The sequence below is a fragment of the Sturnus vulgaris genome, chromosome 3, assembly GCF_052056855.1.
Source record: "Sturnus vulgaris isolate bStuVul1 chromosome 3, bStuVul1.hap1, whole genome shotgun sequence".
In the NCBI taxonomy this organism is placed as follows: Eukaryota; Metazoa; Chordata; class Aves; order Passeriformes; family Sturnidae; genus Sturnus; species Sturnus vulgaris.
This window is the reverse complement of record NC_142245.1, coordinates 25,269,147-25,845,862: the sequence shown is the minus strand read 5'-3', so window position 1 is coordinate 25,845,862 and position 576,716 is coordinate 25,269,147. Positions and strand designations below refer to the sequence as shown.

General features: G+C 37.9%; 4 protein-coding genes, 1 long non-coding RNA gene and 1 other non-coding gene across 18 annotated transcripts in view; 3 read left to right on the top strand and 3 right to left on the bottom strand.

The window, feature by feature from the left end:
- The window catches only part of LOC148224235 (uncharacterized), a 244,344-nt gene extending 73,071 nt beyond the window's left edge, over nucleotides 1–171,273 (bottom strand). The window contains exons 1-2 of one of the 2 annotated variants that reach the window (XR_015802207.1): nucleotides 171,103–171,239; nucleotides 117,432–117,503 (exon numbers count right to left, since the gene is read on the bottom strand). This is a non-coding gene — a long non-coding RNA (uncharacterized LOC148224235). Of the gene's footprint in view, nucleotides 1–116,559; nucleotides 117,504–171,102 lie in introns of those variants that run through there. The other variant, XR_015802206.1, reaches the window with a different exon arrangement.
- Nucleotides 171,274–258,201: 86,928 nt separating this feature from the next.
- TRNAI-UAU (transfer RNA isoleucine (anticodon UAU)) lies at nucleotides 258,202–258,295 on the bottom strand. Its single transcript has 2 exons — nucleotides 258,258–258,295; nucleotides 258,202–258,237 (listed from the first exon to the last, which is right to left on the bottom strand). It is a non-coding gene; the product is annotated as a tRNA-Ile (tRNA).
- Nucleotides 258,296–262,558: 4,263 nt separating this feature from the next.
- On the top strand, nucleotides 262,559–296,061 carry HAAO (3-hydroxyanthranilate 3,4-dioxygenase). Its single transcript, XM_014883178.2, has 10 exons — nucleotides 262,559–262,823; nucleotides 266,732–266,810; nucleotides 275,316–275,399; nucleotides 277,008–277,114; nucleotides 279,931–280,020; nucleotides 280,721–280,764; nucleotides 291,731–291,876; nucleotides 292,971–293,039; nucleotides 294,176–294,258; nucleotides 294,884–296,061. Exons 1-10 carry the CDS (start codon nucleotides 262,744–262,746, stop codon nucleotides 294,960–294,962), a joined length of 861 nt encoding a protein of 286 aa, XP_014738664.2. The 5' UTR covers nucleotides 262,559–262,743; the 3' UTR covers nucleotides 294,963–296,061.
- MTA3 (metastasis associated 1 family member 3) lies at nucleotides 264,507–507,319 on the bottom strand. 11 transcript variants are annotated; one of them, XR_015802205.1, is made up of 21 exons: nucleotides 488,885–488,907; nucleotides 486,184–486,251; nucleotides 484,297–484,390; nucleotides 465,540–465,666; nucleotides 452,844–452,907; nucleotides 451,689–451,806; nucleotides 435,889–435,991; nucleotides 427,060–427,159; nucleotides 422,041–422,229; nucleotides 416,779–416,853; nucleotides 411,957–412,015; nucleotides 409,376–409,500; nucleotides 408,405–408,556; nucleotides 407,412–407,634; nucleotides 399,298–399,384; nucleotides 394,275–394,421; nucleotides 383,023–383,054; nucleotides 375,773–375,927; nucleotides 371,200–371,227; nucleotides 359,816–359,889; nucleotides 354,572–358,866 (listed from the first exon to the last, which is right to left on the bottom strand). XR_015802205.1 is itself a non-coding variant. In XM_088161225.1 (20 exons), exons 3-20 carry the CDS (start codon nucleotides 484,316–484,318, stop codon nucleotides 266,626–266,628), a joined length of 1,833 nt encoding a protein of 610 aa, XP_088017351.1. In that variant the 5' UTR covers nucleotides 484,319–484,390; nucleotides 486,184–486,251; nucleotides 488,885–488,907; the 3' UTR covers nucleotides 264,507–266,625. The 11 variants fall into 11 exon arrangements, 7 of the variants coding, with proteins under 7 accessions (XP_088017351.1, XP_088017353.1, XP_088017352.1 ...); XR_015802204.1 differs by lacking the exons at nucleotides 359,816–359,889; nucleotides 371,200–371,227 and having other exon boundaries at nucleotides 354,572–356,394; nucleotides 356,477–356,553; nucleotides 357,013–358,866; nucleotides 488,885–488,906; XM_088161225.1 differs by lacking the exons at nucleotides 354,572–358,866; nucleotides 359,816–359,889 and adding an exon at nucleotides 264,507–266,652.
- Nucleotides 507,320–508,144: 825 nt separating this feature from the next.
- On the top strand, nucleotides 508,145–523,016 carry KCNG3 (potassium voltage-gated channel modifier subfamily G member 3). Of its 2 annotated transcripts, none has more exons than XM_014883182.2 (2): nucleotides 508,145–508,781; nucleotides 517,337–523,016. In XM_014883182.2, exons 1-2 carry the CDS (start codon nucleotides 508,171–508,173, stop codon nucleotides 517,980–517,982), a joined length of 1,257 nt encoding a protein of 418 aa, XP_014738668.2. In that variant the 5' UTR covers nucleotides 508,145–508,170; the 3' UTR covers nucleotides 517,983–523,016. The 2 variants fall into 2 exon arrangements, with proteins under 2 accessions (XP_014738668.2, XP_014738667.2); XM_014883181.2 differs by having other exon boundaries at nucleotides 508,146–508,814.
- Nucleotides 523,017–537,124: 14,108 nt separating this feature from the next.
- On the top strand, nucleotides 537,125–545,955 carry COX7A2L (cytochrome c oxidase subunit 7A2 like). The gene is made up of 3 exons (XM_014883179.2): nucleotides 537,125–537,484; nucleotides 544,599–544,730; nucleotides 545,614–545,955. Exons 1-3 carry the CDS (start codon nucleotides 537,413–537,415, stop codon nucleotides 545,755–545,757), a joined length of 348 nt encoding a protein of 115 aa, XP_014738665.1. The 5' UTR covers nucleotides 537,125–537,412; the 3' UTR covers nucleotides 545,758–545,955.
- Nucleotides 545,956–576,716: the final 30,761 nt, after the last annotated feature.

Genomic DNA, 576,716 nt, shown 5'->3' with positions numbered 1-576,716 from the left:
AGAAGCAATCTGCCTCTAAATCATCATATAGACATCATCAAATGTTTTGTCTAGCTAGAAAACAAGGCTAGTCAGCTGGAATCTGACACTTAGGAGGAGGGGATTATACGGATAATATCTCAAATGAGAATGGGGAATGCAATAGTCATGTTTTCATGCATTTCCAATTTTGTGCCAAGTACTTTGTGTTCCAGCATTAGACACATCTGTCAGTGAGAAGCTTGCTTCTCCCTTTTTGCAGAATAGTAGTCTCTCCTTTCTGCTTTATCCAGAAAAGTATAAAAGTGTGGCAGCATGCCCTAGATGGAGTTTATAGTATTCATTGAGAGATCATTTTTCTACTTCCAGGAGCAGGAAAGCACAGAGTGGGTAGCATCAGAGTATTGGATGTCATGGCTTAGGTCCAGCCTGCAGTTTCTCTATAAAAGGAGAAGCTGGTGGTTCAGCAAATATTATTTGCAGCCCCCAAGTCTATGATGTGGAGACTCACACTGTCTCTGCCTCGTGTATGTACTAGAGGACTATCTGCTCTTGTCCTCCTTTTTCCTCTGTCCCAGGGGAAGCTCAACTCTCAGCCACCCCTAAGGATAGCAGAGTTGCCCCACTTGCAGAAAATAACCCTGAGCTGCTATAGCAGCAATACAGCAAGTCATGAAAGAACTTGCAGGAGAAGGGAAGTTTAAACCAAAGCTGGTTTCAGATACACTCATACTCCCACCCCCACCCATGAATGCCAAGGATTGCTGCACCTGAGTGGTCTGCCCAGCATACATGCATCCATCCAGCTGCTCATATCCTGGTCTCCTGTCCTGACTTCTCTGCAGTGACACACAGAGGACCTGTCAGCTGTCAACTGCTCCTCACGTCTCCTCTCCTTCCTCAGCTGGCAGCCTGGTGCTGGTTTTAGACGTGCCTCTTTGCACGCTTCAGGGGATGACAGTGATTAATGTCTCCATCCCCTTCCCCCTCTGTGAGTCATCAGGATTTACTCACTCTACTTTGTCTCCCACTTCGGGTGACTTGAAAAGCTACACACATGTGTGAGAGGATTGCGATGACCTGCTAATCCAGTTGTCACTTTTGCCACCCTTCCCCAGCTGTCTACTCAGTCTGGTATCTCTACAACCAGACTTACCCATTTACTCTCCTAAGATGTCCATTTTAACATTTCTAGTACAATCTCCCCGTTTTCCACCAGCTTTGGTGGGTCATTTCTAATAGTATATGAAAATTTTTCTGTTGCAGTCCCTGTGCAACCAAATTTATTCGTTCAGTCGGATCCAGCCTTTTTGCTTCTGTAGAAGGGATGGCAACAGAGCCCTACCTTGTAGTGTGGAAAATGAAGTGCACTTGCAATGGATACAGCCCCAGTAAATTCTATCAGCTGGTGATGCTGAACATGTGGAAAATTAAGAGTAAATTTAATTCACCAGGGTAGAACAACACTCCATAGCCAGAACAAGGAAATACATCAGAGGTATATTTCAGAGATCAGAGGTAATGAGTATGGGAAGGAAAATAACAAGAACAGTACAGAGCAGGGGTTCTTTCTATGTCAGATTAGCCCCTAACAAAGATGAAAGAAAGAAGTAAAGTGATACCAGGTGAAGAACAAAGTGTGGGTGAAGGGAAGTTCCTTTCAAGCAGGGATATCACATTGGAGGGAAGATGAATTTCTCACTAAGGAAAGTGCAAGTTTAAAATAGAAAAAGATTAGGAAACAACGTTTGTGGCAAACAGAATTACAAACGACTGCATATCTTGCATATGACATTATCTCACACAACTGTTCTTCATCAGAATACCACAATAACACGGACAAAACCACCAGTTCAGTGTTCAGCCCAATGGTGTTTCCAGAACAAGGACTGCTGGAGGCGTGCATGTAGGCACTCACTATTCCACCTATAGTAACAAACCTCTTATTTACATCCTTGTCTGCCAGTAAATACCACAGGACTCTGTGTGGGACCTAAGTGCACACCTCAAATTTACAACAAGTGCTTCTTCGAACAGCTGTGGCCTTCAGCACAAGTCAAAGTCCTCTGCTGTAATGTATAGAGCAATGTCTAGGCTTTGTCTGGGTCTAAGGGCTGCTGTAAGATGTACAGAGACAGAATGCTTAGAGTGGGTCTAGTGTGATTGGTGAGGAAAGGTAAAAAGGAGGAAAAAAGGAAAAAGGGGAAAGACTGAAAAAAGGAAAAGTGAAGCATGTCAAGAAAATATGAATGCAGAAGAAAGGTAAGGGACAGAGAATATAGAGAGCATATAAGCAATTCTGTCTCTTAACCCTCTGTTATTAACTCTGTATCCCACACCTATTACTGTATCTCTCAAGTGTCTTCCTTGGTTTCCCCCTTATTGCTCTCCCCACTCCCCAGCCACCACTTGAGGCAAATAATGCCTTTCTGTTCCCCTCACTTAGTTTTAGTTGATTTCAGGTTTTCCCAGCCTCTTTAGCTCTTGAACCCATCCAACAAAAATAGAGGCATATTTACCCAGGGTAATATAGACATTTCAGTACTAAATGCTTAATTTCAGGGTTCATTGTTGCTACCCACCAAACCTTATGCATTTCATGCCCTAATAACTGAACCATGAAAATTACAGCTAATTTTGAAGCACTGCTGGGGATGGATGGGAAAGAGGAGGAAAAGAACCCTGGAATTACAAAATTACTAGCACAGTCTGGTTAGAAAACTTATGATTTTCCACATCTTGCTTTGAAGAAAGAAGACATGTGAATGCAACGACTTTTCTTCTTTAGGTGTCTACTCAGGATTGCTAAGTTTGTTCAACTTGCTGCTTCTTTTCTTTGAATCCCTTTCTTTACCAGTTTGCCTAACTGCTGTTTCTGGGAACGATAGGCAGGCTGAGCAACACAGACAAACATCTCTGTTGCATCTAAAGAGGGAAACCAATCTGTTTTCTGCAAATTTTCAGCCATTTTTTTCCAGTCTAGGGCATGAATCCAAAAGATAGCATTCTGACCCTAGTCTGACTCCATCCCCATGTGCACCAAAGACACTTAGCGCCTTTGGTAAGGCAGTTAGGCAAATCGAATTTTAAAAAAATTATCTAGATGGAAGGAAAAAGAGGCTGTCCATTTTGTATGTATGGAAGTGAGGATAAAACACACACACACACACACACACAAAAATGGCATTAAATACGCAAATTGCTTGTCACTTGAATTCTTTAACTGTGCCGGGTTTTTCTGAAAAGTATTCAGCTCTTCCAAGAAGTGAAGTTTTTTACCTTGAAATCCTAGACCACATCCTACTTATATCCATTTCCCAGCATTTCCATTTCAAGGCATAATAATAAGATAATATATTCCTAGAACAATGAGAAATGATCTCACAGTATAAGATGCTGTGCCACAACTTCTCTTTAGCTCAAGAATGTTTAGCAAGCCCTGCAAATTAGGTTTTGTTGTACCAGGAATGCTTCAATCGTCTTTTATTTGCTGTGAATAAAATTGCTGTCACCCTCTAAAAGAATAAATAATCTGATTGCTTGAGGAAAAACAACCTAGGAGTTAAGTTATAGCTCTTCTGATTTAGAAGCTTCAGTTCGTATATTGGAGCAGCACCCACAGTCTCTGACTCTGTTGAGCAAATGAGGTAGGGCCAGATAATCTCAGGCTGGTCCAAAGACCAATGAAATAAAAGGAAAGTCTCCTTTCTCTTTCTATTAGCCTCGAATCCAGCCCTTAGGCTTTGAGTCCAACCCAAGTCCAAGCCCAGTTTATGCTCTCTGCTCTAACCACAGTGTTTCAGCTCCAGGTACAGTAAATCTGAGGCAATGAAGACAACGTTGAGCTATTCCCCCATGCAAACATTGCAAAATAGTGCTTGTGCCCAGCTTCTGGCTGGCCTTGGTCCCCCCACTGAATTTCAGCTCTATATGTACATGAGGATCAAAAGCCAAACTTAATACTCAATAAAGAAATATATTTCTTATTTTCTCAAGCATCTGAATCTCTTAAGATTTTTGAACCGAATTGAAATGTGAATAAGTAAGGTCAGTGAAATGATGGAAATATCACTTAAGTAAGTTTTTGGTAGAGAATCTTGGAACTGGGTGTAAAGGAAAATATGATTTTGTATCTCAAAAAAGCAAACAACAAATGCAAACAAAAAACCCAACCAAAGAAAGGAAAAATTAAGTTCAAAATGGATTGTGCTTTATTTCTTGGTTTGCCAGTGGAAAAACAAACAAAAAACAGCTCATCCATTCAAATGCACGTTATGTACTCATTCTGAGTAGTGTGTGCATGCCAAGAACATTTTCTACTATACAATTCTCTTACTATGTATAACTGTATATTTCACTTTGCCTAGAAATAACCTCACAGCATCACACAGTAGAAAAACAATGGCCAAGAAAATTTACTACCCACAAATCAACATTGCTGCATGGGTTTGCAAGCCAGCATTTCAGATGATTGGGAAATCCAAGTCTATTTTTAATGTCATACTTGTCCCCCAACCATTGCTTCATCAGCATGATAAACATTATAATTTGTGGCTCAAAAAAAAAAACCAAAAACCCCTAAAAAGCCAAAACAACCTACCTGGGAAAAACCATGTTTATATAACTCTATTAGCACCCAGAGCAGAACATGTGTATCAATAAATTCAAACAAAGCAGTAATAAATAAACAAATGGGTTGCCTTCAGTGTTCTCACTTATGCTATGCCGTGATGTTATCTTCTGGTATTTAGTGCAACTACGGGACACAGGAATCAAAGCCCTTCAGTTAATTTGTAAACTCCCACTCATTGCTGCAAGCAATTTTCTTGTCTGCCCAATGTATTTATTTTTTTCAATAACAAAACACATTCTGCGAGTTGTTGAGGAGGCAATCTGTACTGCATCTCACTACGAGTGTGTGCAGTGTTTACCCCAGGCTTTCCTGGGCAAGAAAAACAGGCAATACTGAGTGAGAAACCTGAAACTCTGTGTTGATCCCAGGTTATATGCTTCATCAGCTTAAACAGCCACCAAAAATAAACCTGGTACAAGAAGGAGCCAGAGTGAGGAAACAGAACTGGTGAACGGATGGAGCACGTAATAGAAATGGCTGCACAGAGACACTGAGTGTTGCCAGGGTGATGAAATCACAGCAAATAAGCACAGATTCTGAAGCATTTACCTGCTTGCTGTCACCACCATCAGCCTGTTCTCAACTATAATCTGGTTTTGTACAATATTTTGGCTTTTCACATGGACGTTGGCATCTATGAGACTTAATTTCTTATTGGATCAAGTTTATGCTGACCATGAGCTTCTTTTATTTATTTTCCTAATTTAGCTTCCTAGTAGAGAAGAATTTGGCACTAGTAAGCTTTGATATTTTCTTACTTTGAACAGTAAAACAACCTCTACAGAACCCTCTCCACCAGAGTTCAACAAGGCCACCAACCCTGCACCTCTGCCACTTCATGTCTTCTATTTACTGAACAGAGAAGAGTGAACTAAATGAATATTCCTCCTCCTTACTTCAACTCTCCGAGAAGAAACTGTATCATCCTAAAATCACAAGGAGCATTTCTTCAAAGTCTGACTAGATATTTTTTAAGCTAAAAAAATTTATGAACCGGTGCTACTCCTAATACAACATAATAATACATGTTTGTCACTTGCACTAAAGTATACTCAGAGATAAAACCTCTGGATAGGGAAACATCTTTCTTCACCTGTCTGATACACTCCTGTAAATGTCTTCCTAAAAGCAGTGGAAAACACTCTAGTGCCATTATTCCTCATTCCCATACTAGGGTGTTAAAAATATGAATAAGAAAAGGAACACAGGAAGTCACAGACAACCAACAAAGCTCATCAAATGTCCATTGGACAATAAAGAAAATTACTTTCTAATCTCTCTCACCCTCTTCTTCACCCAGACTCTGGTATATCCAGTTCTTGTGCCTAAACAAGGCTGACTGCTCTGCAGTTTTGATTTTCCTTTGGGAAACCTGGAAACCCACTGCTCACCTAGTGTGCAGCATATCTGAACCAGTACCACACCTCCCCTTGGGTAGGGAAAACCATGCCAAGGCAACTGCTCGCTGTCACCACTTCTTACCAGAGATGAACATCTGTGCAGCTCTGGGGCTGCCTGATCCTGCCTTTTTATTTTTGTGTGGAAGCCACTTCCTAAGAAAAAAAAAATGCAAGGTGATAATTAAAATGCAGAGTCCCTGCATAGTCAGCATTTTGAGTAGAGCCTAAATACTTCTGTAAGAATATTCCCTTTTTTAGTTCAACCTTTACAATTGTTATAAGTTTTTATCACCTTCCTCTTAACAGATCTCTCCTTTTTTCTTTGCCTTATTTTCTCCTTGCTCCCTTGACAGCAGGCCATGACAATGGTCAAGAATGAAGAAAGAAACACTGTATTTTAACACAGAGCAAGAAACATTGGTGGTATGAGGAAAACAGCACTTCCCATAGAGGTGGTCTGTTTTTTGCCCATCTTCTCACTAAAAGAATCTTTTTCCTTGCTCTCTTTTGCTCCCATTCATGACTGGCCAATATTGTTTTAAAAATTGAAGAAACAGTGCTGGTGTCTTCACAGAAGGTCAGTGGCATTTACAAATGTATCTCATTTTTACTCAGCTTCTGATGAGAAAACCCAGTTATTTCTGAAAGCTGCTAGCAGGAAACTTTTCCTAAAAAGACCTAATGTTCTTCTATGTCAAATTTAAATTCTTCACTAAGTACAAAACCACATCTAAAATACTTCATTTCTTTTAAATAGAAGGTGAAACTGAGCTGCACTAAGTTATTTTTTGACATTGAGAAGTAAGAATAATATAAAAAAAAAGATCTGACCACGAATTTATAGCACTTTTCTCCCTGTACATATGTGACTCATAAAGAGCTGGAGTTGCCAAGTCAAACACTCACAAAGTCAGAAATGACAATATACCTGACCTTTCTTTGGTCTCCCTGTGAATATATAATACAACGATTACACAGTCAGGTTTAGGGCTTTAATTTTTTTTTAAGTGGGTCTTTGTCTCATTTTGTGAATTGAAATGAAAAGTGCTTACAAAAATACAGTGCTCAGTTGGCTGTTTTGACTTATTTTCAACGTGTAATCACAGCCCTTATGTGCTTCATTTTATTCAAAAGCTATTCTCAGGACAGCTCTTTTAATTTGCTCAAAATTTTTCGTGTCATATTTAATACAGTTGTATCTTAGTGTTTCGTATGTATTAATTATCTCCAAAATATAGTTTCCATTTTGAAGCAGAAATAATGGTAACAATTTTATTTTTTTAGTTGTGACTCCTGGGAATGAAATTTTCACAGTACTATCCTGCCCACAGTACAGGTCCTACTGCCTTCTCCTGCACTCTAAACACCAGAAATAAGCAACAAAACATTCTCAGGACTGGTTTTAGTGCCCTGCTTGGGGTCATCTCACAGGAATTCTGGAAGAGATGGACAGAGACCATAATTTTGTTTTTTTTCCAGCAGTCCTCTGCCTCACTTAATGCATATGATGACATAGATGTTGAATCCACATCCAAAGGCACTAGGCCTGCCTAAATTCACAGTCTGGTGCATCTGAAGAGTGCTAACAAGTGCAAGGGACTAGTGACTTAAAAAACCAAACTACATGATCAAAATGCAAATGTGTGACCTGAACTGAAAGTGTGCATGCAGTCTCAAGCTTCACTTTCATAATTACTTTCCTCAAAAATCTTAATGTTCTTTTAATGTGGAATTTCACATGTAGTGCATATGGATAATATGTTTAGTGGGAAGTCTTGCTGAATCTTGCAGCCTGGCTAGTGCACTTTTTCAACCAAGCATGAGAACCTCAAAACTGGAGCAAAATGTAATACATAATAAAAGTGAGAGGAGTAAAATTATATCCACCAAGCATCAAATTAATCTCTATAAGGCCATGATAAGTCACAGTACTAATTTCAACGTTTTCTATTTCCCCAATTCAATTGCTAAAAGTATTCTGTGTTAGGATATAAAATTGTACATTATTTTTATTAACTAGCTATTATTTCAAACCTTCTCTATTAATACAAGATAAAGCTTATAATATAATATTTAACACAGTGTGAAATGTAGTTTTACTCCAGAAATGCACCATCTAAATGAACACTGAATTTGTACACTCCTTTCAGCTTAAAGAGTTCTAAGTACTACACAAATACAAATATGCTTGACCTTCTTGTGAGGTACCATGGTACTTATTTTAAAATGGAGAAGGGTAGAGTCTACAGAGGCACCATTTTAGTGATATAAACCTGACTATCTTTTACTCCAAATACAGTAAAGAAATCGAAAAAAATTTCTTCCTGTGATGAAAAGAAAGGTGCCAAGTGGTTTAAATTTGCAGATAGGGTTCAAAGAACTTTTCCCAATGTCTGTAATATTTAGGCAGCACTCAATCCCTTGGAAAAGTACAAGAATATTTCTATATTGGTGAGAATAAATATCTCTCAGAACTCCTTCATAGGGAACCTACAACATGGTGTTCCTGGAGGCTACACATAGCTGCAGACTGCTCCCACAGAAGGGATCCTCACATAATATTTGTTCCCCCACTGAAAACATAAGCACAGTTGCTGGAAGTTTCTTACTACACTCAATAATGTGAGTGAATTCATACCAAAGTCACAGATCCCAAATCTTCTGTATGCCTTAATGTGTGAGCCTAGATCCATACTGAGTGTTAAAATTTCTCCTCTCTTTGTAATTGGTTTAGCAATTCCTTCCCTCTTACTGCAAATACCCTTGCAATTCAGTTGGCTTTAATTTTGAAGGGCAGAACTTGAATCTGTGTCTTTGAGAGTCTCTGAAAAAGTCTGCTACCTCTGCATATGTGAAATTTCTTAGGAGGATATGTCAGCTAGTTTTCTTTTACTGACAGTAAAAATTAGTAATATGCAAATAGTATTCTTCACTCCCAGGACTACAAGAAAAGTCTAGTTTTCCCAGTGAAATGAAAAAAAGAAATCAAAGGACCATAGATTTGAGCAAGAATAGCTTAAGATGCATTTATTTAGCCTGGCCAAATGGAAATAGCATGTCCAAACCTGACAAATTCTCTTCCAGCTGCAGCAATAGGGTTTAGGCTGCTGCTCCTACAGTTGTCATTGCTGGCACACATGAAACACGGTACTGAGCCACTTGTTGCAGTAGTCCAGAACTTTTGTAAACACACTCTGGAAAATACCCCAAGCATTTTTCAAGCAAGAGGAAAAAGGGTGGATATCTAGTCCTTACATCATAATCCCCAAGTAGAGTTATAAAAGAGTTAACAGAAGGAGCTGAAATTGATTTCCTTTCTATGGCTTGACTAGGCCATGCCTTGGCCATGTGACATTATAAAAAGTCTTTTTGTATCTGAAACCCCAAAGCATTAGGAGCACGTTTTCTGCTATTCTGAAATATAAGACTCTCTGTCGAAGTTGCAATATTGCAGCTGTCAAACCACTGGGCTCTTTATTCACCAGGGTACAGAGCTGACTGTCAAAGATTAAACAGAATCTGTTTTAATATCCATAAGAAGCTGTAAGCAACTAGGAAAAGATGACAAGCTAGTTTGTTAGGGAGCATGCTGAGTGTTGCACCAAACTCCAGCTACAAAAATACTGCCCAGTCCAAAGGAAGTTGCAGGCACAATGGGACTGACTAGGTAGGTTAGATATTACCCCACCAGATTCCCAGATCCTTATTCATTTTTAGAACCAGACTGGGACCAAATGTTCTTAAGCTCTTGGAATTTCTGAAGAAGTGTTTTTTCAATTCCACTGTCCAGCTAGGATGGGAAACAGAAGTGCTGAAAGCTACAGGAAAAATTATATTCCAGCCCAGTTTTACAGTCTCAGAAAATCTGGACAGCTTTTATAAACTTTGAATCAGTGACTGCAGCTCTTTCTGAACCAAACCTCTGAACTTTTGAAGTTTGGCCAGAGTTCAGACAATTTGTTGACCTTGTCTGTGAGACAATTCAAAAGAGGAATGTACATGCGTGCACAGCTATGATCTGACACAACGTAAACACACAGAGACCGCTCCCTCCTCACCTGGAGGAGATAGTGATAATGTCATTGTGGTCATTTCCTATTCCTCAGGGAACAGCCAGCACCACATCACATTTGAGCTCAGCAGTTATGGTCACATATATCCTCCTTCCCTGTCATTCTCTGCCAAATGGGAGTGAGCACAATCCACCGTACGGGGCCTTTGAGTCACAGCCCTGCGATATCTACTGAAATAGAAAAGGTTGGTGAAGGCTTTCCTGCCAGTCTGCTTGCATCAACAGGTCCTCCAAGCCTGGAACAGTTCGTCCTGGACACCCTTTGTCCTGTCCCTCCAAACACAGGGACAAGAACACTTGAGTTAGGCCAGGCTCAGGGCTGTCCTGCCAGTGAAGCGTGACCAACAACACACCACAGTCGGATCACCACCACATGATCCCTGACTTCAGGCTTGAGAAACACACTGTGACTTTGAGAACTGAAACAAACAAGCAGCCTGAAACTAAGAATCAAACTTGTACCAAATATTTGCACATGGATGTTTATAAAATGCTCTACCAAGAGCTTGATTTTTTTTTTTTTTATTTACACATGAACAGATTGATGAAACAGAAATAGTAAAAATAGAGAACTTGAGTAGAAATAATTATTTTCCAAAGTGATCAAAATGGGTAAAAGTCAGAGCTTATCTTTTTTTATTCTATTAAACCATGAAGAAATATCTTGAATAACACTCAAATTGTTGTTCACTTATATTTCTACAATATTCCATTATTTTAATAAAGAGGTCATTGTGCACAGAGTGTAATTACTAGCTCAGGAGAAAATTAGCTATGTTGACTTAATTGATGCTATTTACTTTTGCAGCCCATTGGCAGCCAGCCATTTTCTGTGAATACCAGTCCTCCAATTAATCATGATTTTCCTTCAGCTTGCCAGAATTTTCTCCAATGACAGCTGCTATCTGGGAACAGCTATCATGCATATAAGCAAAAGAGCAACCTTTAAATTTAAGAATTGATTGTTTTATCACTCAAAGCAAAGTCCTGAATCATGGTCTTCTAAAACTTCTTTTACTCTCATTGAGTTGATAAGATTTTAGCGAAAGTCAGCGATACATCATACAAGAACTATTAAATAAAACCTCCAACCCTTGATAATGGCTCGGGTAATATCTATTAAAAAATGACATGCATTTCTAATTTATCTATTTTACAATTGTTCAGCAATGTCCTGGGAAAAGATCAGCAGATCAAGGTGTAGGAGGTGATTGAGAAAAAGTGTAAGAAAAGTGCTGCTTTTCTAAATCCACGAATTTCTGAGGCCCATGCTTGTTTCTCTCAGACACTCCTGCAGGAATGAATGCTGCTATAGTTTTCTACAGGAAATCCTCAAACCCTCTCATTCTGATGGCATGTTATAATGATCCAAGAAGGCGGTTTTTGCAGAACAGAAAACCAGGAAAAAGTACATAGCATTTTGCCTTTGAAGAAATCAGCTGGATGTGGGCTGTCTTTTGACTCACCTTCAGCTTTCTATGTCTGATTTCTGTTCTTGCCAGCCTGGCTGAAATCATATTTCAGTATTGTTGTTGTTATTTCACTGTTTAATGGCTAGCAGATGCGAACTGGTTCATCCCACTTCCTGTTGCTGCATATACAAAAGTAAATGTCTCTCTTTAGCCCACATACACAGAGCTGGAAGCACCACCTTCTGGAGAGCTGGTAAGGTGGAGAAAATGGGTTTACTAATAAATAAACATGCATACATTTCCATGTATATACATGCAAACATATACGTATTTGTTTATTCATGAAGAAATGTAAGGTGAGCGATGAATTGATCTCCCAAAGAAATTAAAGAGTAAAAATGTATTTTGCAAATGCATGTACTGATTCAGAAGCATTACTTAAGAGACCATATGTGTCCTGATCCTATTGGGAATTATCCAACTCAGAGTTTGGGCCTGATGAAATGAGGGTGGAATAAAGATGAAGCCAAGACATTCTCTTTCCATTAGCTGGAAAAACTGACTAAGAGAGGAAAAAAAGACCATGCAAACTGCATAACCTCTGTTAAATTTGCTGCACAGAAACATGTTGTGTGTCAGGCCACAGGAAAATTACTTACTATAACACAGTTAGATCTAGAATTCTCTCTGCAAAAGATGCCCAGTCTAGTCCACTGGATTTTGCTAACCCTTGGTGCTTTAGACACGCTCAATTCAATTAGCACTGGAAAGGAACTTGAAACTGCTCAAACTGAAAAAACAGCCCATTATGAATGAACACATCTGTGGCTCTCCACTAGCTTGTATATTCTTCTCAAACTTTTCTGCTAGAAGTACACACATTTCTGCGTTGGCTACATGTTACCATATATGCATACTTCTCTGTAAATACATACATATGCTCAGATCTATTATAATTGGAAAAAGTTCATGATCTGTTTGAAGGTACACACAAGCTGTTTAACGCTGCCTCTATTCTAATACACCAGTAAAACCAAAGGAGAGAAAAACTATTAAAAAAAATCTGTTTTCTGAATATAACCAAACTGTTCCTTAGAGTGCTTACATCACCTCTGTGCTGGAAAGCCAGCTGAGATGGAAAGTATGATAAAATCTGTGCTGTGCACACTATTCCCCTGTGTAGTCTGAACTCTGAATTAAGCCTTATGATGAAAATAGTGAAATACTGAGGTACAGTTTATAAGGTACCAAGTGTGGGTGCAAAAAGAGGCACCTCTCTTTGCACCTCTCTGTTATTAAACACCATTAGCCTTTTTTAAAAGAGATTTCCAAAGTCACTGAACTTTTTCTACTTACCTGCAAGTGTTCACATTAATCATGGACCTTTTCCTGCGTTTGCTAAATTATAGTTTTTATTGTTTCTTCCTAGGTAATGCAAACTTACTGAGCATCTTTGGCAAGGATGTGTCCCAACAAAACTGCTATGGGTTATCCTGTTTCCCTCTCATCAGGAGAAGGGTTGGCTCCAGAGAAAATGAATGATTTTCTGATTAAATGAAGTTACCTTGGAAATGATCATTTGTGGAACCTACTATGTTTCATTTAAAGCTGATGAGGTGTTTGCCAAATCCAGCATATGGTCTTGGGGTCCGGAATGGAAGAAATCATGGAAGATATAAAGAGGAAGTGATTAGGGATAGAGAAGGAAAAACCAGAAGGATACCTCTTGTCTCTCATGAGATCTCATGACATCTGATCCAGGACCACACCTGACTCTGCTGTTTCGACAGGAAGGCTGTTATTCATCCTGCTAGTCCTAACATCCAGGCCAGCCTTTGGGATCCCTGGCTCTCAAGGCAGAGCTTCAGAGACCTCTGCAAGTGATCTTGAAGCCTGGGAGCCTGAGCTTCAACAAAATCTCATCTGTACTCGTCGCTACTACATCTGAGTGCCTGGAAAGCTGAACTGGAGGAGAGTCAAGTCTCCAGGCAGTCAAATGTAATGATGGCATAAAAATATGGACAGACTGAAATATAGAGGAACTCATCTGGTACTCTGAGAAGCAGTACAATACATCTGTCTTAAAAATGTTAAAATTCATTCTTGCAAAAGCTCGTTAAAGCTAAAAATGCCATAGATCTTGCCCTGCTCCAGGTACTCTACAATACATTCTGTTGTTATGTATCCTGTTACAAAGCCAGCATAAAATGCATTTATGGATGTGGTGAGACTTTTCTGGTCTTGCCAAGACATTTATAATACCAAAACACTAACTCAGAGAAATTAAAACATTTCAGCTTAGAGAAAACAAGTGTGTTATGCAAGCCCCATAAAAGGAAGGTAGAAAGCAAAGGACATTTACTTTCTATTTTCCTATTACTATCACATTAAGGTAGCTGATCTGCAGGTACTCTTAGTGTCCACCCAAACGATTTCCATGATCAAGATCTGTTAGTGGATAATTTAGTTATGGATTGATTCAGATGTGATCCTTCTCTCAAAACCTAAGCAGCATTTTTATATATTCTTTGTGGCACTCTCCAAATAGGCTCCCATCAGCCTATAAGCCACATTTTTCTCTGCAGTAATGCATGTTTCAATGCCACTGATATATATATATACCAATTGTAAACATTTTAAACTAGCTGCATCGATTACATTGCAAAAGGCTATTTCAGCACCATTATCATGTCTTCTTCCATGACCTTGAGGCAGACAGGAATTTAGAGATTTGCCAGATGTTTGGTATCTCAGCTGGAGATGCAGGGAGTTCTCCTCTCTGCTAAGGAGTGAAATAAAGAACAGTGGAATTTCAAGCATTTGGCAGTGTGTTTTTTTCTGTATGACACAACACTAATTGAGATAAACAGATGCACTCCAGTTACATCTCTTGACAGGTTAACTTTCAAAGACTAGTGAGAGGATATTCCATTCAGCAAAACTTTCCAAGCTGATGCTTACCTCTCAGCATATGTTTTATTTGCATTCATTTCAGTGAGACTAAAGAAAAGGCTTTGCTAGTTGAGGGTTGACACAGAGAAATGGCTAAGCATCTTTCTGAGACAGAATCAAAACTGAAATATGCAAATAACAATAAAAAAATACCATGTAATATGTAACACATTCCTATTTAACTCACCACTTTTTTAGACATACAGAAATATTGTCCAAATACTCATGCAGCAGGCTGGCTGCCTACTCTAACACAGGTCAAAATGTTCTGTTTAAAAAAACACAAAGTTTTTGGATACCCTGCAAGTTTCCAAGTCTTAGGTTACTGTGGAGGAGGTACAACGCATGGGAATTTTTGGTTATATTTTCTTTTAATGAGTCCTGTAAGCAATTGTTTCACAATACAGTCTGAAAGGCTAAACAATTAAATTACTACAGATGTGTCAAATGATGCAGGAAAACCATGAGACACTTCCAAATGAGTAGGCGGAGGGTGTGAGGAGACCATATCCTGTAATATATGAATCTCAGATTCTTTGGCATGCAGCTCATTTTTATGGAAATGTCCTGGTAAGCCTGGAACAATCTAATGGTTTTCAAAGCATTTAAAACCAACAACATAAAAGTCCTTTTGAGAGCAATTTTTTTATGCTGGGGTATTTTTGAACTGGCTTAGGAACAGCATAATAAAGAATATGAAAGAGGTAAAAGGACCAAATTATAATTGCATTTTCAAGCTGTAGGTGAGAACTAATTTCATAAACATAATAGAGTTCATTAGGGCGAAAGGCATAGAGGAAACAGTGCTGGTTGCTTTCATCTGTTTCTGCTGACTCTCAACTTGGATCTCAGCCATGGACGCAGCTTGCAGTAATAAAGGGTAGCTTTAAGTTATGCCATCTTCAAATGGGCCTCTGTGGAGGCTTGTCCTGCAACTCACTGCACAGGAGCCAAATTTTTCACTGTTTTTGAGTCTCCTAGTGAGTGAAGACCACTTCCAGCTCATTTCCCTCCCATCTATATCTGAAAGAAAGCAGGTCTTGTAGTTGTGATTGTGTGGCCCAGTAAAAATCCTAATTTGTCACCCTTGATTATCAGTGGTGGGAGAAGAAAAAGCAAAACTGTCTCAGTAGTGAAAATCAGACAGGAGGCTCCTTTGCACAGTGAGGCCCCACATGAGACTGTGTCAGCAGTACCTGACAGCTGAGCCAAACTCTGGTGGTGTGACAATGACTCCATGTGGGAGCAGAGGAGGGAAATGGGTGGGCAGGCAGGGAGATGACAAAACTCCCTGCAGGAAACATCAGATTTGAAATCATGGAGCCTTTTGAGGGACATGTCTCTCTGTCAGATGCCATTCTTTTCATTCTTTTACCTTGTGCATAGAAAGATAAATCAAGGCTACAGAAATCCCAAACATTGCCTCCTCTTCTCTACAGCTATAATGATTTTTCACAAAATAAATAATTTAGTAGCCTTGGTTAAAAAAGAAACAAAAAAACAATCAAACCTAAAAAACTAATCCCCACCAAGCCCAATCACCAGAAACAGACTAAGGTTAGTTTGAAATTAGTTCTTTTGTGCTATTGAAGGTCTATGGAAAACTGTCAGGAAAAATCAGACATATGAAAAGCTGATCTTAGGCGAGTGTTTCCCAGCAGCCTGGAGTCCGAAGGTCCCTGGATCTATAAGGCTGCAGATTGTTACAACATTCCACTGTGAAGGGAGAAGTTATGTGCTTGAGCTTCTGAGCTTTTCTGCTTTAGGACTGGTCCTTAAAAGAGGATGAATGTCTTACCAGAGATACTCGGAGACTGCTAGTGCCTGCCTCCACTTCTTCAAATATTTTCTTTTCAATACATCCCTTTCCTCACAGTTTTCAAGAATGAAATTAGATATCCTAAACATTAGATATGGTAAAAGTCTCTGTTATTCTAAAAGCTTTGATACAAAACTCTCTAACAAAATAGGAATATATATATAAACAGAAGAAAGTCAAGTGTCATATAGCAAATTTGTATTAGTTTAAAGGTCTGTAAAAAACCAGTCTGTTTAGAAAAATGTTCTATAAAATTATGTTGTACACAATTGTCAGCAGAAACAAATTACTATAGTATCTTGTGATTTACATAATAGGAAAAAGTCTTCAGGTCATGGAGGAAAACCCATTTATTTAGCCTTGTAGATTTTCAAAGTTATGCCACTATCCATTGAGATCAAGTAGTAAGAGGAATTTCTTACACTCTTTCTTTGGGCTCATAAAGTAGTGTCTGGAAAACTTATGTTATCCAGCTGAATTAAAATGAAGGAGTCCCTTCCCTGTCCAGCAGCAATACCCTACTGGAAAAATTGAAGCTGATAAAAAAGTTGCAGAAAGTTCTGTAATAATATCACGGAAAGAGTCATTGTCCTCACCAAGTACAGTGAAAGATCCCATAGAAAATGCAGGCTAAAGTACAGCACTACAACAGTTAGAAGAACTACACAGCCAATATCAAGAACAGCCTAGTTACCCCATGATCATTTTATAAATATTTCAAACACATCCAGTAGAAATCAAATTGTTCAAATTTTTCCCCACCATTTTCAAGACATAGACAGCAGCTACTAAAGAGGAGTTTCCCAGTAGAATGACCCATTACACAGTCCATTTTCTGACTTACAAGCTTGTGATGTAAATGAGACATAAACCCTGACTTCAGCTTTTGTTCCACCTTTTGGGAACTGGGCTTTATCTGGGTTTATTTTCCAGTTCACAGAAATTAATGCAGTAGACAGTCCTCAAAAAGAAATTAGGTTTTAAGTGTTTTATAATGCAATTGGAAAGATGGTACTTGCTCTCAGTATATAATTTTTCATATTATAAAATATTAAACTAACTCTAGAATTTTTTTTCTTATTATCAACCTATCTCTGGTGGAGCATAATAAATTAGTTCAGGGTATTTTTCTTTTATTCCTTTCTGATTTGCTCAGCCACAAATGTAACCAAGGACATTATTATATAAACAGATAGGTTTGTATTATACAAAATATCAAACATAAATCCTAGCAGAATCACCTTTAGGCTTGTGATATTTTAAACAGAAATTCTTTTTCATTATTGAAAACCACTGAATTTATATGTTTGCTACATTGCCATCTTAAACACAGACATGCTCTTTTTATCTAGCCTCACTCAAGTCAATGGAAATGTTTTCAGCTGTGAAGAACTGGGAAAAGCTTGAGACGAGTAAAATCTGTAACAGAATGGTTTCCAGGTACAACCCTCTGCTATAAGTTGCATTCAGATGACATTTCCTTGGCTTCCTGGGTCACCCAACAATCTACATAAAACAACTTACACTGTTAAAGTTGTAACACGTTTCATTCAAAAGAACCCAAAATCACTTCACAGATTTAGAGCTAGTCTTGAACTAATTTATACATATGATCACCCCATTGACTACTCCTGTCCTTATAGGACTAAAATGAAAAATATATAAACTTTGTACGTTACTGACTCAGCAGAAGTCTTTTCTGAAATAAATTAGAGGATGCAGAAACTCTGTTAGAGCAGCACTGCATCTAACAATATGTATTATATAGTCAATATTTCTATAGAATATCTCTGATTTCTTACACATTCCGCATTGAAAGTAGACCCAGAGAAAGAAAAAAAAAAGTTCCTCAAGATGATCAACCAGGCCAGTAACTTGCTCAATCCAATGGGAAAAGCAAAGACGAAGTTGAAAACCAGGATTTCACTTTTGGCTGAGCCTGATCCAGCCTGCGTGGGGAGAATGCTCTCCCTACAGGGGAGGGCTCTGTGCTGCACAGAGTGGCATAAGGTGCTTTCAACTCTACAGGTCAATTCAATGCAAAGATTTTGTGTGGATTTATTCCCTCTGAGTTAAAGCAAAGGCACCCTAACACCTAGGTTTATACTAGCAGTGGCTGCTGCCTATCAGTTCTGCAAGTGATAAGGCCAATTCTCAGTCTCTTCCCTTCTGTCCAATCCCTATGGGGCTGCTCCCTCCTGTGCTGCTGCCCCAGCTAATTCCTACTGCTCACCTGAGATACCAGCTCAAAACGGGCTTTGCCAGCTTTTGGCTTTACTCTTTAGTGAACCCCTTAAACCACTATCAACTGGGTGCCATATGGCTGAAATAAAACCTAAGCACCAACTAAATAATAGTTACACCCAGAAAAGAGATGCTGCAAACATTCCATCCCTCAGAAAGCAAATTTTTATGACTTTTGCCTACACTGAGTTATCAAAACTTACATTTTATAATGAAAAATTGGGAGGAAAATACTGAGTAAGAACAAATATAGTGCTTTCTCCATGAGAAGCAAACCCTACAATCTCATGTATGAAAGTGAGTGATGCTCCTTGTGTTCAGTGAATCTACACATGCAGTTTCTCTGTTGGTTCAGAAAACAACTGGCTCTAAGGTGAATTAAACAGAAATTACCACATTGAGGCAGGCCATAAAACAGTGAACATTTTAATGAGAGACTTGGAAAGTAGGGTCAAACATACTTTTAAAAAATTTATCATAAAATTTCCATAGTTTTTGAATTTGCCATAAAAGTTCTCATTTCCAGAGAAATGCAGAGACTTTCTGGAGAGCAGAGCCATTATCCGGTCAAGTCATTAATAAAGAAAAACTAAACTTCCTTTTAAAAATTTAACATTTTATCGGAACATAAAACTGACAAAGGACAGTCCTTTTTGTTTTCGGAAAATGTATCGAAATAAAAATTGCAATCTGTTTCCTTGTGAGTTTACCACACTTGGATTCAGTTAATACTGCAGATGTAGGATAGAAAATGTTTTTGAAAGCATAGCACAGACCTCATAGGATAGACATTTTGAGTTGTAGGAAAAATGCCTAGACTTTACATTGGAAAACTAAATTCATTATATGTCCATGTCTTTGCCAGATTTGCTCAGTCTTACAAGTCAGGGACAACAGTCTTATAAAACCAACTTCTGTGTTGTATAGTATATAAAAATACACAAATATACAACTAAATACATGTTTGTTAATTGCCTCTCTCACTGCACATTATCAATCAGCCAGCTTGACTTCAGTACAAATTATTGAATCTTTTTCCTTCTTAATCACATAAAAATGTGTTGTCCTGGCTATGCTATACAAATATTTTAAGTATTTGACCAGATGCTGAAGACCAGCCATTTTTATGAAAGAGATAAAGAATTTTTAGTAACAAAACAGGCAGAATTGGAATCTTTGGGAAGTCACTGTATCCATATTATAATTCATATACAGGAGAAAGGTTGTATGCCCAGATCCTTAATGTATTTAACAAATTAGCAGACATTTGAGAAGAAAATAACTCCCTTTCTTAGGGGAGTTGTTTTACTCAATATTTTATATTGGGTTATTCTTTATCATTAATTAAAGACCTACTGATTTATTGCATTCAGTCTGATCAAGTTCTATGTTTCAGGAAAGGATTGCTCACTTATCTTTTGAAGTTTGATGCCTGCATATTTAACCCTGTTGCCAATAAAGCAGGATCTCATTGTAAATTTTTACCCCCTATGCCAGGAATCCAGTAATGTATAGAAGTGAAAAACTATCAGGAATACCTATTAACTGAGATTCACAAAATCTAATTATTCATATTTTGATAATATTCATTAAAATTTGCACCAAAGTCATATACATGTTCCCTCTTATCCCCCAAATAAAGGTTTTACAAAGTCCCTGATTTTCTAGGGTATATAGCTAAATATTCTGTCCTGAAAAGAGGGGCAAATAAGTACAAAAGCTCATGTCTTGATAAATAATGCCAGTTTAAGAAAATTCATAAATACTGAAAACAGTAAAAATTTAGGTTTTGCCTTCCTTATTATTTTTGATGATGAAATTAGAAAATTTCATGTGAAGAGTGGAAACTGAAATCAATACATAAGTTTGGAAAAAAGAACCCCACTAAAACCCAGCACCATGTTTTAAAGTGTGCTTCCAAACAACTGGACCCTTGTCTGCTTTAAATCCATGTACCTGGTACACATTTGGGCTCAATTAGGGCTACAAAACTTAACCTTCCAGTATAGCTGTTTTCAAGAGAAAATGCTACATAAGCAAACTCCAGCTAAATTTTCTGAAATTTGGAGTTATTTTTGTCTCTTTATCCTTTTTCTGTACTTCTGCAGCCAGAAACATCAAAATATTTGGGCTAGTCCTGTGGTAGTTCATCAGGCACAAGTCTTGTTGACTTGGGCTTTTGCTGGAATAAGGAACTGAGGGCCATTCCCATGCTACAATGTGTGGTGTTTTCTCAAGGGTACTGAATACAGCTGTTAAAAGTTTTACTTTCCACAAACATGAAAATGTTTCCCATAGCTAAAAAATACTGTTTTCTAATATGCTACTAATTGTTTATTTAGATTACTTCTGAATGAAATGATGAAGACCAACTTAGTACTGAAGAAGATACAAAGCAATTCAAGGCAACAGAGAAAAGATTATTGGCATAACACTGCCTGAGGAAGAAGTCTGAGGCTGAACAGAGTTTATTTTAGAACAAAAACCCAGAAATTAGATCCTCCAGAGATCAGAAGTGGCATTCAGAGTCTTCCACATGAAGGTCACCAGTTCAGACCCAGTGTAGGTCACTTACCAAGTGGTCATTACCAACTCATGGTTGGTCAATGAGCTGGTGATCTCATGGACAGGAATCCACACCACTAAAACCTCTGCCACAATTGGCACCTTTACTGAATATTTCACTGAAGAAACTAAGGATGAGTGCAGAGACAGAAGAATATTTTCACCATAAGAGGTGACGCCTCAAAAAACAGGTCCGTAGAATTTATGGTAAGTTTGTCTAAGCTGAAAGTTACTGTTCACATTCATAACCAATAATCAAGACAGAAAACATCTGTGTCAGATTCCTTCTGACCTGTGTTAGTGTTGTGATGCCCAAATAAATTCCCAAATAAATTCTAGATAAACAAGTTATTTCTGTCTCTTTCATCAGGGTAGTGATTTCTGTATTGCTTCAAGAGAAGACCACGTAATTATGCCCATATGGAACTCATTTCTTCCCCTCTCTAAACGATAATTTTAGATGTTGATTTCATTGCTAGGAAGAATATTCCGTTTGCAACTAGATGCAGAAAGATTTTCTAATAGTACTTGACTTTTTTGGATTTTCATATACAATAGGATGTTCCAATCTCCCAGAACCTTTCAGAATGTGTGCAAAGTAAGTGAAACAAAAATATCAGGACATCACATTGTTATGATTATGAGGCCAATAAATACACTGCAGAATCCACTCCTCCTCCACAGCTCTCTATTTTAGAGCACCAGCTTAGTTTGGTATTTTACCATAAAGTTCTGAAGATACAGACAAGAAAATTGAATTTCCTAACTGACTCTTCAGACTCTGAAAAGCTAGCAATGAGTAGGATGCATAGCTCTGGTTATCTCATATACACTGCAGGTCCCATTACTGTATAGGTGAAGGAATAAAGCATTTCCCTCAGATTTTACAGAAAAAAAAAATCTTACAGAAGCTGTAGCCTCAGTATTTGGTCACACAGTCAGGGCTCTAGCTATAAAACATTATGTGGTCATCTCCTACCAGCTTCAATTTTGGCCCTCGGTTTTGACACTGAAGAAAATGGTGATCACTATCAAATCTCATGCTGTTAAAGGTTTTGTAGAGCTTTTTGTATCACTCCTGAGGCTGGAGTAGCCCTAGGCTTCTCCATCACTCTTCCTATGGAAGCTGCTCCATACCTCTGGTCATCCGGCACCTCTTCTCTGTGCCTTCTCAAGTTCTAACATAATCATTTCTCAGAGGAATATAGGGAGACTACAACTGCACACATCATTCAGGTTGTGAATGAACTGTGAATAGTGCTCTTTCCATTTTTTTTTTCCCAGCCTTAAAGAAACATTTTCTTTGCTTGGAAAACTCCACTGAGCATTGAGCTGATGTTCTAGTGTCTATCACAGCATCAAGATCTTTTCCTGAGCAGTTGAATTGAGTTCAGAATCTACTTTTTTATCTCTTAGAAGATGAGTTTTATTGTAGACCATGCTCCTTCACTGGAACCAGTCAGACAAGAAGTAACAGCTTTAGTCCAGTTTGAACACGTGAAGAAATGGAATCTAAAACTGCAGTTTAGAACTGGATTGCTAACGAAATAAAACCATCAGCAAGAAAACTGTTAAGATAAACTTTTTAGACTGACTGGGATTCTTGATTTGACTGTCAGTAATGATTCTGGAGCAATAAGAACTCTGAACTTGGCCACAGAGAAGACATCATAAGTGCTGCACTGGGATTTTAACGTCTGTGGAAAAAATAATACCAGAGTTGTACATCCAAGAACATTTTCAGTTATGCATTACCATTTGTCTATTTGTCTGTTTGTCTGTTTGTCTATTTGCATGACAGAAAATAGGAAATAAGGAGTTCTCATTATCTTAGATAGTTGACAATAATAAGGATATTACTGCACTTCACGGTGCTGTACAAATAGTCACTGGTAATGAGAAGTAACAAGGCTGAAAGATGAGGCACTTGTCTGAAGTTCCCAAGAAATTCAGTCAGAGTCTGGGATTTAGAAAAACCACATTTTGGTGAAGAAAGCTTTCCCAGCAGCTGGGGCTTTTGGCACATTAGTTGCAAATCTTAAAGATCAATTGAGATTTTATTGAAACTTGAAATAGTATATATGTCTTTAAAGAGTTGGCAATTTTGGCTATTATGACATTTCTATGAAATTCTACTTGAGTGGAAAGACAGTCTTCTTGTTTCTAAGGCCCTTGATTGGCTTTTGGAAAAAAAAAAAGTTGACACTCAAGCCCATTTGGTGTGATCTAGGGCCAGTAATTCAAATTCATACTCCTCAGTTTTCTGTGTGATTTAGAAGCAGTAAAAAGAAAGACCCTTGTTCACATGTGGGTTTTTCTCACAATATATGACTGATTGCATCAGAGCTATTCTAGCAAAACCCTTCTTGTAGAGCTTCCATTTCATAATTATGTTCTTAGTTGTCATCTTTTCAGCTCATTTTCTCTTTCTACTAATTTCTACATTGCCAAGTACATAGCTTTGTGTTCTGTGCTCAAGTACCATATGTGGCTAGTTTTAAGTGTTTTCTTCCTGTAATGTCGAAATGACTACAAAAACTGCTTTTTCCTTTCTTCTCTCTGCCATCAGTAGACTGCCGTGGATGCCTCCTCAAAGCCAAAATGGATGCCAGATTGAGACTCGGGGCTAATCCACAAAATAAACAAAATAAAGCTGCTTATAGACATTCATATGAAGTGAGCCATTCATAAATGATGAAAATCTCTTTCAGTGTTTAAGGCATCTATTATTTTTCACATGTATTTGAACAGAAGAAGCAGGTCATGTCCAAGAGTGGGTCTAAGCCACATGGCAGAGTGTAAAGGCACTTTCACAATGGGGCTTTCCAATGTTATCTCCTCTCTACACTGGCACTGACTATTGAAGCAAGATTCTTCCTTGGCTCTATCTTGATACATAGCAGCTATTTTCATATAAATATACACAACACGTTGTTAAAAACTATAAAATCAAGTAAGATATTTGAAAGCCCCTTCTAGAAGGCCCTCGGTAAAACAGGAAACTTTAATTAATGGATTTTACAACGTGTCATGCACTCAACTTCTCTTTTCAAGGGAAAGAAAACCTGCACATTTCCCAGCTCTACTATGGGCTCACATCACCAGAAGTACCACAGTTCATGTCTTGTCCTAAAAGATTTCCTGAGAGTCTGGGTATAGATGAATTCTTTGCTTACACACAAGTCTCACTTCTTCTCTCTCCTTTCCTGTCATTTGCCAGGCATTCAGCAGAGAACACATTTATACCTTTTCTAATGGAACTCTCTGGGACTGAAGGATGGTACAGGCTGCAAACCTGTCACACTGCCCTCCCTGCTGTGGAGCTCTGTAAAGGATCCAAGCAAGAAAAAGCCAGAGTAAACAAAAAAAACAAAAATATTTTCTTTCTAATGTCTCACAAAGCAGTGGGCTTAACAAAACTTCAGATGGCACTTACTCCAGAATTCTTTTTGAGAGCCCTTAATTTTTTCTCAGGACAAATAATTACTTTCTGAGCCTGGCCAGGCTAATCCTGATTTGCAGGAGAGACACAACCAATGCATCTTGAATGATTACTAACAATTCCTTTCTTCCTAATCTGAAGAGTTCATCTCTAGGCTGAGGCAGGGCTCTCTACCAACATGACACAGGCTAAGGACCAACTTGCAGCTTCCTGTTCACGCTGGCTCACCGGCTTGTTTACTCAATATTTTCACGTATCAGTTACTTAAAGAAATGAAACGTGCTCCAGTGTTCTTTTCTAGGAAAGCATTCTGAAACCAGGACACATTCCTAGATGCCTCCAAGTCTGGGTATCAAATGCTAGTAAAGGCATGCAAAACTGACACTGAGTGAAGACATTACAGATGATAAGGATCCTAAAAAAATTCAGTTTACTGGGCAGGCAGGCAGGACCTAAATGTCCCCAGTATATAGCAAATGGCAAGTTATTATTTCTCTAATACAAAATCTGGCATGAAGTACAGTCAGCTCACATGACTGTTGCTATTTATTAATAAAATCCAGATGTGTTCCTCTGGATCTGAGTTTTGCACAAAACCGGATTGTGTTGGAAATAGGTCATCTCCATCAGACCTTCCATAGTGCTACGACTTCTTTTTGTTTGGGATACATATTTCTTAAGGCTTCAAAAATATTTCTGACTTTAGCAAAAACAGCATACTAAATAGTCACATTTATTTATGTGAATATTTTGTGTATGTTTGTATCACATTGGCAAGCAATCATTTGTCATCAGTCTTTGGCTCGCACAAACCAACAGCCCTGAATGGTGTGGAGACTTTTTGGAAGTTTCTTACTTTCTTCAGGCTGTTATCATTACAGAATCTTGATCTGAGATATTTTGAGTCTCCAAGGGTCTGTTAGGTAAGACTCAGTTGGGCGTCAGCAGTGTGAGCTGTCTCCCATCATTGTTTTTGGCAGGGCCACCTAATCACAGGACTGAGCTTCCCCATTGTAAATCCTTTGTCTGTGAGATAGCCATCAGATGTTTTCACAGCTCCTACACTTGCCATAAGCAGTAGATGAACACTTTGACACAGTCAGGAAGATGCACTGAAGCTAGACAGAGTTGTGACATTCTCTAATGCTCTATTGATGTTTTTGTTCAGACATACACTGAAAAGATGCTCCATCCTGTTCAGGAATGGATAAGAAATATTTAACAAGCTTCTGATGACCATCAATATTTGCAAAACACATCCATGCAGCTCCATGCAATATAATTTACAAATCACTCCCCAGAACACCATAGACCATCCAGCTTCACCTCTGAAATTCGTATTCCCCAGCTGGTTTTTGTAGTGACTCACTCAAAAAGGGTTAGAATTACAGCTCATCATGGATAAAGGGAGGCTTGGGCAAATCCCAATGGCTGGTTCTCTCCCTCTCAGAATAATTAGGACTCAGGCCAGTCCTTCCCAAGCACACCAGCTGTGCACTTCTTAGCCACTGCTAAGCAGACAGATGCATAATCTGGAACTGCTAGTTGCTGTCAGTCAGCTGGCTGTGATTACATCAGGCACAGGATAATCTCCAGGACATTTTATGAGGCAAGGGGCTCCCAAGAGAACTTCTGGACTGTGCCACATGCGAATAAGTCAAGCAGAGAGAAGCCAAAATAACATAAAAAAGAACAAGTTCAGTTTTCCTCTAAATAGCAAGCCATTGAAGCATGCATAACAAAGCTTATTAAAACCTCTGCATCTGAGCTCTTGTACAGAGCTCCCTAGCAGAAAACAATGTCCCTGAACTTACTCAAGGGGTTCCTCTTCCTGCAGCCTGGAACACTGCAAGTCACTGCTTGTGGAAACCAGTGTCACTGCAGTGACCATCCTCCTTGGCTGAGGTTCATCCCCTTATCTACTTAGTCCACACCTGAAGCTGATCCAGGCTCTCCAGGGTTATGCCAGACAATTCGTGTTGCTGTATCTGCAAAGATGCATCTCACAAAGGACACCTTGGAAAGACTGCCCAAGTGAAAGGGCTCACAGCACGAGCAGAGGGGGAGTAGCTGCAGCCACAGGTGTTAACACGGGCCCTGCTCTCTGTGCAGAAACACACACTGCCTACAGACTGTGCCTTCCCTGGGGATGCCTCACCTGGACAGAGCTGTAAGGCAAGAGCCAAGAAAATAAACACATAAAGAAACAGATCAGCTTCTCTCTAGGAAATACAGTCAAGTGAATCAAGATGACATTTCTGTTTTGGATCTTGTCATCATCCTGTCAGGATTACAGTGGACAAACTTCTCAAAACCTTTCATTAACCATTATGTATCTAATGATGGTGATTTACAAACTGTCCAGCACCCCCAAGTCTTGTCAAATGCAAGCATATTTTCTAAAGAACTCAGCATACACTTTAAAAAATCTTTGTATTTTGGGGTTTTCCTTTGATATCTCAGCCCAAAGGAAGTGGCTGTGTGTGGAGTTCTAAGCACTGCTGGTTCTACAACATCTTTTATATTCCCAAGATGAAGATCTCTATATTTCAGAAATGACAGAACGTACTAAATATCAGCAAAATAAATTACTCCTTTCAAATCACTGTGAGAGTTAACAGGCAGAATTTAAAATTCAGTACATATGCATAACCCCTCATAGCTAAAATAATCTGTCAAAATGTCATTTATAAGGCAGTTAATCTTCCAGGGTATATTAAGTTTAAGACATATTTAATAGTAATTTTTTAGACAGGCTGAACAGTTCCGTTTGCATGCCTTTTTAAAAACTCTTCATCAGTAAACAGTATCTCTTAGAAAAAAAAATCTCTGTAGAGAGAAATACTTCTTTCACTAAAAAAAATCCTTCATCAGAAAAAAAAATCATGAGGTGATAGAACTACAAACAGGCCATAGACATTGGCTTTTTTTTCCCTTTTCTCCCCCAGCTGGAAATAGTGACTTCCTGGATTCATAATATGTAGTGGACCTGCATACATATCCACATATCATTTCAAACTGAAACACTGGAGACAACTACAGTTGGGAACTTAAATAAGCACAGCAGTGGCTATGGTGATTCAGTTTCCTTTTCATTAGAGCAGGTTGGAAAAATTGTTACTAAATAGTGTTTCACTGGAATTCAATGATTTGGCCAGTTAAGAACTTTTCACAGACATAGTTTAATTTCAAAGACAATGTGAGAGACCCTAAGCAGTCTCCAGAATAAGCCTCACTGCCAAGCAGGTATTAAAACTTGGCTTCTTTCTGGCTACCTTGTCCAGGTTGCCAACAGCCCATTTAGCAAGCTTCTGGGAACCTGGACTTGTAGGGCCTGGAGGTCCCCAGCTGTCCTTCCCCAAACCAGGGCAAGAAATCAAGAAAAAAATTCTGAGAAAAACAATTGCTACTTATGTCTCTGAGTGATTCCAATATTAAGCAACACAATTAAAATATTAAAATTCCACTTGGTAGGAACTACAAATGGGTACTATCATCATTAATAAATATATACCAGAAAATATGTAAAAAATTTATGCCTTCAGCAGAGACTACTTTTTGTTGATGTATTTTTGCATCATTCATTTGTAAAGTGTGATAATAGGATTCCAATTCCTTTGTCAAAATACAAAATGAAATCAGTAATACTACACCCCAAGGTGAAGGGAAATCATTGCCCTACCATCCTTCATGGACATTAAAGACAAAACCAAAGTCCTGTTAATTATCATTAATACTTATGCAGCACCCACAGGTCCAAACTGACATGATAATCTCATTCTATTATGCCTCATAATTTTCTATTCCACAGAGCACTAAATTGGCTTAGATGCAGCCAAAGAATGGAAAGAGAAACAGAACTACAGGCTGAGATCATAGAAACACTGGAGTGAATTTTTGCCCAGTTTTCAGTTTGAATTTATGAATATGAAAAAAAAATTACTGACTGCAGAAGTTCCTCTTTTGTTTGTAACTTTTTTAGAACACTCCAGACACAGGATTTTTTCCTGTATTTCTATTTGCACTGAGCTCTTGCATTTTTTAAATTTTGAAAAGTTAAGGGATAGCAAAGAATTTGCACCTGTGCAAATAATCTGAGTTAGTTCTTTAAAATCCTGTTTGCCATTTGGCACTGATGAAAAATTACAAAGAAGAAAATAGAAAAATCATCAACAAATCATGACCTTTAAGATTTTTGGTTTTGAGAATGATAAATACATTTTTCACACAGATTTAGCATTTTGTGCTCTCTATCTTCCATGCCTGTAAAATGGTGTATTACCAACTTGTTAGCATAGTCCTTCTTACAAAAGTTAAAGATGTAAAGAAAATCGAGCTGCTGCCATCATCTTTAAAGTGCTGCCCATCAAGCACATCTGGTGGAACAGGGCCTTAGTCCTTGTACTCTGCCTATTTACCCTTTTCATCTTTTTTTTTTTTTTCCCTCACACTGAAACTGCCCCCACTGAGAATAAAAATAGTTCCCAGCCAGAAAAATGGAGCTGGTGTTGAAAGTTTACCTTCACTTTCAGTTCCAGTTATTCAACAGCAATGAATTTCATTGCAACCGAGTTTTTTTGATTTTTATTTTTTATTTTTTTAACAAGCAGAACAATTTCAATGCTTACAGAAGGCAACAGTAGCAGTGTTGGAAGTTGCTCAGAAATTGGAGACACTGGGAAAGCTTTGAAAATAAATCCTTCAAAGTACACAGGTCCTACCCCATCAGTGACAGCTCCAGTCAGCTGAGTTGGAGCACAACATTTGGGCTACACCCAGCCTACACCTCTTCCACCCTGGGCAGCCTTCTCCAGTGCTTGCCAGCAGTAATGCAGCATTGGATGCTGACTGGTCTCATTTCACACCTCAAACAATGCTTCAGCCGTGATCCTGGAAGGGCATTTAGCCATAGTGGCTCTGGATTCACTCTAGATCCTAAATAGGCATTATAGATCTCTCTGGGTAATGTTGCTCAAAATGGTTTACACAGCAGATTTCATGGTAATGTGACATGAGTTAATCCATCAGAAACATCACCTGTGTTTCCCTGGTAGAGTCCCCCTGGAAGTATCTCAGTGCAAATGCTGGACATTTCATGCTGCCTGTGTCCTATCACATCCTACAAATCCCGTGTGACTTCACCTGTACTACAGTGAGAAACCTTGATTTCCAAAAGCAACATTTCAGGAACTGCCAAATGCTCATGCTGTCATAGTTAAGCTTTATCGCCAGAATTGCTTGTGTGTAAATATGTCAGTATCTTCTATTTATAACTCATAACTAATAATAATGGATGTGGATTCAAGAACTACAGGTTTAGTCACATGCCTGTCTCAGATACCCTGCCATAAAGTTTCATTCTTTCTGTATGTTCTAAGAAATATTTTTCCCTTGTCACAGAATCTGACAAGTAAAAAGGCTATACATTACATTCTTAACAGAAATAAATTAATTAGACAAGATAGAATTTTGAACCAAAGATAATTTTTTTTCTTCAATGCGCCTGTGTTTTTCAATGTGAAATTTTTTATCCTCTCTTGCAAGTTAGCATAATAATTAGAAAATTTCAGTTCCCAGGAAGGAATACCCTTCAGTCAACTCTCCTCTAATTCCAGTATTCTTAATTTCTATGTTTGGGAGGAAGAAATTTGCTAAAACTGCTGGTTTTGCTCATCTGAATCATCATCCACATATACAGGCTACATTCTTGCCTCTATCTCAAATGGATGTAGGTCTTTCTGATGAAATAAAGGCAGACCTTTCTTTACTTCACATTTATATTCTTTCACAACAAATAAAGGGAATTATGTAAAAAGCATTCCTCCTTCAATGTATCAGGGTGAATCCAAAATAATAAGAAATGCTGTTTTTATGACAACATGGAATTGTGCTTTGGGGTGTGGAAAGGAAGCCTAGCTATTCAAAAGCAACACACTCGTGCTACAGGCAACAACATCGTATATTTCCTTTCCCCCCATTTCAGTACCATATGCAAAACAAATGAGATTTTGGGGCAAACATGCAGAACTGGAGGCAGTCCTGGTGCTCTGAGGATGTGCAAAGGACCTCCCTGAAATGATCCACTACAAAGCTGTCATGTACACAGAGTTATAAACATTGCAAGCCTGGCAGATTTTCCTTTACAGAGACAAAGAAGAACAGTATGGGAGAAAGAAGCATGGTTTGTAGGTGGGGAATTTTATACAGTTAAATCAACAACTCTTGGTGTAAAGATTCACTTACATTTAATGGGCCTGGTTTTGCCACCAGCATTTCCATATGTCTTTATAATGCACATAAATGGCCCAAGTAAGTCCATTGCAATTACTCAAGTGCATATTGTTGACCAAACTCGACTCTGGTAATTATTAGAGGTAATAATGGCAATTTATAGTTTGAATTTCAATTCTATTTAGTGGCCAAGATACAATATTTCAGCGTGATAGGATTGTTCTGCATCACTCTGTTTCTTTTCCATTTCTAAACTTTCCCAAGTTTGGTTGTCTTAATTCTGCCCTAAGCTTTCACTTTCTACTGCAGAAAAAAATGCTCCTGTAATTGTGCTGCTTTTAAGGGTTTTTTTGGGTGGGGTTTTTGTCATTATTGATGGGTTGGTTGGAGTTTTTTTGTAGAGGAGGAAGGCATACACAAACCAAAGTGTTGCATGTCTTATAATAATATATTTAAGAATGAGGGTCATGCTGACATTAATCATGTATTCATCAGAACTGGCAGAGAAAATGATTAAATTATCATTAGCTCTTCAGATCCCTGCCTTTTCTTTCCATCACTGCAGTTCTTAGACACACTCTTATGAGGGACCAGACAACTACTTAAATTTTCTCTCTATGCACACAAAAGGGGGAATCATATTTGTAGTAAAAGCGACCAATTTTATATCTATTTCTTTCTGTACCTGCTTGTACCAGATTTTTAATCTGATCAGTTGCATTTTAACCTGAACATACGCTGTATTTAAGTTCCCAACTTCTTTTCCTGCATTCAGGGTTTAATTGAGAAACAATTGCATGAAGAAAGCTTCTATCAAGCTTCAGAGCTGATTAATGTAGATTTGTTTTTTTCATTTTGATTAAAGTAATTCAAGTATCTAGGATTGGCTCTTCCTTTTTTTATTGAAGGAAATCACAAAACAGAATGGTGCCCTTGCTCTTTGATGTCCTTTCCTGGAAAAAAAAAAAATGTACTTGAAATTCCTATTGTTGCCTGGTATAATTTTCAAGTGAGCACCAATATTTTTTCTCAAATAATGTGTTTGAAGCATTCCCTGGGATTTTGGATTGCCACAGACACTGAAAAAAGCTGTAGGAAGGCAGATTCACATGGATGCCATGCTCTTTGTAATGCCTGGGCTACCTGGTGTAGCTTCTTGCCCAGAATTATTCTTTTGGGGAAACTGGGGTTAAAATTATATTTTGCTCATTCCAAAACAATATGGAAGGAACATAACAGCAGATTCAAAAGCAGATACTGAAAATTCACACCTACAAAAGTGGTGAGTCAGAATTTCATTTGGACATGAGAGAAGGCAACAGAGAAAATTTAGGTGACTGTGGGACTTATCCTAACAACTTTGAATTCCATACATTCCCTCTCTGTGCGGGATGCATTGGGGTTAACACATCTTAAGCCATATTTTGTGCTCTCCTTGATTTCTTTGTTGTTTATTCTGACTAGTTTAAAGCTGTTTCATTTTTGGAGAAAGCATACAGAGTTATTCTTGTCCTCCCTCCTCTCTGTGCATATGCCATCCATTCCAGTAGAGACAGAATAAAGAATCAAGTTATAGTTTGACATTCTGTAGATACAAGTTTAGTGATTTTTGTCAGAGTTCAGCAAGTAACTGGTCATTGAAACTCCTCACTCCACACAATATAATGTCCTGAGTGATTAGACTACATAGGATCATTAATTCCATTAATGAACTATGGTCCTTTCAGGATGATTTTCTGCTTTAGAAGCAGAAGTAATTCTGGGTACTGTATGCAACAATTCAGAGAAAAAATTAAAAGATTTAAGTATAACAGAATCAGAAAGAAACTAAATTATGAGGGAGAATTTAGAAAAAAAAGCTATTTCTCAATGTCTGACTCCCTCCTGATATTTTTTTTTAAACAGAGTTGTTTCCTTAACCTCTGACATTGTGGTTACTTCTGTGGGCTATTTCATCAGAAATCAGTTGAAATAAAAGATGAATCCCTGTCCTGACAAATTCCCAAGAATGTGTCTATCAGATATTATTCAGACCAGTGGCAACAAAAAATGTAAACTATAAAGTATTCCTGATGTTTCCCTTTTACAGAAAGCTCTGGGAAACAAAACAGCTGGTGTGATCTAGGCTGACTACAAATAAAACTCACATGCATTCTTAGGAATATGCACAATTAAAACGAAGCTACAAAGAAAATGGAGACTGGACTTGAACAAAGAAACCAACTACTTATCTAGATAGGTGAAATTCAGAAAAACACAAATGTTACATAAGAGATTACTTTCAATGTTCAAATGTGAAGGTGCTTAAAGCTCTTTTTATGCCACAGTTTATGCTGCAAAAGGTATATAAATCACCTCAAAACTTCTGGAAACTGTAGTTTCTGAACACACTTTATTAACTGAAACAGCATTATGCAAGCAACATGAGCAAGCCTTTTTCATTCCTTTTGAAAGCTGAACAGAAGAAAGTGCACATATTTGTATGGGAAAGGCTGCTGATGGGAAAAATCTCCTATCCAGCTTGCTGTTCCTCTGTCTTTGGAACAGACAAGTTGACACCTCAGTGTAAAAAGCCACAACATTTTAATTCTGATTTAGCACTATCTCTGCCAGAATCTCTTTATTTAGGAATGACCAGCTTTTTCTACTTTTGAAGATAATGTTTCATATCTAGATAGACAAGTGTTACCCTACAGTGACTGAAACACCTTTGATTCTTCTGTGGGGCGAAGAAATAAAGTTTGAATTGCAGGTGGTACTGAACATCCCAGGAGCTACACAGGCTTGCATGAAACTGCTGGTAACTGTGTGAATTATAGCCAAGCACATGGATATCCAATAGCAACAGCTCAGTTTGGTGTTCTTTAAGTTCCTATATTTTGAAATTTTTGACTCTAATAAAAAGGAGACAGAGGAACCTATTTTACTAACTATATAACACTTTTATCTTTTTTGTATGTTTTCCCAATATTGGCCAGCTCTCCTGGCCTAGTTCACAGCAAAGCCATTGAAAAAGCTGTCTTTTTGTTTTTCACAGAAAGGATAACGTGGAATATAGATCAAAATGTGGAATGTATGTCAAAATGGGAGTATGCACTACAACAGACATGAAAAAGGGAAGAGCAGAAACAATTTGTTAGATTAGCAATTTTTCTACTGTTAGACTTAATTTGAAGTTCACTTACAAGTGAACTCAATTTCAGTCCAAGTTCAGATTTAAAATGAAACTATTGGATTTAGTGCCACAAGAAGAAAGGAAGTGGCTTTAAAATCTTGCAAAGGAATTAATACTATGCATATTTCATTGCATAAGAGTACATGGTTTATCTCTCCTATGTGATTATTAGGGCTGGACTTGGCATAAAATATATTCCCTGCACAACTTCAAAACAGGCTTGTTTAAGTGCTGGAGTGTTTTTCAGCCAAGTGCAGGAACCTAATTGCAGACACATCACTCTATAAGAAGTTGTTCTCATGATATCTCTTTGCAGGCAAAAGGAAATGAGCACTGGAAAACTCATAAGAACGTCTGCTCATGTAACATTTCCAGCCTGACTTCCAGACCAAAGAGGTTTGGACAAGTTTAGGTTCAAGAGACTAATTTCTGGATGCTTCTCTGAACTGAACAGTCTAAATTTTTTGAGGTTCAGCGTTGGTTGCTATCCATGTGAAGAGCTATTGGCACTTCCATACATATAATCAACAAAAGCCTTTCATCCAAAATGCTTCCAGCTTGTTCTGTTGTGTTTCCAGTATATGCTCATAAACTTGCAGTGTTGAAATAAGCTGTCTTCTAGCCCCCCCAGAAAAAATGGCATAGCTGTTTCTACCCTGGGCTCTTCTATGAATTTCTTCAATTTATGCAGAATGAAAGTATCTTTTGAGGATGCAAAGTTTTGGGGTTTTTTTATGGGATCCCAGAAAATACCTAACTAAAGCACTAAATCTTTTAACAGATGTTGTTTTCCTGCACTGGATGAGAATATAATACCACCTCTAGAACACAGCCTGAAAAGGCCTAAGAAAGCAACAATTGCATTAAATGATGTTTTCGTTACTTACCTGATGTCTAAGTTTTTGATCACATGAAAGCCTCATGCAGCTTTATACATCAGTTTCAAATGTGAAACTTCGAAACCTTCATCTCATCATTTTAGAAATCAGCTATGATTTTACTGTTCACCATTTAAAAATATTCTCCATAAGCTATTTCATTATGGTCTTCACTAATTCCTCTTTCAAAATTCCTCCTCTGAGATAGATCAGTCCAAAGATTTGTATTACATCCTATTGGACTTTCTCTAGTTCTCCCAGATGCTCTGGTAAGACTATCACCAAATGCAACTAAATTAATCTTAGAAAGGATCATCATAACCCAGAGAACACAGCCAGGGCTCTTCAAAGACAGAATTTACTGCTTGATCCATGATAGACAGCAAAAATTCATTGGTGTTCATAAGGTGTTCATGATAACCAATATTTTGGTTCTTGGTATTTTTTTTTTTTATTCTTATTTTTTTCTGACTATATAATTTGATTTAAAAATACACAAGTCCCTGGAACCCCAACAGTTCCTGGCAGTTTACCTGGCTGAACCTCATGTTACAGTATATCTGTCAGGCTAGTTTGTTTCTTTTTCTTTCGGTCCAGGTTGTCCAAATTTCCCATTTTGGTTTTCTTCCTCATCCTTTTCTCTGCCCTATTTCCTCCTCTTAGCTGCCACTTCACACTGTGGAAACTCACAGTACTGTGACTAACTGAGGAGAGAACAAGTCATTAATTAGTCACTAGCAAGACAGGCATCTTTGCAGCCCCACAGTGACTTAAAATATTTGACTGGTTTCTGGCCAAAGGTCAAGCTCCTAGAGATCATTGGGTACATAGATATAAAAAAGCTCTAATTAAAATTTTTGGCTCCTAACTGTCCACCTGCCTAGACTCTGGTTACACAGCATTCTAATGAGCCATCAGCAAAGGGAGCCAAGCAGCTGCTCATGAAGATGTTGCTTTCTCTGCTTCTTTTTGCTGTTCCAAGACGTAAACACAGTATTATGAATTTTCTTTTTTAATCTTTGTGACCCAAGACATAAATTGCAGTGCATTATTCCTGCTTTTACTTAGAGAAAACCAGATTTTGTCACTACAAATTTTCAAAACTCTTCAACCGAAAATTCCTCATTGGATATCACTCCAGACAAGCATGAAAACAAGGCTAATAAAGCAAAACGCAGTTCCTTGCTCAATGAACTGTTCACAAACAGGCTCACATGTCTCTGACTAGCTCGTGGCACTGGGCACACTGACACACACCACATGCTAGAGCTATCAGCTAAAGTCCATGTGAGGCAGGAGGTTCGGGGCTGTTGACTCTCCAGCGTCCTTCCAGTGAGAGCACAGCTTTCAGCAGCTTCATTGGACGTGAAGTTGGTGTGTTCTTTCCAAGGAAAGCTGTCTGCAGGCAGGCCCTGCTCAGTGCAGTAAACTCAATGTTGGTAGCAGAACTAAGCTTCCACCACCTCCACCCCAGCTAACCCAAAGCTTGAAATTGTGTTGTTTGGTGATGAATGCACAGGCAAACGGGAAGTAAAGGTGGGGAGGAATCCACAGCCTGGGTGATCAGATTCCCTGTTCAAGGACTCAGCATTCTTCTCCTTGACCAGTGCCTCACAGTCAGAGCTGGTTCTTAGCTGGAGGGAAAATACCAGTTGTGTCAACTGACAATTTCTGTGGCAGCAGCAAGTACAAGAGGTCATTGAAAACTGAAAGCGAACACTTTTGTAGGTTATTATTAGTGGCTGAGAGATGGAAATGTGATTCTCTGACAAATAGCAATTTTCTGACTTGGACTCTCTTTCAGAAAGCTATTCCTGAGGACTGCCATCATGCCACTCTTCATGAGAGCAAAGATGAAAGCTATAAGGGGATTTCTCAGGGTTCATAGATTTTCAACACTTGAAAAGAACCAAATCAGCTCCTGCAGTATTTTCTCTGAAATGCAGAGGCACAGGCTGCCCAGCCCCACTTCCCTAGCAGGAAACAGACTCTCTTTTTCAGCTTAAGTACTCCCACTTCTGTTCACTGATTGATTTTGTATTGCTTGACTTGACAAGAACAGGTTGGACAAATCTGAATTATCTGTATGTTGCTGACTGGATCAGCTGCAGCTCCTTTAGTATGCTTGTCATTTAATCTTATAAATTACATTAATGAGGGCTGTAAATCTTAGGTCTGTGAGGACATAGCTGTATGGTGTAAAATGATTCAAAACTTTAAAAAAGCAAAGATGACCCTAGAACACAGGCTGTTCTTTAGATGAAATATATCCTGTCTTGGAATTTGTCCTGGATTTCTGCTGTTTAGGTTTCTAAACATAAGTTACCTTCTTTAAAAAAAAAAAAAGCTTGCTTAAAAGGCAGAAGGATAGAAGAAAAACTATTTCACATGGGTCTACACATTTTTACATGGGTAGAAATATGTGATAAAATGTTTTGCAAACATGTCTTAAGAGTAGTCTAAAACTTTGTTCTGGTATATTTATCCATAGATTTAATGCATGAAAATAATGCTAACTACTAAGCAAAAAACCAAAGCAAACAAACCAAATCCCCCCCAAAACAACAACCAAGCATATATATATATATCTCATATATATATATATATATATATATATATACACACTGTTTATGCTCTGTTAATTTCTAAATAAAATCAATAGGAAAATGAAAGAAATAGGGACTGTCCAGAAATCAGTGAATAGAACCACTAAGTTATTAGCAGAAAGAACCATGCTTAAAATGCAAGTCCTCTGACATTCAATACAGCAAGAAACACAAGAGGTATTGAAGTGCCAGTTTTTTCAGAGGTATAGAAGGGTTGTTTAAAAGTGATATAATGCTTACACCTTTTTACAAGTTCTCTTTAAAAAGCATTTAGAATTCTATTAAATATATTAAATGAACAGTCGGAGTCATATACTCAGAAGTGTAGGTCCCAGTTCCTATTAAGGAGCCTAGCATAAAAAAACCAAAATCAATACGATCTCAGATGGCAGAAATTTTGAAGACATGTGTCAATGACTTAGTTTAGATAAGACAAGAACACTATATATATATTATTCCCACAAATTAATATGCATATTTTTATTATAACAGATCTATGATCCAACAAAAATATTTTAAGAAAGATAAACAGCTAAAAGAAATTTTTTACTTGTCTGAAGTAAATATAAATAAGTAAAAGTAATAAGCTTTTTTTTTGGAGAATCATACTAAAACATGACTCATAGGAAATGCATATTAATTTCTAACAATATTAGAATTCTCTCTCTTCCTCATATTTCTGACATTACCTGAAATAAACATATAAAATTTCCATTTTCATGATCTTGCTTTTTGATACAGCTTGCCCACAAGGACTAGAGTCTATAACTAATGCACATGCACTCACAGTTTGACAGGGCCACAAGCATTTCACAAAGTCCAAGATCCTTTTGAATGCACATGATTTATTCATAACCTGAATCATCATTCAGGTCATTTATTGCCCAAGTGTAACTTGTTAGACTCAAATACAGTTTTTCCTTTCTTAGCTATGATGCATCTGATATGCAGGTTCTAATATATCAGATGTCTTCTCACACTCCAGTATTTTTTTTTATGAACACCCCCTAAGAAACATCAATGGCTACAAAAAATTCTTCAACTTTCTGCACCTCTGTGCAACGCTAATAACCAGACACTTTCCACAAGCTCTGCAAAGGTCTTGTTACCACTCTTCATTGTCTGGACCAGGCTCACTCCATTAATCACATGGACCTCTACTGAGGAGTGCTGATGGCCAGGGAATAATGGATGTGCCAGTACTTCTCTAGGGTCCAGCAATTAGTAAGTTCCCAAGTAAATTCCTGCCTAGTCTGAGAATTACTCATTTCCTAAGCACCTTCCAACTCCCTTAGAAAAAGGAGTCTGAAAATGTTTTTTGTCATAACATTTCCATGCAGAAGAATTATTCTCAAAATGCTTCTACTTGAAACTATAGTATAGCTTTTACTGTATTTGGTTTTCAGAATGTCCTCTGTGAAAACTAGCAGGAGGAGGATGACTGACCAGATCACTTTGTATTAGGATATCTCTTTCTCCCAAGAATATTGCATATTAACCCAATTATATATTTTCTGTTTGATATTCCAGTATCCCCAGCATTTTAAGTTTTCATAATTTCCTTGAAGCAATTCAGTTTTATCTTGTTCCTCCATTACCTCATACAGATGTTTCCGGGTTCAGCACTCTGATGACCCCAGCGAGCTGGAGCTATCTCCTGCATCCCCAGAACGTGCACTTCTGTGTGCTTTACATTTAAACACATCATTTGCATCTCACCAACTGTTAGCCAGTTGGTGACTGTGTGCAGTTCAGATAACTGGATGCACAGGTTCAGGGCACAATGTCACAGAAGGAATTGACACAAACAGGTCCAATACTTTCTACCTATCAGCCCATGCTGACCTTAACATTGCATATCTTGCCATCAGTGGAAGGCACTCAGAATATTACAGCTAGCACCATCTCTTGGGATCTACAAAATGCAGTTTCTAGCTCTAATAACACATTTTTTACTGAAAGAATGAAGTTCCACTCAATCTCCATCCTGTATGTTTTCTTACAAGGTCTATACAGACAAATAGCTAAAGCCAGTTGGATCCTTCCCTGAACCAATCTAGCTTCATAACCCTGCTGAAAACTATTCAATAAAGACAAAGAAGGGTGGAAAGAGTGACAGTAAGACAAGAAAGAGAAAAGTCTCGCTCATTTCAATGTCAAGAAACTGATGGATTTTTCAGCTGCTCACAGCACTGTAATCTCAGATATGTTTCAGAAACATCTATGCCTTGTAAAAATTAGTAGCTATAAAGGATGGCATCAAAATGTGCTCAGCAGATGCTGCCACAAGTCTTGCTGACACATTTAAGTGCTTATTCCAAATGGGATACACTGGCTCTGCAATTACCCTTCACAAGTTCTTTGTCTTTTAAGTATTAGTCTTCCATCTCCTTTGTAATCTGATTTAGTGACTTCCTAGAAATTTCTTTCTCCAAAGCTGTAACAGTTTGTTTTTCCTCAATAACACACAACAGGCGTGTTCATCAGGAACGTTTTGTGGCCTCTTCAGTGACACTGGAGCTTGGGTATTTCAGCTTCATGCAACATTCTGGCAACATCCAGAATTGAAAAAGCAATGGGAATTTAGTCAGCTCTCTGAAGGGTGTGTTACAAATTACGGCCCAAGATTACACTAAATTGCCATTTAAAGGAATATCACTGAATTTAAAGGAATGAAAAATGCTCTCTGTCCCATTCCTGCACTGCTTCTCACAAACAGATCTTTACCACAGATGAAAAGGTATGTTTAAACCCTGTCATGTACCTTCGAAATGTTGTAAGCTACAGAAAAAAATAAATCACCAGAGCCATGTTCATACAAGCAATAATATCAAAGCATGACTAAAATTGTAGAAGTGATATTTATGAGGAAATTGTAGCACAGAAAAAGCAGTGATGCTAGGTTGCACTAACAGCATATTTGCCTTAGTTTTTTACCACTATCAGATATTATCCTGGCTCATTTATGCAGGATTTCTCTCTTTTTGGGGTTATCTGGCTTTTTTTTTTTTTTTTTTTGGTTTGTCTGGGTTTTTTTAAATTATTATTATTATTACTATTTTTATTCCTTAACAAATACTTATAAAATAGTTGGATGAAATACGCTTCTAGCCATGAGGGCAAGTAAACTAATTTCCTGGAATTACAGTAAAACCACTTATCTCATCTACCACCTATCATTATCAATTACTGTGTTACAAATCCTGGAACAAACAAAAGGCCAGGAATGTGGAAAACCAGGTTATAAGGCTCTTCAGACATTTTGTTGTGGCCTTTTCATTAAGTCCAAGCATAATTACAGGTATTAGGAACAAAGACAGCAACAGTATATCTGATCAATGAAATTACATAATGAAATGGTCCCTTGTAATTTGTGAGGACACCATCCAAGAAGCAGAAATTAAAATATGTTAGAGCAAAGTGGCTACCTTGGGTGGCTGGCTGGGACACAGATCATCATTTCTGCCATAAAATCAGGTTGAATTTATCACCTACAGAGTATAGAAAAGATCTATCCTTGGCTGGATGCTATGGCAAAATTAATTTTTGCTGTAATTATAAATCCTCAAAGTTTAATCTTATAGCCATCCAACCTGGAAAGAATCCTGACTTTGTCACTGTGATCATCTACCAGAAAGGTCAACAATTTTACTTTAATGACACACAGCTAAAGGAGCCAAACTCACATTTTTTGTTCACTTCTGCAAAGTAAAATCTGACTAAGATCAATAGCAATAACGACTGAATGAGGAGTCATTTAAAATTTTAGTATTGGCCCAACACCAAGAATTTTAACACTAGGCTAGTTTAATCTCTGATGTAATTCCACCTATCTCAGTTGACAATTCGTCCTGTCTCAAATTGTACCATTAATTTTAAAAGCATTTAAGCAGTTCTACTTTTGAAAAATGTACAGAAATCACCTAAGAAATTAATTCTGAAAGCTAGGTTTTTATGAGCTTAATGAACAAATGTTGCAAATAAACATCCATGTCTTTATACCAATACAGAGCTTCATGAGAAAAATCAGAAAGTTATATTAGATCCAAGGGAAAATATGCCTGATAAAACCTACACTGAGATTTATGTGTTTCCAGAGAACACACTGAAAAAAACCCAGAGAGATCTTTGCTTATTTTGACTTCTTGCCTGGTCTGAGGGTTTGTTATACATCTAAAAGTTGAACTGAAATATTAGAAACCTCAGTGAACTTAAACTGTTTTCAGCAAGGCAGGATTTGGGGCTTAGACTCATTAAGGAATGTCAATCTGAAGCTACAGTCAATCTTAAGGAAATTGTTTGTCTGCTTTGAGGTTTAACTGGCCTTCCATAAAAGAAGAACCCTAGATATACAAATTCACAAAAAAATAAAGAAAAAGTATATAACTGAGATTATTTAAAAGATCAAAACACACATTCTCCCCACTGTTTAAAATAAATAAATTTACAGGGAAAAAAAAAAAGACAAAAAGTGTTGGTGATGGGCTCTGTATTACACATGCTTTTTAAAATCTCTTCATTATATATCCAATACACATCTAGGGTTGTTTTGCCAAGTCATGAAGCTTGGCAAAATACCTTAGGGGAGCAGTTCAGGTCCACAGGCATGCAAAAAAAATTTCATTGACCCCAACCAACTTCTTTTCTTGTTGTTTGTTATGATTTCGACTGAATGTGGCTTTTCTTTCCAGAGCAATCTTTTCCATTTTGTTCTGTTTTAGTTTGCTATTTCATTGATGAGGAATGCATCAAGGGACAAATGAATTAATTCCATATGCGTACCTGTGAGTACTTCAGTGTGTTCAAGAAAACAAAGCTTCCATAACCACTGTCCTGACTGACAAAGGCACTTTTTTTCCACAGTTGTACACCTAAAAGTGCACTGTAAATGCTCTCTTTCGTAATTCCTGAAGGTCCTGTGCAGGACACTGGAATTCCCATCTGTACAATGCACGCTTTCATCTGTGTGATCACCTACACGTGTCTAGTACGTTTCTGAAGGTCTGTTTTAAAGCTATGGCCGTGGGACACCATGTGACCACTGAATCATTTTCTTCCAGCTGAGGGTACATTTTATCTTGCCAAATATTTTCATAGTTTGTGCAATCAGTTCCTGAAGTCTGATTCAGCTGCTCATGATGTGGTTGTCTGCTTGTCTGAGTGCAGGGGAAGGTTTAGGATTTCATATTCCTCTCCACACTCTGACTTTTAATCCTCTAAAATGTTTCCTGAGTGTTGAACATATGCTTGTTTGATTATTCCTGGCAAATGGTGTTTAGGAACAGTTTGTTGATTAATTCTAAGCCATGCTGTGATGGTCTTCACAGAACACCTTAATAATTTTAAGTAAGCCATGAGGAAAATGGCTTTTTCTTCATTCCAATATACATTCTGCAGCAGCATTTTTCATTTTAATGAAAATAATATTTTCATGGTGTATTAAGAGAGATTTTCGGGGTATGTAATATTCTTATCTACAGCAAATTTAGTAGGATTTATTGCATACCTCCATTTAATGAGGTCAAATACACACAGCAAAGTCTGTTAACCAAATAAAATAAGTGAGGCAGTCAGACTTCAAGTAACGAAATCAGTGGAACCAAAAATCTAGTAGCAAGCTTTAGTTATTTCTAGAAGTATTCTGTTTGGGTGCTTTTTACAGTCAGTTCAATGCACATACAATATGTTTAATCTACCAAAGCATTGATAACCAGAAAATTATGTCAATAGTGAGCAATGTCAGCCAAATATTGCCCTCACTCACCCTCTGCTTTTCATACCAGCAGGTCAGAGTGCTACCTACCACTCGGACAGTCAAGTGATCACACTACAGTGAGACAAACTGGTAAACATCAGAAGGTACAGGCACATTAAGAACCATTTCAGAGCCACAGGCTTTGGTTTTCACCTTATTTTAATTTCTTTTTCCTTGAAGAGGTTAGTCTTACATGTGGGTTACTGAAAACTGTCTAATGTAATGTCTGATGTAAACTCTAGTATTATCAATACCACACCTAAGCCTAGGCATACACAAGGCTTTCCTAAAATTGTAAACTCTTAAAAATCTTCTAGGCATTAGAAACACAGAAAGTCTAACAAATGAACAGGCCCTTTTCCCAATTTCATTTAAATGCTGGGATTTTCTGTGTTGCATTCAATCTAGTTTTAAACTCCCTCAAGCAACACGGCTTCCTCTGCTTCCTGCAGGAGACAATTCCACACTCTAACAGATCCTTCTTTAAGAGACAAATGTTTCCTCTGATATTTGGCATAATTTTTCCTTTTTTAATTTAATCCCATTAATGTAAATTATATTCCCTTTCCTTTAATTGGTATCATTGTTTTTTCAAAGGAAACATAACAAAAGTTTTAATGAAAAGGAAGACTGCCTTATGTAAACAGTAAAAATTCATGTTTGAAAGAAAATTCACCTTACTTCTATGAAGCAAGGGATTAATATGATGAAAAGCAATACAGGACTGTAGCTCATGATGTGGTATGGTCAAAAAAAACTTCAGCAATAAAGTTGCAAGACCTTCACTAATTCCACTACCTATTATTCAGGTAGGCTATAAATCTGGCAAACTTTTTCCACTGGTGAACCTTGCTCATTAATCAAGTTTAATTAGCAATTTATGTAAGGGCTCAACTCCAAGGTCTTTGAAGTCAGTGGGATTCTTTCCATTAGTTTCATAGGGATCTGCATGATGCCTGTATTATACACAAAAACAACACTGCATTTGACATTATGCTAACAGCATGAAAGTAAATTATGTGTGAATATTAAGAAATAAGGTTTTTTAAAAATACATTTTACATATTTTACTTCTGTGAATGTTTCTGGTGAAATCACCTGCATCCTGTATTTTTAGAGAAAGATTTTCAAACCTCTCAACTTTCACTTTAAAATTATTTAAACTGTTGCAGCATGCCGAGTGAAGTATCAATTTCTTTGACAAAGAATTCATTTTCCATATGCTTTCAGCAACAAAGAGCTTTAACCTGTTTACAATAGTTATAAAAGCAGTAACATGAGTACCTCTCCTCAATGTTACTGGACCAATTTAAGATAAAGTTTCACAGTGCATGTATTATCTATCACTTTCTTTCTTCTCCCTTTCTGACCAGTTATCTGGTCAGTTGAATTGCACGGAACAAATTTTCCTATGGGAATAGAGAGGAAAGCGCTAATGGCAGCTGCATTCTACCCCTCCTGCATAAAGTTCCAAGGCATTTAACCATTCAGAGGGGTTAAAGGCATTCTAACAAGAGCTCTTGACCAACCCTGCCCTTTGCCTCTCACAGAGAGCCAGACTCGGTATCCTGAATGGTGGTCAGCCTCCACCCAAGCAAAACAGGCTGATGTACTGGAGAGGAGATAACATCTGCCAGCTTTGCTCAGGGAGGTATGCTAAACCTTCTGAGACACGCATAAACACATATCCACCCATATCTAATATGTGGTCTTCATCTCTCTGCCTCTCCTAGGAACTGTCTCTCCCCTTACCTACATGGAGGCTGAACTTTCATGTTCGTGCTAAGCCATTGCTGGCCCACTTAAAGTAAACGAAGCAGAGATAATGTTGCTTTTCTTTCCAGCCAGAAATGCTGGTTTTCTGCTTAAATGCATACCTTTGATTGTGGCTCACTGGCAAAACTTGCCTCAGGTAAAAGAAACAAAATTATGCAATTTTAGCCAAAATAATTTTGCCCTTAAAGAGAGAGGGAAACATATCTAATCCATTTTCCCAAGGAGAGTCCACTTGTGAAATTATAATTATTTTTTTGGTCTAAGCTCATTTCTATTAAAGAAAAAGATATTTAGACTAGGGCTTACATGAAGCTAGCAGACAGCAAGCTAATGGAGCCCTGTGGCCTGTATGGGCTCCAAACTGAGCCAACAGGTCAAATGTTCTTGGAATAAAGCATATCACATTCACAAATTACATACACAGATGTATATACGTAGAAAGATACAGATCCTAATACGACTTGAAATACAAACAGTGTGTATTGTATCCACATTTCCATATTCCAAGGTGAAAGAGGGCAGTGCTGCCTCCTTATCACTCTGTTGATCTTAGAAGTCCATTTTGCAGACTTGAAAGGAGTGAAGCTGAAAGGCTTGGAGCATGTCATATTTAATGGGACTGACTGAACTAAGTGCTGTGAAAGTACACTGTCACAGGCTAATAAAACTGCATACCTAGCAAGGCTATGCTCACAACAAAAATGTTCTCTTCACATATTGCAGTTATGGTACTGGGTCAAAGAGGTGCAGTTCAACCCACAGTAGTGGCACAGTAGTGTTAATAGATAATTAACACAGCAATAATTATTAAGAAATAATTATTAAATAGTTAATAATAGTTAATTAACACAGTAGTGTTAACAGATAAAGTTCAAGACGTTGTATTTCTCACAGTTGAGGGGTCCATGATGTTTTCCTGTCAATGCAGATGAGGTGTTTTCTCCTCATGCCATTACTCAGCATGCAGAACATCATAACCTCACCCAACAAACAGCTGGGAAGCAACCCCTCGCCTAAAGCTTCTACAAAATTACCTGCATAATATGGAACAGACTAACAAAACTTTCCCTTATTTTCCCCAGTCATGCTATTTTTCATCTCTTCAGTACTTGGGGAAGTTCTGATACAGTTTTTTATGGCTTGAAACTTCCTCCACTGGGCAGCAATTACTACCAGTGGTTAGGAAATCTGACTTTCTACTGCTGAGGAAAAAACAGTTAATTTTTGTTTCTCATCTGACTTGAGCATGGAGTTCATTGCATCTCAAAAACAGAGGAGTCACTAGAAAAGATCTGTGCTGTTCTCTTTGCACTCAACTGTGTTTGCCAGAGCAAAAGGCTCAGATGGAGCAGAGATTTCCCTCTACTGGAGGAACATTTTTCCTGGCATTTGTGGTGATGCCGGTGCTGAGAGAAGAAATAGGCACTGGGTTGTGGTTGGTTTAAGAATGTGCTGATCCAGCACAGGTGAGAAACCATTCACTAAAATCTGCCTCCTGTCTTCTGCTCTTGGAGACTTCTGCTTCCAGTCATCAGTGAAGCTTTACCTCTTCCATTTAAAATTGAAGCCCAACCCAAAAGCTGGATACTACTTTCACTCCACATTGCCAGGGGTTCCCAGTTGAAAGTGTTCCAAAGCTCCAAAACTGGGATGTTTCTGTGCAGCATTTTTATAAGCCTCTTAAGTTCCTGCAAGGACTATAACAACCTCATTTAAGCCGCAGGGTATCTTCATTGACATCAGCAAGTTTGGCTCAATATCCTCCAATAGATGGGCAATTTGTTTTCATAATAAACAATACCACAAATCACAAGAAAAGTATCATAGCTGCCAAAATGTCTTTAGCCCTTGTAAGAAAAAAACCAAAGTCTGCTACAATCAAAGGATTTTGTTTTCATTTTGGTGAAGTGAAATACAACATTCTCTCATAGGGTTTCTGTCTCTGATTCTATCAAACTCTCTTCTGGCATAAGGGACAGTAGAGACTGTCCTGCAATGTGAGACTGCAGAAAGCCACCTTGGAACAGGAAAAAAGAAAATTATAAGAAAGATTTCAAGCAAAACTGAATGTGAAAACTATGAGAAAAACTTAATTCCCTTTATGGAGGATTGACATCAGTAAAATTACTTGTTTGCAGTCCCTTTCTCTGAGTTACTATTAGTATTTTAACTTCTTACCCTCTGTGGAGGAAGGAAAAACGTTTCTTTTTCTGAAAAAGTATTAAATATAGAACAAATTTATGATGAATACAGCAGGCAAACTAAATAATGAATAGAAAACATGCTTGTTTAAATGAAAGTATGAGTACAACTTAGGTGGTGAAGCTCATGTACCGTGAAAACACCTCAGAGAGATGTTATTTAATGGTGAGCTATTTCTTCACTCTACATTCAAAGTAAATAGCACCCATAAACAGTTGCCATTCACCAAACATAGGAGGACTGGATTTGGATGCATTTCCATGTACATTTCCTCAGTCTCTGATGTGCCCTCTTCTTAAGCAAGTAAAAGGCAACAGAGTACACACTGTCTTGAGAAGCACAATTTGCTTTTCAAAAACATCCCTGAATGCTAGCAGTGCCAAGCTCCCAGTACATCTCCTTAGTTAGGTTTTGTGACAGACTTAGCAGAATCATTCATTTTCACTTTCTTCCTGAAAAATAATAAATAGCATAGCATGCACATGCATTTTAACTGCCAAGGATATATTATTTTACTTGTACATTTTATTTCTTTAGGCTTGGTTTGTTCTGAGACTCATAAAAAATCCTCAAGGATAATCAAGATAAAAATGTCACTGAGACCATTCCCTTCTGAAATAAACAGCATTTTTAGCCTATGTATATCATAACATTTTAAGTATGTTTTAAATAATGCAGAAAACACAAATGAGTGTTTTGTTTGAACCAAAGTTCAGGAATCAGTTCGAGAGTTTGGAGTATAGAAGAAAGGTCTGATAGTTTCTTGTTCAAGTACAGCTTCTCTCTCCTCTTCTAATACTGCTCTTTCCTGGCTCTTAACAACCGACAGGTTGTTATTATTATTATTTTATTATTATGGTGCAGGATGTCCTGTGGTTTCAGAGGAATTTGGGAAGGACATAATCCAAAGTGTCTGTGATGCTCAGGACAATTTTCTTTGAACTGAGACTGGGCTGTCACTGTAGGCAGTTAATATGTTTCAGAAATCATTTTTTCCCGTAACATTTACTCATGGTTTGGTTTTTTTGTTTGTTTGGGGTTTTTTTGTTTCACTCATTAGAGAGGAGACATGAAGCTGAAAAGAAGAAAATTAATTCTGAAAACATATTTTCATTTATTTCTGTCCTAAAAATCACATCCCTGGCACTCAAGATGAAACAATAATGTGAAATCTTTACATGTATTTAAAGAGAACTGGTTATGTTCTGACTTCACACTTGACTAGAATTTAAGCCACTGCATTAGTGAGGTTGCAGAAGCAGGTTGGTCCTTTTGGAATGGAGTGCAAAAGCAGCAAATGCCTGTCCAAGGGAAAAATGGGAGAGTTGTTATTTGAAAACTGTGAAAGTTCATGCGCATATCAGAGGAAATTAAATGACATTTGTTTGCCGTCCCACAAATTACTTGAGTGTCATAAGAAGGTATTCAAGAAAGATTTAAACTAGAAAACTTTGATCACTGTAGATCATTCAGAGACGTACAAAGATGCATTTTCTCTTTTTTGTTTTCCCTGATGCCCCACTGACATAGTTCTGCCCTTTATGATTCAAAGTCAGCTGCCCGAAACTTGTCTAGGTCGGACTGCACTTGTCTTTGTGTAAACTATGATATGTCATAAGACCCAAAATCACTGCAGGCTTTTGGTTTACTTTCAGAAATGAAGAACCTTGCTTGAAACTTAAAACTGCCTGGTAAATTCCAGATGTCACCACAAACTAGAATCAATGAATCCAATAATTCATTTATTATATATAAAAAGAAAGTATCTTTTTAAGAAAAGCAGATGTGCAAAGAAAGTGAGAACTGCACATCACAGACTGCAAAGCAGTACTATTTATAGCCTGCTTTGAGATCAAGAATATTAATTAAGAATGATAAGAAGCCAGTACTTTAATTTGAGCAAAATGTTCAACAGAGGAAGCAGGATAGACATAAGAGGATTCCTTTTGAGCTATTACCTGTTTGAATTGATTATTAAGAGTCTGGAGGGATGGTATCACTGCAAGTATGTTTTCAATCACTAAACTCTCCCTGACCTTAATGGTGGCAACATGAGGCTCCAAGAGAAAATACCTGTAAGACTTGACCATGATTCACACTGAGGCAAGACCTTTCCAGTGTTTTTATGAAGATATGAAGAAATACATGAAATAGTTGTCTCTCTTTGCCTGTCAGTACCCTATAAATGAAACTGGCCACTAAATACCATGATTTATAGTGCATTACCCTAAAATGTAGTGGGTTACTTTGAATAATTGGTAGATGCAGTCACTCTTTTCACTTTCCAAGCTGTTTGATATTATCGTTCATTTTTCTACTGAAGAACATCAGCTGAATTTTAAAACCAGAGTGGGGTGAAGTGAGGTTAAAGCTGCCCACTGGTTGTTCTTTCCATGTTCTTCCTTTCAATAAAACAATAGCAGAGCTTTACACAATGGAATGCCTCTGGAAAAAGCAAGTGAGAAAAGCCTGGCTGGAGCTTACAGAACCACAGGGGGAATATAGTTAATTACATGATAGAGACATTTATGTTTTATGTTTGACGTCATTCAGTAAAATAAACACTTCAGGAAGTTACCATTCCGAGTTTCAGTTTTTCTGAAAAGTGAAAATTCTGTAGGTAATGGGTCTGAAAAAGAGACCATATTTACTGATTCTTTAATGTACTCTAGCACCAAATGAAATGAAATGCAAATTTGATCAGGAGAACAACTAACAAGTCTTTGCACATAAAACTTTGCACATAACTTTTCTACATAAGACTAAATGGTAATATGGAAGCTGGGGAATATTCAGGAAAAGGAAGATTTAGTTTAGAGGGAAAAAACCCAGACTTCCTTGTTAAAACCTCTGCGGTAATAACTGCATTGATTACAAAAACAGATTGTGTTTCATGGATCACATACTTTAATATCTAGACACACTTAAAAGATATGTCTGGAACCTTATTGCTGTTGTATGTAACAACAACCAACTTGCACATGGACAGAGCAACATGCACTGGAAAATGTGTGATACTTGATCAAGACGTGCTTTTGAACATTATTTTGTGGTTTTATTTTCTATGGCTAAAGGTCTTTGTCACCTTTCTTTCCTTTTGCTTCCCCCATAGATACTAATAACTCAAATATGGATGCTCCAAAGGAGAGAAACGTTAGATATATATATATATATATATATATATATATATATATATATATATATACATATATGTGTACACATATGCACATAGTTAGGAACTCAAAAGAGCCTGGCTATACACATCCAAAAGTGAATTTAGCTAGTTGACCCAAGTAATGAGTTTGTTCCAGATATCATACAATTTTCATTAGTTTCTATGCAACAAGTTCCGTTGTGTAGAGCTTTAATTAAAATATTTTGAAAATGTTAATCACAATATTTCCAAAGACAATGTCATCAACATGCCAGTTTATTGATAATTTGATAAGGAAAATCACCCTGAGAACAGCAAACATTTCAACTTCTCCAGACTCCTACTTCCCTAGGTGCTGATACTACATACATGGGCTCTTTGCCATAAACATATTAGCAAATACTCTCTATCTTACTTAAATTCCATCATAATGCTAAATATTTTCTCACTATGAACACTTGACATAATAATAAATTGCTGCAATTCTCTCTTTTTTAAGTGAATGACAGAACATGTAAATTAAGTGGTTCTACAAAACTATTTCACAACTACTTGTAACGTCTAGTTTGTTAGTTTCAAAAGCAAGAACTGGACATAATATTCTCATCCAAGGACTGTTGATTTCACCACAGAAAACAAAGGTAAGATTTTTTTTGGTGTAGAACAGAGTTTATAGTACTGAAGCATTTTTACTGGAAAAAAAACACTAACCATGATTTTAAGAGCTTGGTAATCTAAACTTAGCTTTTAATGCATCTGCTCTCAAAGCAGTAATTTACTGCAAAACAATCTAATGAGAAGGCATATACTTATATAATTTTACATCTATGTAAGAATCAGATTTCTCATCCTTTATAAATTTCAGGATTACAAATATTTTTGTACTCTGCAACAGAAACAGAAATTCGCTATGATTCTCTTGAATTTAAACTGGGAAAAGTTCCTTATGCTCGTGCAAACCTTTTTGGGTTGGTGACACATAAGCATAATCAGTTCCTAAGTAAAAATATTTCTGCAAAACATTTGTCTTTCAACAAAACGACATTTTTTATGAACTTGAATTAACATATGGTTCCATGCTAGGTTTTTTCTGTTAATTTTTATCTTTTATGACTTTGACTAAATGAATTTAATACATGAGGTGGCTTTCTTCACATATTTTATGATATTTATTGCATACCATTTAACCAACTTTTAAGTAGACTAGCATGGCCATGACAAAAGAAATTAATATTTTAAAATGAGAAATTTTAGGATCAGAGAGGTAATAATTTGTTTCATAGACAACTCTAAACTTCTGCTTCAAACAGAAGGAGAGTGTTTATTGATTTCCAGCCTTTTGAACCTGAGAGATTTTATGAGTTCACTGTATAATTCTAATGAGAGCTGTCTTAAAGCTGGGTATTTAAGTTAAACACCTAAAAGTAAGCACCCCAATAGAGCAGCTTTGCAGGCTGGAATACTAATCCACCTCCTGCTACCTGTGCTCTTCTGGCAGAGCTAAGAAAGTTCAAACTGCTGGCTGTGTGCAAGAGACACATTTCAAGACTTCTATTGGCTTCCAGTCTAGAATCAAGGTGCATTAAGAAGTTATTCAGAACTGACTTCATCCTGACAAGACTGCATCAAAACGAAAATGCAAAGCAAATTGAGGGCTGGGAGAAGAAGCTGAGTTTTTGTACAATCCATGTCCATGTTTGATTGATCTGTGGCTACACTCATCTCACAACCATCATATTAGAAAGTATATTTTCTAAAATATTCCTTTAAATCAAAGGAACATACTTAATATGCCCCTATTATAAATACTATAAAATGAGATACCAGTAAGAACTCTGCTTTACAAATCAGATTATGTGCTTTTGGTTCCCCTGAGCAATAGAAATAATCACAACGATGATGGACCCACAAGTAAAGGCTGTTCCGTGCCAAGAATTTTAATTGACAATGTCAAGAAAGCAAGAGACAGCTGTGTAAGCTAAAAAAAAAAGGAGAGATAGTTTTAATGGAAAAATACCATGGAGTCATTCAGCAATTGCAGCATTATTTTGTAGGTTGACACACCAGTCAGTAATGGGATTTGAGCAGGTGAGGCAGAGCTCACAGTTGTTTGGGAGTTTCTATAGTTTATTTTCAGTTAAGCATGCAACCATTCAAATATGTGTTGCTGAAAGAAGTTAAATGATCAAGAGCTGTTTGGAGCACTGTTCCCCTTTTATGAATTGGGCACTGAGACATAACCTTGAAAATGCCATTGCCCACCTCACTTGCAGGCAGATACGTCTGGAAGTCTTAGACCTGCTGACAGAAGACAGGGAAATCTACCCTCCAGGAAGAATTTGTTCCATGACCCAGCTAGATAACTCACAAAGGACCCAAATGTCCAGACACCTCCTTCAGCAAGACAGGCAAAATGTGCAATTAGGTCCCTGGAAAACAACTTCAATTCTAAACTGAATCACAATAAAACCACTAAGTTGAAGCTGCCAGTCAAAGATGCTCTTTCATGTAGTAATAACTGGGCTGCCTCCAGCAAGGCACTGGTTCTCTATCTGTCACTGCTTTTAAGGTATCATTCTGTGAGGACAGCACAGGACATTACACCCCTGGGCTTTGCTTTAAACACTGGTCACAAGCACACAGAAGAAACCAATGAACTTTAGAGCAAGTTTCTGGCAACTCAGTAAAACACCACAACACTGAAATGCTTTTGTCTTTAAAATAAAGCAATCCACAGAGCTTTGTTCTCTGCCATATGTTTTCATTCACATCTTCTGAAACCAGTAGGTTCTCCTTACTGTGGAGGGGAACAATTTCCCCAATGGACAAATTGCACTTGGACACCTCCTAATACCACACACAGCCATGCTGCTCTGAGAACAGCAGGTTCAGTTCAGCTGTTAGAAAGAAAGGCCTGAGAAAGGATGATCAGAAGTAGATGGGAGACTTCTCCCACATGCATGAAAATGCTGTCCATCCTCTCATGAATTTTTTCTCCTGAGCAATTAGGAAACACACCATTGCAGGAGATAATTGACAATTAATGGATACTTGCCCTATATGTAACCTAATTGCTGATCTGCAAGTAAAATCCGCTTTCCTGAAGCAAGAGACACTTGACTTAATGTCTCTGGGGAACTGAGTAATTGCTAAGTTTGTTCTGGCCTGCTACATGTTGTCTTCAGTGAGCAGCACTATTTCTGATACAAGCCATTAACTTGTCCCTCTGTACACAGATTTCACTGGTATAGAAGCAGAATACCCTTGAGGAACTTGTCCATCCTGTGGTAGAAAGCAGGCATTAATTTCAACATATTTCATTGTAATTCTTCATCTATCCATACATCTCAGTTTGCTTGAGAGTGGTTATCAGCTGCCTGCTTCCTCTCTCTCCCTTTTCTAAGCATGGCATGATGAAATTTAAGAAGACTTAGCATCATCTGAATTCATTTTTCAATCCTTGACATCTGTTTATGACTATTGCTAGAGTCGAAAAATGGCAATTCTCTTAAATTTCAAAGACAGTATCTGCTGCATCCAAATATCTGACTAAAGACCACTGTTTTATACCAAGGACAGCACATGTGGACTCGTTCATGCAGATCTGATTTAAAGCAGAGTAACACTAACACTACCAAAACATAGCATCTGAATGCCCTCTGTGTTGCCAGTTTTAAAGCTTGGTGTTATGGCCTCATTGTGCAATTTAGCAGCCTAGAAATCATCTCCCAATCAGGGAAGCAAAGCTTCTTTCTCAAAGCCAAATACAAACAGCAAAACAGAGACACAAGAACATTTTGGGTATTTTTTGGTCCTCCTCTACCCTTATGCTGGATATCTTGGTAATGGCATTTATGTTTTAGCTCCTATATTTACTGAACTGAAACACAGGAATCTTAAAGCAAAAAATTATTTTTTTAATGGTGGCTACAGGCATAGCTTTTGCATATGCAAGTTACTGGTGCCCCTGCCAAGCAGCATGTTTTTCTCTTTCTGGTTTAGCTTTGTTTATCATGTGTGGGTGTGCAGAACACTGTAGCAGCAACTATATCTCTTTTCCTATATGTAAAGGAAATTCAAAATCTGAGCTTATAAATTTTTCTGCAACTCCAAAAAATTCCTGGGCACAACTACTGGGGAAATTGCCAATAAGTGTTTAAGGCAAACAGCATTCAAATTTATAAATGTATCCTCAGTGTTCCTTGGCCCTTTGTTTAAGTCAGAATGTTTTTAGAGATGCTTTTAGATATGCTGCACTACTACATTAGTTTAATGACTTAAGAAAAAGAAGAAAAATATAAAAAATAATCAGAAACTTACTACAGATTGAAATATGATTTTTTATAGACTTTAAAAGATGATTCATTAATTTACTATCAGAGGTGTTACCACACAAAACAGCATCTGGGTATCAAAACCTCAATGATGGGCATAAAGAGTCTATATAAGTGCTGTCTTCAATCAAGAAGCAACAGCTATTCATAAATCTGGTTTTGATTTGAAAGTAATTTTGAATCTCTACAACTTATTTCATATATAAATACTTAAATTTGATCCTTCTCCTATGTGGCTTCTTGTAAAGAAAACAGTATTTGGAAAAATTATGGAATACAGCCCATTTTCCAGCCAGTGGAAGATCATTGTACTTCAGCACGCTACACTGGGCTTCAGTCAGAATCACTTTAAAAGCACAAAACAATTTCTATTTTCACTAAGCAGACATTCCACAGGCAATATTATCACAGTGTAAGGATCTCATGTGTTTGTATCTTCAATGTCCATTTACTCTGCATTTAACTCTATCTCATCTCTTTTGTCCAAGTTTACAGCAAAATAATTTGACCGTGGCCCTGGATAACTGCAACTAAACCAAGCCAATGGAGCCACAACAATTGATGGAAAGACCTCCTCCAGGTGTTTAAGCACTAAATTTTTCACTAAAGTCATACTAAATTGCACACTTTTAGCTTTTTTGATTTCAGAAATAAAGCCATGCTTCGAGCCTTAAAAATGCCATAGTTCAGCCCCTTCCAGTGTGGCAGTGTCTTTATTGTAGGATATTGTCCAGAACCCTATTTCTGCCTTCCCCATAGTGATTTTTGCTTTTGCAATTTTATGAATTTTCACAAGCAGCCCAAAACTGTGGTAGCCTCTTCATATCTATACTATTTGACAAATTCATGTCTGTCTGGTGTACACTGACACAACCTGATGTCTCTTAGTATTTTTCTGTAGAGAACAAAATGCTTCAGGATAGTTTCTCAGGTTTGTTTACTCATTTTATAAAAGAATAAGCAAATTATTTCCAATCTTTCCTTTTTATCATGACATCTTTTCTTTTTCATTGTCTAGACTGAGCTTTAGATTTGTAGGACTTTTGGGGCTGTTTATTTGCTGAGTAGCTCAGTCCTATTTCCAAATAAGTAACAAAGATAACAAGTTTAACAAGTCCTAGCACTTGCACTTCCTACTTTCACTTCCCATTCTCTGAACCTTTTTAACACAGTTTCAATTCTCATTGTTACCATTTAGTCTTTTACCTAGTCTTCATCCTGCCTATATTTTTATCTGAATAAAGTGGAATTAACTTTTTGCATACACTGTCATAAAGTAGTTTCCAATGAAGTATCAGAGCTGTGTATTTCCAGCACATTGCTCTCAGTTATTATGTAAAAAAGCATTGTTTTCCAACTTCTCTCCATCCCTGGCACTCCCCCAGAAAAGTCTGTGCTCCAGTGATTTAGCTCAATGCAAGGAAGCACAAGCAGTAATGGTGGAAAAACTGAGCAATGGCTGTGGTAAGGAGAGGATGAGACCATCCCTTTCAGCAGGAGCAGGGATCAAAGGGATCATGCAGCTGGTAGGGGTACAGTTCCTATTGAAACACATTTGAAAAACCAAAACCAAAAGATTGTTTTCTCTTTTCCTTGTTTTGACATTGCATAAAAAGCTTTTTAGTGACTTAGCATGGTGAAAAAGTCCCATGAGTATAGTAGCACTGGACCAGGCTGATGGCCCTTTTACAGCACCATGTCTACTTGGCATTGATATAAAACCAAGTCTAAACTTGGAGCCTTACTTAAAAAAGAAAAAAAGGGTCATAAAAAATGGTTTCTTACATGTCTCCATTCAAACTGACTAAAGATAAGATTAACCCTTTGACCAAGCTGCTCTCCCACTCCTGCATAAACCTTCTCCCCAATATTTATGATGACATAAATACCTTAGTGTCAACTTTATGAAAAACATCTCTGGTTTTGATTAATATTAGTTTCCCTGTAGCTTCTTCTAAGGAGTAAAAATTGTGAATTAAAGCCCTACAAAAAGCCAGAATTCATGGATCATGTTCTCCACAGACAAAGCATGTGAGAGTTCATATGCCAGAGAAATTTTTACATTTTCAAATGTAATTGGAATTGAGCAAAGCAAAGCGTTATATTTGCAGCCATGTGTCTCCAAGGCCTTCATAAAGTTAAGCCCTTTGAGAAAGTGTAAAGTATTTATAGAAACAAGAGATCCAGCCTGTGCTTGGTCTAGTTTGTATTTGTCAGTCTATCACACTGCAGATTATTACACGCTGCTATTGATTATCTCACGTAGATCACAACATTGGCTGAGAGAAATTCCCCTCTCTAAGAAATTTGATGAAAGTAGGAAACAAAAGAGGTATTTTGAGTGAAAGCAGATGTCTGAAATTTCTTAGCAAGGTTGGTTCTTGGTTCATCTGCTCAGTTAAAAGGTTAAGAAATAGCAAGGGGGCCTGAAAAATGTAGGAATTAATTTTAGATGGATTGTCATTATTTCTTTGACTTCTCTGGAGCAGCTTTCAGACCTCTGAGTTTCATTCTCACTTAATTCCTCTCTTGGACCAATACATCACATTCTTTGCTATTAATAACAACATTATTCTTACTATGTTCAAGGCAACTTAAACAGTGTTACAGAATTAATTTTTTCAATATCCTTTTCAAGCTCAGTTTTAAAAAAGAGTAGTCATCTTTCCTTGTAAAAATCTCTACTAAACCAAACAGAGAATAGATCTCTTTTGCAGCGAGGTTTCTTATAGCAAGTGTGGGAGCACACACACCAAATCAGTTTTTCACAGAAGATTATTTCTTGAAACAATTTTCTGCATGATGAACAGCATCTTCTCTCCTTTTGTACTTTTGCGACCTTCTTATACTTAAATCATCAATGTACTTGTGGGGCTGAACTGGGAAAAATGAAATATTTCTGATATTTCTACATTATAAATGTTTCTACATTAATTTTATGTTTCTTAGCTCTTACATCTTAGTTCAGAATAAAGTTAGCATCAAATTATATCTTCCCACGGAGAAGTCTTTTGGTTTGTTTGACAAATTCTTCTGAAAATAAGTAATATCATCATCAAAACAAACAAATAGAAGTTGCAAAATCCTAATAACATGTGTGAAAATGGCAGTTCCCCCCCTGTTTCCTGTTTAACTTAAACAGGGTAAATTTCACTAGCACAATCAAAGGCGCAGTGTCCATCTCCACACCACAGAGGATACATAGCTACTCAAATAACAAATGAAGAAAATAAACTGTCAAAACCACCTACTCTCCACCAACCTTCCTGGACATGAATGAACCTTGTTTTTGTAGAAATTTCTAAAAAACCAAACACAATAATGAATCTAATCTGATGAAGGAACAATCAATGGAAAAATTAATCTGAAATTGCTGAGATGATCTGACAGGGAATGAGTGAGAGTGCAAAGGGCAGAAACATGAGGCAGTGCTCACATCCCTCTCATGCCTGCTCCCTCTTGCTGTTTCCCAGCAGCCTGGGGAGGTCAGTGCCTTCCCACTGTCCTGCTGGGCCAAAGTCACCGTCTGCTTTGCAGGGAAGAGGGAAGAGGACATCCAGCCTGGCTTTGCTGCCTGACAGAACTCATCCAAGCATCTGTCTCAGGAAGTCACAGGAGTGACATAAAGCAAGAAGCGCTCCAAACTTATTTTTCAGAGAAATCAAAGAACATTTTCGTAACAGAAGTCTAGAGAGTATATTTTGGAGTTGGAGAATATTTGGAATACATTTGCAAGTTTAAAGTGACTTGACACTGGAAACAGTGAAATAATATTTTTTGCTTTCCCGATTCTTCCATTGCTTACAGAAACCAGCCGTTAGACAATCTTTGTAAATAAACAAGGTTGCATTAAAGAAACTAAGCTTTATTACAAATTTTTCCTTCTTTCAGGGAAAACAACAGGACCTTCTGGAAACACTCTCTGGGCAAAACTGGAAAACAGTGAAGTTTTTATATTAAAACGCCTTTAGTTAATAAAACCCAAAGCCAAAACAATGGAAAAATGGAACTAACTGCAATATTTTAGCCTGTGCTGATTGAAATGCCAAAAATAAGTCTCTGGAAAGTACTTATCGGGGGGGGGGGGGGGGCGGAAGTGTATTTTAAATACACTGTTATGTTAAATAAAGAGTTAAGGTGAGGTATACAGCCCTTACTATTATGTAAAGAATAAATACCAGACAACTACCAGAAAAGATAATATAAAAAGATAATATAAGATGCTGCTGAACCTGGGCCCAGCTTGTGATGTTCTAATTACAGTAATTATTCTGTCTTTTTACTCACAGGTTGTGCAAAATGTTTCTAAAGCATTCATCAGAAGAGGAGCAGACGCTGTCCCTGTGCCTGCTATGCAGAGATCCACTCTACAGTTTCTGCTGAGATCACTCATACATTTTGCACTTTTCCAATGAATAATTATGTGAAATAACACACAAACTATGTACTGTGAGTGCCTCATAGCCAAGAACCCAAGCAATTCTCCTTCCCTAATCATACCATTGTCCTAAATACCCTTATTTAATTCGATAGTGACAACATGCAGACTCTTGGGGTGTGTGGGGGGCCCTGTCACTTGACCCTTTTCATCCTGAAACATCTCCAGCCATCATTATAACCCCGTTTCCACTGCACAGGCCCAATGTATCTTCAAACATCGGCATAAATAAAAAACCACTCCCCACATTTTGGAACTAATTTAGACATTACTGCACAATATACATTTTAGTTTTTACTAAGAGCTCACCACATAAATATAGTTATAATGTTCCAGTCGTGACTGGAACTTACCACAAAAAATTTGATAGTTATATTTACATTTTCCATAGCCCAAAATGGTTTAAGTGTAGAAGTATATTATATTGATTATGTATCCATTGCTGGGTATTAGTTTTGTTTAAATCCCTTAAACTATGAATATTTATCTAAACTGGATGTGTGTTTTTCATTTTGTATCTTCAATATCGTCTCATATTGCAGTTAAAATAGCCACTCCAGCTTATTTGACAATTATAATTAATCTTTATATACAATTTTGCCCATTAGTTAACAAAATACTGCAGAGCTCTCTCTGAAAGGCCACCCATTCATGATTTATTCTTCTTATCTTCATTTATTTTGCTAGAAAACATCAGCTGGGTGAAATTAAAGGAGGAAGACAGTTTTAATTAATGTTTTCTTCAGAAAAGAGTTCCTAAAGTTGCTGAAGTGATCTGTTTTGACAGTTTCAAAATAAAATAATCCCTTTTGCATGTTTGAAATGATTTTTTAATTTGAAATTTAAGACTCGAAAAATATTGTGTCCAATGAAAATGAAATGTTTGAAAGGTAAAACATGCTTTCAGCAAAACGTTTTAGTGGCTTACTGAAATTGCACACTCTTGTGCTGATTTGAAACCTAATACAGATTTAAAAACTACTTTAATGCTTACATATATACATATATATAAAGACTTATCTCTCAGTATACATATAGAAAGATAAGAACACACATGTAAATGCAAGCTAAGATGGAGAAATAAATATAAAAAGATAAATGAGCACACATTTATGCCCACCAGAGTCATCTTTGAAATCTAGTGGGCTGCTTAAGACTAAGACTGGCCATCAAACAGAATCTTAAAAATTTACATGCTTCCTGCACTCAGGTGCAACAACAATAAACTTCCAAATCAGATGGGTACTACCTTAAAAAAAATAAATCAATAAATGCCTTTCTTTGAAGGATAAGAGGAAATAAAGGGAATTCAAAGTTCTATAAGGAATTGAAAGTGGACTCCCAGTATCCATCTCTGAGTTGATATTAAAATCTCATTACATGCTTGGGCGTCTGAAAGGGGTTTGGCTATAAACACACTTTTAGAGCAGCGGCCGAAAACTTCAAGGACTGCTGCTGGTACAATAAGTAGCTGATAGATCCTTTAAGGAGAAGATCTGAAGTGCTGGTAAGTTAGTTGATAAAGACCCTAAAGTCTTTAGGGGAAAGCAGAAAAAGGTGCTGAACAGAAGATTTAGGGCTTTCTGCCAAACATCTTCCAAAACTTGAAAAACATCTTACTTTCTAAACGTAATTAAAATTTTTAAAAACGGTGTTTTACTACTGACTTTTCTCAGCTCTCCTTAAATGTGTAACTGATAGTATTATTCTCACTGTACAGCTTAGCAGTAGGCTTATATTAGCCCAGCTTAAATATTTCACACAGCTGGAAGTTGTCAGCACGAGGAAAAGGAACAAGGGAGCTGCAAACAGTCTCCTGCAAGTACATGCCTGTTGGCACCCTTTCAGGTTTATTTGTTTTTAAGGTTGTGCTAAGGATGTTAGGCTTTGATTCCATCATTTGTCCCGGTTTTTTTCCCATTTACTGACAGTGGATGATTCAGATTTCAAACATACTGCCTTCAAAAGAAATAAAAACTACATTTATCTCTGTCTTAAAATTGGTATGCAATGAAACCCTCCACATACATATCTCCCCCAGCGCCTGACACAAGCTTTTTAAAACAGTGAAAATTGAATAGATCTTGATCTTACAGACTGGTTGGGGGTAGGAGGGGTAGGGAGAAGCAGAAAATAATTGCTAGAAAAAAATTTCCTGAAAATCATCTCTCGCAATTTTCATTTCCCTGTTCTAACTTACAGATGTGACTGGACTAGATCACCAAGATACTTCACCACTATCCAAAAACTTTGAGAAAGTTTAGATTCAAATGTTAACATCAAATTTAAAATTTGAAATGAGTATATGATAGTTCTTATTCAAACATAGTCCCAAAACTGAAACGTATAAACATAAAATCTAAAGAAAATTAAAATTCTAATTCTAAACAGCTCTGCAATACAAAAGTCTGCAAGTAAAAAAAAATTGGGAAAATTCTTCCACAGGCAAGAAGCCTGCAGTATTTTGTAGCAATCTACCTAGTGAGAGTTTTGCAAATTATCATGGATTGAGGGATTCATGTTTGTGCAATTTGCATTTGGTCACATGCAACAACAAAGCACTCATAGACTTTATTCTCCTACAGACAGAGGTCCCTTCCTACTATTTGGGTGCAAAATCTGAACATTCATGTAAATGACACATAGTCAAAAACGGGTCTGCAGGAAGTTCTGACATTTGACTTTCAACGGCTCATTGGAAACTATGCTCTTCCCTCAGATCCAAAGTTTGTAAAGAGCTTTCCTTACTCCACAGTAAAGAGCTACTCCACAGTTAGAAGAAGAAAAGTTTTTCTCATGTCTGACTAAGAAATGAACAAACAACAAAGTCTGAAATATTCAGGCTTTAATCTCAACTAATTGAGAAGTGTTCATTCACCAATGCTGTTTTAATGAAGTGCTCTATTCCTCATCTCTTATCAGCTTCTGCACTGAGAGAACAGCGCCCATTTCACCAACAGCTGCGAGCAGTTCCAGGTCTGTGGCCCTGTGAGACACCAGAAGGATGTGTCCCACACAAGAAGTATCCCAAGACATTCAGTGTCACTGACTTTAGAGAAAAATCAAATAAAAATCCAAGAAGCACTCCCTGACCACCATGCCTGGCTAGGAATTAATCAAATCCAAGTATTTAATATATAGTTATTAAGGTTTAATGAATAAACATGCAGGTTTAATGGCACTGGAAATTTTCTAACTTAGTCCAATTTGCTAGCTTTTATTTTAATGCTCTTTTCTCCTAGTAGAACAGTTAAAAGTTTGGGTTTCTAACCTAAAAAACTCTGAGAAAGTAAAAATAGCATTTTATAGCATGTTATTGAAACAGTTTTATGCCAAGCATATAATAGTACTTATGTCAGTGTGTGATATGGAGGCAGAAGACAACACTGTCCTGTTTCTTACACCACTAGAGAATTAGGTGTAGAAAGTTCATCTGATAGCAATCTACACTCTATTTATGCTTTGTCCCATCATCCCTCTAATACCTGTCTTTTTCCTCCCTTCTCTGCCTATCAGGCAACTGTGAAATAGATGCCTGTGTCATAATCATTTATTCCATCCTTGTTCAAATACTGACTTTCCCCCCCCACTATTTCCCTGAAAATGTCGAAATATGGAACTGTTCTATGGTTCTTTCACTGAATGAAAAGTAACAACATTCTCGATTAGCTACAGCAACTAATATTTAGATCAGGAAGAAAGATTCCTGCCTAAAATTTATATGCAAACCTGCACAGGCCAGAACAGGATGTTTTAGGACATGGTTTTGTTTGTTCTTCATTTTAATAGTAAGCCGCAATGTACTCATTAAAAATTGGCAAGAACACATACAGATAAATTAAAAAAGAAAAAAAGTTTTGGCTTAAATGAGATTTGTATAGTAGCCAAAAAAAAAAAAAAAAAAAAAAAAAGAAAAGAAAAGAAAATATGAAGAGGAAGGCTTAGGCCTATTTTACATCGCAAAGACAAGAAAACTGTGTAGAAACCGGGGGTAGGAAGCCACAACATTACAAGAAGAGAAGAAAGTTAAATTTTAGAATAGAAAAAGCAAAAAAGATTGCAGTCAGAAAGCATAATTATGCCTTTTGTAGTAGGAAAAATATATACATTGTCAAAATTGTACATGGCTGCACATGACTGCAACTCCATTGATTTAATTTTTCTTCATTAAGCTGCAGAGTTGAAGCTTCATTTCACCATACTCAGGGGTGTATATCTGTTGGACAACATCTTATTTTTCAAAATTGTGGGCATAGAACTAAAAATATAGCTGAGACTGAAAAGGAGGGAAGCTCTGCCCACGTTTGCATGGAAGTTGCTGTAGCAATCCTGCTCTAAGCATACAAGAGGCATCCAAAGGTTGTAGGAAAGACTTTTCCTGCCTCTGATGTGTTGGGAAAAATGGAAAAGCTTTTGGAATCAGTTCATTCTTCCTATCCATGAGTCCCAAAAGTTTGTCTTTTTATCCCCTGATGTTAGGCTAATGTGCTTAGAAGTATAACTGCTTTCCTCTTGTGCAACAGCAAAATAAAATATGCGGTGTCTACCCACAAACCCCAACTTTCAATTTTTTCCCATTTTCCTGTGTACCGAACGTTCTTGAGAACACTTCAAATAATACTATGAACTTATTTCACCTTCATAGAGGTATTTTACCTTTCAACTCCTTCTCTGAATGTGCCCAGGACCTTGTTTAATTAATTTCACCAAAGGCTCTATGATTCATAGAAGTAAAATTGTTTTCATGCTAATGTTTCCTTGTTCACTGTTGCTCTCTTCCGGCTTCCTTTATGTCTGACCCCAGACAGTCTCATTTGGCAATCCCAAATCAGAATAGATTTGTTTTTCTAAAGCCATGGGCAGAGCTAATGGCACTCAGATTCCCATGAAGTGGGTGTTACAGAAATTGAATAAATAGCACCTGATTTCCACTGACCAAAGACAGGATCACTAAGGTGAAAAGGAAAAAAAAACTCCACAAGCCTCTAAAAACAAAGCTCTTTAGATACCTTTAGAACAGTGGGAACTAGACAAGAATGTGATAATATATCTCACAACAGGGGGAAACTGAGCTGCAAATCCAGTCAGGAAAGTATACTCAACTTTGAACTTTGCTTTCAAAGGTGAGAGCTCTCATGCAGTGAGTTCATGTGAATGGGTGTGAATTCATGGGAAATAGCTTCTGAAGTGGTAGCCAGATTAAATTTAAAATCACTCTGCCAGTGTCTGAGGTGTAAATGCTGATCTAAAAAAATGGAAGTGTTTGGATGGAGCAGTCTTCTTATCTATCCTAAGATCGTTGCTTTCTCTCTGTGGTATGTGAAATTCTGTAAAACCTCTCATGCCAAGCAATAGTTATGAAAACACTAATAAAAGTCAAATTAGAAGAGATCTTATGTATTTTCAGATTAATTTTCTTGCATGGTTATATGAGAATGTTTTACCTTTCTAAGAACTCCCGATGGCTTAAACTTTTCAGTTCCTCAGTATTTTTCAGCTAATTTCTGAGTCAGCTCAAGTTTGGTTTAGAGAAGACAGCATTGCATTATTAAGGAGAAAAATTAGTCTGTAGACTGAGTATCAAGAAAATAAAGAATCCATCAAAAAACCCAGTAACTACTCACATATAGATCTCATCCACAAAAAAATTGCAAAAACATTAATGCATCTCAAATTGAAAATTAAACCCCAGATATCTTCATACTTGCTAACATTTTGCTTCCTCTGTTTATCTGAAATAGTACAAGTGTCTCCAGTGTCTATTAGCCACATTCATCAAACACAAGTTTCTAGAACATTGACTTAGATGAGAAGCCCAGATGTTCAAACTGAAATCCAAAATACTTCTTAGCAGTATTTCCATACTCCAGAAGGTGTTTAAACTTACTGCTCTCCTCCTGATTTGACCTGAAAGTTTCCTAGGTGTTTGCTTCATACATGCTTAGAATTGCCTCAGTCTAAACAGCTCAAAGCCGATTTCTCACATCCCTCCCAAGATAGGATCTAGAAATTTGGCAAAGGAATGTTTAGGTCCCCTAAGGCATCCCAAACATTAATCATTATGGAATAATACCCAGGGCACACTGACAAGATGAGGTTCCTTAGAAAATGCAGACTTGCTCACTGTGTTTTAAAAGGCTGGGTGGGAATCTGCACCTTTCACACAGCAGCTTAAGGCTGGCAGGACTCGGCAGGTGAGGGTGCTGGATTCAACAGGTTCCTAAGCACACAGACATTCAGAAGTCTCGTTTCCCAGGAGAGCACCCTAACCACCAGCCTTTGCTCCTGAACAGCTCATGCCAAGCCGTTCTAGAGGAAGGAATCCACCACCAAATGGGTCAGACAGGGCAAGCAAGGGGCAGCACTGTCCCGTGTTCCACCTTCCTGGTTCATGTGGGAGTCATGGAATTTATCCATTTGCATCAAAGAGACAGAATTTAACCTCCAAGGAGACACCTACTAAGCAATTCAAGACCCTTCCTTCTCCTCCAGTTCTCAGAAGGAAGAAGAAGGAGGGCTCTTTCCTCTGGCAGAAAGAAAACCTCTGCTGAGGCCCAACACCGCTGTTCTGCAAACTGCACTGCATTCAGATACTTAAGCCAGTTTTAAAGTTACCTCAGGAGCTTCAAGGAGTTATTTACAGCCATATCAACTCCTAAAGTGACATATTTACCACGATAAAAGTTTGCCTGAAGTAGACTCACTGTACCAAGGAGTCTGAACTCTGTATGGGTGTGGCTTTCCAGTTATGCTATTGCTCCAAGACCTTTATTGCTATTTGTTGGTTGGTTTCATTGTTTTCTGGATTGGAGGCTTATTGGGGAATGTTTTGCTAGCATTACTCTGCTCCCTAATTAGCCACCACCTTGTTTGGTTTCAGCTTTGAAGCCCTGCCCTACATGAGGAACATCAGTGAATAAATAAGAATTCACTGTTTTTTATATTATTCACTATTTATTTCCACTCTAGAGACCAGGAAGCATACAAGTCTGAGGCATCAAGGTCATATATTAAGCCCAAACTTCCAGTTTTGTCACTGCTAAAAATCAGAGAATACCCTGGATAAGGGTTTGATTAGAGTTAAAACCTCACCAGCAATTCCATGACCCAAATTCATGATTAAGTGCATGGTGAGGCCTATTTAGGAGGCAGTGAATCCACAAAGATGCCACCATGCACAGAGCATGATGGCAGTAGAGCTGTATGGAAATTATTAAAGGCACAAACAGTAACCTGCATCTTACTGTTGATGTGCAAAATGAAAAATGTGATTGTCTTTCACTCTTCAAGCAGATATTTCAGATTCACTAACTTGAAAACGAGAAAAAAAAAAACCCATCTCAGTTTTGGGCTTACAAAATAAGTATGGCATAGCAGAAACCTGTAAGACACAGCAGGCATGGAACATTATAAAAGTCATTTTGGCAAGCTGCAAATAAAAATATATTTTAAAAATACACCTCTGGCTTATCTAGCTATACACACTAATGAGATATGAGGAAAGAGAAGTTTTCCTAACCCAGCATGAGCCCTCAGGTAAATTAAAATTATGTCAGCACTAATTCTTCCCTTAGGACTGCATTTGCAAATGTTAAATATAAATTAAATATATTACATTTGTACTTAAAACTTTATTATATGTTTCATTTTCAATTCAAAGTAAGCATTTTTAATGAACTTACAGGGAAAAAAAAGTAAAAGCAAACAAAACCCACCCCAACATCAAACAGGAGAATATTTTCATTAGGATATATATGAAATGACCAGTGCAGCTTCATAATATGGTGTTTTATTTAACTGTGTGTATTTGTTACAGCAAAACAAAGTGATTTCTGGATGTAGATTAACTCCTTTGGTCACCAGGAAAGACAACTGAAGTACTTAAGAAAGTAATTTTTAGAACAATACATGCAATTTCCTGTATTTCCTTCCAGGAAAAATATATGTAATAGAAATTACTGGAATTAAATCTGTAATCAGTGTGATGGGTTCAGGTCAAAAGACTTGAAAACTTTTTGTTTTAGATGCACAAATCTTTTCTCTCTGATGCTTACTCTCAGTGTGGGTTTTACCTGACAAAATAAATGTTCCTCTAGCCACCACATTTCACAAAATTCAGTGTAATAGACTGCAGCTGCATTCTGTAAAGTTCACCTCTGAAACCTTAGCATTTCTCCTCTCAAGTTAACAAGTGATAGGACCAGAGGACATGGTCTCAAGTTGCATCAGGGCAGTTTTAGGTTAGATATTAGAAAAAATTTCTTCCCCAAAAGGGTTGTCAAGCCCTGGGACATGCTGCCCAGGGAAGAGGTGGGGTCCCCATTCCTGGAGCAATTTAAAAGACATGGAGATGTGGCACTTAGGGACATGGTTTAGCAGTGGTGTTGGCAGTGCTGGGTTACCGGTTGGACTTGCTGATCTTAGAAGTCTTTTCCAACAAAAATGATGCTGTTCTCAGCACTGAACAAACTGCCAGCAGCCCCAGAATCTCCCAAGCTGTGCTCTTACACTTGTGAGCTCAGTGCACTCAAAGGCAGAACTTGCCCAGCTATATCATGCAGAACAAGAAAGTCTGATGGAACTTTTTTTTTTAAATAGTGAGCCTGTCACCATTCTGAGGGACAGCAGACCTGCCTCACCTGTTTGTCTGTCCAATGTAACAGGATGCTCTGCCACAGGAGCCTGACCCCAGCCAAAATGAAGAGGGTTATTTACAGTCTCAGCACACTTTTGGCAGGGCAAGGCAGCTCTCTAGGAGGTCTTGGCTTTTTTTGCTCAGGTGGGGAATGCTCCAGGAGAGCACGGTGAGGAGCCCAGGAGACTTCCCTGCTCATACTTGATGCAAAAACTTTTGTAAAGTTGAGAGGCCAGGAAGCAAGGCTGCTCTGCATGGCTCTTCTTCTAAGACTGGGGTATGGGGGAGAGATTTCAGATTTTTGAAGTATTTCTAGCTCAGGAGGTCAAACCTTGCTTTCTATAAAAAAATTGCCTCTGGATAAGTTTTGCTCTAACAAAAATTAATTCCAGAGTCAGACAGGCTTCTAATGTCTTTTAGATCATCTAAAAGGAGATGTAGTTTTGCAGGAGAGTAGTTTTGCATAAAATTCAAATCATTTTCCAATCCATAAAGAGATTTGGAAACTGGTGGAGATCTTTAACATTTGAAAATAATCCATGATTTCATAAATCCAGTTTCAGAGCTGATTGTTCAGAATAACTTCAGTATAACTACAATGAGGCAAGAAAATCTCATAAATCAACAGTTAATGCAGCCAAATTCTTCATTTCATCTTCCAATTTCAATTTCTAATTATTCAGGTTTCTGACGGGTTATTATAATACAGAACCATACACACACACACACATATATATATATATTAAAATATGCTATCAAAGATGGTCTATCCCTGAAAATGAAATGACTCCATAAGTATCTGAAGTCCTACTCTAGTAATTTAATAAAATCTCTTGGGAAAATATCAAAATAAGATCTGACTTCTCCCTTTATTATTTATCTCCTGCCCACATGACCTTGTCCTCTCTGAGTTACACTCAAACCAGACAATGAAGAATCAGGGAAGTATAAAGTGATGGAATATAAGCATCTAGATAAGGTCATATCAGACAACCAATAACAAATCAAAATAAAATTAGGATTTCTTTTTTTTTTTTTTTTGAAGTGCCATTAGTAAAAGCAGTATAGAATAGAAGAATATCTTGAAAAACATGTACTGAATTAAAGATCTGGAATGAATCATTAGGATTTCAATTTTCATCTAAAGTGCCAGGTTCTTTGCAATGAGTTGGACAACAGGGAATTATTAAATGCAGGCTCATTTATAGTGAGTGTCTCATCTTGATTCTCAAATCTTGATCCCTAAAGCAATAAAACTGGAGAGTAAAGAAAGAAAACCCTAAACACATAAACTAAAAAAAAATATTTGCTAGAGTTTCTTTCTCCTCTTTTCTCCAAGATTAAAATAGTCCCTCTGGGCCTCTTGCATCTGAGCAGACAAAACCTTTGGCAATGCACTTACATGTAACTGCAACACAGTCGTGTTCCTAAACCTTCAACAACTTACAAAGAGTTCAAGGTAACTTAAAAAGTTCATGTGGAACTTCATGGGCATCAGTTTCTGCCCATTGCTTCATGTCCTGTTGCTCAGCACCACTGAGCAGAGCCTGGTCCATCCTCTGACACCTCCCTTCAGACACTGACTGACAGTGATGAGGTCCCATCTCAATCTTCTCTTCCTGAGGCTGAACAGCTCCAGCTCCCTCAGCCTTTAGAGCTCCTTTCCAGCAGCTGAGCCTCCAGCCTGTGCTCATCCATGGATTTATTCTTCCCCAGGTGCAGGACCCTGCACTTCCTTTTGCTGAATTTCAGAGAGTTCCTCTTGCCCATCTCTCTAGCCTGTCCTTCTGAAGGGCTGCACAGCCCTCTGTGGTATCATCCACTCCTCCCAGCCTTGTGCTGTCAGTGAACTTGCTGAGGAAGCACCTGCCCCTTCATCCAAGCCATTGATGAAGTCAAACAATACTGGGCCCAATATTGACCCTTGGGACACCACTAGTGACAGAGCAATGTGACCCTGTGACACTGCTTATGACCCTCTGGGATTTTCCACCCAGCCAGTTCTCAACCCACCTCACTCATTTAACCCACTCTTCCTGAATTTACCTACAAGGATGCTGTGAGAGAATGTCAAAAGCCTTGCTGAAGCAGCGGTAGACAATATCCATTGCTCTCATCTCATCCATCCAACCTGCTCTATTTGCCCTAGCCTTGAGAAGAGGGGTTAGAGGTTAGGCATCTCCAGAGGTGATTTCCAGCCTCAGGTACACACTGTGATTGTGTTGAAAAACATCAGCAACACTAGAGATCTGAAACAAGATACATAATTTAACTTTTGCACAAACACCACCATAGCCCGTGCTGCGGAATACATTGCAAAGCTGGAAATGCTTGGGATGAACAAAGAATAAAATTAATCTCATCTAGACTTTCTCTTTGCAAATTACTGTGGAATGTACTATGCTCCCATCCAGATACATAGCTGCTCTGTGAAGAGAGCTAGGTTTAGCATTCATTTCTTGAAACTATCACTATTTCAACACTGCTGCTGTGCTCTCAACTAATGAGCCACACAGCGAGTCAACAGACTGTTTACTTTTGCATTAATATTTAACTTCTATGAATTAATTGGAAGATTTTTTGATAAATTTTTGGAGTGGCTCATATGTACACAAGCTACAGCCAGCTGCCAGTGTAACTGAGTTAAATGATTGCCCTTAGCAACTTCTGAGCAAACACAGCACAGTCTTCCTCAGTTCAGTCTGATTAATAAGCAAAGACCTGGTTTCTTTTCCTTAAGACCATGAAAGCATAATATGAAGCACTACATTTTCCTCTTCCAACCTGAAAGGTTTTTTCTTTTCATATCCCAGCATCCTTAGTTCAAGTTCAGTAAATTTTCATGTGTTACTGCTTTTCTCTTTATCTATTCCTCTTACAGTCTGAGCCAAGATTTACTCTCAAGTAGATTGCCCCCATTTATTAAAGAGAAGCAAACAGGAAGGACTAGATGTACAAAGGGGGCTCTGTAGATGTTTTCAGTAGAGGCTTATTTCATCGTTGTCCAGAACACTTCTATTGGCAACCAAAATAACAAAATATGTCAGCCCTCAAACCCTATTGACGGCATATCACTGGGGTCTGAGATCCAACTCTGTTCCCCTGTATTTGCATTGAAACCAAGGCACACAGCCTGTGTGCACACAGCAGGAAAGATTAACAGCATTAAGCTATCCAACATTCTGTGAGAAAATGTAGAATTCATTTCTGTATCATGGGTTCCACTGATGTACCTGAAAGCTGTGTCTGCAGCTGCCCTACAGCATCTAGGGCTTCTCTCGGGATACAGAGACAGGAAAAAACTGAAGCATAGGCTCCCCTGCCTTCTGTGCATGAAACAGGGAGATCTTCAACACTGCTTCAACTCAGTTCCAGGAAAGGCTACAGAGGGCAAATCCAAAGCATTTCATGTTTGATACTGAATATGTGAACATTCAGTCCTTTGGAGTGGTGAAGATAACATAGTTATTTTAGACCTGTCACTGTCTAAACCTGTTTCACTGCAGCCTCCTGATTTCACTTCCAGAGGAAGAACTGAGCAAGCAAAGTTGCAATTAATTGTAATTAAGATGTAATTTCTTTGAACTAATACAATTGTGAGTATTTCATCATTCATGTCGAAGCAAATGCACATACCATATAAAAGGTGGAAGAAAACAATACGCAGAGAGAAATTATCAAATAGTCTTAAAAATCTTTATCCACCTTATGGAATATTCTTACTTTTGACTAATATTTGACAATGCTAGAAAACTGAACCAATAATTCAAAAAAAGGAGTTAAGGAGTGAATGATGGGCATAAGGGTTAAGTTGCTTTGAGAAATGGTATCACCACTAATAATTTTAACAAAAAGTTTTGTTTATCACTGCCTTCTCCTCCTTTGTACAAATGTGAATTAATTTTGTTTGCGTTTGAGAGCTGTTGGTTCCATGGCAATACCTATACTAATCATCATGATACATATTGTATATGAAAAAAAATGCTCCAAACCTGAAATCTAATTAGGTATTTTTTCATGTCATTACCAAGACAAGGAAAATACCTTCTTGAATGAGTGCTGAACTAACAGGATAAAGCTGTCTTAAGAAAGTAAACTTACTATGAGTTTAAAGAATGCATTCTTTTTAAAAAAAAATCCTACATAAATACATCTCAAGAGTTTTTAGAGGGACATGGCATAAAAGCATGGTAAGACTTCAGCTGTCAGTCCAAAGGAAATCAATAAAAATGATAAATTATTATTATCACAAAAAGCACCCCATTTTGAAGACAAAATAGAGAGAAAATACAAAATAAATTTATTGGGAATTGTAAAATTCAATTATTTTACCACAGACACCTTCCCTTCAGCTCAGCGGTTCTAGGACAAACCCACTTTAATCCCCTTGTGATGCACATAGCTGAACTACTTTTTTCTTAGTCAAATACTTTTTTTCTCTTAAAAGACAGAGTATATTCGTTATTTGAGAAAAAGTAGAAGAAACAAACTTAAATCCCATAATTCTGAGAAAATGTGCCATTATGACTGATACTGCAAAATGCTACCTTGATACCATAAAGTACCAGTGGCAAAATCCTTCCCCGAATATTCAGAACTGCAATGCAACACAGGGTCTTGTGGTAAGGGCAAAACAATTTTTCTTAACTTTCATTATGAGCCTTAGCAACTTTACCACTGTGCATGGAATCTGTAGGATTGCAGGTGTTTCTCCAAGTGGAAAATAGAAATAGGATGTACCTGATCAGTACCACATCAGAGACATTAAATTTTTTGTAGTCAATAAGAGAATGGGTGCTGATGTTTTTCTGTCTCTGGGGAGAAGAGACTGAAAAGAAATCATGCTCTGTCGTACCCTTCTCGATGTTTTACATTTCTTTAGTGCCCCATTACAAAAAGTAATGTTGCATGAACAAAGGCAGCCCTGGCAAATGAGCAGGAGCTGTCCCTTGCACGGCTGTCACTGAACCATAGCAACGAGCAGTTTAATCTTTGATGGAAAACAGTTGTTCAGCCCTTTCTGCTACACTGACCCACAGGATAGCATTACTTGGAAGAATTCATTCCTGTTTGTTTGTACCACTCTAACTGGATAACACTGGAAATTCACTGCAAACTCAGAGTTGATGTGACCATGACATTCTGGAATGCCAAGAATGGGGAGGTTGTATGTTCGAAAAAAACAACACGCCCCCAAAAACAAACAAGCAAGCAAACAAAAATTAATGGTTCAATATTCAAAGTCTACAAACATACAGGATGTACTTCCATTACTTTTAGGACACTTTCCCTTGCAACAGACAAAAAATATCTCTGTTTAAAAGTATTCTTTTTGGAAATTCACATTTTCTGACTCTGCTACTAACTCCACCTCCATGCAATGGCTCCTGCCTTGACGTCCTTAATGGTCCATATCTTTCTCCAGTAGTATCAACTTCCTTATGGGCATGTTTATGTTTCCCTTTCATACCCTGCCTGATTTATGCTCTTGATCTCTTCTCTGTGGTGACCAGTGACAAGACTTGAGGGACTGGCCTGAAGTTTAGGGAAGTTAGGAAGTTTTAGGGTGAATATCAGGAAAAGGTTCTTCACCCAGAGGGTGGTTGGGCACCAGAACAGGCTCCCCACAGAAGTGGTCACAGCACCAAGTCTGGCAGAGTTCAAGATGCATTTGGACAATGCTCTCAGCACAGGGTGTGACTCTTGGGGTGTCCTGTGCAGGGCCAGGAGTTCAACTGGATGATCCTTGTAGTGTCACTTCCAACACAACTCATGCTGTGATTCAGCTTCAGCTCCTATTCTTTGAATACTGTCCCTTATTTAACTCAAATTGTGAGAAAACCATCACTGAACTTCGAATGTGAAAACATGTTTGGATTTCCTTCTAACCCTAAATATGAAATAAATTTATGTCTTTTATTTCCTGTAGAAAATATATTCAAGTATATGATTCAAACATTGCAAAAAAATATCCATCAGTAAGACACCAGCAATCAAACAAGTAAAACATAGTCTTAATAAAATCCCCTTCTGTTCTTTGTATGTTTCTTCTTTTTCATTTCAGTTCTGTCATATCCCAGTTCCTAAGCTATCAGCTATATTCAGCTGCAGAGTATATGATAGATTTGTTTGCAAACAGGAGCTGGTTAACATTTCCAGAATCTACATATTTTAGACATTATAAATTCTGTTTGCCTGTTTCTTTTCAGAAAACTACAAAGACATGGCAAACAGCCACACCATGAGTAAAGCTGCATACTGTTAACTGGATCAAAGCAGTGCATTACAAAAAGGTTTGCAAAAAATACACACTCTTGTTTGTACACCTATGTAAATCATTTTCTAGTGGTTTAAATATCAATGGTCACCTCAGCAAACATTTAGAGGTAACTTAATTTTTCATAGATGTACACATACTTCCAGTTAAATTGCTTCTTGATATAGAAGAACAAAAGATCATCATCACATACCCACAGTCATGTTTCATCATCTAATTCCTTACTAGCAATATATTTTGCTGTGGAAACTAATCTTACTAGGGCTCTGAAAAGTATATGTGCTCTAATGTATGTTTTATTACCTTTTTCAATTTTTTAAAATTGCTAATACTGTTACCTTAGTTATTTCTTTTTCACCATATTAAATACAATTTGCATGCTAGGACAACAATAAATAAATTTGTGGAAGTAGGCATATAGACAATGTACAGGAAGATTTAGAGACCATTAATATGTTGCTATTCTCCTAATATAAGTGTAACAAACCAGACCTGGACTTTATCCTCTTATATTCCATCAGTTAATTTATGTAGGTTCTTCTAGTCCACTCCTGGAGATTCTCTCCCTTAACCAGAGCACTAAAAATTCTCTTGTGTGTACTGCAAGTTAAATGCCCATACAGCGCTTTTTCTGATCATCCTGCTTGCACCACAAACATCTGGACCCTCAAACCCTCTCCCCACCAGAAGCCAGCCTTTGCTGACAGCCATTCTTCAGCTTTGGTCTCGAAGATGTGAAACCCATTCTGAACACAGACAAAGAGAGACCCAGTTTAGTTTGTTTCCAAAACTTCTAGAAACTCTAGGACAAGGAGCCCAGCCTGTTCAGGTATATATCTTCCCAAGGATTCAACCATCTCTGAAGAGTGAGAAATCCAACACATTCCCCACCATGTAGTTGGAGAGCCAGGTACACTCAGGTTCACACCTCTGTTAGCTTTCCAGCCAAACCACAGAGAAAGAAGTGCAAGAGCAACAGCTTGCTTTGAATCATACCCTGACTGGTTTTATGGATAAAATACATAAACATAAGACAATATTATTATATCAATAAACAATAACACTCTATGCCTTAAAAAGATGGATATTGTTGTATAAATACACTAATATATCAACACTAAATGTTACTTTGTCCATGGAGACAAAGGGATCCAAATTGCACAGAGCCAATCTAACAAATTCCATTGTATTTTTTATTTGAGTATGTGTTCTCAAGGACACACTCTTTCCCTAATACACACAGTTCCACTGCAGTGATACAGCTACAGCATTCTCTGCCTTTCATGGGACTTAAGAGGCAAAGGGTGGAAAATCAGATTTAGGTCTAAGAGAGACAAGGAAGGTTCTATCCCTGCTCCTGTGATGCTGCTGTGCTTACCTAGCTGGGGCAGAGAATTTGCCCATCTATGTTTAGTTTACACGGGACATGAGCCGTCGCTTTTAGTGAGCAAGGCCCCATTTGTTAAAATAATGTTTCCAGTTGGTTAGGGAACATTCTGCACACATTATGTGTACTCTGGAAAGAAAACCAAATATAATGATGAGTATTGAAAATAGTAAACAAACTTCCTGAAGGGAGGCTTTTGGTTTAAATGGATGAAAACAAGTTTATTATTATTATTTTTAAAATGTATTGCAAATATTGTAAAAAATATAAAAGCAAAAGGTAACATAGCACATAGATTGCCCATCTAAAACATTTGCTGGTGGTTATGGAATCATAATCCTTACATGTTTTTGAGGTGTAGAGGAGAGTTTAGCAAATATGAGGTACATTTTTTGTCTGTTAATGCGTTGTTAGGACATATTTTTTTCTCTCCTTGCTAACCATGAGGCTGAGACAAATACTACAAATTAATCTGCAGGAAGAAGATGAAAAGCAGCAAATTTAGTCTGTTCTTGGTGCTGTTGTTAATGTCTATACACTTAGATCTAGCAAGAAAGCCATTTGGCCAACACTTCAGATAAATGGAAACAAAGCAGTGTTTTTTCTTGGATGTGTTAACTTTCATGTGTTACAGAGCCCAGCCTAAGCAGCAGGCCTCTGCAGGGCTTGTCCTATGAAGCACAACACGTGGCTAACCCTGCCATGTCCACTCTGAATTGTCTGTGACCAGCTGGCAGCACAGGCTGAGCAGGCACAGACTGCTTCCACTCATTTTAGAGCAACAGGGATTCATGCTCCAGAGTGAGCTGAAAAGAAGAAAAGCCAGCAGTGGGCTTGGAGATGAGTAAAAAAACAACCAAAAATGATGTGATGGTGAGAAAACTGGTACTGGTAATTTAGCAAGTCATTTTCTTCTACTATGAGGGAACATTTTAGCATCAAGTAATTCTACTCATGGGCAGTTATGAATTTTCTTTCAAGAAGACCATGTTACTACCAAAGCCTTGAGTAACTGACAGCTTTTGGGACTGCTGTTCTATTTTCCTATTTACATTTCTATCTCCTTTTTACATTTCCTATTTACATTTATTTTGTAATTTCGATTAGATTTTTTTTAACTTGTACATAGTATTGCAGATATTATTGCTGTCCTCTCCTGTGAGCTGGCATGAGCCACATCAGAAGCAGTCTCATGTGCATGGCATATGAAATCATTGCTATTGGGACAACTTGGATTACCAAGCCCAATAGGGCCAAAGAAAAGACTTATTTCCGAGGTCTCTGGATCTGTGCCAGAGCCTGCAAGGTTAACTGCCAATGTAAAGAGAGATGTAAAGTATATGGTATCTTTTGGAATGGAAGATATTTCATAAATTCACATTACTGTAAAGTATTAATTTTCCTACTTTGGTGACATCACCACACATACAAGGTTTCTTAAGTAGCCCAGCTCCTCCTGTGTGCTTCAGGAGTGTTTGAAATGCCCACACCACTCAAGGAATATTGAAGAAGTGAACAGGATTCTTCCTCCAAAGTTTTTGTAAATAGATGACCTGCCTAGCTGATGGAAGAATGTCATATGAGCAACTGCAGCCACTCATGCCTGAAAAAACTCATGTATGAGTTATGGAAAATACATTCTTTTCTTCTTTAGGGCATGGAGTATTTGGACCAACACTAAAAAAATCCTCAGATAGGAAAACTCTGCCTTAGCATTACCCTGTATATCAACTCAGAACAGGTCTGAAACGACAGCCAGAGAGCAATATAATTCATTCAGTTGAAGTCAATACCCTTGATCCATCACATTTGGGATCAAGGCCAGCACAGAAGACAGGACATAATTTAGAGAGATTGATGGAAGATCTACTTTCAGTGAGCAGATATCCATTCTCATCCTCCTGATCATTTGGCATAATCCGACATCATCTGTCCCAGGGTATGGCACAGATCCAAACTCAATGTGCTGAAATGATTTAAATCATTCCCTCCAAACAACAGTAACAGGAAACCACATCCATCCCCATACTCTTCATTTATACTGTCAAACAGACCTGTTCTCCAGACATTTTCAACATTGATGTGAAGTAAGAAAACACAGATGTGATGTGACAGGAGCATGAAGATGGCACCTACCTCTGCTTGTGTGCATCAAACCACACCTTTGGCAGTGATCAGTGTCAGAGTACAGTGTGGACTGCTGCAAAGTGTCTTTTGTTACCAAACACTTGTAGAGCCACACCTATTTTTTATATATTCATCGTCTTCACATGGGAGAACACCCTTGTAAGTGCTTCTTAGTTACATGAAGTATGGGTACCTCCTGTCTCCACCTTAACAAGGCATAACAAGGCATAAAGTGTCTCTCACTACAGCAGTTCATCAATGTAGATTCCAACAAATCCATCACAACTTCCCCACACTCTGCACTGGAAATCCTCCTTGAAATCAAATGAAGGTCATTACTCACAAAACACTGGGTCATGTGTGACAAAGATATTATGAGAGACCACCTACAGAAAGGGGAACTGATGCTTATGGCATATATTAATGAATTTTCTATCACAGCATTTCTAAAGCAAAGGTACAGCTTGTTTGTGCTGAAAATAAAGTTTTTTGGAGGCCAGTCCCAACCAGAAGAATGAGTTCCATCAGGAGCTGTGACTCATCGCAAGCATTTCCACCTCTCTCTCCAAATGTCTAACATCTTCCTTCTACTGGCCTTCTCAAACTTACAGCTTATCCATTTTTAAAACAGATTTATTGCTTAAAAAAAAAATTCTACCAAAACCAAACTGCTCTGTCCCGTCAATTTTCAGCTTAGAGACAACATGAGAGAAGGGCCAAAATACATGTCATAGACACAACATTTAACACTTGTCCAGAAAGCAGTGAAAATTATATGGAAATGAAAGCAACATGAAAATATTTTGCAAAGGAAATATGGTAAGATCTTCCTTCTTTTGTAACATAGGTAAAGCAATTTAATTGCATAAATTTATGCTTACCTTCTCAGTGACAGGCATTGCTGTACCTTTCTTATCTTCATCTTACTGATATATATTTTACTCACTACCTAAGGGATAATTCTGAATGACAGCAATTATTTAAAGAATATTACACTCACTTTGTGGCTAAAGTTTATTTTTATTTATTTATTGAAACTGAGCCGTGGCTTTTGCATCTGCCTTATAACTTTCCAAAACATGTTTTTCACAGAAATAAAATCATTATTTTGTGCCTTCAAATTGATTTTATATTTCAACAAGTCCATTTATTTATTTTTGAATATTTCAACACGATGATCATAAATTAGAAAACTATTTTCCTCTAAGAAAATGTCCATCCCCATAAATACTAGCTAGAAATTAACACCAAATGTCTCTTTTTTTTTTTTGTCATAACAGCCCAGTGGAATTTTCTGATATATTTTTATTTTATAAACGCAAATAACCAAAAATATACTTATAAAAAATGAAACACACAATGGCACATTATGCCATAGAATGGCCAATTAGACTGTCAGGGATGCTTTTTGAAAGGATCATTTTTATACCCTAACTTTTCATCGTATGTTAAGTGCACAAATGGATTACTAAAACCTATAAAAACAAAAGACTGGGAATAATACTGGAGAGAAAATAATTTGTCTTCGTGCAATATTGTTAAATTTATAAAAATACGTCCTCTCAGGACCCTTTTTTCTGCATGTCCAAGAAGAAGGAAGTGACAGATAGGGTCTTGTAGAAGAGATGCCAGCACTGTAATGGATAGCTAGACCTTGACATCTGAATTCTATACTGTCTTATGGTTTCAACTTCTTTCTAGTTTATTATATATTTATATACATAAATATATATTTTGAGGAAGAAAATATACAAGGCAGAAAAGTGGTGGCAAGCAGAAGTATGTCTGTCAATGTTGAATGAAGGGGGGCTCCATTAGCATCCAGGGGACATGTAATCTTTGTGCTGTTCTTTAGTGTGCTCTGCTGGAAGAGGATGAGAATGACTGAGTACCTCCATTCAGAGTCAGAGATCACACTACTTGCACTTATCTCTAGTGTTTCTGGTCTGAGAAATATAAGAATGGAGTCTCATGTTTTTTCTGTAATTCAACAGCATGTCAGAATTTTCAAACATAGAACAATCCTTCTGAAATCAGAGAGATTGATAAGAGATATAACCTTCAAAATATCAATATATCATTTTGCTGAACTATGTTTTCTGACTACTCTTGTCATGGTCAGTCTGCTCTGAGCTAGCAGTAAAACAGGAAAACACACATAGGCAGCATTATGAAATGGATCACAGCAGAACACCACTATGAACAAATCAAAAGCCAGGCAAAGAAAACAAAGTGCCTTTATAGGATATCTCTTTATCTTTGAGAAGGTAAATAAAATTGTTCACCCATACATAACAGCCAAAAAAAGAGCAGCTAACAGGGTAAAACTGTAGGAGTAAATTCTTAAGCATACACATCCAAGCAGAGAATTTTATCATAAATGCTTACATGCTCCAGGAGCTGATCAAAGATTTACTGTCAGCTGTCTACTCTGACTTGATATCTTATGAAAACTGCTCTATATTTAAGTAGAGTAAACTCCTTTATATTGACAAGCATTCTGTGAACTTCAGCCTAGGCTAGACTGGATCTTTTAAAAGCCTTTGTGCTTTCTGATTTAGTTGCAAGTGTAATCCTCCACTAGTAATGAATGATAGTGTCTCCACTAAGAAAAGTGGGCCATAAAAATGCCCTGGCTGCTCATGTTGACATCTCAGAGGGGTTTCAAGGTTGACCTTTAACTACATAAAATTTAAATGCTGCTAAAGAGAAAGGAATAAAAACCAGCTAAAAATATCTAAACTCTTGCAAGCTGATTTCTCTAAAGGTGAACAAGGTGAATAAAGCATTTTATAAGAAGCTAACATCCACCTCCAATATCAGGAAGACACGTAAGCAGCTATCCTAATGTTAATTCATCTACCAACATTTCCAAGGAGAGTAAAAAAAACCTCGATAAACCAATTCCCAAATCTTCCACTGCCTCAAATGCACATTAGAAAATGCTTCAACGGTATAATATTAACCAAGCTGCTTTCCAGAGGGTTTAAATATGCCTTAGGACTATCTGCAGCCACAGAATATCTGAGTAAACTGAGCAGTCTAAAAAGGTTCAGCTTCCATTTACTGTCTGTAAAATGTCCTTCATGAATGCAGATGAGCACTTGCATATTTACACAAAGTACAAAAGCAACACAGCAATTCTAATCCGCTTCTCAGACTTGAGGTTACATCTTCTACAGGCGGTTTTCTTTTTGAATGTAAAAACTAGAAATCACTCCTGATGCAGGAGTAGTTTGTTACCTCAAGCTCACAGAATTTTTCAAAGTCAGTTGTGGCCAAAAATACCTCACAATGCTGATGCTGTCAAAATGAAATTATGGGTTGTATGGACAAAAGGATTGCAACAGGCACTTAATTCCCAGTGATGACTGAGACTCGGTTTTATACTGTGCAGGCAAAGCAAGTGGGAACAATCAACCTGCTCTGTGGGTGTCTCAAGTACTGAGCCTGGCTACATAAGACTGGATCTGTTGCTTACCAACCATAGATGGGGAAAGAATGGGCAAGGTTTTGGCCTGTTATTCATACAAAATGAAAACAAATTAACCTGAAACTAGTTGAATTTGTGAAGATGAAAATTTCAGGAGAAATATGAAAAGATAGAGAGGTTCAAGAGGTTTCTATGCCACTGGACTTCTGCAGCTCTTTCATATACTCTGATCCTTGCATGATGCTCTGCTCTTTGCCTTTTCCATCATACTAAACTGGGCACATGGATCTACTTCTGTAAAGCATGATGTAAGCAGCTTTATTCCTGAGAATCTTCTTATTAACAGCAATGGGATTATTTATGTGACTATTTTCTAGCACACATCAGCAATTTTATAGTCTCTTAGAACAATTAATGAATTTTCTGCCAAAGTGTTTGTTATAATTTACTCATCAGCAAGAGAGTCTAAGTTCCATTTTAAACTCACTTCCAGATTAAAAAAAAAAGCTGAAAACAGCCACATTTCTCTCTACATAGTGCAATCAGGTTTCTATTACCTTATAAGATGGTTCACATTAAAATGAATGGGTCATGTTCTAAGAGATTACAGGATAATTTTCTAAATTGGATTACAATGAAGAGACTTAACATTCTTGAACAGTTTTACAAAATATAAAGGGGTCATTGTAAGAGCCTATGGGTAAACTATATGTTCACACAGAATTTCCCTGACCACCCAGAGAAACACCTTGAACAAACTGTTAATAAGTAACTTAAGAAATTTGACCTTTTTTTAATGAGTGTTAACACTAAAATCATAAAATAAAAAATTTCATATTTTTCTAATACTGAAGTAATTATCACAATAGCACAACTTAATAGCCAAATCTGCTGACCTAGACAGCATATTTTTATCGCAGTAATTTAGTCAATCTGGTCAGTATTTACCCAGTACTTATCTGGAAGCTTTGGTCCATATTTGTGATATGAATTGACTCATTCCCATGGAGGAGATCCCCTGGCACCACAGCTCACGAAAAATGCTATTGCCAAGAATTTATTCGAGTACGCAAACATGGAGTGCCAAACTGATTAACTTGACTCCAGCTCTGTGAAGATGTCACTTGTATGGGCTCTACAGAAATACAGCTGTGTGCTCAAGTGGCTAAAAACATGCATTGTAGGAATATGTGACAGCCTTCTCAAGAGTCTCAACCACTTAAATATTTCTTATAAAAGTTTTCCTAATGAATTAGAGGAGGTGCCCCATTGTGCTAACATTGAAACCTTCATACTCCTCTGCTAAGGCCAAAGTATCTAAAGAAAAGGTATTTGTCTCTTGACAATGTTGCAAGCAGTTCTGAAGTGTTCTGAAAGCTGGTTTTGAATACTAGCTATTAACTTTCATTAGTAAGCAACAGCTAATGGCAACTAAGCCTTAACATTATCTTTGTTTAGTCTTTCATGCACAAATATTTACTTGCTAAATGCTTTCATAGGTCTTTTGTTTTGCTGACTATATATTAGACCGTTAGGATAAAAGATATTAGCATTTTAATCACAGTAATTTAAAAAAGCCTGTATCACTTACTTATCTCTTTCTATGGTGTGAGGGTCAGCAAATAAAGTGTTACAATAGGTGGACTTTGACCTTAGAATTCTGAAGTTCTTGAATTTTTCCTGGTTTGATACCAAATAAAATTAAGTGAAAATTTATTATATAGTTCCAGATTTGTAAGGAATTTACTGTATGAAGCAAAAGATATATGTGCCCAAGTCTTTCATCCTTTGGAAGCACATGCACAAGTTACATGAAGCTCAGTAGGTGATAATGTTACACAGTTCAGTTGCCACTACAGAACTTAAGCCCCGTGTACCAATACAGGCTCTGCTCAATCCTTTGCTGCACTATACAAATGGCCTTATTCAAACTTTTATTTCTGCAGGAGTTAAAAAGGGCAAAAGTTAGGGGAGTTTAGTTTGGGTGAAGGAATCAAATTAATAGCACATGTCAATTCTCAGAATTTTACAAACCAATCAGTCTGTAAAAAATAATTTGAATAAATTTAAAGATGCTTTTGAGGGATAGTGTGGACTACTTGTATTTACATCAAGTGCTAGCCTCTGAGAGTCCAGAGAATTTTTTCAGCAAGAGTAGGTACAGCTAAAGGCATTTGAATCTAAGAAATGTTATACAGCATTTGAAAGAAATAATCCATTCAAGAATTCAGTTCTATTGTAACTTCTCTTGTTGCCTTCTGTTTTATTTCTCTGTCTTTAATACAATTACAATGCAGACATGTTTTGGAGACTTCATTTACTCATAGTTTTAAGCTGTGCTTTAGAAAGTAAATTTATCATATTCTGGGGATGTATATAATATATCAAGGCTAAACTTTGTATTATGATAAGAGTCAGTATTTTGTGGATTGTTCTTGAGGAAAGGGTTATCCAGGCAACATAACTGCCCTTAGCAGAAGACTCTCTTAAAGCCTATCCTGTTATGTCTTAAACACTCTGAGACAACCTTTAGTGATTCTTAATGTTAGACATGAGAAATTGTATTTACTTTCAGAAGTTTGAGTAAGAAATTATTACCAAAGTTCACCCCTTTGCACAAAACCTTACTGTTACCAGCTGTAGTCTCAGAGCATCCCTGCAGCTCAGTGGGTAACTGGAGTCACCTCATACTGGCTGCTGGATGCATAGACATGCTGGAATAGGAAACAGACTTATACATCTCAGACTCTTTATTGCTATTTGTTGCCAGATCATTTATTAGTATCAGAACTAATTTCTATCTCAGCAGAATTTAGATTAATATAAATAATTTTTCCTGTAAGTAACAATGAGTGAAGAGGTTGAACAGCCAAATGAAATGGCATCAAGATCATATATCTAATCAATAAACTTTTATAAGCTCTCATTAGAGCTCAAAGAAAAATAGCAGCAGCATAAAGAATGGAGATAAATTAGCCAGTTCTGCTTGGCTGAAAGAAAGGAAAAGAACAAAGTGCCAATGGAAAGAATTTCCTTCAGGGAATTAATCTTGCACATTTCAGTTATTTGAAAATTAGTAGACAAAACCATTTTAATTACATATCATTTGCTGCTTATTGTTATTAAACTGTTACTACTGTTTACCAAGAGAGGTTATTTATACTGCTTTTTGACTATCAGCAGCTTTTCAGCAAATGGTGTGAGAACAAAAGACTGCAAAGAGTGAAACCAGCTTTGTGTGAAGGGCTGTCAAACCACATGGAGAATACACTGGGGAAAACAAAAAGAAAAAATCCCTTTGTAACTTCTTTTAGTTGCAGTATTTTTATGTACTGTTGCAACTTCTTTGAAATATGAAATGAGAGGGAAGCGTGGTCTTTCAGCTATGGAGTTCACTTTCAAATTTTCTGTATTCAGCCCTTGCCTGTGACAGGAGCCATCAAGCCTCTTGGCGTGGTCTGAACCCACCATGTGTGTTATATCACTGTGGTCCCCCTCTCAGCTCTGTTTGGGTAAGCCCTATAATATACCCGTTTGCCCAGCTGTATTTTTTCTAATCTCACAAAATCCCACTTGGCAAACATCAGTGACAGAGAAAATGTAAACCTGTGGCAATCAGGGAAGACTTTAGTTACTGGTTAACCTTCAACCCTGTATATACAAACACAGCTTGATCTCCGATCATTGTTGAGAACTGGAAGTTTCATGGCATTATTTAACCAACTCTGTTTGCTTTAAAGGATTCCTTCATTCCCTCCTCCCTCCCTCCAGCAGCTGCACTCTGCTGAAAGCCTTCCCCATTGCAGCCTGCATAACCTTTCACCTTCCTTAAAATGCGACCTGGACGGATCCAGCCGGATGCCATCCGGGTCACAGCACATTGCAGGACATGGTTTTGTCTCTACCACAGCAGTTATTTGCCCTGCACTGCACTACTTAAGTGTTTCTGACCACAACCCAGCCTGCAAACTTGTTATCATTTAAACTCAGCTCAACAGTTTAATCTTGGCAAGGGACCAATCCAGAAAATAACCCCAGAGCAAGTCTATCTTTTCTCCCACACTTGAACAAACTTAGTCAACTGCCAGAAAAATGTTGCAATGAGCTGTGGTTTTTTACACTTGAAATATTAACTAGTGCCTAAGAGCAGATATTGGCCAGGGACACCACAAAAACCCCTGGTTCTAAAAGCTTTTCCCATTTATATTCATTTCCTGTATTAATTCCTCCCTATACAGTGAAAAAACCAGATGTCTTCTCCTCTTCCACAGCAATTAAAGCTGCAGCTATTACCAAAAGTTACTCAATGGCTGTTTCAGGTGGCTTGATCTGTGAGGTGATACCTGATTACACAACCATTGATTTGATTCACTGATCTTAAGGGTCTTTTCCAAGAAAAGACCTTTAAGATCAGTGAAATTTCCAACTTAAATGATTCTATATGACTATATTTTTAAAAAATATTTAAGGCCAACATCTTCACAGAGCCATAGAACATTCTGAGTCAGAAAGGACATACAAGGATCAGCAAGTCCAGCACTCAGATCTGCACAGGACACCCCAAGAGTCACACCCTGTGCTGAGAGCACTGTCAAACACTTCTGGAACTCTGGCTGGCTTGGTGCTGTGACTACTTCCCTAGGGAGCCTGTTCCAATGCCCAAACATCCTCTGGGTGAAGAACCTTTTTCTAACATCCCTGACACAACTTCAGGTCATTCACTTGGGTCTTGTCACTGGTCACTGTTTTTTTGGCCCTTCTCTAGACCTGTCCACCCTGTCCACAACATTTTTGTACAGTAAGGACTAAAAAAGAAGAGTTTTGGTTCCAGGTGTGGCCTGATAAGTGCTGATAGAGTGGAATAATTCCCTTATCTGCTGCTGATTCAACCCAGCATCCTCCAGGCTTTCTCTGCTGTAGCAGCACAATGTTCACTTTTATTTTGCCATTCTATTTCAGAGATTTCCATTTCACAATAATATTATCCTCCATCATGCTTTGCCATGCTCCTTTTGAATCACAAGCATAGGGTTTCAGATTAACAGCTATGTGTTTTGTATAACAGAACAGTTCCATTTGGATGGTGGTTGGCAATATCTTAAAAACACTCTTTTCTAGAAATTATTTGTTGTATTTCTGACTACAAGGATCTTTTGTGTAGTCAAAGCATCTTTTCCACCTAACTTCTTATTTTCACAAACACTCAAAACAACCATTTACTCAAAACATCCAAATGCACCATATGGCTACTTGAACTTGAGTCCTGATTTAGTTTTGACTTGAAGCACACAATAAAGAGGAGTCTCTTAAACTAAACTCAAAAAATCCCTCCTCCCACCCCTGTTGGAGAAGCTAACATTTATAGATACACATTTTTGCTTGCTAGATTTTTGTAGAATCCTAGCTATGCAATTATTGTGCATCTCACTATTAATTGTTACATCATAAATTAAATTATAAACATTGGCGTCATGCTCTTTGAGAATCAGAGTGTATAACATCTATTTAAAAGAACTTACAGGCATTGGTAAGCTTGAATACCTTTTTCTAAACCTTACCTGTCATATTGATGATTTCTACTGAAATTGTTTTAAAGAAATGCCCTTCAAAGCTGCATTTAACATATTTTTCTAATGATGTAAAATGTTATCCATTTGAAAATGTTTTTACAAGTGGCAGTATTCTATCTACTTTGTAACTATTCGAATATTATTACCATTTGTTATTAATCATTCTTAACACTGATTTTCTAATTTCTCCCTCTCCAGTCTCTAAAAATTTGAACTGTATCCTGGGAACTATAAAAGTCAGCAACTGGCCAAAGTAAAACCCTATTTTCTGACATATTCCAAATTCGATTTTAATCCAAATCCTGCATGTGATCAAGTTCATTTTAGCCAATTTATTATTAAAAAATAATAAACCCATGTACAGTGCAGATTTGCAATTGTTAAAACACCAGGTAAAATCTTTATGATCTTCTAATCCAAGAAAACCACTTTTAATTTTTTTTGGCAAATTTTGCCTGATAATGAGCACAGGACCTAACCCATCAATTTGTCATCTTGTTTTAGTGATACTCTCATTTTGTCTTTTCCAATAAAGTCTGGGTTATTGCACTGAATTAGTAAAATGCAGGGTTTTTTCTTTCAGATTCAGCTTTCTAGTGTGACTCATTTGCAGATGTTTGGAGCAACAAACCAGGTAGTATCTGATTTTCCCTGCACAAAAATTAAATAGCAGACTTTTGAATCCCCATCTAGAAAGTGTGAGAACCCACTTGTAATGCAAAGCTCCTGGGTAAACAGGCAAACTCGTCTCCACCACAAAATCCTTTGGGCAAAAAAGATTAATTAGAGATGGGGAAAGAGGGAGTGAACTGAGAGAATCTTAAAACATTTAAGACTCTTCTTTTGCTCTTACATTACTCAGCAACAACTGAATTTTATCTGCATACTTAGATTTTAACAGTATCTGACTAAAATGCCAAGCTGTTACATATCAAAATTCAGCAGGGCCTGACCTATCCTGTCATTTCTGCTTATTCTCCAGTAAATGAAGGGAAGCTTCATAAAGAGTTTCTGTCAATGGGGATCTCTTAACAAAGTTGCAGGCCCCCCAAAGGTTCACAAAAAGTTAACCACAGAAAGCTCTTCCTTCTCCAGGCTTTCCACCACAGACCTTATTTAGTAAAGCAATGCAAAAAAAAAAAAAAGAAAAAAAAAGAAATCTGTCTTTATAGGTATATAAAATTTTACAGTTATTACTATCCAGTGTATATTCATACAGTAAAAGCAGGGCTAGGAAGAATTCTGAGCTTCACACATTTAGGGCTATTTTGATTCAATAGAGCTCATCTTCAGGGTTTTTTTTTTTGTGCAATGGAATATTTTTACTTTTCTAAAATACATGAGTGACCTTCCAAATTAAAGCATTTCTGCTCAGCTACAAAACTGATTTTTTTTTTTTTTTTAAACTTGGAAAAGTCCACGGAACAAGAGGCTAATGCAAGAATATTTAGTAACTCTAGAAAATAACAACTTCCTATGTATTTTCCAAAGGCTTTGAACCACTAATACAAGCCTTGTGTCCCCTGCAATGGGCTGGAAATAAATGCTATCCAGAGCCGTGGGTTCATTTTCGGTGGAAGACGTAAGAAGAGAGCAATCAGATTCTAAGTTTGCAAAGCTCTGCTGGCACGCAGGGCACGTTATGGGGATATTTGAGTGACTGCCTGGCCTGCCATCACAGCAGTGGGGGAAAGGAAAAATGGGTTTTATGCTGCCCTAAGAGTCTGGGAAATCACATTAGAAAAGTCTGTCTGAGACCAGCCTGCAATGTTTGCATCTGTAAACACAAAGTATGCACAGGGATGACAGGAACCTCTTGATATTAAAAAGAGGTTCCCAGGATTCTTTTATGTTCTAGTGGGGAGTTTTTGATTGTCTCACTGAAAGTCCTGAAACGGTTTCCAATACTAAATAATTTTCGGATACAGTTAACCTTTTTTTTTTAACTATTATTTTTGCTACTGCTTGGATTTATTTTATTTATTCATTTTTTATTATTATAGAAATTAGATAATTTCATAGGGAGAAATTTCATTGTCTGGAATGTTTCATTTTCAGGAAGGCTGACACCTTAATTTAATTCCAGCAACACACCTGGTCTTATTACACAGAAGAGAGAGATACTTTAATTTACTTAATATAGATCACAAAATCAGCATAATAAAGTATATTAATACCATTGGAAATGAATAAGCATAAGTAGTGTATAGAAACATTATTTTCTATTAAATCATTAATTGAAGACAACTTATTAATCTTGAACATGAACAATAAAATAGGTGTTCTAGTCAAAATGTAAACAATAAGTGAATCAAAATATAGCAAGAGATATTTACCATTTTTTTCCCAAATAGTTTGATCCTCACACCACAGAAAATAAGGAATACAGAAGTAGCATTGAAAAATATATTTCTAGTTTAGCCTTTGCCTTTCTTTACTATGCATAATTTTGCTTATTGTTCCCTAAATAGGAAAAAACAGTCTACCAAATCAACAGTGTTCATCAAATAGTAACTGTGATTTAATCCTGCCAAATAATGAAATTATCTCCCAAAATCTACCAATTTAAAACATAAGCCAGAAAGATGTAGCTCCTTGATATAAAGCATCTACCACAAAGAGACGACAACTGAAGGAAGCAGTATTACAGCTCTGTGAAGATCCAAATCTCGTTACATTACAACACCAAAACCTACTGGTATTTTTCTAAAATATATGTTATAAAATTTTGTAGACTACTTACCCTAAATCAATAATTGAAAACTTGAAATCAAATAGAAAACTAGTGCTCTGTTATTGCTATTAATTTGTGATTTTTTTTCCATGTAATTCAAGTTTTTTTGTTGTTTTTTTTTTTTAACTTAAATGCCATTGGGAGACAATACGGGAATTTCACAAGGGCCACACCTTCCTGGAGAAAAGAGTAACAACGTCTTTCGAGGTCTTGAAAAGCAACAAAACTAAAGGAAATCACCTTTCCTTCACCTCCATTTTGGGAATGGGGGTGGGCTTTTGTTTGGGATTCTTTTAGAAAAATAATTTTTAATTCAGTTTCAGGATTTTGGGAGATTAATCCATTCACTGATTCCTTGGGATTGCCAGTATCAATGACTACAATTAGGAATAATTACCTCTATTTCTCTATACCATCTACAGTGTCTATAGAAACCACCACTGGTTTCTTTGTAAAATAAGTCTGTCATATGCAACATCCAGCTCACCATTAATAAGTTTTTCTTCAAGATTCCTCCACACTTTCAGCTCTTTTATTCGTACTACAGATTTAACTTGATTTCATTTAAATTTCATCTTAATTGAAACTTTCCTATTCTGTAATTCCAGTTTCAGCATGGCCTTTCAGCTATTTATAGAGCCTTTGGACCACAGGCATTGCCATTATTTTTCCTCACATGCCAGGCTGATCTTGAAGTTGTCAAGACACCCTATTTCACAGCACCCAAAGGAGACCTATTCTGTTATAGCACCCATGTGTAAGTACCTGTAATTAGAATCAAAAGTAGATGTTTCCATACAGTGAAACAATGGCAATACACAGACATACATATTAAGAATGCCATAGAATTATTTCACATATGGTAACAACTAATTTTTATTATGGCCTTGGCTCTTTTGCCATATTTTTAAAATATCCAATGAGCTTAGTGTATTTTTTATGCTAATAATCAAAGAATTTTTATTTAAAGCTAACATTTTTCCTGTTTATTATGCTTAGAGGTCAAAAAGTATCAGTGGTTGGCTTGGAGTGAATATTTTAATCCTCTTCTGCCTCTTTAAGGGAAAACAATTTTTATGAGAAAGTTTAGGGGAAATTTTCTCTTCTGCAAAATAAGCAGAATCAGCATATTTTTTTAATATCTAGTATAGTAAACCCCCCAAGAAAGGGTTTTTCTGGAATGCCTGGACAGACCTCCCATCACAGAACTCTTGGAATTTGCAGCACTATACAACTCCTAACACAAGGCTTCTTGTGGAAAATTGGAGTCTCCAGTTTCTACCTACCACAAAAATAGATTGTGTTTGGCTCTGTGCATACGACCTTAACATTCTGGTTCTGGTCAGTGCTGCTTTGGTAGCTGTGATGGAGTAACATAGGACAATGGCTGAAATTGTTCTGGCAGATGAGCAAAATGTGGAGCAAGTGACAGGTAAGTGTCATCACATCACAGTCCCCACCGTGGGCCCCCAGTGCAGGACAGATGATGATAAATGGGAATAATCTCAGTGGAGACCACTACCATAGAGGGAGATGCAGCATTGGCCCTCTGAGGAGAGGCTGAAAGCATTGAACCTGGAGGTGTTGTTATAAAGTGACATAAACTATGTATTTGAGTGGATTTACTGAGGTCTTACCAGCTCCAGGAGTTTTCTACTTTTAAGTAATATGCAGCCCAGTAAACAGTACAATATACAAAGAGTACATTTCAGACTGAAATAATAGAAGGAGCAGGACAGAATCAACAGCACATTTTATCCTCATCTAGGAATTCATCACTATTTGGAAAACCAACTTGAGGGAAATGAGCAGCTCCAGCTTTAGACCTGACTGAACTTGATATAAATCTGATAATCTCAATGCACATGGAACAAGCCATTATTTAAGATATAAGCAGTGCAAAGTACTTTGAGACTTTAATTAACTCTAATCCACTGTTGTCTGTACAGTTTTCTAAGCTCAGAATCTGAAATACTATGTTGATCAGATAAAATCATGCATTTTCTATTTGGTTAGAAATCCTTCTGAGGGGTGAGGGATATTCTAATTATCTTCATCAGAAAAAGTGTGTTTTTTGAGGATACAGTGCCACCATACTGTACTATCAGCTCTACTGTTGCTAGAAAATTAGATGTTTGAAAAGTTTCAATTGATTCAATGAGTTGAATCTTCAGCAAAATGTCCTCATGTCATGTCCGAATATTTTCTTAATTGGAAAGCAACAAAGCAAAACAAAGAACCCAGCCTCTTCCCCTCCATCTGTCCTTATAGGGCCCATCTTCTCAATCTGACAGAAATATCACTGAAAAATCAGTGGGCCAGAGGCTGTTCAGATTCCTCATGAAATCCTCCACCAGCTGTACTGCTCTACAGCAGTGAAAAGTTTGCCACATAGACTCCGGGTTATTTTTAAGATCTCTTAGTTAGAAGAGATCAAGCTTAATTATAGTTAGAACAGTCAGCATTTCAAATAGTATTGACTCAACTGCGGGCTCATGCCAGACAAGCCACTTAAAATTTATGCTGCAGGTATATCACCTGTAAAATTAGCCTAAGAAGTACATATATACAGCCTGTAAAGCACTGTCTAAATTTTTTAGCACTTATATATTGCTACTTTCCTTTCTAATACCAGCATTATTTTACCATAGCTACATGCAAATAAAGAATAGATCCTGCATATCTTGATAATACACCCAGAGTACCTGGGATATGTATTCTTCTTATAACCAAAACCAACAAACATTTGGGCAAGTACCTATTAAATAGGACTGGAATAAGGGAAAACCAACAACTATCTAGGAAGATTTGTAACATTTCCTTAAAATAAAAAATATTATGTGCTCATCAATTTATATAACATTTTGGCAACTTTGGGGTGGTTATAAAGAACTGTTCTTTAGCAGACTGGCAACTCTGCTAACCATCAAAAAGTACTGAAGGAAAAAGTATTACCATTTAATGCTGCTTAGTCTGCTCAGATCAGCGACTGTGTGGGTGGTTCTTGGAATATGCATCTGCAAAAATATGTTTTGGATCAGTGGAGCTATAAGGAGATCAATCATATCCTCTTGTGGGTTTTCCACTTTTAATATTCATTCTTGTTCCTTAAAGTTCAGAAGTGCAGTACCTAAGAGATTGATGAAATAAATTTACTTGGTTAAGGTTATTCCTGTCATATACCTGCAAAGATGCTGCTGCAAAGTGAGGGGCAGATTCCAATGTCCTCATCGACAGTGAATGGGATATAGTATCTGTAGCAGTCAATATACTTCTTTTGGACTGTGGGAGTTCTGGGGATTAAAAGAAAAATGGTATTTTGGCTTCAGAATATGTCTAAGCTGCAAAATCCTAATGTGGAACCAGACTCTGCAGCCCACCATATATTATAAAATGCCAGGCTTCTTGATCATATAGTTCTGGTTTAGCTGAAAAATAGCTCAAAACGCTAACCTGAGACCATGAGAAAGCTTTTGCTATGGATTAAAATTTGTTTCGAAGTGTTGCTTCTGGCTTGAGCCTAACTGTGGTTCTCTAATATTTAGTTCATAAGTTAAACACCTAAACAAAACTGGCCCATAAGCTAGAAAACTAATGTGCATATTAAATACAGAAGTTTCAAAATATTCATAGTAGCCATGTAAGACCTGGAGCATTAACAGTTTTATATTAAACGGTTAATTTTCAAATGAGGCACGGGGGATCAGATGCCTCCCATTCCCCATCCTCCACCCCCTCCCCCACAAAAGAAAATTAACATTGTTTGGCCTCTATAATTTTCTATATGTTTCCTCCATCACTTCTTGTTCCTTTCTGCTCCCCTGTCATGATATTGCACTAAATTGCAAATACAGACTCCATGGATGCCTCTCCCTTTGTCTTCTTAATTATTGTTATTATCGCCTTACTGAAGACAATCTTGATTCTGACAGGTTGATAAGCAAAGCTGGCAAGACCTAAATAAAGCTATTATGTGCAAGAGGAAAGTTTTCTTCCTGTTTCTTGATGAAAAGCAGAAGGAAACATCACAAAAAGAGGAGCTATTAATGTAATTGGCTTAAAGGAGTTCCAGTCCAGTCCCTGCTCATGCTGAAACACACTCAGCGTCCAGTTAGTTTTACATTTTCACATACCGCTACTTTCTTTTTGCATTTTGGTTGAAAACACTGCATGAAAAGCATTGCTTGTGTGAAATTAGAAGGGGTCCTGCTCTCCAGTTTGGAAAAAAACCACTTGTGTACAGGGTCAGATCAGCTCTCACAGCTGGTCTGTCTTTTAAAGCTTATATTTACAGAGCAAAATTAGTAAAAACCTTGCTTAGGGCATTCACCTTTGCTTGCTAGAGGGAAGCATGTCAAGAACTGCATCATAGCAAGATGTCCAATATACTTTTGATAAGAATCTCTGCAACAGATAAAATATAATTTTGCCTTTGAGATGCCCTTTGTAAACGTATCCAGAGGAGTACGAACACTACACAGTGGGAGATTTGAAATTAAACTATTTCTGTCTAAATATTCCAGAAATTAGTAAAAGCCATATGTGGAAGTGTAAAATAAAATGTGAGAAGATTTGAAGTCTAAATCCCAACTCTTTACTCATCTGAGGAAATGCAGACTCACATCTTAATTCTGTAGTTCAAGATCTATGTACAAGAGAAATACTCAAAATATGCAAAAAACCTTAAGCTGTGAACTAGGAACTGTTTACAGGTCTGTCATTTACTTCTACCTTTGCAATTAAATAAATAAATTAGTGAACCATAAAATTACCCTCAGTTTCCACAATGCCGGAATTTCATGAGTTTTTATCCTCTACATTTTGTAAAACCTAATGGGTAACTGACAATGGGATAGAGAGGGGAGGAACTGTACAGGATTATAATATGCCATTCAAAAATCAGTATTAGAAAATCTTACACAAGGAAAGGACTTGGAGCTTCGTGCAGGAAGCACAGAATCAAATTCTCTATTATGCTGAGATGAAACATGATCTTACAAAAGCAACATCAGCCGGAAGTCATTCTTATTTCTATGTTATTTCACCACCAAATATGCAATTTCTTTTACCACTTAATCACAGTAATTTTAGAGTGCCAAAACTGTACAGTTTTATGCCACCTTGCAACCAGTTTAAGCTCTCTAGGATCAAAACTTTCTAATACCTTCACAGGCATTTGTATAAGCTTGTGAATCATGAATAAACTAACAGATTTATCCACGTGCCATGGCAAGTCCATTAAGTATCGTGTACAGCTTGTTTTTCTTAGAAATGCAAATCTTGCAAATGCTAGTCTTTGCTTTGGAAAAAGCATTTCAAATAGTTCTCTGAAATACTCAAATCCTGTTCTGCCTTGTCTAAGTTAAGCACAGGGTAGCAGTGAGTACCACAGCCTTTATACACCAATTTCATTCAAATGTTATAGTGTAAAAATCATGGAGAAGTGTGTCCAGGGCTACAGAATGAATGAACCCGGCCAGAGGCAAGGCAGGGCTTGGAATGAGTATAATTAAAGGGCAAATGTCTAACAGCCATAGGCATGTTAATTAATTAAAAAATGTCAATTTGAGACTGAGCACCCAAGCCATCGCAGCCCACTCCTACCATACACCTCTAAACTCTCAGGAGGTGAGGAACAGAGAGGGCATTTTTGATTATGAGCAGTTCTCTAGTAATGTTAATGGAACTTGATTTTAACCTAATTTCTTTAAAACTGTAAACATCAACATCTTGTAGCAGTTTCCTTGCTACATGCAGCTAATACCTACAAAATTGTTGCCACAGTCACCAGGTGTAGTGACACAAACCTTTTTTTAATGATCTGCTTTTATTATGTGTCTGTTCATAGCAGTTTGAGCAGAATCACACTCTTCAGGGATTTCCCCACTGCGGTATCCTGTTTACACAATGTACTTTTAATCATTTAAGAAGTACACTGCACACATCATTCTTTACCATGAGATTTATAGTTTATAAACAACTTTAAACTGCATTTGCCCTTGACAAGGTCAAGAAGGGCACACAAACCATCAGCCACACCTTCAACTATAAAGTAGCTCAGATCTGTCATCTGTGTCAACCAATAAATAATAAAGATTGATGAAAGTAGCTCTTAAACTACTTTCGAAAAGCATTCTATTTTCAGAATCACTAATGGCTGGCCATTAAGAAAGAAAACAAATGGGGTTTTTTTTCTTTTTCGTTAGAGTTGTGTATTCAGCTGAAATTTAGACTGCTTAATACTTTTTTCAAAGAAGTCTACTGGCACAATGGAATCAACGATGCCAGGAGTAGAGTTATTACATGAAACTAGCTGAACACCACACTGAAGAGTAGTTAAAGGAAATAGGATCATTAATTTGTGTTTTTAGAATATTTGTGGCTTTCTATTTGCCCCTTATCCTCATGTGCATGTCAGGAAACAGCCATCTCAGTATGAAACTCTTCCCTCTCTCTCCTTCAATTAAAATTAAAACTTCACTGTGGGTTGGAAAACACACAGAAATCAGTAGTAGTTAACTAGTAAAGCATGTTCTCAATTCCCAGGCCTAGATAAGACGTGGAGAAGGCTTGGGATAGAAAGTTTGCATTATTGCCAGACTGCTCTATATAAACTATTTAAACCTCAGAGAGAAGATTTATCCTTCAATGCTCCAGGCATGCTCTTGCCCATGAATTCAGATGGTAAAATTACCACAAACTTCAGTTGTGCACCTTGAACATGGTCGTTCAAGGGCTGCAATGAATCAACATACCATTAAGCCACACATATTTCCTGCAAATCACTGTGTGAAAAAATTATGGGTACAGGTTGGTTTTATATGTAAAGTTCAGTAGTAAACAAGTGAATTCAGGCTGGAATTCGACTTCATATGCAGCAACTTAGTTAATAAATATGCCCAGTCAAGTTAGGATAAAACATTGTAATATCTGCTATACAACAGGTAATATGAAATGGGTCATTTTCACTAAGAGCAAAATCTATGCCTTTGTGACTTGTATTACAGTGAAACTGAGCAGCTAGGGAAGAAGAAAAAGGAGTGAAAAATCCTGATTGCCCCGTTGAGTCCTGGACCAGAATATAAATTATAGTCATGAAGTACACAGTCTGGTTAGCAGATTGGAGAAACATAGGGGCCAGGATATGTTTAATATGAAAGGATCCTGCAGATGATGATGCTGAATTCTATCAAATCTCAATATGATATGTACATATGTAAAATTGTGAGAAGCTTACAATTTGAACAAAACTCAGTGGTTTTCTCACAGAATGACAAAAGACATTAATGACCACCACATTCTGACTTTCCCATGCCTGCAAAAGCTCGAAGTTACTAAAACTTTTCAATACATTATCTACATATCTTTACACCTAGGTAAACTAGCCCCTCCTGGTACCTTCTTAGCAATGAGTGAACCATTTTTGCTGAGCATTTTCCAAAACAAGCCTGAAATTACAACATTTTGGCAATATTATAAGCTTGTGAAGATAGACTATAATAAATATTAGGCAACTTTAATATATTTATTTCTACATGTGCTATCTGTACATCAAGTTAACTTAGACACTCTAAAGAGAATTTGAAGAAGGTGTAATGCAATGAGATTCTTTTAATTGCTCAGAGGAAGATCTGTTTATGGAACAGAATACATCAATCACCATATTTTGTTATGGCTTTCTGTGCACATTAACAAATTCCAGATCTCTATCAGATCTAGACGAGGTTCAGAGCCAGGATCTGGAACAGGTCTGGGGAGTTCTGTGAGCAGTTCTTCCCTGCTTTGTCTTAGATGAAAATCTGGTAAAGCAGTCCAACCCAGAGGATCTACATTCATTAGTGTCAAACAAAGAGTGCAATTGAAACTGCTTTCACCACAGTTGCAACACTGTAGCATCTCATCTGTTACTTATCAGGAAAGAGTGTTATTGTATTGCATATATTTTATTGCCATATTATTTCTAGGAGAGTAGATGGGCAGCTTTCTGTAAAAAAGACATTTTACCTTTCATTTCTATAATCATCATTAGTATTATAATCCATGTAAGACCCACATAACTCATTAAAATTAATTTTAATAGATCGCCTTATGTACGGTTATCAGTCTATGAACTGCAGCACACACACACCACTGACACATGAAGGGAAATAGCCTAAATTTTAATTTCAGGAGTCCTCTGCAGCACCAGGTGGATGTAACATCAGATTGTAATTCTAGCTAGTGGCATTCAGCTATATTTTCTAGCAATCTTGACGCCCATTTGTCACTTGACTCTTCTACAAGTTTATATATATAGGGAGAGAGAGAGAGAACATCTATGTGCTTACATACATTCACCCCTGTGCAAAAATAATCATGACTTAATATTAGCATGATTCATATCGGTCCTTGAAATGTCACAAGCAAGGTTGCAGGTATATTTCCAGCTCTGTTATCTTCTATCAAGCAGATTCAATGACAATAAATCCTTCACGAGAAAAGCAGTGAGCTAAAAAAAATCCTCCTGTGAGCCAGCAGCTGAACTGCAGTGGGTCAGCTAGCACAAGAATACTCTACGAAATCCAGCAAACAACAGCAACAAATAAATTCACTGGCATTTTTGAATAGCTTATAGTAATATGGTTCATTATTCCTATAAAAGACATACAAGCCCAGTTAGGAAATGAGACACATCATATATGTCATTTGAATAATTAACCCACAAGCAATTGTGTCAAAATTACACTAAAGTTTGGTAAATTCAACACACTGTGAACACACTTCAATGATCCATCACTTGAAACATTAAGAAAATTTCAGTCAGGAAGAAAATTTCAGTGATTTCAAGGAATTCATACCTGAGTTCAAGTATTCTGCTATGGATCAGAAAGTATTTTTTATTATTGCTAATAAGTTTCCTGCAAAGGTTTTTTGAAAGAGAAGTCTTTATTCACTCCTATAGACACATATGTTTTGTTTGAATATTCAGCCTAAAAGCCTAAAATTAAGATGGCACTTAACTACACCAGATGATGGAAAGCATTCATTCCTGACTGCAGGACCTAGGGCATAAGAGGGAGGAATTGTGAGAGGAAAATATCAAGAGGTATTATGTGTATGTATTACATAGGCCCAACAAAGAACTTATCTGTTCAAGAAAAGAAGTTTCCTCTGACTGTGACAGAGTTAATTCCCCAAGGACAAACTGGAGAATCATTACAGGTTTACAGGAGTAACTCCTAGCCCAGTAATAAAGAACTGAACAAAGACCTCCCAAGTAAGCAGTTGGGTGGGACACAAACAGAAGCATGATTAACAAAATCTTCCAAAAGCAACAAATCATTTTCATAGTGGCTAACAAGTAAATTTACTTTGTGGAACACAAAATGATTTGTTGCTTTTGGAAGATTTTGTTAATCATGCTTCTGTTGTGTTCCACAAAGTAAATTTACTTGTTAGCCACTATGAAAAGCTTGAGCTGTGCTACCCATGTCGAAGTTGCTACAGCTTTTTACCCCTCACTTTTCTCTTGCCTCAACCTGTGCAGGTTTCCTGCAGACATCTCACCACACTGACTGTGCTTCCTCTCATGCCAGAAACAAACACAGATGAAATTAATTTGGACCTAGGGATATCTCCCAGTTAACGATTAGTTTTGAGACTGATCAATTCAGTTTTCAATGAAAGCTCTTACAAATATAGATACCAAAGAGAGTTGTGGCAGTATTACAAGTGTAGAGATTACCAGAACAGAGAAATGAAAGCAATTATCATGTTAAATATTTTCAAGCTGTTCTTCTAGTAAATTTGATACTTGACACTGGTAAACTACTGAACTTATCTAAAAGGCTGTAATTATACTTTTTTGTTTGTTTAGTAGTTTTTTTTAATATGCAATGGTATGGAGTGTGAACAAGCCAGCCTTTGCAAATGCATTTCATTTTCACATGAAAAAAACAGGCCTCTTTTTGATGACAAGAACATTCCTTTCCCCCACCCACCAGTTTGATTTATTACTCCTACTTAAATGTCAGCATTCAGTTGTTTCACCTGGCTTCTTTTTTTAGCTATGTAGCAAACTGAAATCAGTCCCTTGTCAAATTGCACAGCTTGGTACAGCTGGGCCAGAATTTTACTACAGGTGGGAAGTTATTTATATGATTACTGACGTTTTAACCATCTAAACAGACTGTTGTTTTCCAAGACAGCAATGAAATTATCTGTATGAAGGGAAAATAAAGCATAAAACTTTTTTACACAAGCAAAAAAAAAAAAAATTAATATTCTGTCCATGACTGTGTCTCTGTTCTTTGGAGAAATGAGGCTACAAGCACCACATTTGGCATTCCCAAGGGGCAACACTCAAAGCAATTGAAAACTTACTGCCTTGAGAATCCAAATGACTGCACACTTATGATGTGATTTAATGTGGATGATTTCCCACCAGAGAAAACATGGAAAGCTATTTCATGACAACATAGAAAGGAGTGTATTCATTATACACACCTCAGATCAGATCTGGAAACGTTCTCATGAATTTGTACTAGATAAAGAACACTTTCCCTCTCTCCCTTTATCAATTTATATAGATATGAATAAAATTTGAAATAGCAGGTTTTTAAAAGTGGTCTGACAGAAACTCAATAAGGCTTCTCCATTTGTTCTCCTGTGAAGCCCCATAGTGACAGGGATAGTGCGTGCTGGGCCAACCATGCACAAACACAACTTCCTCTCCCTCAAACATCCTTCTTCCACCACCTCTGCACCAATCTGCCCTCAGAGGCAAAGATGTCACCTTGTCAGGTCTGTGTCTGAGTAAACACCATCAGCATCATCCACAGAAGTTGGGTCCAAACAGCTTTGAACTGCAGTTCACCAAAAGCAGGCTTTACCCTGCAGCCATAGTGGCCCAGCTATGCCATCGCACACTCCGTGCTAATGTCAACTCACTTTTGAAGAGAGAGAAAAGGAATATCTGGCTTCTCTCCCAGCTTTCAAATCCCAAAAATGAGTGGATGGCCACATAGAAAGAAAACAAACAAAAATCATACCTGAAAAAATAAGAAATTTGCTTCAGTAAAATTAACAATTTTATATAAAAGTATATATTTTATAAAATCTGAAAATTGACAAAAATTTTTACTTGAGACAAGAGATTATGATTTTAAAACTTTTTTTCACAGAATTGGCAAGGCTGGAAGGGACCACAGCAGGTTATCTGGTCCAGCCTCCCTGCTCAAGCAGGGTCATCCCTGAGCACAGGGCACAGGATTGTGTCCAGATGGCTCTTGAATGTCTCCAGTGAAGGAGACCACAACCCTTCTGGACATCATGCTCCATTGTTTGGTTACTGCACAGTAAAGAAGCTCTTCCTCATGTTCAGGTGGAACTTCCTGAGCATCAGTTTGTGCCCATGGCCTCATGTCCCATTTCCTGGCACCACCGAGCAGAGCCTGGCTCCATCCCCTGACACCTCCCCTCGGTCACTGACGGACTTTGGGGAGGTTCCCTCTTGGTCACGTCTCCTTGAGCCTCAACAGCCCCAGCTCCCTCAGCCTTCCCTCCTAAGAGAGATGCTCCAGTCCCTTCATCATCTCTGTTTCTCTCTGCTGGACCTGCTCCAGGAGCTCCATGTCTCTTTTACTGAGGATCCCAGAACTGAACACAGGACTGCAAGTGAGGCCTCACCAGGGCTGAGCAGAGGGGCAGAATCACCTCCTCAGTCTTTCATGCATGTTTGTCCCCTGTTCACAAACCATAACTGACCATTCAAAAGTAAATTGCTTGACTCAACACTGGTTTTCAGTAACTGTTAATAAAGCCCTCTGCAGCCCTTCCTCATGATCAATAAGTAGAAACTTCTAAATTTCAAAAAAGATAATAGCATTTTATAAGCTTCTGGCACAGCTGAACTAGGAAGTGTTAGAAATTCCTTTACTTAATAGGAGTTGTGCTTTCAATTAAAAACAAATTGCATTCAGGCCAGTAATCACACTTAAAAATGTTAGATATTCATTTATGCATTAGCAAAAAAAATTATTTTTAAATGACTAAAATAACCTTCATTTCCAAAGAGAGCTGCACCATTTGCTCAGTTACTAGATCTGTGACAAATGAACTGTCACTGAAATGTGTAATATATGATCTGCCTCACTGAGCATTTCCCTTTCGTTTGAGAGGGTGCCTAAATAAATGTATTCTACTAAGTGCAGGGCCTGCACAGTGTCAAAGTCATGGCTGCAGTGGGCTCCTGCTGGAGACACTCCAAACCCATGGCTCCTCTTCCTCCATCAGTGTTCAGAGTACTTGCTATATTAATCATGAAAACCTTTCATGAACTGGAACTACCCAAGCACTCCATACAAAAGTGCTGTGGGATCGTCATAGCTGAAGGAGGAAACTCCCCAGTTCCAACAACAGGCTAGACACCATTAGAATTGCTCCCAAAGTGGTCACCTTTGGTGGTAAATCTTAAATACTATCCCATGAGCAACATTTTGCCATCCCATTAACACAACTGTTCCAATTTGAGCAAGTGCAGGAAACAGAGAACAAATACGAGAAAAATCACTCAATAGCTAGTATGCCACTGCATTCAGCTTTTCAAGTAAATCACTGTGGACCAGCAGCTAATGCTGAAGCTCAGCTGTTCTGTAGCTTGAGACACCAATCATCTGCAAAAGGGACAGCCACAGGAAACACAGAGATCGACTTTTCATTCACAGCCCCATAGAACAGCAGAAGAGAATGGTGGCTGACAAATGATTGCTTTCCCATGGAGCAGCTAGGAGAAGAGGGCTTCTCCTTTGTGCATTGCTCAGCTGAGCAGACTTCAATGAGGCTTCAAAGAGCTTCAGGTAATACAACATCAGAACTGAACCAGAACTCAGATCTTCTGGTTACACCTAGTCAAAACATAGCATTCAGTCAGAGCAACTAATAACGCTAAGGGCTAAATTCAAGCAGGTACTAAGAGCCCATAAACTAATGAATACACATGCCAGTCTGTATTTATGTTAGCAAATTTGCATGTGCAAATGGACAGCACTGTGCATTTACCAATTATGTCCACACGTGACTCTCTTTGGCTCCTTTTGAAAAGATACCTATATTTCTCATGATAAATCCTGGCCAAAGGCCTAGGTCAGTTCAAACTGCCTTAGCCAGAAGCTGTGAACATAAAATACTTTCCAGGTGGTACTCAGTTCCTTGCAGAACCAAGCCCCAAAACAGGGAGTTCTTGTTGGAGTCTCTACAGTGAAGCTACTGATGGTTATGATGATCAAGTAAGCAGTGCAGCCCAGTCCAAAGGCTTGTTCACAAGCTTAAAGGAAAAGCACAGTAACTGCAAACTTTCACAGAATAACAACTTATTTAGCTTTCAGTAAATGAAGTGTTCTATCTAATAGATTTTTTTCCTCCTCTGATGGGTAAATGGTTCCCCTATTACTAATGTGTGAAATGATCTACAGTATTAGTGTTTGCATAATGCAGTTACAAGCACAGACCTTGGAAAAATGACGGCTTTTGGCAAAATGTACTGGAGAAAAAAAATTTCCAGATAAAGATTTGACTTAAGGCATCACTGTTCAATAAGGAGTGGTTTGGGCAAGACCTTATTTCCACTTTTGCAAAAAAACAGTCAACGACTAGTAAATGAGTTGGAAATTATTACTATAATTACCATGTCTTCAAAGCAGCCGTTGGAAATTGTGCATGCAGTAACAAACTAATGAAGTTCCAGTTGCACAAAAACAAAAGGTCACAACGACATGAGAGAAGCCACGGTAGAGCTGTTTTAAGAACCTTTTCCATATTGAAGGCAGACTCTAAAGAAGACAGTGACAACGCCATCCTGCCCTGCATAGTTTCATTGTCTTGACAGTGAGTCTCACGGTAATGAATGCCTGGTGCTGTCAGCACACATGAGGCATTTGGAAGTCCTTGCAGAAAAAAAGAGAAAACAGGAGGCATGAGGAGGGGGCATTTTAGGATGAATCCGGAAAAGTGCAACTAAAGTATATTGGTGACATGAGGAGAGATTTGTTTGGCCAAATCTTGTTTATTGTGTAATCACTCGTCAGCATGCACTGAGCAGTTCAGCATCCATCTTTCTCAAATGATACGTGGTCAGTGCTACACTTTAGCTGCTCTTTCAAAAGTAAGGTATTCCTGTGTGTCTCTCAAGAGCACTTCGTCAAATTGTTCCCAACTTCCAAACTCTCTTGCTTTGCAGAATAAGGGAAAAACATCTTTATATAGATTCTCCCTGTTTTCTTTTTTTGTGAAAATCTGCATCAAATCAATAATAAAACTTTAGAGTGCATTCTTTTAAAATAAACAGCTAAAAAAAAAATAATGGTTGGAAAAACAGCACAAGCATATTGTGTACAGGCTTTACACAAGCACCCACGCACATATTTCTGCCATGACACCCACTTTTCCACATCATTCCTAATTTGCAATGTTCTTGTTGCTGTGCCTGATCCAAATCCCCCTGCAATGAACATACGTTTTTCAGCTGGTTTCAGATTGCCTGGGATTCAGTTGAGGCATTTGGGCTATAAAGAGCATATCAGGAATGCTGGCTCAGAAGAGGGAGAAGGATGTGAGTGGTACTTTCACAATGCTGATAAACAGCCAAGAGTACAAATGATAGATAAAATTTCAAGTTGTAATTATGAGAAAGCAGGAACGGTTTTTCTGACTGCTCTATGACAAAATTATAGCCAGCCCAAGTTCGCCCTTAAAGCCTTCTGGGATATACTTGTTTTGTTTACTTCTGGTTTTGTTTTTTGTTTGTTTTGTTTGTTTTAAAATCATCCCAAAATCTATTCTATCATTCCTGACTGGTTATTGCTCAGGCTGTGGGATGTATACCATTGAGCAACACTGAAATTCTTAAATGAAGCTTCCTGGGTAATAAGTAGTAACTTACTCAGAAGGTTCATTCAATGGGTGCTACTCACTGACCTCTGTTCTTTCTCCCTTAGAGTGAATATCTAATTAATATCCTTTCTTAAATCACCATCATTAGCAGTTAATGACAATGGGCTAACAGAATTTATCACTCTCCCCATCTTCTGCTTTGAGTATGGAAAAACAAACAAAAAATTACATCCCCTCCAGCTTTTTCAACAAATACCGAGGATAAAAGGGAAGTCTGTATATGATGCTTTTATTTTACATCTTAATCTCTAATATTTGTTGCAGTGAAAAAACAACAGGTGTAATTTTGCATCTTTCTCTTACACCTTTAGTTATTTGTCCCTGTGATCTGAGTATATTCATGGAATAGTCCATGAAAGTGATCCATTTGCATGAGGCTCAAATGATAGAGCACGTACAGCCAGCTCCCCTGTAACAGATAGCATGCCATTTGTTAACTGCATTTCAAGTCTGCAGTGGTGCAGACTGTAATCTTCTTTAAAATATCTTGGGAGGTGCTTTTACAGGCTTGGGGAGATAAGGGAAAAATATTTCTTCCTTTGGAAGTAACACTGCATGTATCTTTCTTTTATGGCAGGGCATGGGGCAAGACAAGATATATAGAAAGCAGTGGATGTTTACAAAATTAACATCACCTCTTAAATCTTTGTGATGTCTGGAGCTGTGAAAACTTCCTAGTTTTCTAAAAAGCATTTCATATTCAAAATATGAATACGAAAAGCTTCTCTGACAAAAAAAAAAAAAAATCAGACTTCTATATGCAAAATTATACTATCTCGGTAATTCCAGAATTATTCATTTGCAAATAAGAATGTGAAAATAGAAAAGTGAAAAGTGATCAGGACTCAAGTAGCAAACTTTCATTAAATTTTGTAAATAGAACATCAGGAACTCTTTCTGACATCTCACTCCCTCTCTCCAAAACCAAACAAAACCAAAAGAAAAGTCCTAGAACATCCTTTCTAAGTTATTTAGTAATTTCACCGTGTATTTCATTTTAGGAAAAGACTTAGAGAATATAATTTAATTATTTAGTAAACTCTAGAAAGTAATCAGGAGGAAAAACTCACAGGACTGTCTCAAAAACTAGTGGCTGTTTATTTAGGACAAGCAGCTCTCACGGCAGAGTAACAGAATGATCACACTGAATGTTTTTCAAGAAGGCGTCTTCTCCCCACAATGAGAATCCAAAGACACCCAGGAAGGCAAATCTCTTAGAAATATCCAACAATACCTAACATATTCCTTTCCCCGCTTGCTATTTTATAAAGCAAAGTGGACTAGGTCATGACATGATCCCTGATCCCTCCTATTCCCAGCAGACTCTACAAGTAATAGTCAAATGGAGATAGCTTGAGTCTTCCTGTCCCAGTCTGCTGCCATGCAGCACAAGATCCCCGGCCCTGAAAAGCTTCAGTGGGAGAATGAGTCTGTCCCTCCCCCCTCCTCCTCCCCCCATTTCCTCATCTTGACTGCTAAGCGTCCTTCAGACTCACAAAAGAAAAGAGTTTAATGACTGCAATATTGCTGTTATAAAAGCAGTTCAAGCATGCTTCACTTTCACACAGCTTCATTGAAAGATGCTGTATTTTACAGGTATATTTTATATAACTTTGTTCATAAAATGTCAGAGTTGAAAGTTGTCTGAAGACCACACTATGAGTTTTAACTCTGTTTTTCTCATCTTGGCTCGGTTGAGAAGCATTCACACATCTCTAACTCCATTAACTGCATGGCTGCTAAAAAAGGAGAGGATTTTGGTTCATGTTAGAACATATGCCCTTTCAGTTTTCCTTTACTCCATCAGAAAAGTTGAACGCTGCCAGCACCTTACAGCTCTATTGGGCAATATTGTAATTTGGACTGTTATCTTTCACTGAGAAAATATTCCACATTTTATGACACTGTCCATTAAAAGCCCTCTAGAACACTACTATGCTATTTAAGAGACATGAACCATTTTGATGAGTAACAGTTACTGCTGTTGAGTAACATTAAAATTTATCTAGCATTCAAAGAAAAAAAATTTCAGGGCTGATAGTTTTACCTCAATAGGATATCCATCTTAAAGAATTCCTTATGGGCACAAGTTATGAGTATGGATGCCAATGCTGGCTCTCAGATTACCCTATTTTTAACAGGAAATTTAAGGAAATCATTAACAAGTGATGATGTTATAACAGATGATCGCCTTGGTTGAGAATGCCAGAGATTTTACAGCCTGTTTAAAATCTAGGTGGGAAATGTGTCAAAATTATTTTGCTCAATCTAATCACTAGATAAGCTGCAGAGAGCTGACTTCCTATGTCTTGTATCTAGTAGTACAGAATACATGGGAGAGGAATAGGAGTAGGATTCCTCATCTCCTGTAGCCTGCAGGCTACAGTTGTGGCTGCAGTGGTTCTCTATTGTTCCACACCGTAGGAAAGCTTTCACTTCCTCTTTCCAGCTTCAGCAAACAAGTCATGCTTCTGTACATAACATATTTTAACTGACACCACTGAATCAAATCTTCAGGTACATTAAAACGAGATTTGCAGTTTTTCAACTGAGCGTTGATCAATGAATATCTTCTGAATACAACTTTCTGGTAAAACATGAACAAAACCAAACCAAAATACTAGGAAACCCTGCAAGACATTCTTATCTAAAAGTCCAATTCTACATAAGCATAATTTTCTTTTAATGTAGCTGAGCAAATAAATAAATAAATAAATAAAAGGAAAGCAAGCTGGTATGAAATGGGGAAAAATATGCATCTACTGTTTTAGCATACTTTATTTATAAAGTGTTTATAGCTCAGGTCAGCTCAGAGGTGCACATAGAGATCAGTGTGAAACATGCAGAGGAATCTATTTTTAAAGCTGTTGGGGAACACAGAAATACCTTGCATGTCTCCATCTGGAATTGTTTTTAGAAATGCCATCTAGAGGGGCAACGCAGAAACCTGCTGTCAAAGAATAAACAGCATCTTTATGTAAGGCAATTAATTCTTCAAATGCAGTTCAATCTGTGAATGGCTGGTAAACAAATGGGGTGACTGCCAGTATAAATATTTATTTGGGAACAGAGGCAGATTCAAAACAAGCAAAAGTTTGTCCCAAGCAATTGATGCACGCATGCTGCAGAGAAGCAGCATGAATGGCTCTAAGCGAATTCTCCTTGGAGTTCTACATGTGAATTCCAAATATACAGAAACATTTTAAAGACTTTAGTGTTATTAACAGTTCAGCGAATAGATCATCATGACTTCTTTTAATTCCTCCAGTGACAGTTGGTATAAGTTGTTATTAAAGCAAATAAAGTCCAGAAACCCATTTGATCTTCATTACTTATACTAGAAGACCCACTAAGTGAGGCTAGTACTGCATAGACAGAATGTAGATGTTAGTTACCAACTAGCAGCTACAGACATGTCACATTTTACAAATCTTCTTAAAAAGTTTTTTTTTCTAAAGGGGGAAGATCTAACAAAATAATTAATTTTTCTTTGTTTATGGGGCAACTTTAGAATGAGTTAAAGTTTTATTAGAAAAATATTGCCATCATTTTGAAATTGTAAATCCAAGACGGAGAGCATAAGAGTGGTTCTTACTCTGTTTATTCAATCACAATTAAATGGCTTTGATTACAGGTAATAAATTCAGTTATGGGATATAACATATAAAAAATGGGTCAAATCTAGCCTTCTGAAAGGAAATAAGCTGGACTATGAATGGGGATTGATTTTTATTTTTTTTCCCCCATATGGCCTGTTCTGGACCTACTGACAAGCAAAATAAGATGCACTCTGAATATGGAATAGCAGGGAGCTCTCACCCGGAGTGTTACTGAAACTACCTTTCCCCATTAGAAATCATATGGTTTCAAGGCTGAAATGTTCAACTGGCCCATATTCAGTACCTGTGGCCACAGCACACTGACTGACAGCAGTGATATCCATTGATACTCACATTTGGTAAGAAGTTATGCCAAGACACAAAGGCATCTTATTAAAGATCTTGATACTGGGAGGTGCTGACTCTACTGATTGAGCAGAACATGCTGTGCTGTTACAGCTGAGGTCAGAACCCATCGTTTTTTTCCCCAGACTCTGAAACAACTACTGAATCTTTTGAACACATAAAACTTGCTGAGAAACAAGTCTGCTCCACAAAATCTGAATGCAGTATCAGAATAAATTAGTATTAGACAGACAAAGCTAGCTACTTCAAAATACAAAGATGAATATGGAGGACATAACATTCAAACACTTCTGTCTCTGGCTATGTGACATATTTTGTCAATCTCTTCACAATATTTTATTTCTCATGCAAATGAGATCCAGCTATTATCTGGAATTTACCTACTTCTCACAGTGTTTGTCTCACTTGGAATCTTTCTGTCTCAGCATACTTGAAAGAGAAGATAATTATCACAGAAAATAACAAAACTTAATGACCTTTCAAAAGGAATAGGATTTTTGAAGCAGGTTTTACTATGATGAGAGACTCTGTAGTAAGAGCCACGTCATTCTGACATGTCTGGTGCTATCTACTATGCCTGATAATTCAGTTATTGGTTGCTGACACAATACACAACCTTGGCTTTTCTACTGTAGGATTCTGAATTCTCAAAAACAGCCCCAATAGAGAACCATGTATCTAAATGCCTGACATTCACAGATATCAGGTTCAATCCTTCAATCCCAGTAGGTTGATTTTCTATGAGAGTCAAAACCAAAGAGAGTTGGTTTCTTTTCTTATTGTTTAAATACCTGACATTTTACAACATCCTGGGCCTAGGAAATTAATGCCTAAGTAGCAAAAATTTGCAATTCTTTATAGCAAAAATCTCATATAGTTATTTGCAGCTTTCCAAAACAGAGATAAAAAAGAAAAAAGACAACAGAAACTTTTCCAGGACCAGGAGATATTCTGCTGTGGACTGAATCTGGGTGTTGGTTGTCACTGAACCTGACCTTCAAACATATGTGCAGCACATATCTGCACCTTGACTTGTTTCAGCCTGTTCCATTCCATGCAGATTCTCCCAAGTGACTGATAGGAGAAAGCAATAGGTGTCCTTGGTAAGTATTAGTGGTTAAGCATCTAAAGGAAAACTCTAAAAGAGTTAAGTCTCTTTAGCTGACAGACTCTCTGAACTGACAAGGTATTTCCATTCAATAAAACTGCTGTGATTTTTTTAATAGGTGTGAGATGCAACTGTAAACAATTTCAAAAGGAATAAGTACTTTCGGACCTCAGAAGTTGTGAGCCACTGTGGTAGATATTTTTAAATATAAATTAAATATAAGTTCATGAAATTACTTGTTATGAACAACAAAGGATTGATATGTATTTTTGATAGAAAAATCTATACTGTCATCTCTAAAAAGAACAAAAAATACTGAGAGAGGAATATTAACAATAAAGAAGTCCTCCTTACAGAGTTACTTCAAAACATTTGATGAGGGTTAACAAGAAACAACCTCCCAAACTTATCAGGAAAACTCTATTGTAAGATTTTCCTTCAAGCAAATACTGTTCAAAAGCAAGAGTTTAATGACATTAAGTTAACGAATTTTAATAACAAAAAAATGTTTTTAAAGTCAGAGTTTTAAAACAATAGGTAAAATATCAAATTTTACAATAGATGTACTAAAGCGACCAAAGATTTGTTCTTATGACACACGTTTTTTCTTTCAAAGTAAAGTATATTTGGTTTTTTTATTCTATCTGCTGTCCAGAAAGACACATCCCTCTAACTTTTAAGAAGTATTTTTGGAAAATGGGAAAACACTGTCAATTATGGAACAGCCTATCCTGTATAGGAATACAGTAAATATTGTTCATGTGTTCCCTGCCTTTATCAGCTTTAGATCTCTATGAGCAACAGGTAGGGAGAAGGAAGGTAATACTGAAAAGAATTGTGAGGGTTAATTTACATAGTGAAGCATGCATTGTCTTGATTTCTGGCTTGTATTTAAACTCTATTATTATTTTGTTCTAAAGCACTCATTCAGTGAAATTAGGCATGTAACACTGGGATAGATTTCTTTATCTAGTCCTAGTGTATCTAGGTTTTGTTATAGTGCATAAGGATAAGGATGTCTCCTAGCTCTAGGCTATGTTAATGTAATTCTGTTAAATTATTATACAGAAAGTCTAATAGAGGAAGTTTTAGAAAAAACACAAATGTTAAATCCTGACCAAGGATCTGAAGAGGGATGGAAAAGGGAAGTTTTGGAGCTTTCCTCTAGCACAGCACAAAAATACATTATTCAAACCTTTCCCCCCTAGTATTTTAATAAAATACTTCTGCAATGTTCCAGGGAAAATATTTGCTCTGAGAGGTTCACTATTTCACCTGCACCTAAAAACAACAACAAAAAAAAATCTGCGACATCAATGACTTTGTTTCTATTATACTGATATATCCAAAACCCACCCCATGCCTAACACAGCTCCTTCTGAGGTACCTGAAGGCTGTGTTGCTGTCTTTAAAGAGGAAACCAGAATCTCCACATCATGTAGAGCACATGCCACTACAAAGAGGTTGCTATTTATTGTTGTCTCCAAGAATAGCCACATAAATTTCGCTAGTGTTAAATGACAACAGTGCTACCACTCGGCTGTATTGCCTGGCAAGCTACAAATCTGACGTTTTTCAGTCCTTTTAATGACTGGCCTCTTAAATAATGAGGAGTAATAGTTTGATGACAGCCATAGTGCAAGTTCAAACAGTGAATAGAAACTTCCATGACCCACAAGAGAGGAAGGATCAGACTCACACCTGGTCTCAATATGTTCAAGTAGTAGAGATTTGCACTCACTCACACCGGGTCTAGAGGCTAAATTTGCAAATCCCTCCCCAATGGAAGAAAACTGTGTTTCTTATCTGCCTCTCATAGTATATTCTGCCTTTAACACTTGTCCCTAAAATGCAAAGAGACATTAAAGCAACATGGCTACTCTTTATTCTATTCTTCACAGTTCTAAAACAGAAGTTGTACTTCTCCCTGAAAGCATGGCAATAAAACTGAAATTGAAATAAAGGCGTAAACGGGTCTTCCTTGTATTTTATAAATTAATATGCCAAGAACAAATAGAACAGAAAGAACCATAACTAAGACAACCAAAACTTTCCAAGTGTTGTTAAATATATTTGGAGAAAGACAGATTTCTAGGAGAAATTCTGCCCTTCATTCCACAGCAATAACAGAAAAATGATCTCTCTATATTTCTTCTTTATACTTTCACTAGCCACTTGTCGATTTTCTAAAAAGGTATTTGTCTAACAGTATCGTTGGTACTTAGTCCAATAAGAGAGTCATATTCACTCCTTGAATGCTGCCCTTTTCTGTCCCCAGAATCCTTAAGACATTTTTTTGTTTTAAGCTGGATTTTCTTTTCCACAAAATATGTGTATACACTGACATAGCCCAATGACTATATGTTCAATAAGTAAATGTGGTTACACAATGGTCTGAGCCGAGTGACAGGGTCAGAATTCAGATCCAGAGTTTTGGATACACCCATAGGGTAACTCACAACCACCCTTCCACCTCACATGCATTCCCATGGAGCTCAAGAACAGGAGGAAAACGGTTCTAAAGTCATAATGTTACAGAAACAATTACAAAAAACCCCATAAACTCTTCCTGTACACGCTCCATGTAGAACAGGTAACATGACATGAAGAAATAACTTAGGGTTTAACTGTTTATCCAAACTTCATAGTGAGCAGGAAGTTTTCTAACAGTTCATTATCATTATGTATATATAGTGTAATAACTTTTTCTTTGAAATAGTCATCCTATAAAGGAGTAATTTACTACTATCATCTTGAGAGAACAGCATTTAGGTAAATCCCTTCTTGATAGGTTCACCAGTCAGCACATTTTTCTGAAACATTCAGAGTGTTTGACTTGCTGTAATCTAACTTAGGTGACTAAAACAAAATTTTGTGCCAGTTTCAAGAAACTTCTTAAGTGTTTCTACAGAATGCTCTTAGAGAAAGAGTGTCATTTTTATATGACAGAAAAATCTCACCAAAAAGGGAAATTATGCTTGGTTTGCTTTCTTTTTTTTTTTTTTTTAATTTGAGATATGGTAGTTTTCTGTGGTTATAAGAGCTCAAAGTGAAAACTCAATGCAAAACTCCCTTGAATTACATTTTTATGCTTCACAGTCCTTTGTTTAGAGAAGCAAAAGTAAACTGGCTCAGTAACTCAGCAAGCTGGTGCATGCAATTTATAATAGTTTTTCCTGGGCCTTAAATCAGGAGCAAATAGCATAGGATTTAATAAAAACCAGGAAGTAAAACTTCTAGCTATGGACTCATGAGCTACTTATTTATAACTTACTATCCAAGGAAAACAATAAATGCTACTGTACACTGATTTCAGAAATATTTGTATTTTTTCAAGAAAACACAAAATTGTAACTTTTTAATTAAGAAAGAACTATGTCACTGTATATTGGCTTTTATTGCAGTAAATAAGAAAGGTATATAATGCCTTATTTGATTGTATATCATGCCCTGCAGAAGCCATAAATACACTCCTTTTGTCTGGAAAGGGCAGTGTCTTGAACTATGAATGAAAATAAACAATTTCATGAGAACTTAACTGCAATTAAAGAATGAGGGGAAAATCAGTACTAGAGAGGAAATTAAAATGTATTTTAACTCAAGCAAAAGCTCAAGAGAGAGTATTCAATAAAATGACATGGTAGCATAACCCAGAAATATTGATAAACTCATAGCAAAAACAAGCCACACACTGTGACTATCCAGAAGAAGCTCAGTCTGCACAAAAGCTGAGCAGATTCTTTCCATTTAGTAAAAATCAAAAGGAATATAACTGAATTTCAATAACTGTTTTCAACGTGCTTCTAGAAAGGAGTTTCATTCCTAAGAGTATCAATTAAGAAAATTAATGAGAACAAGTGACAGACTCCCCAAAGAAACCATCCCTAAATCAGCTTCACCTTCACACCTGACAATCCTGAGAAAGTAGAGTGAGGAGTTCTCTGAATAATTTGTATATACTTTTAGATATTTTGGGATGTTTCCAACAGGCAATCTCCACAAATTTTGTAAAAACTGAAATTCTAATTTATTCCAAGGCAACAAGTATGTCACTCACCCAGGAAGATCAGATTCCTGAAGGTATGGACAAATTAAAAACTAAATGTAATTAATGGCACTTGCATCACATCTTTATCAGATTTCGGTAAATAAGCCTTTTACTTTTTTGAGGAAGATTAATGTGAGCTAAAGGCTGAAGGAAGTATCTCTTACAGTTATAGTTATCATGCCTAATTTTACCACTGCCTGTCTTCTGATGAGGCCAACATCAAGTGAACAGTAAAACAGTGAAAGTGAACATTAAGTGAACTAAAACAGTTGAATCTTTCTCCCTCGTTTCTCCAGCAGATTGGGTGTTCAGTATTTTTTTAAACACTAAGTTAACAGAAAACAGTAGCATGTTCTGGCTAGAGATTCTCAATCTCATTGACCTCAGTGAGATCAGGATTTCCCCCCTCATATTCCATTTAAAAGAACAATACAGCCTCGAACCAGACCACCCTCAGTGTTTCCACTGTTTCTGACCCATTGATCTTTTTCTCCCTCAATCACAACTAGCAATACTTCATTGTATACATTATCCAAATGAGGGAAGAGGTGAGACACACCTGGACAGACACTTCCACAAGAGACAAAGAAAAAGTCATTTCCTGAGGAAATCTCATCTTTATTTTACTTTCATCTGTGCTCCCTAACAAACACTGCAAGAGCACAGTGGAATAAAAATCAGAATAACAAACAAAAGCTCCACAGTGTCATCTATTCCTCATATGACTGCAGATGTTAACTACTTCACATGGCTGGATACCACTACACTACCATGTGAACAGTATATGTTTACTTGTTTTCTGAATTCCTGGCTTCAGCTTTGGCATTTACTCTTTTGATTTCTATATTACCCTGTCTATTCTGCAATACCCAGCAAAATTACCCTCCACCTCATATGTATGTTTGTTTTCTGGTGTTGTTGTTCCATATTGTCTGAAATCATGAATCAACAGATCCTGCCTGACAAACTTGTTAAGACAATTGCTACTTTGCAGAGTGACTTGAAGGCAAATATCCCTATTGTCCCTAATTTACTGTCAAACCAGGAGGAAAAAAAGCCCAACTCTATTCAAAAGGCAATGATTTTTATCATCCTAAACAATACTCTTCTTCCATATATGAAAGCACTGTAACTTATAATGTCTCTGCATTCAAAATATCAATTTGACATGGCAAATAGCAAGATTTTCCCAATTAAGAGTAAAAATAATTACTTGATTCATTCTTTCATCTGGAGGTGATATAAACATTGTTATCTTGGTTGGTTGTTTAGTGCCTTGGAAAGTTGTTCTTATTCTCACTTCAAATGAAAAATTAATTTCTGAGAGTTCTGCCTAGACATTATAGGGAGCAAAATGTCTTGATCAAGACTGCTTAAATCTGTTTCCTAAAAAACCCCATTCAAAAGTTTCCTCCCAAATTTACCCTAAACTAAGACAGTATAGTACAGATTAATTCAACATTACAAACAGCTTAGTATTAGGTTTCAGGATAGAAAATTCAATTCCCTTTGAGAGGATGCACCCTTTATGCTCTAGATGCAATCTTTCTACTCTACCTTCAGCTTTCTCTCCCAGTCCTAAGCAACAGTAGTAATTACAATAATTCCATTTTCCTAGAAGCTGGACAATTTGCTTAAGGCAACAATATTTTATCTTGGCCAAGTTTTCTCAAGATTAAGAGCAAGATCTTTAATTGCAACAAAAATAAAATGGACCTCAAAGAAGAAGAAAATATATATATCAGTTTCATGTGATGGAGCTCCTCTGAGCTGTCTCTGTAGCATAGAATTAGGTACCAAAGCTGTAAAAAGAAACATAAAAGGCAGAAACATTCATCAATGTTCCTAATGCCAGTTTATGCAGCTGTTTATTTAGTTCCTATGAATTCTGTTAATCTTCATTTTCCCCACATGTTCTCCAGGAAGTTTAGGAATGCATTTTCCCTACAAGCTGGCAAGACAAAGTTTACCATGCAGAGCACAGCCCCACAACAACTACCTCACTAACATCTGGGAACTCTGGAAGAAAGCTCAGCTTCCAAAAGTGTTTGTACAGAGGAGAGATTTCCAAATAAAAAGGGCCTATAAAAAAGACAGATTTACAACTCCCAGTTTGGAAGAGCATTGGATAGTCTCATGTGTTTCAATGCCAGCACAGTTCATTCAGGTCAGGACTTGCTGCAATGTAGAGCCCTATGAGCAGAAATATGCTAAATTTCCACGTGAGAACCACTCAGAGGTGTTAATTTCATTCTTGTCCCTCTTTACCCTGCATTTACAACTGTGAACCTTCTTGTTGAGTATTCCATACAAACAAGAACAAATGTACAAGTGAGAAAGGATATTTTTCCTTTCAGAGAAATCAGGGCCGATCTCAACCAAAAAGATTCTGTGAAAATCTGAAGGCCCCATAACAGCGGTCACAGCAAGCCGTGTTCTTACTGTGACTTAGAGTATTTGGCCTCAGGAGTCAGGACAATCTGACTCCAAAATGTCCTGTCTGGAGCTAGCTTATGTGGAACTTAAACATTTTGAATCCTTTCATAATAAACAGTACATGGGACTAATAGTTACTGTTTTCCTGAGGAGCTTTCAGCCACTTTTACACAAATATTAGTACCTGGTTTTTTGAGGAGGTTTAAAATGCAACCCACAACCCACTGAAAGGCTTACAGGAAATATATTTCTCTTAATGGCACTGTCACTGCCATAGGAACACACTGCATCTGTCATTGCAAACCCCTGACAACAGATTTAACCTCCTACACAAACACACATTGCAACTGCTCCTTTGCCACACAACACGTAACTATCCAGCTAGCAAGAGAAAAACATTTTGTCTTTTAATTGTTTTCTGTACAAACTGTTTAATTAAGAGTTTTGTTTTGTAATTTGGTAATGAAAACAAACAAACTATTTGTAATCCAAAAAAACACCCCAAACACATTAAATTCAAAGCAGGAATTAAGGAAATAGTGGGGGGGAAGAAATGAGAAGGTGGAGTTTTAAAGTTTTTCATTCATGGCATTTTTCAGTCATAAGGTCTGTTCAGCTTGTTCTGGAAAGAATATAAGATACATTCACAATCTTTTTTTTTTTTTTTTTGGAAGGTGCAGCACAAATTTCTAAAGCCATAAAATCTCCCAGTACACTTTGAATTTTCCTTCTCACTATAGTCAGTACCAACAGTCAGAGTTGGATCCAATGATCTCCAAAGGCCTGCACTGCAGCATGGATTCACCTTAGGGATGCAGCCCTGGTAAGCAGCTCCAGCCACAACTTCCAACACAGGCACTCAGCCCTGCTGCAGGGAAGGTTGCCCCTTTGAAAACCACTTTATTCTTGCCCCCACAATGAAATATCCCAGTAAACAGCCTATTTAACTATTTCCAGACTGATATGCCTGCTCAATATTTTATAACTTTGGCAATTTCACTGTGAAAGCAGAGATTGGATTTCGTTAGCATCACCAATTGCCAAAGCAGCACATTAACACCCTTCTCGGGAGTAAAGAGTATAAAATGGAGACATTCACTTTGCAGTAAGAAGAGAACAAACCAAATTGAACTGAAATGTGTTCATTTTAAAAATCACCAGTGTGCAGTGAACAGTTTTATTGGTATGAAACTGGAACAACACTTCCAAAGCTGAATAAGCGCCGAGCACATTTACACGTGTGAAATGTAACCATATGTGACTTCAAACAAACTGCTGGTTATGAGAAAACTTCATACCTCATTGTTTAGAAAATATGATTTAAGTTTTCTTCCCATTGTTGTCACTGAAGAGTGAGAAGAGGTAAGAGTGTTTTACAAAAGGCAACTTTTAGGTCTCATTCTACCTGACTAGTAAGAATATCATGAAAATTGGAAAACAACTTGCTTATCTGGCTTTACTGTTCATGATGTGATTCTCTGTATAACATTTTTTGCAATCATGGCTTAATATCTGAAAACAAATTAGGTATTATATTTGTATCAGGCCTAACATCGATAAAAGTGGAAGGGATTGGAATTCTATCATATGTCCATTCTCTTTTTACTCGGATCTCTTTCTCCCTAACAACTTGCTTACACCTCACTTGCTAAGTAGAAAATAATGAAAAAACAGAGTGCACTGCCTTCTAGAGAATAATAATACATCAAACTGTACCTTTTGTCTCCAACGGTCTCACTGGTGTCAGCATTGATCTCACAGAAGCAGGGAACAGGCTGAGCAAAACACCTAATAAAAATTTAAAAAGAATAATTTAAAAATTAGGTTTCTTGCAATAAACTTAAGACCTAGAGTGACAAAATATGAACTGAAATTTCCCTTCACTTTTATGGAACTATATCTGAAATAAATGGCAAAATGGAGAGCTATCCGTGTTTCATGTCACTACTGCACGGAGTAGAAACAATCACCTTGGTTCCACAAGGACAAACCATTACATTATTGAAAAAGCACGAGAGATAAGTGTGACAAAAAGCTGGTTTTTATAAAGTTTCTTTGAAGATTAATAATGAAGTGCACAGAGGGAAGGCTATTTATAAAAATAGCTTGACTTTACAAATCTCATTAATAAAAACCAAATATGAGAATCAAATATGTCAGAGTGGTGAGAAATTCCATTTTGTCTAGTAGTTATTTCCAATACTGATTTTTCATCAAAAAACATAAAAACTACAAACTGAAAATCAATACAACAGACACATGGGAAAGAAGTAGGGTGGAATTAGGGTCTGCTGTTGAAATCCTAAGCTCATTCTCCATCCAGATGTGTAGCATTTTCAACACTGAAGGAGAACCTTCCTCATATTGTAATATATGAAAGTGCAGGACTGTTACTGAAGAAATCCTATAATTTTGTGAGGGCTGTGGGACCAAGCTATGTAAATAGAACTCTAAATCAAAAGAAATTTTAAAAAATTAAAAATAAGTCAGAAAGAGCCTGGTGTATTGAAGTGAATGACAGAAATAGTATAGGATTTTGACAAAAAAAAAATAGTGTTTTAAAATGCCACTACACTATTATGATGTGTCAGAAGCCTGTATTCCTCACCCTCACTCTAAATTCTCACTGGCCTTCTTTGGGATACCTGAAGATTAAACTAGACCTTAACAATTCCTACCATGTTATTTGGCTTGATACAGGAAATGGTGGTGGAATACTGATTTATACACTGATTTGCTCAAAACAACATTCCCAAAGAAATGAATACATAAATAAAGGGTGAAGGTACTGCCACAGACACACAAACAAACAACCTAGAGGACACATAGAAGAAATGTTTTTCAGTTGTTCCTGTATCAGTGCAATATGTCTCCTTTTTAAACAAAAAGTAGAGACTCATAAAAATTAGAAAATTTGTTGTGAGATTCCAATTTGACACTGAAAATCTGGAAATTTCAGTGATGAAAACACGATACTGAAGCCTACTTACAAGCTACCAAAATTAACCTACAACAAGAGTATATTATTTAATTGCCAAAGCCAAAGAACAGGATGATTCTGCCTAATGTTCTTAGTGAGACAGACACCTTACAGCAAAGGGCAAGCTAGGTGGTTCAATACAGGGGTAACTGCTGAAAAACCAGCACTGTGCTTGTGCACATCAAGGAAACACAGTGGTACTTTCAGTCTTTAAACGCCCAGGTTCCTAGTTTTAATCATCAACACTTCCACAGTGAACAGAGCTGCAGGCACGGAGGTGCTTGCTGAAGGCAGTGGGAGGGGCGGGCAATGGTCTCCTGGATTATTATAACCCTCTGACAGCTATTGTTCCAGCTTCCAGAAACTGCAGGCTATTTATGATTAGATGCTGATAAACGAAATGTAGATGCCTAAAATAATGACTTTAACCCACAATCACTTGCAGTAAAAGAGGAAGTGTGTTAATGACCTTGGAATAATGAAGTTGTTACCACAAAAATACTTACTAATAGGACTACAAATCTAATAGTCTTCACTCTATTCACAAGGGAGCTTTATTTTACCAGAGACCAAACTAGAGCTTGGCTTAGGATTTTATTATTGTGGAAAGCGATTCAGTAAGCACACAGGGTCGGGAGCTAGAGTTTCACACCACATCCACAATAAACTGTAGCACAAAACACATCATCTGGCTCTAACTGAGATCTTGAAATTAGTTTAATCAATAAGCAGCGTGACTTACTGCTGCAGTGTGAGCTTTTCTGTGTGACTAAACAGTGAATTAAATAATGGTTTGCTTCTGAAAAGACATCACCTATGGTCACCCATAAAAATATTGCTGCCTTTGAGCTACACAGGTCCATGCTGAGAAAAAGAAGACATAGCTAATAATGAAAATATTAATTTCTCATATTTTTAAGGATTTCTTCAGTTTGTATGCAGTATGACAGAATGGGTTTTCAATGATATGAAAGAGGGTAATGTGGTGGCAGGACAATGGTAGGGCAGGACAGTAATGGCTCAAACATTTCAGTTCCTTGTTCTTAGAAAATAAGGAACCACAATATCTGTGTCAGTCAGCAAACTGATGAAAGGCTTCAGAGGAACAAGAAAAACAACAGAAAGTTTGTAAAACTATCACTTATTGTTTTCTCAAGTGAATAATATAGGAGTATACGAAAAATATAGATCACTTAAACTATCTTTACTTTTTACATCAGATTGAATTACCACAGTGTAAATTCCTAATGCTAAATTTTGTTATGAATCTAAACTTTCTTTTGCAGATCAGCATCCACATTAACCATACAATCTTAAAAATCAAATTGAATGGCTAAGCTGATTGTTATTAACCAAGCTTTCATTTGTTGATCTACACTGTTGCTGACTAGCTGAGGCTCCAATTTAGCAGCAACAGATCCCTTTGTCTGTGGTGATGGATCAAAGGTCAGACTAACTCCAACCATGTGGAGCCTAATGATAGCTAAGGGAGACCTATGATGAATATAAAAATAGAACTAAAGATAAAGGCTTTAATCACAAGTGACAAATGACATTTTTGATGTGTCAAGTTCAATATTAATTATTTTCAGCTGCTCTGCTTTTTCTTTTGTCTTAAGGAAACTACAACAGCAATCTGCTGACATGCCTGGAAAAGTTCAGGTGCAAAATGACCTCAGTTCAGTTTGCAGATTTACAGGAAACCATTCACTATCCTTGGAGCACTTAAGTACTATGGCCTGTGGAAATAATGTAGCTTGTTAAAAAATATAAGTCAGGAGATTATAGTGCTCTTTTCCCAATTTTAGAATCAGCTAAATCTTCTTTATTGTGGACATAAAACAAACATAAATGTGGAGAGTGCTCTCCCAGCAGAGAATCAACAATTGTCTGGAGAAACAGAATCTGTAATTAAATAACTTTTCAATAAGTTAAAACATCACAGGAGCAGTAACTTCTACTTTTCCAAAGATGGTGTCCCTTCAATAACACCCTGAGCCATCCATTCCCATATGAAAAAGATATGTATGTTTTATGCCATTTCTGTCACTTTAGAAATCCACTGCTCACGCTGAGGTTTTATAAAATATCTATTATTCACGGCAGAAAGCTAATTAGGCTGTAAAAATGAACATGTCTATAAATCCTTCAATAAGTAGGAGGAAAAATTAATTACTGTAGTGGTTTAAAAGACAACTGAGGAGTGCAACTTGACAGATCCTAAGCTAGAAGTTTTTCTTCCTTGGCCTTTAATTCTGAAGAGTAAACAACATTATGGTCATTTAATAGAAATAATTAAATTTAATCTGCTGACCACATCCGATAAACTAATAGGAAAATCAATTAGGGAAGAACACTGTGGCATTGAAATATTAAGTTATGGGAAGAATCAGTAAAAGATTTCCCTAATTGAACACAAACCAGCTCAAAAGATATGGTGATGATCACAGGTGAACTCTGAAAATACTGATATATATCTGCCTTTGATTACTCACATATGATCTCTTAAATTATCTGAGATCATTGCTTATCCTGATTGCTAGAAACAAGAGTAGTATGAAACAGAAGTGAATGCTCATGCCAAAAAAAAAGTTAAAAAAAAAAACCCTTGGAAATAAATCAAAAGAAGAATAAAAAGTTCTTAAAGGTGAGGGAAAAAAAAAATCAAACCTAAATTTAAGCACAATTAGTTGACTTGAGTTTTGTGACAGAGATCTACCAGCAAAAGCAGATGGTAGAACCATGAAAGCCATTGCACTGTGGAAGAGGCCAAACCAGAATCATTCTGTTGATACATGGTCAAAATGAGACAAATGGAAGGCCCCAATGGGACAGCCTGAAATGCATCTATTTATTTTCTTCTGTAAAAAGGTATTATTTCTGGAGATAAGGAAGCATTTCATAAAGCAGAAGAAAGAAGCCCAGTTGACCCAGTCCATCTATGTCACTGGGGAAAATTATTGCAATCCTTCATCTCGACCAATAGCTTCCAGCACTGGGATGCAGATGTTATCAATGAATGAAAGGATGGAAACAGAGACCCACATGAACATCTTTGAGCCATTAAGCAGAAGGACTGTGTTTAAGCTCAAACTCTGCTTTCTGGCTAAGAGCTAAACACCATCACTGCAGTGGCTAATGAAGTGGCAGACAGGGAAAAGAAGGATTTCTGGCATGCCAAGCCAGATGAAAGCAGCTGCACCACAGGATCAGAGGCAGCTGAAATCCAGTCTATCTGCTATTCAGCAAGGCCTGACAATCCCAGACTGCAAGCTGTCCTTGTGAGAAACTAAGGGTCTCCAGTAAAGCTGCACCAAAGGTCCATAAATAAAAGTTATGTGCACTTTACTGTCCTCATGTCTTTTGCTACTGGGCATTTTGGGTTTGGTTTTTTTTTTTTTTTGGGGGGGGGGGGAATCCATTTAATGAAAGAGCTTATAAATTGAGAAAATTAGATCAATAAATACTAGTTATTGTAGTGATATTTGTCAAATCTAACGTTTGGAGCTTCAGCTCACTATTTACTACTTTAAATTGAAGTCCAGTACTTCTCATAGTCAATCAAGTTCTGTCTAAATGGGTCACACAGAAGTAAGAGAGATACTCCAGCTGATGAAAAGACAATCATAACAATATTCTTTGGCTTACTACACTGATTGATTCCACTACTGACCTGAGAAAAACCTACATGTATCCACAACATGACAGGGCATAAATTTTTTCTTTATCTGTCTTTGAAAGCAATCAAAGTAAATGATCTCAGTGGTGCCTGACCAACATTCACGGAGGGAGTGCTTGGAGTTATGAACTGGCTCTAAATGACTCATCACGCTTTACTGCATTAATGTATGCATGTTTTCAGGGACTGACCTTTGGACTGACCTGTCAGAGGTACAGCAAAGCCATCATCCGCTGACAGCCCTTTACTGAGGGAGAAAAATTGTTGTAATAGCACAGAGGAATTTACTAATCTGACATCTAGTTTAGCAGATTAATCACGGATTTTCTTTGATCATGCCTTGCAACAATGTGCAGCAAGCCAAACCAATCAACAATCATTAATTAAAAGAACAATGAAGAGCAGAGGCTATTTAGTTATGAATGGCACACACTGACTGAATATTATGAGTTCCCAGATGAAAGCAGCATTTCCTAAATGACATAGATCAGTATTAGATAAGCTTCAATATAGCTGTGAGATGTAAGAGGGAACCCTGAAAGAATGTTATCACAGTGTAAAGAAAAAAGCAAAATGAAACTAGAAAGCTGCTTTTGAGACTTGCATGAACCAGAGCCCTGCTCTGGGATTCCTGCAATCATTATAAACATCAGTGCAGTGGGCACTCATGCATTGCCTGGAAACACTAAGGTTTGAAAATTCTGGTCTCATAAAACAGATAAATATAGAACAGTGTGATTCTTAATCTGTCTCAGCCTTCCTTCATCAGGGGTTTATCTTGAATGTGTACATCCTGATATTTAGCTGGTGTAACTGCCTTTTTTCTTGAAGTCAGGAGATTTAATATTTCTTTGCACAACTAGAATTCTGATCTTGGATGTTCTGGCACTGAATTTTTGATTTCTTTTATTACATAACGCAGAAAGTTAAGACCTTTGTTGAAAACTTGTTACTCTTACAACAGACTCAAAGTACTGCCTGGCTCTACCTCTGTGATTGTAAACCAGGCCTATGTTCCTACCTGTATGACACCATAAAGAATGACTAAGCTTTAATTATTCTGGGAAATGAAGTGAATAAAAAACAAAAGTGAAATGCTAAGGGCACTTTGTTTTAATAGAAAAAGTATAAGGAAGTTACAGGCGTGTACCAGCTTAAAACTTTATTACCTAAATAATTACATAATTATACAGTGGGAAAATTGTTTGATGCAAAAAAATACTCTTTAATGTTTGCACAGTTTCTTTTTCTGTTCTAATGTTGAATGGCATATTTATGGCCAAGCTTCAGCAGATCTTGTAGAAGTTCAAAGTACCTCTTATTAACAGTAATCAAGGTTTTCCTTAAAAGCTCCTTGTCGACAAAGAGAGCAGATGTGACTGGTGAATCCCTCCCCAGTTTTCAGGGCAATGAAGCAGCCTGGTAGGTGGGGGGCATTCTGGCACTGTCAAAATTGCAAGCCAAAACACAAAAGCAGTAAGGAGGCTAACAAAGAAGAAATTTCTAATGGTCCACAGCTCTCTAGACAGCAGAGAAAGGGCTGATAGAGCCAGTAATCAAACAAAAAAACACATTTCAAAAACATGGCTATTTAAAAACCTTTCTAAAATCACACAGCAGATAGTTCACCAATAATAATTTTCAAATAAGGTTTGATATTTTACAGATAGGTGTGCCGGAGCTTAAATAGAAGGTCTTGGCTCCTTGTGTCAGATAATATGTAAGCTTTGTTTCACCGGTTTTAGGAAAAGATCCAAGCAGATAATCCATACCTATCCCTCAAAAATCTAAGACTGTTTGTCTAATTTTGTTGTCATTTCTACAGCTATTCCATGAAATGAGTAAAATGTAGGCATTAGCCTACATTTGTCCATGGTTCTTTCACCCAAGTATAGCTTCCAAGTATCAAGAAATGAAAATAGATTTTTCTTTCAGTGGACTATAACTTGTCATTTTTGCTTTTTAATTCTTTAACTTGAAAAGTGAGTGCACATTTTTTGCCTACAGATACTTTCACATGAGGCTTAGCCAGAGTGATCTTTGTTCTCAATACTAAAAAAAAAAGAAAGAAAAAAAAAGAAAAATCTCTGTATTCACAAAAAAAATAGTTTTTTTTCCTTCCATTGTACTTAAGGAAAAAGTCAGTAATGTGAGTTACAAGTTAAAAATAATCTCTAACCATAATCAGAGCAATTATATTGCATCTATATTATAAAACCCTCTCTTCATGTGGGACACCAACTCCGATTTCCTAACGTAGGTATCTAACTTTGGATCCTGCACCTAAGCATCAGTAAAAAAATAAAAGATAAAAGATCTGCTCAAAGACACATAATGAGAGCTAGATCAGCTAAGGCACACTTGTCTCTGGAGCTGTTAATATACAAAGTAGCAGCATATCCAGGCATCCTTAACTCTTCCTCCTCCTTCTTCTTCTTCTTCCAATCCCTAAATACCTACTTGGCAAATTTCCAACATGTCCAACTGAAAATAGTTTGAAACCAGATGAAAGCGAAAATGCATGTCCTGACCTTCAGAGCAGTATACCAAAATCTGATGTCTTGAACACTCTTTACCTAATTCTTTCAAGGTAAAAAGAATGTGTCTGTTCCTGGAGAGTGATTTCCTAGGAAATGTTTATTTTCATGCAAGAATCAAGCAGTTAAAAAAAGCAGTATAAAAGCCTTCAGACTGAAGTATTTTTGACTGGACCTCAAAACCAGAATCATTGTCATCCACATAGGTATTTAAGAACGCTGGAAAGAAGGTCAGAACATCCTTGACAGTGCTCTGTTCTTTCACTAGCAAGACACCAAGCCTCAGCTGTTTGGTTTCTTGCTGGCTCGGAGCTGCTGTGATAAATGCCCTGGCTTGGCCTCTTGGCTCCTCCTGCTTCACTGGACTGGGGCTGGTGCAGTCCGTGTGTTGAAACAGTGGACAGTAACTTCATCTGTTACAATACAGCTCCAGGATCTTTTTTTTTTTTTTTTTTTGAGAGTCTAGGATTGGGGTTTTTAGCTACTCTCAGTTTCATATTTTCTGGTTTTTTTCATACCAACTATCTGCCTGGAAACCAGAATGGATGCAGCATGGGGGAAAACCCAGAAACCGGATTCTACCCAAAAACCAGATTGCTAAGTTACTTAGCAATTTCTTCCACCACTGTTTGAAGCATATCATATCATATTAGATATGTAATTTCTCATAATGTACCCAGAAAAATCTTATCAGTTCTCTGAGGAGAAGTAAGGGAATTTATTAAGATGAGCTGGAATGAGAGTAATTTTAGAGTAAGGCAGCAAATAGATTTAGAACCCAAAAGCATATAAGAAGCTAATATATCTTAATGCAACAAAGATTTTCATCAGTCTTAGCTGGAGAAGCCTAAATTGCACATAGCAATGATGCATTATCCTAAATTATGGTTTTTAGAACTTCTCTATGACACCATGTGAATATAAAGACCACTGCAATAAAAGACAAAATACATTCTTGTATTTCTCTACACATGAGAGCAGCTCTAGTCTTTTACTAAAATAAGTCAAAATGAAGGTTGTTCAATAGAAAAGATTTTTAGTTGGATATTTGAGACCTTCAGAAACTTTTTAATCAATTATGCAGAATATCAGCATCAAGATAATGCAAATCCTACAAACAGATATTTTGAAGAGGAAGAACAACATAAAGCACTCGTGCTCTCTCTTTGACCCAAAGGATATTAGAAAAAGCTGCAGATTTTTATGTTTAGGGGAATGAAAGCTTTTTCTTGCTCTCTGAGGAAGAATAAGAGTTTCACATTTAGGGAGGCAGGAAAGGAAAAAAAACTCTTAAAACACAGCATTACAAATACAGGGAAAGAGGTATTTAACACGGTGCCTCTAGCACCTAGGTTCTGAGCTTGACAAATGAAGGCATCTTTCCAGTCTTATGTCCCTAGCTGATACAGAATGTTCATTTGGAAAAATAAAATCGCTGTTGCAGAAACACGTGAGCCTATGAAGTTGTTAAGGGACCTGTAGAAGCTTGGTTCCAGTATTAGAATTACATAATACAGAGCTGACTTTGAAAATATTTATCACATGATTGTGAAATCCATCACATGGATCTTACCTCTGCATTCAATTACATACTGTATGAGCCTGCAAAAGCTTGTATAAAACTCAGTTTCTGTTATTATCCAGCAAAACGATATTTTAATTTCCAAATAAATTAAAAGGACAAAAAGCAAAAAGCTGGCTTTGTGTTCACAGCTAATGTTACAGAAGCCCTTTACATCATATATGCACACTTAATGTGAAATGAAAAAACATGAATCTCATGGCAATTTATAATCCGACTGCTGTACTTAAAAAACTAATTGCTTCTTCCCAGAAGCTTGGCCTGGGCAATAGCATTGGGCAGGAAAAGCCTTTTTTGGTACTGTTGGGCATGGACCCCTACAAAGTTTACATGGAAACCCTACAGTATAGTATATTCAGGTACCATGGGCCTCTAAGTTAAGAAAAAACAAAACAAAACACAAAACTGTCTATTTAATCTGTAAACCACCTAGCTATGAAATCAAAATGAAATCATTCCATTGTGTGAGAAACTGTCCCGGTGAAAGAGACTGTAAAATGGATAGCAATCCGAGGTGCAATTTTCCATTGCATATGTTTTTCAAAGATAAACATCTGATCAGAACAGTTTGCTGCTAGTAAGTGAAAATAAGAACCAGAACTAATAGAGTAAGTGCCAGCAGCTTCCAGATCATTAACTATTGTTTATTTCTCCTCATGTTCAGACATCAGACTGTAGTGATGGAAGATACAGTCGTTAATTTGGGAGTTATTTCAAGATGCTCCCATAAACACTGAATCAGGATACTGGCAAGCTGCCTGTGAAAACTTGCTGCCAAGAACTTTTTTTTTCTTCTTTTGAGTAGTAATTTTTATTGCTGCCATTATTTTCTGCCTTCTAGTTGCTGCAATAGACCAACTATGGGTAGATCATCAGAGTTTATACAAGAACTGACTTTTTATACTTTATTCTGCAGTTACAGATGGTTTATGTCTTTGTTATAAAAAATCCTTTAAAAAAGTTGCATTATAAAGAATCAATTATTCTGTTTCTGACCTTTCTCATGGCCGCCAAAAAGGAAAACTTTGGTTTTTCCTTACTGAGTCGCCTATTAAAGTGACAGGTGACCTGTCTGAAATAATCAATCTGCAAGATTTCCCAGAATGTCTGTCCTACCTCCCAATCCCATGTTTATAGATCCATCCTAATTTAAAAAATAATTTAAAAAAAACCCCTGAAATCTGATCATTTTTCTGACAATGTTTGAAAATAGGAAAGCAGTGAAAATGCAATGATATAATGAGAAATTCCTGTAAACAACATATTAAGCATGAACTAAAAATACAATTGTAAAGGATATATTTGATATATATATAGGAGCTCCATATTCTTACATATAATTTAATTCTCCTGGAAAAGCCCAGAGCCAATGACCCAGAACTGTCACTGTTCAGGACTAAAATATTTCATACCTCCTGAGAGTCTGAATGCTTGCCAGAACTTTTAGTTTTTATGATTATAATATAATAGTTAGCTGGTGCATGAAAGCATCAGAAAACCAAGGATTTATTCTCTTACTACAATAACATGGATACCACATCTTGTGCATCATCAAGCTATTACTAATTGATGCACATGGTGACAGGCTAGAGCAAATCCTAATAACAGCTGGTAGACTCTCCTGAAAAACCAAAAAAATGGTACAGATTATTTGAGGTTTACAAGTTTACACAATAATTTTATGGCACCATTGATTATTTCAAGTACTGTGCATCACTGTCAAAGGGAACATCTGATATGAGAACTTTTTGTCTAACCAGAAGAGGAATAATTAACATAAATCCAGAATTCTATTGTTGAGTTAAAGAATCTTATAGTTTATGCCACACAGTCTTGAGGAAGTCAAAATAATGGCTTTAAATGTCAAACAATTATTTCTTTTTGCTGACTTAGAAATAATTAAGAAGAACAATCCTCCGGTGTTGTTTTGGCCTGGACATAACACAATAAAATGTGGAACAGTAATACAAGACAGAATAAGTAAATTCCTTTATAACATTGAGATTACTTTTAGATTTCCTTCATAAAACCCTAGTTATGTCTTCACAGTCTATTTCTGGATCAATAAACAAAGAAGAAACCAAGTTTCTGATCAGATAACTGTTTTTATTGAAAAAGTATGAATTAGGAGAGAGAAACCTTTAAATACTTTAAAATGCCCTAGGTTAGGAATGTCCAGCCCTATTAATCCTACATGCCACATCCTAAACCCCACGAGCTTTACATAACACGTACTTCATACCACACAGAACTCAGTGGACAGGGAGCTCAAGGAGCTGCTCCTGCGCCAGAAACAACAACGCTTCCATGGCAATTCCTCCATTTCACTGCAGGGTGGGAATGAGCTGAAGTACAAGCAGGCTCAAGGGTCCCTTGGATCTACCACCCTGAACAGGTCAGGATGAGCACTTCCTCAGGCAGTAGCTCAGCCCACAGGGTAAGCTGGCTGAGAGTGAGCTTCATCTCAAGAGCTGCTCTCAAGGTCACCCTATTTTCCCTCCTACTCTTCCTTTTCAAGGGAACTTGCTTTCAGGAACACAAAAGACTTTGAAGAATGATCTTGAAGCTGTGGTCAAACTAATTAAAGGCTATTTAACTGTGAATAAGGATAATACAGTTTGACCACATTAATGGCACCTATTCCTCTTGTTCTCCCATAATTTCCCCTGTCATTAGTCCTAAAATGTGTTCTTTGTGTGAGCTACAAACCAGAATTTGCAGCCCTAACTGATGCTACATTCACAGAGCATGCAAGGCAACCACATGTATCAGTCTCCAGTCCAGACCCAGACTGGGACAGGACGGCCTGAAGGATGCAGAGAATATGCAGGCCACGAGGAGACCTGCAGAATGGCTGCACAATCAACAGAAATGCACTGAGAACCCCAAGACAGCAAGAACAAACTCTACCTGCCCACGTGTGAGGAGAAAAGGTATTGCAGTAAAAACTAAGCTAGAAGATCCTGAGAGGATATTGCTGTTTCCAAGCACTGATCTCTGAAAGATTTAAGAATCTTGCTATGGATCCAGAGGCATTACTTTAATACGTGCCCAGAACTTTTGTCTGAGCCTTCATTGGTAATGCAAGTAGGGAGGGAAGGTGTTGTGGGTATCACAATACAGACCTCAAAGTGCTGTATGAAATTATCTGCTGGAACTGAGGTAGCTTAACCATGGCAGGCTAACAGACTACAGAAATTTAGACAAAACTTTGCTTGAAAATCTTTCCTGACTAATTTACTTACTACCACACTTCCAGTTTTCTAAGCTGTTAGTCAAGATTATAGGAGTGTGAAAACAAAGAATCTTAATAAAACGTCCAGAAATTCAGTGAAGTTCTTATTTTATCAGTACTTACTAGAGGGAAGTCACTGTTATGATAGGTGAAGCCAATGCTAATGTTAAATCTGAAGTACAGAAATTAATAAAATCCAAATTTATCTCATCTTCTGTTTTTTTCCAAAGAACCTCCTGCAAGAGCTCTCCAGCAGACAGTGTGTAAGACATGCATAGCAACAGAAATACAACAATCAACACACTGGCCCAGCAGAGCTATCTGATCATGTCTGGAAATGACCACTTTTAGCTGGCAGGAAGACCTTTAAACACAATGCAAAATGATTGTTATTACAAAGGAATTAGCTGTACCAGCAGTGGGTCAGAAGCAACTCTTAGCACCTCAGCTTCCTTATGTAACTTTGCTTTCTGAAGTGTATTATCTTATTCCTTTCCATAGTCTTCTATCATAGAACATACAAACAGATTACACTTCCCAAGGACTTCAAGCCTGCAGCTGTATTATTCATGGAGACTTTCTGAAGCATGCAAACAACGAGCAGAGACATTCTTTCAGTCGTCATTCTGAGATCCACAGCACAAAGTTTCCCAAACCAGATTCTAGTATTAACTACTGGCCTCAGAGGAATGCACTGAAAATTATTTGCCACAAATATTTATCTTTATAGAGCATCCTAATTGGTACCAATCTAAATGTTTGCTGCAGGAGTATTACAAGTAAAGGACAAGCCAACCACAGAATTTGCCAATATTGTTTAAAAATAAAGCATCTTTGAACAGACGGAATTTACAAGAAAACACAAATTAAGCAAGATAAAGTTCAAATATAAAGTCATAAATGTTTCCCAAGCATTCAGAATTCCAGTACTTTTTGTAGAAAAATATTTTGAAGTTGCTAGGATTTAGTTTCACTTTTGAAGATATTTTAGTTTTGTTTTTCATTTGAATTAAATGTCTAAAATGAAGTTGAAATCTCAAAGGATATTTTGCATTTCCATCAAGTTAAGCATTTCATGGACACTGTAATCCACAGCAAATGTCAGTGTTAATTTTGATGGGAAAAAATTATTCTGGGAAGAGAAATTGCTCAGGATTTGAAAGAAAGATACAAGGAAAAAATTTTTTTGGCTTTTGGTTGTTAATGAATTGCAAAAATATGACCAAATACACAGGACTAACTTATGATAATTTAATTGTTTTCTATATTAGTAAGCCTTAATCAATGTTTAATTAAGAAAAGTTTAATTTTTTTATAATTTACATACACATAGATCTTAACTGTATATATAAATGCACACCTATATACACACAAACATATTTTATGCATCCTGATACAATTGAATTTGAGTATTGTTTGAATATGATGCAAACACAAATACAGATACTTCAGGATATTATAATATGGCTTCCATTCTATTGCAAGCATGGCCTTTTTTTCTATTTTTTCTTTATTTGGTTGGGGTTTTCTTCTCCTCTTAATTTTTCCTCTACCATTCTGGGATTTTCTTTTCTACACAGCAACAACTTTGAATGTGAATATTCTTTGTATTTCCACAATCAAATCAGACTTGAATGCTTAAAAATTTTCTTCAAGCTTTCTGATTACAGACATTTTTAATGAAGGATTTTTTTGGTCTTTCTACTTTGCTTCCTATTTAGGAATTAGAATTCCTTCTGAATTTAAGCCCTTCACAAATCACCATTATCCTAGTATGCAACTAAATCCATGCTGCATCATCTGATTTCAGTACCTGAAATCACTGGATAAACATTTTCTTCCCCTTCTGTTGCAGTGCAAGTCAGAAAACAGAAAAAGCAATTTCCTTCTAACATAAACAATACAAATATGCAATCCATCTTTTTTAATGTCCGTTTTCTTGGTTTTTTGTTTTTTTGGCTAGGACTGAGTCCAGACTAATTTTCTCCATTCAAGGTGAAATTTAGAAGCCAAGAAATAATCTGTTCCATTGAAAACTGTCCTTGAACTTTTTGTAATTGAACTTCAGTACTAAAATAGGAAAAAAAATCCAAAAGGAAGAAAGGACATTTTTTAAAGTAGTCTGAACATAAAAACAACTCCCTCTACACATTGCATTAATTGTCCACTTTTCAGAAGAAAAATATAAGCTATACAGAGAGATGGAATATCTAAAGAGTTCCAAAAAACTTATCTGGAGCACTTCCACTACAATAATCAGAAGAAAAAATTACTCAACTAAATATATTTTATAAGAAAGCTAATGACAAATACAGCAGAAATAAATGAGGTGCCAGCACTGCCTAACCAGAAACATACTGCACAGTACCCTCATAGGGTTTTAACATATTTATTAGAGGAAAACTTTTAGGTTAACCTAAAAATCCTCAGAGGCAGCATTATCCCCTAAAGGCTTCATGTTATTCTTTTCTCTTTATAGTTTTTCATCAGGCTGTAAGAGCTCCCAAAGCACTGACTCCCTAAAGAAAATTAGCATAGAAAAATAAGAAACTAGGTAGTAATGGAATCCAAGTTACCAATGCAATGATCAAATTAAAGAAAAAGAGAAGCATTTGGAGGAGTCATTCAACTCCATCAATGGCATTCACTGCTGAATTTCAGTATATTTATCTGTAGTGCCTGCCTTTGGTGGCATTGCTCTTCAACACCATATACATAGCACTATGTTGATTTTTGGGTTTCACATAGGGGTATTTTCTGTTAGAGTATGAACTTGAGTTTCCAGATTGTTTTCAGAAAATCTTTAGTGGATGCAGAGAGAATTCAACAGGCTCTTCCCACTGGGTTTGGTTTAAGCTTAATATGATGGAAGAGAATCTTTCTCCAAAAAGACTTTTATAATTGTCATTTGACACATTACTGGCAACACTAAAGATATTTACTTCCCTTTGGTAAGACAATTGTTTCGAGCATTATTAGTGCAAAAGAAGTGTGGCAAACAAAAGAGACTCCCAGAAGAAGAGATACTTAGAATTTTAATTTCATATCTATTAATAAACTATAATATTATTTTCCTCATTCAAGGGAAACACAGACCTATAGTAACACAAATAAGTTCTATGGCCTCATCAGGAATGCTAACTTACTGGGAGCTAACTGAAAGCTCCCTGAATTCTGCATTCCAGCCCTTGGAAAAAGTCACAGAAAAAGCTAACAACACTTAAGTGCATCAAGAGAAGAGCTGCTCCTTTCCTATTTTGACCCTGCGAATGGATAGAATGGCTATAAATTTCCAGATATGTGCTCTATTTTGATGTAAAAAAAAAATCAATTACTATGTGGTTATATTTCCGTATTTATTTATATAAATGTAAAAATAAAAATCAATATTCATTGATTTATGGAAGTCTGCTCTTAAAGAAATGTTGAACAGATTCAGTAAAATGGGTGAAGTAATCCTAAATTACCAATGTAAAAATCTGTTGTTATACTTCTAAAACTTCAGCATTTTTAACCCACCTTATGGGAAAAAACCAAAAACCAAAATGTTTCATAACAAAGAGTTTTAGAGTATAAGAAAGCCCACAGAAAAGATCAAGGAGTTTCTAGACGAGCTAAGATATGAAACAATTCACTTCCATTTTATTTGGAGTGTAAGGAAAAAATTGTTTGCAGACTTCCGCTGTTAAACTGTGATACAAAGTATGAAATCTTGTGCTGCCAGGACTTTTGAGCATCAACTTCAAAAGTCAAATTGAGTATTTGTCAAGTTGGTTTCAGAGGCCCCAAAGAAAACAAAAAAAAATCCCACAACACAATTTCTGTAGCTGCATTCCTCAAAGCAGGAATAACACAAGCAGTCAAGTGCAGTGTCTAAGAGCCAATCACTCCCGGTTTATGTGGGTACAGCAACACCCATACACCAAAACATGACTGGTTTTACTAATTTTTTCTTAAAGTTTTATATATTAAACACTTTCAGATTTCATGAAAACCATTTCTGTGGCACTGCCAGACATTAGGAAAATCTTCTTCCCTTCATATTAAGCCACCATAAGAGCCAACAATTCAGTCTTCACATGAAATGGAATCAGATACACTATTTGTGTCCTCCTTGTGGCATATCACAGTAGCTTAAGTGTATTAAATTCTGACTGTTCTTATACATGGGCAGGAAAAAGGCAATTTTGACCAACATCACTGAAATATAGACCATTCCAAAAACAGGAACAGTGACACACAGCATGAGCTGTTACATAACTTTACCAGTAATCTTTACTCCTTTCTAGAACAAAGGAAGTTTTCCCCATGAAACCATAACTACTACTATCTCAGTTTGAGATAAAAGAACCACAACAACTTTCCCAGCCAACACAGGCAGGAATGAAACTGGGCAGCTCTAGACCTCAAAACTGAGATCTCAAGATGTCAAAAAATATTTTATCTGTGGACTATACCAAGCCAAGATTTCTTCCCAGGGGAGAGGAACTCCAATATACATACCTAACCATGGTACTACAATACATTTTTTTGGAATTATCCAGAAAAAAAAAAAAGGCAATTCTATCAGGGTTAGATATAGTCAAGGTGTTAACACTGGAGAGGGTAACTGCATGCCAACAGCAGCATTCTGCCCCAAAATGGGCTTAGGGGCAAACAGAGCTGACTTGGCACCACTTGAGAAATAAGTTAGCTCTCTTTAGAAGGAAAGATTTATAAATATCAAAAAACCATGGTCACTAGAGCTGAACAAAAATCTCTACTGTTACCTGAAGCATGGTCAAGACCACTGCGGAAAACAAAAAGTTCTTACCAAGATTGTAACATCAACTTGCCAAAATACTTCCTCTGTCACCCTGGTTGTTCATGTTTGTTTATACTATGATTTGGCAAAGCTGGTCTAGTCATAGAAGTACTTTTCTCCATAGTGGGTAGCTCACTAACAACTTCATAGTTATGGCAGCAGCTTAGGTGAGCTCTTGGCTCCTGTCTGAGTAATGGTAGAGTTTTCCTCTCCCTGGTGTTTTGAATCTGGCATATCATTAGAAAACAACACAAATTTCCTTCACACACTTATGTTTTGTAATACTTTGCCATAAAACTTTTCCTGTCTCAACACCACTTAATCTGGATGTTCAGTTCTATGTTTATCTGAAAATATAAAATATTCCTGTTTAACTCTTTTGAAAAAATATTTTCCTACAACATCTCTACATTCTATTGCTTCTTTAAAAATTGTGGAGCAAAATCTTATTTTCACAGATCTATTTTCTCTGATAGCGTTCTCTACCTTTGCCTTCGTTTATCAAGGTGATCACTTATGCTTCTCACTTTCCAAGTCACATATCTTGGCCATATATCTTTGTTTGATTTTTTTTTTTTCCCAGGAAGTTTGGCGAGACATACACAAGGATTTTCGAGCAAGTTTTTGTCCTCTGCAAAACCTTCTGAGTGGAAAGGATGATTAACTATTGTCTCATACAGATATTTTATTGTCTTTGTTTCCAAAAAGTTGCTGTTTCCTTAAAAATTAATAAGAACTATTCTCTGGAATACTTTTTAAAAGACAGATTGGAACTCCCAAACCTGTTCTTGACATTTTGAAATATGGTTTTAGTTTAGATCTTGCCTAAGTCCTTAATTTGATTCTTTAAACCCTAATTGGGCAACATTTTCCTCAATCATCTAAACAAGAATGCAGCATGTTTATTATATGATTAAGAATGTTTCCATCACTCCTCCCTAAAGACTGTAATTAACTAATGCGAGTATGATTTCATCATGTTGTCATCTCTATGACACCTGGATAATGCAAAGAGACTCCAGCACCAAAATCTTAGCTCTAGTCTGAGGCCAAACCATGGCCACCCCATGCACACACCATCAGGCCTCGGGTGAAAAGGATTTTTGGGAAATTGCAATACCCTTGTCTCCATTCAGACCTGTCCCATCAATTCAAGAGAGCCTCCCCACTGGTCCAGATATCAGGATAATTTCTGAACCCCAGTACCAATCTTGAGTTGTCTCACAAGGAAGGAGCTGAACTGATTGCAAGGGTTGGTAACAAAGAGGGCAGGGAGCCAGGAAATCAAAACACCTACACTCTTCCACACAATTTGATGAAATAAAATAATTTGGAGCTGGCATGGAAAAAGTATGTGCTAAGACTGCTAGTTCCTCTTCTGTTGCCTTGGGCAGTCAAGAGAAGACAGTGAAATTAATTAGTTAAAGCTCAGCTAACTGTTTGAGGACCACAAACAAATATCATCTTAGGGCTATGCTTAAGCCTGGTCCCTAATAGTGACTATGAGATACTCTAAAAGCAGGAGAGCTTTGCTCTAGAGGGTTGGAAGCTATAAAATATGAAGTAGTTAATTTTGAACATGATAATATTTTAGGATTCAATGGAGATGATATTTCTTGTAGCAATTGCTTTTTACCGTGCTTACTTCTGCAGGAGAACATATAGTCTATAAACTGTAAAAGGAATTTTGAAAAATCATCTTGCTTTTTACTGTGAGAATTCCACTAAAAGTGTGCATGCAACTTTTAGAAAAATATGTTGATAATGAACTGGCTCCCAAAGACTTACTATCTTGTTTCTCTTAGCTGGAGAGTCAGAACCTTAATTCTTCAGAAGCAGTTTGTAGGAGGGTATAGTGGATTACTATAATAAGAGACAGGACCACTTATAATTAAAACTCTATTGTCCAGGGAGGAAAAAAAATACAATTGTGCCTTGTCACAGATTTCAAATAAACACATTTTTGAAATGGTCCCAGGTTTTCTGTTTGGGATGTTTTATCTCTTCCTGAGTGTTCAAGACTACTGATGTATTTTACATTGTTTATACTAGGCTAAAAAACAGAGCTAGTTTAGTTTGCATACTTCAAAGTCATTTTTAAAATTTACTCACACTGACTTTGGCAGACAAAAAGGAGGACTAGAGTAAATAGCACATACACACACACACTCATCCTCCCTCTACTTACTACCCACCACAAAAAAAAATAATATTCCACTTGCTTTCTCCCCTTTCTTACATTTCCAATAATCTGGGCTTGTATCTGCCATTGGAGAAACACAACTGAGACCTGTAGAGCACATACTTAAATTTAACACATTCCCATAGCAGTAATGAACAAAGCAGTCCTTCCCTTCAGGAAAATCCTGGACTTGCACTCCCCAGGTCCCTGAGCAGTATAGAATTTAGAAGAAAAACAGGAAACACATGTGGAAACCAGATAGAACTGACTAAACCTAGCTATTAAGGTAGCCCAGCCAGTAGCTTTTAAATAAATAATCACATCTATCTATGTTATGCCTGACTAAGCCTTCCCTCCCCCACCAGCTATCCATACTGAAACATTTAGGCTAGGTGAATTTATGAGCTTAAATATGCAGAGGAAAGAAAGAGCAGCTAGTGAAGTATTTACATACATCTTATATTGAGAGTTTCTATTTTTTTCCATACATTCATGAAAAAAAGAATCCATATAACCTGCACAAGTTAAAAAAAATCTACACTTTTGATTGGTAAGAGCATGTACACGTAAGCAGTTAGTGTCCATATCTGCTTCATTAAGTATATACAAATATACATAAAAATTTATATAATCTCAGATACATATGTTTCTGCTCAGAAATCAGAGTAACAGGTCAACATTTTTTTCAGTGATGGAAAAAATTAGTCATAGTCATAACGATTAGAGCTGTGGGGTTTTTTTCCCCCCAGTCTTCCTTACTCTACCATGAGCTCTGATTTTTGAAAAACTCAAAAATAATCTGCATAATTTTTGGCTTCTCTACCTCAAAGAACATTTTACAAATGAAGATGGGACATTATTATTGTCCTGCAATCCAATGGTATAGATACTAGATGTAATGTGATGTTGCAAATAAAAGATTTTGTAAATATAAAAACTCTCAGCATGGAAGATATAAGTGATGATAACACAAATCAGACTGTGCACGTGAGCTGAGCTCATTTTCACAGAAATATTGCTTTCCCATGTGTGCTTAATGAAACAGCAGGAAAAACATTTAGGCTTTCTAATAGTGCCATCTATGAAGCACAGTGGGACTCTCAGCAAAAAGGCTGCCAAGACCTTTATTATACAGTGACCTTGCAACTCTCTGCCTGTGACAAGCAACCTGCAGCACCCTGAGGTTCATATCCAGTCTTTTGGGAAAAATCAAATTCACTTCTCTGGATGCTTGGAAAACTTGACTCCTCTCAGGAAGGATGAGTTCAAGAAATAGTTCTAAACTAACAAAATTTTAATTAAAATAAAAAAGCAAGAAACCCTTGTTTTCTCAAAATACAAACATAATAATTCGAGTAATTGTCCTTGTAGCATGATTTCTATGGAAGCTGGAGCCCCCCTGCAGTTACTTCTCAATGACTGGGTTTGGAAGCTCCCCTGGGTATTAAATTGGGGACCTTGACTCAATTTATGGTACTTTGCTATCTGCTAGCCAATTTTCCCATTACTTACTCTATAGCAATTTCAATTTTTCTGCTGAATATGATGACAAAAGGTCATATTTTCTAAATATATTCTCATCTCTCATATTGCAGCATTTCTCCATCCAAAAGCTTCAAGACAGGGTAGTAGAAAACGTCAGTAGCCCAGTCAAGGCTTACTTAGAATTAAAGTCTTAGAAATATATTTGTCCCAGAATTTGCCATAATACAAAAACTTCACTGGAAGCAGGAGATGTCTGGCACTGCTTCATCACAGTGAGGATGAGCTGTGGTTAACAATAAGCACAAAAGGCCCTATGAAGGAGAGAAATGAAGACTGGATTTTGGCAAGAACTGGCCAAAGTTTAAGTTACTTTCTGCCCAAACATAGGGGTTTGGAGTGAAGGAAGGGTTAAACAATTAATTTGATATGTTCTTGTAACAAGTAAAGACATTGGTGATACTGAATATAGAGACATCAGCTAAATCTGTGGTGAAAGTTGCTTTAACCATGAATAAAAGAATCAAGAAAAGAGCTATGTAGAAATATATAACCATAATCAAAACAGTCTCACTGGCTACTTGATGTAGTCAAGTAGTGGCAGAACAGCAGATACTTCAAGTATCTTGAGTAAAGTTATATTACAGGGCAGGTTTGCTGGGCCTGACTCTGCCTGTATTCATCCTCTGGTAAAAATGCCTAAATCTCATTCATCCCATTCATCCCATATAACAACCACATTTCCTGTGTCAAGTTGGACTGTGAAAGCATATGTGAATTACTTTTGCCTAGGGAACCTTAAGTTCTGCTTTCATCACATGGGGAGACAGACACCACCACCATGAATCTAAACTAATTGTTTGGCTCATTGTTCTGTTTAGGTGTTTTATTTACTTCTCCTTTCATGCCAGGGAAAAAAATGCAAGAAGTGCTATGGGGAGGAAGGATAGACATGGGCAAGAATTTTCTTCAAAGATAGTACTTCACCCAATAAAAAAAAAAGAAAATCTTGTAAACTCAAGTCTCATAAATTTGAGCCCCTTGGGCTCTCTGTGCACTATGACCATGAGATACATGAGCCTTGCTCTTTAATTTTACAACTTAAAAAAAAGGTCAAATAAAAACAAACAGAAAAAGTGTAGTTTGTTGTTCTGGCTCATTGCCTTAGTGGTTTGGTTGCTAAGAACAATGAAATGCTAAAAGGCCATTTATACCACAGAAATCCTTAGCACTGGCTCTGCTTTTATCTTGGTCACTGAAACAGAATGTTTAATCTACTTGCTAGGAGTAACCTCTTCACACAGATTTTTTGAGATTCACCATAGTGACCCACTTATTTTTGGCATTATATATACAGCCTTATTCTCCCCACATATGGAGCAGCTGAAACAGGCACCTTTCCATTTAAAGAGGCTTGGTTAAAAGAAATTATGAAAATGAGGGGGGGGGAAAAAGGAAAGAAGGAAAATAAGAAACATTGTGGCATTGTGAGCTTTGACTTAATGTGAACTTTCCTATATTCCAGTCATGAGATTTAACCAAGAACAGCCTTGGGGATATTATGATGGGAAAAGCAAAGTGTGGTGATTGCATTGGGAATATATTAGCTGGAACGCTGTCTCAGCAGCTGGCGAGCAGCCTTTTGAAAACAGTGTTATTCCAAGAACTATATAAATAAACAGAGGCCTTGGGAATTTTTATCCGTCCAAAAAAATCTCTTTGCCAAGCCAACCATTACCCAAACTTTCTCTATATGTGTGCCTCACATGGAGGGTACTTTATACAGAGTAAGAGATGACTAATTATGCCTGCCAAATGCTTTAAGTTTGGGCTGGGCAAGGGCTAATTTGTAAAGGGGGTGAAGAAGAAAAGGGTGTGGGCAAAATGGCTTTTCCAGAGATCTAACCAGATGCAAATATGCAGCTAATTATTGGTGGACTTTCTCTTTGTTACTACTGCTGATCATCAAGAAATATATTTTCCTTCATGTTCACAGGGCCTCAGGAGATAGTTCTTGCAAGTGAGTAATTCTCACATAGCAATGCCCAGATGATAATGCATTACACTGCAGCTCTACCTTACAGCTCAGAGAAGTCTCCAGAACCAAAGTTTTTTCACCAAAGGCTGGGTCAGATTAACGGCCTCAATTGACTGGATTTAGAAGGACACCAAAGACTCTCTAAGGCAGCTGCTTTGTCACACTCTAAATGATGAAAACCTGCTTACTTCTGTCTGAGGGCTCCTCGGTGCAGACTTACCTAGCCCTCTCAGGTCCACCCAAACAGAAAATTGAAAAGCATTTTGCTGTACTAATTGCTATTCCTAATAAGATCTAAAATAATAATCAGCATCAATATGGAGTTCTCTTTTCCTGGTACAAGTTGCACAATCACCAGAAAAAGACACAAGTAGGCCAAAAGCACAGCTCTCCGGATGGCTGTAGCATTGCTTCGCAAATATCTAATCCTTCTTATTCTTATGGCCCAAAAGAGAAATATTAACTGTGGAGTAATAATAGGCAAGAGAAGTTAGGAACAAAAAATAAAACCACAGTGACAAAAATGCAAGCAAAGCGTTTCAAGAGTATTTAATTTGATAATAAATATTATCTTTTATTTTTTTTTTAATAGTTCTTGTTTTAAGTCCAGACTTCTTGTCCTGCTCCAAACTTTTTTTATTGGTAGCTGAACTTTTTAGCAATGATGTAAGTCTTCTAGGGCTAACATTTATCAGGTTTACTGTTGACATTATTTAACCATAGAGAACAATGTAGAATGCTCGTGATAATCGTATATTCCTGTGAAACATATATTAACACCACTTACAGCTATTGACACAAATAGACAAATAATCAGCACATTCTTTTAACCAAATCCTCCCTTAGTCAATGCCATCATGATGTAATTTATAAGATGTTGGAGTCAACAGGCCTTTCTATTTCAGGGTTTCTAGGTACTTTCCGAAGATTAATTAATTTTTATAAAGCCCATGGGAAATTTACTCCTGCTGTACAGATGTGGAAACAGACATGGAGCAGTTAAGTGATTCGCCCAAACTCACATAGGAAATATGAGTCAGTTTGAAAGAAAGAACTTGTGTCTCCTCCTTCTTTCTTCACTTTAGTTAATTGTCAAGTAATAGTGATGAAAGTTATACAAGAACAGGGAAGCAAGAATGGAAAATAAGAAAAAAATATCCCACAAAATATATTTTAATAAAACAATGGAAAAATGTAATCTGACCAATGCAACAATTTTTTGGTAAATCATAGAGATTTATGGAAGTTCAGTGGATAAAAAGACCTCCAAGGGTTTATGCATATGGAAATAATAATAAAAGTGCATCACACAAAGCAATTCAACATTCAAAATATTTCTCATACCCAAAGAACGTAGTTTGTAAATCTTCATAGAATCAATCACAAAACTCAGGTGTAATTTAATTATGTGCAGACCAGGCACAAGCAGATGAATATTTATCTGTTTCAAAACATTTCACGCTTTTATTACAATTATATTGGTTGGACTAGAAAATTGCAATTCATAAGTCTAGGATCTCCAGGGGCTTGAGAAAAATGGATTGTTTAGGCTTGTGCAGGTGCTGTGATTCAGCACAGTAACACACAGGCTGCTCAAAGGCTCTACACCAAAGAATCCGTGGCTTGGCTCCCAGTGACTCAAGCCAGATTCAAGAAACTATAAAAATGAATAGAGCAGTAAATCTCCACCCATTTAAAAAAAATATTTACCATCAGTTTCTCTTGTGATGAAACAATTTGGTATCCAAAAATGATACTGACACCTTCAGGTTTATGTGAACAGGTTAAAGTTCCATAGCCCATGGTTATATAAGAAATTAGGGCAGAAAGTGAAGGGGGCAAACAAAGTACCCACAGCCAACAGGACTTGACCAACACAAAGAGGAATCATCTGGCAGTGTGAATGAAAGCAGTGGAAAAGCGAAAAGAAATTATTTTTTCCAATTCAGAATTCTGATATGGCTTTCATTATTTATTTTTTGATTCATTAATTTCAAACACAAAGGTTTTCACAAGGACATAGTTCTCTGAAGTCAGCACTACCATATTCTGGAGTTCACTTAAGGTACACAAGCTAAGAGTTGAAAGAGAAATTATTATAGGGCTTTCTAAATCTACTTAAACAACATCAAAATCCCCAGAATTCAAAAATTCACTCTGGTATTGTAATTTCCTTTCTTAAGCATTCCAAGACCTGTAAGTATACACTATTTAAATGACGTGGCTGAAATGATGGATGATGGTCCAAGTCCCCTGCCAGCAGTCTTGGAGCATCAGCAGGTATTTCCATAAATACTACAGTCCAACAGAATATCAGCTAACTTTTTTATTTTTTTTTCCTTCTTTCAAAAACATTTTGATAGCTGATATGATGTACCCTATTAATCTACATGAAGATTGCTTTTCCTTGTGTTGTGGTTTAGGAATGATACTCCTAATTTAGTGCTGTCACTGAGACTCTCCAAACCATGTGTCACACGCACACTGCCTCACTTTCCCACTCCCATCCCCCATGGTGACCACTGGAGCAGAGATTTGGAGGCACAAAAGGCAAAGATCATGGGTTGAGATAAGAAGAATTTACGGGAAGCAGCAGTGAGATAAGAAAATTAACAGGAACAATATTCATAACACCTGTGTATAAGACAGAAGTGAGTAACTCATACGCAAAATGCTCAGAGCCAGCATTCCCTGGCTGCTCCCTCTGCCACCTTACTCAGCTGAAAGGAACTCCTTTTCCCAAGAAGAGACTCCCTTCCCCTTGTGCCTGGCAAAGACCTGAGGCCATACAGAATAACCTCCATGCCCTATCCATGCCCTGTACTGCTTTTGATAAAATTAACCCTGTCCTGGCTGCAGCCAGGGCACCTTGCCACAGGAGAAGACCACCTCCCTACATTGCTCACATGTTCTTCTGGGTTCCTCAGCGGTCCCTGAAGACAGCACAGATCCTTCCATGAAGAAGGGGAGCAGCATCAGGAAAGCAGAAGACAACCGTGTCCCCTCTCTACAGTATCAAATTTAACTTCATCAAGGACAACACACAAAGAATACATTTTATGGAAACTTATCACTACACAATTTTCCCTAAAGAAATGGAACAGAGAAAGACAGCAATGTCACTGTTAACATATTACTAAAGGCCTTTCGATCTTTTCTTGTAGCAACAGCTCAAGATCAGCTGTGTAGCAAAATTTCTATGAAGAAATTAAAACAACAGATAAACAGTCTTGTTGTTATGGACATAGAATTAAATCACTGACAGGCAGACCAAGGCCACTCTTAAAATAGCACACAAAATCAGCAAAAGCAATAGCCTTCAAAAATGCTTACAAGTCTTCCTCAAATGTTCTTTTATCTACAATCAAAGACTCACAAATTTTACTCCCCTGCCATGTTTGTCTGCCTTTTGGCAGGTAACTCCTCATGATAAAGCCGTGCATCTGCCAGATTCATTGGCTGACACCAACAGGTCTGAATGACACTGAGCAGAACACAAGCAGAAATGTCAACACAGTGGGAAAGGTGGATTTCAGGAAGGCAATCAAACTACAGAACACATTTTAGGTTTTGGTTTCCTGAATGACCATTAAAAGTCTAATGGCCAGCTTGACTATTACATTCCTTATACTTTATAGTGAATGTTGTCTACTGACTCTTTCAACAACACACAAGCCCAACACCCAGAGCATTGTTCATTGTGCACATTGTCACACTGGCACTCTTAAGAATGCTAAGGAGCATTAAGAAATTCTGTGTGGTGTTTTCATATATGCTATTCACAATGTATATATTTTTTTTAAGGTTTGGTGGTTCAAACTCATATCAACACATCTTTGTAAGATTATCATGAATGGTGTCAGAATGATCTGGCCATCATAATAGGAAAATTTCAAAACAAGCAGGTAATAGGTGAGGATTTTAATCTCATTGTAAAGCAGTATGACATGATCATTCACGAATGCTAATGAACATAAACCAGGATCATAGCTGTACAAAATACATATAATCTACTTGCAACAAACTTCATTGCAAAACTTCTTTCTCAAGGCCTCCACTATTGCATGCAGAAAGCTTAATCACTATATGCATTATCTCCAATTACCACATCCATGTGGAAATCTACCTTCAAAATGCTTTTGGTATCAAACAAGATGTCATTAAATAGAGTTCAATGAATGAAAAAATGTCATTTAGATAGTAACTTGAAATACTACCTCTCTTACTTTCTCTCCAGAGCAGAAACACCACATGAGGTAGTGACTGTTCTGCTCTCACAAGCCACAAATATTCAGTGTATGGCAAACCCAGACATTTTGTCAGGAATTCAAACACTAACAGAAATTAGAGGGTGGAGCTTCAAATAAGAGGGAGGTGGTGAAAACTGTGGCCTGGCCCAGCAGAAAACTTAGAAAGTTCAACAAGAGGTGAAGAATTCTGCTCCCAAGGCAGAAGCACCGGCCGAACTGGCACCTGCTGAAAAGAAGCTTGGCACTTCCAGCAGATGCCAACTACAAACGAGGCAACAGTGCACTTCCATGACAATGAGGGAAACTGCACAGCTGAGGGAAACAGCTGGGCTACAGCAGGAGGAACACAGGAAGCAGGGTAAGGGAAGACACTTTCTGCTTCTGTGCAGCACTGGTGAGGCTGCAGCTGGAGAACTTCACCCATCCTGAACCTCTACTCCAGGAATAGGAGGGTTTTGGAGAGGTTACAGACTTGTAACATGGCCTAGGGACTGCAGCATGTGGCCTTCAAGTGTAAAGTCCAAAGCTAACTAAAGCCATGACTGGTGTGATGTTCATGCTTGGAGAAGAAAGTTGGACTGGATGATCTTGAAAGGTCTCAGTCCACCAACACTGCCATGATTATGCCAATTGATTTATCTCTCAATATGTGAGTAGTTGCAGGATAGTTATAGTCAAGCCAAGAACAGCAGCAACAAAGCCAAGCACACTATACTACTGAATACTAGGCATTTTGGGAAAACTGAAATATAGTTCTGCAAAGCAAATCAACCAGTAACAGCAGGGAATTATCATTTGAGATGTGTATGCTTGAGAAAAACTCAGTGCTACAAAGCATGTGGGTGTCTATAAAGCCCAGCATGATCAATAATGAACAAAAAGCCAAGGAACACATCATCTGTTAAGACACCATCCATTATGAATCACTGAGTAATTAAAAAAAAACCTCCAACAAAATGTGAAGTAGCTGCACACACACTAATAGGGTGTGTGAGAACACACTGTAGGGCACACACTAGAATATTTTAATCAGAGACTTAAAGCTAACAGGAAATTGAGTATGAATAGAAGATTGGTTTTCTGGATTTTTGATACTGTATCACTCGTGTAAGACAATGAACTTACAAATGGTTCCAAAAGTATCTAAAATTCATGAAGTTAATTTAACTCTTCTAATTTTTAATGTGCACTTGCATGGATATAGAACATATTCATAATAATGGGGGACAGAAACTCTGCTTCCTAAGACAATTTTGGGAAAAAACTCTTAACCTTTCTTTCATTTGCTATTCTTCAACATGTTCTCGCAGAAGCATCCATGAAAGAGCTTTTAATTTTTCATGAGAAGAGTGCTTACAGAAAAAACATTCAACTGATGACACTGGTTAAGGAGCACAGAGAACTGAAAAAAAATCCAGGAATACAACTCTATTCTTCAAGAGGTATTAAATTCTTCAGAATTTTGTATCTGCAAATAAAGGCTAAATATATCCATCCATCCATATCGTATATCTTGACTTGTCAACAAGATTAGAGAAAAGTACACTGAAAACATTTATGGAATATTTTTCCCCAATGTCTTGTACAATTTCCTCAAAGCATAAAAAATTCAGATATATTTACATACATCCATATAATTAATTTTGCAGCAGTTGGAATAAGCACACAAAAATTAGAAGGATTTAAAGTTTTCAATTTTCCTCCTTTTCAGATTTGATCAGAACAGAAGAAAAATTCTTTATAAACTTGTAGCTCTTGGAAGTGCAACAAAGAAAACCAAATTAAGGAACTTTGTGGTTTGTTATTCGGAAGATAGATGGAAAAGGATGAGAAATTCCTTTTCCACTCACACATACTTAAGATATCTAAGAGAAAGTGTAAATCAATATTATAATAAAATAGCAAGATCACTTGTAAAATAATTATGCAGCTGCCAAATCTTTTTTCTATCCAGTCTTACATGAGAGTATAAATTTTGCTTTTACATTAACCAAATTTTAAAAATTTAATTAGCAAGGAGGATAATATGAACAAAAAAGATTTAACTATCAGGTTTTTTCTCACAGGAGAAACAATTTTCTTTTTTTCTTTGTCTGTATTTCAAGACATTCTATTTTTAAAGTAAAACTTCCCGACTTTATTAGAAGATGTAATTTCAGAATATACCTAGAATTACATTGCTATTTATGAACTCCAGGAGAAGTCTAGTATATCAATACAATACCACTTTAATCAACATAGTCATCATGTATTTGGAACTTACTTTACTTACTGTCTTACTGTTGAAGAAAATTCATTTAGTCCAATTTAATTCTAAGATAAATTCTGTGCAACATAGGATGATAATGCTGCAATCCTATAGCATTCTGATAGTGCTAAGGCATTGCTTTATTCTGCAAGTTATCTGCCATAAAGCTTGAGTAAATCAAAATTGGCAGGAAAAACCCCTCCTTTTTATTAATTTATTTTTTTCCTTATTTTTAATAATCTTCAACAGAGGTAAGGTATTAGAAGAAACATTAAAAAGATTTCAAAGAAATAGGAAGAATCTAGGAAACAAATCCACTCCCTAGTCTAGTGTATTGTTTCAGGTAGAACACGTGAACAACACTTGATTGGCCTCTGAAGTAATGGCAGTTTTGACTTTGAATTTTTTTTAATTTATCAGGCCTAACTGGTCAAAATCAGTGACTGTTGACTTCATTCATACATAGCAGGGTGACAAAACAGAGATATATTTTAACCATAGACAAATTCAGATGTAAATTGCGATGGTGGAAGGATAGTCTGTCATTATGACCAGGAATGTTCTGGCCAAAAGAGCTATGATCTGGTTTGTCACATTCACAAAAGAAGCTCTTTGGGAACAAAGTACTACAAGAATTTCATAATCACAGAACACAAATTCTTGACTTGCCTGCAGCACCAGCACCTCCACATTTACTGGAAGCAAAGGCAAACCTAAGATATCAAACCACTAAGTTTCAAAAACATGGTGCTTCATGCAAAACACAAACAAAACAACCAATATTAACAACAACAACAAAAAACAACAACCACAAAAAAAAAATCAACCCCTTTTGTCTACCTCAGCTCAGGACTGAGCAGAACTAAGCTCCTTTTCCAACCACAAACTCTGTAATCATTTGACCAGCTGCACTGTTCTGACAGAAAGAACACATGGAATAAGGACTAGCATTTATTGATGTGAAATGATCATAAAAATCTGTTAATACATCTTGATGGTTATTATATCCCCTACAGTTAATTTGTCCCAAATTTATAACAGTTTGAAAGTTCTTTTTACTAGCTTCTCTCACATGAAGCTGTTCCAGAAGCCATCAAGGGCTAACAGTGCAAGCAAGGTTGTAGAATAGAAACCTATCAAAAATCTGAAGTAATGTTGTCAAGCAGAAGAAATCAAATACAGAAAATGTAATGGAAACCCAGGAGCGATTATTTATAAATTGCCATTTCATGTCAAGAGTTGCTGCCTGCTGCCATCAGCATCCCTCTGGCAGCCAGGCCGTGGGCTGGCATGGGGCAGGGATGCAGTCCAGCTGCCAGACCCTGCAGCTGCAGGGGGGCTGGAGTGGCCAAAGGAGAAGGGATCGCTGCCTCAAGGCTCAGGGAGAGCAGGTGGGAGCGTGGAGTAGGGCAGGTGACTGAGCCAGGCAGTGCTCAGTGTCCATGGGCACAAGGGCTGTGCCACATGGGTGCCAGGCACGTTCCAGTCATGTGCTGCTCGTATGCCAACCAGATCTTCTTCCTCATATATAAATTTTTGAAATAGGTCTTTTTTATATTTCCTAAGGCAGTGTATTTATAAAAGATCTTAACCATCTATCTAAAAACATTTATAAATGCTCTAAGGAAATCTAAAGACAGGTTGAGCTGCATTTTCAGAGGACATGGGGAGACATGATCACAGAGAAGTCCATGGTAATATTTCAAATTTAAGAGACTGGAAAAGTTCATCAATAATAGTAACAACTTGAGTTGATGCACCAAACAAAAAAAAAAAAAAAAAAAAAAAAAAAAAAAAAAAAAAAAAAGGGAGGGGGGAAGAAAGGGGTAGAACATTTAGTGCATGTTGTAAGTTATACACGAAAAATTTCACAAAGCTGCAAAAAACAGAATGACCAAAAAAAAAAAAAAAAAAAAAATCACCACCACTCAGGTTTACCCAGCAACAAAACCAAGTTTACAAAAGCATTGAAAGAGAGTGTTAAATCGTGGCTCTGCTATAGCATCTTTTAAAAGGTGGGACTTTCTGCAGAGACACAATTCCCTACAGACATGCAACATAAGGGGAGAAAATCCATGCTGGCCTGGAGTGTTTGCTCTGTGCAGGCAAGACACAGCCAATGCTGAGGCTCTGCCCTTGCCTAGCAGGGCACACACAACTCCAACTCTGCCTCAGTGTGCAGAAAAGCAAACAGGAGCACTTGCCCAAAGCCTATACTACCAACAAGTAAGTGCCACCTACCATTATGAGAAGCTAGGACAAAAGTAATGTTGGCTGGTTTTAGAAAAGAAACAGCTGGTACATCTATACACTCAGCACAGTAAAATGGCCTGTGTCATATAATCTGAAGAAATTACATCTGAATCTAGTTTTACTGCCTTTTTTTCAATGAAATATTTGCATATTTGAGCCCATTCCCACAGTTCTTGAAGATAAACAGCTCCTGACATCATTGTGGAGTTCTATTTTCAGAAAACTCTATTTATTTCTAAGTGGTTTAATGTGCATCTGTTTACACAAATATTTAGATATGTGAAAGCACATCCTGCTCAAGCTGCTCTGATAAACAAAAGTCAGCTGTTATTCCTTCTCCACTCCTGACTCTGCTTGGAGCCATGCCTATTCCCTAGCTCTGGTTTATAATGCAGCCATTGTGCTTAGAACGAGGAGTTTATAAACACATGCTTGAAAAATGTACTCTGGCTTTCCAGCAATATATTTCAATGGCTCTTTTATCATTAAGTTGTTCTACAGTTGGTGTGTCTCAGTGCACTAAAAGTTTACATTTCTCCACAAGGCCTCACATGAGATATTGTATTGACAGCATTAGCAAAGCTGGGAGGTGACAGGAAGAGTGAGCATTAGTGATGAAGAACACATTTTTATCATTTAGTGTCTAAGGGCTCTCTCTATAAACTACTTACACTAATAATAGAAACAGAGTTTATGGAATATGGGATGAAATACTTAAATCTACTAGTGGCTCATCTGTTTGACCTACAAACCTGTTATTCCTGCTTGACACACAAGAAAACTTAGTACAGGAAGCTGAGGAACAGAGGAAGGGTGAATGTTCCTGCAATTTGAAGACCAGAGTAGGAGTCAGAAGATCTGAACTAAGCTTCCACAGTTGCCACACAGGTCTTATGTGAGTCTGGAAAAGTCTTAGATCCTGGGCCAGTAACATACTTAGCACATCCCACTGACTTCAGTCTCTGGCAAGACCTGAATCATATGTGACATTCTAAATCTACTGAAATTTTCCCTGTTACTCTAGGCACTGAATGAAGCTTTCCTTTACCTCAGAAAAGACAATAGAGGTGTTCTCACTTTTAAATAAATGTTCTCACCATCTGCAAGCATATGTGTATTTTTATAAAGAATTAAGCTTTGTTTACCATGCAGAATTATATTGGACACTTTCTTCATTGTAAATCAGTACCTGTCAAAAAAAATTTATCAATTCTATACAAATTTGCTGAAGTTATTGCTGCACCCATATGTAACTTTTTTTGTCAAACATATTCTAGCTACATTTTTGTGTATGTCAAACTTCTGGAAGTGAACTGTTTAGAACATTCTGCAGTCCAAGATGTTAATTATAGATCATAAGATTCTAGAAAAGATTTATCATATTCTAATTAATTTAAAATGAAGACCACCATTAAACTTTTGCATTAGGAAACAAAGACACCTGAAAAATGAGGATAGACTATAAATACTGTTCATGCTTTTGAAGAAGGAATCCCAAATTCCACAGGGAAAGTGAAATGGGTATGTATATCTAGCTCAATCTTTTCCAAAATTCTAATTTTTAGATGACACTCATTTACTACCAATAAAAATTGTCAAAACCAGTAATCAATGACCAAGGCAAGTTCTCAGTCAGCAATGGATGAGTCACATTACCTTTAGATTTAGTCTCCCGATTGTCCCTGCTTAGTGACTATTGATTTGGAGCATGAGAACTGGATCTCTTTCAGCTGAAGTTAAACTGAATACACAGGTGCCAGCCACAGGTGCAGCCTGTGGAACCACGTGAGAGCTAAGCTGAAGTCAATCATCTCAACATGCTCACACTGTGTCCTCTGTTTTGCTCTGTAGTTCAATCTCTACTAGTCCTCAATATTTCTCAATGAAGACAAAGTCTCAATGAGATTTTGAGGCTTTGCTCCAAAGAAAATGAATACAGAGCTCAGTTTATGACCTGGTTATTTCTCCTTCTGATTGGAACAGTTACATTTACAATTAAATCAGAACAATTACTGTGGAGAGAGGAAACATTGTCCAGCTCTTCCTTTACCTTTTCAACAAACTGTTTTTTTCAATTCCCAATCCTTCAAAACTTTTACTTTCACACTCCCAAAGAAACATCACTAACAATACATCCAGGCTAATAATATTTTTTTAAGGTAGAAGACAAGGCAGATGTCTTTCTTTTTTTGAAAGAAGTTTGAGTTTACGTAACAATGCTTTTTATATGTTCACAGTAAATCCAAAAAGCTGGGTAACAGATATGAGTTATGCAAATGACTGTTCAGCTTTCATTTTTTCAATCAAGTATGACAATTTGGCATAAATGCATTAGATTAGAGGACCTTAAACCACACTGCAGATACTCAACTTCATCCATTTAAAAATTTGTGTTCTTTCTATAAAATAAACAAAAAAGCAAACCCAAAGCCAAAACCCAACAAACAAAAAATCACACACAAACCAAAACCCAGCAATCAGTATCTTCCTGCTGCTTAAAAAGTAATATCAAAAGCAACCAAAATATGCATATGGAAGCTTTTAAGCATAAATTTAACAATGAAAGCTAAATCATGGTTCCATCTAGTTTCTGACACTCCAGCAGAACATGGAGGCAGCTGCTAGATCTACAATATTATCTCCCTCTAAGAAGCATCTTTGAGTAGCATAAAGTCATCAAAATACTTGCCTCCCGGTTTCTTTATACAGGTCATGCTGCTGAGGAAAAAGAAGATGCATGATAAGGAGGCTTTTATTTTTCTTCCTCCAACACTTGCTAAGGACAAGGAAGAATCCACTAAATGTCCTACGTTGAGCAGCATCAAAATATTTCAGGATGAAGCCCTATTTTGTTACAGGAAAGGTCAAAATAAAAGGAAGATAGATTAAAAAGATAATCATGCAAGAAGTTTCTGCATACAGTCTTGAAAATTACACCACTGTTGTCATTCAAAAATGTCTGACTTTAAGCACATATTACTTTGTACCATCTTCCAGATGTGCTGAAGCCACAATGTGCTGGGTATCCCCAAAAGGGTGTGGTACCAAGCACCAATATCAGCAGGTATCAGCAACAAGTCATCATAAAGACTCATGTTTGAAAGGCCAGAAAGGAGGAAAACCAACAAGCTGGAAATAATACACAGAACTGCAACTGCTTCATCTCTCTTTACTCTTCATCTCTAGATCATTACAGAGAAAAAGAAGAAAAAGGAAAGCCATCATGTAGGACAAGAACGTACAATATGAGAACTAGCCAAAAATGGGAAATTTCAGTTACTGTGTTGAGGCCTGGGTCAATTTCACCACTTCTTCAAAAAACAAGTAATTTTAAATCAAACTCAGCATTTCTAAACCAAAGTATTTACAGTCATCCTGATATCAGAAAGTTTGTTATTTGGTAACTACAACAAATGCAGTATTATTTTTAAGTGACTATTTTATTTCAAAACATTTATATACATGCATGTTTACAATTTGCATTTTTAATAGAAAATATTTAAGGCAGTTGATAATATTTGCCGATCTGAAACTGTCCATCCCCCTGCGTTCCCTCAGTTTTCAGAATCAACATCAAGAGAGATGTGCATCTTATAAAAGACAGAAATCTCAATCAGCACTTGAAGGGACCACTGAGAATCTTCCAATGAATTCCAGATGTTTGGGCACTGATGCACAAATGCTTGCACCATGGAAAAAATCTTTCCAGGTGCTTGCAGTTTCCTACATTGTTGCACAACAGGGATGATAAAGCTATTTCCATGAAGGAAGGCCATCCTTAATCAAAGGCATGCACGTGACAGGATCACCAGACTAACCAGCACCATGGCAGAAACAAAGAACCATCCCAGTTCTACTGTCTTGGGGTGACTCCTAAACCAGCACATATTCCAACACTGCTTCATGGTCGGTCACGGCGTGCTGGACAAGAGCCTTGCTGGCCCACATGCACTGAAGGTCACACACAGCCCAGGCAGCACAGCCTGTACCTACAGATGAGGAGCCTGGAACAAGCCAGCCTATCCAAAGGCAGCCTAGGCCAAGGTGCTCATCAACAAGAGCTTTAATTTCTAGCTCAGAGGCAATATTAACTAAGGAGGCAAATGTTACTTTGATATATAATGTATTCCACACTTCTGATTTGGTAACCTGAACCATGACTTATACCATATTTACGACCTAAATGACAGCCTCTGGAACCTCCCCGAGCTGACAGATCCAAATTTAAAGGATATTTAAATGTTTATATAAATAACAAGAAATTCCACGTTAGTCAGTGCCAGAGTTTGAATCAGCATTTCCAATATTTTGACTTATTTTGCCAGTTTCCAAATACCATCTCCAAAATACAATGAACACTACTTATGGTGCTCAGTTCCTTCAGGTTAAAGCCAGAAATTATGAATATATTATTAGTTAATATTCTGAAAATTATTTTGTTTTGTCCAAAATATTGAAATGTGTGAACACTTGAAAAGTGAATAAGATTATGGTTAAGTATAGGACTTTTTCTAAAAATATATGCAAGAAGCACAAAAGAAAAAAAAAAACAACACAGAGAGATTTTATGTAACTACTAAGGAAATGTTTTGGATTTAATGGATATATTCTTTTTGGCTTAAAAAACAGATTTAAAATTATGGGTCAGAAGCACATGCACCTAGTAAAAATAAAGCCCAGGAAAAGACTTGAAATTCTGATATCTGTAATGATCTCTTATGTAAAATGGAAGTATTTACAGCTGCCTGAAATGTTTCAGTTGCCTTTTTTTTTTTTTTTTTTTTTTGGTTTGTGCCTTCCAAGTGTGCAGAAGCAGGGTTTTGCATTTATATTACAAAGGGCCAAATACAGCAACAACCAACCAAACTTAAGACTTTTGAAGCTGCATATAGGAAAAACTACATAAAATAATTTAAATAACATTCCATTCAGCCTAGGCCAATAACTGATCATTCTATGCTTCAAAGGACATTCAGTATTTATAAAGCTTGACTGTAGCTAAATCTCTGCAAAAATATGTTGAATTCCAAACCTGAGTTCCTCAGCACCAGCACATACCACTGTTCACTAGGTTTTAAGTAGGTACTTGACCAAGAATCACCTTGCCTTCTTTCAAATGGCATTTCTGTTTAGACTCACTAACAGGATTTAAGCTTTTGGGGTTTTTAGTTATCTTGCAAATGCCATCTCCAAAAATCAGATTTTGGTTGTGGTTTTGTTTATTTTTCCTTTGGTTTTGTTTTTTTTTTTTAATTTGAGCACTATGCACGTATTTGATAAGAGAAGAAAACACAGCACACAAAGGTGAAACCACAAAACGAAACTGATTTGATTCTGGTTCAAAGAACACTGGAAGGTAGCTATGGACAGTTCTCAGGGCAAACAGGAACATCAATGGAATGGAACTGTGTCAAGAGGATGTGGTTGTTTCTATTGTAATTAAATAAATCTGAAATGCTTCAAAGGCATTTAGTAATCCACTTCATGATTATCTCCTAAAGAAATGATCTCACATAAATTGCAAGTCATTTGCATTCTCTGAACAACTATTTTAATTACATGAGCTACAAAGTACAGTAAGGGTAATTTAGAATGAAAGTATTCTTGAATAATACATCATTCAAGCATGCTTAACTCAAAATAAGAAAGTATGAAGAGAAAACATCACAGATCTGAGGCATAATTTGTTTTGCCTTCCTTACTCTGTATGTTTATTAGCTGACTCACAACAAATCAGTATAGTTTAATGGCACTTTTATTTTAGTACTGTTTGAATCTGTTTGATTCCTGCTTAAACACAATAAGCAACAGATCTCCCTATTTTCAAAAAGGCAACAGTATCAAATTTCTATATTGATCAGTATAGACCTAAAATGACAGTAGCATTCTTCATAATTTAAAGAGCTATTAAACTCATAATCACATGATGATACATATTTCTAAAGATATTCAATAGAAGTCATTACCTAAATCACTTTGGTTCCTTTAAAATAATTTTTAAAAGGTAGATAATTTTTTGTTGTATTGTGCTTTTATGCATGGGAGAGTTTGAGCAATATTTGTGACAAAATTATCAACATCTAGAAATAAGAGCAAGATCACTAATTCAACACCTGAATTATTCCACTCATTAAAGTCCAGAAAATTCAGCCAACATCTAAAATGTCTCCTGTAGCACCAACCAGTTTCAGTTCAAACACATTACTTCTCCATCCATGGCCAAGAAATTTCATCTATATAAATATATAAGTTTTCAGAAGGCAATCAGTAATTTCAAGTTCATTCATTTTTATTTGCCTTGTCTGAGGCACCTCAGGAAAAAAACCTCAATTATTACAAGGTGCTGAGCATCTATACAGTAAAATTGAATCCCTGAGTAGTACTGGGAATTGGAAACTTCTAATATTTTAAGTTATATTTTTTTTCAACTGTGGTAATTTTTTCTCACTAAACATATATATCATCATTTCAGAGACAAGAAAAATTTCAGAAAACGTTCCTCAGTGTTCTTTGAATGTAGCTATCCATTTTTACTCTAGCTGCAGTTCCACAAGATGTCTTTTTTATGCTTTTTCAGATAATTTTTCAACCATGATCACTTTCTTGTTCTGGTTTACTGTGGAACAACATAATCAAATGCTTGTTTAATAATGAATAAATCAGACTTGAAAATCAAAATTAACGTGGCAGTTCCTCCAAGACTCTCCATCCAAATATGATGTTTCTATCATCTCGTAACTCTTTTCAGAGTACCAGAACCAGAGTTCTTTTTCATCTGGATCTTTTCAGAGGTCTCTCTTAAATAAGATCCTCTGGGAATGTTTGGAGCTGTGGCTGTAATGTTAATATATGCTGAATCTGAAACAGGGTTGATCAATCTAATAAAGTTCTGTGAGAAACATGCCTACTTGTTTTAATTATCCATGTTCTCATTCTCCAAATACATTAAAGCAACTACTCAGTATTTCCCCACTCATTTTCCCCCATTGTATCAGCAATCCCCATACTGTGGGATAAAACCTCATGTTATAAACCATAATTTGACGGAGTTCTAAAGCATCTTGCCTTGTTTGGTATTGCATATTTGATATAATATTACTTATACTGAGTGAATAGAGCATACAAGGATATGAATCAGCCATATATTGGAGATGGGTTGATCCAGTATCCCCAAAGAACTGATCCAAACCGAACAGCAAGTCCCTGATTTACTGGAAGTGTTCAAGAACATTCCAGACTTCTCATTGATACAATACAGTATCAATCAATTCAAACTGCCAAGGTAATATTTTCAAAAGAAAGGAGCACCAAAACCTAAGGAAAGAATAAATTTTCTTTGCAAGTACCGACCATAGAAGAAAATAAAATGAGTCTGCCTCCTGAAGTAATCACAAAAATTAATGAATTTTCAACAAATAAGATGTGTATTACTTAGTAGTTTTGGGTATTTATTGATTTTCTTTTTCTTTCTCATTGTGCATACAAATAGGTAAATCACAGACTGTGATTTCTACTCTGACCAACTATTCCTTTTATTTTTTTCTGGGGAAAATAAGTGCAGGAAACACTTGTTTTATTCAAGAGATTTTTTTTCAAACTGAAAAAATCTTCAATCTATTAATTAAGATCAGCAACTCTGTTGTAACTGGGAGACCTTTTATATCAAATAAACTGAAAATTAGATAGATTTATTTCTCATGAAGTTATGGTCACTTTTTCAGCACAAATTTGCACTAGTAAAAATAGCATTTGCTAGTTGTTCCCTTTTAAATACAAGGCAAGTTGAATTCCAATGAAAAATCCACAGTGAACTTTAATTAAACTATCATTTGTCTCATTAATTATAATTTGTGACAACTGCTACAAATGATAGCTATTAAAAGATATAGGAAGGAAGAAGCAAATTATTCTAAAGGATGCATTTCATAATGCATGCTGGGCAAACTTTCTGACAATCTTGCATGAAAACATTTCTCTCACTTTTTTTTTGTTGTTGTTCCACTATTGCATCACTTTCATTATTAATTCCTTTCCCCCTTAATCTTTCTGTAACCATTTGACCCTTTGCTTGGCATTTCAGTTAGATAGTCTCATCTATTCAAGGGTGATTTCTTTTTTTCACGTGTACTGTGATACATTCAGATCACAGATTTCAGTGTGTATGAGTGTCCTGGATGGCATCCTTGATGTGAATTTATTGGCTGTTTTTGTTACTCATCCACACTGGGGTTGTCCTCCCTCATACATGCCATTCTCCCCCTGTTTATCCTGGGGAGATTCCCGAGGCAGATGAGATAGGTAGGGCTCCCTCCTCCCCCAGTATATCATACTGCAGATTGCAACACACCACTAACCTCCACTGCCAGAATTTCTCACAGGAGAGACAGGGCCAAATCCTTCTGCTCCCATCAAGTACCACTGAGCTGAATTACAGCACACACAAAAAGACCAGCAACTTATGATAGAGTTCTTGTTGTGATATGTATATGGAGTCTGATTTTGTTCTCACCATTCAAGAATACAGAGAAAGCTTGTGTGATGAAAATAGGATTAGCTGCATTATCGTATTTCATTGTGAAAGCAAAATTTGGCATGTTTGGAAGAAAAAAAAGCTGACGCATTATAGCAATATCAGCTCACAGTACACAGGCCAAGGCTATCTCTAAATTTTCCATCACAAACCTCATCTCACCTCTAATTTCAAGTCAGAGAAAACTTTCCAAGCACGATTAGAACTGAACTCCTGAGCCCAACAACATAATTTACATGGAAGTGGTTTTAAGAAAATTAATTAGGAAGAAACAAGAAGTTAACAAACTAATCAGCCTGGAATTTATGAAAGTTACTGCCTCTTTTTAAGGAGAGATAAAAAAAAAAGAAAAAAACCTCCACAATTTAGGTTAACCAATAGGTAATATGTTTCATTAGAAAGACTTTAAAGATATATTTAGTTGAAACTACATATATGCATCCAAGGCATCCTACTATTTAACAAGCTATCTTACTATTCATATCCATGTTAACTCCACAGCCTGATACACTGCAGTGATGAAATATAGGTACACTACCACATATGTTTGTTGTTTAATCATGTTTAGAGACTATTTACAGATTTGAGGCCTTTTGGTATTACCACATAACAGATATGAGGTACTGGAAATTATTTTAAAAGTAGCATTCTGCAAATATTCCAATGTATTACACCCATGCATATTGCCTAGTCTTTAGCAGCAATGCTGAACATTAGTGTATCAGTTAAATTACAGTAAAATTTGGGAAAAGAAAATATTGAAAAACACAGAGTAGGAGATTGAGGCTATGCTTTTGAAATTAATTGAGAGTTTATCTTGGAGAGCCAATATTAGCACCTTCCCTGTCCCTAAATGTGTAACTGCACTGTGGCAGAGCCTAAAAAGACCAGCCATTGACAAAGATCTCAGCTTGCCAGGTGCATTACTAATAAAAGACAAAAAGCCTGCCCATTCTGCTATGTAACAATTGTTAATATAAGCTGACATTACAGTGCTACACTTTAAAGATATGTTTGCTGATCTAAAACTATGCCTATTTTCATACATATTTAAAATCAGACTTGTCATACCTTTTATCTTAACTATCAATTCAAATACTCTGCAAAGCCTTTTTCATGGATTTCAAGTCTCTCAGCTTCAGCAAAATCTACTTAATCTTAACTAGATTGCCTCTTTTTTTGCCCTGCAAGAGTGCAAGTCTGTTTTACTTACTGCTGATGAATGACCAAGTTGAGAAAACTGCTAAAGAGGAAAAAATAAGGAAATTAGGACTACTGATGCTAGGGAAAATAATATTTTAACAATTTCATCATGCTTTTAATATATTTTTTAAAATGCTGTCAACCTAAAATCACTACCTTATTCCTCTTTTTTTGCAATATATGCTTAACATATGGAAGCATTTTCTGATAAAACTTCATGGAAAAGCTCATCATCTCATTTGCCTGCCCACTTATGCAAAAGTTGACAATTCAGTTATGGGGAAAGTTTTGTGAGATCTGGAAAAGAGAAAGAAATGCTGTTTTTCTCCTACAAAAATTAAATCTAACCTTACCCCCCCCCCAAAAAAAAAAATAAACTATTACTTCAACAAGTTGGGTTTTTTTCTCATAGATAAAGTTTAAGTTATGCATAGCTTTCTTTAAAATATGTATTGATATTTTTAAGTTGTGATACCAGCAAATTGTGATGAGTTTGGCTAGGATAATACATAACTAATGCTGGATGGAGGAGTGCTTGGATGGGAAGGATGATTCTACTAATGAGGAACATCTGAGAAGCACATAATGCAAATAGGATGTTGTGTATTTTCCATAGTTCTGATTACACACAAAAAATAATTTAGTCATTCCTAAAAATATTAAGTCTTTACATAAAAGTACATGAAATGTACTGGGTTTTTTTCCCCCTAGGCAGAACAAATACTTTCCTGCTATTCATTAAACCTTGTTCCCCCACTGTTTGCATGAAACAGCCTCTGACTATCATACACAGAATGACTGCATAAATGTAAAGAAAAGGTATCAAAACAAAGGGTATAAGCAAGTGGCATATAAATGATAAAATATGGAATATTAAAATTACACTTTCAAAGGAATGCTTTCAAAGGAATGCACAAGAAATTCAGCATACTATCTAAATATCAATAAGTAGCTGATAAGCCATTAAAAACATAATTGCTTCATTAATTCTAACTGAAGTTACCCAATTACACTTTTTGCTACCCTCATGTCCTAAAAATTTTAAACTTCCAGTGCAAAATATAGTTTTTTTCTTTCCTTTTTAAAATACAGCTCTAGTTCAATCTAACCTAGGGTATTATAAATATGTGAACTTGGCAGTAGGTTGACTTTTTTGGACAAGTTAAATTATCCCCTACTGCAGCATAATTAAACTATGTCATTCAATAAAAATAAACGGAGCAGGAACTCAACCCAGTAAATGTAATTTGCCCATTCTCGTGTCACCAACACGTCTCAGTCTTAACATAAACATATTTTTAGTTATGACTTCTTTAAAGGAGATCAAACTTGAGTTTTTTAAAAGTGCCAGGCAGTTTCATGTTAGGCTACAATTCAAGGGTTGATTTAGGCTCCTTTTGACCTTTGCAGATTATTTACCTATATTGTGCAGTAATTTAACTCCCTCATTAGCCCTTGAGACCCTCTTCACACTGCATGCAACACCAGTCCCCTCTAAGTTACTTTCTACTGCAAGCATAAAGAAGACAATCTGGACCTTGGTAACACATTTCACTCAAGATTCCTCATTTCTGGGACTTGGTAAGACTATGCCATGTTTCAGCTCTGTGCCTGGGGCAGTCTTTCAAAAGTTTTCATGTAGTTTTGTCCTTCATACACCTCATGAGTCGCTCTTGGCACAACAGAACCAAAATTTCTTCAAGATGAAAGCTGTGCTTTCTATTGCAGGCAATTAGAACAAAAAAAAAAAAAAAATTACTGGAGCATCTTTGGGAAATTCCTTGATGGAAATACAGGCTGAAAAACAAGGCAGTGAAACTGCAGCCAGTGTTATGGGAGAGAACAGCCTTAGCAGTGGCTGTCACTTTCTGCTCTGTCACATGTACCAGGGGACAGCTGCTTTAGCTCTACATCAACTCAGTTTCAAAATGCTACAAACACGTAGGAACATACAGAGACATGGAGAGCATTTCTTCAATGAGTGGAGATGGCTTATTTTAAATGTGATTGCTGTAGTGTTACACATACTAAATGATGAAAAAAATAATTTCCCATTAGCTTTGTATGTTTCCCATGCACTTTTTATTTTATTTAATTACCAAAGTGCATACAAATTTACATGAAGCTTCTACAACTCTTTGGTGAAGTCTTAATTCCGAGACACTTTCAGGACTTGGCCTTTCTGAACAGAGAGGTTATTTTGAATAATAAATGTAATTTCCACTTGACTGTAATGCTTTTTGCACTAATAGTGCTTGTTTTTGGAGGCCAAATCGAGCCCCAGTTGGGAGCACTAACAAAACTACCAAGTGTTTCAACAGATTTTGTACCAGACTGCAAATTCAAATGACAATTTATTTTCCAGCTGAATATACTTCAAAATAAATTGAAGTATTCCCTGCTATTCAGAGATTTAACTAAGTTTGCAGATTCACAGGTTTTATTATTCTGAGAATTTAGATTTGTCTTCTGAAATCTTTGGCAGATGGTTTCGTACATCTTCAGGTTAGTCAATGCTCGTTTAAGGCCCCTCCAGTCACAGTTGTCTCCTGTGTATTTTCCTGATATTTTCCTGATAAAGAAGAGCAGAGCTTCAACTAACAAATAATTAGCTAAAAAAACCAAAACAAAACAAAACAAAAGAAAAAACCAAAAGCAAACAAAAAGAAAACGCTTGAAACTCCTAGAATCAAGATGGTAAAATACCTAGAAGCAACAAGGAAAATGATAGAGAAAGGAATAAATACCTTAACAACAAAAGTGTTAAATCTCAGGAGCTGTCCTGATAGGCTTTTTCCTTTGGCTCTCCCAGTGTCTGTGCTAACAGGCCAGGCAGAGCCAGGGCACGTCCACTGGCCCAAAGGCCACACACACACTGTAAAACCTTTTAGACCCCAAAGGAGGATTGCAGAAGTGGAGCTACCTTGCCCAAGCAGGACTCAGCCCTTGCCCAGGCCTGGCAAATGTTGCCAACTCCCTGGGTTACCAACAGGTAGGTTACACAGGTGGTTGGCATAACTAAGCATAACCAGAAAAGCAGGAATTGCCAAGCAGAGAGACGTGAATGCTTCTCTTTGTGAGCATGGCACCAAGACAGCTCACGACACAGAGCAATATACAGAATTAAAGAAGTGGATAGCTCAGCCATGAATACTAATAAACCACAGCCTATCACTGTCATAGAAACTGGACAGATGACACTGAAAAACAATAATGCCTTTTGATTTTGAAAACAAGCCATTTGAATGTCTGGAAGAACCACAGCTCTGACTGTACAATATTAAGGGAAGTGCTGCACTGACCAGAGTGCAAAAGTTGAGATAGTTTTGTTGATTTAAAGACAGAATGCCAAAAGAACACATAATATACTGTTGTATCTCTGGCTTAAACTTGAACTCAGCATAAATTATTTCAGGAATGTTTTGCATAGTCTCTTTTTATATCTCCAGTGCAAAATCTATTTTGATTGCATGGCCCTGGAATAAGTCTGTTATTTTTCACATTTTATCATTTTTGGAACCAGTATACTACAACACAGTTTTCTTATCGTTCAACTCATGCCCCCCTGCCCCTTAAGCCAAAAATAAAATACACTGCACCACTTGTAAAAGCAGAGAAACAGACTAGAGTGGAAATCTCCATTCACTGAGGGAAGGTTTTGCATCTCCAAAGGAAAACAAAATAGAAGTTTAGACTGTGGTTAAGTTACCACGTATATACTACAGTATTCCAGAGCTCAGCCTCCTTTATTGCAGCAAATGCTCAAAAGGTAAAGCTGAGAATTTTTGTAAAAGACCACACATTTACCAAATCTACACAGATTTACACAGCTGACATAGTACAGCAAGAACTTGAGATGATATTTACATACAACCCAATTCCAGTTCGCTCATATAACAAAAAAATACAAAAATAATTTTCACACATACAAAAGACAGAAAAGCATATTTAATGTAGTAGTTTGAATGTTTTATAGGTGAATAACAGGAACAAGTCAAGTAAAAAAAAAGCTCAAACTCGGTGGCAGGGAGGAATATCCATTTAATATGCCTTTTTGCTTCTTCGTGGTTTTGTTCTGTTCATAGAAACAGCCCCTAAAGCCCTTCAAACACAGGTTTTTTACTGCATGCTATTAAGTAGTCAAAGATAATAAAGGAAAGATAATAAAGGGAATGTTTTTTATTACCTTCTCCATTTCTAAGGCAAGAGACCAGCAAATGCAATGTTCTGACAAGAAGGACTAAAGATATTTGAATTTCTAAACACTTTGATAACAGCCCAGCTTTAGAACAAGGTTAAGATGAGAGGAAAATAAGTGGACACGAGGAAAGCAATGAAAGGTATCATTGGTAGAGTTCCTTGATATTTCAAGTTTTCTTCCAAGGTTCCCATCCCAAAGACTAGCAAAATACACTGCTGATGTAAAATTAGGAGACAATGAGAGCATACAAGGGGTAGAGGCTACAGAGAAACAACAGGAATAAACAGATTCATCCCAGGTCAATTGCTACTCTGTGAGTAGCCATCGTGCTCTGTTTTTGGAGAGACATGCAATGCTAGTGAACTTCTGCCAACAAGGAGTCCCACAGTCAGCAGTGACAAGGAAATGAAGAAATGATATTATTTATTCCATGTGCTCCCAGAGCACAAAGCACTCTGTCCATGCAGCTCAGCCCAGTACGGTACTTGGACTGTATACCAGTAAGGAACAGCTTGTAAATTCAACCTTGAACGCTGCTCTTCTCCACATCTGCTTTTCCTTATCTCTGTGTTGATATATTTCTGTCTTGTTTACTCTCACCCTAAACTCATATATTTTCTTTAAGGGGAAGACCCTAAACAGCACATCATTCTTCCAACATGTAAGCAGCAAGTCACCTCGTCTGCAATGCAATTAATTAAAAACTTTTAAAAGACATAAAAACCCCCCAAAAACCAGCATCCCTAGCCATATTTATCTGTAGCTTTGCTGATCAAACATCAACATGCATAAACAACATAAGGATCAGCTAAAGAAAATCAGATTTCTTACAGAACTTGGTACATCTTCCCAAAATGTTTAACTATATCAAAATTAGTTTTAATTCTCTGTTTGAAAGTCAAATTAGTTAAGAAAAATAGCTCAACATAGAGTAGCTCTTTCTAGTTTGTAGAATCAAGTCATCTTCATACCATGCCCTAATTTGCAGTCAGTTTGTAAAACAGGATTATTTAGTAAAATTTAAAGAATTCTTTCTTGCCCTTCCTAGTGTATAATGTCATTGCAAAAGCTTAAGGAGATTCAGGTTTTTTCAGTGCTTTAAATTCCCATAGACTGCAATATAGATTACCTTTGATGAAACAAGGTTCAACTTTGGAACAGTCATTTCACATCTGAGTCATTCCTGACACCATTCCCTCTGAGGGACTACTAAAGTGAGTACAGATTAGAAAATCAGACCAATTATTAATCTAATCTCTGGGAATACTCTTCATCATGCAATTCAATCACGAGACATGACTTAAGACTTTGGAGCAATATATACACCAGTCATGGCAATTTTGGGAAAGGCAGCAGGAAGATGTTTGACCTTGCTTATCTTTGGAATGGGTATGTGACATTTTAGCCAATAGACAAGCAGCAGCTGAAAGAGGATAGTCTCAGGCAGGCAAACATGTCTTATTCCATCATAAGATTTTCCATTTTTTAAGTAACTATATCTTTGTCTTGTTTTAGTAATTCAGCTCATATTTGCGAAAGTTTGCATTTTCTAGATCTCAGCCCATCCATTCTCTATCCTTGATGATTTAGGATTAATAATAAAAAAAAGATTACAACAAAGATTATTTCATTGGCCACTGGCACCATTGTCCATCATTGATACACCAATTGCTCCTCCTGAACAAAGTCCCTAACCTGGCAAATTTAAAGTGACTTAAAATCATCAGAGAAAAAAATCATATAATTGTTCACACCCAAGGAGGAGATTTGAGGTTTTGGACAGACTAAACACTATGGAAAATAGTAGATTCTCTTGGTTACTATGCAATGCAAAAATTTCCTAAACATCAGCCACACAGCAATTTTTATAACAGGGAGCAGTGTGTTTATTTAGCTAATGGAAAGAGAACATTGTTCAAAACTTCCTCCTAACCTTCACTGCATATGTACATACTAGTTAAGAGAATTTTCTTCCCCTGTCTTTTAAAATCTCTGTTGATGATGGATGAGCTACTATAGAATACCCTGAACCTGATACCTTTTTCCAGACAAGGCAGATAGAAGTTAAATACAGGGTATGAGTGAATAAAGCTGGATTCACACAAGAATAATAAAGTAAGCACTTAAAACTTGGGCTTTGCCTTAGGGCTTTTATCATCTTGTAGCAACTGGTTCAAATTTGCAGACTATTTTGGAAGCCATATTATTATTCATGAACCTTTTCTGTACTTCATGATAGCTACAGCTCTCCTCTACTTCAGGCTTTTTCCCTGTGTACGCACAATACCCATATCATTTGGAAATACATGATTCCTTAAGCATGACAATAAATGTCACTTATCAAACATTGTGAATGTCTTCCTGAAGTCTGATCTCTCTTCACCACAACTACATCCAACATGGTGCAGGAATTTTCAGAAAACAACCGTCTTCAGAATAACCGATTGTTGATTTTAGTTGTGCATGTGGAATGCCATTCTTGAGGCACCATTAATACACACAGGAACAAAAACTCTGTTGTAGATGCTACACCTGAGTTAGTAGAGACAATACCTCTGAATGCTTATATGATAGAAGCATGTATGTAATTTATATCTTATACCCACACATGTAAATACATATGGGTGTAATACTGGCAGGCTGAGAGACCTGGGGTCACTCAGCTTGGAGAAGAGAAGGCTCCAGTATTGAAAACAAGCTTACAAAAAGAAAAGAGAGTGACATTTTTACATAGGCAGATAGTGATAGCACAAAGGAGGATGGGTTTAAATTAAAAAATAAATTTAGATTAGATGTTAGAAAGGAATTATTTACTCAGAGTGTGGTGAGGCACTGGACCAGGTTGCCCACAGAAGCTGTGGATGCCCCATCCCTGGCAGTCTTTAATTTCAGGCTAGGTGGGGCTTTCAGTAATGTGCTCTAGTGGAAGATGTCTCTGCCTGTGGCAGGGGTGGTTGGAACCAGATAATCTTTAAGGTCCCTTCCAAATCATTCTATGATTCTATAATGATGATTTCCTTCCTTCACAGCTCATTAAAACAACCAGCACCCAAAATTATGCCTCCTAGCTCAGGTGTGTCAAATTAGACCTTTAAAAGGTTTAGTATTACAATCTTAAGAAGAACTAAACAGTGAGAATATGAGAGCAGCAAATTCTCTTTTTTTCAGCTGTCACCAACAGATATGAGAAGTTTAAGGAGTTCTTTACAGTGGTGGGGAAGGGCTCAAAAAACTCCACCTAAGATAGTTCCTTGGCAGACAACATTATTTATGGGACTATTACTTCAAGTGCTTAAAATTTACAGTAAAGGCATAGTCAAAATCAGGGTGTGTCAGCTTTTAATTTCCAGTTAACACAAAGAAAAGCAAAACACGTTAAGGTATAATAGTGTAAGGAAAAAGAGGGTGCCGTGTGTCATCTGCTTAATGTCTGAAATAATTTTTTAATTCTTTTGTAATAATAAAAAAAAAATAAAACCAAAAAACTTGCTGTTGACTTACCCCATCAAAATAGAGCTTAATTGCTACACTGTTACTGTTAATCGGTATGCAGTTCAAATGGAGCCAGAACACACAAAAGCATCTCCCTCTCTATGAAACCACATATTTCATAAGACCAATTATTAGAAATAGTAGCAAAGAAAGTCTAATATTTTGACAAACCCATAGTGAAAAAGATGGTTGACCTGGAATTATACCATATTACAAGAAAGTATTGTAAAACACAGTTTATAGTATTTTTGACTTTAGGATTTTCAAATAGTCTGCTCTTGACTATAGACCACTGAAATAGCTGAATATTCAGGACGAGACATCCTCACCTGAGTGCAGAGCCACATGGAAAAATTAAAGCAAGGGGAAAGCTCTTGTTCCTTCCTTTCCCCTGCAGGCTCTACCCCTCCCACATCAAGCACCAAGTCAGCTCTGAACAGAAACATCTGCTGGTCCTGCTGCCAAGAGCAGAGCCCACCCATTTCACATCCAGCCCATCCCTGCTCTGCAGCCTCTGCAGGGGGACTTGTCCAGCTCTGACCCTCAGCTTCAAAGCCTGCTCTTACCCTGTGGGGCATCCCTGAAAGGCAAGAATGTTCTCTAAATATTTTAAGATGACTAACAGATATTTTTCTTTTTGCTTTCAGTCAGAAAAAAAAATAAGGTGGACTTTTTACCTTTTCTAGCCACAGTTTGTGAAAAATGTTTAAAATCAAATCTATTCTATTTTCTTGTTTGTTTGTTTGTTTTTGCAAAGATAAGCACGTGGTACCCTGGAGCTCTTCTGTGAAATTAAAAAATGCCAAACACCAAACAGAAGAATGTATGTATTTGTCTTATATAAGGAGAACTGATAGGGTTCTTTACAAGACAGCCCTTTGACAGGATTCTTGAAGTGCCAGTTCTTCTTATTACTTTCAAAAGAAAACAAAAAGCTTAAATAAACCAATGAATAAGACTTATTCCCTCTTAGTACACAAGTCTGCATAATATTTATACACTTGGTTGCTCATTTACCTGATGAAAAAAAAAATTAAAGACATAAAGAAAGGCAAGTAAAAATAACCCCAGAGTATTCAAGGTTTTTTGTAAGGACTACACCCTTGCTGACATTTAAGGAATTTCTGATGATACAGAGTTTTCTGATGTGAAAGCAGTTTCTGACTAGGGCTTTTCATCAAACCACTGTGGGCTGCAGTTACCACAAAATTGTTTCCTACTCATTGCGTTTTATTCCATGGTGATTGGCGTGATTGCCAGACAAAGCATTTACATGTGTTAAGTGTACACAGAATAAAATCTCACAGTGAGAACCCATTACTTCAGTTCTCTAGGACTTCACAGGGATATAGAATATACAAACACACAAGTACAAACTGCAAAATATGTAGCTTGAATTTCTCATCACGGCATATTAAAGGATGATTATCTGTACAGTTCCTGCTCAAAGTAATTACATGAGCTTGAGCTCTGGAAAGAAGCACCACAACATTTGTCATCTTAAGCTTTCTATTACACGCCATGAAAGCAAGTCATCTTCTACCCTTAAAAATCTTTCCTCACCCTTGCATGTGACCAAGCCAATACATTTTTAAGAAGTGGTAGCAGCAAAGATAGAGAAAATAAATATATCAGGTATTTTAAAATAAAACTTCATGACAAATTTGGGTTGAAAAATGGCTGCAAAGCCTGGAAACAATTTGATACTGTGATATATGAAAATTCCTGTTCCTCAATACCCCGTGCTGGTCTCCAGGAGGCTTGGGTGGGCAGACTGCTAATTGAAAGCAGTACAACTCTGCCTGTGAGGAATCAAACAGAAGAAGCTGTTTGCCTCTCTGACTTTTATGTGAGCAAAACCTAATCCAGACACGATTGTTCTGAGGGTCTAAACATTCACTACACAGCACCATGTGGAGTGCCAAAATCCTGAAAGTTGACCCTGATTCATATGAGGTCAGAGCTCAAGAACTAGACTGAAATTTTAAGCAAGACAGGCATTTTTTTGTCTTTTGTGTATGAGAATTACTATGTCAAGGCAGAATAAGCTTCTGCATATGTAGAATATGTCCAAAAATAGGTAAGTCTAGCTTTATAAACAAAGAAAGGAAATTAGGTTGTTTTTCAGTACCTGCAATACTTATTAATGAGCATGTATTAATATGCAATTATTCCCTTGGGAAACACGAGTAATTTATGTTACATAATTGGAGTCAGTTATTTATGATGTACTTGCAGATCCTGCCAAGCACAGATTATCAACAAGGGAGCTCTACCCTTGCCTTCAGTTGTAGTGTGACACATTAAAACATGCAGAAAGCAGAAGGCCATAGCTACGCTGCACATCACTTAATTCCTGCCTTTAAGGTAGAGTATGGTAATTAAGTGCTAATGCTTACTGGAATTTCCAGTGGAAATTCAGGCAGTCACTCCTTGGCAGAGCCACAGACATTTTTTGGCCCTGCACTTCCGTAAGAGTTTAGTACAAACTAAAAGGAATACATGTGATATGAATGGATATTCCTCCTGATGTGATATGAATGGATACCACTCCTGGTCATATATTTATTTTAATGCTCCTGTGTCAACATCAGAGATGAAAAGTTTTTTATCTTATAGCAAATACTCTAATTACACAGCACGTCTGGCTTGTCATGTTCAGGCTGCAATTGAACAGTCCCAGAATGTGCAGGAAACTCAGTTCTGCAGTTGCATTCCAGTCCAATAGGAGAACAGAGAAAGCTTGTGAAGACGCACAATCCTGTGTTGATAATCAGATTTTCAAAATCACTAAGTGTTATGCTTCAGTGGCTCTGACTGAATCAGTAATTAAGCAACTTTTGAAAAACAACTTCCCTTAGATTTGAGCACATGATATGCAGTAAACAAACTGCAAACTCCCCAAGTCTGCCATTCATACCTGGTTTTACTCATTTTATTTTTGCAATAGCAACTGCTCCAGCTTGAACAGCATTTGCACTGACTTGAATTTCCAATCTCACTCTTGCAAATTGTATCAAGAGATCGAGGTTACTCATCTACAAAATCCATTTTTAAGTGGTAGTACTGGACCTAATAATAACAAGCTCATTCCCTCATCTACACTCTCTGTCCTTGTTTCTGGGCAGGTCCCAGCAGAGATAGAATGGCAATAAATAAATTTTATAAAAAAAATCCTTGGTCAGACTGCTGTACTTGTATTCATTTTCCTTCTGTCATAACCTTGTCTTGGTAGCAGGGAATTTGCTTCCTAGTATGTAGGAACATGCAAAATTTCTGCATAGCTTTTTACTGCAGTTGAGTGAAGGAAGAATGGCTTGCTAATGCATGTTACAGTGCATATGTTTTTTTCATTTTCTTTTCAGGACTTTTGTTTCACCTATTTTTTGTGTATGTGTGTACATTTCGCCCTTCAGCATTTGCTGACAAAATACATGCAAGCAGAGAAGCATAATAATTCCAACTGTAATGATTAAAAACACATGCAATTTTTCATTTTTTTGTCTCAGATGTTGAAACTGAAAAAAATTTCCAGTTTTCTTTCCCTGAGGTGTAATGAAAAGCTAACTCTCCAAATGAAGCAAAAATTTCTTATTGAAAAAAAACCCAAACTTGACCAAAACAATGCTTTTCTATTAAAAAAAAAAAAAAAAAAAAAAGGTTTCTTGTGAAAACTTTCAATATGTCTCAATGTTTCTTGGATGCTAAGTATAGAAAGGATGCTGTGGCATTTTACAAGAAAATGAATAAGAGACTTGTTATCAAAACCTCAACATTTTTAATCCAAATGTTTTTAATTCAGGCATAACAAGCAAGAAGAGAGAGAAATGGGAAAGAAAACAAGCAAGCTTGAAATTAGTAATAGCAAATGGATCTTCTGGAAAACAAGTTGAAAATAATTGAAATTAGATAGAATAATTAGTTTGGTGAAAACATAAACCAGGGATATGTATGAATAAGCTAAAGACTTGTTTCCACATGAATATTAGTACATTCATGAAAATAGGAACATCAGAACAGGAACTATATTAAAGAGTGGTAACACTTTGGGGATATTTCATTCAGACTAATGCGTTTTATTCTGCTTTAGATATTTAAAGACTTCAAAATGCTAGAGAGTCTACAGAATATAACATCAAAAAATCAGAGACTGTCCCACCAAATATGTAACTGGACATTTTCTATGAAAACAGCTTTAGAGGATGGGTCCACCCAAAGATATTACAGAAGCACAGTATCAGGAGTAAATAAGAATCCTCTGAAGAAATCCATGTCTTCTCAGTTATTACACAAGCAGATGAACAATTGTTGCAATTTATTTTTATTTTTTAATCACCACCTTGGTTTCTACTTACGTTGCAAAATAAATGGCTTACTGGATCTCTCTCAGTGCCAATATAACTTTTTTAGGTCAGTCTGTATGTTGGATTTAGCTTTCCCCACATCCTGACCAGGGCAAACTAGAGCCATACAGTCAATTTTGTCTAAAAGACAGGGAACTAGTGACAAGACATTAAAGCTGTTCCTAGAAAAGGAGAACGTATAGTTTGTGTCACTCATTAAGCTATTGTCATGCTGCTCTTGCACACAGAAAGCAGAATATCCTCTGTTAAAACAAGATATGAAAACAGGATAGAATAAAATTCTCATATATAATTATGGCTCTATCCAGTACAACATAGGAAACTCACCGTACTGGTTTAGATTTGGCTTTCCAAATGTCCTTGGCTGCTTAGTAGTCTTTCCAGAGCCAAACCAGGGCATTCTTGGCTTCAGTTAAATTTGTGTTAGCCCAGCACACCCCAGTCTTCAGTTCCCTCGACACTGAGTTGTCTTTGTAAACCGAGGAAAACAGGATATCTGCAAATAAGAAAAAAAAACACAACATCTTATTGTGAGATTGAAGTCCATGTGTCATTTCTCTATGGACATAATCCAGTATATTTACCTATTTTCCAAATTTAAGCAATACAAAGCAAGTAAGTCTCTCAGTCAGAAGAAGAGGTTACTGGCTACATATGAAAATTTATTTTAATTTTCATCAGCTTGGCTTACAGGGAATGCATTTGGAACGATTTTGAAATGTTTTCAGGAGGTAAGCATCTTAAACCACTTTGTAATCAAACATATTCATTGTAGTCCTACAATATGCATGATAACACTAAGGGAATTTTCTGCAGCTATTACTGTGAAATCATTGTATCCCTCTAATGACAATTATATATAAATAATGCAAATCTTTTATACAGATTTCCCAGAAGCAAATGCTGTCATGCTTCCCCATCCCCAACAAAAAATGGATCTGTTATAATATGAACACAGAAAGTAGAATTATTAATTCTGGATAATAAGAATGTCTTGAAGTTGAGAGCTTTTCCTGTCTTACACAGTCATCATTTTACCGGATGAACTGCTCTCTGGAGTTGCCTATCCTGTAAACCAATTCAAGAGAGAGCCCAGCCAACTTGAACCAGTCCCATTAACTTTCTAGAAAGTTAAATGAAGTTCATCAATCCTTTGCAAAGTCCCATTCATTCCAAAACAGTGCATTACCAGAACGGCAAAGAACTGCAGAACCAGAAAAATGCTGCTTAGCTCTCCACCATCTCCATTACAGGGCACCTGCATATTATTTGTTAAGTATGAGAGGGAGACCATGACCCTCTGGGAACTGAATCCTGACAATATGGAGCATCTATTGTCTTAAACGGAGCAAGGAGAGAAGAACGTAAGTTGATCTTGCAGCACTGAAACTTTAGAAGGTCTATTAGGAATACTTATCATATTTAAAGTCAAACTACTAAGTTGCATCCAGTCCCCCTTGTTTGGAAGTGCTAACTTAAATATCCAACAGCTTCAATGGAAACACAATTCCACCTCAGCACACCAACATCTGGCACAAAGTTAGTCTGCAAAGTCAGCTCATACCGATTTCAGAGAACACAGATCTTTTCCAAATTTGGGATTAAATACTCAATGCTACTGCATAAAGGAAAGTTTGTAGAATCAATGGCAACAACATAAAGGATTGAAAAAGCATCAGACAGTTACATCCTGTTCCATATACAAACTATACTTGAATAAATTCCTCACTGTTAACTTTTCCAACACTTAAGTTTTCTTTGAAGATGAGACAAATGGCACAATTTTAAGATGAGTACAGCCCAAGATACACTTTTTAGCTTTTCTATCCGGTTAAACTGAATACAAGCCAACTCTGCAGTCACAGATCATTCTGTTGCTTTGAGAGTCTCTATACCACTTTCCCTATTTATAGAGTAGTAATAGAAGGAAAACACCTCTATGATCACCTTACATTATTCATATGAAGAATTATTAGGCTTGTCATCCCCAGTGTAGTGCAAAGGCAGGATGAATAATGAGCAATTAAAGTTAATTTTAGAGGGGATGAAAAAACCCCTCATGCATAAAAATCTGCTTAGCTACAGACAAAACCTTTTCATGCTGTCCCAAGTGTTGTCTATATCTAGATATGTAATACATAACTTTCTCATTTCCCTTTGTATTAAGAAGTGTTTAGTGATAGAAGGCCTTATGATATATTTCAAGTTTATTTGCAGACTCTAAAATCTTGTAATCAATTAAAAAAAAAAAATCACACTGAGAAATATTTGATTGTTTTTTTCCTCCCAGTCTATTGAATTTTTCTTATGTATTAAATGTGTCCAAAATAGATCTTCAGAAGAGATTGCATAAATATTAACGTAGGTTCCTAAGTCTAGCTTCATGCATGCATGCATCTTAGGAGAAATAGTCATGCATGAACTATTTATGAGTTAGGGAAAAAGAAGCAGAAGACTTAATCTGAGGCAGAGATTACTTCAGAATTTGCCCTTTGGTCAGACAAAGGGCACCTCACAAAAAGTTTTCAGTCATAGGATAGTGTTAAATATTACTGGGTTTCATTTAAACTTAAGTTCAGTAGTCCAAGCTATTGAAATGATTTTTAAAAATCATATCCTAATAAGAAAAATTCAGCTTAGATATCTTACTTGCTATTGCATTATGGCAATACATGAATGACGGTATTTTGCAATTACACCAGAAAAATATTTCCTTGGATTGTTCCTTTCCAGAGCAGGTCTCATGGAGCTAACAAAAGTCCAGAGGAGGGCTACCTGCACAACCAACTACTTGGAACAACTTACATACAAGAATTGTTTACATAGACTTGTGCTCTCTTTTCCAGCCTGAGAAAATGTTTATGAAGTTGTACAACATCACCAGCCCATTCAGTGTTAACAGAGAATGATCAGTGATTATGCTTCCCATTACAAGAGCAACTGAAGAGCAACCAAAAATAGCAGTGGCCAAGCTAAAGCTTTCCAGGATGTCAGAACAGTCTGTTTACTACAGAGCATCTTAGACATAAGAGGATAAGCCAATTATATGGTGACAGCTCTGACCCTGCAATTCAAACAAAAGTTGGTTTTACATACAGAATTAGTGTGACTTCCCAAAATGTTAAAAGAACATTTTTAGCCACACAAATGGTTTAGTTCCATTAATCAAATCTACCAGATTCAAGAAAGTTTTCATTTGTAATCTAAGCGCTCAAAGACACAAAAATACTCTGTTTACTACAGAGCATCTTAGACACAGGGGGATAAACCAATTATGTTATGATGGATCTGACCCTGCAGTTCAAATAAGGGTCAGACAGTGGTGTTTAACCTGTATTTATGGGATTTAGCCCCAGCATTCAACCTTTGTTTAGGTAGCCATCAAGCATACATAGATGCAATTCTATCAAGAGTGATGTGTTTTAGAATCCATCTCATTGAATCAATTGTAGAATTTTTTTCTCCATGGAAATCCAGTTAGAAAAAAAACCCACATAAAATGTGTCTGCAAGATTCTTCTCAGGTTCCAAGATGTGAACCTCACTGTCAGCTTGTCTACTTTTATGTCACTGCTGCATTACAGGAACTGGTGAAGATTGAAGTTTCTGGAGGAAAGTGCCAGGGTAGTCCTTGTGATTCTGCAGATTTCGAAAAAGAGAGCCTTTAAAGCTGACAACCTTTAGTTCATAATAGCCAAGATTCTTAGGGCAAAAATTCAGATAAAAATGAAAATCAAAGTTTCCTTGTTGGAATATCAATGAATTGGTCTAAATACTGATTATGAGATATTTGCATTGTGCTAGGCCAACTTTTTGCTGTTGTGTTGGATATCGCTTGGATGGAGCAAGAGGGTACTTCTATCTAAGAAGCTTTCTGTGTAAAGAAATTAAAGATGTCAGCCATAAATAAAGATGGTACAGAGGTGATTCATTATTATGTAGATAGCAGAGTCAGAATCAAGGTAATCTATTTCCATAAAATCATATGAATATAGTATTACTTGAACCTCAAAATAAAAGTCACTCTTTTGGTACCAAACAATATGTTTATATAATATATTGCTATGCATATTGAGTCATGGTGAAAATGACCAATTTTTTTAAACCACTCCCCACTAATTCCATCAAATACAATCATGCCAGATCCAAACCCACAAAGTGTGGGACAAGAAAGCTCTTTGCTTTTTCCTTTATCATCTAAAAGGTTCTTTCATGCCTCCTTTCTCATGCCACAGGGTGCTGCCTTCCAGCCTACAAAGGCACAAAATATACTACAGGAACTATAAATCTCTCCCTCATATATGTAGAAAACAAAGTTCCTATATTACTTGTTCCAATCAACTCTCTGCTTTTCATTAAGCACAGCATGTGATTTAAAAATACATTTGGGATACAAGTCTGAGAACTTTCCAACACCAGCTCCCAGGTTGCTGAAGAGTAAGCCAGCATTCAAGCGGGGAGATTTCCAAGAGCTACTTAACATAAAACAATTAAATTGGTTCAATCATTTGAGTTCAAGCTCAATTAAATTGTTAAACTCCAGATTCAGAATGCATATGCAGCACTGGATTTTAAAACCAGTATAGGATATTTGAATAAAGTAATTCCTAATCTCTTTGCTTCCCAATGACCACAGATACTTTTACACTAAAACCTAGTTCTTTAGAAACAGTTTACTCCTCTATTTCTCTACTGCATGTCAAAATATTTCTAGTTCATCACTGATTTTTGCACTACAGCAGCACCCAAGAACCTTGTCACCAAACAGGGCAATTTTGAGCAATACTTGCTAGGACAGTTCATGTTCCCAAGATGTCATATGCAGAGAAAACAAATCTCCTAACATAGCATCTGCTAGAAAAGAGATACATGGTTTTCATTTAAGCAGTTTGGATTTTAAAAATCCTTTAGAATTACTTGTTTGCAAATAGTGTTGGCTGATGAATGACATCTGTACAATGGATAAATGCTAATATGACATTATTTCACATGTTTGACAAGCTGTTAGACAGTAATGGCAAAAATGGGATATTATTTATTTTGAGAATTGGATGAAGAACAGTTCTTTTAAGTTGTCTTTAAAGCTTTTGCAGCTTGAGCTACATTTGCATTCACAATTAGGGCAGGGGGGTTGGATGGAAGAAGAAATCTTCCAAATATTTTTGGCAAAACAGCTTGGTCAAAGTACCTTTTTTGCAAAAAAAAAAAAAAAAAAAAAAAAAAAGTAGAAAAAAATCAGGTTTTTGCTTTATATAGAATATATCAACTGCAACATATTTTAATCACAAATCTGTGATTCAAAAATATTTTCTTTCCTTTCTTCAAAGACTTTGAAGCATTTAATTTCTCCTGACACATTTCCATGCTTGCCAACCAATTAATTACTCTGTTTTGTATTTAAGACTCTAAACAACAAATTAAATAGCTTGGACCTAATTAATACAGAATTTAGGTAGCATGCAGATGTTTACAACAGTATCTTCTAGGCTGTGCCCTCTCTGAATTACAGCTCTTACACCTTAAAGCCCTCTTTTGTCTGCTGCAGAATATTTCCAGTATAGCTCCCATCTTTCAGAAAACTAGCTGAAGTCTAGCAGCATATGCTTGGGTCAATTTTTTTTAATTCCTACCTATAAATATTAGTTAAATTAATTCAAAGTTTTATATTTGCAGGAATACAAAGCATTAAATTGATTCTTAAATCCTGCTGCTACATGGTTCCCATGTGCCGCATGATTTTGATTAAGGTGTCTGGGTTTTAAGAAAAGGATCCCTGAGCAGAAAATAACCAAAAAATTCATGGTTAGCTAAATCCTTTCAATTTAGTTGAATACAGTAAAAATAATTGAGCATATCAACTGTCAGCAAAATATTAGAGGCTCCCAGCAGATACATTTTGAACATTCTGTAAAACCCCAGAATGGTTTTAAAACACTGTAGTCTTTATTAGCAGACACTGTACTCCAGTTCATGAATGCAAAAAAAGACAAATAATAGAAAGGTGAGAGGTAAGTTTTGCTACCACATGATCTTTTTCAGATTGTGAAAATAAGGGATAGGCAAGGGGTTATAATAAAACTAACCACACGCCCTTAAATTGTGCACACTGATGAAGATTTGTAGCTGATGCCACACACAGTTACAGTTCTGAAGTCTGAAATTTCTTTATTTCAAATACAATTTTTTTCTCCTGTTTTTTTTTGTTGTTTACATTCTAAAATTGACAGAGCTTCCAAACCACAGCTTATTCAATAACTTACAGAAATCATTTTTCTTTATGAAAATGGGCAAAAAAAATTTATTCTTTAGAATCAGATTCAGAGACTTTAACCTATTGTGTACAGGTATACCCACATCAACATACAAGAGGTATTTTCCATTAAATTATTCAAATTGAATGCCTTCCAGATAAAAGCATTTTTAATGACCTTCTAACTACTCTAAAAAAAAACCCAAAAAAAATCTATGGCTGCAGATGGTACATATGCTGCCTTCCACTAAACGTTGAAGTCTCTTATTACAATTGGACAAGGAAACTGCAAGTTTTCTTTTAACATAAATTCCTTCCCTTGGCAGTTTTTTTCTGTCTCTGTGTTCATGTTATTTTAAAACACTTTCATTTGATCATTCAATATTTTCCACCACTGACTAGGTGATAAATAGGCTTGCCACCTGGCTCAGCTTCCCATCCCCTCTCCCAGTTTGAATATTTCTTTAGACACGAAAGCCAAAGGAAATGGAAAAACTGCCAGAGGTATTTTTTAATGCTTTCAACAAACACAAATAAAAAAGAGATTCTGTATGGACATGAAAGTCAAGACCCTCTCTGGGTCCATCTGTCGCCTCCTCCCTTGCAAAAAGTAATTCCTACATTTAAGCCAAAATTAATCTCAGCAGAATTTTAAGGAAAAATATTGATTCAGTCTCAAACCTTTCAGTTGCTTCTTCAAGAATCTATTTCTATCTCACTGAATCCTTTTCACATATTTTAGTGCTTTCTCAGCTTCCTGTATACAGCCTTTCCTTTCCCACTTTTCTATTTCACTTTTTTCTTTTAATATCCCTGCTGAAATAACAAATCTCCTCTGCTCTTCCTACCTTTCAGGATGGGGCAGTGCCTGTCTCCTGGAGCTCCATCTCTGCTTCATGTCATCCCCTCTCCCCTTAACTTCCAACTCTGCTTTTGCATTTTCTGTCTATGTCATTCTACCATATTCAAGACAACCCAACAATAATTGATCCCCATTGATAACACCTTTTTCCAATATCATCTTCCTCTTTGGCACCTAGAATAATTGATCACTAGTCCTAGGACACACCCTAGGGTGGGTACCACCCATCACCCAATAATCCACAAATGTACTACCAATCATGAAAGAATCCATGTGCAATGATGGTCTCCACCATCTGCTCAAGATTGACAGAATTCTCATAGCTCTTTAGAGAACAGTCTGCATTTCCTGAGGATGCTTCTCCAGTGTAACTACAGCATCTTCCACATTCCTGAGCCAGGAGTCACAGTTGCTATTAGCTGCTATTCAGTTCCAAGTAGGACCTCCAGGAATAAATCTCCTCAAAAAAATACAAGTGAAAACCTTGGAGTCCACCCTGATAAACCTGTGCAAAGCAAATGTGCAGTGGGATTGGGTAGCCTTTCACAAAGCCTTTGCACTGTTACACCACAGCAAACCCAAAGAAAAGTTTTATTAAATTAACTAGAACAAATCCAGATGTAAAGGAAAATTTTCCATGGAATGTAGTTGGAAATGGACAACTTTTAAATTGAATTTTCTGTCAAAACTTCATACATTATCTGCTTTCTCATACCATATCCACCTCTAAAAAGAAATACAAAAAATAAACCAACATTATTAATTCAGGGAGAAAAGCAATACGAATCCCAACTCCAACTTCTAGATCTTGAAGCCTTCATTGAAGTTGTTGACTGGTCATATCAGACCATCATCTTCCTCAAAGGAGATTAATTACTGTGATCAGTTCTGCAGAAAGGATGACTGTGTTTCATTTCAAGACATATAGCAGCTAATGATCATGCCCACATATAAAAGGATAAGGATACGAAATATCCATATTACAGTGCTTAACAGTCATATTGCTAAAAGTTATAATCAAAATTCACATTTTCAGAGGAGAGTGGGCAAGCACAAAACTTGGATTTTGGATAACTTCTGGTTTATTTTCCCCACCATAACCACTGGAACATTTCTATGTTCGAAAAAGACTTTCTAGTTTGCTTAGAAAAACTGGTCTCCACCTTCAGCTCCATTTTAACAGGTTTTCCATTATATCACACATGCAGCTGGGCAGTGAGAAGGAGTATATCTTGTCCTGAGAACACTGAAACAATTATACTCCACTCATACCAAACTGTTTCAGAACCTCCTGCAAACCTGCAAAAGCTGCAGGGAAAGGTATGGGAAAGAGGATCTAGTTAAGGTGCCTCTCAGATTTTCTCAGATGTCTGGCTGCTTATTCCAGGTCTCTAAGAGTGGAATAGTTGGCATGAACTAAAAGAAAGTTTCATTTGCTCCAAGTAAGAGCTGCTGAGAGCTCAATCTTGACAAAGATTGCCTGTAGCTTGGCCCAAACAGATATTCAAGATATCCATGAGCCACCATTTTCCCTTCACTGCCTTGTTCACTGCTCCACAACTGTGTTACATCTGCATCACAGAATCATTTATGTTGGAAAAGCTCTCCAAGACCATGGAGTCCAACTGTTACCCAGCACTGCCAAGTCCACCACTAAACCACATCCCTAAGCACCACATCTACACAGCTCTTAAATACCTCCAGGGATGGTGACTCAACCTCTTCCCTGAGCGACCTGTTCCAGCCAGTGCAGGTCTGCCCTCACTTCTGAAGACAGTGTAAACTCAAACTTTAGCTGTATAATGTTTTTCACAGGGGGAGGTTAACACAGTTTACTTGCTGCACAGTCTCCAACACAATAAAATCTCTCCCTTCTACGATAGAGATAGATAGTATGCTACAATCCATTCTGGTTTTCTAAGGAAACTCCTTCTCTTCAAAGTAACCAGTCCTGAGTTAAAGGTATAACTTGAATAAAATTTAGAAGAAAAAAAACCAAAATCATGTTTTGCTAAGATTGTTTTCTTCCTAGTTAATTCTGTTTTTCAAAAGTGGTAGGAGTGTGAAATTTGGCATAGTCAATAAGCTAGGGTGGCACAAAGTTGAATTGTAACCATTCTCCACATTCATGAAGTAGAAGTAATGTTATGGCAACTTTTGGGAGTTATTTGGATCTTGCACTTATCTTTTATAACAGTTGTTCTACTAAATAAGACATGTTCTGCAAGTTAGTTACTTCACTCATGTGCTGATTAAATCATAACATCAGATGTTCCCACAGACCTGGGTGGCAAACATTGATCAACACCAAGGTGGTAAGCATACATTATCCAGGTGTAACTGTCTGTGAGGATTTGGTAGCAAATAGGCTGTGTCTGCAGAAAAGCTTCCTGAAAATTCAATTCCATCTCACATTTAATTCTTGCATCTATCTCTTGCGTCACCAGTACTAGACAATACATGGAAACACTGAACCCATTTTACAGAGATAACTTGGAGAGCTATTGAAGCCAGAGAACGAAAGGACATAAACTTCAGAAAGTCAGTGCTCAAACCAGCAATGTTGTGAAAAATTTCCCATTCCAGTGCCTGGCACATCCTGCATTTCAGGTTTCTCTTGCCTGTTAACAGGAGACCTGTCTCCTGCTTTCCTGCCAAGACTTTATAACTGGCCTCAAAAGTAGTAGCCACAGCTTCACTGCCCAGTGGCAGTGGTGTCTTACTAGAGCACTGAGTTATCTTTCAGTCTTCTTTAGCATTATTCACCTCTGGGCTGTCTCTCCACCATCATTTCTTGGACATTTGTCTTTGTTGGTTAGTCTTTGCTAAGTATTTACAAAAAGATCAGCAATTCAAATCACACTGAAGAGACACCTTGCTATCAGAGATATGCTGCCACCTAAGCATGTTTCCTCCAAACCTACAAGCTATTCAGACCAGATATTTTGGCTAAAAAGATCCATAACCCCAACTACATTTGGTGCAGTTTCCTCTCTAGGGCATCTCTGTTTACGTCGTGGTCTAGAAAATGAGGCCTCCAAGGTTTAGACATAAATCACAATGTGCAATTCCCAAAGTGGTGAAAGAACAAACATAAACACTATCACTAAAACACAATTACTGCCAAAGCTGAATTTTGTTCTTTCATTCTTCATCTAGTTTCCTAGTTTTGAATACAGTGCAAACCTTTAATGAGCTAAGCATTTGTATATATGCTTATATTCAAAATTAAAAATATAAAGAGTTAAACATTTATAAAATACGAGTCACAAAGATAAGACACAGGGAGAAGGAAAAAGGGGGAATAAAACTGAATAGCCTCAAGGTAATTTCTAATCTAAAGCCATAAAAATTCTTTGTAGTTTTTTAATTCCACTGCTTAGGAAAGATCTGCAGTCTGTTTTCAGTAAAAGATATATGGCACTTAATAATATATCAGACAGCAATTAAGTCAACAAATGTGCCTACAGCGTTTTGCGTTAGAGACGTGTTCTGAGAACTGCAATATGCCAGATGAACACGGAGCTACAAACCAGTCTCACCTCACATGCTTGAAATGTTCACACAGCATAAACAACGGGTTTAGTACAGGGAATTTTAAAGCCTAAACAAAAGCCTTATGAGCACATTAGATTGGGTCACATACCAAATAAACTGCACACCTAAACAGCAGCGAGATGAGGACAAATATCCTCTTTAGCCACTATGGCGTACAAGAAATGTTATCCCCTAAATTAAGAGGGGAAGAATTTTGGTTTTGTGCAGAAATTACCGCACTTAAGTTTTAAGCCAGTACTCAGGTTTCAAGAAGGACAGAAAGAAAGGAGAGAACTCCTGCCATTCCTGCCATTAGAAACAAGAGACATGTGTTTGTCTCTTTTGGCAGTCATTGACACAGCAGCTATTTACCAAGAGAGAACAAACATACCACCTAGGCAGAAAAATGTTTGTTTACACTGCACAACAAATGTGGAGAGTTTAATTTCTCCATTTTTACAGGAAATGGCTTTGCAAACATAGCTTTAATACCAGTTTGAGAAACTAGGTCAAACATGCAGGATGTCCAGCATCATGATGAAAATTAACTAGCACTTGTATATAGATCTAGTATGCAAATGGACATAGACTGGTTGTTTCCCAGAGAATCAAGAGATGATTGTACTGAAAAAAAAGTCTTTCAAGAGGACAAATATAAGACAAACGTGGAGAAAATTCAGAAGCAGAATTTGTCAGAAAAAAATTTCCAAAGTGAATTTTGTAGATGAAGAAAGGCAATATTGAACAGTACAAGAGCTAGAACTTACAATCAAAACCTTAAGAAAAATGTCACTTTTTTACATTTATTTCACAGTCTAATTTTACAAAGCAGTTCCTAAAGTAGCACACTGAAAGCATTTAGTTTATAACCAAACATATTATTATTATTACACTCAAAGCATGTTAAAATCACTGAAAGAAACTCAACTCCTCTGAATAACACTTATTGTTAAAACCACGTGTAGCTGTTTCTGATACATTGCTGCAGCACCTCCCTTCATTTCAGTTCTATTAAAGTAATCCCAGTAAGAGAAAGCCTACACACTTCAATTTAAAGAAGGGTTTGAGGTGATTTGGGAATTTCCTCATGTTCCTGCACAGTACTTAAAACAAAAATCTCCATATGTTTCAATTTCAATGTCTTTAGCACTCACACAAGTATGTGCAAACAGTAGGGGGAAAGACGGGAAATTATTTCTATGACAAAACCCCAAACATTCTCTAAAGTAAAGATTACTAAAAGAAAAATATTTCAGGAGACTACATTGACAGTCTCATGCAAAGTGATTATTTATGTGCAAGCCTGTGTGCTTCACAAATCGGTATATGACAGCAATGATTCTGATTTACAGAACAGTTCTCTGGCAGCATACATGGCACAGATTGATGGGCAGTATCTGGCAAGAACACCCAGCAACTGTATGTAGAGCTTTAGCACACAGTCACAACAGGCGAATTCCCAGGGTGCCACACGTGGGTTTTTAAAATATCCAAATGACTGTACGATATCAAGCACTTCCACACCAAGAAATAAAAAGCTTCCTTAAAATTCCACTTAGTGAGCCTTTTAATAAACAGTAAAAATGCATACAAAGTAAATTCAACTGTTCTACCCTATGCTTCAGAGAGGCAGGGTAAAAAACTAATCCGATTTGTATATCATGCATTAAGGATGCAGTGGGGGAAAAACACCACAAAAAATTATTACAGGCACAAATATCACCCATTTAGGCTACATAAGTAACATGCTTTATATAAAACAAATCACATGGATGTCATATCTTAGGCTTATCTTGATATTAATTTCGTTTAGTAGAAGGAAGCCTGAACCACTGAAAATATTAACCATAGGTCAAAAATTATTAGAGAACTCTGATTACATGAGTCTAGAGAATTAATGCTGCCAAAAAAGAGGCAGCTTTTACAAATTAAGATTCTCTCACATGTTTGGGTAGCCCAGTAAAGGCAAACAGGGAGCCAAGGCTACACATACATAACTGCATCTGCTTAGGACTACTGCTCAAACACCATCCCTCCAGGCATTTAAATGCCCTACTAGCTGCTGTTCAACATAATCCTGCCACAGACTTCAGTGGATTTGGCCAGAAATACTGAGTCAATACTCAGTGCAGTATTTTCATGCACTGAGAAAATTTCTCTGAGTCTTATTCCTTTGACTTGCTCTGGACATCTGTGTCAGCTCTTTCAAGGAATGGCCAGAGGCAGACCACCTATACTGAGAATGGCCACACCAAGACATCAAGAGTCATGTGGCATAAGCATGGACATCCCCACTTGGGTGGCTTAGGTTCCAAAAATTTGTGAGACTAAAAACTAAGCTTCAAAACTCTAGCTAATTTACTAATTTTTGCTTCCAATAAAGGAAAAAACAATTAAAATTTCTGCTTCCTTAGAGGTTGTTGGATCCTCAGTCAGAGGGCAATCCTGAAGAGCTGGGATGGTGGAAGCCCATACCAAGTAGAATAAAACTTTCTGGGCCTGTCTTACAAAAGGAGCACAAGCATTTCCCATTCAGCTTGCTGGCTCCTTGCCTCTCTCCACCTGTGGGCAAAATTGGTGCCTAATGAGAGTGGAGTATTCACAGCCTCCAGTAGCCAGCAACAGTTTTCCCCTGAGGCCCAGAGAAGCTTTCTTAAGGGTGGGTCACCATATCCTGACATCACTCTTTTCAGTGAGCTGGGTTTGAGAGCATCAAAAGCTTCCATCAATTTCTGTTTACTTTTTCCAGTAGAAGAAATGCAGCAACAGAAACTCTCTGATTTTTCAAGTTACCCATTACAAATATAGAAGTAGCTTTCCTTCTCTTCTCCTGAAGTTCTTACATGTGAGTCTGGCAGCGCACAGCATATTTGATGTTTTTCTAGTCACTAATACAATAAGATATCCATTTTAGTCAGATGTCATGTCATAACAGATTCTGATATCTCTAGATATCATCACTGACATAAATAAAATTTGATGGCAAAAGGCATTACCTCTGGTTTCACCATAACTTGTATTATTAAAACATTTCTCAAAAGTTAGGTTTTTTTGAGTAACTTGATAGTTAATTCTGTAGACTAGTTAATGATGCACAGACCGTGTGAAAAATCTGTGATCCCAGAATTAAATGGACAATGCAGAAATAAACAATACCTCCTTAATAACTGAGACTTTGGATTTCTCCAGAGTTCTGCCCACATCCTTAAGAGTAATTAAGACCAAAAAAAAAATGTCTTTGGACAGGTGAACAACAAGTACTGCTGGCACAGAAGCTGGACAGTATAACAACTTCTTTCCACAATTCTGCACAAACAGAGGAATTCTCACGCAGCTCTAAACCACATACACCTTGGGAACTAGAGCTACACTTCTACTGCAACTCACTGATGTGGTATTTATTCTAAGCACTACAACCCAGCAAAATTACATTCTAGGAACATTTCAGGAAATCCCTATTCCAGTCTACAAAAATCTCATCTCAGAATATAAAAAGTACTGATACTCCATAATGATCTGCTTAGAAGTTTTATTAAAGTTTTTCTGCATTTTACTCAATGGCTGCACTATTTTTTTACACTTTCTCAGTGCATCAACAGAGGAAATATGTTCCTAAAAAATGAAGGTCAAAACAATAATTAGGTATGGATCCAGAAAACCAGTAGGAGTCTTGCTCAAGCTGGAAGCCAGATGGGATGAAATCTTCATTCTCATTGTTTTAACTTGTATTGGGAACAGTTATGGAAGCCTCTCTGAAGGAAACCTCTGCATTGGGACAAATTTCATTTTTCCCTTTTTCATCTTATGAAAAGTGCCTGCACATTACCTCAAAAGACATGGAGAAAAATATTCTCCCATGACTCCCAACACTAGGAATTCCCACACTTGAACGGGACCATCTGGATATCCTGTACATGATGCACTCCAAAATTTTTGCAGGCAGAAGCAAGAAGAGCAAGTGATGGTGGTTGAGGAAATCAGTGGCAGCAGCCATTTTCAGGGGCATTTCCTGCACAGTGTCTGTGTTTTCAAGTTACTATTTTTTTATAACAGCTACCATATATAAGAGACATAGTATTACCATTGCTTATTTAGAGAGGCTTGGAAATTCCCTCAGTACCCAAGAAGTTTTAAAAAATGAAGTTTATATCCACTTCTTATTCAAGGTCACACAAATAACTCTGTAGTGATTACTTTGCCTCTGGTCCTCTCTCTTTTTGCATAGTCACTCATCCTATTCAAGTAGCTACTGCCAAAAGAGTACATCTAGTACTGAATGAACAACTACCAGTGTTGAAGTGCAGGACTAAGAAGAACTCTTTTATTTAAGCAGAATAGTAATCCATCCCTGCCAACTTGTTTAGTCTTAATCCTTTCTAAGTTTCAGTCTATCCTTGCAGCTCATGTTTTCTGAAGTGTTTTACTGAAGTTCTTCTCTGGACTCTTGTCAGTTGGCCTATATCTCTGAAAGTACAATTTTCAGAGGGGATTTCAGTCACCACCAGAAGAGGAGGGCTAATCAATTTCTCATCTCACTTTTTTGTGTCTTTATCATGTTTTACCATCTAGCATAAGTCCCAGATCTTTTTTTGCAATACTGTTGTTTCACAGCACTGAATCTCCTATTTCTTATTTTGTACTCCATTTTAAGGAGAAAACTTTGTGTCTGTATTTCAGCTCTATCTTCTGATTTCAGACCACTGCTGATTTGTCTAGACCATTCTCATTTCCTCTTCCCAAGAACTGAAATGCCTTTGAAACAAACTTATCAAGTCTGATAGTTCCTACTTTTTTCTAGCAGCCTAAATCATTGAAACCAGCAGACAGCTCAGACTGGAGCTGGGTATGACCTCAGCTAACATCCTCTCTTGTGATGATAGCTTAATCACAAAAAAAAGCTATCTTTTTTCCAACCAGAGTGCACCACCATCCATATTTACTTAATTTGGTTAGGAAAACACTGCCTTTTAGGAGATTATTTAAAGCCTTGGCAAATTCACAATGGCTTTACTTTGTGCATTAGACATACATGCTATTCTGGGAAAAAAAAAACAACAACAAAAAACCAAACCAAAACAAAAAAACCCCACAACAACAACAAACCCCAAACAAACAAAACAAACAAACAAATAAAACCAGAAAAATCCCACAGATTTGTAAAAAAAAAAAATTAAAAAAATACATATTTTAAATATTATTGTTCTCCAAATGCAAACAATTTGTTCCCGCAAGCATTTCTAAATCCCAATTGTATTGATCTGCCCCACCTTCTTCTTTCTCTCCCCACATTTAAGCTGCTACTGCTGCTTCTTTGAAGAAAAAAAAAATTGCCTTTTGTCTTCATCCAGTTCTTTGGCCTCTCCATGCTCCTCACATCTGCAGTAACATCCACCACCACTCAGATTCCTTCACACACTGAGCACTTAGCTACTAGCAAGCAGCTCTTTCTTCCAGCCTAATGAAATGAAGTGATAGTAGCCAAGTCTTATCTCTCATTTTTTGTTAAAGCCATAACGAAAATAAAAATCCACTGCACTGGCAGTATTCTGTCCATATGTTTGTCTTTCTTTGCTGACCTCAAGAAAAGTTTTGAGCTGTGAAGCCTACTGTGATTTTTTAAAACATTTTTTTACACCACAAATTTTAACTACTGTAGTCACATGCCAATCTTGTCCATTTTTTGAATAACTGCTATTGGAATGCCCCTATTCAAAATATATTTTCACATAATCAGTTTCAAACTTTGCTTTTGTCTTCTGCATTGGTTGGTGCAATAAAACATATATTCAAACAGTTCTACCAGACTTCCAGTACAGAATATAGTCAGATTATCAGCCTATTCTTGTTTTCCTGCTACCACATATTACTTAAGTGGAAAATATTCACCTTCTTGCTTCTGTGAATGGAACAAACCACTAACCTAATTTCTGAAGTACAATCTGTGCATTTGCACAAGGACTAGCTTCAATTACTAGATGCAATTACCATCTAGCTATTTGTAAAGCACATCCTTTTATCTCATCAGCTCAAGTGGAGCAATGTTTACAGCCTTCCCAAAGTTTACATGTCAGTGCAAGTGCTACTCTACCTCACTTCAGAACAGACTTTGAAAACAAGAAAATAAGCACCATAAAGGAGAACATTTTGGGGGAAAAAAATCTGAGAATTCTCTAAAAAGCATTTTTTCATAGATGATTAAGAACTGCTTTAATGTATTTGTAATATTTGTCCACTTCTCTTAAACCCATTTACATATTAGTTGTCACAGGATGTCTAAAGCTTAAGTTTTCAGTACTTTACACAACTCTGAATAAATAAAAATATTTGTTAGCTTAAAAACCTTCTGGTCATGAAGACAGAGAAAAGGGCAAAGCTGTTTGCATTTTTGGACATATAAAAGCTTTCTACATCAAGATAAAAAAATATTTTTCTGTACTGTACTCTGGCTTCAGGCAAACCATCAAGCCTTCAAGGCAATCACTTCTTTAATCTTCTCCTTTGACAAAAATATGAATCTATGTATACCCTCATTTTTAAGCCCCATCTTAATCTCTGACTACAGTGTAAATATAAATGTGAATACATATAAGAACTTTTTAAAAGTTTTCTCATGGAAGGGACAACCACAGACAGGCCTGTGAGTCTCACATTAAGCAAAGAGCTAATATTTCAGCACATATTGGCATTAGAGCATATAGAGAGAAGTTACGAAGCATGGCCTTCATTCCTTCATTAGTGTCTGCTAATTCTCTCTATTCAGAGCAAAGTTGCATAGTTTCTATGAAGAGAACACTTGTTTTGAAAGGGAAGCTGACTGCAAGGGTTATCACATAGTTGATAAAATGAAGAAGTGAATAAATTTGTACTGTCAACTTATATTTTAAAAAGACATTTAAAGAGATCTTATACAATGTCTTTTGAAGAAATTAGAAAAGTGTAAAAGTAGAACAGTGACTAAAGGAAAGAAACAGCCCAGAAGAGTCAGAGGAGTCTGTTGGAAGGACTGTGCTGTTTAACCTACTCTTCAGAGAACTAGAGAAGAGAGTAACCAATGAGGCGAACAAATTTGCTGAGGAAACAAAGGTATTTAAATAGGTAAGGGGGAATGGTAAAGTGAGTAACTACAAAAAAGCTTCAAGGTTTCTGGACAATAAAAAGGCATCAGAAATATAAATAAAAGGGTTTTGCATGGAATAAAGCAATTCATAGATTCATTCACCAGACAGACTCCAGAACTCCAGAGTTATAGGAGCTATTTGGACATTAGCATTCTCTCAATACTTACAGCAACAATCAAAACAGAGAATGAAATATTTTACAGAAACAGAGACTCACAGAATAGATAATTTTGGAGGAAACCTGTGGAAATCATCCAGTTCAACCCTCCTGCTCAGGCAGGGTCACCTAGAGCAAGTCACACAGGAACACAGCTGGGTTGGGAATGTCTCCAGAAAGGAGACTGCATGACCTCCCTGAGCAGCTTGTTTCAATCTTTTGTCACCTTGATAAAAAAAGTTCTTCCTTATGCTGGGCTTGAATTTCTTGTGTTTTAGGAAATTTAGAACATTTGAGGAAGGACCAAAGGAGGAAGGAGGGAAAAAAAATTTAAAATCTCATTTTCATGTTAGGACTTAAATCTACAGTTTGCCCACCATTGGCATGATGAGCAGCTCCAGCCAATTCTCAAAATGTACGACAACTGGAAAAAGTTCAGAGAAGAGCAACAAGATTGAAACCAGCTCCACAGAGAAGCAAACAAGTAGTAGCTAACTAGTAGAAGTAAACAGATGTAGCTAGCACGTGTTCCAGGATACAGAAGCTGTAGCTAACAGGGAGATGCAATAGAGGGCCATAAAATCATAAGTGTTATGAGAAGGATTAAATAAAAAAGTATTGAGAGTTTACTTTTGTCCTGGTACATGAACTGGGGTGTGTCAAATGAAGCCAAACAGGTATCAGGAAAAACACAAGTGGCAACAGGTGACAGACGTCAAGAATTCCTTACCAAAGGCTACTGTGTGCACAGTTTACACAGGTTAAAGGACAGGCTGCACAGATTCATGAGAGAGATGACTACGGATTTACTAAAAAATAAAAGAGATCAGGTTTAGGTAAAAAACAATTCAAAATGAAGTGAAAATAGTTGAAGGCTGAAAGACTACTTTACAAAGAAATATTATACATTTGCCTTGTCCTTACTTCCCAGGGAATCCATTCCTAGCCACTGTAGTTTACAAGGAACTGGGGACAGGTGGCTCTCTGGTTTGAACCATTATGTTTTGAGATAGAAGAAAAAAGTTTAGAATTATTTGTGCTAAGACTGAACCATATCATCGTTTCACATACCATGTCCTGACAAATACTGAGCAGAGGCACCAAAGAAGGATTATTAGTTCATAATTTTTGGCAAGTTATTTTGGCAGATGAATAGACAAGACATTATTTCTATTAATTCACCACACATGGTCACCTTGGTACAGGTAATACAAGAAACATGAAAGGGACCTCAAAAGTAGGCAGGCATTTTTGCCCTCTCCAGACAATATAGTCCATTTCCATAACTAATCTCCCTTGTTTATAGTATTTTAAGCTTAGGATTGGAGGGAGAACAGTGGAAAGGAAAAGGAAAATTCATGAACATAAGTCAAGGAAAAGTTCATTTGATATGATGTGCGACTCTATGTCACCATTCATAACGAGATTATATACTGTAGAGATTTTTTCAAAGGCACTGGTCCATTTTTTCATCTTTTTTCCTGTAAAGTAGGCGTGGTTATTCCATGTTTTGTCCATCGTTCAGGGGATCTGTTCAGCTGTTTGGATCCATAAAACAAGGTATATGGCTCAGTCTCCATATGCTAGAGACATACTGAGTTTCCAATAATAAGGATGTTGGAGTAACTTTCTGATGCCAACCCTGTTCTTACCCTTCTCAGAACAGCAAAGCTGTACTTCTGCTGCTTCATTTCTTAGAGAAAAAAAAAAAAGGACAGATCTGTGCAGGTATACCTTTTCAAAACAAAAGCCACTTCCTTATTTTCAGAGCACACTTAAACACTATCTGGATATAAAGCTAATACCTGATGCAAGGGGGAAAAAAAACAAACAACCAGAACAAAAAAAAACAAACAAACAAAAAAACCCAACCAACAAAGAAACACACACCCAAAAATAATTTAAAAAAAACAAAACAAAATCCGAAATCACAATGAACCATTCAAAAACTTTACTGAAACACTTATTCCATCAGACAGCCCTGCAGAAAAAGCATTCCAGAAACCACATCCTCAACACTACAGCCTAACTCTAATCACTGCCTGTTTAGAAAGAATCAGCTCACGTGCAAAGAAAAGAATTTAAGTAAACATGGCCCCTGTACTACATGTTTCTCCAGTTGGAGCATGGAAACAGCATTTCTCTCTACTTCATACTTGAAACACACATCTGGTTATGAGCTAGGTTATATGCTTTTTCCTTTCAGACTCTAGGCTTTCCCTTGTATCTGCTCTAGGCAATTTTAAATTTGTAATAAGCTGCCAAGAGCTGCACAGTACAAAAATCTGTAAAATCCTTGAAAGGCCTCACTGAGGAACTGTACATGAAGGTAGAGCAGGCAGGAAAATTATCTGATCAGTTTAAACCTCAGACAGCAGGTACAGCTCATTCACAAGGCACAGCAGAGAGCAGCAATGAAGGACCAGAACAGATGTTTACACTTGAAACAGAACCAAGAGGAAATGATCAAACTCATTTAGATTCTGCATTCCTGCAGCAAATTCAGAACTGTTTCTGCATGCACATTCCCAGATTTTGCACTCCTAATCCACATGCAAATCTCTATTTAGGGATTTGTGGCACTGAATTTTGGAAGATAACATTCCAGGCAGAAATGTGAAGTAGGATTTTGGCCTACATAGGGATGCAGAGCAGGTAAGAGGTCATTGAAATGCCCACGAGCCAACCATGCTTTGATGATATTTTTCTGCACTGCATAAATCCAGTCCAAGGGAAGAACATTTCTATATCAGGAAAGTCCTGGTAACATAAAATGTAAATGTAAAAAAGTACAGAAAGGTGGAGATTCCCTCTCTTGAGAGTCCCAAAGCCTCATATTTCAAAGGTCTATATAATAAGATAAGGGCATCTCCATACTCTTAGCAAAATGCTCTGGGACACTGCTAAATTGTAGATGGCAAAATCTGATTTTTCAGGGTTTAGATCATTTGCAGACTAAAGCAGACCTTACAGCTGCTAAACTTTCTTTGGTCCTTGTGGTTGTAATAGATTTAGTTGTTATTCCATTAGATTGAGTATTTTCTGAATACTACAAATATATCACAGAACCTGTATCTACCAATAGACCAACAGCTTACTATTCCTGAAAAAGCTTTCCAGTAGGAAAAAAAAAAACAACAAAGAATCCTTTAAAAAGAAAATCTGAAAATCTGCTCTTGAGTTGACATTTATTAGGACAAGTTTCAACTAGGAGGAGAATTTAAAAGCTGAGTTATAAAATACACAATGGGTGGAGCAGGTTACAATAGAGGTGTTGGCACAAAACTATCCAAGGAATTATGAGCACAATGATAAAATAATAGGATCTCTTGAATGGGAAGCCACAACCTCTGAATTTGAAAGCCTTAGGTTTACTTTCATGTGAAGACTTGTTGATAGCACTGTTAAATGAAAACATCAGAGCACTTTCCATATTTCATAATGTGCTGCAATCTTGAATACAAACACAGAGACAAAAAGCCAGCATTAAACACACAAACTTCAGAGAGTAATGGCTTAAAAAGGTGGCAGATGAGGCAATCCTATTCCTGCACAAATGATGACATGCTCAGAGGCTGTACTAGAATGACATAAAAAATACCGGTTTGTTTTCATCCATGCTGCAATGCTCGAATTAATGTGCTTTTGTTAATTGCTTATAAGAGCAATTTCATTTTGATGAAAGTAAAGGTCCGTCTTGAGACTAACTGTGCTGCAAGAAGGTGTTACAAAAAATTGAGAAGGATATAAATATAATTGCTGGGAAGTACACAGATATTTATAATATGGTTCCATGGTCTAGTTCCCTAAACATACTCTGACTTTTGAAAACTTAATTCTGTTGTCTTTGGGAGTTTAAAGAGGAAAGAAAGGAGGGTTGGCTATCGGGTTTGTTTTTTCTGATTCACTTGGAAGATTTTGAGATTTGTAGCTTTAACCTATTATTTTGATAGGCTAGAAAAAACACTACTGTATGATGAAATAAGTGAGAAGTTTCAGAAAATTTTAAAATATGCCATCGTTTATTTTTTTAAATGTGATTTATATAAAATGCAAGAAAGCCGGACCTCTAAAAGCAAATGCTGATATAACTCTAAGTTTCATAGTTGTTTCACAGCCCTTTTTAACATTACAGCTTCTTCAGTACCACATTTAAGAGTATTCTGTTGCAGCTTTTTTGTCTGTAAAACATATGTTGCTCAGTATAAAGTTTTACAATGCTCACTAAGGGAGGAACAGCTCCTCCAAAGCCGTAAGAAACACAACATAAACCTGATACAATTTAAACTGCTTATACTCCCTCCCTGGTACAGCTTTCAATCTTCAAGAAACAAAAGCTAACGTAGTTTTCAGAGTTTCTTGCTCAATGACAGTGGGAACAGTAACTGGAGTCCAAAGTGCACTGCTGGGATGACCGTGGTGATGTTCATGATAGCGTTGCACCCTGGAGCTCCTGAGTTTCTTCAATGAAGCCAACTAAACCAAGATGGGATTTAACAGTAATCCTGCTTTCAGAGGGGCCTGGAAAGGTTTTCCAGTTCATCTCATTCTATTTCTAATTAGGTCCTGCAAAGCTCTGCATAGGAATTCAGATAGTTCCAATATTTTCTGGTGACAAGATAATGTGGGGCAACCATAGGAGAGGGCAAAGTGATAACAGAATACACACATGAAGATGGCAGAACTGATTGGGGGTTGGAACTGAATGATCTTTAAGGACCCTTTTGACCCGAATCATTCCATGATTCTGTGACTGCAGATAGCTTAAAAAACAAACAAAAACAAACAAAAAAACAAACAAAACCAACCAAACAAACAAAAAAAACCCCCAAAACCCAACCCCCCCAAAAAGCAAACAAAAACCCCAAAACGAAAAAACAAACAACAACAACAAAGAGAAAACAAAAACCACCAAATATGTTAACAATGCATGCTTTAAAAAATTCTAAAAGTCATTTACATTTCAGCGGTGAGAGCACTTATTTCAGATTTTCTTCTTCTAAGCCAAACTCAATCATCTGTATGAGATGCATCTGCATCAAAAAAATGCTTCTAGAAGAAGGTAAAAATGGATTAATACAAGAAAAAAGAAAATACAATCTAGTCAAATTGTATGCAGATGCAAGCTGCTAGAGAACACTACTACAACCCAGAGTGAACTCCCTGATCTGTTACTAAACTAGTGTAAAAACCAGATGGCACATTGTTACTGTTGTGAGCACACAGAGTACTCATGAAGAAATAGGAAAACATTGTTTGAAATGTCAAGTTACACGGAATTATAGAATCATTTAAGTTTAAAAAGATCTTTAAGATCACCAAGCCAAATCATAAACTCCACACTGGCAAGTCTGCCTCTAGACTGTGTCCCTAAGTCCCACATCTACAAGTATTAAATCATTCCAGGGATGATGATTCCACACTTCCCTGGTCTGCCTGTTGCAATCCTTAATGTTATAAAACGATAGAAGCTTAAAAATCTTGTTTCAAGATTCAGAAAATGAAGAAAATGTAGATTTTTGAGGAAAGGGCCTCAGACAGGAGAATGGTTCAACAAACAAGCAATTTCTTGTGTCAATCTTTGTTTACATACTGTTACTATATGCAACTGGCACTACTCTACACATCTGATTTTCTTTATCAGACTGCATGTACACCCAGGATATTGATTTTACAAGAAGCAGCTCCTAAGTTTTTCCAAGTTCTCTTTTCTCTTCTCCTCTTTTCCTTCCCCCTCTCATTTTCCAAATGACACAGAAAATGTCCATCAGAAGATGGAAAGCATGCCCTAAAGTTTTGACAGAATTATAAAGCACTAGAAAGAATGCTTATGGTAGCAGAGCATTTTAATCCATCACTAGCCTCCCCACCCCCATATTTAAATATTTATCTTTTAAATGTTTAACACACTTTTCCAGTAAAAACTGGTATCAATCAGTCCCACTTTTCTCATGGTTTTCCCTATTTATTGTCTTAATTTACATCTGGAAGTTCTTGAATATCAGAGGATGCTGTAAAAATGCTTCCACCATCAAGTCAGCATTCCCTTTATAGAGGAACAACCCGACGTCTGAACTCTGGTCAGCCAACAGAAACAGAGAGGAGATCACTCCATCCACAGCAACAGAGTTTAAGTCATTTGGAAGACTGTGAAAATAGGAAATTCTGTAATTTATCTACTTATGAAAATAACCCTGTGATTTTAGATGTGTAGAGAAACTGGAGCATTCTTCTTCATAGTTTACTGGTAAGAGGACTGTTTAAAACTTCATCTGTGTTGGCTTTTATGCTTGTGTAACAACTATTATAAACAAGAGGTCTTAGTTTTGCTTTTAAGTCAGAGCAAAAGACTGGGGTGTACCAAACCATCCCATCCATTCAAATTCCTTCTGGGGACCACAGAAAACTATTTAAAACCAGAAAAAAACAGAGATATCTTTTTTTTGTGTGTTCAATTTCTTGTTTTTCAGCAAACTGCTACAAGCCCTAAAATTTTGTGTAAAAATGCATATGGAAAAGTTTCCTCATCTTGATTATGACTAGGCAAGGTGAAAACATGAATTCTAGCAAAGATAGGAGGATGACTCAAGCATTGCTCAGCAAATATTCATGTATTACTATACAAATTCTTATGGGTTTTTTTTGTTTCTGTGTTAGCTGTGTTGATGCAGGCATTGTACACAGATACCTGCAGCAGCAGACCCAGAACTTACTTTGCTTAGGTAATAATTTCCAACAGTAGAACACGGGATTTGCATTATCAAGGTTCTGCCTATTGCTGAAAGGAATTACCTAAGTCCCCATATTCCTTTTGCTTCAGACACCTAGGATCAACTGAAGGCCCTGAATATTAACAGAGCTCATCTCTGTCTTCTACTCAGACATCTTCTGAGAGATCTCATATTCCAGACATTACCAAAAATTGGCTACTGGTAATCTCCTAATTTTCTCAGGTTGTACCTCTTAGGAGCCATATTTTACCATAATCCCACCACATTCAGTACAGCTGACTAGTGCCAGATTGTGTCAGGCAGAGAGAGACAGCTCCCTGAAAATGGTGTAGCATCAAGTGGGACAAAGGAACAGTACCAAATACATGCCAGTATGTTTAAGTTTATATCAGAGGTGTTTTCTGCATGGATCAGTTAGTATCAGCTTGGATCCACTTGAACCAGCATGAGTGGTTCACACCAGAAAATGATGGGTTTTAGACCATTTCTCTCTTAGCTATCAGGCCGGACAAAGAAACATAAATAAACTCCAATTGTGAAGAGTTATCAGTGTTTGCAGTGTAACAAAAGAAAACAATCACCTTAGTACAGATGCACTGTCAAAAGCTGTAGGCTTTTTACTCTCTCACGTTCATGCTAGGGCTCTGGTTTTTTACACACAAAAATCTAAGACATTATGAGAACCTCTCCCTAGATGTGTATGTGAATCTACTCGGAATAATTGTAAACCAAACAAATACATTCACAGAATGTAATAAGTTACTTATTTTATAAAACTCAGTTTTGGAAAGAAACAGGTCTTAAATGCAATCAACAGTTGAGATTTTAATAATAAATGTGGATGGAGAGTATGACAATTTTCTATACTATCTTTTTTTGCTTTTTCCCCCCTCTCTCCTTTCCTTGTTTAAAAAGCTGTCAATTTAGTGAGCCAAAATGAAGTAAATGGTAGCAGACATGGAAATCAGAGCTGTAATGGCATGCTCAGCAGAGGCTTGATTGCTGGCAAACAAAGATCTGTCCACTCAACATCTGGCTCATTTTGATCCTTCAAGTTTAGCTGCCAAATGACTATGTCATTTGGACTCAGGAGATGAAGGCATGAGGGAGACCTGATATCATCATCCCAAATAGTCTGGGTCTTGCTCTGTGCTTAAAGCAGGCTTTTAAGATCAGCAAGAGTGAAGGAAGCTGTGCTGCTCCAAGGAAAATCTGACTTCATAAAAAGTTCCACAAGCCAAAATCTGGAACTATTAGAGATATACTGGGGTGAGGGGGTAGAAGAAAACATGTATGTGTGCCACACTCACAAGCTTGTTATAAATTTCTATAACTGTGCATATCAACAGTGCTGACCACTTCTAGCCCTGCACTTTCATGGTTGCAACTTCCAGCTATAAGTCTGTAACAATAAATCTGTTTATTTAGAGAGTCATTTTGAAGTCCGTTTGGTTTAGTCTTCTCAAAAATTTTAGGTTTAGAAAATGTTCTTCATCCTGTTGTATTTTCAGTAATTACTAACTTAAGCAAGATGGCTGAAAAATTCCATATCAGTTACTGAATGTACATATAAATATGATTTGAAGAATGTCAGGGAGTAGACTTAGACTGACTTTTAATGTAAGGAGGGTCCAGCTTTATATGCTTTGCAGTACACGGGGAAAATAGTGAAAGACATTCCAAAAAAAGGCAGGAGACTGTGAGGATACTGGTGGAAGGATCCCCAGCAAAGCTAAAGAATTTTGTAAAGCCAGTTGCACTCATGGAGATGTAAACCCAAGCACACATTATGACTCTATAAATATCCATAATAGAACAAATACAACTTTCTCCAAATGGCCCATTTACCGGGTCCTAGGCACAAGGGGGAATTTGACCACGAGGGAATTATAGCAAAAGAGAAACTTCAACAACAAATCCCTGGATTTTGGAGGAGGAAAACTTAAGTAGCACACATGCACCAACTCTATTGCTCCATTAGGAAAACATCACAGAGAACATTTGCTGTACCAGACATCAAACTCTAGTGACCAGAAAAAAAAGCAGATTGCTTTTGATCAGCTTAGGAAGACTCTTCAGCAGCTTCAAACTGTGACAAAAATTGAAGGAGCTCCCAGTCTGCTGTGGCAACACACTGGTGCCCCAGTGCCTCCACAGAGAGCCTGCAAGCACCCATGAAGATTTCAGTGTCCCTCACTGTTGGTCTCCTGTAGAGACAGGAACAGAGGCACTGGGGACACCTGCATGCTCCAGGCTGCAAGAGTAGCTGTGGAGCTGCAGGGTGGGAACCCCACTCCTGGCCACAGCTCCCTCGTCCTGCCTTGTAAAGTGCAGATGGATCAGTACTTGAGTCCTCCATTGGAAGGGCGGGAATGAAACCACTCTGCTTCCTATCCCTTTGCAAATCCATGCTTCCCATTAGGTTTTCTGAATTACCCATAACTTCAGCCATATGCTTGCTGGACAACTCAATTCAAAGGAATTTGACATTTTTCTAATATGGTCATCAGGTAGTAAAAACCACATTTGTAAAAGCAGTTTGTGGTCAGTCGATTTTACAGATGCAAAAATCTATTAAAAATGCTCTGAGTAGAAGATATAACTTATATTGACAACTTCAGACCTCAGTATAATTAATTCTTATTTAAATTTCTTATTGAGCCATGAGTCATTTAGATAAGCCAATTTCAAAGTTAGATATTCATACAAAAAAAACTCCAAAACAAAAGCAACCAAACCAAAAAGCAGTAAGTGTGGAGATAAGGATGTTACTCAAGAACTACTGAATTAGACCTTATTTTAAAGTTCTAGACTTAGCTACACTTAGTTGTTATTTCTCCCTCTGAAAGTGTTCTAGAAAATTTGGCAGCAACAGAAACCCTTATTTCCTCAATAAACAACTTAGTTCCAATAGCTATAAAAAGAGGCTATTTCATATTTTAATTGTTTACAGAACTTATAGACAAGAAAAAACATGGTCTCTCCACTGTCCAATGACACAAAAATTGTAACAACAAACAAGTGACCGAGTCTTGCAAAAGATAAATGACCAGGTAATTTGATGGAAACTTTAACCTCTTATTTGCAGGACATAAATTTGAGGAAGGCATTTGTTTATGTGAAAAAATAAAAAGACCTACTTCAATCTGAATAATTTTAAATTAGTATCTTGAGATCCATTGCCTTATGGTAGTGAAATTAAAGTCTTGGGTAATTATTCAAATTATCGTTTACTAGTAAGTTTACTCTCAAGCTGTCCTAACTTGCTTCTCCTATACAACTTTAAATTAATCTCTGAGGAAGACAACTGACTATACCAAATGAGGCAACATAGAAGATAAATGTTAAGACTGGTAGCTGAAAGTGTCTGAAGCATCATTCTTTCCTCTATTTTATCCTAGTCGAGCACGACCCAGCCAACCAACAACACAGTCAGCGCTCTCTCCCAATGTGAGTTCCAGCTCCTGCACCCTTGACTTGAAACAACTCACTCTGCATAAAAATTTCATTTCAAAAAGACATTTTCATAGGATTTTTTTCACTGATGAAAAAATATCCTTTCATCTGAATGAGTGCTTTGTTTTGTTTTCTTCAATTTCAGCTTTTAATACCAAACTGTTAAACTGAAACCAGAGCCTTGATATGATTTTTTTTTCAGTTACTACTTACTCATTGTAGTGATGAATTTATTTCTTACTTTAATGTTGGCACAGAGAACGAAACCTTGGGTTTCAAATCTTTGTCTCCAAATTACACATGTTTTATTATTATTTTTTAAACAATTTCCTATCATCTGTATTATTGGGCAGTGGGGGGTATGTTATGGTTGTATCACCATGCCTTGACTTTTCACCTGAAACACACAGACTCATTTATATATCAGCTTGTGTTTCATCCTAAACGCAAATATATAGAAGTGCCTGGTTTCAGTGAAACATTGGAGTCCAGTTTTGGTCCCACTAAAGATAAAATATAGCATTTAAAATAAAAGCCTTGATTTTTCCCCAGTATAGGCTGGAAAAGTATTGAGCAAAAGTATCATGCCCAAATACCCAAGCTGGCACACTCATATTTAAGTCTCAAGGATACCTGTGCACGCTGCATATATTCTTAAGATGAATTCCTGGGATATCTTAAGTCAACAAAATCTCCACCTTCAACTTCATATGGGTGAACTATCATAATTTATGTTTCTGAAGCTTTCAAAATTAGCTTCTCAGCTTTGCTACTTGAAGAGTGGAGTTTAGGTGCCCAAATGAGAATGTAAACAATTTGGCCCCAAGATTACTTATATTTCCTACTCGTTGGTAACTGTTAGAAATACTCTCCAGATAATAACATCAGTGTTAAACAAAGAATAATTCAAATACATTCCGATTAAAATATTTTCATCCCTACTTTTCCAACTCTAAGAAGTAATACAAAAGTGAATTTGGCATTTTACATATAAAATTAATAAAAATATACAGAAGTACTTTTTTCATGAGGAAAGGAGGGTGAAGGTGCTACAGGAAAGGAGGAGAATTGAAGAAGCAGGAAGGAAAAAAATCCAAAATCTAGAATTTAAGATCAAAGAAGTAAGCGACAGCACCAAAAGCTGAAAACTGGTTTCAAATCAAATTTCAGAGTGTTATTTACATGCTGCCCAAAATTGCATTTGGCACACGTATTCTAATACTTGGGCATTTTTAAACGTTTTCATTTAAACTTCATAAATGAGCTGCTTTTTCCTTGGTAATAAAAATGTATTTTTTCAAGCTAAGTCACTTGGCAAAGCACTTGAACCAATGCCAGAATACCTGAATTGTTGGTGTTTTTAACCTTACTTAAGTCATTCCATTTTCTCCTCATTCAGAAAATTCTAGATTTTGAATTAGTGAAAATTAAGTTAATCACTGCATTATCAAGACATTAGCTATATCTGAGTCAAATCTCAGTCCTTGGAAGAACATGGGATAAATAAAGAACTTGTATGTTTAAATAAGGACTGGGAGCAGAAAGCACACTTCTTACCAGCACACATTTTCAGTTAAGAGCTACTTCTAGAGCCAACTTTTAGAAGGCCAAAATGGTAACTTTTCTGTCATGGCTACATATAGGAGGAATTCAGCCCTCTTTTGAATATAACTGTTTATTTTAAGCTAGACAAAAGAGAAACAAAGTGTAACATGAGTTTGATTTCCCACACCAGGCACAGTTCTTCATTTGTAAGAAGTATCTCCTCCAGATGAGACAATTTCAAGATTAGCAGAATGATTTATTGACAGCTTATGGAGCAACTCAGCACTCCCTATTCGACCTTCTGCCTTGTTAATGGATTCAGAGACCTCAGCCTCAGCTCTGGCCCAGGTCACAAAACATGTTATGATCACTAAAGTACTGTTAAAAACCCCTCCAGACTTGGTACCTCCAAACCAGACTCCCTTAGGTCAGAACTGAAGTTGAATGCAATCATGAAATACAAAGGCAGAACTTTGAAAGCCAGTATGGATGGCTGTGGGCTTGGCACAGTCCCTGTGGAATCTATTTGAGGCCAACAGCACAGAAACAGTTTTAAAGAACTACAAAATTTTAAAATAATTATGTTTAAAAAAACCCCAAACAAACAAACACAAACCACTCACTTCCTTTGCTCAATCTCTTTATCAATCTAGAACGCAAACTACATCAACATCTAACCCAAGACATGGCCAACAGATCCTTATCCACAGTCCTTGGCTTGGAACTGAACCTTTTCTAGAGAAGTTCATGAGCATGCCACTCACATTTCCAGTGGTAATTCTTTATGAAACAGTAAAAATGGCCCCTGTTCCCTTGACAATAATTAATTGTTTTGAGGAAGGGGGAGAAAACCAAGAACATTTTCATTCTGTGCACTGTGTCCAAGCATCTTAAATACCGATAGTATATCAAGCTGCCCTTCAAAAACAGAAAGATTTAGCTGAATTCATTACTGAAAGGTACTCCTATAGTATGGAGGACTTACACATATTGTTGGGTTTTTTCCTAGGTTGAAATAAGGCAAATTGAACAATCAAAATCTGAGTATGCTATACCTGGTCTTAAGCCTGCAGCCATATTCCATCTTCTTTTGGATCAAAGTAGATGCCAAAAACTTGAAAACTGTCACCACAACAGATTAGCCTAGTAGTCGTGAAGGTAGGAGAAATAATATCAGAAATGAGAGAAAACATACCTCCTCTTGAACCCAATAACAATATGTATCACAGCCTATCCACAATTCCTGTTATGTTCTGCAGTGAGGTCATCCTTCTCCAAGTTCTTGATCTGAAATATGGCATCCCATCTTTTATTTTTTACCCACTCCTTCCCTTTTTCTCAGTACAGCAATACATAAAATACAGGTAAAGGGGCTTAGCTGGAAGACTGGGTTTGAGGGACACAAACTGCTGTCTTAGCTTTACTTGTTTGTTACTTAATCACAGATAGATTCCTGCCTTTGACCAAAGTTTTTCACCTGTAAAGCATGGGGTTTGATACATGGCTTTAGAAATAAAATTAAACTTCATCTTGTAGAAATTGTCAGGACAGGATCTGCACAGGGTGATGCATGAAACTTGATGTGAGGGTTTATCACAATAGGCACAGAATTACATAAGAAGGTTCACCCATGCAAGATGTACTCAACTGCCATCAACTGTTTTTTGCAACAAACATGATCATGTTGATTTTCTACACAAGTTTAAATCATCAACAACACAAAAATGAAGACAATATTCATTTAGCTATGACAAAGCAGATCACAAACATCTGAACCATTCCCAGCATGGCTTATAGCTTGTTTGCTTGTTTTCTTTTCTTCTGCTAATGAGCACATGAGATACCTCATTTAACATCTTCCTAAGAGATAAAATTATTCTCCTACCACCCATGACTTTCCTAAGGGGTACTCAGAGAAGGCTCAAATAGTAAACAGTAAACTATGGCAAAATAAATTACCATTTGAGGCTACCTTTATATTAGTCCCAGTACAACCATTTACCACTTGATTTTCAGCTCAATAAACTGCCTCTAGGCATTTTCTTGCATAGAAAATCATGCTTCCTTTAACACTGTAGTTTCTGTCCCTTCAGAAAATTTTTTCTGATTTTTTTTTCCTTCATTGCTTATCTTTAGTAGCTGCCAGTGTCAGTTTTGCAATACAGTGGTCCCTCCCTGTTCAGTTTGTCTTACACAATGAGTTGCTTCATTTATATGATTCTGATTTTGAGCTCAGAAGCACGTTCATGTTTTACTTGGTTCCTAAAACCCCACAAAGGCACTTCAGGGGTACATTTCAAAATAAAGAGAGAAAATCCTTTTTTAAGATGGATGCTCACAGCTCAAACTCAATATGACCCAGAAAAAAACCCAGATATCTCAATATTAGCACACAGTAGGAAGCTTGTAGAATATGTGCTTATAGTTCTGTAAGGTGAAGGGAAGTATCACTCTCCATACTGGTAGAAAAATATTGAAGATTAAAGCAAGATTTAAATCCAGCAGCAGTAATGAAGACACCTCTGTCTCTGGGGAAGTTGCTTGCTCTGCCTTCCTTGCCTTCTCCTGCAAAGCTGTGAGGCCCCACTACAAGATAGCTAAAGACACTGATCTATCTGAAAACAGTAAAAAATAAGCAAGTCTTTTTACAGACAAATCTGTTTTCTGATATTCCTTCACTGCATTACCACAATATTGTACCAGCATTGCTGTGGAGAAAGAAGTCAGCTGGGAATTTATATGTAAGTATTAATTTTCTGGTTAGCAATGATATTACAGCTTTCATAAATGAAAGAACACTTTAACATGTTTGACACATTTCTACTCAGAGCATTATTTACTATTGGTGCTCATTCTTAAATTCATGTTCGAGAATGCCTTAAGTTTATTTGTGCTCTCTTTTACTTCACAACTCATCTGCCTAATTGCTACTTAACTGCAACATTTGTGAACAAAAACAAACAAACAAAAAAAGAATAATTAATTGAAATTCATCAGGGAATTAAATCACTTCTTTTCCTAGGACAGGCCACACTATTAGTCATTCTTTTCCACTGAAAACAGTCATGTCTTCTGTGCTGTCTCTTACTACATCAGCCATAAGGGCTTTGGACACGTGTTTGATGAGATCAGCTTTGGGACTTTCATTAAATTCAAAAGAGAAATGGAACTTGACAAGTATCTTGACCAACAAGCTACAGAGTTTTTCCAAAGCCTAGGATGACCTCCTGGTGAAGTATTTCTTCCTTGGCTAGGAAGGCAGTTTTCACTTAGCCAGCAGCAAGCTGAGAACAAACATCAGGGAATACGTCCGATAGCGCTTTGAAAAGAAAAGCTGTTTGAATGTTTGATTTTGAGCAGAAATCAAGAAAAGAGCAGAGTTTTAGATCTTTAGTTATCACGGGGCTTTGTTTTCATTTCTAAGTGAACAATTGTTTGGTTGATCTGCTACTCTAATGCATACATTTTATCAGAATTTGAATATTTTCTGTTCTAAAGAATCTTCATAGAGAACTGACATGATAAACAAAGAAGAAATGTAGATACACAATGACTGAGGAAAGAACTGACCTGACACTGAACTGAGTGGCTTAAGATTTATTACTTTCCCAGAAGCTGAGATTGAAAACAAGTAAAAATTATCATATGCAATTACTGATTTATTTTATTTAAATACACAAGAGAGTGTTTGTTCTGTATTCAGTAGAGCCACTCACTACAGTAAGGCAGAGCTAAAAATTAGTGGAGGGGCAGTTCCAGCCAGTAATTAGAAAGAGGTCAATTTTATGCCCCCCATGAAACCATCTGCAATTCTCCGTTCATGCTTGCTACAGTACTCTATTTATTACTAAAGAAAAATGTAAGCTGCAACTGATATTTTTGCAGAGAAGTGTCGTTTCTTCCTTTGTATTTATCTGAAAATGGCTAAGGGCCTCCAGACATTTGTCTCACAATTGTGAGTCATCTACCTATATATATACACAAACACACACACATCTATATAAGGCCTGTAGGGTATTCAGAAGCAACAATAACTAACTGCATTGTACTTGGAATGAGTGTCTGCTTCATAAGGCAGTGGGAAGACAGACAGAGATCCTTTTGAATAAATAATAAAGCTAGTCCTGGCTCTGGCCAGGATGGGGTTAATTTTGCAGTAGTCAGGAGGGGGCATGGCTAGGACCTGGGAGTTAATCTATCCCAGCTCAGAGCATTTCCCAGGGGTGGGGGAAACAGTCCCTTCTGGATTGGGTAGAATGACAGAAGGAGCAGTCAGGTGTGGTCAGCAGTGAGAACTTGTGTGCCAATTGTTTCTTGTACCCTCTGTCATCCCTGTTGTTGCTGTTACTATTCTTTTCTTCCCTCATTGCTGTTTCTAGCAAATTGTTCTTATTTCAACCCATGATCTTTAGCTTTTGTGCCTCCAATTCTCCTCCATCTCATTGCAGGGAGAAGGAGAGGGGGAAATGAGAGAGTTGCACATAGTATGGAGAGACTCAGTGGGAGCACTAAACTGGCCAATACCATTCCTAAACTATGACGGACAAAAATAAAAAAAACAAACCCAAAACACACGCAAAAGTATTTTTACAAAAAAACTTTTTTTCTGTTGCTTTGAGTATGACTTTTGAAGCATAAATGCCATCAACTGTATATAATTTGCTCCTCCATTATTTGTTTGAGGTAATTGACTGAGTTGGCACAATGTTTTTTTTTTAACTGTTGGATATGGGCTTGAAATTCCTGTGAAGTGACATTTATTCATAGGTAAAGGTTTTCAATATATAGGTCCTGATAACATGACTCTGCACATCTTCTCGGAAGAAAAAAACCCATATTTCACATGACATAAATTGATAATTTGTACTATTTATTGATTTAGGTTTCAACTTCAAAGAATTTGCTTTACTTAACTAAACTATTCCCTCATCAGCCAAACACTTCTTGAAGGTTGCTAGACCACTGTGCTCTGTTCCCACTGCATGGCCCTATTTTCTTAAGTTTCTGCAAATGGGGGAAGAGAGGAGAGATGGGATTTTTTATTACTTATATTAAGTGGGACAAAAAAACTGCTGCTGATTTAGGCTTCACAATTATCTGAAGAGTTCCCATAAGCACCTGACCAGTAGAAAAGACTGAAGTTTACCTTTCTAGAGACATAGTAGCTAAAAGAAGATTTTGGTGTGAATAGTTTCAAGAAGTGGAATTTTTTTAACCAAGTCCACACAATTTTTTTGCCTTATTTTCCTTAATAGTAGAACATTTTCTGAATCAGGCATATTAAACTGACAAAAGGTCAAGGTAACGTACAGCACAAAAAAACCTTCTACTATATCTAGTTTTCTTTAGAGATTCTCTTTATACTTGTCTTCCAGGGATTTGTTTTTAAACACAACCTTCATTTTCTATTATCAAACAATCCCACAGCCAGCTTTGTTAGATTGAGATCTGTCTTGCACCCACTGATCTACTATCCAGCTAGCCCCTAGGCTAATGAAATCAGTTCTTCTCATTGATATGATTTTAACACACAGACAGACTTAAGCAATTGTCACAGCATGTTGGTAAACAGCTCCTTAAACCCAGACTACCAGCACCACAAGAGTGCTTCCTTGCCACAAGTTGCACGAAAGAACAGGAAAGTCACGGTGGACAGCAGGGATTCTAGGAAAAGGTATTCCCATAAAAGACATCCCAGCAACACCATGTTCACATGAACTCAGTGCAGTAATAAGCAGAGAGACTAATGCTTATTGATGTCAAAATTTAGTGAGATTAGACATTATGTTTCTTCCCATAACTAACAAAAAAGGCAATGCAGATTATTTGCATGCTTCAGTCCAGTCAGACTAAACCTATACTGCTGGGTAGTTGGCTATTACTCAGACCTAAGGAATATAGACAGTACAACCAGGATACAGAATTTCCATAAAAAAAAGAAAAAGAAAAAAAAGTTGGGATGTATTTGCTCATGCTTTCCATTCATTGCATTTCAAACTTCTTTTTCACATATATTCTGAATCACATAGTCTGAAGTTTAGCACAGCACTATTGCTGCTATCTTTCTATACCATCACCCGCCTTGGTTTCAGGATGACTCTTCACATTTACCCTAGACACTGAGACAAACAAGTTTTGTGCAGAATAACAGCCCCAAGACAAGGGGTAGGAGCAGCTTAGGTCACGTGTGACTTCCAATTGGCCACCTTTGCAATGCAGTTTGAAGGACCAACTTCAAAAGGATGTTGCCTTTGAACAGATCTAGCTGTAGGCACTTCAAGATTAATAGACTGGTTTAATTACCCTCTCCTTAGCAACTGTGGTGTTTTTTCAACAAAGTCAACCCTTATAATGTGCACTCCCAGGCTCGGCAGGCTGTCTCACTCCAACGCCAGGTGATCGTGGCAGTCGTACAAGTTGCAGCTTGGTGGGAGCTTCCCTTTCCAACAGGGCTCTGTTTTGGTTTTTGACACTGGCAGGATCTCATGTGAGGCATGATCACAGCTTGCACACTAACCAAACTGCCTGGGATCACGGCACAAGTGTTAACTTGCAAATGCTATGGGCATGATAAAGGGGAAGAAAGGTTTGCTTGGTTCTCTTCTCTAATAAGTACAAAAAGTACACAGTGAAGCACGCTTTTTCAATGAGAAACATCAGTGGGGCTTGAAATGAAGCACTTTAATGCGTTGTTTATTTTATTTCTTCCTCTTCTGTGTTTGCACTTTGGATAGCCAAATGCAGTTTCCTTGACCAGTTTGCCTTTACTAGGATAATCTCCTCAGCAGTCATCCTAGTCATATGCTCCCTTAGAAAAGGTTGATTCCTTCCATTCCAGTATTAAAACCCCACAATTAGTAGTCACAGAAAAGTAAGAAGAAATGTTGTTTAAGCAGAGAAAAGGAGGAACAGAAGCATAAGGTAAACTACTCTGCTTAACCACCAGAAGGGGTTTTGGTTTCTTATGAGCAAGAACACACGTCCTCTGCTTCCACTTTTGTGGCTCCACACTTCAAAATGTGAAAGCTGACCCATTCCCAACAGCCCATTAATTAGCACTGTTCAAGGAATCCCACTCCAGCAGCACTCAGAAAGAGAGGCTCCTGGAGGTCTGTTATCCGACATCCTCAGCTCCCAAAATGTTTGAACTGGCATCAGAGCCAACACAGGAAGATCCAGCCTTGCTGGTTCATTGCTTTTGCTTTCTTTTTAACCCAAACAAAGTTTTATGGCACAGACACAGAAATAACTGAACTGAGAGTGGCAGGGGCTGAAGCAAATCATCTGGAGGAGAACAGACTGAAGACAGAAGTATCTGTGCTGTCAGGGATTAGGCTCACAGGTACTGAGCATATTCTGTAAATCACACCCTTTCAAGAAAAGAAAGCACACTGCCTCTCAGATGAAGCAATTGCAAAAATATGTAAAAACGAACACACTACTTCTCTAGTACGCTATTTATATTATCAGCTAAGCCAACAACCTGGGAAGGACATGCATACACTAAAAAAGTCAAAGGAAAAGGTTTTTAATTTGAATTGCATTCATCATGCTGATTATTTAAATATGCATCTGCAGGCAGCACAGAAATCTGAGAATGCAGAAGACACTTGGCCATATCTTATTGTCATTTGCACCTGAACTCTCAATTGCATACTTAGGACACTTTTTCCTCCATAACTATAACACAAACTTTCAGTTCTTTTCCTTAAGGAAGAAAGAATTAACACAACGGCAGACACACCATGCAGCAAAACACCTAATCATCTTACAAGTGAAAAACACTAAGCTGGCTCCTAGAATAGCTACCTGTAGTTAGGGGAGGGAATACAATAAATAATCAAAAAGTCTGTTTGTGCTTCCAATTTTCTGGACAGATCTAATCAGGATTAGATAAATTCACTTTTAAGAAGTCCTACAGTAGAATTAGCAGTATCTTTAATATATTAACAGCTAGCTAGCACATCCTGGGCAACCATTAAAGCAGGAAATTCTTCTCTAAATGTAGTATAAACACTATTCTTGTTCTCCACATGGGGTTTTCTATGGTAGGGAAAATAAGTAAGCAGAGTCTTGTGACACTATAAATACTTCTGGAAATGAATGAAGAACTGGATTTACTAGCACTAAAATAGACATAGAGGCCTTTTGGTTAACTACACTCAGAAAATATTTACTGTTACTGCACCTGGCACTGACTAGTCAAAAAAAAAAAAAAAAAAAAAGCAATTTGCAAAGAGGAGATTTTATAGGGAAGCACCAGAATCTCATTACAATAAACTACAAAGCACTGTATTTGGTAACAGCTTTTTAAATACATAGTTCTAGTCCTTTAGATTACCAGAGGCAATGTGAAGGCTTCTTGAACGATGTCAGACAGGGCTGGCAAGATGAATAGAGGCTTTAATTTAATTAGCGTACCAGCACCTGACCAAACAAAGGTGTGTCCAGGCTGAATCAACTTAAAATACTGAACCAGATGTTTTTCCTATTTTAAAATGTGTAAAGCTGGTATTTAAATATATCAAACCACCAAATTAAAAGGTCTGTGAATTCAACCTGAAAGATTTCTATTAAATCTTCAAAGAGAATTTAAGGTTAGGCTTTTTCTCATTCTGCTCATATAGAGCCATCATTGAGAAGATTTAGGGGTGATATTTTAGTTTTGGTTTTGTTTTTTTTTAAATTCCAAAACTTAATGGCATTCAAGAAAAGAACATGAAATGGTTCTTTTCATGGTATCAGCACTGTTGCAATTAAAAATTCATTAGCTAACTCTGCACTACCAGGAACAGAGTCTAACCACGGGAAGGAAAAACTTCTCAATGTGTTAACACAAAACTACAACTTGATTCTGCATTGGTCCTTGAAGAATGGGAAGAAGATTGAAACCAGTGAAGGTGGATACAATAAAATGGGTCAAGAATTGCTGTGTAAGAATAAAGCAAAGGATGGGCAGTATGGAACATTCTTTTTACAGGTGAACTTGATGACCTTAAAGGCTCTTTTCCAATTTAAATGGTTCTCTATTTTTACAAGAAACATTGTACCCATCTGTATAGAGGGAAGAAAGGAGGACCCTGGGAACCACCAACATGTCACGTGCCTGGAAAGGTCATGGAACAGATCCTCCTAGCAGCTATGCCAAGGCACATGGAGATCAGGGAGGTGATTTGGGACAGCCAGAATGGCTTCATCGAAGCAAGTCCTGCCTGACCAACCCAGTGGCCTTTGATGATGCAGCAGTTGTAAAATAGATGGAGAAGAGGAGGGCTAGAGATGTCATATCTGGACTTCTGCAAAGCCTCTGACACAGTCCCTCATATTATCCTTTTCTCTAAATTGGAGACATGGTGCTCCTTAGGAATTCATATGGGCACCAGTGTTATTTAATGTCTTCATTAAAAACAGAGATGCAGGGATTGAGTGCACCCTCAGCAAATTCATTGATGCCACCAAGCCAAATGGTTGACACACCTGACGACAGGATGACATCCAGAGGGACCTGCACAAGCTTGAGAAGTGGGTTCATGAGAATCTCATGCAGTTTAACAAGACCAAGTACAAGGTGCTGCACCTGGGACAACTTCTGTATCAACACAGGCTGGGGGATGAACAGATTGAGAGCAGCCCTGGGGAGAAGGACTTGGGGGTGCTGGTGGAGGAGAGGCTGGACAAGACCCAGCCATGGGCACTCCCAGCCCAGAGAGCCAAACCTGTCCTGGGCTGCATCCAAAGCAGCGTGGGCAGCAGGGGAGGGAGGGGATTCTGCCCCTCTGCTCTGCTGAGACCCCACCTGCAACCCTGCATCCAGCTCTGGGGGCCCAGCACAGGAGAGACATGGACCTGTTGGAGAGAGTCCAGAGGGGGCCACCAAGTGGGCTACAGGAATGGAACCTCCTGTGAAAAATTGCTGAGAGAACTGGGATTGCTCAGACTGGAAAAGAAAAGGCTTCAGGGTGACTTAATTGTGGCCTTCCAGCACCTGAAGGGAGCCTGCAAGAACGATGGAGAGGGACACAAGAGCATGTACTGACAGGACAAGGGAGAAAAGCTTTGATCTGAAAGAGCAGATTTAGATTAGATATTAGGAAGAAATTCTTTGCTGTGAGTGTGATGAGGCAATGGCAAAGGCTGCCCAGAGAAGCTGGAAGTGTTCAAGGTAGAATTGGAGGGAGCTCTGAGCAACTTGGTCTAGTGGAGGGTGCCCCTGCCCATGGCAGGGGGTTTTGAGATCGATGATCTTTAAGGTTCTTTGCAACCCAATCCACTCTATGATTCCTGCACTCCAAGAGTTGAAGACACACAAGGTGTTTGTGAATAAAGTCTTTTACAAAAACACAAGTGTTTGAGTTTAATTGCTGCAAACAATTTGGATTAAAAAGATATAATCTGTATACCTTAATATTCAATTAATCTGAAAAAAGAACACCCATTATAAAAATCATAAAGAAAAAAAGCCACTCAAGAAGAGAGCCCTAGAAAGACCTATATTTGCCATAACATAATAAAGTGATGCTAAAGTTATTTCTAGAGTCTCATTTTTGTCAAGTGATGTTGGAACTTAAATATAAGGGAAATTAAAATTAAAAAGAATGATGAGAGAAAGATGTGTCTTCTTACAGCAGGATTAAAGGCATTTAAAAAACCCCTTATATTGTCTTCACTTGCTCTATATTATTTAAATGTATTTTACTCCTTGTTCATTTTTCTAGAAGTAATCACCAGAACAGTATTGAATAGATCAGAGGCAAGATCAGAATGGACATTCACATATACTCTTTAGTGACAGTAACTCTTTACTTGATGAGCTTTTTAAAATGAAAGCTGCAGACAAATAAAAAAACCTTCCCAATATTGTATAAAATGCACAGCAATTTCTACTACATGGTAGAAAGGTGCATTTTAAAATATGTCCCTTTTGCCTCTAGCAAAAAAGTATTTTAGGGGAAAAAAATATAAAAAGAAATAAATCCTAATTTTTCTGCCTTATCCCAACGAAACAAAAAAACCCCACTGGCTCCACTCTCTCTCCACAAAAAAAGAACCCCAGAAACAATCCCCCCACCCAAAAAGACACCAAAAAACCCCACACCCCAAACACCACATACCTTCACTTTTGAAGGAAAAACAAATCTAACCAGCAAATTAGAGTCTAAAAAAATTTTAAAGCACCTTTAATGACACCAAATCAGATTTTGGGCACTTTCCTTATAGTAGCAACAGGATGACTTTTGGAATTATTGGAAATATATGTTGATTCCTAAAGTAAGTATCCATTGGAATTCTGCACCAAAATAAATCAGAACAAACTCAAGCTTAATTTAAGAAAACATCTCACAATATGGGAGAGAAGGAAGCTGTCTGTCTTCCATTTCAATACCATTGTCTGTCTTATACTTTCTGGCTTTCTTTTTTTTTGATGTAATCATTTACTGAAAGGCAAAGTTGTTGCAAAAAACTACCAATAAACTTCTGCATTCTTTTAAAACAGGTGCACATGAAATTGTGATTTAACAAAATATTAGGTCATAAATCTCCTCTTAACCAAATAAAATCTATGGCACCTATTTAGTCTAATTTATTCTTCCACTTAAATGGGTGTTGGAAGAAAAACAGGTTCATCTTTTTATGTTATTATTATGTTGACCTGAAAGTTGGAAGCCAATTGTGCAGTGTTGCAGTAATTACTTAGGATTAACAGAGGCTTCAATCTACCTGAGATACATTATGAAATACTTGAATTGGCTTTAAAAATCAGAAATTGTATTGGCCTTACGACAGGCTATCAGCTTAAAGCTCCTAAGAAACCTTCAAACAGAAATGTAAATTTTAAAATGCTATTTTAAAAGACAGTTTCACATCAAACAAAATTTAAGTAACCAGGCTTCAAAAGGACAAAGCTGCAGAGGAGTTTTGCCACATTAGACGACTTTGAACTCACTGTATGCATTTGCAATTCCTGCTTAGTTTTTTATATTTGAGGTCGTTTCTCAGAAAGGCAGCAGTACAGCAGGGGAGAAGCAGAAACAAAAACCTGGCAGAACCTCCAGCATTGAACTGGCAACCAGAACAGGATGCAGCAATGTAAGAGCAGCCCTGAAACCACAGCAGCTTCTGAAGCACCACCAGTTGCTCAGTTGGCTTGTGTCTCCTCAATGGAAATATCCTCTTTTTTCTACACCGTTTTCCTAGTATCTATAAAACGAAAACGTTGCACACACAGCACAAGCCAGTGTGCTAAACTGAGGGGTTCCAGATGAGTTAAAGATAATGGTTCATAAGTGGTTTGTCTTGGCAGGTCTGTTAGGTATCTTGGTTAAAGTTCACCATTTCAAGCACTTTGTAGGAATCAAAGACACTGAAAGACTTGGTAGAAATTTAATATAAATACTAACAGGCTTGCAAAGACTTTAAAAACTCAATGAATGAAATATTGGTAGAATTTCATAGCACGCTACCAGTGCTATGGTAGTGTCATTAGCTCAAAGAAAAAAAACACCACCAAAAAAAACCTACTACAAACCAAAAAAAACAACCTGTAAACAAAGTTTTAGTAATTTCAAGAAAAACATTTTGCAGAATTAGAAGAGAGGAAATAATTCAACACTAAACCTCTCCCCTTACAGGAGAATGTCTTAGAACATTTTACAGTCTCAAAATGAGCCTGAACACAAAAGCCAGGTTTTGATTTCATATGCCCTGTGCTTCAGGCAGAATTGATCCTGATATCAAAGTAAATGCTTAGTGTTTATAGGAGCCAATTAGCAAAATCTTTCTAATATGCATTAGAGCATAATCTCATCATCTGAAAAAAAGGGATTTACATAACTGGACATTGCTTACAGGCTGATTATCCAGTTTATGGCCTAAAATACACACATAGTTGCATTAAAAGTTTGCAATTATTTGGAAATCCTGGTATCTAAAAAGAAGGAACAAGGAAACTCCTACACATTCTCAGTCATTGCCACTCACAGAGCAAATGGATTTTGGCATAGAAGGGACATGTTTGCAGGACTATCTTCCACCTCACTGCTAGCACTCAGTTATCAAAACCTCCAGAAGGCATGGAGATAGGAGGAATGAAATCTCAGTTATCTCCCAGAGCTGTTTACAACCACCTGAAAATAAAAGGCTTTGCTGATGCAATCTATAGCATACAACAGCTGTATCAGGACAGCTGAAGGAATAATTAATTATCACATTGTGGGAAGCACTCCTCAATCAACAAAGGAAACCACCTCTCCCAGACATGACATTCCTAGTCATGCTTAGTTGTGGGAAATGAATTTTTATATTATCATTAATTATTTCAGAAATGAATTTTGTGATGTCACATATTATCAAAGCTAGTGTTTGCATCACACGAGTTTGAACCATTTCTAAAGGCTTAAGCACAGACATTCCATGCATGTTACACCATTGGTTACTCTTATTTGGACATTCAGATAAAGACCATTAGAACCTTTTACTTTTTTTCATGTGTCTCCCATTCTATGAAGACTACCAATCCAGCCTCTCAGAGCAGAAGCATCAAGCACCAGAGCTGATGGAGGTGAAAAGCATCCCAGTCAATTCTGTGACATCACACAACGTGGTGTCTGCAAAGCATCATTTGTCTTCTGTCCCTTTTAAAAGGATGTGTCTGTCAAAAATATTGTTACCACTAAAGTTTGCACAACACAGGCTTTTAAGTTTTAAAACATCAGACTTAGAAGTAACGGGCAGCATACATGCCACATACAGCAGATTTTCCACATTAGCAAGCTTGAGTTTACCCAGCTATTTGTCCAAAGTGTAAAAGGATAAAGTATTCCTGCCCAGCATCCTCCAAGAGCATCACACCTTCAGAAACTCCAGCCTTCCCTCAGTTTTCCAGCTCCTGAAATAAGTACATGTTGTGCACTCACATATGTCCATCCACATTCAAGAGGCAAAAATGGGGGTAAAAAGAAGTTTCAACTATTTCATTCCTCTGAACAGGCAATTCTTTAAGCAAAAACTTGTTCCCATCTCAGATATTTTCTAGGATTAAAGCAAGCTACGCAGGTCAAGAGGTTTAAATCTGGGAGGCACCTGGAATTTGAACTCCTGTCTTCATCTAACCATGAAATACTTAAGATGCTCAAAGAGGGTACCAAGAGCTTGGTAAAAATATAATACAGTTTCTTTTTCAAATAAAAAATCCTGGAACTGTGGGAAAGAAATGGAAAGGGCTATAAATACAATAGGAAACAAGAAAAGTTAGAATGCAGAAAGCACAGGAGGTTTTTTCAGTAACAAACACCATTGTTAAATCAAAACTTGGAAGAAGGTGAACTAAGGAACTGTGTGGAATGCTCAGCCTGAGGAGCAAAACTGATGATGGTTTTTTAAACTGAACTATGTATTTTTCTCTTCTCAAATTATACCACAAGCATCTTGTAAATAGTAAATCAATGTGAGAGGAATTATAATTATACTGGAAGGTTTCTATTGTGCTCTGGGCTCTCTAGTCCACAGGAGACAATTTTATACTCACTGTATTTACACCACACTTTTGTTCTCAATTAAGTGAGTTGTAAAGCATACTGTGCTGTGTGGGTTAATACCACTATCATAGAAATTGTCTAAGAGAATATCAGTTGAAGATATGAGCAACTCTAGCATGGTCTGCAATATCTGAGCAGCTACTGGCTGAGTTGCAACTCTATGTAGTAGTCCACAATCCCAGCACTTTGCAGTAAGCATTCGAGGGCCTTATTTTGATATATCAGATGTGAATAAGCTTACACTGTGTGTAATTAGTACATTCCCTTTGATGCAGCCAATCTAAGAGAAATAAGTTACTCTTTATAAATCATAGTACCACAGTCTTGTTCTTTGCATCCGCCTATTAAAAAAGTATAATCTGTCTACAGTAAAAAAATTTACAAATCTCTGGCCCAGATAAGCACACAGCTTTAACTCATTATTTGAGGTGTATTTTTTATGCCTAGCCTGCTATTCACAGGGTTAAAAAGTCCTTTAACTGCATCTTCTTGCCTTAGACTCCTTATCTCCTCCCCTCCAGCTCTCAGGTAAACAGGCAGCCTAATCAAGGCTACCAAGCAAGAGGCTGAAGAACTAGAAACAGAAAAGGGCATTGCTCAGAGAAAAGATCTCTTGACCTTGCAGAAGCAACTCCTGTGACCCACTATGCAAATATTTGAAGAGAAAGACGGCTGCATTTTCAAAACTAAACAATAGTGCAGTGCAAATATAAAATTAAACAACTGTAAAATATGCTATAAATGTAAGCAGTGAGGACACTTAAGATAGCAGTTAACTAACACTGCTCCATCTGAACTTAACCCCCATAAAGGACATGCTCTTCCCCTTAGAAATGGCCATATAATGAACTTCCTCCATTATTTGAGTCTTTTACACAAGTCTCAATCGTGGCAGACACAATCAAGTCAAAATTAGGTAAGATTTAGAGCAGAATAATAAAATCATTGCGTTTCTATTAAAGAAACTGCTGTCACTTTCCATCACATAGATAAAAACTAAGGCATAAAATTAATGTAAAGTCAGTGCTAGTATTATCAAGAGGTCCAGTTGTAAGGGGAAAAAGCCTGTTGCAGAATGCTGATTTCAAAGATATTTGCATCTGCTATCTTTTGAACACATTTATTTTTGAAATAAAAAGGTTATTTTTCTATTCTTGTTGCAATTTTGCAATATGTAATTGTAATCTAAATCAATTACAATAACAAAATAAAATTGTCTGTTTGTTTTGCATATAACTGCAGCCTTTGTGGAGTTAGCAAGTATAACTTAAAAGGATCGGTGTTTTAGATTTTTTTTCTTTTTTTTCTTTTTAAATGCAAACTAAAGATTTTGAAATATTAATAAAATTTCCCAGACTGTTAGGCTTCACAAAAGCTAAATACAATACTGGACAGAGATACATCTAAACAGAGAAACTATTCAAGAATATTTAATAAAGGATGAAAGTAACTTACATTGTAGTTCTACTGGTAAAGTTACTGCTGAAGCAAATTCAGTTGAAGCCAACAATTATATTAACAAGTGGCATGGCTTAAGTTTTTAAAATGTGGCCATAGTACAGCATTGTTTGCTTGACCAGTTTGAGATCAGTTAGACTACATAATTCTTTTAAGCATAATACCAGGGATTTGAACAGAAATGTGTTATTAGACAAAAAAAGTAGAGGATAATTTCTTCAACCATTCCTTTCTGAGAAGTCACAAACAGTTTGATTCATCCAGCCAACAGTAAACCAACCCAGTGTTCATGGCACTGAGTACTTAACTAGTGTGGGCAATTAGGGAATCTCCCAGGCATGGATTACAGGAACTAACGTTAACAATATGGATTTAGAGGCTGTTTTCTCCAAAACTGTTTAACAACACCAAGTTCTCTAACTGAAATTTTAGCCTTTAGCATAAAAGTCAATTCTGACAGAAAAAAAAAAATACTAGAAACGTCCTTAGTTCTGTAGAGGATAAGATATTAGTATATAGTTAAAATATTGGGGATTTTTCCGTCTTGCAGAGTTCCTTCTTTCTGCAGATCCACCCAGCAGTTTAGGAAAATCCCAAAAGAAGAATTCTAGGTACTTTTGACTCCCAGGATGTGCAAGTCACAATGCCTTGTAGTTGTTAACATAACACTGGGGCTTAAACTATGAAAAGTGCCTATGGAGGCAAACTCTTGATGTTGTGCAACTCTTCCCCAACACAGATACCACAGCACATGCACCACCATGTTTAACAGCCTTTAAACATCACATCTGGCCTCCCAACAGCAGGTTACATTTTTAGTCTTGATGAAACACCAGGAATCCCCAAGATGAGCTTTTACTTTATCCAGCACTCCTGTGTTCACATAGATGCCTACAGACAGTATAAACATACAACTATTCAAATATACACTCTCAAGGGTTAACTATTAGTCTCTGAGTCCAAGTGTCTGATTCTCTTGGCAAGACTCTTTGTTTTCTTGTTTGCCCACCATATTGAAAAGGTTTAAGAAAGGCACACCTCCACAATCACATATTTTAGGTGAAGACTTAGACCACAACTGAAAGGAAAAAAAAAATCTTAGAAGAATGACCCCAGTCATATCTTCCCAAGAACTTTTTGTGAAAACATTCAACACTTCCAAGATGTTCAATGTCTTAAGAATAGGTCTCTTTATTAGGATTACTTTTTATTAAAGCTGAAGACATGGATTAAATGCAAACATAGTATTCAATTATTTGCACAAAGGGCCAGCAAAGACCATAAATTCTGCTAGAATACTGTACTATACAGAGAATTCAAGGACACAACAGACACCAAACTCCTATAGACTTACAATCTTTTCTAAATAAACCTAGTGTCTTTGATATGGTTTAAGGAGTATATGGATAGAGATTTAAAATAACTTGAAACCTGCAATTGGTGGGGCTGACAAAAAATGAGAAAAATACCAAATACCAAAGCCCTCATCACTCACAGTGACTTTTTGCATAAACTTAGACATGGGAAGTTTTTCTGCATCAAATCACATAATCATTTAACTGTAGACAGTCACCATGCACTTAATTATAGTTCCTCACATTAGCTTCCAGCATATGTTTCTATACTGGGATATCTAATACTTGAATAAGTTTCTCTTATATTGGAGTCTCCAAAGCATTGGAAAGTGCTTAGATTACTGTGACAGTTTTCCTTTAGTTTCACTTCACAACAATTTTCAAAAAATGCTTAAATCTTCTCAGGTGACCATGTGACTGCCAGAGTACAAACCCCTTTGGGCAAGCATCCTCCAAACAGCTTTAACAGATTCTGTCATCACTGCGAGACAAAATATTATACTTTTCCTGTTGCTCAAGAGCATTTTTACAATAGCCACACAAACTGCTTATAGGAAATGTGAAATTAGGAAGATCCATTAAACCTTTTAATCAGTTTCATGAAATCTTCCTGCAGAAAACAATGGCAGAATCAGCACTTTGTAGTGTCTCTGCTCTTTAAGCCAGCTGGACCACCTAATCCTTCCTAATAACCTAGTCTTAGGAATTTCTGATTTAGGACAAAGCCCAGCTAGCCACACAGGTATTATCACAGAAATAGTAAGACTATTTTCTTGCTTAAAAAACTTTTCCTTGGCTCTAACCCCACAAAGTAGCTCAATTTCTTCAAGATCTGCCCTTGTTGCTATTAATCTCATTCCACTGTAAACCAATGAGTTTATGAGGCAGCTGCCAAAGTTCTGCTCCAGAGATGGCAGCAGGCATTTTCCACTGCTCCTGGACGAGGGAGAGTAAAAGCAGAGTGATCAAAGAGCATCAGCACTCTTCAAATGGCTGCTCTTGAGAAGGAGAGTAGTGGTAACAGAAAGCAACACAAGTCTCCCCTTTTCAGGGAATTTTATTAGCAAAGACAGAAAGGAAAGAAGCCAACTCTGGGCCTGCTTTGGAATTCAAATGCACACGGTGGAAACTCCATCTTGACCATCCTTCATCAGTTACCTACCCTGTCAAAACATCCCTACATGCATGCACAAAACACCTTCATGCTTAGGAAAATACTTCAATCATACCTAAAAATCAGTGTGAGTAAGGTTTTGCAAAAGAGAAATCTCAGATGTTCCAGACATGAAAATAATTCAAAGGACAGAAGGAAAACCCTATAAACCCTATAAATTGAAGGAAATCCCCTAGTTTAGTTGTAGCTATTGGAAAGTGAAGTTTAACTGTGCAGGTTCTTCCTCTTACAGTTTAGGAAAGTGACTGTCTTTTGTGAGGACAAAAGCTCTTCCCAACATTTCTGTGTTTAAGAAAAGCTTTTTATTTTAACAAGGTTTGGAGCAGATATTGCCAAAATTTTCAAAGATGTTTATACATGAATCCATACATACAAAACATAAGGTATTTCATGAACTAGAGCATGCCACATAGAAGGTTTAACTGTGTTTTTTCTAGGTACTAGCCCAGTAAATTAAGTGGAAACAAAATAATTGTGACTTCATTTAAACTACTATTTTTTTTTTTAAATATACCAAAATTATTCTCCTAGGAAAAATTATGATTCTTCAACAACTGTGTAGAGGGAACCTACACAGCATTTTCTTGAATTTTCTGCAAGAATTTGCAAGAAAGTCACTAGGGCATTTTTGCAAAATGCAAGCACTTCAGGTAGGTATGTTACCACGTTCACTGAAAACAAACAAAGAAATCCACTCATTGGCCCAAATCAGCTGAAGTCTGAACGACACAAAAATATACCAGGTCATAGACCTCACAAAAAAAACCCCAGTGTAAGCTGATTTTAGAGATTTATTTGTGGACCTGGATTTAAAAGACACTAAGAATGGGTGCACTGAGATATGGATTTGTTTTGTTGTTGCTAAAATTGAATCACAGCAGGTTACAGTTTTAACATCACAAGTGGTAATAAGGTTTTTTAAAAAGTAACACAGTGATCTAAGTTCTGATTAGAACACGTATTTTTAGTTCTGAACTGAAAAAAAATCGATTTAAGCTAATTTTCTTTTAAAAAACTCTCCAGAATTACCCCCCTCCCAGGTCTTTCAGCTAGAATTTACAGTTGAATTGATCCATTAGCCACTTCTGACTGCATAATTACAGCCAACCTTGCAATTTGATTATGAAGCCATCTAATTAATGAGTCTGCACAGCAAAACAAATTAAGTTAAATTGAGAAATAACAATAGCCCAAGAAAGCATACAGTGAAGTCATTTTAGAAACTTCAGTGAAAATCTACTTTGTGAATGCAATTCTCCCTATCCACAATTAGATCATTAACCCAGTGCCACTTTTTAGAGCTGAGATTCAATGACTGGTGAGTTGACAACCCTGCATGATTTACCATCAACTGTCTGCCATCTGCCCAAAATTAATCATTTTAGTCTGCAAATATGGAATAAGGCAATGCTGTAGCAAGCTACAGATGACTCCCTTACATTTTAGCAATGTAACACTCTTATTTAGGCACTCTTATTTAGGAGAATGAGCTTGATATCTGCAAACAAAGTCAAAGTCAAGGGCACAAGACTGAGCCCATCTGACTGAGTTTTCAAGTCAGTGCAGAATGATTTGGGGCTTTTTAAAATGTCTTTGTAAACATCTTGCTTATCTGACTAACTGATTAATCAGCCATAACTTCATCCATATGTGCATGGACAACTATAGATACCTATGAGGACTACAGGTGTCAGTCAAAATGTAGGACAGCTCCAGCTAAATATGAACAGCCATTGGATTTACAAACACAAGGAATATGCAAGGGAGTTATTACACAGTGAGCTTAAAGGATACTACCTGCAAGTTCATTATAGAATGGATTTATGTTTCTAGGAACATAAGATAGTATAAGAATCTCACATAGAGACTTAAAGTTTAGCTCTGGCAGAGAGCTTGCAAAGACAAGAAAAGTTTTTCCAAATATTCATAAAATAGAAGATAAATAAAATCTTATTTATAAAGATAATCCAGTTGTCCTAGGAACTAGATAGTGATGTTTGAGTTCTATGGTTACAATAGCAACCCTGGCAAATTCTGCAGGACAGGGAATAAATGGAAAAACCAGTGCCTCTCCTAAATTATTTAAAGTCACCAGAAAAATATTAAAATCTATCTTCATGCAAGACCACGGCCCTGTTCATAGTCCTCAATATGCTAAGCACTAGATTATAAAATGCATAGGGTGTAGAGCCCAGAGACAGAACAGAGACATTCTGAGTGGGAAAAAGGATTTTGCTACAGCTGGACTGACACTGAAACAATAGCTATCAGCTGAATTGGTGCTGAAACCAGGACTGACATTCCATCACCTGGATTTACACTGAAACCAGGACTGCTGATCCCTTTTCCTGTCTTTTCTCCTCTCCTCTCTCTCTCTTTCCCCAATTTCTCTCTTCCCTTTTACCCTACCCTTTTGTCCAAAGCCAGTGCTCATAGAGTAGGTTGGGGACTAATATACCAATTTCTATACCAAGTGTATAATTTACTAATAAATCTGATTGTTTGAAGACCCTTTGACTTTTGTAATTCCTTTCAACCACAAGCATTACAAATCCTGAGTAAATCCTTCCCCTTAAAGATGGGTCATCACATAGGGGGAAATAGGATGAAACAAATGATGGGGGGAAATTTTGACACTTCAAGCAAAAATCTATTTCAGCTACACTACACAGCACAGCTGACCTGTCTCAATATTGGATACATCACTTCCTTGCTTCCTAAGGCTGTGAAGGCCTTCCTCAGATACAGTTTGGTCCAAGAGATTTCTGGGCTACTCTGGGAACTGTGTGAAAGGATCTACACTTCAACATCTCCATCTCTGGGGCCAACAGAAGACTGTTGCACAAAGAGCAGTTTGATGTTCTTGAATCCAGCCAAGGCCCCAAGCAAGTCCAGCAATGAGGAGCTGACTTTTTCAGGAGGCCATTTCTGGAGACTCATGCTTCAACACTATATACAATTTTGGGGCAGAGGTGTTGCTTGTGAAATTGAGATAGCTTGTACTCTGTAACAGTTTTTAGGAAAGAACACGGGGCACTAACTGTCTTTCTAAAATCAGATGCTTCAACAGTGACAAGCAGGGACATGGGTTTAGGAACCAGTTCTCCACCCAAGGCCAAATTTAAAAGTATTGGAATTCATTTCTGCAGTACATAGAAATGCTGTTAGAAGACGAAAAGCTGGAGATTTAAACACGGCTGCCAACCAGTGTAAAGGTTTTCTGTTTTTCTGGTAATCCAAGAATACAAGGCTTTTTTGCTAATATAGTTTAGAAATGTCAAAATTTTGTATTTCAGATACAATTGTGATAGTTGTGCAACAAGGTCACTTAAAATTAGATATTAAGTTTGCTTTTCTGAATCTTGCTTCATCCTCTGAACTATTTTATGATCGTTTATTTTCCTGTTGACAATTGAGGTCAGTGCGAGAGCGGTAAGTCATATCTCACACTTCAGGAGTTTATGCAATAGCTGGCAACCAGACAATCTATCTGACATCTGGGAACTAATTTGCAAGAAAAGCTGGTGAAATGAGGCCATCCTGAGTTATAAACACAGGTCTAATGATATCTTCCAGCTTTGCAGATCGCTTTTTATAGAGTGGAAACTATGCAATTATGTGTATAGTTTCAATTGTCATGACAAAGTCTTTCCTACACACAGCTCGTACTTAATCAATGAAACAAACCATCAGTTTACAAGATTCCCTAAAATACTTGAAAAAGTTATAATACTGGATAAACACTTAAGGAAAATGAGTAATGAAACCTTATCTCTCATACACGCAAAGAAAAACAAACCACTGGGAGATTCAGGCCTAAAGATCCAGCTCCGCAAATTTTGGAATTTACAGAAACCAGCAGCTGCTGCTGAATTTTTTTTTTTTATTTTATTTTTGGTTACAACAGCAGGCACTTACATGCAACTTGGTAGCTTTCAAGTTATCTGTTGTTTTGGTGAAGAAACTTTTCAGACATTTGCCCAATTTTCTACTAGTTAGCCACCAAAACCTTGAAGTGTTATGAGCTACTTACACATCACAAGGTGATCTGCAGAAGTACAGCCTTGGCTAGGCCCTTAGAAGCCCAGTCGTCCCTCCATGTAAAATTATTCCTAACCTAAGCAGCTTGTTGGAATGTCAGGTAAGGATAAAAATCCTCACCCATCTGTTACAGTTTAGGCCCTTCCCTCAGGTTCCCATATCTGTTTTGTCATTCATTATGAAACCAATCAAAAATCAGACAGACAGATTGTTATTCTGAAAAAAATCCAGAGCTTTACTCGCCAAAGAAATCTGTTGAAATCAATGAGAAACCTCAAGTGACAGATAAACCTTCATACACAGCCCAAGCAAAAATTCAGCACATTGATTTTTGGGGAGAAACAGACTCTTGGTCCAGTACCAGCCTGCAGCAGATCAGCAGCTTGGAGCAGCTGGTTCTGCAGGCTCTATTGTACTCTACTCTCTTGGATTTCTGCTTTGGTTTATTTTGATTCCTCGAGCCTAATGTCCTGACTACATTTGCAGTGTGAAGCTGTCTGAAGGAAAGCTATCCAAAAAGCCTTTGCTGCCTGCTTTGCCAGAATGCTATCTTGGCAGCTGTCATGTGCAAAAAACCCGGCAGCACATTAGCGCTTTCCCATATGGAAGCAAACCATATTTCTGCTCCTGTTCACTCAGGAGTGACACCATCTTGTGTGTCATCACATCACACAGCAACACCACACTGAATCTCACCCCAGTGCTGAGCTCAGTTACGAGCCATGCAAAAGGAAAACACCAGGGAAAGCGTACCCATCGTGTGCTTAGCTCACCACTTCACTTTTTCTGAGTGTAAGAGGTATCCTTGGGTGTCACTGTGGCCTTCTCAGAATCTGTTTTCAGGAATAGGAATCCCAGAACAGAGCTGAGCCTGCAGTCTTCTCCAAACTTATACATGCTGCAGTGCCTTAAGAGTGGCTGTTCAATTCACACTGAGGGCTCAGCTTCTGAGAAATCCCCAGATTCTGCGCCTTCAAGGAGATACTGTTCATCATCTTGGACAGATGACTGTTGCCCTTCCCACCCCCCATGGGACCAACAAGGTTGGCAGCTCACTATTCTGCTCCTGCACTCCCCTATCCTGAGCAGCTCCAGCCTTTCTCATGGCACAAACTGATGAGCAGCAGTACCATTCCCTCAGTGTCCTTGGTGGATTTTCTGGAAAGTGCAGGTGCTGAAGAGATAAGCATTCACTTAGAACGGGAACAATTAATAATGCTCTCTTACTGAGACAGAAGGTTCAGAAAAGGACTGGCAAGAGCATTAGGAGGAGAGTGTAAAAAAAACCCCAACAATTGAAACTATAGACTGTAAAAAACACAGAGCTGCTGCTGGAGGACTGATATTTGATAGCAAGTAAAAAGCTGCCCAAGTCATGTGGCTCCTTTAACAGTGTAAGGAGCCTTCTCAGATTGCCACGTCAACTCAGTGACTTTCGTTTGTGAACAGTTTTAGGATAAGATGCAGGGCTTCACTTATTTGGATCCCATGATTTCATCTGGATCCCTGTATGCACAATCTGTGCAGACAGAAAAGATCTTCTGTTTTCAACTCAAAGTATATATTCTGTACATACTTGAAACACTCTGCAATCCAGACTTTATCCCTATCTCCTTTACTCCTATACAAGAATCAAAGACAAAAAGATGGATATGGAAATATAGAAGAGAATGTTGTTTTCTTTGCAACTATTTCAGTTCTTTAAAATGGTTATTACAAGACTAGCACAGATGACTAAGGGGTTGGTCTGTTCTATCTTCTCAGGAGATGAAGAACATTGAATTATCTGCAGGGTCCTTAACCCCTGCCAGAAAAGCATGGACGATTCTGTATGTCTGTCCATGCTTCCAGTGTCAGAGGCTGGGTAACTTAGTGATAAATCAGCATTTTCAACCTGCTGAGCAGACTTCTCCTTTCCTTCAGTGACTCAAAATGATGATAGCTCCCAAATAAGCCACAGACCAGAAAAACCTTAAGAAATAAGTGTGTTCATGCCACACTCACTAATACACCCCCTTTACTTTGTCTCACTCATGAATTCTGAATCAAGATGTTCTACAGCGGGTGGAGATATCCACATGACTTGGTCTGAAATAATAGTTCTCTTTGAACACTAACACTCTTATGCCAAACAAATCTCCATGCTCCTCATATCAGAATAAGAGCTCCTCTTCTAAACTTTTCTTGGCAATCACATATAATAAAAATTGGGGAAGCTCATGATCTGGAAAATTTCTCTAGAAGTCATGTTATTCTTGATGTATTTAGAAATATGAAATTCTAAAAACAAAATAAATATATGAAGACTGCTCTACTTTCTCATTTTAGCAGTATACTAGTTTCAAGTTATGTTTGGAATGTTATCAAATTGTTCCTTTATAAATATAGACTTTTTAAAAAACATATTTAAAAGGCTCATATACGTTTCATGATATCTCTTTCTATTCTTGTGTAGGTGACTGAATTGATCACAGAACTAGTAATTTCCAAATCTTAAAAAAAAAAGTTATTCTTAACTTCATTTTTTTCCAGAAAATGAAACCAAAATTCATCTATCATCCCCAAACTCATTGCTGTTTTAGTCTTCTAGAGAATCACAGCCTGTAAAAAAAACAGGTAGCAGCTTTTCCAGAACAACTACATCAATCTTGCCTAGATCATTTTTTATTTAACTGGTTTCAACTGTATTTGGAACACAGATTTCATTGCACCAAGAGGCTTTTTGTTCCTGTTTTGCACAATTTTTGTAGGGGAATTTCCCAGCAATCAATTAATTCTCTCATCTATCATAAAAGTTTTGTCATAAGATACCTTTCCTACCACTGAGTCAGATCTCTACTGATTACTGCATTTTCAAACCAGGACATAACTCCTTATTCTCCAACTATAAAACACCCTGCTTCCACGCACAGGCAAGACCTATTAACGTATGTACAATAGATAGGAATGCTTTTTTTCCAAGAATGCTATGGAATAAACTATCTCTGCATTATTAACATACAGTATTAAGCTTTTCCAAGCTGCAAAACTGAGAACCACCCTCCTCCTGTATAAACTTGTTAGTCTTTAGATTCCGAGCACAACTTTTGATTCATACTTGGTTACCGTAAGAAATAACAGCCAGAGCCACTTTGCCTTTTCCAACAAATTTCAGGAAATTCTGGACAGAGTCCGATTTCCTAACAAGAACTTTAAATCAGGCAAGAACAAGTCATTGGCCATTGGGAGAAAGCCAGAAATGGTTCTGCATATTCTGCAGATTAGAAGAGAGAGGAGGGTATGTGGTATCTGCTGGAGGGTACTCCCTGGAATCCTTTCTTATCTCAGTTGTTTAGCTTGTTTTCCCTCAGCGAATAATTAACTGATTCGGGGTCCCAGTGAAAGAGGAGAAAGAGAGAGCCAAAGGGCTTTCCTCCAAATAAAACACCTGACCTGACAGAGATCCCAAGCAAGGTGCCAGCCAGGGAGCACCCACCACAATCCTTCTGGCCAGGATTCACACAGATGTCAAACAGATGTGCAAACCAAGCCTTGGTAGCAGGTGGGGTGCATTTGACAGGTCACAGTGTCCGTCCAGCAAAGGAACTCCCTATTCAGCACATGTCCAGTGCTCCTTCCTCAGCATGTCTGCCTTTCCTCTAGTCTTTCTATCAGTGCTGTATAGTGGGACTCTACTTCAGAAACAAAACTGAGACCTTTGGATGTTCTGCTTCCATATTGGAAAGGAACCATTAGATGAATTTGGGAATAGAGTTAGTCCCAAGCAAAGAACTTTGCAAAGTGCATTCATCAGGATACAGAGGGAAACAAGGTATCATCGCTGTTTACTTGTTGCTACAGAATGAATTAGCAAGAAACTTTTTCCAAACTTTTTTCAAGAAAGAAACTTGCATCAATTCCCTACTCTACTATATAATTTCTGTACTATATCTCACTTGTTACAAGTGAGGAACAACCATGAATCATCACCCAAGGGATAAGAAAAAGAGAAAAAAGGTGGGGGAGTATATCAAACATTTCCAACAGAAGAGGTATAAAGGTAGAGGCATCTGTTTCCATTTAAGGTTTTCTTATGTTTAGATTTGAAGGTTTGTGATATCAGGACCACAAAATCTAAACTGAAACACAACTATTAAAGGAACCCTTAAAATAGTTCTGCTCTCAAAGGACTGATACAAGACAAACAGCTGCAAGTATATTTGCTATACTGATCTGCAATCAGTGGAAGGTTTATAACAGTTTCTGGTGCACAAGGCTAGCACCGCAAATGAGTTGAAGTCTTACAAAGAAGGCCGTGGATGTTCTTAATTTTTTTCCCTTCAAAAAGTTTTCAGTGTAACCCAAATAATCTGCAAGTACTACATGACTCAGATTGCTATGATAAGTAGGCTTGTTTTTAAACTGTCATGAGTTTATAGCATAAGAATGTGGTTTTTGTAAATATTTCCAATAGAAGAGGTATAAAAAGCTAGGTTTGTTCCCATTCTAACCATCCGCAGGGATTTAGATCACATGCAACACAGAACTCAAACCCTGAAATTTATTCTTCTCCATCACTTGAAAAGGCAGGGATTTGTGTAACATTTCACAAAAGACTTCTTTCCATTTTTCTTCTAGTATGGTGATAGATGGCTTCAGGCATGAGAAGATTTCATGCTATTGAAGATTAACTAAAGGAATTAACAACTTCATTCTAAGATGCTTATAAAACAAGTTTAAGGATCCTAAATATAAAGGCTCTTGATTTTCAAGTGTTAAGTACCTTTATGAATCCTATCAAACCTTGGCTTAAACACACAGCAGTAAGTTCATTTTTTTTTCTTTTTAAACAAAAAAAGTAAATCTAACACAGATTTCTGTATTTGCACATCTTCCACTAAATTCAATCTTAAACCTACTTGTAACTGTGGTATGTCTATACACTTCACAACGACCTTTTTTTACTGTTACGTGGAAGATGCAGATAATGTTGCATTAGGTCCCCCGCTAAGTATCAGTGTTTGACCATTGTGTAATTGGTTCACTCTCAAGGAAAAAATTCAGGTGTGGCAAATATGCCCTTATGAACACAAAGTAGTCAAGTAAATACAAGTTTTTCTCTTGCTTAGGTCTAAGGGCATGCCCAATGAAATCCAGGTGCTGTTCATATCAAAAACCAAATTAATGCCCATTTAACCATATAGAGAATAGAAAACAAAGTAATTCCTTCTTGCACTTAAGAGTGTTATTTTATAATTGCCCCAGAACTATTTTTCAGAACTTCTTGGAGGGCTTAAATAAGCTGGGAAAGAAAAGTCCATTCCAGTTCCACATAAAGATCTAAAAAAATCATAGAATCATGTTTGGAAGAGACCAACACGATAATCCAGTCCAGCTGCCCACCTGTCAATACCACAGTAACCAACAAACCACATCACCCACATCCAGATGCCTCTTGAGCACTCCAAGAATGCTCAAGACTCCACCACATCCCTGGGCAACCTATTCCAATGCTTGACCACCCTAAGAGTGAAATTTAATTTTTTTAAAAATATCTAATCTTCTATCTCAGCTTAAGGTCATTTCCTTTTTTCCTCTCACTCCTGGCATGGCAGAAGAGATGGGCCCCCACCTCACTACAGCCTCCTTTCAGGTAAGCCAATGAAGTCACCCCTGAGCCTGCTCTTCTCTAGATTAAACAACCCAGCTCCCTCAGCTGTTCCCCATAAGACATAAGAATATTCCTTTTGTTCTCATTTGAACACTTCTTTCTACAGAATTAAAAACAGTTTAGAATTGGAAAAGGAGGGGTGAGAAGCTATGCTATGAGCACTGGACACCTTCAGGTTTCCTGAATTGCCAGATTTGTGGTTTATGCTACTTCCCAGTTGAAGCTGCAGAAGAATGCATCTATGACAGCTTTATCATACCAAGTTTTTGTCTCCCAGTAGCAGAACATTTCTTCGAGATTTCTCTCACCAGCATTCTCTAAATACAGCACTGCTTTCAGCAACCAAACACTTAGTTTCATTGAAAGTCTCCTTTTGTAGAATGACTTTTTGGTCAAGTCCTAGTCTCACATGTACACTGGCAAAAAATGAGACTGAAAAGCACAGTTGGATTGAAGTCATTAAAGAAATCTTCAGATGCTCATTGTGTGCCTTAAAGTCTGAATTGTGTTTTGTTTTCAGCAGGCAGAGCAAGCAAAGGGACTTATTAATAGGTTTATATGGAACAAAAAAATGTATCCAAAAAAATTCTAATTACTTCAGTAGAAGTAGATGAATTTAAAGAGGTTGACCTGAAGTTAGTAAATTTACATTAATAAAAAGTAATTCTTCCCTTCATGGTCTATATTTAATTTAAATTTTAACTGATTTTAAAACTCAAAGCAGTTCCCAAAATCCCAGCATTGCTCACACACACGAAACAGAAACCTCATCACTACTTTGCATGCAAGTATGATCAAGCTCATGGAAAATACCTTTTCAAATGAAAATAATTTTGAGCATGTCTGTGATCTTATTCTACATTGTTACAGTAGAAGCCCCATTAAATCCCACTCTAGATGACGTGAGCCCTTGTGAGCAAGACCAGTAAAATTACCAACTGCTGGTTTTCATACTCACACCGCCTTCAATAGACACAGAGTCTGTAAATAATTTGTGCAACCATGGTCTTACACTGGAAATCCTGCATCAAACATATTTACGTTAATGGATCAAGTGAGTGCCAACAAGCAAGCCTGCAGCAAATCTTGCACAACCCCAACTCAGTTTTCATTTGGAGACGTAAATGAATATTACAATATCTGAGTAACTTGGAAGGTTCATTTTTATCAAGATCTCCACAGTATTTGTTGCGTCCTGATATAGGACCCAGTCTAGACCCTGATATAACATTAAAAACAAACTTATTTCACACTGAAATTAAAAGTTAGAGCAGCAGACATGCTGTAAAACACTTTAAAATGCTGATTTACAGGTATGAATCTTGTATTTGTGCCAGGACTTCAAAATACATTGGCTACATTCTAAAGATGTTTCATCATGATTGGTGCTTCATTTTTTAAACTATTCACATGCTTTGCAGAAGCTGTTTCACAGCTTTTATCCTTCATTTGGTTCTACTAACCCTCTTCTTCCCCTTCAACTGAGTACACTGAAAATCCATGCATGTAAATTAGTCAATTATATGTTAAAAATTATTACTACATATGGACTTAACTGCACTATCCACTCTATTCACTAGCATCCTCTTCCAAAATTTTGTGTCAAGCTTGGGCAATGTACCAAACACTTTCCTTTTAATTATGCTTGCTCTTGCAAAGCTGATGGGCAGATATTCAACATGCTATCTCTTACAGCCCTCGGGCACATGTTAGTTTAGTCATTGACTACTGTCTCCCTGATCTTCTCTAGAATTTATGTCTTAATTCTTGTCTTCAAGGGTTTCTATTAATCCAGCACAGGAAGGAGGGGCCTGGCTTTCACAAACAGAACAGAAAGTCACTTTTCATAAGTACAAATAGTTCTGGTGGTTTTATTTAGTGACAGCAGTTGGTGAGATCTTACAGCCTTATCAGCACTGCTGGTCTGGACACAGAGCGAATTCATGGATGCTACCACTCTTCCTGAGATACGGAGCAGTTGAAAGTAGTGCATTTATATTAGGCAATTGCCAAAATATATTAAACACATGTTTCATTGTCGGAGAAGGGAGACGCGGACACCAATTCGGTCATCAGCAAAGTCTCGTTTATTGATACGCAGAGTGGCGATTAAATACAGTGCTTAATTAGCTCATGCATAGTGCAAAATCTGAGCTCATCATTGGTCTAGCTGTGCGGCTTAGCTAAGCACTTCGGCATTCATGTTTTTCTCAATTCTGCGTGTCTTCCTTATCTCAAGGACATTGTATCCGTGAGACTGAGGCCCACTTTGCTAGCTTTACTAAGTTGATCTGACTATGGCCTTTTTCTTCCAGCTATTCCTGCACCAGGCTCTCTACACTTCCCCCGTTTTCTTTTTGAGCTAGAAGAGTGGTATGTCAAGCTTTGCTGACAGTCTTTTGAATAAAATTTTGTAAGCAAGTTATCAAGCAAGGTAGCAATAAAGCTAAGCACAAGAATATATCTAACACTATAATAGCATACTTAATAACGGTTCGAATCCATCCCCCAAGACCTAGGCTTTTTAACCACTCGTCAATGCCCCAACCATCTTCTTCTTTTAGGTTGTGTAATTTCTGCTGCGTGTTTTGTATCTTTTTGTGGATGGACTCAGAGTGGTTAGATAAATTCATGCAGCACATTCCCTTGAACTTCTTGCAACCATACTGGCAACCTTACTAGGCAGGTTTTAAAAGGATTTTGTACTCCTCCTAGACTTAAGCAGATTGATTCTTGTCTTGTTATGTTAGTGAATGTTACCTATACGTTTTCCCGAGGCGCATGCTGCATTGGAAAAGATTTTGTGTGAGCAAAGTTAGCAAGCATAAGCAGTGTAATGATCATCATTTTGATTTCTTTGGCGGCCTATTCTTTTTACGCCCTGTATTGCTCCCTGTTATCTGCAGTTGTTTTACCTCTTCTATACTTTGATTTAATACCTCCTCTGGGTCTGTACCGGGCTTAATTGGTCCTACCTGAGGCCAAGGCAGGTGTGGGACTTTATGTCTGCATCTTGCAGCGATAATGTGTGAATTTGCATAGATGTGCTGCCTCTTAATCCAGTTGGTAAGTTCCCACCGGGCCCAAGCTAACAGGAGCTGTTCTGGTGTCTCGTATAGGTTTCGTACCTGGGCATATGGCACTCCTGCTTCTTTTTCTAGGGCCCGACCCCAATTTGAATTTCTTAGGTCGTCACTTTGACACCTCCAGCACCACAAATTAAACACTGTTCTCTGTTCCACCCACGAGCAGTCCCCACAGCCCCCGCACTTTAGGGCTACCCAGGCTTCACACCATGACCCCCCACACGCACAACAAGGACGGCTGCTGAGAGGCTGTTCTTCTTGGTGGACGTGGCTCTCAATCCAATCAGCCCAATTCGGTGGTGGCTGCCTTAGCGTCTCACGGGCAGCGCTGTTATAGTGTCCCAAAAAGGTGGGGTTATCCATTCTAGTACCCGTGTCTCCCGCGTTTTCTTTTGTAGCTGTGTGAGTGCACCGAGTAGGTGGCTGGCAGTACTCCAGATGGTAAGATCGATGGGTGAGGAGATATCTCGGCGGGAGACAAACCCCTCATCGATGCAGCGTATAATACCCTTGAGGGCTTCATGTTGTTGCGGGGTCACGGTTACGGGTGCGGTTGGGTCAGTTCCTTTAAGTAGTGGCCTGAGGGAGTCTAGCAAGGAGTTGGGTATCCCAACAATCGGCTTGAGCCATTGCAGATCTCCTAGCAGTCGCTGTGCCTCATTTAGAGTGGTGATTTTTGTTGCAAGCTGGAGCTTCTGCGGCCGTACGATCTGGCCTGTGATAGACCACCCCAGGTACCTCCATGGTGTGGATTGCTGTATTTTTTCTTGAGCTATTATGAGGGATGCCTTTGCTAGGGCGCTTTGAATCTCCTGCATCTGAGTGTCTGTAAATGCTGATTCTTGAGTAAAGAGGATATCATCCATATAATGATAAATAATTGTGTTGGGCCACTGTATCCTCAATGGTTGTAATGCGGCATCAACATACAGTTGGCACAGGGTAGGCGAGTTTTTCATTCCTTGTGGAAGAACAGTCCATTCATACCGTTTATCAGGTTCTTCTCTGTTTATTGCTGGTAGGGTGAACGCAAATCTTTTAGTATCTTGAGGGTGTAAGGCAATAGTGAAGAAGCAGTCCTTTAGATTAATGATTAGAAGAGGCCAATGCTGTGGGAGCATTGCTGGGTTGGGGAGGCCTGGCTGTAATGCCCCCATTGCCTCCATCTGATTATTTACTGCTCTTAAATCATGTAGAAGACGATATTTTCCTGACTTCTTTTTGATCACAAAAATTGGCGTGTTCCATGGGCTTGTTGAGAGTTTTAAATGTCCTTGTTGGAATTGTTCCTTTACGAGTTGATGTGCTTGTATTAGACTTTCCCTTTTTAGAGGCCATTGCTTAACCATTACCGGTTCATTGGTAGTCCAGGTGATTGGGATTGGGAAAGTCCAAGCAATGGCAATTACCCCAAAGGGTGCTCGTTGGATAAAACGACCCCCATCTGAGCCAAAATGTCCCTTCCAATCAAGCAATGTACCGATGGTGGTAACGCAACTACGGACAACACAGTCACCAAATCTTGCCCATCTATAGTGACCCTTATTGGAGGAGTTTTTCTGGCAAGGGTGAATCCTCCGACGCCTGTCACGGTATCCGTAGTTTGCATTGATGGCCAGTTGTGGGGCCATTTTTCTGGTGAGACAATGCTGGTATCTGCCCCAGTGTCTAGGAGTCCTATCATTTCTATTGTCTCTCCTGCATAGGTTAGTTTCACCTTCTTTTTGGGTCTGGTATGGAGATCCATTGTGAGCATAGCAATACCTGATGATCCGAATCCTTGGTCTCCACGTGGGGTTTGTCTTTGTGGTTGAACACCCCGGCTCAACTGTGGAAGTGGAATAAATTGAGCAATACGCTGACCTGCCTCAATTGTCAGAGGAGGAAAAGGAGTATAAACCATTATTTGTATTTCTCCCGTGTAGTCTGCATCGATGACACCTGGTAGCACAAACAGTCCTACAATGGAGCTCGACGAGCGTCCCACTATTAGTCCTCCATGAGCTTGTCCTTTGATATTTATTGGGCCATAAACTCCAGTTGGGACTTTGACGGAGCGAGCTGTCATCAAAGATGTTTTTACTGCGGCTGTTAGGTCGAGTCCCAGGCTCCCTGTTGTGGCTGGTTGTAGACAGGAGATGGCGCTGGTGTCACGGCGGCTACTTGTGACTGGGGCCAATATGGCGGCGGCCGCCGGGGGCTGATCGGCGGCGCCCGTCGGGCCGCGCCGCATCCACCCGCATCTGTAGCAGCGCGCCGAGGGAGGCCGGTGGTCGTTCGATGTGGCTGGGGCCACCGTGGAAGCACAGAGCGGAGCAAGAGCGGCTAACACCTGTGACTGTGTGGACTCGGCTTGTTTCTGCAGCCCTAAGCCTAATTCTTTTAGTGCATTAACTAAGAAAACCTGCGCCCCTCTCATATACTCTGGGACTCCTGCCTTTTCAATAGCAGCAGCAGCCTTATCTACAAAGTCCCTAAAGGATTTATTTCTTCCCTGTTTTATCCCCATATACATGGGTATGCCTGAGCTATCTTTGACTTGATTGATGGCATTCCTTACTAGACGCATGGCTTCCCTAACTTTGTCGGGTCCCGAAATCATTTGAGCCTCTGTCCTGCGGTATTGTCTTAACCCCATTAGTTTGTCTATGGTAATTCCAGCTAACGGATTTCCCGGGCCTCTCTGTGTTGCAACTGACTCCTGAACAAGGGCTTGCCAGTGGGCGTTAAATAGCAACTGCTGATGTTGCGTGAAAATCAGTTTCACTATACTTCTCATATCATTTGGCAACAGCAGGTATGTATCGAACAAGAAATCTAGCATTTGCTTAGCTGGCTCACTCCGGAAACCAAACTGACTCACTGTCTGTCTTAGCTGGGCTAGCAGCTTCCAGTCGGGAGGCGAGTATGCTCCTACTTGGACGGCTTGTCCTTGCTGGTTTATTCCCTGTGTATACGTGACGGGGAAAACCCAGGCTTTCGCTGCGTCAACAGCGCTCTCGTCCCCAGTCTCCAAGCCGTGTCTGGCTAGCATACTCCACGCCTCCCCCCGCCGTCTTGCCATCTCCTCCCACAGGTCGCTTTCCGCCCTAGGGACCGGAGCTGGCTCCACGGTGGGCTTAGGGGCGGTAGGCTCAGACCGGCAAGGGGATTTTTCGCCGCCGGTCTGGGGCCCTTCGCCCTCGGAAGGCGGGGTTACTCCGCCTTCTGCAATTGTCTCCGCCGCCGCGGCGGAATCCTCCTCAAGCTCTTTTAAGGGGGGTGCCGAGGGCCAAGCACAGCTAGCCATGTCTGTCATTCCTGCCGCCTCCCCAGAGATAGGTATTTCTACTCTGGTCGTGCTGGGTGCTCGGGGCTCATTATCACCATACTGAGCATTCCTTTTATATGCCTTTACTGCCTCCCGAGCCGCCTTTCTCTCCGCCTGCTGCTTTAGCAGTGCGTTGTGAACTACCCGCCAGATCTTTCCCAGCTTTTTTGCTGTTTTATCATCCTCTAATACCGCCTCCCACAGTGCATCCCCTAACTTACGCCACTCATTGAAATCATGCACGGTGTGAGGATTAGAGAATAAACTTTTAGTATAATCCCAGGCTAACAACCCCGGTATGTCCTTCCTGGGATTAATTTCTTTTAACCTTAACTTATCTATATGTAGTATATAGTATATATATATGTATATATGTAGTATATGTATATGTACTATAAATAAATCATATGCTGCTTGCCTGTCCATTTTTCGTCGTCAGCGCTGTTGCAACTCTCCGGCTTCGGCAGCACGTATGGCCCAGGACCACCTTTATGGCTCCTGGGGGTGTCTTCCCTACGTCGTTTGACACCGACCCGGTTGCAGCAGGCCCCAACTCTACTTCACCGACCGTGGCGCGTTCTCCCCCGTTTTCTGAAACCGTTTTCTTTTCAGCGACGGAGGCACGTCGGGGTTCACCAAATGTCGGAGAAGGGAGACGCGGACACCAATTCGGTCATCAGCAAAGTCTCGTTTATTGATACGCAGAGTGGCGATTAAATACAGTGCTTAATTAGCTCATGCATAGTGCAAAATCTGAGCTCATCATTGGTCTAGCTGTGCGGCTTAGCTAAGCACTTCGGCATTCATGTTTTTCTCAATTCTGCGTGTCTTCCTTATCTCAAGGACATTGTATCCGTGAGACTGAGGCCCACTTTGCTAGCTTTACTAAGTTGATCTGACTATGGCCTTTTTCTTCCAGCTATTCCTGCACCAGGCTCTCTACATTTCATCACAAGCCCAAATTTTCCCACATGCAAGTGCCTCTGCATCTGGACTGCCATGTATCACTACCATACTCCAGCAGGCCAGGCAGACATTCACCATGTCTGCCTGGGACACCTGACTCATTGTGCCGTTCCATGGGCCAGCAGCTATTCCCAAGAGCCTCGCTTCCCTGGCAGCCCATGAGGCACACGTAGTTCTAGCAGGAAAAATCTCCCCCTGAGGTTGCCTGCCACACCCCTTCTTCATGCCAGACCAGAGGCACAAATTCCCACTCTGTATGGGAAAGCTATAGATAGACACCCTGTGGGATGGTGTGGGACTGTGGCTCTCTCCATGCCACACCTCTTCCTCTTTCATTTGGGTAAGTAGCAAATGATGCAGGAGACAGAGTGGAATGCTGCCATTACTGTAGAATTTGCTTGGAAAGTTGGTAACATTTCTGGAGCTTTGAACTTCAGAAAAATCACCTTCGAAGCTACCTCTTTGGCTGAAAACCTGTGGCACTGGCACTGTGTCAGCTGCATCACTGCTAGAATCCAATATCCAAGTAGGGAAACTGAAGGGATCTATTCTTTCATAGCTGTGTCATGGAATTACTAGTCCCCGGACATGACATCTGTTAACATTAACAGAAATGTAATGAAAAAGTTTCATATACGCTAACGAGAGAATATATCCCTAAATTTTGAATAAAGTATGACAGAGAGAAAACACCCATTATTACTTATACAAAAAAACCAGTTGATTGAAAATCGGTTTGATAACCACGGTGCTCTGTGATTCCTCTGAGATAATTTGATTCTTGACTATTTTCTGGCTTCTTCATTAGCTCATTTATGAATCTTCGCTGAGAACTTGAAATTAAGAGCACAAAATATACCATTAGATTACATACCTCACAAGCAAAACCTTCCCTTCATGCACTGTGAACAAAGAAGATTTAAACATCTAATCAACAAGGTATGACTTCTACACAAAGAATACCCAAAACCTGATTATGCCTTCAAAGAAATCAATGTCTAAAGGAGAGTAAGCTAAACACACGTACAGCCTAAACCAAATTTACTCTGAATGAAAAGATGAAACAGGAATAGTACTTGTGACAGAAATCACCTTATCTCTGCAGACTTGAACAATCTTCTAAATGTGTTTTGCCAGGAGGAACGAAAAAATGTTTTAGACCCTACCTTCATGCAGTGGATATTTAAAGATCGCCACAAAAAACAAACAAACAAACAAAAAAATAGTCATAGGAAAGGGGAGTTGAAGTCAGTGAATGGGAATGCAGACGTCATGTTCTTGCACATAATAGTAACATCCACACAGGAATTTTGCCAAGCTGTCTATGTATGCAACATGGAGTTTTTTCCTTATGCAGAACATTTAGGCTAACAGGAGATCTCACAGAAGTATAATCTGGATGTACTTCAGAAAACTGGGCTGCTCAAAGTCCATAAGTTCCTGTGCTCTTCCATGGTGACTGGCCTATTATTCCAGGGGATTCGCTCTCCATCCTTAAGACAGCCTAGTTTCCTGCTGCTACATGCTACTAGAGGGCTGAAGGGAAAGGATATATTTGTTCTGTTCCAGGGAGAAGTACAAATTCCTCAGGAAACCTTGCAACCTCCATGACATCAGCGTTTGAAGCACAAGAAAGGGTGATCTTCATAACTGAAGAAATAATGAAGAAACATTCATTAACAGCATTCTGACATAGCCTGGTACATTTGCTCATGCACTGGTCTGTCTTCAGCTAATGTAAAAGACACATTAAAACATGACATTTCAGTTAAAATGAATGCATGTAAATAGGAGTTGGTACAAAGGAGTGAGGCAGCAGAATTATTTCTCAGAGGGAAATATGATAACTGATGCTTTACAAGTAGCCCAACCATAAAGACTTTTTAGTTTTAAACACTAATTTGAGAGGCTTATTATACTAAAAATAAAGAATTCTGTAGAAGACAATCAGTATATGGAGACAAATCATGTTCACCACATATTAAAAATCACTGTTCAAGCCTCCTGTTCATCAGATTTGACTTTGTACCTGTAAACTAGAAATAACTTTGGCTGAAGTACTAGCTTTGGGTGGTGTCCACCCTCACTCCCTAGCCTGAAAGCTGAGGAATACATAAATTAACATGAAGCTTCCTTTCCCTGAAGGTTTTGTTTAATTTTAGAAGTGTCAGGAAAATGTTAATGTTATATTTTGTTGCGTATTTTCCAGCAGCATGTGGCATATGCCGAGAAGGGAAATAACAGTGTTTGTCATTACAACTTCACAGCCAAGGAGGAAGAAGGAAAAAAAGCAAAAGGAACCTAATGAAACCTGTAATTCATAGATCTGCTAAATACTGTTCTCTGCTACCCAAATTAGATTAATACAAGGTTCTTTCTCTGCTTCTCCAAATTGCTGATTTATTACTAACCAGGATAAAATAATTTTCATCCAGAGAATCTGCATGTGAAAAATTTCACTTACTAAATTGGGAAAAAAACTCTGGCAATTGATTTGCAATCTTCAAATAAATCCTCATTGTCACCCCAGGACACTCATTTACACAACTTTTTAAAAATCTGAGTGATAAAATCAGTAAGTGAAAAAGGAATAAGAGAGGTAGACCAAGACATTTAAATATTTACAGATTCAAAATTTCATTTAGTGGGAAAACTGTTTCCTATCCAGCTCAAGTACCACTCATGACTCTCCTGCATAACAGAAATAAATTTAGGGAGACATTTTCATGTGTATTGTCAGTAAATCAAGAATCTAATAGCATTTTCTGGTTTTTCTACCTTTGTCTAAGACATTAAGAAATACCTGTATTATTTAATTTCCCTTTGGTTTCATCAGAACAGACACTGGAGTTAATCTAAGCATTCAGTTTTGACAAGATGTCACTGCTTATTTCTCTCCCCAGCTACCTTAAGCCACTCTTTCCTTGCAAAAATCCTGTGTCTAAGTTGCTAAAATATCTGGTCCTTATTTGCTTCCTCTTATGGTCCACATCCAATATAGAGAAATATTACAGAAGAAACTAACATGGTGCTTGTAACATAAATTAATGCAAAGCTTTCGTTTCAACACTTTCTAAAGTAAAATAGAGATAAAACTGTACATTTATCGGACTAATAGCAAAGCTGGTCACTCCAATGAAGAGTTCTTTTTGTTGAAATGGCCAAGAAAAATAATATTACAGGCCAAGAACAGGCTTATTATCTGTCCTTCTGTTTTCCATCAAGATTAGTAGTAAGTCTGACTGAGTTAAAGAGTCTGCATTGTCCATAATTTTTTTCTGGATAACTGCATTACAGTCATTGGGGTTTTGCCAGAGAAAGAGCACCAGTTTTCCACAAATATGGATGTTTCCACAAAAACATGATGCCCTGAAAGAAGATAAGTAAAATTCAGTTCTAAACCAGCTTGTTCTGCTTCTGTTAGACCAAGTTGTCTGTAAAGAGCATCACTTCCATTTCCCCCCAGCTCTAGAAAGATATAGCACAGGAATACTGGAAAGTGAATCCAACATACAGCTAGCATGGCAAGAAACACTCCAATTCAGAAAGACCTTTCCTACCCATAAAATTACATGTTTCATTTCTCTACAAACACACTTTGGTATTTAATAAATACAGAAGTGTTACTGCACTAGTGTATCAGAACACAATATCAGACCATTCTCTGCACAATGGTCTCACGTTTTTTTCTTCATTCTTGCTTCCTTTCTTAAGCCACCTATCTATCCATATCCAGAGCATTAGACAGGTACTGACAACTACTACAGAAGTGCCAGAGACTCCAACTGGTACTAAAAGTTTTCAGTGGTAGATACTGTTGACTGCTCAGAACACTCTCAGCCTCTATAAATGTTGAGATTTCAGTGCTCTTGTATTTGAGAAGCACCTTCCCTTGCAAGCACCTTATGCGTGTGGATGTGACTTGCACCAGGTGTGTCACTGCCCTTTGACTGGGGCACAGCTCCGGGCACCAAGGGGGAGCACAACCCAAGGGAGCAGCATTTGCAGCCAGCTGGTGCTGAGAATGTCACCAGATAGATTCAGCCCTGCTGCTGGGTCTCTCTCAAGGGGATCTGCCTGGCAGGTCTCTGACCCACCAGCACAGCATCAGTGTGTTACACTTTGCTGTTGAAACAGAAAATACAAGGAATCTAGTTTGGTAGGAAGACTGGGGATTGAGGCACAAAGCCAGTATGTGGAAGTTCTTGCCAACCCTTAGGCCTTCAACACAGAAACATTAAATTGCAGCATTTATAAAATCCAAATTAATAGCTTAAGGAAAATAAAGAAAACACTGTTATTAGCAAGGCCAACATCCTTCTGCCTCTATTTCTTCTCAGTTGCTTAGATGCTTTGCCGAGCTTTCCACAGAATACCTCCAATGGATGCAGAAACCAGAAACATGACCTTTCTCAGGCTTTCCAGCAGGATTTTCCATGAATTTGGGTTTAGACATCACTAGGCTCATTACTGAAAGGCTACTAGCCAGAAAGACAGTACAGTATTGGTATTACCATGAAATAAGTTTTGCTTGGAGTTATATGAGGGAAGGGGAAGGAGTGGGGGGAACCAAAAGACTGAAAACCAGGACATCCTGTAATTGTAGCTGGAGGACTGGAGAAAGAAAACAATTCGGAAAAGAAACTCTAATCCCATCATGATCACTCTCTCATAGAAGCCAGAGAAATTGCTTTCTGTAAAAATAAACAAGTGAACATTTCAGTATTTACCATAAATGCCAGCATATTGAAGGAACAACTTTAATTTTGTAAAGACTGAAAGGATAAGTAATAAGTTGGCAGTGTTGCTTAGATATTTGTAAACTCTCATAAATATTACCTACCACAAACCTAAATTGCTGCCAGCTCTGGCTTATGTTGGCCTATTTTAATACCTTACAAACTCCTCTGCCAAGGGATAACTGACCTTTGAAAGATTATCTTCTAGTGTGTACAAGATAGTGTCAAATAAATGGTTATCAGTTCTCAGAGAATTTCACTTCTAATCTTTTGGATGGACCATTAGCTCAAATCATGATTTATTAGCTATTTGAGAGTTTTTGCACTGATGAAATTGCAACATAAAACTAAATATTGCAGAGCAATAAGTCTTGCAATTAAAACCACTGCCCAAAGACTAGATGAGCAGCTATTAGATTTACCAAAGGTTTACTATGGATTACTGAGAATAATTAACCTGTGTAATGGCAGGTTCCACTTTTCAGCTGGATTCTGCTATTTGCTAAAATGACTCGTGCACACACAAAAAAATCGATATGGATTTAAACATACATTGCACCTCCACTGATTGAGACTAGATTTAAACAGTACGATAGAATTTGAGAATCTTTCTGAATTTTCAAACTATCTATCAGTATACTTGAGCTGGATGACCAAGAAAACAAAACCCAAAACTGCAGTAAGCACACAGAAAGTGCATGGCTTAAGAGCAGTGTGCACCAGGAAGCAGATCATGTGGTTTAACACATCCAGTAGCTGTACTGACTGTAGAGAAAGGGCTCCCTGTTGTTTTATTTTCTCTACTAGAGGAAGGGAAAAACACCAACTGTAAACAAGAGAATGACTGAATCTTGGAACATTGCTTTAATTCTGTTGAAGGGGAAAAGGAATAACAGTAATACCAAATATGAAGATTTAATTTTCTTCCTGAAGCCATATGGTAAAGTGAAAAAGTAGGCTAACCCACATATAGGTCTCCCTATCTGCAGCAGAGGCCTGTGGTAAATGCAGGAATTTCACAGCAATTGTTGTGTCCATTTTGATTTCTAACTGCAGGGAGAGGAGTGAAATACAGAAGAGAACAAATCCACAGCTTCTCTGAAGGTCAGCTGAGTCTGCCAGGTCTAATAAACAGAAGACAGTGTCTCCTCTTATTTCTGAGAAACCCTTGGCTCTGTAGATGTGTGCAGCCACAAGATTTGTTGGGTCTTGGGATCTGCATATCTTTCCACAGTAGCACTTCTCCTTGGTCCCTTTCTGAATTAAATGTCAGAGCTAAACACCAAGACAGACATGGGAGTGGCATAATGCACTTTTGTTTGTCAGGGAAAATATTCCTTCAGGTTTATGGAGGGGTTCTGTTGTTTCCAATTGAAGGAAAGGGTAAAATTGGTCCCACCCCAGAATCAGATGTCCACAGCCTAAAATTTCAATGAAAAGGAATACAGGTTTGAATTGCAACGAGGGTTGAAAGTAGTCCAGTAATAAAAAAGTTCTATATACTATTATTTACTCTGATGCAACTCCAGAATGGAGGGAAAGAAGAAATAAAAAAGAAAAATCAGCCACACAGTATTATCTAATATTTCAAATTCACTATCCTAATTTACAATTTCACTATTAAGATAAGCTTTTGGTTTCCCGAATCCTACAAGGATAACAGTGTAGGCATTGCCTCATATTTCTACAGAGTCCAAATGAAATAAGTTTCAGATTGCCTGAATTTAGATATGAGACATGTGGCTTTATTAAAATTTTAAAACAAATAGTCTAAAAATATCACTTAAAAGTACAAGCCTAAACAAATTTCAGAGCAATTCACTTTAAATATACGCTTCCTGCTTTTATACTACACAATTGAGATAACAGAGTGCTCCATTTTCTCATTTAGAAGCTGTCTTTGCCATAAAGATGCTTTCCTGTTCCTAACCAGGATCTTCCAGAAGACACAAGCAGTCGTCCAAGAAGAACTTTAAAAATCTATGTTTCTGGAATAATAAGTATTACTTTTGCAATTCCCACTACAACATTTACATACGACTGCAGGCTGCAGCATAACACAACTGAAGGATTTTTGAATTGTAAGAAGAAAAAAAAATCATTAATGCAAATACTGTGTTTTATTCTTGCTCCATTCTTATCAATAGGAGTTTAATATGCTAAATACTTGACTCCATAGAAAAGAATATCACTTTGCTTTTTGTCCCCTCCCCATCAGCAAGAAGGGAATATTATTTCTTTATTTTGAAGAAATGCTATAAGCTAAATCTGTGAAAAATTTGTGGGAGGTTACAGCAGAGAGATAGAACAGCCAACAAACAAAATGTAGATAATGACCACCGGAAAAACCTTGACCTACAGCTTTAGCTGAAAGTTAACACTGGAAGGTTGATCCTCTCCATGTGGTTATCATTCGACCTATTTGAGAAATGAAACACTCCTATACTTCAACTCTCATTGAGGGTGAAACAGAAATCATTCCTGTACACAGAGCCAGAGTCCCAACCAGACCCTTCCATCAGGGATTATTACAGTTTTCTTGCTGCTGATGAAGCAGGATATGCAATTTCTTTGATTCCATCCAATCTGAGTGGAATATAGATGTTTTAAAAAACCTTTAGATTTCCTCATTCTGTAATACATAAATAACACTGATTCACATATTATATTACATCACAACTTTATGCTGCTCCACTAACCAGTAATCCTAGAAAGTCTCAGCTGGACTGGATACTAGACCACCCACTAAAAAAGGTGCAGCAATGTCTCCCCAGATTTCCAGCCTTTCCCTCCAGCCACAAACAGAAGCTGCACACCTTGCCATGTTGGAACACCTTCCCACACCAGAAGAGCTCCCTCCTCAGCAGCACCCCTCTGTCTCAAGGGTCGTTTTTGCTCCAGACTGCTCCTCTCACAGAGATGACCTTCCCCTTTAGCTCAGCAGCCCAACACTTCCCACACACGTCCTGGCATTCAGCATCCTGCACCTCAAAGCTTGGCTGCTCTTACCAGCTCTGCCAACCCAGCTAGTAAGGCATAACCTCTGTCCACAAACCTTGCCTTTCCTCCTCATGGCATTCAACAGTTCTTGCAAAAACCTGTTTCGTTTTTCCAAAACATTTTTTTTTCTTAAATTAATTAAATTGGTAATTTTGTCCAAAAGATGGCATAGCACTATACTAGCCACTGTGGGGAAAATTAACTTTACCCCAGCCAAAACCAGAACACAAATACACAACAACAACAAAAAATCCATGAATGCCATAATTTTCTTTTTTCTGGAAAGATAAAACACATTTAGAGTTTTGTGAAGCTATTTGTCCAATTTCAACATGTTAATCATATTTAAAGTTACCAGCCTAGTTCTCTGTTTTAGCAGATATAAAGCTCTCTCCTTTTTCCAAACACTGCAGAGAGTTTTCCTAGCAAGCTATTAAAATTCTTTTTTTTAAGAAATGTTGGCTGTACAGGTCAGGAAATAATTTCTTTAGGCAAGTTCCAGAGTACAGCAGAACTGAGATGCTTTGAAAGCCTGTCTGCCAGTCGACTTTGTCCCACTTTGAAAACAAAAGCAATTCTTTAGAAAGCACGTTCTTAAATATGTTAATCCTTTAAAAAGAAACAATTCCTAAATTATCTGCTCTATAAAAGCAAGCAGAGCCTAAAGGAGTCTTTCTGAATGGTTTACATAGCTATTTGAATAGGTTGCTTCTAAAATGTACACAATATGCAAATAACTGCCACAGAGCTGTTACACACGAAAAAACATCTTTTATTCTGTTTTCTTGAACATGTAAGTGAGCAACGCTTACTTTCTATTCAGGAAACATAGACAAGAGTGATATAATCAACTAAGAAATAAAATATTTGGCAAACAAAGATCTAATTCTTTACCTAAAAAATGACAAGCTTTTTTGCTACTAAAAAGCCCACCAAAACCACAAATTAATTCATTAGGAGTATTAAGGAGGGAACTGATGTCATCTCCTGACATCCTAACAGTATATAACCCCTGAATGCTGAGTGTTCCACACAGAACTCATGTTCCACATTCAGTTACACACCCAGAATTTTCACCACAGTATGGTAAGTAACCTCTAAATCACCTGGAGCAGTCCCTGATTATTACATCAGCCACGTTAACTTCAACATAGCCACACATTCTATCCATTTACAAAGTGTTGCTCAGTATCTCAAAGATAAACAAGATCATTTATGCTGTTTATAATAAACTCTGTAAGACCAGAGTCAGAAAATCCAGTATTTCCTTAAAATATGATCATTCAGTGCTGAAAAAGCAGAGGTAAGAATATATTACAGATGAAGATTACTATTTTCATATTAAAGATTTTATCTCAAATTCAGGATACACTCTATAGTGTTACTGAAGTGACACCAAAAATTAATGCACCGTTAAAGCACTTTTGTTGTGTTGCAACTCTTCCTGATATAAAAGGTCTGAAAGGTCAGAGCAATACACAGTGAAAGACATTCTCACAGATAAAATTGCAGGAGCAGAAGCCACTCAAAGCAGCTGCCTTCCCCAGAACTGCTCAAAGGAAGACAGTATATGCAGATGGAAGGACAAATCTGTTAAAGTGAGACCTCACTTCTGTGGCTAAACGGGTTTCCCATTTTGTTTGATTTTTTGTTGCCTTTTGTTTTGTTGTTTTTTTAAGCAACTTTGTGTCTCATTAAAAAAAAAAAAAAAAAAAAAAAAAAAAAAAAAAAAAAAAAAGAAATTATGCACCACTCTGAAGTGACCTGTGAAGACTGTCTTAGAAAGAGTGACTTATCTCACAAACTCAATTCCCAAAGAGACAAAGGAGATGGATGGTCTGATTTAATTCCAAGACCAAAAAAATCTCCTGACATTTATTTGGCTTAGACCTTTGGAAGGGCAGTGGAGAGCTTCTCTTCCCTCCCTGTTCTGGGGGAGGGGAATGTTACAACGATACAATCCTGACTGCTTTTTACAAAGAACACTTTGCTCCCTTGCATGAGAACACAACAAACCTACATCATTAACTGGAAGGATCATAAAATAATGCAGGACTCAAAGTATTCCAAATCTTCACACTACAGCTTTAAAATGTGACCAAAATGAAAGACACCCAGTGACACCTTTTCACAGTATATGCACAGATGGCAGTGAGTCCCAATCTCTCAATGTGCCCTTAAGGATAAAATATTAAATTCACTAATATTTTCAAAGGCTTATGCAAACTCTGTTTAACCTATAATGATGACAGAAAACTAGTTCCAAGTCCTACTACTCTGCTCAAGTTGCAACAGGAATCCAGCTAGGTGAAAAAGTCCACTGCCACACGAGCTGTGTTCATTAACGCTTCCGTGCTGTTTGAGGGGAAAAGCAAGTGTGCATTAGACTGACTGTGACCACCAGATCATCTTCTGAGGATGTGACTGGAATGAGGACCCCTCTAACTTCAAAACACCACTTCCCATGATGCTGATGTTCCTGAAATTCTCCATAAAATGAGATTTGCATATACTTAATTTCTTCCAGAATACTAAACTAGTGACATCCAGACTGCATCTAGCAGAGAAACCATTCATCTTGGCAAAGTACTCTGGTACCTGCAGTATTCTACTTGGACTAAAAAAACCCAGAACAAGTCCAAATTTCCATTGTGGTTCACTTGTATGACAAAAGGCAGAACAGTATTACACTCCAGTATTAGAGTGTAATCCAAATGAATCAGTCTGAACTTTTGCTTATCTACAGTATTATTTTGTTCTGTAGAGGAAAAAAGAAACAAGAGACAAAGTCTGAAGGTTCCTTCATTTACTCAGGAGCCAAACTCTGAAGTAGGTGCATAAAGCTTCCCAATGAGACCACTAACTTCATTGATATCAATATACGTGTTTCCACCCAATAAACTGCAAGTTTGGATAGCAAGAGAAGAATGTTTAGTCTCTTTCTGAAGGGCTTCAATGGCTGACCTAATTTCTATTTATTACAGCTTTGTGTTTGTGTGATGCCATTTACATCAGTGCTAGCTGGTTGCAGTGCAGCACTCAAACTGCATCCTGTGCCAAACCTAAGAATAGCATTATATTCTCCCTAAGAGAATACACACACAAATCTCTCATGCATTTTAGGATTATGTATAAAGCAGTACATCACAGAGAGATAACTATCTGGAAGTAGAAGGGTTTTTTCTGAAGAGGCCTCTGTACACAGTCCTTTTCTTTCACAGCAGGAACAGCTTTCATTTCCTCCACAGTCCCACTGGAACGCTGATGAATCAACAGTGAAGGTGGGAGAGGTGAGAAGAACCTCTCCAGTCAACCAGACTGAACTACAATCAAACATGTGCTTTGCATACAAAGCAATATCATTAACTGAGTAATCACAAACAGAAAGTAACTATTGCACCTGCACCTTCGAGCACAGTCACAGCTGATAACTTCTAATGAGGGAATGTTCACTTGTATGTCTGCCTAGATATGGACTCTGGAATCAGGCTGCATGGTGCTCAAAAGTACAAAAAGCATTAGGAAAGTCAGCATTTTTTTTCAAAATAAAGAATGGGAGCGCGTTGTAGTTTTAAGCACTATATGCAGGAAGTCATTTACAAGCTCCCCTCTCTTCGTTCCTCTTTGAACTCTTTAAGGGATTTGCTAGTATTTTTACATAGAAGAACATTTTTATCTAACAGCCTTCCTCTGTCTCAAAGCAGTTACTTAGAGAGTTAACAGAAGAGACTTAGGTATACTTGCATTGTTTTTTAGTACACTTTCTTATGCAGCACAGAGATATTTTCCATACAAAACTCACGAGTCTGAAACAATACCCAATTATCATAATCTACTAAGACCTGTATTTCAAAACATTTGAGAAGTGGGTTTGAATTGCTACTTAGCCAGCCGTCTCCAACCAGCCCAAGTAGTCAGAAGTTGCAAAACCCCTGACAGAAAAATTGAGTTACAGAGTGCAATGCTGCCATCTGCTGAAAGTTGCTTGTCTTACTGGTCTAATTGAGTTGAAGGCTTTTGAGCACTCAGAGCAGTTACTTAGACATGTTTAATCTGAGAAATTTGAGGATGAGCAACCCCGTATTTTTGGATTTTTGCCTACAGATACATGGTCAACTGTATTCAAGTACAGAATCTATATCTCCCTCGAATAGGACGGCTGCCCAACTCTTGGAAATAATCACTGTTTCCACTTGTTGCCCACAGAGCTGCACCACAGCCTTGCAGAGGTTCTCTGCAAACAGCAGGGCCCAAAAGCAATGTTCCATGCCTAGTGACAAATCCGAATCCAAGCTTGCAGCTTCCCCGGCTATGCACAAGGCAAAGTTGCACATCAGGGTGGAAACCTTTCCCTCCAGCAGATTGGGCTGGTGTTCCAGGGCTGCACTCTAAGGTGGCTGACTTTTTAGGAAACTCCTAGTCCATATTTTTCCTTGTTTTTTTATTTCTCCATATCTAGTCATGGAATAAAAATTTGTCCTTTGCAAGTGATGGATATGGCCTTGCTGTAACTGCACAAATATCTCATTCACCAAGAGACAAGATTTTTCAGCTGTGGACTACACAAAAGTTTTTCATATAGTAAAAGTCACTGAAGAGAAAAAAAAAACCAAAACCAAAAAACCTCAGAAGAATTGGTGTGAAAGTACCACAATATCACTTTCACTGTGACCTATATTAACTAAATGGTAACTAAATTTAGGCAGGCATACAGAGCTCCCCCATGGCCCAGGCTATCATGCACAGCCACTACCCATGAAGCAGTCTGACATTCATGCCCTGTGCTCTGCTGTTTGATTAGCACTTCTCAGATAAACGAGACAAAGTGTTGCACCAGGATAAACTCTTTAAAGTGCATGCCAGATATTTTTGTTTCCGTTTCACCAGTATAAATCTGGAATAACTCTGCTTAGCTGAGTGGACATGGACCTCGATTTCTCTCAGTGTAAACAAATCAAGTGTGTGAGCCACTGCACCGAGTTCAGTCACCCCTGGCTTTACGAGATACAGATGCTTAACAGTACAAGCCTGATTTGTCCAAGCTTTGCACTGAAGCAAGAACAGAATTATAACATTTCACTACTCAATGACAACAGTAGTTGATAATCACTTTGAAGAGACTGTAAGCAATCTAATAGGGAACTGTGAGAGAACAAATAGGTCCCTTCTGTGTACAGGAGGACAAACAAACCCCTTAAATGATGAATGCAACACAGGCTCCCTCTGTTACCAACTCTCATTTCTTCAAAACATCTACTAGAAAAATTCAAGCCTCAATCATACCATCTAATTTTGTATACCTCCACAGTAATTATAATGGATTCATACTGCATCACTTATATTGATAAAAGGAAATTACCAGGAGATTCCAGAAGCATTTTACTGGACTTAATTCCAAACACACACTTGTAAGTGCCCCATTGATGTCTGTCAGTTTGATTATGGTACAAATCACACACCAAGGAATACTTTCAACTGCATCAAGACTGTTTTAGTTCTAGCAGTAGCACTAAGAAGAGACAAAAAAGCGTTTGCTCGGAGATGTAAACATTCGCCCTTAGCTTCATTTCCTTATAAGATGAAGAAAGTGAAATTGAAAAAAAAAAGTCAGTCAAAAAAAAGAGATTTAGTAAGCTGGCATTTTACACTTCAGTTGATAACTTGTGAATGTTTACACTGTTTAACACAGAAATGAGAACAGCTTATCAGTAAAACAAGACAAACAGCACGCGTGGGAAACAGTCACAGGGACACTAAGCTACAGCAAAGACTCAGAGCAGCTCATAAGCAAATGAGTGTACAACGAGTGTGCAAAGGAGTGTGCACAGGCATTAGCAATCGATAGCTGAGCTAATCGATCGGCAGACATTGGCACTCGATCGCCGATCTAATCGATTGGAAGGCATTAGCAATCGGTCACAAGTGTGCAACGAGTGTGCAAGCCTTTGCTCAGAGATTCAAACATTCATCCTTAGCTTCATTTTCTTATAAGATGAAGATAGTGAAATTTAAAAAAAAAAGTCAGTCAAAAAGATGAGATGTAGTAAGCTGGCATTTTACACTTGAGAAATAAGATGAGAACAGCTTATCAGTAAAACAAGACACAAACAGCACACGTGGGAAACAGTCACAGGGACACTAATGTGCAGCAAAGACTCATTTAGTCAGAGTAGCTCATAAATACCCACTCAGTAAAGAATGAGCAAGAAGCATTTTTGCCACATCAACACTCATGTTTACAATTCCTAGCCAAGGAACAGTAAAGGCAGTAGATTTGATTACACAAGAGGCAGAAACAGCACCTTTGCTTTTTGTGCACATTGAAATGGGCAACATGAGCTTGAAGCTGCAGCTACCAACACTACATGACAAAAGCTTGTAGGTCTGAAGTCACCTCAAGGTTTCCTGCAAACCACCAGCATAGTTAGACTGATGCATGGTAACTTGAATTGACCACCAGCTAGGACTTCACAGACCATTGGTGTGGTCCACGAACTTTAAGAAAGTATCTGCAGAATCAAATGATCACATGAGATCCAAGCACAGGATGAACAGCACACAATGAATGGGAACACAAAAAGGCAGGGCCAAGTTCTCCTATGATTTCAATGGATGCAGTTCTACTAACAGTGGTATTTTATTTTTTTAAACCTCCCACAGAAGTCAAGCCAGATGGCCAAATGCTGCTACTACTAATGCTGCTAATACCCCTGTAGGATTATTTATTGAGTGAGACAGCTAAGACCAGCACTTTCATAGTTAGTAATCACTACTAGTTTTTTCCCCACTTTATCTGTATCAGTTATAATTTCCTTTCAGGATATGACTTGTTAGTCTCCAAAGCCTATTGTTCACATCTTCTCTGAGACTCTTACTTATCCAATGCGAGTACAATTGAATTTAGCTGTGTTGTTCTTATTTTGATTGTATCCAAGCCACAATTGTTATTGGAAACTTCTGGTCTTAGTTACTTTCTGAACTGACCCTTAAACCCCAGTTTCTGATATTGTCCAGCAGTCATTTAATGCTGTAAGTTACTGGAATTTTCACCCCATTATCCCATAGATGAGCTTCCTGAGAAAACAAACAGCTTCATTAGTAGAAATATTCCATATAAAAATTAAATACAGTCCAGTGTATGTTTCAAACCAGCATTCAGTGGAGACATCAAGGAACTGCAGTTTTCCAACTGCAACATTATACAAGGAAGCAATCTTGAAGCAACAGCTCGCCATGGGTCACATCTCATGAGTGCTGCTGGCTGTTTTCTTTAGCTCCTGGCTCTACGGGTCACACACCAGTAATACCCCATCCCAGTTCTGAAAAGCCTGGTATACAATAAGCCAAGGCAATCTATGCTCTAAGAACAATTAAAAGATGTCTAAGCAAGGAATTTACTGTGCTAATGGCTCATTCTGCTTTTTGCCTTCATTTGCATCTCACTTGTGGAAGGGACCTGGTACTCCTCATTCCAAATGAAGCAAATGGAAGTGAAATCACTCTGCCACAGTGCCAGCCAAACACACTTGTTAAGACTACTTTGGCTACTCGTTTTGGTTTTTTTTTTTTTACCAGAAGGTAAAAATGTTATCAAATGGCACATAGGAATAGTGCTTGGGTGGCTCCATATGTTTAAAGTAGGAAACAGGCACTGCTTTATATTAGCAGCCAAAGCTATTCAAATAATAAATAAAATGCAAAGGGAAAGCTCAGAAAAAAAAATTAAAAAAAAAAAAAAAAAGAAAGAAAGAAAGAAAAAAGCTTTTAAAAGTCAAGTCACAGGCATTTATTAGAGGAAGGACCGAAGGAGCATTGTGCCCATTATATCCTCCCACCCAGCAGCCACGGAACAGAAAGTCCTCTCCAAAACGACGACTGCCAAACGCAGCAGCCTCACACGATTTACTGGTCAGTGTACACAAATACATACAAAGGAGATCATTATGCCCCTCTCATTTCAGGTGTCATCCAGGAAGATCACTTCCACAGTTTTAACAGTGACCGTTCCAAACTGCTGGTACTCTTCCCAGCAATTGTATTTTGTGGTTGTATTTCCATTTCCTTTACCATGTATGCATAAGCAGGCCTCTTTTTGGTCTGAATTATTTACCCTATAATTTGTGCTTCTGTTTTCAACTAGCATTTACTGCTGAATCATGCCAAAAATCACACATACTGAATATTGCAGTGGGTCATACTTTAAAGCCCCATAAATTTCCTGGTTTCCTTGCAGCCAGACATAAGCTTCCCATTAGTTTGGGCCAAACTTTATCCTCTTATGGAACATGAAACAAATTCACAGAACTCTGTGAAAATGCACCCACTCGTAGTATACATTAATACTACATTTAAAAAACAGTCACTTCAGTCTTGATTCATTAACAGGTTGGCTTCTACTTTTGGAATTATTCAGATGACAAAGGTTATTCCTGCAAGAACACTTCAAATATATTGCATTTGCAATAAGAGGTCTGTTTGCTAGATAGCCTCTACAACACCCAGATGCTTAGAATCAGGCAGACAAATCAACATCAGGCAGGCATCCCTAAAGACCTCTAAATATTTGTCCAAGGGTTACAAGAATTCTGTCAAAGGGCTACAGTTATTAGGAAACTACAGACAATTACCCTATTTTTGTATTAAAGATACTTGCCCTTAAACACAAGGATACACAATAGCACTCCTAATACTCACAATGAAGCAAAAGTCTCTAATTCCAGGGGGAAAAAAAAAAAAAAAAAAGAATGTTCAAAGATACAATCTCCATAGGTCTGAATGTAAGCATTTTTTACTGGCACCGATTTCAACAGGACACAGCCACCAAGCCTAATTGACTTTGCAAGTCACAAGCAGGAACAACAGTACTGAGATGTCAGGGCAACAAAGGGCTTTGGCCACTGAGCTGGCCCAAGCTGCAACCACCTACAGCCACCTGAGCCACCCCAGGAACTGCGGAACTTCCTGCCACTCACCAGGGATTTACAGGAGCACAGTCACAGCTGTATTGAGACAAAGCAACAGGTGTGGACCTCCTGTTGCAGTGGAAACCCCTTAGAGCACTTGACCAAAGTGGGAGATGAGTTGAACCCCTCAAGAGGCAGTTGGGAGTATGGGGAAATGCAGGCAGGGAGGGAAGCATCTGAAGGGATGATTCTCACCTTCCCTAAACCACTGCCAGCTTCAAGGCGACCCTTTAGCTTTAGAGGTTGAGTCCCTCCCATAAGGAGGAAGGTGGGGCAGAAGCAAGGTCAGGAGAGAGAGGGGGCAGAGTGGCCCAGAGTATGAAAAAGATTAACTCCCCAAACCCGCATCCAGGCATTTAATACAGACACCCTCAAGAGCACTCCCAAATCCAGCATCATTTTCCTACAAAATTCCCCAAAGCCCTGAAAAAGACCAAATTTTCACTTCCAAGTGACACAATGTGGAAAAAAAAAAAAAAAAAAGTGAGGCAGCTCACTTACAAAGCTACATAAACTGGCATTGTCAACAGCTTTTCAATATTAAATGGCTTTTAAATCTGCTGGCACAAGTATGATGCGTCTTTCCTTAAAGACAGATGTATATCCTTCTTTACACAGCATAAAAATGGTGCCTAAAATTAAGATGTATAGTTAATCAATTCTTATCCTCATCTAAGTGAGTAGTATAAATAGAAAATAAATGGAAGCAGTGAAGTCAACTAACTCTGAGACCTCACAACTGATTTTGAATGCTTGTTTTTACCAACTGACAGCTTCACAAAACTGGTAAACCATCTATGTTACACCATACAGCCACGTGACTTCCAGCACAATTGCCTCTTAAAAATTTTCCACCATATTTTCAAAAGACAGGTTTTAAAATTATTGCTTTATCTTCTTCCACAGTCTTCCCATGTATATTCTATATATATAGTTAAATTTCCAGACGTATTTTTTCACACTGCCATAAATCTGCTACCCCATGTATAAAGATCTCTGAACTAAAGCAGTCTGTATAGGCTCAAATGCCTACTTCAAGGAACCATCCCTTCCCCAAAATTTGTAATTACAGACTCTGAGACTACCCCCTTCCATTTCAGCCACTTCCCCTGCTTGCTCTTCCTCTGGGTTTGGTTTAGTTTGTTTTGCTGTATTTTGAGACTTCTCCAGGGTTTCAAATATTTAGGCTGCACCAAAACTATTTGAAGAAACCAAGAGTCTTTTTCCACCTTAAAAGCAGAGCCTAACACAGCAAACTCAGCATAAGCAAGAAAATTAAATGGGCACAAAATCCAGGACTGATTGTCCATTTCCTTCCTTTTCCAAACCAGAAAGCTGAGCTCTCTAACCCTCCCAACACTAGCTTCAAACCCTAGAGAGACCAAGGGGTCTCTTATATTGCCACACTAAAGTAACCACTCAAAACACACAGAGAAGAAAAACCTGCCTCTTGAGCTCTCTGTTTGCTCAAGCAAAACGGACAGGCCAATTTGCTTTCTACAGCAACTCCATCTTAGGTTGGCTTGACTGGCTAACACTTACTCATTTGTTTTTCACTGCCCTAGGCAGCACACTCATGTGGCTATAGCCAGACAGGAGGATTTTTAAAAAATTCTCTTTAAGAACTTCCTTACCTATGTTCTTCTGACTCCCCTATTTTCTCCTTCTTTGTGCCCATACTCTTTTATTCTTGCTCCTTCCTTGTAACACCCCCTTCAGCAGTTTCAGAGAGCAAAGCACAGTCTTTCTCTTTGTGAGCTTGCTTTCCTACTCCTCTTAGTGAACTCACTTCTCCACCTTTCACGAGCCTGCATCAGCCCCACTGTCCCACTCATCCCTCAGCCCTGCTCCCCAAGGAGGCTTCCACATGACTTCCTTTTTCCCTTTTCTCACCACTCTGACCTTATCTTTCCTCTACAAAAGCAGAGTATTTCTATTTGGTTTAAGAGTTTTCCTACACAGTTTGCAAGCACCTACACTTCATTCCTCTCCTCCCGGTGACTCTTTCCAAGCGTTATACCTCCCCAGTGGGAAGCAGCCATCTGGACTTCAGGCAGTCCTGCATGAAAACCTCTAACACCAGCTATTCTACAAAAAATTTAGGAGAATCTAAGTCAGGCCTGCTATGCTGGAACTTTGACACAGGACTGAATTCATAGAGACTTAAAAAAACATGATACACCCCATTCACCTCTGTTACTCCAAACACAACAGATCAATAGACTTTAAATTCAGAAAGCTCCCACAAGATGTTACATACAAAGGACAAAGGTGGTGGTGGTGGAACCTAAAACAAAACCAAAATGTATCTATACCTCCAGAGGACTTTGTTTTCTAAGCAACTTTTGAAATTTTGGCCTATTGTTCTCTACAGTGCACAACAGAGCATTCAGCAAGTGGTTTCTATTTTTAGGACGTCTGGGAATGTTTTGCTTTCGTCTTTTTCGCTCAGTAGGACCACAGTGCCATCTATTGGGAATAGCTATAAAGAGCAGACATCGGCTGTTTATTATTTGCAAAGACTCCAAGTGTTTATTACTTTGATTTCATAACAATTAGGTAGCCAAGTCCTTACCATAGGCTTTTACAGGTATTTGTTAGGATATGCAAACCTCAATATTATGGAAAATCCCAGACTTTTATATACTTTTATATTAAAGTAACTTAAGCAAACACTTCAGAACCTCACAATCACAGCTGTACTAACATGCCAGAGAAAAGGACTGCCACTCTGAGAAATAAACATCAGGAAAGTCTACCCTGCATAAGCCTTTCTTTCTTAATCCTACATCTGCCATTGCAGTGGGGTTCCCTGTTTGAGCAAGATCATACAGGGATAAACACAAACTCTGCTCCCTAACCTGATTGTTATCAATCCTCCAAGATCAGGAAAGAGATACATCTTTGAAAATTCTCCTTCCATCAAATAAGCACCACACATCAAGCTTTCCTACATCTATAAGCAAGCCCTCTTTCTTTTTACAGAGCAGCCAGAGTGCCTCTAGAGCACTCATAGTCCATACTCAACATTAAACAAAGAGCAAGATAAATTTTAAGAAGAGGGATCTTTTTAAAAAGTATACAGGAGGAATTCCAGAGGAGTTTGGAAGGTCCAGGCCTGCAGGCATGCCATCCACACCAGGCAATTAAACAGAAAAACAGAGAGGCAGAGGCTAAGAAAGGCAGGCCCCTGGATAAGCCAGGCAGCATAGAAGACTCACCATGGGGAAGGTCTTTCTTCCTGAACGCATTTCCAGGAGCATCCAGGGCCCATGACAGTCCCTTGCTGGGTGACAGCAGGCTGACACCAGGCTTACCCTGGCTACCACCTCAAGGGCAGTGATGAGCACTGGGCAGGGCTCAGGAAAGGGGCACCAGCTCTGGCACCTGGACTTCAAAAGGAAAACTAGGCACAGGTGAACCATGTTAGTTTGGGGAAGAGGAGGAAGAGGGAAGGTGCGATTTCCTCTCCCTAGATCACAGTGCAGCTGGCACTTTGTATTCTTCACACACAGGTGTTTTCCAAGTATATCAGTGAAGTTTAAAAAATCATGTAGTACTAACACACAGACATTGGGAACTCTTCCATCATGGTGAGAAGGTGTCTTTATATACATCACTACACATACACGTTTTTCCACATAAGCTGCTGCCAAGTAGCCTTAGAGCATTACCCAACAAATGAGGACCAAAATGCCTAATAAAAAAAACAACTTAGCATAATAAAAAACTACTTTCTTCGCATAAGTCTGTAAGATTCTTGTATGTCTGTAAATTAGGTAATTTTGAGGAAAAAGTTGCAAAGGCAAGCAACAGGCCAGGGCCATCCTCATTCTCATCTTCCTGCAATTTCCAGTAAATCTACATGAATTGTCCTGATTTAGCATGATTTTCAGTGTGAAATGCCCATCTTGGAATATGTTGCCCTTCAGGTGTCAGCCACAGGCATCTACCCTTCAGGTACAAGTGTCGCCTCACTAAGTGATTGTTTATTTTTTTCCCCAGAGACAAGACAAAAATCAGTAAAAGCTGAGGTAAAAGTAAAAAGACTAAAGGGATGAAGGAGATCTTATGGAGAGGTCACAGCAATTTATGCTCCCACCACATGTCCTGGCTGCTCTCTGGCACCACGGAGGCATGTCCCAAAATAGCTGTGCAGGCAAGGAACATCTGCTTCACGCACCCTGAATGTGGCAAGAATTGTATAATCACTCACTCAGCAGGACAGAGCAAGACCCCACAGCAGTCCCTCCTTGGCAGGAAGGTCCAGGAGCTGCTGCCTGGTCCTGGAGACTCACCATGGAAGAGGGAAAGGAAGCAGTACTGTCCCCACTCAGTTTCTTAGGAGGTATCTGTCCAAGGAATCGAGTCCCTGTCCCTTTCTAGTAATTTGGGGTTTTTTTCTTAGTTACACATAGACAGCATTTTCATTTTTTAGTATTCCCAATACTTGTGCAAATACATCTCTGTACAGTCTGTATTCCTCAGCACTGGGACGTGGATATCCCGGCGTGAAGAAGAAAATATGAAACTCACTGCAAGCAAAAGATGAATTTTATTAATCCTTTGATACATTACAGATGTAATGAAATGTATCTTGTTCATTTACACTTCCTTATACCACTATGGCACCTGCTTCCGGGATTACCACACCATCACTGAAAGCAATGAAGTTAATGCAAAATTCAGAGGGGACAAAGTGGTAACCAAAAGACAGAAGGGATAATTGAAAGCCTTAAAGTGGCACTTCAGGGAGTTAATGCCTGCAGTACAGATAAAGGGCTGATATGTGCAATAGAAACACCTTCCGGCTGCAAGATCTTCAGGGCCTCTGAACTTTTCGGTATAAATTGCACTGTGAAAGCAGCAGACTAGATGTTAACATAGAGGGGAATTCACAAGATCTAGGCCTAAACATCCAGGAAAGCATCCTGCAACCTTCTCCATTACGGAGATGCCCTTTTCCCATGGCCCCGCTGCCTTTCTTAAGTGATGAAATCAGAAATTACTTGAAATGCTTTCCCTCCTGCTACAGTGCGTGCATTTGTTAAGCATTACCCAGGCAATGAGCAAGTTCAAAGACTGTCACCACCAAAGGAGGCAAAACGGAGAGATGTTGTCACCACTGGGTTGCAGCGATCACACCAGCCGAGCAACAACATACGCAACAACGTATGCAACATCGCGGCTGTTAATAAAATAAACCTTTACTTCCTGCAAGTTCTCACTCACAAGCAGCTCCGAGGACGAACACGTTTGTTACTGTGCAGCCACCGGGTGCCCCGAGCCCTGCCCTCTCAGCGGGGCCGAGTCCCTGTGCTCACACCCAGCACGGCAGCCCAGCACGGTCACCTCCCCGGGCGCCCCGTGCCCCTCTCCGGCGGGCCCACGCTCCCGCCACGGCTGCATAATTTTTCCCCGCACTCTTGTCCTCCTCCCTCCGGAGCGCCGCCAAGTCCCAAAAAAAGCCCGTTTTGTCTCCCAAAAAAGCTGTGTGCTCCAGGTGAGGCTCGAACTCACAACCTCGGCATTGCTCGGCTTTGTACTGCTGTATAAGTACCGCGCGCTAACCGATTGCGCCACTGGAGCCCTGACACCAACTCCTCCCGAACGCTTTATCAAGGGCTCGCCCGGCCCCGGCGGGGGAAGGGCAGCGGATTCCCGCCCGCACTCCGCGCCGAGCGACGGCCAGGGGCCGTCCCGCTTCCCTGCCCAGGCCGCGCTACCCCGCTAGCGGCGTGGGAAGGCATGAGGGAGCTGCTGGACGCTGCACCGCTCGGGGAGGGCGGCGCCCGCGAGCAAGGGAGAGAGGCGAGCGGCGGCGGGGCCCGGACAAAGCCCGCCCGGCCCCCTCCGCCGCTGGGCGGGCGGGCAGGCGGCCGTGGGGGCTGTGAGAGGGCCCGGCCCCTTCGCCGCCGGGCGGGAGGGGCTGCGGGCGGGGCTGGCGGCCCTGGCTGGTGTCGGGCGGCAGCGGTGCGGCCTGAGCGCCTTCCGGCAGCGTGTGCAGCAGTTTCGTCCGCCCGGGACGAGACAGACGGAGCCCGGCCCCGGGTCGTGCGGGATCGATCTCCTGGCGGCCTTCGGTAAAAGGCATTGGCCGCTGGGTCAGCGATGTTCAGCCTCAGGCTCACGGCTGCCGCGGGGTGATGATGCACCCTCGGTCATGCTCAGGACCAGGCCGCAGCGAAAAGTGACCAGTTACTGCCAGGGAACTCAGTGTTGGTGTCTGTGGCATACGTGTGCATTGTAAAAGTATACCTCCGACATGGATTTATTCTGCAGTCAGATCTGTCCCACCTTATGTGGAAAGATGGTAAACATAATCGTCATCAGCAGATATTTAAACCCAAGTGTGACTCCACTGCCTCTCTTCCCCAATGATCCCCATGGTAAAAGAGCCGACACTTTTTGAACGGAGAGGAGGTGCTTCTCACTTGCCAAAGTTTTTTCTCCTGTTGGTATTACTACTGTGCACATTACCTAAAATATATTTCAGTGGTATACACTATTGACAGGTGAAGCAGCATGCAATTGCTCTATGTGATGCTTTAAGGTGTCTGGCATTGTGACAATTGATAAAAGATTCGTGTTAATCACAAAAGCATTGAGGTTTGTATAAACCAGAATACTAAGCTCTGAAGTGAAGCATGGACACTAGATAAAAGAAGTTATATGATTAAATAATCCTGTTTAAAATCACCTTGTTATGTTATATTATGTTGTATTATGTTACATTATAATATGTTATGTTTTTCAAATGAGTTGTATCGGCTACAAGCTTGCAAAATCGGACTTCCCAAAAAGCCCTTCCTGCCTTTGTCTGATCAATACTGCCTATCCCAAAAACCAGACTCCCAGAACTTCTCTGGTGGTTATCTACAAAGACCAGACCTCCAGAACTTCCCTGGTGGTCATCTACAAGGACCGGATGGCTATCTGTGACTGATTATCACCCAAAGGCTTTGTGAACTTGTGAACAACGAGAACCCACAGTATAAGAAGAGGCTGCAAACCAAGGTTCAGTGGAGCGTGGAGTGGGCGGTGACCCCTCATGTTCCCCAGCGTGCTGCTTGCTCTTTCTATATCAAATAAAGCAATCTAAATCTTGCTGAATATCGAGACTTTTGTCTCTCATTTATAACAGCATGGAGAACTGGCAATTCATTTCATGAGAGAAATTTTCCATCATCACACAGGTATACCTATGACATACCAGAAAACTTCAGCAGACTTCATTACCTTAACATCATTATGGTAACAAAACAGTCTATACCACACAAAGATTGCTGTGGGTGGAGAAAAAAAAAGGTAGTATGGACAGTGTAGTTTAAAAAGTATATGACCCAGTGTCAATATTTAGCTTGTGTTTTTTTGTTGACATATCTTTCTTACTGGACACAAGCTCACAAGCTTGTAAATTTAAGTCTCTAATAGGTCTGGTGGTTGAGGAAAGTAGAAAAATAGAGAAAATGTTGTCCAAAATCCTGCTTTTTCTAGGAACCCTTTTTTTCCTGTGCCCTCAATGCAAAAAAATAATTATTTTCATATAGCAGTTTTGTGCTTCAGTACTCTTGCACTTCTCTGGCAGCAAAATGAAGTCCATACCTTTGCCTAAAAGGAAAGATCAGGGCCAGAAGGGAGAACAAAAACCCCAGGTGTTGGAGCAGGCTTTGGTGGATGTGAAGAGCCATTGTGAAGCAGACTAGCAAGTAAAATCCAGGCCCCAAGTAATTCCTGAGGTGTATGAGATGAGCTTATTTACTTGGGTGTCACAGAGACTGCAGCACTGGTTCTTTTCTTTGCCTCTCCAATACACTTCACAGAAATAGTTTCATAGCCTTTCACTCCATGCAGTTTTCTGCATTTCTTAGCCCCACTATTATAGGCATGAAGTGGCAATTGGCTTCACTTTTCAAAACCTACTGATTTTCAGAAGGTCGCAGAAAGTGCTCCCCTGTGATAATAGCCTCAGTCTTATATTAATGGTGCATTTTGTAAATGAACTTTGTTTCCTCCCTGAGTAGGTTTAACTGTCAGGTTTTCATACCTCATACCAGCCACAAAATGGATTTATGAGCCTGCAGCTTAGAAAGTTTTCTCTGCAGGTAATAGTACCTTGTATTCTGCCTGGTGGGAAAAACTAGAGACTAGGGATTAGAGCAGTGGTTGTGGACAAGAGGCCTGCAGTTAAAACTGGTACTTGAATACCATGATGAACAAGGATTGGCTCAATCAACTCCAGGATCTGTGATTTTTCCTTCTGTGACTCTGGAGATTCTCTTGGCTTTCATGCCAAACAAATGGAGTCCTGCTCTGCAATACAAGTTACCCATGATGAGGCAGAGCTTTACAAAACCACGATCATTAACTAGAGTGTCTGCACTTCTCCAGTCCTGCCAATCTGGGTCATAATCCCCTAAGTGAAAGTGCATTTTAAATAGAAACTCTCTTTCCTTCACAGCTAAGAACAGAACTACCAGCAGCCTTCTGAACAAAACGTACCAAAATATACCTGTCTGTAAGTTCAAAATCAGGCCTCATAAGTTTGCTGTGTAGTGGTGGATCAACACAGCCATTCTGTTGCTAGAAATTTCATGTGCTAAATAAATGATATGGTAGTGGTGTTTTATAATTGAATGAAATAATAACTACTTTGGGTTTATTTCAGAGGAAATTACAGCTAGTCCCATTGTAATTGTATTAATACAGTGGAACTGTAATCCACATGGATTTTTTTTATCCTAAAATGAATGGATTTTTTCCTGTTTTATAAATTACATAATGAGTTTAAACTGAGTTGCAAAGAAGTGATAGAGATGAAGGTAAAACAGTCACTCTTACACATACTTGATAAAAGCGCGGTATTCGTTCAAAGTCACACTCCATTGCTTTCTTCTGGTGGAAAATTACAACAATTAAAGAACTCCCAATTTTGTACTACTCATCATGCTGAACTTTTAGGCTTGTAGTTGCACTGCTCATACATGCAAACCATGGAGAATATACCACTCACTTTTAACTAGATCATTTTATCACCTTATACCCATACACATTCACCCACCAAGCACAGTGTAGAGAAAAGTGGAAGACTGAGATAACGTCAAGAGCAAAGTGCTAAGATATTGTAATGTCTTGGGATTTTTGTGTTTACCCACTCATTTCATGTGTTTGAAGTCTGAAAAAATGTGTGCGTATATATATACATATATATGTATATATATATATAGATATATATAGATATATAAATATATCTTTATTTTAAAGAATTGAGGGGTGGCAGGGAACAGAGTGAGCAGTCTTATAGCAACTATGTAAATCTTGAACAGAAACTTGTGAGGGAATAAAGACTAGTAAAGATCTGGGAAAGTCTGATTCTTCTCAGTTTCTTGTTTACCCGACAATTGGATGGCAATATACTGCACTTTACCAAAGGGCATCACAGAATCAGGGTCAGCTCTCCACAAGCCCTGCTGTAACATTGGCAGAGCGGATCCAATTAAGATTGAATCTTTTATGGGCAGCTGCTCTTGGTCTTACAAATACAGGAGACATCTGTATTTTGGCTATTTGACAGAAGAGGATCCCAGTATTTTCAAAAAATACACATACCAGAAACATTCAGCCTTAGAATGCTGAAGGGAGGTTTCTGTATTAGACTTGAAAGGAGTGAATGCCCCAGCCTTGCCCATTTTTTCTGACTGTGTAACAAGGCCATTTTTGTAGAGAAGTAATGTACACAATCCAGTTGATGCAGTAAAGAGAATGAAGAAACCCCCTGTGGGCAAAACCCAGTTTCCAATAAAAATATATATTTTAAAAACACTGGTCAATTATTAGCCAAGCTGCTGGAGCATTAGTACTCTGTAAGAAGTAACCTTTGGCTGATGGACCTGTCCCCATTGACACTGAAGCCTGAAGACACCTCTCCTACCAGCCAATCCCCTGAGCACTGGGGTTGGAATCACAGGCAGTCTGCTCACAGAAAAGCACTCTGCAAATTCTAATACCTCAGGCAAAAGTTTCATAGGTGGTGGACCATGGAGCTTCTTGTGAATGTAAGAAAATGGATAGAAGAAAACAAAACTGCCTTTTTGCCACCTGTTTGCAATAAGCTTATGTAAGTAAACAAAGATTTTTTTTAACCAAGTTATTAGATATACAGATATTTCTAGCTATAAGTGGAAGCTACAACAATGCATACATGTAAAGATTAATAAGGAAACCATGGTTCCTCTCAGGCTGCAGCCAGAGTGCTATTCCAAAGAACAGAAAGCAAGTGAAATCTGATTTCCAATAACTCAGCAGAAATTGCAAAGATCAACTTAAATACAAGGCACTTGCTTCAACTCAAAGCTGCTTGTAGGAAGGGAGACTGAGTGAAGAGAATTTGTCAGGCTCTGTGATAACAAATTCCTAGAAATCAGAGGAGATGACATCACATCCAAAACCAAATTACAACCTGAAGTAGCTAAAGATGTGAGAATCATTCCAACATCACAGAGGAGCTGGAGGAGCAATCAAAATCAGTATATATCACTGAAAAACAAGGAAACAGGAAGGGTACTGGTACCAGAGGATCTGATTTCCAAGGCATTTCCAGATCTGTCAAGGCAGGAGGGTAGGGAGCCTGAAGGGACAGTTTACAGCAGCTTACAGTATCCTGAATGAGACAGCTGATTAAGGAAAAAAAATGTGGGCATTATGCAGTTGTTTGTACACACCATGCGTATTCTCCGTGTCAAAACTTGTGAAGAAATTCCAATGGAAATTATCCAATGTGTGTCAAAATATTAATGAGGATTTCTTTTGTCAGTTAAGCTGAGGAGAAAATATTTTGTCTAAAACTCTGTATGCAGAAAGCTTTCATTAGAAAGTATTCTCTATAAGGAGTGATATAGTTCCAGGTTTTATAAAGAAATTAAAAAGCATTTTCTTAACTTTAATTTATAAAAACTTTCTTTACAATTTTAATCATTAAAAAAAAAAAAAATTAAAAATGCCTCTTGCCCTAGCCTTAAGTGTTATCTCTAATGAAAAGCTGAATGGGCAGTAATGTATCAGTGATATTAATTTCCGTTCACAGGTGCAAGGGTTACTTTTCAAAGCAATTGTTACAAGACAAAGGAAAGGTAAAGAGTACATCCTTTACTGCCATGTCAATGTTGAAACTACAGCTGTATGCAGAACTGAAAAATTATGAAACTTGAATCACTACAAGTGCTCCCATTTCTTTCGCTTTCAAAATGGATTTAGGAGGCATTTTATGAAGCATATCCATTTCTGAAGCTTAGCAATGATAATGGGAAAATTTTAGTATTCTACATATATGGAATATTTATGTCTTTCTCTCCTTATCAATACAATGAACATTTTTTGGTTTTACTACACTATTCTGTACTGCTTACTAATAGTTCTGTGTAAACCTTGAGTAAATCTGGAATGTGACATCTATCATAGATCTTTGCCCATAAAGATTTTAAGAAGTTACAGTGAAACAGTAAATATTGTTTTGTGATAAAAATTGTATAGCTTAAAACAAAATCCGTTTTCCAGCATGGCTTTAGCTTATGTAGGAGGGGAGTAAAATAATCTACTGCATGGATTCTACCACCACCTGTACCTGGTGCTACCTAAATGCTTTCAGGATTTTTCCAAAAGGTTTTAGGTGATTTTCCAAGAAGCAACTAATAGATTTTCAACGTTTTTTCAAAGGCTCGATCCTTTATGTGCTGAGTAGAGATGTATAAGGCAATCTTCTCCCTGTGTCCGACTGCCTCATTGAAATGCAACCACCTCAAAATTTAAGTAACTTAAAAACTTTGTTTCAAGGGAGAATTAACAGTTAAAACTAGGTCTCACAGCAAATCAGTCGGGCTTTTGGCATCTAAAGTTATTACAGCTGTCAGGCTTTTATGACACTGTATTCCATACATTTGAGAGCATCACAATTTTTAAACACCTGTTTGGGATTGCAACACACAACCCAAATTCCTGAATTACTGCCTCTTCAGAGTTTTACCAAATTCAAGAAAACAATACATCTAATTAAATTGCAGCAGTGTGCAATTAGTCCAAAATCAAACCCCTTGACACAGCTGATTTTTACAGGTACTTCTAAAGCTCTTCTTAGTTCAGAATATGATGCTTACCAAAAGGACAACCAAGTGTGGTCATGGACCATCTGATTCTTTGTGGTCTTATAATGTTTTTAAAGGGTTACCTGATGGTACCATTTTATTTATGTGGATAGGAAGAGAAATGTAAGAGTATAGAAAACTTAATAGTCTATTAGTTAGCTCCTCATTCTAACAATAGTACAGTCAAGTAATTTTCTCATCCCTGAAACCTTTACTCTTATTTGCATTTTGGCAGTCTTAACTGAAACTGCTTTTCTTTGTTATGATATTTCTCCTTAACTTAAAGCAGATGGACAAACTTACTTGGTGGAGTTCCTGCTCATATTTCATAGCTGGAATTTTTTGATGATGTCAGTATGTATTTGTTAATGATTGAATGATTAACCCATAGCCTGTTTATTGTATAAAGCCCAGGTAAATGTATGGGATAACAGAATTAATCGTAGATTTGCCAAATTAAGAACTCAAGCAGTAATTGTTTTAAAGCAGTATTTTCACTTTTACTTAGTGAACTAATAACAAAATTGAATGTTTATTTTAAAAAATGACCCATCTTAACAGTAGACTACAAGATACCCACCGATTGCCTTTCTCTTATTTTATTCTGCAGGGTTGGTTTTCATTTATTTCATTCATTATTATCTGTATTGCTGCTGTTTGAGTCATCCTGCTCTTCTTTAGTAGAAGTGTTCGTTAATGCAGAAGCGTTGCAGTGTGCTGTTGAAAATTAATATTAAATCTACATGGTACAAACTATTTGGATTTCAGTTCCTTATTTTATGATGCAGATATGAAGCCCAGTGCTGTAAAATATACAGCTTCCTATGGAGAGAACAGTCAATTGTAAATTTTTAGTTTTATTTGACCAACTAATATGTCACTTGTTTGTTACTTGTTATGTCTGCTTTACTAGTCCTCCCTGTGTTGGTCATTATCATTTAAATACTCTTCACAGAAACAGTGGCAACAGTAGCAGATTGAATATGTGTATGCAACCACTCAGAACAGCCTCTCCCAATTAAGGTGCTGACACAGGGACACGTTTTTGTTGTTGCCTGTGTTTCAGGAGATCATGGCCTGCTGGTTCCCAGAACTGCCCAGAACCTCCTTATTGCAGAGGTTAACACACCTCAATTCATTTGTCAAACAGCAGAAGAACAAATTTTGATTCACACCTAACAGGCCTGATTTTGAGGGCTTTTTTAGCAAAGGAAAACCTGTTACCTTACCTTTTTATTAGTGCGAATGGACTGATAGGTAATTGGGGTGATAGGCATTCCTTGTGATAGCTGAGAGGAATGCTCACTGGGGCTCTTATGAGGGGTAGAGTTAAGAAATGGCCAGGAATCTCCTTTTCTGAAATACCCACAACCACAATAAAACCATTGTAATGTTGTTCCAGATTAGCAAAACCAGTAGAAGCAGAACAGAAATTAGCTGGCAATTCCTACCATCAGTATCTCTGGTAATTCTACCAATGGAGGAACTGGGGAAGTATGTCTTTACCTTTATTAACTTTTAAGAGGTTCACCTTTACGTAATCAGCTCAGGTTGAAAAGCCTTTTTTCCAGTTCCTGTCTCTTAGTCTCTTAGGCAACATTCTTTATCTTTTCAGTTCAAAGCTCTTTTCACAGCTGGCAGCTATTGTCCCCTTTTCATAGCTGGAGGCATTGAAACACCAGGAGGGAGGTAGTTGGCCTCAGGTCACCCAACAGGACAGTGCCAGAGCAGAGAGATGCATCCAACGTCCTATGAGTTCTTGTATTGGCTGTTGCTTTTCACTCAACATTGTTTCATTGACTCACTGTCCTAAAAGAATTTAAAAAAATAAATGAAATAAAGAACATAATGAATAGAAGTAGCTTCAAAATGCCATTTTCTTTTCTAGGCATCGCTATCAATTAAATGTGATGTTTGTTGGAGGACCAAATGAAAGGAAGGATTATCATATTGAAGAAGGAGAAGAGGTAACCTATAAGTTGTTTATATTATTCTGATTTAATTTATCTATAATGATTAAATGCAGCTACTTTTGAAGGTACATATTAGCAATGCTCAGCTCAGAAATGTTCTATTTATTAGATCTATTCATAGGTTTAAACAGAATCATTCACCAGAACCATACATCATCTGTGCATTTTGTTTGAAACAAGCACATGAGATCAGATCTGTTCTGCTGTAATTCATTTCCAACAGGAAACTAGAGAAAGTGTTCTGACACAAAGTGTCTCATTTCAACGTTTTAGATAATATTTTTTAAGCAATATTTTGTTGCAGAAGATTGATCTGTATTTCAAAAGTAACTTTGATATTCAAAAACCAATAATATATTAATTCACTAGAAATTACTTTATTTTGTAGACTTCATGAATATCATCAGCTTTTCAACTTTCATTTGTGTTCGGAAAGTTAAAGAGTAGAGTCTTTAAATATTTTTCAAATCATTCCCCTGTGCTCAAACCCATTCCAAATTTGAGTTGTGAGTAGCCATTCCACCAAATGCATCATGGAGGAAGGAGTAGAAAACTAACAAAATTGCAACAATTTACACCTTCTATGTTTGCTGCTTTTTTCTTGGAATTGCTTGCATGGCCTGGGGACTTCTCCACCACTAGCTCTGAAAGAATCCTAAGGGAAGGTGGTTACTAGAGGCCTGGAAGTAAGGGTGTCAGAATGGAGACAATTTGCTTTCCTTCCCAGCAGAATAATTTAACTTCATGTCATTCCAATAACATTTGGCAACCTAATTTTGGAAACTCAAGCCTAAGCATCTACATAGTTTAAGGCAGAAGTGGGTCAAGTTTCAATGAATCCTCCTGAAGAGAAAGAAAAATTCATTTACTTATCATTTACTTATCATTGAACCATTTCTCCCCAAACATTTCACGAGAGCCTTCACTGATTTCCTGTTCTAACTGTGCTGTGCAGGTGAGTGTAGTCCTTACAGGCACACAGCTCTGGAAGAACAGATGCTGAGTTATCCCCGGGTGACTCCCACTTGTGTTGGATTGTCACCACCATCTCCCAGCCCACCTGTGGCCGTGGGCACAGGCACATCCATCATGTGCCAGGTTACCAACACATTTCACTGTGTCCTTTCTCATGGGCTGTGCAGGAAGAGCTCTGGCAGCACCTGGGACCAGGCCATCAGGCTGCTTGGGATTCCTTAAAAGAAAAGTTAGGTTGATTTAATTTAACTTTTTTTTTTCATGTTGCAAGATGTTCCTGTATTTGTAAATAGCTTGGCCTACCCTTTTATAAATTCTTTATATGATTTCTCAATAATATAAAAAGCTAACTACATCTGTAAAGTCATATTTTTTAATTTACTGTTGCATACTGATGTTATTGCTAACTCAAGTAGAAACAAGGTTTTTTAGGTATCAGTACATTCTCATTTACATTGTAAGCTTCCCACAATTACTCAGAAACCAGAAATGGAAACATAACAACCCTATCACATAGGAAAATTGGCAATACACACATAAGAATTAACAGTTATGTACCAGTTTAACATATGGGCCAATTTCATTCAGTTTTATAAGTACATTATAGTTATTCATTGGATTTTACCATAGCTTTTTATCAGACACATTTGCACCTTCCTGTGATCTAACTTAGAACCATGTTTCTCATTAGAGAAGAATTATGAGGTGGAGAATATCCTAGCAAAAGGGCATATTCCTAAATTAGACTTGGGATTGAAAAAACACCATTCAAAGCCATGTTCAGCTCATTATTTTGTCAGAAAAGGGGTAATTTATAGCTCTGGGTGATAATTTGAAGACAGACTATATAGACATACTGTCAGCAGGCCAAATCACGAATGTGAAAACCCACAAATCCTTCAGGCAAATTTAGCTGATGCTGTTCTACTCTGAGCATTCCAATAGCAAAGAAAGGTTGGTTTGGAGAGAAAGTTGAATTCAGGAATGTCTGTCTGTCCACTCACTGTCTTGTGCCTGTTACCACACAGTTTATGGAGTGTCCTGTGTCACAACTTGCACTTGAAAGCTTGCAGTTCACAGCAGCAAAGGATTGGCATCCAGAGATAAGGGCTGAGGAGCATCCTCCTGCTCCCAAGCTGCTCTCTGCTGGTGCCATTAACGTGCAGGTGTATCAGGAAGATTAGTTCTGACTGGCTAATTAGGAGAAAAAAAACTGGAGGCTTGATTTGAACTCTCTTCAAAGCCTTTTAGAATTGTCTCCTGAACAGCTATTTAGGCTAAAATGACAGCTAGTCTAGCACAATTTCTTTCCTCCTCTCAACAAGCAGGCATTTCCTAAATAACTCTTATATTTTGTTCCTTCTTAGTTTTCTCTGTAGTGCTTCACTGCCTTCTTAAATTTCTGTTTCACTACTTCTTTGCCACCTTTCTGCACAGAAAGAGTTTCATACCAGAGACATTGTTTTCCATTGGACAGATTTTTTAAAGAGAAAAATCAAGCAGATAAACCTTTCACAGTCTTTGGCTGGAATTTACTGGGAGATAATATTCATTCTTATTTGTAAAGTTCCTTTTGCTCCCTTCTCCATCAGAATAGAGGTAGAGTCAGCAAACATCTACTCGACATTCTCTGCCTCTAAATCAGACTCATTCGAAATGAAAAAAATGAAATTGCTTTGGGAAATGCATCTTCTGTTGGAACATGGCAAAAGCATGCTGTGAGAATGGACCTATATAACTAATACTGAGAACTTTCTAGGAAGTGTTTGTGCTACATAATGAGTTCTGAGGGTTTCAAATGAATTGTTATTCTGATGTGCCTCATTTGTCAAGACAGCTTTGGGTTCCATGGACTAATGGCTACAATTCTTGTGCAGTCAACTTGATGAGGCCACTGAAAGTTTCTGTAGCAGTCCTGACAAGATCTCAGAATCACAGAATCGCTAAGGTTGGAAAACACTTCCAAAATCATTGAGTCCAACCTTTGGCTGAACATCACCTTGTCATTTTGACCACTGAGTATCATGTCCAGTTGTTTCTAAACACCTCCAGGAATGATGACACCACCACCTCACTGCACAGCCATTTCAATGCCTGACAACACTTTTCAGGAAGAAATTCTTTCTGCTGTCCAACCCAAGCCTCCCCTGGCACAGCTTGAGGCTATGTTCTCTTGTGCTCAACCCCTCACACCTATGGTGTAGCACCAGGTACCAGGTGTTGGATCTTAGAAATCTGAGGTTTTTGAGCTTTTTGTGCTTTCAGACAGATTTTTTTGGAAAACACTGCTCTGGACTTGAAACCTTGGAGAAGGCTTGTAAATATGAATAATGAGTTAGAAATTACAAATGTGTAGTGGGTTAGATGTGTGTATTTTCACTGGGTGATGGGTTTTAAATTAGAAGTTTTTATAGTATAGTAGTAGATATAAGACAAGATGGAAAATTTTAGGTGGTGTTTCTTCCTTTGTTTATTTTTTCTCCTTCCATCTTTTTTACGGAACTTAGGTAGTAGCTTTTGGTTGGTTAGTTAAATGTCACTCTAAGAGTCACTCTAAGATGTGAACAGTCCTCATCATATCTTTGTCTTGGATTTTTCATCATACCATAGCATTTGTGATAAGAAGAGTTTCAATGTTAGCATAGCCTACAGGCTTCATGGTGTATTTATTGCATTTTTACTTAGTTGTAAAGCCTGAGGGTAGGGAAAAAAACCTTCTTCCAAAGCAATAAGTGAAAACTCAAAGGGGCCATATATTTTGGAGAAAGTTAATGACAGAGAAACCTCATGATCATAACAAAGCCTAGCTCTAGTAAAAGAATTTCAGAATTTATTTACTACATTGTGTGGGATGCTTTGGGAGAAAGTGAGATATGCTACCAGCTAAATGTGGGATCACAAAAGTAATTAGGCTGGTATCTCTTTACCCACCTTAGTCCACCACTTACATGCAATCAATCTCAACTGACTTTAATTTAGCTGACTTTTATTTCTTAACAATTTACATTTTGATGTTGAATCTATATAAAACATTGCAGTTCTGTGCAGACATATTCAAATCAGCCTTTCATCTACCACCTGCAACACATTTGCATTGGCACAAACCCCGCTTGAATTTAGAAGTCCCACTTCTCATTGTGCTGTATTCTATCCTAAGTTTCTGCTCTCAGCATCTAGGTTGTTTCCTATGGATAGAGCCACCTAATTGTTGGCACAGCCCCACAGACCACAGCCCTCAATACTGCAGTCCTAAAGAGAATCTCAGAGAAGGAGTTCCCCCTCCTTTGATCATCTTGGTGAATCTCTTCAGCTTCTTCTAGCACATTCACATGGTCTGACTGAGCTATAACTTCATGCTTTGAAACACGATACAGGTTTGAGGTCACATCTGCCACAACTCATCTGAGTTTTCTGATCTGAGTTTTGATTTTCTCTTTCTCTCCCTCTCACACAGACATCACAAGTAAGACTTGGCTCCAGTTTCTGACAGATTATCTGCTTAAATTAAGCCTGACCCCTTCTAGTGTATGCTGCTCTCCAGTCAGCATGCTTTTGAGAAACTCTCCCCTATCAGATCAATTTTCACTTTGCATTTTATAAGGATAGTGGATGTCTGAAAGGGGAAACTGGGGCTAGGTGAGCATTCCCATAGGTTGTTTTGTGGTGCTTATATCCCAAACAAATCTGAGAACCTGAATCACAATGAAGCAAGGGAAACATTTTTGCTTCTTTACATTTAAAAGCCCCCACTCTTGGAATATTTGAATAAGAAACAAAACTATTAAAATGTAATAAATATGATGATCTTTTTGCATCAGAAGGAGATTGTGTCTTCAGAAATAATTTTGCTTCATAAGGTTGTTGGGATAAGTTTTGGCTGGTATTCAGGTTTCACAGATGACATGTAAATGAGAAGAGGGAAATAAAAAAACAAACCACACCAAAAGCCCTCAACATAGTTTTCTCTACCTTCCTCATCTATTTGTCTTGTAGACTTATGATGGCTGAAAAGCCCTTGTGATGAAAAAGGGAGAAAATTGTTTTTCTGTACTCAAATAGATCAGTCACCACTGATGTCTAGAGAACACTCAGGCTCTACTCCCACATCAGAATTTGATTTGCTCTGCAAATTAATTTAGTACATAACCATATGACAAGCAATACAAGCCAGGATATACCAAGCCAGAGCCTAATCCCAGAAGTGGCTGAGCAATCCCAAATTCCATTTTTAGATGCAGTCAGAACTCAAAGTATCCTGCTAATTGCAGGTCTCTTTAGAGGTCTGTAAATAAGCTGTCAGCTATCAAAGCCCTCATGGAGCTCTGGATTCCTGTGTCTAGGCAGAGATTGATATCAAAGGTGGATCCAAATTAAATTACATACACCGCTGTACATAACATAAAATAGACTTGTGGGTTTTTTAGTTAGTCAATACAGACCAATTACAAATCCTTTATTCTTCCACTACTAGATGCTTCTTTGTTTACTCTGCTAGGATACACATACCTGGATAAAGGAGCAATTCTCACCTCACAATAATAGAGTGAGGATGTTAATGCTCTTTTTAAGGTGATATCCACATGTTCTGCTACCCTGTTGAAAGTTCTGTCAAAGACAAGCGGCTTCAGCAATGCTTCCACTGATGGCAACAGTGAATTCCTACCTCTGTGCATCTCCTCCTCTTGCCTCCAGCATAATTTATTCTATGAGTATTCATAATTGAATGAAATATCCCTGTACAGACTTGAGAGTGATTCAGCACTGGCCATGCTGCCTTCCCCTGCAGGTTTGAAGCATGATCAAAAAGCGTGAAGCAGACTAAGGAAGGAGGATATATTTCCCTTACAGCAAAGAAAATTTAAGGAAAATTAAATTAATTAAAAAAAAACCTCTCAGACTTAAGGTGTTTTTATTTGAGTTTCGTAAGTATGTCTGCAGTTTTAATGATCATATTGAGCAATGTTATGAAATAATGTTATGCTCAGGGCAAAGAAGGTGGCTCATAACTTCTAGAGGTAAGGTGAGCATTAATAAAGGAGATATTTTTAGTATAATCATAATGAGAAGATACCACATAGTAAGTAGAAAACTAAACAAAATGCTGAAGTCTGCAAAAGGAGAAGAAAGGAAGAAGATATAATAATAAATAAATAAGCACATTTAGCAACAAAGGAAAAAAAAATGGTGAACAACCTTGTTTCTTTCTTGAGACACGTTTTTCACCCAGAAAGACAAAATTCATACCCAAATGTGAGCCATTATGCAGTAGCAATAAACAAATCTAGGCTTTTCTACAAGAAGAGATATACATTTCACATAACGAGAGGCCTTGTCATTAATAAGGTGTTAATAGAGCAGAAATATTGCATATTTCCTCAGTTTTAGTACTGCTGGGGAGAATGGATACTAGATTATTCCAGTAAGGACAGTACAGCTGGGAAAGCTTATATTTTTAAGTGGTATGAACTATTGGCTTACTATTCTATCTATACAGGCATAGATATTTGTATATATATACATATACACCTGAATTTTCTAACTCAGGCCTTGATTTTTCTTTTCCAAGAGAGACTTACAAAAATGTTAGATTTGCCCAAAAGGCAAAACTCAGCCAGTATTTAGAAAAAATAGTTTTCCAACAAAAAGGCAGTACTGTGTTGCCAATCTGGCCTCTGAAACGGGCATGGACAGTAACTTACTGAGATATTAAATTGCTGACAGTTTCCTTGGTAAAAAATTCAGGTTATATTATAAGCAAGGCAGTAGATTCAGTAATTGCTGCCACTTGTATTAATCACAGTTACAGAAGATGATTTATGGATGACTGAAGCGCTCAGGCAATTTAAAAGAAAAAAGTTTTCAAGAATAGACCATAATTTACAGTGAAAGGTACTATTTAAATTCAGTCATAAAAACACTTTCATTGACAATGTGTAGCCCACGTCATTCCTCTTCTCCCACTGCAAAACAATTATTTTTATTCATAACTTGCTGTTTATAATCTTTCCTTATGACTGTGATGCTTCACCTCTGAGCTGGATAGCTGACATCCACTCTCAAGGTTTTCATTTCCAGAAAGGTTGGATAAACTCTGCCTCTGTTGTCCCTTCCCTCATCTACATGTCCTGTACATGTGTTCAGTAATAGCTGCCCCAGTAGCTGCAGGGGAAATAACACTCCAAAGCTCAAGATTTCCAAGATGATACTTTAAGTTTCAGCGTTATTAGTGCCACATGACCCACAGCTGGTGTGACAATCCATCTATTTAATAGAGTCTTAGATGAATCTTCTAGGAACTGAAGGAGGAGAGGTCATTTCCCCACTCAGATTGCTCTCTGTCCTGCAGGGAGCAGTTGGCCCTGCCCAATGGAAGGAAGGATGCTGTAGCATTGGGTACTGCCCTTCAGAAATACCAAAGCAAGCCAGAAAAAAGAACACAGGGAAGTGGACTGCCATGAGGATTAGTAGCCTGGCACTGTTGCCTTCTATATAAGAGTTATAATTTATCTGTAGTGTTGGCCCGGGCACAAGGTGAACTTTTCACTCATGTAAAAGCTCTCAGCATGAGCTTTTATTCCAAATGTATCTTCAGTTCTCCCTATTGTCTTGTTCTCTTGGCAGCATATTTATTCTTTCTCATGTTCATAGAGGTGTTTCTTCAATTCTAGGGGGCATGCATTAATATTTCAAAACTCTTTTGGAAATAATAACGATTTAAAAATTGATTAGGGTTTTCTAATGTTGGAAAGAGTTCAGTTCAGGGAGTTTGCATGCTTCAGTGGTTTCTTCTTTCCCCTATTTATATTTCATTTTGATGAAATTTTGTAGTGACTTGCTATAAATAAGGGATTTTTTCAGTTATAGTTCTAACTTTGAATCATGTTTCAGACTACATCAGCTGCACTAGCACTCTGGTTTCTAGATGTGGTAAAGAGAACATGGAAAGCATGGCAGAAGTGACTTTTAGAAATATTATTGTTCTGCACTACATAAAAATAAGGGGAAATGTGCCCATTATTTCCAAATGGGCAATTCTTCCCAAATGAGAAAGTGCCATTAAAAAATTGAAAAAGTAGGCCAAAAAAAATTGTGTGTGCATATTTGGAACTTATTTGGAAAAGTGACATTTAATTTGATTGATTAAAGACCCTGCTACATCTGAAATGAAGCTTTGTATGTTGTGTAATTAATGGATTCTTGAAATGTAACGTTGTGCCCTTCAAAAAGTAATTCCAAGGGTAAAACCAGGATAGTGAAATTCCACTAGATCCAGAGGATAGCTTTATATGCAGTTACAGACCTCTTGGATAGATTGTTAATTCTTAGCAAGATAATAGAAATAATACATATTCTGTAATATTTTTAAATCAACAGATTTTAGAAGCCTACTATCATTAGAAAAAAATCTGCAAGTACTTGAAACTGCAAATTGAATGTATTTATATGTGTATTCTTTGTATAGACAGTATAAAGTACAGAATGTTTTGGAGTAGCTGCCTTAATGCTATTTTCTTATTTCTTCAGCTTTTTTACCAGGTTCAAGGAGATATGTGTTTAAAGATAATTGAAAATGGGAGACAAAAAGACGTTGTCATCCGAGAAGGGGAGGTAAAACAGGATTGTTTTTCTGTTACAGTTATAACATACTTATATTAAATGATTGTTTTATGTGTTATTTAGAAACCAATTTACCCCTGCTGTGCAAGAGATGGCATCAAGATTTATTAGGAAAAAAAAAAAAAAAGCTTGAATGGAGTATTAAAAATTTAAAATAAGTAATAGGAAACTACCACAAACTGTGTTCAACTTTGACTGTTTCAGTAACAGAAAAAAAAAACCTCTGAACATCTGAGGTACCTCTTCAGATAGTCAGGAATACTGAGAGGAGTTCTTATTCCCCTGCATTGCGTGGGATCTGCCACGTGAATTCAGTCAGATCAGTCTTTTATTTACACCTTGCCAGGTACACACCACTCACCCACCCACCCACACCATTGAGCAAACTGCCTAAACCGAGGAACTTAAATGATTCATGTATTTTCAGCCTTCTTTAGTCCTCACAGCTAGCCTTACCAACCATCACAGTAGGACAGCTTTAAAAGAGCAGTTTATGAATAAAATGTATCCAATTTTTCTTTAGAGTAGTACACTTGCTAAAGCATAGATTGCAGTGCTTTTGCTGAGAGCATGAATAGATACTGGCTGTTACTGCGAGTTAGATGTACTATAACTGCCACTCATGGTTATTGACACAAGCCTGGACTGCACTCAAGTCTTTGAAAGGATTATTAGGTCTAGTGGAGACTTCCTTTAAAATGGGAGACATGTTAAACCCAATAGCTTAATGCCATTAAAAGCATTTTAACTTTTACAGTGATGAAACAGAACCACATTTTCCAGCTATGAGGTCCTGGTATTACACTTCACACTGAAGGAGCACATCCAGCTGAGATCTCAGCATGTAAGAGAAGCACTAATGAAAAGGAGCACATAATACTTGGTGAAAAGGCTGACACTAGTACTGCTGAGGCACCATCATTAGCTCTGTTTTGTAATGACTGCCCAGCCTTAGCAAAAACATCTGTACTGGTGAATACAGGCTTACCAACTTGCTGCATAAGGTAGCTGCTAGGAAGGGGTTTATTGTCAAGCTTCAGAAATAGACTTCTCTTAACCATGTGTTGCTTTTTCACTTTGTCACTTGCATGAGTAAATATCCCCTCATATTTGTTAATTATTTCCAGAGAGAATAGCACTCCTCATCAGGCAATCAAAGGTGCTCACTGTGTTGGGAGGATACATGTGGCTGATTAGTTTAGACATTTTATTGAGCAGAAAAAATCCCTGCTTTTTATTTCCATTTCAATTAGTCAGAAATTGCAGTAAGTTTATACATTTCAGATGAGTAATTGGTTAGATTTTCATTTTAATTGTGTCTAGCAATGATGATCAAACCAGGAGGAGTGAAGTTGACTGCCATCAAGGCAGTGCTGATTGCAGTCACTGTGTCATCATTCACAGAGAAAGCAAGAAATGTGTTTGCAGGGCTGTGGGTACCACAGTGGGAGTGGCTGCAAAGGAGCAACACAGGATCAACAAAATGTAGGGGAGAAGTGGGACAAGGAGCAGAAGATTTTGCAGATTGAAGGGCAGGAAAAGGACAATGCAAAAAACAAAGACTTCCTGACACTGATGCTTTCTGATTTCTTTTAACAGATGTTCCTGCTACCTGCCAGGATACCTCACTCTCCTCAGAGATATGAAAACACTGTGGGTCTTGTGGTTGAGAGGGAAAGATTAAAAACAGAAATTGATGGGCTAAGGTGAAGTATAAACTATTGACTAATCCATTAGAATTCATAATCTAAACTAATCTCTCATATCAATACAATGCTGTGGTTTAATTTCCTGATCATTTAATAGATTCATCCTGGCAATTTTGTACTAATTCTATCCACCCATCTATTTATCCATACACATATAAACAGAGATCTCATTTAGCATTTGCTTTATTTAAACAATTTTTAAGTACATGTTGTGGTTATAGCAATCTACTTGTGTACTACCTACTGCTATTGCCATAAGTTTTGAAAAATAACTCTAATAACTCAGAGCACTCTAATAATCCAAATAGAGATTTTTTTTATAAGCTCTAACAAGCAGAATATTAATTCCTTTGTAAGCACTGAAAGAAAAAAGATGAAGAACAGCTTTCTTGTCAAGTGTGTAGGAAGCTGGAAACAAGTTCAGTTTTCTCACCACTAGTCCCTCTACAGTGTACACACCTCTGCCTAGTTTTTATTGCCTTTTGAGAAAAACATCTTCATGTAAGTGAGTGGTTTGCTTTGTATTCTAGAGGGAGCAGGACTAAGCTTTTTCTTATATCCATATAGAATTCACAAGGTCACAACAGCATAACATTAGCCAATCTAGAAAAGCTGTCTAGGTATTAACCAGAGATGACAGACCAAGCAGAATTTATAGCTGTTCATATCATCTGTACAGATTTAAAACTGCAGTGATATCTGTATTGTTCCTGTCCTTTCACCTACAGTTTTGATTGTTGCATGGGTAGTGTCACAGCAGGAAGATTGCAAGTATGCAGAGTAGAAAGACATACTTTTTCATTCAAAGGGAAAAGGGCTACAGAAAGAAACTAAGAAAGGGACCATTCAAGAAAAGAAATCCACATGATTAAATTCCAAACTTAAGTCTAATTCACTTAAAGTATTATTTACTTTACACTTCTCTTTTTTCTGTTCACTGCAGATCTGTAGATTGAGTGGACCTACATTATTTAAAAGATATTTTGAGCAAGAAAAAAATGGCCAGTGATTTAGATAAAAATGTTTATTTTTAATGTATAAAAAGCCTTAAATAGTAAAGTAAAATTTACTTAAAGTAAAACAACCTACCATGTAAATTCTGTGAATGGTATGAGAGAGGAATGCTGAATGCCTTTTTAGGAATCTAGGCTGATCTAGGGATTTGCACTCCAATATAGGCATGCTCGTGTGGAGAAGCTAAACTGAAAACTATGGTTTATGGCTTATGCAAGCCTTATGGCTTGCAGGTGGAAATTAACACATCCTCAATTCAAAATATCTAATCAGATGCCTAAAAATAAATCAGAGGTTTTTAGTGCCCTTGTTTTCACACTGATGTGGTGAATAAAGACACTTGAAGTTTTGGAAGTAAACAATCTTCTCAAGCTTTTGAACCTATATTCCCTTTATGTGCTCCTGGGAGAGAGGGGAATTTCCAACCAGAACCTCTAATGTTCTCATGCTTTTTTCAATACCAGCCACCTGCAGCAAAGACTGCACAAGAGGAAATCATAATGCACTTTGGAGTATGCTGACTCAAGGTCTAATACTGTGATACTGTTCCATTATTTATCATGTCTACAAGCCTCAGTCATAAATCAGAGCCCACAGCATGCTGATTACTGCACAAGTGAAGAATAAGTAGCCTGCCCCAGTGTTCCAGCCTAAGTAATGAATACATGTCTTGTGCTAGGAGAAAAATGATCTAGTTAATTCTATGGCAAATAAATAGGAAACCAAAGAAGTTTGATATCTGTCATATTGTTGGATACTTTGTTTGTACCGAACAAGACATGTTTTAGCATCTCCCTTCTCTGTAGATTGTCTGAGTTCAGAATTCGTGCTGGCAGCACAGCTTTTCCTATATTGGAGGTATAGATACTGTTACTCTCTTCAGCATATGCTCTTTTTGCAAAACTTGAGGAGCCAGGGAGGTTTTAGAAAATTTCTGGACGATATGTGTATAGATACATAAGACAGACATGAACATACAGATATGCACAGGATAATTACATAAGTTTTGTTTTCTTCTTCAGACCCACATTCCAGTAACTTTAACCTAAAAGACACACGAGACCTTTTTAAAAACATTTACAATATGAGTGATAGGACTGCATCATCATTCTTTGCCAGTCCATGTAGTCTTTTAAAAATCTGAGTGTAAATTCTGTATTTGCCATTCCATAGATTGATTACATACAGCAACCTTGACTTGTTGACCTCACCAAAATTTATATATTTGTTAAGACAAAAAATTGATGCAAGTGAAGCACTAAATTCATTTTCAGAGGGGTGACTGAAACACTTCCCAAATCTGTGTAGCTGAAAACCATCTGTTTTTCACAAACAAGTCCATAAGCTGCCTTGCTTTCTTATCAGCCCATGCATGACTGTGTCTAAGCAAGCTGACTCTATCAAATATGGATATTTATGTCATAGCTGCATGGAAGCAGTTACTGGGTTTTTTTTGCAATTACTACATCCAAGGTGGAAGTTTTTGGTCCTAAGAGATTATGGCAGCAATCATTTCCAGGATGAAATCGGGAAAAGTTGCTGAAGGAATTTGGTGACTTTTTTGTGATTGATCGACAGAATTACAAGGCACTCCATAGAAGTTTGAGCACCCCACCCACCAAGTCACCTAACCAGGGAAACAGAAAGCTTTCCCAAATAACCATTCCTCAGAATGAAGTACACCAGGCTTGACAATAAGTTGCTCTTACACAATGTCAAGTAGCTATTTTCTTCAAAAGACTGAAACTGCCCGATCAATTAGTTAATAAAAGGATTGACTAATATGTTTACTTTATCAGATACTATGTTGGAGAATCAACTAATGTCCTCTTTGAGAAATGGTTTCACTGTGAAGATCTCGGCACTCAACTTATACCAATAATTCAAGAGTAAGCTTTTTCTTTTGTAAATTTTAAAATATTGAAATTATATTGTAGATCTTTGTCAGTCCGTGGCTTACATCATTGGTTTGCTATTTATGCTGCATTTTACATAGACCAGTTAAAAGTTAATTGCTGCACTATAATTTTTAATCATGTTTTGTATGCCCCAAATTCATCAAATCAGATTTTTTTAAAAATGAGAAATCAAGTATTTCGCACATCCATCCAGAACACACTTTTTTGAACCAGTAAACTTAGTAGCACACTGCTTCTAAGTGCAAAAAGAATTGAGTGAAAAATTAACACTGCTTAATGCTAGGTTATCAAGGTAAAGCACTAAACTGCTTTAAGGCTTCTTTCACACTTGCTTTAATCTAAATACTTTTAATTGATATTATTTATGCATGGACTGTGGCAAATTTGGTAGAGAGCTACTTTCTAGGAAACATGTGAATGTCATTAACTAATCAGTTAGTTAAATGGTTACTAAAGGTGAATAAGGGAAGTGTTTAGCGACAATCTCATAGGACTTTCAGACAAATCCTCTGTCAGTAAGATATGTATAGTCTTGCATATATGTGATAGTAGCTGAGGGTTTGACACATCCATTGTCAGCACAAAACTTACTGGCCAGTATTACTGCCTAGTCTTTATTAACCTACAGAACATGACTTTTTTACTTCTGTTTAAATGTTCATTATTCCAGGTTTTTCAATTCAAGGCAATATAAAACTGGAAAACCAAACCCAGGTAATGCAAATTAATTTCAGAATTAGACCAACTGCTAATTGAAGAGCAATGATTCTTACCACATAAAATAAGTACCTGTTTTTCTTTCTGATTGTGTAAATTAAAGTTGCTTTGGAAAGTAATTCCTTTCATTGCCCCAAACACAAGGAGATTCCACATGCATGATTACCAACAGCATCTTGTTTGGTCATGTGATGCCATCATACCCACCTACCAGGTAACTATAATAATGTGAAATGCGAGTATCTCTATCCTTCTGTGCCTTTCAAGTCTTACACTAACAAAATTTCACTTCTGACAGCCCATATTGAGATTTTTGCAAGTAGAATTAACACACCTTATACCTACTTGTACTCCTTTACCTATGACTATGCACTGTGATCTACTCTTGGGAAAAGCAGAGAAAAGCCAGATGATTTTAGTTCCTGGAGGGTCTGATCTATTTAACATTTTATTTCCATGCTGTCTCGCCACATTTTTTATTTTGTCTATGTTTGTGGATAGTGATTGCAAATTCCACACTCCTCCAGCTGTAAGTCCATTTAAATCTCTTGGGAAGAGACATAGAACAGAGAAAGTAACTTCTAGAAATCAAAGTTATTAGTTTTGGCTTTAGGAGTCAGATCTCTCAAACATGATGGTTGCTTTCTGCATGACAACAAAAGCCCCAATTGCAAGGATATTGCAACAGCACGTTCAGTGGGAAATTCGATTTGCTGAAATCTTACAATCCTGCTGACCCACAGCTTTACATGAGAACTCAGCATGTGCATGATCCGTTGCTATTGATTAACATAAACTATGCCCAAAGTACCATGCTTATGTCTTAATTATGTACAAAAGACCTCACTAAACAACCTTTTCTGCACCTGCAGGAACAGGCTCTGTACACTATTCTATTTGGAAGTGCTTTAGTCAAGTACAACCTGTTCAGTTCTGCTGCAAGAGCTACCTGGAAAGTCTCCATGACATTACCAGGTTCTTAACTGACACATGAAAAATCATCATAAGAGCAGCAGGAGCTGCCTGTGTAATCTCAGAAGAGCCTGAGATTCCTTCCCGGATAGTTAGCCAAATGCTAACTGGTTCAGTCAAATCCCACTGCTCAGCTAGATTTGTTCTTTTAAATCTCTGCTGTCTCACTGTGCTGGCAACTGAGGGACATCCTGCACCAACCAAGAAATGTATGTATGGCTCAGGTGCACTGCACCCTGCTATGCTACTCTTGACCAACTTGAATGCCATCCTCCAGTCACACTCAAAACTTGAATTCCATAGCTCTTGTCACAAGAGAAATTTTAGTTTCCCTCCTCTAAAAGGTTTTTTGAACCAGCTGTCCCTAATCTCCACATCAATTCCTAAATATCTTAAGATGATTATGAATTACTCTAATAGAGACAAAACTTCCAGTGAAAAGTTATTTCCACATCTATCTCATTTCTCAGCTTGATAGTCACCATAAAAGAAGTCACTGTCTGCCATCTCAATATCAGAACAAAGCTCTTACTCAAATCCTAAAATTAGATTAAGTTGGTTTTTTTGCACGAGCATCAAAGTTCTTAAGAACAGTTAACTAAAACGTTGTTGCCAACATGAAGTTAAGAGAAAAGTCTTCTGTATAAGATAGGAACCTTAAAGCCCTTGCAATTAGAAAATGTAAAGCAGTATGAAACACTGCCTGAAAACTTTGCTGCTGAACCAGCTTTAGGAATTGGTTCTTTGACTGACTGAGGAATGTGATTCTCGGGGAAAGGCTCCATGTTTCTTATAAATAAAATGGGGTCGTCTCCAAGATCTTACTTTTATTTCTATGCACTATCAAAATCTGTTTTAGTCTGAGCATGTCACCAATATTTGGGTGTTGGTGGTTTGGTTTGTTTGGGTTTTTTTTTTGCATGGAATATATGAGGGCTAGGTAGCACAGGTACTGCCTCACTGTGTGCTCAAACACTGTTTAGCAGAGGAAATATAATTTCAGATAAAGCCTCTAGATGCTGCTGTAATAAAAAAAATACCATACCACACATAGTATCCTTGTTCAATACAGTGATTTTCAATAAGCATCCCTCACCAGGCTAAGGGTTTAAATGTCAGTAACAAATCAATAATATCAGGGCAGAGAAAAAATAACATTAAAGATTTATATTGTTAATATTTTTGCAGAAGATTAGGGCTAAAGATCAAACCTGACAATCAGAAGCTACAATATAGCCTGACACCTTCTTTCTAAAACAAGTAATTTTGAGAAACTGTTATTGATAAATCCAGTACAGAAGCTCTTTTCCTGTAATTTATCTCGCAGGTTTTCAGCTTGGGGAACAGCTCCCTTTTTTCAATTTTCAGGTTTTGTGGACAATAACTAACCCAACATCTCAGTGATATCTTATGCATGAGGAAAATACTCCACATTTTTAGTTACACAAATTTTAGTTTATAGCTCCTGTAACTGTCAGTGAGACTGACAGTGTTAAAAAAAAACAAACAAAACCAAAAACCAAACTGTTTGACTGAGATAGAAGTAAGCTGGTAATATGTTCACTCTGAAGACATACATACCGATATAAAACTAATGCTTTGGATTTATTTCCTCAGCAGGTCTCCTTTTCTTTGTTTTTTTTTTTTCCTTTTAAGAAATAGAGTTCAGCAACCAGCGTGACATTTATAGCATATAACAAGCTACCATAGTTGCCATGATGTTTCACTCAATACATATCTCACCATTGTTTGAGCTGGCTTATGCAGAGGATGGAGTTCCAGCCTTTTTTTTTTCAGTTTCTCTTCTGAAAATCCAGAATCACTTCAATTTAACGAGTGCCAGCTGAAGCACTCTCAGGTTCCTCTCTATATAAGCCTGAATGAATGCCTCACCTTCTTAGAGAGAAATGGAATAAAATTGAGGAAAAACATCTTCAAAGAAATCCTGGATTGCAGCACACTCGTAGAGGAAAGCTGTAAATGGAATTAATCAAGCTCCAATGGCTTTTAAAAAAAACACCACATTTTAAAAAAGAAATTAAAAAAAACCAAAAAACAAACTATGTCTAGACCTTTTCCTGATTTATTTATGGTTTCTGACTTAGCCAATAGCAAAGAAAGTCCCTCTGAAAGCCGGGCAATCAGAATATATGAAGACACAGAAGAAGAGGGACTCAAATATCATCAGGAAAAATATAATCAGAAATATATATTGCATGCAGTCCTTACTTGAGGCATCCTCCCTGGAACTATTTTGTGTTTTATTACTAGTCTCTTTTGCTTCCATGTGCAGAAATAAAGTCTGAGAATACTCTCTCATTTTTTTTATCAAAAAAAAGACAATATAATTAGCGTCTAGGCTATACAGGAGGCTCTCAAGATGGGTTGGTTGGGTTACTTTGAATATTTTTTGACATGAGGAATCATAGTTATCAAAACAAGTCTTGCTGCTTTCAGTTGAATCAGCCTGGGAGCAAGATTATCCCAATGTATCTATTTCATCCCACTTTTCTAGTCAAGAGGACATGAGACAGTTCAGACAGAGAAATCCTGGTTCTAATAAACACTGATGGCTAAATATTCTTTGCAGAAGTAACCAGAAGCTCAAAAGCTTTTCCTGCCATGCCTGAAATAATCCAGACTTCTTTTGCAAGTAATTTGATGGGGAAAAAAACTGCAATTAAAAAAAATTTAAAAACCAAAAAAAGTTAGGTGTGTTTGAAAATGAACCTCATGAACATTGCTGGTATAGGTAGAATTTCAGGGCTTTGTTTATCCAAATTAATCTATTTCTAATTATCAATGAAATCTTATTTGCCAAACTGGCTTTATTGTGAGTGAATGTACAGATATAGAGAAAACGGTCCCGTAGTGACTGCACTAGCAAAACTTTCATTGATTTTTGGTATATCTAGGGTGATTTACAGTCTAGATTAAAAATCTAGTTAGTATAGTTAGAATACAGCGCAGTTTTATGTTTGTGATTCAGAGCAAACAAAACCTAAGGAATTGAAGGAGCATGAAAAATTTGGTATTTTCTCCAGTCAGTGGAACAGGGGTTACCATAGAGCCTAGGGCATGCTCTGTAAATGTTTTGTGGTCTCAGCAGTGCTATTAAACAAGTTGTAAGGGTAAGCTTAGCACTATGAAATCGGCTTCTGTATGGTCATCCTCTGGATCTAATCCAGTGAACTTCCATAGACAGTATTTGCTGCTCAGTCTTGTGTCACTGATATATAAAAACAAGCAGATCTTTATTCTTCTATTTTTTTCTTCTTTTCAGTTAGCTGGCTAGTGGGCAATGTTAATTCAATTAAAACTACTTTAGAAAACTAAAAACATGCAGGAAGAAATTCTGTCTGTGTTTGCACTAAGGCAAATACAGGGCCATGCTTTTGAACCTAAAATAACTGTACTAATATTTGTGCCTTTCTGTTTTAAGTACATTGAAATAATTCTAAAGATACTGTGTGTGGGGGTTTTTTTTCAAATAAGAATGCTAATTTTGAACATAAGTTGGTTTTTTTCCTGTGTATCTGTTTAGAAAATTGACTATTTAATTCTCTTTACTCTCAGTCTTGAAGGACATCCAGCACACCTAAAAGGATCACTCCTTCTCTGCTAGAACTTTTCTGTTCTGAGTACTTGTATTAAAAAAAGAAAAAAAAAAAAAAAAAAAAACCCAGTATATGAGCATTTAGATATTAAGGGCTCTCTAATTAAGGACTAACCAATAGAGAGACTTAATCATTTTAAACTGTCTAGACCCAAAGTTGTACAGTTCCCCACGACACCATCTCTGTAACTTTCATCAACAATAAATTTTCTCCTTTTCTGTATCATCCTCATTGCTCTCTTCTTGCAAAGATGACCATATAAACATACTATTCATCTTTAGCCTGTCATATAGATCCTTTCTTGGAAGTTCCTAAAACTTCCAAGTCATGTTTGTATCTCTCCTGAAGCTGCACCTAAACTGCAAAGGACATGTAGGTGGAAGAATGAGATAGAGCCATATAATACAACCCTTCCATTCTTCTAAGCATGTTACCTCTCACTGGTTTCATCTATGTCCCTTCCTCTCATATTTAAATGCTTTCTACTTTACACCAGTCCCTTATGAATACAGAGATCATAATGAAAATTAACTACTCAGACAGACCAACCTAAGTCAGCAATATTTAATGCAGAAATAAAGTAGGATTACAACATCTACAGTAGGGCTGCTATCATTTTCCATATGAAAATTTCTACTGTTTTTAGGGGTTTTTTTTAATTCCAAACTACAATGTATCATCCAACACCCAGGACTGCAGGCTGCACATTCTCTGGAGCCAAAAGGTTCATTAGGCTCCCAGAGTCCAGAACTGCTAAAGACAGCACCAAAAAACCCCTCAACAAAGTCTTCAGGAAGAAATCTTCTCCCACAATATTCTCAAATGAGCCTCCTCATAGAGGGGCAGAACATAAACTGGGAGCTCTGGGAGCTCTCCCAATGCTTCACCATGTGAACCAAGCCACTCCTGATGTATATAGTGCATAATAAACCTACCAGGGAAATAGGAAGAAATGCCCTATAGCGTTGTTTTCCTTTCTGTTCAGACTTTTGTGAAAAAAATAAGAAATATTTAAGAGCTATAAAGCTCAGCAGTTTTCACAGCAGGTATGTCCTCTCTAATAAAGTAGCTTCTTTCTTCCTTACGTTCTTAAATACTCCCCAGACGGCAACATCTGAAACAGAAAACTCACTAATGGAGTTTGTCTGACATTTTCACTAGTGTTTCTAAGACTATTTAGTGGTAATAGTTCACACATGCTGTAAAAATCCTTGTCTCACAAATAGTCTTAACTCTTGTTGTAATGAAATATCCTATTCCTAGTCTATGCAAACTAAAGTTACTTACAAAGAGGATTAATGAAATGCCCCCAGTTATAAAAGGCAGATTCAGAAACAGAATTAAGATTCTTTATTTTTGGATTGGATAATTGGACAGCTTTTCTCAATAATTTGTCATTCTTAATTACGGTAACCTAGTTAGATCATGAAAAACCTTTAAGAAGAATTATGGCCTAAATAGTGAATTTTCTTGGTTTAACTTATTCCTTTCCTTCTGGCTGATGATATCTCCTTTTTAAAAAGCTATATTTCTTTATTACATAAATATTTTTCAAAGCTTTCCTCATCAAACTTCTTAGTTAGAATTAGGGGGGGAAAAGGTATTCAGTTTCCAGCATAGATTTAATGACACAAAGAAAAATGTGCCTAGAAATAATTACATGGACAAGTCATAAATTAGCAGTCATGCCAATTCTCAGGGCATGCTACAAAAAAACCACACAGTTACATAGGGAAATGTATGATTGCACCAAGTGAGTGCTGTATTTTTAACTAAATGCTTCTGCATCTATATTCCACAGCAGGGAAATGAACCAACAACTCTCAAAGTAATCACTCACTCTCAGTGCTTTCACTCTGGATTTTTATGTGGACTGGGCTAACTACTTGTTTTGTCAAACCCAGATGTCTGAAATTATGTCCCTCATTTCACCTGTTTTATTTGCAGAAGTATTAAAATCCTACTAGGCTCATTGACATTTCTGTTAACTTGGAGAATAAAACAGACTTTTTCATAGAAATTAGTTAGGCACACATGGGAAAAACATCCTCAGGAATGTATTGTTGCTGGCATTGGCAATTAAATGTGAAATGCTGCAAAACTCTTTCATTGGAATTATTCATTATGATGTAGTATTGAAGACATGAAAATTATTATTAGAAAATGTACAGAAACAAATTAATATATAATTCAAAAATAATTCCTGAGCTCTTTATCCCTAGTCTGGACCATTTTACACTCAGTTAAGAAATGAAAAAACACAGAGGATTCAATCACTCCACTTTGAATGATATCTTCTGCTGTTACACGGGGAGACAGCATTTGTAATGGACTGTGTCACATCCTTGCATGGAGATGGGGCCACAGCACTTAGGGACAGACTGTTTCTGAGGCAGCACAGCACCTCAGGATGGTGGGATAATTAGTAAGAGTATGTGGAGATTTAAAGATTTGAACCTTGTTCCATCTAGAATGTGCTGTCTACAAATGAAGGATGACACATCACTAAAGGATATAATTTTTTATAAAGCCAACATGTAATCATAAATTGACCTCATTTTGATATATTTCAAGTGCTTCGTTGCTGTTTTCCTTTGAACAAATCTCTCTTGAAGAGAGCTACAGGAAGAGCTTAGGGATAGTAGGGCTCAAGAAAATGAGACAGTCGGATTTCTTAACAAGAAAGCTTGAGGTTATCACCAGGGAAGGGGGGCCTTCCATGTAACATGTGAGTTAAGCAAATACAGCCACATACACCTGGTAGGTCAGTGTCAATCTTCTTTACCTGTTCTCTTTATTGCATCAGAACCACAGTACTTGCAGCAAGCTCAAACTTTTCTCTAGATAGATAGTCTCTGTTGAGGCTGTAGCTACCTGTACATTCAGCTTGCTTTTTTCTCACAATCTGTTCTCTCCTTCTTTGCCCAGTTTAATATTCTCACTCTCAGTACAGTTTTGTTTAACTTCCTCTAAAACCTTTTTTAAATATTTACAAACTCATTAAATAAACGCGACGTATTTTTCAGTTCAACATGATATCATCACATTGTAATTAAAACCTGAAAATAGCTGTAATCCCATAAAGAACACATTTCTGTGATATAAATTTTTAATAGTAATGATATCCACAACTGAATTTTAGTATTGAACCTTTAAATGGATGTCTGAAAATGTAAGAAAATATCAGATTTGATGTTCCACTTAGCGTTATATTACTTGGAAAAACTTGTACAAGACTATTAGCTGATTAGCTTAGAAGTGCCATTTTCTTGCATTTTTCTGGCATATTTTTACCTTTACCATCATTAAACATGTTGTCTCCTTGCCTCACAGTATTGCTAGAACAGAACTCCAGAAACACAAGCTTGCACTTCCTCAGATACTGTTGAAAGCAAATGAAGGCTAAACAGGAATATATGCAAGAATATCTAAATATAAGCCATTAGCCTGATTAGAAATACTCAGTTGCTTTAGAAGCACAGGCTTCAATTCCAATATGTGTGGAACTGCAAGAGATTGGATCCTCTTCATTGTAGCTTGTTAGCTCAATTTCCCAAGCATTAGGACACCTGCAGCTTTTAGCATCACGCAAGGGATCATCATCAGGGTTAAATAAGAGCTCAGTCAAATAGTCTACTGATAATGTCACATGTCTGTCACACACCTCATCACCACAGTGCTCTCTCATTTGTTCTGCAGTAACACATAATCAAATCATTGTACTGGGTCACACTAAAAGGTTAAGTCCATGTGGGCACAGTTTTTAAAGGCCATTATGCTGTCATTGGGCAAGTGCCATTAACATCAAAAGTAGCATTAAGCCAAAACCCCCTCACAGGCTAGGGCCTGCTGATAAGACAAGTGTCAAAAAAAATCTCTTAAACTAAGGAACTTCAAGTCTAAAAAAAGACAAGTCCACTTCTACTTGAAAGTAAATTAAACTGTTAGAAGTCAGCTGTTTATCACAAGCAAGAAAAGATAGAGCACCATAGCAAGTGCAGGATGTATTGCACTTGGCACAGGCCACTCTGTGCTGTTGTCCCATGTGTGTTCATCAGGGCAACTGGAGTCAGAGATCAGCAAAAAGAGGAAAATAGCAAAGTTAGGTTTATGAAGAATAACAGACAAAAGTTAAAGTACAAACTTTTACTGTTAGATTTGCATTGCCTCTTGGTCAAAATATAAATAAGTATTTTGGCTTTCTTTTTTACCCCAAATTCCTTGCAACTCATGAAGAACATTCATAGTTCTCCTTGCCTAAAAACACCTCAGTACCCATCCTTGAGGGACAGACTTTTGCTATTCATTCTCCAGCATATAAAATCTGAACTAACTTGTCAGCTCAATGTTGGAATTCTTAAACTATGGAGAAGAAATATTCCCCAAGTTGAGCAGGATATCCTCAGCATCTCAGTCAGTATTTGTCTCTTATCCTACCAGGTTCCATATGCTTTTTTATTTTTTAAAAAGCGAACAAACAAAAAACTCACCACCAAAAACCCATATACCTCTCTTAACTAGGACATGCATTTTAGTATAAAGCTCTACCAACAAGTAACTTTCTTGCATTCCAAAAACTACAATAAGCTTTTCTGAATTCAAATGATGAGTTTTATTCTGAAAACAAAATAAAACAAAAACAACTGGTAAAGATTTCAGCTATTAATAGAACAAAATATTTTAACATCTTTTGGAATACTAGTTGTACTGAGAACCTTCTCGTAAAATTTCAGATAATTTTTCTTTTCTTTTCCTCCTCTGCTGTGTGTGAACACAACATAATATTTTAGACCTTTGTTTCAGTTTCTAGTCAAAGAAGCAATTTTCCACTGCAGCCTCATTTGTGCATATCCATAATTTAAGGACAAAGTGTGTATGAGTTCCTAATTACCTCTAAAGGATGTATGATGAACCCGTGAAAATTAAGAAAAAAACCCCTAACTGGTCATATTGCAGTGAGAAAAATGAAGCAGCAAAACTAAATCACTAAATACCTTAACACTGCATTTTAGTGTTATCAGTCTATAAAATGTAGAGCGTTCAAGACTAGATCTTCTTAATACTTACGAGTTCAGAATAAAATAAATTATTTTTAAAAGTATAATCATTTTAATATCACAAAATCACAGCATGGGTGAGATTGGAAGGAACCACAATAGGTTATCAGGTCGAAATTCCCAATATAACAGAGAAGAAATTTGAATAGCAAACTTTTGTTTCTACAACAAAAGGGGTAGGATCCCAGCCAGATTATCTGGAGATGGGTACTCAGTGTTTACTGGGATCCCATGAACAACATCTTCAGCACACTGCTACCCCTTGCATGCACTGACCCTCTCACATATTGTTCAAAGACTGTGTACAAAATAAACTGAAATTATGCATTCAAAACACTGCAGAGCAGTGAAATTCAGCATTAGAACAGAACCAAAAGAATATTGAATAATGAACAAACTAATACTTTAAAAAGAGCTGTTCTATTACTAGCACCAAGACTAAGATTTGGCTGTGAGTTTATTACCACAATACACTTGGGAGCAAACCATCCAGGGAGTTTTTCCAGCATCTGGTTGGCATTACTGCCTGAAATTACTCGATGGGTGTTCCCTCATGGCGTCTCAGAACAAACTAAGAATCACCAAGGTAATTGCTCTGTCTTTGCACTTCACTATGAGTTGGTGAATAACTAAAACTCCTCTCATATACCAGCAACATGGAGCATGAAGCTTGAATTTTGCCAGCTATACTGACACTGCAATTAGTCCTCCAGCTATTTTAAATCAAGTCATTTAGGAAGGAGAATTACTGGAAATTAAATCCAGCTACAGCTCCAAAAACACCAAAAAATACATTGTATTAAATTTTAGGTAGTACTAATCTGTTTGGTTCACTGTGGCCAATGTATTTAAAAACAAGGAGATACCTAGGAGAGAAGAAATACAGGGGAGAAGAAACAAAAGCTAGTACTAACTATGTGAGAGATGTAGAATAAGCTTAATTGTTGGATAATATAGGCCCAAGTCTGCTTTTAGAAGGATATGATATGTGCAAAGGCCCTGAGATGATACATGATATTTTACCAGTGCAAAATCTGGTCTGAAAGAGAATGAGGACTATGTCAGGAAGAACGAGGTAGTGTATTGTATACTGCTTGAATACACAGTTCTGAAAACATCTTTGAAGTCACTCCATAAAGACAAACAAATAACATGTGCATCTTGCAATCTCAAAAAGTTCTGATAATAACTCTAGCACTCCTTACTGTTACAACTGACTTTTGACTAGATAGTGTCTGTAAATTGATCTCTCAGTTAAAATGTTTGCAAAGACCAAGGGAAGCAAGTATCACTGATAGCCCTCTGCCTTGCTTACAGATGAACTCCTGAAAGAAACACCTTTCCCACTGAATTCCACTTCTGTTATGGAGCCATTTTCCTTCTCGAGCTGGTTAAATGATCATCGTGGTGAAATTAAACAGAAGAAATCCTTGAGTATGTTTGGAGATAACTTTGAAACAGAGGTAAGGGGATATAATTTCTCTAAAAAGAAAGAGATCTTTTTAAAGGTGCAGATAATTGTGCCTACTGTTCAGACTGAGTGAATCCAGGCCTGGGAGCAATATATAGACAGCAAAGTTATGCATCTGACAGAAGTACCTGTATTTGGTCCATTGATTTGACTATCTTAGGGCAGGGACTTTCTAGCACATTACTTCCATTTACAGAATCAACCTGAGCTTTATTTCTGTTCATTTCCTTTAGGATTAAAATAATTCCTTCATTCCCCTGTCCCTCTCCCATATTTCCCAAATCAGAAGCACCAGTGTGATGCTAATGCTACTCAAGTGTGTTCTGTTTCTTTATGTGTTTGAGCAGTATTCATGGTCCAAGTCTGATCTGGGTATGTAAACACTTTTTTTTCCTCCCCCTCCATCTACATAAAGTGGAAATAAGGAAAACTGGACAGCCACCAGAGAGCCTGGGCTGCCCTAAAACATTCCACTTCACAGTTTAGTCAAACACAGTCTAGTTTGGGTGTAAATGAAGCTGTCAACATTTGATATCTGTGCTGTACGCGTGATGTTTACAAAACATATTTTTCCCCAGAATTACTTGGAGTCACGCTCCAAAGAATCCAATACAGTTGACAGCAAAGTGACAGAGTGTGGGAATCAGGAGTCAGGAAGAACACAGAGGAGGCAGAAAATGAGAAAGATGAAGTCCTGTCTGCAGCGCTTTTAATGTTAATAGAAGAAACTTTTCTACTTCAACCGGCTCTTGACAGGGCCCAGGGTTCATGAGGAGGAAGTGCCTGTTCCAAGAACAGAAGCAGGAAGCATATAGATGCAAAACTGAGAGTGGGAGGAGGCAGAAGGAATAGATAAGCGAGGATGCAGAAGAGCATAAGGAGTGGCAGGTGTGACCAGTTCCCTTTTTATCAGTAGGAATCAATATGAGAATACCAAACACAGTGTGAATTTTAATGTCTGTAAAAATAATATCATCTCCTATGAATATTCTCCTGCAAAAATAGAATGCTTTAAATGCAGTTGGAAGATGAATATGGACACTTTGGTCACTTGGATGAAACTGTTACTTTTTTTTTTTTTTTTAGGTTATAGCTTATGGACCAGGAACAACTGAGAAAAGTAAAAAGAATTCAGATATCTGGATATGGCAGCTGGTATGTGGCAATTCACACTTGTTAACTGATGAGTTCATGTTTAAGTTCAGACTGAACAGTAGTAAAGTCTTCTATCAACAGAAAGTGGAGTGATTCCCTGCCTTCTCATAGAAAAGATCATCAATAGCACCACCTTTCAGCTTTAAATTGTAATGAAAAATAACTGTAAAGTGCTGCCACCATAAAACCAGCTTATTTTTCCTTATCATGTATGTTGCTGACAGAGATACTGGCACCCAACCTTGTTGGGAATTCTAATGCACTCTACCTAGCCTACATCCTGTAAATATACGAGAATGCCTCCAAGCAAAAAAGCAACATCACCTCTTGGTTCTGCCTTGAAACATTTGTCCTCATCCTGAAATCAAACTGGAATCAAGTAGAATAAGCTAATATAAAGTCTGTAAACTTGTATACAAAGTCAGAACTGTAGGTGATCCAGATGTCCTTCATTAAACTTGCTTCTAGGATACATTTGCAACCGAAAGAAAAGCTAATTTTTGCTTACACAAGACAGGCTAGCTTGGGAGGTAGATATTAGATATTACCTCCTCTTCTGTTGAGAATCACGGTGACTATCAAAAACTAATTAAAGAAGTCATAATCTTGAATGACAGTTGCTTACACTGCAGCTTACATCAGCCTGTAGTATCAAGACCTTGTGGCTGGCAAGAATCTGATTCCCCTGCTTGGCAAAATAATAATTAGTCCATTCCAAAATGGAGGGACTCAGTAATTTCAGTCAGCCCCCTACTGACTTGAGAACTGCTCTTTAAGACTTAAAGAGCTATGAGAAATCAGAAAAGTAGAAGAGGAGCTTGTACTTCTGCAGAAGATTGTGTCTGTAATTTCTGGAGCTGTACCAACCTGTAGGCTTCTAAGTTAGATTGGTGGCAGTGTACCCCAAGAATCAGGCAATGAGTTGCTACTTCATGAGGGAGAACAGCAAACAATGAAAAATATTTTTATTGCTACTAATAGTGTTATACCGACAAGATCAACTGAATATTTAGCTAGACCTTATGAAACAGAACAGGTTTGAGGTGTTCTTTCAGCAGGAAAGATTTCTGTACATGCAGCATTTCCTTTCTGGTGGGGACAGGATGTGGAAAATTGAAAGCCTTCTTTCCCTTCAGGAGGGCACATCGACTGTTGCCATGGATGGCAAAACCCTGACTCTCTCTGCTGGTGACAGCCTGCTTGTCCGTGCCCAGTCTACGTGAGTAGAGATGAGCAGGGGTTCAGTGCATGATTCCCCAGCTCCCAGCAACATCAACTCTGTGTATTCCATCCACACCATGTTGGGCATCACTGGTGCAGAACAATTTACAATAGCCTCTGTTATTTCTCGGGGCAAAAGCTTTTTCAAGAGGAACGGCTAGACATTCATTCTAGTTCACCTCTTATGATAAAAGCTGGAGAAAATATTTAAAAATTTTTAAAAAAGAAAATTTAAAAAGAGAAGCACTACCAAGAAAATGCAGCAGGCAAAAGACCATGCATATAGATACATGGTCTGAATCCACCCCCTGGCACTCACAGCAGATGCTCAAAGCATCAGACCAGGCTTAATCAACACTGGTGCAGGAAGATTTGGAGTTCAGGCTAAGAACACAGCTCTCTTTCTGGAGTAGAATGCATACAGCTGTTTCATAACTTTGACACATGTGATACACATAAAGGAAAATATCTTCCAGAGAGAATGAAAAGGAAGATATAGAGCATGGCTGAAGCTGATAAAGTGCTCCCTCCTCCTTTTCAACATCGTCAGTGTTTCAGTTGTTGGTTTGAGTGTGTGATTCCCCTCTATACACATTGCATCATCTCTCTTTCCATTCTTCCAGGTACTGCTGGAAAAGAGCAGAAGAATGTGTTGCTCTCTGCATCGCTCAGGATCCAAAACGCAAGCAGCCTTATCAATAACTCCTATGTCAGTTGGCTTTGATGATAACCAAGTTTTGACCTCCCTATCTTAATTATCTTTTACTCGGAATGCCTGGAAATTTGAGTACTCTAACACAATGATTAAGCAGAGTCAAGTGCTGTACCCAAGTAAAGCATTTTCCCCAAGTAGTTAAAGTTTGAGCAAAATTTATAATCAGTATTTTTTTAAGATCTAGTGTTCTCTTTCAATTTATCTGAAAGGAAATGACAACGTATCCAAGTAGCAGGATTACTTATCTAATAATACATTATACTATCTAGATGAAATTAGAGTCTTTTGAAATGCAAGTCCCTGCCACAAGATGCAGAAAAGGAGATGGGGCAGATACTGTTACACTACTTAGGTTATAGTTTTTACTTCTTTGTATTAGATTTTTCATTTGTAATAAACTAATACAACACTAGCTTCCCAGCCCAGCTTCCAGTAGCGAAGCTTTAATTGGTAATAGTTCAGAGTTCCTCTGACATCTTTGGCCAAAAGTTTGGTTTTTTAAAGGCCCAATCTGCTGCACTACTTGAGAATCTCAGTGCTTTGTGAAAGAGAGGAAGGAGTATTAGTAAAAGGGGAAGCTGTACCTGCAACAACATCAGGCATCACTTAGACCACCACAGTACTTGCTACAGGTACAAGTTATTCCCGGTTTCCCATTTCCAGCAATGCAGTATCAATCATCAATCACAGTGATCAGCAGCACCCTGCACATGCCATGCTGGATGATGTGTGCTACACTGAACATAACACTGCAATGGGAATAACAAGCACCTGGATCATGGCTATGCCCCTGTACAGCAGAACTCTCAAGTCAAAGTATCCTTAAGAGACATGTTAGGGGATAAGAGAGCAGAAAAATTATTATAATCAGTTTCTATTAACTGCTGCTTCTTTTTTAAGAATGAAGTTTCTCTCAGAAATAATACATGTCAAATTATTATTTTGTTGCTTTTGTTCCAAGAACTTGCAGAAGAGTTTTAGTTTGGGTTTTGGTTTTATTTAATTGTTCTTCACATTGTCAGCATCAGAAAACAGGTTGCTTCGGTGCCTGCAGGTATAATCAATTAAATATTTGAAAAAGCAAAAGTCACTGTTTCCTGATTTTTTATTTAATTCTAATTAAGTTCTGAAATATATTTGTTTAATCTATCACTGGCACAGCTCATTAAACTGAGATATCATATGTGTTTTCTTGAGCTGTTCATTCTTCTCGTGAGAAAGACACAGATGACTTGAGCTTAATCTGTGACTTATATTTAACATCAGCAAAGCATACAGCAAAACTCTGCTACATCCTCCTAATAACAGGGGGCCTCATTTGAAAAACTGAACCCAGTCCTTCAAGCTGTTACAGATGTGAGCTGTGACCCACAAAAAGGAGCTGCATCTTTCCCTTTGAACAAGGGAGTCATTTTTCTGATTATCATTGGTACTGGTGTGTTTATGGATCTGCAGAATTGACTACTCGAGTGAACATCTATGATTGAGTGATCTAGGGTACCAAAGTGTTATATTTTTAGTCCAGCAGTTACAGGCTAATCACAGAAATATTTCCCTATTTCACACTGAATGACAAGTGAGTAAAACACAGCAACATGTAGAACAACATCCAGAATAACCAGCAGCTCTTCATATACCCAGAGGCACTGAAAATCATGGAACTTTCTGAATAAAAATTAAGGCACCTCCAGATTAGATACTTCTCATGATATAAGATTAAGGCTCCAGTCAAACTAACCTTGTGGTGCCTTTTATAAACACTTGTGCTTGAACACCTAAATTCGATCCAAGTCACATACTAGGTGCCAGCAAGGAGCACTAAACCACAGCTCCATCATCCTCAGTTTTGCCACAGCCCACAGTCAGATATCAGGACTTAGTAGGACATCAATTAACTTCTATTGTGGAGTTTCTGTCTTCTAACAACTAGATAAGAGGTGTTAAAGCCCATAAATATGGAAAAGAACCAGGATCAAAACACCAGGAGAAGTTATAAAAACAGTTAAATATCAAGTACTAAGAGACAAGAATTTTGTTTTCTAGTGTCTCTTTTGAGAATTACTTCTGTTGTTTTGGTGTCCAATTCCCTTCCCCTCCCATCCCATCTCTTTCAATTCAATAGTTATTTGTAGCCAGAGCACAAATGAGAGCACAGAAAGGACTTGTAATTTACTCCTTCCCAGGTGCTTAACCACTGTTATTCAGAAACCTGCAACTTCCCTTTTCCCAGGCTTTCAAATAGTTCCAGAGGTTTTCTGGGCAGGTAATAAATATTTTTCAAGCACTTTGCTCTTCCTCCATATTATATCTCTTCTAAACTGCCCCAATAATGGTACATTTATAATTAGATTTACCCACGCTATTCTGCTCACAAGGAAGTTGGCCACATGGAAATCTGGTTCCTGGAGCCTTCTTAGCTCTGGGGTGCTCTGTGTATGTGCTGTTGGCTCAGCAGATAATTCAGCACCAAAGATGTTGGGATCAGGGTCTGGAGACTCCAGTGCTAGCCTTGTCTCAAAGAAGGATTTCAGGCTAAGGTCAGTGGCAAAGGCTTAGTTAGGCATGGTGTTTGCAGAGTGCCCTAATGCACCCCTCTTGATGCTGTGCTTGTTCATGCACGTCCATGAAACACACCTGGCTAAATCATGTCCTGCGGAATCAAAAAGACCTCCAAGATCATCAGATCCAACCTTTGATGGAACACCAGCTTGTCAACTAGGCCCTGGCACTAGAGTGCCACATCCTGTCATTTCTTGGACAACCCTAGGGATGGTGACTCCACCACCTTGCTGAGCAGTCCATTCCAATGCTTAACAAGGCTTTCTGTGAAGAAATTCTTCCTTATGTCCAACCTGATTCTCTCCCTACTTTCCCTCCTGCTTTGAGGCCATTTCCTCTCATACTGGTTGCCTGGGAGAAGAGGCTGGCCCCCACCTCACTAGACCCTCCTTTCAGACAGTTGTGGAGCACAGTAAGGTCCCCCTGAGACCTTCTTTTCTCCAGGCTAAACACACCCAGGCACTCTTCGTGTGCCTTAGACATAAATCATTTGATTTACACATACACATAGCTGCCTCTCTTTACAGCTCTTTTTATACCTGGTACACCTGCACCCTGATTTGGGTGCTCATTTTCTTTCTCAATCAGACAGATATTGGGACACCCGATGCTTAGTGAATTTGGTACATTTTGGTAGGATTGTGCTAGCATTATTAGCACAGTATTGCACAGACAGACCATCTGCTGTTTGATGCTTCTGCAGGTCTCAAAAGTAAAACCTTTGTACAAATAAATATTCTAAGCAGTATTACAATAAAACCTACACAGATACAAAGCTATACCTGCACCATTCTTGATAAATTATAACCTTTAAACACATGCAGCATTGTCCAGAATCACAGGCTTGAGCTGACTTAAAAGCTTAGAAATGCACACCGAAAAGGTTTGAGTCTACCTACGAGCATCCACAGTTATTCCAAGGCAGAATCTCACCTATCCTAGAGGTCAGCAGGAGTTTTCCCTTTCACTTATTGTGGGAAAAGTTGATGCAGCCCAAACCTGACAGCTGTTGATTTAAGCAGCTTTTTCAGTGGAAATATTAGAATAAATTTAGAATATCTAGTCCCATTGAGATCACAAGTAAGCTTTGTAAAGAGAAAGCTAAACCACTCATTTTTAGCTATAGATATATTTTGATTTCTATTTCTAGCATTTAAGTCCTATAAAGAGTGATACAAGCATTACTATAGTATTTCATATTGAGCAAGGAATTTACAGTCAGTCTTCCATGTAAATTAGCAATATAGATCAAAATATTTGAAGTAACTAATGTCTCCTTATTACTATTAGGCTAGGCAGGCTTGACCTCATGGGGTACTTATGTTCTTATTTTGAGCAATGCTGACTTAAATGAATGATCGAAATAAATTGGTATGTCTCACTGCATTCCTCCTTATGATCTGATATTCCAACACTTAAAAATACTTGATTAGCAAGGTTACATGATTAATGATACGTGATGATGATACCATCATCATCCATTCAAAATAAATAGTATTTCTTGAAGTAACTTAAAAAATCTAATAATCCTGCTACAGCAAATAAAGCTTCAGCCTTCACCAGCCCTTTCTATAATCCTGAAAAAATACCTACAAAAAGCAAGTTCATGAAAAACACGTATATTTAAGGTTATGAGAGAGATACAAGAGAAAAGAGTGACCCACACAGATCATATAGTAAACATATCTGAAATCAACAGAAGAGCACAAGGTTGTCCAACTAAAAAACACAAAACCAAAAAAATCCACAGAAGAGTTAAGACAAGATAATGATCTATTGCTAACTACATTTGAGCTTGCAATACATAAACTTATACAGCTTGTACAAGTCAATAGAGGAACCCTTCTTCCTCTGTGCTTGCTCTACTTTTAGGTCTTGCTTGTTTATTTGAAGTAGCAAACCCTACCAGAGGCATAAAACTGACTAGGTGGATCAGGAAAGTGGTAAAATCAGGAGTGTTGTAGTAAAGTTTTTCCTCAGACCCACACAGTATTTACTTACACCTGTAAATCAATCTTATCTTACTACATAAAGATAATAAATGCTTTCATTCTGTTGTTAAAAACATTTATCAGCTCTCCAGTCACATCTAATAGAACAGATGCAGAGAAAGCAACCCTCCTACCATCATTGCATATAAGTCAAGGAAACAAATTACTTATGCTATTTTAAAAATTCCTACATAACCAGCTTGTGTTCATAATAGAGACCTTTCAAGGCTTTGGAGTGTTTTTATTTAGTTTATTTTCAGTTAATAATCCAGATGCACCAGAATGAACACTTCAGACTCGTGAAGGTCATCACCTCCTGGTGTCTTTCTGATTCAATACACAAGTATTGTAGAGCTACTCTTCAGTATCAAAGCATGCAGAATAGCACCTGATTGGACCCAAAGTAAAATTGTTGATTTTTAAAGTAATAATAATGAAGAAGAAAAATTTCATATGCACCCCTCAGCTCAAAGTAATTACCTGACCTACAGGTCTTAGCACTCTCTGGTACAGAAAGATCTTATGCTGGATCCAGTCTGTAATATTTTCAGTCATTGTCCAAAAATTGTGGAAGTGAATAAAAACTCTTCCTTTTAATATCACTAGAATTTTGATGGAAGCTTGACAACTAAGGTGATGTTTACATATACACATGGAGTCAGTTTGTATTCCAAAAATAAGTCCTTAAATTGTAATATCATTAGAGAAATAATCTCTCCTTTTTGAGGCCTGCAAACGATAAAACAATTATTTCTAAATTGCTGTTGCTCTAGGTTAAATATATCTCCAAGATCTTTGGCCTGGTAATTCAGTGGGAGTTGCATGAGAACCACATACTGAAGGATTTGAACACTGCTTTGTATTTTTAGAGTTGCTAAATAGTCACATTTACATGGCCATTACAATGCTAAATAAAAAATTCTGTTCGTGATTTTGGAGATAAATTACACTGAAATTGAAGCAAAATTACTTGGATTCTAAAAACACTTCATTGTACAATCCCATAAGCCCCAGAGAAAGATGTCATGACTATGACAAAGTAAACTAAGCATAAGCACATTTGAAGATTCAGTGAGGAATTTGGGTGCATCTTTATTACATCAGAGAAAAATAGGACTTCTGATGTGCTGTACAACTATAGCAAAAATATTATTTTAATAGTTTAATATTTTTCCTCTTGAAGGAAAAAAAAACCCTAGCTTGCTTAGAATGCAAAACCAAAGCACACAGATGATGGAGTTTGTAAAGTTTCTACTTTACAAACTGTCAGCACAAACAAATTTTCTAGACAATAAGTCGCCCATACATTCAAACCATACACTTTATAGTTTGAGAATAAATTTGACAATTCAATTGTGTCAAGCAACTAAACACATGCCAATTTGTAGAACTGTGGCTTGAAAGCTTCAGTATGCAATTCCAAAATACCACAGGGCTCTGATAGGGAAATGCAGCCATGGCACCTTACCTAGCTTTTTGTTAACTGTCTATTCCTCCAAGGAGACCCCAGGGCAGCATCTCGATTCCAGGTAGAAGGGAAACTTGAGCACCTTCCAATAGGCTCGACATTAACTGCTGGGCTGAGCAGAGAGCTGCACTGACAATACACCTGTCTGCAGCTGAACCACCAGGAAATTCCTGGGGGTTATTAATTTGCCACTCTGACACACACTCTGTTCTCAGGGTGCTCAAAAAGTCACATTCACCGAGGAGCCACAGGGCTCTTTTTCCAAGAGCCAAGCAAAGCTCATCTTCTTCATGCAAATCAGTGCTGGAGATCTATAGCCTTGTTGACCCAAAAACACAGTTCCACAAGCAGCAGAAGCCCCAGGAAAGCTCCTGCTTCTGCACAGGAGAAGGAAGTCAAACCCAAATCTTTGCTGTCCTGCGGGAACACCCCAGTCACAGGGTCTGTTGTTAGAGGCATTTCCATCCCCACTTGATACAGATCAACTGAGCCATGCAGGAAGCATCAGTGTTGCTAGTGAGCCAGAAGATAATTCCTACCCCCCAAATGCAGTTACAGATGATATTAGTCTATAAAACAGGAGTACTGATAGAAAGAACATATAATTACAAAGCCATTGTTCCAGTGGCAATTATTTGCCTGAACACATTTGTGACCGGAGCTGTCTGCAGCATCTTGGCATACATTACAAAAAGAATGAGAACAGCACGTTTTGACTAGAGAAAAAATCATCACCAAATTGTTGAAACACAAATAGATCAGCTTTATTTATGACAATCTGAGAAAAACGTTAACAGTTCCTGATAGTCACCAGTATCAGGAAAGAAACAAGCCACGATTCAGACCTTGTGTGCTTTATTATTGAGTGGCAAATCAACATTCAATGGGCAGATCCACTCATCAGACAAGGGCTCATTATTCTCTCCAAGAGGAAAATGGCAAGTACTCAATGAAGCCAAGTAAAACCTTCACAAAAAAGGATGAGAATTTGTTTAATTATTTATCTACCAAAACATACTAGTTTAGCTTACTTTTAAACCAAGATAGAAAAATGTATTTGAGCACTGGAATGAGATTGCCATATGCCATCAGAATTTAAGTTTAAAATAAAAATGAACCAACTCTGACTTCTGTTTCCAATATGGATGACAATGTTCAGCTGTCTAGTCATTTCTTCCATTTTTTGGATATAAAACAGGCAATTTACACCCAGTTCATCACTGAAAGCAATTTGTCTCTACTTCCATCTTTGCCATTATAGATGCAGCTGCCCTGATTTATGCCAGTAAGTTAACAGAATCAGGCAGCTACACTGCAATAATGCAAATGCTGCCTTGCTGCATCGTCCCAAACACCATTGCATAGTTGCATAAATTATATACTGCATATACACATACATATTATACACACACACACACATAGATATCTGTCTTCTGAGTATTTTTATGTCCTAATTAGATGTATCTTGCCCATACTGGTGAGGTTTGTGCCAAGCATACTGTGTGTGCTTGGAGGTTTGTAACAGGACTAGCCTGTTACTGGCAGTCAGAGAGAGTGATACTAAAGGTCATTTTTGTTTATGTCAGACACAGGATGTTTCAGAAGCTTTTATGGAGCAGCTACATCTGTGCTCTCTGTGGGTTGGATCCACTCCATACATACTGCTGGAGGACAGAAAAAAGCAGATCAGACAAGAGGGAAGCTCTATCCTGGGCTTCACTGGAGCCAACCTCACTAAACGCTCCACATAACCTGGGCTTTTCACAGCATCCCAGGCAGTGGGGCTGTGCAGCTCACAGACATTCTTCATGGAGGGACAAAAGCTGCTCTTTATTATCAGTTTTAATCTAATAGAAAGGGTTCATGGCATTTATTTCCTCTATAGCAAAATTAACTCTACTTGCAAAGCTTCCTCCCCCTCAGAGGGAAATAAGATGTAGGCTCAGAAGCCCAGATCCGCAATGATATTTAAGTGCCTGAGGAACTGTGCCAGCGTGTCTGGCAGGGGAAGCTAAACAGACTCAATTTTAAAAGGGAACATAGTGAATGGAGAGACAGGCTGAAAGCTCAGGAGAATGAAGAACTCCTTTCATCTACTATGGGGGGAGCTGTTCCCTGGCAAAGCAAACTTCTTTTCAGTTCTTGCTCGTCTGTGTGCTTTAACCCACCGTGAGTGCCATGCCCACCCATATCTGAGATGGGCTTTTGCTGCAGCTGGCACCAGCCTAGTCACAGATGCTGCTTCCAGGGCATCAACATCAGTGTGATGGGAACTGGACAGAGATAAATACAGCTTGTATGGAACACATGAACAGTTGCCCACAAGTTCCTTGTACTGCAGGACTAATAAAAATACTCTCTGTGATAGGTACAATTCATCTTGCTTAAAAACAAGGCAAAAAAGCAGTAAAAACAGTAGAAAACATTTTTTAAAACCCATGTTACTAATTATACTCTACAGCCTGTGCATGTTGTCATTAAAATGTTATTTTCCATTTTTATATCATAACATTTTACAGTGAACCCATGTTATTAATTTCCTTATATGTCTACACTGGGACAAATGTTATTCTCAGCAGTACTTGGGTAAATAAGTAGCTGATGGAATTACCCCAATCTCACAGCACTGCAGCAGAGGACACTTTGGCTCTCTGTGTACACAGGAATTGTGGCTAAAGAGTGACACAATGGTGGGACTCCATCAGCACATGAAGGCTGCTTAACACACAGTACACTCCAACATGACGCTGATTACCTGCAGGTCATATCTCTACTCATGTGTCTTAGTCAAGAAAATAGAACAAAATTTGGGAGCTTTAGACACCCTTATTACAGTGGAGTTAGTCTTTACAGAAATGCTAAAACCCCAGAAATTACTGGCCACATTCTAATATAAAGGAACAGCTTTCCAATGTTGATGATGTTCAACATCTAGATACATGGAGAAGACAGCAGTGGAAAACAAAAAAAAAATAAAATATAAAAATATATTAAAAAAAAAGTCAGTGAACAAACTTCTTTTTCATTCCATTATTTTGAAATTCAACTAAAAAATTAGCTTGTTAATCATCAAAAAGCCAAAAAACACAAATCACAAAAGCTATTTGTTCATATTTTCTACTATTTTACCCTGTTCTCACAAAGATCACACCTGCTTAAAGAAGGCTCTACAGCAGAGAAAGGAAAGCATTCAAATGCCAGGAATATCTCCTATATTTGTATTCCTAAAAGCCTTATATACAAAAGTCTTTGTATTAAAAATAAAAAAAATCTGAAAATCTTTAGGGGGACTAGGAGCAGAAAAGAAGTTTATTCAATTCACTGTATTGCTTTCTCAAATAACAGAAAAACACTATTAGAATCTGCCATTGATTTATCTGATTTGAAGTGAGGTTAGGAAACATATGCTAGAACAAACAAGTATCAATTCTTGTGCCTGTGCTTTGAAGACACACAAGCCCTTTTCACTCCAGTTTCTGATGTGTTTATGGAAACAAAAGACATAATTGATTTGCCATAAGGTGTTCACTGAAGAGGTTCATGCTGTGAGGATTTCCATGGCAACTACTTAAAGAAACATAAGTGCTCATTTTTGAAACTGAAAGCCCAGGGACATGATTAGCTACAATAATAATACCACATAAACGACCTAAACAGAGATCTTTTGTTCAGGGCCAAGTAACTTCTCTTCTCCTGTGTGAGAATCAGCTTTCCTAAATTAAACAAACAAACAAACCAACCAACCCTAAACAAAATATTTGTTTTCTCTCAAATGTTTTACAAGAAACAATAATGCACTTACATATGCACACATAGCAGAAATAATTACTTCCTTAAATTATCTAGCATGCAATACATCAGGTAGTCCATTAAAAGTGTACATGAAGATTATACAATGTTGACCCAGGGAGACACAAAACCAGATTTTGTAGAACTTTTCCAAATCTATTGAGATTCACTTGCAAAGAAATTCCAAAGAGATAACAAGCACTTGATGGTAATTAAAAGATTTAAAAGTATACTCACCAGTGTAGTAAAGCTGCAACAACAGATTGAAGCTTTGGTGTGATACAGCAGAAAAAATAGGAGAACCTGTATTAATAAGCATTGCTCCAAAATGAAGAATAAAAAAAAAACAAGTGACACCTACCTTAGCAAACATAGAAGTGGAGCAGCCAGATTGTGTATACCTGCTTCCCCACCCTCCAGGTGCAGTGTCGATTTTTACCAGGCACAAAGCAGGGACAGGAATTAAGCACCTGCATCCAATCCCAACCTGCAGACCCATTAGAGATCACAAAGAGAAAGCACAGATGCAATCCAAGGTTGATTTATAATGGGATAGGGCTAATAGGGAACAAGTCCTAAAACCACTTGGTCCCAACAAAGTCTTCTCAGCAGTGGTCTTTATGGTGATTGTTTGATCCAGCTGAATGTGTACATCTCACAGAGATGACAGTAGATACTTTTATTCATCACTTAAGGCCATAATTTAAATGCTCTCCTTCTTCAGTACAGTGAAGTTGACAGAAAGCATTAAAGACAGCTTGAAAACTACACTTTATGTGATCATCTGAAGGAGAAGATTTTATGTCAACTCAAGTAAAACTCTACAGAACACCTAGTTTTTATATTCTCTTTAATTCCTATCTATTTCAGATCTCCATTAGAACTGCATAGCATTAATTTATTCAGGAAAGTTTAATAAGTCTCCTGTTGGAAGTTTTGTACATTAAGTTGATATTAATGTCACTTTTTGCAAGGCCTGAACAGATGCCCTTTTTTTCCTATAAGGGCTATTATTTAAAGCTATGTTCACAGAGACAGTTTCTTACAATAAAAATGCCTGGAAGTAAATGTTCCCTGTGATACAGCATCTCATCTTCTTATCTTCTGACTAGCCAAACAATGACAAAACTGTATTGTTCATTTTAAAGGACATTTAAGGACTCATTCATGAAAGACATAATAGTGGTGGAAAAATGTATGAAGGAAGAGCAGTGAGTCAGACTCTCAGCAGCTACATCAGCTGCAAGAAGCCACTTAGAACCAGGCTCCACATGAACTCCCTTTATAATTCTACTCTGCCTATTTTTAGCACTGAAAAATACTTTAACTCTTACTCTCTTGGGTGAAAGGCAGATGGCAAGATTTTGATGGACTTAAACTAAACTGTCTCAGGATTACAGCAAATAGGCAGCAAAACCTGTGCTAGGGGTGCCCTTCAAATGGGATGAAGAAAAGGATGAGCTGGGCTAGAGAGGAACAAAAGCAGAATTAATGCACAAATTCCCATACCCATTGATCAGCCAGTGTCCTGCAAGCAGGGACTGTGCATGAAAACAATTCCACTGCCAGAGCTGAGTGGGGAATGGATATTTATTTTCACTGTCCCCTTCATCTGTCACTGCCTCTCAACCTGGGCAGTGGAGAATGGCACATTCTCCTTGTCTTTCTTCCACCTGAGTTCAATGAGTGCTTTTCCTGAACAAGGGATGAAAATACTGAGTTCCTTAAAATGCTCTGTGTAGGGTTTTTTTACTACATTCACTGCCACATGGCACATGGATAAGTCATAGCAGGGTCCCTTGTGGCTTGGATAGACAGTGCTACTGCTGCATCCTCAGAGGAGCTTTTCTTTAGGATTCCCTGTTCTCTGGGAAAAAACTAACCCTCTCTTCTTATTCTTATGCTGGTGCTGGAGACCAGGAGGGAAAAGCTGCACAGAAGGCAAATCCCACTATACTTGAGTCATCAAAGCAAATACTTTGTAATATAAGGCTCCCATGATCAACAAGGCACTGTAAAAAACTTGGACTGTGACAATCTGTTTCCCTGAGCCTTGTAGGCTAAACAACAAGCTAGAGGAAGCGAGCTGCACAACAAACAGGGAAAGGCATCTGACAAAAGCCTCATTAGCCCTCCATTTCCTTCACCCACAGCATATGTTTGTTCCTCCTCCCAGCAGTGCTTCTGCAGGTCTGTATGCTCAGTACTTATCCTAAGTATCCAGCAGTGAGAAACAAAGGCTTCATAGTCCTCTGAGTTAGAGTTATTTTGTTAAAACTTGGCTCTTCTAATCACTGTGATGTGAAAATTCAGGTGCCTGACTGAGAAAAAGACATCTAGAGTAGAACAGAGATGACTAAGAAAATGATTCCTGCCACTTAATTGCATTTGTACGAAAATATTACCTCTTGATGTGTAAACATCAAATTAGCAATATTCTCAGGGCAAGCAGTAATATAGCAATCAAGCAACTCCTTCCAGCTATATGGCAACAACTTTGTGCTTTCCTGTCCTACTACATTTTCCTCAATATTTGTCACACTGAACATTGAGTACACTTAAAACTACCCTTATGCTGTAGACTCTATTAAATTCCTATTATTATCCCTTTGTACTAACATCATAAGTTTGAAGCTTATCAGCATTTCTGTTTCTGTTCTGTAGAGAAAACCCTTTACCAGGGCTGGCAGCAGCAACATGTGAGGTCAGCAGTCCAAAATGGTACTTGAAGGCCTGTGTTTATACACTGATGGCTCTCCCACATTCTGCTGGAATCTGCAATTAAAATCCAGCATTATCCAAACCGAGTTCAAAGTAATCCTAGTATTTCTTAGCATTAAAAAAGCACTTTTTAGATAAGGCAATTTTCTTTTTGTACCCGTACTTCTACTTTAATCAGATCAGTAGAACTGATCAGTTTCTGCAATATTACTGTCCTGGCACTACTTGGCACATCATTCATCATAATCTGAGTATGTACTTTATCAGCAGGTTAGAATTGACTGGGGATCTTAATTCCCACTACAAAGAGAAAACTACTCCCACTTCAGAACTGTGAGCACGTCACAAGTTCATTCAGTAAATTGTCTTGGGTTACTCTATAATTCAGGATGTGTCCCTGCTGCTGAACAGGCAGTGCTGGCAGTGACATTGAGAGCAGTTTCCAGTCTCATCCCACAGCTCTGTCCTGAAGTGTTCCAGCTATTGCACTTCAAAATTAGGGAGTACTTTGAGGGACGATCATTCCTCGGGATCACTTCCTGCGGGATGAATGAAGTTTTGTCTCTCTCCAGCCTTTGTAATCCTCTGGCATCACCCCATCGTGGATTACATTCTCCACCATTTCTGGCATTCTCCTCACACCACATTTTAGACCATAAAACGTGATACAAACTCCTCAAGTGCACTGTGTCCTCTCAGGAAAAACACCATCTTTTTGGAACTCCCCATTTAGACCATCTTGTTTTCAATTTAAAACAAGCTTGTGATATTATCCACAGCTCATTTCCTACTTCCCCCAGAACCACAGATCTATACATTTATCCTCTTTCTATAGTGTATAAATTTACCTCACTGTGCAAATATGCATAACAATGTTTGAATGCATATTTACAAAGAAAATATTGCTTTGGGGAACATGAGGGATGTGTTATTCCCTGTTCTCTGAGTTCAGTCAGAGAAATCTCCTCGATGAATGTCAACAGTCAATCACAATTTTCATCTGTAAAAAGAGGAGCAGGATCTGACAGCCATACAAATTACATCTGTTCCACTGCAACCATCTGTAATTCAATCTGCAAAATATTAATCAAGTTTATCTGACATGATTTTTCCTCCATCATCAGCTCATGATGCTTATTGCTTCTTGGTCTGTTACCATTATACACCAGATTTTTACTCTCCTTAATATTTATTCCATTACTTTAGGAGAGTTTGAGTTAGATTTATTGGACAGTGCTTTTAAAGATCAATACCACATTACCTTCTCTTTAATCATTCTATACATGTCATCTGTTTGCTATATGGCTCTCCATGGTCTGGCCTTTCTTTGCACTGCTAACCTAGCATGATATGTTTAGGTTTCACAGTACATTTCAGTGTTATAACTCCCTATACACTCAGAGATTAGCAGGTCAAGCACCATCTGCTGTTTTATGCCAATTTCTCAGTTTCATTTTATTATCCTGAATTCTCAGGCCTTGCTCTGAAGTCAGGATACATTTCATTTTTTCCAACAATGACAAGGGCAAGAGTACTTCTCTCCCCTCACCACCCTCCTTTAAGAAAAGCTAAACACACACACTCCCAAACCAGGTCGAATTCAGGTATCCTAGAAGTCAGGCTTAGAATTCAATACTTTTTTAATTTGTAGAAAGTGCTGAACAGCAGAGTGAAATTCAGTGAGGACAACTGGACAACAAGGGATACACTTAAACACAAACAAATCCACTGCATAAAACATGGGCAACAACTTGCTCTGAAAATGTTCTACAGGAAAACACTTGGAGGTTATTGTAGATCACGAGATGAAAATGGATCACCAGCACGTTAGAAAGGAGAGAACAGTCTGTACAGGGATGCACAAACAAAACCCTGAAGAAATTCCTTTCAGTCCATGAGAGACTCACAAGGCTGCAGGTAAATACTTGCTTCCAGCTGTATGTACCACATGTGAGGAAGGAGGGAGGCAATGCACAGCTCTACCTCCTCACCCCAGCCAAACAACCACCCAGCCAGTACAGGTTTTTTTATTAAACTGCAATATCTGAGTATTTCTTTCACAAAGATGGAAGAGATTCAGAATCTATGAGTCTTCATATAAAGCAAAGCACCTCCCAAAGATCCCCACTATGTCTTATGGTTCTTTTTTTAAACTTAAAATTTTATTTTTAGATTTTATAAACTTGTCAGTCAGTTTTGGGAGAAAAAAAAAGAATTTAAAATGGTCTAAATATCCACATGAATTTTAATCTTAAATACGGCTGTCAAAATCTGAACATTTGTGGTAAATGAAGCAGTCTTTCTGTATCAGGGGCTTATTCTTTTTGTCATTCTTCAAATGAGACTTCAAGTTAGAAAAGTTTGACCTACTCATCCCCTAATACAGGTACCAAGGAAATCATAACAGACAAGAAGAGAGCTGTTTCTAGCCAACATTTCCAAGCAAAAAATCAAGAATCATAAATTAAAATTATCTCAAAGTGTTCAAAGCGTCCACCAGTGTTGATGCTGAATTCTAATAAAATGTAAAATCTCTGTAAATGTTTTGTACTACTGATACTGCAGCTCAAGAGGACACAAATTACTGTTTCATTCCCAGAGGGACATTTAGCCTTTTTTTTAATTAATTATAAAATCTTGTAAAATCTACACAAGACTCTCCACATTTGGCCACTGCTCTGCAAATATTAAGGATGCCCAGATTCTAAAATATTTTTAGGCATGCCAATTTAACATACAGCAAGATGTAAACTGTCTAATTTCTCACTATTTCGCCCAGCTTTTTGTTAATTAAATCCAAAGTTATGTCAGGTAAAGTTAGGGAAATTGAACTAATTTCAATAGCAGGAATTTGTATCAGAATATATTTCTTAAACAAAGAACACATTTACAAGATTTTTTTTTTTTTTATCTGATACGGTGGCTATAATTTCAGATGGAACCAGTTTCCTTCTGCAAAAATTTGAAACTTAGCAGACAATATTACTACTTTCAAATACTAAAAATCCTAATGACAAAACTGATTTAAAAATCCTATTTTGAAAGAATTAAAATTGAGTCCATTTTTACTCGTCTGCTTTAAGGTTTAACCCATTCCATTTACAAAATTTACAGAGTTATCTCAAGAGCTAGAGACATCTAGGAAGCAGGAAATATGCTGGAATTTATTTCTCCCTCTCTGGCTGCCAAGCATTACGTGACTGAAGAGGAGCTGGCAATCCTAACTATCAGAATTAAAATGACAAACTGGGTTCTAGGGTTCAAAGCCATGATTTAGCTATGCTGTTGCTCCTTCCCTTTCCCCATGTTTATAACAGCATTTATTCCTTGATATTGAGCAGCAAAGATGAAGAAATGAGGCAATTTTCCTTTCTTCCACTCATCTGCATGGCCTCTTGCTGAACTGCCTGCCTGCTGCTCAGTACACGAAGCGTGTGAAGCCCATTTTGACACGACATGAGCTGCTACCTTGGCTTTTCTGATGGAAAGAAGAGAAGAAATTTTAAAATTGCACTGAGGAGGGATGATTACAGAAGGCACTCTTTCTAGCTGCTGCCAGATTTGCAGGAATTGGCTTAGTAAAAGAAAGACAAGTGCCTGGAACATTTCATCGTTGAGCCCTCCTGCCTTTTCTTTATCAGTAATTAGCATGAGTAGCAGACTGTGTGCACTTCCTCAATGGAAGTAATTACTGTGTAGAGCTCCAGAAGTTTTCAAACCAAAGCTTAAAAGACATTTAAATGGCATACACTTTCTGCAGGATTCTTAGAGGGACATTTTTTTTCCTCTCTTCTTAAAAAAAAAAAAAAAAAAATTAACCATATTTTTCTTACCACAGAGATAAAAGACAACTTAATAGTGACTAGGCATGCTTCAAGGCTAGATCAAAATTTTCCTGTGCTGTCATGATGAACCATCAGAGAAACAGCAGATATCTAGCACTGTTGTTCTGATCTTAAAGCAATTTTTCTGCTACTGATGAGTTAGACTTTCCCAGCCAACTTTATTCCCATCTTTCACAAATTAGCTTTTGTTTTCAGGCAGCAAAAGACTGCCGTCTCTGGAAGGAGGAAAATAAGAAATTTGTAACGAGGAAAGAAACTGAAAACACCTCTAAATGCAGGTAAAACTCTCCCATTTCTGCCATCCACACCCTGCTTCTTCCCAATTAAATACAATAACTCTGTGTTCTCTCAGCAGACTTGTTTCTCCAAAACACATACAGACACTTTAGCCTCAGGCAGAAGAGATCACTGAGGTCATTGTGAGGCAAGTGTGCACCCAGCAGTCCCATCTTCCTGTTTGTCACTTCTTTGTGAGAGGAGACCAGAAACATTTTCAGTGGAAATAGTTCATGATACTCAAGGTTGGGCAGAAGAAAAACAAAAGCACAGACCAAAAATAATGTGTGAAGGAGGGATTTAAAAAAGGTAAAAGTGATGAAGAAAGAGGGACAAAAAAACGCCCTGCTGATAATTACATCTACAAAAAAAGAGGCTTTGCTGTTGGCTCCTACAGGGCTGAAAGGCATAATATTGGAGAGGGCAATTGTTACTGGTAAATATGGGAGAATGTCACACTGCCATAACTATGAATAGATGTTCCCTCTCCAGGAACTGGAAAAGTGCAGCTAGATGTTTTAGGGAGATGCAAGTTTCCAAGCCCCAGACAGTGGCGTGGGAGGCCCCAGTGCCATCCCAGCAGGTAAGTGACAGTGCTATTCTGGAAACCATCTTCAGCATGTACCCAAATTAACACCACCATGGAGAGCATATTTCCTCTACAGGCTTCTAGGGAAGTTTCAGAGACAGATGACAACATGATACCAAAATGAAGCCAAATATATCTTATTTTTAAAAAGATAGACTGTCTGAAAATAGTTGAAAACTGAAGAGTCTCCTTAAAGCCATGATAGTTGTTCAAAACCATGTGCCAGATAAACATGCTAATAAATTCAGAATTTTACCTGTGACTCAGGATCACAGGTTTGGTTGATGGAGAGCTTTGGTTTCAACAAGCTCTCTTGTGACTCAGCCTTGAGGGCACTGGGATGTGTTTTGTCCCTCAAGTATGTGTGCTACATGCTGTAAGGGAGCCTCAGATACAAGGTCTCTCAATATTGTCACTGGACACAACTCACAGATTTCATCTTGCTGGTGGTCTCTATCACAATAAACAAAATAAAACCGTTTCTGAAAAGGGCCATAAAAAGCTACATACTTCATTCCCATTGAGGCTTTTGGGGAAAGCATCTCAGTATCACTGAAAAAGGATCATATTAAAATGATTGAGAACTTTCCTGTGTTTGCAAGTGGGAGCAGTTTTTAGGGTAAGCCATTATTGAACAGTCATGGCAGGTTTGTGGGTCTGGGTCTTCTGGCTTCAGAGTACAATTAATTTATAAATATAATTTGAGACATAAGCCAGTTGAAAAAATTACTCATCAGCCTCCTCATGGATAACCAGGCAAATTATGGTTTTATTTTACTTTCTGTAATTAAATTGGTTAACTGAAAACTGAGTGACTCATACTTTCTACAGAAAATTTTATCATATTATTTGGTGCTAATATTTTTCCCTCCCATTCCGCTTCAAAGAGTTTGACATGGCTGGACTTGGTGGATCCTCTGCCTTTTAGTTCAGTTCATGGAAAAAATTACAGGGATCAGACCTCCTGTTCTATCACCCAGCACATTCTATTGGTATTTGCCAGGAAACATCAACAGCTACATGAATTCTTAGCCTTTCTGTACCTCTCTGCAATGCTAAACTGAGCACAAACTCTGGAAATGTCTCCTTGCCTCCATTCATTCTCTGGAAAGGGCTCATTCCACTAATCACACAGACAGATGGGCTCACATTTTGTACTATTATCCTACATGACACTGCTTTCTTTGGCTTTCATAGCAAGACATTCATTATTGCTAATGTTCAGGGCATAGCAGGTATGCTGGACTTGTGTAGCATCCTAGTGTCTCCTTGAAAAATAGCATGGTCCTGAAAGAATCTCTGTCTCTATCTACAAGTGCCTTCCCTGAGATCCTTCCAGACTTTTTCCTCCTGCTTTTGTCTGGAAAGAAATTAAATTAGGGTTGTGAGTATCTGACCACATAATTTCTGAAAATGCTCCTGCCTGAAAGCACAGTATGTTTGCAGCACTTATTAGCATGTGCTGCATAAATGTGTGTATAGCCTCGACCCTGTGTCTCAATCAACTTTAAGTTTTGCTGCCTCAGAAGGTGGCATTGAACTTCCACTGGAGAATATGGGGATCCCAAAGGTGTAATATGCAGGTACAATTGAGGGCAGCTCAGACAGAAGCTTGATTAACTCCAGACTGTGAGACAGCATATTTCTCTGCTCCTCAGCTCTCTCCCAAGTGTTTGTAGAGACTCAACCCATGTACTGTTGGTCACAAAAAGCTGTTTTAAGGTTGTTTAAAGAACTCTCAGGTCATCAGGTGGCCTGGTTGGGGGTGGGAAGGGAGATACACCACCACACTTTTTAAAAAATAAATAAAAGAGGTGAGGAAAAGCAATTAATTGTGTTAGGAAAGCCAGGTATCCATCCCTGGGAGGGATGAATCCTGTTCATTTGCTAACTGTCATGTTTCTGAGGACTCAGGCAGTAAATAACAGGAGCATGTGGAGAGATGTCTCTTGGTGGAGCCTCTAGGAGTGGCACACCCACTATTAGCTTAGCTCAGAAGCGAGGAGCTGCAATCATAGACTGTTAACTTTTAGTTGAAATGAATGTTTTTTTAAGGCAAAGTTGTTTCCTAGCCAGCTCTCTTATTAACCTTAAATAATAATACTTTTACCACCACACTCCTTGCACTCCCAGAATCATAGACTACAAATTGTCTCAGTTTGGGGGGCATATTTGTAGGTGGTGGAAGTTACTGTTCTGAATTCCAAGCTGTTCCTTCAAAGAGAACCACTACCAAGGAGCTTTATCTAGCCATACAACATGCTGCAGGGGATTTCCTATACTGCTCTTTTAAGACACACTGTCCTTCCTGAATGGGCAAAGAGTTCCCCCTAAGTGAGCAAAACCAGCTGAGAGCAGAGAAGAGTACTCCACAGATAGGATTGCCAAACTTGCAAAACTCTGGCTGCAAAAACAGAAACATCAGTAAAACCCAAGGACCTTGAGAATAGGATTTTAAAAATCAACCTTCCAACTCACCTATGATGCATGAGTTTTACAATATCCCATAAAATATGTTCTTCCTTTCAATGAGAAGTTTATAGGAAGAGATTATATCTTATATTAGAGCAATACAGATAAACTCTGTGTACTCTTTAAAGTCTTAACTCAAGGTAGTGATTTCCTGCCCTCAGACTAAATATAGGGTCCTTCTCTCAGTCCCTTCTGTCCCCATTCTGTTTGATTAGTTGTGATTAATATACCTGGTGTCCATGCTGTAATCCTGTGACCCAGAACGGTTCTGCTGGGAGGCACAGTGGGGTCCGTGGTGGCATTCCATTGCTCCTAATGGCACATCAGAGCAGAGCACACCATAGCAGAACCCCGTGCAAGAGGAGAGAGAGGCAAGCTCTCTTGTCAGAGGAAACCCCAGCCAGCTGATCACAGGAGGGCAGCAGCCCATGACATCCTTCACAAGACTGATGTCACACAAACGACAGAGAGAGGAGGAGCCTCAGTGCCATCTGTTCTGGCTGTTCTGCTGTTGTGCACTGAATTACAAATTCAGACAGAGCTCGAGGGATCTAACATATCCACAAGCATGCACAATCAGAGAACCAGCAACCAGGTGAGGAAGATGTGTTATTTGACAGCAGAGATAGATCCCTCATCATCTCCATTTGCAATGATATCCACCCTGTAAGAACCAGCAACTTACAACTGTTAGTTACACCAAGGTAGCAACATTTGCTTGAAAGAACAGTTGCTATACTATATTCTCTTTTTATTTTTTATCTACCCCTACCTGAATAAAAGAGATATAAAAATTTAGTCAGATCTCTGACTGCTATGAGTGGGATACAAAAGCATAAGAAACAAGCAATAGGACTGGGGATAAATTAGCCAGGGAAGGTTTAGGTTGGCTATTATGAGAAATTTCTTCCCTGTAAGGATTGACAAGACTTGAACATGCTGCTCAAGGAAGTGGCTGAGTCAGCATCTGTTGAGGGTATTTAAAAGCTAGGTAGATGTGCCACTTAGAGACATCCTTTAGTGGTGAAGTTGGCAGTATTGGGTTAATTGTTGGACTAAATCTTTTCAAACCTAAATGATTCCATGACTCTAAGTGATAAGAAATGAAGGATGAGAAAAGCATTAAGGATCTGAGATTTCTTAGGGAAAAAAAAAAGTTACAGGTACGAAAAACAGTTTTACTTAGCTCCCTCCATGAGAAGAACATTTAAACTCTCCTGTTGACTGATTTTGTAAATTGGAAGCAAAATACCCAGTAAAAATTGTGAGCCTAAGCGAGATGGGAACTGAAGAATGAGGAGCCATCAAGCAAGTTCCATGAGTCCCCATTGTGCTGCAATTGGAACTCTGATGAGCAAGGCTGTGAAGAAAAACATATTGATCCCATATTCAATTCACCTGATTTCATTTAATCTGGCAAGATACCAGTCAAAACAGTCTGCTCCTTTTGTGCATTTTTGTTGCCAGTCCATCTGATGTACATGTCCAAGAAGAGAGGTTCAAGAACACCTTCCCTGCAAACCTTGTCTCCCCTGGATCTTCATAATGTGAATCATGTTCACAACAGCAGTGCAACTGTCTCTGTCCTACAACCACTGTTATAAGCATAACCAAAACAAAACAAAACAAAACAGAAAAACATTTATGTATTAACATTTTTACTACACAAGAGAGCTGTATTGACCCAGATTAACTTTTTCTACATTTTCCCTACTGATTAAAGGGTTTGAAAGCTTTATACCCATGTGGTTGTTGTTTCTACTACTATACCAGAATTTCATTTATAACACAAAGAGAAAGCTAATTTATAGAAAGTTAGCACCACTAATTTGTTTCTTCTATTTCTAGCTTTTAGAGTCCATAAGAGCACTCCTTTTCTAGGCAAACACCATATCCGTCTCCCACAAGTCTCATTTTGTTTGGTTTACTGTCTGACAAACATGACAGACATTTATCATACCCTTACATTTGTTAAATAGTTTTTTAGAAAGAGAAGCCTGTAATCCACAATCTGTAAAAGCTTATTGTATACTGAATATAAAGACCTTTGGGAGATAAATTACAATAATGAATACCCCTCAGTATAAACACATAAACCCCTCCCACTTATCTGTAAATTATATTGAAGTATGAAGTGAATTAGTTAAATATAATTATCACACATATGACAGGCAGAGACAGTCTTGTCACGTGTCCTTAGAAAAGAAAGATAACTTCTACTCCTTCTTAGGCCAAAGAGGGAGCTGGCTTCTGAATTTGACATGTTTCCAAGGCTAAGGAATTTATTTTTTCCCTACCAGGCACTGAAAGTCTTTTTTGGATTTAGCCCTATTTCTTGATGAATTCCAATCTTACAAACACAAAATAATCCTGCTAACAGGGAAGTTAACTGAATTACATACCTGGAAGCCTCTGTTTGATAGATCCCTCAAGTTATTTTATAATCCTGAATTATTTCATGAAATATAAGGAGAAGCAAAGGAGTCAGTTTGTCTCCACAGTATGGCAGGCATTCTTGTGAAGTATTTACACCAAATTTTGAGCAAAATCAGTGGGAGTTAAAGACTCTGTTCAGCTCCCAGAAAAGCTCCGCATCTTGCAGTAAAACCCTAAATGAGCAAGAGAATAAAATATCTTCCTTACACTGCATTTCAGTGCTTTTGGAACAGTTAAATATAGGCATATTGGCTAAATAGAATAAGAAATGCATGTTACCTCTGCCAGTGGTATGAAGACTGTCAGTTTGGCAGCTTCCAAGGGTATAATTTTGTACATGAACTTTTATCAAGAAAGTTTCCTATTCTAGATCAACAGTGGAAACAGTACACAGAAATACATGTAGTCTCCAGCATCTCTGTACTTTCTTATCTGTGTGACTCATCTCTCAAAATAGAAGATATTTTATGCCTCTGAGATCCTTGGGCTTTCTACCCTGAATTTTCAGCTTGGATGTCAAATACAATTAGCATCAAACATATGATGGCTGTTTCTGAGACCACGAAGGTCCAGTCAACTGATCACTAATTTTTTAGCCAATTTTTTTCACTGGAATTGTTGGAATTGTTCACTCATCTTTCCTGAGCCGATAAAGCTATTGCCAGTTTGTGTAACACAGGGGTGGTCAGGACCCCTGTGAAGTAGCACAATTTGCAGGTGTAGAAATAGATATGAAGGTTTGACCATAGCAGCCAACAATTTCCAAATCTGGTGGCCTAATTTTCCTCTTTGCACAGGTCATAGCTCCTCCCACTCTGGAGCTGAGAATTAATTTATTCCTGTAAGGTACTATATATAATACATATTAGTATATGAAAATGACAAATCATATAGGAAAAGAATGGTTGCAAAAAAGTGCATCGATTTTCTATCCATTTCCTTATTGTCATTGTTTAATCCTAGGCAGCAATTAAACACCACTCAGTTGCTTGCTCACTTCCTTCTGGTGGAATGGGAAGAGAATTGGAAAGGTGAGAAAATTACAGATTGAGATAAAGGCAATTTAACAGGTAAAAGAGATAAAGACAGTTTAATAGGTAAAACAAAAGCCCCAAGTGCAAGCAAAGCAGAATGAGGAATTAATTCACCACTTCCCCCTGGGCTGTTCAGCCATCTCCAGGAAAGCATCAGGACAGTGGTTATTTGAGAAGACAAAATGCCACCATTCTAAACATCCCCCATTCCTTCTTCTTCCCCCAGCTTTATGTGCTGAGCATGATGTCTCATGGAATATCCCGTGGGTCACTGGGGTCAGCTGTCCTGGCTGTGTCCCCTCCCAGCTCCTTGTGCCCTCCCAACCTCCCCGTTGATGGAGTGAGGAGCAGAAAAGGCCTTGGCTCTGTGAGTAATGGAAACATCCCTGGGTTATCAACGCTGTCTTCTGCACAAATCCAAAACACAGCTCCATACTGGTCTCTGTGAACAAAACTGACTCTATCCCAGTCAAACCCAGCAGATACACATTTAAATTATCATAAATATCTATCAACTATTAAGTGTCTTCAGCTCCTCAGAGGACCTTGGTTTTCGAGTGATCAAATTCCTAGGATTATTTCACACACAATTACCCCCAAACTAAAATTTCATTAAAAAAACCCTACAAGTATTGAACTGTGTATTTTTTCATTTCTGTTAATTAAAGTATGATCTCATTTTTTACTCTGCCTCTTTCATACTCTTAATAAACTCATGCCCTGTGGTGCCAATGACTTTTACAAATCAACTTCTCAACTATCTATCAATCTTTACACAGAGCATTAATGTTTTATTGTTCTTGTTCTGCTAGTAATGATTTTTCACTTCCTCTGCTGATTTTTTTTATCAAAAGTAATTTACAGCACTCTTCATCAAGATGAGCCTTTGCCAATTCTACATACATCATATGTGTGTTCTCTGCCACTTGGCCAATTCAGAAATTTGACTTATATGCTTTGCTGGTTTTAAATCAAACCATATTAGGTAATAAATTTAAAAGGTCCTGTAGGAATTTTCTTAACCATTTATATATAACGAAAAAATATTATTTAAGTCCCCTAAAATTCTGGATGGTTTTCTGTAAAATGTTTTTGTAGGTTAATTTTTTTATGTACAACTGCATGAAAGAGTCTTTTAAAATATCATATAATGCTGTGATCTGAAGTATTTAAAGAAGAAACAAATAGGTTTCCTAGTGCATCCATATGATTTGTCACTATAAAACAGTCACTTTGGAAATTACTAAACTGATTATGAATAAATTAAAAGCTGTTCAGAATCAATATGGATCAACACAAACACTTATCTGTCATTTCATTTATTATCTATTCTACAAGAAGAAGTTCTGAAGTTCTCCATGGTGATCAACTTTGCCAAACATTTACCAAATAACTGGTTAGACATCACTTTCAATTCCTTGCTGTGCAATAGAGGTGAGACTATTTCCTTTTCAACACATTAGTTTGTGTCTAATAAGATCCTTGGTTAGCTTCTTACTATAGGTGTTGTATATTGTTGTTTGATTAGGAATGATAGTAAAAGAATAATACTTATTAGATCTTTCCAGTAGTAACTTATAAATATTTGCTAAATGCTCAGAGAATAATTTATATTTTTTTTACATTACAGCAACCAAAATGTCAGCTGGTTATATCCATCTGTGAATCTGAGTGTGCTTTATAACATTTTTAATGCTTAAACATCCAATCAGAATTTGTTAGCTTCCCATATTTAATATTTAAATTTGAATATAGGTGAAATAGTGTATATCTTGGAAGTGTTTTAGAGCTGAAAGCAAGAAATTATCATGTCCCTTAGAAGAGACATTGTAAAAATGCCTTTTTCTGTCCATCTCCCTGCTGTGTGAGAAATAGGCTGATGAGATCACAGTTAGTGCTTCTTCCTTCAGACCCTCTTGCCAAAAAGCTTCAGTCTACAGAAGAGAGAGAGTTTCTTCTGGCAGTGTGTAATCCTTGAATTTTGAACAAGCTTGACATTTATACTATATAATTAGGAGTAGCAGCTATGTTGCTATGCTGCTTTTCCCATATGCTCCAAAAATCCAGCATCAGAGACTGAAAGTTCATGACACCATGATATAATCAATAACCCACCTTCACTAAAATATAATATTCCCTTCTCCTTTGTGTTAGATACCTATTTTTATTGCAGGGAAAACTGCCAGATGGAGCAATGGATGAGCTGGAATGCAAAGGTGTGTGGGAGAGGAGCTGATGCAGGGGTGAGTTATCAGCTCACAAGGTGCAGCATGAGGACACAGATTAGGCACATGACCAAAAACTGCGTTTGAAAAAAGAAAAAACAAAGCCGTTTTTAAAAAAAACCCAAACAAACAAATAAATGAAAGCTAGCCTACACTGTAGCTCTTTTTGGCTGTGCATGCTTTCTGTGAACCACGGGTCTCTTAAAGTGTTTTATTCAACAGAAGTGGAAAGCAAAGCTGCAGCTTTGACCTACAGAGAGCAAAGAGCTACAGATCTATCCACTGCCTCAAGCAGCAGCTGAAACCATACCAGCATCAACCAGAAATGAGAAGCAAAGGAAATTCAGGCCCCATATCATTAAAAATCACCCTAAAGAAACATTTGAAAGAATCTGCATGAAACCACACAACTTTTCCACTTGCTTACTCTGTTGTATATCAGAATGTATTTCTTTTATTTCAAAACTCTGCACAGATTTGCTACAAGGGTGGTTATACATAATTCTAATATTCAGATCTCCAGTATTGCAGCCAAACATGCTAAACCATATGACAGATGACACCACCCCTGGGAAAGGAGGTTCTTTTGAGCAAGAATATGGTGTTCACAGAGTAGAAAAGCCTGCTTCATTTCCTACCTTCAGTACAGACATCCTGTGACGAGCTGAACCTCCTCTAGTCTTGTCAGCTCTCACATTTACACTGTGAAGTCAATGTCAGATATCTATTAAGCAAAATCTTTGTGGGGCATAAACCCTGGGAGAAGAGTTAGGAATGCAAACTAGCTTGTTCTTTAAAAAAGAATAAATTAAGTCCATGGTCAGTTTTGTTAAAAAAACCTGCTGCTGTTAAAGTGTTACACCAAGGTCACAATTCAGATAACCTTAGCTTTCAAATATTCCCGGAATGCAAAAAACATTATTCAGGCATAACCTTGATGAGTAGAAAATGGATTTCTCATGAGCCCTTCTGTCTGCATACAATCCACTAAGTGAAAACATGATAAAAAAATTCATGTTTTTTGAGAAAATAGAGAGTTTGAGGTATGTTTGTAAAATTCAGATTATTTCACTCACTTTTACCACTACAATAATATTTTTTTTTTAATTTTATGGCACTGAAGAAGCTCAACTCCTTTAGAGTGTCATTAAATGGAATTTGGTTTGGAGGATCTAAAAGTCTTTCACATATTCAGGACTTGAAGTGAAAAAGAAAAAAATAGTAATTTAAAAGCCGAGATAGAAGGATTTTATTAACATCGGCTGGTCTTTTTCATGGCATACAAGGAAAGAGAGTAGGGCTATGTTAAAGGCAAAATAATTAATCTAGCTTCCTTTAATATTCTCAAAGCACTAACAGGGTCTTCAATGATATTAAATGTTAGAGGAAATATATCTTTTAGAGCCTGTCTGTGCATAGAAAACTTGCTTTATTCACATCTCTGAGTACTGGTGCAATCACAGCACTATTGTAGCCTAATTACAAGATGACAAGCAAATTGAATTATACCAGTGCAATTTCATTCAAATAATGTTTCACCAGGAATAACTGAGTTGGAGGAGAAGATTAAAAAATCATACCCAGGGAAACCTTTTGTGCCAGGAGACAAACTGTGTGCAGACCAAACTTTCAGTACATGGGACTTATAAAGTCTCATTAGTGTTTATTTCACTTTTTTTTCTTTTAGAAAAATTAATGGAAGTAAACACACATGAATGAAGACCTTGATCCTAAAAGTCACCCTCATATTTGAGAAAGCCATCTTCAGGTCTCACTGCTATATGAAGATACTATTAAAGGAGGATAATTATTTTCATTAAATTGTATTATTTTGTATGCTGTCAGTATCAGGACTGTTACAAGACTGTGCCTGCCTAGCATGTCTCAGTTTTTGGCAGCTTCAGTGCTGGAGCACATCCTTGGAGTCGGCTGATATCCCCAGAGACAAGGTAGCACAGCTAAATACATAAACAAACAATTAGGAACATTGAAATAGTGGCACTGAGCTTTCTGAGACTGGTGTAGGGGTAACTAAAAAGTGACTGGTATCTGATAAGTAATGGGAATGCAGACTCAGGGACACCCTCTAGTTTGCTGCAATATACAGGGCCAGGAAGCTCACACACAGATCCAGATCCTTCAGAGATCCTCAGGGAGCCTTTGTGCAGAGAAAGAGAAATGTAGCAAGAAATGTTCAATAGGGTGCAAACCCTTGTGGCCAAATGCTGGCAAAGGTCTTGAGCCCTAGGGACGACTCTGTTTTCTGAGAATTCCAGATACCTGCCCGTGCCTCGCTTTTGTTTCTCTCTCCCCCCAAAAAGGGGGGAAAGGGAATATGACACTTTGTCTAATGGCTATTGTGTGATGCTCTGGTAGGAAGCAGCACTTAGAAAGAAAACACCTGTCAAATCTCTTACACTGATTAGTGCTCAAAGTCTCACAGGGCAGAGGAAAAAAAGGTTTGAGAAGTCTGCATCAGCCAACATCTAATTTATAGAGGAAAGCTGGAAAAATCGATGGATTTATGGGTGGAATGAATAGCAGGAAAGAAAAAATAAACTACAACAAACAATCAGTGAGGCAGCAGTTAGAAAAGCACATTACACTACTCTCACCACAATGGTCTGAGGAAGGACTGACCACAGAAGTGCTGGAATGATCAGAAGGGGGAACAGTCCCTTCACAAACAAGGTAAATGAGAAAGAAAACACACCATTATTTCTCTCCTGAGCACCTGTAGAAAACAAAGTAAAACAGCGCAGCAGGGAAAAAGTAAAATGCTGCAGAATTGCCTGTGAAAGCTGTGATGATCTCAGACTGTGCCTAGCCTCAGAGAGCACCTGCTGTGTGAATTGCTTGGGCTTTTATTAAAACTTCAATTAATGTAAACAGTTGTAATAATGGAACAAAAACTGAAAAATTATTCTATACAGCCAAGGCACAGTCTAATAATCGTGTTTCCTTTCTCAAGCAAAAGCCTAATAAAAACAACAGTGTGCTGGGAAAGGGAGGGCTGAGGGTGTAGCAAAGCCAAACATCACGTGCAGGTGGTCAGTCTCTGCATTTGGAGCACACAGCCTCCAAACCCATGTACAGAATTAAACCACACGTGTGACCAAAAAGCCACTCTCACTCTGAGGCAATTTGCTGTTGAAATGCAGCTGAACACAGCTGTGTGTCCTTGCTCTCGTGGTGTCCCAGTGCCACAAGTATTCAGTGTGTTTTGGCACCAGGTACAGATGTCCCAAACTGCAGCAAAGACCCAACCTCTCCTGGCAGCTCCTAAACAGAAGAGGCAAGCAATGCCTCTCTACGTTCATTCCCGTTCCTGAATTTCTATCCTTCTCTAGAAATATTCAGCTGAGAAAGATCTTCCTGCAATAAACTCTTCCTTTGTGGTCTACTGAAAATAGAGCTCTGAAACAGGTCAGAGGAGGCATCAATGTCACAGAGGAACCTATGTCACAGGCTAAAGAACTTGGGATGAAACCCAACCCCTAAAACTCCAAGAAAAACATAAGTTCCTCTTTGCCATCTCCACAAAATACATGCAAACAAATAATTTGAGACCTAGTCTAACTTTACTCATGAGCACAGGAGGACAAAACCCAGCTAACCAACTACACACATCAGACATCTGCTACACTGTGTTGTCCAGCAGTAGAAGGTGATCAAAAGAAAAATCTGTGACAATTTCAAGCAATCTGTAACATGTTTGGGTTTTCTTTTTCCAAAAATATAAATATCAGCTGTTGGTTGCAAAGCCTAGCTATAAAAAAATACTTTATCTTTCCAATTTATCATCTAAACGAATTAATTCAAGGAAGGGAAGTAATTAAAATGCAAAATTAAAACAGAGACCATATTCTTTGTGTTCACAGCCCCCAGTGTGGTTTGGAGTTCACATGGGCCAATGCTGGCATGATCAAAGGGAAAAAAAAATTATAATTAAAAGTGTGTATCAAATCATAAAGCTCATCCAACTGGGAACAGCACTGCTCAATTTATGTTGCCCCAAATAAAATATTCAATAGAAAACATGATCAGAAATCAGCCATACCATAAAAGCACAAGATATAAACATAATTTTACATCTCACCATAACTTCTGTCCCAATTCATTAGGTCCTTTAATTAAAAAAAAAAAAAAGAAAAAGACAACAACAAATAAAACCAAAAAACAAACTAGTTTCAGTATCTTTCATAACCACATAAATGAAATTGGAGCTTAAACTGATTTTGTTGATTTAGAGGCCAAGCAGGTTCGTGAAGCTGTCTCCCCAGTATCTCCACTGGCAATCCTACAGGCAGTTTTTGGAGAAAATCAGGATGAATTTCATGCTACTTGGCACTGCAGCCTTTCCAGAGCCCAGGAAAGCAGGACAGCATCCTTAGGGCCTGAGGGATTCAGCCTTGCTGCAGACCAATAGCAATGCTTCTTGCTTCAGTGGGTTCTCAGCATAGGAAAGAAAAGATCATCTCTCTGTCTTCCCTCACTGCCAGGCATACACTGAGAAGAAGAACAAAAAGCCTAAAAAAGAGCCAAAACCCACTAGATGGGTTTTGTGGTTTCTATTTTATTTATATTTTTACTATTTATTCTGTGGGTTTTTTAAAAAAAAAAAAAAACTCTTTCTTTGCAAGTTTGCAACACAATTGATAAATCTTAAACCTTCAGAGAAGCCACTTGAGTCAGTGTCACCCCATCTCTCTCTCACAGCCAAACACATTTCAATTAAGAAGATGAATTGACATTCAAGAACTTTCACTGGGATCTATGTGCACAAAATTAATCTTATTGATGGTGGCATGTGGGCCAATATGTAACTTTCTGTGTTAATTAGGGTCACTCTTTTACAAAATTAGCCAGTTTTTACATGACTTAACACTTGCTCTTCCCAACACTCCAGATAATATATTTTTTCACCACTCCTAAGTCAGCAGTACTGGGAGAAGAAAAAAGACTATTAAGAATATCTTAGGCCAACAATACTACTAAATACTCTGAGTGCTATCCCATAGATGTATTTCAATATTCCAAAAACACACATATGCACACTTCTGTAATGACTGAACAAAACCAATAAGGTTGTAATTTCGTGTATAAACTTTTCCCAAGATAAACTTTAAATGGTTGAGCAATAAACATCAGCTGAGCCTAATTCTGAAGTTTTTGTTGCATTTTTATATCCAGGATCTTGGCTTGCCAATCATACATTGTGTTATGTTAGACGTAAATGTGCTTAATCTAGCCTGATGTTACCCAAAGAGAGCTGTGAGTAAATTGAAAAAGGTTTTTTTTTACATGTTTAAGAAATCTTGTTCAAGCTGTAACTTCCCTGAATGCATGGAATTTATAAAGTGCTATGGTAATTATTGCTGTACTTAAAATATAATAAGGCAAAAAGAGTTCAAAGAAAGTCAGAACTGATGCAGGTGAAACCATCCTCTTAAACTTGATAAACGTTTACAGGGTGATCCAAAGCTGCAGGATGAGCAAACAACTTCTGCAACAGTTCTGAAATGTGCTGTGAAAGGCAAATGCTGCTATATTTTAGACATGGATTATGCTAAGAAACCATCCAGTATAATCCTTCTGTTGCTGTTATTCCAAATATACGGCTGTTAGCTCAAACTTACTGCAATTTCCTTTTGCAGGATCTCAAAAACGTCTCAAGAATTAAATCCCTACAGAAACACTGAGCTCCAATTGGCTTAAGGGCACAGCATGGGCCATGCACACATAGCATTGCACAACAAAGATCAGAGCACTCCCCATGGAGAAGAAGCCCAGGAACCTCTGACCCTCACCTTTCACAGCTGCCAAACTACAAAACTAGGTTTGCAGGTTCCAAACCTAGAGAACCGTAGAAAAGTTTTGTAAAGGTGAAATCATCATTTTCTTACTCCCTTCTTCAAAGCAGATGTCTTAATTCACGCTATATGACAAAAATCAAGATGTCAAAATTTTTTTTCTATCTCAAAGTAATTTGTTTTTATTCAAGAATTTCTTCTGGTTTTCCAACAGCTGTGACATATGATCATAAAAAACAGAGTTCTTCACATCACAGATGAAATTAAGAGAAATACGGCGATAAATACTTTGAAAACGAAGAACGTTTTTTCTTATTTTTTTTTTTAATGAAGAAAAAGAGGATATTCCATAAGACAACGTACCTGAAATTAATGTGTAAGGACACGTTATTTGACAAGGGACAGACATGCCTGTAAAACTCATTTCTCCTGGATAGCTTCAGCTTCTAGACATAGCTAGACTTCCTACAGAAGTTAAGTTCATGCCCCTCTCAATAGTTACATTGAACCACTTGCAGTTAAGAACATATCAATACAAACAGTGTCTGCTACACAATAGAAAAAAATAAATGAATGAACAGTTTAGAAATGTTCCCAGGGAAGCAAATATTTAAATGGGGAAAAAATATATTTAATCAGCAAAAATTTAAAAATATGTTGCAGCAGGAAACATTTTGTCTCAGGGAATGGCCTGGTACACCTGGTGAGGGAGTGCAAGGAGTCTTTTTCTCTTACCTGACTTCTTAGCTACAGAGTCCCCCCCTCGGATGCAGATGTTGGTGCCACTTGTAGAAAGAACTGAACAGAAACCTGTGGGTTTTGGTGTATTCCAAAGCAAGCCATATGCCTAAAGGCTTTGCCAAATGGCTCTCCAAGGACTGCCCTGTACTTATTGACAACAAACACTGAGCTACAGGTGCAGTGCCTCAAAAAACGGGAACCACTCGGTGGTGTTTGGCCAGTTCTCACTGGATGAGGCTGAATGAAAATAAGAACAAGATTTATTGTTTTATTGCACCTGTGGTTTTGTTGGAGACCTAAAAACAGTACAGCCAGGTTTCATATTCTATGGCAATGCTTTATTGAACTAATTAATCATTATTCACTTCTCTTAACAGTTTGAAGAGGTCTGTCATACTCACTGTGACTCATAATTGGCATATAAACGTATCACATCTTGAAACTTCACTGCCCTTCCTCTACGGCTCACTTCACAGACTCTTGGCTAGAAAACAGCTGAATTTACCAATTGATTGGGACCAACAGCAAGGGGGATGATGATGAATCCAGGAAAAACCCCAGAATGGCAGCAACAATTGAATAAATAAGTGGACTTTATGGAGTTTTGATAATTCTTGACATTGTGCTTGGCAATGGGATTGCTTTGAGCATTTCTTGTGCTTTTATAGGAACAGCTAGAGATCATCACCATGCACACCATACACCTATTCAGCAGAATTATTGCTGATTTCTTATTGATGGTTAGTCTGTCATTTCATGTGTAGTACAACCAGGAAAGAGAACTTTGGATTTCCAAAGAACTTCTCTGCAGCTTTAATCTGTTCCCGTTGTCTCTGAACAAAACCGGGAGTGTTGTGTTTCCTGCTGTCGTCACATTAGATTAGTTCTTTATAGTGGTTCATCTCCACCAGCACTTGAATAAAATATCAGTACTCAGAACCTCTATGTCATTGCCATGAAAGCTTTTCATTATGATAAATCTTGTCAAAATTATATGCTTAACCAGTAAGATGTAATATGGCACAAAACTTTTTGGTTTATTTTCTGCTTATAAGATGTTTTCTTCAGTATTTTCTGAAGTATTTTCTGCATCACCTTCAAACAGAAGCAGCTGGCTGAAAGTAACAGAATCCAGAATTCGTTGTTCATTGTTACACACATTGCGTGCTTATTTCCTATTCTTCTTTTCCTTTTGATTGTCACTGGGAAAAGCATTGCAAAAACTTGATATTGTAGTCACTTCTTCCATGCATGAATTGCCTGTACATACCTAAATAATGTGCCTGAACATTACACATTACCTTTAAAGGGTTTATAACTGGCACCAAAAAAAAAAAGGGAAAATAATGCTACATTTATTTAGAGAGCCCCTGTAAAAGATGAAAATGTGAATTCAGCAAGAAATGTAGAATAAAGACTGCAGTCTCTCAAGATATTAATGTTATGGCAATAGAACCACCTCAGAATTGTGTTTGCATCCGTCTGTTATTCCTGATTTTCATTTACTAAATTAAAAAGGTGCTTTGGGTTTTGGACACAATGTGGCATCATGGATACATGTGTCATTTGTGTACAATAAGGCATCATAGCCCAGCTGTTCAGAAAGAAAGGAGGATGAGGGAATCCTTGGTTAGCACTTGTAGTCCTTTCCCAACAGATAAAAGCTTGGGCAAGTCAAAATTTGGTGTTAGAATGTTGAATTGGCTCCACTTAATTTGATATGTGTGCAGCTAATGCTTTGTTTGATTTTCTGTGTCATTAAGGTTTCAGATGAAATCTGAGTTGCCCAGACTTGGAGTCTGGTCAGCACAAACAGCCCTGCAGTCACTAGAGAGAGCCAGCAGCACGTCCAGAGGGTGGTGCACACCACAGAGGAGTGGACCTGTCTCCTTAGACTGCTTCTGTCCACCTAATGATTGCAGAGGAGATCTAGCACGACTCAATTCCTGACACAGAGACCTCAGCTAAATTGCTGATGGTAGGTAGAGTGCACAGGAGTGTGAATGTCATTACCTTTGAAGTCCCAGTCTCAGCTTTCATTTAACAGGAGTGGGAAAATCTTTTTAGAAGAGTGAAGCACTAGACAAAAAAAAAATCTGGCCAATGCACCACTGTAAGTATAGGAAGTCTACCCAATTGTCTCTGTCCCAAATACTATTCAATCTTTCTTTGACAAATTCAGTTGCAGAAAACTAAATCACTCTCTCAAGAAGCCAATAGAAGTGTTGCAATTATCATCAATTAATTCAGAATTTCATTTAGGAAACCAAAGTATGAGATGAAAACTGAGGTATAATAAATAGGTTTTGAGAAGCACTTTTAATAAAGAGGCAATATTGGACAGGGCTTTAAGCAACCTGGTCTAGTGGAAGGTGCCCCTGCCCATGGCAGGGGGTTTGGAACCAGATGGTCTTTGAGATCCCTTCCAACTCAAACCATTCTATGGTTCTATGCTTGACAAACAAAATGAAAGGGTGGCCCAATCAGAGAACATCTATTAAAAGAGGCACTGAGGTATGAAGCAGGAGACAGAATGATAAAGTGAGAGACTATGTGAACAGATGAGTGCTGGCAGAAAAAAGAGGAGTAGTGGTTTGAAATCCAGAGATCACTCCAGACTGACACTCAAATACTAAGATCAGAAACTGCCTTCTTATTTTGCATTGGTAACCAGAAAAGAAAAAAAAAAAAAAAAAAAAAAAAAGAAAAAATCAGGTTTCTACAACTTGATTATCACAATCTAGAAACAATCTAGAATCAAGTCAAGCTTCTTAATCCAAATATGCCATGCTTTGTATCCAGTGTAGAATGACCAATGCACAAAACACTTTTTGAATAACAGATTGTGAGAAGTCAGGTCTGAGTCCAATTCTTCCATTATTACCTAATCCCCAGAAAACAGCTAAATAGCAAGTTTCTCTAAGGAAGCATATATCACATCATGTGTTCTCATCTTTGAATCATGCAGAAAATGATGTGGGAGTACATTTTTATTGGTATCACTAGCAGATCCACCTCGGGTTTCATGGGATTTTCCTAGAGCAGCATTTCACTTCCATTAGCATTGATTAACCTGATATTAACTCAGTATTTACCTGGCATTAAATGAGAATTTTTATATACTTCGTTTAAGGATCTAAATTTTTTGCATGGCTGAACTCTTCTTGCCTTCTTAAATATTAGATAGCATGTGCCATCTCTTGCTTTAATGACAGTCAACATTGCAAATTCAACAGACCAATGTCAAATTATATCAGTTACAAATCTGGCAAAGGTTAAGAGTAATTTAAAATTTCTAAGCTGTCACAGAGTGGGCAATAATTGTGCAGCTGAAAGCACTACCACAAAAAAACACCGCAATAGGGGAAAATAATTAACTTCACGTGCTTATTCTGGATCTAAATATGTGCACTTAATGTCTGGGAATGGTAAAAAGAGCTTCAAATTTCAAGGTGTTTTTCAAACAGTCATGGAAAAATAATTTAACTCTGCTTTTTTTTTTTTTTTTAATAAGGATTTCTGCCTTAAGGGGCTGCTATAAAATTAGTACCTTGATAACTTCTTGAAAGTGGTAGCAGATCACCAGTAATTGTTATCAGAGAGCCTTATTGTGGATATATTCAGAATTATCAAACAGCTTCAATTTTAATTTAAGAACTCCAGAAGGAAAAGTTATCCTATATTGCTACAAAAGGCTAATCTAGTCTTCTTTCTACTGAATAAAGTCTTTGTTAGGCTGATATCCTGACATTAGAAGCGGGCCCAGTGCTTTAAAGGGAGAAGCTTTTTAAATATCACGATTAAAGCACATTGGGGTTTTATGGTGAATTTCATTCCCTGCACATGTTCAGAGCCACACCTGAGCTCCTTAAACCCTTCATTTTTGTGTGGAATGAGCCCCTTCCTTTCTGTATAAAGCTAAAGTGCTACAGCACTGCAATATGAAATTTCCTCTTGTGGTATTTTTGGTAGTCAGACACTGAACAGAGAGAATTGAGCACCATTTTCATTTGCTGTTATTTTCTATGCTACCCAGATGCGTGAAGTTAAACAAAGTACAGCTGATGACATGGAATCCTCTGATATTTCAAGTGTTTTAAACTATTAAGAGGGACCAGTACTTGCAGCAAAGGCAAACCACCATAGAGAAAGTCTCAACATCTGAGATGACAGATTTAGGGCCAAATAGCTTTCCAGCTCCTGAGCCTGACTGCATGTGAGCCAGTGGCATCTGGTCTCCTTGTCATCCTGAGATTCAGATGTGCATTTGTGTTGCAGGGAAAGGGAACACCTGGCAAAGTGACAATGCTAAGCTCAACTCATTGAGGGGACCAAGCAAGGAATGAGCTTTGGCAGAAAAAGCTCTTCACTCACGCACACACAAACCAAGACTCACCCCAGTTACCACCTTAGCAGGATGGCTCAGTCTTGCCTGGAGGCAGCACAGCACTCCACTGCATCCAGACCCAGGGCCAGGCTCTGTTTGGTGGCTCAGAACCAACAGTTTCACTCCGTGTCCTCCTCCTTCTCATCCCTCCCTCATCCAGTGGTGGATGTCTGCATAGCAATGCTTCCCTTGATCTCACCTGGGGGTTTTATAGCCACTCTTTGGCACAGGCTGACAGTCAGTACCCAGCAATAGCCCTGTCCATCTTCCCAGCAGTTTCAAATAATGCACTTGTAGAATATGATGATCCATGACCTATGCCAAGCTCAATACACTCTGTTCCTGTTTGCACTTTCTTGGCAGCTATTACTCATTATACTCAACTGTGAAAAAAAACATGGTCATAAAGGCACAGTGACAACCAGCTTTGCCCCTTTTTTCTCTTGATCTTCCCTTTAACAGTCTCTCTTCTGCACAGCAGAATCATTCATAGAAGCAAACCAGAAAATCTGAACAAAAATATTCCTGTAACATGCTCCAGACACAGCTCCAGATACACCTTAAACATCCAGACTCAGAATGACTGTGCAAACAATCAAAAAGCAGATGATCCACCTGTTCCTAAAGCAAGTTCCTGTGTGAACCCCACCAGACAATGTCCCAAGAAAGTTTTCTAATTTGTCCCTGCTTCGAGTGTGGATTAGACCAGATGCCCTCCAGAAATTCTTTCTATTTTATAAGGTCCTTTCCAAACTATTTTGCTATGATCCTCTAACATGCTCTCCCTTCTACATGAACTGTTTGCTGTTGGCTTTGCTGTTTATATTCTTTCAATAATGAAATCCTGAAGCGGGCCCGAGGCAATTTGCATGTACCAAAAAGACAGCCAAATCCACAGCTGGAACAGTCATCAGGAGAGTTTTCAACATCTCTTCAAAGTCCAGGGTAGAAGCAAGCTTTTGGAAAATATGTTTTCAGGGCACCTATTCATTGTAATAATTGAAGGTGTCACTGATAATGAATTACTGTTCTTGCTACTGGCCTAACAACTCTTTTTATCTTTGGGGTTGCATTCAGCAACTGTAACATGTTGATTCAATGCTGCAAACACACTGAAAATAAATGCTGTGTTGATGTAATGCAAAATCAATCTATTCATCATCCTGACACCCAACAAATAAGTTTTCCTCTTTAATCTGGAAATGATGGCTGTTCTATGTTGCTAAATCATGCTATTGCTATTCTACAGATGGTCCTTATTGTTTTGCTTTAGGTTCTGGAGATTTTTCTTTTCCACTGGTGCATATTTCCAGCTTTCTCCTTCCATGTGCTATTGTAACATGTCCTTTACAGGGAAACATGAGCCACATGAGCTACTTACAGCCTATAGCTCACACATTTGTTATTATCTACAGTTCTCATGAACCATACCAGACAGTAAAAAAACTGTTCTCCCCAAGGACTAGCCAGGATAAAACCAGCACAACCTAAAGAAACCATCAAGTCAAAGCTGGAAATCCTGCTGGGATAAGAAACCAGTACCTATTGATTTCAACAGACTGCCTTTCATCTGACTGCTGCCCTCCTCATCAATACCAGTGAGATGTTACATTGATTGAAGCACTTAACAATTTTCCCTTCATGCAAATGATCCACGTGCAGATTCTCTATTAACTACTAACTTGCTGCTTTTGTGAGATATGAAAAAAATTACCTCTAGGAACATAGATCAGACCAGAGATTCTCTGCTAAGTACTTGTCATATCATTTCACTAAACATTCACCATTTATGCTTATTGCAGCTGTGCAGCTTCCAGGGGATCTAATGCACACACCTTACTCAGAAAACCCCAAACATTCAGCTTGGTGAGCTAAACCACAGCACCTTTCCATCTCTCATTACCACGTTTCCTTCACCTATGGAAGAAAGGACCAAGGAAAATGTCCAGCATACTCATCTGAACCTGAAGTTCGTGCTCACAACCCCAATTCAGAGTCATATCCTTTTTACCAGCATTAAATGCAATTCCAAGTCCATTGGAACTGGAACAACCATAGGCTAGTTACCATTAGAAAAATAAATATTTGCCAAGAATTGCCAGTGCAACAGTGTGAGAAGATTAATATCAGCAAAGATATTAAATTGGCTTCTAATTAGAAATGTGATTTAATGTTTTACCACCCTTTTTTGTTTCCTTTTTAAAACATCCATATGTTTGACATTCTGTTCATAAGAATATGAACAAAAATGAACAGAAATTAATCCTGGGTCCATGGCTTAAATACATAAGGAGATACGATTTTTTTGTTTTGTTTTGAGTGTAAGGCATTTTTAAAGCTTCATTTGTCAAGTAAAAACCAGTAATGTACTTTCATAATATAACCTGCCACACAGCTTCATTTTTAGTAATGAATGCCAAGTATCTGACTAAATAAAATGGTAGGGGAAAAAAAATACTTTTGCCATAAAAATATATAAAAAGTTTTTTTAAATGAAAAATTACTTTAGAATAAAATATTTCACTTCAGAAACATTGCCAAACAGGAGACCAAGAGAAAGTATCCTTTTAATATTTCTTATTACTAAGAAACCCTTTCAGATTTATCTTTTAGGTTGCACATTGTGGAGCTGTTCCAGCATAATTTTTGCATCATAGAGAAGCCAGGTATATCATGGAATTCTCTGATCAGAACACATCAAGAGCAATTCAATGGAGCTTGAAATATCTGTCTTATCATCCAAGAGAAGACAACTAAGAGTCCTATGATTCACTATAGCATAACTTTTTAATTCAATGTCTTATTATCATCCAAATACTGGCCTATTCGACCATTTCTATTTTTGGAGGAAAATAATAAAACCAGGTGAGATACTTGTGAAAACAATTGTTGTCAAAACCCAATTTTTTTCCTAAAATAGCAATACTGACTATAAAAATCCCCAATACTCGGACTATTTGGCAAATAGAAGTAAATACAAATAGCTACATTGGTTAGGGAAATTATTTACATAGTTAACTTTGCCTTTGAGGTCCTCAGCTATTTTTATGTCTCTTGTCGAGGCTGGATTTCGTGGCAGCTGCCCTAGCAGCACATGGCAGGGAAAAGCTGGGCTACAGCTTCCTCTGGCACTGTGCATGATTTCAACATTTGAATTATAGAACCAAGATGAAGCAAGGAACTTTATTAAATGGAAGTTACCTTTTTGAGAAGGGTCTTTTAGTCTCACACTTCCCTGCATGAAATTTCATTGATTTCTGTGGGATTAACTGCATACATCTGGTTTGCAAGAACCTCTGGCAGATAACCTATGAGTTGAAAAAAAACTAAAATAGCTGTCTGAACTGCAGTTATGCATTCAAAAAAAGTTATTTCTCTGCTTGCCATCTGCCATAATTATTGTTTCTTCTGAATGTTCATTGCATTTGAAATGTGTTTGAATAACACTGCTCTTGCAAGTTATAAAATCATCCTTATGATAGGTTTACAAATTGTTGATTCAAAGCTTTTTCATAAGTCAGCCACAGAAAACAACATGTTCCATAAATAATGCATTTTGCAGAGGATTAGGGAGAAAAAGTAACTAGAAAAAAAATGGTTCTTCTTGCTTCTTTTATGTGAGTTTCCCACCTCATTTCTCTTAACTGTATTGTCCATCATTGATTCAAAACTATGAAATCTCTATGCAGGAAGAAAATAATCTGCACAGTGTCAATTCTTATATCTTTAGTACTACAGTGGGTGAATTTTTGATGCCCAAGTTCCCAGAGTCCTGAGATTATATTAAAAATTTAACAAACTTTTTGAGATAAATGGAGAGAGTGGAGAGGCTTGAGAATAAGCATCACACACCTTCCTCATGTTTCAGAGAGCTGAATGCTTTTTGAAAAAGAATTAATGATTTTTACTGACCCTGGGGGGCTTTTTAGAAGTGTAAGTCCAGTCTGACAGTTTTTTTATTACAGGGGTTTGATTAGCAGCTCTTCATAAAAGAGCAGTCAGCTATTTAATAGGGTGCAGGGTGGGTCTCTAATGCAGTTCAGAGCCCAGCTCTCCTGGTATTATGTCCTGGAAAGGCACTTTTTCCATTCCAGACAAAGGAATGAAAATCTCTGCATTAGAGAACATTCTTCTGAAGCAACAGCCTCTCCTTGACTGCTTTGTAATGGGTTTTGGAGGGTGATTTGTCGTGGGCCAGGACGCAGGGCAGGCATAAAGTGCTGCCCACTTCCATTAGCAGCCCACGGGGTCTGTGAGAACTACCCTGGGCAGGAACAAAACTCTTCAAGTGATGGAAAGTGCATCAGCCTTTTAAAAGCTTTAGGAAGCAGAAGGCCAGGAAGGGCTACCTGAGAGATTCAAAACCCCACTGTAAATCATGTCTACCTGCAGTGCACCCAAAAATCATCCCTCACCAGCTCTGGGGGGTTGCTGCAGCGCTGGTTCCCCTGGACCAGCAGCTGCAGGACCCACAGCAGCCATCCTGAGTGACCCACCTGGGGCACATTGCTCCACAGCAGCTCCTCTGCAGGGTGCTCAGGGCTCCCTGCTCTCACAGCTACCCCTGGTTGGGAGCCAGGGCCTGACAGAGTGCTGAGAAGCCACATTTCCTGCTGCTTCCCTTCCCATTTTGGTGAACTGGCACACCCAACGTGTTCCAGTGGATGTGGCAGCCTGGACCCAGGTTATCAGCTCTGAGTGCTCCCAGATTCTTCAGCACATGAAGATTTCAGCAAGGCCCAACTCTTACCAAACCCTGGAATTCTTCCAGCAACACATTCTTTCAATTTTTCCATGATCAATACCTTTAGACTGCACACCTGAAGCTATGGTTGGTTATTTCAGGATACAGGAACTGATTTGCATAAATGTCTGCCAATCATAAAGACACTGAATGATTTGGGTTGGAAGGGTCCTTAAAGATCATCTAATTCCAGCCCCAGCTTCCCTGGGCAGGACACCTTTCACTAGACTGGGTTGCTCAAGGCTCCATCCAGCCTGGCCTTGAAGCAGCGCAGCATACACTTCTGAAAACCAACAGCATTTCATCGATAAAGCAGCTGTAACTGTGCTTCACAACAAGGTAAACTTCGAGTGGAAGGGGGCTTTATTCTACTTTTATATACATGACTTCAAAGAATTTAACATTAAAGAGATATCACAGGATAATTCAGGTTGAAAAGTGCCTCAGACAAAAATATAACAACCTGTTCAGGAATTTGAATTTTTGTTCGCAACTGTAGTGATTTTTTAACGCTTTATATTTCCTAGTCTGTGCCTCTTAAAGTTTCGTTTACTTGAAATAAGGTAGGAGACACATAAAGAAGTTTACAAAGAATACTACACCATGTTGGGAGAGTAGCCTGTGTGTGCAATCCAGCACTTTGCTAGGACAAGCCATTCCTTACTTGGCAAATTAACTCTGTTGAACAAATTTGTCTTTAAATCAGGCTCCTGTAATTCAGCAGAGATAATGCTAAGCTATCCAATTACAAATGGTCTCCCTCACATTGTCAACAAACGTGGCAAACAGAAGGCATTAATTTTCAAAGGGAGAAATAGTCCAATGTGGCAGAACCATTCCCATGCCTTCACTGTCACTACATGAAATAATTGATTTGGACAGATACAAACACAACACATAGTGTGGAGGGAGAAGATCTCCAGCATAGAAGAGAGAAAATCTTTGCCTCAGCAGTTACTCAGGCATCTATCTTACTGGTGGAAGAATTCCCAGTGGTTAAAATGGAAACATTTATTGCTAATTATATTAACAATAAACATTATCAGCTTGGCTTCAAATATTTTACCTTCAAAGTAATTAATGAATATTGGTTTTCAGGGATTTAAACTGTTTCTTAAAAGTGCTTAACGATTTTATTGTAGCAAATAATAGAGGAAACAAGGAGTTTGTTACCCCAGTACAAAGATATTCACATCATTGTTACTTAATAAAAATTCTGCAAGAAAATGTGTGGATTGATGTCCTTACATGCATTTAATACTACCATGGGTCTTTGAAGAAGACTTTAAAAAGCAATTTTTGCAAAGCACTTTGCCTCAAGGACCTTACAGTCTTAATCAACCAACTTAATGATATTCTTTTTATATCTAAAGATGGTGATTAGATATTCAAGTAAAAGAATTTAAGTATAGAAAATTAGGTGCTTCCATCCACTTTGAGATGTGTGGCGTTTTCACAGGCTAAGTTTATGGCCAGATAAGATCACTGGATTAAAAATTTAGAAATGTGTAAAATTTGATGGAATTATTTAATTTAATCTTTTTCTCTCAATAGATTTTTGTCTGCTTTTATGTTTTGAGACAAATTAGCAATAAGAGATTATCAGATTCTGCATATTGTGACGACTATATTTCTAAGGAACTTCTTGAGATCAAGTTTGTAATCTCCTGAAAAAAAATTGTACCATAAAAATATCTAAAGCTATACTTTTACCAACAGAATCTTAGTGTTTGGTGCAAGTTACTAGCATTAAAAACATTTTTTGTTTTAATTTTAAAGCAAGATTTTTGCCATTTTCCAAAGTTTCAGACAACTCGTTTCTTTCCTCCTTATGACTGGGCTTGGTTTTGGAAGCTGATTCTTTCATATTTGTGATACAGAAGGCTTCTGAAATCAAGAAATCATTGGGGCTGGTTGCACATACCAGGGAAAATGGCTGAATACCTTTAGGAGAGCTTAGCCTGATCCCTAGTCTTTCCTTCCAATTTTTCCTTGCAAGGTGAAGGAAGTGGAGAAGGAGATGCCAAGCAGCTTGACAATCACCATGTGTTGCACCTTTGAAGTTACACTGTTCTTATGTATCTGAAACAAGGATAGTTTCTTGCTGAAGGCAATTTCCAGAGTGCCTACTTATTAATTAATTTCTGTACTACCTGAGGTGCTGACAAGAGTTTTTAATTTTTTTTTTCTGATGTGGGTTATACATAGCCTTTTAACATCTTTGTTTATTTCTGCTCAGACTTTTGTTGCAGTATTTTCTAAAAAATTAAATAAATTCCAAATTTAATTTTAGAATAGCAATCCAAATCACTTGCAGCAAATTCAATGGCAGTGACAAATGTAGTACAGAGTCTTGAGAAAAATTATCCAACTTTGTATACTTACCCTAATGGCTTTTTTTGCTACTGAGATGTCATTGAAAAATGTCCCTTTAAGCATTACATTTAATGAATTATATAATGAATTTATTACTGTTCTATAATTTTATTTCATTTATATCCTCTAGTTCTAAACAACAGTATAGTAAGAATACACGGGGGAAAAAAAAAAAAAAAGCTAGGTATCAATCTGTCCAATAGCTTTTACTACAGAATTTCTTGATTAGTTTGGGATGTGACCAAAAAATTAATTACTGGAAAATACTGAAAGAAGTAAATGGAAGTTTTGCACTTTAATTCACTGTATGCAATAGTACTTAAACATCAATCAGGCTTATTATACCTGCATGGAACAGTCTGTAATACACCCAACCTAACTAATACATTTAAAAACCCATTTGAAAGCTAGTGCAAAGCAGATGCTATTCTCCCTTACATGACACCAGTGCAATTGCACAGGAATTCAGAATATTCTGATGCAAAGCCACAGTCAAAATTCATGCAGAGCTCTGGAGGGGCTGCCAGAGGCAGCTTTGGCTGGAAGGCACAGAGGCTGTGCCAGAGGCAGCTCTCTGGGTGCACAGGAGTGTCACCAGCAGATGGGTGATGGGATGGGCTGCTCCATGCTCTGCATGGGCAGAATGAAATTCCCTGGCTGGGCTTCCTTCTGACAGCTGAGACAGGAGAGCTGCTCTCTGGAACATCTACCAGCAGTGGCCAGAGGGCAACTCCTCTCTTTTCTGGTCCTGTGAAAGTCCAGAGCAGCAAAGGTAGCCCAGCCACGAGGAACTCATTGCTCTGACCTAAGAGCAGTACAGGTTAGACACACAACATTCATCACTGCTCCAAACATACAGGCCCTGAAATAGAAGAGGATGTCTGTAGAAAATGAGAAATGTATATAAATTTCCCCATCACTCAAAACCAAATTGTGAAATTCTGCAACCCAATCTTTGGTGATTATCACATCAAGCTTTCTCTCCACAGCAAGTCTCCATCATGTTTTTTCTAAAAGAGCAGAGCAAACAGCATGCTCTATTCTCAGATTCTGTCTCAGTAAAATCCCTAATAATTTTTTCTTATTAGACACAGAAGTAATTTCAGGTGGCTGCTTTCCATTTGCTCAGCAATGTCATAAGCACTTGTCCCATGCCCCACCTGCCCTATCAATTCTCACCATATCAACAGTCCTTATCTGTGGGTCTCTTTAAGGGACTTTGTCCAGGCTCAAATAGACCAGGGAGCTGGCACACCCAGCCAGTGCAGGCTACAGAAGAGCAAAGTGGCACAAACGCTGGCACATCCCACAGCAAGGAAGCCAATGGCCAACATTTAGATCCTGATCTCATTGTGATGTGGGGTTTTTTTGCATATTGCCCTACAACCAAGGCAGAGTGTGATGCAGAAATCAGAACCCCAAAGGGAATTCCATTACTGTGTTAGAGCTAATCCTGCAATTACAGCCAAGCCAAGACCTGGAAAAAGATTTTTCATTTTTCTTGATCACAGCTAATGACTGAGCAGCTATGAACTGTCTAAAAGCCAATAAGGTTCTTAAAGGGTGAAGCAGAATAAACAGCAGAACTGTGACTCTTTAGCCTAGAGAAGAGAATGCTCTGGGCAGATCTTGCCAATGCATGTATAAATACCTGAGGAGAGGATTAAAGATGAAGAGGGAGTGTAAGGAAGACAAAGACAGGCTCTTTTCAGTGGTGCCCAGTTAAAGGCAGGAGGCCATGGGCACAAACAAGCACAGGAGGCTCCTGTGAACCTTAGAAAGCACTTTTGTAGTGTGAGGATGACCAAACAGGGACACAGGATGCTCAGAGAGATTACAGACTGTCCCTCCCTGGAGATACTGAAAAGCCATCTGGACAAGAGCAACTGGCTCTGGGTGGCCTTGCTTTAAGAGAGGACTGGTCAAGATGACGCCCAGAAGTTCCTCCCAACCACAACCTTTCTGTGATACTGTGATAAATGCTAATAAAAAATGCCAATATAAAGCTCTAATACAAATCACAGCTATTCTACTGATTGGGATACTAAAACTTTTTGTCATTTCAACTTCTGTTTGTTTGCCCTAACTGGGATTTCTGTCTCGTTCAGATATTCGATTACTCATGCAATCTGGGCAGATAAAACACAATCTCTTCAGTACAGTAGAGATATTGCCTTTTCTTCCTAATACAGAAAATCCTGATGAATTGTCACCTCTAAGGAACGAAACAGTTCATCCAAGCTGTCCCTTGGAATTAGACCAGAACACTCCAACTACTTTCTGGTTAGAACAACAGCCAACCTGTGCTAACTCTGGACCTGGAAGCACTTCCCAGCTCTAAGAGCTCATTAATTCTGTGCCACATGCAAGCATCAAAAAGAGTAAACAAGAATCAACTGCAATAGGTATTCCTACTAATCCTCAGGCGTCAGAAAGAAATAAAAATTAAGACATTAGTAAGCACACTTAGACCTAAAGAGAAGCCCTCACAAGTAGCTGGCAACCATTTCCTGTGAGTACAGACATAATACCCAAAATTGTATTTTTGTGCAGGGTGTAACCAACCAACTACAGTTTATTCCTCACTTTATCCAAGAAGGTCACCAGTCTATCAGAGACGAAAATATTGTTCATATTTGAATCTCATCAAAATTCTAACTTTGAAACTTAGCAAGACCCTGCTGAGAATCAGGTTCTACCCCACCCATTGCAAATGATTCACAAACTGTCATGAGATGGCGTTACATGGGCTCTCCTATTTCCTGGTCCTTGAGTGTATTTCTGCCATGCACTTTATGCTGTGATGACATTTTTAACACTGTGCCTGTGCATTCTTCAAGATGACTGGCATTGCAAATGCCTGGTTTCCTTTTGCTTGCCCAAGAAGATAGATCATTTCGAGAAGCACGATTTTCACAACAGCAAGCAAACTTAATTTTAAATTTAAATGGATTGCTAAAAAGAATTACTTCCAAGGAGCTGGAAGTTCAACCCCTTTCTTAAAAACAGAGCTCCTCTCCCATCTAAAACAGAGTTCCCTTATTTCCTCTTCCATGAGCTTGACACCTTAAAGTATTAACCCATGACACTTTGCATCCCATTGCACATCATGATACAAATACTGCCAAGGGCCACATGCCTTCTTCAGAAGTTTAGAGTTTACTCCTGGCAAGTGAGACTTTCCTGTTATGCTTTTGAGAAGACAAAATGTTAAAAGGGATACAGAGAGATCCTAATGCTCCCTTCTTGGCTATGCATATCTCAGCTACTCATGATTAAAAATTTGGGGAAGATGTTTTACCCCTGTTTCTCAAAATCCTCAACCTGCATCAGAAGGTTCCTCAGTGGCTGCAGGAGCACCTACAATCCAGAAGGGAGCAGAGATTGCTGCCTGCAGCTACAGAGTATTATTATTTTAAGTAACTCTTGCCATTTCTTGTGGTGGCTGCTGAGAACATTTCTTGAGCAAGCAGCTGCGAAGGGAAGACAAGACAAAGCCCTTTCCAGCTGGCATCACCCTCTCTGAAAGCTCTGAACAGAAAAGAGCAGTTCAAGACATGCAAAATTCTGGAGGAAGTGAAATATGAGGTAAGCCTCTTCAGAGGAGCTGTCTCTTCATAAGGAGGACTACGGGAACAACTCTCTGAGGTAAAAGCACATGGAGAACATTCACCCTTAGTAACACACTTAGAATGGCAGCTGTGTATTCAAACTTACTGAGATACTGCTTCCAAAATACAAAATACAAGAAATACAGATCAGAATGTGATTCTAAGGCAAGGAAAAAGCACTTGAATGATAATCTCTGGATTTTTAAAATCTTTAGGAGAAACGTGAAGTCACAAAGAGTAAACACTTGGCTTAATTTTCTTTTTCCTACAGGAAATGAAAAACTAGAGAGCTTGAATTTCATACATTACAATTGTTTGCTTTTATGGAAATATGAGCAAACGTTCTAGATTTTTAGCTACCTCTGTCAAAAGGAACCTAAGACACAAAGTTAAACAGCCTCATATCTGCTATGGTCTGGAAATGACAGATGAAAAAAATCAAAACCCAGAAAGGTGTCACCAACTTACAGGAAATAATTCTGAAGGCAGGACATTTTATAATGGAGATTCCACTTTTTTATCATTTAAAGATGTACTTTTTAAAAATTCAATAAGCTACTTCAAGGTAACTTGCTAGAATAGGAGTGCAATAAAATACAGCTCTAATAAAGCAAATAAACCCAGAGCAAAAGTTAAACCCAGGAGAAAAACTGCCATCACTCTAAGTAACTAGAACTACAGATCACAACCCAGATAGGAAAGTCAGTTAATGAATCTTTGGTCTGATCATCAGCTGATGAGTAGGAAACAACATTGAAATCACAAAAGATGTATTGATTTACAGCTGCTGAAGTCAGCTGTGGATCAGATGTGATATAGACAGGTCTGGCAGTGTAAAATGGAGTCAGAGCTCAGTGGTGACAAATCTACAGAGACAGGAGGTGTTTTAAGCAGCAAATCCCAGATTGATTGTACCTAGTCCATGACAAAGGATCTAAGGCTTGAATCGTTTAAAACTGGACCAGGGCATTATCTACTGAAACATGGTAGCCACTTAGTCCTACCCTTTTTAAACTACTATTTCGTTTATAGAAGTATTCTTTTATGGAGAGCTATTCTTAATAGAATATCATGAGCATGGATACATTACTGTGGATTCTAGAGAAGCTCCATTCCCAGGTAATAGCCCAGAGTGAGTCACAAAATCAGAGAGCATATTGAGTTGGAAGGGCTCCATCAGGATTATCAAATCCAGCTCCTGGCCCCACACAGCACCATTCCCCAGAGTCACACCAGGCGACTCCTTTCAATCTACTTGTTATTGACAAGTGCCTCTAATCTCTGGGAGTTTTGCATTGATCAAGGGTTATGAGCTGTGTAGGCATTTGTGGGGGACTTTTATGAATTAATTAAATGACCCTTCAAAGTCCAAACACAAGCAGACCAAAGCAGGTGACCGTGTGGGAGTGTCCTTGCACATCTTTCTCTGTCAGGTGATTATCTCCAGCAACCCTCTTCTGGTTTTTGTATCCAGACCAGAAACCACCCTTAATGCCTGTGGCACGTTATTTTAAGGGTTCCATCAAATTAGATAAATAGATAATAGATAAAAGATCACATGAGGAAAATGTGACCTGGCATAAGGACAATTTCTAGTTCCCCTGCTGCCAGCTGAAATAATGCAAACTTCAAGCAAAACAGTCACTGCATCACTCACAGTGGCTTCTGCTGCAGGAACAACTCAACTGTTGATGCAGCAGGTTCTGAATCATTGCTGTTAGTCCAAAGTACTTAGAAGAACTACAGTCAGTTTACTTTCATGTGCTGTGGTTTAAATTGTGGTGGTTCAGCAGAAGTATTCAGACAGTAAATATGCTCTCTGAAGCTACTCAGGCTATCCCAGGCTACAGTTCTGCCTGCTAAAGGAGAAGGATCCTAAAGCATGCACTGAAGGTCCCCAGATAAGGCTGCACTAGTCTGAAATGTCCTGATATGCTTGCTGGCAGGGAATTTGCTATAAGACACAATTCCACTGAGTTATAGAACAGCTGATGGTAAAGCCCCTAAACAGAAAAATGAGCAAGACATATATTTAAGGATGTTTAGTTGTCTATTTCTACTTTTGTTATCTCAGTGATTTGTATGGTCATTACCCACAGAAAAAAAACACATACAGAATAAAAAAAGTAGAGGTCACATTAATCTCCAGACACAAAGAGGGATATGAGTAACAAAATCTAATCCAATTGCTCCTGGAAACACGATATGCAATAGATGTCTATGAAAAATATAGCAGTTAGAATTTTCCATAAAGGATTCTCTTCAACATAACCACAACCAAATATTAGTGTACTTCTCATTTGGTCCTAATTTCGCTGTTCAGAGTCATTTTATAAACCCTGTCTGTTAAACTAAGCAATTCTCCTAAAACTGGCTGTTTCTTTTTTATAAGATCAACAAGATTTTAAGTATTCCTGGGAACTGCTGCTTTCAGGGGTTAGTTATAGGGTGAGGAAATGGGAACATGCAGGTGTGTGGCCTTCAGATTCAGACAAAAAAGTATTCACTTATGATCAAAAAGAAACAGAAAATAAAATAAGAAATGAAACAAAACACCACCGGAAAACACAGATAATCCACTTGTTCAGTCAGACATTCCATCTTCTTTCATGAGATGTCAACAAATACTGAACATCTGATAAGCTGGGAATTCACTGAGCTCATCCTGCTCCTTACCTTCACAAGTGGTGTTCCACTAGCACACAGACAGATGAGTGGGTCAGGGAATAGGACCAATTGCTACTTTTTCACCCAGAATGAAATGACAGAAAACCAGCAACATTTGGAGAGAGTTGTACTGTACCTCTCTGGATACCTCTTTCAAAGTTGTTCTGGTAGGAACTTGGCGTGCTGGTGTTCAGTCTTCGCTGGCATCAGACAAGCAGCTCTCTTCATTCAAAAGTGTGAACAGTTAATTCTTCAACATTGGGACTGTAGCAAACACTCAAGCACAGCCCCATGTAGATTGTGAGCTCTGTGGTGTTAACTCTACCCGGCCTCAGACTACAATTCATGCTCCCCAGGTGCCCTTTCCTCATTCCATGTGATACAACTGCCCAAGCCGCTTCTATCACCCTTAGATTCCATTTTTTAAAGAAAGTCCTGGAGGGAATGGGGCTCAAAGTATGTTTCTAGTAAACTTATCAGCCTTCAAGTATTACAAAACTACTGTTGAAGCCAAATCAAAGTGCTTTTAAAATCATGTTGTTGGGAAAAAAAATAATCGGCACCTCTGTTTGCAAACACTCCATTTAAAAATCCCATCCAAAATTCTAATTTTGACGAAAAGGCACAATGGCAAACCTCTTGAACCATGTTTAAATGATAAAGCCAAATCCTCTGTGAGATATTGAAGTCCTGTATGGACAGTAAAGCACTAATGGGAAGCAGTTCTTTCTCATGCTAAAAGCTTTGATAGCTGGCTGTGCAAGGAGCATTAAAAGATCTAAACTAAACTTTCCAGAAATTACACAAAGAAATGGAGAACCACCAGAGCAGAGTTTTCTAAGAGACAGCACCACCAAATTCTCTGTGCTGTGTGTTTCAGGTGAGCAAACCAATTCCAGCAGTGCTAGAATCCTTAGTTTGGTGGTAGTTTCTATGCTGCATACCAGAGAGCAACAACCCCACCTGAACTTTGGTGAGATTGGAATGGGAATCATGCCTTAGTGATAGAGGAGACTACAAGTCTTTTGATTTGTTAGGGGGCAGGAGGGGAGAGGAAGGTTGAAGACTTATAAATTCACAGTCCTTATAAATCACTTTACTGCTGCTCTCTTCAACACAGTTCCACTTCAGGGAAAATAAGCAGTTCCTGTCCCTTTTCAAGAGCCTAACAAAGTACACATTTGTGAGTGCTTTTGTAATCGATTTTAAAATTCAGATTAGACACAACACCTGGTGTGTGGCAACATTTCCCTTTCCAAAAGAAAAGCTGAATTAGTCTGTTATGAATCATTCCAACAATATTGATATTACAATCAGAGCAAAAATAAATGTCATAAAACTACCCGACAAGAAATGGAACACTAATAACAGTAGGGGATCTAACTTCAAAAATATTTTATCATTATTTTCATGAATGTTTGGCATTCTCAATTTTCTGCCATATCACTTGAACATACACTGAGGCACGACTTTCTTTCTAGCTCAGTCTATTTACCATTTGGCATTTCACTCCTGGAGTGAATAAAATGGCCAGAAAGGGAAAACTCCCTCTTGCCTAAAGAGGTTGCCCAACACTGCATAGTTTTACCATAATTCAAAGAAAAATTGTTCTGGGTGGAGAAGGTAATCCCACCAGAAGATCCCCCTAAAACCAGGGTTTATTAATGTGTTCCCTAGATCGTAGGGATCACAACTGTCTCACACACACAAGGTGATGAGTAGTTCTCAACCCCAGTGTGCAGTGGGGTGACTCACCATAATGCAGCTGTTATCGCTTATTATATGAACAATGTATTCTGACAACTCATTTGATGTGTGGCTTTGGAGAAAATTTGCAGTTGGTGCTGCACTAGAGACCATATGTCTGGGTAGCAAGTGATAGATCGAGTTCAAAAGCTTCATCCAGATACAGCTATTAAGCTTTAAAAATTGCAGCTATTGATCTGAATTGTTTCAGTTTAGAGCCATGTCTCAGAAACATTACAGAAGCAAGGAGCTCTTAAATTTGCCAGAGAACAGTTGGCCAGGGATGCCCATTCCCAGAGACTTGTTTGAACTGAGAAAAATAAATGCCCCAAATGAGTTTTTTTCCTTGTCTTAGTCTTACAAGAAAACTTGATTCTCTGGGTATAGTTCCACCAGCTTTGGCTTTCATTTCTGGGCTTAAAACAATGCTGGTTTGTATGCCTAAGCAGCCTTTCTTTCCACAAAATAATGGCAGGAAAAAAAAAAATCAGTAGATGCTCAAGCTGAAAGTTTTAAAAAATCTTGGTAGGTTCCCTTCCTTTGCCTCCCACTTCCCAAAATAATCTCTCATTTGATGCATAGATAATAAGCTTTTTTAAAAAAAATCTAATGGTAGGTTTTGATCTCCTCTGATTTTAAAACTCCTCAGAAGCCAGAAGCACTCATGGGAGCCAGAGATCTTTCCCTCATCACAGAAACTCCTGTTGCAAGGGGCAGAACTGTGACTGGTGATGCAGGAATGACTGATGGATGAGTAATGCTCCTCCAGCAGCAGCTCTTAATCTCGTTATTTGTGGCAATGTGAGATGATTAGAAAAAGGGCAGAATTTACTGTCAGAGGGTCTTCCCAGTAGAGGTGCAAACCAAATGCATTGCAAAGAGCAGTGGGAAGTTCCTTAGCAGTGGCAGTGACAGCTGGGCTGCTCCCAAAACACACGTGGGCACAGGCTGCACAAAGCAATGTTAGCAGGAAAAATTAAAGCACGCTGAACTTTTCATAAATGCTCTCACTCTGATCCAGGAACGCAGGAAAGACTCATCTCTGAGAGTATTCAAAGTCTGGTAGATCTAGAGAATACCTGAAGATCTATTTAGCTGAAAGCCAGGGGTTTGGTGGAGCAGAAAGTATTAGCTTTCAGCAACATACAGGACTATGCATTTATATGTACATTATATACAACAGGAGTATACAAAGATGTGTTTGTATTTAGAAAAAACCAGTTTCATTCTGGTTTTTTTTTATTTTTAAGCTGCTTGCCAATAAATAAACTTATTTTTGTGCATTTGACTTCTTGCATTTATTTTAAGTGCAAGCAAGTGATTAAGTGAAGCACAAAGTAAGGGGGGAGTGGGCTCCCAAGAATGTCACTTGAAGCTTGATTTACTGAAAGTTAGCAGGATGTAAGCTCTGACGTGGTTTTTTTTCCCTTTTGACATTGAAAATATGCCAGCACTTCCACTCCTAAGTGCCATAATGATCTGGCCTTAAATTTACTTTTAAAATTATTTTTATCATGCACACTAGATGGTGCTCAAGTTAAAAAATGAATGGCAACTTCGATAGACTTTTCATGAGATTAGCAAAATACGTTTACACACCTATATCCAGAAATCAGGGAAAACTGACTACTCACCTGAGCCTCTTCCTGACTGCTGATTATTTTACAAAAACTCTCTTTTCGCCCACTTTGTTCACAGTCACTCCTGATTTTTAGTTGCATATTTATGAAATTTTTGCTGTCATTTAGAGCATCCTGCATTAGTGAGAGTGGAATGAATTACCTGAATATGTGTACACAGCTCCAAACACCACAGAAATACATTTCACCAGCCATCAGAAATTCAGTATCTGTGTTCATGACAATACTGAGTTTGTGGAAACATTTGAAAACAGAATTATTTCCTTCTCACTGATCATATTGGATTAACCTATTAGTTTATGGAAAAGTTCTCATACTTGACATTTCAAGCAAACTGTACCAAGTGTACTAAGTCACTGACCTTTATCCTAACTACAATCTGAGTTTTGAGGAAATCAGGCTCTTTTCAAGTAGTGCAGAGAGAAAGGACTCAGCAATTCAGGGTCTGACACTGTTCAGTAGGTGTCCAGTCCTGATAGACCCTCCTGAACTGGCAGTGATGGAACACAAGTGGTCACAGACACAGGTGAGGACACAAAACTGGTGAGAAGCAGGCACTGACAGCAATGCTGAACTTGTCACAGGCATGCAGACAATGAATTAGAAATATACAGATGCTTGAATCTGGCTGATGACATCGCATTGATTAATTGGAGATATTTGCTACTTTTTCAGTATCTTAATAACTCTTCATGGGATGTCATTTATTCCTGCAGGGCTGATAATTCCTTGGGCAAACCCAGAGGCTGACTTGGGCTGCAGACAGATGGCCACTTGCAGATCTGGCTGTGCAGCTGCAGATCCTTCTGACCCAAGCTATTTTTCTTCCATGGCCATCAGAGGTTCTTCCCTACTCCCCTCTCTCATTGTTATTGAATTTACTTGAATCCTCCTTCTCTCACTTCAGAGCCAGAGTTAAGCCTAATTTTCAATCTAACTTTGAAGCAAACAGCAATCCATCTATTCTGTCTGCTGAGAGAGGGCAGAATCTTTCAGCAGTGAATTAGTGGCAAGCAGCTGTTTCAGGGTGACATCTTCAGCCAGCATGGCAGTTTGCAAAGTGAACACCAACCCCAGCAACACCAACTGGGCTAAAAGTCTTAGCCCAGACCAGATAACAGCGCCACTTTTGGAAAAATCATGACAAGTTATGCCGGAATTGCAAATCAGTGGTCTGGGAGAAAAGGACATTAAGAAGCAAAACTAATTGAATTTTACAGTACTTCACAAATCCCCCTAAATATTTGATCACAAAACCAGAAAGTGATCTTGATTCTTTTTATCCAACACCTGCTGCTCTGTCTCAGATCAACATTAAAAAAACAAATGACTCCAATCTGCTGGAAATAACAAAAGGTAAGAGAGTGTCAAGTGCTGTTTGCACAAAGAGGACTGTGCAATAAAGAAGTTCATAAAATCATGAGCAAAGTTCACCTTTATCCTCTACAAATAACATTTCAACTTCCCTGTGTGTATATAATGAAAAAAAGCAATGTTTCATCACGTACAACCACCCTGTATTTACAGTGTATTATCCCATCTTTTTTTGCCGTGAAACGAAAAGCATTTAACAAGTTGTGAACAGAAATCAGCATGGATTTAAATGTGGGGAGACCATTAGGAACTAGAAACCCTCACCCAGCCCTTCATGCAGAGAAAAAATACATCTTTTTCTTCCTCACATCAGATAACAACATACATCCTCTGCAGAAACCAGTGACATCCACTTCTGCATCTGTCTAAATACAGACCCTGCATACACTACCAGCTCCTGAATAGTCTTTTTTTTTCCACCCCAGACATTGCCATGAGGCTATAAATCTAAAAAGCATTTTTAAATAATTACAGGAGGATATTAGCCCTAACCTAAAGAGCTTAGAGCTTAGCCTACAATCCTTCTTCAGGATTCTTTATTACTGTCAGGGGGATTTGCACAGATGCTGCAGTTTGACCAGAAGGCCATTTCTAGAAGTGCCACATGACTTCACAGAGATTAATTCTACAGTTCCTATGGTGAGTGTGGGGTTCCACCAGAACATCCCCAGGCAGAATAAATTCATCTGCTCAGGAAACCATTTCTCTGACTATGCAACTCCAGTCTGAGATACTCTGACCACGTCTGAACATGCAGAGAACTAAATGGATAAGGAGGAGGGATTTTTTTTCTATAATCACGCTGATTCTCTTTAAGGCACAAGAGAGAATTAATTGCAAAGTAAAGCCCCTTCTCTCACTGAGGATTTTAGCATTAAGAAAACGGAGAGTTGGAGTACACTGTTGCAGACAGTGCTTTGCTGGGTTGTTAGGCTGAGTGCCTTTGACTTGGGTTATGTGCACAAGTGAGTTTAAGCACTGGATTTTGAACAGTACATGTAGGTTGGCCCAGATGGGCAGAAGGCTGAAATCAAATCAGCAAAATGAAAAGAGCTAGTGAATCAGATTTTCTCAAATTAACTGCTATTTAAAAATAATAAGCAACTGCAATTGATTCTCGTTAGTGCATCAAGGGAAGATGGAGAAAATCCAGAGCTAGGCAGTCACTTCATTTATATCCTTCTATTGAAATCTTGCACATTTAATCCATATGAGCAGTAAACAGAAGAAAGCTACTCAGCATTTAAGCAGTCGGTCTAATTACAGGCTGGCAACAAATGTGAAATAGCTACAGTCAAGCCAAACCGTGGAGCAGAACTCCTCTTAAAAAAAGCCAGATATCCTGAGATTGCAAGACTGAAGCAAGTCCCCATTTTTGGAAGGGGAAAATACAAAACTGCTAGATCCAAATAGCCAAAACCTCAGCAGGTTTAAAATATTTATCTGGACTTTAGTTCTGATGATTTGGCCAATACACTGCCCAGACTTACTGAGCTATAAACCCATATCAGATGTTTGATGCCCTCAACATGATAGGTACAAATATTTTATTTTGAAGACTCTGTAATTTTAAATAAGGTCTGATTATTCTTTATCAGTAATGAAAGACCAAAGGAAAGGAAAGGAAGGTGAAAAGGAAAGCATCATGGAAAAGAAAAATGGCCTTAAATTGAAAAATGAAGGGGTGACGGAGCAAAAATTTCTAGATGTTTATAGCATGTTGATTATAATCTTCCTTGACATCATTCTGAAAAGTGAGTTAAAATCCATAGAGATTAAGGTTCAACAAAGCAAAGAAAACATAATAGAGCAGGCTTAGAGTGCCTGAACATTGATGAAGCAACTTGGAAGGGGAGTGGTTCCAAATATACCATTGGGATCCAAATACACCATTAAATAAGAGGGCTGGCAGTGTATTCCAGTTATGCAGCAGTGGAATGGGAGCATCTCCAGAGGGCTCAGCCACTCTGAACTGTTCATTACACTCCGAAGAGCAGCAGTGCCATGGAGCTTTCTTTAGCCACAGAGCAAGACACTCTCCTCCTATGTGTGCCAGCAGCACCAGCCTGACAGGCTGTCCCCACTCTCAGAACTCCAGAGGAAGTATCAGAGTGGTCTGTAATACCCAGGACCGTGTGTGCAAAGGGGCAGCCAGCAGTGATCCAACCTTTCCTTCTCCCAGGCACCCAGCAGCAACTGAGCCAAACCCACACACACTGGGAAGGGGAGCATCATCAAGCTTGCCCTTCTACAAGGAACAGGAAAGCAAGCAGAGACCATAAAAAAGGAGAAAATACTTAAGCATGCCTTAACTGTGCATGTACAAATGGCAGGATGGAGCCTAGTCTGCTTGGAAAAGCAAATTAATACTGGACTTACAGTCACTAATACAGAAAATAAACAACAGGCAGGATTATCCAACAGCTGGGATTGAGTCAGGCTCCTGCAAGCAGACTGTGCAACATAACTTACTAACTATAGATTAAATGCATATCCTAAGGATCAAAGGCATTCAGCATAACTTTTCTTAGGTTCATTGCCTGATAAAAATATTAAAATTCCAATGGAAATCAAGACTGAAGGAAAGAAAACAAATATAGAGCCATTCATCAATATTATAGTCTTTAAATTTTCATTGCATCCACCCCAGTAACTTATCTTATTGAAAAGTTAAAGTATGAGAAGTTCATTTTGCCACTGTGATTACTGGGCAGAGCAGACAGCACAGTGGAGGAGTCTGATGAATACAGGAAAAGCAAGTGCAGTGTTCACAGAACAGCAAGAGAAAGGACACTTTGAAAGGATGATCCTTCAGTCATGAACAGTCGTACCCATGTAAGAAAAGAAATTCACATTCAGTGTCCTATTCTGCAATATCCTGCTAGTTTAATGTTGTACACTATTTACTTCTTAGCTTCCCACAAATGCCTGTGAATTTTTTTTTTTGCTGTTATTATACAAAAAAGTTTTTTATGTGCCTAAGCAAAATAAACAAGGGAAAGAGCCACCTTTAACCCAAAGGTGATATGAATTGCCTCCTCCACATTAATAAAACTATTGTTTCAGATTACTGAGGAGCAGAACTCCGAAGTAATAATATAGCTAGGTAGCAGGGGGAAAAAATCCCTCCAAATAAATTAGAGTTGCCATATTCCTCCAGACTCACTGGGACTTAGTTTTGGTGAGGAAATTCTGCAATCATGAACTGACAACTTGGTAGGAAGAGAATCAACATCAAAATCTATCTCTAAACCTTCTCTTCCCATTTTATTTCCCAAAGCAGTACAGATCAAGATTGATTTCCTGAAGGTGAGTCTCTTCCTTAAGAAACTCCATTAAGCTATTCAAAAACAAATGTCCTTAGAATATCAGTGCCAATTTCAATGCTTAAGGAATATCCAAAGTGGACTTTGATTTGAGTGTGTATCTTAAATTTTATTGGCCACAGACAGTTCTTTGGCCTGGCATCTAGGTTTCACCGTCATTGAAATGAGTAGTAACAAGTTTTAATTTACATAAAGGTCCCTGTGCCTAGCTTATAAGGAGCACACTTTAATGTGTACACAAATAATGTATATTTGAAGAACCTTTGTTCTTGCCACAGTGGTAACAAGTGGCTGTAATATAACAAGGCCCTAAAGCTCACGTAGGATTTTTATACTAATTTGGTAACACGCATGCATCAACTACTTACCTGTTTTATGGAGCAGCCATAATGCATCTGACTTCATGGAAAAGTGCCATGGTGTCAGACCAGCCTCACAGAAAAGCTTTCTGTGTTTACAGTGGTTTATGAAAATTCTGCATATACCAAGGACCAAAACAAAACTCAGCCCTTAGCAAAATGCCCTGTCCAATGATTTCTGCTTTCAAGTAGACAGCAGAGCCATGGATATTTTATTTGGTTGGCTTTTGGTTTTCTGGGTTTGGTTTGTTTGTTTGATTGGTTGGTTTTTATTGCAGGGGTATTTTTTATATATTTTTTTTCTTTTTTTCTGACTGTAGTGCAAAGGAAAGAAAAAATGTTTTATGTCCTTTCATTGCTGAGGTTTTGTATGTGTGATCAATACCTTTACAGTGAACCAAAGAGCTGAGAAACTAAAGTTAGGTACCTATATAGGGATCTCTTAGGTACCTATTTCAACTAGACATGGGAAAGGCTTTACAGTCATACCTTGAAAAAATGAGTACCTTGGACCTCCTCCTTTTTTACTGAGATTCCTTGTAAGCCTGTCCAAGCCTGTTGAAGAGATTCCCAGTTCCTCAGTTCTGCCAGCAAAGGACTGCTTCCAGAGGTTATCCCCTCCATACCAATGCTTCACACCCAGGACTAGTAAATACAACTCATCTTGCACCACAGATGTTGAGCTCCTCTATTTGGATTTACACAGGTGTCTTTGGGGGAGGAGGTGGAGGGAAGGGAAGGAGAAAAAGATTATCCATTCTAAAACAAACATTTGAAACAATATTTAGCCTGTGGACCAAGCATCCTGCATTCCCCAAGACAGACTGGGGAATTAGGAGATGGAAACATCTCCTAATGTGTGTTGCCTTGAATATACCTGTGAGCAGCCTTCCTTAATTCTGTTCAGAAGACCTTTATATCATTCTCCTCTGAAAAAAATACCCAATTAATTTGCAGAAATTAGTTTAGATGTCATCAAAGACGAGGATTCAGATAATGTTCCGTATTTACATAGAAGCCACCAATTCCACGTGCTACCAAAAGAAGATACAAAGTTTTTGACACTAATACCAACCTGAGAAGTTTAACTGGGCCAGTTCACTGGAGAATACAATGCACTGTAACTTCTAGTATTGCTTTTGTGGACTATGAATACTCTTGCCTAGAGTTCAGTTCAATCCTAAGCAGTCTTCTGGTGTTCCAGTGTAAGGACCAATACCTCATGTCTCACTTTTCCCAATTTCTGAGTCTTCTCTCCTCATCCCCTTGTTATCTACTTGTGTTTTAAACTCTCATGCAGTTCACCAATCTTCAGTCTTTTGACTATTCAATAGCCTACTGTAAAACAGGATGACAGTACCAATGTAGAAATTTAGTTTTCTGCAAAAAGGACAGAGAGTCACAGAGTTTGTACACAAAGACACTTTAATGCAAATCAAATAGTACTGTTTCATTCTAAGGTGCTCCACATTCTCAAACACCCAACACTGAGCTTCCCAGTTTTACCATTCCATTGAGAAAATCACTTTTAGTCTAGATAACAGAAATTTAAAAAGACAACTCCTAATTTTTTTCTTTTTTATTTAATCAATACTGTATTTCAATACCAACTGTTAAATCTTTATGAGCAACAGGAGCATATTCTGCAAATTTGATGATCACTATATAGTACAACCTCAAAACTCTTATCCAAAACCCATGTATTCCAAAATTAGGTTTCCTCCCTCAACATGCAACATTTGAATAAAAAAGTCCTGACTTACTCTAAAAAAATCCACTATGCAGTTATATAAACTCAGATCTTTTGACAACCCCCCTGGCTTATGAAGACACAGGTTTATATAAAGAAGGTTCAAAAGAAAATGAAAATTAATATTATTTTGCTGAAATTTCAAAAGGATTCTAACAATTCCATTACCATAGCAGTACATACACATATAGACACTGTGTCCAGTAATATAGTATTTCTGAAGGATTATAATTGTTCTCTGCAAAAGGCTGTGGCATGTTATGCTGTGACTATATGAGAAACTACTGTGCAGCCATTCCATTTTATTTAAGCATTCATAATTAGGAAAGTATCTCTGTTGAAATTATGTTTATTAAAAAAAATAAATCTTACTTTAGATTACTAAAAAAGTGCACATTCTGTAAGTGCAGGCTCCATTTCACCATTTCTACTCCTTGTTTTTTCTACATCAGTTCCAATTTCCAGTTTTTCATAACATGCTGAAAGGTTTGGACTGCAGAAACGAAGGCTATATTTGCCTTTCAATCAAAATACTGGTTTTAAAGATGTTTTCATATGACCAACACACTTCAGGCAATCTCAAGTATTTCAAAACCTTATTTTTCCATCCTACAGAATCAAAACTTCCATCACTAAGTAGGGGCCTTTAAAAATAATCTGAAAACAGTATACACAATATTTCAAGAGAGCAGAGTAGCTATATAGTTGAAAATGGCAACACAGACATTTTAAACATTAAAACAATCTTCCTACTTTCTGTATGAGGCCTCTGGACACAAAGAGATTGTGCATTTTGCATGGTTTTCTAGCCCCGTATTTGTAAGTGGAGAGGCAAATTTTCAGAAGGATTTCTTATTTCGCAAACAGAAAAACAAATCATATTGTAAATGCAGCGCTGTTGCTGCCTAGATTCTCTCACTCATATCATGGTAAGTACCAAACTTCTTGTCCTTGCTTACAAGGTTCATGTTTATACTCAGTGTCATTGTTGATGACTGATAGATGCTGGCTGGTTTTAAAGTAACTTGGGAAGATTGATAAAAAAGTACAGAGCTCTGACTTGTTGTGGATATACTGTTTCAGTTTACGCAGGAATGTGTCATCTTTGCTCACAGCCAGTGAAAAGTATTTTAACTCAACAGAAAGCGTGGAAATGCATGATATTGTGCTGAGGAGTTTCACAATTTCTACAAAAATTTAAATGGTTATGCCCAAACCCAGCAGGAGGAACACAACTTCAGCAAATCTTCCATCCACGCTCTCAGTCGAAATTGCCAGGGAAATCCTGCATCCATCTCTGGAGAACATCTTGAGGGACGGGTGAGATGAACAGAGAGCAGGTAAAAACTAAGGTGCAGTTTCTCCCTGCACTGTGTGCAGTGTAGGAGAGAGGATATCTCAGTGCATGTGGGACAGTTGAAGGACAGAGCAGAAGTTATTCCAGCAATTCCTCTGGGCTCTTGCAACCTGGGAAATGGCTCTGCTGGGCAGAAGTGGAACATTATTTCCAGCGTATCCAGAGGAAGCACCTCAGCATGAAGCTGCAAAGGATTCCTCCTTACCTTGGCTATTTGATGCAAAAGATAAGGGTACCAGGCAGCTGCTGCTGACAGGGAGCTGTGTTACCAGCCTCTCTCTCCTCAGAGGGAAAGAAGAAAAAATGACTTCGCATCAGGCTATTACGGATACTAATACTTCTGTCAAAAGCAGGAACACACAGATTTTACAAAATACTGTCTAGACACTGGAGCACACTGACTAAAAGAAATCATTTTAGTACAAGCTTAATAAGGCAGGGTAAAAAAAAATCTACCACCTTACAGCTAACAACACTTTGAAAATGAGTCTGCTGTATGTGATTTCAGTGATGTCTGAGGGAGACAAAGCTCGTTATGTTCATGTTTTTCATACTTTCAGTCAAACAGATTGCTGAATAATCATGTTTTCTTTATTCTAATGGGTGAGGAAGCTATTATACAGAAGGTGTTTCCATATGTTGCAGTTAATAAAGGCAAGTCTTACTAATAAGAGTAGGTTGTCACTACTCAGCTATCTGATAAAAATCCCTCCTGTTTAGAGGAAAAAGCAGATCCTGTACCTAGAAGAGACTCCTAGGGCTGCACATTTCATTGGCTACTGAAAAGTACTGTAGGCAAATGAATCCCAGGTCTTCTCCAACTGAGTCTGAATCAACGACATTCATTAAAATGTTCAGGGCACTAAGAGCAAGCACTTCATGTCATCAGCCTCGCCTCATATCCACCCTTTTCTTGCTGGTGAAGGACAGTGGACAAGACCTGGATCCAGAATTAGAGAAAATCATCAGCAAGTCCCTTCAAGAGGTCAGAGTGCTTTCTTCTTTGAAGAAGCATCTGGGTCACTGTCTTAGGAGCTCGAAATTCTACATGGAGAGTATGGCTAATTTTAGGCTGAGATCACAGATGCTCTTTCAGACTGAAACAATAAAATGCATGGGGGGAAGTCATTTTTGAGGGATGACCCAGAAGTATGAGATGGCACTTACATCCTTGTCTTTCTAACCACAAAGCTGGGTGCACATCCACAACTGGATGAAAACGTCACATCTGTGTTATACTGTTGGAGCTACTTAGTAAAGAGAGAGGAAAAAAAAAAGTCTTGAAGCTCATCTCAGTTTGCTATGACATGTTCAGTGTCTGACCACATCTTTAAAAGCCATATGGAATCTAAACCTATTGAAGGACAGATTGCCTAAATGATTGATATATTCCTAACTAGGTTCACACAGCAGTGCTACCCACTGGTTTTCTCTGGATTTCAAAGTAGGGCAGAGATTGTTCACCTGTAAGTACCTGAGTAGAAAAAAAGACCTGCCTCTGTTGCCATTCCCACCTTCAGGGAGACTGACAGTTTCCTACAAGTAGTTTCAAAAGGCACATCATCTCTCCATGGTAAGTATCCACCTGTAGCCTTACATTTATGAATTCAAAGCATTCTGCAAGACCTCTTTTTATCCAGACATATAAAAATGTAGAAATTATTTTGTGGAGAGACATTACTAATCGGAAATAATCTATTTCTTCATGTTTTCTGGGAACGGTGTTCTGCTGGTTTTCACTATTCAGAATAGGCTTCAAGAAATGCAAAAAACACCCAAAGGAATAGGCAGATGCTTTCAAATACAGAGACAATGGGACCAGTTCCTACACATGCAACTAGTCCAGCTGGATGTTCACTGTCACATATAATACTTTCCAGGATTTTAACCTAAGCTAATATGGCCAACATTTTCAAAATTGGCCACAAATTATGGGCATTTTCTAATTCTGTCTAACTTTCAGAACTACTGAACAATACCTTGTCCTTGTGGACATTCAATATAGAAAAATCAAATCCAAGGTGACTCAAGCCAACACTGAAAAATATGAACACTCCAAATCTGCAGTTCTGTTTGAAAATGTAACCCTTCAAGGCTAAATCCTGCTTTAAAGACACTGCAATAGTTTTGAAAGCTGCATATTTTTGCTGAGCCACTAGAAGGCATAGACAAATGTGATGGGTGGACTCTGCATCCATTCAGTGGGGCCAGTGCAAACAGCCCCTCCCTGACCAGCCAACACTGTTGTCTGGGAACGGAGGGAATCCAGGATAGCCTGTACAGTGAACCACAAGTAGCCCTTGCAGAGATGAGGGAAAACAAGGGCTGCTGTTGGATCCTGCCCAGAACACAGAACCCAGCCACAATATGTCCACACAATGTTTCAGTCTCAGAGATGTGGGAAGTCCTGTTATGTCTGCATTCACAATGAAACACGATTTTGACATTATTATGGTGCTGATGCTGTTATATCTTCAGTGTATGATGGATCCTGGCCTATTGTTCATGAGAGACTTTGACTTTGCCATGATTGGAGAACAAGGCGCTCTGGAAGCTCTTTTCAGCTGTGATCTGGTGAACTTCTTACGGATTTTTCTGCAGGGAGGGAAGGAGGAAAGGAGGGGAGGAAGAGAGAGACAACAGAAGAGATAAATCTCAGTCTTTAACAGAAGACTGCACAAGAGCCAGTAACAAACATAACAAATACTCTTACCAGAGCAGGAAGGCTAGTTCATGGAAAAGAGACTTGCAGTCAACAAGAGTCAGCCCTGTCCATCAATTCAGAGTTGTCTGATAATGATTCGTCAAAAAGTGAATTGGTGTTAGATAATTCTTGAATAATAATATTTAATTACATGAAATCTTGGGCCAGAATGCCCAGGTAGTGAATCCTCACATGTGACATATTGGAATGAAGGACCACAGAAGAAAGGACCTTGTTAGCACCCAATGAATGTACCACTTCTGTAAAAGTGGGAGCAATTGTTGTTATTTACACTGTACCACTTCTGCAGATAACACATGACCAAGAGCTCTGGGTATTTTTACTAGTGTCATTCAGGTGCAGTAAATACACTTTCGTTTTTGACTTTCAGCTGATAAAGGAAACATATTAACTGCATGTGGCCATGCTGTTTGTATTGTAATCCTAAATATCCAAGGATAGTTAATTTTGAAGCATAAATCCTTGCTATGTTTAAACTGCTCTGACTCTTCACTATTATAAATCGATAACCACAATGCTGAGGGTATCCAGGGTATGGTATCAGAAAACACAGAAAAGGTATCTACAGAGTATGCCAAGAACCATCTTCATTGGCAGAAACCTGAACATTAGATGCTGCTGGAAAATGACCTATTTTCTGAATTTACTCAAAAATCCCAGTCTTCATTTAGGTAGTTTTATAAATTACAGGGATTTAGAGCTTATGGAAATGCATTAAAGCAAACTGGGGCCTCTAATACTTAATGAAACCAGGCTTCTAGTTCACACTTTTTGACTCGAAAATGTGACCTACAAACTACAGGGTGATGAGGTGCCTACCTGCATCAAGGTTCTGAGATGGTAACTCAAGGAGTGGTTTTCCCTTTCATCTAAGTGGGTTGTTACCTCTGAAACTGAAAAATGGTGGCACGTGACATTGAAAATACATGATCAGCTGTAAATAAATCCTATTGAATTCTAAAATAACAATTTGCATATTAAGTTTCAAATGCTAGTTTGTTACCAATTAGTTACAGGTTGACTGTTCCCCAGGGATGTAAGCTTCCACATTTACTAACGGGGCCACAGAAGAGAACATAAGAAAAAAAAAATGCAAAAAGCAGAACAACATACTGTGCTCTTAGAAGTTAAAGGGAGCCTGAAAAATACATCTATTTTGGTTAATATATTTTAAAGGTTCAGTGATGTATTCCCTTTAGAAAGAAGAAGGTCTTCACGGCCTGGAATACCAAATCAGGGTTAGCACCATCCAGAAATAAGCACAACAGAAGAAAAGAAAAGGAATGACCAGAAAGTTAGGTTTCAGCTTTTCACACAATCCCACTGAGAAAAAAAACTTACTGTTTGAGTATTCACTTTATATGGTCATCTTAAATTAGGCCAAAAAAGATATTAAATTGATTGCAAAGATATTGCATACCTTCCAGAACAGTAAGACCATAGAATCTAATCTCAGACTGGCAGAAATGTGTCTGTCTAAAATAATGAGACAGCTAGGTTCTATAAATTCATGTGAATAGACAATAGCTATTACCCACACTGATTACTAATGGGAATCATCTCAGCAAAACCTTACAGAACTGGACCCTTTTTGATATATTTCTTTGCAAAACTTTGTATTTATTTACAGAAGGAATGTGGTCATTAATCATTTGAGAAGCCCAAGGTTCAAATAATATCAGATAATTGTTTGCCCTTCTGAATTTTTAACAAGACAACTTTATAAACTGCCAAGAGGCTCCTGCCTATGAAAGTAATTTGCAGCTGACAGTATATATAAGGACAGGAAAGGATTTGAGATTACAATTCGTCATTATTTCGTATGGACACTAAAGTAAAAAATACAATTGTTCCCATAAAAACCAGCACAAAGAAAGGCAGAACAAAAAGGTTGCCCTATTATTGTACCAAGCAAGCCACAGAGTCAACTCCTCACTGAGTATAAATGAAACTAACTTTATATACTCTGTCAGAAAAAAACTAATCTGGTATGCACTTTTAAAAGGCAATCCAGCACTTCTGTTTAAACAGGATTGTGAAAATGCTTCCAGAAATTAGCTTTCTGGGATACAGCCTTTCAGAAATAAAACTGGAAGAATGGAAATTTCCACTGACTACATTACATGTTATATTTAAACAATCATTTCTCTAAAAGCTAAAATCGTTCTTTTACTCCAAAAATTCTAGAAGGTAGAGGGACTGGATTCTTTACACTGAAGAATTTAGCATCTAAATGCAGTCTAGCTTTTTGAGAGGCATTCATCAGGTTTTATTATCCTGCAGTCTTTTTAACGCTTAAACATGCAGGTTGCAATAATAGCTGACAAAAGACACGATATTCAAAGATAAAGCTGTTGTCACCCTTTCACTCATAGCACTTTGCCCTCCCCCAAAGATTCACTGAACTAAGGGCAGAGTCAATTTTAATGCTCAATTTCCTGTCCCTCTTTCAGTTAATACCAGCCATATGTTTTAATTACATAAAGCTTTTATCTGGCAATGGCAATAAATGGCTTTAATATCTGTATCGTTGGTAACATCTTTGCAGTTGTTAGGACAGATTAATTGCCATTTCTCATGGTTTTTTTCCTTTGACTTTTGTACTAGTTCATGAAACATGATGCATTACAGACTTGAAATGCAAATTCAAAAGTATTTTAAAGCCTTGGCTTTGTATTTCTAGCCTTCCTGAGACCAAAGTTATGAGAATGAACTAAATATTTAATGGGGCATCACTGTGCTCATTTTTAAGTTAAATGTGATGCACTGGTGTAAGGTAGGAACAACACACATTCTTTATGTCTGCATGACACTTCAATTGGTAGCTGCAGATAAAGGTAAACAAGACCCTTGGCACCTATTCAGGGAAATATGGAAATGTACAAAAGTCTTAATAAAGGTCTAGAAGAAGACCTAATGTCTCTGTTCAAGTTTCATAAACAGATTGGAACCTCATGGGCAGAAGTAAGTTAGGCTGTACAGAGCATTTATGCCATGCTTAAATTTAATCAGGAGAGTCATTATAATTAACCAACCCTTTCTCAGGATCCAAGTGTGTTCCATGTAACTCACCATCTGCTGAAGTGAAGCACAATCCTATATAATAATCCATTATGTCCAGATTTTGCAGGAATAGGATAACTGGGAGCAAAATATTGCATTTGCAAAAGCTGACTCAAAGTTCCCTTCTCTAATTCTGCCACACACTAAAACAGCACCAATTTTTCAACTGGAGTAGAATAAAGAGAGGCCTCCAAGTGGTGATAGTCAAGAATATGTTTTGAAGTCTTTTCTAGTAGGACTGGAAGGCATTGCCTGCTTTAAGTTTGTTGATATAGAGTGTTACTGTGCTATATATAAACTGTTGTGCATCCTCCTCTGCATTGGACTCAGAATTGTGATGGCTGCACTAACTTTGGTCTTATCAGCTCTTCCAACAGTACTTAAGAATCAATATTAAATAAATACAAATTACGGAAGAAGTTTCTACAGAGAAAGAAATTAATTGCATGCAAAAGTCTGCTAACAGCAGATGACAAATCTTGTTTTGAAAGAAACATTTCCCTAGGAAGAGGAATTGCCCTCAACACGCATGCACTTGTGAGATGTCCATAACTCTTCCTAAATACCAAGGTCCAGAATTGCTTTTGGTGCTCTGTTTCCACTAAAGATAAGTTAATGACTTAATACAAACCTGGCTGCAGAGTTTGAAGCTCAAGGACACAGCTTTGTTTTCCTCACTCTCCCTAAATTAGTTTGATATTTTTACCTGACTCTTCCTTAGCCTGATGCCATTTGATCAACATCCTCTTATGTAAGAGCTGTAAGAACTGGTGCTGTGGAAATGTATTGTTATCCAATTGCTGGTAGCACAAGGAACACCCCCAGGTCGGCAGCAGGAATAAGAAAACTGATTTCCTGCACAATCATAGTTGAAATTCCATATAACTTCTCCATTGGGGTAAAGTATTCTGTTATGACTTTCCAAGTGTAAACAGCAACATAAATGTGCTAGATGCATAAATACTGCCAACACTGGCAGAATTTTGTGTTCTGGCACAAATTGTGTGTGAAACTTGCAATCAGTCTAACCACAGAGCCAATCAGAAAGAAAACAAGGCTAAAAGATAAGAAAAAAAAACATATTCTAGAGAAATGTTTGTGAAGTTGCTGCAGCTCCAAGGCAGTGTAAATTTTGTGCAATGTAAATTTTCAGTGCAAATTCAAGGCCACTTCGAAAAAATTAATATTTAAAAGAATAGCCATAATTCTTTGGTGGTTATTAGATGAAATAATCAGTTATTTCTTTGAGGGCTTCTTTTATCCAGAGGTATATTTTAACTATTCAGTGGATCAAATTACAGGAGGGGGCACTATCTTGGAAAGCTGATAGGCTTTTTATTAATTTCAACAGGCTTTTAAACATAGTGAAAGGCCAAAATGTGTGCAGTGCTCTTGCTGAAAGAGAATTTAACTGGGATGAAGCTGTAGGCACAGATCCTTAGAAACCTGATATGTTACAGACTAAAGGACTCACAGCACTTCCTACATTTCTACCTGTGTGCAAAAGTATTTTATTCTTTGGTTTGCTGCTTTAGACACTTTTCTTCCCCTCAACACTTTCAGGATGAAACTTTCCCATATTGCATTACAATTTTAATTTCTCCTTAACATGACAGAAACTAGTTTAAAATAGTTTTGGAAAGCAGAAGTGTTGACACTGATACACCTTCTAAAAACAAGGGCCTTAGGAAATGTTAATTTATAAAAACAAAATGGAAGACTTTAATAAGCATGGGACTATTGGAAAGCTGTTGCCATGAGCCACATAGTTGCATTATAAAACCCATACAGATGGCAGATAGAGTGATATAACCTTTTTGAGATTAAAGAGGTGCTGCTGTAGACACACCAACATTATTTAAATGTTTTAAGAGCTTATCTTATTTTTCTCCTCCTAGCAAGGAAATGTTTTCCTTTACTAGTGTTTATCTTCCAATATTTTATCAATATTTATGGAGCAAGACTGTTCTCTATGAACAATAGCTTTTAGACACACCAATTACAAATTGCAGTGTCAGATCTTCCTAAGCAGCTTATGATAATGTAATTTTTCAGGTTCTGCATCACCTTGAGGGCTTCTCTGATGTTTTGTGTATCAAAAAAAAACCAGCTTATAGCTAGTATGTATATATAGAAGGCCATTAGTAATGGGTTAAAGCATTTTCTTTATTGGGAGAAAAAATCCAGTTCAAGGGTTTAAAGCACAGATTTCTATGACTGTGTTATGCCTGACCTATTGTATGGCATAAGTCACCTCTGTCTCTTTCTACCTACTGCTGATTTAAATCAAAATCACATTGGAGCAGAAATCATCTCTTTATGTGCATTTCTAGAGTGCCTTGAACAACAAGTCGATCTACTGTTGAAATATCTACTATTGAAATTATTTCTATCCAGTTTAACTCCAAATAACTGTCATGGCTTTTGGAATAATCAACCAGTTCAATAGATTTTCCCATATTTTCATTTCCTCTGAAAATATTTCATTAATATTCTAAAGTGGTTTAGGAGACAAGAGATGGAAGAAACAAAGTCCTACTCTCAGCACCACTTTTCATTTTTCAGTTGAATGCTGGAACTGAAAAAACTTTTTAGCCCCAATAAACATTATAAAGGGTCATACACTGGTCATCACATGATGAATAACTCTAGATCCCAACAATCAGCAGTGAGATTATCCTCACGGTTCATCTGTGAGCTTGGTATTTACCACCAAGGGGCTGAGGTTACCTGCTGCTGAGGCAACTAAAGTTACCCATCAGTTAGGGTGCCAGGCTGGCTTCTCACAGAAGCCAGCAGCACAGAGCCCTACCAGGGGTAGGCAGAGTTAAAAAAACCCCTTGATCTGGTTGGTGGGAATGATGGACCCCACAGACTGAACACAGACTTGCCCTGTGTTCGGGTGGAGCTTTGTGAGCTCAGCAGGGACAGTCAGGACATCATCACACACAGCAGTGATGATGGCAGAGCCGTGCTCCCCAAACAGTCCTTCCCCCAAGGAGGGGAGAAAAGCCTGTCTTTGAATCCACGGCATTTCACCAATATCCAACTTTGGTAGTTCTATTCCACTGTACAATCCTAGCAAAGGAAGCTTGATGGAATGAGTAAAAAAGTAAATTATTCATAGTCCTTGAAACAAAACTACGGCTCAGGCTTCAACAGACTTGTAACCTGAGCTACAGGACAGCTCCTCTGCACTTTATCTGAAATTCATTAGCCTTCCCTTAGTTACCTTACCCTGCAGAGGCTGCAAGGCAGGAAGTCTGCTTTATCCAATAAAGGGCTGCTTAACCTCTGCTCCCTGGGAAGAAACACAAGATCACTGCAGATGTGTCAATAGACCTGCACTCTGGGAATCCAGGGAGCCAAAAAGCCTTCCACAGCTCACAGGCACAAACACCAGCAGATTTCAAAGCAACTCCTTTATTCTTCCCAGCTCTATCAGCAGGATGAGAATGAATTCCTACTCTACCAAGAGGAATTTTCAAAACCATCTATTTATTCTGCAGCAGGATGGCCATTCTGTATATTGATTAAACATCACTTACTATGAGATGAAAAATTTACCCACATAGCAGCATACAATTTTTCCTGAGACAACCAAGAAACTGAAGAGAAGGTGCATCAGAGCAAGCTGGTTAACAGTGGAACACAACGCTGCTTTCAAATACTCCCCAAACATCTAGCACATTAATTCACAATTCCAGCATTATACCAGACTCTGACAAAAAGGTACAGAACATACAACTTCTGTTTCTGGCCTTGGGCTACAAGCATTAAATGCCTTTTCCCCAGCAACGTTAAATACTGCATTGAAAATTTTCCAAAATATTTTGTCAACTAAACATGTTTATTTAAGTCCAAGATAACAGAAAATTCCCTATTATATTTTTCATAGGGGGGAAAAAAGAGATACTATTCTTCTCCAATATTATTAGCATTTTTTTGTCTTTTTTTTCTTACCTTGCTTGATTATTTCAGGGTATGCTTCATCTGAATTTTTTGGCCTGAACACTGTGCTTTACAATATTACAGCTTATAATATTACCTGAGGCTCAAAAAGATTGACAACATGCTTCCTCTTTATCAATTATGCATATACTTTTCCTGGAATAACATATGTACCAATAGGGTATATTTGAAGGAGGTTCTTGGCATCCTGGATACTTGCTATTAAGCAAGGGCCGAAAAATAAAAATTATTCAGTCTTACCAGAAACAGTTGGAGAGCAAAAGTTCCCTCACAAGCCCATCCCCTGGGGCTCTGCTTCACACCATCAATCTCTTGTTTAATCAGCATTTCTCTACACACAGAAGCTCCAGTGCAGAATATGGATTAGAAAATTGTAGCGTGGCATCAACAGAGCAAAGCTTTGCCACAGAATGATTTGATGCTAATTTCTAAGGTCATTTTCATGTCAAAGGTTGAAGGTTTTTTTCAAATTTTTAAACAATATTTATGTGACCAAAGATCTATTCAAGTTCATTTCCTGCCACTCATCCTGCTCTCCACATTTATGGGCAGCATTTTTCACATCAGTATCTCCTAGTGCTTGTTGGACTGGCTAATTAAAAACTGCACAGCATCCTAAGGAGTAGGCGTACACCAATATTACTCAAGCTTACAGACAAAATGGTGGAGATAGAGAAATTAAATTACTTGTCTGGTGTCTCACATCAAGCAAGAGGCAACCTCAGAATTTTAAATTTTGCATCTGCGTTTTCTCCGCAAGAAAAACACTTAAATAGTATTTTGTCAAGTAAGTGTTTTAGCCTCTACCCATAGCACAAGTTACAAAAACAGCCAGTCAAGTTTCCTTAGATGTTTGACAAGATCTGTTAGTTATCTCTGTGATTGACTTTCACAGTCACAGTCAATATGTTCTCCATGGTATTTTATATTTAAAATGCCTCTGTAGTTACTTATGCAAGCTTTTTCACAAAAAGAGACCAACTAACACTTGTTTTTCCACAGCCTTACCTACATTTATGCCAGAGGGTCATGAGTTTAAAAAGCCCCAAAATTATCAGGGAAAGTATTAAGAATGAATGATTAAATATATACACTGAAATATGGACTAATTCAGAATTAAATCCTCCATCTGTAATTTGAAACGAAGACTCTCATAGAGGGCAACTTAGGAATTAAATTTAGTGGGCAGTTCTGTGTGAATTTTAAGATTGTGAGGATCACTGACACCATATTTTTTAACATATACACCAGGGTACAATTTTATAATCTTTTTTGCTATTTAACTTTAGCAACAGTGTGTTCACCCCAGGACTTACACAGATTCCCTGCCTACATGCACATTATTGCTGTGTATTTCTCTGCCTTCAGATGAAACACTTCTTTGCTTCTACGAGTTACTGCTGCTCATGTAGCACAGAAATCATGAAAAGGGAAAAATATCTCTGAACAGTGATATTGCACAGTATTTTAGGATTACTATCATCAATATCTAAGATCTAAGGTGAGAAAATACCATGGTTTATCATAGGAATGGTGAGAGTAGACTAATTTTAGCCCTAAGCTGATGTTGCTCTAGCCTCGCTATAGGTAACAATTGTATAATAAATGTTTTCTCTATCTTTTCTTTGAGATTTAAATACGTTGGTCTGACAAGTTTGCATTATTATTTTACTTTGTATGTTTCCCAAGGCTTTGACAGAGAAATTGGCTTCCCATACAAAGATGCTTATTTATAGAAAAATTTCTTCTTGTTCAAAACCAAATTGGTTTTAACTCCCACAATAGAAGACGGCCAAATATTACAAGATGACACATTCCCACTGGATATGTGGATTTAGGAAAAAGCTAAGCAGCAAGCTAACAAAAAGCTAAGCCCTAAGACTTTCAGTTAAAACATTCAATAAAGAGGATTGGATTCAGCTACATCAAATCCTCTGTGCAAACACAAAAGACAGCTCCTGAAAAAAAAAAATCCTTTTGAAATTGCCAACCATACTGCAGGAAACACAAAATTTGTCAAGAACCGTAAGAAAACAGGTTAACAAACTGCTTGGCATCCCAATCTAACATCAGACATATAGGGTGTATTGGGGACTATGTGATGTACTCCAGCTGATGGACTGAGCTCAGGAATGAATTTAAGGGCTTTGCTGAATTGGGTCTGGAAAGTCCAGCAAAGAAAACAAGGTTTTTGGAAAAGTCAAGTGCTTATACAGGAGCTTCTCCACCAACATCTGTGTTTAATGCATTTATCATCCCTGTGTTTCATCTAAGTTTTTGAGGTTTTCTTTCCCTCCCAATTTTCCCAAGACAACAAAATTTTACAGAAAGGCTCATTTTAGAAATTGTATTTCCCTTCCCAAATATAAAATTTTCCGGCTATTTCTGCACCTACTGTCTGAATGTGAGAGAAGATTTGTCAACAGCATTGGAGAAGATTGCAAGTGGCTGAGGGACCCTTCTAAACGTGCCTTTGTTTTTTAGCTGAGTCATGTGAATGAACCACATTCAAGCTCTGACCTAAGATGCAATTGCAAAGCAAACTTTGGTATCTAAGCCCCCCTGGAGAGGCAGCATATTTGAATTTCTGCTCACAACAGGGCAGGATCATCTCACAAGAGCCAAAGGTGTGACTTTTCAGGCAGCAGTAACTAGGTCATTTACAGCCATCTGTTCCTAGCCCCAGCCTCCCTGCGGTCATCACCAAAGCAGTATGCTAATTAATTTTCACCTGCTAATCAGTGGAGACAGCTCTGAAACTAACAAATCATCCAATTTCAGTCAGCAGCTTCTGGACTCCTGTGGGTGGCATTTCCATGAGACTGTATTACCAACAAAGGTAAAGAGTTTTCTCTTAAACAAGATCCCCTCTAAGGCTCCTGACCTGCTCCGTGTGGAGCAGTGCTCTGGAAGAATGAGAAGGCTTCATCTGATTCTTTAGGCAAGGAGCAGCAGTTACCTGTTCTTTGCCTCCAAACTTTCAAGCAAGCACTTAGGCACCTTCTTAATTTTGTGTTTGAGGAGTCAGGTATATAAATGCTTGGAGATACAGACTTAAAAGACCTGCTTGAATATCATGGGTGGTCTGTGAGGAAGCAGGGAACTGAATCGTGGTTTTCCAAGTCCTAGGCAAGTGCCCCAAGCATCCTTCCACTACCATGTGGCATTAAACAGGGCAAGAAGGTTACTACAGTGCCACTGATACTCCATTTTAAACTGTGAGAAAATTAATCCATAGCTCCAAACCGGCATGATTGTATTTCATTTGCTCTGAAGACTGATAAAGCAAACCCCATAACAGCACGTGTTTCTCAAACCTCCCAGCTCTGTCCAATGGCATAACTTACACTGAGCTCTGAGGGGCTTTTGTGAACGTGTTTTCCTTGTATATAGCTCTGATTCATTAAGTTTAAAAAATTCACATTCTTCAAATGAGTTGTTTTAGTTCCACGGAAAAAGCATGCTTTTAAAAACAAACATTTGCATTATCACAATAGTGTTACTCTGATTTAGTAGGAAAAAATTCATGTAGCTAAATATTGAAAGAAAATGTCTTCAGACCCATGAAAGCTGCTCAATGACAAATGAATGGTAAGAGATTATGATCTAGTTTCTGTACTGCTGCTTGTGATTCTGCATCACAGTGTGTCAGCTGGGGCTCAGAAAAATATGATTTATAAAATGTGAACAGTGCACAGCATTCATGAATAGACCACAAGAAATAAGGTCAAAATAACATCTCACAGAAGCTATTATGTTCTCTCAAGAGCATATAACAGCTTTGAATGGAAGTTAACCGAGTAGGATGGCTCCTAAACCGTAGCAAGGACAGCTCCTCCCTGAATTCCTCACACGCAAGGTATTGTCACAGTGACTGGAGAGAGCTGTCAGTTCACCTGGACTCGGATGTGGCCAATCAATAAGATATTTGCAATCCTATCAGGAGGGATTAAACAGAATTCTAAGGGATATATTCTGTAATCCCTGCTTTTCAAGATGTATGACAACTCTATAATAAATCAGAAGTAAAGGAGCTGGAAAATTACATCCTTAGAGACTGATAGAGTTTTTTGTTAGAGAGCTGGTGCATCACATTCTCAGGTTTGCAGCTGATGCTTCATGAGTGCAGCCAGGCAAATTCTTGCAGCTGGTAACAGGACTGGGGTCTAAAGGCCATGGTACCATGCAGGTAAGAAATTAAAATGCACTATGCCCAGGATCCTAGTGTGGTGTAGTTCAAAACCAGGATCCCAATTCAAATCAAAGTGCCTCATGAAAAGCAGAGGTAAAAAAACCCTTTTTTTGTTTTGGTGCACAAATTTTTTTGCAGAGTTGGGGCCAGCTGGAAAAGAAAGAGTAATCATACCCATGGACATTTGTGTGATAGGAATTGTGAGGAGGAAGAAGGAGGAGAACAGTTAGCACTGGAACTCTGGCTCGGATGTAGACCTGCAGCTCTGCACTGTGTATCAGACCCCAGGCACCGAAGCCTTACTCCTCCAGTTTTGCCTTTTCTCCCAGCAGCTCAAGCACTGTGCATGACCTTGCCTAAGCCTAGATTAGAGCACACATGGGAGAGAGAGGGGGGCAGGAGCAGGGCACCCACAGCTCTGAACTCTGTCTTTGGTTGTGGCAGGTTGCCAGTTTGTGTTTCGAGGCACGGGTTGGGGTTTCCATGGATGAAGCTGCGCTGCGGGGAGGGCAGAGCGCGTGCAGGAGCACCAAGGGCCATGAGCGCCAGCGTGGCTCTCCCCCACTTCTGCAAGAGAAGCAGACCACTGACAGCACAGCAAGACTCAACATTCTGCAGAAGCTGGTTGTCAGCCTCACATTCTCTTCTTTCTCGACATGCAACTTGGGATTTTAAGCTTTTTCTCTGTGTGCTATGAGACATGCATAAATAAAAATGAGTGGTACCAGGTAATTATCACAGCAATTGTGATATCCTTACGTAGCACCTCAACAAATCAAGGGAAGATTTTTCCTTTTGGAGACAGAACATGAAGTGAGGGATAAGAAAATTGCCTGTATAATGCTGCCACAGGGATGCCTCTCAAATCATTTTATCATCAGCAAAAAAAGGAAGCCATGTCTGCTGGTAGCAGCTAAAGATCATGTTCTAATTTTAGCAGTTGCAGTTAACTCATTCCCAATGGAGTTGCACTTACCGTGAGAAGGTTTCTAACTGCTTCAGCACTGAAAGGAAACAAGCATTGAGTCATTCAACTGCAGATCTATATGCAAATATGCTTTTTGGCCCATGAAGGGAAAGCACATAGAATCCGCTGCTATAACGCAGCCAGCCAAACATTTCCACACATTTCTTATAATGCAAATGCTGAAAAAAAAAAAAATTCATTTACCAACCAGTGTTTTAGCTGTCCCTACACAAGTCTGACCATTGGCATGCACATGCACTCTGTTAGGGACAGAGTGTGTGTATAGGAAATAGAGGCACACTGCATACCTAGAATTGGTAAGAAAAGTTTTAATCAACAGATATATTCCCCTTGACATCGAATGGTTCAATAGCAATATTATTAATTTTACTCAAAGATGATGTTTTATCTTATATAACTCAAGATATTAAGACACTCTATTACATTTTACTATGGTTCCAAAGACCATAGTATAAACTGTTCAAATTTTTTTTCAATTATTAGCTCCCAGAATAGCAATTCTGTATAAAGAATTTAGTTCCTCGCAATATGGTAATTTTCTCTGTTGACCTATTGGGCCTACAACAGAACCCACATCACCCAAAAAATTTCTTTATAGCAAAGCTGATTTAGTACAAAGAAATGAATAAAATGCTTTTATGGTTAGGAGACTTCTGGCTTATCCTAAAGCTTGCACATAGTGCTAGAAGAATCCTAGCAACTAATATCTAAGGATATTAAAAAAAAAGTAAAGACAGTCTTTTGGTGAGCAGTGATAAACATGAGGCTCTTTAAAGAGTGATTTTTCCAATGAATTGTGTAAACAGATTTGTACTTTAGAATAAAATCTTCAGCAAGTTATTTCACAGTAGGGAACGAGAATTTCTTTTTCATTCGAAAAGGATACAAATAAAGAAAAATACAAAAATATTAAAGCCAGTAAAGGTCAACATAAAATTATGATGTAATGTCAAAAGGCAAGTGTTCTCGAGCTGCCATGTGGTTTTCTGTCTAGATAAATCCCTGCTGTGAGCCTGTGACTGAACAGAGGCAGGGAAATCCCACGGGAACTGGTCTCACACAGGCATCAGGGAGGGTTTGGAATAGAGAGCACAGCTTGTCACTAGAGATGAGATAGCAGAACTGGCGACCTCTGTATTCATTGGCAAAATTCACTGAGCTTGCTGACAGTGTTCAGAAGGACATCCACGTACACACATAGCAAAATTCATGGGGGTGATCCTTTCAAGGCACTAACAGGCATGGAAAAACTCTGCCTCTTCCCCAAAGTGGCTGTGGGCTGCAATGGCTGGGGCTCAGCACCGTGTTAACATGCAGCCCAGCTCTGCAGAGGCAACTGGGCTGGGAAAGAGGGAAACACAAACGTTTCTGCTGCCACTTTTCCCCAGATGTGCAGATACTGATAAACAGGGGAGGAAATGGCTTTCAAATAGCTACAACTGAAAAACAAAGCTGAAATGTATGAGGATGTGCATTGCCACTGATATAAAATACATTCCTGTTCTGCTCAGAAGGGAAGATTAGCACCTAAAAATATGTTCAGCTTCCAATGTAAACTCCAGTCCTTGTGTTTCCATGATACACAAGTTAACAGAAATTTTTAAGAATACCTGCAGGCATTGTTGAACTTTGGCCTCAGTGTAGAGAGAAAGGCACTGCCCTAAAATTCTAGAGTAACTCCAAGGGTTATTCTGGAAAGCTTGGATGATACATAATTCCCATGGTTATTTTCACTGCTCTTACTATTTCACATCCATTGCTACAAATATCTCAAATATGTGAGCAATTAGATAGAGAAGAGTTAACTCTACAGAAATAGTATTTCTGCTTAAATTCAGAGAGGAAAGTGTTATTATTAAAAATTAATTTTACTAAAAATTCTTCTAAAATGTAGTATTAAATACATATATTCATCTTATCTATTGATAAATAATGAGAATGCTCATGTGCATCTTGGGTTTGATTAGCAAGAAATAGACTGGTACGTCATTTAGTCTAGGAGCAATATTACTACTCTTTTTTTCTTTGTGGATATCATCTATTATAGTACAGGCTTTTAAAACTAAATTTCTACAAAAAAATTTACCCTCTAGACTCCCTACTTAGTGTTTTATAGAAATGTGCATCTTAAACCCTAATTCACTAGACAAAAAATTTATTTTAGGACAGAGAAATGAAAATTGTTGTGGACTGTTGAAAAAGAAACCATGATACTGAAAAATATTTTTCCTTTTTCTATAATAAGCATGTCTCTCTCTCATATGCATTTTTAATGAACAAATTCACATGATAAAACAGATTGGATCCTGATGGAGCACAAAAAAAGTTCCCAAAAGAACCAGTTGTGACCTTAGATGGGGTGATTATTTCTGAGCTGAGTGTTCAGAACATGTTCAGAACCTAATGGCTGCTCCCTGGCAGGTAATTCTTATTAGTTGCAATTTTTTTTTTCCATTCTATACCAGGACTGGGTAAATTGTGTGCTGTTTTTTCAAGTATCTCCTCCCTAGACATCTCCTCCCATTGCAATTATTGTGTTCAACTTTGTCCTGGCAGTGCTGAGCTGTGTGATCACCTATCACAGGACAGGCTGGCTGTCAGGGACTCTGTCTGCCTCCATCTGCCCTCAAAAAACAGAGCATTTAATTGTTGCCTTGGACATTAGGGCATTCCTAGCAGCAGAACCAGTGCTTTCCACTTGGAGCTCTAAAGGCTGGGTTTTTCAGAGCCCAGAGAAGAACAAGTTACCCCAGGTCTAAACAGTTTTGGGGTAAAGGTGAAAGTAATCAAAGGAAAAAATTAGAAAGGAGACAGCACACGTGAGGGAAGGAGTCAATGGGAACGACATGAGGACAGGAAAATTAAAAATAAATAAAATAAAATAATTAAAAATAATAAGGAAAATTCCTGTGAAAGACAAGGTGAAACAGAGTTTCAAAGGATAAAAAGCATTCCCTGCTGTGCTGCTCCAGCACCTGCCAGAGTGATGCAACAGCACATGTTCAGGCACCTCCTTGTTTGAGGAGTATCAGTGAGATCCAACTTCCCCGTGCTCCCCATACCAGGAGGTTTCAAATGTTTCTTTAAACTGTTCATGATTTGGAGAAGAGCGGCAGACACAGACCCCTGAGGACTGAGACCCTTGTTTTGCCCCACCCTGGATGCAGAGCCAGAAACAGCTCTGCTTTCTCCCTGGTCTGGGTATGGGGTCTGCATCCCTGGGAGTCGGGAGGGGCATTTCCTAGGATGAGAACAAGCAGAGCTATCAGAGATGAGCGATTTGCAAATCCAGAACTCATCCCACTACACTTCAACCACCTAAAATTTAAATATCTAGTCCAGGTAAATTGTCTGGGCTGCCTCTCAGATCAGTGGAGAGATCAGTGCCCGTGTAAGACTCTTCTCATCCTTTGATAGGCAGTCCTCTATAACATGGGGAAAAAATTAAATTGAAAATTCTAAAACTTCAAAAGGTAATCAGTCTCACTTTCAGGATCCAATTGCTAGGGATTAGTCTGATATTACTAAGGTCTTTGTATCAAACAACTCTCAAAATGCCATCAATCTGGGCTGGAATCAGAAGCCTAAGAGCTCATCAGCTTAAGAGCCTCTTACCACTCTCTGAGTTGTTGCATTCCTCATAAAAAAGCCAAAAAGTGCCATAATCAACTATGTTGAAATAAACACAAAATTATCATGTGCTAGTATGTTAACTTTTCTAGCTGAATCTGCCACTAATGGGATTAAACGTGCATGTTTTCCTTGGTTATCTCTATATTTTCATATGTTTTTCTCTTCCCTCTTTTTATTATTTACATTTTTCTTCAACTACCAGCTTTTCTAGGCTTGTGAAATAATCACAGAAGTGAGGAACAGTCTGATTAATTACTTGCTGTAATTAAGCAAGATATTAAAGGTTTTTTAAATAACAGTCCCAGCAAGCACAGTTTACAATAACAAACTGAAACTTCTTGTCTTAGTCTGAATTAAACCAAGGAAGGGCCAGACAGCAGAAGAAAAAAACAGAACAGAGGAACCTCCAAAAAAACTAGTATCTCTTCCATGATATCAAGCTCTTTTGGAAAAAGCAAAAGCTCATTAAATTTTACCAATTAATCTGCAAATGATAGGCTGAAGGAGATTATAATCTCAGTTGCTCTTAAACGAAATCAACTTCTAGCCTGGGAAAGATGCTGTCAGCTGTTGATTTCTCTGCTGTACAGTATTTTTCAAGTTCTAAAAATTTTCGAGGATAGCCTACACTGTAGATGCATTTATATTTTACTAAATGATCAGAGGTGCCCAAAATCTCATTGCATATAATCTAAAATAAATTTAAAAGTTCTAATCTTTGCCACAGAAAAGTAGCACTAAGTCTTATTAATGAAATGCTGATAATATTAGTAGATAGAAGATGCAAAGTTTGACATGTGCCAAACATGATTTTTTTTGCTGTAATGCAACCTCAGATAATGATGTCAAAAGCTGTTATTGAAATAGTGGATCAATAGCACGTATGCAGTGAAGCCTCATTCCCTGCTAAGATTCCATTTCCTCTTACCTGGTCTCTTCTGTGGCTATAAAGAAACCATCGTCTGAAGCATCAAGCCAATTTTGCCTCTGTCTCTTGATTACTGGAATGGTGCTTGTCTTAATGGCACTTGCACTGGCTTGCAAGGCCTTGCCATTAGTCATATGGATGTGGGGAGCAGCGTGCTGAAATCATAATAAAAGGGAAAAGTGTTTGTCTGAGAACAAGCATAGTTCCATTAATGAATTCTGCTGCAAAGGGCAGCCTACACACGTCTCAAAACCTGGCTCATCTGCCTCAATCAGCACCTGGGGGTAAGATAACAACCAACCTGTGCCCATTGACATGTCTTATGCACAGGTTTTAAAGCTCTTTAAAAACTAAATTAGCTATTGCTAATGCCAAGTTATACAAAAAGATATTGAGGCATGAATCAATGCTATGAACAAAGCAATTCAGAAACAGAAACCCGTTGATTTTAGAAGAGATTTCTGAGAAAAAAATAACAATATCCCAAGCAATGAAACACAAGATGTATTTTTCCATCCAAGTATGGCATTAAACTAATTAAAAAAAAAATCATACTTCTCACTTTGCAGGCCCTTACTCTGCCTGTCTTTGTTTTTCAATAGAAGTCACTGAATAAGAAAAGTGGTTTGGTCTTGCTGCTAACCTGAACAGGAGCAGCAAAATAGAGGTTTATATCACCATGCTGGTGCCATGGCTGTTAGGTTTACTCACTGGTCTTTGTGTAGTTAGAGCTACCTGCAGTACATCTGCATTCATTTCATAGCTGATAACATCAAACTGAAAACAACATACTGAATTTCCACTAAACCTTTACCCAGAGTAATTGTGCACTGAGAGCAAGTACTAAGAGCTAACAAAAGGAGCTGTCTTCTGACACATGAGGAGTGAAAATGTTTCCTTGATCATCTATAGGTAATGTTTTGGAAGAATACACCATGACAAAAATATTAATCTTGGAAATCTGAATCTTGTTTCCCACATAATTGATCAGCAGCAGGACTAACTAACAACAGTTGGACAAAACCAATAGAAGATATTACACAAAGGTGAAAATTTACTTACTTTATCTCACATGCATTCAACATCATGTTTTCTCAGGTAAAAGTACTATTTCCTTGGTGAAATAATACCAGTATTCCACATTACTGATAGCATTTTTGTAAATGCACGCAGTGCTGCACATTCATACCCCTAATTAGGGGGCCAACATCACGGGCACTGAGTAAGGAAGGGGCTGGTAGCACCCACAAAGACCAGCAGAAGAGAGAACTGATCTCTTAAATTATGTCATAAAAACATAAAAGCCAGAAAAGATAAACAAAGGCATCATTTTTTCTGAACAATTCTTACACTCACATTCAAAGCACTATATTCACATTATGACAAAACTTTCACCACATCCCAATCCACACCATTCGCTCTCTCCAGCAGAGATTTAAATTTTATGCATTGGACAGAAAATACCAGCATTCATTATGCTACTGTGAGTAACTGAGCCATCTCCTCTCTGATTCCTTAGATCTCATGTAACAAAATCAAACAAGAAGAGGAGAAACAAGACATCATATTTGAGTGAGTCACATATAAATCTTTCTTAGAGCTAAACTATTTTCCTTTGCCTTAAAAATAAAGATTTATGGTGAATTTAATTGTTGTTGCACATAGGGTCATTAATCTATCTTTGTAGCCCTCTTAAATATTTACTTTTTTTTTTTTCCATTTTTTCATTCAGTGTCTAGACTGCTGTATGGCTTTCACATATTTTTTCATATTGGCTTTGGTGGGGAAAAAGACCTAAAAGACATGCTACTAGAATTCAGCTCTTATTTAGAATAAATTCAGGGTAAAGTACATAGGTGCTATGAAATTTGAAATTCATGAAGGTTTTTAACTGCTGATCTCTTCTTGTACATAGTGGGTGGTGCTCAAAGAGAGACTAAGAAGTCAAGTATGGAAAACATTGCCACACATCAGACTTCCCATTCAGTATTGGTAACTGGCAATTGCCAGTGCCACACACTACAGAGGAACATTCAAGGGCTCCAATGGGATATTTTTGTTGTCCATTAATGGGTTTAAGTTATCTCATGCAATGATTCAGATCTTTTCCCAGGCTTCTTTCTAATACGCCATTGAATGTTTCCTTTAGTAAAGATAAGAAATGAAGGCAAAAAATGAACATAAAATGTACAAGGTACAAAAAGCATTTTTCCTGTGGCATAAACTCTGAAAAACAGTGAAGCCTGATGGAAAAAGTACTTTTCTTTTCATGACACTTTTTTCCCTTGACAGAGCCAGATATTGCAACTAATTCAGAACTTCTGTTTTTTTCTACTTTTATTAGCCCCTAACCCTCATTCCAGGCAAGAGATAACATTATAGAAAATGACACAAGGCTTACAATATAATCTCATTTCTGTTGCATCAAATTGGCTAGAATTTTCTCTTTTATTTCCCTTCTACCACAGCCCTTTCAAGCTATTTGAAGAAATTAATTAAATTTCACAAAAGGACAAGAGAAAATAAGATCATTGTTCTCCAGTCTGTGCTAGGGACCACGTTAATTTCAAGTTAATAAAAACAACTGAAGTTCTTGACCAGGCAATCAGTTCATTAGTTCCTCTCAAAAAATATATTCACCAATGTGTATGAAAATGAGCATTCAATGCCACTGTCACACTAATATCTACACCAAGAGTAAAATGCTTTGCTTTTATGATGATGATGAATTCAGATTCCCCCCCTAGCACACAGTTATGCCAGAAAGGTTATGAAAACCTCAGGAATACTCCCCTGTGCTACCACAGAAGTCCTTCTCATTTAAAACTCTACTGGCAAAAAGCTTCAGTCATTTCCTCACAACACCATCGTGTGCAATCAGCTGCTGCTGCTTTGATTTTGACTGTGTACCTCACTAATGAGCTGTGCTCTGAGTTTGCAACAGAGCCACTGGTGTTAAGGGTCTGCATGCCAGGGGCACATCAGTGCAGCACAAAGCATCAGAAGTTTGCATTTTGGACAAATCTTCCTCTGTGATGAGTGACTCCTTTCTCCCAAGTACTTCATCTCAGTCTGAGTACATTCATTCTGGGACAAAATTGCTCCATGCTCAAAAGACATCAGGAGAAAAGCCTTTCAGTGCACTTGAAAGAAGTGTTCTGATTCAGGCAAACTTACATCCCGTAAAGAACACAAGTATTTAAGTCATCAGGTGTTTTTCTCTGGGAAGAGTCTCACCTGTCAAACAGGTGGTGTCCAGGCTGCAGACTGAAGAAGCTCAGAAACCAAAGGCAATCTTTTCAAGGTCTTCAACAAAGAGGACTTTACATAAGGACTGGTTGTTGGGCAGCTTCACCTGCCCCATGCTGATCCATTTCTCTGCTGCTTGCAAGTGCTGTTCATCAAAACTCACCTGGCAGGGGCATGAATTTCCCATCTGCATTCATTTCACAGTGGGCAACAGAGACACCTCCAACTTCCAAGGAGCACAGGTGATCCCTTCACAAAGAAGCTACACATCTTTGTCAAATCTTCTGGAAGAACCAGCACTGAGTTAAAACTGTAAATCAGGTTTTTCAACACAAGGTGCACCAGGCAGAAGGCTTTGCTGTGGCAGGTAAACCAAGGAAATAACTGTGTAGGAGCACTGTACACATGATATCTCCTCTAGTGGCAGCTGCGAGTCCAATGAAGTCTGGATCCCATCCCAAAAACACCTTACATTAAAGTGGCAAGCTCCCAGAGAAGCACAAGATGCATGATGATAAGTTAAGAGAGGAATCCTGTACAAATTCAGAAATGGGACCCAGATCCCAAATTCCAGTCGAGGTTCTCGCTTAGAGGTTGCTCAGTTTGTACTGCTATATAAGTGGTCAAACATTTATTCATTGAGAGCCACTAAAAATTCTGAAAAGACACTCAGGTCTGAAAACACATTCTGCTTTGAAATAAAATACATAACACCCACAGTAATTCAAAGTGTAAAAAGTAACAATGAACTTTTGTACTATGGCTGAAGGAATGTTTAACTGGACTACCATAAATTCCTAAGTGGATTTCAGTTTATGATTTCTTATGTTTTCGCCATTGTTTCAAAAAAGGAAAACATTCCCATTGCCTTAAGTTAACATTTTTAAATTTTTTTGTTGCATCTTTAAACAAAAAAAAAAGCAATTGAAAGCAAGCAGAGCAAAAGAAGCTCTCTACAAGGAGAAAAAAAATCACGAGTAGAAATCAGCTATGCTCAGATGACTGGCAATAACCCATATTAATTGGTTCCATATATTTTGCATTAACCTAATTATACAGTACAACATTTATAACAAGTTTAGAATTACCTTAAGTTTAAATCAGGTATTGATTCTCTTTTGCCACACCTGAGGTATTCCTATTTCCAAAGGGATTAGCATTATACCTTTAATAAGCATTAAGGTTTGTGGCTGGTTTACTTATTCATAGAAATGTGAGATGAATGCAAAAATTAATACCCAAAATCTCTAGACAGCGTGAAGTCACAAATGTTGATAATAGCATGCAGGCACACAACCACTTTGGGTATAGAATTTAATTTAAAAACCCAAAGGCTATTAAAAATGAAAGATTTTCAAACAACAGACCATATACAAGAAAATAACCAAGTACTCAACACAAGCATAACTTTGGAAGCTCTGGATTTGCTACAATACCTTTCACAAACACCTGCAATAGTTATAATGCTGAAAATCAAAGTCAATGACTTTTCTGTGCAAGGAAAAACAAAAACACCCAAAAATCCCAAAAGAAACAACCCTCCTAAAAGAGGACAGCTGACTTGTCAAAGCATCTGGGCTAAAATACAACAATATTTATAGTCCCTGTTTGTCATATATGGTACACTCAAGCTATATAACCTCTGAATAAATTACGTCTTAGAAGGTATAATTTTGAAGTAAACAGTTATTTATGGAAATCAGTAAATTAGTAATGAAAGATTAAGCTAGGCAACTATGCACAGAACAAAAGGAAATTTATTTTATAGTTAAAACAGAGTATGCTCTCCCTCTCTCCCCATCATAGACACTTAAAATATTTTCTGGGGTTTTTATTTTTATGAACAAGAATCTGAAACAAAAAATCTGTTATCATTGCATTTAAATACAAAAGAAAATTCTTGTAATGTCCTCAGAAAAACTACACTTTGTTTTTTTAGCAGAGCACACTCTATACTTTGCTGGCTTTGACTTCAGCATAAATCTGTATCTTCAGAGACAAGATCAGATTTAATGCCTTACATTATTTCAATACCCATAAATGCAACTGTAAAGAAGTTTAAAACTTCACCTTGGAAAGACAAAAGTTCTTGTACATCAAAGCAACCAAGGCAGTTATACAAATTTGCTGTGGTACTTCTCATATTCTGATGACTAAAGGTCATGCTTTAACTTTTTATGTGACAATAGAACCATAATCAGTGAGAAATAGGGGACTTCATTTCATACATTGGCTCTCAGCAGTATTGCTTTACTATATCTGTATTGAATGTATAATCTCATACTGTTTCTAAAGCAAGGAATACCATATTTTCTGTTTTTATTGACAAATTCTACTTACTCATTGGGGAGTAAGACATTTTCTTTTACACATTCAGTCATGCTTTAGTTGCAGAGAAGAGCAGACATTACTATAACAATTTCTCAGTAAGCAGAATACTTACTTTTAATTCTACCTTTATTTATTTAAGTGCAATGAAGAATTACTGCACTCTGGCTGCAGAGCATTCATTTGTGGTCTGAGCCATCTGAGTTGTCAGCAGAGGGGTCTGGAGAGGTTTACAATACAGGAACCTCAGGAACTTGAGCTATTTAAAAAACTTTTCCTTCTCTCTTTAAAACTTAGGACAAGTTTTGGTAGGAGAAAAAAAATATATAGGAAAAACCCCCACTCTTTTGGCTCAGGTTTTAGAACTGCTTTGATACATTAATGGAAAAGAGAGTCTGAGTATTTTCAGAGTACAATTAATAGGACAAAAAGAGTAAAGTTAAAACAGAGTGAAGGGTTCACCAAACAGCTTCAACACAATTGCCCTGCTCTTTTCCTAACACCAACTCAGCATGGAAAAAACATTAAAAAGTCTTTCAAGCCCTTCCAAAATTTTGTTACAGAGGAATACACTTGAATAAATAAGCATCTTCTTTTGAAATGGGTGTATTTAAAACAAATTTATGACCAAGAAGGATTACATTACATCCAGCAGGAAACAGAAACATCACTTTTCCAGACATCTCTACTACTTTGATATGTAGTAATCTGTAGTCCTTCCCTATTTATAATTTATTTGCACTGGATTATTAATGGCCATTGATGATAAAGCCAATGAACTATATTAACCTTTTATTCCCTGTAGACTCAAGAAATCCATGGAGGAAATTATATGGCCCATAAATGCCATACATAAAGAAGAGGCAAATAAACTTGAAGGGATGCCCTAAAAACTAAAAAGGAATGAAAATAAACTCGTCATGATTTGCTGGGGCTTAGTCTAAAATTTCAATGCTCGCCTCAAAAAATGGTCTTTTCCAAAAGCAGAAAGCCCTCTCCTCAAACACCCACAGGCCAGGCTTCAATCAATCCCTGTCAGAGAAAGGTTTTCTCTATGTGAATTGATCTTCAGCCCTCATCTGACTTGATTATGAGTTTGAAAGAGACAAACATTTCTCACCCTTTTTCTCTCATAAAAATGCAGAAGAGACACTAAGTGCATGGTATTTTCTTACATAAAGCTTTCTAATCTCATTTTTGAAGGTGTATCTGTCCACTCAAACATTTCCCTACTTCTGGAACCCAAATTATCAAACTCAAGGCAAAGTCAGAAACTGGCCTCTGAGGAATGCGGTGCAGGAAATTACTCAGCTATTGTTCTGAAGTTTAAATGCGCTTTGCCCCACGTGGTATAGATAAAATGCAAGAAATTTATCGACATTAATTTGACATAATAAAAAATCACTTAAACACAGAACACAGAATTTCAGTTGGAGTTTTCAGACATTCAAACTGACAGAACTGTAAGCTCTTAAGATGTTTAATCTCTCATTTTTTTCCCCCCAAGATTTCACGTGAAATAAAGACAGACTCATTTTATGTCTACAATGATATTTGACTTAAAAAAAAAAAAAAAAAGCTGATGGCTTAGGATACTAGTATATCTACTTCATTTTCAAAGAAAAAATCATAGCTATAAGCAGATCAATACCTATAATCTCCTCTGTACTTACCATGATTGTTCTTGTTGTATGGCTGGATGATTCTGGAAAATAAAAGAACCAGAGTGTATTAGAATGTTTTCTTTGTCCACAAAAGCCTTATATTCTGATGCTCACGCTGAAGGCTAAGATGCTACTGCTCAACAATGAACACACCAGAAATGCAGAGACTGCAAAGATTTCTCATGAAACGAGCATGAGACTCATCATTGGTCCTGAATATATATGGCATGCTATAATATGCTGTTAACTGCACTTGTTCTCTTTGCTTAATTATCCTCTTCTGCAAGAAAATATAAAAATAGAACTAATTCATAATTCATGTTTGAAGAAGTGAGGGGTTTTTTCATTTTGCTTTTAACATATGGCATCATGAAGGATTAGCTCTGAAGACAAAAATGCAGATAGTATCAACATAATTCCATTACTTTTCCCATTTCAAAAAAAAAGTTTTATAAAACTAGACAACCATTTTTCTGAGAATTTTGAGGTGGATGCTCAGTTTGAAACTGGCAAAGCTTATTGAAAAATGCAACATGCAGAAAAGTTAACTATTCTCTCCTATATGATAAATCAGGAGTCAGTCCACTGAGCTCATGGTTATATTTATATAAATTGCAGAGCAATCTCTCCTAGGCCAATAATTAACATAGACTTCACTCTGCTGTTTAACTCAGATTACTTTTGCTTTTTTCTTTCCCCAAGAAGAGAAATCGTACTCTCTTTGGCTTTACAATTTTACAGTTCACATATTAGAGACCTTGCTCTTTTTCAAAGCAGTGCAACTGCAGTAACAAAACATGAACAGTTATAAAACCTGCATGAAATCTCACTGCTGGTCTAGAAAATGCAAGATGATAATATCAGCAGTCTCAAAGACTTGCTCAAAAACTTTGATAGGACACCTTGTTGGATACAGAGTTCTTAAGGAAGGGACATTTATCAAAACTGCATGTTTTGTATAAAATGTACACAATTCTGAATGAATTGAATCAGCACAGTCTCAGTTCTGCAAGCGAGATAAATGCTAAATAATTACTTTTTTTTATTCTTGTCTTGGTTCCAATTGCAATTTACAGGAATAAAAGAATATAAAAGAATAAAATAAAGAATTCTTGAAGCATTTTATTATTGTTATAAATAGTATTAAAGAGATTAAAAAGACATGAAAACAGCTGAATATCTCTTTCCAAAAAAAGAAAGGTAATTACACTCTTAAACTGGCATTTCCCTTTCCTTTTGAGAAGTCACCTTAACCAGTCTTAAGATATAGTTCAATCACTGATGGAAAAAAGGTAAGCCATTTTAAATATCTCAAACTATTTATAGACTCCAACATTCAACAGAAATTCCAGTATCTCGTTTACATTTACATTTGTACAAGTCTCCATCCTTAATCAATTTTAAATAAGAAATATTTATATCACTCAGGTCACATTGACAGAGGTACTGTAATGTGAATACCTACCTAAAGCCAGCAATATCTTAGTCGTGAGCTCCTCTACCAGCTCTCTTTGCCTCTCTTTTTTCACACAAAAGTTATCATATATAAAAATACATTTAGGTCACCAATCCTCCAGGCAATTTTTAAACTAGTAGTATAAGAACTAAATATTGTGACAGTCTACTGCTTCCTTATACTTGAACATATTTGGCACTCCTATAGGGTAAGAGAAGATCACAGTAGAGTAAAGAACTCTGTAATCTGTTCAATTTTTATCTTCACAGTAAAGTAATTTTTGCTATTAATACTTTTTTTTTTACATCCCATTAAAATAAAATTTCAGGACCTGAATATTCCTGAAAAAACACAGAGATTGCATTAATGGAATAATAAATAATTGAGACAAATATTAATTCCATTTATAAGCATAAATACCCAGAAAAAAAACCCAACCACCTTATCTCCAAGAGCACAATATTTCCTGAAGAATCCTGAACTTAGGCAGAATTATCCACGAAGTTAAACACAAAGAATGGAGCTTCTTGTCTCTTGAAATACAGAAAAGACACATTCCAGAGCACTTTCAGTGACTCCCAAAATAATCAAAGCCGACAAACAAAAATCCATATTTTTTATACTGAGATACTTGAAACCTTCCCTCTTACTCAGAGGTGCTGTGCTTTTGGCATAGCTCTATGTGCCAAATCTATAAAAGCTATGCTTAGCCACGATTGTCCCAAAATACACAGACATGCTCTCACTCAGTTGTCTGTGAAACTGAGAAAATATCCCTAAAATGAGCTGAGGAACAACTGAGCTTTCCTGGAGATTGTTAAACAGTGTATTTTTGAAAAAAAAACCCAACTGTCAGATACTGTTAATGCAGTGCCAGCAGCTGTTAACTCCAGAATATTACCATATTGATAACCTAATAATAAAACCCAGCCAACAAGTGAAAAAACATATCATACTTGTAAATATCCGTTATATCATGCAATAAAACAATTCTCTTTTTTTGCTTGCATTTTTCTTGCTGTAGATACTGAAATACCATCTAAGTTGCCAAATATCAGAGACCTGAGTATATCCATAAATACAAAGGTAGGAAAAGAACTGTTTAATAAGTAGATATAGTAAAAAGGTTCTAGAATCTAGCAAAGACTACTGATTAAGGTGCCATTGCTACACAATTTAAACTCTTATGTACTCTGACACACAAATATTCAGACTGTGGAACTGAGGAGACACTGATTTCTTCCAGAAAATAATTACACCCTGACTTGGCAGATTCTGAAAAACACTTATGCATGGACACACCAGCCAATTTTGTGGAAAACTTTTAACTAAGGCTAAAACTTTTAACTAAGGAAGAAAGCCCTTGCTTAAAAAGGCAGGCACATAGCATTAGAAACCCTTACAAAAGGTCTGCACACCAATGCAAACCCCAGTGCAGCTTAAGGGTCTCAGAGCTTATTTAAAAACCGCAAATATCTTGATGTTGAACAGAAGGCAAAACTTTGGATTTTCATTTTTATCTGCCAAGTTCTACAATGCCTTGGGGAATTAATATAGTAGGGCTCGAATGTCAGTGAAACTGGCACCAGTGGACACTTGGTTTATAAGTTCTTACAGCAAAGGATTTCCTGCAAGACAGGGATCTGTACTTGCACCACTTCAGTAGGAAGGGAACTCCACGATGGAGACTGATTCTCCCCTTAAGGCAAATGAATTGCCAGGAAGGTGGATTGCTCCATTTTAAGCAGAAGTGACCAGACATCCTCACCACTAACAAAGTTTATAGTGCTGTGATGCGGGGCAGTTTCAGTAAATGCAGCTTCAGTGCTGACAAGATGTTTGTAAGTTTATTATTGTAAGAGAAATTGATGCACCAACAATAGAAACTGCCTAAGATGCTCCTGTGCCTTTTCTACAACGTATTTATTTGAACTCAAATAGCAATGAGTAAGCTGTAGAAGAAATTTCCTCACATTAGAATGTGCTTTACCAACCATATTGACCAACCAAGCGTTTCTCCCTGTTTCCAGGCAGTAGGACACCATAAAATTTCCCACTGTAAAACCATTTAAGGTTTAATCAGAAAGAGTGCACTGCTTTGGGATGGTGTCAGCCTACATAATTATTTCAAGTTTACATATTATTTCCCAGCAACATGTTATTTTTTTATTACACATCAGAACCCTTTTCCAGCTGTTCATGTGTTATTTGTATATGTCATATTCTCTACTTCTGCTGATAGAAAACTGAGTTACCTGGTATTTCTCTTTTTTATGTAATGGGACCATTGACAATAGTAATGGGTGAAACATGTCCTGCTTCTAAAACTTCCGGAATAAATATGCTTGAAGATAATGTGATTTTGAGAGGTGGAAAATAAAGGCAGACTAGCAATAGCAGAGCTGTTTAATCCTAGCAACATCTCATCTTATGATGGTGCATAGGACTTTAGAGGTTCATTTCACCCAGCATGACCACCTTATGAAAAAATCTGGAAGGAAGGAAGGAAGACTGCTTCATTATTTCTCCTCCATTTGGGTTATGAATGTTTTGAGTAACCAAACATCATTTTCTTTTTCCTTCCACTTTGCAGCAACTGAACAAGTGACATTTCTAATTCAAAAGTATTATTAAAAATACATAAATACATATGTACGTCTGATACTAAGAATGATTTTTGAAGAAGACCGTTATTCTCCCAAGACGGAAATTTAAACACTGGAGAAAGGATATACAGATTAAAACAAACAAAGAAACAAATAAAAAAAAAAAATAAAGACATAAAATTATCACAGACCAGACACAGGATCTTTTATCTTTTCTGTTCCATCGCCTAAGCACTTTGTGAAGGTGCCTTCCCTATTGCATTATGCACTAAAATTGTTAAGAACTATTGCTCTGCAATCACAGCTTACAAAAAATAATCAACCTACTTGACAGTAATCACATGCAGAAGCACTTTGAGTATCAACTCCAGATCTTGAATCCAGAACATGTAATTCAGGAGGTAATATGCTGCTAATCCTGTTATCAAACAGACAGGATTGTCTTTCTGCAGCTGTAATTCTTTAAAATAATGCTAGGGGAAAGCAGTGATTCTAGGAATTAAGCTCTGGCTATCGGTATTGTGGTTTAAATGCTAACTTAATTACAGTGTTGTTTGAAGTTTGAAGAGCTGATTCATTCTGCCAATTAGAAAAGCCAGGGTTACTGCTGTTTCATGTCTACACATTACCTGTACATTAAAACAAGAAACACCGATTCAAACAGCAGGAATGGGGCACCTTAGAAGTGCCTTTTCCTCCACTTGGGATCCCACACGCCTTGCTCTTTCTGATCCCTGCTGTCAGCAGTGCCACCAGAATCATGTGCTGCCCTGGTGACACCAGCTTGTCACAAGCATTCATTCCCTTGGCACAACGAAAGCAAAGTGATCTATGGCACACTCGAAGTTGTGTTTGAAACATCAATGTGACTCTATATTCGTGCTTTTCTTGGGAATCAATTATAGGCAAAGAAGCCTTACAAAACCAAAGATACATTTTTGAAAGAAAGGAATAAATGCAGAAGAAAACAGTAATAGTCTCTTATCCAATTTCTAATTCACTTTCACCCTGGGAAATAATTTATATTTCTCAAGATACAATACACCTGAGCATTTCAGTTGAATGGAAATTGTATTTTGACTTTGGCAGTAAGTAATTGCTGTCTGTATTTTAAAAAATACACAACATGCTTAAGAATAGCTCTTTCTCAGAGGAAATCCAAGGAAACCTGAGTTTGCAGAGATGCTTTTGCTCCTCCCAAGCACTCCTGTGGCCAAATTGTACTGCTTACCTTTTCTCACTGAAAAATGCCCTGCAGTTTAAGAAGTCGTCAGGCAGAGAATGGAAGACTGTCCTTTTATTTTTAATCAAAGGAGCTCAAATACTTGAAAGATAACTGTAATGTAAATTCAATGTAAACTTCTATCATTGTGAGATAATAAATAATTTTCTCAATGTTAAGAAATTCTATTTTTTTGGACAAAAATATTTTCCTCCTACTTGGTTATTTTTCATGTTGAGTCACAATATCATTCACATCACTGGGTTTAGAGAATTGGAGACCAAAGAGGGAAGTGGGGAATCATCAACTCACTGTTTTATAACACAAAAATTTAAACAGAGAAAAAAGATTACTTGATACATGCAAACATGAGATGCAGAAGCTTAGTTCTTCAAATGATTGACAATGTCAGCACTAACATCGTGGGGTAATTAAGGCCTATGTCACTTTCCAGGCACATTATTTGGGCTCTGGAAGTTGTCAGTAGTTCATCACTTCAGTATCATCATTTGTACTTCTGCAAAAACAAGTGAATTTACTGACCACAGAAATGTAAGCTTTAGAGCATTTTAGTTTCCTAATAAATATTTAAAATTATTGCTTCCAACTGCACAGTGAAAATAGAGAGAAATTGTCTACTCTTGTGCAAGTTGCAAAATTTAAATGTAAAAAGGTTGTTAGGTCAATCTCTTGAGGGTCAGAGATGGTTTTAATGACTTTGTATAGAAAGGCAGGACTAAGCTCTAAAGCATTTCCTATAATGATATAAACATAAAAGCAATATATTTCGGGAAGTAACTAAGAGCCATAAACACCTTTTCATATTCCTTTGCTTCCCCACTAAATGACGGTAACACAGCATCATTTTTTTCCTGAGAGATCTAATTTTCCATGTTCACATTTCCATCAATACCAGTGCATACATTTGACTGAGAAATCCACAGCTGAATATTTTAAAGCATTTTCCAGCTATATCAAAGACCAAAGCTAGAACATGCACGTCCTAAGCAAACTTCAGAGGGAGAACTGACTGTGGAGCAATATATAGCTTTTGTCTCTCACTTTTGGGAACAGTGAGTATACACAATCCAGCATTAATCATACCTTGTGCTTTAGCATGGAAGAAATGGCAAAATTTCACATAGCAGCTTGTTTGCCACAACTCATTTCTTCTCTTTCAGTTGGAAATCTCTGGTATGTTAAACGATGTTTATAACAAATTTGGTAGGTTTATAGTTTATTAATGTGTAAGAGAAAATTTAGGGTTTTCTTTTTTAAGGTTACAGAGCACCAAATGTTTTTTGATGTGCAATCCATGCTGCTCCTCTGCCACCATAGCAGAACATCTTTGTCTCTACCAAAACATAGAATTGTGATAACATCAGACACCTTTGAGATAAAACAATTCACTCGCTGCTGAAAAATTCCACTGGAGAGCAAAATCTCCTTCCCTTTAATGTGCTTTCATACAGTGTTATGTGAGCTTAATTATAATGAAGCATGTATTATAATTATTTTCTCTGTTTCAAGAAAATTTGGGACAGGAATGGTTTTAGTCTCCCTGAGTATCAGTCAGGCTGCTTATGTTTTCATCCATTGTCATAAATTCCCCATGGAAAAATAGGAGTGAAACTAAACCTTTCTACCTTGCTCCTCTCCTGAATAGCCAATAATATCAGTCATAAGCATAGAGAGAAAGACATTATCTAAGAGAGAAAGTACATTTTTTTGAGGTCTCTCTCCATTTGCCGGTTTCTCATGTCACCTTCTCACCCTGCCAGGCCAGAGATGCGTGGATTCCTGGGAAAACAGACCCCAAAATTGTTGCCTCATTCCTAGATACTTCATGTATCTGCTGCACACTGTAGTGTATTCCAGAAGAGAAATTTGACTTGAAAGAATCCTCTTGAAGGCAGCAGGACATCTCAGACTGAAACACAGCACTGAAGGCATGGCAGGGAAGAGAGGAGGAGGATCAGGGCTGTTGATTCGAGTCCCTTCAGCTACGAAAAACTGGTTCTTGTATTTTTGTCCACAAGGTGAAAATGGCATCAAGAGGCACAGAGAGATTTCTGTACCTCATTAGTGATGCAGATGACTTGGAAATCCTGTGGATATTCTGGTTCTCATGCACGAAATGTAAGGAAATGTATGTCAGATGACAGAGACTATTCTTGTGTAAAATACCTCTACCTGATGTTTCCAAATACTGTAAGCAAAAGTAGCATTACTCATCCTGCCAAAACAATAGGCTGGTGTGAAATTTGACTACTTGGACACACTAAAGTTAAGCAGCTTGTAGGAGAAAGTAATTGCTTGGAATAATTTCAGACACGGTAATTTAAAGATCAGATTCAAAATATCTAAAGCACTTTACAGTCACACCTAAATCTTCCCATCATCAACTCCAGTAACAAAATTGGATACATGTAACCTTCTGCAACATCGTGATTTTCTGAAGATGGAATTTTCCCACTTGAAAGGGGCTACCGTCACAGCAGAGAACCACTTAAATATCTTCTGCTGCCTTTAATTTCAGCAGCATTTGAAATGCTGCATCTCAGAGTAGTTAAAAGCTCCAGAATGTATATTACACAAAAACTTCTCAAAGTACTGTGACTTTTCCAGAACAGCAAGATGCCACTTCACTGACATTTTTGATTACATCTTATAGAATGCAAGATTTGCTGTTGTTTGAAAGCAAAATGAAAAACACTTTTCTAAGATCATCCTGCAAAAGTCTTCCTCCCAATAAGGGACACAAAACCCTACCAGATCCTCTCTCTCTATCTACAATACACAGAGCAATTTCACTCATGTCCATGACTGACAAAAACGAGACGTCAGGGCACAACATCCCCATCAAGAAAAGATAAATGAGCTCCCTTATCATACTTAACAATGATCAAGTAAAATCAGTCAAAAAACCCAAATTCCCTCACCCTTACCAATTGCACCAGACCCTTTCTGGAGGTGCATCCATGGAAAACTGAAAGGGAATCATTTGCTCCATTGGCTAAGAGCCAAACTTAAGCCAATGTAGAACTTGTATAAGAAATGCTAATCATATTCTTGTTTATTACTCTTAAAAGCATTTAACTAAATATTAATGATGTTTCTCATAATCTTCCCCCACTTCCCCAAAGAGGTATAAAAAAGTGCCATTTCCATAATGTACTGTTATATTCAAAGCAAATAATTATTAATTTGCTTAAAAAGAAATTCTGCCAAAATAAGGCACTCATCTAGGCAGTAAGATTGACTGAAATTATGATAATCTAAATATATATTTGCACAAGCCTAAGCAACATTCATTTGAATGCTGTGAAATATTGTATATTTTAAGTAAACATATTTCTGTGGCTTTCTCACAACAAATATCTAATACTGTTGGAAAAAAAATAAACTTGAAAATGCAGACATTTCCATGTCAATAATATTAAGACTATGAAAATAGCAAATGAGATTTAATACAAGTCCCCCGTGCTCATTTTTGCTTGCTCATTTCACCAAAACATGCACTGAAAGGCAGAATCTGTCATCATCTCCACACCAGGCTTTCTGGATACTGTTAATTGAAACAACACAATCAAACCTGCAGCAATCAATAGTATTTTGGAACCGAAAAAGCTTTTTAGTGTATTTATAGTAACACAAAAACTCTGGGGGCTGGCAAAACCTTTCACTGCACAAATAGTACATTGTGGTCAGGAAAGTGACACAGAAACCACCACTTCCCAAGCTGATCTGGTACTGAAGAGAAGCTGGATAAAACACAAGAGAAAAAAATATATTTTATATTTACCAATAACCTGAGGAGGAGGTAAATGGTAAATATTGAAGGCAACCACTTTTAAATCAGAAGAAATAGAATCTGTGCTGTTGAATATCATTACTACTGGTTTGTTACTTTTTCATTGCATTTTATTTACACTTTTTCACATTTTAATTAAAGAGAGTGGCAAGAATAATAACCAAAATAGCCATTTTTAATAGTAAGATTGCAATTTTTGCACTTAAAAAAACCCAAAAAGCAGATTTCACTTATTTAGGATATCAGCTTTCCAGTACGTTGTTTTCACAGAAAAGAGATAAGCAGAAATATCTCCTTAAGCAATGACTTGCAGTTCTCAATACTAATTTTTCAAATTAGATGTTATTTTGTGCAAATTGCCCTAACACAGCTGACTGATACACACTAATTAGTGCAGCTAATGACTGGTTTTACACACTCTTTACTTTGAGGAGAACATTCATACTAAGTAGAAAAAAATGTTAAAGACTTCCAAGCATGCGTCCTTACAGAGGCATAAGGAGGGGCTTAATCAAAATAATTACCTTGAATTTACTGCTGCAGCCTTCTCTGCTGGAGAAATGTACAGGCTGCAGCAAGATGGGGGTCAGTTTCTTTTCACAGATAAGAAGTGATAGGACAAGAGGAAACAGCTTCAAGTGATGCCAGGGAACGTTTAGGTTGGATATTAGGGAAAACTACTTCACTGAAAGCCTTGTGGAGCACTGGAACAGGCTGCCCAGGGAGGTGGTTGAGTCATTGTGCCTGGAGGGATTTAACAGTTCTGGTGGAGGGGGAGGCCTTGGTTCACATTCTCATGCAGCAACTACTAAACCATCCATGCAGAACTCCACCTTCAAAGGCTGCAGTGGAAAGTCAGCATTTATGGTTCTGCCTACTAATGCAGATATCATATTATCTTCCAGCTGGAAGTCCCATGGTGCCACCTTGGTCCCCCAAAGAGCCTGTGCTGCCATGAATGTTGTTTGTCTGTGGTGTAACAGCTGCATGCTGAGCAGAAATGCAAGCAATCTTCTCTTCTGTGTATTCTCAATAACTACTTCTTGTCAAAGGATGTCATAATTCCTATGTAGGTGTTATTAAATGTACAGTAGGTGTTTTCACTGCAGTATACAAGCAGTGTTTGCAATGACAGAAAAACATGATTATGGGAAAGATGATGGATAATGAATCAAGTTTTTCTCCCTTTATTTGGAATACTATTTCTGTGAGCTTGTCTGAAAGGCAATTCCTGTCCTTCCTACCTTGACCTATTCTGTGAAGCATGAAAGCAGACAGGCACCTCTTTTGTGAACATCATCTCCTGAACAGTCTATTTGAGAGCCCAGCATCTGACAGATTTCTACCCTCAATAACCTTATTCAATCACAGAACAAATAAGATAATGGCTTACAGAAATTATATCTCACAAAGAGATATAGGAATGCATGCGTACATTTTCTTTTAGTGCAAACATTATTTAGATTATATCCTGCTGGATTCTCCTCTTATATGGACAAGGTAAGACTGTTTACAGTTAGAGTTGAAAAATCTTTGTTTGGTAAAGACAAAAAAAATCATCAATAATGCACAGTCACTTTTCAGGATGAAAAGAAAAAGATTATTTGAGAAAAGTTAGTCTTATTCACAAATTTCCACCCTTTTTTTTGGGTCTGATTTTCTTTTGGGTTTTTTTTTTTCGGTCTTTCTTTCACAGCTTCATTCCTGCTCTCAGTTCGCACCAAGGTGTAATGAAGTGGCTGGATACACCAGGCCTATACATCACCTCTGATACTACACAGTGTACAGGAAAAGTCTCTCCTGCACCTCTATGATACACCTTTTGCCTCCTCCTCTGCAGAGACAGTGGCTTTCTAAGGTGCAATGCAAAAATCCAAACTAGAACATGCTGCATCTCTGCCTTCACCAAATTTGTTTTATTGTTTTCTTGTTCTTTTTTGGTTAATCAAAATCAGTAAGGAAAATGGCAAATTGATTTTTTGTAAGAGAAGGCATTAATATATCCTTATCCAATGAATAAGCACCACCATTCATTGCACTGCTGCTATAAACGTACCATCCATATCTTACATTTTTCTAACTCTCATTTAATGTTACCTCAGGATCACAGAAAGTTTTGCAATTCAGAGAATTAAAGAATTTCATTTATATTCCTTCACATACCATCAAGACCATTATGATGGCTATAGTTTCTTTTCCCCAAAATACTTAATGAAGAGTGATTGGAGGGTGCAAGCAGTCGTTTTGCACTTGGACTTTGAAGGCTTGGTGTTGACCTGATTACATTGGGTTTCACGGCAGGATGTATCTCTGTTTGAGACAAAAGAGAGAGAGAAATTATATCTACCTGATTTTAAAACAAATAAAACAATCTATTACACATGTGAAATGTGCATAAAACAATCTATTACACATGCAAAATTTACTTTTGGCTTTTAATGAAAAGAAAGTTCCTTCTGCACTTATGTGTTTACAGGACCTTGAACAATGTGAGTCCTCATACCCACAGGCTCTCCAAGTAACAAAGATCTATTTCACTTTAGATTACTCAAGTTCAATTCCACAGTGCAGATATTTAAAAGTTTGAGGTTGAAGAGCTAATAAATACAAAAGAGTCTGAAATGGGTGTGTTTATATTTTCTTACCCTTTTGAGGTTTCTATTGAAGCTACACACCCACAGGTTTTAGCAAGCAAATAAAAGGATTTTACTGTAGTGAAACCACCTCAATACCTCAAGCTATTCAGTATTTTCTGTCACAGTAACAAGCTTTAAGGGATCTTCCCACACACAAGTCACAAGGGTGCAGGAGTCAGGGGGGTCAGATACTGTAGGGCTGTGCAGCTACAACTACCCCAAAACCGCAGTGGGAACACTTCCATACAGCATCATTGCTGGGCAGCTTCAAACATCCCAGAGTATCTAATATGCTTCATGGAGTAAGATTATTTTGGAGAAGGAGGAATAAAGAGGACAAGAGGCAGCAAAGCACATTTTAGGTGTTATCTGCTGTGTTTGCCAGAAGCTGACACAGCTGCATGGAAATTTCTCAGTTATCTGCCAGATAAAAGTGGCAAAAGGAAGCCTTGGCTGAGCCTGCTGGTCCCTCACTAGGAATATGCTGAACCAATTAACTAATTCCCATCACACATCCGGGTTCAAAATGCCACCACTGTGTCCAGCCTTGGGTGGAGCCAGCTGCCCGAGGGCAGGTCCCTGTGACACAGGCACAGGGCACCAGCTGCCAGCAGCGTGCAGGTGATGAGGACTCCCAGCCCCTGTGATGACCCCAGGCAGCAGAAGAGGCTGAGAAGGTGAGGGCAGAGGGGCTGGGAGTCACAACAGCAGAGTCAGCTGCCCAAGGCAAGTGAGATCAGAACACAAAAATTAAATACTTTCTCATTTGCAGCTCAGGTATAAACATACCTCCTGAAAAGTGCTTATTTATAAAATGGAGCACAGAAACTGAGAAGATGCAAAATCCACAGTGAGACCAGGTATCCAAGGAGGAGCCTCTCCAGCCTCTGCCATCCATGGCTATCATTCAGGAGAACGAGAAACCACTGCATAAAGTCAAAGCCCACTGCAATGTTTTTCCTCCTTCGGGAATGCCCAAAGTCTGACATCCAAGAGCCTGCCTGCCCTGCCTGGAGCTCTCAGTCTCATGGCCTCGGCCAGGCTGTACTGGAACTCCGTGCCAGGAGGAGACAATGCCAACAATTTTTACACTGGAAAAGACTTTCCCTAATTCTTCACCACTGGTTTGGTTGGGGCTTGCAATCACACTCTCCAAGCATGAACACTCTCCCATGAGAAGCTTCCAGAGGGCCAGGTAGGAAATAGTAGGGCAGAGAAATGCACAGGCAAGTGTTAGAACAGCAGAGAGGGAAGGCACAGGTAATCAGTCACTTCAGGGCAGAGCTGTAGATCTGACGCCATCAAATTTCCCACCACTTAATTAGATGAGAGCTTTTTACAGCCATTCACTGCAGTATTCATCTGCTTCTCATACAGAAAAGATTTCATGGCATGTCCCGTTTTTCTGGCTGTAGGGAACAAGCATCTCATATTTTGCTTTTTTACTAAAATGGGAGCAGAGGCATGCTTAATGTTATCAACACCACTGATTGCTAAGGCAAAATTCTAAACTGAAATAGAAACACTTGCACTGTTTGCTGAAGGTAATTGGAATTTGCATTCTAAAATGTTCATTTAGCAATCTTTTCCAATTTTCTGAAGGAAACGGTAGATTTCCAGGGCTAACAACACTAATATATTATTTGCCAAAGAGCTCCAGCAGCAACCACAATAATCCCAGCAGTTGCATCAACACGTGAGAACTCCATCTCCTTTCATCTGCAACCTATGGGAAAGGCAATTTTATATTTTCAGGGTGAGCAGTTGAGGAAGGAAGCATTTCCTTCTTTCGACTTGTTTCAGTTCAGAAGTCACTAATCCTCCATGAGTTTACCACAAAGGCTGTCTTTTCTCTTTCTGCAGTAGAGGAAGGTGGCAAGACCAAGCTCTACATTTAAGTTCTAGAAAGGAACTCAGTTAAACAACCAGGACCACTTCCCAATGGACTGAGTCCTTCCTGTGCAGACCTTTACATCTTACTTCATTCCTCTTCTACATATAGACTTGCTTCAAATATTTTTATGCTTTAGAGCAGCACTTTATAACCAGCTGCCTCATTACACCAAAGTGGTGTAATGAGGCATTTCAGGGGTTTTGCCTATTATCCCTTCATGTAATTGTATTATGGAATAATAGTCATTAAAATATTTTAATTACTGCTGCTCTTATCCTTGTTCTATTGCCTAGCACTTCACTGAAAATCTCCTAGCCACCTGCACCTTGTTCTAACTCAGAGAACTGACTATAGCATTCAAATTATCCCATTACCCACAGAAAAAATAACCAGTGAGCCACATTCTGAAATAAAAATAAAATAGGAGTAAGAGAGAATGTTTCAAAAACATATTAGGAAAGCATTTGATAAGACCAGATTTCAGCCTCAAGCAAGTAAATAACAATAACAACATTAAAAACTTCTCCATTCTCCATTATGCCAGTAGGGTAAAAAAACAAAAAACCCAAAGTAAACAAAGAGAAGCTGAAGTCTTCTACTGAATCACTTCAATGAACATCCTGGGTTTCAGAGGGGCTTAGACAGCTGCACCTTTCTGTCACCTCATCTCCTCAACATGTATCCCAGCTGGAGTGTTAGCCTGGTTTCCTCATAACTAAGAGGTAATATAGGACACCTAATTAGCCATGGGTTCACTGTAGCAGCTTTGTTTTAGGGAGTACAGTGATCACTGATGAGATTGCAGGGCATTAGCCTCAGCTCTTGAGAGGACGAGGCCTAATTTTAATGCTTGTCCTACCTCACCTGCAGCCAAGATGCAGAACAAGGATAAAGGGAAGTGATGACCCAGGATGTGCAGGGCACTGAAATTCTCCCTGCCTTACCAGAAAGGTTGAAAACAGTAGTGCCTTGACACACTGTTAATTGTATGCCAATAAATATCTGTGAGAATGGCCCAGAATGAATCCTAAAAAGAAAACAAATGTCTCCTATACAAGTTCTGACATAATATATAATGCTATTTTTATGAGAAAAATAAAGCAAGATTTACTTATTTACTGAAACTGCAAAAATCCCAAATAAACAAAAAATAACACAAATAAACTAAACTAAAAAAATTCCACCAAGCTACATGGCAAACAAAAAGCCATTTTCTAGCCATCCCTATAAAGCAAATTCAGATTAAAGTATTCAACTGCACTGGGTTCACTTCACATCCCTGTAATACACATTATTTTCCTCATCTGTAATGAGATACCTTTACTTCCCATACAGTCAAATACTAAGCAGACTCTACAGATACTTGGCATATTTTAGCACTGTTCATCTTCTACCAGACCATCATGGAAATTCACAAAATGCTGTCTGACACTGCTCATCCATTTACTTCACATTAAGCCTACAGACTTAGAATCCCAGAGGGGTCAAGACAACTCTTCAAAGGCTACATAACATGGCACTAAAAACATGTGGTGTCTTCTAAGTTCACCCATGCTACCATTTCCTCTTTAGATGCACAGACAGGTCAGCTGGATGTCTGGATGTCATCTCCTGTCCAGTTTCCCCACTCACAACCACAACTCCACCAAGTCAGCCAAAGGAGTCCTTTCAACACCCATAGCACACACAGCTGGGATGTCTGTAAGAAACGACCCATGGCTTTTTTCTTAAACTCCAGGGCAGGAGGAATCAAAATTCAGTGAGAACGGCATTAATTCCTCATTAGCCACATTCTTGAAGTTAGTATTTTGACAAAATTGATGTCCTGGAAGAACAGTTGTAACTACATTAATAGCCGATTTCTATTTCAGTAAGGCAAGAGACTTACTGGTCACTATGATCTAGTACAAAAACAACCTCCTGATGACTGAAGTTATGAGCAAACCATCTAACTGAGCTCTAAACTCAGCTGTAGAGTTCACTTCTGTAGAACAGGATTAATACACAGCAGAATTATTCACTGCTTTCCTGATCAATGGATTGATTTCTATATTCATTTGAGGATTAACAGACTCTGGGTTACCACAATGCTTATATGACTGTGCAAATATTTAATAGTCACTTATGGTTCCTGGCAAGAAATCACAATAACTAGAATTTTTCTTCTCCCCATTAACTTATAGGTTCATTGTCCTCTTGGTTGTGAACTCAGTACGCATTTCATTGCACCTTTTAAACTTAGGTCATCAATATGTGTCTTAGTGTGGCTGAGGTCCCCTGCTTTTAAGTAAAAAGTAGTACTGCAAATGGATACAAAGGGCACAGTAGAGCAGCCCTGAGCATGCTGAGCATCTCCTCTTTGAGCAGTTATTCTTTTTATTTAGACAGCCAGACTATTTTTCACATTCTAAATTACATCAGGTTTCACTCGGACACTTTAAACCAGTATCAGGAGGACTTCTGCCTATATCCTGCAAGTTCACCCATGCAGGTTTGCAACTCATGGTGGACCACCATTATTATTAATTTATTAACTTCAGAATTTTTTCTTGTTTCTAAGAGCATCAATCTCTCTTTCTGTGCATACCAGGTTATGAAGCTTCAGTACACACTGCATGTTTGTTTGGTTTGTTATTCTCCCGAGGCAGATACGCACCTAAATACCCAATGATACATGACAGTGGTTTTCTGGTGCTTTTTATCTTCAGAGGATTCCCAGAAAGTTCACAATGTCGATCTGCATCTGAGAATTTTAAAGAATAAAACTCAGTTTAAATATTTTACTATTGCAAACAGATTTAGGACACACCAACCAGTTTCTGACTTGCATTTTTAACAAAAATTTCTTTTTTGCTTTTCCTTTATTTTCATCAGTACTTCTAATCACAAATATTTAAAGGCAGGACATGTCCTCATTCATGCAAGTGATGTTATGATTTTTTTTTTATGTTAATGTTTTAACACCAGTTAGACTGTAGTTCTTGCTTACAAAGTCTTTCTGGAGATAGTCAGCCAGGCAAATGAAACACAGATGAAAATATGACTACTAAAAGAAATGCAATTTTGGCTATTAAAAATGATTTCTATTGAATTATTTTTTGTTTTCTACAAGCTTCTCTGTCTCTAAATGAGGCAATACAGAGTAAAGGTTTTAATGCTGGGACTACTGGTTTTTGTCACACTACTCTTCACTGTAAACTTTTCCACAAAATGGTCAGTTGTAACCAAGTATTGCAGAGCTCAAAGGTCTCAAAGACTGTAACTTTCTGCTAAGTACATGAAAACAAGCAGTGCAGCAACTGCCTTCAATTTCCTGCTGCTACTGTGAACACACAAGTAGAGATCCCATCCACGTGTCCCAAGCACAAAGTGTTAACATAAAGAGGTTTAGCCTTAGAACAAAGAAGTCAGTCAACTTAAGGTAAAAAATCACAAGGCACTAGACTACAGAAAATAATTTCAAGACGATTGGAAATAGACCATCTCCTTTTTCTTTTTAAATATTCAGAATGACTGGCTTATCTGTCTTCCAAGACAAAAAACCTCATATAGAGATTCCAGTATCCCTAGAATACAGGCATTCTGTTCTGGACAAAATTGCCTTCACAGTGATTATATGGATTGGGAGTTCTCTCAAATGGAATAACTTCCCACAAATACCTACCTACAAATTGTACAGAAGGGACACATTATAAATAGATTATAATTACAGCTCCTCCCCGTGTTCACCAAACTCGTCCTGTTTGCTTCATTCCAGCACATGAGACAGAGTAAGCAGTAACAGGAAAAGGATAAGGCACCATGTGGAAGAATTTACAATCCCTTAATCTATTCTAATCTAGACCTGTGCAAAAATCATGAAGATCACGAATGCACAGCAATGACTGCAATAAGTATTTCAGATGTTCAAGAAGATGTTTTCAGTGCAGCAGACAAAGCACAACTTACTTTAATAGATTAAGGAATCTACCTAAAAATTCTGGAAATACCAATAGGTTTCAAAGCTTCCAGAGCCCTAGTGCTGAGTACATGAAGTACTTAATTATTTTTTCTTAATCACAAAACATACTGTGCTCAGGGAAAAAAAAAAAAAAAAAAAAAAAAGCAAACGTGGTTACGTGGTTCCTGGGATATTTTTAATATTGCAAAACACCTGAAATATTTTAAGTGGTGGAGCAGAATGATGTGTCTCCACTGAGTCCCTCAGTAAAATAAGCAGAGGCTATACAGTGCTTTATAGCTACTTTGAGAACAGCAAAGTATTGCCTAAGAAGTAATTAGCAAGAAAATTTTCCATCTATGTGCCTTCACTGTAAAAAAAGATATTGAATCATGAAGTGGTATTTATATGCTGACTGGGAATGCATACTGCAAGGAGAGCACAATTTTCATGCTTGAGATAAAGCATGTTCATCAAAGGTGATTATTTCAAAGTACACCTATCTATTAAAACAGTCAAGTATGTTTAACAGCAGCAAACCTTGATCCTTAAAGAGGTACTCTCATAAAAAGTATAATAAAGTTTATAATCTTTATGCAGAACACAGAGAAAAAAAAACAGAAGTTGTATTGTGCATCATTCTCAAGTGTAAAACCAGAGAATAAAATTCGGGTAGGAAGTTATCAAAACGCTCAAAATTTAAAGCAAGTCCTAAAATCAAATATGATCTTTTATATGGACAATAAAAATCTTAGTAAGATTAGTGAAGTAGTGGAAGCTATGGGGAAAAATACGTTTATAACAAGAAGGAATCATATTTTTTAAAATATTTTTCAAACACAGCAAAAGCAGAAAGCAGTGTCAGTGGCAATCGATTATGAAGGTGTGAGGAAAATACACAAGAAACAAAAAGGCACAGCAGAAAAGTTGAATACATTCCTTGTATGACTGGTCATTGCAGAAGCACTTAAAAAAGCTCACTTCCAAAATACTTTTATGAAGAAAGTATGAGAACTGTGTCACACTGAAGTGTCCACAGGAAATATTTCAAAACAAACTGGTTAATCAGTAAAACCAGGTTACCAGGACCAGGTGGAATTCGTCCAAACTGCTGAGCAGACACGCTGCTGGTGTTTAATGAATGTTTAAATGGTCTTGGTTCAAGAGAACAAAAACAGGGCAGACGTGATAATATTCTTCAGTAAGTAGGTCTGCAGAGTGGCAAAAGGTTGCATTATTAATAGAGGCACATGGTTAAATTTGGAAACGTCAAGGGAGCCAACAAAGACCTTGGAAGGGCAAACAGGTTTAATGTGTTCTCATTAGTCAGTGGTGTGTCCTTGCAGCAGGAAGGATGATGGCATTCTGGGGGAGGTCACCTCTCCCCTGGGTCCATGGGAACAACAGCCAGAGCCCGTGTCCAGCTCTGGGATCCCCAGCAGAAGAGACACAGGCACACGGGAGCAGGGCCAGCTCTGGAGGCTCACCAAGCTGATGGGGTGTTCGAGCACAGGACATTCAGGGCTTGGGGAAACAGGTCTGGGCAGCCTGGAGACCAGAAGGACAAAGGGATGGCTCCTGGATGGCCCCTGCAGCCTCTCCCAGCAGCAGAGCAGAGACACTGAGCCAGACCCTTCTGAGAGGAACACAGAAGTGTTCCTGCCACACACTGCTCCTGTCCGTGGCAACAGCCAGGCTGGGAGACAGGAAATTGTTGGATATAAGGATAAGGTTATTTGCTCTGAGGTTGATCAAACACTGGAGCAGGTGCCCAGGGGAGTCATGCAGTCTCCATGCTTGGAGATACAAAAAGCTCATCTGGCCAAAAGGCCCATGAGCACATGAACCTTATGCAAGAGGTGGGATTAGAGACCTCTAGGGGCTCTTCCTACTTACATTCCTATAAACCAGTAACTGCCAGGATCCTCTGAGGAGACCATGACCTGTCCACATACAGCTGATCTGCATCCAATTTGGCATTTCAGAGAGCTTTTACCAAACTGTGTCACCAAAGATCTCTGCTGTCCAGCTGTTAGAGGGTAAAGGAGGCTTTTTCAGGAATTAGCACCTTATTAAAATAAATTGTCTATGTAATCTCCAAATTATCTGTGCTGTTCAACTATGAAAGGGCAGGAAAAGAGGCAATTAAAGAGTTAAAATTTCCTGATAAATTTCTGAGCAAAATCAAAGCTAAAACTGATAGCCAAGGATAGGAGCAGCATCAAGCAATGCATGTAAATGAATTCTGAAAGGTTAAAATAACAGTAATGTATAGATATAATGATGGCTCCTACACCATCACAAAGCAGAAGAGTATTCATGGAGTCAGCGTCAACGGTTGTCTAAAAATATCTAGACAATACTAAAAAGAAATCAAATCAGAATGTTAGAAATCATGAGAATAGCAAAATAGAAAACATGACTTTCCAAATCATGGGAAATCTCTATCTTGAAGTGCACAAAGTGCACATAATTTGAGGCACCATAACCCTAAAGAGGATACAGCACAACTAGAAAAAGTCTAGGAAATAACATTGCAAACCAGAGTGTGAAACATATTTTTATGAGGCTTTAAAGCTGTCAAGCATGGTGACTGATGTGGGCATTACAGAGGTGAATGAAATCAGTAATGCCAAGAAGATGATAATAAATGAGGCTGTGCTTTTAGCTATAAAAGTATTTTCTAATTATTTTCTTTTTTAAAAAACTATATTTGTAGATATCTTAAGCTTAGAGAGACTCATTAGCAAGTTATTTCTCTTTGACATTCCATCATATCTCTGTCAAAATGCAGATCATCTAAATGAATGTACTGTATTCCCCCAATTGTATTCTTCTTAGAAACTTTGGGAAAAAATAATATGCTCTGTTAATTATTTTGCTGGCTATTAAAATCTGGCACAAATTTCATTCATGAAAAAATATTTTCATCTGAAACAGCTAAAAGCTCTTCCATAGCTATCAAAATCAAGGATGCAAAACATAGTTTGTGAACCAAGACCCATAAATGTTACTCAATTCAGATGAATGGGTAGCTTTATGCTTATAAAGACAAATCAGTAACATTTTTCATATCCTACTGTTTTCACGTGTCTTTGTTTCATCAAACTAGAGCACTAGCAAGTACTATGCACCATATTTGTTAATAAATCTGAGGATTTAAAAGTATGATAAATTTTCATCGTGATCAGTATATCCATTTCCAGATAACTATACATATATTATACAGATAACATATTACCATGCACTGAAAACATTTTGACAATCATGTCTGCACAGGATGTGGTTATCCAGGTCTAAATTACTATAATTAATACATATAGTTATAGTCATAAAGCCATATCCAAGCAATGAAAAAAAAAAAAATCCCTCAAAAATCTCCCTGTGCTGGTGCAATAATGTTTACAGACACATGGCTCACTGCCAGGCATTTATCAACCTGCCTGAGAGCTGCAAACAGATGCAGTCTCGTCAGGGACTGTTGAGAAGAATGCTCACTTTGCTTTTCTCTAGTTAAGAGACCTTCCCCAGACAGGATGGTCTTGCTTAACTTTCTGAAAAAACATGCAGTACATTCAAATTAAAAAGGTGGTAGAGCATGAGATTTAGACCACAAGAATTTCATCTTACCAAAGAAGTTCCCCAATTCTAATTATTCCTGAAAAACCATCAGACACGTTTATTGTCACCAACCACAGTGAGTCTATTAAGTTCAGGCAGAACAAGGTTTGAGCTTTCCATGATGGGCTGTGCTCCTAGCAGGAGGTGCTGTGCCTTCTCAACCTCCTGGTGGCCATCCCAAGATTGAACTGGGATGTAAATGCATCATCTCCACTCCCTCCTGCTGGCATCTGAGCAGGGGTCATGCTACAGGCTTTGTTAATGAGGAAAATCTAATTATCTGCACTATCTGAAGGAATAAAGAACACAGAATAGGACCTTGTTTTCTGCCAGTGGATATAATGGGCTGAGGGAGAGGATGTGGGTGGACATTCAATAAGAGCAAATGCTCTGTCAAAACCTGGTTTTCACCTAAAAGATGCTTGGGTCTTTGGTTATCATTCCCAGAAGCCTCCATACCCCTCCAAGACACCAGAAGTACCTGCAGATGCATTCAGGTACACAGGTGGAATGCAAATAACAATTTATTTTATGGCTGAGCTCTGACACGCTTGTTCAGTCTTTCTCAGAGCTGGGAATCAGTTTCATTTACAACCTGGCACTCCAACAAATTGCACAAGACTAAACGGGCATAAAACCTGGTATGCAGCTGGGATAAGTGCCCCAGCAATCCTTCTGCCTTCAGATTTTATGGTTTCTGAGTGTTGTTATGGTGCCTAATGCAATATAGTTGGGAAATGCAGTGACATTTTCAAGAACTGCTTTGGCGCACACAGAGTCAGGTGAGTCTGACAAAGCATCTAAGGAGCCATTTGATTGAAGTTTCAGCAAACCAACATGGAAAACAAATTCCAAATCAGTTCTTGGGCATTGTAACCATCTCATTCCATATCACATCATGGGTGACCTGGTACTCTGGCCAGGTTAAGCATGACTGTAACATTTCTAACACGAACACAGATATTTATCCAATACTGTAAATAGTCAGTGGATCCAGTATAGGACATCATGACTGCTAATTAAGGATCTTGTTTAAAAATCTAAAAATTATTTGCTTCAAGATACCATTAGAAGAGGATTCAGGGCATTCTCAGGAAAAGAGGGACTATTTAGTTACAATAAAACTACAAAACACTTTTTTTCTTTACTTTTTTACCTTTACTAGAGCAAGAATACGACAATGACAATGCAGGTGAGAGCACTGTAATGATTCCACAGAAAGAGAGAGATTGCCAGAAACAGAACATGGATTGTGGATATGTGTATGTGTACAAAGAAACATGACTTAAATTAGTTGAGGTATAATTTGGTTTCCACCATTAGAACATTATTTTAATGCTGTGTTCAAAAACCATTAACAATTGTGACCTTTTTTCTTCAACTTATCTTAGGTCTAATCACGAAGCATCAGAATTCAAGGAGATAAAATCATGAGGTGCAAAATTTGCTTTAAGCAAAAATAATAATGGAAGACCAACACTACAGGGGAAAAAAATGTCTTTCTACTCTTGCCATTAATCTGATGTAGAATTCTTTCACTGAAAGAAACAAAAAGAAACAGCACTGCCAGTCTGAAGCAAGAATGACTATTTCCTGCTGAAAAGCTCAACTTTTCACTCCTCTTTTAAGGCTGAACACGTGTTTAGTATGATGATTAACAGTTGGATGAAAATTTTTTCTTCTTTCTTCTCCTTAAACAAAAGTTTGATCTTTCGAATTTTTTTACTGTAGTGAGGGAGAAAAAACAGTCATACGGAGAAAAAGATATAAGGTTCAAGTGAACTCCTAAATTTTCCTCCATGATTCAGCAGAAACATAAATTTAAAGGTACAATACCTTCCTCTCAGAAAGTAACTTTAATTTTGGATTGAAGATTAAAAATATAATCCTAATCCAGCCTTAGACATACTTCTTCCATGAAGAACAACTCATTTTATTCATACAGTCGACATATGATTTCCTGAAATCTGAAAATTGTTCCTGACTTGCATAGTATTAAAAGAAGAAAGAAAATGACCAAAAGAACAATTAAAAAATTAGACAAGGGCAATGAACAGAAATATTCAACAAATTCTGGTGTACTGCAGAAGTAGGTGAAGGGTTTGCATATGCGCAATGGCTGGTCATAAAGTACATAAAGGGCAAATAATTACTCAAAATCAGATTTTAAGCCTCCATGGAGTAAATTTCTTATAAACAATGCAGACATCATCTGCATTGCAAGTAAGTGTGCTGGGAAAACGTTTAGTGTTAATCTAGTGAACATGCTTATAAACACCACATCTAATGGTCTTAAAAGTTCTCTTCAATTCTAATACAATTGACAGACAATGCAATGAGCCAGCATGGCTCATCCTGGAATACCAAGCATCTGCTCCAAGAACTGTATCTATGGAAGAGTGGGAATCTTAGCCAGACAGTGTGAACAGTAAAACAATGTGCCCAGTGCAGATACAAAAGCTGTTGAAATATTCAGTGGCTTTGCAGCAGAATTTACACACAAATGCAGGTGAAGAGGCTTACTGTCGCTATCTACAAAAACTCATAGCCTTTTGTCATACTGCTAGAAACTCATCAGGTATTTATATTTTGGCTATAAAGAGAACAATCATAATCCAGAAGTTTATTTAGAACTAAAATTTAAAACTGGAACAGAGAAAACCAAAATGATGGAACTATGATGTAATAATAAACGTGGCTATCACCAACATCTGATTGTCACAGTGACAAAGGATTGTATTGCACACCACATTTAAATTATGAAGCCCCAGCGCCCGATTCTTTGACCAACCTCACTGAATAAAAGTACAACATGTACAGATCTATAGGTTCTGCTCAGGAAATTAATTAAAAAACAACAGAAAAGCACACTTCTTTCATCCTGCCTAGTAGGAAGAATGTATGTCATGGCACTGATATTCCCTTCCTGCCCCCCATTTTTGTTAATGGCACTTTTTGAAAGTGGATGAGGTAGTAGTTCTCCCCTTTTTAATTAATTTGAAATGTTTCCACAGCCTAAGATCTGTTCAAGGCAACCAGACTTTATCCAACGTGTCAGTGATATGCTGGACAAATGAGGGAAAAAAAAAAAAAGAAAAGCAAAAGCGTATAGACAAGAAATGTTTATTGAAAAAGAAAATAAAATTAAAAGACAAAAAAATGGGTGGGAAGCACAGCACACAGAACTAAGAATTAAAAAAACATCTTACATTCTGCCTTAATGGCAGCACAGTTAATAGGGACAAAGGGGCGTCGCGCTGCCTGCCGCAGGCGCAGGGTGTTTTTGCAGACCTGCCGGGCCAGTTTTGTCCAGCACGTGGTGTGGAGGAAGAACGCCTGCCGAGTTTTCACCGCCGACTTGGGGCTGCCCGTGTTCCGCACCGGGGTGCCCTGCGTGGCCTGGCGCGACAGGTGAGTCCGGACGGGCGGCTCCTGCGGAGGGAACGCACACAGCACAGGGGCTCAGTCACTGCACACAAACGGCCCCCAGGTGGACCAGATCACACCAACGAGAAAAGAACTGCACCGACAACACGCCTAAAAACCACGCAGCAAAAAACTCTGCTGAGAACGGGTGTACGACTCCATTCTAAATGGGATATTTAACGTTTCAGAGGCCATTTGACTGACAAAATGACGTTTGTACACCAAAAATGCAGGAAGCACATGCTTGTTTATACAAGAAGTAGTCAAATAAAGATATGGCAAGGTCTGAGCACTGTACAGTTCTACTTAACACAGAAAATGTAGATACTGGTAAAAGTCAGGGAAAACAGCAGTTTGAGTTTTCCCAAGCTACTCAAAGGAAAACAGAAGAAAAAAAAATAAAGTTTAGCACCTGGTGTTATAGACAGGAAAAGTGCATAAAAAAAAATAATATTTTGATAAAAGCATGTTTACAAGAAGTGTTGCCTTCCTTAAACCAATAAACTTATTCTATCTTTGCTTCAGCAAACCAGCCTATAAAAATGTGTCTACTCCTGCAATAAATCGTTTCTTCTGCTTTCTGAATAAAGCCCATGTTATCGTGGTTTTTGCCGCTCCCTACCCTTACAGTGACAAGAAAAAGGATTCATGAACTGAGTTTTGTAATACCAAAGCTGAATACATATACAAAAATCACTCCATTAAATAATCAAATCACAACAGTCTTGTGAAAGCACCATGTTTTGTTTTACAGAAGTTTGTCTACACAATCCTACCTCTGTAGGTTGGCTGGAAGACAGTTTATCTTCATCTGTCTGTGTGGGCATTTTCAGGCCACCATATTTCTTCCAATAAATCCAGCAAGATGCACACAACCTACATTGCATATTAGGAGGGCCCCAAGAATACCATTGGTGAGACTGCGGAGCTACGGAGGAGAAAGCAGCACAGGTGAACTGGGGCATGCCACATTCACTGCCATCAACCCAAATGCTGTAATAAATGACTACATATGGCCATAACTTATCAGAGCACTGGATGGATTAATATTTAATATATTTGACACAAGAAGTAAGAATTTGGACTGTTTGTTGCTTTATTTTTTTACAAAAGCATCACAGAAGTCAGCTCCAAATGGAAATTTTGGAAATGCTTTTATAATAAATTTCAATCCAGAGACTTTTTATTGCTGAGATTTTCTTCCAGAGAAAAAAAACAAAACAAAACCAAATAAAAACCCACTATTTCTAATCTCACCCTGGAAGGCTTATTAAGTTGGACTTTCTATCTGCTCTCATATAACCTCTGTTAAAGGCTACTATTTCAAGAAGCCCAACAAAAATTATCAGAAATGCACAAAATGCTAGAAATAAACAACAGTCCTCCCCACGTTCCCCAATAACAACAGAGGGGGGAAACACCCCCAAAATCATTCAGAGAAAAGAGAGCAGCTCAAAAACCTTGCAGCCTTAAAGGAAACCCAAAAATAAATTTGAATCTAGCTTTATGAAGGTAAAGAAAGAATAGATCAATGCCATCATATTATACTACTTAAACTTTCTATGCCTTATGAATTGTTAAAAAATAAATCATCAAGCAATTTGAATACTTTAATGTTATTTCTTCCCTAAGAGTAATTGCAAATTACCCTCTGTCACATGCTAACAAAAGTACATACCATTTTTTTTAACAACACATATTAAGATTCACCCAAACTCTTGAGACATTAAAAAATATATTTACTTACTATAACAGCTTTCACAAGCCCGACCTATTACTGTGGCTTGTGCCTGGTAAGAGGCTCCCATTGCTCCGTTGACTGCAGCAGGTTTCCCATTGTTGCTGGATATTTGATTGGGATTTGGCTTATTGCTTTAAATACATTTTTTTAAAAGTTGAAAAAAAAAAAAAAAAGGTCGTTTTATTAACTGGTTAGTCAACATGAAGACAATCTAATTCTGAAATTCTGATGTGTGCTAACATCTATATAATCTTCTCTAAACAACAAGACTAATTTTTGTACTCCTCTATTATTTTCAGCATTGTCAGACACTTGCTATGTTAAGAGCTGCCCTGATACTCCAATTTACAGCTCTTTATTGTGCTCACATGGTCTAAGCTACTTGGCAAGCTCATAAAAGACCAAGTCTCAGGGTCAAAGCATTAACAAAAGTCTGACAGCATGGAATTTAAGAAGGTGGTTCTAGTCAATAGATAAGGCTTTACCAGCTGAGGATGGACTTTGTGTGAAGTATAACAAGAGTAGCAACAGTGCCTGTAAGACCACATCTACATCTAATACTCCAAACTACTGGGTTGTTCATCCCAGGAAAGGGTCAAACAGCCTAAAACAGTCTGAAAAAGAAGTACACACAGTAATACAGATGCCTTATAACCATGGCAAAACTCACCCATATATCAGCTTGTTCTGTCTCAGTTTTCTTCTGAACTACTTCTTCTCTGAGCAAGGTAACTAATTGTTTTTGGATATTTCTGTTTGGTTTTTTAATTATCATTATACTATATCATTCTTGTAATTATTGTAACTTCTAATACTTCAGTGAAGTAGGACTTAACAGGTTAATTAATTGAGAGCATTAATATACTCCTCACTAGATTAAGTGCAATATTTCCAGAGTTTCCACTTTGTGAATCTTAATTACCCTCAATACAATGCAAGGCTGGATACATTGATTCCTGAGATAATTATTTGTCACTTTAGGTAGCATAAAATATATTCAAGAAAATTTAAAATGACAACTGGAGTAACCTTTGCTGTTTCAAGTCTCTATTTCAAATGCCAACAAGTCTGTCTCCCACCTTCTCCTTTTCACTATATCAGAAAGAGCCAATTTTACAATTTCCACATATTCTTTATCCTGGGCTCAAGGTACAGGAGAAGAGACTGAAAGACAATTAAGTCTTCCACATTATGATTTGTTGCTTAGTTACCTTTCAGAAAAGCCATGAATTGAAAGGGACTCTCTGGTATTAAGGACAGAACCTCGCATTTACAAGAAAAACCTAATGATCAAGTTCAAAAAGGTACTCAGCTTCGAGAATCAATTCTACTCAGATTTCAAATGCAATAAATCAGTCTTGAAGCAGGGCATTTAGCAATCCCATGACTACCACAGACAGCAAAGACTTGAGAAGTCCTACCATCCTCCTACTGTTGACTAGGGATTTTGTCTTGAAATGGAGGCAGTAAGACAAAAGCACAAAAATCCCACATTTTGAATCACATTTTGTCATCCAATACAGCTGGTCCCTACTGCGAACATATTGAAAATCCATAACTGTCCACAAGGACCAAGGAAATTAAATTGAAAAAAGCATAATGTAAAGACTGAGCACCTTATGGTTTTCCTAAAGCAGCCACTCATCTGTCTGTTAGGGAACACTCATACTAGCAATTTTAGCTTCTTTTAAACAGTGTGACTTATTAGAGATGTGAGCTTCAAAACTCAAAAAATCTGTTCTAAGATTAAAATAATTAATTTAACAGTCTACTGCTTTCATTGTTACATCTTTTTAAGAGAGAAAAGCTAGTTGTTATACAAACACTCACAACAACAGGAAGTTCAAATATAAGTAAATTGAATATACCCACAGAAAGCTTAGAAAAAAGTGATTTGTAATCCTTTCCTTGTCATAATATTCAGGAAATTATGACTATATAGGAGGGATTTTAGGTTTTTTTCTGCAAACCACATGTTAACAGAAGCATATATAGCATCCAGCTTAAATACAAAAGAAATATAGATCAAAAATCCCTCAGAAGAAAACAAGATTGCATTAATAGCACATGATCATAGATAGAAAGTCTGGGGCTGTGTGCTACCTTTAATTTAGAACCAGAACATCTCTTGTCTCTATATGAAGAACAGATTTTATCAGCCAGATAAAACTGTAATGGGAAATTATCTGATTTTATTTTATGTAACTATTTCTATTTTGAAATATTGCATTTACACAAATATGAAGTGTTGTGCTACAGGAATTTGGAAGAGATTATTTTGGAAAATCTGATTTTTAAATTAATAGGCTCTTCTTGCATGTAAACAGCCCACAGGCAGCACTGGATAAGCCTTTGTAAAACTTCTTATTCCAGACAAAAAGATTGCAGATCGAAAACAAAGAGATCAGTAAAGTAAGAAGGTTTCACTTAAGACAAGCGTTTCAATCATTTTCTGATTATATCTCTGCATATAACAAATCCTGTGAAAGTAACAATTAAGGATATAACTAGGAAAATACCATGCATGTTACTGTTTCAATTTTACCTGTATATTACTCAAAAAAAATTACTTTGTTGTTATACTCACTAGGTGGGGATGTATACTTGTTTCAATTTACTTTCTGCTTCAGCTGCTTTCAGACGTTTCTAGTTGAAAAATAAACACATTAAAATATTTTATTATATTAAGGTATGACATTTCATAAAACTATACACAATACATCTTAAAATTATTTCTATTTTGTGATTTCACAAGAGCCTCCAAAACAAGTATAGAAATCTACACAATGAAAATAATGAAAAACAAGTTCTCAATTTATATTATTAGTTTGAAAACACAATATGCTGTCCTTCCCAATAAAACTCACAGGCATCACACATGACAACAAAACTGCCAAAAATGACAGTTCCAGTTCATATAAATTACATCTATATGAACATGTACAACATTGTGGTTATCCCTCATTGCAGAATTATGTAGAAACCAAATGAATGAAATTGTGTTCTTCATCAGTCATGTAACAAAACTTCTGCTTCTGCTGTGTCCAGACTGAGGCTGAGCTTTTATAACACAGTACAAGTAACAATAAAGTCCACTGACTCTTAGAAATAACTAAACACTTACTAGCTGTAAATGCCATCAAAACTGTGGCTCAGGAACATCACAGTAACAGGACAGTTATACAATTGTCAAGATAGTCTGTGAATTTACTAAATCGTTACTTTCTTCATACTTGCAATAAACTCAAACCATTTTGCATTTCTATAATGTTGAGAAGTTTTAGTTATTGCCATATATTATAAAAGTAACTAAGACAACAGTTTTCTCAGCAATGGTACAAAAAATACAGAGTTCAGGTGTCTACAGGCTATCCAAAACATTTGTATGTAAAAGATGAAGAAAAAACATTATTTCCCTGCACTTTCAGTGCTCAAGACGTTATTTTTGTTCACTTGAGAGAAAAAAAAAGAAAAAGACAAGACAGAAAAGGATTTGAAACATGGTCAATTTCATTACAGAGGATAAAAAAATGGAGGAGATGCATTTATATCCAGCAATAATAAATCAGTACTACCTGTCTTAATCAGGTGATTAAATTCAGTCCTTCATTTCACCTACAATAGCCACTTCTCTCTGCTGTACTCCTGCTTTTTGATAACCAACTTTTGCAAGGTTTATAATCCAGGAAAATATTTCCCACCTTGAGAAAACTACCATTAGATGGCTCTGCTCTGAGAGTGCCTTGCCTGAGCCATGAGGTGAGTTACAGGGTTATTCAGCTTTACTGGCCCAGCAGTCTGACCAAACCTCCTGGTGTAAACTGCTGCTCTTTTCCATTTCATTAAGTTGCCTCTGCGTTGTCCATTTATAAAACTCACACTTATAAAAATTGCATCTTTAAGGAGTAATGTGTAACAAATAGACTTCTAATCAGTCCATGCCACCATTAATTAATTCCCATGCAATATGAGAGCTCTTTTCTATTTATCTCCAGAAGAGGTTTTTTTCCTTACAGCTTTTTGCAGTTCACAGATGCCCAGTTGTTTGGAGCTACAGATGACACTGCTGGTACAGCTGCAATCCTTCTCCAGTGCCAGGCTTGGCTCTATCTTCAGTGGGCCCATAGAAAAATGCAAACACGGTCTGCTCTGCCTGCTTGGGTCAGTTTTTACAAGAGCAAGGAGAAAGAATAGCAGCAGCACAGTGCTCCAGGTCTCATAAACTGATAGTTTTTAGTCTGAGAACATTTCACAGTCCCAGCAGAGGAGCTCTCAAGGGTGAACTCCCTCTGCTTAACAGCAGGGCACAGGTTTTCCACAACTGTCTCTCGTTGGTTTTCATATTACATCCAACAATATAGAATTTTTTTTTACCCTGAAAGAAGCATGTCAAACTACCAGGCAAGGGGTTAGCACACTTTCCTCAGAGCTTCCTAATAAACTGGCTCCATTCTACAAAACCAATCAGTAAATCTCACTGCACACCTACCACAAGCAAAAGAGAAAATACAATCAGGGGCAAGAAAGGAGGAAAGTAGCCCTGAAGCATTGTCAGAATGTAAAGGCATGTCTAGGAAGCTGTATTAAGCCCTGATGGCATTGTCAATGAGAAGTGACTATATACACATTAATTAAATTTTAGTATACTTTTAGTACTGGCATGGGGGTTGTAAGGAATGCCATTTAACAATTGCTTTTCTCCCTTATTTACTAAAGTGAATGAGATACTGCCTTCTAAAAAAATCATCAATGGCATTTCAGTATAAGCTATATCTTTATACATTAAAACTATGGCTAACATTGGTCTCTAAAAGCAACAGAACATGTCACAGCTTCAATTCTCACTGACATAAACTCTAAGTACTGAGAGAGAGGAAAGGATGCAGAAAGAAAACTACCAAGAGTTGCAGTTTCTGAGATGAAACCTCTGTCTGTTGAAATCTACAGATAGAACTGGTAAAAGCTGGAATTTGAAACTGAAAATATATAGACAAGAAACAAAGCACCAGTTTGTAACAAATCCCCTGGAGCAAAGTAATAAATTAGTGGAGCAATGTAACAAAGAGAGTTGATGCTTTACCTGGAAAAAAAATTTATATCTTAAACAGTATTTCAAACAGGTCTTACAGACTGCATTGCAGAGGAGGTCAAACTACACTAACCCAGTTTCTCACCTGGGGTCTACTGCTTCTAATGAACTAGCATTGAAAATGAATGCTTATGGGTTTTAAGAATTTTTTTTTAGGAATATCAACTTACAAATATTCCAAGAAATGACCACTTCCCTAAATTAGCAGTGTTTTCAACAGTGGAAATAAATAAATGAGAGGGAAATGTAATATATTGTTTCAGTAGACCAATTTAGCTACCATTTAATACGTTCAGTTTTTTCCTCTTACAAAGTCTCAATAAAGTCTTTTCCCATTGAATCGGACTTTCACGGAGAACATCACTAATAAGTTTTCATTCAGTAGAATGAAACAATCTAAACCTGGCCTTCCTCAAACACTATGTATCATGTAGTGGTCATGAGAAATGTCCTATCATCAGGAATGGTTAGCCAAGGCTGAATTAGTTTTGGTAGGAAGTTCAGAGACCTTTAACATATCTTCTGTTTGCTTTGACTGAGGGAAGATGTTCTCAAAGCAAGGTGGTAGCAGTACCTCCATTGCCATTAAATCACCACACCTATAACTTAGCAAGAATAACTTTTAGTAACAATTACGGTAAAGAAACCTTTCTTATGCCAATTCACACAAAGAAATAAAGATAGCTAAAAGCAATTTTTCATATTAAATCACGCCAATCTAGAACTCAGAGATTGTATTTTAAGATTCAAGTATGTGCACTGACCTTTTTCATCTTCCTATTCCCACCAAGCATGAGATTTAGAGATGAATGACTCTGAAATTGCCACTTTATTATGGAATACATTTTCTCCCTGAACAACATTCAATTATCACTGCTTGTTCTTTTTTGGGGAAAAAAAACCCAGAACCCTGGAAGTTTATTTAGTTACAACTAAGACACAGGCATTTACAAGAGCATTCAATTTGCAGATAACCATAAAGCCTATGTGATTTTCCTGTAAAAACCCCAATCCTGTGAAAGGATATGCAATCTTAACACACACACACCTTGATCATTGTAGCAACACGATCATAAGAAAGCTCTAGAGAACTACAAAAGGATTCTTAGTCTTTCACCAGCCACTCCAGAGCAAGTATTTTAGAAAAAAAAGTCACATTTTTATCTTAAAGATAATCTGTTGCCCAACCATTAAGATCTGACAAGATGCACAGCAAATCTGTTCACAGCACCTTTCTAGCATAAAAATTAACAGTGGAAAAAAGGGGGTTAAAAGTGAAATAAATGTTGACAAATCTAGAAGAACATGCCTTTATATGGAACATATGATATTCTATTTGTATTATCCAAACTAAATGCCTAAAGTCTAAAGGACTAAAATGTCCTAGTGATACTCCAAGATTTTACCATGAGGTAAAAGACCTTTCCCTTACCTTCCATACCCTAACAAGATGATGTAGAAACCATTTCAAACAAACCAGAACAACTTTAAGTAATCATCCCTGATATATTTAATCTGAAACAAGTCCAAAGATCCATCTAACAGTACAGCTGTAATTATTACAGCATAAAAAATATTTTCAATACACTGTGCATAACATCACCATTAATTATGCAGCAAATAAAGGAGCTACAAGCTTAAACATTAAATAAGAAATTAAAATGGAGTCTTTTAAAGTATTTTATGTCTAAATCAGGGAGCAAATATATAAAGAGTAGAGTATATAAAAAGCACCATCACTGACATTTTGGCTAAAGCTGCTAAAAATATCCCAGTATTGGGATCCAATATAATCCTAACATGTTTGCTCCAGAGCAATTCAAACAGTTGAACATTCAATCAGAAGGGAACACATCCACTGTGTGCAGAACGGTCCCAATTTTGAAATGCTGGTAATGCCAAAGTAATGTTTTGTCCAGAAGTACCAATAAAAGGTTCATAACACCAGCAGCCACTAACACAATGTATTTTTCTGCTTCCTTCAGTCCCATGGCAGAGCTTCACAGCCTAAATAAACCATTTGCTCTGTGGCCCATTTGGTCTGATCCCCTACTGCAGAGGAACCAGGAACCCCATTGCTTCAAACCAGCACACAAATAGGTTAAAAAGCTCTTCACAGCTATGGGATGTACAGCAGGCATCAGAGGATGTGACAACGCAGTCTGTAACAGCACAGAACCACTGGTCTATACCTCAAAATATTACCTTAGGCCTCCCATCAAATACCTTTTCAAGAACACAGACAGATTTTTATGCTTTAACAGGATTACTTTTTTAAAGAATGTCTCAGACTGGTTCATTCAAAAATAAATTAAATTACCTGCTGCACATATCTGTCAGTGGTTTTCCACATGTAATAATACTCAATGATGCTAGTCAGCGACTTCCAAGGGAGCTGAAAAACATTTGATTGTTACAAGTTAAAGCGGTTCCACGAAATTGCAACGTCCACTTCTTGTTAAACACATGTAAAAATCAACTATAGTTGAGACAAATACTAAAACCTGAATGTATAAAATAACTGCATTAGAATCCATATGCAAACAAACACATATTGCAATTAATAATACACAACCTTTCCTTGTAGTTAAGAACTAAGCAGAATTACAGTATCACACATCCAAATCTAAATCTAATTTATTCATAATAAATGTATGAATAAATTTATGCCATATAGTTAAACAAAATGATCAAAACAATGCAGATTCCCATCAGGAAACAGGGTGGTAGGTAATATCTCTATTATAAAGAGAATAACGTTAGGACTAAAAGAAATCATCTTGACAAGACTGTGTTCGAGTGTCATGATAATTTTACTCTTAAAAAATACAAAGGATACCATACTTAGTTCACAGATTTTTCATGACCCATGACAACTCAGCTGCTCATACATTACCACTAGCTTTGCATAAACTCCCACATGCTCTCAACTCTTAACAAGAAACAAAAGAATGCGAGGGACAAATGTTACCCTGAGCAACAAGAGTGATACTGACAATAAATATTTCACAAAAATCTCTGTACAAACAAGGTAACTTTGATCATGAAAATTATGTTGGATGCCCATATTCATCAGTAAAATAAAAATGTGTTAACCTAAGTGTAGGGGAGAAAATTAGGCAATCATTTTTAATTATCACTAAATAATCTATTTAACTCCACAATGTCTTTCGATAATTTAAATTAGAATGTCGAATCCAAAATTCATGCAATTTTTCTTCATAACTTGGAAACATTACTAATTTGTGTGTTATATTTTCTAGAGGTATGCATTAATGCAAATATTATCTGCTTTCTAGAAATGAGGATGATGTTTAGGAGGTTCCAGAAAATACAGGTGTGGAAACTGATCTTTCCAACCTTACTGACCCCACTAGGCAGCTTTCTGCATTTCTTAATCCAAAAGAATAATTTCCTGCACCTTTAGTTAAATTCCTAAAACACCAGAGGAGCACCTTCTCCAACTGCCTCTCCCTGCATGAAGGAGCTCACTAGTTTTTCAAGCTGCTTGATTCAGGTTCAGTCAGAAGTGTGCCCCAGTGTGTGAATCCCTGAACATTTGCATTTGATCCAAAAGTAGCAGTGTGTGACTGATGTCCCAATAAGTAGTAGCACAATTCAGGTTCCTAAATTCCTTTTGCTTTCTCAGGTAAATTATGCCTTGAGAGAAATCCTCCCTTAAAAAGGCCAATGACAAGAAGATGTGTTTGGTGTGAGGTGACAGATGAAATGATTCTCCAGTGCCAGCTCCATGTTCCTCCTGGCATCCAGGTGAAATGCCTTCACCCCAACCACCTGCCATTGTCAATTAGTGCATTTTAGCATATCCATTTATTTTCATTCCTGAATATTTATTAGCATGATCACACTACAAACGTTTGCCATTTCTCTAGAAGATACTTTAATCTGTTTTAACTATGGCTGTGACACCAGAATGTTCATTCACTCAGTAGGCATCTGCAATTAAAGGAAGACAATTAAGATGCTTGGACCAAATAACAGTAATCCTTTTACACTTTGATTCAAAACTTGGAAAAGCTGTTTGATAGACTGAGTATGGATAATCTGTATTCCATTTACCTATGCATTTAATGCTCTGAAGTGAAGCTGTGAACAGCCATAGAATAATGCATTGCCATTACCAAATTCTGTTCTTGAAAGTAAATATGCACATCTGCACAACGTTTTTGCAGGAGAAAATTAGCAAAAGCTACCAGCTCTATAAAAACAGAGAGAGGAGAATTTTAAGTTTCTTTAAGTTTCTCCAGGCTAAAAATAGACCAATCAAATCAGATCAGCAAGAAAAATTTAGGATTATAAATCATCCTAAAATGAATGTGGTAGTTTTAAGAACGTTGTCACAATTTTCTAAAGCTGGAAAACAGTTGCTCCTGCTTTCTATAAACAGTTCCTATTCTGGATTACCAAGGCTTTTCCTGCCATACCTGAGATGTAATAGTTATAAATTTGTGAAAACTTCTGATAATGATAAACTAAGAATTAACAAATGTAACCTACTGTTAGGAAAATAGTTACATTTGGAGAACATAAAATATCCATTCTTTTTCCATTCTACTACTCTGGGATGACAGATGTGAAATAATTCAAGCACATCAAGTAAATTGAATTAGCTTATAAGGTTTATCTTGATTAGGATTCACACAGAGTCTTAAAGATAGAAGAACCTCTCCTATAAGAGTCAATGAAAATTATTATTCAAAAGCTAGATTGGTAACTTGATTACAAATGAGCATCTCCTAGCTATGAAAAAAAGGTAAAGACCTTTACACCATTTAATTTATAACAATCTTGTTTACTAATATTTACTGTTTGTAGCTTAATACTTGAGCTGCACATTGAACATCAAACAGTGGCAGTTCACAGTAACTGCTGGAAAAGTAAATGAATCTGCCCTTTACAGAACTGTCATGTAAGGGCTGCAATTGCAGCTGCTGTGCCTTGCAAATCTGGGCCAGCTCAGAAAAGGCAACTCCTCCGGGATGTAATGACTCAGGCAGGTACTACATCACCCTTCTGCTTCAGGAGACTGCTACCAACCCCTTTCTGCCATGCAATGTGACTCTCTTGCCTGTCCTGTGGCACCACTGCAATATTGGTCTGCTGAGGTTGGAGTTTAATCTCAGGCACTGCAGACTTTAATTTTATCACTAGATCCTACATGGAGATCTGAACAAGTTCACACATACACTATCAGTTCATTATCTCCTTTGCCCTTGCTCTTACAACATATCTAAGAGTACTTAGATGCTTAGCAATAAGCAAATTTGTCAATGGCTCACCACCGAAGAGAGGGATGGTAACAGATAAAAGTATTACTCTAGAAAATCACTGCTTACGTGCTACATATTTATGCCTACCTCACCTTGCAGAAACTTTTCACATTTCCATGATCTAAATCTCCAAGGACTATTTTTGATGATTACTTAAAAAGCAAATGTGTGTTATCAAATCCCTGCACTTTTAGAATGCTACTCAGGAAGTAAAAACACAAATTTTACACTAGAGAAATGAAGATATCCCAAGACTACACAATGACTAACATAACTGAAAGATTTCAAATTGCATAGAATTAAATATAGATTGCACTGTTCTTCGTACCACATAAATTGAGATATAAAATAAACGTTCTTCTAAGGATGTTTTTTAAATGACGCTTTTCCAAAGAAATTTTAAGAAACGACTAAGAATAGATAGTATCCCTATTCTAACTAAATGAAGCTATAATTAATTAGTGCCCCACATCCATTTGTGCTGCACTCTGACTCACGGTTAAGGTGCCCTCAGTAGGCTGTGCAATGCTATCACAAGATCTGTGTGTGTCTCCTGCTTTGGGAGAGATCAGGGGAAAATAGCTGCACTTTGGGAAGGAAGATTTAGTGAAGGAGGGAGGGTATCAGGACAAAATTTTATCAGGGTATCCAAGACAAAATTTGAACATTGTAAACAGCTTCTAATAAAGTCATTCAAATATCTAGCATTTGAATATTACAAATGCAGAAGCAATTCTCATTATGCTTCTCTCGTTACACAACTCTCGTTACTACACTGCATCACTTTAATGTAGTAGTAGGTAACACAGAAATTATACAGAAAGTAAAAATACTTCATAAATACCATAGACAAGCCTTCTGCAAGCTCGCTCACAAATTGTGTTAGGACACAGCTTATAAAAAGCCAATAAAACATGCTATATGCTCACAGCATTTTCAAAAGCCAAATATTATATATTAGGAACCATTTAATTAGAATACATAGCACCTGAACTATTGCACAGTTACAAATGAGAACCATTTGTCAGTATAATAAATAACAAGAAATGTAGTTTACATTAAGATTTATGTTCTAAAAAAACTATAAATATTATTTTTCAATAATATTTTCTTGAACTTAGAAGAGCTCTTTCAGCCATGATGCAACTTTCAACCTTATGAACGCAGTGAACATTTTCTCCCTCAGGAATCTCAAAATTAAGCATGCAGCTATAATACACCTATTGAAACGTCAGTTCTTTAGAAAAACAATAGCCTTCCCTTCCCACCTTCATCCAATTACCTGTTCCATTTCAAATCTGTGGAAATGAAGGAAAGACAGCTCAGCTCATTGCCAAGCCTCCTCCCACTGTCCTGCACTCTATCTTGGAAGGACTTCTACATTTACCATACAATGCCTTTTTTTCCCCCCCCCACAAAGATTATTAATAAGCTTCTGCAAAGAGAATTAAAAAAACTGAGCTCTCAGAGTCAAGCAGAATGAGATTAATACAAAAATGTTTCAATCAGCTTCAGTCTTAAATAATGGAATTTCTTTGGTTCAAATCTTAACTTTTTCATGAAGTCCAACTTGAATATGATACAACAGAGGAAATATTTCTCCTTGAAAGAAAAAGGCTCTCCATAAAATGTGAAAAAAATTGCAACAAATTACTAGCAATTCCAGCAATCAGTGTTAGAATCCATTTAATTTCATTACCCTGCACTAGAATTAGCAAATTAAAGGTTTACTGCCCTACAGTCTGATACTTCACTACCAAAATGACTGTAGTTAGAACATATTGGGAAACATTTCTTTTACTTTTCAGAACTGCCAAAATATCTAATATGTCAAAACAACTCCCTGTAGTACATTTTAAAATCTATTTGAATACTAATTTCTCTCTGCTAACCATAGTAGGAAACCCCAGCTTTCCAAAAACACCCAGGGGAGTCAGCCATGTAGCTGCTAATGAATTTCACTGGAAATTGTGGAAGCACTCTGCAAAGTTCCTGGACCTTTTTCAGATGCTTGTAAGATCCTTGTAAAAATCCTCATCAGAACGTCTCAGCATGAAATATACCTGATATTAAACCACTAAACATTACCTTCTGTCACCATCTTTCCAAACAACAGCATTGAACAAGACAGCATATTGACTTTAAACCAGATAAAATGTATAGATATGTTAATCACACATATCAGCTACACAGATTTCTCCTCTAGCTAAACCTTCCAAACCTCCAGAAAGCAGCTATGCTCAACCATGGCAAAACACAGCTCCAGGAAAGAGCACCACTTTCATACTTACAAAGTCTTGTCGAATGTCATTGAAGTCCTTGCCATACTTCTCCAAAGCCTCTTCAAATAAACTGGCTTCTGATGCTGACCACTCTTCCATTTCATCTCTACACAAGACAGGCCCTCCCAGTGGCACTAGAACACTGATGGCACTGCTCAGATCATAGTTGTGTTTGTGCAGTGTGTCCATTGCATGAAACTGGCAGGGACAAGGAGAGAATAAAGAGGTGTTTAAATAGACAGTAGTCCATCTGTAATGCAAATTCAATTTGTTATTCTCTATAAATCAAGCAAGGAGTCTCCATTAATGCTAAATTTGGAATCTATCTTGATATCATAGTTTTCTGCTGCAGAATATGAGGAAAATAAATGGTTTATTACTTCATCTGGGAAAGGAAATTCCTTGATAAAATGTTTACCAAAAATGACATTAGTTTATTAGTTCCTGCAAATTACTAGGAAACATTTCTAAAGAATCTCTTGTTGGTAGAAATTGGTTCCAAGAAACCCAATAAAGACAGTGTCATATATTGACTGTGGGGCCATTTTCAATTAACAGCAGCTCTAAATAATAACTAAACAGCTGCTCAGACATCTATGAGCTCAATATTCTCATTGCTGGTGAAGGAAGACGTTGTTTTCAATATCATCATACTGAATGACCAGCAAGATTTCTATCCCTTGCTAAACACTGTTGTCAGACTGGTAAATAAGCTTTCTTTGTTTGATTCCCTTTCTGTTATGAAAGAGAAAAACTGAAAACAAACAAATTAAAACAATCTTCCCACTGTAGATAACACTGAAGGCTAGCTCCCACTGCTAGCCAATGATGGGGAATATAAAAAGTAAACAAATCCCCCATTGGGAAAAAGAGCAGCACACGAGAAGCATTTCTGACTCAGTGTCCCAAAAGACCCCATGAGCACAATCCAGCTGGCTGTGCTGAAGGAGGTATCAAAGTGCAATAATGTTTGTGGCTCTGTATCAGCCTCCTTCCAATGTGTCCCACCACAGTGCTGAGCTCCAAGGGCACGTGCAAACTCGCACACGGCCACAAACCCAGCCAAGAAGAAAACCTTCCAAGGAAGGAACACTCCTGCACTATGTGTCAGTGCAGCTATTCCAGCTGAGCTTCTGCATACAAATCTACTGCAAATAATGGAGTTTTCTGATCTTTTGCCATCTTCTATGAATTACTATTGTCTTACTCCAGTGTTTACTGTAAGTCTTTGAGTGCTATCAAGCACAAGATTCTGAAAGTCTTTTGTCTGCAAGAAGCAATGTCACTATTATCCTGCAACATATAATTTTACTTATGGTTCAATCAAATTCACCAGCTTGGAGAAAAGCCATTATTAAAATCAAGGCTTCTAATATGAAAATATGTAACACAATGCCTAAAATCCATCAGCTTCATATTAGAGAATGTACATTGAAATCACTGGTTTATTGTTTACCATTCAGGCAATGAGTAAACCAGGTCTAAAGATTGAGCCCTTACAGCAGATGTATTACTGAGGTTAAAATCTTTGTTTAAATTGCAGCCCTCATAGAAAAGCAGTACACACAGAGCATCTTCCAAGCAGCTGCTGAATCCAGATCTATTCACTGATACCAACTTTCATAAAAATGATAACAGAAGTGAATAAATAGAAATCTTGCCCTTGGCTTTATGTTCATTTTTCCTCTATAATAAACATCTGACTCTGTAATGCTTTTTTGATATGTCTAAAGAAAAGATTCATACTGAACTCGGTGGATAAGTGGATAAGTCTTCACTGAGCTGTCCTGTGACAGAAGACCACTGACAAGCTCATTGATAACAACTCTGCCTTCTACAGGTCTGTCAGCCCTGACCTGTATCAAATTTCCAATCTGCAGTGCAAACTGTGGTAGCAAAAGTAATAGAAGCCTGAGGGAATTCATACAGACTGAGAGAAAAGTCGTGGAGTATCTTCTTTTTATCTGCTTTACCCTAAGAAGCCGGAGGCTGGGAGACCTGGCATTGCCTCTCCCAAACAGGAGCCTGAAGGACAGAGAAAGAACCACCCTTCCCTAAGAACCCTTGCCCAGAGCATGCTGTCCAGCACAGACATAGGACTGAGGAAAAGTGTTAGTCATGCAGCTAAGAGGTAACTTCAAGTACAAATATAAGCAGGCAGAGGAAGAAACTTCCCACCAAAAGCTAAGGAATAGCTGCATGGAGCTAGAAGAAAGGGCATGACAGAGCATCCTGCAGCCAGTCACACAACACAGCTCCCAAACCAGCTGCAATTTCAGACTGAACTGCCTCCAACAAAGCACTCAAACTGGAAACTGAGTGTGGATTCTCCAACTCAATCATATTTTAAGTGTTTTTTACCTTAGGAGCCACATATATAGAAGGCTAATAAAAATCATTAAAAAGACATCATCCAAAATGCAAAGAAAAAGACTGCTTATACTTTCATTTTGAAGAGACATCCAATATCAGATTTAGATCCCTACAGTAATGTCACATAAGCTCTTCTAAACAAACTCACCACAAGGAGCAAGTGATGCTATTAGCCTGCTTTGCTTTAAATGGCTCTCATGGTCAGTATATGCACTATGAAATATTTAGGAATCTGAAACAAAGTCTTCCCAGTCTCTTTCTCTTCTTAAGAGATCAATTATCATTATAAAATAAAGCACTGCCTTTGAGAAGGCCAGAAATGCAAGCTTTAGTTGGTTGTCTCACAAGTCTTTACCACTGTAAGAGAAGCACATTATCATCTAAGAAGGTAAACACACATTGTTTCACGTCTTCAGTAGGGTTTTCTAAAAGCAGGGGGTTTCCTATCTTGTCTCATTACCTTCCCTATGTTTTCAAAATAAAGGAGCTTGAAAAGCAGCCTCTGAGTTGTTATCCATCTGCAAGAAATGTGTACATCAACCCTGAATTTATCTATGTTCATAATCTAGGCTTTTTTTTTTTTTTTTTTTTTTTTTAATATCAGTCTGTTTACAGTTACCTCTGATTAAAACTAATTAGGATTAAAATTTAATTAGGAATACTGGAAAGCCACAGGTGTGGCATACAGAAATCCCATTAATAGCACCTCAGGTACAAGGGTTATCTGCCTTGCATTAACAAGATAGATGGTGTAATTTTCTTAGTGTTATGCACCTATATACAAAGTATAAATGAGATACACCACAAGTTCTGCAAATGTCTCTACTAACTTCAACTGCTGCTGAAAATATACTCCCAATTAACATGGAAATGTCTGAAAAAGTAACTATTATAATGACAAATATGTCTTTTCTTAACCAAGAAGGAAGTACGTTGCCAAAAAGCAAAAAAGTAGGGTTTTAAAAAGCTGAGGGGGTAGGAAAATGAGAATAGACAGACACAATAATTAAGCATAGGGTGGTTCCTCTGATGCCTCATTATAAGATATGCCTTTCATTAAGTGTAATGGAACTTAATGGATCATTTGCAATGGAAAAACATTAACATGGCACTCAAACAAAGTATCCCTTTATTAGCAGCATTGCACACATACTTTCAAATGAGAAATTGCCATAAGGATAAATCCACTCTATTAATCACTGAATACAGGATGCAAATAAAGAAGGGATATGCAATGTGTGAAATGCATTAGAAATTCTTAATCCAACGAAATATTAATAAAATTAAAAATGTTAACTATTTTGATGAACAAAATTAAGTATTTAATGTGAGCAGAGCTGTGTTTGTAAAAGTCATATTAGCAACTGTGAAACAGAAAATTCATTTTGAGTATTAGTGGAAACATCACACTTTGCCCCTGCCTTTACAATACTATCATAGTCCAGACTAAACCAGTTTCCTGTTCAATAGCCTTTTGAGTACACTGCAAAAGGTAACAAATTACATATTTTTGTAACCATAATAAAAAATTTATTTTATCTGGAATACAATAATTGTCCCACTGAATCAGACCAATCACCCATCTAACTCAGCATTGTGTCTCTTACAGTAGCACCAAGGAATATTAGGTAAAATATTCAGGTAAGTCTGAGTCACAGTCTGAGGTAAATTCCCATTTCATTGACCAGCAGCTACAAAGTTTCAGAATGAAGACATTTAGAAGTTACACTTTTCCTTATTCTCCTCAGTACTAATTTATGGCCTATATGGCTCCATCATTCTTCTAACCTTTCTTTAACCTGCTGGTACTGTCCATTCCCACAAAATTTTGTGCAACTGAATTTTTGGGGCTCTCTATTCACTTTATAAGTCAGTGCCTTAACTATTTTAAATTAATCTATTAGGTTTTTTGAGTTTCCTCTAATTCTAATATTTCAGTATCTCGTAAATAGCAGGTCTTCTTTAGCCTAAACTACATGATAGTGTTCAGGTACAAAAATACCTAAAGTAATATAACAAGAGTTGATGTCTTTGGAAATCTAAGTCAAACTTGATTCTCTGAAACAGTAATATTTTTGGTCTCACATAGTGTTCTTGGCACACTTTCTTTACTGTAGCACACCTTCTCATCTCAGCTAGTATGACTATGCAGAAACAAACCTGTAATCAATATATTTCTCCTTTTCTCTATAAGATGCACGTGCTTACATCAACAGTGAACAGCATACTATGGAAAAACAGTAGGAATATGCTAATTAATATGTTCTTAAAAATGTACTTACAAAGTCAGATTGCTTATCCTTTAGAAAATACGATGACATGTACATTCAGTAAGTGAAAAGTATTATCCACACAATTTTCAATCAGCTTTATTACCACATTCTTTAAACGACACTGCCCCCAATGAATTAAATACAATGTGTATTATCCATTCTGCTGTGGGTGATCCACAGCTAAAGCCAAATGTTGCACAGTGTGATTACAAGGGCAGCACTGAAAAGCTTAGAGAAAACACAGAGGATTTTCTAACACACACACACACACCTGGCACGCAGGTATCTAAATGACAACAGGTGGAAAATGGGGACATGGGAATAGCAGATAGTGTTGAATTCATGGATACAGAAGTTGTAGGATGTTTAAGAAGCCACCTACCAGTGTGATGTCTCGGGAAGCAGCAGCTGCACTCATGTGTAAACTGGGTTGCCTGACAGAACTACTGCAGTCCAAGGCTCGAGCAAACGTGCCAACCGCACTGCAACAGAGGAACAGGAGCAACAGTAAATACACAGAAAATCTCATCTCTTATATCAGACTGTGCCATAGCTATAAAAGTGTCCTTTTACACATGGAAGTCACATAGCGTTAAGATTTCAGATCTTTGCTAACAAAGAACAACATGATAAAGACAAATCACCAAACACTGCAGCAAAAACTCTGACCTTCTGCCCCCAAAAGTAACAACGTGCATATAAGAACAGCAGCTCAGAAACAAAAGATACTCAGAATTCTCATGTACCAACCTCTTAATATATCGATTTTTCAATTAATTTTGAAATCAAAGGTTCTCCACAGTTTGGGCTTTAGAATCAGTACTATTAGTTCTAAAATTATAATGCTATAATAGTGCTTTAAAATTATAATTCGAATTAAAAAGGAGGTTCACCATGTCCCCGTGAGGAAATGAAAAACATTTTATTCACTTCAGTAGTGCATAACTACTACTTCCATTAATGAGGTAAAAAAAGGATATTAGCCTAGTATAAGGTACCCCCAAAATCCTGATGTTGTCACAGCTTTTAAGCAATAATGAAATAAATTGATCTCTCAACCTACTTAATTAAAGCATTGCATTATTGAAACGGACATATTATTCCAAAACTTTACTTCCTTTTCCACTTTTGTTGATGAATTGTACATGGGATCTATTATACTTAGACTGTGCGAAACTTTAAAAATTTCTTGGAGAGCAGCAAGCATTTCTTGGAAGTATATTTATGTATCGTGCACAGTGAAGTAAAAGGATTTGATTGGGCCCAGCATATCATACAGGACATGAGTAAAGATGCAGTGACACAAAAGATTATCAATGAACAGACCAGAAGCTCCTCCAGTACCTGGATTTGTACCATGTTCTTGAGGTGCATTGTATCACATTGCTATCAGAAAAACCCATTTGTTTCAGTAATGACACAAGCTCTCCTAATTTCAAAGATTCAGTTACGTAACAGATGTAACACAATCAATCCTCTGGTGTAGGGACTCCAGCCTCACTCAGCAATTACACCCCACACAAATTACAAGTACAGAATTATACCAGTGGTGAACTTCACTGACACAAATACACATTGCTGTATCCTGCAAATCTGATATTCAACAATAAAATAATGTGCACCAAGACTTAAACTCACTGAAGTTATAAATGAACGTAGAGAAACTGATAATAAAGTATGTTACAACAATTTTATCTTGAATCTCAAAAAATTTATTACTGAATGCACGTTTCAGTACTTGCTGCCACAGTCTTACAAGTTAAGATTCAACAGTAGTGGTTCAGACCTCTGGTATTAACTGCTTTTTTAAAGGCTGTGGAAGAAATAAGTGACACTCAAATGCTTTTCCACCTTTGCTCCCTCTTTGTGGAGATGGCAAATATGAGAAAAGAATACACACACATATTCTACTTTCTTTTTTTTTTAAAGCTTGGCAGTACATAAAACAGTATTTGTCCACAAATCACTCCCAAGAATAAGGCTCTATTATGAACACATCTCCTGATAGTCTGTCAACCCCTTTCAACACATTGGCATTGATAAGGGCTGTAGCTAAGCAGTCTTTCCTGTGATCCTTCTGTCCCTACTGCTCAAACCAGTCAATGTGGAATGACTGCATTTCCCTTCTGCTGCTACCTGCAAGCTAGACAATAATAAAACCAGCATCAAACATAATGTCCTCTACCATCCCCACCCCCTATCCTGTCACCATTGGCACCCCAAATGGTACACTGCCTGCATTTTATTATGTATTATTTGTTTTACAAACAAACTGGGACACAAACTGGGGGTCTGGAGGTGTGAGGTGTGTGAATGTCTGTGGCTCTCTTGAAATCAAACTAACTTCCAGTTCTCCTTTCCATAGAAACTTGTGAAAAACAGTGAATTTCCAATTAGAGTAGAAATTCTAGAGCATCTGGCTGTTGAATAGTAACTAGGTTCAAAATTAAATAGCGATATACAGTGTTTTGTATAATCTAGATATGTAATTCACATCCAAATTCAATATTAATTTTAGAATTCACTAAAATACCTTATTTTTTTAATTTTTCAATAAAAAATACACATATGAGGTACATATTGATGCAAAGGTCAAAATGTGCCTTTGTCATTTTTCCTTGCATTATTTTTTTCTAATTCCACCATTCAATAACTGTTTTAGAAAAGGAACAAAATAAATAACTAACCAATGCCATTTCCAGAAGACACAGTATTGTCTTCACCTACCAAAAATAAAACTCAGTATTAAACCAACACAGGCTAAACAGCCACACCCTAACCACTCATTCTTCTTAACAAACTTTCAATATTAATGTGTTGTTAAGCTTGTAGAATTCAAAGAACAATTGTACATAGTTAACTGAAATTATATTTAATTCGATAGCAACAATAATAAACTGACAACCCAAAAATCTGTGCTCAGCAAGATACTTAGGAATTATTCAAGGTGTAATTAAAATACTTAGACTTCAAACAGAAACCAAAACTCCTCACATTTTCCAAAATAAGCTAAAGCCAAAAGTCACCCAGACAGTGAATTACACAGGTGGCAGAGAGATGGACGAGACAAACAATTGACATTATCAGCAGGGAGATTACTCTCTGCACAGCCTGCATCAGCAAGCAGCTATAGCAGCTTTAAGGGTTAGATCAAATGATCCAATGTTACCTTAATTAGGTTTTCCTTGGTTAAATTATCTTCAAGAGCAGAACCAAGAAGGTTTATAACAGATTGCAGCTGACAACCATACAAACAAAACAAATGGATATAGTCCAGTGCCAAGATCTAAGATTATGGAATAAATAAATGTTCAGCAAAACTCAACAGGCTCCATGTCCAAAAAAGTAAGAGATCCCTGTAGTTGCTATGCCTGTGTGCCCTGCATTTAGGCAAAATTTCAGATGAGATTTTGAACACAGAAAATGTATCACTCCAAATTTCTTATAGCTCAAGTCTAAGACATTAAAGGAAATAATTGTTCAAATTTTTTGCTTAAGCTTAATATTAGTGGTACCCAAAGAAATTAAGAAGCAGCAAACACAAGAGACTGTCCTAACAAGCTTCCAAAGATTTGGTGGCTTGTCAGTCCTAGTTCTGAAGAGAGCTGTTATTTACCAAAGAAAATCTGGAACCACTGCAATTATACATGAGGATAAAAATAGCCTCTGCTTCTCCCAGTAGCAACAGTGGTTTGGCATCAAATCAGATCCAGAAAGTTCCGGATGCAGGCAAGTAACTCCCAATTTTCTTTTACCTTGTATTCTTGAAAATCCAGCTGAAACATACATCCTTCTCAATCTGATGATGTTTATTTCAAAACTGTTCACTTTTTTTACACTTCTTGTCTGTGTCAGTGATACCAGACAAGTACTGGGTATACTCTGGACAAAGGTGCTGGAAGAGAATCACATCTGTGCATACATGAATCTGCAAATCCACAATTCTCTGCAGATACTTGCAAACTAATGAATGAGACCTATGCCTCACCTCCTGAGCTAATATTTTTGAGGAAAACAATGCACATGCAAGCAACAAAACATTAATTTAAAACTGAAAATACACGTGAGATTTTTACTACTCAATTTTGCAAAATCTGATCTGCAGAATATATTCAAATAAAATGATGCTGTTACAAAATATGTTTTCTTTCCATGTCTAAGCAACTGTCTGTACAGTGCTATGCTTCATTATTATCACTTCAGGTATTTACAGCACAAAGTGAGATGGCATGATAAACATGAAAAGTCACCTGCCACTATTCTTCTGCTGAAAGACTCTCAGAGTAAAGTTGGCATGATATACAAATGTATGATACGACCAACCTTCACTTTCATAGCTATATGAATAGAAATGAAGCATATGTGAAATCTTTCTTATTCAACAGAAATAGAATCCGATAGATAAAAGTAGTTTAATTCACAGGATGTTATTTAAGGCATCATCTGCATGCCATCCTGCAATTTCACAGTCACAGGGGAGGAGATGTATAGCCCCCTAAAATCAGGTCCATGAAAACTCTGCTACCGAAATTTATTCTTTGTACTGCAATAGATCAAAGTTCATTAAAAAGATACAAAAAGAAATTCAGCTCCAAGTCTGAATTAGTTCTTTTCAAATGAATTGGGTCAAGAATAACAGTAATACAACATGCACAAAGGAATAAACATATACTAGCCAGGCATGACAGGCAGAAACATAGAATTTTTGATATGCCTGGTAAACTTGATGTGAACATATTTTTCCTTTTTACTGCCAAACCACCTGCCAACCATTAGATGCTGTAATTCACCTTCCTAGCAAACATTCAGTTTCATGAGCACAGCATTGGCATCGAGATTTTTCACCATTTTTGCTGCATAATTTTATGTTGCAATTCTGCCATTAAATTTAATTACCTCTTTAATGAACTTCAATTCCTTTTACTTCTCAGCACCTCCAGAGAATCCAGAAGCATTGTAATACTGAAGACTGCAAACCAATGTCTTTAATGTATTTATTTTCATTTATGAGCTTTGGGAATCTGGTCTACTGCCACTGACGACAATTAATTATTTCACAAGAACAGAGGGCTACTTTTTGATCACACCTGTTTTTGCTTATGGTTCTGAGATAATGAGTGCATTATTTTCCCTGTGTAGTGAAAGACACCTTGCCAATTGAAGCTGCATTGTGTTCCCTTCCCCACTGTAAGATAAATTAATGTAACGATCATAGAACATCTCCAAATACACCAACATATTGTGAGCACTTATAACTAACCAACAGAAAATAAATATAATCACTGTCCTAGAGCAAATGAAAAAGTGGGAACCACACAAGAAGGATCAAGCTCTAATTTAACATGACTAACCAGTCATTTTCCATTCCTCTACGATTTCACATTAAAAAAAAAGCAGGTATTCAAATGAAGATAAATATGTCAGATAGAGTATATAAAGCCATTTTAATGTCATAGAAATCAAAGTACAAAATTTTAGGGTAGGCATGCAATGTTTCAAGGCTATTTTAATTACATTTCAAAACTCTGGTTTAGTTGGAAATAAGCTGGGACCACATATGTCTGTAAAACAGCTTCATTTAGAAATATATTCCTTCCAGAAGACTATGTTGGTAATGTAGTTAGATGAAGCAGAATGAAAGAACTATGTTCTTAATGGTTTCACTGAATCATAAGGCACATAAAAGGAACTAGAATGTACCAAAAAGGTATCATGCAATGAATTCTAGACCAAATCAGAAGATAGAAAGAAAATTAAAAAAAAAAAAAAGTTCTTTCTTCAGCTCTCAGCATTTGTCCAGATAAGAGTCTACACCTCCTATTGCATTTGAGACTGGGCAGGATATTTTTTGACTCCGAAAAACCAAAAAAAGTCAGGACTATTATGTTATACAGACAATAGGAATGCTTTTATTTCCTAACACTGTGCAACTTGGGACAGTGCTAGACAAAGAACATAAGATCTGGCAATGAAATGAAGCACTCCTTGTATATTAGAAATGATAAGAGACTGATGACTGGAGAAAACAGTGTGTATCTAAATCAGCTCCAATTAGGAACCGAGTTTCAAAGCCCTTGTCTGCAGTGTTTTTATCTAGTGCATTTTAATCAACAACCACAAGTATCTCATAGCATACTAACTGGGTTCCTGTTAGAAGTAGCTCCACACGCTCATAGACATTTAGTCCACAGGGCTAATTAACTGATTAGTTATGACTAAAAATAAATCTGCTCAAAATGTGCAGTGTGGACACCAGGCCCTCAGCACCAAATGCTGCAATTCCACAAATCCAATTCTACTATTCAGAACTATTTGCTAATGTGGACAGGTCTAGATGGCTGTTGTAGCTTCTCAAACTGTCCTTTGAAGCTGGCAGACACAGAAGAAACATGGCCAATGTATAGGACAGAAGGAAAACTGGTTGAATGCAGTTGTATCTTATTTGAATTTGGTAGAAAATGCTGTTGGACTTGCCATTGCCACAGCACAAACATTACCCAAAAGACAACCCAAACCCAGAATACATTAGTCTGATGCCTCATGCTTCTCCTAACAGATGCTTTTGCTAGTTCAAGCAAGAGTCTTTACCCAAATTATGCTTCAGTAGCAGCAATAAGATACTTTCAAAATTCGTGTGTCGGGCAAGACTACATGGGGAGGCCAAGTTCATTGATCCTTCCATATTTTTCCAGATCTCCACCATTTTTTTTGGCACTGTTAACTCTAATTTCTGCACGGGATAGGCATATTCTTCTAACTTTCTACCCAGGAAATAATTGAATAGTAGGGCTTAGTGAGAGGCCCAGACTGACCAGGCATATAAACCTAGGAAAAAGGCTTCTCATTCCTGAGACAGTAAACAAATCTTGTAAGACTGGGAAAGCTACATGTCCAAGGTAAAAATACAAATATACTTGTAAACAGGCAACACAAATAAAAAGAGCATTTAAACACATAAAAACATGTTGTGTCTAAAAAAACCAAGAAAGTTGCCTGTGTGATTGAAAAAGGTAAAGCATTTAAGGACAAAAAAAAAGGAAAAAATGAGAAGAAATACTCAATTACTTCGACACAGCATCTAAAAAGGATCCATTGGAAATGCTTTTAAAATGTCTAACAAAATAGTGTACACATACTTAAAGAAAATCACACCTGGGAAGGCACTTAGGAAAAAAATTCTTATCATATTTTCAAATTTGCAGAACTAAACATAACCAGAGAAAGATCATTCCAACTGGAAATCCAGCAGGTACAGCCAATGCCTAGTGAATCACAATTAGGCCACAGCAGAGCTGTCTGTAAGCACTGCTCACCACATCATAATACCAGCTCTCCATTGCTACTCAAGCAGCTTTTAATGGTCCTCTATTATGGCCCAGCATAAATCCTGTAACCACACAACACACTGAATGGAAAGCTGCCACCAAATCATCACAGAACCATTTTTCCAGAAATTCATCCAAATCTGTCTCAGAAGGCACTTAATGCATCCTGTGAATATAAAACCAGTTTCTGTCAGTCGAAAAGCAGCTTCCAAAGATGAATGGAGTTCTGTGCAAGAACATCCACAAAGCTGCACCTGAGTAATACCTGATTACAGATGGTCATCCAAGTACCACAAGATCTTGGATAGTTACAATGAATCTGCCATGATCCACTCTAACAGAAACCATCTTTACAGAAATGTATCAACTTTGGAAAAAATGCAGTCTTGGCCAGGGCACAGCATTGCAAAGGGTGTCTTAAATAACAGGAAGAGAGAAGTATATTCTTCTTTATGTATTTAATTATTCTCTGTTACTTCCCAGCAGGCTGCTTACTGCAACACTCCTCTGGGAACATTTTTGGCCCCACAGAATACTACTTCAGCTCCCCAGAGTGGCTGAGAAATAGCAAGTAGAGGAATCTTAAAGCAATGAATGAACTCTTCCAAATTGAGTCTTTTTGCCAGATGTGTCTTTAGGGCACACCATAATAATCTGACCATACTTCTCCAGATATTATACTGCTGGTGAAAAAGTAGTTCAGATACCTGGTTTCTATGGAACATCTACCAGACTCTGTGACTCTCTGAACCCCTTTTAACACCTTTAATGCTCCACCTTGCTCAAAAATTCAACAAGGGCAGGTTAAAAAAAAAAAAAAAGATGTTTTAGTACTTTATAGAAAGGATACAACATTCCAAGTGGGAGAGTAAGGAAAAACCAAGTGGATCAGCAGCTGAACTGTAAATGAGCAAATCAGCATCCCATATGACCATACGCATAAGAACGAAAATATAGAGCAACATTTTTCTTTTTTCCTTCCTGAAATCTTTTGTTCAAAAGGAAGAAAGAAAAAAATCCCAAAAACTAGAAACCATGTAAAAGGATTATTTGCCTAAGAAGATTTTTATAACCTGCTTGCAGAGTGTAATCTCAAAATACAGGAAATAGATTTATTCAGGATAAAACCCATATGTGAACCGTGTTTTCTGTTATCATTAGAACAGTATCTTTCTAAGTTTGAATTAGCAGAAAGGCAAAACCTGATGTATCCTATGAATGCAGAATTGTTCTTCAGTAAAAAACCTACAAATTTTTAAGAGGTTTTTTTTAAAGTAAAGAAATAATTTCTAAAGGTATTTATTAATTCAAAGCACTTTGATGTCTTCATAAATCTGCATAATCGTGTTAATTTATAAAATTGAACTGACTTGATTTTTTTCATTAATGAAATACATGACTTCAAAACTTCATTTCAATATTCATCCAGAATAATTGCACTGTATATTATTCAGCTTACATGCATACGTGGCAAGTTCTGCACCCATTTCATTTGTTAACATTTCCTTTATTTCTACACTTAACTTGTATTTTACACCATGAAATTCCAAGTATTCTAAAACACAAGACTGAATTATTATTAGCACTGAAATAATTTACTCTAAGGGGAAAGCAAACCAACATCTACATTCCAAGTATCAAATTCTACTATAACCTGAAATACAGGGAGTTTAGCATTATTCCAAAACTCACTTTCTTTTTCACTCTCCTGTATTGGTAGCTTCCATAAATACACAAAGGGTCATGGTCTGATTTTCTCTTTTAGCTAACTGTGGGAAAGAGAAGGGCTCACAAAATGGAAAACAGGTTGAGTAACACGATATAGGGGAATAAATAGTCAGTAGAAAAAGGAAAAGGATTTTTTTATGAGAGGATTTTAATCTTACCGTGCTACAACTAAAAACTGGTCAATCTGACGGTCAGTAAGGGGACTATCTGGATCCCATACTTTTACTTCCAGCTTTGCCTGTTCTCTGTCATCTAATTCTCCTGTCAAAAGGTAGATGGGACAAAACACTTATTACTCACAATGTTTTCCTTTGTGTAGTTTTTGCACTATGTTTAAAAGAGACATTGTATGTTTTTAAACATATACATATACACACACACACGGAGTACTTAAAAAACATCAGCAGTTATCCAGTTAAATTCCATAATGCAGCATCACCAAAATAAATACCTTCCCTTAACAGCAGCATTTCAATTTAAGGAGACATTCTTAGGAGGTGAAATATCAATGAACCTTAATAAAATGTTATTATAAAGTTGAAGCCATAACCTAAGTAACCAGTGGCTTCTTTAAATTGCTTGTCTAGTATATCGAAGTTATTGCTTCACTTAAGCCATATTAAAATTAATTTTACACTTAACCAGCTCTATCAATTAAATTCTATCCAATTTGCATTCTATGCCCCGAAAAAATAAATCATTATGCAAAAATGCTGTCTACTGTATTTAAGCATTTTTTTACCTCTTAGCCACTACATTATCTCTATTGTTAATATAAATCATACTATTAAAATTGCTGTATACATTGACTAGTTCTATCCTCTAATATACTAATATATAAACCTGCACCACAAGAAAGTTACTATATACTACATCATCATTTCCCAACTTCATTTATGTGAACAGAAAAATTTGTGTATATGCACATGGCTGAAACAATGGGGGTGGCTTCCAAAATTTATTTTGCCCTATATTAATTGTTACAAGAGTATGGCATTTGTACTGAATGGAAGAACAGTGAAGTGTGAATTTGATACAAGGATTCACATTCATAAGAAAGACTTGATCTTGTCTTGCCTACTACACCAATAACTTCTCCTATAAAATAAGAACCATTTCTTAGAGGCTGACAGAGGAAGCACCACATATGCCACCAGTATGAGGAGATTTACCTGTGGGGTGCAGCCAACACATCTATGGCCAGGAGAGATGACACAGTAAAATCAGAATCATTGTTTTAGAATAGGAGTGTGTTCTTCCCTCAGCAAACATGTAAAAACCACTAATGTTTAGCTGGTTGCCAGTACTTGTGTGTGACTTTTACAAGGTACTATAAGAATGAAAACCTGTTGTCAGATACAGCCATTCCAGTCCCTTTGAAAATCTAGGCTGTGTAGGTACCTCTCTGATCACACAGAAAATCAGTTTAGTCTGTGTTATTTCTTATAACTTAATGAAAACAGTCACTCTAAACACACAGAGTATCATCACAACATGAAATAACCTGTACACTTAAGTCTGAAAGCAAACTGCAAACCAAGCACTGGCTCTTCTGAAATCACATCATATATGGTGAGTTCTCTAGCACATTAACTCTGGAAAGAAATTAAAATGTGGTATATATTTATCCCTAGCAAACACACAAGTTAGAACTGCACCAGGCTGTCTGGCTAATGTTTCAGGAACAAATTTCACTGTCGCAGTCTCAGAAAAACACAGTAAATTACTTTCTTCCAATACACAGGCAATAAAGCATTGGCTGCCTAACGGGACTTCAGCTTCTGTTCAAGCTAATTCACATCCAGTACTGAAGACAAACTGTTAATTTCTGGCATCTTGGAAAGGATTTTAGGTTTATAAATTTATTCTATCAATTGCACACCTGTCAATACATTCATTTGTTCCATCTGTGACAGACACATTGTGGGTGATGTTCCACATTTTATAAATATTCTCTGAGCACTTCATTTCAATCTGTTAATATATAGTTTTTAAATACCTTTAATGTTAGTTAACCATTTCAGGACATCATAGTCTAGAGATCAAACCTTACTTAGGTAGATTATACTTCTCACAAAGAGAAAACATCATACAAACACAGCGCCAGTATTCAATCAAAACATGTCACTCTTCTGAATCAAGTTTGCAAAAAGAATAAAACAATTGCAATACTACAGTTCTTACTTCAATTAGAAGAAATTAAACAATTGCTACTATAAGGTGTCGTAACCCTGATAAAGGTGAATCTGAAATATTGCCAAACAGCATTCTGTAATAGCAGTGGACATAAGCAGGATACAAGCAGTGGAATATCTATACCAAAATAATCTAAACACATATAATTATTGCAATATTAAATATAATTTCAACAATGGTAGACAGAGGTTTCCAGAAAATAGATGGAGTCTGCCAAGCTGCAGCTCAAATAGCTACTTAATTCCTGATTTTCCACTTACATGGCAGGATATTATCACTTAAAGAGGAAAAGTAACCTAAACAGACCAAACCATGGAGGCAGTCAAGCAGTGCTGTAGAAACCTTAGAAAAGTTAATTTCAGGAATAAGTATTTTGTTAACTTTCCTTGCCTATGCTGAAAGCATCAGTATGGGAGGATCACATAAGATAAACAGGTCTTCCAAAATAATGATTATCAACCCTCTGTGTTTCACTTGAGCTGTCGATCCTTAGCTGATCATGTCTGTACCACATCCTATAGGATTTTTAACACAGCAAACCACTTTAGGATGCAATTTCCCTGTTAGCACATCAACGTTTATCTTCTACATTGCTGAATTTGACACCAAAGTATAAGACATTCAAACCGAGCAGATGAAAAAGTTGTCATCGTATTAATTCATTATATTGCAAAATCCAGCTCACAGAGGAATGGGGGAGTTTTACTTTCAACCGTTTTCAGTGCATTTGAGAAGTTCAGTTTTAAAAATGTCACCTTTCCTTACCACCAGCAGCATAACCATTACAGCTTCCGAGAAGTGCTAGGCAATTTTTTTTAAAAAACTGATAAAACATACCAGTACATCCAACTTATTCTAATCATTGCTTATAATTTCATTATAGTCAGTCTAATCCTGGTGAGTAATTTTATGTGAAAACGTTAGTAGATGGTCAGAAATACATGTGGTTTACTCTTCATCAATCACTCAATTCCTTATTTCTCATAGCTGTCTTCTAGTAAAAAGAAGGTCTTTTTAAAAGGAAGTTTAAAAGTTTTGTATTTCAGTTAGCAATTTTAGACATATGAAAGCATGATGTGCCCCTCTAAAAAAATGGAAGAAAATATTTACAAAAGTAAACCAAATATATTTAAAATGAGGTACAAGAAATTAAACATTTACTTAGTCTTTTAGATTTCATTTCCTGCAGATAAATACCCCAAAGATAACTAGTACATCAGATACAGCATGATTCTAAGTTCTTCTTGTATCCAACTAAAAGAAAATAACTTTCAATATAAACTATAAACAGCTTCTTAAAATGAAATTATTTGAATATAATAAATATATAACAATACTGCAATATAATATACTACTAAGAAACTGAAATATTAATCTATAAGTTAGGTTTTATTTAGAAAATGGTTGTCAATGAAACAATACAAATTCAACTTTTAGTGACAAACAGTTGATGAGGTATCTGATTTTAAAGACGCTTCTGATGCAAAGTCTTATTTTTGTATTTTGTACAATTTGGCCTATTTTTCAAGAAACCTTTCTATTCTCCTTCTCAAAAAGTAATTCAGCTGTCAATTCAATCCCAACATGCAAACTAAACACCTGCAGTGCTCAGCTTTCTGAACGAATCCAGTTTCAAGATATGCAAAACAGAGGTGCCAGCTGCTGGATCCTTAATTCCATGGGACAGAAAATCTGTAGCTGTGGGGTTTCAGCCACAGTAAGGCAGAACTGGACGCCAGACCAAGAGTTTCAACCACCCAGTAAGCAAATTCACTTATTCATACAACTCCCTGAAATCAGCCAGTTGTGATGTGTGTGTCAATTCCTCAGACTCACCAGACACCTAAGCAGATAAATGTGAAGGCATTTGTAAAGGCTCATATTCTTAATGCTTAGCACATTTATAAGAAGTCAATTCAGTGTCTTCATCTCTGTGTTTTAGTTTTGTATTTGTAGAACAGGAATCTCTCTTAGCTAACATTGCAAGGATGTGGAACAGAGGAACTTGTTGGTCCTTATCTTCCCTTAGACGAGTTCAGCATGCAACACAATGAAATTTCTTTCACTGAAATATGGATTTAGCAGATAAAACATTTAGCACGTTATTGCTAGAACTCTTTGGGGAATACTACCTGCAGGTAATCCTAAATGGTTTTTTGAACATAGTTTCATGCGCTGTTTGTGTGCCATCACTGTAAAAATAGGCAACTAACCAGTGAAAATGAAGTTTCAGTTCACAAACTATATTCTCATGCTGCTATTTAGACAATCTGCAAACATTTTCCCTAATTTGCCAAGGAGAAAAATAGAATCATGTTGAATTTTCTTGTACTGTATATGAATAAAGTTCCAGACACTAAGGCTGTCTGTCTAATGTAAAATCTGAGCTTTCTCCTTGGATGAAAAGTACATTAGCTCCTCAATAAAACAGTCAGCATATTCATCCTGCATAAAATTCTTATTACTCTTTTTTTTCATCATTTACAATTCTCACAGGTACAGATATTAAAAAAAACATAACAAAAGTTCAAAAATTTACACTTATGTCTTCAAAAAATAAAATGGAGTTATGTGAAAATGACTTCTCTGATCAAAATAACATGAGAAAGCTGAGAGGAAAAGTGTAGGCAAAAAATTATTTCTTTACCTTTCAATTTCAAGACAATCTCCCCTCTGCCATAGCTTGCCTGACAGAGGTATATTCATATAAGGAGTTATATGTTTACACAAATCTAATAGTAAAAATTTATGAATGTAAGGACTAGAAATGAAAACTAGGCTATATATAGAGACTATAAATGAAATATATCATATGATAAAGGCCTGTTATTTGTCTACAAGCATTTAAGCTGCTATTGGGCATTTTTACTGCCTATAAAACAAGCATAGTCCAATCGCCACTTATCTTCTAGAGCTTGAATTTATAAAAATCATTTAATCATTTTGTACTTGAAAAATCCATTTTGAAACAGAACTGCCTCCTATGACCTGAATGTTCTCTCAGTGTTCAGCTTTACAGTATTTATAATTTAATCACTGATCATCAAAAGACAAGTGCTCACAAAATGTTCAGAGCTTTAATACATCATGTTCTAAATTCCTAGAAATTAACAGAAAGAATTACACTTGAGCTCAGAACAAACTGAACTGCAACCACACATTCATGACCAACTTCTACATAATGCTGCATCGAGGATGGCTGGCTTATGGAAATGCCCAGTGCTGGAAGGAAGGAACAAATTAGGCTGCCTTGTTCTCAAAACTGTTTTCAGTTTTTCTGAAATTCCTGAAATAACCCATGAAGCAATAGGGTTTTCAGGAAAGCATGGTGAAAAAGATTCTGATTGTAAATAAAATAACAGTACTGTACTATCTATGAATATTATTAGTATTAAAAATATTTGCTTTTGAAAAAGGGATACTACAATGCAGAGACATTGTATTCTCAAAAAAAAAACAAAACAAAAAACCCCACAAAAGCCAAACCAAACAAACACACAAACCAAACAAAGAAAGAAAAAACACACTAAAACCAAACCTTGACTAAATTAAAATTAAATCTGTGGTCTTGCAGTTTTTGGTTGTGTTGTTTTTTTAAAAAACCCTAAGGTTAAAAATATGCAAATTCCATTACTTAAGCCTTCTAAAGAGAAATAAGACTTTTTGTGTGAATAATGTAAACAAAACCATTTAGAAAAGAACTTTTTGTTTAGGATGAAATGTATTTTGACTTTTTCAAATGTAAAAAAACACATTTCATCTGCATCTGCTATTTGTTTTTCATCTTCTACAGAATAAACTTAGAAGAAAAATCAAACTTGCAGTAAAACAGCAGAGAAACAAAAATCTGAACTTACAATGAGTCCTTTTAGGTGAAGTTACTGAGGCAGAAAATACCAGCAAAGTCAATTAAACACCAAGACGTTGCTGCTTGAAAAGTGACTGGAGTGCTCATGGGGATAATAAGCACATACACAGCACACAATAAATAACTGTACCCTTCATAAGGCTGACTACCTGACAGAAGTCATTTGGTATTTGAACAATCTCAGCCAAGGCTCTACAGCTATTATTAGCAACAAAATCTTTCTGACAGCAATCATGCACAACCTGCCACACCAGCTATGCAGCACAGACCATTCCTGCTGCACTGCAACCAGAGGGCCACTTGAACCATTTCCCTCAAGCTGTAGAAAAATAAGAGGTTCGTAACAAACAGAACACATTAGTTCTGTTAATAACAGAAGTCGAAGTCTCCTCAAGGAGCTAAAGACAGCAGGGTATCGTGGCTCTTTTTTTACAATGTCCAAAAATTCGACCGACTTCAAGCATAAATCCAACTTGGGAAAGGCAGACATGCTTTCACAGTTCGGGGCAGCCAATGAACAAGAAATCAAACAATAACAGCAAAAACCCACTCCAACTATACCCAAGCAGGACTCACCTGAGAGTTAAGCAGAACTCACACAACTCACCTCTGTTGAACAGCTTTTATAAAGTCTAATTGATAAACAGCACAATTTCCAACTCTACCTATCTTATCCTCCACTGTTAACATCGAAGTTGTGAATGATCTGAGAATTGAAGCTCAGAAATTTCCATGACCACAGTTGGTGTGTTTGATCAAAATTATGCATGCACTTAACACCTCAACAATCTGGACCAGAAGTCAACAAGTATTTTTAAATAAGATCACTGAAAACACTTCATAAAACACTATGGTTTATAATGCAAAGCTTCAAATACCTAATTCAGCTTCTGTAGTACATGTGGCCACAGCCCTAAACTACAGATTTTCCTTGCAAATGCTTGATTCGGCAGAAGCAAAGTATTTCCTGAAAAAAGGCATCGAGATGCCATTTACATGTGTTTTGTTTAATTTCCAGTAAAACTGATAAAATTCTATAAACATGCTTTTAACTGCCCAGCACATAAATCAATAACTCAGCTCCCTAGAAACGAGATTAGCAAAAGTGATGTAAAGGATATTAACATCCTTCCTATTAAAATTTCATATGAACAACATTGTAAAGTGTATTTCTCTGTTTGTGATAATCAAGCATTTGACAGTTAATTATGCAAAATTTACTGTATGAGTTTAATAACAAAGTCTTCAAATCTGACAAGGGACTACAATGTTTAAATTGGCTAACCCTCAAGAAACAGCTCCTACTTTTAGAAGGTATTGTAAAAAAATTCATGCTAACTCAAAGTCAAAGATGCAATCAACAGAAATCCCATTTAAGAACAAAATATATTTGAGCATATATAACCAGGAATTTTATTATTTGTTGAGATTCATCTCATCAAAATATCTGATCTAGTTTAGATATCCGTTTTCAGCTGAGATGAATTAAGTCTCAGCAACATCTTTCTATTCTGACCATAAAAGCGAGTCTTACTGGGTTAGCACCATCACACCTGTTATATCTGGTGTTCTATTGATGCTTCCACAAATAAAACAGATTTAGGAGTTTCTATCTTTTGTTCCATGCATTCCTTCTGAAAAATGTATTGAAAAAAAAAGCCATCTTCTTATAGTTGAACCAAGATTCTAACCAATATTTTGAAGTTATCATTTATTTTGCTGCTGATTTACCAGATTTTCTGTCAGATATAAAAATTCAGTTCAGCGTTTCACACTGAACTTGGTGAAATCAACTTCTACAAGGTTCCAAGGCATCTAGAAGCAAGCCTAAGTCAGGCATAACCATCTCCTTTCATACTTGCCCCTATTTTTTATTTCCGACTTTGAACTTTGTTTTCTGCTCTCTGGATCCCATAAAGTCATCTTGAACTGACAAGGAACCTGGCTTTTGACACTGACTGTGAATTCTCAAAATGCTGTATGTAGAACAAGGGAGGTATGCACTAGTTCCTCAACCCCATCCAAAAATAACTTCATGGTTGACAGTTTTTTCCACAAAAACCTTTCCTTCACATAGTGCTGATGGAAGAGCCTAAAGGTACTGCTGTTGTCACCTTCTGTGGATGCACAAGAAAAGCAGCTCTTCCTTTGATCATACCTAAGGAACTGGGTTTACTCTAATTCCACTTATTTATTCTTGTAATGGCATTTTGTTTCACTCACAAAGGAAACACTAACTTGGCCTCAAAATTATCACACCTCATGATTTTTTAAAGCCAGTTAAATACAGAAGGTTAGACAGATAAAATTTGTTAAACACTTAACTCAGGAAAAAAGGCTATATTTTATTAATTTTATTTTCTAAGAACTACTTACTGTATTAATGTGTGCAATTAATACCCAGCAACTCTCAAAAAAGTGATCACTTAACAGAAACGACAGACCATATTTTCTGGAAATCAATAGAACACAAAGACACAATATTTGTTTATCCTGTCAGATATTTCTCACAGACACACATTATCTGTCTTCAGAGTATCTGGCTGTCCAATTTTTAACTGAAATATTTGAATACAGAACCTTCTAAAAATATTTCATATCAACGGTTTTCAAAAAGGACTGATTATTATCTTCTCACAACAGAATTAAATTATTGCAACTACATCAACACTAACAGAAATAGTCCAGCACACAGACTGCTGGATCAGATGCATCATTCAAATTACTGCTGCAGGTCTCTGGCTGTATTAGTGACTCTCAAAATCAGCAGTGGTTCACATAATAAATGGGAGAAATATGTACCACGAAGTAACAGAACAGATCCCTCCTCATGAGATTACAGTTGAGTTTCACTATTCTCAAGTATATTTTTCATCAGTTAAATAAAAACCAAAATATTTAGTTATATGAGAAGCATTTATAGAATCAGAAAATACAATACACCAAGTCTAAGCAATCCTGAACTTTCATAATATTAGAAATCCAAACAGATTGCAAATTAGTTTCTCATCTGACTCTTTACTTGTAATCATGTTTAAACTTAAAATTCTGTAATTCCAATATTCCTAAACGTTATAAGGCTTGAACTCTGAGTTTAATAGTTTCCTTTTGGTATGTCTGATTTATTAAAAACAACACACTCTTACAATGAGTTTCAGTAAAAAAAAAATCACAAAAACAGTGAAGGCTTTAGAAACCACTCTTAAAGGAATTAATTTATTCTTTTTCGAAACAGAAAAATTTTAGAAACTTTGAATAGTTTCTCTGTCATCCATAATTTGCAGCATAAATTTGTCCAACTGCTTCCCTTCTTCCTATTAAGTCCTCAATTAATTGAACTGCATTTATTCTAAAATGCCTTGGCTTCAAAAATGAAAACAGCTGCACAGCAGGTGCTATTTCTAGGCACTCACTGAGTATTTTCAGGTGTGCAAGAGGGACTCCAGCTTTTAGTTTACAATTTTATTTACTAGAAGAAAAAAAGCTTTGAACAGAACGTCTTTCCTACAGGCTGCTTCTTCCTCCATTTCAGACACTCTAATTCCTCTTCTGAATGTCTTAGCAGGGGGTGCTCTTCTTCCTTGCCCACTCCTCACTCTTTGTATTTCTTTAAATGGCCAGAGAGAATCCAAATGTGTCAGATCCCTGCTCCATAAAGAATTCCCTAAGGTCTCCTTTCAAACCCAGATGTAAGAGATAAGCAGCACGGGGCTGGGAGCAGGACTGCAGCTGCGAGGGGACCATTAGCATGTGAGTGTAAGATCATCCCTCCAGGCTATGAAAACAGCACCTGGCAGACATCAGGCATTGGACACTATTAGGACTCCAAATAAACCTTTAAACCCAATCACTCCACACCATACTGACAATGCCTTGCTGCTTGTCCCCTTCCACTCTGAAACTGAAAACTCATTTCCCAAATCAACGCTAACCCTTCCAGCATCCATCATCCCATGTCCCTCTCTGCCATGCCTCCAGTCAAGTGTGGCTCTACCTGACTTGCTCTGCACTCAGAGTCCTCAGAGAGGGCAGGAGGAGCAGAGCCCATGAGCCCCAAGGAGCTCAGTCACCATTCCTACAGACACTTGCCCTGCTCAGACACAACCCTGTGCACAGCGCTGCTGGGCACTGCTGCCGCGGGGATGCTGCCAGGGTGACACAAGAACACACTGCTGGCCAACCTCCAGATGTTGGATCCAGATGTTGGATCCATCCCCCCGCAGGGCCCTTCCCGCAAAGCTGTTCCTGTCAGCCCCCTCATTCCCAAATAAATTTCATGTACTTAAGAAAGATATGAGCAAGGGTAGAAAAAAATTAGAAACAGAAAACTGTCCTTGTCATTGAGGCACATTACTAGAGGCAGGGTTAATATTTTTCTTGCCACTTTTCTTTTGTCCACCTATTTGCTACAACATTGTCCAAATTTCAGAGGGCATTTAATGACTAGTCTTCTCAGACCATCAATAGAGTTCAAAAGGCCTAAAAACTACCAGAGTCCAAGACCTTGACAATGTGATCTATTCTAACAGGAAGCAAATAAGAAAAATTCAAATTAATTGTTGGAAGAGAAATCAAATTAATTTTCTGCATTTATGATGACTGGACAGAAGTGGAGAGGTTCACATGCATTATGAGAGACCTAAAAGATACACCATAAAATGATGTATCTAAAGGAGAGCTTAGAGAACAATTATACACTATAAACAGCAACAGCTACTTGAGTTTGGACAAGAATCCTCTCCAGATTTCTACAGGATCTCAGGAATACAACAGCCACTAATCGAGATACATGAGCTCAAACCAAGTTATGTTATACCTAGGGTGTGAAGGAGGCAATGTGAGCTAAAGAAAAAATGTGGGCAATTAGCATAGTCAAGGCTCACAGCTGTGCTAGCCAAATTAATCAGAATTGCAACCAAGACACAGTGGTCAACATTTAATAAAGAAAAATCCTCAAGTGCTGAAAAAGTATCATAGAGGTTCATAAGGAAGATCAAGGTGACAGCCCACTGGATTTCTAATAGGTTTTAAAACAAATTTTAAGAAAACTAAGAAGCCCCAAGTGACAAGATCTACTGCAGGGATAAACAGCTGTGTGATTCAGCATGGTCCTTCCTACACTGCTGGGCTGCTTTTTTGAAAATGCTGATTTCAACACTCAAACATCTTACACTGCCTAGCACCACACTGTTCTATCAGATCTTGGTACACAAAATCAAATGCAACATGAGAAAATTAATTTTGATAAAGTACTTTAAAAAAATAATTGGAACTTACATAGCATGCCCAGAATGCAGCCATGATAAATTTTTTTGTTAGATATATTTAGAAAATATCCTTTGCTTCAGAAGTTTTAATAGAGCCTTGACAGACAGAAAAACAATTATTGACCTTTTCTGACTTGGTTAAGGCCTTTCCACTTGATTCACAACAGGATGAATGAATGGAAGTCAGCATTACTTAAGAAATTACTGATTTAGCAAATGATACTACCGTAAACAATCGGCTTCCTTATTTGCAACATGACTTCAATTGCATTTGTTTAGCTAAGCTGTCATGAATTCTTTTTTTGTGCAAATGTATTTAAATTGCGTGACAGCTGCAGTTAGGCCTATGATGGCATGCATGAGGCAGAAAGAGCAGTGCAGGCATGTGACAGGAAAAACAATGTATTAGATGAACTCCTACAGAGCAAAAATTTTCCCGTTTCTCCCACTCTTAAGCATTATCCTACTTCATCAACTATATCCCTAATGCCATGCTAGCACTTTTCTCTCTCATTCTCTGCTTTTTTAGCCAACCATGTAAAACAACCTGCCATTGCATCAGTTGTTCCACTGCATAAGACACACTGATTGAAATGCCAGAATTTAAAAACATTTGGATTTTAAAGCTGTGAGACAAGTACGAATCAATGTTATATAAAAGTCTACCAAGAATCTAAAGTAGTTTGCCTGGGTGCAATCTTCCTGTACACAAAACATGACTAAATAAAATCTGTTAGTTAAAGGTGATAATTTGATCATATTCAGAACAATTTATAAAAGTACGCCTTGTAACCAAGTACAATAATAATGACTTGCCTAAACCAACACTGTACAGGGTTTTGTTCTTGCTTGTTTAGGGTTTTAGCTTTGTTTATTGAAGTTACTAGTCACAGATTTTAAAAAGTTGTTGATCAAATACTGTAGGTGAGTGCACCACACAGCAGCTTCTGGCCATTACCTGCATAGAACCAGATTCCTTGCTCCTGTACTGTGGAGTAGGGATGTTCCACAGAAACAAGATCCTCCTTGCCCAAATTCATGCTCTTGATTCTCAGAGATAAACCCTTTTATTCTTGCTTTGCACAGAGAAGAATGTTGCCCCATGCTGGAAACAGATGTGAAAACAAGCTGCTACATCCACAGAATAAGCCACTGGAGAAAGTGTTGTTAAAACAAAGAAAGGACATTCTTCAGTATCCTGCTAGCCAGAATTTGAGTCAATGCTGTAGAAGAATCTCCCCTCTTCCAGCATATCTTAACTAAAAAGACTCTAAAAATCTTCAAACTAGATTGCAGACAGACTGTAACACTTGGCACGGGGGGGGACGAAAGACTTCACACAAACACAAGATCATTCAAATCTGACAACTTTTACTCCCAAGTTTTACTCCCAAGAATGGTGACAACAAAAGTCGGAAGAGACTGCAGAAAGAAATCTGCTCTGGTCTTTCTCCAAAGTTACAGTCTTCACTAAATGTGTGATCTAGGCGATTTAGCTACACCATTACAAACAAAAGTGGCATGGATTTACAAGGCTTATGCATTTTCAACCAAATTTAAACTTTGTTTACATTTGTTTACTGCAATTGTGTAAAGGATTTATGATTCATTGTATCCTAAAGTGGAAAAACAGAAAAGAGTTCAATCTGGAAAACTTTATCATGCATCTTGATTTTAATAAACCTTTCAGTCTTTTGAAAGTAGATGTTCCTTTCGTTTCAAAAATTAAAGAGCAATATAAATTTATCCAATACATCCCTGAGGCACAGAGAAGCAGGTATGCTGCATTATCCCAACTATGACCTAATCACCTGGGTTTGCAGTACATTTTACTCGAGAAATGGCAACAACAAAGCAAGGGAAAAAAAAATTATTCCTACAAAAAACACACATAGTTGTCCAATAAATATAAAATAAACCGAGACAAAAACACCACAGTCTATTCAGATAGAATATAAGTTATCACAGTATGGAGAAAGTGCAAGTAATTTGAATATTTAATCTACCAGAATTCATCAGTGTATTTACAACAAATTAATTTCATACATGTAGAACATTTTTTTACTTTTCAGCCATGTTATGACTGGCCTTCTGAAAGCTAATCTAAACTGTCTTTAGTAATTTGAACTGGATTTATATGCCAGTAACATTGAAAATAAAACAACTGCTGGTGTGTGAATCTTTGATTTGTCTATTTATTTTTTGTTTTGTTTTGGGGATTTTCTTCAAATATGAAATTTGCCTACCAACCACCTCCCAAAAGCTATTCTTCCTTTAGATTTCAGAACAAGTTTCATGTGTGAACAAATTTAGGAATGCTTTTTATTTTATTTTCATTTTATATCATCCAATAATACTATTATTAGATAATATAAAATCTGATTTTTCCGAACTGACGAGAGGTTGCCTAAATTCTCTCTTTTCATTTCAGCTGACGTCTCTACACTTTTAAAGAGTTATACATTAGAGCACAATAATTTGGTGATAGACATCACTAAGCCACTTTTAACATTACAGGCTGAAAAACGTACATAAAGACAAAAATCTTCACAGAATACCACAGTTTCCAAATACAGCCTTTCTAATCTATTAATTTTAAACATTGTTTAGATTTGTTTTCATGAAAGAAAGGGCTTGACAGTAAATGGATTAACTTCCAGGCTGTCAGCTTACATAAAGACACAAAAGCAACAGCTCAATCATCTTTTGTTTTTCCTTAGAGGTCAGAGGGCTATGGAAACATTTAGGAAAAAAAAAATCAGTCCAAACTACCATAATTCAGATATTTTTATCTTCCCAAAACTAAACTCTTTTTTCCACTAGCCACTTGAAATAAGTGCAGATTAATCCAACCCTACTCCTCAAGTGTTTCATGCACCAACAGATCCTTGGTTTGTGAGCAGCTTCGTGCTTCTCAGCTCTGATGGATTATTATTCCCTACTAAAGGCAGCAAGAAAACTGCAACACTTATTGCATTTTGGGGGTTAGTGGGGTGTGAGAAAAAGAAGACAGTAACACACAGTGAAATCCTATCTTCATGATGTATGAGAGAGATTATCTACTCATTTTAACTAAACCAAGGATTTCACTCAAAATGTTAAGCTCCAGAAGAACTTGCTAACTTTAGTTTAAATGAATATAGATTTTAACTTTAGGGAAAAAAAATCAAATAAATAAAATTTGGACAGGAAAAAATTCCTTTATATGTAATACTCACTATTTCATAATTAGCCTCTGTCTTTAGTAATTTAAGTAAAAAGAATTCAGTAGGAAAAGACTTCCTGCCTGGCAGATGACCCTAGCTTGTCCTAAAAACCCTACAGTTCAGCTAGGTACTTGGGAATCAGATCAGTACTTCCCAGTTGCCTCTAACACACATCGAGACAGCCATCCTCACATTAGCCCTCTGGCAAGCTTTCCTCCTGAGCATATGAACATCTACAGGATTATTTTTTCCCTATGGCAGGTAGATTTTACAGTAAGAATAGCAGTGGGTCATAATCTATTCATAAACCTGTTCTGAAACAAGTCTGAATACTTTATAAACAAAGATGAAGTGACTTCCTATAGTCTATTTCTGGCTATTAAAAGGAAAGTCAGAATAATAATGCAGGTGATCTATTAAATAGCATTCATTGTAAAATAATCTGCCACTTGCCAGAAATCAAATTATTCTTGTTTTATACAGTTATTAAATAAGCTCTGTAGAAATTAGAAATAATAGGGAGATCTGTGCAAAAGAAAAAGTATAGCAGCAAAAAAAAAAGTACATCATGCTGAATAAAAATCACAATATTTAAGGTTACAAATATATACATTTGGGGCATTCAGAACTCCTTGGACTTACTGCAAGTGGTGTTCTTCTCACATAATCCTTTCTATTTAAAGAATAAATACCATGACTCTTGAAAATAGTATCTACATCTAGATTCTCCCAAAGAAATGTTTCCTTTTTTTCAAATTTAATTAGCAAATACAATTGTAAACATAACAAGACACAGTTACTCATACTTCTTAAATATGATCCAAACATTAAATTAATATTTTACTTGAAATTTTGTTTAAAAGAATAATTCTATGTAGCAAAAGACTAAGGCATGGTAGTTGTGCTAGGCTATAAATAAATAAAATAAAATATTAAAAATATCAGTGATTGTAAAGCTATGCCAAGGGTAGAAATGGTTGTTTCAATCCTGCTACAAAACAGAGAAGATGCTTTAAAGAAAGACAATATTTTGAAATAAGAAGGCGCAAAAACCTGAATTCTCTATGCATTGTTTGCTTTATAAGGGAAAGAAGAAATATCTTTTTCACTTGTTTTACTACAGTGTTATCATTTTACAAATGAGTTGGTCCTTAATATCTTCTCAATGCAGCTTATATTAAATAAATAATTAAATAAACAAATATCAAATGCCTATGCACAGACTGGAAATGGACATATGTTCAACAGTTATTCAAGTATCCTTTCTTTTTCCATAATACCTACTGGTGTTCATAAATTCTCAGACCTACCTTCTTACTTTGTCTGCCTCTATGTATTCACTTAGTTCAGAAAGTCAGCATGAGCAATAATGCAATATGAGGACTTTTATTTTTTTCACTAATCAAAGATCAAGTATTTACCTTCCACAAGCATGTCTGGCACATCTGCTTGATATCTAGGCCCCACTCTGATTTCTCCCTTGTCTGCTAAAAGCGTTTTCAATGATGGATCATACACCAATGAATAAAAAAAAGCATCCTAAAAAATAAGACATATTTGCAACAGCATAATAATTTTTAAAATTAGGTTTGCAAACTTGTAACACCTTCCATTTGGAAATTTGCATATTTTACAGAACACAGATTTGGTACATCATAAATCTTTATTTTACATAATACAGATGTTTCATGAGTGCTTTAAAAATGCTAATTAAGACTTCCTCATTGTTAGGACTTACTTCAGAACAGAACAATAATGAAAAGATTTGTACACAAAACTATATCAGTGGATTTGAAGAGAATTAATGCTAACTGCTTTATGAATTTAAAATGTTTGCACTCAAATATCTCTACCATACTGACTTTCCATTAAAAATTAATCCCCCAAAAAATAAAACACTGTCTGTGTAAACCCTTCTCAGGCACTAAAATAGTATTGGCAAATGTGATATAGTCACATAAGTATAGAACAAATCCTGCTTGAAAAAATACTTTTACTGATTATCAGTGGTTTGGGGTAGAAATTTAAAAATTAAGACATGTTAATTTCAGTTAAAAAACACTGCCTTCCTGATGCTATATTAAGGCATTCCAAAGGAAAATATGTTTATTCTAAAGGTATTTTGCAATCTTTTAAATTCTTGGGGAATTTTCTTCCTCTCTGGTAAAGCTAAACATCCTAAGTATCTTCCAGAGGAAGGTAAGGAGATACTTTCCATACAATAAAAGAAAAAAAAACGAAAAAATAAGGAGGAAAAACCAAAGCACCATGTGAATTCTCCATTCAGTATTCGCCACTGGAAAAAATCTCTATATTTTTGTCTGTAAGAAACCATATTAATTACTTCAAATTAATTATTTTCTAAATACAAACAGATTCATAATAAACCTATCAATTAAGTGTGTAAATCACATTTTTATCCAATAATACTGTTTAAATCCGTTTTTTGAACAACATAATTTTTCTAACCTATCATCCGAGATATGATTTTCAAAGTATTGGTTGCCCATTTGTTAAAAATACAGAAAGAAAAATAAACTTATCCCAGTATGTACTTGAATAGAAAACACAATTACCTCTTTCTCCAGATATGACAGCACAGATTCTGTCTCATTCAGAAGTGCAACGCTGCATTTTCCCCTATACAAACAATAAGCAAGAATAGTTACTATGTAAAAAGTTCAAATTTCAAGCAGTTACTTACAAGAAAACAAACTTCTACAATAAAAGTATAAAAACATTAAAATACATAAAAATGAACACTGCCATTCTTAAATAATAGCAAAAGTAACATAAAAGCAACAAAACAAACAGCTGTTTGATCTGAGCATTCAAACACATTGGAATTCCACCAAACTGGGAAATAGTTTCAGTAATGGAGAAGCAAAAAAAAAAAAAAAAAAAAAATTAAAAAAAAAAGATAAGAAGTACAGTAAAAAAATACAAACAATAAATACACACACAATCAATAAAAAGGCCTGGATCAAAGAAATCACCTCCAAGTGAGTTATCTCCAGTAAGTGCAGTGTATAAAATTTGAAAACAAATAACCTAAGCTAGAATGAATTTAAGGCTTTACTTTCAACGCTGTAAAAACAAAGCACTTTTCTCTTTTGAATGACCTGTCCATGTGTAACATAAGTAGTCAATGCAATGGGAGTTGCTCACCCCTTTCTCCTCACCATCTCCCCCCCAGGACTGCCTTGCCTCAAATTCCTGTCTCCAGCTTCTCTGTAAATAACCTGCAGAATTATTTTTAACAAATGGTATTTTAAAGAAACACTCGTGGATGTGGATGAAAAATGTAAAGTGTGCTGAATCACCTTGCTAGGAATTCACATTTTTATGTTATAATTTACAACTAAACTACCATTATATATATATATGCTTGTGTATATATATGTAAAGTATACATATATAAAGATATATCTACTACCCTTTACATACAGCACCTTGCATTTCATGCACCAAAGTTTTATTCAGTTTAGTTGGTATTTGCCAGGAGGTTGCTGTGGCCTTGTACATCCAGCTACAGGAACTGTGCCCAGAACACCCATCTCCCATCTTTCCTCAAGGAACAGACCAGAATACAAATAGAGAAAGAGCAATTGTTTGCAGAGACCACCTTGATTTTAAGACAGGACCAAAATGGGTACTGTAAAAACCTGTCATTCTGTCAGGGAGTGCTGACTCTAAGCTCAACCAGAGGCATTAGATGCCAATTGCTAATGGCTGATCATTAAGTGAACATACCCAGCTAATGTCTTATTCATTGCCACTGCACATCCTGGGAAAGGGGGGTGAGCCACACATTACTGTCCTGAATTTCTCTTCATTGTCATACCTGTCAGGAGAACCACACCACCAAAGAAAAACGGTGGGAAGAGGGGGAAGAAAAGCCTGACCACAATACACAACTGCTGAGGAAAATCCTCCTGCAGCAGAGAAGTAGGAAACCTTCTAGATATCCCATCACATCTTTCTTGGAAGGTTTTCTTGAAGCTTTTGGCCTTGAGAATTCCAAGCATTCACTTCTAAAAATTAATTGAATTGCAGCATGAAGTCAGTTTTCCAACTTGATTTTAATATTTTATTGGGTTTTTTTAGTGTAAAAGGCTAACCAGGAGTTTACCTTTCCAGTCTACTTCTATTCCACACAGCTCGAATATGCTCTCTCCACTACAGCCTGCCCTTATTTAACTCCAATCACCACAGAGGCATTCAGTGCTCCACTGCCATCATGACTGCAAAAGTATTTTATTGACCAACCTCGTCTTTTATTGCTGGTTCCTTAAAAAATGCATTTTATTTCATTAAGATACAAGATTAGTCCCTGCAGCACACCTTCTAAGCGAGTGAATTTCTATTTGATGCCACATGTCTTTGTACAGCACTTTAACCATCTAACAGCTGGAGTCATACAGAGGTAATATTTTGTAAGCATATGTGACCTCTTACATGCATGGAAGACAGTACTAGACTTACAGTAGACACTAAAATTAAAATAAAACTACAACAACAACAAAACTCACATTTGAAAACAGGTAAATTACAGAAAGCTTTATACTTTTGATTCTCTATACTACAGTTTCCCGTTTCTGTACTCTAGAAACCTGCAATACTTAATACAAGTGATTTAGAATCTTTATCAAATTCATAAAAGCCTACTGTTTATTTAACTCCTCCCTTCTTTCTTTCCCATCAGAGGAAAAGCATCTCTGTCTAGTTACAAATGCTCTGCTGGCTTGAACCAAGCATCTCGTTCATTGTATTGTGTCTGGCACCCCACAACCATGGATGCTAAGGACATAAGTGAATATCGACTTGCAGTAATATACTCCTTAATATTCTCCAACCACCACTGCACTTTTCACCCCTTCTTCAATACTAATAATCAAATGCCCTGGAGAAAAAGTTAATGTCGTTTCAATCACATTAAAATGCGACTTGGGAGTTAGGTCTTTAGGGGATGTATCTGAAAACCTATAGCTTATCTGGATTTAGAAAGAATATTTTCTTCCTTACAGTGCTCTGGAGCTTTATTCTTTAAAGTTTTTTTAATTATTTCAGATAATTGGGACAGATAGAGCTATATCAAATAAATAATCAATATAACAGCATAAAATCTGACTGTTCCAAACAAGACAGAGAAAAGAAAGGGGGGAGCTAACTACCTACAAAAACAGATGAAAGCGAGCGTATGCTGCATTTAGCAGATTATAAAATGGGTTACACACCAAAATAAAATTATCTTCTCTTCTTTCAGAAATCCTACTGTCTTTACATTTGGAGTATTATTTAGATTAGTGGCATACAATGCCACAGGTTCATTGTTCTGTTGGAGTCTCCTGCCTGAAATGTGCCTCTAAACTGAACTCAGGTAAAAATTACAAAGAATTGCCCAGTTTTTAAAAAATACTTATAGGAATAAAGAGCTGTCTACTACTTTTCCACATATGAAACCTTCTTCCTCTTACATAACTGATTCTTTGATTTAAGCTGTGTTCCTCCAACAAGCAGCATTCTTGACTTAACTGGTATCATCAAGGTGAATTTTTAGATAACAGAATCAGGTCTCAATGTTAAGATAACATGTCCAAAACGCCCGATGTTGACCTTTTCCTCAAATTAAAAATGCTCAGAAAATTTTTTTTTACTTCCCATGAAATTAGGCAAATTTATCTTGTAGGAATGTTGAAAGAAAGTTTAAGCAACCTCAGCAATGCACGAATAACAGTAAACAGAAAAGTAAGTTAGCTTTTATGTCTTCATTACATCTTAATTTTGATAAGATTAAGTTGTGCCTTCAGAATCCTTTCTGCTCTTAGATGTACTTCATATTTAATCTGGTCACAAATAGAGTTATTCCTTTGAGCTGACAACAATGCCAACAAAACTTACTATATAATTAAATCAGCCAGCAACAAAAAGTAATTTAGAGGTCTTGCAGTACAAGGAGACAATAAAACTCACCTACAAATATATGCTCATGGTATTGCCAGCTTCTATCATACAGATCACTTAGGATTCAATTTCTTCTTCGGTCCTAGTAACCAGAGCCACCTCATAACTTTTTTCTTTAAAGCATTCATCATGTGAAAATCCTTTTCACATGCTACACCTTCCTTCACTCCCATTTCTTAGAAGCTTTTGTCTGCTTGTAAATTTTTTTGTATGTTCCAAGTGACTTCACCAGTGAGTTGACAATTCCTGATCGTTTACACCCGTCAGCTAAGGGATGCCTGACAAGCTATTTTTCTACGCCTACAGGCTACTTCCATACCACAGGGAAACCTTTCTGCTACAATACAGAAACAAGACTGACACTCTCTCCAGAAAAAAAAATTAAAAAATCAACTAAAACTTTAGAATTAAAGTGCCTTAATGATTTTGTAGGAAACTATTTCTTCAACAGCCCTAGAAGAAACTCAGGATCAGTCAGTCTCAAAAACAAAACTCTAACCATCTACAGCCAAAACCTCTAAGCATAGAAACACTAATGAGGATTAAAAGGAAATTGAAAGAAATACTACTTATCATGGTAGATAGAAGTCTCATTGCAGGGAACAGAAGGATTTGTTCCCCCTCTGCCCCACCTTTGCTTTATGGGACTATTTTTCCTGGGATAGGTGGGAGACAGTTTACTGTGGAACAAAGAAAAGGGGAATTCTAAAAAATAAAGGAAAGCTTTGTGAGACACTCATAGGTCAGACTGTCTTGGACAATTCAATATGGAACTCATGAAAATCAACACCCTATGTGAGATGTCTGTTACCATGCCAGTCCTGAAGGAGAGATTTCACAGAGAGTATGCTGAGCTAAGTCCTAAGGGATCTTGAAAATAAAGATAAAAACGTGCCATGTTTCAGTGAGACCAAACAGAGGAGTGAAAACATGTGGGAACTTACTTCAGACAAGAATGTGACAACAATCACTATTTAGATGAGAGAAGGACAGGACTACCCTTACTAATCTGTTAAAATGAAGGCATAAGATGATGATAATCAGCTCAAGAATTTAAGTAGCATGAAAAAAAAAGTTATACCAAGGTTATTAGACAATGTTATGTAAAGATTTCGATATAGTCTGGTTAAACAACCTAGAGCAAAACACCAAATTGCCCAGAAGATACACTGAAATGCCTTCTTGTTTGCACTCTCTAGGTAATTGCTCTTTAATGAGCTTTTTCTTAAAGTAATCAAAAATATAGATTAAAATCGTCATCAAAATTTTTAAAAGCTGATGCAAACATTTATATTTTAAAACTATCAAAACTAATCGAAATCAACAGCCTCATCTTTCAGAGTGCCTGTTCATTTCAGCCCTAACTTTTAAACTGGTGGAAGCCTCTACAATTCCTGTTCTGCTGTTCTGGCAGGCTATTTCTTCATGTTTTCACCAGATGAGCAAGACAGCCAATGAGATAATTTTTTTTTTTTAATCTATTGGAAAAGGAGGCATGCAAAAAAAAAAAATATAGAAAGAAATTACAAGAAACAAAATGCCTGCTAACCAGTATGAATGATAGGAGTGGAAAAGGCAACGTCATGGTTCAGTACCATGCCAACAAAATCTCCTATTGGAATGCAGATGGTGACAATGATGCAGTGCAAGAACTCTCAGAACTCATTGCTCCGGGTTCCCACCAAGTCAGTGAAACTTTATATGCATTACTAATTCAGATACAAGCTGAAGAAAGAAAAAAACCACATGCAGGCATGACCCCAGAGGCTTGGAAATAACAATTATTAATTGCACTCCTAAAAACAACAGAATTATGTTGGATAATTTTGTACAGATATATACCAATTGCATCTTGATGATCTGCATCAAGAAATGTTAGTGTCTCAGCAGACATTTAGAACACAGAAGCATGAGTCACTAGCTAGACAGTCTGAGAATATCATAACAGGAAAGAATATTAGGAAATATTATGTTTGTGAGAAAAATCTGATTTGATTTTAACATATGCTGTTACTTCAATGATAATCAGAGATTAAACTCAAATGAAGGTGCATAAGGAAGAGGTGTAGAAAGGAGCAGGTGCAGGAGTAGAACTCCACAGTAATCTTTTGCACATCAGCATAAAGGGAGAAAAAGAGGGGAAAAAGGTACAGATATTGAATAAACAAGTAGAGCTAACCAAAAAAAACCACTTTTTTTTCCTGAACTGTCTTAAATGAGAAAGTGTTTTGAAGATCTCCAATCAAACACCCACTTGGAGCCAAGTCTTGATCCCTTACAAGCAGCCTGCACTGCAATGATGACCACCAAACCACAGAGTGGGGACTGTGGAGTCCAAAGGGCTCCTACCATTACATGAAATTGATTCCCCAGTCACATCGAGCCAATACTGAGTACTTGTGTGTTTCACTTCGAAGCACAGTTTAAAGAGCACAGAATGATGCTGACAGACACATACCAATGTCTTTATAGTAAATTTCAAGTTCTCAAGACTGCAAAGAGATTAACTGGGGAGCAAGTTATTGCATAACACTAAAAACAAAAAAAAATAAAAACATCATCATAGTGATTTAAATCTGGAATAGATTCCTAACTACAATTTGACTATTAAAATACTCAATCAATATCTAGAATTGACCAAAAAAATCTGCATTGTATTGATTCATAATTAATTGGCTCAACTTTGCCTCTGTTCATTTACAAAGCCATCTCAAATATCCTCAAATATGAGGAAGAAAACACAAACAACAAACAAAAAATATTTGATAGGTGACTACTGCTGGACTCTGTGCCTCTGAAAAATAATACCAATCTTCTAACGAGTACAATATTGTGTACCTGTGGCGAAAAGATAAATCAATAAACTTGGCATTATCTGATTTACACACACTTGATCAAATAAAATTATAAACGAAATGCACAGCAAACTGATTTATGCATATCTAAATGAACTAGTAAATGTCTGGCATCTAAACATGTGCATAGACTTTATGGATGGCCCAGGATTTGATACTGCATGTGGCTTTCAGTCAAAAATTTCAGACCTTTAATTTTAATTAGAGCCAGAGTGATAATTTTGTGCACTCCAAATTGGTAAGATTTCCAGACAGTCTCTTAAAGCAATTGTGCCCTACTGACGTGGATTTAAAAGTAATTAAAAGGTAAATATTTTCTCAATGTGGCCACAGTAAAACTATATATTTTGATATCTCAAAACAAGCATAACTGTAGATGTACTTTCTGTAAACTGGAAACTTCATTGTTGCAAATTCAAGTCATTGATATTTTTTCTCTAGGGATTAATTCATGCTAAAAGGTAAAAGAATTGTTGCCTTTTAGCACAGCAGCAGGGATGCCCATGAACTGAAGGAAACCACAGGAGGCTGGTTAGGAATGATGTTCTATATAATCATGAAACCATTTAGGTTGGAGAACACCTTCAAGATCGTCAAGGCCATTACAAGCTGCCCAGCTCAGAAGTAACACACATCACTCCATGCAACTGAAAGTAAAAGTTTAGCACCCTATGAAAGGCTCCTACCTTATAATTATGTCACTACAGGGAAATATGTACTGATTTTCAGATATTTAAGTGACAATTTTCCACTGATAAAAACACTTTCTCTCATACTGTTACTAGCACTGGCTATCGACCACATAGGAAAGCAGGATTCAGCCCTGAACCAAATTTTCATTTTAATTCAAGTATGAATAATTTTAATTCTATTGGAAAAGAAAAAAAAAAAAAAGAAGAAAATAGTCAAACATGCTTCAAAAGTCCCTTTGCTCCAAATAAACTCGGTCCAGAAGGGAAGAATACCTTGGTTAACAATCCAGATGACTAGGTAAGCACATGCTTATGTAAAACAAATTTACTCCTTATCCAGTCTGATTTTTGCCAGAAAATAATCAGGCTTATAAAGTTAACAGTAAGCTTTTAAAAAGCTAGAATTTGTATATATACTCACACACTCTATGTAGAAACTTCTAGTTTGCCAGGAATGCCAAAACTAGAAATCCTGAGATAATACCACTAAATTCTAAAGTGCCTTGTCTTGAAAAGTAACACTATAAAATGACCTGCCATATTGAGCTTCAGACCATTTGCTGTTTTGAGTGAAGGAATCCCACAGTCAGAAAAAAAAATTCTCTAGGCCTTAGTTCTATCACACAACTTTCTTTTTTGCTGTTCTTTCTTCGTGATCTTATCAGGACTCACTAATATTGATCTTCAAACAACTGAGTCATTTATAACACATCTAAAGAGCACCACACAGTTATAGTTTGTAAGCATGACATGCTCTTATTAACTGCACACAATTAAGCTACTTTTTCTGCTATGCCTACAAAGTGGTACCAATCAAAGTTTCTTGAGTCTACCCAAGAGCAAGGGTACCATTTAACAACCGAAAAAACTGACCACCAAAATGACAAAAAAATCGCCATAATCAAACAAACAAACAATTAAAACAAACAAAACACCAAACTGAAAAACAAAATAATGCTGTGTTCTAAATTCTATTAGTGATCAGAATAATCTCAAGAGGAAAACCAAGATCCTTATAGACTGTTAATTCGGAAATTAAAGTATATTTTTTTTTGTATGTTTACATGTAAAAATATGCAGAGGGTACAAATTTCTTAATATAAATTGAAGAACTCTTCTCATTATCTGACTATTTGGATGCTCTTTAATGTCACATATGCATAAGCATTCTGCAAAAACACATTCTCCCCAGTCATATTAATCAGCTTTTAATAAAACTATCTTATGCTACCACAATTTTTAAAAGGCTCATAAAGTCCTTTCTGTGTTGGATCAGAAGTAATAAACCAAGCCAAGACCATCTTAAGATAGTTTTGAGGGTTCTTTTCTTGGTTTTGTCTTTTGTCAGCTTTTAAAATAAAGGATATGCATAAGAATATTTCAGAATCAATGCTCAGAAAGTTCTTCTTTCACAGGTGCATAGAAAACTAGAATTTGCTGTTTATTCCAAGCAGCAAATAGAATCCTCTAAAAAACATAAGAAACACTTAGTTTATCCAACTGCAGATTGAAGAAACACTCCCCATTAAAGATTAAGGTGCAAATTTCCTACAGTTATTTGAAGAAACCCCATCATGACAAACATCTACATAATACACAGATATCCTACACATGTAAAATGAAATGCAAGAAAAATATTTTTTTTTCTCCTAAGGGGGGTGGAGGTTTTTATTGCAGTATAAAGCAGTCCAAAAGACTCACACCTGCTTTTATTATGACATCTGAGAATGCCTGGTTTATGTATGCTTGCCAAACATTTAAAATATCATCATCATCATCTTGCATAAAAACACCACAACCCCAAGACTGGAACATCAAATAAGCAAACAAGAAATAAGCAAACAAGCAAAGATACTGAAATGGTAAGATGAACCTTGATGTATAAATAAATTCTTCTACAAAATTTGTAAGAAATATTTAACTTTAGAGCAATTACAAATGAACTTAGATGCTAATACATCTTTTACAACAATCTAAACATGTTTAATACCTATTAACTCTTGAGAGCTTAAGAATGAAAAATAAATTTAAAGCCCAAATCACAATGCATCTCCAACAAGATAACCATTTGCTGATTTTTGTAGAAGAACCCACTTTTACCATATACTGTTTTATGGTGAATTTTGCAACACTGGCAGATAATTTCAGCTTTCTGACAACTTCCACCATTCTTCCCCTTGTAACTTTTCATGCCTTTCTAAAATGCTGTATTTGGTAATGCTCAAACATCTGAAAACCCTGCCTGGGATTGCACCACCTGCACCAAGCCTGGGTGCATTCACTGCATGACATTAATAAAGGAGAGTGGCTCAGGGAATCCAGCTGGCAAGACAACTGCAACAAGGACATGTAGGATTACAGAGCCTGGCAAAACTGCATCTGCAACATGCAGGGATTAGGAAGGGAGGAGATAATCCACTGGAGGGGTGTTACTCACTGCACACATCTGAGCAGACACGGGAGGCAATAATTTCACTTGGAACTTGACAAGTAGGCAGGAAGGTAACAATCTGGCTCTTTGGGATTTTCTTATCCCAAAACTTATGCTGCTCCCTAAAGCTACTGAAATGGCATAGAGACATCTAATTTAAAGGGGAGACAAGATGATGTCTAAAAAAAATCCCAGCATTTCTAACAAAACAAATTACATGTCAAAACAGTTACATATAATGTACGCGTAACAAAAATATCAGAATGAGGGATGAAACTATATGTCACTAATACGAGAGCAAATTACATCAGAATTATTCAAAACCCAGAGTTGCAGACCAAAAAGCTCCAGAATTAGACATGCATTTTAAAGAAATCCATTCCACTAAAATAACTGCAAGGTAAGTCAATTATGAAGTAATAGCAACACGTGTATAAATGAGACATCACCATATTGGAAGTATGAACTAGAACAAAAGTAACCTTAGTGATAGGGTTTTTATGAAGGGGAAGAGATGTAATTTCCTCTTATTACTTATTAGTAAAAACTATGTAAAAACATACTAGGTAAAATTCTTTCACTCCTCCAATTACAACAAAAAAGTCAATTAGTCTCAGATACTTTTCTTGGCTGAAGATGTTGGGAAAAGTTCAAGATGTGTAGCTGTCAAAAACCTTCTCCATTCGCTTAAAATGAATTTGAACTCTTTCCTCTTCCTTCCAGAGGGGCTGAGTTTCCGTGTTCTTACTTTTGGGAGAACTGATCTCCAACCTCCAATCTCCACTCTATACCATTGTACCATTTACTCCTGTAAATTCCATTTTTTCCTAAGGGCTAAAACTGCAGGTGCTTAGAGCAAAGGCCCACATCATGGAGCTACCCTGGCTTTTATTGCACAAATATTCCCTAGCTTTCTACATGGAGGCAATTGGCTTGGTAGACCAGTGGCAGCAGAGAATGTCATTCTGAACCTGACTTCAGCAAGGCCTGCAGTGTTCCAGTGTCCTTCAAGCAGATTTGAAACATAGGGACTAGACAAGAGGACAATAATCTTGGAAAAAGCCACCAGACTGGAAAGGCTGTGGTGAGTGATACAAAGTCCAGCTGGCAGCTGGTTACTGGGGGTATCCCTCAATTGCTGACCCTGGGAAAAACAGTTTAAAACCTTTATTAACCCGAACACACTTTCAACATGCCTACAGATGATATTAAACCAAATTTGTTCACTCTCGAGGTATGACAACTAGAGGGAGAAATTCTACTGCTTTGTTTAATTAGGTAATGAAAAGATAGATAAATAAGATGCCACCAGACTCCTTTCAGAGAAGCACAGTGATAGGACACAAGGTAGTAGACAAAGTTTCAATAAGTAAAATCCCAAATAGATGACAGGAAAAAAAATCACCACAACAGTCATCAAACACCAAAACAGATACCCAGAGAAGCTGTGATATCTGCATCCTTGAGAATTCTGGAATACTGATGGAAGAAAGCTAGAGGAGTGCCACCTTCTCAGTAATTCTATCCTCTTTAGAGGACAAGCTAATTAATCAAAGTTAAGAAAACTACTGAGAATCACAGAGTGTGAAAACTAATAAGTTAAAGAGCTAAGTAAGGAATACTTTATAGTGTATTTGCCTCCTTGTTTCTTTTTAAAACAGAGTTTTAAAACATTGTTGAAACATCAAGGTTGTTCCAGAACTTGTCTGGCAAAGGTCTTAGTAACACGTGACAACACAGTGCTAGGACATTCATCTGTTCTGAAAAGCAGATGCAAGTCATCACTCTGCTTTTGCCTGCTGTGCTGTGTGGCATGTACTATGAATTCACGTGTTTTTCTGCCTTCTTTGTGAACTGTGTACTGGAGAACCTCTATTGTATTTGCTCCCTGAGTTGTGAGGTGAGAAGACATTTACAATACTTCTTCTATGTAATCTTCCCTCTGCAAGGAGAATACCTTATTTCAATATCTAAATGTCAAAGTAAGTAAAAAGAAACTGCACAGGATTATTATCTCCATGCTATAGTTGGAGCAGCAGAAAATTGACAGTTAAATGACTTTCTCAAAGTCAGAACAAGTAGCTGAATAAAGCACAAGAAATTAATACAAAAATTTCCAACTTCCAGGTTTTGTGTTGTCAGCGAGAGAGAGAAGTAACATCTAATCTCTGTGGTCCCCAGTGACAGGACCCAAGGGAGTGGCCTGAAGTTGTGTCAAGGAAGGTTTAGGTTGGATGTTACAAAAAGGTTTTTTACCCTTTACCCAGAGGGTGTTTGGGCACTAGAACAGCCCCCCAGGGAAGTGGTCACAGCACCAAGCCTGACAGAGCTCAAGTGTTTGGAAAGTGCTCTCAGGCACATGGTGTGTGATTCTTGAAGATGGTGCTGTGCAGGGCCAGGAGCTGGACTCACTGGTGCTCGTGGGTCCATTCCAACTCAGAATATTCTATGATTCTGTGATTTGCCAATAAGAGAGAAAATAAATATGCACGTACAACGTGCTTCTCCTGTTGGACAATATATACCTTTTCTTTTTTGCTAGCTTCTAGACATTTATGGTCTGAAATAGCTGGGGACAGCTGAACGTAATGAGAAAATGAGAATTCCTTTAGAATGTAATGTAAGAATGCATTGTTTCACACTAAATTAGACTCCCTCCTGTCACTGTGCTATTTCTTTTCCATTTCGAGATTCATCATCCCCTCATCCCAACACAAAAAAGTTTTCCTGACTGCTAAATAGAAGATGACATGAGCACCTTCGTCACTTACAGAAAGAAATCAACAAACACTTTTTGAGATTTAGCAAGCCTCTTCCTACATTAGCATTAAAGGCAATTTAAAACAATACTTGAAATGTTTCTGCAACATTTAGCCAAACTCAGTCATGACTTCTTCACATTTACTGAAGTTGGGATCATTTTAATTTTACATGCATGTAGTCCTAAACTGCAGATCTGACTAATGAGTCACTGCCTCCTTTCCAAACCCACCTTCTGTTTTCCAGGCCAGACATAATAGTCAAGATTCCTTTGGTCATCAGAATAACTAAAAAAAATATCAGCTCTCCCAAAGCAGTAACAGGCTGACTTTCCCTCAAATTATCAATAGATGCTATCAGTTGTCGAGCTAGAGCTCTGAGACTCTCATGCTTTCTTAGGCTCAAACATCAAGTGACAGAAGGAAAAAACAAAGGTGCTTCCAAGGCAGATCCTGGGACAACGTGGCCCAACTCAGCTAAGAGCAGTGACAGCCTTTTGCAAGGCTGACACGGTCCAGCAGATGGGCTGGCAATCCAGCCAGCAGATAAATTGTATTTACTACTTCTTACCTGATATGCGTTGCTGGTAGGGACTCGTACTGGCGAGAAAGGAAAAGCTCTCTGTGCTTCAACTGATGTTTCTGTTTATCAGTCAAATCAACCTCAATTGTAGTTTCAGACTCTTCTTCAACTTCTTCTGCAGAGAAGCAGAGCGTAGGTCGAAATTAACTCTGTTGCATAACATCATTGCAACCATTTCATTTGACATCCCCCCACCCCTTAGCAACCTCCTTTAGTATTTCAAAGAAAATATGAGTTTAACAAGACTACAGTTTATGTAACTTGACAGAATGTTAAGTATTTTGAATTATACACTTCTACTTCAACCCTTTAAAAATTATGCTCCTCTCCTCTGTACTACGCATTGATGTCTTTCACACAGTTTAAGAACAATCCTGTCAACATTACTCATTCCTTTTTCATCTTCTTTCCTCTGTTTTTTTTCTCTTGCTTGCTGACCATTTTTGGGTTTGACTTTCTCTTGCCAATATTACTACTACTAAAACTTTTACAGAAGTCCTGGAGAAAAGTAAACTTTCTATGAACTGAAATTTACTAAATGTAATTGCAATCTAAGACTGCAAAATCAGTCTAAGAAATCTGAAAAAGCCTAGTGTCTTCCATTACTTTAACCTTCTTAGATACTGACAACAAATGCAGGGTATTTGCATATTTAAATAAAATTTAAAATTGTTTCTATTTTAAGCAAGACAGGAAGAAATAAAAGCAGATACTAGAAAGAGTCACATATAGAACTGAAGGGCTATATTCCAAATGCTTGCTAACACATCACACGATGGCAAGCTCTCCAAAAGAGCTATCCTGGGATCTTGATGGCTGAAATCTGCCTTCCTAGTGGATTTCTGGAACATGTGGAACTTGAATCTGTACTTCCTCTAGCTTCCCAAAAAGGGCAAAAAGTATCCTCTGAATAATGGATGCAAAAATACAGACCCTTTAAAAACTTCTCTAAGATTTGGCACATTTCTACCTGGTAAATTATCCATCACCTGCAAAACCAAGTGTAGTTTACAAAATATTTCTCAGAAACTCAACAACAGAAGCTCAGCATGAGATAGTATTTCATGTAACTACCTACAACAGAGGACCTCGCCTGCTCTACTAATAATAACCATTTTTACAACCAACCTACAACCACTATTTCAAAATGAAGCCTGCATGCATCCTCATAGCAACCACAGTTCTCTCCATATGCAACACTACTACTTTTTTAAATCATTTTTTTAATGCCTGTGTGTAGTTCATTCCACTTCTAATAGTTCTTTTCAGAGAAGTGATATAACAACATACCCTAATGCAACCAACTTCTTCAAACCCAATTCCACTCTAAGTCTATCTTGCTGTAGACACCCCCACCCTCTTCCCTGTTTTGGCATGTTTTGTGGAGAAAGAGTGCAAGAAAAAAAAAAAGAAAACAAGAATTCCATCCATCTCACCTGACAACCCACAGCCTCACCTGACATATGTGAAGGTTCAAGTCAGACTGAACTCAGAATTATTTTTACATCTATAATACTGACAATGAATAAATCTTAAAAGAAATCTATGCCAATGCAAAGCATTTTTAATTAGGCAAGTAATTAATTAAAAAAATAGAAATTCATGTTAAAGGGTTTATGTTTGTGCTGGTTTTGGCTGGGACTGAGTTAATTTTCTCCACAGTGGCTAGTACAGGGACAAGTTTGGATTTGTGCTGGGAGCTGTGTTGATAACACAGGGATGTTTTTGTTATTGCTCAGCAGAGCTTGCCCAGAGCCAAGGCCTTTCCTGCTCCTCATAACACCCCATCAAGGAGGAGGCTGGGGAGGCAGGAGGAGCTGGGAGGGGACACAACCAGGACAGCTGACCCCAGTGACCCAAGGGATAGCACAGGGTACCATGATCAGCATATAAAGCTGGGGGACAGAAGAGAGTTATTGGGAGCCATGATGTTTTTTCTTCCCAAGTCACTGCTGTGTGTCACAGACCCCAGCTGTCCTGGGGATGGATGAACACCTGCCTGCCCATGGGAAGCAGTGAATTAATTCCTTGTTTTGCTTGGTTTGTTAATTCCAATTCTGCCCCCCATCCCACCTGGGGTAGTGAGCCAACAGCTGTGTGGTGTTTTGTTTCAAGCTGGGCTTACACCACACCAATGTTTCCAGCAATTAGTTTCTACAACTGTTTATTACAGTAAGTGACCGTCACAAGCTACATTTTAATTGTCAAGTTCAAGCATTAATATTTCTTCTAGATACCTTGAGTTTGGGGCTTTTTTCCTAAGTATTTTAGGCATCCAAACACAAGTTTGGTTAACATATCAAAAACATCTGACTACAGATAAGGCACAAAACACAGGGCAATATGGGCCATTTTAAAGTTGTTGCAGGAAGCCAGAGATTAAGAAGAAAACTCACTGCATTTAAACAAATTTATTTCACTAATCTTGCATAAGACATGAAAATGTTGACCCAAGAGCATGTAGCTGAAACTAAATGTCTCTTAGACCCACCTCTTAAAACACTCTGAACCTAAACATGCAACAATGTAACTTTTTCTGTTGCATTTTTAGAAATAAAACAGATGTCTTGCACGGGATGGTCTGACAAGCTCAGTAATAAGTAGAACAAACCATGGCCAGACACGGAATAGTTCCATCCACTCAATACAATTTACCATCAGGAAAATTTTATAATTTCCTGCTTCAGCACTAAAATACAAAACCAATGTTAATAGTAGGATTTTGCAAAACAAGTAATAATTTGTCCCAGCAATCATACAAACCTGTACCAGGAAAGGAAACTGGCCAGCATAAAGAAGGGAGGAAACTAAGTTTGCCTGATGGCAACACAAAGAATTCTGCATCTGAAGAAACCTCCAGAGAGCTGCATTTGAAGCAGGTTTTTGCAATGACCAGGCCTTCATACCCATTAGAAGCAAAGTGGTAACAACCTTGCAGAACATTTAGAGATCTCTTCACATCTTTGACTTGACTTACAGCACATGTGAATTTCATTTGCCATCTTAGGAGAGATTATTTCTATCAAAAGGAGTGACATAGAAGGTACCTATAGGAAATCAAAGTAGCACCAAGCTAAGCACATTTCAGCACTCAGAAAGAGAAGAAAACCAGTAGCTCAGAGTGAGCAAATACTTTAATGCAGCAATATGATGATGACATACACAGACCTCATTGTTCCATGGTTAGACAAAAAGAATTAGTTTAAAATTGCTCAGCTAAATATAATTTTGAAACTCCTAGGTATGACTCTACAGATGAATACTTCATACATACATACAATCATATTTTGAAAATTCCACAATCCCCTTTAGGCCTCGGGCAAAATTTAAGATAATGCTGTTTTGTAGCACCTTTCTTAGTTTACAAGAAGTATTTCATTATTTAAAAGAAAAATCCTGGTGAGCAAAAGCAGGCATCTCCAATGAGCTTTTAAAACTTGTGGTCTATTTGTTATCCAATCATCAGTGGTAAATAATTGTTGTGATCCTGAAGATACTTACAGGGACAGCTCTGCAACTTTCCCTTTCCCATCTGATGTAAAATAAATGAGACTTAACTGACTCAGTTAAGCAATGCACACCAGAAAGAAGCTGTAACCCTCACTCATTTTAACATGCATCACCACTTTCAAACATGAGGAACACTCTTTTTTTCCTCTTCCATTTAATTTGTGGGATTTGCTGTTAGAAAATGGTGGTGTTAGTGAGCCTGAGAAAAAGAGAAAACCGTCCATGCCACCTAAACTTCATATACAGTATCTTTGTTTATAGTTATGTGATGAATCAAGCTTGCTATGAGGAAGAATTGCTTGTTTCTGCAACTAAAACGAAAATAAACTGAGGGCAAGTCTCTAGAAATACAATACTCCTATTTAATATAAAAATTCTTTTAAAATATTTTTTTAAGTCCTGAAAGATATTTAAAGTTTTAAATGCAGCTCCAACAACTGCATAGTTAACCATCAGCTAGCAAAACAAGGTCAATTCCTCAGACATACTACCCTTCCCTAACTAAATGAAAATAACCCCCCATGTGCTCCCCTTGTGTACTGCAACAGAGTAAGAGAGAGTAGTTTAAACATTGAAGACTACCTTCAGGGAGGAGGAGTAATCTTCAGTATTAAAAGAAAGGAGAAAGTTCTCCCTCTACTGCCACCAAAATGCTGACAGCATTCTCTCCCTCCAGCTAGAGCTGGAATCCGGAAATTCAATCAAAAGTCATGGGAAATAGAGTAACTCAGGCTGGAAGGGGCCCCAGGAGTTCCCTTGCAGAAACTATACCTCAAAATAGGCTCAGCTGTGAGGTCAGTCCCTGGTATTCAGTAATTGAAAATCTCTGAAGACAAAAGACCACATAACCTCTCCATTTCCCAGTAACAGAGAAAAGCTCCTACATGTATCTAATTTGAGTCACTCCTGTTTTAATTTAGTCACTGCCAGGAGTCCAACTCCACCTTCTGGTCTATAACCCCCATAAGCACTGGCAGCCCACCTCTTCTCCAAATTGACAAAGGCCAATTCCAGCTGACTCTCCTAGAAGGGCAAGTGCCCATCACGATAGTTTTTGCTGAATGCATTCCAATTTATCAGGAACCTAAAACTGGATGCAATATAATTCAATGTAATGCAACGGGTGCTGAATAATCAGGGAGGATAATCTTTTGCCTTGATCTGCTGGCTATGTGCCTGGTGATACAGCCCAGGATGGTCTTGGCCAACTCCCTTCCCTGTCAGGGAGCTGTCTGGCAGCAGCCTCAGGGTCCCCCCTGCAGAGCTGCTCCCCCAAGCCCCTCTGTTCTCAGCTCCTGCAGGAGCTCTCCCTTCCCAGGTGCAAGACTTGGCATTTGTCCCTACTGAACATCTTCATGTTGACATAGCACTCCTCCTGCTTTCTAGGAATCCCTGCATACCAGCTCTTCCCTCAAGCCATCCCCCAGCCACCACCCCATTCTTGTGCCACCCTGCAAACATGGTAAGAGTGCATCACATGGCCTGCCCCAGTCACTGCTAGGACAGCTCCCCATGGAGATTCCCACAGCCTCCACACAGTGTGGATGCTTAACCACCACCCTCTGACTCAGACTATGCAATCGGATTTTTTTTTCACCGAGTTGTTCCTAAATCTAGGTCAATTCCAGTTGCTTGGCCTGCTGGACCTACAAAGAAAAAAAATAAAGAAGAGAAAGAAGCAGAAATAGGAGACTAGGAAGACATAATGGGGAAAAAACAAGACTACTCCTTTCAACAGTAGCACAGATGAATGCTGGATAAAAACAGCAGAGTACCCAAAGCTACAGTGCATTAACTTCCTACCTTAATTGCTTCTACTCTTGAAGCCATAGCTTAGCTGCATCCAGCTTATGCAGACTTAGATCAAGAGACTCAAATCACCACCACCATTTGTGGAGTTACAGCCATTTCACTGTTTGTTAAAATACTTTTAAAATTGTATTAGATCAGTATGAGATCAGAATTTCAAGTTCAAAGAAAGCCTCACTTTCTTCCTTTCCTCTATACCTTTTTCTTTGACACTCAGCCTAAAAAATATGCACATTCCAGGTATCAACAACATGTTTTCAAACCTACAGATTAAAGCTGAGAATGCTGAAGAGCAGCAAGTTTACCACACACATCAAAGCAAAGGTGGCTGTGAATAAGTCTCCTTAAGCTTAGATGGTCGTGGCAAAAACTTCAAACTGCACATTTGGCAGTTAGATGCTACAGCAGTAACAATTATAAATAGATTTTGGGAGAGAGAGAGAGTAAATCTAATTACTGCCAAATTTCCTACAAAAGAAAAACAGTAAGTCTAACCATCTGAACAGCTTTATTCAGACTGTGAATGAATTGAAGAGCTCTCTTAGGTTAGCAGTTGGCCAATTTGCTCATCTGCATGAGGCTTCTTGCCACGTTTCATTGTACTAACTTAGTTGTGATACTTGACCCCCTAAAGCTGTAGTAAGGCCTTTTAATCAACTTTGTGAGCTAGACTATGCATGGTTACACTTTCAATTTGAGTGAGGAAGCGTTTCCTAAAGCTGAATTAATTAGCTTTACTTATACCATGTCTGTTGCAATGCCTTAGAATTTCTAACGTCAATTTGATATTTGCTGTTACTTTCAAATAGGATAAGAAATCCAAAGAACAGTTTGAACGTATTACAAGTCATGTAGATAGCACGTTACTATCTAAAGCATGAAACTGAGCAACTTTTCGGGCAGGAAAAAAATAAGTGATAGCTTGTGTTTACAGGAAACAGGTCTACTTTTAATTCCTGCTGGATAGCATGGATACACATGTGGCCTCTAAGGGATTATCCAGTTTTCCTACACAATTATCCAGGTGATCCTCCCACACTACCTCTTCATTGTTTTTCTAAAGGAGATCACAAAACAAAGAAATAACCACTGTGTAGCCATTAAGAACTAATATGCCACACCTACTGTCCAATAATAAAAATTATTTCCAAAATAAAAAAATAATTTCCAAAATAATAACACAAAATGGTTTTTTGGGTACTTCCAAGTAGCATTTTATGATAATAATAATTTCCAGGACAACAGGCAGTCATAAGCAATTGGGCAACCATATCATCTGTATCACAGGCCTGTAGGAAAAATATGTTATGGAAACCATCACACCTTTCATTAGCAGAAACATTCACCTTCCCAAACCTGATGGATGGGACTTATTTGATAGCTGGTTCTGGAGATTTCTGAGAGCTAGGAGCTTGTGGGTGGAAAGCAAGGAAGGATTACCTCCATAAGTACTGTGAATCATGATGTGCCACATTAATAAATAGATCCTAATAAATTAAATATAACATGAATAAATGCAAGAGCAAGCACAATAGCTCTTTAACCGTTTTTCAGCACTGTAAGCTAGTTTGTAACAACACTATGGAACAGGAAGGTCCCACAGATGCATGACAACAATAACATGATGCAGGCAGTGGGGAAAAAACTGGTTTATGTACCATAAACCTCAACTAGATTTTCCCCTTTTACCTGATTTTTGTATCACCTATTTAAATGCAAATTCTTCCAAACGAGGAAAATATCCTGTTACAGGGCTCAGGTTGTGTTTGGTCATACATCTGTATGAACTGCAGGGTGTGAGAGGCAACAGTCCTGGGTGGGGCTTCTTTAAGCAGCTCATTAGGAGCAGCGAGCAGCAGACTCAAAACTGTGCCACAGACACTGCTATTTGCAACATGATGAACATCCAATTACTGGTTACATCCAGCTCATCAGCTGAATCAGAAGTCAATTAGTGGTTTTTCCAAAGTGTACATATGTTTAGAGTTGTGTGGGAAAGAAAGGAAATTTTAGTTCTACTCTCAAATCCAGGCTGGCAGACCACCATGAGCAGAAGTGTACATGGTTAATCCGACAGTGCACAAGAAATAATTTTTAAATCCATCATCTGGCTCAAGAAATACAAAGGCTACCTACAACACTGCCATGTAACCTATATGAATAATTGTTATATCTGATTTTAAGAAAAGAGAGATCTATATATTCCATTTTCCTGAGACAGCTGCTATTAATAATTTTTCTCATCACTTAGATTTTCATCATTTTTCTGTGAAACTCCTGCTCATAGCTTGTTAAAACAAGATTATCTTTCCTTTAGCATAGGCAACAGGTCTGTTTGATCTAGTTGGTTAACAAGCTGCATGGTTGTCTCTCTCCTTAAGAAAATGCAGTGCAAATATATAAAAAATAATAAATGTAGCATAAGAAGAACTAAGCACACAAAAAATGCGCTCTTATGTTTTCTGTAAGAATCCAAAGTCCATGTTTAAGATCTACGCTGACATTTTCTTGCACTGTGTGACAATAACCACAAGTTTCAGAGATCTAAACTGCTTTTCTAACATTCAGCTCACATCCTAAAAAGCCAATAAACAGCTTTTCAAAATTTGTTGGCAGAGATGAAAAGGCACAGATTGTACAAGCACTCTCCTACCCCTACTCAGAATGGCATATGATTCTGCTTATAAAACACAAATTATTTATCTTCTACAGTATCTCCTTACAGAAGGGCTGAATTTTGTTGGATTTTTTTCAGGAATTAAAGAAGTAGGGAGAAAATAAAAAGAAAGAAAAGGGGGGGAAAGAGAAAGAAAATAAAAGGATTTGTATATCCTGTTCTTGGGTAAACTCAATCAAGAGACATTAAGGCTCTATGTGTGGGATTAGGAAATGAGAAGAATATTATCCAAGAGAGTGTCTGCTTGATGCCAACATGGTAAGAAATTTTTTTGTCTATAGGCCTGACAAGACAACCAGGAAGAGGAGTCAATTCACTCTGATGGTCTCTGATGGTGTAAGACTTAAAGGATCATTTTTTCCATCTTTTTTCCATCAACTATGTTAGAGATTTACCTTCCAGGATACACTACTTCCTTAATACCTGTAGAGAGATAATGAGATCATAATTTACAGGAACTATACACATGAACTGAGAAAAGTAAAGAGATATGAATACATGTATTACTTTAAATTATTAAAGCCTTTTAATTTATTAATACTGAAACCAGGAAGAAAAACAAACAAACAAAATAGTACAGGGAAAAAAACATCACCTTGTATTAGCTATTCAAGTTTTAATACATATGCTGTTCCCAAGTAAATCAATTAAATTTTTCTTCTACTCTCAGTACTTTGCTTTGTAGACAACATGTTCAAATACCATTTTTGTTGCAGCAAGTAAAATATAAAAAATCTTCACTTATTCGTCTCGTACATGGTAAATCGTCAGTATTCTGATTCTGGCTTTTTTCCCCCTTATTAAAAACAAAAATTAAAAACGAAAAGAAAGGAGAGAGCATTATGAAGGCAGATGATGCTAGCCCCTATTTGAAGGCAAATATAAATATAAAAATATAACTATAAAAGCTGTCCATATATCAAAACCTTTTTACTTGTATAATACTTGGCAACTGAGTTCTTGGCCTCTTGAGGGCCTACTGAGAATAACTGCATTAGGATTTCACTCCTGACAGCAGCATCACTCTAAGGACCTGCCTAAAGGAATGCCACACAGCAGCCACAGTACCCTGTAGGGTCTAGGTTAGGGTCACTGACTCTGCCAACACTATTTCTACTCTGGCTTAAGCCAAAACAAGGCTGCATTTTTAATACACGAAACTGAAACATTACTTCTTTCAGCACTGCGTATCACTGTCACAATCCTTCACAAACACAAGAACAGACAAATTAAAAACAAATTCTATCATTCAGCATATCAAAAATGGGAAGACAGCTAATTTAGTTGTGCTGGTTTTGGATAGATGTTTGACCTGTTGTACAGGTAGAAAAGGCACATGCACTCACACAACCCTTGGATATATGCATATATAGTGCTCTGTGCATAGCCCAGCAACTCTGCAACCTGCACAGAGAAGACATCCTATATACTGTCATAAATCCTCAAACAGGTTTTGGATTTAGGTAGTAGGCAACAGTCAAAACAAACTGCCTAGCTCCCTGAAGCTTTTTAGGAATTTGATAACGTAGAACAGGCTTTTACCGAAAAAAATTTGCGTTTTTTTACCACTCAAACTTTTTTTGCACATGGGAGTGATGTATTCTACATCAGTACAAAACAATCTCTGCAAGGATCACAGAATCATTTGTTGCATATCAAAACCAGAAGCAAAGCAGATTCACACTACCAATCTTCACTTGATCAGAGAGGGTTGCAAACAGTAGCTGAGGTAAAAACCAAAACGTGGATCAAACAGACAAACTGCACTGTGAAACAGCACAGCCATTCTGGCCACCCACTCCACGTGGTTTGGGGCATGACAAACTCAACAGATTTGGTGAATTTGAGTCCTGTTACTTGTGCAGGCTACCTTTAACAGAAGGAGAGTTTACAGAAAAACCACACAGCTACTTTTCAGATTCATCTTATCTGTGACTCCTACCTAGTCCATAATACCTCAAATCATATGTATATATATATATATACACACACACACCCCTAGGACTGCATGAATCAGCTTGGTCAGGAAGCACTGCACTCATTCTCACACAGAGCCCTGCCCAAGCTAAAAAGCTCCACCTCTACCAGCATGTGTGCAGTTACAGGCATGCATGAGTATTACCAAGGGCAACTATTGCACACTTCATTCCACTGCACAATACAAACATTGAAGGATTACTGCTGGTAAGCCTTTAAATCATCAGACCTGATTCCCGAATCACCCATTTAACTGCCACTGCACGATGGGAAAATCTTTCTATATTAATAGTGAGTTTACATCATTCAGATTTATAAATTATATAAACTACTGATTCAATTAGAGTACCAGAGAACTCTTTGAAGATGTGAAACACATCTCTAATTGGAGCTTTACAGATAGAGATAACCCAGCAATGTTTTTGTAGTCTAAAATTTATGCCTCAGGTGCTTTAGTACAGTATGGGTGAACTGGGAAGAAAGTGGGGAAGTCACTTAAAATTAGGAGCCAAGGGAAAACAAAAAGAAGTAGGACCATTTGAGATTATGGAAATCTATTTATCTTCATGAGACAAAAAGTTATGATCGATAATATCAATTTTAATACTACAAGTGTTTTAAGGGTACCAAGAAAACAGCATAGGATCACTTGCATGCAGTTAAGAAACATGAAAAAGGCAGGAAAGCAGCTGAGAGAAAACAGTTACATGTTTTCCAAAAACAAAAGAAACCCTGAACAAGTACAGTAATAATGGCACGTGTATTTAAATTTGACCACGAGGAAATGAATCCTAAGGAACACAGGGGAATGTGAAATGGTTTGGCAATATTCTGTGAATACTCTCTCTTTCTAAAGACTCAAATGTGAAAAATTTATTTTGGGAGTAGAGCTCAAAAAAGTGACACCTTTTGTACCCTACCGAGTTCTTTACCAAGGAAACTTACTAAATAAATACTTCTGGTATTTAAGTAATAAAAATAAAAACTGAGCTTCATTTATCTATTAAACAGTTTTAAGCATAAACATGAACCGATATTTTACAGCTTTCCACTCTTCACAGCAAATTCACAGAATTAATCCAGATTTTAGGTTTAGTTTGTTTTTACATTCGGAGAAATTGGCAGCAATGTATTCAAACCTCTTAAATTCTGTGTTCAGAAAACAAGATGGTTGAATTTGAAAGAAAATTAACCTATACATACTTGCCCAAAATGATAAGTTTATATTTTGGCAGTCTAAAGATGAAGCTAGCAGTTGCTAGCTAGACAGTCCATGCAAAAATTCAGATATAGTTACATGAATTGAACAGAGCAGACAATTTTTTTATGTGCAAAGAAGCCATGCACGATCCAAATGCAGATCACACATACACAGGTGAAAAAAAAGTGCTTTTCCATAAGAGCTAAGAACTCCTAAAATTATGAACTTAGTTGTAAATCCATTCATCCATTAAGAGAAGATCTTTAACAGTCACAATTTAACAAGCCATTCTACACAAAAGGAGGAGCCTGAACGGACACAGAAGTTAATAATTCTACAAGATAGTTGGGGCTGACAGTAAACTCGTTAATGAGACAATATAACTACTAATTCTAAATGTCAGTCACAAAAAGAATACTCAGATATTGTCAGAAGCAAAGCACTTCTCATTACTGCTTCTTTATTGCTTTCAGTGTTGAGGAGAGAAAACATTCACAAGTTCTTGAACAAAAATCAAATGAAGAAAACACATAATTTATGACACTACCCAAAGCACCCTTGAAAAGAATAATTGGGAGCCTTGAGACAAGTTTTTCCTTAATGACAATAAAGTCGTTTTCGACAAGGCTTTCTGTATTTCAACAAGTTCTCAATTTTCTCCCCCCTCTGCAAATAAATAACAACTGATGGCATTCTCTCGGGTAAATGAAGGAAAACTTGATGTTCCCTTGTCTCAGGAGATCAGAGATCCTGTCTTCCTCACAAAACCTCCAAGCTCATTTTCAGTGAAAGTCATAGTTAGACTAATATAACTGCCTAAGCATAAAAGCTACTCTGCCACTGATTAAAGAATTTGTTATCTGTGTCATCCTTAAAGGGTCCTCCTAGGGTGTGTGTCTCCCACATCACAGACTTCAGGATTCCTAGAAGCAAACACCTGAATTTGTTACTGCTTACTTTACATGTCTCTATCAGATGACTGGAAATAAGTTTGCATTAACATGCAAAATTCCAGCAAAAGCAACTTTGAAACCTATACGCCTAAATTTCCTGGGTTACTATATTTGGGTTTGTCTCTGTTCACCAACTCATCTTCAAAACAAACCTAAGAGTCTTCTGATGAGTTGCTCACAGACAGGGACTTCTGAAAAACCTGTCTCGTCCTCAAAGAGAAGAGGGCAACTAAGTGACATCTAAACTAATTTTCTCCTAATTCTTAGTGTGTGTGTGGACAGAAAAGACAGAGCCAGGGACACTGAGCTGCAAACAAAACACGAGTTTGTATTTACAGAAGCCCTGCGATTAAAAAGGCAGTATCTCACTGAACCAGTCACACGAGTCTGCTCGCCCACTCCTCAGGCATCTCTAGCAGCCAAGCCTTCTTCCTCATGCACAATCCCAGAGCCTCTCCTACCTTTCATTCCCAGCTCTGCCTTTCCAGGCCTTAGATCCTTTTTCTCCTATCCACCATGCAAAGATGGTGTCTTTCATCACAGCCTGGTATCAACAGATCTCTTTGCTTAACAGCAAGCAAGAGAGGCCTTCTCACCAAGTGCAATTGAAAAAATGAACTGTAACCTACCAGAAAACTTTCCAAAAGCCAGAAAATTCCACATAAGTGTTACTTACACTACTGTAAGAGACACGAATCAATTGAGCTCTTGAGATCTAAAGACTTTTTTTTTTTTCATCAACATGACAAGCAAGACCAAAAAAGTATTCACCATAGGGCTGATTTTTATTGTTTGGAACTTTTTGTTTGTATAAGAAACTATGAATTATTTCAACATTTAAAATGATCATGATAGAAAATGGATTGGATGCAGTAAAAAAGTTAATATTTGTCTCTTAGGTTCATTTCACCAAAGGTGCTTCTAACTGAGCATAGGCTGCAAAGACCATTGGTATCAGGGGAAGTAGTGAAACAAAACAAAACAAAAAAAACAAACAAACAAACAAAAAAAAAACAACAAAAAAAACCACAAAAACCAAAAAAAAAAACCAAAGAAAAAAAATTAAGATTTCAAATAAAAAACATACTTTTTGTGCTAAGACATTATGTGACTTGAATTAGGCAACAGGAAAAGTCATCTTAAAGTGATTATTCAGAAAAGATTGTGGTTAAAGAAATGTTGTATCCCTTATAAGTAACTTGTGTCTAAACTGATGTTTGATGTCCAAGAACTACCATGACGAAAAAGAGCCACCATAAAAAGAAAAAAGTTTCTGGTTGTGCTACAATCTGATTGGACAAAAATAGTCCAGCTACAGTATTTTATAAATGTTTTGAATTATACTGAGTCAAATATGTGACTAAGATAACAGAACACTGAAGAACACAAAGTGTTTTGGACATTTTACTCTGGAGCCCTTTCCTGAACCCCCAGGGTCTCCACACCCATACAATTTAGAAAGTTGCATGAAAAATGTTATTTTTCTGATTGTTGAAGACAGCAGGAAATATTCTCATGTTTTTCCTGCAGTTCAGTACTAAGAATACCACTATGCAAGAGCAACCATATGTTGAAAAACCTGAAGACACACAAAAGAAATTCACATTTCAATTTTGTGTATCTTTGGGAACATCAATGAGCAATCTGCTAAACACTACTGCTCAAGTTAAGCTCATTTACTTAACGTCTTCAATGATACCTGCTAGCCTGCTGCTCTACTGAAATAAAATGCTTCTCAAAAATCAGATGGAATATTAACAGCTTCATTGTCTCGGATGCATCTGGAGTGTTGGCAGTCAACATCGACAATATGCAAAATATTCCTCCCCTCAAATACAAAGCACCTTTAAGTGAAGGTAAGAAGGCTCAGCAGCAGCTAAACTGCTCTGCAAGATCAAGCCATTTCCAGGAATGCTGGAACATTCTTGATATTCTATAGAAAATAAACTATGAGTGTTTGTAAGATGTTTTGAGATCTTTTAATGGCAACTACAAAAACATATTGGCATACTAAATATTTTTCACCAACTTTAATAAGAACTTCTAATAGGAGCACTGCCTTATAGGCAAAAAAGTTAAAGTACAGAGAGAATACTGGATTTGTTTCTCATTTCAACATATCAATGTCATACAAAGGTCAGAACTGAGTACAGACTTCAACATTTGATGATAAAGTTTAGTGGGCATGGCAGTGTTCAGTCAAAGGCTGGATCTTGGAGGTCTTTTCCAACCCTAATGATAGTCTACCCAGGAATCACTAGCAGGACTCTTCTCCTAGATATCTATCACATACAAAAATTCTGTAGCAGAAACACCATTTTACAAAGCAACGTGACAAGAAACGTGACTGATTAAGAGCAAAAGAAAAAAGGTTTTTAAAACGTGCAACAAGAGAAGTAAAGCCAGTAAGTGATTTCTAAAAAGAACAACTGAAATTGAATATGATTTTTGTCAGCTTCTGTAATCTAGAAAAATGTCATTTTACCTTTCACCTCAGTCAATTAAACAAATATCCCAGAGTTTTTTTAAATTAAGTACTGTCTCATTCACAAAGAATATCAGCTGTGTTAATGAGAAAAAAATACATTTTCCATGGCCTTTATCACAGGCCCAGAAATATTCTTGGCATTTAGTCAGCATCTCAGCACACCTAAATGAAACAAACCCTCTTAATAAATCAGAAGATGAAGGACTCCAACAACAGTAATTTTTTTATAACCTCACCAGATGGCTGACTAGGCAAAAGTTGGCTGAGGAGTTGCAATAAGAGAATGACTTCAGACATAGTATTACATGATAACACATGATCAGATAAAGAACTTAAAGTGCAAAGAACTGCAAAAAATGGCATCATGTACTCAGGTCACCCCACTCAGCTTCAAGAAAATAGTAGTGAATAAACCTCAGATATGGTATGGCTCTTGGAATGGTCCCTGTGCAAGGACAGGAGTTGAACCCAATTATCCTCATGTGTCCCTTGCAATACAGGATATTCAGTGATTCTGTGATAAATTTATTGCAAAGAAGGAAATACAGAACCCGAGCCCTTTGCTGTAACCCAAAACCCAGTGCTGGTACAAAGCTGATACAGTCTCCTCTCTTCAGCTATTAAAACCTTGCCCTAAAATACTTACATTAATTCTACTGAAGATAAAGAATCATCTTCATTTTATAGATTCAGCTACAGCTGGCAATTTCTCAATCACTCCATTTAGTTAGGAAACATGGCTATGCCACCCCTTTATGTTTGCTTCACCCATTTTAATGAGCTGAGTGTTTCTGTCCCAGGTCTCTGAGTTCACTCGCTCACACACTCGGGTATGTGTTGCAATATCTGTCTCTTGTACTGCCAGCCATCGTCTGCTCATCTCTCTGCCTTCTTTTCCCTTCACAGTAAGCCTTGCTCTGCTGGTCAATTCTTTCATGCCAGGAAAGGAGCAGCCCCCTCACAGTGACCCTGCAGTGATGACTACAACCTAAGTGCTGGTGAGAGTTAACACTCCAAAAGAACTCTCTAACTAAACTCAGGAGGCTGCACAGGATCAGGAAGTTGAGCCTGGACAGTATTTTGGTTTGTATTTCAAGCTGACCTTACCATAAACTCTATTTTATAGTAACATAAATCAAAGGTGAAAAACAGAGTCCTCAAGTGCCCATAAAACATTGCAAATCCTCGGATTTAAGTGGCTACAGTCAGCTTCTAGAACTATTCCCAGATCTAAACTGATGTCATACATGAGGCTGGTAGACAAATAAAAATTTCCTTAATTAAATTTCACCTGAAACACTTCTTTTATTTCCAGGGGAAAATAGAAGGCAATACGATTTCCTCACAGACAAGTGACATTCTTTGAAAACAAGGGAACTACTCTGTACCTGAGCATTTTAAAATAGCCTAAGGAAAATTTGTTTTCCCTCCCCAAATTTGAAATATTTTGGAAAACAACTTAAAAGAAAAGCAAACCAAAAAAAACCCCCCAACCACATTTTAAAAATCAACAAAACAAACAAACACCCAACCCCTCCAAAAAACAACAAGAAGCACTCTAGGAAAACAATATACTGACTCCTTACCAGTGAAAAAGTCACAGATCAGTTTTATTCCATGTTTCCCAAACATACTTTAGAATAATTCTGAAATTTTTTCAAGTTACTGAAAAAGTAAAATTTCTTTTTAAAGTTCCAAAATATTTTCTTACAAAGCTATTTGCTTTTTTTAGTAAATAGGAGTATATCTACATCTCAAAATGTAACCTTCAGAAACTGACAAATCAGTCAAAAAAACCCCAACCCTCACCAAAATCTCGAGAAATGCATAACTCAGATCAGTTTCTCAATCATAAAGAAAAAAAAATGCTAGCAATACAAAATATCATTAGAAAACATGAAGCAGATCTTAAGACTTCTCCAAACTGACACACAGGAGAAATCAGTGGCTGAAGTAGAGTTTCCATTCCTTATGAAACCTGTATCTTTTAACATCTATTTTATACCAAACCAGGTAGAAGTGTTGATGTGTCAACATTCTTATCTATGTAAAACATTCCAAAACATTCAATTCCTAAATATACAAATATTTTGTTTACACACACCATATTTTTAAACAGAACACTGTGTTATTCCAGAATGAAAGCCTTTAAATTGATTTGACATTTAACTACATCTGCTCTATGAGCTATAGGAAGCTCTAGGAGAGCAATCCTTCACTATGTGCTGCCCCTGTAACTGTAACAAACATCTCCTAAGAGAATTTGGCACTACAGAGTCCATAGATGTGTCCAGAGAAAACCTTCACAGGGAAACACAACTCATAAGGGTGATGGGTTAGAAGGCTCATAACCTGGGAGACACAGGCATTCTAAAGATGTTTGTTGAACCAGCTGTAAATCACATTTCTGTTTTCTCACTACAAAACCACAAGAGAATCCCAGTAGAGAAAACATGATGGAAGACTCCATGGCACTCCTAGTGACACCAACAAACCCCTAAGTATGCCATAGAAGAGCAACAGACCACCACCAAATCCTTTCTACCAAAGTGCTGACCAAACAGCAATCTAAAACTCACAAAGGAAACAGAAAAATCTTACTCACTTTTCCAGGTTGAATGACACCCACAGGACTAACATACCCTTTTCTAAAAAAACAAGCCAACTAAAAAAGTTTACAAGATTCATGTTTTAAAATTCAAATTTAAAAAAAAATATTTCCAGTAAAGTTGTTATCCTTTTCATACTTTCTTGACCCTTCCATTAGAAAAGAAAAACAAAAAAAAAGTACTAGAAAGTTTAGTGAAGATCACCTAAAGTTCTATGTTTCTATAAATTTCAGCTGTAAGAACTCAAAAGACTAATGATTGCAGGGGCTGATGATCATGATCATAAATAGGTCACAAATAACTATAGAGTGTATCCAACTATGTAAGAAAAACATGAAATCATTTTCTTAGTACATAAGGAAGATGTAGTGTCTTCCTATAAAAGCCAAGCTAGTACTTCATACTATGTACTCAAACCACCCCCACATCTCTAAGACCAATAAAAGAATAAAACAATAGCCAAAGTTTGGCTGTTTCTCTTCACTAACCATACCTAGATGAGCAAAATGACCAGAGCTGGTCATTAAACAAATTGGAAGTTATTTTTAAAGCACCTAATACACCATCCTATATTTGCACTAAAAAGTTGGCATTATCTAATGTCTTTCAGGAGACTCATCCTGATAAATTAGAGATTTATAACTCCTACATAACTTATTCACAGATTAATTTTGAAAGTTCAAGCATAATATATAATCAAAATGGTATTTAATAGCATATGGCAAGAAATTTATGGGATGTTGACATACTTCACATTTCAGTTATTTACAAATATGATTGGAGTATTTTGCAAATTACTGTTTTCATCTCAGATTTTTAGGTTCTTAATTATATTTTCAGAATTGTATTTTTTCTCTCTAGAATTATATTTTTCATCAAAAACTTATGGAACAATATGGTATTTCAGTTGTATACCAAACGGCAGATACCAAAAAAGTTAGGTTAATGTTGAAAAATGGGGCTTTTTTCACCTATTAGCACTTGTTGTTTATCTGAAAAAAAAGGAAAAAACCCCAACCCCCTATTTTTTGACTAATATCTACATTTACCATAAGTGCACATAACAGCTCTTTTACAATCTCCAGTGATTTTCAGTCCCCAAAGATTCATTCAAGTATTTCATTCTTTACATTAAGCAATACATGTTTACGTCTAACTCAAAAAAGTCACATCAAATAATCACAAGTGCTCTTAAGCTTAAATAGACTTACAACCAAGAATTGCTTTTGACATTAAAAAAAAAGAAATGAAGCTGTATCTTCCAGATGAAAAGATACATTCTTTTTTTTTCCCAGATGAACAGTCTCAATCACATGGATACAGCTTAACTTAATTCCCAAAAGCAACTAATAGGAGCAGGAAAATATCAGATAATACTAAGCAACTAACTGGATATTAATAAATGCCTAACATAAATACATATTTCACATGCAAAAAAAAACCCCTGCAATTTTAAGCAGTTGCAGAAATTGAGCAGGCTGAGTTAGTAAAAAAAAAAAATTCCCTATACCATCTACTTACTAGCATGCTTATCTGCAAGCATTATAAGGCTGTTAGAAATATCTCTTCGCCTGTAAAAGCACACCACTTTTGCTTCCACATTCCCATTGGCAGTCTACAAAAGAGAGAGAAGATCAAGTCAGAATGTATCCCTCCTCAGCTGAGTAATACAAATTAAACACTCTCTGCTTGGAGTGTTCCCTCATATCAGTAGTTCTCACATGATCAGTCAAGCTGAAATCAACAGAATTACTCCAATAAATAAAACCTTCTTGAGAGGCCAGTACCAATTTCAGACCAGACAAGAGGATTAACTACAATTATTGAGTCCTCAGGATTTATATTTTACTCAGGTGTTCAGAGGTGCAATGCTAACATAAGAATCCTTCAGAAATGTCAGAATCTCACAAACATCTCTTTACAATCCAGCTTTAGAGAGAAATGTATATTTCAAAGTATTCTGGCACTTTTTCAGAATCTCATTTAATATAACATTTATTGAAAAAGTATTTTTGAAAGAATTTTGAAAGGTTTATTTGAAAAAGTCAAACAGCTCCTAAAATAAAGGAGCTATTTAGTTCAGTGCTGTTTTCATGACTCATTATGGGCACCATGATCTGCTATAAAGAATTTACTACTATTTGAAGAACTCTATCTATCCTTCTACTTGAAGGGTACAAAAGTACTTTTTTACCTTGAGTTACTTATTTGATACTAAAAAGTATAATGTGTTGATTACGTTTCTTACCAAAAAAAAAAAAAAATTGCCCCTGGTAGGCCAACAATCAAAGCTTTTCATTACATATTTACATAACATCTCCACATTTACTCAATGCCTTTAACACATAAAAGCAAACCATTCACATTTAAGATGTCTGGACTACAACCTCCACCCTTCCTTCAAGGAAAAAAAAAAAATCAATACATGATTCTGTTCTACCCTGGAAGAGCAAGATTTAATTATAGCAATGCAGTTTAAAAATAATAAACATTACATTCAATGCATGATCGGAATCATGTCAATTACCATGAAAAAAAAAATTTCTTCCCCAATAAAAGTTAAAAATTATTTGCCATGCACAAGTTCAGGGGATGGTGTGTTGGACAGCACTAACAGTTAATGTGGTTGATGTCTGCTACAGCATAGTGTTATGTTTCATTAACTAGAAGAAAACCACTTTCAGGTCACCAATTTTTTAATTTATTTTCTAACCACTAGAAAAAAATATCTTAATTATTACTTACATCATGATGAGCATTTTGACAATTAACTTTTGATGCAGTAAATCAGTAAGTTTTAATACTGCTTGAGGAAGAAGTAAAAAAAAAATACATTTAGAAACTCCACATTATTCTTAGTAAAGTAAGAGTGAAAAAAAAAATAATGCTTTCCACAAAATGACAGACAATAGAGCATCCGTTTTTTAGGAAAATACACTCAGGATAAAGACAGAGCACACAGTCTTTACTCTTTATTCAAAAGCCCATTCTTCATTCACAGCTGCCAATAGGCAGAGCAATAAACAGCCACAGAAGTCACATATTCTGCTATTGGATCACTGCAAAGTCTCAGTGGTGCCTTCCAGCTCTTTAGGCGTCTATCCACAAGCAGACACATGACATGATGGCTGTCATTCCAGATGGATTCACAGTGTCATCGTCAGCCAGAGAATCAAATTCATTCATTTCTCCAAGAATCCACAGAATCAGTTAAAAATTTTTGCAGCAGACTAATCCTGTTCACTTTGCTTAGGTAACAGGGCAGAATTACAGGATATCAGAGCGTTTTCAGTAACCACCAGAAAACCCTATCACAGTAGAAATCTTAAGGGATGAAAATAATTCTCAGGTTTTAACAAGCACAGTGACTGTAGCCAAAGGTTAAGAAAGAATCTTAGACATTTGTACCTTGTTAAGTTCTTCAATTCTCCTAATGAGATATGGATTGCTGGAAGAATTTTCAAAATAAACATAATCTGCAAGGAAAAAAGGAGAAGTCACTGAAATACCAAAAATTATATGAAGATGTATCATTTTTAGTGCAAAAATTTTCTTCTAAACCTAGAAGTTTTCAAAGGGCTGAGATATCTTCATAAATGTTGCGACAGTGATGTATTTCTATGCTGAGATTTAATATAATTTATTCCTAAATTCTGGTTATAACTGCACTACACCTGCTTTAACAACCAAGCTGGAACAAAGTTAAATGCTTTGTGTTGAAGTTTACACTGTAATCCAGTAATCCACAATTTTTCTAAATCTTGACAGAGAAGGGACAACTTCTTACAATTGATTAGGGAAGATTTAAGAACTGAGTACTTTAGTGAGTTCCTATATTATGGAGACTAATATTTCTCTAAGAGATGACACCTCATATTTATTATCAGGTGCTGTGGCAGTACAGTTGTCCCAATGAGTAATGTATGTTTTATGATATTTGCTCTTGTTGTTATCTTTGTCCACTAAGATGAAAACTATATTAAGCAGAAATTGTTATGAGATTAGGAAGGATCTTGCAGGACAAAGTCTCTTCCAGCATTAGTATAAAAAAATTGTTATCGAGTGTATGGAAGTTTACTCATATTCTGAAAGCTGCTCCCATGTAACATAGCAATTGACACGCAGTGCATTTCCTTCAATAGTTTTCTGAAAACTTCTGTTTTTGTCCGCAGAAAAAGTACCCATCAAATGCCAACCACACCTAAAATTTGATATTAGACTTCTGCACCGTGTATCTTGCAAACTTTATTATTAAAACTCGGATGAAAAACTATAACAAAGTATAAAAGTCTTCTGCAACACTTTGACACTGCAATACAATGAAAAGACACTTCAGGTAGTTCCAGTGAAAGAATATGATTCTGGACAGCGTTCACGATTGCTTATTAAGATTACAACGAAAAGCAAGAGAATTGGTGACCTAAGAGGCAAACCCTACCCACTACCTGCTCAGAGAAGCATTACTTTCATGAGTAAAGGTTGATGGGACAACAATCTAAACGCCCTAATGAGCGAGCATGCAGATGGAAGATCTGTGGCTCTATCAGTGTATCTCAAAACACTTGGAGAAAGGGATTCAAACTATCATCACCCCTTATTTCCACGCATCTTCTCTCTCGGCTCTGGCTGTTGAGAGAGCAGGAGGACAGAGGGAATTTTGAGCACCCAGTACTGCACACCTAACTTGAGCGGTGCACCTGAGGCACAGCGCTGGGCACACGGCCACGATCGTTCCCTCCGTGAGCGAAAGTTATCCGTGTCATTTTCGATACAGGCTGGGGATGGCAAGACAAACGTGTGCCGTGCTTTTCACCGCCGAAATGTCCTCTCCCTCCCGCCCTCCACCAAGCAGTCACGTATCAGGGCGCTCCTCAGGGGTCACGGCGGCAAGCAAGGGAAGCTGACAGAAATCCCCCGCTTGCACAGCCGGATTAATTATTTATCCCGGCAGACCAAGGAAGGCGCGGAGAAACTCCGCCGCGAGAGCGAGGGCGGGCGCGGGGGCAGGGGAGCCGCACGGAGGGAAGCGGCCCCGGGCAGGGCTGGGGCTGCCCGTGCGCACCGCCCCGCACCGCACCGCGCCGGCAGGGCCCGCCAGGCCGCGGCGGGGCTGGCCCGGCCCGGGGGCGCACGGCCAGCCCCGCGGCCCCTCGCTCGCCCCGCAGCCGGCCCCTGCGCCGCTCTCCGGGGAAGGAGGCGAGGCGCGGAGGGCGGCCGTGCCCGGCCCGCGGTGCGGGGGCTGCAGCCGGCGGCGCCGCTCCCCCACTTCCCCGCGGAGGGCGGCGCTGCCCTTCTTCTCCTCGGCGGCGGGGGCCGGGCTCCCACCCGGCGCACGGGGCTGGCGGGGGAGGAACCTGCGTCCTCCCCCTCCGCCCCGCGGAGGGCCCGGAGACCCTTTTGCCGGACCGGCTGCCGCCTCCCGCCGCCCGACCGGGCCCGGCCGCCGCGCTCGTACCGCGCCAGCCCGAGGGGCCGGAGCGCCGCTCTCCGCCCCGGCACCGCCCGCGGCCCGGCGGGTTCCCCCGGCCGTGCGCGGGGGGCTCCGGGCGGGCGCTGCCGCGTCCCCACATACCTCCCACTCGGTACATGTTGGCCGCCATGTCTGCGCTCTGCGCCGCCCTCCTCCTCCTCCTCCTCCTGCCGCCTCTGCCGGGCCGCGCTGGGCAAGGAGGGAGCGGCTCCCGCCGCCGCCCCCCCGCGCCGCGCTCGCCCCCACCCCGCGCCGCCACCCCTCCCCGCCCGGGCGCAGGACACAGCGCCCCACGGGGCCGCCGCCGCCGCTTCCGGAGCCGCCGGCGGGGAAGGGGTTAAGCGGGCGCTCCCCCCGCGCACCGGCCCCGGGGCGGGTCGCGGGCTGGGCCCGGCCGCAGGTGGGGTGGGGCGGGCCGGGCCGGGCGGTGCCGGGGGAGCTGCGGGTGCGCGGCCGCGCTCCCCGCCGTGCCCGAAGCACGCTGCCTTTTGCGAGCTCCCGCCGCTTTGTCCCTCTCCTCCTCCGGCCCTCTCCGGACTGCGGGATTTTTTGGTGTTTGCCTCTTCCCCGAGAGATCGCTCCCCCTTTAGCAACTCCGAGTAGTATCCCAGAAAAAAAGTTTTGTTTCTTGCGCAGCACCTGTTGGCGATGGGTTTGGCGGCCCCTTTGTTCGGCTCCGGAGCCCCCAGCCCGCCCCGGGCGCGGTGCCTCTCGGAGCTCTCCGCCGTCCGCAGGAGGCAGCTTGCTCGCAACAGGCAGCAGAAAACATCTACTACAGAATAAAGATAAATCCAGCAGCTGGTCTCGGAGGCAGGAAGCGTCAAAAGAGATGCTTTCAAATCATCCGATGAGAGAGATGCTTCAAAAACATCAATACTGATGCAACATGAAGCCATTTCCCCCTGTTTGAACAAAGTTCACACCATAAGAAACAATCCATACGCTTTACAAACAAATTGGTCCTGCTGTGGCATGCTTCCTTGGAAGAGAAATGCTTGTTATCTTCCTGTGGCAAAGGGGATGATTTATTATTTTTTTTATGCCCTAGATATTTACACTTGCAGCTTGAATCTTACCAAACTAAAGCTTCACTTCATCCTGAGCTGCAAGAAAATGTGTTGATTAGAAGGAGGGATGATCTACCCGGTGTTTCAAAATATTACATCCTGTCTTTCCCATCTCCTCTAAGCAAACCTGGGACTATTAAATTTTTGTCTACTTCTAGGACACTTGTAATTTCTCAAGTAACTACAACTTTGTGTCAAAATGGCAACTGAGAAGCAAAATTCTAAAACACATGTAACAGGCATATGATACAGTAATTTATTCTTCTTTTAGAAACAGCAGCACATTCAAGCATTGAAACGAAGAAAAGGGGAATTTTCCTCTGTTGAACATCTGTGGGAGCTGAAAACAAAGTCAGCAGAAATGCCTAGGAAAGTACCAACTCTGTCCAGCTGGTATTTTCAGAGACACAATAACATGACCTTAGCAGAGACCTGAGGAATTATTTTGACTCTGGTTTACTGCCTGGGTAAATGAAACAGGTTAAACCTTCAAGGCAAGAGAACAGTTAATTCAAATAGTTGGTTTATCACAGCCATTACCAATTAAACAAAATGCCTCCAAGCTCTCTTCCTCGTTTTAAAGTCTTGAACATTGGGGGGATTCCTCACACTAGGAAGTTTACTATGTCCCCTCATCCAGCAAGGAGTGGATTTGGACAGAAACAGACCATGGCTTCCGTCAGCTGAAGGCATGGCCTGTGGAAGAAGAAGCTCCTGCAGATACAGAAGGTGAGAGAGCAGCCCAGGGAGACCCATGGTCCCAGCCTGTTCTTTCAGCTGGACAGCCTGAAAATAGTAAGAAAAACACCCTTACTTACAGCTGCCAGACTGAGGTTGTTGCATCAGGGACCAGATAGGTAGAGAAAATGACATTTATATTCCTTAGTACCGAATCACTGGGCCTCATTGTTCACACAACACAGCTCACACAGCCAGCACCAGCACAGCCCGAGTTCAAGGTCCCTGCTTTGGGAGTGGGCACAGCCAGATAATGGATACAGAGTTACAGCACTGACAGTACATTTTACTTTGGTGTAACATATACAAAAGCCTCGATACAGTTTCTTTTCAGTGCTCTCTCAGCGTACAGAAAGGGAAAAATTGATGTAAACATCTTAATTTTTCTAGATTAAATAGAATAGAAAACTCTCGTTTCAATTATAAGACTGTTAAAAAACAAACAAACAAGAGCCTTGTCTTACCCTGCTATATGAACTGTGTTTAGCTATAGACTGAGATTACTTGTGCTGTTTGAAAGAAACAACATTTCTGTGGCAACTTAATTTAGGATGCAAAACAGATTATTCCTGTTAGAGACACAGATTACCTGAGAGAATAATTCTACAATTTTCTTCATTGTGCCACCTTAAGCAGCCCATCATTCTTCCTCATGGTCCTCCAAAGCAAAGCCAAGAGGGAAAGAATGGAGTGTTAAAAGGATCATTTTAAAGCATAGACTAGTTCCATGGTCCAGGCTGGCAAACTGCTCCCATGGTGAGCTAGATCAGCAGTTTCAGTGTCCATCTGAGAGAAGGGATGACCAAGGACCTTCCACAGTATTCCCAACACAGTGTCTCTTGACCTATCCAGGCTGCACCCTCTTTTTCAGCTTTTTCACTTTAGCCTCATCAGAGGCACCTAAATCATGTCTATCACACATCTATAAGGTTGACTAGAGCTAAATCTTAATGTCTTTTAAAGAACACTATTATGAAATAATTTTTTTCCATTAGAGATTTTTGTACAAAAAGTTTCACCTTTTCTTCATAGGCAATTTAAGGCTTCTTTCTTAAATGTGGAATTACGTGGAAAAAGGTAATGGGAATCTGCTATCAAATAATTTTATTCCAGAATTTTCATTTTTTCAAATTGAATTTTCTCACTTTCCACTATTGCAGAGCCAAGATGAAAGTTTTAAAAAGTACTGAGAATTTTATCATTCCATCAAGTCATAGAGTAAGAGAATTTCCACTGCAGCTGTCATACAGCATCCTGTTTTGTATCCATAGAATTTAATTTCAAAGTTTCCTAATTTTGGAAGTTCCTTAATTACAAAGAAACCTGAAACTTAACAACACCAACCTCACCATCTTAATGAAATATCTCAATGAAATTGACAAAAACATTGAAGAAGCAGTTGCTTGAACCTTTATTAAAAAAACCATTCATCTTCTTGTCAAGCTTTCACAGAGACTCACCCTTGTGCTAATGCACTAGAAAGTAAAAGGCTTTTCCCATCCTTGGCCCATAGCTATGGGACCCAAGAGGGTCTGTTTGGTTTTTTGGTTTTTATTTTTTGTTTGGTTGGGGTTTTTTTGTTTTTGTTGTTCTTTTTGTGGTTTTTTGTTGTTTTGTTGGTTTTTGGGGTTTTTTTGTTTTTGCACAGGTAACTTTGAAGCACAGGAAACATTCAGCTGTTCAAGTTTATGAGTTTGAAATCAAGGAAACCAAAGAAATCTAGCTCCCTTGCTAGTAAAACTTTCCTACAACAAATAAACTGGCTGCATGCACATAATCTATGCAAAGAGTTAAACAAATTACAAAGGACTCCACAAATGATCATTTCTTATCAGCTTAAACTGCTACACTGAGAGTAAATCACCACCACCCAGACTTGGGTAGTTTATGGACTTGTCCTGTAGCTCAAAAATAAAATGTAGTCTGTACAAAGTCACTTTGCTCTCATGTGAACAAACATGCCAGCTAACACAGTTGCACATGGATCAGACTGATATAAAGGCAGCTAAAAGTACAGGCACTTTTTTTTTTAAACCAAACAAATAAGCACCATAGCTTGCAAAATCTTATTAATGAATTTATACAGAGACAGAATTCATATTGGTGTCAATTAGTCACAAAAAAATATTTTTCCACATCAATACTGATGCTTATATTTATAAAAAAAAAAGTCTATAACTACCATTTTGCAACAAACATTATATAAGGTGGGGTTGTCTTTTTTGTTTACAGAATTACAAAATTCAGTGTTTATTATCACAAGTAATAGAAACTTTTAGCTGCCTCTACAAAGCAGAAACCAGGTGCAATCTGTAAGAGATGCTTTCACACCAACTTCTATATAAATCAGAAAAAAATCCCCTAACCTCTTACAAGAGAAGATCATCAGCTCTTGGCATCAGAAGTAACATTGGATTTTTATTGACTCTGAGTCAGATCTCTCAAGAGACTCTTAGTTAAACTTGTCACTATTTTCATTAAATGATTTAAACAATAGCTTAAAGCTAATTGCTGTATTACTAGTAGTCCGCAGATTTAGATGTTGAATCCAAATCTTAAAGTCATAAGAATTGCATTAAATCAATGTGTAGATAAAAATTGTTCTTATAGGTGACAACGAGTTATTGAGAGGGTAGTTAAAAAGAGATATTGGGTAATAGCTTTTCAATAAGTGTCACAGTGTTATATAGATTGGTGCTATAGCCTACCAAAAGGCACTTCTTTGACACCACACAATTTCATTTCCTATAAATAATACAATTCAATCAAGGTATTCTCTTTTTTTGGTTTTTTGGGTTGGTTTTTTTTTGTGCAAAATAAGTCAGCTCTAGGCCTATATGTACCCGTTTTCTTGTTATGACTGAATTTGTTTTAACAAAAACCATTGCATTGGAAAAGTTATTTTAGGTTTGAAGGAGGGATGGTAGAGTTTATTACTAATCTTCTACTAAAAGCTAGATATATTTCTTCCACTCCATCGACATAACTCTCAGTTTTTGATAATAATCTCAGTAACAGAGTAAATACATTTCTAATCAGATTTAAAAGGTAAAAAATAACATTTAACAATCTAGAGCTTTTGTTAGAGCTACCAATTTACTTTCCACTCCACATCTTAATGGAGAAAAAGCCTGCAGCTCTAGGGTTCAGTTTTGTACCCCGTTCTGTTTGCCAGTTTTAAACAACCCTTGAGTTTACGTCTAGTTTCTGTTCAAGTCCATGCAAAGTTTGTGCTTGACTCCAGTGGAGCTAAAGCAATACCATTATATAGATTTTTAGCTTTGACACAGGTAAGGTTGCAAATGAGAGCAGTTGGAAGCACACTGGAGCATTGCACACATCTGCAGCATTCTGAAATGAAGTCATTTGGGGCTTCAACACAACACTGGATAGATATTAAACACTCCACAGCAAATTTACTCTTTATCTCTCCCTTTCCTTCAACTGATCTATTTTCCGAGCTTAACACCTGCTAAAAAGCTGTGAAAGGTGCTTAATGACACCTATTTAAGTAGAGTACAGTACATTCATCTGAGCAGAATTAATTTAAGTCAAGGACTCAGCATCTGTTCAGTTCAGTTTTTCTGGAGCTTGAATGTTCTCAGGCAAGCAACACCGAAGTTTGACTTATTGAAATGTACCCTTAGTGCCTTCCTGTGTCTCTAAAGACTGCCTGGTGTTTCCATTACAGATGCGTTCGACCTGACATTTTCAGGTACCAGTTCTACCTCTAGTTTTGAAATTCAGAACAATTTCCTTATGCAGGTCTCCAGCTCAGTGCAGTGAGAAGACAATCACGCATTGTTCTGTTGGTAGGAGGAACTTCACTTCTGAATTCAGGGTGGATGAGTCTCAGGGACACATTTATCAGTGCTGCAATGCACACACCTTCCTCTTAAATCAAGGGCATCATGCCTGCTTACACACAGTGAATTTAACTTTGTGTTCAAGTGACCTTTATTTCTAACAACAGGTGGTATGACAGAGGAGGTCAGCTTGCCTGCATGATGAACAGGTGTCTGACTAAAAGACTTACTTTCAAAATCCACTTTGGGGAATGGTGACAGAGAGCAGCAGCACTCAGCACAATGGCAGTACTGCTGGTATTTCAAAAAGTATTGGCATTGCATTTAAGTCTTTTATCTAGAGACAATCAAATACCTGTCTCAAGCCAGTGAAGGTCATGAAGTTTTTTCTCAGGATGACCAGAAAGAGCAAGGAACATGCCACTAGATGGGTAGATTACTGCAGGTGGTGTTAGTACACCTGGCAATAGGTGGCAACACAAGAAATACTGCAAGAACTAGCGGATCCCTAGTTGCAAAGCTGGCATGGTTTTTTCTCGTTGTTTGGAATTATTTTGTTTGTTTTAAAAATCAGCTGTATTTTCTTGGCAAGAAGAAACAAACAGCTTGAAAAATCCCCTTCCCCACAGTACACAATGGGCTGATGGAGAACACTTGTGCACTCAGAATACTCTGAGTATTCCCCCAATACAGCAAGAGAACAGGAAATTTTACACGCTTCCTATAGCAACGAGCCTAACTGATTTGTCCTGCAAGTAAGTTCTTTAATAATGGCTCTTTCAGCCAAATTTGACTATTTGCACCAAATAGACACAAACAACAACAACAAAAACCCCTGAGAATATTATCTGTTTCTGAAATATCCATATTCAGTAAAACTATCCCCACTATTGCAATTGAGTCTTTTTTGTCAGAAAGACAAATGCCAATTCTATTATCTGAAGATCTGTCATTTCCACGCTCAGTCTGACAAGTTTTACTTTCCCTCTGGCAAACTGAAGATTTTTGACTCTACAGTCCTTACATCCATTTATTAGATGGGCCTTTCATTATTTTTTTAACCTCTGCAGCTAAACCCTTTTGCAGCTACAGCTAGGAACGAAAACCTGTAAAATCTGGATATCCAAGAATAGCAGTCTTGTTAAAGATTCAAGTAAAGAAAGTACCCGAGTTTTAATATTCTAAAATATTTTCTAGAAATCATAATATTTTACACCCTTGCAAGAAAGTTGTTTTAATCATTCATATTTCAATATGAACAAAAAACAGGGTGCATCAGCTCTCTTCTCCTTATGAAGTTGCTTTGAGATGCAAGGGTACAACACACAGCTGAGACTAACCAACATAGAGCCAGAAGTTAATGTTTTCATTCCCATGTCATACTCAAAGCTATCCAACCAACCACTCTAATACAGAGAACCATTAATGGGGAGAACTGCTAGAGGAAAACGAATTCCTGCTCTTCAAGATGAATATGACTAAAAAAGCATCTTTTATGGTATAGTCTTTGAAAAAAATTAGATTTTTTTCCATCCAGTGGTTCTGCCATACAACTCTGAAAATATTTCAGGGTCCATTCTGCAAGTTCTACTTCAGGACAAAATTCAAAAATTCTTAAAAAAGAGACATGTGACAGTAAGAAGAAATCATGGACTCCCATGCATACAGGATGCTTGGTTTCCTTTTCTTCTAAGCAGAATTATCTGTATACTGGAATAACCTCTTTTAATACTGTTATAGTTACTTCCTTTTAGGGATCCATAAAAGCTGTAAAACTAATGAATATGTGCAGCAATAACAAAAACAAAACCACCAGAACCCCCAAAAAACCAACCAATCAACCAACCCACCCACCCTATAAAAAAAAAAACAACAAAACAAACAAAAAAACAAAAAACAAACAAAAAAACCCAAAACAAACAAACAAAAAAAACCACCTCAAAATTAGTCAGCAAGATATCTAGGACTATTTTCACTGAAGCCAGTTCATGAATTTCACCAGAATAACCCCCAGCAGCCAAATCAAAGTACAAGCATATGGGTATGTGAAATCCCAGAAGACATCACAGAGAAAATAAACACAGCTCGTACTGCAAAATAACAAAATACACTGGTACAGAAGCAGCCTGTTCATGTATGTTTCTCAGATCTGCTTTCAGGAGTTCTGGACATCTTTCCAAATGGATACTCGTATCTCTTTGAGGCCTGGCTGGGTCCATAAATAAACCATGGTCAAGACCCAAGCCCATGGCTGGAGAGCACAGTTCTGACAGATGCTGAATGCCATCTGCTTGCATGGACATCAACCAGATGATACAGAACACACAACACAGGTAGAAGACCCTCCAACTTTTCCATGCTGGAGAGTACTCCCACAGGAAGTACTAACACTGTATAAGCTCTCCTAATAATTATTCATAACATCAGTTCCATAGGGACTGCTCCATTAAACCAGTTGAAAATAGTACACCATGACTGGTGGGAAGGGAAAGTTGCAATAAAAATATCCCAGCCATAGTTGCTGTCAAGCCTTTCAGGATACAACATTTTTAATGAATATTTTAAGAAGCTTTCATGATGTGATTAGTGTCCTCTTTAGCAGTTGCCCAACATTTTGGGATGAAAAAGATTATTTATGATTGTTTGAGGAATATCTTCTGAACATGAGTCACTGCATATATTGCTGTGATCACTTTCTGTTTAGAAAATAAAATAATGAGTGACTGAATACAGCATCATGATCTGTTGTGGTAGGGGAAGCAGGAGACGGTGTCTGGGCAGGGGCATAGTGTTGCCTTGTGTTGAATGGAATCCATGGGCTTTACACCACTTAATCTGACATTTTACCTGAGCTCCTACCTCGCTCTTTAGCGAGCCTGATGTAATCTATAAAGCATTGAGTATGTCAAGATTATGTTAGGTCTATCTTTAAAATTTGAAGAGGCACACAACTTATTAATAATAATGACTTAAGAGGGACCAGTCTTTTTGAAAGGCCTTTTGCACATCAAAATGTAAAAAACTACAAGTTGATACTTTGATTAAGTCCCTCTTGTTCTTTATAGAACAAACTCTGCTGCTGAATATCATTCTTACTCACCTACAGTGTTCTCTGATGAAAGCATCACAAGGATTGAAAGCAGTATTTGCTTCTGTATTAGTCCTTAACAAATCCAAAACCTGTTCTGAATGGAGTGCACAATTCAAGAACTTTGTTCAGGGATGAGCTGTTCCCTACAAATATTTGGAAACACTGTTACTCTTGCACCAAAATTATTTCCCCATAAAAGTGGACAAAAGTAGCTACAGTTCTTCATGATCTTTCTGGAATTGTGTATTCACTTTCTGTTGGAGTCTGCTGTTGTAAATAGCAAAAGGCAATGCTGCTTTTTCAGACACACCAATCTTGCAATCCCCCACAAGTGCAAAACTTCAAGGCACAGAGAATCCATCATATCACCATTCACAACTCTAAAATTTTCTCCACTGCTATTTCCATTACCAGCCTCTGTTCCAAGGTCTACAACTCAGCAGTAAAAGTCCATGCTAGGCTGAAATTTGTCCTGTGAGATTTAAGGAACCCAAGAGCTATTTTCTTTTTTATTACAATCACTTCTCTATTGTAAGAGACAGAGAAGGTTGCTTCTACATAAGCAAAATAATCAAAGCATCTAATGCTTGTCCTTCAAACAATTTGTCCATGAGAAATAATTATTCTGTTACAATATCTGTCTCTTGAGCCAGTTGACCTAAATGGTCACAATTTCTGCAACACATTCCTTTCAATGGAATTCATCTCCTAAATTCGTTAAATACACCAAATACTGGCATGCTAGACAGACCATCATTATTAGCAATGCAACTGTATTACTTTATTTGCCTACAGAGACTCAGAAATACTGATCCATTATTAACTCTGTCACACATCCCTAAATTCAGAATAACTCCAATGGTATGGTTGAGTTCATCCACTGGAATCACACACTTGGGGAAGGCAAAAGAACTTGGTTATATAATTACAAAATTCAGCAACAGATTGAATCTTTTAAGATCCAATCCCATGAAAGGAAGACTGTGCATCTCTGCTCTGCCCTAGTATGGGATAGGAGACCAAGGAAACCATAAGCTTCAGGTTGGTACCTGGCCTGCCAGACCTCTATGGCACACTGGGAGGAGGAACACAGGGGTTACTTCGACATTCTCACTCCCACAACGCCACTGAGAAGTGCAGGGTTAGAAATCACAGCTCCACAGACTTGTCTTCCTCTCAGCTTTCAAGGATTGCTCCTCAGGAAGTAACAGATGTGTAAGAGTCTGCAAAAATCAGCTGTGTGAGCAGACAATCCAACAAGACATTTGGCAGAGTATTTTTCATGTTCTATGAAGCCACTGAAATGCCAAATTTGAGAGGTGAGGAGGTTGGAAGGAATATTTTCCAAATAATCTTTGCAAACAATGAGAGAACCAGGCTCTGGTACATCCTTAATTTCTTCTGGAATCCAGGCCATGGCAACTGAACACCCAGCCCATGCTAAGTGGGGAATTCCTCACCACCCTCCTTTTAGAAAAAAATGCTTGGTGCTAAAAAGAGAGAAAGAGAGAGGATGAATGTATGACTTAACAAGAAGGACACTCACAAGTAATTCCTAGTACAGCTCCTGGAAGACAGAAACATAGGATTTCAGTCCAATGTTTTTGTCAGTGTTTGGGGGTTCTAATTGGTTTATTTTTTGTTATTTTATTTTTTTTTTTTTGCAGTTAGTTCTATTTTGTGTTTTGGTTTTCTTAAAAACTTATTTTCCCCATTCTTCTCTTCTGAAGAAAAAAATAGTTTTTAATATATGAATTACAAAATGAGTTAAGAAGTGACACAGAAAATCAGCGATACAAATTGGTGAACTAAAGACAGATCTTCAAATAAAAGATATAGCTATAGGAGGAAAGCAAACAAACTGCAGCACAAACATGAGATATCATTTCCCAGTTTGAAGTCTGTTTTGCAGCACAAATGTTTAAACAGATGAAATTTCTAAAAAAGAAGAGAGTCACATTTAGACGTGCTGAGGGAAGAATGTGTTAATGATTTGATAACAATACTCTTCAGAAAAATAAGAACATAACATGACCTTAATGCCATGTTTTGAGGTATTCAGCATAATGCCACAATACAACGTAACAAATAAATAAAAATGAGAAGTCGGACTCTCCAAACAGAAATTTCCTATAGCTAAATGCTGCAGTCTAAGGGCAGAGACTTGCTGCTAAGGGGTTGGAGTCTCCTGAAACAAGCTTCTGAGCTATTTACTATAATTTCCCACTTTCGAGAGTCAGGCCAATATCTTATTCATTGATGTGCAACACAGAGCAGTGCATCTCATTAAACCATTCTAAACTTTTCTAAAGAGACATGTACAAATTTTTTCCTTGCTATAAGATTAATGATGTCTCCTGCCTTGTTTGTGAAATAGTTAAATAAAAAATAAAATAAGAAGAAACACAAAACAAACTCACATGGATCAAAGGAAAACACAATTTAGAATCTGCAATGAGCAACCTATTTTATTCTGGCTCCTGCAAAGGCACATCTAGAAACCTGCCTGGGCAGCTCAGCATGCAAAAACCCAAATTTACCAAAAATCTTTATTGGAATAAGTTTGCATGGCTCCGCAGACAATATTACCAATTTTTTCCTACCTATCATTTCCAGAAAAGATCTGTTTTGTCATCATTGTTGTGATGCTTAGTTTTCTCCCCCCACCTCTCTCAAGGCTAGAGTCAGCCCTAACTAGCTGGCAAAGATGTGCCAAAGTCACCCCAGGCTCAGCAGCTCAGTATCACAGTTTATCACCACGGGAAGCAGGGAAACTAGGGGCTGACTAAATTGCTAATGCCAGTTGATTAGCTTGACATCCTGCAGGTACATGGGCAGCTGAGTCAGAGGTAGTGGCCATTACAGCAATGCAGGTGGCCCTCTTGCTGTTCGGTTTCAGCCTGACACAAGTGGTTTTGAGCACTGCAGAGTCCACCAGCAGCACTTCCCAACACACCATGGGATGGGTCTTTTTCAGCTGCAATTTCATCATAAATTTGGCACATACTATAGAGGGATACCACAGGCAAACTGCTCCTTCTCCAAATCCCACTCCTCTCTCCCCAAAGAGAGGGTGTGGAATTTACCTTCCCCTGCTGTAATTAGCAGGAAAAGAACAATTAGTAAACATATTGCAGCTTTCCACAAATCTACTCAGAATCTGTGTCTTTAGTGACACTTGACTTAAAATGTGGGGGCAGGTCTGCATGTAGGTAGGTTCTGCAGTTGCCAGCAGAGAAACAAAAGTGTGTTGAAACGTTAAAAGAAAAAAATCATTAAATCATACTTGCACAAAATGAAGCTGCAGTAACTTATACCAGAGAACAATACAGCATAAAAACTGTATACAAATGAATATTTTTCACAGTATGAAATAAATAAAAATATGTTCTCATGCAGTTGTTTTAATCTTGAGAGATAGTGAAATATCTGAGAATCTATCTCTTCTGTCTAAAGGGTGCTCAATCTACCAGATCATTCTGGTAGATTTTGTCACAAGAATTTGTACCTGATCCAGACCATCAGTGGTTACATCTTGAAGTCATAATCGAAAACCACTCTTATGAGGGACACTATTCCTTCATAAAATGGAGGCAGAGAAAGACAGATTCATTCTGGCTGAGACATTTCTAGCTGTGTCCTGGAGATAATGGTGTGATCATTTTAATTTCTAACTCTGGGACAAAATCCAGTCTCTTGCATCATTTAGGAAAGAGTCACTTGATGCAAATGGGGAGAAGTTACTGCTCCTGAAAGCAGATACTAACTTGCACCAGTGAATTTGGGGAGCATCGATGCAATTTGCTCAGATGTTGATAGTGATTATGTTGGCACCCGGGGAGACCAGTCTACAATTGCCTACCTGCAACCCAGTTTTTAAGCCATTTGCTGGAAGCCAGAGTCCTCTCCAACATTTTGCAGATAAGTTACAGAAAGTAGCGAGGGATCTTTAGCTTATTTCTGCAGAGCCACAAGAAGCAAGCGGCCATTTAACATCCTGTGCTGCAAGCTCAGGACAGAGCAGCTTTATTGGCTCTCCTGGAACTGTAATCGAGCCATGCTCCACTTGTTCCCGAAGCTCTGATAAAAGGAAGGTTTTAACACCTCGCTGGACTGCAGAGCCAGGTCTGCCTGTGTCCTGAGAAAGGGTAATAGCCCCCTGCACTCTCTCTAATGCTCCAAGAGGCTCAGGGAAAAAAAAAAAAAAAATCTCATTTTCTCTCAGAATCAAAGGATTTACACTAAGAATTCATTAATTTTAAGTGGATGAGTATTTGACTGCAGATTTAGTATTTTAAGAACCTGAGCATCCTCTGTGAGTTTTAAGTAGTAATTCAAATATTTATCTAAGCTAGCAATTTTGATCATTTTCATAAACTAGTATAGTCAACAGGAAGAGTTCCTGGAACCTCTGAAAGAACATGCATGATAAAAAAGCTGAATAATTCTTTTTAGAAATAAACGTTTCCATGTAAGGGGTAAAATCTTTGCTAAATGATGCAAGAGACTGGATTATGTCCCGGAGTTGGAAATTAAAGTGATCACACTATTATCTCCATTACACAGCTAGAAATACTGAATTTTGTATGCATGAGTCTTAGGTAAGACCTAATTCTCCTTCACTTATTGCAGTTTGCTACAATTATGTGGACAGTAGTTAACAATGCTTCATTTGTGAAGAGCAGAAGGAAATATTTCCCCTATTCATAATGAAAAAGAAGCAGTTTTCAAAAAATGCTTTATTTAACTTGATTTCTTCTGAAGTGTGAGATTCAGAGCAGCATAATAGCAAGACAGAGTTTCTAACTCTCCTCTCCTTCCCCTAAAACTTTAGATACCTAAAATGAAAAAGTATAGCATTTCTCACTAAGGAATAAAAGAAATTAACCAACATTTCCAGAAACTTCACTTTAGAATATTTTTTCCACAGATCCAGTAAAACCCTACTTGTGAGACACTAACTCACTGTGATTACATCTCACCTAATTAGACCTCCAGGCTTCTAACCTCCTTTAAATAAGCAGTCACAGCAATATGTGCTGTTTTCAATGGCTCTGCAGAAGTCACCAGCAAGGAGATTTCAGTGCTCCAGCTGCTTGAATTCCCTTCCCAAAGGCCACGAGTGACTCACCAGGGTACCTGACCTGAGACCCAACCAACACAACTTCCAAGCTTCTGATCCTGTGCTTCAAAGACACCTAACAGATGCTGAAGGCTCAGTTCAGTTACCTAACTGCAACATGAAGCATCCCCTGCATGGCCTGCTGGGTATCCACAGGGACTGCCAGACAAAAAAAACTCTCATGCACTACTGGAGCAGCAGGTAGAGAATAGGGTAAATCACAGAATCATGGAATCACTTTGGTTCAAAAAGACTCCTTAGGTGATTGAGCACAACCATTATCCCAGCATTGCCAAGTCCATCACTAAACCACATCTCTAAGTGCCACATCTACACCTCTTTTCAAAACCTCCACGGATGGTGATCCAACCACTTCCCCAGGCAGTCTTTCCAATAGTTAGCATCCCTTCTGGAGAATAAATGCGTCCTAATATCCAACCTAAAACTTTCCTGGTTTTTAGGGGACAATGCCGGGGACATTTTCTCTTGCCTTATAGCTAGTTACTAGGGAGGAAGTGGAGGGCACCTCAAGTGGCATTAAGTCCTGTATGTTTAGCTAAATGAACTGAACTCTTGGCCTTTGACGAGGATGCGAGTGGAAAAAACATCCCAAACCATAAAAGAAAAAAAGCACAACAGTAGCTCTTTATGTCAGCTAGTGCAAAAAAAAGAAGGGGTAAGACTGTGACAAAATAACGCTTATATACATTTAGCTAGACCAATTTTTCCTATTCTGAGAGCACATTCAGGATTCATCCACATACATGGCTTCTCCAAATCCTATTATTTCTCTCTGTCTTCTCTTCAGGCTGTTTCCCTTCTCCTCAGTAGGAATTTAAAGGAGAATCTCTCTGGTGTGAAAACACATTCCCATGTTTTACTCTCCAGTGAGGATATGATCATGCCTTTGAATTATCCATTAGCAAGTCTCCTCCTAATCACCTTCCTCAGGCAAGAAATGTCCTCTCTGGGCTTTGTACCCGCCTGCCTGGAGTTCAGATGTAGCAAACAGGTTTATTCTCCCAGTTAGTAACCACCTCTGCCCAAAAGGGCTTCATTTGATTCAATGATCATAGAAAATGTAACAGTCTTTGTAATTAGCCCAGGATCAGGAACAAGAGGTTTTGCTGGGAGTTTCTCAATATGGAGGTGAAGGAAAACAGAGAAGGCAGCTGTCTCTCACATTAAAAAAAAAAAAAAAATCTCACAGTCTGACCCACAAATACATCAAGTCTCCAGTATCAAATCTTAATTGTTCACGGCCAAATTTCCAAAACTGTTATCACATTTCATGAAGTAAGTTAGTCTCATTATAAATGTCAACTACAGATTGTATTCTGTGCACATGTATATATATGTGACTATCCAGTTCCCTACTAAATGTCATTCATCCATTTTTAGAAACACTTATATTCAAAATTATTCAGATTTTTATAAGTGCCTCAGTGACAAGGGAACTTGTACTCTTATGTCAGGTGCCACTGACAATCCTGCATCTCTCATTAGACTGTTTGTTTGGTAATTATATGTGGCAGTAGGCTGGTCTCCTATGAAGAAAGGTTTTCTTCATAGCCCACAAACCAGACTGAAGTAGAGGGGCTTTGGTGCAGAGAAGTGAGATTAAAAAAAACCAAAAAAAAAAATCATCTATTTGAAAACATTTTTCCCAAGCCTTAAATGAAAGATAAATGCAAACCATAGTCCATCTGTGCATGCAGAACCTTTTAAAGCATTTGTTCTGTTCTTTATATATTGCCTTTGCAAATAATTAAGAGAGACGGCTAAATGTGGCAATATGTTTATTACCAAAAAGATTGGGGTTTTCCCCCCACAATTTTACATGTTATATACTATATACTCCCTAGCCAGGAAGATTTTTTTGTTCTGTGTTTACAAGTCTATCATCATGGCAACCTGCTCCACAACTAGAGTTCCTACATGTTGTAGTCATAAAAATAATCAAGATTCCTGACAAGACAGCCCACTAAAAGCCAATTTAGTTTGCATTGAAGTCAACAGCATTCAATAGCTACCTCAGTAGGAAAAGAATCTCATCCCAAGTTATGAAAAATGCCTGCCATGAAAATATACCACTTTGTTCAGACACAAAATTCAAGTAAAGACTCTCTTCTCTAAAGGCAAACTTAGAGCTGCACTCAGAACACAGAGCAATGGTCTCAGCATGGAGCCAGAAAGATTTAGAAGCTGTAGAAAATATTTCAAGTTCATTAAATACCCCTAGGATGCAATAGCACAGTGCAAGCCATGAAAATAAATGTTGACACAAAGAAAGCTAGTTTTACATAATTACTATTAATTGTGAAGTTCCTCCTGGGCAGCAAAGGATAACAACTATAACACCAGGAAAAACGTAATTACTTCGATTCAGCATCCCAGCAGTACATCCAGAACCTAAAAACTCAAACCAAACCAAGAACAAACCAACACTACAACCACCTGAACACAACTACTTGAAAGAGTTCTTTATTATATTTTAGATCGTTAGCCTGCTAAGTCCTTCAAAAGTTGGCCTTTATGCCTCATACTTTTTTAACATATAGGGTGAATACTCATCACTAATTTCTATACTGGCTTCAATGAATTTATTTGCTCACCTCTTTGGTTTTTTTCACTAATTATGCACCATTTTCCAAATCAGGACAGACAGAACTTTCAAGCACATTTTTTTTTTTGTTACAGAATTACCTATAAAAAGATTTCTTAATATATTACTAAATGTTTTGCTTATGATCGTACAGTCTTCAGCGTTTTGGCTCTCCATCCTATTTCTTCAAATTTCTTGAGATACTCAGTCACAAAATTAAACACCACCAACAAAAACAAAAAATAGTTTACACTCAGTGAAGCCTCCTCAAAAATTAGGCAGCTCTAGCCCAACAACAAACCTGCTATTTCACAACACCAATGGGGTAACCTATTGGTGCTTGCTCCTTACATGTAACACCACTGGACAGTGGTCTCAAATCAACCATCAGTTTATTATCCTATAGTAAAACCGTCATACCTTTCCTCTCTGAATTTCCCACGGAGAGCTCCACACAACACTGATTCTTCTCCTTCTTTTTTTCTGCATAACCACCTGACTCTTCTTCCCCACAGCACAGGCAGCAAACTCCAACTCACTCTTAACCACCTAACCCATTCTTTTATAACACTCATCCTTTTTGGACACAGCTGTGACCTATTAGGGGCAAGGCTGTTTCCACTCTGGTAATTGGTACAGCTGAAACTCATCGGGGTGAGGCTGCTTGGAATCCATTCTCCTATAGTAACCAATCTCAAAAGTCAAGAAATGCGAACTAATTTTTTTTTTTTACTCATAACGTGAAAATTCTGTCTAAAACCTGAGGGTTCGTTCCTGGTAAATTGCTTCTTCTGCTCTGAGAAGATGTACTTTACAGTTGTTGACACCAGCTCACTAGGACAAATCTCCTCAACTGGAAGTCAGCAGTTATAACTAAAATACATGGAGTTGAACATGTCAAACTACAGAAAACATCACTGTTTCCAGTTTAGCTTTGCTTATATAGAGTATTTGATAGTGTAATTCTGAAGGAGGAAATGGTTATATTCTTTATTTAAAAGCAACTGAAAACCAGAAATAGGAATAGGCATTAACCAACTCGCAATGCCTCATCAAGCAATGCACCTTAAAGATAAAGTCTTGTCAGGCCAGCACTTTAACTGTTCTGCCAGACAGCTTCTTAACACAGCACATAAAGCTTTGTTCCTCTTGAAATAATTTCTGGAACATACACTCTAACCAATATTTTAATACAGTTAGTAAATTTGTGTCTTCAAGCTGTGTTATTTGTACTCTGTTCTCTTCCTCTGCAAGCTCTGTATGAGGGATGGTTAGAACATATGGAGCAGGAAGCCTGACAAATTGCAAAGTCAAAAGCACCTGGGTAACTCGTTAGCACTGTCAGAGTTCTAGTCAAATTTTGCTATTTCATTTTTAGCAGATTTTCTAGTGATTGTTCCTGAAAGAATGAAATACAGAAGGTACACATCAAAGAAGGGAGAAGTTCACTGTTTGTTGCTTATAAAATTAACAAACAGAAAAATACATTAACTGTACCAGGGAAGTGGTTAAGACACCATTCCTGGAGGTATTTAAAATATGTGTAGATGTGGTGCTTAGGGACATGGTTTAGCAGTGGACTTGGCAGCATGGGGTTAATGGTTGGACTCCATGATATTAAAGGTAATTTCCAAGGGAAATGATTTGATGGTTCGATGAACGCAGCTGCTGGAATGAAAAACCTTTCCAGCTATAGGAAAACAGATATCAGCATGACTAAGCAGACATCATAAATGACCTAACTGTGCTACAACTCGCTGGTGTGTGTACTTGACAGCATTTTGGAGCTTGGGTGGGTTTCCCGTGAAAACCGGGAAACAAACAGGGAACCGTGACTAACCGCTCCCTCTCGTGGTCGCACTGTACAACAGCCGGAGACCGCGGGATTCTCTTGCCGGGAACGGGGATATTTATTAGACTCTCTCTGGAAAGTATATCTTAGAAGATGACAAATAGGCTTAAAAATAGTAGCGCTTAATATCATTCTCGGTTTTTTTTAAAAAAACCCCAATTTTTACTACACAATTAGACGACTATTCATTTATTTTGATATGCCTAAATGTGCCTTAGAAATCTCAGCTGATGAAGTAACATGGCAGCAAGAACAGCCCATAAAGTGAATATATCTAAAGCGACAAAGAATGGGGATGGGAAAACACTGCTTTAACTGGATGCCCTTTTAAAGACACAACACCTGAGTGACAAATCTTTGGCATTGGTTTGGAAAAGACATACTTACCTGCCCTTTCTCCTGATCACTTGGAAGCATCCAATTGAAAGGGAGAGCTGTGTCTTCCCTGCTTTTAGCCCAAGATATTCCAGATGTTAATGAGCCTAGAAAATATCTCAGTTTGGAGAACTGTCATATTCGGGTAAAAAATGAATTTGAAAAAGCGTCAGTAGAGGAAATTAACTCCCTTTACTTGATGCAGCCAAATGAAATGAAAGCTTTAGAGTGCAGACAGGGTCGTAGCAGCTATTAATTGCTTTAATCTTGAGAACAGGTGCAGGTCACAGGAACACAGGAAACTGCAGGAGCAGAGACCTGAGACTAGGATGGGCAGAAGCAGGGAAGAAGACTGCCTATTGCACCTGGCTCTTCCTGGCGTCCATGCACTATCCGAGGAGGAAAAAGAGAAGAGTCTCCCTATCCAGATGTGCACGGCGGAGGGCCGGGGCGGATGGGCTGTGACAAGAACCCTGCGTGTTGCAGGGAAGCCCGCAGCTGCCCTGCCCCTGCCAGCATCGGGACCCCCCTGCTGCCCCGGCAGGCAAACAAACGAGCTGGGAAAGACAGGCACTGGCCGTCGGCTGCCGCGTACAAGGAGCGAGCTGCATCGTGCTCAAACACTTCACTTCGAGCTTTTCTTGAGGTGGGGGGGAAACGCCCACAAAGTGTTACTTGCGCTTAGTGGACAACTTGGAGCAAGCGCCGCTGCGCGGGGCGGACAGCGAGGCTGGCGGGTCCCGAGCTGTGCCCAAACCTCTGCCAGGAGGGGTCCCCGGAGGGCGGGGGGCAGCGGGAGCCCCGCTCCGCTCCATGTGCGCGGGCGGGGGAGGAGGCGTGTCCCCACCCCGCCGTCGCCGCACCGCCCCTCGCTCGCCTGCCAGCCGGCACCGGCACCGGCGGAGCGCAGCGGAGCGGCGCCGGGGCGCGGAGCTCCCCGGCCCCGCCATGCCCGCGGCCGCGCCCCCGCTCCCGCCCCGGCGGGGCCCCGCGGAGGCGTCCGCCCGCCGGTGCTGAGCCGCGCCCGCACCTGCGAGCGGCATCGCCCCGCTCCGCTCCTGCGCGGCCGCTGGGGCGCCCGCGGCGGCGTCTCTCCCGCTGTCCCTCCCCCCCTGCCTCCCTCCCCGCCCGCTGCCCGCCCCGTCGCCGAGCGGGAGCCGCCAGCGGTGCGCGCAGAGCCGGAGCCGGGGCAGCCGCTGCCGCCCGCGCTGCCCCCCGCCTCGGCGCCCTGCCCTGCCCGCCGTTCCCCTCCTCCGTCCCGCCCAAGCCATGAACTTTGGCCGCGGTCCCTCGGTGGTGTTGAACGTCGGGGGCACCCGGTACTCCTTCTCCCGGGAGGTGCTGAAGGATTTCCCGCTGCGCCGGGTGAGCCGCCTGCACGGCTGCCTCTCGGAGCAGGACGTTCTGGAGGTGTGCGACGACTACGACCGGGAGCGGAACGAATACTTCTTCGACAGGCACTCGGAGGCTTTCGGCTTCATCATGCTCTACGTCCGGCACGGCCACCTGCGCTTCGTGCCGCACATGTGCGAGCTCTCCTTCTACAACGAGATGATCTACTGGGGGCTGGAGGGCTCCCACCTCGACTACTGCTGCCAGCGCCGCCTCGACGACCGCATGTCCGAGACGTGCACCTACTACGCGGCGGAGGAGCCGAACGGCGGCCCCGAGGGCAAGGGCCGGCGGCCACCGAGAGCCGAGGGCAGGAAGTGGCTCGAGAGAATGAGAAGGACTTTTGAGGAACCCACATCTTCCGTGGCCGCCCAGGTCCTGGCCACCGTCTCCATTCTCTTCGTCATTGTGTCCATGGTGGTGCTGTGCGCCAGCACCCTGCCCGAGTGGCGGGCGCCGGAGAATCGCAGCATGGAGGAGCAGAGCAGGTACACAGCAGAGTCAGTGAGGGAGCCCTCAGGGTAGGAGGATCCTTTATTTTCCCGCTGTCTGGTCCCCGTGTGTCCCGTCCAGTGTGTCCTTCCTGCCCCTTGTCTGTAGCCTCCGCCGGCGGAGATCGTCTGCACGCCTTGAAGCCCCGACCCTGAGCTGGGGCCGGGGAGGGATGTCGGGGTGTCGGGGCAGTGGCGCTGCTCCGCAGCTCCGGCTCCCGCCGGGCACCCGTGGCCCCGAGCGCAGGGGACGGGCGGGGGACGCCCGGAGCGGCCGCGTTGCAGGCGGGCCGGGGCCGGCGGCAAGCTCGGGTCCGGGAAGGCTGGCAGCGGAGCGGGGCCATGGGAATACGGCTCCTTTTCGCAGTGAGGGTGCTTCCCTCCGTGCAGGTTCTTGGAGCTCTTGTTGCCCCCTTTCAGGAGACACGGGACCACACAGAGAACTTCAGACTCTCCGAAAATCAATTTATGCCTTACGATTGTGGAAAAAAAAAGGAAAATAACCCCCCAATACAAGTACTTCTGCCGGAGCAGATGCAGTGCCTGTTACGATTCTGCTCTGGTAAAATCCTGTATGTGGGAACAGCCTTACCCCCTCCTTCTCCCTTTACATCTCAGATTCTCTATGTGGGGAACACAGGAGATGATCAAACTGCACATCGAGCTCTTGCAAATGCATCATTCAAGCACCCCAGTGTATAAATATAACTGATGTTTACATTTCCTTTAAGCATAATAAATATTGCAAAACAGTAGCAGAAAACAGGGCATGATGTGTAAGACTCAATCCTGAGCCTTAACTAGTAAGAAGGAACCCTTTCCCATCTTTTTGTGACCTCAGATTAGGGTTATTGATGCAACTCTTGCACTCACTCTTCTGTTCCCTCTCTCTCTCTCCTTCCTCTTCCCTGTTCCCTAGAGAACAAAATTGAGACCAGTCTGGTAGAATTTCTCCCATATATATGACTGACATATAAAGAAAGAAGTAAACATTTCTGGTATTTGCTAGCTTCTCCCTTTTTTTCTAAACAGACAGGATATTCAACAAAAAGTTTTCAGCTTCTGCTCTTCTAAAAGGGCACTACAGTGAAATTGCAGCCTTGTCATTATGAAATCATCATCTTTTACCATAGAGTTAATTGGAATGTGATATATTATATCTTAGTAGCCAGATTAATTCCTTGGAAAGTATTTTCATAGTTTCCATTAGCCTAATGGAAAACTGCACCTGTATTTCTCATTGTAGTTGAGCCAAAGAATTAATTGTATGAACAAAAAAAAAGCAGATGCAGTGTGAGAAGCTGTTGATTCCTGCTTAGATTCAGATATATTAAAAGAAGGTCCTAAAGGTTCTTCCAGTTCAAAAGCCTTGCTTAAGCTTACCAAGGTTATTTCAAAGAGTAGATGCTGTGGGTGACCTCTTTGTACAGCAGCAAATTGCTGAGATACTCCCAAGAGGCATGGGAAAATAGATGCAACACTACAGTAGCATTAACCACATCGGTCATGTCTTTGCTCACGTCTTCATGGTATGGCAATCAACCACAAATTTTCTCCTACAGAAAGAGTTCAGTTTGCAGAGGAACGTGGCATAGGACGTGCAATTTTTCTTTCATAGTGCCTTTGTCTCCAAGATCCTAATTTTACTCTTCTGAACAATTGCATATTTTATACCAAGTGTTAGAAGGATAAGGTCCTAAATACTTGTAAGGTGCAGTGTGGCTAAACAGTTCCCAGGGCAGTGAAGGCTCCTTTTAGAACCAGAAGGACGACTACCAATGATGGAGTGAGTTTCTTCTGTACCAGCTGTAGTACTCCATGTTATTGTAACAAAAAAATAGAAAAGTTTCTACCAGCTGAAAAGTTTCTACCAATGTCACAGAGGTCTGTCATATATAAGAACTAGTACAGACTGGGTTATCTAACCCATGCACTCTGCACAGGATGCAATACCAATCTGACAGCAAACACATGGAAAACAGACACAAATGCATACCTCTCTGTCCACAGATGACCACCAAGGTGGAGCCACTCCTCTTTTTTGCAAATGCTGCATCATTACTAAAAAGTCTGTTATAGCTGGAAAAGAGCGTGTTAGCTACAGTTGCTTTTAAATGAACTGTCCAGATTAGTTATCACTACTTATATGTGCCATAGGATTGGACCTAGCATGTCCAGTTGTAATCTGACTTTGTCTGTATGTGTTTATGATTACTTTACTTTGTAGTGATTTATTTTCAAAATAGTTGGGTTTGCAAAACCTAAGTAGCTAAGTGGCTTATTTGAAAGCCTGACCACAGAAATCCCATGGAAGTTTCTGGGATTGCATACTCTGGCAATACATGTTCCTCTTAGGTGAGAAGGCTTTTAAAAATCTGTCCACTTGTTTCTGATACATTTACAAGTTCGAAACCAAATTATGTATTTTGTTTACTAAACAACATCCCTCATCAAAATAAAGAAATTCTATCTAATATAGTAGTATAAAAAATTAATTTTTTCCCCAATAGAAATTGTTACATTAATGCTGTACACAAGTGAGTTTTGACTCGCATGGCACTGTAATTACTAGTAGGAAGATTGTACGTTATTCCAAAAATGTATTTTGAGAAATTTTAGGAGTGCAAATTGAATGGACTAATCTAGAAATCCTTAGGCTGTAGATTTGGATGTAGTTGGTTATTCAGCTCAGCATAAGCCATGGAGGTTAGGTGAGAACACCTCAGGAAACCCAGCAACTCTGATATTTTCGATGTCTCACAATAAGCCCCCCCCTTGCCTCAGTGTGTTATGTCAGAAAGGTGCCACATGGATAATTTCTGTGGCTGACTCGCACGGTAACAATTCCCAGAACTGCTTTGGACAGCTGTAGTGAGAGCAGCTGACCAGCAGTGTGTCTCCAGCTTACCTGGACATCATCTCTGCGCTAATTCTGGCATTTACAAAATCAGCCTCTTTAATGAGGTTTGCAGTGAGGGCTACTGGGGCTGCCAGCTAACACCAGCTGTATTTGTTTTCCTTGTATGAACACCCCTTCAGCAGAAGAGGAATTAAATCCACCAAACTTTTTTCCCAGAGTCATTACGTTGTTATGCATTTTCATGGTGACCACGCTCTCAAAGGATGAACAGCCTGTGACTATTTCTGGTCTTTTGGGATAACACCCTTTAGAAGGCAACAGAGAACTCCAGGAGTAAGCTTTATGCAAGGAGAGAGAGATGGGAAATTGGACCTCAGAATTTTACAGATATTACAGACACTAAACTACAATTCCCTGATTGCAGAGGGATTGCCTTTCCCAGGCCTGTTCTCAGGATGAGAGATGAGTTATTAAATTTATTTCATTCTAAGATTTTTTGCTCCATTCCCTGCCTTGGCAAGTTCCACTTATCAGAGCTAAAGATTTGCATTAGATTTGCAGAGTTTAGGAGCAGACAGCAGGAATGCCTTCTGTTGCTTCTGGCAATTTCAAGTCATCTTTGCTGTCCTCTGAACTGTGCCAACAGATGCATACTGTGAGTCTCTGCTCAGGGACCTGTCCATACGCTGATTGGGAGCCTAATCTTCTAGGGAGAGCTTCTCAAGCCTGTAATAGGAAATCATTTGAAGCTGCTTGACTTACTGCCAGCACAGTTCTATGTACCTGCCTTAAAACTATTTTTCTAATGCTGAATACGAGTAGCTTGTTAGCACTAAGAAGAGATGGTTGTCCCCTTTTGACTTAATAATCGTGATGAGGTTTGTACTGAAATAATCACTGACTTATCAAGCCTACATGATTGCTGTGTTCTTAAGCAAAAGCAAAGAATCATAGTAGTTTCTCCAAACAGAATCTCTCATCAAGAGCCAGTGGGCTTTTTTTTTTTTTTAATTTCTGCAAAATATCAGCCTAAAAAATTGCATTTGAATTTTAGACATACAAAAAGAATTATTCCTTTATAGTGGTGAAATTTCAGAACACCTGAATCTTCATGCTCAACATCTCTTCAAAAAAACAGTAAGAATTGCTTTCTTGGACAAGATCTAACTTGAATACCACATTTTTGCTAAGTTAAAACAGTGTGCTGAAGGTAAAGAATGGAACCAAAGACCTAGGTTAAAAATATAGACATGGATTCTTCTATTGAATTTACCAGTTCTTTAAAAAATAGAGGTGAAACAAAGAACAGATGTATGTCACTGCCTGGGCACAGCCAAGCCTTAAACTCACCAGGGCTAGGTGCCAGTCATGTTCAACATATGTGGAAAAGATGCTGAGGATCTCAGGGCTCAAGATGTTTGTATTCAAGTCTCCCCTTTGAGCTGTGAAAGAGATTTGCCCCTTCCTTGGGGAGTGATGGGTCATTAGAGCCTCCCACACAAAGCACTGGAGTTTAATGCATGACAACATATAATTTCTACCAAAGCAGGGCATGGTTTTTAATTCAGGGAAACTAGCTGTTCTGTGGCCTTTACTCCACAGTTTGTAGTGAGAAGGAAGCCCTTGATTTCAAAAGGATTAAAAAACCCCGAACATTTGCTAAAAACACTTAGGAGTCTTCCTGAGCAGGAATTTGATCATTCTAGCTACTGCTTGGACATTTTTCAGGTTTAATGTGCTTTACGTGGAAATAGACTAGCAACAATTTAACAAATCAGTGCTGACAGTCTTTAACCCTGTCATATACTGTCTTGAATAATATCATGTTTTCCTCATGTGTCCTGTTGCTGTGTATGTTTTATTTACAAGCTTAATAGATAATAGTGCCACTAAGGAATATTTTGGCTCGATTTCAACCAACTCACCAGGGGATACTGAAAGTATACGAATTGGAAGCTGAGGCAAAGAATATTCTAAGTTGAAAAAATTCTAAGATGGTTACAGCATAGTTTTTTTTTTTAATAATAACAAACTAAACTTGTTAGTGATGGAAAAAAATGATTTCTGAAATTATTTAACTCATTGTGCATAAAGTAGCTTATTCTGAGAGAAATTATCATATGGAACAGAAAACTGAACAGTGATGGGATTACAGTAGGAATGAGGCTTGCAAAGGCTTGATTTTCCATTTATAGACAAAAGATTCATTAGAGCAATCTTGAAAGACTGCTAAGAACCAAGCGGCTTAAAATTTTGTGAGAAAAACTCTATCATTTGCTTTGGTCTGGGGCAATGAACAGTAAGTTTGAGCAGGAATAGCCTGTAACTGAATAAAAATCAGGACTTAGTATTTTCTGTGATTATTCATAAAATTTGTGGAGAATCTTCAAGGAAATACTTAATGACTTTGTTTTTAATTACCCCTCCTTTTTAGACACCAGCTACTTTAAAACTGAAATACCCAACCAAAAACTGTGATGGAAGTTTATAAAATAGGTACTTTATTTTTACCAAATAAAGTCACTATTTAATTATATAGTTATAGATTTTAATACAGCATTATTCCAAACATAAGTGATAAATGCAGTCTGTCCTGTGAATATGCAGAAAAATTTTAAGAACTGAGTATGAAAAATACAGGTACTTTAGTCTTCTGAGTATATGTCTTTTATTTGGCTTTAACTTCATACTCTGTTAAGTTTTCTTAAGGATTAACTGTTAAAATTCCTTTCCTTATTAGATGTTGTTTCACCACTGATAAGGTTAACTATAAAGATAAGTCACTGCAAGGAGAGGGAGACCTGATCTGAAAGTGGAAATGTAGAATATAGCACTCCAGATTTCCAACATGCCAGAGGTTTCTAGTTTTTCTCACCAAAGAACTCATTTTTGTGTGATTCACCAGACTGCCAAAATCCCTCTACACAGGAGTGACAAGAGAAGAAAAATGAAAAATGTTTCTCTGATGGCTGAAAAGTAGAGGAAGGAAAAAATTAAGGGACACCCTTCTTCATTATCTTCTCCTCAGCCAGGAGGAAGAAGGATGGATGCAAAATGGAGAAGTGGAAGTGCAAGTTAAAATAGAATGGCATTAATGTATCCCCCACTGCCTTGATCTCGCTTTGTCATTTTTGCACCAATGATGGTCCATAGCTCACTTCAAATCTCTTCTATAAGACAATACTTCTTCAGTCCTTCCTACTGAAGTATAACTGATTTACAGTATTTCTTGTCCCAGGAAGTGCCAGAGTAAAACAATGGATTGATTATATTTCATGGATTTTTACTTGTACAACTATTCCCTCAAGTTACATGACCATTGAATCAATGTTGATTCATGAAGAAAATTTCTATTGAATCACATCGATCAGGACCTAACTTCCTTAAATCTCAACCCAGAGATTATCTGTCTAAGGGGTGACAAAATGGAGGAGTCATGTTTCTGACATTATCAAGGCATCAGGAGGAAATACCAAGTGAAAAAGCTTTAAACTGTATAATTGCAAATTTCTTTTTCATTTAAATACTTCATGTCATAGGATACAGACAACACTACCAGAGAAATATAATAAAATGTAAAGAAATAGTCTATTGGAACTGTTGAATATTCCTGGCTGCAACTTTCTATCCAGACACAATTTTTCTTTTAATCATTTCATGAGACCTCAACTAGCCAACATATGAGTACATTCAGACATCATCAGTTTGCCATGATCTTGCTGTTTGATTGTACTGGGGAAATATTAGGTACTTCCTCATAACAAGTAAAAAGGATTTAAGTAAACTTACCCATTAAGCTTTTTTTCTTAATTTTTTTCAAATATAAAGTTTCCAAAAGCTTAATTTTTAAGAGAACACCTAATTGTTACAAGTTGGTTTTGAATTTCAAACGTCTTTCCATCAAAAGGTGCTAACATGAACTAGAGCTCTACAAGCCCGTTATGAACAAAGAGCCACTTGCTTACAGAACTTCCACTGTTATTCAAGAAAAAAGAAAAACATGGTCCAACTTCATGTGACTAAATATTTAAGTAATTGATATATGTTCATTTAAATTTACTGTGGCTAAAGTTACATGTAGTTAAATGTACCTTATGACTTTACATCAAATGCCTATTACTGTTTCTTCCAATTTTAGCTTAAAACTAAAGAGAATTAATGAAAAAATTAACGAAAAATCAATAAAATTTGAGTGTGTAAAACGTCTATGAAAACAGTAGTTTATAGAGTCTATAATTACATCAGTTAGAGAATGATATTATCTTTCTAACAGGCCACCATCTTATTAATAACAATAGATTTCAGAACTGGTAAGAAATTATGCAGATGTGTTAGGGAAGAAAAATTTTAGGTTTGAAATGACAGTTGGATATTCACTTGCAAATCAAAATGTTTCAACAGACACTACCTTGTTAGAGTCCTTGCAGTAGCGAAAAATCTCTGGTTCTATTTTCTGGCAATATTTTCAAATCTCGGATCTCACACCAGTTTGGTTTCAGAGCTGTTGGTAAGAGAAGGCATCAGTGATGGGCTTTTTCTTTGCTCAAACTGTTAGTTAAAAAGATAAATGGAGGAATGAGGGAAGATTAGCTTCCATGTCCTCACATATTAAAAAAGTGAACACAGTCTGAAATCTCAGGGAGATTTGTGACCACATGCACAACAGTTACTAAATCATCTTTGAGCAACATTTTTATCTTCTATTTCTACCTTCCACTGGTGTCAAGTTGAGATATTCTCAAGTCTCATTCAATGCACTGGGACTTGAAAATACTTAAAACATACTGAAATCCCCTTCCAGGATTTCTTCTGCATTTGGCAAGAAAAGGATCTTGCCTATCACCTTAATGTTTGGTTACCTTGACATTTTTTTGCTGCAATGTAGTTTAGGTGGACTTACATTTACAGCAAAAGAGAAAATTCAGTAATGCAGAGCATAGTGGTAAATGGGAGGACACAAGCTTAGTACTTTATGGATGCAATACTGAAAAATAAAATACCATCTATATTTAGTGGCAATACCTATATATGTCTGAATGTAGTTCTAGGTAAGCCTGTGTTTGGGATACAGATCAGATAGACTGGTTTAGGCTGCTTCCTAAAGAACTAATATTCATGTATCATCCAATGCAAATACTTATTTCTGCCTACCCCATCTGCACTTCCATTTTAGTTTAGCAGTCTGGTTCAATACATTGCTGTTCATAACCAGACAGTTCACTGATCTACAACCCTTGGCATTCCCAAGTAGATCAGGCCTCACAGACTTAGGAAAAAAAAAAAATTAAATCCCCCAAAACTCAGTGAACTGGAAAAAAAAAAATCAAACCAAAACAAACCTAGCTGTTCTAGATAAGGTGTACATGGTGTACATTGGCATTGGTGTCCTACCATTTCCTGTAGGGTTCCTGTTTTTGTAGGCATATTTGCCCAGTACTATGACTAGTACCAATCCATAATTCAAAGAAAGTGATCCGTGAGTGAGTTCTTAGCAATTATCAGTTTAAATTCTCACTAGATCCTCAGCTTAATTGCTGAAATCCAGTGCCAGGTGCAGGATAAGGATGGCATGGCTTTCTGTTTGTCGTCTGTGAAAGTCTAAGTGTCACTTTGGTAATATCTGTGAACAAACCAAACATCCCCTGAAGACTTTGCAGAGAGCATAAATGCTGTCCTTTGTTTCTTTTGGCAGGATAATTGAAGCCATCTGCATAGGCTGGTTCACTGCAGAATGCATTGTGAGGTTCATCGTCTCCAAAAACAAGTGTGAGTTTGTCAGAAGACCTCTCAACATCATTGATTTGCTGGCAATTACTCCTTACTACATCTCTGTTCTAATGACAGTTTTCACAGGGGAAAATTCACAGCTTCAGAGGGCTGGAGTCACCTTGAGGGTCTTAAGAATGATGAGAATCTTTTGGGTGATTAAACTGGCCCGTCATTTCATTGGCCTTCAAACACTTGGTCTGACTCTGAAGCGTTGTTACAGAGAGATGGTGATGCTACTTGTCTTTATCTGTGTTGCTATGGCAATTTTCAGTGCACTTTCACAGCTTCTTGAAAATGGGCTGGACTTGGGAACAAAGAATAAGGATTATGCCAGCATTCCTGCTGCTTGTTGGTGGGTGATCATCTCGATGACCACAGTTGGTTACGGTGACATGTGTCCCATCACCGTACCAGGAAGGATTCTTGGAGGAATTTGTGTGGTTAGTGGCATCGTTTTATTAGCCCTGCCAATCACTTTCATTTATCACAGCTTTGTGCAATGCTACCATGAGCTCAAGTTCCGATCTGCTAGGTACAGTAGAAGCCTCTCTGCTGAATTCTTAAATTGACCCAACCTACCTGCATTCTGTTGTACTTGCTTGCTAAGCTTTGTCTTAGAAGAGAATGGTGGAAGGTCCCTTCGTGTGTCCTCCTTGACTGGATGGTCCTGTGGAACAACATTCTCACCAGCCTGGAGAAAGCCTGTCACCATTCAGACAGGAAGGATGTCCATCTACCTTGAGCACCTTGCAAGGAGAGGGAGTGATGTTTCAAATTTGAGAGAACAAAATTAACAAAAGAGGATTCAGAAATCCTCAACCAGACCAGTTTGGTGTTCAGTTTGCCTTCCCACAAAAAAGCAGAACAAAAAATGGGTGTAACACTGAGATCTGTCATTCCTGTAATTACATCCTAAACCATTGTAAGCAATGTGTAGCAGAAGTTTTTCAAAGATTCCAGTATCTAAATGCTTCACAGAGGCATTGGTAGCTTCTTGCCTGAGGTATCTCCACTTTTAACTCAGATAAAACAAATTATATGCTGAAGGAGAATCACTTGTACTTTTGTGCTTTGCAACAAAGTAGAGCTGGTTCTGTGACTCAGGAAAGATGAAGAATATAGGTCTATAGGACAATAAAAACCTTGAGGCCTGATTCTGATCTTTGAGGAAGCACACAAATCTTCTGTAAACCCAGTGAAGTCAGTGGCATTTATCTGAATTTGAGAGTTCACAAGGAAGTGCAAGAAGTAAACCTTCAAATGTTGTAAGCAAGGACTTCTTAGGTCACAATTCATTTCTTCTCTGGAACCAAACTGTAAGTAGAAGCAAGTATTGTATTTTACAAAGATCAGCAGAAGAAATCAGGGATTGATATATATATTTCCTGGGAGGTTAGTGGGGGGAGCTCTCCAAATTTTTTATACATTCAGCTCAATTCCATCCACCTGAAGTTACATACACATAAACATAGATTTTCCCTCCCTGACCTCCTTTCTGCCCCATGTATCTTAAACATAGATATCATAGTGAGTCCTCTTAGGACAAATGGTAAGATTCCATCATTTGAAGTGGCCTGGAGCAAGTACTGGAAAACAAGAGTACCTGCTCTCTGTCAGATGAGACTTCATCTTCTTAAATTCTGCAATCCTTACTGAAGGATATACCTCAATGGAAGTTTTAAAAACAACTGTACAAAGCCCAGAGCATACCAAAGAAAGTAAAATACAGAAGTGTGAGTTGCACTTGGCAAAATGGTGTATTCTCCAATGTTACTAGAAAATGAATCAAGTTAGGTTTTGAAATATTTCTTGTGTAGTACTGCTTAATAGCATTGTTCAATATAATTCTGAAAGGCTGCTACATAGAAATGTGCAGTTAGATACTAAAACAGATTAAGGTACAGCTTTACAAATTTGGGTACCAATAAACATCAACAGGGAGCTTTCATGCTAACATGAAAGTTCAGAGTCATCAGCACAGCTGAAATTTGTGTGCTTGCCTGAAAATACTGCATTTATTCTTACTGTGCTGTAGAAGCATCTTTTATATATGTAATTGTGAAAGGCTTTAGAAGTGAAATGAGTACCACCTAGAAAACACATCCCTGGAATTGCTCACTCCAATAAACCTGCCACATTGATCAGTAACCAGTACATTGAAGGCTCTTCCCTGAGACCTGAAAGAGTCATTATCATTTTATGTGGTCTTAGTCTTAAGTAGTCTTAAAGAATCACATTGCAATCACAATTTTTCTGAAGACCTGGAAAGAATTTTAGTAGCCTTCTTACAGACTAGCTTGACTTTCCCTTCAAGACTCCATTGTTAAGTGCTGTTACAGCCATATCTCTATTTCTTGCCACTGGTGTGTTCAAAGGTTAGCTCTGTAGTTCCCTACACTACTATATTTATGCCTTTTCTATCAAAATCATGTTGCTCAGAAACCTGCTCCAGCATTCCTCAGAGAGGCGAATATGAGATCAGCAAAATTTTCTTTCTTAGGTGAGATTCACAGCTGATGTTAGTTAGGCAAGTTGTGACTTCAGAGACACTTAGATGTTTTACAGCAGTGGAGATGCTGGCTCTGTATTCCTGCATGTATACCTATATATATCCTGCATATATTATATATTATAGTCAGTTGAAATGTTTGGGGTTTTTTATTCCTCACAAAAAATTTCCTCCTTGACAAAATTAAAATTTCAGACTGTAATCCAAACATAGATGTTGAAGAAAATGACATTTTCATCTTCTAATGAAAAGTTATTTTGACAATATCAAAACAATTTCTAAGTAGAAAACGGTTATTTTTTTTTCTATTTTGCTCCAATTTTTAATTTTTTTAAGCTAAAATAAGTTAAAGACCTCGTGTAAGAACTACAGATTTTCATGTGCTGTTTTGAATGCTTGGGAAAAATACTCTTTGTCATAAAACTCCTTAAAACTTACTTTGTCTTTTGCCCATGTATTGTATTTAACCAAACCAATACTCTAAGATCTAACCCTCCTCCACAGAATGCCTAAACCATCATCATGACGACAATAGCTTAAAATCTATACAGAATGTGAATATAAAGTATGTTGAAATCTTGATTTCAAGACAAAATAAAATGTGTTTTAGTACCACCTATAAATCCAATCTTTAGATGCCTGTAGAAAGGAAAAACATAAATTAATGCACATAATAACTTGTGAATACCAATTTGCACCATGAATCATTTTTGCATAAGCAATTAAGGACAGGAAGTTTTCAGCAATCCAGGCTATATATGGTATACAAAATGTTTCATCCTTTATGAAGTGCTTTTCAGTTGAAGAATCCGTTCCCAGTATAAAAACATAAATCTAATGAAAATAACTGTGTAAAGGAATAAGTCTTTGGAGATTATCTTAAGTCATACTATGGTTTTTTGAACGGTTTGTGTTCAATTTTTATATGGAAAAATGTGAACAGAATGACCTAATGGATTTTTTAATTTGAGTTATAATAAAATATTTTCAAACTGGTGTATATAAGCCCACTAAGGAGAGATCCTGCGGTGGGTTTTTTGGTGATTTTCTGTTTATGTTTTTCGTTTATTTGTAGGGGTTTTGGGGTTAGGTTTTTTTCTTTCTCTTTTTATTGTTGTATGGCTATCAGTTGTAGACTTTAGTTTCCTTACAAACCAAGTTGAAATAAAGTAATCTTCATGGTAGCCTTAAACCAGAATTTTATAGGGTAATTAGGATGCCTGACTTCTAGTAATATATGTCATCTTATTTTCAATGGACCAGTGTTTTTTTTTAGTGAAACTTCACAAAATATTAATTATATGTGTAGTCGAAAATAAGCATATTCTTAAACAGTTGAAGCTGTTTTATAAAATTTTATGGAGACCATGTTTTATGCAGACATGGGGTCCAGCACTCTATTTCAAAGTGCAGCATTTCAAAGCCAAAAGCCAAGTGAAGGCAAGATGGCTCGTCTCTAATCATTGCCAGGTTGAACCCTCTACAATGAAAGGCTTCATGGGCAGCTTCTCTTGGAAACATTCACATCTGGAACAAATTAGATGAAATACAAATAGAATAAAACTGGAGAAAAATGAAGACAGCTTGTACAATTGTAATCCAGCATTTTGGTTCATCTAAAATGGAAACCAATGTCAATGAGTTTTGAACTGCCAAGATTAATCATACATTATATACTAGGTTCAAACCCTAGGACTGATTTATTGGGAACTATATATTGGCTGTAATCCTTCAAAGTATTTCCTGTCACTTAAAAGCACTTTATTGTTAATCAAGTCCCTGAAATGTAAAGGGTATTTCCCTTATGAAATTCTATATGAAGCATTATCCCAAATATTACAATGAATGGAACATTATCCTTTTCCTTGATGTAAGGCTTGAAAACAATATTGTCATGATGAGTACCAACCAAAAAAAAATTAATTTGTTTGACTGATGATATTAAACAGTTTTATCAGCATAGGGATGAGCCACATAAAAATGTGACACTAATTCTTATTGTACAGTGGCTTATACTGGTGTGCATAGCAGCAAGTTTGAGAAATATTAAAATCCTGGTAATGTAAGATTCCTATCTTGATACCCATGTATTTAAAAGAAAAAGCACAGCTTTTTCCTATCATGTGTGTAATTCATGCCTGCAAAGGAATTGATCTTCCTATTCCAAAGTAAAATTGAAGTCCTTATGGTTCAAAACACTTGTCCCTTCCCTTCTGGGTAACAACTACAAAAATCTTACCAGATCTGAACGTCTTCCAGGAAGTGGACGCATGCACCAGCCAGCTAAATTCAGCAGCCAAACACCATCAATTTCCAGGGAAGCAACACAACGAACAAGGTCTGTTGTGTTCTGAATTTCATCTCACCTAAGAGGTTCAGGATCACTTGAAGTTTTTACAATTATTATTTCAGATGAGATACTAAGGAGACACTTGCTGGAAAGTTATATAAGCTATGCATAGCAAAAAAGATATTGCTTTATAAAAAAGTTTTCACTGATTTTAAAAACAGGAAACTGGCTCTCATTTTCTGTTATTTGTAAAAGCAAATATGCAGGTCATGATGATAATTAAACTTGCTAAATGAAACAGATCCCTGTTTAAAATACAGAGACTTAATCTGAAAAGTCTTCCAGCTTTGCTAGAGCTATAACAGCTTCCAGTAGCTGAAAAGCTGCCCCAGCCCACACAGAAGAACAACAAAACACTGGTTTCATTATAAAAAAGTGCAACACAAATCAGGGAGTGTGTTTAAGACAACAGACAGGTTAAGCATCAAGCTGCACAGTGAGCAACTAAGACTGACAATCTGCTGACAACAAATGTTAAGAGCCACAGAAGAAGAATATAAATATTTGGTCAAATTAATAAAATACGAATGTTTGCAACTACACATTTTAGAGTCTTCTATTCATTGCAAATGCAAAGGTTTATCATTTCATAGATCCTTAATTTTATATATTGTCTGATTATCTGTAAAGAAAAATGTACTCTACAATTTGAAAAGGTAATAAATGTGGGGGGTTTTATGTGAATACAGAATTAATTAGATAAAATAATGTAATAAAATCTACTGGTCTTGTTGTCATATTTCATGGACTAGTGGTCAAAACACAAATGTTTATAAAATGTGTTCTTTTAAACAAGTGAATTCTATGGCTATTCACATTCATACAGTACCTCTGCAAGACCTTTTTCTTTAACAATTTTTGGCTACTGAGAAGTTTGCCATTTAGAACCCAGGAGTTTTAATCAATATAAAATTTAATTATTTGATCCAGAAGTAAGTCTGAAGCAAAAAAATAAAGTTAAACATCCACAGGCTTATTCTTCAGCAACTGAAGATCTATCATAATTATGGACTGTCAAAAGAAAATGAAAAGTTGCCATGTAACACATATATTATTCCTCAGGTATTATTTTTGAAAATTAATCTGGAAAAATTTGCTTTAAGTTCGCTGAATTTTTTTTATATTAAAAAAAACCCAAACCAACCCCAAACATCAAAACAGAATTCATTCTGGAATGTCAACACAACCAGAAATTTCAGCAGTGCAATCCTTGCATTATTGTGAATGGATCAGAGATATTCTCTTGATGCTTTAAATGCAGCTATTTCAAAGGTACTTTAAAAAAAAATAATTTCACAACTAATATTCTTGTAAAAAAAAAAAATTGAATATTTTAAGAGATCACTGAATTATAAACTATTCTGGTATCAATCCTCTGCATTATTATGAGAATGAACAGACTTTTCATTTGGAAATCATGAGAATTTTAAGTTCTGTTATTTATTAGTTTTAAATCTTTTACATAAAATCAGAGAAGAAACAGAAGAAATAAAGCAGATGTCCACATAGTCATAGAAGTATTTTTTTAGAAGTGTTTTTCCTTAAATGACTTCTAAAATATTTGGAAGCAGAAGGCATTTTTTAATGTTGAAACAGTTTTACTGTTTTGCAGATATGCTCAGCACTTGTACCTTCCATCAATTTGAGATACAGCTAGAAATGCATGGGATCCTCCAAAAGAAGATTGATTCTTTCTGCCTTGGGGAACATATTATAAACTTCTTGCCATAAGAATTTAAAAAAGAAAACACTAAAGAAAATCATTAAAATCTAGGAAATCTAGAACTTCAATGTTGGAATTCTTTCCCATGCACTCCAGAAATCCTCCACTTCTGCTTTTATATTTTTTGCACTGCTGTTTTACCAGTATTGTAGTAACTAGGAGGCACAGAATGGACCAAGTTTCTGTTGTACTAAGAACTCTACAGCTTCTCCCAAAAATCCCACAATTCAATAGTGAAACACAAATAAAAGCACATAACAGTACAAGCCAAATGGCATTTCTCTGTAACACGAGTGTAGTTTATCTATTGAGCCTGATACACTATTAAGTACTAAGTGCTGACATACTTTTTTTTTTCTCAATTTAGAAAGCCTCACTGAGAACACAGCACTTTGAAGACAGCGTTATCTCCATTGCTAAAGGCCTTGTCAGCTGCACTGGCTGTGCTCAGACAGCACAGTGTCTAACCAGGATTTCTGTCATTAGGGTTTAATATTTGAACTTGATGACATTTGATGGGATGTTATGAATTAGTAAAATTGGAGTAATTTATTAGGATAGCATTTTGAATCCTCGATGCTATAAAAGGATTCTATTGTATACATGCCATTAAAGATTAAAAGAGGAAAAACAATCCAAAGAATGTATTCACTAAGTATAGTCATGCACAGGCTAACTGAAAAAAAAGGCATCACTAACAAAATTACTTAAATGAAAACAAATACAAATCAGGATTCCCTCCTGAGATTCTTGCTTGTAGCCCTCAAAGTTATATGGATTCCTTGAATATCTCTGCCTTTGGGTGCGCTGTCTTTAAGCTCTACTTCTTTGGTTCTCTGAAACTCAGCCTATAGGCCACAGAAACCTTTTGTTCTCTATTGACTCAAGAGACTTAAAAGCCAGATATGCCTGAAAATAAAAATCTTCTTCAAGGGAGCCAGGTAACCAGCAGTGATTGAGATTTAGCTACGATGAATTTTGTTTTATTTTAGAAAATCTATTTGTCATCTGGTTTATGGAAGACAAAGTCTTGAATATAAATACCAAGTTGTCCTCAACACCAGACCAAGGCCATGAACTCATCTGCTCCTCTTGTTATAGCAGATCTTCAGCATCTCTATCTTGTTTTCTTAGACCTTTCTCTTTTTGTTTTCACCTAATGCTCACTCAAGAAGCATTAAGGTTAAATATTAACATCCACAGACTGAGGCTGCTGTTACCTTTGCGTTCTCTTCAGACAGACTGTCTCATTCACATTTGAAATGCAGTTCAGATTAGATAGCTTAGAATAAATATCCATACATTTCTCTGTGTCAGTGTAGGATAAGAAGATCTCTCCTCCTCCACAATAAATGTCATATATAATGGGAAAAAACAGTCATGCAAAGCAAAGCTTTTACAAAGCAATAAAAAATAGTCTAAATCATCCCCATTCCATCCTTGGTCCAGAGTCTTATCCTGGTGCTTCACATCCCACAGGCCATTAAAATCCCTTCTCAGCCCTGCAGTAAATATCACCTATCTGCCTTTGGCCACCTGCTTCTGCCAACAAGATGGACTTGAGAGCTGCATTACCAGTGGGATGTTGCAGTTGCAGATTTGTACTTCTTTGCTTTTTTTGGTTGATTACTCTAAACTGCTGTTTCGACCAAGCTGTAAAACAAACTGGCCAAGCTTGGACAGAACACTTTCAGTGGCTGATCCACTTTCACCAGCATGTAACAGAGTAATGCTCAAAGCAACTACGAGGAAACCGTTAGGCTTTCACTGCTGTATTGAAGAAACCAGTTTAATATTGGTAAGAAGGCTTAACACATTTATGTTTCCTGTTTGGAGACTTACCCTTATTAAGAGTTCAGGATTGTCACGTGAACTACAGGAATATTATGGAGAGCAAGTGGAAGACTAATGAAAAAAGGAAATAAAGCAGATGGATGGGGAGAGGTTAAAAAATGCAAAAGGCTCTATGCAACGAAGTCCTTTCTAACTGACTCACTTTCCATTCCATTTCTTCACCTTTTGATTTTTACCCTTTTCCTAGCTGCCCCATTTTCCTTCTGCTGCTGGCCACCTGCTGGCATCTGTGCTGACACCAAGTATTACTAAAGCACAGTGCCAGCCCACGTGTCTGCCATCCCATCCTGCCTGTTCTTTGCTCTCCTACCTTCATTTCTGTGAGTATATTCTTATTTATATTGAGCATCCTGTCCCTCAAGGACCTGTGCTAAAAAGCAGTTCCCCGGATCACTCATGCATGGCAAGTGTAAACCAACTAATACCTGCCTACTTTGCTAAAAGAAAAAGCTTCCACCTATTTCTTTGGGTTACACGCTGTGACAACAACTTGTATCTCCTACATTTATGATTTACTACTTCCATCTAAAGGTTTTCTGAATGTGTCCCTGTGCAGATGCAGTCTTTCAGGTCAGGAGAATGAGAGAGACTCTGGCACTGTCTCATGCCACTCAGAAATTGTTTCCCTTTCTGTGGAGTGCTAATGACTACCAGAAAGCATAAGGCATCCACACTAAGGGGCCCCGGGGACTGAATTCTGCAGGCAACAATTCAAAATACACACAAAATTCAACAGAAGGCTTTGACTTTAAACCTCCCCAAAAATCACATTCTTTCCTTTCAGAGATGACCACTGGAAACTCCCATGAAAGTGTGGCATCTCAGCATGGAGAGTCCCTACACTGCCTTTAATCATGATAGCTGTTACTCTTAACACAACCTTTTGCTGCTGACAGGGACTGAAGCTGTGGCCAGCACCATGCCAGCCAACTCCTCATGCTCCAAGGATCCATCATGCAGTAACACATGTGGCAAAATGGTCCTGTGTTCAGAGCTGTAGCTTGGCTTCCAAAGTGACATCCTTATTCATTTTCTCCTACTATTTTAAAGAATATACTACAAACAATACTGACTATTTTGCTTTTCAAAAAGAGTATGAAACAAAAGCTCAGCTAAAACAACATAAATTTTCTGGGGGACTGGAGCAAGAAGATAAGCACTAGAGTTTTCTCTGCTCAAATGAGATACAGTTATCCTGAATCAAAAGATATTCAGGTTGAATGTTACAGTTCAATGGAAAAATTAAGTCCATTGTAGAAACCAGCACTTATTTACCTGTAGCCGTCAGTAATCCATAAACTCTCTCCTAGATCTTTTGTTTCCTCTTTATATATGAAATGCACAAATAATATTTTATGATTTGTTTTTCTTCTAACCTGTTTTAAGAAAGTTTTTTAAACTTTAAGACTGCAGTCATCCAAAAAGGAACAAAAGGGAACATACATAAGCATTGTCCTAAAGTTCAAACTTTAGGAATCAATGTCAGCTCTTAGATTACCCTGAAAGTATACAGTATCTTAAATAAAAGTGCTTTTAATAGCATTTTGAGACTGTTTCCCTTGTCTCTACCCATGAAACTTTCCTGTAAGGAAAGAATGTAGATCTCATTACTTTCCTCTGAATCACAGAATATACTGAGTTGGAAGGGACCCACATGGATCATAAAGTCCAACTCCTAAGTGAATGGCCCACACAGAGATCAAACCCACAATCTTGGTCATTAGCACCACGCTCCAAACAGCTGAGCTCATCTCAGTTCATTTCCCCCTGAAGCTCTCCTAACATGGCTCTATTAATTTAAAAAACTGTGAAAGAAAAGAGAGAATTTGTAGTAATTGGGTTCCTATTATATTAGTGTAATCTCTGCATTACAAGGCAAGTGTTTAGCGAGCGCTAAGAAGCTTGAGTTTGTAGGTTCAAATTATAATACTCTGACACTGTTTGGTGGCAACTGGATCTAGGACAAGCAATTTAATGGAGTCAAAGCGGTGCCTCCAGCAATTCTGAGGATGCATAGAAGCATTTCCCTTCTGCCTTTGAACAGTGAGCAACAAACACTGTAGCCTAAAGGAGATGGGGAATCCTTCAGGAAAGCATAATCACATCAGATCCACACTGCAAAATCTGCAAAAGAGAACTGTCAGAAGGGGAAACAATCAAGAGTATGTAAAGCAAAAAGCATGTAAAATCATGGTGCCAAATCTCTATTTCTACACCTCCTCACCGCTCCTCTTCAGTTCCCTTGGGCTGTAGAAGAGGATACAGCACTCTAAAAAGAACATGCCTGTCCCACCAATGGTACTGCAAGCTCTGATATTCCCTGTGAAAACAGAACTCAGATTTTCCCATTTTAAAAGCCTAGGCTGCTACATATTGAGCCAAATGAAACTCTCCGTGAGCAATTGCCATCACAGAACCTACGCAAGATAAGGGAGCCAGATATGGTTCAGCAAAATTTACTGTGAAAAATCTTTAGGAAAGAGGATATTGTCAAAAGACATATTTCCAACAAAATTTTCACTCAGATGCGTGGTCAGCAGGTGCTTCCATCCACCTACAGAGCCCTGCACTCACACAGGTCATGCCTTCCTTGGGAGGAATCTATAAATAGAGATGCAAGCACAGTACAAAGAGCCCCAATCTATCTATAGGCTCTGTAAGGCTGTGTGTGTTCTGCCAAAGAAAAGTTCCTGCACAATGCAGAGGCAGATGTTGCTAGCAGCATTTAGTTGGAGGGCTCCCTATTTCTGCAACCCTTTAATGTGTGCAAGGACTTGGCTCAGGAACAGTTCCTTTCAGCTTTCCCTGCTGTTACTCTACTCACTCCAGCACACTTCAGTCCTCTTCCCAGCAGAGCTGTTACTGAGCTTCCCTCTTCCCTTCACACGGGACTTTACCAGTGTTCTCCCACACGGTAACCTAATCTTCTAAACTTCTTCCTCCTGTGCAGGGAAATGCTGTGATAAGGAGGTAGACAGCTCTTTCATCTCCTTGTACTCCCAGTTTTACAGTATCCCTCTGCTGATGGCAGTAAGAAAGCATATACAGGTATAAAACAACAGCGTATTTAAAAAGGAAAGCCATCATTGATCATGTGGCAAGGCAAAGGGGAGACACATCAAAACACCTTCATGACTTCCTGAAACAGGAGTTACAATGCCATGTGGAGACACTAATCCATAAATGGAATATGCTTACATAATGTCAGTGAGACTACAGGATACTGTAGGAAAGATAATTAGCAGACTGTCAGCTGAAAGTTATCAGGGGGTAATGGTTCCTGCTGCTGGCAGAATACAATCCTCAAAAATAAATGTCATCAAAACTGTGCACTATTTTCAATGCAGGAGACACTGATCTCATGGCAGAAATCTATTTTAATGTTATATCTGATGTGCTAAATGATTCATAAATAAAGAATGTTTTCTGTAAGGAAGATTTCTCAAGTAAACACACAACTGACATTGGTACTACTAAACTTGAGTATTTCTTTTTTGTTTGTGAATAGTCAAATAGAAACCCCTTAGAAAACAGTCTGCTGACAAGCAATCTGAGCCAAGATGGACCTTTTGCCTGAGTACAGTGATAGCTCAGACAGCTTTGAATGGCTTTATCCCACAGCAGTACTTGGAAGAAGAGCTTATAGTTAGTAGCTGTGAATGGGATTCTAGGCAGGTATTCAGATCCAGAAAATCCATCTTTGCATCCCATCTTCCACAATTTACTAGGCTGTATTTACTGTTGGGAGGAGTGGACAGAAGAGGAGTGATGTGCAGAATGAAAGAGATGATGCAGAGATTCTCAGACCCACACCATCTGGAGCACATAGCGTTACTTAAGTGCATCTCTCAGTCAACCATGAAGCCCAAATTTATCCCAAATGCTATCCCATTTGTGAGCTCCAAGCCTGCTCAGGGATAGAAACCAAAGCACAGGTATGACTTGGAGGTTCACTCCAAAAGCTTCTCTGCTGAATACATCCAGAGAAAATATCTCTTTTTGCTCCTTATATTTCAATGTCTCCTCTCTAACACACTGGACAACTTTTCTTTTACATTTATAGATCCACAGAACTGCAGACATTCCACCAGAGTTGCAGGTCCAGACTTTTCTTAGACTGTATCTTGTCTGACAGCCATGGCAGACACACTGTAAGGTCCTGGTTTCCTATTCACTCAGTCCAGAGACTCAGCCAAAGGCTGTAAGAGTTTCCTTCCTATGGAAAACTGTGTCCAGGAGCAACCCAGGAAATTACTCTTTAGCTCTGCATATCAGACACATCCTTAGCTAAAACACAACCAAAAGACTTTACAAGACTTGTCTAGTGCTCTCACAAGGATGCTTAGGTGTAAAGTACTGCTACTTCAAGGCACCAGCTGGTGAATTAGTAGTAACCACGGATCCTCTGGTGGAAAAACTTCTGTTATTCCTGCTTCTTCCTGAACAGCATGAATTCATTGCATGCTTTCAAAGAGTATTGCCTCAGTACATATCCAGAGATCACTCTGCCCTAATTTAGGGGGTAGAGCTCCAACAGTTTGTATCTTCAGGACATTACAACACAGAAGTTTCTAACTTTTGACATTTATTACTTATGAAAATTGCTACTAAAACTCAAGACAGGAAAGGTGACTTTCATCTATGCACGTTCCTTATATCCTGAGGCGTGACAGAGAAGTGGCAAAACGTGACATGTACTAGAATATTAATAAACTGACAAGTTTTTAAACCAAATCTCATGATTTTTGAGCAGCTGGTGTTGGCAATCCTACATGTTCATTGATTATCGCCTTCTCATGGAATTGCTAGAGTAAATACAGAGCAGTGTTATTGTTGGGAAAGGGTAGATTAAGTCCAAATATAGCTGTAGAGAATGTTCTGAAATGTGTCTGATAATAACTAAAATTAAGTATGACTGACAAGTGGGCACTGGTCCAAGAAAGCAAAAGATTTAGGTATTCAAGTCAAGCCCCTTGGCATAAATTGTCCTGTGCAGTTCCAACAAAATTGTAATTAATTGCTAATACTGAGAAACAGTGCATGGAATTTTTCTCCAGTCCATCACAACACCTTACTATTGATCTTTTTCAAATGACACATTTGTACAGAACATTTCCTCTACAACAACTGCAAGGGAGGTTTTTGGTGGTCTGGGGTTTTTTGTCTATAATATAATCTTGCCTTATTCAGGAAAGTTTGTTATAATACTGCACTGAGGATGTGGTTGTCTCTGGACTCCAATCTGTGAATTTGCACATGAAAATGCTGAAAAGAAGAAATTAAATACAAGGAAAATGCATCTTCCTCCAGTATCTATAACATATCTGAGAAAAAGAAACTTTTGCTGTGGACTGCAGATTATTTGAGAGAGAAATGCTTACAGCCCAGGGAGGGAAAAGGAAGAAAGAAGACTTTGGTTGCACTGTGAAAACAGAAAACCTTGAAGATGCATTTTACCTCTCAATGTCCAGACATACCATTCATTTTATTTGGGAACCTATTTCCTTACACACACAGTGTTTAAAGGAAAAGTTCAGGACTAATAAAGTACTGCAATCATGAGATTTCATTTCTGGTTGTAAAAGAAGAAAACGTGTTGCAGCAAAAAGCATAGAAAGTATGCAGGCAGAAACTTTGAACTCTGGTTATCTGTGTCAAAGTCAGCAGCCAGAGGCAAAATATCCAACTTTAAAGTGCAGCATTTCAAAACTGGGAAGCGTTATAAGCCATGGAGATAGGACCTGGAGATTCTGAAATTACTTTTTCAAAAATAGAATGAAATCAGATGAAAAAATTACTTTGCTTCTGCAATTCTGAAAATCAAGGGGGAGAAAAAAAGCAATGACAACAAAGCTGAAAAGTAGTGAAGCAATATTTACTGTAGGTTCCTCTAATGCTTTTCACATCTAGAAACTGGAGGACAAAAGAATATATAATAAAAGAATATTGCTTACCTAGAATAAAGCACTGTTTTCACAATTTCCATTCTGCTTTTATTCAGGTAATACACAACTGCAAAGAAACGGTGTATATAAAAAACAGAACCTACTGCCCTAGAAGTGTTATTCATTCTTTAGGCTTTGCAATAATGACATCATAAAGTTTTCAATTCCTTCATTTACTTTCTAAGGCAAGTTCTGCATGGGAACCTGAAAAGAATACTACACATATGTAACAAGACGTAGACACCCCCAGATAAGATTCAACACCTTAAAAATTATTCCTGATCCCCATCATACAATACTGAACACAATGCCCTTATTGCCAAAATTGCTAGTAAGTAACTATCTCTATGAAGTATTTCACATGTAGAAGCCTTATCTCAAGACAAGGAAGGGCCCAGAAAACAGAAGTGAAATAGAGAATTACTTCTAAATTTATAGAGAAGATATAAATGGCTGCCTCCCTAACACCATCTTCTTCAAAAAAAAGGCAAGAATTCTGTTATGAGAAAGTTACACAGTAAAAACTTTGGTTAAATTTATATTAGAAACTTTGGTTAAATTTATATTAATATTTTAAATCTATTACTATTTTAAAATACTCTACAATTTTTAATAATTTTCAGACAGATCTATGAAAGAAAAATCTCTTAGTTATCAACAGAAACCTATTTCTAAGTAATCTCTGCTGTATGGAGTACATATGGGCGATAAAGCACCAGTAAATTCAGGTACAAGTTTTAGAGTTAACTACCACCTTAGTCTGTGAATAGACTTTATTTCTTTCAGTTGATAAATCAAATGAAATGTGTTTACAATATCAGCCTCTTGCATTAATAGAGTTTATCTTGGTGATCATCTCCTAGTTTGGGGATTTGTAAATATTATGTATACACACACACACAAAGCAAATATTAAGCAAATCCAATCTAGTACTCTTAAAAATGAGTACTGCATAAACAAAACATAAGTGCACATGGCAATTTTATGTTCTACATCCACCCACACAGTTGTTCTCAGCAATTCAAGAACAGAGTTGCATGGGCAGATTGACAGAATTTGAGTTACAGACATCTGTGCTGAAATAATGATCAGCATATGAAGGTTTTGTTCATTAAGCAAATGATTATGGTCTTGTTTTTGTTATTTATTTTATCCTCAAAAAGAAAATAAATACAATAATCACAGCAATAACAACAAAAAAAAGAAGGCAGAATAAGCTCAAAGTACTCTGCTTCCTTCATTCCCTCCCAGAGATCTACTCATCTTGAAACATAATCTTAGTGCTATTCCAGGAATAAGCCATGATAAAGAAACTTGCATGTAAGAAACCAGTGATCTTAAAAATCTGAAAAAAAAAATAGAATAAACTACAGGATCTTATTTTCCTTAGCGTTCCTACTTTCCTTAGCTGCTGCCAATACCACACTGATCCTTAACAGACCAGATGTCCAACCGCCAGTCCACATGAATTGTTTGTCTCAGTGTCTAAAAGTGAGACCTCAGGTTAAAATCCAAAGCAGGAAGTATTTCCCTTCCAGGGCATTTTGTTTATGTTAACTGTACAAAGCTTTATGGTCTTCCAAAATGCCCAATCTTTCTTTGAACCCTTTTAGGGTGAGTGGCCTCATTTTGCCCAGTAACTTCCTACAGCAGCAAGCTTTACAGTCTGATTATCCACTATGTCAGCAAGTGTGATAAGCAAAGCAGTCTTGGCAAAAGTCTAGAGGCTAAAGGAAGTGATGAACCTAAAGTCTAAGACAAAACCAAGTTTCTTCCTTTAAAGGAAAGACTTTATGCTATTTTTTTTTTCTTGCCATGGAATGTTCTCATGTTCCTGTGGTACACAAACAACAGCAGAACTTCCATTTGTAACTGTAATTTTATTCATGTCATCCTCCCATGCATCTCTCTTGCAAGGTAAACAATTCCCCATCTTCAATTCTGTGAGCTAAAACAAGTGAGAGATCACACCTAGGTTTTGTTCCAACAGTTTGCCAGCAACAAAGTTTCACAGCTTACTTTTAAGCATCAAGACTTAAATTGATTAACTGAAAAAGAGGATATATCTGTACCTTTTTCACAGCTTCCTTGGAGCTCCAGGGCACGAACCTTTTCTTTCTCTGGCTTTCAGTCAATATTGAATGACTTTTCGAGAACTTGATTCAAGAGCAACAACGAAGCAAGAACTAATTGTACAATGGTGTTATGTCAAGGCATGACCTACCCCAAAACCTGTGCTCACGTGGTACTGCAGCATGCATTCATATGGGAAAAAAAGGAAGAAGAGCAAAATATGACACAGCTCACAGTGAGTGAGCTTACCAGGCACACCTATTTCTTCTGGCAAATAATGGAAGAACTTAACTGGATGAACCTGCAGAAAAATACACCCAGAATACAAGCTAGATCCCATGGGTTTCAAAAGGTCAGGATTGATACCACACAAACCTATCTATAACTCACATCATTCTACTCTAAAAGAATATGTGTACCACACCTCCAAGGTCTTCTTCCATTACAGACTTGTCATCAAACCACTTTTGGTTTCTTTTTCTCAGGAATAAATAGAATCCTGATCAGCAAATTCTTTTCAACTATAAATTATGCAGCACATCTTCCAGTTCGTTACTGGAAGTTTCAAGACTACTGCCTAATCTTGAAAGCTACAGGGATTTCACAATTCTTCCTGTAACATTTACAAAATATTTCCATAAATTTCCTACTTACTGAGCAAATAACATATCCTCCCCGGTTAATGTTCCTAACACAGAGTCAGAACATCCACTCAGAGTACTATGTATGGAGCACCGAGCTAGGTCTCTCAATAGGAGAACAGCACAGACAGAGCTTGTGGGCTTGAAATTTCCTCAAGAAGAAAACCTGCCTTCAGGGCAACAGCCACAGGTAAGAACTGGTGCAGCAAAGACCCAAAGTTTTGGTTTATAGCCCTGCTCTCACAAGTAAATGGATGTGCAGGGCTCCCAAGGCCTTCCTCTGTTACTGAGGAGTGGTTACCCTGTATAGGATGTCTGTTCAAAAGGGGATAAATCCAAGACAACTCAAGGCTCCCTTTTGCCAGCACCAAACTCAAATTCTAAAATCTAAGTAGAAGGCGTTACACGGGTGGGTAAAGAAATCATATCACACATTTTATATGGGTATTTTACTCTCTAAAATATCTCCTATGAATAGATCTTCCCCCAGTTTATAAGCAAAGCACATTTTAATAGTTTTCACTCAGTGCATGACCACAGATATTTTTATAGCAAACATATCTTCAAAACTGCATGTGGGACTCTCAATGAGCAATGATCTAACTGGTAGAGGTCACTAATGATTAAACCTTAGCAACAAATGATCCTTTTTAGCCAGGCCTCAGAATGTTTAATATCAGCCAACTCACAGCATGAACTCCAGCCATGAATTCATGCTTTTAGCCTTGTCACAGCACGATGCTCTGGGTCTCTAACAGCATGCCAGATGGCACCTGCCTGGGATCCACAGCAGGCATGGAGTGATCAAGGAACACCACAGGCCCATGAGCTCTGTGCAGGGCCCAGCTGTGTCATGTCCTATGGCAGATGAGGGGCTGCTGACTTCCCAGGAACACTAAATTCACAATCAGAAGCAGCATCGTATCACAGTCCCCCGGTTTAGGATGTTGACTTTGTTTATCAAGAGCTGTGTTTTATGCAATGAATTAAACATTTCAGATGTTTTCAGAAGATGGCAGGACAGAGGGGAGTCCCTTGATGAGAGACATGTGAATCACTTTTTAGAGTGGAGACACAGCGATTTAGTCCCAGAAAACAAAACCACTGCTGTATCTGTTGCAAAACATGAAATATGAAAAATTTTCTTAAGAAAAGATGTTGTTTGATCTTTGCATACATTTCAGTCTAATAAAAAAAGGAGAGCTAACCTGTGAAACAGATGGCAGCTAACAGGTAAGCTCTAAGTGGTGTCCAGGACTTAGAAAGGCAAGTTTCTTGTTGGTAGAATTGCCATGTTAAACCTTGTTAAGATCTAGGGCTTGACATGATTTGGTGGTCTCAGACCTAGTGGGAGGTTAACAAAGGTTTAGGATTTAGGAAGAAGGATGTCTCAAGGACAGTAGACACAAAGAATGCAGAATTTACAGGCCACAAAGACATCTGATGGAACTCCCAAGACAAGGAAGACAACTTGGCAACTGTGCTGAAGGAGGTTGAGCTGGGTAAAAGGTAATCCTGGGAGAGGGAGGTGGCAACCACCGACTCAGACCATTAACTCAAGAAACCCACAGACCCAAGAGAAGAGAAAGACTAAGCATGCAGACTAATTAGCATGGGAAACGAGAAAATCATTGACAAATAGAAGAATTTAGAATACTAAATAATAAGAGAAGTAGATAACCTCTAGCCAATTACCATTAATGCCTTTGATTGCTAAAATACATACAAAGTAGAAAAGTTTTGGTCGTTGGGGTGCTTGATTAGTGGAACACCACTGAGGACCCAGGCTTGTGCAACTCTGAAATAAATATTCAGTGTCTCTCTCGAGTGTGCCTGTATCAGCAATAGTGTGAGCAGCAGGACCAGGGATGTGAGGCTTCCCCTGCACTGGTGAGGCCACACATTGAGCCCCATGTCCAGTTCTGTGCCCCTCAGTTCAGGAAGGCTATGGAGTGTGTCCAGAGAAGGGCAGTGGAGCTGGGGAAGAGTCTGGAGCACAAGTCCTGTGAGATCAGCCGAAGGAGCTGGGAGTGTTTAGGGAGAAAAAGGGGAGGCTCAGGGGTGACCTTGTCACTGTACAATTCCCTGAGCGGGGCTGTAGCCAGGTGGGGATCGGCCGCCTCTCCCAGGCGGCAGGACGAGGCAACGACCTCAAAACTGCGCCTGGGGAGGTTTAGGTTGAAATTTCTTTACATAAATAGTGACTGGGCACTGAAATGGTCTGCCCGGGGGGGTGATTGAATCACGGTCCCTGGAGGTGTTTAACGAAAACCTGGACATGGCACCTAGTGCCCGGTCTAGTTACACGGCGGTGATGTCTCAAAGGCTGGACGCGATGCTGTGGAGGGTGTTTCCCAGCCTGTGTGACTCTGTGGTTACCGGCTCGCTGCACAGCCCGCCACAGCAGCGCCCCGACGCCCCAGCCGTGCCCGCGCCCCGATCACCAGGCAGCGCTGTGAGGGGGCCACACCCCCGCGCGCTCCCGCCCCCGCCTCGGCCCCCTGTGTGGGCGGAGCCTCGCTTCCCGCCTGCGCCGATTGGCTTACGCGGACCACGCCCTCTGCGCCCCGCCCACCGCGCGCTCGCATCCCGCGCCCACCGTCCCTCCCGCCGCTCAGGGTGTTCCCCTTTTCTGCCTGACTGGAAATTGCCGCCGACCTCGTTTGTTCCGCGAGCGGGAGGCGTGCTTGGGAGAGGCGCGCTCGCACTGCTTTGGTGCAGGCTGCTGTAATTGTTCGGACTTTTTTTTTTAAAAACTTTATCTCGTTCTTTCCGCGCCTTCCCGCGCAGGCGTCCCTGATCCGGTGGGGCCCTTGAAGGTTTCGGCGTCGCCGAAAAGCCGGCGGCGGGCGGGGCGGGTCCTTTCGGCCGAGCCGTCGCAGCCGGTGCCCGCCCCGGCCCACCATGTACTACAAGTTCAGCGGCTTCGCGCAGCGCCTCGTCGGGGCCACGGCGGCCGCCGCCTACACCCCACAGGTAACAGCCCGCACCCGGGCGGGGGCTGCGGCACCGCGGGCCTGCGTTGAGCCGGGCAGGGATCGGCCGCCCCCACGGGCACCGAACGTATCCCGGCCCCTCGCGTGACCTTGGGCGAGACGGGACGCGCGCTCTGCCCTGCAGCCCTTGAGTCCGCTTTGGGATGTACGGGGGGATTATAGCAAGGAATTAACGAGCTTTCATCACAGAGGGCTGTTCTGGAGTTGAGCAGTGCCTGGCGGGGTTTTAAAGTCACCGAATCACAGAGTCAGTTAGGTTGAAAAGAATCTCCGAGATCATCGAGTCCAGCCTGTCACGAGCACCTCTGTGTCAGCTGGACCAGGGCACCGAGTGCCACGTCCAGGCACCGTAAACACCTCCGGGGGCAGCGACTCCACCACCTCTCCGGGCAGCCCGTCCCAATATTTGAATTCCCTTTCTGTGAAGAAATTCCTCCTGTTGTCCAACCTAAACCTCCTTTGTCACAGCTTGAGGCCATTTCCTCTCATGCTGTCTTTAGTTGTTTGGGAGAAGACACTGACCCTGGCTACCCTCCTCTCAGCGAGTTGAGAGTGACAAGGTGACCCCTGAGCCTCCTTTTTTTCCCAGGCTAAACACCCCCATCCTCATAAGATTTGTGCCCCAGACCCTTCCCCAGCTCCACTGCCCTTCTCTGAATACACTCCAGCGCCGCAGTGTCCTTTCTGAAATTGGGGTCCCAGAACTGGACATGGTACTGTAACTTGCAGCTGGCAAATGCGAATAGCACTGGTCTCTGGTCCATACATGCAACAAGAATCCCCAATTGCTGAAAGCATTAAAACCCTTCCCAGGGAGGATACAAATCCATGAAAACTTGTTTAATGCAAACTGGAAACTCACATCTCCTCTATATAATGCCAACTTAGTAAATAACTGTATAGAGCTTAAGATGGCGTTCAATAAGCTTATGTTTTTCACACAGAGTGTGAAAGTGCAGAATGAAAGTACATGGTTAATTCTTCAGGAGCAAAGCAAATCTGAGTGAGGACAGAACAAACCCCAAGTACATCAGTCATTTCAAGGCGTGAGAGTTGCATATTGGTGAAAATAAATCGCAGGAATTGCTTTTCTGTACATTAGCATAAATTCCTAAGTAATATTAGGAAGATTTGTAATGTGGTTTTATCATGGGACAAATGCAGTGTGGTTGTTACACCATGTTCCATTTTCTGAGTAAAGTTTGAAAAAATTAAATTCTTACAGCTTAAAAAAACCCTAAGGAAACCTTATAACTGGAGGTTAAGAATTATAAGAATGATTTCAAAAAGTCAGCCTTTCAAAGAATTGCCTCCAAAGAGCAAACATCTGATTAAACAACACAAGTCTTAAGAAAAAAAGTAGATACAGATGCACAAACACAAATGAAATCAAAGTTATCGTTGATCTTTTTCCCAATAAATTAATTTTAAAAAGTGACTGAAATTTGTTAAAGTCACTACATTCTTGTAGATTAATTGTGATATACAACGCTATTTCATTCTTAGCCTGTTAATTCTGTTAGCAACCTACTTTACAGTTCTGGTTTCCTGGGAATCCTTGACTGTGAGAGTTTTACTTGGAAAATCCAATCATCTTCTGCAAGCAAGAATATCTTGTGAAGCAGCTGTAAAATCTTAGATTTCAAGGGGCCCAGGACAACTACGCAACTTCTTATTTTTAATTTTTTTAAGAGAACTTGATCAGACTGAGTACAGTGCTTACTCTGCCAGGGTGCTCCTAACAAGAGGAATGCTGCAGGTTACTGCAGGGCTTTATCCTGGAGCAGGCAATAGAGTGCACTCCTGTAAAGTTTACAGAAAACACCAAGGGAGTGGCCTCAAAATGTTTGACGTAGAGTTGCCATTCAGAGGGACCTACCAGGAGTGTGGGAATGATTTGACAGGAGCTCTGTGAACTTCCACGATGGAAAAAAGGCACAGTTGCTTGTGCAGGAAGGAAGAGCCCCTGCAGGGTTTTGAGGTGGCAGCTGAGGGGCTGGTGGCAGCAGCTTTGTGGTGGAGCTCTGGAGGTTCTGCCAGGCAGGAAGCCAGCAGCCTCCTGGCTCTGTCACCCTGTGAGCTGGTGATAGAGGAAAGCAACACTCTCCCCTGCTCAGCACTTAATGCATCACATTGAGGTGCTGTGGGGCCTCCTGCAGTGGGAATGGCAAGTGGGGCAAGTTCAGCAGAGGTCGACAGCCAGCTGAGGTTTGCACAGTAGTCCATGGTGGGAAGGCAAAAGACACCAGGCATAAAGTGCAAGAGGAAGGGTTCAGGCTGGACAGAAGGAAAGACCAGGAGCAGCTGCCCAGAGTGGGAGGTTGTGCACTCTGTCCTCAGGCCACAAGGCCAGGCCACACAAAACCCACAGCAACCTGGTGTCACCTTGCTCTGGACTAAAGAGCACTAGAGGGCCCTTCCATCCTGAATTACCCTAGGATCTTAAAGAAACATTGAGATAACAGACGGCTTCTGATATGGCAGTTTCTGTCCCAAGAAGGCTTTTTGTCCTCGTCTTTCCCCATCACTTTGAAAGGCTTCCTGGATAGCTGTCAGGGGTCAGGGATGCAAGAAACAGATAGAATAGATCATGTTCTCATATGTATAGCACTTACACAGTAGCAATATATCCAGCACTACTGCAGTGATTGGGGCACTTCTTACCTCTCTAGACAAAGTTATGTTCAGAGAATAAACATTGATACTTCATTTATTCAGTAGAGAGCAAAGGCTTGGGGTAGGAAGAAGGAAGGGCTTCAAGCCTAAACAGCAAAGAACCTCCTTTCTGGAAGTTACATTTTTAAAAGTTACTTTCAATCCCTTTTTACAGTGTTATTATGCCAGCTTTTTTGTATAACTTCCTTTTTTTTTTCCCCAAGCTTGACTGAATTCCCAGGTCACACATCTAGATGCATCAGTCTGCTAAAAGTGTTTTCAATAAACAGCAACTGAAATATAAGGGTAATCCTATGAGTGTTAAGGTGTTAAGTCCAAAACAAAGTAATGTTTTTCCTATTGATTTCATTGCTCCATTTCTGAAAACTGTAGCTGAGCATGTAAAGTGGTTTTCTTTTTATGCTTCTATATATTTTGATATTTCTGGAAAAGTGAAGACATCCTGTCATTCAAATTCTCCTTAGTAAAATATGCAGTATAATAATTTTCTTTGTTCTGTGCTGTTACATTCTGGTGCTTCCCAATAGAGTGCTGTTTTGCTGCAGGTTTAAGCTTTCTGTGGGCTTGCAAAATATCAGTCTAAATGGATTTCAGAAATTATTTTGCTGACAGTAACATAACTAACAGCTTATACTAACAAAAAAACCATCTCTTGAGTTTGAAATCTGTATTGTTCTTTCCATATCAGACTTAGCATGCTTAGAAGACTTGATTTTACATTTAACAAAGTTGTATAAAGTAGTCTGAACAATTTGTTTGAATAAATGGGAACTTCCTTAGCTAATTGAGGAGTGAAATAGTTTCAAAACTACTCATATTTAGGAGGATAATGACTGCCATAACCATTACAAATTCAATAAAAATATGAATTCAAAGACTTAGCTTATGTTTAAAGTACAGACACTGGGACCACTTCCAAATGGTGTCAGATGAGGACAAGAAGTTTTCCTCGTTCTTCTACTGAACATGATGCTAGCAGAAACTTACTTGTACTACAGTATCTTCACTTGGTACATCTTATTTTGCTTGTAGCTATTTAAAGCCCCCATGAGCCACAGATATTTTGAGTTTAGCAAATATGAATTGCTTCGAGTTGGTGAGAATCTATAATATGTAACCTTTTATGCCCTAGATAATACGTACACAAAATCACTGTCACTGGATCATCATCCATGTACAAAGAAAGACTCAAGTGGTTTTACCTAAGAGCCTTGTGTTAGTCATAACAAATATATTTAATTTTAGGCAGTGAGGTGTATTCTACTGTGAAGGACCTGCTAGTTAGTTTAGAAGTGTCTAGGTTCAGTAGGTTCATAAAAGTTATTTCAATGCATGTTCTAAAATACTGATCCCCAAAGTCACTGCCCCATTTCCCTTTGGCCCTTACCTCAGTTTTCTCTCCTTTCTCACTCTCAGGTCTGTTTGGGCAACTCCCCTTACATTTAAAAACTTAAGTGCTGCTATCTGCATTAAATTATGCTCCAAATCCTTAAGTATTTTTGCTGGCAGGAAAATGTATATACAACTTGCAAATTCATACTAGCGAGGTGTAAATTTGTTTTAACTTAGAGCCTGATGGCCAACCAAGAGATGCATTGGATTCTAAGATCTTCGGACCTCTGACATGAAAACAAACACACTTTACAGAAGGGTAGACAGAGAATTCTGTTTGCTCTTTTGGATTAGCTACATGTCTTGACCTTTCATTGAGGACTTCAGCATTTGAAAAAGTCATTGCTGTAACATGCTGATGAAATCAGCTAATGTTGACTCTTCTGCATAACTACAGCTGCTGTACTTTGTCCAAGACTTGGAAAAAGATCATGTTATAGTGATTAAAAATGAAAGATTAATATCAGAAGAGGAATTATTAATGATTAACTTTTTTTTTTTTAAATGAAGCTTAGGTCAAATGTGTAGAGGCATTAATTCCTCAGTACTAACCAGAGTGTAGTGAGACACTGATGTCATAAAACAAACCCGTGGTTTTCATAATGTTAAATACCATGACCGAAGGTCATTTAAGGTGTGTCAGTTCTTAAAAATTTTCTGCAGTGAAATTCAGCCTTTACATTACACTGTGGATTTCTCGTCAGCCATGTTAAGCTTAGTAAGCTGGGTGTAAATACCATAAAAGTATGGTATACCCAGCAAGTATTTAAAGATAAAACACTTGCCACTTTTTCTCAATCACCACAGGCAAGTACCAAGTTGGAACAGCCACACATTTGCACTAATTTAACTGAGCTTGGTTGGGGTTGGCCAAGACACAATTTCATGCATGGAATTCAAGTGAAATTTTACATTGGTGAGGAACTCTAATTAATGCAGTGTCTGCGTTAAGCAAACTGAACCGTCTCCCTTCTGCAGCATGTGTTTTTTTGTATTCATTCCTGAAGCTAGTGAACCACATCAGTATTTTTATTTAAATTGCTGTATGGTGTTCTTAAGTGGCACCATGCTGCTTTGGAAGTAATTTACACCAGTACATTGATGATTACGTGAGTTTTCTGAACTGGTTCCATTTGATTTCACAATGAAGTTTGTATCTCGAGTCAGATCTGATGCTGTGGCTCCTGCAGAAGAGGATCTTACAACTATCTGAGCAGGAATATATTTCTGAAGGCTGAAAAAGTATGCAATAACCTACAGTTGTTGACTTACTAACTATTTATTGAAGTTTTTAGATGGCACAGCTCCTGAAAACATTGGGCTTTCAGGAAGGCAAAAGGGACATTCAGATCTGGAAACTTTAAGGCACAGGAAAGATGTGCATTTTCACATTTGCTGTGATACAAACAATCAAGAAGGCAAGAAAAGCTTTGGAGAAGTCACCTGCACATTTAGTATAAGCATCTGTTCTGTAGTTATTTCTGTCAAATCACCAACTTCTTAAGGACAAATCTAATAAAGTACTTAAAGTTCCTATAGACAAAAATACTTGTCCAAAATTGCTTTCTTCAAGGCCTTTGATGTATCTGGTACTTGGCCTTGAATATATAGTTAGTCACTTCCCCTGCCTAAGAATAGTTCCCTAGATGCTTCCTTCATAGCACTGTGGTCAGAACTGGTCACTGGTGTTAAATAATTCAGCAGTGCTTACCTTCTGTGCAAGCCTGCTCAGTAGGAAGCCGTTAGGTACTGAATGTACCAAGAAATTCAGTTTTGCTGCTGCCTTTCAAAACATGATCAAAAAGGTCACAAGGGGATTCTAATAATCAGTCAGGCACTAGAAGAGTGGGAAGCTGAACCCAGATCTTCAGGGTACAGCACTGATGACCATTCCATAGGATATTTTGGGAGGCTGAGAAATCTCTTTTTTTCTGCTGAAAATGCCCATTGTAATAGAGAATTTGCATAAGGAAAATGCATGTCTGGTCTATGGCTGGCACAAAAGAAAGAGTGCCAGTCTGCTTCCAGCTCCAAATACTGTCAGACAGTTCTGTTCAATACAAAATGCATCAACTGGTTCTTTGAACAGAAACCAGAATTTCAGTGCAGTCTTAACTTGACCCGTGGCTACTTCTGTTTGTAATAAAAACCTGTTGCATTAAACTAACTGTACAATGCTTTAATTTCTGTGGCAAGTTAGGAAAAAAAATTTGCAGCTGTTTTGAGAGCCATCATGTAAAACATCACTGCCACATGTGCAGACATAACTGTTAAATCTAATACATATATAAACATATATAAACGTAACTGTTAAATGTAATTACAGTAATAAAGACAAGAAGGCCACCTCATATTGGCTGTGACTTTATGCCCTTAATAACAGAACTGAATTATGTAGTTTCTAGGTATGGCAAATGTAGAGTACAGCCTTGTGAACTGAAAGGAAGTTGAGCTGTGCTGCTCATGGGGAGTACAACATCTGAACTATAGGATGTAGTTTCACCTGCACAAAATATCCACTATATCAGGGACTCTGAAGGGCCTGGAGCACCACTTACAACTTCTGTATAACCCAAATGATCCTCATCTATTTTTTTTTTTTTAATCCCCAAACTATACATCCAAATTATTTAAGGCACAGTTATTTATGGCTCCTGCTTGCAGGAGGTAAAGCTCATTCCTCACTGTGACCCTTGATCCTAATCCTGCTGCTCAGAGAGTCCTAGATAATCTGTGTACGTAACAGAAGCAGTAATTTGGACCAAGTACCAGCACAGAGAAATAACAGCTATAAATTCATGCCATGAGGAAACTGGAAGGGAGGCTGCTATTTTCCCTGCTAAGCTCTGACCTCAAGTTGTCACTGAGATATTGGTGGGCCAGCAATGTGGTTGTCACAAATCTTCATGCCAGATAAATACTCTTTAATGTATCCTTGTAATGACTGGCAGCGTGCCTGCGTAATATAGCAATTTGTACATTTGCAAGTGTGATGTACCTTGATATTTTAATCTTTATTTATGCAGGGTCTCAAACCATTAGTTCCCACTAAAGCCCCAGATCCGATTTTTGGGACAAGTAAACCTGCTCCAGGTTTACCATCAACTGATCCTTTCTTGAGTACAAACAAGGTGCCAGACCTACAGAAAATTTTTCAGGTAATGACAACTTTGAGAATAGCTTAAAGAAAACTGGAGAAGGGGACATAACAGTCCTTATTTTAACGTAGCTAACTACTTTTGCCATTCTACAATGCCTGAATTCTGTAAAGTCTAGTCAAGAAACTGTCATTTACAGTATAATCTGTATACTTGTATTATACTGCAAAGTATATATATGCCTTGTGTAGGAGATAAATACAGAAAGTAGATAAATGCAGTAACATTGTCTTTTTGCTGACTTCATAAATTGGTTGCTATATTATTTTGACTATTGGAAGCCCTTTCTCTCTGGGAATCCAAGTGTATGCTTTAAAGCAGATGTGGATGAGGAAAGCAAATTGTTCCTTTTTTGTGTATAGTAATTTGAATGTTGCTGAAGCTGTTTATAGTGCAGTGTAAGAGCAGCACAGTAAAGTTTTAAAGCCAGTTTGTTAGCTATGGAATTTCTAAATGTAAGACTTTTCTTAAAACAAATTAGTTAAGCTTTTTTTAAAGTATCAACAATGTGCTTTATATAATGTTCCCTTTTCTCTCTTACATGCCACTTGCATTTGGAATGTGTCAGTCTGACTTGGTGAATAATTTTTTATACATATCTTTTCACATTCTGTTCTTAGTGACACTTCCCATCTAGGTCCTCTTGAGAAGTATTTCAAGATACATTCTTTCTGCTTGCACTTAACAGCTTTAGCTAACAAAATTAATTTGCCTTCTCATTTGTCTTGCTAAACAAAATACACTTGGTTGTAGTGAGCCTATTTGTCAGGAGGTTTCCCTCTCGGAAGTCTCTTAATTTATCCAAGGTAGCTTATTCCTTAATGACCTCAGTATGGGTGTTAATTTGTTTTTTGCTTGTTTTTTCCTTGAACTCTTCCCACAGAGATCAGATGGGCTGCCAGTACACCTGAAGCGAGGATATCCAGATAGGATGCTCTATCGGACCACAATGGCTCTGACAATAGGAGGGACTATCTACTGTCTGGTAGCACTGTACATTGCCTCACAGCCAAAAAACCAAAAATAAATGAACCACACCTCATGGGACTCTCAGCACGCCTCTGAAGGATATCCTCCATGTACCACTTCACACTAAAAGCTGTTCCCTGTGATTACATAGGGTTCATTACTGAGATCGGAGTTCTTGGAGAAAATGTTTTTAAATCGGTTGCCTTATGTATTCTAAAACACCAATATAAACAGAGAAATACATTATTTTAACATATGGTTGTAGCTGTTTTTGTCTTGCAGGTGTTTATAAACAGTTGGAGAAAGTTAAGCTTTTCCTTCTATCCCTCCCCCAACTTAACGTTAGAGAGAGGACAGGACAAATAATTTGTGAGCTATGCACCGCATTTCTTAGTGGAAGGATGCTGCTAGTTTCCAAAACACTAAAAGCAAATAATTTAATTATAGCATACTGGGAACCTGTTTCTGTCCTATACAGGTCATTTTACATAAGCAGCTGGCAATGAAACTTTTCCAAATGCTGGCATATTAGCAAATAATACACCACCTCTGGTGGTAGGACAAAGGGTTTGTCTCCCTGGAGCATTTGAAGTGCATTTATTCCATAACTGTAGCATCACTGTATGCAGCAGAGTGCACCATTATTGTAGCATCAGTTACACCAGTTTTTGGACTCCCTTTGTCAAACTGTATTATCATGCAATAAAGATAGCAACATGAATACTAAAAGAGGCAAGTCTCAAAAGTTTCAGAGCATTTCAGCATGCCTGGTAGTAAAATAAACATACTGGTACACTTAAAGTTCAACTTGTACATCCCAAATCACAAAATTTGTTCAGCTACCTTGCTGTCATCTTTTTGAGATGGTAAATCTCTTAAAACCCTCTCCCAGACTGCACTATGTATTTAACAGTAATTTTTGGTGAAGCAAGTCACTGTCATAATTCAGCTGCTTACTGTTTCCAGGTGCCTGCAGATTGCTATTTGTGTACACACATTTCTGTGGATACAACCCTTTATATTTCCCTTGTAATAGCATAGCCTTGAACTGCAAGTTTCATACAAGTCTTCACAAAATGCATTCTCTTATTTCATAGCTCCTCCTCTGCCCCGAACATTGATTTGCTAGCCTCTGCAAAAACCCATCTCAGAACTGTGCAGAAACAACCTTCAAAGTAAATAAGAAAAATAGTTGATAAAGGAAACTAGAACTTCCTTTGTTCAATATTTTACTCAAAACATTCTGATTTTTTTCCACTTAAGTTACATCAAAGCCTTATTACTGCTTCTTAGGAAAGAAAATAGCTGCTTGTACTGTGATCTCAGGTTTCAGTCAATGTTGGTATTTTTCAGGATGGGAGAGATTTAAGTAAATGAAAAACAGTTTTGTAAGGTCAGCAACAGTCAAAGAATAGCAGAGAATAAATTCTGCAGGAACTGATAGTTGTGTTGCCTCTACTGATAAAATATTTTCACCTCAGTAGCCTCTGCTTCCCTGGCACTCAATCTTGTGCTGTAGGCTGTTAAATACTACAAAAAATGAAAAAAAAGAAGAAAGAGGAAACAGCACAGTAGATTGTTGTCTGTCTTCCCTACATACCATCTATCAAGCACTAACTACAAGAATTTTCTAGTAAAGGATAAATTGTGCACATAAACTTGACAGGTAGGTTTTCGTGAAGCCAAGCTTTGTTCAGAGTATTCCCATGCTCTTAGTTTTCCGATTTGGTTTTAGTTTTATTGGAGGGGTGGGTTAGGGATTTTCTTTTTTGTTTTTGTGATAGTACTGTGTTTTTTTGGTTTAAACCAACTATTTTTAGCACTCATCTAGAGGATAACAACCTTCTGCTTGTTGCTAAAGCAGATGTGGATAAAATAACCAATCTGTTACCCCATAGCTCATTAGCCAGTGGGAATACTCTTGTGGAAAGAATGACAGCCTTAGCACTTAGACCCAGCTTGCTTAAACTAACCCAGCTAGGACACTGGGTTCATGTCTTGCAGTTAGAGGTCATGGCGGAATCCACGGATAGCAGAATTGCCCTGGGCCTCCCTTTTTCAGCTCTATGTCAGCAGCTAAGGACACTTGCCAAAGGGACAAAAACCACCCATAAGGTTTTGCAAATAAACAGACTACATAATCCATTGCACTTTCCCCCCCACTTCTGGCCCCCCAGTGTCTGGATTTTGAAAAACTATTCGCTTTGCCCTCCTTGCAAAAGCTGACCCAGCTGAAGCAGGATGAGAGTTCTGCTTGAGCTTCTGAGATTCACATCCATGGTTCAGTTGGGCGTTAAAGAGCAAAGAGGCTTATCTGCAGCCATTGAGTACAGCTCCAGGTCTGAATGAAAGGGTAGACTGCATTTCTATATTCCCTCAGCAAAGTACTTTGAAAAACAGGAGTTTCCAAGCTGTAACCACTTTAGTCTGTGGCAGCAAAGCCTTGCCCCTTTCCTCAATTAGTTTTGAGATCATCATGAATAAATCACAACATGGTAAATCCTTTTTCTCTGTAGAGAAAACAAGTATTTTAAAATATTGATGCCAGATTTCTGTGAGGATTCAAGTGTTTTGAATTATTATTTGTGATACAGAGTCCTAATCATCATCTTAAGCCTTCAAGAACACCCTTACCTCTGAAAGGAGTAGTCTGACCCTGGCCTGATTTTTAAATAAAGTCTTAAGTAAGGAGTGACTTGCAGGATCAAGGCTATTCAATATTGTGAGTTGTCATCTGCATAAATAAGAATCTAATGGGAACTACAACTTCATTATAGTGTTCTTGTTTTATAAAAACCCTCTCAGTTTTATCTTAGAAAATATGCAACCTACCAACACAGAGGAAAAAAAAAGGTGTGGGGAGCCTTTTTAAAATGATAGCTTATACTCTAGTGTTTTGGTTTGAATGTATATTAGAGACTAAATTATAATAAGCTCTCATACCCTAAGGTGCCAAGTTTGGAGCTGAGATTTATAATACACTGGAACAAAATTATCTCGTGGGTAATCATCTATCCCCTATGGCATTATCTTATTGCTAAGAGACTGGTTTTCCTCCTTAAATGATTTCTGTGGCAACCTGGATTCAATAGTTATATCATTGTAATAGTTTTTAAATAAGATCTCCTCCCCTACCTTTTGTGTGGGAGTAGTAGAATAAATGCATTTGAGAAGCCGTTGATATTATGCACATATGTCTTACAGCTGTTTTAAAAATTAAAGTGTGTTAAGGAGAGGATTCCTCCACAGAATTGTAGTGTGACCATACAGCCTCAACAGGCTTTTGCCTTAACATTTTAAATTGTCAACAGATTGATTATTTCCATACTGAGGCATTAACTGTTTGATCTTGCCTTAAAGCAAAACTTTCAAATTGAAAGGCACTATAAAGGAATAAAACCATGAGAAACTAGAAAATTGGGAATCTAATCTTACAGACCTAAAAAAAGCCAAAATGAATGTTTAAGAGCAGTTTATTTGCATACATGTACATGGTACTTATTCTGTCTTTATCCTCCTTTCTGCCTTCCAAGAGGCTTTAAGAATCACAGCTCGGATGGAGGGTTTTTGGTGACTTCTCTCACAAACCATTCTCCTGCAGATCTTAAACTTTGAAAAATTCAGATGCTTTTCTACAAAGAGAAAAATGGGCATGTATTGGCTAAGCTGTAAAATTATGCTAAACTGTTCTGAAAAAAGTGCAAGATACCTGCATTTTATGACAGAGTAATTTTTTCCCCTTTCCTGCCCTTCACCTCAGTAAAGAGCTTCAGAAGAAAGCCAAAGCTTGATACCTGTTTTAAAATGGATAGGGGGAAGAATTTGCCTGTATTCTAAGCATTAGTCAAGCAGTAGGCACAATAAACAACCTTTTAAGCATTTTGCATATTCATTACTAACTGCATCTTCATTTATAAAAGATCATTAATTTGAAACAATTCCAGTTAGCTGCAGTGCAAGTGATGCACAGATTGCTAAGAGATAGAAGCATATTTGCTGTGAGGGAGTGCAGGCATCCCTGTGGATCAGGAAATAGTGTATACGCTGTCAAGCATCAGTGTGGTATCTCACTAACACCAGATCTTACCTCCTGATGCTTCCCACATGATCCCAGGCTGCTTTTGGATATGGCACTAGACAGAAGGAACCACTTTTTTGTACATTAATTATCTCAAAATACAAGAAAGTTGAGTTTGAGGATCTGTTTTCTCACACATATACCACCCAGTATGTTGCAGACAGCCCAGCTCTACAAGCCCAGGGGCTACAAGAAGGCAGTCGTCATCCTCTGGCTCCATAGAGACATGATACTCCCTGATAAAATGTTTTTTCTGAATGATTTTGCCTGGTGGATCCAGTGCTGCAAAACTGGGGATGTGGGAGAGAGGGGAAAGTATTTTTCCTCATTTCACATCAGCTACATACCACTCTTACTTTTCCCCCTTCCTCACTCCCACATTTTTTATTCTGAAGACCATGAAAATTTTTCTAGTCACTTCCTTTTTTACATCGTTTCTTAAATATTCTGTCCCACAAAAGAAATGAAATTGTTTCTAAGGGCTTCAGAAGAACTTCTGAAATATTCATATCATATTCATATAATCTGTCACATGTATTTTTTCTCTGCAAGCTGGAACAAGCCCTGGAAGTCTCCTTTGTCAAGTACACGATCCTGCCAACCCACTGAAAGTCTTAATTTAGTGAGAAGTCTTTGAAGAAGCTGTTCTACAGGTGTACAAACACAAGAGCATCAAATGACTCGCTGCTTACAAGCACCAGACTGTATTTCAAAGAAAGAGGGGAAATACTTCTTCCCTGCAACATTCTTAACACTTCAAGCCGTGTTACCTCAAATGCTTTTTTGTACCCTTTTTCATACCTTCCTTACAATTCAGTCACACATATTCATTTTACTATAAGTGCTTTATCTATTTATGGTGTGGTGCTACCTCAAATATCTTGGATACCTTTCACCTCTGAGCCCTAATTTTGCACACCCAAAATTGGAAATATAGGCGTCAATTATAGTGTGTGTCTATTACAAAGCTTTCACTTGAGGCATGGAGACGCTGACAGCATCCATGGCAGAGTTCATTCCACCCTGCCTGGGTTAGCCAGATGTTCTTCCAACCACAGGAAGCCATTCTTATCCTTTTGAAAGGTTCTTACGTGTGAGGAAGATAATCTTTAGTTGCTTACCTACTCACAGGAGAAGGCTGTATAGAAGGCTAATCCACAATACTGCATAAATGCAAATTGTGTCTTCCCTTAAACTAAAAGCAGAACAGCACTCTGCAAGGAAACAAGGGGAACATGTTTGGTGGGGTGGAGAGCTTGTAAATGTCAGTTCCACCAACTTGATCTTGGCTTGCAACAAGGAGAGCAAGACTAATGAAATGCAGCTTTTCTAGCGTAAAGAACAAGTGCCACATATTAAAGCTTGTTCTTGCATAAGCTTAAGGAAAATTTATTAGTCTAATTGGAACTGATTAAGAAATTCTGCTCTTATGCAAAACAAAACCCGCACTTCATCACACTCATTGTCAGCAGCATAACTGGAGAATTAACAGGAGGCAAGACTTTAGGCTTTTACAAAACAACATCAACTGCAGGGAAACCCTATTCTGCAGTCAAGCAGGTTGGAGTCCACCTAAGGTTCATAAGGTGGAGACACCAAGCAGCTTGCAGCACTGTATCCTTACACTGTCTTTTCAGAGATGCATGCTTTCAAAACAAACCGAAAGAGTGATTTCTGGCACTCTCATAGACCTACAGGTTTCAGCTGCAGCCCTTCCTGAAGCTCTATAACAGCTTTCCATGGCCACTGAAGAATGGCTCACTAGTCAAAGAGGTGAGTTTTTGCTTAGACACATTCCCAGCTATGCCAAACCTCGCTGATAATGCCTGTGTAGCTTGCCCACAGATTTGTGTATTTGATCTCTCTGTACTGCAACATGTATAAAATGTAAACATAATACAATATCCAAATGTGACAATATCAAAATACTAGAATAACTCCAAAATACATATGCCCTTCAGGAAATTTATCAAATGTGTGGCATATCTTTCACTGACAAGCAGCTTGCAATAAGAAACTGTGGTATGGATTTCCTGGACTCAAATTCCATCTTAATTTAAATTGTATTGGGTAAACCAAACTAAGGGAAAAGAGAAAGAATCTGTCAGTCGCAGTATTAACTAGAGTCATCCCCTCTCCCTGGTTTTTGCATACTGTAAACTCAAATGACCACTTGATACATACATTTTATCAGGATCACTGATCTGTGTTTATCTTCTAATCTTTTAAAATTTTAACTGGCTGCATAAGTCTTCAAATGCTCAATCAAGCCTGAACTGCTCTTAACCTCCCTTTTATAAGATCGCTATAATATCTTATCTTGTATTAGCACTTCTGATCCTGATAACTGAGTTTAAAGTTGCTGAACTCAGTGCATGAATGAGGAATTAGGTGCTTTGTTTCTCAGAACTAACACACAGATATGCATACACAGTGCGTGCAAGGATAATTCTGGTTTTCAGTTGTACTTCAGGAAAAATATATCTCCAAGAAGAGCAATAAATAAATAAATAAATGGAATCTAGCAACTTTAACATTTTACCTGTAACAAACAGGTTTGCACCACTGACTTGAAGAAATTAAAGTTATGTGAAACCAAATAAAATCTGTCTTCATAAGACAAAGGAAAAGTTTTAAAACCCCATGTTTTTATCCAGCATGTTGAAATCCACTCTAAACAATTTGGAGCTTAATTATTACTGCACTCTGAAACTTCACATTTTAACATTCATTAGGAAAAAATGCACTAAAAATGCCTTGCTACTCCTCATTAAAGAATTGTTTCAGTTTTACACTGTTAGGAGGTGCATGACTGCTCTCCTAGAGCTGCAAATGCTGGAGACACGATGGTCTCCAAATGAGCTTGCTCTCAAACAAGTGGTTTTCTGTTCATGAATTTTTGTGTGGCAAAATTGCAAAGCTCCTATATGCTATAATTTTTAGAGTCAGCTTTGCTAGTACACACAGTGTCAGGCCAGAACTAGAAGAGCCCTGCCAAGTTGCCATGAATTGGACCCATCCTGTCTCCTGGGGCTGAATCAGAACAAGTCTTGGTTCTGGCAAGGTATAAACTCATTTTTAGATTGTCTTTCCACACTCTTCACCATTTTATCAGCACAACCTGTAGGTTCCATAGCAACCTGCCCAAGTTTAATTCTTACTGGCAAAATCCAGACCAAATTTGAAGTGGTACCAGTAAAAGAACAGAGTTCTTTATGTTTGGGTTATAGTGATCTGTACACAAACATTCAAAGTTAGGGTGAAAAGAAGCAGGGGAAAAAAAGAAACAAACACCAAACCATAAAACCAAGATACCTGGCAGAGTTTCTATCCATTTTAACAGATCTTGACAGGAAATACCTACAGATTCTTCCCCTCTCAAGGGTCCTTCCATATTTTATCTCTCCCTTTCAGAAAGATCAAGTAGCAGAGAGCAAATTCTTTCCCATGAAGCTCTTAGTAATAGGTCACATCTGCAGCTCCAGACACAGGACTTGTGCAAGATGCCAATGAAAGTGCTTACTGTGAATTTGTGCCTGCACATGTGACCAATTTTGATGCTCTTTTAGGACAGTAAAGTTGATGTGATGCACAGTACAGACCAAACTATAAAGCAATTATAATAAAATTGTCCTTTTACCATCTGAGATATCTACACAAATCTGTGTTGTCATACTAGCCTAGTGAGATCATCTGCAGGGATAATACAACCTAGAGGCTGCAAGGTGGGTGTCAGGGCTGGGGTTTGGATCTCCCTCTTGTTTCCTGTGATGAGACCAGTGCATTAATAAAAGCACTGTTTACATATGGTAGACTCACAATCTATCACCTACAGAACACTGTTACAATGACCAAAAGGTTTGGGGTTTTTTTGTTTTGTTTTTTTAATTTGAAAAGAGTTACCAAATTTTTCACTGAGTACCACATACTTTATAGACCCAAGATGCTGATTTGACTCTTCCTACAAGGACAAATTTCCTTTGCCTGAATCTAGTTCTATCACTTTGTACTAATGTGTTTTATTTTTCAGACTTTAAACAAAGACTACAAGAGTGGTATGAAAAATCTACTTTTACTTAAGAATGCAGTGTGAGCGAGAACTAGTCTTGTATAATTAAGTTTGAAAGCTCCTCACAGTAATTTTATAATGTATTTTTATAGATACAAAATCCTTGGAGATTTAATGTTATATTTTGTATATAATACCATTTACAACTTCTGATTTTGATCTAAATCCTTTTGATTTACTCGCAGTAAATTACAGTACACCCAACTCTGTGACTGAAGCCAAATATTACAGTCCACGTGAATCTTGGCTAGAGTTTCACCTGAGTGATACATGAAAGGGGTGCAGAAACCAATGTAGAAGTAACAGTGTATTTGCTATCATTTTTTCACAACAAAGAATAATTTATGGCCAGACACACTGGAATAAATTTTGTGTACATGTAACACATTTCTTAGATTCACTTTGAAACCATCTTTATCTCATACAAGGTCAGTAACCTGTTATAAGATAAAGGAGCATTTTTTAGTAGCGATGGCACTAACAACTACAAGCAACTTCAGAGCTGTGTTTGTGGAGAGCAGCTGGGTTCTGTGAATCAGAAGAGTCTGTTGGATCTGGAAGCTTGAATGGCCATGGAGCATCATCTTATCAGTATAAATTTTATTTTTGTAGCGTTTAGAACAAGTTCAATTATTACTTGCAGCAGCTCCATTTTTAGCATAGCAAAATGGTCCTTTGTTTGTAGCCATTTGTATCATTTTTGTTACAAATCAAATGTGATTTACTCTATTAATCCTTAACAACATTTTCTTAGAAATGAACTATGGGATTTTCATTTCAATACTGTAATAAAAGGTTTGAAATCTATTTCATGGCTTGGACAAGAAGAATTGTCGGAAGAAAAAAAAAAGAGGTGTCGTTCTCATTTTATCTGCTCAAAGTAAATTTAGGATAATGACATTTTCATTCAATGGCCCTCTAGGGGTAAGAAAAATTCTGGGGCATTTCTATTTCAAGTTGATCTTAAAGGAGTCTATTTGCTTTGAAACAAAATGTACTAATCTCAGGTAATCTAACCTTGAGAAGTTGTAGACTTCAGAACAAAATAAACTACATAATGTTTCTGAACCTTTAAATGACACCCCATCTCCCTCACCCCATTCCCTCAAACACCAACCAAGCAAACAAAACAACAACAACAGAAGCCCCCCACCCCTCCCCAAAAGGGAGGAAACCCAAACCCACTCTAGAATTTCTGGGATAAAACCATTGTACAGAAACACATGCACAATTTCTTACAGGTCTCTTTGTCCTTCTGCATATTAAACTATTCAATGAATTTAAGCCAAGCTTGTAGCATTTCTGTTCCATGGGAAGTGACTGCCTTGACAAAAGGTTTTTAAGAAAACAAAGTAAAACTACATTTGTCTGGCTCTTAGTGTAAATGGCTTGGTGGTGCTCTAACAAGCACATTTACCTTTCATAGAGATGAGTGAGTGAACTATTCTAGACTAAATACCCTAGAATAGAATGTACAATACAAAAAAATAAAGAGAAATCAGGATAGACACTTATTTTAAGGCTAATTAAGCATAATGAAGACTGAAAAAAAGCACGGAGGAAAAAATTCAGTGAGGTTTTACAGTGAACTATTACAGATTTTAATACATATAGATCAGTACACATGACATTAAACCCTGAGTCTGTTTCATAAAAGCAAACCTGGAAATGGCATCCAAAGAACAGGAATTATATAAATTATGACACTGAATTTCCCTGAAGTGTTTCCTAGAATATCCAAACTACATCACAAAGTCAATATCCAAATAGTTTTAATTCTTACCATTGTATGAGGGCTAGTTACATTTCCAAGGGAGATATTGCTCTGGGAGTGGACAGGAGAAGGCAGACCTTCCATTACAGACCATTAAGTGTTCTGCCTGAGCAAAGCTTATTCCTCTCAGAAGGCAAGGAGGGCAGTCAGACATCACAGTAAAGAGTTTGTTTACAAGTCTTTCTCAGACAAGTGTATGTTAAGGACATAGGCATCGAGATCAAGAGGTCTGGGAATGAATACTTGAAAATGATTTAATTTCTCTCATTTAGTGGAACTTTGATGATGCAGAACACTCCAGAGTTTAATATCACAACATAAAGCAGTGTTTTCTGTCTGGTGCTTAAAACTCAGTTATTAATTAAAGTGACTATACTGCTTCTTCTAGCTGGAATGATTTGAAAACAATCTGATTCATTGACCTTCCTGTTTAACCCCAGACTTTGAATTTGGATGGTGCAATATTAAGTGTAAATATACTTCTCTTTTCCTTGATGATGACCTGTCCTTTTCCTTTCCAAAAATATGGAAAACTTAAAATAATCATATCTTCAAAATATCTTAATTTGAATTTGATAAATGCCCACCCAGTATTGGTGAAGCATAAGATTATGCCAAAACTGACCCCCACTTTGAAAGGAAGACATGGCATAATGAAAACCACATTTCTGAGTACCCAAAGGTGACCTGAGCCTTTAAGAACAAGCAGAAATCAAAATCTGTTTTATACAGGGATGTATAAAAGGGAAACAAGAATGGCTAGTGAGATGGAGTGTTCTCCTTGGCTTTCTGCCATGCAAACATTTTCATTTCTGTAATAGGAGCTTTGTTGAGAATCTGTAATATTTTATTTCACTATGAGCTGATGTTTCCTCCCTTAACTAAAATTCAATTATTGCACAACCAGGACATCCCTTGCCATCTCTTAGTTTTTTTGTCCTTGTGAAGGACTGTGGCTCCTATTAGAATATGAACAGGTGCAGTTCTGCTTTGCAAAGGGGACAGTGAACATTCAGCACTTGCCAGGGTTGCAGCATGGTGGCCACCACGATTACATTGCCCAAGGCTGACCTCAGGAATTTTTCTCATTAGTGAAACATGGAAGGAGAAGAAATAAGCTCATTGCCTGTTTTGAACAGGCAGAATGCAAAAGCTATGGACCACCTGTGGAAGACAGACCTTTAAACAACAATGCTTTGATCTTCAAACTGTAAGAAGGGATTTGTTTCAACACACAATTGTTTGGTTGTTGATTACCTGCCTCGGGATCTCACTGTGCACAGTGGCAAGTTTTCCCAGGGTTATTTTTGTCAAAATCAAATCCATGTTACTATATATTTGAATAAATCTCTATTAAGTAGACTCTTAGGAGTGGATATTTCCAGCTAAAACTGAGAGGACGCTCCACATTCATGGGAAGTGTGAAAAGATGCAGGTAAGACTAAAGATAAGTTTATCTGTGTGCACCAGAACAGTTCACACCTGCTCTCCTGTGGTAATCACACTTGGTCTGTCAAACCTCAGTGTTTCTCTTCCCTTCAAGGTAACACTTGTCCTGGATCCTCTTTAATATTTTCATCAGGTAATAGCATAGAAATAATCTGGAGTTACTGACAGTTTGACAGACAAGATTACAGATGGCAATTTAGTCCCAAAAAATCACAAACAGCAGGTGCATTCTGCTGCTTTTTCTGACACTAAGAGCACGAATCCCCCAGCTTCCTACTCTGTCAAAGCATCACTTGGAAGATGTTTCCAGAAATGTAGTTTTCTATATTGTGAAGGAGATTAACAAACACATTTAATTCATTACCAGAGAGGGATCTATATACAGAGAGTGGGTTAAATCACATATTGCATAACTAACCTTTATGTTTCAGTAAACCTTATGCCTTAATAAGTAAAACAGAGCTGAAGATGAGTCCTTTGGCCAAAGCAAAGGGGAGCAGTTTCAGTGCATCAAGACACTAATACCCGGCAGGAGTGAAAGGATAATTTGAGATGGCCCATAGGACCAAACACCTGACCAGGTGGGTTGGAGATCATTACTGTCCTCTGAGGTGTCTGACTGCATCACTGCCCTCATCTGCCACCAGGCACATCAATACTAGAAGGTCTACATTTTTTTTTTTTAAACTAGGTATCGAGGTCAGTCTGAAATTCTATATTGCACTGAAAATGTGCATTTCTGATAACAATGTGAATCACATCTGAAAAGAAGAAAACCTACAATCTTGAAAATTACTATTTGCCCCAGGTAAGTACAGAAATCCTGGGTAGCAAGCAGTATAAAAAGGGAAGAAGAAATTAACTTTTCCATAAATTCCTTTGTGGCAAGCCCTATCTTTGTAAGCAAAGTACAAGAAGGTGCACAATTCATTAAGATATGTAGCAATTCAGTGGCACATAACTGTCAGAACATTGGAAAACCCTACTCACTGCATGCTACACCTGGAGCACTGTCATCAGCAACCAATATTGAAAATAGTCATGCTCTAGTAAAATGCTGTTTAATAAGCCACTTAATCAGGACAAGTGATGTGAACAAACATTGCAAACTGCATCCAAATTTGTGGGTCATCAAAGAGTTTTTGTGATCAATAAAATAATAAAAAAGATTCAGCAAGTTGCCAACATGCCTTAGGCATATCCTACCACACAGAATTCACCATGTGTCAGGCAGCACCATTCCCTAGCAACATCTAGTGTTATTATTAGCATCCTGAGACCCAAGGTTATTAGTGAGCTGTGAACTCGCAATACTCAGAAGATAAAAACCTCTAATACTTTTATTGCTCTCACTCACCAGCTGGTGTTTTAATCATAATATGTTGTCTCATTAAAAATCATTACATTAATACTGTGCATGATTAGAATCCACAAAGCCTGTTGCACACTGCCTTTAAAATAAGAAAAGGTCGGCTTCTTGTATTTGGGTTTATGTTAAAACTTTTTTTAAGGAAAGGGTAAAAAGGAATAGTGGTATATATGAGGGTTTCCCCCTAAGGCAGAAACAAAGCCTGAGAAAACAAAGGTCTAAGCTATTAAAGTGAGTTGTTTGCTGAAAATGGCTTTGTACAGTTGCAGATGGAAGGCAGGCAGACTGTCTAAGTTTTAGCTTTAGCCACCAGGCTCTGAGCTCCCAGCTCACCGAAGCATTTTTGCCCTGTTTCCTCCAGCACAGCAGTGTCTCAGCCTTATTCTCCGAAATGCTTCGTATTTGGCTGGTATTTGCTATGTATGACCCACTCGCCCACTAGGAAGGTTTTAAAAGTTCATTAACTGTATTTTTTTTAAAAAGGAAGAGCATTTCTGTAGAATAAAATCCTCCAGTTGCTGGAAAAGCAATTGGGAACGGCACCCATTTGCTCCACAAGCACATGGGGCAAGAGCACACCTTGTGCTTTACCTTTTGCTGCATCAGATACAATGTGGATGGACTGGGAATCCATACTGGGTCCATCAGCCTTCAAAAGGAAGCACCACGGCTTCCTCCCAAAACTGAACAGAACCATGAGGCAAATAAGACTGCCTCAAGTCTCAGGTCAGGCAGGCAGAAGAGGTAACCTTGGTTTAACCACCTCAGACCTTTTTCCTTTGAGAGATCAGTGAGCACACAATGAGTCTCAGCCCTGCCATCCCACCACCTGTGCGTGGTCCTGCTCCAGTGACAAGCAATATCTGTCAGACTGATTTATGGCCAGGCCCAGACCTTCACACAAACTCCCCCTCGCTGCCATAGACCAAATAGCTGGAATTCTACATCACAGTTTTGCCAAATCCCTGCCAATCTCTCCAGGCAGTACGGATGGTATTTGTGTGCATTTAGAGCCATTTATCAGCCCAAACAACAACATTTCTCACTACCAAGTCTTCCTCTCCACTCCTGATGTTTTAACATTTTCATTTTGTCTTCTTGAGGTAGCAAAATTTCTTTGGTTTTGCAGTTTTTCTTTCAGAGGCTCCAATTCACAAGGCCCACAGTATGAGGTCCATTGTCAGTATCTCAACACAAACTACAGGGTTATAAATTTCCCAGAAAATGGAGAATGTTGTCCCCTGGGACCAAGGGAGTTCCTAGAGCAAGGGCAACAAGTTGGTGTCAGTGCAATTCAGAATAATCCTGAGTTTGCAAATCATCTGAAAAAGAAAGTTCTGGCTCACCCTCAATACCAGTCTCATCCTCTTGTCCCTTGCCCTCTGTCACTGAGCCTTTAGCAGGAATCTTCTGGGGATGTTTCTAAATTAGCTCGCCAGTCAACCTCCTGTTCAGCATGCAGCAGCAACTTTCCAATTAGCAGCTATTCTTCCCCTGCAGTCTATACTCTAAGAGCCATTATTCTAAATTTACCTACAAATTGAACATCCCTCTTTCCATCTGTAATCAGGCCAGGTACCAACATGTTCTAAACCCTCCCTCATCTGATTATATTACTGCTCATTAATTTTCTTCTTTATTGTTGTTATTATTCCAGCTGCACAGTACTGGATTAATGTTGACTACTGACACAAACAACTTCAGCTGTACAACTCAACCCCTGTATGCCTGATCTGCAGTATCAGTAAAATAGGCACATTTTTATTCATATTTATTTGTAATGCTTAGTCATGTTCACAAAAGTATTATGTACCACTATGTAAGAACATCTGCAGAGAGGATTGTACAAATATTTATAGCTGAATTCCGGATCTTAATAATATTTTCTTTTGTATTTTTCTAGCTGAAGCATGACAAATTTCTATCTGAGGCAACATTTAAGAAATATGAGCAGCAGATATCTAAGACAAGAACTAAAGACAAAAGAAGAAAACACATCTTCTCACAGGAGAATATTAAAATGACAAAACCCCTACAAAGCCCAAAAATGTTCCAGCATAAAATATTGTTTGGAATATAAAAAGAGACGGGCACCCAGTGGAATAAATCTCTTGACTACATGATGAAAACATATAATTTCTGAAATCTAAAGAAACTCTACCCCAGAACGTAAGAAACATTAATATCCACAATTCACAGAATCGAGATCTGCAGCTAACCTGATTTTCTCTTTCCTAGTCCACTTTTTTGTTGTTGCTATTTTTTGTTTGTTTGTTTTTGTTTAAAGACAACTTACACAACACCCTTTGTGAACAGTTTGTGACTCCCCTCACTTTTCACGTTTCTGCACCAGAGCCCTGGGTGAGCAGAGGCACTTGGATATAGCCAGAACCAGCAACTCCATTGGCTTTGGACACATCTTTCCCTCATGGCATCTCCATATTACCCATCCCATGTAAACAGCAAGGGTGCAAAAATATCCCAATGCAGTGATGAAAGGCAGCATGAGCTGCACAGCTATCCCAGTGATCCTTCCAGTTAACACCACCCTTACACCAGCTAACACACAGAGGCTTCACCTCGCCTTACCAAGCATTTTTCTGTTCCTCATACTCTGTTTAGGATGCAAGCAGGAAAACACTCTTTGTCCATGAACCATTCTCAAAGGCATCAAAAACCCTTTATCCAGTATAATTCTTCTTTCTGAAACCTAATTAACACTGAGAGCAGACACTGTAACGCTCCAAGGTTTCCTCTGGCTGACAATTTTAAATACAGTTTCCTTCAATCTTCGTGGACTTCAAACTGAACACTTGTTTACACTTCCAGTGAAATACCGTTATTTAATCTGCATTAAAATGCTTCTTCTGGTTGTCATACTAAAATTTTCAGTTCTTGTACTCTGAACTGTGTAATCTGTTATATGGCCTTTATCTTTATACTAACCATGTCAGGAGCAATCTGTGGATATCCTAATCTTTTCCTTTCTAACACCATAATCTCCTGATCATTAATCAAAAAAGAAAGAAGAAAGACTTGCAAAGCTGTTCTGTGCTTCCTGCTCCATGTTAGCAGTTGCTAAGTCTCTTGGCAAAACTAATAAGCAGCCAAGCTTTTCTGTTTTATTTGAACTTTTAATTGTGCTCCCTCTGTTAATCTTCCTCTGTTGCTTTATTATGCATCACAAGCTTCTTCACTTCCTAGATTAGATCCATGGTTCTTTATTACTCCTTGGCATAGCTTGCAACACCTTATCTCAGTGCCCCATTTGTGACTGGCATATGATGTTTTATTGAACTAGACCAATGTAATGCAAATGTAAATGATTCATTTTCTAGCATTCCTAGGATTCCTTTTTTGCTTTTGGAAATGAGAGCTGTTTAGAAGTCTCATTATACAGATCAACCTTATCTAACATTGAAGTAAGCCCTGTTCAGAGAGTGAAGCTACACTATGTGAGATCCAGAGGTCCCTTCTAATGTACAGTTTTCTGTGACTCTCATTCCAAACCTACTCTTTTCTTGGCTCATTTCTCATGACTTAACACTAAACTTTTCTTTTGCTATATGCATGAAGTCTTAATAGGAGAATGTGCCCACACGTTGCAGAGCTACATTCACAACACAGCAATTCGTGTTCTTGATGCACTTTAAATCTGCACAGAGAACACATCAGGAGCTGAGACAGAGCTCTACCTTCTCCCAGGTGAGTGCCCTCCCTGCCACATTGTGCATCATGTCCTGACCCTCTGGTTTGCTCTTTTTCCTCTTCCAGGGCAATACTCAACGACTTCAATGTAGTATATAATAGATTGCAGGGGAAGAGATAGTGCTGTTACCCTTTCTTTGTTTTTAATGAGTTACCTTAAGTGTTTCATTTGAATGGTGCATGCATACACACTGCAGTCTCCATTTAAAGGAATAAGTCAAGAACAAAAAATTCCTCCCTCCCATGTCTTCCCTCTAGGTTTGCAGAGGAAACCAAAAACTTGTTTTCACAGCCCCAGCAGACTATAGGCCAATCATTTCTCATGCATCACTGGTTCTTAGCTGTTATCTAATGCTGATAGCTGGTTTTAAACCTCATTAATGGGTTATTTGTGACATAAACATTAGCTATAAAGAATAACTTCTGCATGCAAACAGGAAAAGTTGCCACTAATGCAGAGAGCCAGAGATTTTTCAGAACATGCCACATAGGAATAGCAATTTCTTCTATCTAGATGCTTCCTCAAGGTCACTTCTGTGGAGAGACAGAAGTTTGTGTGTTTCTGTCCTGCTTATTGGGTCAAGTACAAACACTGGCACTCACAGGGAACGAAGGAGATTCTGCAAGCTTGTGGCTTCTGCTGCATCATGAGATTCACAGCTTTCAGCAACTCAAGAGAGGTTTATGAGAAGGCAAGAGTGACACCTCTCCACCTCTGCAGATCCCACCCAACACTTATTCCACATCCCTCAGAAGAAGGGCTGCTCTGCACACTGGGTGAGACAATCATCTCCTTCACAGCCTTTGGGCACTACTGCCAAAGCTGACAACTGAGATCATGGTGAGAAATAGAGCTGTGGCCCAAAAACTTAATGGAAATAGCTGAAATAAGTATTAAATACTTTTTTTTTTTTTTTTTTTTGTAGATTAATTTCTTCAGTGCAACCAACCAGATGAAGAATTTGAAGGAATGTGCTAGAACATAAGTGGGAAGCAAATGAGTGAGCAGGGTGGTATTACCATGCCCCAAAGTGAGTGTTATCTCTGCACTATGAAAGAAGTTAAAAATGATACCTGTCAACTATGGAACATTTGCTGTTTGAAGAAATCAGATATTAAATAGCTTCATGAAATGCCAGAAGAGATGAGTAATTATTCAGTGAGGCACCTAGACCAGATTAATTACAGCTTGAGAAGAGAAATCTTGATAAGGATGTTTCTGTAAGGTGGCAGCACTGAAGGAAAGCCTTCATGTTCTAGTAACCAAAAGAATAATAAAAAAAGAGATATAAACAAGAAAACCCACCACAGTAAGAAAAACAGAGCAATAAAGCAAGCAAACTTCCCCCAAACCTCACGTGACAAGAAGCATTACTTCATGAAGAAGGATCCAAGAGCTATTTATCAGTGTCTGTCTTTCTGCTCTAAGCCAGAACATCCAGCTCATGTATTTTAGGGTAATTTTGAGGTACCCCAGAGTATTTTTAGTAGAATATTGAGCATTAATCTTGCCCTTAAAATAATGTAGCAAGATATTTATATATCTATGCAGAGTCTTAAATACAGGAACTGTGAAAAGAAGAACCTTGCGTGTCATCAAGAAGACATGAAGAATACAATTCCCTTGAAATTTTAGAAGAAAATTATTTTTATTCCTCACTCCCTCCATCATCTCCTTTCCATAAGGTATAAAATGATGTTAAAAAAAGCGACTTTTTTTCTCTTAAGGGAAATCTGTTGTTCATAGCAATCTCTCTCTGGAGGTATAAAGACTATTTGGAGAAAATTACACTAATCTCAATTGCACTGACTGACAACTGCAGTCAGAGGAGCCCTCTGTCACCAAGTATTTTATCAAAGAAAATACCATACACTTCAAGAGCAGATTATCAGACTTTTGTACTAAAAATTAAGCATGCTGTTTCCACAAGATCTTTGGTCTTATACAAGCAATATCAAAATATGCCATGACAATTTCTTTAAGAATAACCTAACAGCCTTTTCCTCCTAAATTAAAGCAGCACCCCAATTTTCTGTCAATTTAACTTTTTAGCTGTACTATATCACACAGCATCAATATTTTAAAGGCAATGCAGTTTTAATACTTTTACTCGCAGAGATAGAAAATTTGCATTGGCTCATCCAAAAATCCTTCCCTATGCTCAGTCTGCAGACAAAATTCATCTTTTCAGTTCTTCAAGTCTAGTTGCAGGTGACTAACAAAGAATACCTGTTTCACTGTGATGCCTTCAGAATTGCTTGGATCTGATCCCACATAAATGTCATGCCCTACCTTAGCAGGATACTTTAAAAACCTTTAGTTTTAAACTCCCCCTCCTGGATGAGCACTGGAGGCCCAGGTCCTGGGATCCCAGTCATATTCCCATGATGGGGTCCTCTTGTGCTTTCAGGATCTGAGGTGGAGCTGGTCACCACCATCAGCCCACAGAAACTACCAAACCCAACTCAGAAGGTCTTCACATACCTCTAAAAATATACAAGCTCCTCCAGCACTGCAGTTCTTAGAATGAGGAAGGATTTTCAGCAGGGAACCAAGCCAGGAAATATTGCCTGCAGGAGCAAGGGAAGAGCAGCACCAGCAGAGCCAGGGCCCAAGCAGCTGATGAGGACAACACCCAGCTGATACTCCCCACCACCTCCTGACTGGGCATTTATTGCCTTGCTCTCTTACTCACACCCCTGTAATTTCCCCAGCACTGCTCTGCCCATCTGCCCATTCCTCTTCTTCTTTGGGAGAAAATCCTTAAAGTCTTACCCTGACAACTGGAGAAAAAAAATCCTTCTGAAAGCCCAGTGAAACCCTCCTTGTTAAATAAAAAAGAAAAGTAAATCATTATCAGAAGTCCAAGATTACCATTACTGCAGTCACACTGATTCCTTTATCTACATTTTATGCATGATTTTCTATCCTTCCTACTCCAAGTGTTCATTCTTTGGAAGGATAAAAATTTGTAATGACTTTGTATTTGCAAAATTTTTGGTACCCAAGGGCTTTGTTCCTATTTGGTCCTTGATTCCATCATTATAATAATAAAAGTAGAGCATTCAGAAATAATACAAAAATAACTATTGGATAGAAAGACTGATTATCAGGAAACAAACAACAAAAAAATAGTTGTCTTAAGGTCTGTGCTATTTCAAAAACTTTCTTCCCTAGTAGTCGAGCTGTGAAAATTACTTTGCAGTTCAGTTTTAGGTGTGAGAATTGCCAATATTGCTGAGAGCAGTCTGGCAGATAACTGAGGATGCAACACACCTGTGTTTGCAAGAACAAGTTAAGTAAGCCTAGTTTTCTTCCTTTGGTCTGAGAAAATTTTTTACTGCTTAGAGATCTGTAAAGAAATTCAACTATTACAGTTGAACATTTTCCATCTTTTCTTCTAGGTAAAAGTCTAGCTATTGTCCATATATAGATTTTTGCAGAAAATGTTTGGCCTCCTTAGATACTGTTATAATTCTCTTAGGAAGAAAAATTATTAATGGGTAAAACCACACAACAACAGACTGTAACCACTTTTCCAAGCAGTTCTCTGTTTTTATAACATTAAAACAATAACACGATTTTTCTAACATGAAACCTCCCATATTTATAGCAATCTTTTTCTTTTCATTAGTTTTTTTCCTTCAAGGATTTTCTTATTCAAAAAAATCTTTTATCTTTGTTTGCCATTTCAAAATCATACTCATAAGAATACACCACATTTTGAATTTGTCATTTCAAACAAATCACAAAGAAGATCTCCTTGTGGTTTTTTGCCCCGGTTTGGCTGCTTTTTCTGCCTTCCTATGCCTATGCAGGTAGGTGGATTTTCGCCTTCAGCCAATTCTGCCTAGTGACAGCATGAGGTGGGCTCACAGCTCTGTCAGTAAATCTGACATTGAAAAAGGGACAAAGGTATTTTTCACCACTAATATTTCCATTAGATTAAAGAAACTTCTTCTTTATAGGAAGTATCAGGACAATTTTAGGAAGAAATCAAAGATCTTCAAAGCTGTCATACTGTGCTCTGAGAAGTATCTTGAAGCACAAACGAATAACTTTGGAGAATAGTATAGACAGTTTAATTGCTGGTTATAGGATCTAAATTTGTTTAGCACTCTCCAATAGCCACTTTCAGCTGAGCAGCCCAACAGGGACTTGCCAGTGCTAACCAGCCAGTATGTTTTTAATATGAAGCTGTGAGTAGCACATTCAACAGCTCCAGATAGCTCAGGCTGTGTCCTGCTTGAAGTGCTACACTCCACACCTTCCTTTTCTCAGCCAAGAATACTCACAAGAATTAACAGTGACTAAAAACATCACACAACACGTTCAAGCAATGGCTGATTGACTCAGCCAGCAGGAACTGTTTGTCTTTGTTATCCTGTGCAGCTGCCTGGCCACATTGCTCTCCTCAAGTGCTGATGCTGTGTAGGCAGGTGCTAACAAACAGGAATCTATTGCAATTTCCTTTGAGTAAACTGAAAATGATTAAATGAATACAATAAGAATGAGAAATGTGAGTGTTACTGGTACAGCTATATTTGGCAATAAATCTACCCCTGATTACCTGTTATTTGCTAGAGCTCACTGGCTGAAGACATTGAGTTGTCTCTACTTTGTGTTTCTAGAAAATTTCTGCCCTGGTGAGGCTTCTCAATGGTACAAACTAGTTATATTAAGGCATCTTGTCAATCATTTGTAATTCTGGTATCAAGTACAGTTCAGAAATCTATCAGACCCAAGAAGTCTGTCTTCTAATCAGAAGTTCTGATGAAGGAGCCTGGCTTATTTAGTCCTATATGATTATTTTTGCACAAAGAAAATATCTTTGCAGTCAAAATATTCCTTCAAGTGCAAATACAGCCTAGATGTGAGCAGGTACTCCAAAGCCATGCTTCAATTACTAGAACTACACTGAGTTTGCTGCTTCTCTTGCCAGAATCTCTAGAGAAATAGCTGCTGTCTCTGGTATTGCTCTAAACCATTTTGAGAGTGCTTTGTTAAAAAGACAAAAGTTCAAATCCCCCTTTGGGACACTGTGGCCAAAGCCATCTCCATTTTTATGTTTTTCAGCACTCCATGAGGTAGAATTTAATCCATTATTTAAAATTCTTTTAAAACTAAGGTTCGTTTGTTTGTTTGTTTTCCTGATGATTTTTTGAAGGGTAAAATGTCCCCTAGAAGAAATACCATCAGTGTTCTCTTTGCAGCACTAATCTGGTCCTTTTTAGTAATTTTATTTCCTTTTCTTATAAATTAAATTTATTTGCAGAGACAGAACTCTTCAAAGATATTCCCAGAAGATATCTGGTTAGATTATACCACTACTTCAAAAGATAATGAATCTGTTTCTGAAAAACAAATGTTTGTCTCTTCCAAATTGTGCCTTGAGTTCCCTTGAGCTTTACAATTCAGTGAGCATTAATGTTACATAGCACAAATAATGGGACTTTTTCCGAGAAGACAGGATGCAGCTGCTGATGCTTAATTAAAACTTATAAGATTTGTTGTGATGCTTTGATCTGTTGCTTTTTTTGTTTCCCCACCTTTTGAGCAAAGGTTCTGTCAAAGCCTAAATGTATGCTGTGTGTTCATCTCAATGAATGCCATGCATAGGACTTGTCTCTAAAGCTTTGGAAAGAAAAGGACAATTCCTTTCAAGGCAAAACCGTTGACATGTTTAACTGTGTTTACATTATATTTTTAGATCCATGTTAACAATACATACAGCTTATATATTTAGATGATTTCAAGCAGGTGACAGTGACATAGTTTGTACACATGAGTAAACATACCTGGAAGAGTTCAAAAAAACATGGAGATGGCACTTGAAGACATGGTTTGGTGGTGAACTCAGTTGTGGAGCTAGGTTGATGGTTGGACTGGATAATCTTAGAGGTCTTCTCCAACCTTAGCAATTCCATATGTGCCAAAGGCCATAGAACAGGTACATATACCTCATTTTAATGAGCATCATTTATGCAGGAAGCCTATAAAATCATATACAATATGTAGAACCCTACAGAATATTGATACAGGCATTGGGCAAGACAAGAATTAGTCAGAAGCAGGATAAGATGCTGCTGGAATGGGTCAGAGTCGATACTGCTGCATGATCTATAGTTACAAGGACATCATTGTTTTCATATCTCCACAGGAAGTGGCACAGCTTCTGACAGGACTAAGACATTGTTCAGCCTAATTTGAGGAAAAGAGGCTATGCTGAACCAAATCAAATCAGAAGATAAGCAGAGAAACCTGCAGTTATCCCTCTCCTTTCTGTATTTTGCAAAAGACTCAGATGTTACATGCATTTGAGTATGGGGCAGAACATCTCAGCTGACAAGGACCAGCGCCAGGGTGGCATGTATGAGCTAGGAGCAGTGAGAACGAGCTTTACCTTGTCTTTGTACCTTAATGAAAACTATTATATAAACCATTTATCTTTCAAGGTTTATATGGACTATCGTCACTTAATTCAAATACCAAATAGATTTTTCTCCCTGTCAGATTAAAAATATTTAGGGTCACACCCTAAGAAGAAGACTGAATAGTAATAGAGAAAGCTTAACCATACATACAATGGTGTTAGTGATATACTTAAAGCTTAAAGCTCTTAGGATAAACGACAAAATTCACTTTTCATCCACAGTCATGCCAGTGAAGGCAGGGAGCATCCAGGCACTGAATGGGTGCCTCTTGTACTTATTTGCCAGTAGATAACAAGACTTTTGGTGTTAGGGTCCCAGCTCACTATTATGCATTCTCAAAAAGAGTCCTTTTGTTATATGATGTATAAAACCAGAATTTGTGCTGCTTTTGCTGCCATCCAGAAAACAATGCCATGGCATGCTGTAGGGAGGAGCCTTTGCCACTTGGAAAGCCAACCTGGCTGCTGCTGTGCAAAGAGATGGTTGGCCATGGGAGGTGATGTCACTAGAGGAGCACATGGGACAAACATAAATGGCTTTCCAGGATTCAGCTGTCCCTGACCTACTCACAGCCATCTCCTCCCAGGGATGGCAAAATTCATCATTACCTCTAGTACTGGCAAACCTTGAAACAACAGCTATGAAATCAGGACAAAAATTAATTGCACCCTTTGCTCCATCTAAGCTGCTACAAGCTTCTACAAGTTGGAAGGTCGTTATCTCCCTTAGCAATAAATAATGCAGAAGATGGAATTTTTAAAGAGGATATAATTTGCCTGAGAGCTGCTACCATGCTCATTACTGATTTCTGCCAAAACTGTGTGTCTTCATGGATGAAAGTTGTCAAACACCAGATCCTGAGATCTTGATTTGAGCTGGCATAATTTTATTTGGTATTTTCAGTCTGAAAGCAGCACAGATATGTTACAAACTGATGCTCGTGACTGGCAGGTTTCAACAGGAGCAGAGGAACTCATCTACTCATCTCTCCATTTGGATTTATCTAAAACCTGCTAGTCTGACTCTCCTCTTCTGTGTTACTTGCCATACAACATAGATTTAATTTAACCTTTATTTCTGATAAATTTCAGAAAGGTTTGAGAAATACAAATTTACCATACCTTTCTCTAAGAAAGACATTGTCCTCTACACTCCTCATTCCTCTCTGCCCTAAGATCCTGTTCAGAAATAAACTCTTTTGACTTAAAAAGGACAGTCCCTACTACTGTGTAATCTATGCCACAGAAAAAGAGCTGTTTGATTTATATTGAACCATTTCAATTAAAAATTGTAAAGATCATGTTAAAGGACATGTCCTCATTCTGAGGCACTTTAACTCCTTGTTTTAAATTCTCTACTTCTCTGCCACATAATTGTCAGCAGATTTCTAACACACCCTTTTAAAATGAAAGGTTTTATTTTTAAAATTATGGCACAAACTTGACAAGGTGGAAGGTGGCTCTGCAGTGAGGGCAGCTGAACTGCTGCATTATGAAAGGTATTAACATGTATGTAGAAAGATTAATCATTCTGTAGGTCAAGCCTAGAATTAGGATGCTAATTTCCTGGCAAGGTAAGGATTTTAGTAAATGAAATAATTAAATTTTTTTTATAGCACAGAGAAATAGATGTCCACCTGCAAAGTGTGTATATGACAATACAATAGTCTGGGCTTTTGATTGGAGCAAGTTTTCAGAGTTCAAGCAACATCTAATATTTACCTAGTAGTCTGAGCTGCTATGTCACTTTTCAAAGTTACAGATAGAAAAAAATAAAAGCCCTTGGACACCCAGATGGTTTTTTAAAACACAGTATGGAGAGACCTTGAGAATGTAAAGGCAAAAAATAGATTCAAGGGTTTGCATTAATCAGGAAAAATCTGTCTTCCTGCTGAATGAGGCAGACGTGCTATCTAGCAAACCATTTAAAAGTATTGCTTAGGGACTGCTTGTGCTATATGAAAGCTGTTCAACTTCCTCTTTCTGCCAAAACAATTTCATTCTGATATTTTCACAGCCGTGGTACTTGTTGTTTCAATTTGTTCCTTATTCTGAACCTCCTTCAGAACAAGGTGGTTACCTGTCAGATACCTGAAGAGAAGCCTTCACATTCTGAGTTTCACTTTGCTTACATTGAACTGGGAAAAAACATAACAAAACAAGTGAGCACAAGTGTTTTGGGGGTTGTATTTAAAGAACAGGAAGACATAAGCTCCTTGATGAGATAGCTCAACTTTTACATCAAAATTCACTCGTGCAACAAATCTAAGAGCAGGTGCCAGGCCCCTCAGGAAGTCTCAAGTGTGTTGCTTGTGTAGGGATGGAAATGTGTGGGTAGATGTTGGCATCCCCATCTCAGTTTTTTAAGTTTCTGATTGAGGTCAGACAACTGGACAAACAAGATGCAAACCAGAGGAGCACTCTGAAACATTCAAGGCTTGTGGGCCAAGTACACAATCACAGAGGCTACGAATTGTGGTCAAAGAAACAAATCTGCTGCTGGTGTATATGACTGCATACAGTGAAATGAAACCTTGGACTTTCTTTTCAAAGAAATATGCTTTTATCTAAGAAACTTCTGCTTTGCTTCCCAAAAAGAACAAAAGCAATGTTTGCTTCATTCTTCCTGGTTAATGGTGGCAAGGACAACATTATTCAAGTCTTTACTAACTGTATTCCTATTTTAGCACTCTTTAGGAAGCTCTTTATCAGATAGAGAGTCAATCATTGCACAAAAGAGCAAAAAAAAAAAAGGACAAATGCCAGGTAAGAGAATATTCAACACTCATTGGTAAAATATTCAGAATTGCAATTATTACCTTCCAATTAATAGGATTCACTTTCACCCATCCTTAAGAATGTGTGCTCCATAATGCTCCCTCATAATGAGAAAGAAGTTCTGCTTGTCTTGTGACATTTAGATCTGGAATTACAGATGATGATGAAACCACAAGGTTTGCAATAAAAGGTTAAGTGCTGGCGTCAGTAAATAATGTCACCCCATACCAAAAACAAGCAGTGGAACTTCTACAGACCAGATCCTCAAGATTTCAGGGCTGTGTATTCAGTTGGCCAATGCTGCAATTAGGATTTAAGTTTTTCTGACTATCTAAGCTGCTAGGTGAGACCATGTTTTCTAGCTGCACTCATCTGCTGATACTAACTGAGCATACCTTCAAATGATTTTAGCATTCCATGTGGTGAGGTTTTTTGAAAATGCACCTTCTATGTTGGTGCTGAAGTAGGAGCTGATGGCAGGTGTGTATATATTAATATTTGGATCCTACCAGGACAGCTTTTGCAGTAAATCTCCAATCCATGCCCATTTCTTATGCTGGGTCTCACCTAGTGACACTGTCTTGGAGTGTGCAAACCTGGCTCTTTCCAGATGAACTGAAAGATGGAACCAGGGATTGGTCTGTTACCCCTTCCATCTCCATGAAATCATGCAGGGTAGGTGTTGCACCCACAGCACCAATTGTTTTGTTCTGCACATCTGCTCCTATTGCTCTGTCCTACTTGCTAATACAGAGACAGCTTTAGAAAAATTACTTCTGTACTCTTGGAAACTATTTCAGCCACATAGCCACTGTGCAGATGGAGGAATGGTGCAGAAACACATCTTGGAGTTGTTTCATCACTGAGGAAACTGGGAGTAATGTGGCTAAAGGTTTCTCCTCCTGGAGATAAAACTCCATGCTTATCTAGCCTTGCTGTGTTCAGCATGAGCCCAGTTTCTGTGCTTGCTGCTGCACCATGCCATGAGATGGCACCAAGATGTGGCTCAGAGGGCAGTTCTACATGTTGATGCTCCTCTCTGTCCTGCACTATCCTTACTTCTGTGGATCATGGAGTGCACAATAACTTGCAGCTCTGAAGGAGCCAGAAAAATAACTCTTTTTGGTTCCTCCTGAAGTTAACAAAGTAGCAATCATCACAGGGGTCTATTCTAATTAAAAAGAATGCCAGGGAATGTAGCATTCAGAGAGGTAGAATTTTCCAGTGGGGAAGGCAGGGGGGAGTCAAGCAGAATGTAAAATGCAGAGAGAAATTAATTCAGCCTTCTGCATGCAGTATACTTTGGTAGCAATTGCTACTTGTACATTGAGCTCAGGGCAATACATCACAAAATTCATTCCTCTGACCTTGTGCACATTTCTTTCTCGTGAACTAGGTCTTTATGTTTGATTCATAAAAGCAAAAGGGAACTGCAGAATATTCAACTGTACAAAGGCAATATGTAGGACAGACTTTGCTGTCAGATGAATGATGAAACATTTGCACAAAGATGAATAAATTAGTTCTGTGCAAAACAGTGGTCTAAGTTTGAGAAAAGTATGTGGTAACTATGAAGTTTCTTATTCTGTGGGTATCACCATGCTATTTGGGTACTTTCTGTAGTTAATAGGGCAGTTTTGGGGCTGGTAGTGGTTCTGATATTTATTCTTATGAAATCTGTGAAGTTTATAAGGAATGCATCTGTGTATGTACAAATGAATTATGAATCCTGCATATTAGGGGTAAAACCACAACAGAGCGAATGTTTTACTCCAAACACCAACATTTAATCTTAATGCCTTCCTTCCTTCCTGGGGAAATAATTATAATATGAATCTAATTCAAAGCCAGAGGAAATCAGTACTATTTGTCCAAAGATATTAACTTTTGGCTAGATTTTGTCTTGTGCAACCTCCTGTTTTGTGGAATTAAAGCATTTGACAGCTAGGGCAAATTGGTTCTTAAAGCACTACCAGGCCAGGACAAACAAGTTTTAAGGCATCCTGTCATATATGGGATGGGTTCCTATCCACTCTAAGCCCTTTCCCTTTTTTATTTATGAATTGCCAAAGCAACCTTGTGCATCAATGATTATATAAATAGCCTAGATACCTGCATTGTACACTCTAGTTTTTTGAGTGACTGCATGTAGACAGATGGTTAAGGACTTTGGAAATTCCACCCAGAACACTGTCTCTATAGTCCTTGGCTTTGTTCTTTTTTAATTGAAATCAGAAAACCTATTAAAACTTGAAATGAATACAACTTTTAAATGAAAAGAGCTGCCAAACAGCCAAGTAAGGCTCAAAATAATTTTGGCATTTTAATACACAACGAATTAGCAAACGTATCCAGACAGGTATCTACTATCTTATCTTTTTGGCATCACAGACATCTAAATCATTCAAATCCTCATTAAGGTAGTTAATGTATTAAACCAACATATAGAAGAAGATTTAAAAAGTCCCTAAGCAACAAACCCAACCATCAAGTCACACATCAGAGGGAGAAAGCTGCAGAAAATTTACTTGAGGACAAAAGACTTATAAATCCCGTTGCTATTTTTGGATAATTTAAAAGAAGTATATTAAAGAATTTCCCTCCCTCTTCCTAATTTTATCCAAACTAACAGTGAAAAAGATGGGGAATAGAATTGCCATTTTCAAATACAATGATATATGTTAACACCTGAGTTTAATTAACTATCAAAGTTAAAAAAGCAGGTACAAAAAGATTGCCAAATTTAAAGATTCAAGGAAAGAAAACCAAATCTCCAAAGACACATTGAAAAATGAACACAGCATCTAGATTAAACACTGTCTTCTAAGAAAGTCTACAAAATAACTAAGAATTCAAAATAAGCAAGATGACATTTCTAGAAGAGAAAGGAAATAATTCTTTTGGGCTTCGAAGTGCAGCAACATTGCAAACTCCTAAAAATCCATGCAAAGGGCTAACTCAGAACCTTTGCTCAGCTGAGGTCTTGGAGCAGTGAGAGTGCTTTGCTGACACCATGCCCACTGTTACACACAGTGCCAGATACAAGACAGGTTAGGCTTGGCAACAGTAATTCAACCTGTCAGCCCCAGGGCATGGCATGCTGGTGGCTTTAGTGGCCACCCACAATTTGTTCCTTGTATAGAATGGTTTGAGTTGGAAGGGACCTCAAAGATCATCCATTTACAACTCCCTGACATGGGCAATGACACCTTCCAGTAGACCAGGCTTCTCAAAGCCCCATCCAACCTGGCCTGGAACATTTCCAGGGATGGGAGCATTCACCACTTCTCTGGACAAGCTGTTCTAATGCCTTCAGAATTTTTTCATTATACAAAATCTAGACCTACCTTTTTATCAGTTTCCTGAGTTTGGCTACTCCTTCGTATCAGAAATACAGCAGTTGCAGAAAAGACACGTGTAAGCTCACACATGGAGAATATTACTTTAGAAAGCTCAGGATATAGTTTAAGGAACTCTGAAGCTGCCTGAAGTCATGTGAAGAGATGTGGCTGAACTGCTGGAACGAGGCTGCCAGCTACACCCAGCTGGGAATCTCCATCCAGCTTGGATACCTATGTGTGTTATACTTTGCATGGCTCAGTTCTCATCATGTCATTTTTCCCTTACCCTGCCAGGCCACATGAGAGGACCTATCTGGGAACTTTCTTTCTACTCTTACTTGACCTTGTTTTTTCCCTTCATGCCAACCATAAATTTCAATGGGAAAGGCTTTATGGCAAAGGTGGTATTACACAGCAGAACTTGGAGAGAGAATAGAGGACTCAAAACGGTTAAGGATTGAATTATGGAAGGTTTTCATTTACTGGCAGAGGGGGAAGTTAGCCCTGTAGCTTCACAGAAACTAGAAAGTTCAGATGATCCAGAAATAAGCAGCAGACAAAAATTTAATAAAAGAATCAGTTCCAACACCCATGGGGAAATGACCTCTTCTGTATTTTACAGTCTTCACGTTAAACAAATGAAATGCAGTGCAGAGTTTCTAAAAGGTGTACTTTTATTCTTTTATTTTCTATTTCTTTTTTCTAAACAGACTTCTTTAAATAGCTTGTTTTCAATATATTCTTAAAAGGGCACTGCTGTGTGTTTGTCTGAGAAAGTGGAGGGCGTGTTTTGTGCGAGCCAACCAACAATGGCACCGATTATGCACAGTTCAGTTCCTCAAGACAGGTTTGCTCCAGCCTTTAATGTGGCTTCTTTTTGGATATGCTCTGGGAAGCACACACCATTATCTGGTAGCAAAAGAGTAATAGATTCGTAACAATTAATGTGGAGGAAAACTCTGATTTCTTGTTTTAAATGCATTTGAAGTATTTTCAGCATAAGATAGACTAAGATAAGCAGGTAATTTTCATGCTTTCCCTTTGTGCCCTACACAAAATGAAGTTTCCTCTGCTTCTGTCAAGGCAAACTCCACCTGGCACAATGGCACTGATTTTTATTGCTTTGAGCTGGTGTAGGTCACTAGTAATGATAGCCCTACAAGTGTGTGGAACAAAGATCAACCTGTAAATCCCTGTCAAAGCTATGATGCCTTAAGTTTTAGCTTTTATATTTTTCATACTCTGTACTGCCTTAGCACATAGCTCTGAACTTCATATAAAGCGTTAGCAAATTCTCTTCACAGTTTAGTTGGACAAAACAATCCTTTTCCAGCCTGAGAACCAAGGGCACCATTGCAGCTTCAGGCCCAAAAAGTGTAAATAACAGTGAATTGAGGAGAGCAAACTGGGAGGATGGGACTGCATAACCTGAAGCTGTAACCAGAAAAGTAACCCCAATATGCAAATGGACCAAAATTTATAACAGTCTGAGAACTCATGACCTGTTGTCCATCTTGGCAGTAGCCTTGGCCAGGCTCTCAAAATGCCCAAGGTGTATCCTTTGAAGCCCTTTAATAAATACCTACTTTATTCCTTTAACACTGTCTAGCCTCTGTTCCAGATAGCCTCTCACAGTGTCAGCTATACTCATATTTTCCCTAAGCACATGCCTGAGCTAGCTTTAGTTACGTTTACAAACTGCTGGTTTTCATTTATTTGTTCATTTTTCTTTGGAAGCTTGGCTTCTTACAGAGCTTAACATCTTTGCACTCTACTTCTCTGTGAGCTACGTGGACAGAAACCCAATGCAAAACCACTACAGCTGCTGTCCAATTTTACTCATGCAATTATAGACAACTTTTCATTTGCTCTACATCTGTTGCTAATGATTCATAGATTTGAACAGTATTAGTAACTTTCTGACACCTCATGTTCAACTTCTCTCTTCCAACCTGTCTTAGACTTGTCATAGAATATGATGATGTTCCAAGCAAAGGACATTTTGTGCTTTATCAGA

Coding starts and splice junctions, on each gene's coding strand:
- HAAO (XM_014883178.2), top strand. CDS start 262,744: ATGGAGCTTCTTGTGAATGTAAGAAAATGGATAGAAGAAAACAAAACT. Junction 291,877..292,970: donor GAGATAACTTTGAAACAGAG/GTAAGGGGATAT, acceptor TTTTTTTTTTAG/GTTATAGCTTATGGACCAGG. Junction 294,259..294,883: donor CTTGTCCGTGCCCAGTCTAC/GTGAGTAGAGAT, acceptor CCATTCTTCCAG/GTACTGCTGGAAAAGAGCAG.
- MTA3 (XM_088161229.1), bottom strand. CDS start 488,375: ATGGCGGCCAACATGTACCGAGTGGGAG. Junction 484,391..486,183: donor GAATTGAAGAACTTAACAAG/GTACAAATGTCT, acceptor TCTCTTTTGTAG/ACTGCCAATGGGAATGTGGA. Junction 435,992..451,688: donor GCCAGACATGCTTGTGGAAG/GTAAATACTTGA, acceptor ACCTTTTGACAG/GAGAATTAGATGACAGAGAA.
- KCNG3 (XM_014883181.2), top strand. CDS start 508,171: ATGAACTTTGGCCGCGGTCCCTCGGTGGTGTTGAACGTCGGGGGCACC. Junction 508,815..517,336: donor TCAGTGAGGGAGCCCTCAGG/GTAGGAGGATCC, acceptor TTCTTTTGGCAG/GATAATTGAAGCCATCTGCA.
- COX7A2L (XM_014883179.2), top strand. CDS start 537,413: ATGTACTACAAGTTCAGCGGCTTCGCGCAGCGCCTCGTCGGGGCCACG. Junction 537,485..544,598: donor CCGCCGCCTACACCCCACAG/GTAACAGCCCGC, acceptor TTATTTATGCAG/GGTCTCAAACCATTAGTTCC. Junction 544,731..545,613: donor ACCTACAGAAAATTTTTCAG/GTAATGACAACT, acceptor CTCTTCCCACAG/AGATCAGATGGGCTGCCAGT.